Source organism: Balearica regulorum, chromosome 19 (assembly GCF_011004875.1).
Source record: "Balearica regulorum gibbericeps isolate bBalReg1 chromosome 19, bBalReg1.pri, whole genome shotgun sequence".
Lineage (NCBI taxonomy): Eukaryota > Metazoa > Chordata > Aves > Gruiformes > Gruidae > Balearica > Balearica regulorum.
In genome coordinates, this window is record NC_046202.1 from 247,957 (window position 1) to 744,485 (window position 496,529).

Sequence of the window (496,529 nt, forward strand, 5' to 3'; positions counted from 1 at the left end):
TTTTGTTTGAGGCTTAAGTGGAATAGCACCAATTCACCTCTAAGGCAGTTGCAAGTAAACTAACTCTAGTTACCTTCCCCCAGCTAGGGGTGACAGTGCTACATGCTGGAAAGTTTGGCCTAGAGCCACATTGCTTCTGCTATTTCACCTGAAGTCCCGTTTAAGAGATTTGACCACGCAACAGCTTTCCCAAAGATGCTACGGTGCCACTAAGCCACTAAATTAAGCAATCCTAGAAAAAGGCTGTGGATATATTCACAGATCTGGTGACGGTACTGGCTCAGGGGAAAATGTCTGAAAGGCAGTGATAAGTTTGGACAAGAATGGTGAGTTCCCTGCTCTGTGCTGCTTTCTGCTGTGAAAGTTGCACTACTTTCCAAACAGCTTCTGTTTTGTACAAATGTGACCAGCCACCATCACTTCTGGGAAGGAGCAGGTCGGTAATCAATGGGATAAACCCACCTATTTTAATTGGATGCTAACTCAGTATGAGTTGGAGTAGGAAACAGAACAAAAAACAGACACTGAAACATAGTTTTAACAGGCAGTTGAAAATGCATGATTATCCACAGCTATGAAATGTATGACAAACCCATTTGCAGTTTCTCATAAAGGCTATCATGACAACTGCGTGCAAGGAAGGGAAGGACGAACAGCAATTGTCTTCTCCCTGCTATTCACAAAGGGCAAATGTGCATTAAGCTTTGCTTTCTGTTATGCCAGTGCAGTATCTCTGAAATCTATACAGCTGGCATACACAAAGGCATAATTTAATCTCTTATTTCCAAAGCTGATGCTGTCACCTATATAGAAGCTCAGCACAAGACTCATGACTCACATCAGCATTATTTTAAGAAACCTACCTATACTGAAGGCACATGCTAGCAAGAGTCTGTTAGTGATGCACATCCAAGAAAATAATCGTTACAGACCAGACACTGATCTACTTGCACCATAGCCTTTTGAAAAGTCTTCATTCTTACCCTATTTGCATTCAGTCTGGGCATACAATAGCACGAGCAACAAGAAGCTGTTCCTAGGCTGAATTCACCCAATCCTAACTGCTGGTAAGCAGTTTCATACAGGTAACTGAAGTGAACCACAGTAACTTTTGAGAAGTGTCAGGCTAACAGTCTCCATGTCAGCTACCATGTAGAAGACACACAAAACCAGATTGTTATAATCATCTGAACAGAACTTTGAATGAGAAGAGAAGTTTTTCTAGGGCATGGAAGAACTTGGTTTCCAAGTCAGAAACAACTAGGGAGACTCCCATGGGACATTTACTTGTCTTAATATCTCTGTCCTTCATTAACTGCACTCAATTTAATAGCCAGACCAAGATTAAAATGAAAGTTATTTCTTTTCCATGCTCCCCAAATCTTCATTGAAAGAGAAAGAACCTGCCTAGAATAGCTCTTCTATTTAGATATGTGAAGCTGTTCACACAGACACAAAACAACGCAGCCATTTACATAAAATGTCTGTAAAATGTATCCAAAATTGTTTTATCCAAAATAAGATTTCTGCATAATATTATATTCTGGGTAAATACAAATACTGAACTAAGTCAATTCAGTTCCTTCCTTAAGCAGAAAACACAAGATGCAACAATTGAGGCATTAGTATCTCTATGAGATTCTATGCTCCAAAAAGATTTGGCTAATTTTACTGGAAGAATAACTTTTCTTTTGAAATGCCTTGAGAATTTGAGCTGTATGGAGAACATTAACAATACTGTACTCAGATGTGATAAATCTTAAATTCCTCTCTCCTTCTTTGTCCTCTACCCGCTTTTGCTGACAGGGAGAGCAAAGTACAAAGACCAGAGGCAGAAGTGGAATCTAGGTGTACGTTCCCAGAGCTCTGCCCACCATGCTCAGAGGCTCTTAATTAAATAACTCCTTCCAACTTACATCACAAAGTTACACCTTGCAGTGATAGCACACTACAAGATGTATCCCAAGCTAGTATATTAACATAATACTGTAGTAGGCAAAGGCTGGAACTTGAGTCAGGAGACACTACTATCATATCAGTTTGACAGAGTGCTTTTTCCTACCAGCTCAGCTATCTCTTCCCTACAGTCCTTTGCTCAGAGAAAGTAGACCCTGGATAACATGTAAGAGCAATCTTTGCCTTTAATCAAAGTTATATTAGTGCCTCTTTGAAAACACACTTTAAAATCAGATTCTGACCCAGCCATTGAAAGAAGATTGGATTAACATTTGATACCAGTTTAATAGGATTGGTTTGTAATTTGAACATAAACTGGCACCACCATCAACAGGTGCCACATCCATTGTTCAACAATTTTTTTATGGAAATCATACCACCAAACCATACTGGAAGAATATGGTTTACAAAGCAGCTTTTTCATTTTCCCTGCCCCAGATTCTATCATCTAGGAGTCATTGCATATGTGGTGCCTCCCCACCCATCATCCTCCCCCAAGGAGGTAGAAAAAAAATTAGACCTCTGCACAATAACTCTGGATGTAAGAAAACGTAAGCTTTGTTGTTGTTCACACACACCACCACAATTATTCCAACACACATTCATCCTTAGTGGCTTGCACTGGGCTAGATGCAGTGACTGGGGGGGGGAGGGAGGCTTTGCCTTGGCATGGCTGCCTGAGCAGGCAGCTAACTGCAGCCTTTGAAGGCAGCAAGAACCACAATGCTTCCCTCGAGGGAAAAAGATTAATTTACATTGTCCTGAATACTGAAAGCAGACAAATGCCAGCCCCTGACAACATAAACCTCTAGAAATTTTTTATTTCTCCTGAAGACTTGCAAAAGCTTCAGAGATTATGTATCCTTTCAGTATATAAAGGCACACAGTTTTTTTCATGTGTTACAGAGGACATGTAGAACCTCTACAAGTCATAGTCAAATAATAATGTAAGTAAAATACACTAAGCCAGGCAATTGCTGAGCTGAAATGCCTTTAAAGGTATTTATATACCTAAGTACCTGTTAAGAAAATAATCTAATTCCAAACACATTTACTCTTAATTCTGAACACATTCTGTTTTATTGGTGACCCAAGTTCTTTTCCTTAGAATAGAGAAACTCCTCTCAAGACAAAGCCTCTGTCAAAGGATGCTCCCCATCATTATCAGGTTTTCTAGTGTTTCAAGATGTCTAATTATAGAAATCAAACCTTGTACAAAACATGGTTTGCATGCTAATACATGCAGAAAAAGATCAACACAATAGGCAGTGCCATGTGTGAGAGGCAATACAGAGCCACCTGAAGATGATAGCTCAGAGAAGAATGCTATCAACTGACACTATTACCCCCCTGAAAACATCTGCCCACCTAATGATCCAAACCTGCTCAAACTGGGCAGGGAAAGTTGCTCTGGCTGTACACTTAGGGTCCGAGGCAGCAAAGCTGAAGGTTGGTTGGTTAATATCTCCAGGACTGATTTCAAGCCTGGCTTCTATAGAGTTGTGCCTGCTGACGCTGGGTTTAATCTGGTTTAAGCAGCCTTCGGAGTGAGGAAGTAAGGGAAATGGGAGATCTGTCCTCTAGAGGCAACATTGTCCAAAGTGAGAGGAAAATTGCTTATTGCAAGAAGGGCTGATGCTGCCTGCAGTTCCATCAGCAGTTGTGGGACCTCAGTGATACAGCACTGTGCAACTCAAGGAAAGCAGCTGATGAGGAGGGTCAGGAGAACCCTTTAAGCTCAGTTCTTATATCCTTCTTGAAGTCACCATAGAATTTAAGAGGCAGCCCTGAGGAGCAGACACCACATTGAGTCATAGAAAACAGCAGGCAGTAGAGCAGCTCACAGCCAAGTGTTTCCCACTAGAAATGGGTTGCACTAGACTGTTTTACTTGGAAGGATTGAGAAATTCTCTGGTAGCAGATGAGCACCTGCTCTGTGGCTGCTCATGCCAGTGAAACAGCCAAAGAAGCTGTCCAGGATCCAAGAACAAGCCTTTGAGATGGCAACTCTTGGCAACATAACTTTAAATAGTTTGAGAGGCCTCTCCGCACTGTTTATATGTCACCCACAGCCAAAATAGAAAAGAGACAGGATATGTCAGAGCCCAGCACTTTAGAGGAGAGCAGCACGCTGCCAAAAACCAAAGGGAACAAAATCATAATCCACAGATGGGTAACAGAAGACAGCAATGGATGGGCAACTGGTCCCTACAAAGACTTTATGGTACTCCCAGGCACAGGGAATAGTCTAGCAGGAAGGTACGTGGCTTGGCGAGGAGGCTGTGATGCTGCCAGGTTGCTGCTAGCTCTAGTTAATCCCAGATACCAGAAAGGCCTCACACAGCCTTTATTACTAAGGTTGCACTGACACCAGGATTACTCAGCTTTGCAGCCAAAGCTGGATGCATGGCTGTAAAAAGTCCACAACAGACACAAGGTAGCCAAATGCCTGGGTCTAGCAATGAAAATTTTCCTAACAATATCACAGGTCTTGCTCTGCAGGGTCTAATGGCCGAGTGGTCAATAGCTGCAGAAGTGAGACCTGAGCGAGGCTCAGTCCTGAACCAGTCAGCCCCTCATCTGTTACTTCATTGGCTCTGAACTGACAGATGCTCTTTCCTCCTGCCTCAAGTCTTCTCAGTTGCCCGAGTCTATCCCATTAAAAGTCTATCAGAGCAGGAGCAGACTTCTACTTATCCATAATGTCAGAGCTGAGGCCTTCTTAAATGCAGGCAAGGAAAAATGGTACTTGTTAACTCCTGTGCCCTCCAGTATTGGTAGCTACATAAGGACGAAGGCACAAGGTATAAAAACAGATGGAAAGGAAGTTGATAAGAATTAAAATCACAGGATTTAAGCAGGATTTCATAAGTAATTAATTTATATCTAGCATTTGTTACCACACTGCAGAATCACTACTTTAATCAAGACTGTCTGTTTTCTCTGCACTGTTTACAATTCTTTATTAAAAGGGAGAGATTTGCTGAGCACAAGGCAAACGGCTTCCAGTTAGCAGACAGAAATACAACTCACAAAAAATCCTTGGGTACAAATGAGAGTACATGGAAGATGTGCTCCAGACCCTACAGGAAAGCTCCCACATTCAAATATGCCCATATAGTCATAACTTTTCATCCCTGGTAGTGCTGTGGAAAGACTTACTTAGAACAAGGAAACCTCCCTGTCCGCTCTTAATAGCACACCAAGGACAGTGATCTTAGCAATTTTCAGATTAAAAAAACCCCAGGTGTTCAGAAATTAATGAATCAAAACTTAAAGGAATAGCACGAAATTGTAGCAGCTGTATATTTTTATGTTGTTACTTTAGGGCAATTTTGAGAGCTTTTTTGTCAAGTTTTGACACAGGGAGGGGAGGAAACTGGAAAAGGAGGGCAACGTCTTAATTTTCAAAATGTTGGAATACAGGTCACTTATGTCAAGCTTTCCACTCTCAAAAATCAGGACAGGACAGTGACAAAACACCACATGGAGAGGTAAAGGAGGAAGAAGCAAGCAAACCTAAAGGTACATTTTTTACCTAGATTGCTGCAGACGCACAGAAAAAGCCTGAGTTGATCAGCATCTACTGATTAAAAACAAAAGTTAAAACCTGCCATGCCCACATACCGGTTTGCTCGTACTTTCTGGTTAGATATCTCATTTTTTTCAATATGGAACAGCTCAGATTTTGTCCTCTCTTCCCTTCACAATCTAACCCACTGTTAAAGAATAACCCAGACTCTCCAATATTACTGCTATTTGCTCTTCTTTATTGAGCCCTTTCTGATTTTTCCATTAAAAAAAAAAAAAAAAAGAGGAAGACAGTGATAAAATTGCAGGGTCTCTCCATTTCAGTGGATAAACACAGGGCATCTATTCTTTCCAAGTGGAAAAGTCTATCAGTTTCCCAGTTATTTTTCATACAGGCAGTCTAGTTTTTTTTTTCTAAAACATTGTTATAGTGGCTTAATGCGTTGCTAGGAAGCCTTCTTCCCAGAGCCTGATTGCTGGTCCATGGCAGAGCAGAATGTTAGGAAAGATCAGCAGGAGGAAGGACTATGATAAATGCAAGAAGATTTGTTGATGAATCTCAGCTTGATCCTAAATCCATCTTTTTTTACTAAATGACTGGGTATTTGAAAAAGAAAACCTGGATACATTCAGGAGAGCAAAAATTAAATACTAAAGGAGTAATCAGACAGCACAGCTCTCTGGGTGCTTTAGAGAGTAGGCTATTTTTAGTCATCTGTTTCCTAACTGAAATGCTGAGGGGAAAGGGAGAGACTGCAATACCAGGATTTTTAGAAGCTTCTATGGAGCATTCCTGCTCTGCAGTGCAGCAGCTGTTTGCACAGACATACCCAACCTCAATCTCCACTGGCTTTCTCAGGCGCAGACCAATCTCCGCTAGGGCAAGCTGCTCATCCTGCTTCTGGCAGACTGCAAAGCGGCTGAGCTCTGCCACAGGGCCACAGGTGATGGCACCCAGCCGGGCCTGTGGATGGCTAGCTGCCTGACAGACAAACCTGCATGAACCATGCTCACTCTCCAGCCATACTGTGAGTGAGGTAAGGCAGAGGAGCCCAAGGATTCAGGGAAATAAGGGTGGCTAAAGTTGTGGCTACCCTGTTCAGCAGGATGGAGACTTTCACACCATCCTGTCATGCCACCCATGTCACTTTGACTGAAGTTAGAACTACCCTTGATAATTATGTGACTGTCACAGCTGAGAAAGAGTGGCACAGCTAGGCTGGCATTGTCACTGTCAGATACCAATACCCATATAGTTGTGGTATCAAACAGCTTATCTGAAGCTGCAAAGCATCTGCAGGAAGCAAGGGAGTTACTTGTGTAATTCTCCACTACTATAGATATAGTGCAATCAATAACCAAGGAAGACTGTCAGCTATAAACAGCCATTATAGCTTGACAATAGCATACACGTTTCTTTATACCATGTTTAGAGAGCTAACAGTTTGGAAAATCCCATCATAGATGACCTGGAAATGCAAAATGCTCTTAAAAAAGCATTTTTCCCCCAGGACTTGCACCTTATTTTCTGCTGGTACACAAGTTATTCAGAACCAGCTCACAAAAACATTCATGGGTAAAGAAGTGGAGATTTTTTTTTTCCCCTGCATATTTAGAAGGTACAAATATTCTCAGTTCCCTCAGTACTGGTTCCTCCTCCAAATTCAGCTTAAAAAGTCAGTTGATAATTTGGTAAAAAGATGTAGGTTGGCTGGGGTAAGCCCTCTCAACCCATATTTTTCTATCCATCAACCCAGCAAGGCCCAGGCTGATTCAAGAGACTGACTCCGCAGCCTGCTGTGCATGTGCTGGGTGACTCCATGCACATCACTTCATTTCCCTGAGCCCCATCTCCTCCTGTATGTAAAGAGAGGCAGGTGACATATTTCCTTGCCTGTAATACAATGCTAGATTTATTAATATTTCCATTAATGATTTCTTTTGAAGCAAACAAGACTTACCTACTATAACTCCCAAACTGCTAGCTTCTTCCTTCTTTAGAAAGCATCTGATCTTCACTTTACATTTTGAGGAAACAGCTTCCTAAGGTATTCACAGCTTCCTGCCAATAGACAATTATCATTGTCCTACTGACACACACAGAGTGCAACCACATACTAAACATTGGCTATTTCAATACTCACTTTGTCTCTAGTAAGAGTACTAGGAAAAAAAAAGCCCTTTTAATAAAGGCTGTTGGAGAAGCAAAGGGTGATGTTTCAGAAAGGGAAGGCTCTGGGCAGCCTTCATCTTCTACGGTTGGTTCTGTTTCGGACAGATTTCAGGATACTGGAAGAGCCACCTTAAGGAGCTGTCTATATGGAATAGCCCAGCTTGATCTCCCTTGAGCATCTCAGTTTGGGTCCATTTGAACAATACTATTTATGTTTCATTAATACTGTGGACTTTTTGTTCTGTGCCAGCTCAAAAAGCTACAGTAAGTTTAAAAAAAAGGAAGAGGAAGAAGAAAGAAAAAGTGTCAGCATGTGCATTTTAAGAGGTTTATTAATAACTGACACCGACAGTGCCACCTCCTGCTGATATAATCATTGTTAAGCATGTGCTCCTGAGGTGGTTAGAAATCCATGCTGGAAGTCTTGACAACAGAAGCAACCAGTCTTTTCCTTCTTCCCCTTTTAAAGAAGTTTACTTGTTCTCTGTGTCCTTCCTGCTCACCAAGTTCTGTTTGGCTGGTTTTTCCTCAGCCTAAATACTCAGACTGGTTGCAGAAGCAGGAGAGGGAAGCCAGAGGGATGGGGGGGGAGGGGGCAGGAGGTGAAGGAGGAAGGCAGCAGCAGTTCTACCTTTAGCTTAATTGGTGCTACTTAGTTTCATATTCAGAATAAGCTTCTTTTCCCAATTGAAAGACAATAGACAATTATAGAGAGTGTAATCTTTCATTTGAATTTCAGCCCCATTTACAAACCTCACAGACAAATGAAAGTTCCAGTGAAATCACTTTGACAGTGAATTAGCTTTCATTCAACTGCATGAGCTGGTGTAGCCCACAGAATTTACCATATGAAGACAAGGCTCTTTGCAGATTGCCCCAAACTGGAGGCCAAATCCTTACAACTGATGAACACTAAACTCCAACTGAAATTGCAGGAGCTTGTCCCTACCAAGAATTCACTGGAACAACTAAAAACCACACTCCCCCAATATGAACCTTCATAACATTGCTATTCGCATGTTTGACTGACAGAAGGAAAGGAATAGCCAAACATAAAAAAATAATACAATGCAATAAATAAATGAGACTCAGACTCCCAAGAGAGGTTAAAGCCTGCAGAAATTTGGGATTGCTTAATTTCTATCAGGCAGATGCAAGTAAGAAAAAAATTTACTTTACACAGTGACCAGGCTGAGATAAACCAAAGGGCTTGACAAGGCTAGAGCATCCCTCAGCTTTCAGTCCTGCAGGTTTATTTCTCTACGGCAGGGTACGAACCCTTTTGGATCAGGGCTGCATCCACTCCCAACCACGGCGGCTGGCTCAAAGTCAGGTTTATGTAACGGGGTTACAAGAAACAACACTGAAACACATCCTTAAGGGAACTAGATCAAGACACCAGTGACATTCAGTCCTACTGATTTTAGTGGGATTCCAAAGAACTAGCAAGCAGCTTCAAAAACCACTGCAGTGAGCCAGGTTCTGGGTCCACAGAGCTTTCAGGTACCAAACAGGGGGTGGAGGATGTGTGCTTAATGCATAAAGAAATGTTACAATTCTCAGTATATACCAAGTACCATTTAAAAAAAAAAAAAAAATCTCTATTATCTAAGCCCTGAGAAGACATTCCTCCCTATAACTGTGCATGACTGTGAGGCACTCAGACATAATTCATTCTCTCTCTTTATTCCCATCCCTTCCTCCCCCAGTTCTCACACCAATCTAACAGTCTGGTGCACCATGTATTCCCCATAGGAAGTCTACCTACATTAACCTCCAGAGAGCTGGCCTGCTCCAGAAACTTGAACTCAGAGCAGGGACAAATCTCACTTCTCCAGCTGGCACTCCAGCAGCTTTCCCAGCCCCAGAAGTAAACACAAAGAATTCCAGCAACGCCTTCTACAGAGTGAGGTGGGGACAGCAAGCACATAGCCTCACACGGTCCCAAGCTGCAGCGTGTCCACCCTGGTTCCCTTGCCATACAGGCCAGACCAGTGACTGCAGCAGTGTCCAGTCTAACCCACGCAAAACCACGGGCTCTTGCCTTCTCGTGGCCACCACAAGACTACTTCGATTTGGCACCCTGAGCCACCAGCCCCAGCAACAGCAGCCTCTCAGGTATCACCCAAGGCATGCACCCCAGTTTGTGAGGGTGACCCTGTCTTCTGCGTGTGCCACTGGCACAGCTAGACTGAAAATACAAATCTCTGCTGAGGGAAAACGGGGCAAAAGAAAAGCACTGACCACAACTTGATGCTGTGGGACCATATTCTGTGTTTTTTAAAAACAGGAATCTATAGCTAGATTTACATGCATGTGTATTGTACAGTAGGAATTTGATTGAAGGAAAACTCATGTATCTCCTGAATTAGCTCTGAATTCAGCAATTTTTACACCCATGCATATACAATTGCTTTAAAAGTTATGCATGTCCAAATGCATCTTGGCCAATCACGGGGCTGCTTAAAAGAACATTTAAAACCTAAAAGTAAATATATTAAAAATCAGTCCTTGAAAAATATCGCTCAGCGGCAGTGGCTGAGTTTATTCTACGAAAAGAGACATCTTCCTACTGCAAAAAGAATAAAGAAAACAACCAGTAAAGAAAGATGTCTCCACGAAATGACCAGAAGTAAGAATTGAACTTGGAACACTGGGTTACATTGCCTTCTGTGCAGGGTAATACCTGCAATTTAAAATGAAATCCTGTTTTGCATTCATTTCGGTTGTTCTCAATGGCAGGTTCTGCCAGCCAGATCTCTGTTCCACATTACACTGCAGTAGTGGTTCAGAGCTCCAGTGGCCAGGCGCTTCCCTCCACGTGCTAGGAGCTGCGTGAACTGAGGTGCTGCAGCCAGAGACAACAGGCAGATGCAAACACACAGGTGAAGCACAAGGAAACAGATGATAAATGACCAGTTGGGACCACTGTCCTTCAACCTGCTTCTTTTCTCTCAGACCAGACTACCATCCTAAAACATAAGTACAATCTAGTACTTCAGGCATGCTGCAAGGGAGAATGTGGGGTCTTGTGAGGAAAAATATACTTGAAAACTTAGGACATACTTTTAGCAGATATACTGAAGCAGATCTTCTATTTAGCTGATAATTGACTGACATGTACATCATGAACAGAGCCCCTTTTCCTATTGCTGGGGAATCAGTTCTCAAAAAAAACCTCAAACAAAAAAAAAAAACCCCACCTCTTTTTTCTAGTGGAAAAAAAGTAGTCCATATAGAAGCAGGATGTGCAGAAAGTTAGCCTCCAGGAGTAACCCAGAGACAATGCCAAAGAGAAGAAAGGAGTTCAATTATGCTCTTACATTGACATTAATGGAAGTTGAATTAGGTCCAGCATTAGTAGAAAAAAGTAGCTCTCCAAAGCACTGGAAGAGCAAACACTGTTGCCATAACTACCTCACTCCCAGAAGCATGCCGATTTAATTTCTACAGTTAAATATTTACAGAGTAGATTGCATGTTTTCAGGAGTCACAGGAGCTGCTCATAGAATGCAAATGCACAGTCCTGTCTTCAGGGTCTTCACAGAGGATTTCCAGAGTCACCCCTCACCCCTTGCTTCATTGCTCCCTACACACCTAGTTATCTATCAGGAAGGAGGGAGGACAAGCCAGGAGCCGAAGGTACCCACGGCACAGGCTGGGAAGTGACTGCACCAGCAGGACACAGTCCCACAGCACCTGAGCAAGGCAGGTAGGTCACAGTCACAGGTCCCACCGACAGCCCAAGCATCACCAGACCACACAAGGCAATGAGTCGGAGCCAAGGTCAAGTGAGTCTGGATGAGCAGGAGGCAGCGGGGGACATGGCTGTACCTGTGGCACAGCAAGGACTGGGGAGTTGCCCGACTACAAGGAAGGCTCTTGGCTATGGGCAGGGGTCCCAGACAAGCTGGCTGGGGCAATTAATGCCTGTTGGTACACTCAGGATATGGCACCGCCCTTGCACCAAACTGCCAGCCATCACCTAAATCACTCCAAACCACACTGTAAACTTTAATTCTACTTCAGCTATATATAACTGCAGCAATTTGTTGGAGTCGTCCACACGTCTATGGAACCATTGAATTCTTTCATCCCTCTCACAGCTCTGACATTGAAGAAACTTGCATATAAAGAATCAAGAAAAAAACAAGCTTGCAAAGATCTTACAATGATATCTAGTCCAGATCCATGGAAGTGGATCCTCTGCAATACCAGGTAGTACGTTTTGGATACCTAACCTGTTCCTGATGACTTTAGATATTAGGAAAAATATCTTTACTGTGAGACACTGGAACAGGTTGCCCAGAGAAGTTGTGGCAGCCCCATCCCTGGAAGTGTTCAAGGCCAGGTTGGATGGGGCTTTGGGCAACCTGATCTAGTGGAGGGTGTCCCTGCCCATGGCAGGGGGTTGGAACTAGATGATCTTTAAGGTCCCTTCCAACCCAAACCATTCTATGATTCTATGATACTTTCAGCAATAAGAAACAACAGTCTCCAAGAAAATGTATTCTTCACTATCTATACTATTAACATACTTTTAAAATCTGAAACTGCTTCTGGTACTCCCCCATGACATAGCTTTAAAGAAGTATGGATTCAGATGCATGACAGTGCTTTAAGTGCATGGCCAGTTAACATGGCTCATTACCTGCTTAGTTAACAATTGCAGTGGTATTATGGTTGCACAGTTCAGCCCCATATATAGTCTCAATCGACATGCTGTGACAAGAATTATACACATGTATAACATTTATTCAGCTTAATGCTGATTTGTCCCTTACGAACAATGACATGCAGGGTCACTTTAAGATGAAACCCTACAGGTACAAAATTTTTCAGGGTAGAAACTTCATAACTGTCTAGGTTGCATGTGTAAATAACGCATTACAAAATCCGTAAGTTCCTTAGAAGGACTGAAGAGTGTGAAATCAGGGATCCTACCTAAAGCCGTCACTCTCCACACATTTCTGCTCCAAGAAGGCACCCAAATGCCACAAAATTCTCCTCCAGAATAAAAGTTCGTTTTGGCATCATCAGTCAGAAGATACCACTCACAGCATCATGGGATTTAAGGGAGAAAGTATGTTTACCTTGACAGATGACCACGTTACTTCGAGGCATGTGGTAGTCTGACTCTTGTAATGTTGCCAGGTACTCCTTTGCATGTTGGGTGCTGACTATTCCAAATGGGTTCAGACGGAAGTTATCTTAAATTAAAACTATTTTCAGTCCTAAGAAACAAGTCTTGTTTATTAAAAAAAAAAAAAATCTTGAAAATACTTTCACAAGCATATATACACATTCATAGAGACACTATGGCTTTAATCTTTTGGACTTAAACCCAGTCTTATCTCTATAATCTTAAAAATAAAAGAGATAGTGTTTTAAATCACAGAAATCACACATCAGCAAAGTTACACATCAGCAGTAACATTTAGATCGTTACATTTGGTGTAAAGACAAACAAAACAGTAAACCAGGTTTCAATAAGAACAAAATTATTTTAAAAAGGTATGTTCTAATTAGAATAAATAAAAATAATCTTAGAAAGTTAAAAATTATTTTATTGTAGGTTGAACACTATTGGAGAAAAGAAATTAATCATATCAGGTTTTGGGTTACCTCAAGGGTTGAATTTGCATTTCCCTAGAATACTACCATAAATAATTATTATTCATTGCTTGCTCCAGACATAATCCAAACTAGGACATTGATTACTTGAAACGAAAAGTTAATTCAATATTGCAGAAATGCCAAATGTTAATTTGTTTTGTTGTTCTTTATTTCAATGGGATTCTTAAGAGTAAGGAAAGTGGGGTTAGATCACTAAATGCTGATAAAATATTTTGGACTAGTTTAAGAAAAAAAAAAGGAAGAAAATCTCCATCATGTGCCTCTATTGAAAGGTCTAATTTGTACATAATTAGTGGTATTCAGAAACCAACAGAAGAGGTACTACATTCAGAAGTTGATTGCAAGAGTCCAAGCAGGCTGCTTGTCCAATACTAAGTGTTTACATCTACTTAATGCTGTGCCATGAGAATCCTTCCTTTGGACAGCCACATCCCCAAAAGAACTAATCCTAGCATATATGCTAAGCATGGTGGTCAAACAACATCTTTCTTACATGATACTGAAAGCCCTCAACAGCAAAGCGAACAGCTTTTACTCTGGACTGTTCCATCTTGGCTTTAGAAATATCAGTAATGCTTCATCCTTCCAACACAACTATCAGATATATTCAATGCGTTTTACTAAGAAGAATAAACCAAAACCCATAGCTCCCTTATGAGGTAGGTAAGTCAGTTTCTTTCCACTTTCAAGCAGAAAATTGAGGGACAGTACAGCTAAGTCCGTGACACTGCTTGAACCCAGTCCTCCTCACAGTATTTTATTCTAATAAGGAGATCATGCATAAAAATGAAGTAATACAAATATACAACTGCATTGGTATTCCTATCAAAATATATAAACTTTACCTGTAACAGTTTACTTCATTCTACTGAAACACTGGCTAAAAAAAGAGTCCCAATAAACATAGTATATTAAAGTCTGATAAAGAAAACATTATAATGGTTTTATAAAAAACCTGAAATGAATCCTTGATGGACTTAATTCATTTGGTACACAGAATCTCACAGACTTTAAAAAAAAAAAAAAAAAAAAAAAAAAAACATGAAAAATTAGATCATCTTATAAGACTGTTAGACCGAGGCTGACGTTTCATTTGATAATGGGGCAGATTTGACAGCATTTACTGCGCTGGCTGCAAAAACTCCGACGTGAACACAGCTTCTGCATAATCCTCACAAACATCCTGCAGCTCTGCTGCCACATCACACAGGGCTTCTTCTGTTAGTTGCTCTGCAAGACTGAGGGACAGGGAGGGAAATAAAGGAAAATGTTCAGAAAGTTAGATTTCAAATTCCAGTCATTCATTCCATTGATATCAATGCTCTGATTTTAAAAGGCAAATACTCATGTTTTTTCATTCTTTCTACTGCGCAGCCCAAGAAAAGATCTGATATGTGTTGCATAGGATATCAGAAATTCTCTCCTCATCCTGGTTCATAGCAAAGGACATACTTCAGGCTTAGAAGTGTTGAGAGATCTCAATGCTTCCTTTTTCCAAACTCTCAGATACTAATCTTGCTTTGGGAATAAGAGTTAACGTACTATGGTGCTTATCCAAAGGCCATTGAAGTAAATGGGAAGCTTCTTAATGATTTTAGCTGCCACTGAATCAGGCCTTACTGAGAGCAATAAAGGAAAAGTGAGATGAGAAATTTCAATTTTCACTGATTTCTGGACCACAGCAGATGTTACAGAAGGGAAAACTATTTTAGTGTAAGAACACAATTGTTTGCTGGCCTCTTGAAGACTTCTCTTCAGTTTTGCACATATTCTAAAATATCATAAACTTCATCTTCCTAAGATCTCTTGAGCATTCCAGGGGAGTGTTTCAAACATTGTGTGATCCTGTTTTATACAACAAGATTTATAATGCCCTCTGGTGGTAAGAATAAGTCAGTGAAGCCTGCTAGATAACATTGCATTTGTGGTTAGATTTCAAGTAACAAGATGTATCAGGCAAATGGCAGTAGTGTAATGCAGCTGTCAGGAGAGAATCATTGCTATTTAATCCACGTGCCAGTCCTACCCAGCCTCACACCAATTGTAAAAAAGGAGTACAGTTCAGAAGGCAGAGTGACAGTACTGAGAACTGACAAGGTGTATTTCAGTGGTTTAGTTCTATAGATTCAAATACAGTGGTCTAACCACAGTTAAAACCTTTACCTACTTATCCACAGCTAGGCAAATCATCAACACACATGCATGCAAGTCATCTCAAATATTGCAGGACCTGTTCCTGAAAGCACTGATGCAGATGCCAAACGTTACTCAAATGAGCTGTATCACCAATTTCAATGCTACTACATTAAAAATGTGTGCAGAAGTTTAAAAAAATCTTGTCAATTGAGCCTGATGTCCAATCTGCCAATACAGACAATTATGGCAAACCACTCCATCTACAATCACTGAAGTTAGATTTTATAATTCTTTCTTAATACTCAAGTTTTCTTTCATTTCTCTCCTCCCATAGTCAGAAGTCTTCTGATTTCCACTCTGCAGGGAATTAATGGCCCCTCTATGCCAGTTGATGTTGTGCCAGTATTTCTTCAGTTTTGAAAGAACAGGACTAGGCAACGTTAAAGTTCAGCCTGTATTTCCATGCTTTTTTGGGGCTGGGACTTTACAAAACCAATAGGTGATTTCTGAAATATACATACTGAAAATGATTTCTAGGCAATTGTAGGCAATCACTCAAGAAAAGTGCAAGGAAATGATAGCAGTGATATAATTTAGTTGCTATACATGTTACTGAGCAATCAAAACACTTATTCAAGCTTCAGCGCAAGGGTGGGTATTTCAGCTTACATTGCCCTGCTTGCTTAGCAGACATTGAGTGTGATAAACAATTTTTCTTTGCCAGGAAGTGAACAGCAGAGAGACTGTTACTTATTGCTGCTTCACCTCTTCTATTTGTACTAAGGGATGGTAAGCCACCTGTGTCACACTTCCCACAGTGAACTCCATGAAGCACAAAGACTTGGGGAAGAGGAAGCACTGAAATCTGCACTAAGGCCAGTGGTCTCTTTTTACAAAAATATCTACTGTTGTCCCATGAAACATCAACTTCATAATCCCTTGCCACAAAGATTAAAATTTACAGTTATTTACAGTGCTTTATTTCTTTTTTCACTCAGAAAAAAAAAGTTAATTTTGTTTTCTTTCAATTTACCTGTTGATGATAGTCTTCTGAAAATAATTTAAGTTACCCTCTATTTCACACAGTTGTTTTTGTGGTAAGACCACAGAAAGATGTGGAAAATAATCACTCCTCCAGGACATTCTGCTCCCATATCCTTTCATTTTATCCAGCTACCTTAAAAATCCATGAACACCAAATACCAGTAGAGAAACAGTCCAATAGCCAACTGCTTCTGGCTTTCAATTTGGAATTTAAATGACCCCCTCCCCACTCCTTTCCTGAATAAGGACAGAAAAACCTGTTCATCAGCTGATACGTTCACTTCAAAAACACAAAGACAGTTCATATACCTCTCAGCAATCTGCCACGGATTGAAACTGCCTACCGCCTCATGGGAAATAAGCTTTAAGTGATGCTTGTATCTGCTGTTATAATCCAAGATGCTACGGAGCATATGCTTTGGCACAGACAGAGACACATGGCAGTCTTTCTGTAGAGAATTCAGAGTCAAGAGCTGCAGAATGTCATTTCCAGTATGCAATTTCTCCTCTGCTTCGTTTTCATCAACATCACTGGAAATATAAAATAGTCATTAAGCCAGAACTAGATTTTCCAGTATCTTTTTGAAGAATCAGAAAATCTCTTCAAATAGTAACCAGAATTTTCTATAATGAAAACACTATAATGAAGACACACAGCTCATATGCACCACAGTTTAGTATAGGGCCAAGTATTCTACTTACTTGCTGTTAAAAGGTTTTTCAAACAAAATGTCCACTTCTGGCTCTGTGATTCCGTTTAATTTGGTTATCTGAATTGGATGAGGAGATATAGGTCCTTCAGCTATTGATGCAATTTGTTGCTCTAGAAGGAAGAAAATAACATTTAAATTGTTTCTTTGGAAAAGAGAAACTACATTTACTGCAGATAAGCCCTCACAAAGACTTTTGCTGCTTTTAAGAGAAAGTCCTTCAGATAAGTAAAGTATTGAAAGTGGCAAGCCCCTAAAATGTAAATTCAATACAGGATTTCCAAGAGCTCAGTGTATTAAAGCTGAGCATTTTAGAAATCCTACCTTCAGTATAAGTAGTATGTTGTGTCAGTGGATACTTTAGAGGAGAGAGAGAAAATACCACTCTAAAACTAGTGTAGTCTATTAAACTTGGCAGTAAATCCAAGACATGGAAAAAAAAATCCAACAAGATTTCAGCTAAGTCTTCACCAGTCTTATTGTGAGATTTTCCAACTGATGTAAAACAACAGTTCCATTAAACTTAGTATGTGATCAGATAGCTTGGAAAAAATCAGTGTAGCTTCACTGTTCTACTCAATTAAATAGTACGGTAAAAAACAGAGCAGAGGGGTGGGAAAAACAGCAAGCATAAACCACCCTTATTAGCATGCCACTGTGGCAGACAATATTAAAGTATGTGCACTACCTATGGGAAACATCAAACTATTGTTTGGAACGCTACTTTTCATTAGTGAGCAGTTTCCTACTAATATTACTTAGGTCCCTCCCAATTAAAAATCTAATCTGATGTGAAGTTATTTATATCTTTCATCTGAAGGACTTTACATTCTTCATTTATTTTCTGTCCAACAAAAACAAGTAGGAAAAATGTGATTAATGTGAACTGGAAGCATGCAAACTGTGGTTTTTCAAGGATTAAATACTTTTTGCTGAAGCACATTGGATAATGAATTCTGTACAGAAAAATCCAGATTTTCTGACGCTCTAAAAAATGCTGCAAGATCTAAAAAAAAAAAAAAATCACTATCACTTGAAAGGAATAAGGAAAGAGAAAAATCTTCTAAGCTTAAGTAATTTAATATTATCTTCTGCATACCACCAGAAAAACCTTAAACTGTCATGGATTCACTGCTACACTAATATTTACCCAATGTTTACTCTTTAATTCTAAGCCATTTAAACTGATAGTTTATTAAAACAAAGGAAAGAAATGGGAGAAGCAAACTAGAAGATAAATATCTGCTTGCTTCTGCCTAAGAAAACCAACAGCAGGAACAAAATGAGGCTGTTTCACTATACCTTACCTCAGCCTGTGAACTGAATAGATTTGAATTCCTCAGCATGAAAATGATTGCTGCTAAATAATTAATGGTGTTTCAAAGGAATCAAGCCAAATGAGAACACATAAAATACTCAAGATTAAGATTTACCAGTGCCTTTCTCAAAACTAAAGACAGGTAAGTCATGAAGAGCTAACCAAGAAAACAAGTGAAGTGGCTTTAGGATACCTCAGACTTAGGAAGTAAATTAGCTGTTTTCTGGAATAAATTCAAGTATCTTACAGATGAATTGGAGTCTATGTACTTACGGAATATCATCTTCACTGCACAAAAGTCATTACATTTTGGTAGAAAAGAAAATATCTAAGCTAACGAATGACAAATGCCTAGTAGAGGGACAACATTCAAACTTAACATTTGATAACTGGATGTGTGAAAGATTCCTATCCTTCAGCTAAGTTGCACTAGCAGTGCTTTCTATCCAAATGCAGCCCCAATAAAGCCAAGCAGAAAATGACAGCTTGTCCTCAGAAGAGATCCTTCCTCTTTAAAATATTGATTTTAGAACTATATTTTAGAAACAGTTCTCTGAAAGGAGTACCTATAGTAAGAAACGTGCCTGGATGGTGCTATTTGATGACACATAGTGCAATGATTTGTGATTTCAACACATCTGAATTCAAAGATACAGATTACAGGAAAAACATGTTGCATTAAAAAGACACTTACCCATTTTGTCTTCCTGGGCCCAGAAATCACTGTACACAATCTGGGTGAATCTCCTGCGTACATCCTCCTGGTATCTCTGGTTTTGAACACGCAAAATTAATCAATCAATGCATACTTAGCAGTTCAACTGTACTACTTATCACTCAATAGGAAAGCAGGACATGATCCTCCTCAGTCAAAAGAGGCTCATTTTGCCTAGTTAATGTTACACAGAAAGGGGTAGGGGGATGAAATCACAAATAATCATCTCCTTCAAAATGCCATACTTGAAGACTCAACTAGTTGCCAGTACCATGACAACTCCTCACATTTCAGATCGACAGCAGATAGCCAAACAACTGAACGGCCCTCCTGCTGTTCCTGCCTTTCCAACAGTGAATTCAAATGTGTGTTTTAAGTGCCTCATACAGATAAGGACACCCCACAATGTAAGCTTCATGCTTCCAACTTATGAATAGATGTCTAGAAGTAAACAGCACTAAACTCAGTAGTTCTAAGTTATGATAAATTTCACTCAACAGGAAGGTTAAATGGGACTTGAACCAAAAACTATAGAAAAGCTGATCAAAGAAAAATTTTTATGAAAGCAATATATGAGAAAGTTCAAGTCAAGTAAATGATAGCCTCATGAATATTTACATAGAAAGATGGATAAATAAGGGCACAGATAACCATGAATTAGTCTGACTTCCCCATGGTGCCCTGTAAAATATTTTGGATTGCAAGAGCATATTTCCTTGAGATGCTCATGCTACTTGAATACTAGGATCCTATATAAAAAAAAAATTGAAAACAACCCCAAACTCGAAATTCATAAATCTTCAAATACTCTCCAATCCATGAGACAATCAACATAATCGCCATACTGATTCACATATGATGATCTAAACCACAAAATCTTGAGGTGGGAAGCAAACTCAGGTCTACCAACTCTAAAGCAAGCAATAAAACCATTAAAGCAAACATTCTTCTTATATTCTTACACTATGTTTTGCTGGAAGTGCAAACTCCTTCCAAGTCTTTCATTTCATGCTCTGATCCCAGTCAGACTTTGCTTCATTTAAGAATTAAGAATCTAGATACTTACAGATATTACAATTTATGGACAGTAAACAAGAAAGTGATACTAACAAAACCAATCAAGAGAGAAAAATCTTACTTCAATTTCTTCCATTCTTTGCAACATTGACTCTACACCATGAGTGTCAGCCGTAAGCAGAGCCTCAGTCTGGAGTCTCTCATGATGCTCCGTGCCCCACAGTTCCTGCGCAGTATCTTCCAAAAGATCATCCAATAGCTTTTCACTCAGAATATCTGCATTTGCTGCAACCTGCTATTTAAAAAAAAAACCACAACAAAACCACATAGCCAATGCAAGAAAGAAAGAAAGAAAGAAAAAAAAAAACCAAAACCAACTGGGGGAAAATAATGCTTACAAATCAAACATTTCTTACAGCAGCTCATGAAAATAATGCAATTGTCATTTCAACTTTTCCCTTCAATGAAAATCCAAATAAATTCCTGTTTTCCTTCCACCCACACAATAAGCCAAATCCATAAAAACAGCTTAGTATGTTCCTACCAATAAAATCAATGAATATGGAAAAAGTTTGCTACACAACTATGTTACCAAATTGAAGACAAAACTGTCATGGGTTCAGAGATCTCCCAGGAATTCAAGAAAGTGAAGTGAAGTGAAGTCCCTCATCTTACACATTTAACTTCTCGCAGAGGAACAGTCTCACAGCAGCTCCAGGTGGTAATAAGTAAATATATAGGATTCAGACCACAGCCATAGGTTTCAGTTGTGTCCAATTTTACCAATTAGCCGTGGTACAATATCACTATTCATTTACCTGTATTATTCTGTATGAAAACATTTTTTACCCTAAGCAACTTCATGCATTCAAGGTTATATCAAGCAAAAAATATACAAAAGAGATGATGCCAGAAAGAGCTTTCTCATTGTTTGATATTGTACACATGCCCATACAATGACACTGTTTTAAAGATGTGGCTTATGTAAGTTGAAATTGCTAAGTTTGGGAAATGAGTACTACTTTTCCAGATGCATTCTGCTATACGGCAAAGACAAAAATTCATCAGAAATGTCAAACCGCTTTACTCTATGACATACAGATAGAGTATACCTTCTCAGCTGCATGAGTTAAAAGGTGGTTTATAAATGAAGAATTCTTCAAATGCCAGTTTGTTTCCAAGGAGAGATTGATCTTCTAAATAAAATGTAAATCCTCTCATGATAATCAAGCTTTCTGTATTATTAGTCATTAATATCACTGGTCCATATTTATTTAGGCATTATATATGGTATTATCAGAATTATTAAAATAATCTTACCAAGTCCAGTCATGTTCAGTGTGAAACTGTTATGACCATTCAAAAACAACTTAATGCATTTACTTGACAAGAAGCTAACAAATTGTCCAAAACTGTGTTGACTACATAAATATGACTTGCATTAAGTTGAAAAGAAACTGTGTTGCGCCTTTATAAATGTTTTACAGCTCTAAAGGCATCCTTCAAACAGTGGCATGAGCTTGACTGTACTACCTGTGTCCTATTTAATAGAGGTTCTAAGCGCTCCTGTACTGCCTTCTCAACTTTGTCTGCATACTGGGTTGGAGAAGCACTTTGTGACCTACACAAAAAAGAACAAATGACAATGCCATTTTGAAACTTAGTATGACAATAATTTAAAAAACCCCAAACACATAAATTTACTTTTTGGAGGACTAGTGGGAGTGGGGAGAAGACCATATCAGGTCTGACACCATTTATTAGCTCTTCAAAGTAAGTCATTACCTTAACTTTTGTATTTTTTTCATTTCTCCTCTGCTAAGGTCAGTTAGAACCTTCACTCTTCTTGAGGTTTCTGCTCCAAGCCATGCAAGTCTACAAAAATAAAACAGTAACATAGACGGTTACAAAATACACATTCTAACAACTGAAGAATGAAATCATGTGATTCTGAGTATTCGTTTAGAAAACTTGCAAAAAACTTTAAAGAGAAAATTAATACTGACTTTAAGACCATATAAGCCAGGAAATTCCATTGAGAACCAGGGATCTTCAATGATGTTTCTGCTACTGGCAAACAGGCAACTTCATGGCTATCCACAAACACTGCCCGGAGAAATGAGCTCCTTATCTTACCATCCAAACTGCCTAGTACAGATCCACAAATGGCAGTTCCAAAGCAAACTAAATTTGGGGAGCCCTGGTCTACCAGATGCTGAATATGGTTTAAAATAAACAAACCTGCACTCCATTACTGGCTAGGACAAAGACATCTATTTTGTCCTTCTGGAACAGGGAGTCAATATTTACCATCTCAGTGCAGTGCTGTGAATATCCATGCTGCATGCTGTGTGTTTTGTCAATGCTCTGCCTAGCAGAGTTTGGCCTGCGACTCCCAGACAATACTTGGACCTGACCCAGGAAAAAGCATCAAGTGACGGCTCTTCCCAGGCTGTATGAATGAAGCCACTTTGTGCCAAGTGGGAAAAGAATACAACTGTCCGGTAGCGAGCTGTGCTGTGCCACTTGCCTTTGTGGTCTGACAGCCAGGCCAAACCCATCCTACTTACTAGTACAGATACAGCAGCGTTTCCACAGGAAAGCAGGGTAAAGACGGGTTCCACCAGACTGTGAACATACCTCTTAGGTGAAACAGGTGGAGATGTAGGCTTTGGAGGCATGCAGCGTATTCTGCTCTCCTTAACAAGTCGTTTGTTCTCTTTTAGCTGGAAAGCGATAGTTGTCTCTTGAAATCGGGCATGTTTTCCTTGAGGCTGTACCTGTCTTGATTTTAGAGATTTCGGCATTCCCTTAAAATTAACACAATCACATTAAATGTGATTAAAAACATATATTCCAGTTGTTGAATTTTTAAAGTATTTTGCATTCTGCTTCAGTATTTGTCTTGAGGTCATGCCTGCTGGCTTTGTTGCACAGTTGACATATGTGGAGGTTTTACAACTGATTTAAAAGTAAGTACAACCGTGCCTGAACAGAACATATGCTTAATTCTGCAACTATTATTTTTGCAAATATTCCAATTTTTCCAATATTGCTCTTTATGGGAAAAAATGTCTTTTGAAATTTTCAGAATTAGACTCTACGTTAACTCTTAATAAATCCAATTAGAAGGTTTCCAAGGTAACATTTTATTCAGCCATGAAACTGTAATATTGCCATATTTGTATTGGCTACAAGGACACTCAGACTAGTCCCCTCCATATGAATTATTGAAATGCTTAACCTTCCTGTTCACAACCCTCATAGATAGACAGACAGATAGATAGATAGGGGAAGCAGTAAAAGTTACATATGCATACATCTATGTTACTGTATCAGATCTGATTTTTCAAGCTGAAGGTGCTACTCTAAGGAAGGGAAAAAAAAGCATTTAATAAAAAGTCCAAACTATTTGCAAAATTTAGCACTTTGAAATATTCTTTAAAGAACTCATTTGTTTACATTACAGAAGCCTCATGCTGGTTGCAAGAAGGACTTACTAGAAACCAGAATATGTACTGTGAAGTTTTATAATTTCTGTAATCAATTAAGTAAATCTGCCTAGCTCATATCCTCTTACTAACACTAGCATTAGCACAACATTACTGCTGAGTGCATTCTTCATGACAGAGGATGACCAATAAAAGGAAAATATTCCAGCTTTAATTTCAAATTGAAAAATAACCATGCTAATTTCAAACATGAAACTAGCTTCAGCGCAAGTTTTCCTTGCTAATTCTGTTATTCATTGTTTCTAGTTGTACAGTGTGTTTCCAAGGAACAATAACTCTGCTTTGAAACAAAGTCTGATAAAATGGTCATAACAACTAGAAATAACATAGGCAGATGTGAAAGTTTATCCCCCTATGCCTCTTAGCTCAGAATAAAAAAATTGTGAGGAAGTGAAAAGCTTGACAGTGTCTTAAGTTATATAACAAATCCCAGAGAACATGTAGAAGAAAGCATAGATTCTTTTATCACTTCCATACCTGTGATTTTGCAGGTAATAACATGCCTTTCTTCTTCAAAGGGCCACTTTCAAGGATGGGATCTTTTCTTACAGCTCTTGCTCTCGTGAGTGCACCTATGCTTCCTTGTAAAGTGGCATTTCTCTCTGGAATAGGCGGGTCATTTTCTTCTTGGAATTTATTGTGCAACATATAAGCACAACTGTTTGCCTTCTGAACTGCTGAAATATTTGCAATATGTCAATGGTTATCTGTGTCAAAAATAATAAATAAACTTTCAACGCTAAGTTGAAAAGGGCAAGAATCATCTTTATTTCTACATTTGATACTTCTGTTAGGCTAGGTATACCTAATCATGAACTTTCAAACTTCACCATAATTTAAAATAATAAAAGAAAAAAACCACCAAAACCAACAAAACTTGTATTTCCTGACAAGTATTAAACAATTGTCTGTCTTACACCATTTCAATGAACAGGAGATTTTGAGGTTTGTGTGCATATACGTATTTATATGTATATAGATTTTCATGTACATGTGTATTTTCAAATATCTCTATACATATGTATATAGATATATAGAGAGATATTTGAAAATACACATGTACATGAAAATCATGGAAAAGCCTTTTGGTAATAATTGCCATATGAGGCCTAGGCAGTGGTAACAAAACATTCTTTTTTTAGGCAGGAAGACATGTGGAAATCATTAGATGCTTGTCAATATGCTGTCTCTCTGGACTGCCAAAGATAAATTAATCTCATAAAATTTTTCTTGCCCTTACATAGGGGTAGAAAGGAATACTTACTATTGTAGTAAAATCAGTATGAGGTATAAGAAAGACACCCCAAAAAAGAAAGACAATTAATATAGGTTATATAAGAATATAATAAGCTATAATGGCTTTCATGATGTGTCAAAATACTTCAGGTGGTAAATTTATCTAACAACACCCTGAGAAAGAATAAAGCTCATTTCCTTTCATATATGAAGTAAAAGAACAAGGAAGTAAACCAATTCCCAAAGGTTGCATGGCGAACTAGTAGTGAAAAACCCCAGTCTTCAGCTTAACTATCAGTTAACGTGTGTCTAGGTACTGAAACTGTGATTACTGTGCAGAAGACATTAACAAACTGGCAAGAATAAAACACAGCCACCCCTCTCAAAACAGAGAAATTGCACAAACCAAGGAAATTCTGAGCCAAGACTTCAGTACCTTTTTTCACTGTAAACAGTTAAATAATGATAGTTTTGTTGGAGATTTGCCAACAGTCAGCAACTTTGCATTCCAAAATAATATATTTATACAGTATTATCTAGGTAGATATTTAGAAATATTCTGTCTGCACCATTAAAAATGTCAACTTGTAAACTGCCATTTAGGTGTACACTGCAGAAAAACAATCCAAGCGTAGCCCATGGTAAAAGAAATGGACAAAACCAGGAAGAACATGATGATAACAATAATATAGTTATAAAGAGGCATATAAACCTGCAGGTCTGTCATCTCAGGGAAACAGCTGAAAAAAAAATGCCTCACAAGGCTACGTGAATCTGATAACTATATATGGGCTGTCAGACACTTCTGACCAACAATATGTAACATACTACAAAATTGAACTGCAGATGGTAAGTTAACTGAGAAAAATGTATTTAGTAATTCAAAACACAAACCAGTCAATAGACTCCTGGCAGCTGGAGGTTTTCTAGGTTCTTGTCCATGCTGTCCCTTTAAGATCAGAGGTTTGTTTTCTCCTTTTGGAGATGTAAGCTGCTTTTTGGCTGGAAATGTCTCAGTGTTCCTTGGAGATTTGCCCTGAGATGCTGAAATACATTTCTTCATTTTTTGGGGTGTTTGTTTCTTTTCTAGCAGTGAATCCAGATCCTGCACCAAATATTTAGAATTTTGATTAGTCTCTCAGTAAACCTGATGTAATAATGAGAAGCAAAGTCAAGAGATTCTAAGTAGTTGGAACTTTTTTGGTGTGGTTTTCATTTTTTTGTTTGTTTGTTTTTGTGGTAGTGATGATTCCTGGTAGCTTGTTCACGCAGAAGCTTCTTCATATTATTAACTTAAATCTTACAGAAAATGTTTGCATTTTTGTATTTACAATCTACTCCAGCAAATTATCTGCTCTCAGCATGTTCAAAAAGAAATGGAAACAAAAGCAAAAAAAAAAGAAATTTAAAAAAAAAAGTCCACATGACTATGGCAAGACAGACAGATACTATTTTCAATGCTAAGTTCAAACTTAAACAATTCTACCTCTTTTCCTGTTCCCAGGCAGTCAGCGCTGTTACCGTTCTCATAAGCAGTTCAGAACAGTAAAAATGAAAACACATCTCTTACAGTTAGAAAAATATTTTAAGGAAAAAAAATATGGCCATTGTATCAGTTGCTTTTATTCAAATTAATTAAATACTGGTTTCATAATAGTTCAGGTTATATAGGTTCTTACTTCAAAAAAATAATCTTGTAGGTATGAACAGCAGCAGGAAACGTGAATCAGAACTTTTCTATTATACCAAGAACATGTTTTAAGACATCAGATATCACTAACAAAAAACATTTGAAGGGCATAGAGCTTAAGTGACTTTATCTTCTGCCTGGACAATTCTGCACTCACCACCATGCGTGAGGCTCAGATGCTCATCACTAATCCTGATGATTAAGCATGCATCACAAAACTATAAACATGTGACTTACACCAATGTATAAAATTCAATTCTTTCAGTCCTGAAAATGGCAAACAAATCAGAAACTGGTGCTTTGTTACCACTACCACTATCAGACCTCATTCTACCAGGAGAGTCAATAAATACAAGAACAGCAGCAGCAAGAACAGCAGCAGCAAGAACAGCAGCAGCAAGAACAGCAGCAGCAAGAACAGCAGCAGCAAGAACAGCAGCAGCAAGAACAGCAGCAGCAAGAACAGCAGCAGGTAGCTTCCCTGTTTATGATGCAACTCTACTTTAGACCACCATTATTTAGGAACTTTAGAAACATATTAGAAAAAATGGCCTTTAAAAAAACCAAAAAATGAATAGCAAGACATTCTGCCATCTCATGAACACACATGCAGTCTTGTATTTCACATCTTTTCTGCCTTAGCAAAAACAAAATGTTTTTTCCTACCTCAACTTGCAGCAAAATGTCTATAATAATGTCAGAAATGGAAGAATCCACTTCTAGTTTGGCAGAACAGAGAGACAGTTGTCGAATGAGACTGCCCAGTTCCTTGTAGTGGGTAGGAATCTGCTGCTCTGTTTGATCTGTAAACTGATGGGCAAACGCATGCAAGGCTCGTACAGCTCCTCTGTGTGCTGCTGCCAATCTGGATACTGCTCGAGACTGGAAAAATGAAAAATAAATGCTTTAATAGCTATAGTTTCTATGAATACTGATACTATTCAAAGAATTGTTGCCAAAATTTCATGGAGAAACACTCCATGACTGGGATAATTCTGATGGATCTGAGGCCATTTGTGAGACCAAACAGGCATTTAAGTAATCTACTAAAGGTACTACACAACTGTAGATCAAGTATTGTGCTAGCTTCAGATAAAACAGCCTGGTTAAAGCATATTCTGTTGTTTCTACTACCTATGCCAACAGAGTACTGTAGTCATGGGCTTGATCCTAATGTGCAGCAATTGCACAAACACAGAACGTTCTCTGTCCTCCAGTTTTTGTTACAGAAGAAAATACAAGCAATGGTAAAGCACAAGAGAACAGGACAACATTGGCCAAACAGTAGGCATGATCTCAGTACTGTCTTTCTGAAAGATGCTGGCAGAGAAGAAAATGAGAAAGGATGCTGATAAGACTGAGTGACATCAACAGGAAATTAAAAAAGTAGTCAAGAGTAGAACACACTGTTACTCAGAAAAGGAAGTGGAATGAAGAAGGAATTAAAAGCCACATAAAAACAGAAGACCAACAGCTTTTCTCTCCAGTTGACTGTAGACAGGTAAGAACTGAGAAGAGGGAAGCAGCAAAAGCAGTATCAGACCAAGTGAGACATACTTCTGTGAGAATGAGATGTGAGAGATACAAAGAAAATCTCCGTTCTGGAGAGGGTTCAGGTGTACCCTACACAATCAAACTCAATTAGCTAGAAAACTTCCTGTCAATAAGTTTACTCACAGTCTGAAGGATAATTATATCTTACCTTTTTAGTATGTTTGATTTTATGAGGACTCAGTTTCTCTAAATCATCCTGAATTTCTTTTACCTGTTTATCAAGAAAAGACGGGAGAGGGAAGTCAGTCAGAAGTAGCTCCACATTTATAAATGAACAACTAATCTTCACTGTAATGTCTGAGTGAAAGTCCAAATTTTTCAACAGTGATGCTCACATCTCTGTCCATTCATGAGAGAAATTAGTCGCACCATTCAGATCTAAACTAGAATGCCACGGACATTGAGATAACCTGATGGAGTTTCTTTTGTTTCAGTTAATTTCCACCAAATTCATCACAATAAACTAGCTACTATACATCCCAATTTAAAATGCTGGTTCCTACCTGTTGCTGGAGTACATATAGCATCCGAGCTGACCGCGCAGCTTGTTTCTCTCTCCTAGTGCAAAGTCGTTGCTCTTTATCGGGATCTAAAATTTCTCTCTCTCTCCCTAAAAATCATGAAATGTAAAGTTTTATGTCTTAATTTAACCTGTGAAAAAATCTCAATTAAGCCATAATAACAAATATAAATTTAGCAATAAGCCCCTTTCATACAGAACCAATACACAATGTATCACATATTTGGCAGGGCTCCCTTGAGCAGTAATGCAAGCTAGTTATTTTAACTCTACGTCATGTTTAGAATTTGACTGAACAACAGGCCTGCAGACACCAATATTTTTTCATCCACATTATTAAATAGCCTACCACTAATTTACTGTCATTGCAGGTTGGATTGGAACTCACCACAAACACTCAGATATACTAAACCCTGCTATTGCTTAAACTGGCTAGCCATTCTAGCTTTTATCTACTTTTGAAAAAAGTAGATGGTTCTCAAAAATCCAGAACTAAATATAGATTCTAATCCAAGCCAAAAAAACAGAAAGAAAAACAAATCAACAAACCACTGCACATTTATATAACATAATTATTGTTCAGTCTTACACCTTTTTTAGTCAGTTCTTCGATTTTCTGGACATAGCTCCTCAATTCCTTTTGCAGCCGTCTGACTTCCTGCATATTTTTATTTTCTTTTTTGTTTACATTCGGCTTGGGGTCTGGTCCTGTCTCATGGGTGGGTGGAAAGTCCAAAACAGCTGGTATTTGCTTTCCCTCATTTGGTGTGTAGAGATAAACTTTAGCACCAGAGGTGGTAGTCTCCACTTTGGAAGGCTGACCAAGTTTCTGCTGATATTTCAAGTGAGTTTGAGACTTCAGTCCATTTTTATTTTCTGAACTTTCAAATACTTCAGTCTTCTGCTGTTGTGACTTCTGGGCCAACAATGGTTTATTGACAGCATCTCCAAACACTTGCTGTTTCACTTGCTCTTCAAGACGTTTTCGTTTTATGTCTCTTTTGGCTAGCTGAATAGCCAACTTTAGTCTCTCTTCAGATACCACTGAAAACACACCAGAGCTTCTCACGCTGGGGTCCTCACTTCCAACTAGATTTCTCTGATCATTGGATGCCTTCAGTTTTTCTATTATAATTGGACGGGGGTTAGAGAATCTGAGAGCCAAGTTCTCTGGAACTGCAGGAACATTTCTATTAAACTGGAGCTGTTCCAAAGCATAAAAAAACCCTACTGTTACACGGAACGCCTTACACAGGTGATGCACCTCTAATGTATAACAGTAAGGAAAATGGATCGATCCTTCTTTCATATTAGAATGCATTGTCATGATGGTACTTTTTCAATGCATGCAAGGCATTCTGTTTACTTGAATGCCAGTATTCAAAATTATTTTGAAGCATTTAGATCATCTTGTAAATAACATTAGGCACTTACCTGCAACTTAGGGAGGGCAGCTTAGGGAGGGTACACACATTGAAAAATTGGCTCCAAAGTGACTGGGCAATGGAAAATGAATGCCCTTATAAAGATTTTTTTAGGAGTTCTGACAATGAAATTAGTAAGTTATAACAATTAACATTAGTAATATAAATGGGTATGATTATATCATACTGATTTAGTAAGGCATTACTAAATGATGAAGGAGATGTGTGATGAAGTAGAAATGGAAAGATGAAAAATGGTACCAGAATAAAGTTTCTAGGTTCTGTTTCCATGTAGTAAAGGAAGAGGTTAAGATAGTATATTGGTTTAGACTGGGATAGAGTTAAATTTCTTCATAGTAGCTTGTATGGGGCTATATTTTGGATTTGCGATGAAAAGTGTTGATAGCAGAACAATGTTTTAGTTATTGCTGAGCAGTGCTTACACAGCGTCAAGGCCTTTTCTGCTTCTCACGCTGCCCCACCAGCAAGTAGACTAGGGGTGGGCAAGAAATTGGGAGGGGACACAGCTGGCACAGCTGACTCCAGCTAGCAGAAGGGACATCCTGTACCATATTGTCATGCTCAGCAATAAAAGCTTTGAGGAAGGAGGAGGAAAGGGGGGATGTTTCAAGTTACAGCATTCATCTTCCCAAGTCACTGTTACACATAATGAAGCTGCAGAAATGGCTGAACACTTGCCTACTGATGCAATGTAGTGTATGAATTTCTTATTTTGCTTTGCTTGTGCGCATGACTTTTGCCTTACCTATTAAACTGTCTATATCTCAACCCATGAGTTTTCACACTTTTACTCTTCTGATTCTCTTTCCCATTCCACTGGGGGAGAGTAAGCAAACGGCTGCATGCTTAGCTGCCTACTGGGATTAAACCACTACAACAGGTAAATAATAGTTACAGATGTAGTTTCTGATCTGTACCCTTACAAAATGACAGAGTCAAGATTATGCATGACAGCATCATGAAAGCAAGTATGAAAATTTGACACTCACTAACGCACTATCTCAGGAAGTGGGTCATAATCATCTTTTTGTAATGATCACAAATGAAAACCAATTCAGCATCACTGCAGAAGTCAAATAATACCTGTGTTTGTAGAGCCTTTGCTTCATTCCTGTATAGCTGGGTAGTGAACGCAAACATACCATCAGACATAGTTGGCTTGCTTGGTCCCATCACATTGGCTTGATCCTGGAAATGCAGTTATTTGTCCTTTGCTTACAATTACAACTATGAACAGAAGAAGAATCATACGTTATTTCTGCCTATAAAAGCAATCCTGGATCTGACGTGAATAACAGATAGAGAACGAACCTGAGGAGGCACATAGAAATGGAAAACATATCACCTGTACTCATACAGGTGGTACACAAAATGGAGACTACAATCCCACCATTTAAGGCAAAATGTACAATTTATGTCCTTTTGCACACCCCCATGGAGAGCTGAGGAGCACCATTACAGACTAGGAGGCTCGCACTATGAACCATAAGACTACTGCAGAACATTTAGAGCTATTACTTACCTAAAAGGGAAATATAAGAAAAGAAAACAGACTAGCAAGATACCCTAAGGCAGTGGTCAAGGCAGCCGGGTCTGTAGAAAAAAATGTTAGTGTCGAAGGAAACCAGATCAAGGGCATGCTCATTCCTAAAATTCTTCACAAAGAAGGATTTAAAAAATAACGTATGGAGAATAACAGAAACTTACGTCTCCTTCATCTGCCTCTGAGAATTAAAAAATTATCAGGATCCAACGCATAATGGTTAAAACTTTCTATCACAACTGAACTACAGACTTTGTCTCCTCTCCTTAACTCCACACCTCTCTCCTGGTCTCACACAACTCCGATTCCCCTGCGGTGCGACCTCCTTCCCGCCGCCCGACCTCCCTCGCGTCCCAGCCCTGGCGGCGACAGCCCGCGGCGGCTACCGCCGCCGCCCCCACTGCACCCGCTTTGCCCTCACTGCATCCTGCGGCTGAAGAAGGGCAGCCTGGGCCCGGGGCCTACCTGGACGCTGTTCAAACCTGCTCCAGGCAACCGCCACCGCGGAGGCCGCCGGGAAGCGGCGGGGCGGCCCGGAACTACGGTGGCCGCCGCGGGCCAGGGGCGGAGCCCGTCGCTTCCCGCCGCCGCCGCCATCGCCATGGGCTGGGAGGAGAAGCAGGTCCACGGGTACTCCGAGTTCGTGCAGACGGCGCAGCGCTATCACGGCCGGCCCATCTTCGCGCTCTTCTGCGGCGACAAGGATGCCGAGGGCAGGAGCTGGTGCCCGGACTGCGTGACGGGTGAGGCCCGCGGGGCGCGCGGGAGGCCCTCGGCGAGCACAGAGGCAGACGTGGCCGGCGGCCCCCCGGGAGTGCCTTTGTCCCTGCGGGCGCTCAGGCACAGGGACCGTGCTGCCTGCCTCTCGGCCCGGCTGCGCAGAGGGCTGCCCCTGCCCGCAGGCGCGCGCTGTCTCTCCCGTTTGCCTGAGGAAGCCGGAGAGGCCCCGGGTGCCCTCCCTGGAACACCCAAGGTGGGCCACTAGCAGCTCCTGGTGTGGAGCGGCCTCGCAACATCCAACCTCCGCACCCAGCCGCCATTACCCAGGATCGTGAGTGGACTTGGGCGAGGTTCAGGTTTCAAGTTGTAGCTGCGGTTACCAAGCTCCAGAATCTCACTGGCAGTCTAGGCTGTGACTAGGAGCTGGCTGAAGCTGCTGTCTCGCTAACAAGCCATCTGCACTGCTCTCAGTTTTGCTAGCCCCATTCCCCTGAGTCACATATAAAGTAATAAGTTGTTCAGCAGAGGCTGGTACAAAGGCCCAGCAAACAATTAGATGTAAATCTTATGATCAGTTAATTCATTTTTGTTTTCAATGTCAGGAGGCACAAGTGACCTACCAGTCAGTGTCTGGCAGTAGAAGATGAAGGCAGTTCCTCAGAAAACATTGCACAGAACTTTCTGTATCACCTGTGCCAGCGTACATAATGGCAATTGCTTACCACTGTTCTGATGGGCTTTCGTACAGACAGGGGACAATGACTTTTTCTTACTTCTTAAAGCAGAAACTGGCCTTTACTCAAAGACCAGTCCCCTCAACACTGAGCATGTAAATTCTGCAAAGCTCGTGGATAACCAGTTGAAACAAAATACAAATCTCTACCTGAAGCAGACAAAACATTAATTAGCAGCGTTGCTGGTCAAAGTAGATCCATGTGATTCTGCAGCACAGTAAAAGTATTAACTACTAATAGATTTTAAAAATTACTTTCTAGCTGAACCGGTCGTGAGGAAGGAACTTCATAACATGCCTGATGAGTCTGTATTCATCTACTGCCTGGTAGGAGACAGAGCCTAGTAAGTAACTGTTTTAATGCCAACAACTGATATAACTTTGCTGTTTGTGGACTGGAGGTTAACTAACCTGTTGGAACAACTGACTGATCTGTCCTTTTCTGCAAGGAATGAAGCAATTTTTTTTTGAGTTTTGAGGTCTGCACTATCTCTAATATGAACTATCTGCATGGTGGTTCTTAGAAGCGGGTTGCATGATTGTTCTGAGAAGTGGATTGGGGAGGTGCGAGGCAAAGACCTTTGAATCATCCCTTTGAAGGAATTTTAACAGGCTGACTTCAAACTGCACCTCCACAAGCTGTGCTTAACCCATTCTTCCTGAACAGCTGGAAAGATCCCAACAATGAATTCAGGAAGAATCTGAAACTAACAGGAGTACCTACACTACTTAAATACGGAACAGTAAGTGATTTATTGTATGTTCTGGATTTACAAGCATTTAGATGGGAAACTGGCAGGAGCTTATGTCTGTAAATGAATTAGTTATGCATGTTTTCTGATACCCTCTTGTTTAAAAAGAGCAGACAATTGGGAACAGCTCTTCTGCTCCACCCATGCACCCTTCCTGTCTCAAACAGTTCCTCAAGAAAGCAACTCTTGCTTTCTGTATAATGTTGTCTATAATAAACATGTAGTAAAGAAAATACGTACACTTAGCATGTAGTGGTTGAGGGGTTGAGAAAATTCTTAGCAACATATTGTTAGCTTCCTGACGTGCAGCTCCTCAAATTTTAAAAAATCCAAACACTGAATTACGGGAGTGAAACAAGGTTATGTGCAGCATACTCTCGATTCAAACAGACTACAGCTCAAGTTTTAGCTTGTGCGTATTATTTAAATTAGCAGTTACTTTCTTAGAAATGCGTATTCCAAGCCTAGAAAACCCTCAGGCATTTTTCAGTTACTCTTACCTTCCTTGTTTCACCCCACCAGGCCCAGAAAAACAATTGCTGGAGTACGGCTAATGCTAGTATGTACAAATGGCTCTGGTCTAGAATAGGTTTTTGAATTGCCCCTAAAACATCTTAACTTTTCTTTCAGCCTCAGAAGCTGGTTGAAGAAGAATGTTTTAAAGCAGAGCTTGTGCGCATGTTGTTTACTGAAGACTAAATCATCCAGTAGTCAATAATTTACGAAGATGTTAATCTCAAGTTATTTGCAGTGTCCTTTCAAGGAATCCTTAACTTTTTTTTTAAATTTACATGGTTAATTACTTCAGACTAGTCAAGATAAATGTCATTAAATTCTAGGTCCAAACCTTCCACTAAAATCCTGCAACAAAAAAACTGTATAATCTTTCCTTTTGTGTTCAAATAAAATTGAGTTTGCAAACAGTGTCTTTTCAAAGGAGCTGAGCTCATAAACTGAGAGAGCAGCTTACAATTACTGAAGAGTAAGACTTAGCTATGAAGTTATACCTTTAATAGTGAATAAGGGGGACAGGAGGGTAGAAGAAACAGAAAAACCTGCTTATTCTTCCTAAATCTGTCTTTACATAGCTACTAAAGCTGTTAAGATAAATTTCAGCGCCAGAGATGTTTAATGGCTTATCTGTTCAGTCTTTAAGTATGATAAGCCAAAGGCTGACAGTCCTGGTGTCACTGATCACGTGTTAAGGGTTAATGGTTGCAGGACCTGCTCCTAGAAGGGTATGAAATATAACATGAATGCAGCACAAATACAATCTAAAATACGAAAATTAAATCCCTGGCAGCTGCCAAGATCTGTGTTCTTACAATAAAAACTATACAGGAATAAATGGCAAATGCTTCTCCAATACTGCATGCGTTTACACCTTTTTTTGTAACACAAACTTTTCACTACACATACTGTAGAGAAGCCTAAGAGCAGCAACTATTAGTTTACTGGCAGAAAACCAAGATTAAAGCTGACTTTAATGGAATAGATACAGCTACAGCCTATTTCCTTCTGTTTAGTACCTGCAAAGTTTATTATTACTTATCTCTGCTCCAATTCTGCAGTCTTTGTCTTGTCACACTTTGATTTCTATCTTTAAATCATGCTGTAAGGAAAACTCTCTGAGGCCCTCAGCAATAATTACCAGGTAAACAGAAATGACAAGTAATAGCTCAGCTCAGTTTCACGGCAAAAATCCACAATTTAGATTCTGTACAATATAATCACTTCAACTTTGTTCATCCTGCAGTTGTAAATAGTAGTACCTGTGGGAGTTCTTAACCACACTTTGAGACATACTATTCTCCAGGAAAAATGCCTCCAATGAACAGGCTTCTGAGCTACACTTTGTGTTAGATACAGAAATACCAGTGCCCTCAAATCTATGCTTTGTTTTCAAAATCAAGAGGAATCAATAACTACAGTAAGTAATGCTCTTACAAAATTGTCCATGCTAAAAAATAAATGGCAGAAGTCATTTATTCTATCTTTAAAAAAGTTGATGAAAGAAAAAAAAAAGTCACTTGATAAATCAAAAATTAAATGTACGCACACACAGAGCCCAATGTACAAAAGGGTTCGTTCCTCTTGTAAATACTTCAGCTGACAGAAAGTACACCTTATCATCAGTCTTCCAAATGTTTTTCATTTTACAGAGGTGTTGTTTTGTTGCTGCTGCTCTGCAAGTGCTTGCTGGAGGCGCATTCTTTTCCGTGAATAGTGCTGCCAGTGAAGAATTTGTTGTTCATCAATAAATTTAGCACACTGAGCATTTACCAGTTCTTTGCGGAAATGTTCATACTGGAGCAGCTCTAACATATGCAAACATTGAGGATACCTGAATTAAAAACAAACATACTTTAATACAAGTTTTTACAAGGTACACTAAAACTGGAGTCTCTGATAATTTTGCAGTTCATGATTTTAGTTTTATCGTGTATGTGCTTTACTCAAGTATCAAACTATTTAAGACTGTACATATTCCACACACTGTAACTTAATAACATCAGTATTAGGCTAGGAAACAAGGAGTCCTGTAACAGTTTATACGTGGATATGCATGCTTAAGAGTAGCTTTTCTAATGGCTAGATTTTACTAAAACAAATACGTAACAACTACACTATCTGTTTCCAGAGCTCATTTAAAGAATATAACCAAGAACTATTCTCCCAAATTTCCACACTCAAAAACGTAAAATCACTCTTTGTTTCGTGTAAGCATCAACAATGCAAAATCACTCTTAAAATGTACTTACTGGGCCTAACTGAACTAGTTTTGTACCATAATGTTCAATAGTTTTATTTTAAATAATTGGTGAAGTGCAGATACAGGTTATAAAAGGAAGATTCCATGCATGACTCATGAAAAGACAAGTTTTATAATTTTGTCTATTCAAGCATGACTCATGAAAAGACAAGTTTTATAATTTTGCCTATTCTTTCCAACATCTGGACTGTTGGAAACAGGAAAATTTATGTTGCATATAAACACAGTGGGGAGGACAAAGGTAAGGTTACAGGCAGAAATCAAATACCAACATGCTGCTGTACAGTACAGAAGGTAAACATAACATCATTAAAATGCAGAAACCTAAGTGATTGTAACACTTACTTCAGGTATTTTGCATATTCAGGTTCTTTCCAATAAAGTAAGTATTTAAGGTAATTTACAAAAGCTTTATCTTTGAAGTAGCCTCTTTGTGCAAGAACTGAAAGAAAATGACAAGGAATTGTCAGTTAAGGATGCGTGAAAAAAAATCTGCCAAACTTGAAGAATATGTATTCACAAAACCATACAATGAGGCACTTTAGTCAAAACTTTATCATTACAATCAAATTTTTGGTAGTTCAAAATGAAAAAAAAAAAACACAGGGAAAAAGTATGTTTTATGTTACCATACTAGGCACAGTAAACTAGTCTCATCTCCCTTACAGTATGTATCTTTCATACAACAGCAAGGAAGAAAACAGCTTTTTGAAACAGGAAATTTTGACTGTAGCATCAAAATTGGCAGGGAATTCAAGAGAATTCAGTATAGTACCTGAAACTATTATTAACATTAGCAAAATTCTGTTTGCAGATAAAGGAATACTGTTAACTTGACATTACTTTTTAATTACAGACTTGAACTTATTTTTTTCTCCACTAGATGCATTTTTTTATTTCAACAAATAAAACATTTTGCATTTAAAAAAACCCCACCTATTAGAAATCTAGATAAATTAAATTATTTACAGACTACCTTTATGCTGTAAAAGACCCATTACCTTTTCTTTGTTTAGCCCTCTTTCTCCCTGTTTAACATTACCAGTAATAATAAACATTATTAAACTATATTAATTCCTCAGGATCCTGATATTTACTTTTAAGTACTCACAGTTGAGGTAATTCGGATTTGCCAGACATTGAACAAACTCTAACTCCAGCTGGAACCGAAGTCGATTTCCTGTATCATCTGATACATGAGAAAAACAGTAACAATTGGACCCACACAATAAATTTGAAAGTAGTTTTCTCAGTTTGAGTCATACAAATAGAGATACCATGTTTAAACAGGAGAAAAAGCAGTAACTTTCCATAATGAATAATGGATTAATTTAGCAAAGCCTTCATTACATGAATCAGTGTTGGGCCTGCATTAATAAATGCACTGGGTTTGGTTTTTTTACAGCCAAGCAAGTGCAAAGAAGAGGAATGCCCACTGACACTGTGTAGAGTGAAGGAAAAGGGAAGAGCAGCAAGCCTGACATATTTCTACAGGGAAAATTAAGGTAAGAATAGGGAACTGCAAACAACCCACTGAAATTCTCCTTGTACGTATTGTTAAAAGCAGGCTGTGCAATCTCCATCCTTGGAGATACTGAAGACCTGACTAGACAAGGTCCTGAGCAATCCAGTCTAAGTGACCCTGCTTTGAGCAGGGGGTTTGACTAGACGATCTCCAAAGGTTCCTTTGCACACAAACTATTCTGAAATTCTGCCAATCAGTCCCTTCTTGAAAGGTGAAATGTGGAAGAACAGCCTACTTACTTGAACCCAATACCAAATCAAAGCTAGATACTGGCAGTTTTTGCCTGTTCAGCAGTAGTCATAAGAAATTCACTTAATTTCTGCCCATGACTATATGAGCTGGGGGCTACCATACCAAAAGACAGGAATAAAGAATCAACTGACTTTCTTATTTTTAGAATCACTCCATCACAGTATCTTCAGTTTATTTTTTTTTAGAGTCACTATATTCTAGAAAAACATCTCTCTTCGCATCTAGGTTGGTTATTACAGATTTTTCCCTCACATATTTTTACTGTATCACCTATATTTGTATTTATTTTTAAATTATTAAATATTTCATTGACAACACAAACTCTAGGGGATCCTGACAGGTAAAAAAAAATCCATGTAAATGATGATTCTATATTTAAAATTATTTTTTTAAAACTACTGAACAGTCATTTTTTAATCTGTTTAAAATAGCCCATAATGCCTTCTTTTAATTTTTGTAGCATCAACCAAGACCAAATAAAATACTGTAAGTGGGAATAATTATTTATGTAATACTTTGTCCTGGTTTGGCAGGGATAGAGATAATTTTCTTCCTAACAGCTGGTATAGTGCTGTGTTTTGGATTCAGGATAAGAATAATGTTGATAAGACACTGATGTTTTTAGTTGTTGCCATGCAGTCAAGGACTTTTCAGCTTCTCATACTGCCCTGCCAACAAGAAGGCAGGGGGCACCCAAGAACCTGGGAGGGGACACGGCCAGGACAGCTGACCCAAACTGGCCAAAGGGATATTCCATACCATATGACTTCATGCTCCGTATATAACTGGGGGTTGGCTGGGAGGCAGGGAAGCTGAGCAACAAGCTGAGCATCAGGCTCTGGGTGGTGAGCAATGTGTGTTAATCACTTGTTTTCTATACTCTTTTATCATTATTCTCTTCCTTTTCTGTCCTATTAAGCTGTCTTTATCTCAACCCATGAGCGCTACCTTTTTCTTTTCAATTCTCTTCCCCCATCCCACTCTGGGGGAAAACGGCTGTGTGGTTGTTTTAACTGCTGGCTGGGTTAAACCATGACACACTTATAAAACTTATGACATAAAAATTAGGTGATAGTAATTTGATAAATTCTATTTGCCATTATATTTTAGTGACAAGTCTCTAATTCCTTAGCGACTCCAGCTCATACCTCAGAGTATTTCCATATTACAGAGAAATGGCTACATCCTTAAAAAAAAATAAGAAACTTGAACAGAGAATACAAGAGCAGTACAATGCAAGTTGAGAACACAGGTAACAACAAGGAGAATGTGTAAGTCAATGATCACGAACACACATCAAACCCTTACTGATGGAAGACAGGCTCTCAATTCTCACAGGTCTGCTGTTACCACTAGAGACCACTCGTTCGCAGGACTGAAGCCAACTTTCAGTTCCCAGCTGTGGCCATCGCCAGACCTTAACACCACGATACACATGCTTCTGAAAAGGCTGCATCTAAACACACCTTTCTTTTCCTAAAAAGCTTTCCAGGCATAGCAACTAACCCACGGCTCGTGGAGAACTGGGAAAACCAACGCTTTCCACAGGAATAAAGATGAAGGACAGGCTGGGGTTGTCTGAAGGCCTTGTGCTCCCAGATTTGCAGCTCTGACTCCTGAATCAAGGGCAAACGTTAAAAACGAGGTTGGGGTGTCATCCGTGGCAAAAACTATTTAAGAATTTTAGGAAAGCAGGATTTAGCTCTGCAACCACAGATGCACCCTCTGATGCCCTCTCGAGAGGGCCTCTGGGAGGATGAGGACTGCGAGTACTTTCAGGAGTGCCACGGACGGCGGCAACGGAGCAAATGGGGTGCGGGACCCAGCCTGACCAGGACAGAAACGGGAAGGCCCGCGGGCGTACGGGGCAGCAGAAGCTTGCCCCAAGCTCCCTTCTCCGAGCCTGCCCAACATCTGCCGCCCGCCAGGGCCGCGCCATGCCGGCCCTGGCTTCCGTGGGCACGACCGCAGGTGGCCCTCTCCCCAGGCCGCAAGCGCTCGGCCTGCCCGCCCCTCGCCGCGCGGTCCCGCCGGATTCAGCACTCCGAGCGCCCGGGAGCGGCAGCGGCAACCGCCACCCCTCACCTGTCTCCATGGCGGCCCGCCAAGCTGCGCTACTCGCCTAGGCACAAAATGGCGACGGAAACAACCGCTGCCGGCGGACGGAAGCTCGGCGGAAAGTAGCACTGAGGCACGCTGGGAAGGCGGTGGCGCCGGTTGCCCGGCAACGGGCAGGGCCGCGGCTCCTCGCTCGGCGCCACCGCCCGTGGGGCGGGGTGTGTGCCCGGGGCCGGCGGGGAGGCGGGGCGGCGAGCAGCGCGGTGAGTTTCGGGCTTCGGGCCTGAGGCGGGCGCGTTGTGGCAGCCTTGGGGGAGCCTTGAGGGCCACCCGAGAGTGGACTCGAGGGCCTCCGTACTCCATCGGCGGAGAGTGGGCAGAGCAGGAACGATCGAGCCGGTACTGCCTTCTCCTCCTGCGCAGGTTTCCTATGGTAAGGGGAGTTCTCGTGACAATTTTCCTTCATCATTCTCAAACGTATGATGACAGGATTTCTCATTCTGCATTAGTTTTTAGATACTGATATGACATCCTTTGGACAAATGCCACTTATTGTAAACTTTCAGTTTCCAAAACATCAGTTCCATCAGTTTCATGAGGGAAATGTACGCTGCTCAGAGGGAGTACTTTCCCTGTAACAATATTACACAGAAACACGTAGATAAGATACATAAAACACATAGACACAGGAATTCGGATTTCGAGTATGACAGGCATCACCTATTTACTGCTGTAGATAAGGGAATACCTCCTGTTGGTTTTAAAGTAGCACAGCATATAATATCTGTAGTTGGAAAGAATATTCAGAAATTTCAATATCAGAATAAAACCCAGCCTGAATATAGTACTGGAAAAATTCCTCCCTTTTCAAGTTGCTCTGCTGTCCTGTGGTTTGCCACAGCTCACTTCAAACTTTGAAGTGGCAGAAGTGAAAAATCAAAGTACTCAGAAATCAATGTACAAACTCCAGTGTATTTCTAAATGACCAAAGTTCAGTTTTGCATCAATCACTTCACTCTGAAAACTTTGCAAGCAAAATGAGTGAACCTCTGAAAACTTTACTACCACCTTTATGTAGTAGTCTCAAAAAATCTGCAAGCTTTCACCATCTGGGAAAAAAAAAAGTCACATGTCCAATGCTAGTTCCAAGAAGATCCAGTGTAGGCATAAAGATAAAATCCTTACGACTACATTTTAATAGGCTAGTTTCCTAACCAAAAAAAAGAATATTCCTTCTAACAATAATATGGCTGGAAAGGTTAGCATTTTGTCAATGTTATCCAGATATTATAAACCAGCCATGTGACCTATCCTCTGGTAGATGAGTAAGGAGGACATTTTAAGAGTTCATTTCAGTTCTGTACTGTCCAAAAGCAATAGCAACAGAATTTCTGGAGATTGGTAGATTAAATGTAACACATCTCCCAGACATTATGGACTTGTTATAAAATGGGTGCAGAAGTCGTTTCCAAATATGGAATCAGTTTGGACCGACACATTGCAAAGTTGGCAGGAAGAAAAGCCTTAAGAACTCATTTCAGTAAATTAGGCACTGATGATATAAAACAAGTGTTCTGTACTTAAAAATCAAGCAGAAAGATTATTTGATCTCTTTATGATCTATATTAAGAGGTTAACTGTACAAAATATTTTAAGTGAGAGTTCAATAAAACTGATTTTTAAAATCACTTTATTAGAGCTAGGGTGCGCCAACAGAAATTAAAATAAGCCAATTAATCCATGAACAGCAGAACTTACAAAATCTCTTTTTCTATGGCTTCTTTCTGTGGAGGTTTTATAAAGTCTAAAATTCTAGCTGAGCTCATGTTAGAGCCCCCTCTCAGTGGAACTGTAGGAGGGGTTGTCTCTAGACAGAGTCTTTGCCTAGAGAGCAGTCTGCCTTAAACTCAATGAATATTTCAAGGCTAGAATTTTTCATTCTACTTACCTGACACTGTTGTTGCTCTTCTGGGATGCAGTGACATGGCTTTAAGTGCTTATTTTTGCCATGGATCTTTGCACTTATGTTTTTATCATTGCTGCCATTAGTGAGTCATCAATCCTCCAGGTTTCTCAGGAAGACCTCATGTTGCAGATTTGAACTGTTCATGCTCTAACATCACAGATTTAATGATGTACAATGTGAGTAAACAATCTTTTGAAGAAAATTAATGTTGGACTAATGATTTGTTCTGTCGTGTAAAGGAACTTTGACTATACAGGCAATTAAGTTCCAATTCCATTAGAAGGTAGCTTTGGAGTCAATGTTGTAGTCATGTTTTTTTTCCCCAGATAGATAAGTGCTTGAGCTGGGAAGGAAAAAAAGAGGATGATCTCGTATTTGTATTTGCAGATCATTCATTTTAACTTTGGACTCGACAAGCTATCATTGATCACTTCCAGAGCAGAAGGAAATGGAAAGGAGAGACTCAACCTTAAAATACTAAACTGTGTTTTGATTTTTTTTTAGCTTCTGCATATTGGACAGAGATGTGAGCTTGGACTTTGTTTTGTTTTTCATAGCAACTTTACAATGAGCCAAGTAGGTTTCAGTCAACCTCTGCACTTAATTCTTCATTCATTAAAAAAATTGTATCAGAGTGAAACCAATAAATAAACAAATGCTCCACAAGTGCAGAGCAGAACTGCACTGTTGCATCAGCACCCTGGAGAGGAGCCCAGCTTCTGAGGTTGTAAATTTGTTCCAGAATTTGTAGTTCTGCCTGGTGTTATACACTAAATTTTCAGAACTTGGTTAAAAGCCCCCATGGTTTAGCACTGTCAAGCTAGCTTAGATTCACTGCTATGACAATTGTAATATTAGGCACTTGTGCAACAGTACACTGTATACAGACTTACCTGAAACCTGACTGGGTTTTTCCTCTTTTTTTTTCTTTTAAGTGATTTGCTATTTTCATTTGTTGAACTATTTTCAGTATCTTAGTTAGCAATTTTCTATAATGCTATCTTTTCCTATGCAGTATGATTTTTTTTTTCTTTTTCCCGTGGGAATTGGGTTACAAAAAACATCTAAAAAGGATTTATGCATAGTTTTTCTTAATAAAATAGGGTTGCTTCTTTTAGACAAGGTTTTAGTGGTTGTGGAATACTACCATTACTATATCAAAACATAACAAGTCACTCCCCAGTAAACACAGACTTTGGGCTAAAAGCAGAGATCAAACAGATCCCATGTGTCTACATTGCTATTCTGGAATGTGATTTCTCTCCCAAGACTGACTTCAGAGGAGAGAATCCTAAAAAAGAATTGGTCACAGGAATAAATTACTGTGTAGGTTTGCCAGAGTTAAGTCAAACATCTCAATTCTTGGCCATCAAAACTAGAACAAAATTGAAAGTCAGGATCATAGTATAATAACTAAGAACATTCTCTAGGAAAAAATGGGATAATTTTTTTTTCTGCTTTTAAATATCAGCTGAGTCAAATTTTCAGGGTATAAGTGTCAAGATGTATGACTGTGAGCCAGGAAGTTTCCATATTTTTGTGAAACCAGAACAATATTGCTGCTTCAGTTTCCCCTTTTATTGGGACTAGGCTGCCATTGCTGCTGTTGTCTGTCTAAAACCTGTTTCTGGAACCTTATTTTTTTCTGAGACATTTTGACAGAGTATGCTAAAATTGCAGTGGATTTATATATAAAACACAGATATATTATCTAACAAACAGAAATAGATGAGATAACGTTTTCTGCCTTAAGCAAATTAAGCTGTTGAAAGTTGAAAACTACATTCAAGAAGTGACACATGGCTGCAGTAGCAATTACAGATAGTAGCTAAGTGACAATAAAATCAAGTTTGTGAATGTCTTCGTAAATGCGATATTTAGGAAAACCACAGACACCGGGATACCGAAAGGTCTTTCTGGGTCCACGAAATAACATAATGTTTCTGTCATCATCGTTTGATCTCAATGTCTGGATTCCAACCCCTTTTTACAACTGCCACACAGAACTTTGGACTTTTTTTAATATTAAATGAAGTATCCTCCATCTTGCCAAAAAAGAAAAAAAAAGTCTGTCCTTTAATATTTGAGATATTATAAAGGCACTTGATTCTTTGGAGGACTCGGAGATTCCATTTCAAATTGATAACAAAATATGTCCTGTAGATAAAGATCTCACATGTTCATGTCTATGACTTAATTCAGAGTTAGTTCTGAGGGCTTAAGGGTGGACACAATTATCTTTTAATTAAAGTTGTCTATCCCAGTCACCTGTAGTGTTCTCCACACTGGATACTTGTAACTGACAAAAATATAATTTTTAGCTGTCTATGCCTTCCACTTAGTTAAGCTTAAATTTTACACTTGTGAATTTCAGAGAATATTAGAAGCTGTAGGCTAGGTTCTGGCATTTTTAGACAGGTTGATTAGTACTGCACTGGCAATAGTGCTTTTTAGAAAATGTAATGGTTTATGATGACAAGTATAATATAACATCACTTGAACTGACATATAGCAACACAGCCATTACATGGAGCCACTTCTGGGACATGGAGGCACCAAGACTCCATTAGACACAGGAGAAAATCAAGTCCTGTCTGAAGTGCTATTAGAGCTTGAAGGTGGACACTGAGGAAGTGAAATGTTACAAAGGGTTTATCTATACCATAGTATAATGCATTGGCATCAGACACAAAAGAAGATCCAGCAAGGCTTCATGATTGAAAACTGATCAAGTGGAACAGTAAGTATTTTATACCCAATGCTTGGAACCCAAGGCATCCCCTTTTGTTCATACATTTACCCATCTGTTTTAGAATAGAGTGCAAACTTGTATTGACATGGATAATGACATCTTAACGGATTTTACCCATAGAATGCAAGACAGAATTCTGCAGACTGGAGAGTATCCTTCTTCAAATATGGTTAAATAACAGAGAACAGAGTATGCATTATGTTATATTTGTAACAAGCCAGCACAAAGTCTGCAATTTTTTTACTCCAATGTTATAATTGTAATTCAATAGAAACAAGATCATAGTTATCAGTGACTGAAACAATTGTCAGAACATATTTAATTAAAGGCTTAACTGTTCACTGAGTTCTATTTTTTGAGGTCAAGAAACTGGCAGGTAATGTGCATTTCAAAAGCCAGTCTATGACAGTCGTGGTAGAACAATCTTCATCTGAAGACTGTTAAACACCATTCAATGGAGCTGTAAATTTGGTGAAATGGTGTAAAACAGACTTAAAAGACTGTGGCTTACTGCAGATGCTGGAATGTGTATTTGTGTGACTATGGTACTCCTCTAGCTTCAGACAACCATTAGAAAGCAAAGAAAAATTCAAGATTAAATGTCTAGTGACAGAATGTATTTTATGTTTTTCTTTAATAAGATGGTTAAAAATACATTAGTCTTCTATTCTTAAGACATCTGGAAGGCAGATGAATTTGAGGTCAGCCATTTGCCAGGAGCAATATGCATTGAATTGAACCTGAGAACAATGGTCTAGAAGAAACATTTTCACAAAGGTATTGCTTGCCATTTGAAGCCTTTTTAGGTGCTCTAGGGAAAGAATTCTGCAGCAAGCCAGATGGGGTCTCATCTGAAGGACCTCTTATCCTGTTGAATGCCAAACAGGCCAGAAACAAACTCATTCCCCAGCAATTAAGGTGTAAAACTTCCCAAGTCTAAGATCCTTAGACAAGCTTGCAGAACAATAAACTGAATGTTCTCTATTTTATAATAGTTGCAAATATGAATAATTTCACTTATTTTCTATTATATTTTGGATTACCATTACAGTTATTTAATTTTCCTAATAATACTCCAATAACAATGTAGTTTGATCCAGTTTCTATGCCATTTCATTTTTTAGGCTCTTCTACTGTGGCACTAAGCAAAAGGGTGTAGGGAAAACACAAGGCAGAAGTATGTATGAAACTAAGGAAATAATTGGCATAAATTTGGAATTAATGAAAAATATATCCCCTTTATTTTATAGTATGTTTTGACTGTGTTCAACAAGTAAGAAACAAATAATTGATTTGGTGCTGAAACTAATAGGTATGATCACATAGACTACAGGTGAGGGCATTTTTCTTAATAATCAGAAGAACAGACGAACAGCTCTGCCAACAGGCATGGCACCATATTCCTTACATGAAAATGTATTTTTTATTTAAAAAAATAGGGAAGTTTCCTGGCACTACAGCTGAGAACGGAAGCTTGAGAATGTGACCTTTTCCTCCAATATAGCCTAAAAGCTCAAGAGCCAGATGAGCCACACACAGAGGTACTGTGAGTAAGTGTAAGTTTTGGATATCTAGGTTTAGTTTGTTTGGATTTGTCTATACCAGACTAGCAGGTAGGGGGGTTTTGTAGATTGTTGTAACTGGCACAAATGTTAATCCTGCATGGTTTTTTGTTTAGTTTGTTTTGGTTTTTTCTATTTCCAAATATGAACAACAGAAATGAGTAGTGGGCTATTGCACAGAGCTTCTCTGACAGCTCAGAGACTGAGTTCTTATGTAGTGAATGGGGTCAAAAACCTCAGGTCTTTCCGGAAGTCTTGAAAGGGGAGGCTGGCATAATGGTCTAGAGAAAGCAAGCTGATGGTAGACAAGCAAGAGCATTCAGTTTATCCTTAAAATGCTGAACGGACCAAACAGCTGGAACCTGAGCTGCAATTTCAGATCTGAAGGAGAGTTAGACTTACCTGGGGCCTGGGCAAATCAGAGCCAGACTTCAAAATGTTGGGCTTGTAGGTGCACTTCAATGGCAGTGGTAACAGAGCATGACAATACATTCCGATGTATGATACTGATTCAGACTCAAGACTGACTTTCCCCAGGTATAAACCGGATGAGCAGCTGAAGTTTATACAAACCTGCTAGTTTGTGTCAGCTAAGGATCGAAGCTATGAAATCCCAGGAATTAAAATTCTGGTAATAAATGAGTAATGTTAATTAAATCATTTGGACTAAATGGAAAACCCAAACCATTTATTTCTAGTTTTTGTATCACCATCTCAACTGCCTGACTTAAGAGAATCAGGGGGGAGAAAAAACAAAAATCACATTCTCCTATTCTTGCACAAGAACATCTAACTATACTAGAAATAGCACTGCAGTTACTTTTACAGATAAAGAAAAGAGACCTGGAAATGCATGGTATCCAATAATGAAAGTATGATCAGTGAGATTCCTTCTTGCTAGCAAGTAAAACTCTAAATATTCTGTTCACTCACCCACAACCTCACCCACTCATGATGAAAATAACTTTAATTCTTGGTCATTGCAAAGGTGGTGCACAAATAGTTACAGTTTCACAGATGCCTACATCAATATTTGGCAACAATATAAACCCTCTCTTTAGCTGCATGCTAGCCAACCTCTCCGGGCTTATACTCAAGATTATACAGCATTCAGGCAAACTAAAGTGCTGAATTGCTTAGGGAGCAAATCTAAATATACCTCCTGTAGACAAGGCCCATAACCTTTGCATGCCAGGCCTACAGCAGACTACATTTGAATGATGTCTAACACGTAAACTTAAGTAACATGAAGTAACCTTAGAGCTCATGAATAACTACACAACAGCATAAAGCATACCTCGACGTTACTTGCATTCCATTCAAAATTTTTTTTTTCTGTATTGCAGAGTTAAAATTTTAATTAAAATATTTTTGAAATTAATTGCCATAAAAACACAGTTTCTCTGGGTGGTTTCTTGACGCTCTCTTAGTTCCTTGCTCATATCTTACAATTAATACCTCTGTTCATTAGCTGTTTTTCCCAGCTCCGTGAAAACAGCCTATTGTTTTTCAATCTATTCCTTTTCCTAGGCCACTTTATGTGTTAAAAAAACAACCACCCCCCAAACAAAAAACAAAAAAAACCCAACAAACAAAAAAACCCCAACTTTTTTTTTATGTACAGTTTTATATAGAACACTACAACTAAGGAAAATGTGAAACTATAACTCTCACTATAATTATAATTTCTGAGGTGCCTGATCTTGCAGTCCTTGAGTTTAACCATTGCAAAAAGAAAAAGGGGGGAAAAGTCTCAAGATCTGATCCTAGGTTATTTTTTGCTTTCTTGTGAGTATATTAAGAACAATATAATACTTTCCATTTCCTTCACTGGGCTTTGGGTCAATCATCACCCCAACTACAAGATTTACTTTCGAAATTCAAGAGGGAAAAGCTGAAAATTTTAGAGCAAGATGAGCATCATGGGATGATCACCTGATAGGCTTTTTCCTTCACCAAGACCTTTTCCACACAGAAAGATACACATATGCTAGGTGAAAAGAAGAGTATCTCCAGTGGTTTCAATGCTCTAGCAGACATGAAGATCCGGTGGTGTTGGAAAGAAATCCAGCCCAAATAAATTCTCAACCTATATAATTTTATTCAATCAGCTTCATCCTTTTTCACCAGGAGGCTGAGGTAATTTTTAAAAAGGAAAGGGAAAAGGGGTGCATGTTGAATAAGTCCTCAGCTGGGATCCAGAGTCACCCTTTTTGATCCATGTAATGGATTCGTCATTTGGCTGAATCTATTCAGTGCTGCTTTCTTCAGTCTCTACGCAGGTGAGCAATTACCACATTATTACTAGAAGATGCTTTGTTGATGCAATACCAGCATTAAAGCTAGCAAGACAGAAAAAAGAAAAGAGGCTGTTAGCATAAGCACTATTTGACCCTAAGTAGTAATGATCTCCATAACGAACACTCTGTGATGGATGTTAGACACCTATTCATGGAGCACTGTTCATTTCACTGGAGACTTACATCTTGACTTTACACCCAGCTGAGTACCTTGGCAATCTTGCAGGGCATTGCTTACTTTTCATTCTTGTCCTTATCCCTACACAAGGGTAAACACTCCCATCTAAGATACCTCAGTGTGCTGTATTATAGCTCCTACTTTACTAGGAGCTACAAACTAAAAGAGGGTAGATTTAGATTAGATGTTAGGAAGAAATTCTGTACTGTGAGGGTGGTGATGCAGTGGAACATGTTGCCCAGAGAAGCTGTGGATGGCCCCTCCCTGGAAGTGTTCAAGGCCAGGTTGGACGGGGCCTTGGGAAACCCAGTCTAGTGGAGGGTGTCCCTGCCCATGGCAGGGGGGGTTGGAACTAGATGATCTTTGAGGTCCCTTCCAACCCAAACCATTCTATGATTCTATGAATGTCTCCCTAGCCATCTAGTGTTGTCACAGCAGTTCTAGGTGCTTTGCATCAGTGTCATCTATGCATCTTCTCTGAAGGCTAGTATTTTGAACAGTTAATGGCAATAATTTTATTTGAAGTGTCATTCTGGGAGCACTAGAACTTAAGAAGCAGATTTCCTATAAGCAAAATTTCTAGTGATGATTTCTGCATAATCAAAATTCTCTTTTTGAGTTTCTCTGTAACTTTTTCCATTGTTAGGGCATAACCAGGTCTCTTTCTTCTCATCAAATACATATTACACAAGACTCTCTCCCCATCCAGGAAACTGGACTGGAATAAGCCAGTAGGTTCTGGAAATATTGGGCCACATGCACTGGCAGTGTAACTGCAAAAGCTGTGTTTCCACTGGTCTGCTGTAGGGACCACAGTGGTCTGTAATTCTGACCATGGAGTGGATGCTGCCTTGTCATTGCAGTCTCTGAATTCCTCCCTGTCAAGAGACCAAGCCTGGACTATACTACCATATGATCACAGCCTGTGCTGAGAGAAGTTCCAGGTAACTTCACCATGAGAAAATTCCTTGATTGTGTACTGGTAGAGACCTCAAAAACTAGCTGTGGAATATGCTCGTCTAGAGATGATGTCAGAAGTGCTGATTTGCCACAAAATTCCAGTTCAGTGAATCTGATACATCAAATTATAGATATTTTAGCTTCTGCCAAAGTCAAAGCCAGACTCTGAGAGACCCTTGTCTGCATTCCCGGTCTTTCAGCTCAAAGACATGGGAGACTGGAAAAACCTTAAAAATACTCAAAGAATCAGTTGATTGTGCTCAGATGATCTAATATTACTCCTTGCTTTGCTTTGCTTGCATGTGCGGCTTTTGCTTTATCTATTAAACTGTCTTTATCTCAACTCACGAGTTTTCTCACTTTTACTCTTCCAATTCTCTCCCCCATCCCACCAAGGGGGAGTAAGCAAGTGGCTGTGTGGGGCTTAGCTGTTGGCTGGGGTTAAACCACGTCAAGGAGCATTCAGAAGTGACAAGAAATGAGAAGAATGTCAGTCCTGCGCACACTTTGAACAGCAGTATTCCTAGAATCTATTCCCAGTTCTGGAAGAATAGTCAAAACAGTCTTTATTCCTAAAATTACTTGCTGCCACCTTCTGAGTGCACAAATTGCAGTAGGAAGTATTATCACAGATGTTCAGACATCATATACATCTTTGGTTAATCTCTTCAGAGGTTTCCATATTCCGTTATTACAGGCCCTTTCTGGTGGAGCTTTACTGCAACAGCTCCAGCACTCACTGCTAAAGGTTTTTATAGTGTGCAGTCTTTTATTTACAGAGTGACCCTGCTAAACAGGCTTTATAAATGCTTCACAAAGCATATGAACCTGGAACTCTCATAACATTAATAAGTATAGGCATTCATGCCTCCCAGTATTTATTGGGGTCTGTTTCTGATCTTTTGACTTCTGCTGGTATGGGACATCAATCTACAGCAGAAAAAAACCCCCAACACTTACCCTTTGTAATTTCCATTCCTTAAATGTTCCTCAGGAGGTAGAGAACCCTGACCTCCTCCCTGACCTTAATTTATTGTGCAGATCCCAACCTACTGATGGATCAATTCGAGTGGAGTGGAGTGGAATGGAGTGGGGGAACTCCACATAGGCAGGATGGCTGCTGCAGTGAGACGTATAAATTAGCAAAAACCTGTGAGGTGTTTAATGAAGGACCCCTGCACCTAATTGACTCTCAGAATGTAGGTCACCATCAATTTAAGTGACCTCAAAATAAATAAAAAAAACCAAGGAGTTGGGCCAAGATCACCCGCCAAAAAATTCAAGATTTATTTATTTGACTGCCCTTCAAACAGGGGTGAAGTTGCTCCCCAGTATGAGCCCCCAGAGAGGTTATTTTAACTTGTGTATTTTCAGTATCCTAGGGTGACATATTCAGATTTGCTCTGTATTGAGCTGACTTACATCTGTAGACAGATACAAATGAAAACAGTCAAAGGTGAGCTCTGAAATGAGGTATCATAAGACAATTGTGTGTGTGTGTGTGGAGGATGCTCCCAGGAAAGTTTAGGTTGGTTTTTCCTCGGTTTTGTTATTCAAAGAGGAGCTAAAGTGTCCTGTGTTCTGCCCACCCCCTATCTCCTGTCCCCACCCCTCTTTTTCAGAGGAAATTCTCTTTTCCCCAATTGAAGATAACTGTTCTTAGTGACATGCACCAAAAAAACCCAACACCTGGGTTTCTGGATTTTGACTGTATAGCCAAGACAAAATATTGACGTAAAATAGATACTTGCTCCAGAAATAATCATTCTTTAATTGAAAGATTTTGTTAACTTTGTTTCTGGTGGAAAATTTGATCTTCAACTGGCTTGCTAAAATATTTGCTAAGACCCAACCCATGTTATTGTTCACAAAGAAAAGTTCACAAATGAAACTACAGCAAACTAGTTTTAGTATCTGGAACATTCAGTTCTTTCAAGAATATGGTCTGTCTATAAAAATAATGTTTTATGAATGCTGCCATGAGGTTCACATTCTGACCTAGAGCAGTTTATGAAAACTCATTGAAGAGCAGTGTGCCAAATAAGGCTAGCGAGTAACTTCACGTGGGTAAATAAAGTGCTGAAGTAAACATGGGAAGGATAACACCTTTTTTCTTACAGAAGAAACAGTCTCTTTCTTATGATCAGAATCTACAGTCCACATTTACACCATAATGAATGGGCAACTATTGACTTACTGCTCCAGAAAAACCTAAATGGGCAAAAAATAGTTTCACTATAGTCAGCTCTATCTTTAGAGCTACCAAACGTTCTTATTAAGCAGTCCCTAATCACCTCAGAGCAGCATGGTATGCCTACCTTTTACTCTCTGCCTCCGAATGGTGAGAGCTGTCCTTGCCTCTATTCCGTATCGGACACAGAAATCCCTTAGAATTTCCCTCTGGAAGAAGCAGGTTCTCCTTCACCATGAAAAGCTACAGGTATTAACTAGCCATGCAAAAGCACAGGATAAATAAGTGTGTTATTTTCAGCATTATCAAGTTCACAGTTGCTACACTGGAATGCTAAATCAGAGATTAAATAATGAAGCATTTGAGAGAAATCTACTACAAAAAGGCAAAGGAACTGTCTGTTGATAAATAGAGTTTACTTTTTAGGTTTATATTCATGTGCAAGTACAAGAAATGGCATAGGGATTTAAGAAGGGGGAAAGGAGGGAACAATAGACATAAGACAAGAAATGCCAGATTCTATCAGCAGGGACTCAGTATTGCTTTGCACTGCAAATTGCTGCACAAAATCACAAGCCAAGACCTCAAAATTGCAAGTCTGCATTTAAAACTAAGTAATTAAAAACCGAAACAGTGAGTTCCTATTACTTATCTTCTGGTTTTTGAGGCTTTAGAGTTGATATTCAAAGACTTTCCTACCATGCTGTCACAGCTTTAGGCTTACTTATTGCTTCCAAGAAAAGTCGGGATTCCTACATGACTCAAAGAGTTAGAACTTCAAGAATCACAGCAAATTTCATACAATTTGATTGAACTCACAGACTTTAGCAACATAGCTTGTTCATTAGTTAGGCAAACCATTTAATCTTTGTCTTCATGCATGAATTAGCAGGACATATTTCTAACTAGTTTTACAGGTTGATAAGCATGAAATACAACATTTCAGACTGGAACAGAAAAGTTAAGCAAGTTCGAGTAGAGTCCAAAAAAAGCCTTAATAAACCAGTTTTTCAGATTCTAGCTTTATGCTCACGCTGTCTCCTTTAATACCTATACTTTTCAAAAGTCTTTTCACACAGTTTCCCAGACTAGTTTATACACTTAAGCAATCTAGACTCACAGGAAACACTCAGAACAACTTCCTCCCACTTTATATGTATGTGTATAGTATGTATATAATATATACATATAAATGTATAAGCAAAGCCTAGCACACACAGATCTTGGTGGCACTAGAAAGCAGTTGGCCTTAGTTAGCCCACAGTGATTGTCTGTGCAACCCTACTGAAGAGCTCCTAGACATGAGGATTTCAATAGACGTCAGTCTGAAAATAAAGAGATGATTGCCATTAAACAAAACCGTTATGGGCACAAACAAACAAAAGAAACCCATGAACTGTATCACCAGAGTTCAATAAAGGGTCATTTTCATGTTGTCATTTATTAGCTACAAGGCAGTGGTGTAAAATGCTGAGTTCCAGAAAATCTTTAAGCAATCTTTAGGTAACCACTATCTAGATGTAAGTCTTCAAAAATGCTCATCAGCCCTCTAGGACCTTTCATTTTTCTTCCTTGAGTGTTCTGTTGATAGCAGAAGCTGGATTTTAATGGCTGTCCAGGTGAATGTGCATGAAAAAAGCCTCCTGCCAGTTTTGCAAGTGAAAAATTTTGGTAGAATATAAAGTAAGACCAGAGGAGGTATAAAATATATTCCCTAATAACTCTTAACTGGACAGCACCAGGACTTATACAAGAAATGTTAGAATAAAAATCTTAATAAAGAATGTGAATCTTAGTAATGAATAAAACAGTAAACTCGTCCCTCCTCTACAATACCAATTTTTGACAAATTTCTCCCCTTTTCTATTATTGTTATTTACATGAAACTATGTTATGAGACTAGGTTTCCTACGAAACTATTTTTAGGCTTGGCTAGAACATTATTATTCATTGTGCTGGTTTGTCATTAATATTCACCTGTAGCAATTGACACTATCAAGTTGTGGTATTCTGCAAATACTTCTATGGAGCTGACAACTGTGCAAGAGCATCAGGCCCAGGGAAATTCAAGTGCTCTGCTCAAGGACAGGAACATCTTCAGTCATGTCTTGCAAAGCAGATGCAGCCTGTAGTGCATGGCGGGGGCTCTTTATATCACAGACTCTCGTCACAAAGGGCCAGCAAGGATACAAACAAGTGAAGGTCTGGTCTGATGCAGAAGAGCTGCCACTGGCGTGGTTTCTTCTGGACGGAGGAAGACCAGCATCTGCCATTAAATCACGCAGACAAATGCCAAGCCTAGCAAGTGTCCAGTAACAGGCCCGCTGGGATTTTGCTTGCAATGCTACAGAAGTATTGGAGACCTCACCATGACACAACCAGACTGAGCAGTGTGCTAAAGTCACATTACTCACCCACACTGGGAAAAAATTGTGAAAACTCTGTCACTTGATGCAAGTGTTCACGATTCATGACTAACCACTTCTTTCCATATTTAGCACACGACATTTAGGAAAAACAAGATATGTGAAGTATGTAGAAATGGTATAGGATATGTCATTACAAAAAAGAAAGGGTGCTTTTGTGTTAAGGAATCATTGCTGGATTTTGGCTAGGACTGATTCAGTCATCTATTTTTTTTCTGGGCTGATTTTCACCAACTGTGCAATTCCAACACATTGTCAGCAAAGTTTGGTTTTTTTTTGCTACAGCCAGGTTATGCTCTTTCAAGTAGTGACACACCCTGACCTGGAAAACAGAGTCTGAATAAAACAAAGACCGAGGTCAAGTGAGGTCAGAACTCAGCTGAAATGAACCACCCGCTACTCTGAATTCAGCAGATGACACCAGCCAAGGAGATGACCTGTGTAACTGAGCCCTACTTCAAGCTTAGGGCTCAGACAGATCTCTACAGTAGGCCAAAGTACTTAAGAGAAAAGGGGATGACTTTTGCATCCACATTAAGCTTGTGTCTGTTTCTGTCTGGGTGCTTTTTCCAGCTTGGTGACTTCTAGACCATATAGAGAATGCCGAAAAGTTTTTCTTCATTCCACAGATGTCCAACACACAGGCAGGAAATATCTTTGTCCTCTCTTTGTATGTTTTCCTGTAGCTTGGTCATTCAGGAACTCATTCACACATATGTAACCATTCCCAAACAGCCAGTACTTTGTGGGGACTAAGGTCTGCATAGATACATGAACCAGCAGGAACAACCCCTGTGTAATAGCAGCCCATATCATGATTCTGCAGGTTTGAGACATTCAACATTTGCAGAAACAGTATTAGCAACTTGGTGTTCTGAGAGAAGAAAGGAAAGGTCAAGGACATTCTATTGTAAGTGATCAGAAAATAGGAAAGCATTAATTTAGCTCCCTATGGGCAGCACTGCCTGCTGTTCTGCCAGCTGGACAGCTGACAACCCATTAACCACTAGGAATCACACTCTACCCACATATGATTAAACAGCAACTGTTTGCTAGTTCATTGTGGCTGACGTGACCTGTCTGACAAAGTCCACACTAAAGATCCTCCCATGTTCTCTGTTGGCTCTGGTGCTGCATGTTTTGAAGTGGGGACAAAGGCATTCCTTTATGCCATTGCCTTAGGACCATCACAACTTTGCACCTACAACAAAAACCCTTTGATGAGAAGAAAAATAAATGCCATGCAAGACAAGTATCTATCATGATACTTATCCTGCAGCGCTGGAAGGGGATGTAGCCTAGCTCTAGTAACAAAGCAATTGTGCTTCCATTACCCATTGTAAGTTACACATATTTACTTAGGGCACTGGAACAGGACGACACGCACGTTTGATGCTGAAGAAAAGCCTGTTTGTGCCTGTTATACTGGAGAGTTTGTACAAGACTGGTTCTTAAAAACTAGTTGTATTTCTTAGATTCTTCTAATCTTTTACTCTGAAATGAATGAGACAGCTTGTAGGGTATGCCACCTGATTTGGTCCCACCCGAGCATTTTCAAAGATGGAAACTTGAGTTATCACTTAGCTGAGGAAAGTGGAGGAACCACTGACATGTAAGTCTGAAGGGACTTAGACTGGTACCCAAATCTCTGCTTTGCACTGATTCTCCATGGTGTGTACCCTCCCAGATGTTACTGGAGCAATACCATGCCACAGTGGAAGCTAATGTAGAAACGAGTGGCCCACTGTGTTACACAGGAAACAATCCATGCCAGAGAGCAGACAGTTCTAGTAATGTTTTATTTGCCAGGCTCTAATTCTGCAACTCACCCATTTAAATTAAATACAAATCAATCACAGCATGTCATAAAAGAAACATTTACTAGTAACAGGACACAGAGGTGACACATCAAATACACCACAGTTATATTAAACCCAGCATTCTTTGTTACCCCATAAGTATGTTCCCCCTGCCCTGGCACTCCTGCCAAAAAAATCACCCTGTGTGACCACTGATGAAAATAACAGTTTTCTGCTTGCACAGCAACAGAGGGAAGCTCTTCCCTACTTGAGATGAGGGTACTTTCTCCCCTTCGAGAAAATTTCAGAACATTCCTTTCTGCAAATGGGAGAGGGAAGTGTCTGTCCTATGGCTTTTAGCTGAAATCAGTTTTAGAGGAGTTTTGATCTGCATGAAGTGACACAGGCAAGCTCAGTGCTACCCACCCGTGCAAACTCCACTGTATGTTACTTGCAATAGTGAAGAACAAGCACCGTGAAGTACCTGGCAGTGGTGAAACGTTGTCATACTGTGAAGTGCATCAGAAGGCAGAAAAAGTCCCTCTGTCAAATGCATTTACAGATGTAAATCGGGGTTAACTGGTGACTGCCAAAGCACAGAAGGTGCTTTACTGTTCTGGTCTCAATTTCTTCAAACAAATACTGTGATAAGCTCTAGGTGCAGACAAATGTCTGTGACCAAGCCACTTCTAGCACTAGAACTAGCCTCTTAGATAGACTATGCAAATGGAACAGTGTTTATCTGCACACTCCACTATTCCATGGAAGTAGTATGAGGCTGCAACCACATGCAGCCAGCTGGGTAGACTGGGTGCTGTTGGAGGCACCCAGGAACAGCCAGTGGAGAGTTTATGGTGCCCAGCACCTTGACAGAGCACAGAAGATTAAGGCACAAAAATCAAATCATTCTTGAAGTAGTTTTCTGCTCAGAAAAGCACCTGGTCATTTTGTGGATAAATACTTTCCTCACTTTTAAGAATGTTTTTCCAGTTCTATAAAGAACATTCATGTTAAAACCAAAACTATTAAATATCCTACACACACGACTATGCTAGAGATCAGATCTTCTGGCCAAAATTCTCTGGCCAGAATTATATGATTCTGTAACTTCTACCTTGCACCCCTTATCATGAGGTGGGGAATCACCATGGGTGCAGAATTTGACCTTTATGTCCTCACAACACCCTTGTGAGGTAGATAGGTATCATGGTATCTTCTTCAGGAGGGGAAAGTGAGGCAAAAAGAGGTGAACTGACTTGCGTGAGGCTGCACAGCAAGTCTGGGAGCACAACTCAGGCCATGCCCACAGATCTCTCCACTGTAACACACTGCCTTACCTCACACTCAAACTTCATCTCCAAGCCTGAATGAAAAGCATCCATGTACCACTGAGAAAATACACCTAGTCCAATACCAATCTTTCTGTAGCTACTTCTGCTTCAGAAATTGCATAAACAGGTGCTACAAAACAGTTTTCTCACTTGACCTGAATTCCAAAACACGCAAGACAACTCCCACTGCTGTCAGTCAGCACAAGCCCTAATATATGGGCCCCTAAATTTTTACAAGGCCTTCAATTAGAGCCTTTCTCATACCTTGTCTCCACTCCAAAATTCCAGAATTAATTAGTAAGGCACATCAGGGGCTAATCCAGGAACATTCACAATAGGTGTGAAGTCCTATAGGCCACCGGTTGTTTCCAGGCTGACACTAACAAAACACTGGTTGGCATGTGAGACCACATCCTGTGTCCGAGAGAGGGAAAGGCTCCTGGCCCTGCCAGTACCACAGCGCAAGGAAACACAAAGCCAGCCTTAACAGATCACTGCCTGAGACATCAGTTGAACCATGACCAGCATGAAATTATGTTATCTCAACTCTCAGTAAGGGTTTCTAAATGCAGTGAGATTTGGGAGTAAAAACAAGGCAATGGAAAACATGTTGGATGTTGACTTGGAAGGATTCCACCACATGGTTGAGGCCTGACTAAAAACATAACCTCACGTAACATAACATACCCCTTCTTTCACTAGATAAGTGACAACAGGGATTTCTCTGTACAGCTGCTGACTTGTGGATATAAGTAATAGTTTTGAATTTTATATAAGTAATAGTATTGAATTTTATATAAGTAATAGTAATGAATTTTCAGCCTCTGCCTGAGTGCAGTGTTCAATGCTAATGATTTACAAGTACATACATAGTTCAAACCATTTGATACAACAGCCTGCCCTCTCTTTATTTAAAGTTCAATAAATTCTAAATCTCGACCTTGATTGGAGGTACAATGGATCATTTGATCATACTTATGATCAAGACACATGATCCTTAAGGTTGTGTAATTAAACTGCACTTTTGGCTCCAGCATGACCAGCATAAATTTGAGTTGGTTCATGCCTGAACTGGTGTGTGACTCCTGGAAGGCAGCAAACACCTGACACTGGATCTGCGGTGGTGATGAGAGTCTATAGAGGGCTTCGGGCAACAGGGAGGAGTATTAAGGGTCCTTTCCTTGTTTAACACACAAATCCTTCACTGGTTAGTTGTGCTGTTTGCCCAGGCTGGGAATGTGTCCAGCTCAAACATAGGTCTTCCCCATGTGTTGATGGCCAGTGTGACACAGAAGACTCCAATGATGTTCATCACTATTCCAGACCTAACCTGTGAGGACAAAAGTCCAAACCAACAACAATAACCAAACACCAGCACAGCAAATTGCAGCAAAGCCTATTTGTACACACACAAGAAAGACACGTCGTCAAATAAATCACAGCCATTGTACCCACTGCACTATGTTCTTGCTTAAGTGGAAACACCAGGGAACACACTGTGCAAAGCCTTTGAACACTATGCTATATAACTAGTCTAGGAGCTTTAAGGCAAGTACAAGTTGCTCGTATTAGTTAAAGAACAGCTTCTGCCCCCTTCAAGTCTCCAGTTAGAAAACCGATAATGTTTGGGTATTCAGCTCAGAACCTGGCACTGTGTGGTCTGGCCTTCCATCAGAGGACCAGAGCCTAGGGCAACTGATTGTTACCTTCTGCTTTCAGCTCCAGTGGAAATAAGGCTTCAGTTACACTCGCCAAAGCCCCAGAAGACTGGAAAGCACTGACTGCATTTTAACCCTTCGGTGTTTAAGAGGCTTATGACTTGTCAGTTTTTAATTTCAGTTGGGCTGGGCTGTATGTCTGCCAAAGCCTGTGAGAAAGGTATTGTTACTTCAGAGATACAAATCTTTATTGCAATATTAACACCCCATAAGAGAGGGTCATAGGGTGGTAGTTACAGCCCATAAGAGCTTCCTGGTACTTTGGAAATACTCCGTTAAGAAAATTAAACTCTCACCATATTTAAGAATAAAGGCAATGGAGAGCTTCAGATAAGAGACTAGGCAATTATTATCTTACCATATCCAAAACACGGATGTGGCCATAGGAAAACACTATCGCATTTGGCGGCGTTGCAACAGGTAGCATGAAGGCAAAGGAAGCACTGAGAGTACCAGGCAGCATAACATACAAAGGATGGATCTTGACAGATGCAGCCTGCAATGAAATTGAGAGAGTATCACACTGAAGGTGTTCCATATAAAAAGCATAAAGAACATTTCCCAGACCATTGAGACAGGCTCATTTTGTTTCCTGTGTATTGTATCACCAGAGTAATTTACAAGCGTTTTATTCTGAAATCCACACATGCTTTAACATAACTTTGTTCTCGTTTCCTGTCCCACAATGATTAAAAACAATGCTTGATTCTTTCTTGTTGTTTGCTTTGCTCTATGGTATAATTTGGAGTTCTGGTCAAATTTATCCAAAGATCTTTTCTTTGACCTCGGACCACACTTTTGCCAGAGTAACACAGGGATGGGATTATAATTACTATGTGTGTGGAGTAACAGTCTTAGATGTTACATAAACTCTGTGAGACTCAGAAAATAAGTACCAATTTAAGTCATTAACAGCTCAACACCTTGATTGGGATAATTTTACTTTCATGAAATCGTCCAGAATAAAGCAGTTGTGCTTTCCCAATTAAAGAAGTAACCTATTTTTTCCTTTATGCTACAATTTCAATTCTGTTCAGAAAAGGCAGCAAAACTTACCAGGTTTTCCTCCGTAAGTTTTAAAATTGTTCTGGCTTCCTATGGAAAATGACACATTTCTAATAATCAGACCTACTACTTTCTGTATTCTGGCATAAAACCATGAAGATGAAGGAACGATTCAAAGGGATGAATAGAAAGTGGTGGATTTTGGTTTGGTTTGGGTTTTTTGTGTGTGTTTTTCCAGTTCTGAGTTGATGGTTCAAATGCAAAATGACCACAAGTAACTGATATTTGTTGATCTATATGAAAAAAGTGACTCTTACTTCATTTTCTCCAGGGCCAAGGGACACACCTTACAGAAGGCTTGAACCGGCTTCCTTTTCAGTGAGGGTGCCATGGAATAGGCATCCTGAATTACCTTCTTTTGCCAAGAAGCTCTTTCTTAGGTTTCAGGCATATAGGTAGAAAGTTCGCATTCCCACATTCTATCTATATATGATTCTATAACCATAGCAGCAAGCACCAGCTAAAATCACTATCCGTTATGGTTTACTGTCAGGTGGACTGTTTCATTACTGGCTTTCAGATTAACATTGAAGCAACATTCAAGACAACAAATACGGCATTGCTTTGACACTCCAGACTGTCAGTTTAACTCCGATCTCCCAGCTGATACGATAACAGGATGGAAGTCATCATACCATGGATGAAAAGACAGGTAAGAAGAGGGTGGCTGTGGCAACATTACTGGTGCATTCAGTGAAGACAGCTATAATAAGCGAAAGTACTGTTGCAATGGCCCATGGTGGGATAGATCCTAGTGGAGTCATTTGATGACCCAGCCAAGCTGAGAGTCCAGAGTTCTGACAAGAAAAAAAAGTGGTTTTCAGTGAGACTTAGAACCCCTAGCTCATGAACTGGGAACTCATGTTATGTGCAACATTCCTACCAAATAATGCTGACTCCTGAATTATATAAACACCATGCATGAAAGTACAACGATCTGTCACTAACACTAAAAGAAATTCCTTGCCAACTAGACATAATACCAAGTCCAACTTTCCTGATTTTTCTGGAACCTGCTCACACTTTGGTTACAAAATTATGGAGTTTTGCTAAATAGAAACAATTATTGATGAGAACATTGCAAATAATACTTAATGTATCACTCAGAAGTTTCCTGGCATGTTTTTCTAAGGTTTCTGAAGATACTGATGTATGAATGCTCTATTGTAGGAACATAGGCGGTGATTGACTCAAACAGCTTACAGAACCTTTGACTTGATGGCTTATAATGCTCTGGAGTTTTAATAATGTATGTATGATGCATGTAGATGAATGTAAAACCCTAGAGGTTTAATTTGCCCCATGGTGTAAAACTACCTAGCCACAAAACTTAGATCTGAATGTGAATTTCCCCAAAGCATGACACTGTTGATAGCTAAGGCTTGCTTTGATTTAGATGCATCTTAGCAGTGATGGAAGGAAACATTATGGTTCACCTCATGGTTTGGGAATTCAGCTGCCTTTTCTGTGAATTTATGAAAACAGGATCAAACCATGTGCTTATGGAATGTGGCATATTGCCTGGCAACAGCCATGGACAAGAAGTTCAAGAAACCCCACTGTACACAATTTTGGAAGATATCTACCCACAATGATTTTCTTTCCGTCCACTTCAGTAGTGGTTTGGTTTAAATCTGAAGATATATATCCTTTAAATAAACCTCACATGGTTCTGAGAATCTTAAAAGTGTTATCTCTACTTCTATTTTTCTAGCCAGGGCTGGGATCGGGATAGTAACAGAAATAAGAAAGGCTGCTTTTCTGGTCTGTCCAGCCAGTGAAAATCCCAAATTACTTGGCAGCCTCCAAGAGGTAAGATAAATTGAAGAAATTTAGTCAGAGCACACAAATTCCCAAAAAAGAGGCACAAGCACCCACGTCTCCGCCCAATTTTTGCTAATTTGGATCTGAACATCTCTACTGGGTTTGGCTTTGGGTGCATGCCCAGTAATACAGGACCAGATAACAAACCAGGGAAGTTCGCCTTTGAGTCAGAGAAAAACAGATGTCAGGACATACTGCACTTGCATCAGCCAAAGCAAAACCTCCTCCCAGCAGCAGCACAATGCTCCAGGGCATCTTCCTCTGAACCACATTCCAGTCTAGCAGCGGGGCTGATAAAAATGGCTTTTTTATATCTGAAGTGAGAAATGAAAAGCAGAACATGTTTTAGGAGAGTGAAGACGTTTTGTCTCCTCTTCTGTAAGATACAGGGAAAGACCCAACAGGCAGATGCATATTACTGAGAAACCTGCACAGGGTAAGGGTAATACACACAAGCAGGGACCGTGCCCCAGCCCTGCCCAAGAAGTCAGCAAGGTGAGCTACCCTGAAGAACTGCATGCAAATCCAGTACACGTTTCTGCCATGTTAGCTGGAGCTGGCTAATTGTTTCACAGTGTTACAATTCCTCCTTTAAATACCTTCTTCGGTCTGTTCAGGGTCAGACCTGCTTGGATTCCAGCCTATGAATTTGGGTTTATTAGCAGGAAGGATGAACAGTAGCAGGGCAATAAACACAGCAGGAGCAGAATCAGTGATGTACCTAAAGAAGAAAAGAGAATATTGGTTAGAAAACAGACATCTTTATCCTAGAAGATGGCTGCTTTCCAGCATTGCAGTCACTGCTCTTTGTCATCCTCTTTGGGGCTTGTACATTAGCAAAATGGGTCATTAGCTCATGACTGAGGTCTCTCGGACCTGCCACAACACACACAGAGTAATAAACTAGATACAATACACATTAATAACCAGTGTCACAGATGACAATGGCTCCTGGGAGCAGGGTTCCTTGCTTCCTTCTCTGTGGTGAAGCCAAGATTCAACAGTTGTATCTCAAAGAAGGATGTGTAAAGAAATGGCCTGAATAATAGTCCCATTGTGCATTTTATGCTCTTAATATGCCACAGACATTATGCAAAGAAGCCATTCAAAGCACAGAATCAATTTCCCAGTGAATTCTAAGCTATTGTTCACAGGTGATATCACCAAATATTGAAATGACGCCACAACTGATTGGAGCTCGTACAAACAAAATACTAAGGTGTACATCAGTGTGACTGAGACCAGCATTACAGAATTTTCTTTTCCTTTATGAGGTTCAGCTTGCTCCATGTCCCAGTCTCCAGCCTTCGTTGCAGTGCAAACTGTCAAACAATAGATCAATTGGTGATCTCACGCATGAGCGACAGGATCAAGCCCAGCAAACACGTGAATTCAGATAAGGTTGGAATGAATGACCCCACACTCAAAAGGGAATGTAAGAGCAAGGGAATCTGATTCGCAACTAAGAGGGTACGGGATTAAAAAACCCTAAAAACTTACTTTTCTCCTTCTGGGAAGAGGCTGGTGGCCCAGCCTTTTACAAAGCCTGGGTGTCTGGAAAACCACAAGAGAACCAGCAAAACAAACATTAGGAGGACATTGAATTCAGCATAAGAGATAGGGCCTAGTTTCTTCATTTCTGCCTTCAGCACGTTGTATGCAGCTTTTTCTTTAGCAGTTCTCTCTGTCCCACAGCCCCAGCTTTTTTTAAAGCTTTAAGAAAAAGGGAGAAGAAAATATTGTAAGTATTAACATACTAGAGAGATTTAACGTGCTTGCCACTCTGAAGCTGTCACTCCTGGGGACAGACATGGACTATAGCAGAGGCCAGGAAGAAAGAAATGACACCAGTGTCAAATTATTTCATGGAGACATGACAGTTCTCACAGAAGAATGCGGTCTATGAATGGAAGTAAGTCTCTGTCCAGTTTGGAGCAACCTGGGATGAAAAACTCCGTTTTGAATCAAAGTTAGCAAAACAGATATGCTAGCTCTCCTAGGGTTGAAATTCTCACGTGAAATTCAAAAATAAAACTGGCAATTCTGTCTCAACAGTAAGAACATATAAAGCTTTTGCCTTACTGCAACTCCCATGAACACAAAAGGTTTCCAGACCTCCAAAGCTGCTGTGAAATGGAACTGCTCTTTGCTACCAAATTAATAACTTGTCAGTGCATTTGTTTTATCCAGATTTCTCAGTAAGGTGATCTGCATTAGCTGAGGAATTTACACAATATCATGTAGTTAAATACTTACTTGAGTCCCATGAAGGAGCACTGTAGCCAAAGCCAAGCTAGTACCAACATCAGAATCATGTTTGGGAATGCAAACCCAAACCAGGAAGCAAAATTCACAATATCATTATTGTTGGGGTATAACCTGAAAAGAAAAATACTTTCTGTACAAATGTCAAACATTTGGTAATCTACTCTCCCTTTAATATGTGCTAGTGACAATTCTACATGTAAATCTAGGACAACCATTACAAGTAATCATAGGCAACATCCAGAGCCTAACTGCATTTAAATCAATTCCCAAACTCAGTTTAGCAAAGAGAGTATTTTGTGGACAACTCCTTTCCTTTCCAACAGTATCTGTACGGTTTCCACAACCACAGCACGAGGGGAATAATATTATAGGAGAGGCTAAGCTATTTTTAGCTCTCTTCAGTGTGCTTATGAGAAGAGTTAACCGTACATTCTTCTGATGCTCTTCACTGCAGTTCCTCTGCTGATGTGCTGCATTTCAATTTAAAAAGAGGAGGCAGAAGAACCAGTATCTCATGATCAACCAGCTGTCTGCCAATTACCAGCAAGTATTTTCGAGTCTCTCAGGGGACCTATAATACCAGCACATAAGCTGCCTGAAAAAGGCTGAAGCAGAACAATGAAGCCTATCACTTCATACACATACCTCTCTCTCAGTTCATCAACTGGTTATTGCTTATAGTTTGCAACTGAAACTGTCATCTAAGACTAGTCAGTTGGTCACAGAAGCAGTAAGATAGTATCAGTAAAAGAAACAGCAAGAATGACTTACTGATTCATCTGGCCTTTCAATACCATGTTTGGTCCTGTTCCAGTGAGTGTTGCAGTTCCTCCAATGCTGGCAGCATAGCATACACAAAGTGTCATTCCCTTACATATACGTTTCCTCATTTTCTTCTCCTCAGAAGATCTGGGGTCATCAGGGACTTGTCCATTGCTTATGACTAGACACAAAGAACGTGACTTGCCTCAGGTTGTGTTAGGAAGGCAGAGACTTCAGGACAGGCAGGGTCTGCAGGCTCAGCGCTTCTAGTTTGTGTATGCCATTTATTTTAATTTAAAAAACATACAGATATGTTCCTAAATACTTTGGACCCATGTTAATGAAAAGCTGAAGAGAGACGTTGACAATCTGGGTCTGCATGATCCAAGAATGCTGTTGTCCATATCGGTGCCACAGTTCCTCAGCAGTAATTTCCTGTATCACAGAGAGGCTTACCACCAGCCAGATATTGTAGTCAATGGAATCATTCCAATACCACAGTAAGAACCCAACTAGCTTTAACAGCTGTGAATATGGGCAGAAAAATCCCCACCCAAAACCAAATTCTTGCCTGTCATAACTGTTAAGATCAATATGTTATGTCAGTTTATACGAACTGTGAAATTTTGCTGCTGCTGTGTCCATTGTTTTCTGAGGTAAACAGTCTAATCTTGAAGCCTGACTGGACTAATGGAGCAGGACAATGAGTTGATGGCAATTACAACCAACTCAACAATGCCAAAGGGTATTTTTTGCACATATTTATTACCTTCACTACATGTTAAAATAAATCAGTCAGCAAAGCCAAGCAGATCTTTCTAAGTGGACAGAAAAACAGCAAAATTATTATCACTTGTCTTACAGCAGAAGTCTGGTTTTGGGAGTCAAGAATCAACACAAAAAAGAGCATTTGCAAATATGAAAACTTATCTTTAATACAACTGTTTGGAAGCTAGAAATGAGCAACCTTACAGAACAGTCTGTGACCAAGTGGCATTCTTGTGGGCTTGCACATCTTACATAAACACGGTGTCTGAGCTTTGCGTAATCATAGTGCATTCTCCATTCACAAGTGAGGTAAGAAATGAAGCAAGCAAAAAGCAGAGATCACAGCTGTATCTAGACTATGCCTCCAAGGTCCAAACAAATATGGCAGTATGAGTCAAACTCATAACAGAGCAATGTCTGGCACACATAAACACCCTTCTTCTACATTGTGTCTTCCATGGACATGTAAGCCAGAAAATGGGGATGGTGTGTCCCAGGCAGGTTTGAAGTGTGGGACACAGTACACACTACCAACATTTGCACTTGTTCTTGCACACAGTCACACAGGGTATCATGGCAGATCAACTTGCTAATTCAGTGAAATCACATCTCCATGAAAAACCCCAAGACAATCCTTCCTCCTCTGAAAGATCTGATCTTTAATAATATTTAATAATATAGCGCTCTGTAACAGCACAGCAGAGCAGTGAAATCAGAGGGACCGAGTTTGTGTACATAGTTCAAGTCAAGTGAAACCTACTGCAGAACCACAGCGTTGGCAGAAGGACCTTGTGGAGTCAAGCATCAGGGTAAGATTACACTTTAAAGGGTTCCAAAGAGTAGTTTATCTACTGTGAGTCAAATAACACCAGCTCCTCTCTTCCAAGTTGTTTTTAAAGTATTCCTCTTTCTTCTCCCCACTTCCATATACAATCTGGTCAACAAAGAGATATTTATTGCCCCAGAAACAAAAATAGATCTGCATGGGATTTAGCACTAAGCATAACAAAATGGCAGCCACCAAAATTGGAAGCCATTTTGTAAAGCCTAAATGTCATGCATTGAGGGATTTTCAGTCAGGTGACCATCCTCTTTCCTTGGAAAAGGTACAGAGAACTCCTTCTAGGTCAGGGAGCTCTGAGTGTAGCAAGTTCAGCAGAATCAACTCACCGCTGAGTAGGCCCTTACCATGCACTGAAGTGGGATCTGATGCATTCTTTTCGTCCAGCTCAATCACTGTATTTGTTTGCCCGGCTGCTTGTTCCATCATGGTCACATCATGCTCTGTGTTGTCCATTTGATCCAGGACAGCCTGGACAATGGGAACCATCATAGCCGTGGTGGCTGTGTTACTTATCCACATAGACAGGAAGGCAGTGACTATCATAAATCCCAGCATGAGGCTGAAAAGAGAAACAGGCAGAGGAGAAAGGAGGAAAGAAAACAGATGCTGCTAGGCTTTGTAGTCACTGTAACTTAGAAAGCAGAGCCCAGGCAGGGACGTGTGTAGTGTCCAGTAAAACAAAGCAGGGCCAGATACCCTACTAAGACAGCTCTGCTACCTTCACTGAAGGAATCCCAGAAAGCCATTTACCTCAGTTTGTGCATGATTAAGTCTGTCATCATTTTGTCCCCAATGGCAAGCATCTAGAATTTAGCCAGATGCTGATTTTGGCTGAGGGACAAATAAGCTGTTCCTGCTGCCAGACTTCACCTCTGGAAACTCTGTGCAAGTGCAGCTAAAGAGGTTCTTGTAGGTTCCCTTCTCTGCTGACTGTTAAACACCATCCCTAGGCCTCTGCTAAATTGACACAGGCAAGGAAGAAGTAATGTAATACTCTTACAGTGCAGGTTTCACCCCAAGAATCAGCAGGACCCTCAGCGCAATCCTTTTGTGAAGATTCCACTGTTCAACAGAAATTGCAACAATCAGCCCTCCAACAAAGAGCATGTTTGTGTCATTTAGGTACTGCAAGCACACCTGAAAGAAAGAGAAGGTAGGTCAGGGGCCCAAATGTTGCCTCTTGCCAGCTTCACTAGAACATGTTGCCTTCCATCCTCTCAAAGCCATTTACTGCACCAGGCCCCATCCCAACATTGGCAGAAGCAGCAGTTGCAGCCTCAGAGCTACCTCCAGTTTCCTGAACTTTTGGTCCCCTGTCTCAGTGCTGAGCGGTCTAGTGCAGGCGCTCTTTGTGCATCACGAACCTTGTATTTGGATCACCAGGAGTTTATAATAAAGTACAAAATGACAGCAGTTTCCTAAAACATTGTTAGGGGATCAAAGTATTGTGTCGATACTAGAAATGCTGAGCTCCAAAATGGATTTCTCCTCACCTTTAGCAACCACACCTACTCTTTCCAGGCCAGTAATGAACCTCAGCTACAGCACCTAAATACAGCCTCTCTCCCTTGGACTAAAGCACCTGCACAAACAGCCAGAATGAGCTTTGGAGGGGACATGGTGTACTTGCTGGCATCATGCTGTCTACCCTGTTAGCAGAAGCTTGTCCCATGCATTTTGAAATCTCCCAGAGGATATGTCAGCACTGCTCTCCCATAGGATAACAAGCTGCTGGCACTAGTGGGATGCTCTCCAGCAGGACCTATGCCCAGAAATGGACCTTCCCCTCTACCACCTCAAGCCCCATGCCCTTAACGTTTTCGGCAAATGTGTATTTAATTCAGCATCTTCCCATACAGGAACCCTGAACCTGCTCAACATGTTCATAAAGCACTACAGAACTGGAGTGCTTTGCTATTAGACTTATTTGCTAAATACTGATGCAGGGTCAGAGCAATGGATATCCCTGTATCAGACCTGGATTGAACAAGAACTGTTCCTTACTGATTTAGAGCTCTGAACTCCAAGCAGAGGGAAGAATACCACAGGCATGAGGGAGGTAACGGCCAGTGGGATCACTTCAGTGCACCAGTACACAGCCATGATGATGATGATATATGCACATTTGGCCTCCTGCAACATAATGGAAGACACATTTAAACATAGAGAACTATTCTTAAAGATAAGAAACACATTGGTAGCACTTATAAAGGGCCCAAACACTCCACTGTCTGTAGCGTAACAAGTTATGCTGAAATAGGTAGCAGAGGCATGAGGATTTAAATTTGTACTTTTAAACCTTGTTCTGAAGTCACTTGCATAAAAAGATCTTTTTGACCACAGTGTTTCTTCTAATGCACCCACACAAAATGTAGCGTGTGAGAAAAACAAACCTTCCACAACTAGGTAAGTACACAGTTTGCAGTATGCAATTACCTCTTGGCAGTTAAGGTAAGCAGATTTCATGTCTAGGAGCCAAGAATTTTTAATAGTGTTTGGGCATTTTTGAGTTAATTAAACGTATGGCAAAATTTCCCAATATGGATGATTAGCTTGTCTGAAACTCACAAGTCTTCAAGGTGTGTCCAGTACCACACTTGAGCCCAGAAACTACATCACTGAATAATTTAAAAGTTCTTAACTTTTTAAAGTAACTGTTAAAGTAAAACTTTTACTTTTTGTGTGTGTGTGTGTGTGTGTGACTAAGCACATTAGAGGTATTGAATTACTTTCCCAAATCATACTGTGTTTACCCACTAAGGGGATTCCCTAAATCAGAAATGTTGTAACATGTCTTTTTATACAGTTGATCAGGCATTTCTGTAACCTAGCCTTCCTTGGTTTGTACTTTCAAAATTGGTAGGAGAAGCAAGCATTCATCAGCCAACAGTAAACAGTGTTTTAAAGCTTAAGTCAGTGTTCTGTAGTTTAGAATTTGCTCATATTTAGAGTATGTGTTTATAGAATTTTATTCTAATACAACAAATGGGACTTTATTGCAAAAATAAATGGTGTTACAGTGACATTTAAAAATTGCCGTAAGGTGATATTTATAAATAGGGGTGTGTTTTCCTTCATTTTGTTGAGAAGCTTAAGAACCAGAAAACAGCCTTTGTAAGTAATTTGATTTTTTTTTTCCTTCATGTTTCCAGGAGATTAATTACAGCACAAGTTTAAAAAAAAAAAAAAATTCAGAGACTAAAAGATATCAGACAGATCCTATTTAAGTCTTTTACCTTAATAAATATGAGGTAAGTTCATGATACAATTTATGCTGTACTACAGTAACTAAGTGCTAGAACTAACTGTAGTTAATTTGTTGCCAGTATGAAAGAGAGATAAACAACCCTAAGTGAATAAAATTCACAATACAGAAGAAACATTGGTTTTATAGACTGGAAAGTAAATAATTTATGTGAAGTTCAAAAAAACAACCATGCTTATAAATTAACTCTAACAACCACAGCCAATTCAAACAACCAAAGATCTGGAATTAAATAAATATCTGTATCTATGCCTCTATCTACCTGTCATTTATGGGAACAGTCACAGAATGTTTCTTTCGTGTCTCTGGAAACATAGTGATCTGCCTTCTCACTGAAGGCTGAAAAAGCAGTCACTGACGGAAACGTTACTCTCCCATTGTGAAATACTGTAATTTCCCAGATTAGGCTGATGACGTAATATTCCTACAAATACCAGAAAACTGAAGACTTTTTTTTTTTTTAAATTATCTTTCCCAGTATTGATGAAGTAGTGTCTAACAGTCAGGAACTCCTCTTTCTGTAAAGCACCAGCATTCACTTGAAAGGCGGGGCTGATATTACTTAGCTAAACCAGAAGGGCTGGCGATTTTGTTTATAAATATGCGTGACATTTTCCTGTACTTTAAAACAGAGTGAGCGATACAGGTCACTCAGAAGAAAGACTGTTTTTAGCATCAGAATAGCCTCTAAAGCTCTAGTAGGCTAAAATACTGTAAACCGAGCTTTTACATTTTGCCAAGAAGGCTACGAGACATTAAAGACCAAACTCTTCACTAGGATATTCCAATGTTATGCTGGTATAATTCAACTGAAAGCAAAGGAGTTGTGGCATTACCATCACTGGAGTAAGACGGATGTGAATTGGAGGATATTGCCTTTGAAACTCTGTTACGATCAATGCACAGCTTCCGACTGCACCACTGATGAGGAATGCCACTCAGCAACACTCCTTAGAGTATCTCAGAGCCTCAGCAGCTGAGTGAGCTGGAGAACCCAGAAGTCCTGTCTTTCAGTCCACTGCCATCATTACTAGATAATACAAGACACAATTCTAAATATGCAGGCTAGTTATGCATGTATTTATCTGTGGCCCAAAAAGAACTGCATCTAATTTGCAAGATGGGTTGCGTCCGTGGGAGCCCCAGGTCCTGGCAATGGCACAACCCTTAAATGAATAGAGATTAGCACAGAGTTCCTTCTGCAAATTCAGCTGCGCAGCACCAGTGTCTGAATTTCATTTGGGAGTGAAACCTGCAACACACGTTCCTGAGATCTGGGACGGAGTCGCTGATTGGGCTGCACAGAAATGCTTCAGTGACGAGGTGGCAGAAAGGATCTGCTTAAGGCCACAGTGGGGAAGCGGCACTGCTGTGGCAGGGATTGGGCTCTGCTTGCTCAGGTGGTGAAGGAGATGCTGTCGCAAGGGTGGACGGGGTGGCAAGTGCTCCACAGGAGAGGCAGGCAAGGAGGCTGGGTGCCCAGCAAGCCTGGACAGGGCCCAGTGTAGGTGGCTGGGACAGAGGCTCCTGGGCAGCAGGGCCTAGACCTGGGGGGCTGAGGGGTGGGCTCCTGTGGAGCAGCGGGGCCCGGACCTGGGGGGCTGAGGGGTGGGCTCCTGTGGGGCAGTGGGGCCCGGACCTGGGGGGCTGAGGGGTGGGCTCCTGTGGGGCAGCGGGGCCCGGACCTGGGGGGCTGAGGGGTGGGCCCCGCAGGCACTTACCCGCGTCGGCACAGCGACCGGCAGCGGCAGCAGCAGCAGCGGCGTGAGGAAGAGGATGGCGAAGGACCGGTACCTCAGCAGGGGCCGCAAGCACGTCGGGGCCATCTTCTGTGGGGATACACGGTCAGGGCGCGAGCAGGAGCAGTGCCCGCCGCTGCCGCCTTAAGTACGGGGCGGCGGGGCCGCGGCGGGAGGGACATGGCGGGGGGCGACACGACCCGCCCGCGCCCTGACGGGGGCCGGCCGCTGCCGCCCCGACGGGACACCGGGCTCGCTCCCGCCCTGACGGGGGCCGGGCCGCCGGGTAGCGGTGCAGGCACGATCAGGAGCGGGCGAGCCGCAGGAGAGCCGCCGCTCTGGCGCCAACCCAGCGCCCCTGCCCCGCGCCCGGCCCTGTGGCGGCGTCCCTCCCTCCCTCCCCACGGCCGGGCGGCAGCAGCCCCGCAGGACGCGATGCCCGCGTCCGACACCTGGCAGATTTCCTCAGCCTGACCCAGGCCAAGACAGACTCCGCCGTCCCGCGCCGGGACAAAACATGGGGCGTTTCCCCGTTCCTTACGTCCACCTCTGTGCTCATGCTTCTGCAGACCCTCCATGAACAAGGAAAGCTGCTTATGGCTGTATATCAGGCTATCACACCAGTGCGAGAATGCGTTAAGAAAAATCTCCCTGCTTGTAGTGCCTACAGAAGGTTGCCAGTAAGCAGAGATCCTCATCGTGCCTACGAAGTGCAGGGAGCGAAGCACTGGCGCAGGGTTCCCTCAGATGCTGGCCTTTGAGGAGGCCCTGGAGATGCCACGGGAGGATCAACTCACTCATTTACACAGTGGGAGGAAGAACTGCGCTCCCTTACGGAAATGGAGAGTTAAACCCCCAGCGGGGGTCTCCCCAAAACAAAGGTCTGTGCAGGCATGCATGGCTGTGTTTCACTGTTATTTTTGTGCGAGAGTGTGTGTCTGCGATCTGGGTTAAAAATAACCCAGAAAGGTTAACTTGAAAGGTTATTTTTAATGTTGTTGATTTCAGTGATTTGGCCTACAGTGCAGCCAGAAGATCAGAGTCAGAAATGATGGCACTGCTGAAAGGGCAGCAAGCCCTATCAGGGTGGCAGAAAGGAACAACTGGAGGGACTGGAAACTAGACTGAAGACAAAGAATTTGTTGATATTTTATGTTCTGCTTCTGGGATGTCAATAGCCACCTGAAATTGAAGGCAAAGCATAAATCATATCTTGACAATTTGATCTTACAGTCTCTTAGTACAGCCTTACCAAGCAGTTACTCACAAAAATAAAGAATTTCAGATTCCACAGCAAGTAATGAGGGAGCTCTGGCTACAGCTTGCACTATGTGTCCTCTGCTGACCAGAGGAACTTGAGCAACAGAAGTTCAAAACAAGACACTCCAATGTTACTGTTCTGTTTGTAAAAGCAGTGAATGTCCACTAAGGAAAACAGTAGCCAACCGGATCTGGACAGATTCCAAATCTTCAAACCTTTAGCAGCAGTCCCTCTGGGTAACTTACCAACACAGAGGAAACTTCACACTAGCGCAAAGCCTAGCAGAAAGTGGGGAATCGGCCAAAACTTGCATTCCTGTGGCCAGTCTCCAATGAAAAAATGGTCCCTAGTCAACAAAGAAAAAGGACTACAAGCACTTAAATAAGAAAATGTAAAGAGTTAACTCTAAAGGAGTTGTACTAAGGTTCACTTTGATAGACCAGTGCAAATATGATTTGCTGTCTTCTTGTTTAAATGAGATGCAGTACAGAAAAGATAAAATAAAGAGAAAGGCCATGAGTATGTGTTGATACCTTTAGATGGACTAATCCCATGAAAGGAGACTTGCTTGCTGTACCTGGGAATGAGATGAGGGACTCCTGTGGGCAATTCAATTAGCCAGTCCATGCCTCAGTGTTCTCTTTTATCATATATAGAGAAGGGAATCAATATTTCATTATTGTGCAGAATTATGGCAAACATGCCTTTAGTGTGCCATGAAAAGTGCATTCTGTGATACAGAACAAAACACAAAAAGGATTCACAGAAAAGAACAAGCATTTGAATAATAGGAAATCAGATTGAAAGATAGTGGAGCACCCTTTTCTGCTGTTCGTACAGCAACTGTCAAGCAGAAGGGTGTACCTTTGGGAGGAGAAGGGAGAAACAAAATGTTCCCTAGGGTTCTTAGGAACAGCTAACTTGGGACAGGGATGAGAAGACGGTGCAGGCCTCCCAAGAGATTATAGAGCAGAAAGGAAGGAGCAAAGGAGGAAAACAGGGAGAGGTCAATCAAGACCAGCAAGTACCTGACCCTTGAATTCCCACTTCTGGTGGAGCTGCCTGGTCAATGCCAGTTGAATGAGAAAGGGAGATGTAGGAACAACACTGACTCCAGATTTGAAAGAAAGCGTGTCTAAATCTGCTTTATCTGAGCATGTTTTTATCTGAGACCCAGGTCCCAAACTAAGCAACTGTAATCTTTTCATGAATCAAGACCAGCACTGATAAACTGAGTTTAGAAACCTAAATTTAAAGGCTGATCGTTCCCAGCACTTTGTCTAAAGCAAAAGCCAGGAAATAATCTTAAGCGTGACCATAGAAATGAGCAACTTTTTATTTATTTAATTTTTTTTTTCAAAAGTAGGATCCTTTTCTAGAGGTTTGCTTCAGGAGGAGAGCAGGTTGCTTTGTTTAAGTGCATGTGAAATATTTGTTAATGAAAAATATCAGTGCTGACAGTGCTGAGAAGAAGAAATTGAATTAGTGCCAACTACAGTTCCAATGGAAGTCTGCTAGGAACTCAGCTAAAACCAAGCAAAGCAACTGGCTGTTGCAGAGCAGCAAGGACAAAGTCCAGCATTGAACTGAACCTGTAATCCTGAAAGGTAAATTCTGACCTTGTTGCCCCCTTGCTCAAGCCATTCTGCCACTGCACACTTCATATTTAAGATACCTCCATCACTGTTTTATAAAACATTGGAGTCATGTGTCCATTCATGTTCTACTGTAAGAACCAGGAGGCTGAGAAGTTGACTGAATCCAGATGTTAGAACCACATGTTCATATATCTCCGCAAACAGCAACATGTGCAGGAAGAACAATACTGAGCGAAGACAAGAGAGAAGATGCCTCCATTCAGATAAGGAGGAAAAGCTGTGCCATGCATAGTCAAGATGCAGGACGGTGAGAAAATGATGGGATGAAATGGGGGAAGAGAGCAGTTTACAATACAGGCCAAGGTTGGGCACTGCTTTCTAAGGGATCAGCATGCACCAACAGAGAGAAGCAGAGAGGAGCGTGTTCGATTTGGCAAGTCCTCCAGCTGTTCCCCATCTCCCTCAATCTATGCTTACAACTCAGATGCATTTGGCACTGGCTGGATATGGGAGTGCTACCGGAATGGCAGCTCTTTCACATATTTGCCCATGAGCTTCCTCTTCACTGTGCCAAAGAGAAGGTGGACAAAGCTTTGGCTGCTTGCTTAACAGAACTAGTCTGACAGCCAGGCAAGAGGAAGCTGCAGAGCCCATCGAGCTTGCAAAACTTCCAGCAGGAGGAGTTTAAGGTCCTTCAAAAAGAGCATTCAAACAAAAACCTCACACAGCCTGAAATTCAGCTCATGCTAATTGAGCACTAACTGCAGGCCTTCAAGAAAAAGGACTCCTTTCCTCTGCATATAGCAGAGACCAGAGCAGTATTTACAAGCATGCATGTGAGGTGTGGTTTCATGGTCTTTAACTACTGCTTTAAGGACAGTAGGTAAAATTAGCTTTTGGTTGCAGACACCATTTAGAAGTGGGAGATCGTAGCCGCCTTTGGGCTAAATTCTGACAGCCTAAGTTGAGTAATATGCTGCTCTTGTTCTTCTTGGTACTAAGTTTTAACTCGGTTTGCAAAGGAACTAAAATCTTTGTGTTAGAGACTTAGGCATGGGTGGTGACATGACGTGGACCAGGAGCTGAATCAGGTCTCTTGTACCTGAATCCCTTTCCCTGGTTACTAGACACCACTGCTCCCATTTGCTGCTGTACTACCCTAATAAACACAGGTATTTTAAAGCATATCAAGAACTAAGGGTATGATGCAGTAATAGAGCCAAGCCCAAGAGACTGGGCCACTTATGGCTGGGACAGGAACAGCCGCACCTTTCAAGACAGCACATTTATAGATGAGCTTGACAGTGATGTCAGACCACACAGAGAGTCTTGCAAGCTTCCCTTTTGTACTTCAGATACCAGATTCAATGATGTGAGCCACTGTAAAGAGTTCCACTCTGAAGTGGGACACTGTTGAAGCCCAGTTAACAAAGGCTGACTTGCATTGTTTGGGTTAGTGGAAAGGGACTAGAAATCAAGTCCTCTTGTAAGGCAGAAATTCCAAGGTCATCAGTCGAGGTGGAAAAATTGGAAAATAAAGGTTTTAGTATAGTTTAGGTCATTCCCAAGAAGCTGCTTTTCTGATACATCTTATTCACTACAAGCCAATCATCCCAGTTACTCCTGTTATTGCTGGATAGGAATGGTCTGTGGCAAGGAGGCTTTATAGGTAGCAGTTGATTCATTTAATTACAGCTATACATATTTTCCACGTCTAATTCAAATGCTGTCTGAGCACACAAGTACAGTTTGCCTGTTTAAAAGCAGTACATTTGATCTAGATAATTGCTATTTCCTCTCAAGACAAAAACTCTCCTCACATTCTTTTTAAAGTTCTTTTATGTTGCAGGTTCCATGCAACACCCAGAGGTACAAAAAATTTAACAAAATTATATTAAACAAGGACTATAAGACCTATCGTACTTGACACTGAAATGAAAACAACTGACCCTGAGACATTCTAGGACTTAGCAGAAAAATAAGTGTCTTCTACCCAGGCTTTTGAAAAATCACATTTAAAAAGCAACCAGCTCAGAACTTACCTCTATGTGATCCTTGACTTAAAAAGATGCCTAGAAGAGGTCTTGTACAATAAAGTTATGCACTTGAAGATTTACACAGAATTTAAATGGAAAGAGTTATTACCGGCATTCAGAGAAAATCACTGTTTCATTACTTTCCGTTTCCCCCCCCAATCAGTACTTTCCAGCCACTGCCAGTCCACTGTGTTGCTTTAGGAGTATCTTTCAACTAAATTCCCAGTGGAGCATCTGATATTTTTCCAAGAAAAGCTTTTGAGACTCTGAACGAACAGTCCTTTCAGTACAATCCCTGTGCCCAACAACTTTCTACATAAAAGCCCTCATTATGAATTTTGAGTCAGTGGGGTTTTCTCTGTCAGTGTGTGTTGCTGATCAGGCTTTCTTGACCTAGAGTTGGTATTTCCCATATAGTTTGCATGAAGTCCTAAAGCACATTCAAATGCTGTGCAGGCTAATGACTACAAAAGAAAAAACCCAAACCCAAAAGAAAATCACATTAAAAAAATTGATTCGGAATTGGCAACTCTGTAACCTCTCTCTTAGCTGCCATCTCATTAACATATTTGTTCAAAAGCCTTTTCTCTGCTTCATTACATAATTTGTGTTACAAAATCCAGATAAATGCTCATTATTCCCAGATCTACATAATGGCTTATTGGGCTTCCTTTTTCTTCTTCTTCTTTTATTTTTCCCAGAGAAAAATGGAGGACAGAAGGGGCTTGTTTGGATGGGAAACGAACCACACCAATTTCTGAGTAACATCTGGGACATCTGTTGTGTATGGCATTACAATACATTATGCAAATACTGGTGAATGATCCTTCCCAATACCTCTGCAGAGCAGAAGAATTAATATTATTGTCCCCATTTTACAGACTAAGGTCAGTTCATATTTTCTGCATCTCCTGTATCTCATTGTTCAACTAGTTTGTTCCTAAAAATAAAGAACTCCCCACACCGGGCAGAGTCTACAACATCAGAGAAGAGCCGCTTGCGTCATACTGCTGTAAGTGATCAGTTATATTAGAAAGTACAAGAAATGCTAGGCCTTCCATCAGAAAATCCTGAAGATACTGGTTTTGTCATTGAAATGAAAACGTGAAGTTCTGTTTCATTCTCTCTCTAACTTATATTTCTTCTAAAATTCCCAATGTAAAAATGTAGAGCGGTACAACTCCCAGCTGAGGTCCAGCGACAGGCAGGACCTGCTGCACCTGAGGCCTCTAGTGCTGTTGTCAGTCCTAGCCATGACAAAATATCACCAGACAGAAAAGACAAAGCTGGTTAATGCAGGCTAGAGATTTCACCTTGCACATACTTAGATACCTTGAAGTGGTCTGATGGTCACTGGGGAAACGGAGGTGCCTGGGAGTTTGCTGGGGCAAGACTGGGCAGCCATGCTGTGGGGCTTGGTGTGATGAGCCTGGAGGACCAATGTTGGGTTTCTCCCCCATGGGGATAGTGGGCAAGTGTTCCCTCTCCATCAATTGGCTCTTTTTGTCTGAGTGGGACAGCATTGCCCCAGGGAGGCCAAGGTGGGTTTGTGAGGCTGGATACTGCTGTGACAACCACTCCAGAGGTGGAGGGGGCTGCGGTGTGCCCTTGCCCTCCCTGCTCACTGCAAGCCAGCCCTGCAGCCCGTCAGCCTGGGCAGGCTGAGAGAACAATGGCTGTGGTGACATCAGCTGGGCAAAGGCTGTGGCCGAGTGGGCACCAGATGTGGTGGGACGCAGGGCAGCTGCCAGCAGGGCCTGCTGCCTGCAGGCAGCCCTCCTGGGCTTGGACACAGCTGGAGGGTTTGTTTAAGGTGCTTCCTCTCCCTCTCTGCTGGCTAGTTATCAGTAAAATACAGTAAAAAAGGTGAGTTGACAGGCAGGGCTGCCATGCTCCCTGCAGGTTCCTCTGTGGACAGGTGCTGCTGCTACACCTGCACAACTCACAGCACAGGTGCTGGGCTGGAAGGGGCGTTGGGGCCAGGGGCTCCCCACAGACATCACCACTCCAGGCCTGGAGGGGAGATGGTGGCTGGAGGGCTCCGCACAGCCTTCTTGCGGAAGCAGGGATGAAGATGGTGTTCTGCTACCTCTCACGTCCCTGAGGTGCGGGCAGGTGGGCTGCCTGCCACAGCCTGCTGCCTCCCTCCTCAGGGAGCCACAGGCTCATGGCTCCTCTGCAGGCACCTGCAGTGATGGGAGAGTGCGGACATGGAAATCAGAATCACTGAAACAAAGAATAGTTTGGGTTGGAAGGGACCTTTAAAGGTCATCTAGTCCAATCCCCTGCAATGGGCAGGACATCTTTAACTAGATTAGGGTGTTGGGGGGTGGAGGTGGCCGAGCTGGCCAGCCCTGCTGCAGTGGGGCAGAGGAACACCTCTGCTCCCATAGGCAGCTCTGGGTGGCAGCTCTGCCTGTGGCATAAACCTGCTAATGTAAATTAAACTATCTGGGAGAGAAGGAAACTGACACCCCGTGGTTCCTCTAAGGACTAGAAACTAGTCTGTATGTGGAACTCGCACTAAAACCCAATACTTGTCTGGCAATGCTGCTGTTTCTCCTTTAAAGAATTTTTGGCTAAGCAGCTGTTTGGGGTGGAGTTACTGCAACAGAGGCTTTCAGTTTCAGGTTTTTTTCCTCTCTGCTCTAAGAAGAAAGGATATCCAGCAGAATAAAAAGAAAAATCATGACAGAAGAGAGCAGGTTCTGCAAAAATTGGTAAGAGATCTTTCTCCCTCTCCACCCCTACAAAGTGTGGGGGTTTCAAGAGTTTTCTAGGATTTTCCTTAATGTTATCTAGGTCTCCTGTAACGGGGAGAAGAGGAAGAACCACACAACAGGAGGGGTGTGCACTCACCATTGAGTAGTAAACTAAAATATTTTGTACGCATTTTCACATTTCCAGGATGCTGCTTTCTTGCTACTTTGCTGTGGAGAGGTTTCTTCCATAGCCCTCTCCTATGCTGCATGTTCTCTTTTTACATAACATCACCGTGGGTAATTTTGCAGTATCTGTCAGAGGAGTCAATGCATGGACTATGCCAAACCCAGCAGCTGCCTCAGTTTCCCCCCATGGCTGATGTTTCTTTCTGTTGCTATATTTGTGGTTAAGTGATAAAATCTTTTTTTTTCCTCAGGATAATTGGTCATCTCTCATAGCATAGAAGGCTGAAAGGGGCCATGAAGATAGTATAGCGTGGTGTATCTCAACTAGTAGCTAGGCCATTGGGCAAATTATATGAATGAAGACTGTGAAGCACTGCCATTAAAAAGAAAAAAAGAAAAAAAAAGAGTCAAACTTAGAAAGGTTAAACATGGGCTTAGCTTACTACCACAGTAAGGGCTTTGAAATGACAGGGATATACCTCACCTCCCATTGCCTGGTGGACTGATGAGCCTGAAGTGAGAGCAGTGAGGCAGGCATCCTGAGATGGGTCCCATGGGATCGCAGTTCCAGGCCCTGCTGGCAGTGGAAGTCAGAAAACCAGCTGGTGTGCACATCAATCATCCCGAAGCTGTTTCAAGGGGAGCAATGAAAGTTTTACATGGCTTAAGGTTTGCACCTGGAAGCTTCTTCAGAAGGTCTTACCCAAGCCCTGTTGAACTGTATCTCAATTCTTGTCACTAATGTTGTGAACACATCAATTATTAAAATCAAATAAGTGATTTCCCCAATAAACTTAAGTGGCTCATCCTGAACCCACTGTGCATGTGACATCTGTGTGTCTCAGCTAAGAGGTAGCCTTCATCTGAACAGAGCAGCTGCTTGGCTGAGCTACCTTAAATTGGTCTGCTGGGCACCAAAGAGCTGTATATTTTGTGATGCCTTAGATGGCACCCAGAAGAGGGGACTTTCTTTTCTTTCCACATCTGTAAACAATGTAAACAACAGCTGGAGCTTTTCCTGAAACAATTGTTGGACAAATACACCTGGAGCCTCCAGCTGCCCTGTCCCTTTCAGAAGTATTCCTGGTAATATGACAGAAGTATTCCTGGTAATATGACAGAACAGAATGAGTAACAGAATCCAGTCTCTAAATGCCTCTTTAAGATGAATCAAAAAGTTTTTGATTTCTAGTTTTTAGGGACAAACTAGTTGAATTGTAACCAGTTGTGCTGAGTCTGGCTGGGATGGAGCTAATTTTCTTCATAGCAGCCCATTTGGTGCTGTGTTTTGTATTTGTGGCTAAAACAGTGTGATAACACACCAGTGTTTTGGCTTTTGCTGAACAGTGCTTGCACAGCATCAAGGTTTTCTCTTTTTTCCCTGCTCTGCTCTCCCACAGCAAGTAGGCTGGGGGTGAGCAGGAGTTTGGGAGGGGACACAGCTGGGACAGCGGACCCAGACTGACCAAAGGGATATTCCATACTGTATAACCTCATGCTCAGGAATAAAAACTGCATTAGAGGAAAAGGAACAGGGTTGGGGTGGGTTTTTTTTGCTTCTAAGGTGGCTATTGTTCAAAGACTGGTTGGGCATAGGTATGCCTGTGGGGGAGTAGGTTGCGAGTGATGCTTCACTTGTTCTCCTCCCCCCTTTCCTTCAAGTATTAAACTGTGTTTATCTCGACCTACAAAATTTTTCATTTCCATTCTTCCTATTTCCCACCCCTGTCCCACTGTGTGTGTGGTGGGGTGGTAGTGAGTGGGTGCTTGGCTGCTGGCCAGGGTCAACCCACCACACCAATTCATTTACTCTTCTCTCTTTCCTGTTTATGTGCTCGGTAGTAAACGAGATGTGTCTGCTGCCAATTTCTCCCTCCATGAGGCCCACTGCTTGCGGTTTCTCACTCTCTGTCCAGAATGTGATGAACCAGTTGCCCAAAAGGATATGAAAGACCATCAAACAGAAGCACACAAGCAGGTGAGGAATGTTACACATTATTCAGGGTTTTCTTGCAAATAGCAAAAAGCTCTGCCAGCCCTGAAGTAGTATGTTCATGGTACTGTGCTCTATATTAACTAGATTTGAACTTCTGTAATTGTTTGACCAGAAAATCTGTAAGGGTCTGATATGACCCTTCAGGCCTGGTTACAGCACCTTTTGATCTTACTGCACAGCTTAAGAGAATAAAGCTTCCAGTGTGGTATCTCAGCTTCCCCAGTAATACAAATTACAGATCAGGTATGGATACATGCTCCTAGTGACTGTGAATTACCCAAAGCATACAAGTGAAATAATTTGCTTAGAGTAAGACAAACAGTACCTGATCTGACATAAACCTTGCTTGTACAAAGCTATAACATCAATGCACTTTTTAAACACAACTGGACTGGCAGAGTAAATTTATCAGCTCTTCATATAGCGAGGCAATAGCTTTTTTAGTATGGCATTAAGGACCCTGCAGCTAGAGGTACTATATTGAAGCATGAATACACAGGCATGACTTTTTATTCTGTCTTACTAGTTTTATTGTTTTAGCAATTCCATTGATTTCAGTTACTTAACACGAGTAGCTGTCACGGCAAGCCTATAGCAAACTAGCATACCTATGTTTTCCGAGAGGCTATTATAATTTAGACAAGCTGAATATCAGATGTATACTTTTAAGTTACACCTCAGGCAAAATTCTGAATCTCTATTTCACATCACGCTTTGCATTTCACATGGGCACCTTTGAGAACTGGATCCTCACACAGAATGACAGCTTCCAGCAGAATCATCAGATATCTGTTTTCCTCAAAATCTCATCAACACAGCTCAGGCCTGACAGAGAGACAGAAATTCACCAACAGCTTGTCGATGGTTGGGATGAAAATGACAGGAAGGTCACCTCAGCAGTTTGAAGTTGTATTGACATATGAAAGCACTGTGCTTTCCTATGCTCCCAATGAACTGCTATATGTTTTGCTTGCAGGTCAGATGTAATCTTTGTCACCAAAGCATGCAGCAATACCAACTGGAGCATCATGAGGTAAGTGTGGAGTGCAGTACTTTTTACTTTCTAGGCTGACCATTTTAACCAGCCACCAAGAGTCACACTAATGGGTTCAACAGCAAACACACGTAAATCCCTGACTTCTGTCTTGGACCATGAATAAACTTAAACCTCTCAGCAGTTGGGGTGTTTTGGCATACCTTTTCCCCTTGTCAATAAGTGTACCCCATGGTGGTTGCTCATCCAGTTGTGATGGGATAGTCTGTTCCCAGACATAATCTAGTACTTTCTCATCCTTGGCACCTCAAGTGGATGTTCTCCGAGGGTTTCTCAAAGACGTTTCCATCCTGCCCCCACACTCATATTACCTGCTTTTCCAAAGGAGCCGTTATACAAATCGAGAGTCAAGGAAACAGCTAAGGACATACATAAAAGAATTGGCAGAGGCTGGGAAGTGAGAGCAGCCTGTCCATGCTAGCTGTAGCCTAACCATTTCAAAGAACCAAAGCAGTGAAGACACAGCAGGCTTCCCCTGATGGTGGTAGCTGAAGTACTGGAATTTTCTAGGTGGGCTTGTGCTCTGTTGCTAACCTGTACTGACACAACATCTTCACTACTGATTCACATTTTGCCTTATATTGCTGAAACAATCCTAAATTAAAGATAACCTAGATAGGGTTGTGTAGATACCTCTGAAGGAGGGCATTCTTAAACAGTCACTCATTGCTCTCACCCAATGCTCTCTTTTAGTATTGATAGAAAATTTGCAATAATTTCCTCCATTCATGTGCAGACCAAGGAATGCCACAAACGAGCAACGAAATGCAAGATCTGTGAGCTTGAAATGCCCTTCAACAAGCTGGAGGAACACTGGAACACCTGTGCCAGCCGAACAGAGAGGTGTTGGGAGTGTAACAAATACATCATGTACAAAGACCAGAACAAACACAAAGATACTTGTCAGAACAGTGGTCTGTCCTGTCATAAGGATGTGAACTTTCAAACCAGCAAAGCATCTACTAATGCAACATTTATTTGCCCCACTGGTAAGCAAAATTCCTCATTGTCATGGACTGGGTCAACTCTGTTAAATCTCAATGAAAATTCTCCTGCCTTCTCTACAATCCTCAGTAATGCAGGCTGGAGGAGATTGTTGTTTAACCAACCACAGTGAAAGTGCCAAGTGTTGCTTTCTATTATGCTGGTTATTGTAAAGCCAGAGCGGTTCCACTGACTGATAGCTCATTGGCCATGTTATTTTATGCCTCTCATATCCTGGAAGTGAAATTCCTTCTGTCAGAAAATAAGTGGACCTTCCTCCTCGTTCTATTTGTCACATAGGAGAAAATATGATTTAGAATTTCCTTTTACTTCATATGTAAAGTTAGTGATGCATACCTTGATTTCTAGAAGTTGAGAGCAGCTTTATTAGGCCTAAGGTATTGGACAGAGTATGTCAAGAGAAAAAAATTCAAGAATCCTGTCAATGATTCCACAAAATAACAGCCATCAGTAGGTGCAGTGGTAGGCAAAATAGAGAGCAAAATCCTCTAACAACAGAATTACCTAGGCCAGGGTAGGAGTGAAGCATCTTGAGCCACATGGGGCTGGAGTGGAATTCCAAACATCCTGAAGTTCACGAGAAGGGATGGTGGATTGATTTTGAGTGGTGCCAAAAGCAAAATGTAATTCCTTCTTGGAATTACAAAGGAATTCCTTCAAAGGAATTACAAAAGGAATTCCTTCAAAGGAATTACAAAATCTAATTCCTTCTTGGCCACTGGAATCAGCATTCTGTGTTTCTCTAGAAACAGTGACCATAAGTGGATCTGAGCAGCCTGTCTAGATGACTAGTGTCAGTTTTGTGTTTCTCTCCATTTTTTTTTTTCCTTCTAAAGGTACTGGTGGCAACCTTTGTCAGAAGTGCAATAAGTTGTTCCCAGATGACCAGTACTCCCAACATCTGGTAAGCACATTTGAAACTGAACAAAAGAATGGTCTGTAATTAATTTCCAGCCAGGTTATTTCTCTGAAAAGCTATATATTAGGTAAGAAAGGGCAGTGTGTCTTGGCTCTTCAAACTATAGTTTCATGATACAAAAACATCACTGTTAGGTGGTGTCCACTGTTCCCCCCCCCATGACTCACGTCTGTCACAAATCACAACATACCACACAGTTGGGTGCTATGCCAATCTTCACCTCATTATGAATGTTGTCTTTTAACAGGATAAATGCAGCGCGGTCCATAAGCTGACAAAAGTTCTTGCTGGCCAGTCAACTTCAAAACTCAGCAGTGATCCACCACAGTCTTCTTCCTCCCTGGCTCCTTCCAGCTCCCAGAATGCAATGGCATGGAAAGATGTCCGACCCAAAGGGAAAGAAAGGGACCAGCCATTGACCTCCAAAACCTTGCTTAAACCCCCAAAGAACAAAAAGATTGCCTCTCCCTCTCTCACAAGAGGCGGACTTTCCACATCACCTCAAGCTCTGAAAGACACCCAGTCTTTTGACATGCTGGTAACCTGTGCCCATTGCAACATTATTCTGCCACTTCCAACCCTTCAGAAACATGAGGTGAGAAGTGACACATTGAACTTGGCCTCCTACATGTGAGGGGCCATACTTACAGAGCCACTACTTATCTCCACACTGCCTGGGGTCCCAATGCCTATTTCTGGATTCCATAGCTTCTTGAAATGCTAGGTACACTCTCTCTGTAAAGCATGAAATTTGTTAATTCCATTGTTTATTTATGCTCACATCTATACAAACAAGATCCATTGCCTACAGTCTGCTTGAGTTTTAGGAAAATAATAACCATGACTCAAGCCATTAATTTTAAGCCGAAATCCTGGAAGGTCTTCAGCAACTGTCCTTATTTGCTGAAGGCTGATATATTGTTCCTCCTAAGCAAATAGTATGATTATATTTCAGCTGCATCAGAGATGGAGCTCTAGATAATTTTCCATCCTAACAAAGGGGCCCAGTTGCCTCCCTTCTGAATATGATTGCATGTTGAATATAATGTTAAATTCTCCTCTGATATGACTGTTACTTATTTTTCTAGATCAAATGTCATCGTTTGAGATCTCTGAAAAATGCTAGGATGAAACAAAAATCAAGCCGTGGAGAAAAAGGTACTGCAGAATTTCAGAAATTTAGAATAGAATTCACATTCAGGATTGTTCGACATTGAGTTAATAGGAACAATGGGATGTTTTGCAGAGAAAGTGCATCTAGAAAAGCTAATACTCAGAATATCACAAAGCTCTTTAGATTCCAACACACAGTGAGTTCCCATGAGGCTGCATTAAGCTAGCATTAGCTTGACTCGGAGTAACACGTATTGTGCCTCTCAAATTACGCTACGGTGAACAGTGCAGTACCTTCCCTACTGTAAGCAGAGATCAGCACAAAAGATTTCACAGAACAGATGTTCTGTCCCAGGTCTGTCTGCTGCAAAACTCAACGGAGATTTAAAAAATAGTTTTGTAAGACAAGAAATAAAATTATTTTTTCTACATAGTAAAAATTGCATATTCAGTAGAAGCATTGATATAATTATGCCAGACAATACCTCCAATTCAGCTTGCACTGATCCATAGGCAATGTCTCTTTCCTCACCCTGTCCCAGACAGGCTGTGAATCTTAACACTTCTCTCTTTGCTAACATCCCCTTCTGCTTTTCAGATCCTAAGCAGTATCGTTTCTTCTCAGTTCAGTTAATTAAGTGAAACTGAAAGCAGTTGTTCTCAATCTGTCCTTTTTCTACTTGATTCAGTAAATGAGGTATTACTTCTCCCTGTAAAACTTACTTCTCCTTGTAAATTAAAGAGAGAAAGTAGCAAAGTGAGAAATAGGGGGGTTGTCTAGTTTAGAATTAAAGGACTCTAGACTTGAAATAAAAGTACATGGTGATTACACTGATTATTTGACTTGAATTGTGTTTTTTTATATTGTTCAACTGAGTGATCACATAGGAAGGCTGTAACACTGAAACTTTAAAAACACTCGTAACCAGGCTTTGTTTGTTTTACAGAAGACTCATGCTACAGCACTCACGATTAAATCTGGAAATAGAGGCACATCCTCCGTTTGAAGCTTCAACTCCGTTTTAGCAAAAGGCACTGAAAGTGCAATAGCTTTATTGACAAATAAAACTGACTTGCTACTCTGTATCAAGAACAAAGAGTGACTGAGATTTTTATTCCTTATCAAGAGAGGCATTTAAAAGGTTTCACCAGAAAACTGTAAAAGTGATGGGAGCTCAACAACTGTTGTCATTTCAAATATTTCTGTGTAAGCTTGCCTTAGAAATATACTTTTTCCACCTGCTTCAGCAAGGCGAGCAGCTTATTTAAATATGTTTGTTCGGGGGAAAGAAGGAAATAAGGAATTCAGAATACCTTGTCATGTTGAGTGCCACCAATTCCCTTTGTCCTCACTGAGAGCTGAGACCTTAGTGTTTTTTAGGGCATGGCCCAATGAAATGAAAAACATTAAATCTTGCTCTCCTTCACTTCAGTGAACCACTGAACCTATGGCTAGCATGAACAGCTTAGTCTCGGGAGACTGCGGACATATCCAAGGATAACAGACGGTGTTCATCTTCTGATACACAAATGGAACTGACAGAGCCCAATGGTGGAAGAGTTAAACATGAAGAGTGAGTGGATGTTTTATGCTAATGTTTGTGAACATTTGTGAAGCAGTCTTTGATGCTTGGCATAGAATCATAGAATGGTTTGGGTTGGAAGAGACCTTAAAGATCATCTAGTTCTCTAAAGGAATGGGTTTTTCAGTTGTCAATAAGCATTAGCAAGTCATTACTGCATTTACTGTGGACTTTGTTTTCACAATACCCTCGTGAACACTAACATTTCCTTCCCATTATATCAGAAATAGAGAATCATAGAATGGTTTGGGTTGGAAGGGATCTCGAAGATCATCTAGTTCCAACCCCTCCTGCCATGGCAGGGACACCCTCCACTAGACCAGGTTGTCCAAAGCCCCATCCAACCTGGCCTTGAACACTTCCGGGGATCCAGGGGCATCCACAGCATCTCTGGGCAACCCATTCCAGTGCCTCACAACCCTCACAGGAAGAATTTCTTCCTCGTATCTCATCTAAATCTCCCCTCCTTCAGCTTAGGGCCATTCCCCTTGTCCTGTCAGTCCATGCCCTTGCAAACAGTCACCCTCCAGGTTTCCTGTGGCCCCGTTAGGTGCTGGAAGGCGGCTATGAGGTCTCCCCAGAGCATTCTTTTCTCCAGGCTGAACAACCCCAACTCTCTGAGCCTGTCTTCACAGGAGAGGTGCTCCAGCCCTCTGATCATCTTTGTGGCTTCCTCTGGACTTGCTCCAACAGCTCCACATCCTTGTTGTCCTGGGGACCCCAGAGCTGGACACAGTACTGCAGGTGGGGTCTCACCAGAGTGGAGTAAAGGGGCAGAATCACCTCACTCGACCCATGTCTTACATCAATAAACACTAAAAGATGTTAACAGAACAGTTTTACTACAAGGTGCCATTTTCACCTCATCCACCTTTAGCAGTATTCTGTCTGATGACTGGAACTAATATGCATATGCTGACCTGGTGTATAATTTGAGTAACATCTTACTTCTCAGATGCAAACTGGTTGATGTCCGCATCATTTATGCACAAGCAAACATGGGATGTGAAGTCAGGCTGACTTCATAAACTCTCTCAGTAATTCATCAAGGGCCCGGGCTCATTTATGCATATCATAGGCATATCTATATGGGCAGGTCTGAGCTGAAATGCACCAATGGTCATTCCAAGGGTAGACACTTCCAGCCTTGTAAACACTGGGCTGGGGCCAGCAGTGTGAGTGGGACAGCGGCTGGTCATGTGCTCTGACAAGTGTTAGCAGCTTCTGAGGCTCCCTTAACCTTTGCAGCATAGAGACTGTTTGTGACAATCAACAGCTTTTCCGACATGCAATCAGACCTGATTAATCTGAATCTGGAACTCTGCTACTCAAAGGCCAAGAGTGCGTAACTTCATTCCCCGCCTGTCCCAGAAGTTTTGCAGCTCAGTGTCTAATGAATTGCATTTGAAAGCTTGCAGGAGTATTCTGACCACATTTAAGAAGGGATTTTCAAATGCAAGCTAAGGCGGTGCTCTCACTGAGGTTTGTTTTAAGCTTTTAGAAAATTGTTCTGAACTTCTGGTAAGCAGGTCTAACGTTGACCATGGTGCTATTAAACAGAATTTTCTGTATTTGGGGACAGAGGAAAGGGTTGTGAAAGCATGTCCGTTAAAACCGTATCACTCTATGCATAAATTTATCCTCTTTTATTCTGCTCTCATTAGACTTTCATACAGTCTAGTATTCTTATTATGCCTTGATACACACCACAGCAATGGGCCTGATGGATCTCCACACAAACATAAGCTCTTTCACTGTCTTGTGTATTTTGGGGTCTGTACAGGTTCCAGCAAAGCTGGACTTACCAGGCCTCCCAGGAACTCTTGCTTTATTGGTCCTCGAAGTCTGTTTGAAGAGGGCTGGTAAACATAATATGGTCTGAAGAGAGTCCACAGTAAATGAGTATAACAAATTTGGAGACAAACTGGGCAGGCAGCTCATGCTCTACAGTCTAACACAGAAAGACATGAAAACATTTTCATCCCTTTTGAAAAGGAACTTGGAAAGCTTTGCTGCCCAAATGCAAAGGAAGATGCTTTGCACCTAGAAACAGCCCAGTTTACCAGACAAGACGACATGTGGGCAGGAACAGGCAGGTAAGGGGATGGTGCTCACACCAGCCCTGTTATCACAGGACACCTGCAGACTCACACCACGCTCTGACATGGGTTAGCCTTACAGCCCAGGACAGCCATGGGGTCACATCTTCACTGCGAGACAGGAACCAAAGTGGCTCTGGCTGAAAAGTGTCACAAAACTTACACTGGAGCACAAGGCCAGCTTTATCCTTACAATCTTTTTTTTTTTTTTTTTTTTTTTTTTTTCCGGGGGTGGGGGGCGGGAGGAGAAGGCCGAGTTTATTGAAGAAGTTATTATTTCCTCTCTAAAAAGCACAGCAGGGCTTATTTCGGAAATCTATGCTGCAGTGTCATCGTGCGGCTGTTGGCGGTACTGGCAGGAGCTAAACGGCGCCATGGCTGGAGCGCTGGGGCCGGCAGGGAGCGGGAGAACCGTCCGTCCTGCCCCCAGCCCCTCCGTCCTGCCCCCAGCCCCTCCGTCCACCCCCAGCCCCTCCGTCCTGCCCCCAGGCTGCACAGCCGCACCGCGTGGTTGCTCCATCGCTCCCGGGCTACACAGGCTTTGGCACTGTTACCATTCAGTAATTAGTAACTTCAGGCTCCCAGCTAGGTTAAACACAACAGCATCTGGATAAAGAGACCAGTAAGCCAAGTGTCCAAAGACTGGAGCACTCCTGAAGCCTTCCTGCAGCATCCTTTGGTGCCCTGCGTGCAGATGTGAGAGCTGGCTGCTAGGAATTTGTCTCAGCGAGAGCCATTTGTGAGCATCCAGAAAATATGAGCCAAAGGAAAATACCTCTCTGAAGGATCTTCAAAATACCTGAAAACAATCTGACTCTTTCCTTCTTGCAAGGTGAGGAAATGGCTGTTAGAGGTACATCAAATGTTACCCTGGTCCTGGAGGTGCTGTGCTTACCCTGTCCAGCAAAGCGACCCCTGTTCCCAAGCTCTGTGAGCTCCCAGGGGAGAAAACAAGGCTATTCACTTTTTCAGAATGATGTCTTTAAAATGCTGAGCTCTACAAGAAGGGTAAAGGACCTGTTCATTTGCAGAGACAAAGGCTGTATGAAAGCAGCAGTGGCCTACACTTGCTGCAGATCTGAGGTCTGAGGGTCCATAAGGGATACGGATAGGGTAGCACAAAGTTAAGAGTGAGAAGCAAGCTTCCTTTCTCTTTTGCTCTCGTTGGTTTCAAAATTCCCCAGATCTGTAGTCCGGTTTGGTGTGAAAGTGGAAATGGCTTTGGTCACTAGATGGCAATAAAGAATCAATGTGCTTTTACCTGTTCAACAGGGAAAGTTTGTAAGAGCTTTGCCTAGATTTGCCCTGGGAGAAAGAACTGGAAGATAGTAGAGAAACCATGGAAATAAGTGTGCAATCATTCTGCTTGGTAATGAGAATTTGTTTTGTTAGGTTGTATTCGATGGGTTGTATCTACCAAGCAGAAAATGAATATCAGATTAAAAGTATAATTTTGAGTAAGAAAAGGAAGCTCAGCCTCACCAGGACAGGTACTCAGAGAATATGGCATCATACTCCTGAAACGCTGCTCATGTTTCAAATACACTGGGATTTCAGTGTTTTACCCTGAAGCTTAAGACTCATTTTTATTCTTTATCAGTGGCAGGAGGCAATGCGTGTCTGTATGATCCTCCTTCCATGGTAAAAACTCACCTACATGCCTCTCCATACTTTTTTTCTTTAACCAGTCTTTTGTCGTAGTGAAAACTTTAGTACAAACCTATGATACCAGAGTGGAACACACCTTGTATTTGTCCATGCTCGTGACTTCTCCTCCCTACACTGTGTGCTGTGTGTATCTGTTTTGCTTGGAGGTTAATCTCGTTTGAAGGCAGGAGTTTTGTCTGTACAAAAAATTGCAAAGCCAGCTGGCATATCCTACTCCCATATAGTAGTGTGATTTGAAAGCAGTGTTATGGGAAGCAGAAGGAACTAAATGAAGAAATTAAAAAGACAATATACCCTACAGTGAGCTGATGGGGAGAGAAGCTGAATGACCTATTTTTGGATTTGCCCACTGCTGCTTCTTAGTGGTTCTGTTGCAAAGGACAATGCGGGATCTCAGTACTTATTGCTGTCTTCTATGGGATGTGGATTTTCAGTAATCCAGAGGGTAAAAGTTGTCTCGTGAGAGCCAACACAAGGCCCCCATATCACTTCAGCATGTTTAAAGAAAAAATAAGCAGCATGTTTTTTACAAACCATACTCAACTATGTAACTTGCATAGTACCTCATGATTGACAGCTCTTCATTTGCTGGTGAAGGGCTTTCTGGGTTGGGATAAAACTTGGCAGAAACTTGAGCCCAACTACTTTTTTGATTATTTAGAAAAAAACCCATAAAAACTAAACAAACTACTAGATAGATGACCGGGACTGGTCATTTCTCTATGGTATATGAACATTTTTTCCCAGCAATTCAAAAAGAAATGCAGTTAAAGTGCAAGTAAACAGTGGGGGAGATTGAGTGTTAAAAGTAAATGAATTGGGTGACTGCCAGTAATTTCAGAGCTGTGTGTTTCTTTGATTTCAGAAAGGCATGTTTCCCACAGCGCACAGGCCTAGATGCTGTCTTTGCCTGGACGTGTGCAGAAGCGGTGCAGCTACTTAGATCAGTTCTTATTAACAGCTGTCAAAACCAATCGTGTTCCCTGGAAGACAGAAGAATACATTAAAAGGATAGCAGCCTTATATATAGCTGTGCATCCTTATGTGTCACGCCGTTTCGTTCTTGAAGCGTTGCTGGCAGACTCCTCCTTGGATTTAATGCAAACTCTTTAATACAGGCCCCTTACGATGTGCTGGTCGGGAGCAGGTTGATAAACATGCCAGTCAGGCCAACAGTTTGGTTTTAAAACAAAAATTCAATAACATTTTCTTGGCTTTGTAAAAATGTGGCATTTCATTTCTACTCCGTGAAGTATAATGATGACGGTTGTGACTGATGATTGCTTGACAAGCCCATGGAGATAGTTATTGGAAAAATATTCCAGCTGGCTGTTGGGAAGTTGCACGTGTACGCATCAGTGCAAGAGAGGCATATGGAGGTCTGTGGTGAATTCTTCAGTGGCTGATCAGACTAAAGATATGCTCAGCCCTTCTAAGAGTTACCCTGAGACCAAGCCTCAGTGCACCTTGGGTGGGTCGTGATAGTGCCTGGGTCCTGTGAAGACAGTAATCGCTGGCTGGATTACTCCAGCGAGTGGGACTGGGCACTCTGTCCTGCAGCTGAGTGCGAGCAGTGCTGTGGTGGTACCTGCTGTGTAAGTGTTCATGTCTGTGGGGAAAGAGAGAATCAGGCAACCCTGTCTGAATCAGAGGATGTGGCTGGCTCCAAAAAAGGCTGTTCAGTGTGTTTGATTCTCCTGCAGTGCACATGCTGTTATCTAGGGAAAAATGGGGAAAGAAATTCATCAGTGCTTGCAAATCAGTAGACCGCAGTGAGATTAATCTCCCGGAGCTGCAGATGCCTACAGAGGAGATTGCTGCAGTTCTGACACTACCTCAGGTCTTTCAGACCCAACAAGGGCCCTGGGATGTGGTTCCTTTGGCCCATTTTAGACGTTTACTTCAGGATGAGGCAGACTGTGTCCTGGAAGTGCCTGGTTTTCTCTGTTGACTGCAAAGTGTGTCTCAGTAACAAGCTCAGATGTAGACCTCTGCACATCTGATGAATCACACAAAAAATAGTACAAACATTTGAAAGAAGGGAACTGTTCATCTTAGTCATTTCCTAAGGCCAGTCCTTTCCACGTCAAGGCAGGTGCCTTCTTAGGTAAAGCAAAGGAGAGATAAATGAGAGTTATCAATTAATGTGTCAGTAATTATGCTTGTGTGAAGTCTTTATGACCAGAGTAGGTTTGATGGGTGCTTTTCAAATCATAGTCACCTGCAAAATATTATACAAAGTGCATGGTACAGTGTACTTCCTCCACTGCAATTGGCAGAGGCTGTGCAGCCAAGTAGCATGGCTTTGCTGTTTCTACTTTACTTCAGCCTCATTCAGTTATGTGCTTAATCAAAAAATTAATGGCAAATTTAGGATATTGGTCTGTGAGGTGCTGTGCACACAGCTAATGGGTTGTGCATTTTGTCAAGCTTTCTGCATTCATTATTTGCTCGTGGTGGGTCTGACTGAGCAAGGGAATCCCTTCACTCAGTTCAGGAGCATTGGTTTATGCTCACAGATGCTTGCAAACTAAGGACAAACGTCAGAAGGGGAATAACCACCATAAATATTCTATGTGGGCATCATAGCAGAAGCAGGTCTTTAGAAAGGACTTAAATACAGTTGGAGCAGAGATTTTATAGAGAAGTTGTGGGAGGGGGAAGTTAAATCATGTCTGAAGTGTCACACTGAAATGAATATGCCAGAATCTGGAGAGGGTCTCATTTTCGTAAATATTTCTTACAGAGAGTATGGACGGTCAGAGAACCTTTATAATTTCTTTTTCTTTTTTTTTTCCTCTTAATGGAAAACATATAAATAATTTTCATTTTGGGGACCCTTGAAGCAGGCAGTGGCCACAGGTGGCATGCTGATGTAGCAGTGCAGGGCAGAGAAGGCTGGAGACTCCTCACAGGTGGCTCTGATGGACACAGGTGTGTTTGAGGTGACAGCACCCACTGACACTCAACACCAGTGGCGCTTTTGGAGCAGAGGTGCTAGTCTTTTCAAGATGTCAAAGCAGCTCACTATCTGGTCACAGTCTTTGTGTCATTTTGCATGGCTACAACACATGGCTATGAGTGGCTACAACACAATGCTACAAGTCATTTTAATCACTGCAGTTGGCTGAATTGACCATTTGCTTCGTGAAGGGGGTCCACTGAGGTGGCTGAGGAGGTCCTCGCAGGGAGATGGTCCTTGTCCTTCCTAGTGGCACAAGAACCACACGAGGGAAAAGCGTGAACATCAGGTCATTAAAGACATGTCATAGCAAGCATGCACAAGGGACCTGAGCTCAGGAAGCAAGGGCAACAGCATTAAGTTATGCCTCATTTTCAAAAGCTTCTCTCTGTAAACTGTGCAAGTTCTCCATACGTAGGCTGAGTGTGTCTACATGTGTGTAATATTTACAGATGCTTGAAAACGTATATACACATCTTGTCACCCATGTATAAAATGTATAAATATAGGTGCAAAAATAAATATAAAAGATTATGTTTTACCTATCTTTACAGTTTTCCTTTAACTGAGAAGGATTTAAGACAAGAGCCTCTTTCAAACGTGTCTCAATTTCTGAACTCTCTTCATGTTACTTGTATTTTTCTCATTGTCAAAATTTTAATTACCTCATTGTTTAGAAACATAGGTATCTCTTTTCATTCTGACACCAGTTTGCCCTCGGGCTGCTAATGCCATAGGAGCCTAGGGGACCAGGTGGTATGTATCTTACACACCTGGTTTCTGGGGACTGCTGGTGCGGGTGTGAATTTTGTGGCTGGGATTCTCGTGCAACATGGGGCAGCAATTGATGGTGACCAGACTGCATGGAGAGATGCTGCTGCTTAGTATTTAGTATTTTTGAAAAATGGAATCAATATGATTAGGAAAGCTTTAATATACTGATAAAGACCAAGCTGAAATACAAGAAATAGTGGAAGTTTAACTGTGTGTTGTTAAACAAATGGCAGCATTCTCATTCTTCCTGTGGAATTTCACAAACTCCAGTGTCAGGGGAGTAGTGTAAGAGGTATCAACCCCATGCTATTTGCTGGCAGGCATAGGGTTACAGCAGTTTTGCAGGGGTTTTTGCAGGTGTGCTGTGGAGGCTGGTTCTGGCTGGGCTCAGCCATGGCCAGGGTGTTTCCTGCAGAGATTATGGGATGTATAAAAGGATGAGAGGGCAGGGGGTGCTCCTTTGGCACTGCTGGAGAGAAGGTGCTTGTTGAGCCAGTATGATCTATCCTCAGGAGAGGGGTTCTGGCATTGCTAGTGGAGAGCAGGCTGGAAGCTTTCAGACTAAAGTGTTAGAGGAAAATGAAAAGCAGTCTTAGGGGCTAGATGACCTCTACTATCTCCCTGTCTCAGCTTCTCTTTCTATGATCTGTGCTATCAGAGATTTATTACCATGGGTGTGTGAGCTGAAAAGTCATAGATTCAGCTTGTTGAAAGATCCCTGAAGCTAGAGACAGCAGCAGATAGTTCGACCGCTGGTGTCTGCGGTTGCACCTCCTCTTAACCTGAGGGCAATTCTGGGTGCCTGTATGCTGTGCATCCAGAACTGTGGTGTGGTGACAGGTTTGTGTGTGAGGAATGTGTGGAAATGAGGTTATAACAATGGCAGTAAAGTACTGCAATTTGCATCAATTCAATCAAGTCTACTAGCAAGTAATGATGGGGGAGGGCAGGAGGAAATAGAAGCTGCTGAGAGGCTAGGCTGGGTCCTGTAGTTAGCATGAGCAGCCGGATTCATCTTTCACTACTTTCATGCCTGTACCATAAAAATGAGTAGACCAAGGTAGGTAGGGATCTCCCTGCAGTGATGGCAAGCCTTTCAGATGCAGCAGAGCAGAAGGAAATTCATCTGTGGGCTGTGGAAATCAGTATCCTGCAACTGCATAAAATCCCAATGAGCCATGTGTCTGAGCTGATGACCCGACATGCAAGCAATGGCAAGATTTGCACCAGCAGGTACTGTGTGGGAATCTTTCTGCTCTTCTCTATTCTTTCAACAGAAAAATGTCACTCTCTTTCTGTGAAATGGATGCTGCTACTCCCACAGGCCTGCACAATATAACAAAAACTGGTTTCCCATGACTGGAGGCACTGCGAGGAAATGAGATTTTATGCTTTCTGTTATATTCAGAGATCACAGAGGGGGAGGATGGGGTTTTAACATCATAAACTGCTGTATCAAATTTTGACTGGGGCACAGTTCCCTCTAGACATTTCCTCAGAGGAGAAAGGTGGTGAATGGATTTGTTTCCAGTAGTCCGTTTGCTGTGCCAAAAATAACTTTTTCTAGCAAATGCAACAAAAGTTTCGTATCTGTTCTTGATTCTTAGAGTTTGTTCTGCCTTTACTGGCTGGAAGTTACTTATCCCTAAGGCTTGAACTTCTTGAAAGTTGATGGTTGTTGCAATAGGTCAGATTACCCCATAGGGAATTCTCCACAGAAGTAACCTGGCTGTTGTGCAAAGCTTGGAGTGTAGTGCCAGCACTCAACATATTAAAGATGCTTTTCAGGAATAGGGAATATACTTTTTATAAAGACTTGCAAATGTCATGGTGTGGGTGTTAGAGGAAACGCTGAGTAGAGGTGAAGGTGAGGAGTGCAAATTGATCTTTTAAAAATAACTTGTAATGGTTAGTAAGAATGGCTGCTACGCAGATCAGTCCTGAGCTAGTTCTCATCTCCGGCTGCTCCGCAGAGGTAGTTGCAGCTGCATAGAGATTGTCGTGAAGGAACACTGAAATAAACTCTTGTCTTTCTTCTGTTCCTTCTTTTTTTTTTAAAAAAAGCTTTACAAAAAGGGGTCTCTGGGTAATGCAGCACCTGTTTATTAATCACCAGGGATGGCCTTGCTCCCTGATGGGGTCATCTCAGCAGAGTGCCCCGAATGCCGAGACCACATGGATGCTCCCTTACGGGTGGTGTGTCCGTGCCCCGGCGTGGTCACAGCCTGGCACCCTGCCGTGTGGCCTCTTGGGGCTGACTTCCCCTGGCCTCAGGGGCACTGCTGGAGAGGCAGCAAGCTGGTTTACAGAGCTGGTTGTGGCTGGCGCTGCGGCAGCTGCGGTGCTGAGCATCCCGTGTGCGTGGGGCGTGGCAGGAGCAGTGCAGGTGCACGGAGCCCAGATTAACCTGTGCTGCTGCTTGGCAGCACGAACTGCAAGTACCGCACAAACACCCACAGGGTTTCTCTGTGATGCAAGTAAACTGGTTATACTCAATAACTATCGTTAGCTTGGAGAACCTTAGCAGTCTTTTTCTTTCCCTCTAATTACGGAGCTCTTCAAGGTGAGCTTGGAAGGAAAACCCCTTACTCAAATTAGAGGCTACAGCTCAATCGAATGTTTTATTTTTGTGCAGAAAGCTTGAATTTCCAACCAACACTAAAAAAAGATTGGGAGGGGTTTTTTAGTTGACAATAAAGCTTGTTTTGCCAGTTTGAGAATTACTTCAGTGAGTAATAGAAAATTGCCATGAAAAACAGGTCTCTGTGCACAATGTCTATTTAGGTGAAAATTCAGTTTTCCAGCTGGGCCATCTTGCAAGCACATTTTTCTGATTTGGGAAAGCAGCTTCTGTCATTAAGTGCTGACACCAGGCACTGAAAACATGTGTTTTCTGTGCTTGTAAAAGTGCCCTTTGTTGGTCTGTAACACTGAGCTGTGCTGTTTTGGAGGCATGGAGAAAATTACACGAAGACTTGAGTGGGATTTGCTTGTAAGACCTGTTACAGAAAAGGTTTTCAACATTTGCATGAATTCAAGCTGTGTGCTGCTTAAGTTTTCTCTGATGCCATTTTTTAATAGAGAGCCTATTATGTCTTTTTGTGACCTGTTAATTTGGTTGAAAAGCTGTTTTTAAGTAGAGGGTAGGCTATTTTCTCCCAATGCTACTTTAAATAATTCTGTGATGTTTTTAAAAAAAAAAAAAAAAAAAAAAAAAAAAAAGCGCCCTAAGATGGGGGCCAAGAGGAATCATAGTAGTTGCTTATCCCTGAAATTGCTCATGATGCTAGCACGTTCTTATGTGCCTGGGTTTTGTGCAGGAAGCCTTGTTGTGGGTGGAGGGGGAGGGTAATGTAAATGAGAAGGAAATCGGTGGGGTAGACTTGGTAGTGCTCTGTAAAACACCAATCTCTAGTTCTAAGGAAGAAAACATTCAGTATGTCTGTTGTACAGAAGCCTTATGGGTGGAGGAGTAGACTTTAAATGGTCACTTCCAAAGCTGTGAAAGTTTTTTCCCCACCTTTGTCCTCCGGTTCTCTGAAATCCTCAAGACTCAGAGAAGAGTTGGTTTTAATGTGTCTCACAGCACGAGCAGCAACCAGATGAATGGTGTCCTGCCTTGGTGTGCCATCCTCAGATACCAGTGTGATACCACTCGTTCTGGGGAGTGATGGCGGTGTTTTTCAGAGACCAAGAAGTTTTATTTCTAGGGAGCATAAGAACTTTCTGTGACGAAGATAGATGCTGTTTACAGTGAGACTTTCTGAATGATGGTGAAGGACTTTACGCAGGTTATATTCCCTGCAGGGCAGAAATGGGGTGATTTTGCTGGTATGCCTCAGACTAGAGGTTTGGGAGAAAGATGAGACGATGCCAGTGACATCCATGTCACAGTGCCTGCTGAGCCCCCTGTGCTCAGGCTGAGCTGCCTCCCCTTGCGCAAGGCAGGAGAGCAGGGACCTGGTTTCACTGTGGTGTGAAACCAGTGAGGGTGGTGGGGATGGGTGGTGGGACCCTCCTGCACCCACACTGGCAAAAGCTGGTGTATTTCTGTCTGCTCTTCCGTGTTTTGGTGAAAGGCTCAGCTGCTCCATGTGAGGAGGGAGTAACTGGCTGAGAGCATGAACCTGCGGTGATGCTGGCTCTGTGCTGAGCTGCAATCCTCAGATGGGGTTTTTATATACAACTTTCAGTGCTACTTTAGGCATCAAAGCAAGCAAGTTTTCAAACTGGATCACTAAGACAGCAACAAGATAATATCAAGGGAGAATCATTTAATCTCAGTTTTTTCAGACAGGCTAGCTGCAAATCAAAGGGCAAAAAATCATTCTCTTTAAGAAGTATTTTCCCAAACTTCATTGAGGAAGGGTGTGTAGAATATTTTTCCAAAATCTGTTGCAGAAGACACTTTAAGTACCAATTAGACTTCGTTAAATGACCTTCTCAATCACTGATGCATAGTGAAAATATAAAATATATATAAGTGTATGTTCTGAGCTATCAAAACCTGTAGGCATGTATTTCCAGTCTGGAGAGGGCAATGAAATGTGACAAAATAGGATTTTAAACAGAGTTGCCTACACATTTTTCTCTTGCAATACCAAGCAGATAAATGTAAACACACATCATAACACATAAAAATGAATCCCATATTGAATATTTCGTTGGAGAAGCAATAAACTGCACTAAAAATTGATGAATGGCAAATATATTTTTATTTAAGCATTTATTTTTATGGCATTAACAAATAGAAAAATATATGGAACTATGCTAATAACTTTGTAGAGACATTAAAATAAATTGAATAATATCAAGTTGCTCATCCTTCATGGAGATTTTGTGCTTCAGTATTGTGGACATTATTAAAGCACATATAACATGGCTGGTAGAAACACTGGAAATAGATTTAATTCTTCAAAAGCCTGAGCTTTCACTGTATTTCCCTACTGAGAGCTTGAACTTTTAAAATGTTGGAATAAATCTGCTTCATGTTGCTTTTATGACACACCTTCGTGCATGCATATTTTATTATAAGATGTGTAATTGGATCTTCTTTATATATTTGTCTTCAAGGGTTTAAATAAAAAGTCGAGGAAATAGTGTAAACTGAGAAGTAGAACCTTGTATTAAATAAACTTTACCAAAGGATGGTTGTCTACAGTAGGAGTTGAAACTGTTTCTTAAGGACTACTACTAGTTTAAAAAATGGGGCTCTTGTCCCATTGCTGCTTGAATTTTTGGAAGCCACTATGGTGTCTGTGGGGCCACTGAGCTGCCTCTGCTGGGCAGTGACCCCGATGGGCTTGTTCTTCCCTGCCACTGGCAGGGCTCCTGCTTGGGAAGTACCAGCACAGCTGGGAGAACAGCTGTATGCCAGCAGTGCTGCGGCAGGGAGAACGCCAGGAGTCCCCCCAAACACAGTGATGAACAGTGGGTGCATGGACGGATGTTTCCTTCCTTTTGTCTGATGAGTTCTTGCTGTGCTGTGGCCGCTTTTCAGAGCACCTATTTATCATCTTTCAGTATCAAGCTCCCTAGCTGGAAATAAGATGGATGAGATAGCTTGCTGGTTTATTTGCTTTTAATATTCCAGTTGCAATTAGTTCCAGTGACTTTATTTACATTTGTAGTTTATATTTTGATGGGGGGTGGGGGGAAATCTCTTCCTCTTTTTTATGAAGGACCGTATGCAGGAATGAGGCAGATGGAAGAGGCCATCTCTCTTGCTTTTCTTCCATTAATTATCATTTACAATGTAAGGATAACTAGTTCATCCTCTTACACTTTTGGTGGGGATTATTTCACAGCTCTCCTGCTTCCAGTTGTAATAGAGGTATAAAATGCTAGCACTTCCTAATTAGTTAACTTGTGAAAAGAAACTTCGCGCCCATTTCTATTTTTTTTTCTTAGATGAATCTTGCTGCTTAGTCTCTCTGTGAAATAATCTATTTGATTTAATATTAGCCTCACATCACTGGATTGCACATAATTTCTTAACACGCTGTGGTGATCTGCAGAGCGATGTTTGCCCAAGCTGGACTGTGGATTCTGAGCGTCCCAGCCAGGAAGAAGTAAATGAGTCCTAACCTGGGAGACACCACAGAAACCTTGTCGTAGAGGAAGCTATCGAGGCATCAACATTTATAAAACATCTAGAGAGGTGGAAACAGTCCCAGAGCTTTGTCCAGGAGTTCAAAAGAATCATTTGTTGCAGAATTATGATTTTCCTAAGAAAGAAAGGACGGATGACTATTGTATTCATATAGAGCTATGTGCAGATTAGATTAACAAAAATACTTCAGGTAAGTTCCTAGAAATGACAGATTTGATACTAGGGGATGGCAATGAATTTTATTTTATAAATTTTGCATATTTGTCCGTAAAGGTCAGTTGATCTGGCATATATTTTATATTTTTATTCTTTTTTCAAAATATTTTTATTTATATTTGTTTTATTCACTTCTAAAAATAAATGGTGCCCAAACCTAACAAAGAAAGGCGGAGGGAAGTCAGGAGGAGAAACAACGCAGTGGAAAAAGTCACCTGCTCAGTGACAGAGCTGAAAAGAACCTGGTTCTCCTGGGCTGCGGGCTGTGTGTCTGCTTTCAGGGAAGATGTTTCTGCAGGTCTTTTCAGTCAAAAATCCTTCAGAGGAGGCAGGATCTTCATCTGCCTGCTTTTACATTTGCTTCCAGCGGATGGACAGGACACTCATGTTTGTGTTATTTGGATGATCAAAGTGAAGGCATCAAGGTGCTGCTCAGCTCTCGGGGTGGAGACATCCCTGCAGGGTTCCATTTGTGAGAGATGACCGAGTTCTGAGGACGTATTTTGGAAGCGCTATCCCGTGTGGCGCTGGATCTGACCAGGGACAGTCTGGAACGGTCAGCGTGCGGGTGCGTGGGCAGCAATGGGCTGCCCATCACTTGGGCACAGGGGATGGACACCCAAGGGCAGGGGAGTCAGGCCAGGCGCACGTGCTGTTTAGCTTGCACGAGGGACTGTACAAAAAGGCTTCGGTCCAAACGCGCTCCTGCACCGTGGCCAAATGCTGCCTGAGCTGCCTCTGGCTCCTGGGGCCAACCACCGTGTGGCCTTGCAGAAGTCCTCTAAATTGGCAGAGGCTTCTCACCTTCCTGTAAGTTTGCTTTTTCATTGCTAATAATTCCTGGGCTTTATCTTCTGCTTGATGCTCAAGCTGTATTTCTCTTTACATCACCATAATTAATTTATAAGCTCAGAAGTGACAGATAATGTTTATTATGGAGATGACTTCCTCGAACAAGTTCCCTGAAATAACCTCCAAGGATTTGTAAGGAACCTTGCATTTGGTGATTAATTATGCAAACCTACTTTTAACATATCTTTAGGTAATCATAACAAAAGAAGACAGTTGTCTTTGTTAATTATAATGAAAATTTATTTATGAATATTGTAATTATGCACATTACTGTGTCTGCTGTCACTCATGGCTGGGGTACCTCTAGGCAGTATTATTTTCCTCCCATTGTCATTGTAACAAAGGGCTAATGAAAAGGGCTGAAGTTAGAGGTGCTGTAGTTTAATTTCAGAAAACATTATTTACTTGTTCAGATCAGAATTGGAAGCTCAGCGCAGCAGTGCCTGGGGATGTGGGCGAACTGCCCCACAGTCTGCAGAAATGGTGCTTGGGGGGCTGAGCGCAGGTGTATGAGCAGGAGGAGCCCAATGTCCACCTGTGCCAGGCTTTTGCAGAGAAAGGGTCTGCACTCTGGGTTAGTCCCCGCCGGTGGCAGGAGTGCGGTCACGCCGCCCATGGGGCCACTGATGCTGCTTTGACATTTTCTGTCTCCTGGGTTAAAGCAACACACCATTTTGGTGTGCAGATAAAGCAGAACTTTTTTGTGACCACTTAAAATTGCTTTTTAAGTGTTTGAGAGCACTTCCATTTATCTTTGAGATAAAGTTGTATCTACCCATATCAACTAAGATTTTACCCACTAAGTTTTACTGAAGTGTGTTCACAGGTCAGGTTTTCTTTAAAGTGGTGAAGTCACAAATCTGAAGGTCCCCTGGCCAGTTCTTGAGAGCTGGACAAGTGTGACAATTAATTATGGACTCGGATTCAGCTTTCTGGCACTTAACGTGGCCAAGTGCCTTGTCCCTCTGCAAAAGCAGATGATCCATCAGAATAGGCCAGTTCAGCCTTTGGCCCTCATTTCTTCTCCAGCACACAGCTGATAAAGGAAATTGCCATTAAATTAATTGAAGTTTAAAAGTTCACTTTGTAGTTACCCTTTATAGCACAGAGAATGTCTTTGAATTTCCATAGCTTGACACTCACCAGAGGTCAATAATGTATCATTAAATACTTTGTATGTGTAGCTACTACACAATTTCTGCCCTATCTAGTACTGGAAATGTTAAATGGTTTTGATGCCTGATTATAGGCATGCCTAAAGATCCAAGCTCCACCTTTAGCCTGTACTTCCAAGACTCAATTTTCAAAGACGCTCTTGTGTCAGCTTGATTGAACACTTTGGTGAAATAATCTCAACACCCTGCCTGCTTCCCCCCTTTTACTTCTTACCAACATTATCTCTATGTGTATAAATGGTGTAACTGGCTCCTTGAAGCACGTGTCTCTGTTCTACTGGAAGCCTGATTGAAGATGGTGAATTTTGTTTCTTTTTGTTATTTGTATGAGTATTATGCCTTCCCCCAGCTATGCTGATGGTCCCATCATGTTCAGGAGTGTGTAAACACAGGAGGAAGGCAATGTGCTGAAGAGCTTATCCAAGTACATAAGGCAGGAAAAAGGTGGGAAGAGGGAATCTTCTTTCTACCTCTTGTAGAGACCCAAAGCTGACACACGCCAATCTCACGTGCATTTTCCGTGGTCAGTTGGAGAACCCAGCAGATCCAGGCTTTTGGCTCATCTCCTTTATGCCAAAGCCAGAAAATGGGATGAAAACATACTTAAAGTATGACCTTACTCAGAGCATTTTACAGGAACTAGGTTCTCATGCTTTTTGATGAAAACTCTGGCAGTGGGTTTTGAGTGTTTTTACATCTTGTGCTGCAAGATGAGGCCATAACAGCATTTTTTTCTTTTTTTGGGGTGGGTGGGTGGAATCTGTTCTCTGCCATTTCCTAAAATCCAGAATGAAACTGGTGAACAGTAGCCATGACTGAGTTCCAAATTTGAAACCTGGAGGATGGAGAAAAGGCCTAAATCTCCATAAGAGTGCTTCGAAGTTTTGTTTTTAAGTCTACCCCCATTCCCCATTATTTAAAACTGTAGCGACAGAGACACCTACAGAGAGAGAAGGTCCTTGATTTCAGAACCTGACCTAAATGACTGATTTCTGCAAGCAAACCTGCTTCATAGATATCTGCAAGTACTACTGCCACCCTGTACACATCATTTTACTGTCATGCAATTAGAATCTACAACTATGATGCCACTTCAGCTTTGTAGTTTGCCCTTTTAATTTTGTCTGTTGCTATGGTAGCAACCAATGATTGCAATCACTGCTGTTTATATTGCAATCCAAGTCACATCAACAGAGATCTTGGAACCTAAACAATAAAAATCTGACTTAACTGCATTTGTTGTTGTACATAATAGGTTGTTCACAATAATCAGGATTCATCAAAATCTTTTCTTCCTGAAGCATTTGGAAAATTCCTTTAAAGGGTTGTCAAATAATAATTTATTTCCAATACATACTTACCCAGTGCTCTTCACACTGCTGGACAATGTTTCTTTTGCAATGGTTCCTGAGGGTATCCTTGAAAACAATTACCTTAAGAGCCTTTCTAGTTTTGAAGAAAGGCTACTCTCTATTTTTTTTTTTTAACCTTGTACTAATCAGAGTAGTATCTTAGGTCTAAAATAATACATCTTTAAAAAGATAATTCAGTACTTCCTCCCACACTTTGTCTTGTCTATTTAGAGTATACAGGCTTTTTGAGGAAGGATTGTCTTTATTTGTGCGAAGGCTTGTATAAAGGAACTTCTATGAGCTACAACATTAGTAAACTGTAATATCAATATCTGATTTTGAACATCACTTGCTGAGCTTTGAAGAAGTTGAGAACAGTAGAGGAGAGATAAAGTGGGCACATGAGTATGTCCATGGGCAGTGATGGGCACCGGAGCAGGGAAGCTGGTGATGCCATCTGCCAGTCTCACCCTGCCTCAGAGTTCACTTTGAGGACCTCAGGACTGCCATTTGGAAGGGAGTTTAGCTAGTATTCGCAAAACAGTGCAAAAGCCTACGTTCCTGAAGTTTATTGTCTTTTTGCTGTTGATTTCAGCAGGGAGAGGATTGTTCATTCTGACTTCTTCAGCTGTGGAGGGGGCGACGCAGGAGGCACACGGCTAAAGGGCTGGGGGACGGAGCATCGCCTCCCGATCCCATCTGCAGCAATGGGCCAGAGCAGAGCTTGCAAGATGTGAATTTTATTTTCTGTGTGGGTATGCTCTAGTACCTGCTCTTTCCTCCTACGCAGACCTGTAGCTGCCCTCCCTCTTCAGGTGTCTGATGCCCAGACCCAGCAGAGTCACTGGGGCTAGTGTCTGCTCTGAGCCCTGGGAAAGCTGAGACTGTCTATTGGGTGGTGCATCTTTTCTTACAGAAAGCTGAATCTAGGCTGCCTGAATAGGAGGCTAGTAAGGCAATTTGCTGTTTAAATGACCCAATGCACATTGGGCATACTGAAGAAAAAAGCCATTTCCTAGTGACTAAATCTCATTAAAAAAGCAATTTTCCAATCAATTACAATGCAATTTAGCTGCTAACTGTTTAATTATCAAAAAAGAAGCTATTTTGTTCTCTGTTCCTATATTTATGAACCATGCCTTAAAATCTCATCTTCAGAGTAGTTGTTTGGAGGAATGTGACTGCTCTATTGATGCAAATATATTAAAGTTAAAATGTTCAGTTCAATGTATTGTATTAGTTCAAGGAAATATTGTTTGCAGAAAAGCTTTTGATATAGGAGATTCATTGATTTCTACAAAAGCTTGAATCTTTATTGTTATTTTCATGCACTATAAAAATTGTGTTATCTTATAGAGGTTTTATTAGAAGAGCATTATTTCTTTTTTTTTAATCCTGTGCAAGAATTTCAGTCCTGGGAACATATGCTGAAAGTAGACCAAGGTTCCTCTCAAAAGGAAGACTTCTGTCTCCGAAGAGACTGAACAGGTAAAATGTAGAGATGACTTATAAGGGCTGGAATGCTGGTGCCTGGCTGTGACTCCCTGTCTTGGGGTAAGCACCGTGGCGAGGGATGCACTTACGGCTCAAGTCTGAGAATAGGAAGATGTTAAAGCAGCAGCGCTGCCATGTCTTGTACTGTTTATTAAAAATCTTGCAATACTTGGTGTTTCGTCTTAAAGCTTCAGCTCCCTGAGTTATCTGAGACTTTCATAATTCCTTTTCCTAATGCTGTTTCAAGTCTTTGTAGTTTAAAGGAAATCTCAAACCCACAAATTTTTCAGCCTTCAACAATGGATGAAAATGAAAAAGAATGTAAACCTATTGCTTCCTCTCAGCTGCTGCTTTTTCATCTACTTTGGGTGTAGATCCTGCATGGGTGTAACTCACGGTATCATTTGACACTATCCTGAGGCCTCTGAAAGCGCCTGATACCCAGCGTGTATCTAACGTGCTCAGACAGTCAGCATTTGGCCCTTTATTCAGGGACCCAGCTGGGTGCTCTGCTCTGAAAATGCCTGGGCTCAGTTTAAGCACAGAGCTCAGCGGAGTGATGCTTACTCTTGTGAGCATCAGGCCACATGAGCTCTCGAGGCATCTGAGAGCCCTCAGCTGGCGCCAGCTGATGGGGTAGGACCGCATCCCCGAAGGAGGTGCTGGCAGTGCCTGCGCCTGCACTGTAACCTGCCCTGGCCATAACAGGCACCGGGCGGTCCCCTCGGGCTGTAGCTGTGTGCCTTACTCTGTTCTTGTGTGTGATTAGCCTTGTTTTATATAGTGGGCAAGCTGATGGAGTGCCCAGAGCTGCTCGTCTTCCTCTGAGCCCATGAGCGTTAGGAGGCTGAAGGACAGTGGGAAGCCAGGCATGAATGTCAAACATTTCTGGGAACCTCCCCAAGAGATGTCTGATGAACCCCAACTTCTGCACACCAGCCCACACCTCTGAAGCTGGAGCAGAGGCATGCTAATCCCTCCTGCTGTCAAACAGGTATTTGTTTTCAAAAAGCCGTGAGAACCTATGCACAATGAAGACAGGGAAGGCGAGACCTGTGTGCTCCACAGGGTAGTTTAGCAAGCAGCAGACTCTGCGGTCTGAGCAACAAAGCTCACTTTGGTGTGTGACAGGCGCTCTGCTTTCGTTGACGGGTCCCCTGGCCTTGGTGCCTGCTGTCACCTGCAGAGGATGAGTGAACACATCGGTGCTGCATCGCTGCTGAGATGGGTGGCTTCGGCTTGGCCCTTGCTTGCAGTTGCAGAGGTGGCGATGTCCTGTTCCCGGGCATTGGCGAGCCTTAGCCCCACAAAGTCAGCACAAGTGTCCCCACCCTGGTGAATTTACAACATTTGCTATATCCCCAGTTGAAATAAATCTCCATAATTACTGAAATAATACATCTCGTGCCCTTGGAAAAGCTAATTACTTCTCTGTAAATAGTTTCCAGCATTCAGGCATGCTCAGTCTTTTACAAATTCGGAGACTGCCCCTGACTTTTTTCAGAAAGCCTCAGAGAGCGCAGTAATAAGCACATGTCCAAGTTGTTATTCTATATTTTTCCATTTGTCTAATGTAGTATATTAGGACCCCTGAAAACGCATTGCAGAATAGAAGTATTCTGATTGTTGACTCCCTGCCTGGCACGAGTGCAGGGTATGTTCCCCCCGTCTAAGCCCGTATGTGGGACCTGTGTGGCGCGTCGCATTTAGCTGCAATATACCTCTCAGCCGGAAGACGAGCCCAGGCGGGGATATGTGCAGCATAGGCAGGTCCTCCCAATTGCCAGCCTTCATCGTCTCTGCGCTTCCTCCTCAGCACCCATCTCCTCGCCTGAGCACGGTCGGGACTGCACCGCGCCGGTCCTGCGGCCATCTGCCTCGCCGATGGCGCTCTCACTTGGGAAGGTGGCAGCGGCTGGACGATGCGGCTGGCTCGAGGCAGAGATGGCAAAGCTCCTTGCTGGTGTTACTTGGCAAGTCCTGGCTGCCCCCTCCGGCGTGGGTTTGGGCAGCGGTGCCGACGGGCTCGTGGCCGGTGCATGAGGAGAAAAGAAAAATGTCTTGCAGGCTTTGTTACCGCTTGTGTAGCGCATCGGGTAACCTAGAAAGGGCTGTCTTGTGGCTTCCTCTGAACAGGAGGAATAGAGGTGAGAGGTGGGGGAGTGGGGGGGGCTTTTAATCAGGAGATAATTAAATAGGCATTTCTCCAAGATGTCACGGATATTAAAATGGAGTTTAATGGTGATGGCGACCGGATGTCTACGTTTTGTTCCCCCTTCTCTCACAACTTTTAGATTATTGCAAGAAAGTCATTACATAAAACTCCTAAACAGGTCATGACCCACATGGTTACCATTCGGCGTATGGTAATCACTTTGCTAATGTTTGTGTGCCCTTGTGCACGTCCGATCAGTGTTTAAAATTATGGTGCAGAAATAATACCGGATGAGGTAATTATGAATCTGCTATTGATGTAATAAAATTTTCAAAAGCCTTTAGTGGTTTTAGGAATAAATTATCAGTTTACAGCTCAGGACCTTTGCAAATCTCACTATTAAGCACTTAGGAAATAATGTAGTTTTTCTGAGGAACTGCTGTTTTCCCTCTTTTTTTTTTGCACATGTATGTGTTGTTATTGTTTATTTCCAGTATGTCTGTGTCTGGAAGGTTCTGTTTATGGGCACAGTAGTATGGCACATGTAATTATTTATTGATTTAGCTCAAATGATTAATGATTCAGCTTTAACAAGTCTGTTTTATTGCTGTGCATAAACAGTATTGAGGTAATCTAAATGGTTTGATTGCTTTGCAAGTAAGGTGAGACTTCCCCCCCCTTTGCAGTGTCATCCTGAGGGTGACACTCAGAAAACCCACCACGCGGTACAGCCTGGCTACCTGAGAAACCCCAAGCCTGCTGCACTGCTTTGAGCAAGCCGAGACATACATGCACCGGCCTTTCAAAGGGGAGTTCTGTTAGCAAGTTTCCTGATGAAACTCATTTGGTGAAGTTTAAATATTGACTGGGAAGACAGAATGCCTCTGGTCACGATGCTATAAAGGCTTATCCTCCGCTTTCACATTCCAGTGTGTGAGTCATCTTGCATGTGTGAGTGGGATGAGTCCTGTGCTTAACGCAGAGGATCAAGCATCTGCAAGATCAAAGATGCAGCAATCGAAATGTTTGCCTTTCAAGCTGAAAAGCACAACCATATGTGCTGATTCAATTCGATAGCACTACACCTGTTTCTAAGTGAGAACAGAATTGTGGCTTGCAAGTTGGGACTGTGGCTTGGATGAATGAGTGCGTCCTTCTCAAGCCTCTGCTTTGCAAATGGCAGGGACGAGTCCAGACCGTTCCGAGCCAGGCAGAAGCCGCTGCCCGCCCCCAGCGCTGACAGGGTCCCGGGTGCCATCAGCCACCTCTGCCGTCGCTGTCTGCTATGCCTTTGCGCGGCTGCAGTCTGCTGGGCACGGTGTCACGCTCCCCAAAAGCACGGAGCACCAAAAGGGTGCTTTTTAATTCTGTCCCATGCCATTCCTGAGGAGTGGCAACAAACTTAGAAGATGACGTGGGTCCAGTAAATGAATTTTAACTGTGAAATGAGACTTTTATTTCTGCTAAGCCTATCTATTTAGATTATAGAGCTATGAAATGATTCGTTCCAGTTTCACTGCTACCAAATGTCTATTTACATAAAAGTTGCTGAATAATTCCAGTAAATATTATTCAATAATTGATAAACTTTGTAATAAACATTGAAGCATAACCCAGTAAAACCTCAGTATGCTATTGTGTTCTTTATTAGCTGATTCTGCAGGGGAAAGGACTGTTTCTGTATGGAGGGTTGTTTTTTGGGGCGGGTTGGTTGGTTGGTGTTTTTTTTCCAGCTGGCCTAGCAGGAAGCAGGGATTAGAGATTTGGCGTTGTGCTCTGTTACAAGTGAAGCCATGACTCAGAGGCACGTGGGGATTTATTCCATCTCTGCAGGAGAACCACCACGAGGGCCAGATGTCATGGGCCTCAGCACAGGCAGACAGCTCAACAGTCGTATTTGGGACCACCTTCCCTCTAAAATTCTGCAGAAATGAGCCTGTAGGTATACTATATCTTTGGATAACTGAATAAAAGAGTGTAGGAGGCAGAGATGGTTTTGGCCACAAGGAGAATGTCAGCTCAGCAAAGTCCTGGCCTCTGTGGTGAGGCTGTCCCTGACAGCTCGTCTCCATCTCCTGCACCACAGCTCTGCAACGAAGGTTCGAGTGGCTCATGTTGCAGACCTGATCACTGCATTGCAGCTGATCCCCACTTAGCTTTCAGAAAAGTTGAGCATATCCAGCTGAAAATGTGAGGTCACTATGCATATTTTAAAACTGTTCCAAGATAAATTAGCTTTCAGCTGATGTGGAGGATTAAGGTACGGCAATTTAAGGCCATTTCTGAATGAGGACCTTCAAACAAGGATCTTGTGCATCAGTTTCACATTTTTAATAGTTTGTGTCTGGCTTTCTGGCTGGCCCTATGCTTAGGGGACTCAGTGGTCTAGAGGCACAGCAGGAGCAAGGGGCCTCACTTTCCTAGATTTGAGTTCCATTTCCACCCGTGTGAGTACTCCTGCAAGTTAGTGACATGTTGGTGCCTTCTGCAAGCTGAGGTTCTTGGGGCAGCTCCTGGTGGACAGCTGTCCAGCTGAAGCTGATTCTGGTTAGCTTTTGTGAGAGAGCACCACTGTATAACATATCCCGAACAACACGACACATGAAGAATCACCCTCCGCTCCCAGAGTGCGGGCACACGTTTGTTCTCACGAAGCAAACCAGGAGGCTGCATACAGCTCTGTAGCTGAATGAGAGACCCCAGGAACAGAGCTGATGGCATTGCTTGAATTGGCTCCACTGATGGCAAAAAATCTATGTTGGTTTAGACTAGTGGTAAATCAAGGTCTCTGGGATGGTTAGTCCAGGACTTTTAAAAAAGCTCTGAAGGCAACTTTGTCTTAAGGATTAGCAAACAATTTAGACAGTGTGGGATCTGCCTCCAGTAGGACAGGTGGGTTTAAGTGACACTGCAACCATCTCTGGAGCCTTGACATTTTATTACAAATCAGTAGTTGATGTGGAAGCACATTTAGAAAAAAATATTCTGTCACACGCAGTTAAGACCCCCCCCAGAGCAAATTTCTTCCCACCATGGGAGTTAATATGATGCAAACAGTGTATTTTACTTGCCATTCATTGCATTTTAGTTTCCCTCTTGAGGTGTACAACTTGCAAAATACCAAGGTGTAATTATAAAGCTTTATGACTTGATCACTGTATGTAAAGACAGACCTGGGAATCAATCAGCGCTGCAGGGATGCAGCGGGCAGAAGGCTGGAGGTACCATTGCAGAATAGGGTCACAGCAGGGAAGCAGCATTAGGCCAGCGGGGAGGCCATGTCTGGCAAAGGAGCATCTCCAGATGTGAACACCATTTGTCCCAGAGCTGCCACGGAGCCATCCTTTCCCCGCTAGGGAGCAGTGCCACCCTGAGAGGGATGGTCATCCCAGCGGGAAGGAATAAGGCGTCTGAGGCCACCCTGAAGAACTGGCTGGTTGCTGCCGGTGCTGTGTGTTTCTGTGTGTGTGTCTGGGTGTCTATTTGTTCTGGCTATTAGAGCAATGGCTTTTTTATGGCTAGTACAGCAAGTTTGTCACAGGTGCTATGACCTCCCTCTTCTGGCTAGCACACTTGTGATCTTTCATCGTCTTGTGAATGTTGCAAAGACAGGCTGTCACTGTGTGCAGAACGGAGGTCTTGGAAATGGCATGTCAAGTGTGCTGCTGTTGTCTAAAAATAAAAAAGAACTCAATAGTGAGTCATATATGCTAATGAAAATCTGCAAATTGATCAAATATTTACCATGTTGAAGCTATGATGACTACAGTGTTTTCTGTGATGAAGCCTGCTCCTGTGTGGGGAGGGCAGCTTGCCTGGGGGGGCCGTGCCAGGGAGTTACCTTCCCTGCTCTATCAGTGCATGTCTTCAAGAAGCTGGCCTTGATTTATAGAGAAGCCTTTATGATGCTGTGCCCGGGTATGGCAGAGATGCACTTGCATTTTCTCTTACCTGGAAGGATGAGAGCAGTGGGAATCCCTGAGCTCCAAGTTGCTAAAAATTGGTGTTGAGGAGCAATTCTCAGTGGGTTCCTACACATTTTTTTCAGTTGATCTGACAGAACCAAGAAGCTTTGAATTAGCCAATCTCCATCTACCTTTCAGGAGGAATGATGTTCACTCCCATTTATTGAATGGGAAGGGGGAGGGAATTTGCGTGCTGTCCTTTAGGTGCTTGCAGACTAGTTTCATTTCCACTGACGTGTAAAATACCCAGCAGCTTGAGAAGGAATACTCTGACCATCAAAACACTGGCTAGGCAAAATAAGTGTTGTTTTATTTGTAAAGTGTTAGTGGTGCACAAAGACTCTAATTCATTGTTCCTTAGATCCAAAGGGTTGTCACTTAAAGCTGCTTATGAGTCTAACCACTTGCAAAAAGCAGGCTTTCTGGGGAGAAGGGATATGGAGCTCTGGAAGAGGCTGGTTGATTAATATTTGGTGATTGTAGCGTCAGAGTGATGTTTTAAACACAAAAGCATATCATGAATTTGAAACTGATAGCTGTGAGAATGAACAGAGCTTGGTCTGTATTAATAACTACATTATGCACCATAACAGATTGACATTAATAAATACAGATCAGATCTATATCTAGGGAAATAATCTGTTATGCTATCAGATGCCAATAATAAAATGCTGTGCTTCCACATTGCAATATACAAATCTATTCTACTTCTCACAATTAAGGGAGCCTTTCCCTTCTAAAACTGCCTATAACTCACCAGTACATGTTATCATTGTATTGAAAGCATGATCTCTGAGAATGCATCAGCAATTTACTTTGATGATAAACTGGTTTTCAAATCTGAAATCATCACTACAAAAGGAAATGGGGCTGAAGAGCTCAGAGGAATGCAAAAGGCAGGGAGGATAAGGCAGTATGGACGGGTGGCTTGTGTACTGGGCTCTGTTTCAAAAAAGAGAATGGCTACATCTGGCTGGACTTTTCCATCTGACGCATTTTTTTTCACGTAGGTCTCGAAGGTTCTATTTCCTTCCTCAACAAGGCCTGTGCTGGTTGGTAGCTCTTTGAACTGGTAACTGTGTCTTACGGCTTGTGATCCGATTTGGGTGAGTCTTTCATAATTATCCTTCAATAATGCTTGAATTTCTTCTTTATAGTTTACCAATTTGATTGCAACCAAGATTAATAGTCTTAAATGTGCTATCAGTCTTGGAGTTTTTTGACAATGAAGAGAGGCTTACCTTTTAAAAAGCAGTATGCAATGGAACTGCAGCATACCCTTGTCAGCGAAAGAAGGAATATTTGCTACCTTCTCATCTTCTGATGGCAAGTGCTCCCTGCTAGGGACTAAGAAATGTAGCTGGATGCTTATGAGAAGCTTACAGTCTTTGTACTTGTGGAAAAGTTTCTCTGCATAACAAAGAACTTCAGCCACCAGGGCTGCTGTTGTGGGCTCTCAGTGGCTTCAGAGAGAGTTAGAGTAGCAGGAGAATAATAATGATGATGACATCTGAACAGTGTACCAAGGTACTAAAGAGTATTTACTAGAGCCCTGGAATGAAGGACTATTTCCACAGAATGAAGAATTAATTAATACATTTTCCCTTGCTAACACGTCTTCCCAAGACTTGCTCAAAGAATGTGCACAAGTGCGAGGTTTTCCTCTAGAGGAATGAAAAATGGATTTTCAGCTGATGCTGATGTTCAAAACCAGTGTTACCTTAATATTGATAAGAATCACAGTTTATTACTGAATTAGCAAAACAAAAGCAAAAAAAGGTGTAGGAAGTTAACCCTTTCAACCTACAGGATTTCTTTGGGACAGACTAGAGAGCCATGGAGGTTAAATTTCCAGGTTTGGTGATGGTGCACTGTGGTAGGCACACATGTGAAGGGGCAGGTAGAAGTGTGTGCATATAAATAAAGCATATAAACTTGCATATGTCCTTGTGAATTGAAATGATGTTTTTTCAAAACAAGCAATTATTAGCCCAAATTTCACTGAAATGCCATTCTGCTCAAGTGAGTAATGCGGGAAATATTATTTGTGATAATTACATACCTGAGTTGGATTTACAAAAACATGATTACTTTATACATAGTTTGGGACGACTTTGATAAACCTGCTCATTTTCTGCTATCAATTTAGAGAAGACAGAAACCATTTGTTTATGAAAATTACCATAAATAAACAATGAGACAAGATCTAGATTTATGGCTTAATATTGTAATTGGGTTTTGCTGAAGAAAAAGAAGTCTTTTGAAAGAGTGAACTTATAATTATTTGTGTACACAAAGAAGGTGCAGTGTATTGTAGATGGTTCATAAACTGCCTTCCAGCTTATTTATGTGGGAATCAATTTATGTGGGCATTCAATGCCAAGCTTACTGGGGAGGTACAAAACTTAACAAAATCCAGTGTAAATTATATAAAAAGATAAAAAATTTGTAAAAGTTTCTGTGTGCAGCCGCATGAATACATCCACTGAGTCAAGGTCTCGAGACTCAGAGCTGCTGCTTTACTGACCTGGCAACGTCCAGTAAGTTGCAGTCCAGTTGATGAAGAAGGATTTTATTTGCCTTGTTTTAAATCCAAGTGCCCATACAAAAGGCACTCAGTCCTGCGGGGTCCCAGCTTTGATGCTTGTGTTTATCTTGGGGAGCAGATGTTCAGCCATGGGAAAGCCTTGCTGGGGTCAGTGAAACTGCTGATTCCGCTAAGTTGGGATGGCAGCGGAAGAGCCGTAAAGGTTGGGGTAACTGGGTAGGAGTTGGTCTTACAAGGAAATGGTATTAATCTTCTCAGTTATAGCTGAATAAACTCCACTTTTTATCCATTAAACTGTCTTAAGTATCTAGAAGGAAAATATCTCTTGGACTTGTAGAGAAATATTTAATTAAATGTTTAAATCATTACATATACATCTTATAATGAAAACATTTTATCAGACTGTCTTTTTGAATCTAATGGATTATTTTTTCACTTAAGCAAACCGTACATTATTTGGAACATTAATATCTAGGCAGATTTTTAATCCACTATCAGAACAGAAAAATAGAATTCCCAAACAAAGATTAATATTTATTTTTAAGGCAATTCATCAATGATTAATGACCTAATGAATCTATTACATCTATCACTTTACTGGCGCACGTATTCAAAAGACTGCATTAGATAAACAGATGGTACTGTTTGAATACAGTTAGGAGAAAATGAAAACAACTTTTAAGAGGCCCTCCTTTGAAATTACCTTGAAGCACAACTTTGGAGTTAAACTCTTTGCCTATATAGAAGGTATTAGATTATTTTTTTGGAAAGTCTGCCAAGATCTAACATATAGAACATTGCAGATGGGGAACAGAATAAAAACTCTGGAGACATTCAGATTTTTAAGCTTGACTTATTTTAGTCTACTGTACATTTAATACCATAGTTAAAGCATCTAACCTTCCTAATACCACACCAAGCTTTCCATCTTTGGCCGAATGATGTTGCTGAGATTTCAGTCATCTGGACTGTGTGGAGAGAGAGATCCTGTTGTACTGATGTCCCTGGGGACCACGGCTACATCTGTGTTACAGTTTTTTGTTTGTTTGTTTGGGTTTTTTTGTCGTGGGATTTTTTCTTCCCTCTAGCTATATAAGGCTGTTGCAACCTCAGCTGGAGATAAGTGCCTTCACAGCCTGGGATGTGGTACCTGGTGGTGGGAGCACAGTGGAAGTGCAGCACGGTAACAAGGTGCGATGCTTGCTAGCGTTCATATGGACAAGGAATGGTTGTGTGCTCAGGTACTGCATCTCGCTGTGAGGTCTGGGGTCTCTCAGGACAGAGACCTTGAGCAGGACCATGCTAAAATGTCAATGAGGATAGGTTCCTCTGTGGTGGTAACAAGCAGCTGGTGATTACAGCTCCCTAAGCTGTGCAGCCAGCTCAGTCTGTGAGGCACAAACATGGTTGTCTGCAGGGTAGATGAAAATTCATATTAATAGTCTGGATCATGAACTACTACAAACAAGTGTTGTTCAGAGGAAGTCAATAAAGTTCCATTGACTTACATGGGGCAAATATTCGGCTCAATATTTGTATTATTGTGGGGGGATTATATTAACAGAATGGGTACTAGTTGTCCCATGACCTGTGCTGGTGTGGGGACACTTTTTTCTAAATTCAGCGAGTAATATGTACAATTCATCTTCCTGAACTGAAAATGTGATCTTATTTTGTAACATACCAGAAGGAGTTAGTGTCCACTACATGCTATCCTGTCACAAGCCTTTAAATTCTCCTTCATGGATTTCTGTGCAATTACAGCCTACTGGGGAGCTAAGAAAGGAAGAATCTGACAAACAGGCTGTAATCTGTGACTTAGATGAATGAAGAAGTAGAGCCTTTCTCCTTCAAATTTATCCTTTATGAATTTTAATAAGGGCATAATTTGCAATAAAAAGTGTGCTCTGTAATAAAAATCCTGCCCTGGCTTTCATGGGAGGGTGATGTTTTGGAGCAGGTAATTTGTAAATGGCAATAATGAAAAGGTGTACTGCCTCTTAACTTCAGGGTGGAATCAGCATGAAGCATGCTTCAGGGACAGGCAGCGTGGGGGTCCACTGGCAGCTGGCATAACCACAGGCTGGCTGCTTGGAGTGCAGTAGCTAGGTGGGTGTGATTGCAAAGGTAGGATTTCAAGGGTGCAAAGGTCCTGAAATCGATGCTGATGCCAGTTGAATTTGAGATGCTTGTAATTTTGCAGATTAGTCATATGTTCATTGTACGACTGATGCTTTGTAAATGAGTGCCTATATATGATATTTTCAGCTGTGTATTAGGGTGCAATTCTGTGCTGTGCCTCAAAGCCACGCAGAAAAAGAGAATTTACCTGGTTTTGTACTATTAACTTACTCTCTCGTTTCCAGGAGCTGCAGCAGCACTATCTAGATTATTTTCAGGAGTGTGTGTGTACATATGTTCCGTGGGCATCTGTATTTCATGCAGGGTCACGACAGGGTGGGTGGTTGACATTGAGGAGGGTGTTTCGGAGGGCGCTGTGCAGACAAGCAGCTGGGGACCACCCCAGCCCCTGGAGCGGGGCTGTTGCCGACACTGTCCTCTCCCCGTTCTGGTGCTCAAGCTGTGCTGTGGCTGCACGGTGTCATTTGGGCATCTGCTGTGGCCATGCATTGCCTGGTGTGGTGGCAGCCCTGCCAAGCCTGCCTGAGGACCGGGGCTCTCCGGTGCAGCCCCACGGGGCCAGGGCGGTCGCAGGGAGCGAGGCCCCCAACACTGTTAGCAGCTGCATGGCCTCTGCCAGCGCAGCAGCTTGCAGCTTCACAGTCTGGTCCTCTGAGTCACCCCCTCACCCACATTTTTATTAGGAATATGTCATCTTTGGAGAGGTTATTATTCACAGTAATTGCAGAGAGCGGTGTGTCAGGCGTCACTTTCAGCTGGTTTCCATCTCCCATCACCTATTGCTGCCCCTTAGAAAAGAGGTCTTGCTGAGGACAAATTGTCTGAGTGGCCTCGCAGGTTGTTTGTGCTGTTTCAGGAGAACTTTGTGAATGTGAAAAATGGAGCTTCCACATTGCTGCGCATAGGAATGACTGAGCAGCTGCTTTGGGGCATTGATCCAGCATGGCACAAAGTGCCTGGGCTCCTCGCTGGAGCCTGTGGATCTGCTGGGGAGGTGCTGGACGGGTCTGGCCTCAGCTCTTACTCTTCTCTGTGATGAGACACTTTTCTTGCAGTCAGGTGTTACAGTATTTTCGAGGCTTTCAGTATGCAGAGACTTGCCAAATATATTTTTCAAGAGATTCACCTTGCCTCATGGCTGTTAATTTCAGAGGAGGTGCTACGTTGGACAGGAGGACCCGAGCAGGACAGGGGACTGTGGTGGCTGCTTTGGGACTGCTGGGGTGGGGTTTGGCTGACGGCAGGTTCACGTCTGCAGGCTGCGCCTGAAGTGAACCAGTCTGGGTCTGGCAATGCGGTCAGTATAGGCATGGGAGTCCCGTGGGAAGCTGATCCCACTCTCAGATTAGATGTTGAACCTAATCCAGCGGAGTCACAGTCCAAAAGCGACTTTCAATTTCTTGGCCACAAGGACCCAGGCTCCCTGGGCTAGGGGACAGTGGGTCTGGTCCACCTCAGAAGCACCAGGACCACCTTCACCGGGTCTGTCTGAGGAGCTACCTGCGGGAGGATGGACTTGAGCCAGATGCAGTTCTTGCACATGACTGAGTCCTGAGCACCCGGTGATCACCAGGGAGGGAAGAATCAGCAAAAAGAACTTTGGAAATGTCCTTTAAAACTGGGGGGGGGAATCTGCTCAGAACAAATCCCTGCAAAACTTTATAACCTTTCTTGGCGGCTGAACAAAAGCTATTACAGTCTAGTGGTTACTGTATATTACAAAGGTTATTTCCAAACTCTTGGCTTGCACCTGGGGAGAAAATATATGCCTTGTGGTTGACTAGCACCTGAGTGCTTCCTTTCAGAGGATGTACGGCTCCAGCATAATAAATACAGCAATCATCAGGTGCTGTGAGAAAAGGACAAATATTATTGTTATGATTAAACTGTGAAGGTTAAATGAATCATTTGGGAGGGCTGAGGCGTTCTGATATTAGACCTACTGGGGAACACAGAGGGAGGAAAATGCCTTTGCGAATTCTCTCCCTCTATCTTATTGATAGTGTTTTCATCCTCAAATAGAAGGTCTGTTTTATGCATTTTGGTACTTTCTTACCCCTCAAAATGAAAATGCTACTGTTATGCACATGTTCCTCTCAGGGCTGACATTGTCTATTTGCCCCCATTATTGATGATATGAAATGGTGCCATTTTGACTGACCTAGGGCAAGGACAACATGCCCAGGGCTGGATCTGTGACATGTTTTCAACAGGAAGGATCTGATCAGTCCTGTTGCATGTTATCTTCTGCTGCTCAGGCCCTCACCTCTTTTGCTGTCCAAGTCCAACAAACTGTGAGTCTGGTCTTGTTGTCACTGGGTTTTGGGTCAGCCGCATCGCAGGGTGCGCGTGCGCCGACTGCCAACGCATTGTCAGCTGCTGCGTGAAAACATTTCCTTAGGTAGTAGAAAATACTGTCAAAAGTAGCCATTTTCCTCTCTGAAGTAAATAGAAGAGGTGGGCAAGGAGGAAGAGGAGAGTAACATCCAGGTAATACCAAGAATGGCTGTGAAGCAGAAACAGAGGATTACTCTGCTGAGAGAGGAATGAAAAGAAGCCAGACCTCTGCAATCTTGTTAAAAGCTGAGAAAACACAGAAAGACCATGGCACTTGTGCACTAGTATTTGTGCTCTTCCTGGTGGTGGCCCAACTGCTATGGCCTGCACTGGTGATGCTGGTGCCGGCCCCGTGCGGTGACCCCCACCACGGGAGGGAAGGAGATACCCGCAGCGACCCAGCTCCTGCCTGGACATGGATGCAGGAGCAGACGCGGGCAAGGAGCAGAGATGCTCGTGGGGTGATGGTGAGGCCAGGAGAGACTGTGCTGAGCTCCTAGTCCAATCTAATTGGGACTCATAGTGCCATCTGGTTATTACTGCAAGGCTGTTGACAGCACCACTTTGGAGGCATGAGGAGCTCTCTGGGAGCACAGTTCTGCACATCCTCCACGCACAGTTCTGAAATCCTTTAAAACTTTCTCGGCGTCATTGAACCTACCCATTTCTACTGACTGATGCTCTGGCCCCCAGCCTCCAGAGCCCAGCCTGGCTCAGGGGTAGTGCTGCTTTCTTGAGCATGCCAGCAAAATGTCTCCAGGAAGCCCCAGCTGCCCAGAAAGGCAGAGGACAGGCTTCTTTCCTCTGCAAAGAAGTCTGAGAAGGCTGACCCTGGATAAAGTCCCTGCTGGGATGACAAAATAACATCACCCAAAGGTGTATGCTACTTACTCTCTTTGTCTTACCATGTTGCCATTCAGCCCACGTATTCAATATGTACTGATATCCAGGCTGCAATTTTGGCTTCCATTGGAATGAGAATGAGTATCTCTGTTGCCAGTGAAGAACTTCTGAAAAGCTCATTACTGGCTAGCAAGGAGAGTTTTATTTCAGATATGCAATAGAGAAAGAAGGAAGACACTCTATAGTGGATTTGTGTTGGGTACTTTCATTCTTCCATAGCTCCTGTACATTCATTCAGAAAAACTGAAAACGTAAGAAATATTTCCATCTGTGCGAAGACTGTAACATATTTATGTTTGGATTTCTAATGTGTTCTCCATCACTATCTGCTGGGTTACTTTGGGCAAAGCATTTTCCTGCTCATTCCCCAGCTTCTCCAGCTGCAAAATGGAGGTATTGAGACTGTTTAGAGCTTAGGGATGTATAATTGGAAAGCAATATAAAAGAACCTATCGTGAGATATAAGGTTTCACCACGTCATGCAGTAAGGAAAACAGAACTACTAAATGTTCTTATGTTTCCACAGATTTCTCTGAGTTCAGGCTTATCTTTAACAGAGAAAGTGGCTATTTTACAAGCATGAGTTGCACTCCAGTGCATCGCTGTGCCTCTGAGAAGTAATTGGATTTGTTACTTGCCTTCCTTTTGGGTCTTTACAGTCATTGTACCAGACATAGACCATTGAGGGGGGGAACTACTTTTAATCAGACTTAGTCAGATCTTAATTTTACCTGCTTGCATTAAGAATTGTTTCACTGATCATACCTCAAGGTAAATATGACAAAAATCAGCTCTTAATTCTCAGTTACACTGCTGTCAGCAGCAGGAAAACTGACGCTGGTCTCTCATGCCCTAAGGAAAACCTCTCTGCCCTATCATGGTCAGAGCCTGTATGAGCAGAGCAGGGAAAGAAAAATCCTATTTGTTCTGAGATTGCTGGCCCACACGTGCATTCCAGACTATGTTTGAAAGAAAAACCACTAAGGCTCTGTCTGGCTGTTTTTCAGTCTGCACTTAATTTTCTCCTGCCAGCTGGCTCCTTGCCGAGTTCCAAACTGTAATCTTCAAATTAGCTGGAAAACAAGCACCCCCCCCAAAAAAATAATTACTGGAATGGAAATACATGCAGGCTCTGTGTTTTCTATAAATCAGATCTCTGTCATTTGGAGTCTAAGGTCTACCCCGTGAGACAGTTTCCTCTTGTGTGAGAGACATCTCAATGTCTGCTGTTCCGTTTCCGCAGGTGCGCTATGGGCAGAGTGCTGTTACGCTGGGCTCTTGCACTGACAAATACCATTGTTTCCTTCCCTCTCTTTTAGGTGTTGAACAGACTTGGATATCTCTCTCAACTTTTTCACTGTTCCCAGTTTGAGGACAAAGTTATAAACTCAGTGAAATCTTCCTTTCCTCTGTGTATTCATTTTGTTCTGTGTGGAAGGTGTTAAGAAATCTCTCACAGACCTTAGCTCAAACTAGGAATAATTCACCAGGGGCTTTATGCTTGTATTTTGTTAAACTAGGCTCCTTTTCTGGCAGCTGATAAACAGAAATTAACAACGCTGGTGTGCAACCTCTGCACAGGTTCCAGGCGTATTGCTGGGTTTTTATTATTTACATTTTGCACATAAATGTTTTTACGCCGGCCCTTGACAGCCTGCAGTTGTATGTTCTTACGCGATGCCTTCAAGATGTTGCTGATGGTGGCAGTTGAAATCCTGAGTGTCTTTTCATTAGTGGACGTACTGCTGCAGCGGGGTGGCACCTCGACCTCTGTCCTCTAGAGATTTGCAGGTCAGGTTACTTCTGAGGTGTTGCAGTAAGTCCTTAACCTCTCACAGCTCTTGGGGTTTCACCACAAAAATCTCATCTTCCTTGGCTACAGGGCACTCATTCTCATCCACTGGAGGATTAAGCAATACATAAAACATCATTCGTTTAGGTTATCCATGTATTCAACACCTGATATATGTAATAAAAGGGCAGGGGTGGATTGTAGCAAGCGGGGTACAGTTGCTTGTTACAACTCACAGAAAACATGACAACAAAGGATTGGAGAAGCCAGGAAAAACAGAAACATGCTGGAACATTACAAAACATTGGGATGCTGTTAAAGCAACTTAAATCAGAAGAAAGGGAAGTCGCAACAAGAAAATAGGACAGCATTGTGTGTCTGTAATCGTGTTAGTTCTGACTGGCTGAGTTATATGTCAGATTTCACTTTGGAGAGCTTGAGGCACACATCAATGCAAATCAGCATTATTTAGTCATCATTAGATGTTTGCACGCAGAGTAATCTGATAATAGCAAAGAACTAGTAATGATAGATTTATTGCATTTTTTTCATCCTATGTGCCTTCCAAGCACTTAATTTGCAAAGTTTGCCAGTTAATACCTCCATCTGTGCTATTGAAAATTCCCTTTCCCCTCTCCAACTTTATTAACCTGGCCAGAACATCCAAGATAGCATCCTACATCTCAATCCATAATCATTGCAGAAACAATTTTTTAATTTTTTTTATTTTTTTTAAAAAGAACATGTGACTTTTGGAGAGACAGTCTCTGTTTTATTTACAGCCATTAGAGGTGATCAGAGCAGGAGAGCTGCCTTGCTCTGTCGGCCTCTGTGTAGAGGAACTGCATGTGCTGCCTCAAAAATCACATAGCAATTAGTCCCAGACCTCTTGAATCCTGATCCAACGTCTTACAAAGAAATCTAGTCTTTACATTTAAATCAGTTGCAAATAAAGCTGATAAAAAATCCCACTGAAATTTTGATAGGAAAAAAATCTTGCTTTTTTTGGAAAAAATCTTTTTAAGCAGCTTCGATGAGGACGGGAGCCTGTGCACCTGAATTTCATCTCAGGAGATTTCCTTCCTTGCCTTTAAACACAGCAGTTTCATTGTGCGGACTGCAGAACTGAGCCAGCGGCTTTTCCAAGATGTTTCAGTTATCCATTATTGATGATTTGTCCAAGAATTTGTTGGCAAAAAATTTCTCTTGGATATGCATGTTTGGGGGCAGATTCCCTAGCTTGCCTAAATCAATATTAATTTTCAAAAGCTGAAGAGCTGTACCTGTTCTTCATTCATGGGGGTTTTGGGTTTTATTGTGTTTTGTTGTGTTTTGTTTTCAGTATTACTAGCTGTGTGGGTGGCTGATTAATCTTCTAGAGGAAAACCAAGGAGCATTCAGCTGTATCTCTCTCCCTGTGCATGCCATCAGCTCATTTATACAGGAAGACTTTTTCCAGTAGTCATCCAGCTCTAGCTTACAGATTTTTCTGTCGGGACAATCCTGCTCTCTCCTGCACTCGTGGAAGGCTGCATGGTGCTGAATTCGGATGGCTCCACAAGCGAGCTGAGCCCCGGCTGGGAGAGCTCTGCCACGTGCCGTGGGAAGCCAAAATGAATGGGAAACAGGAAAAAAGGACGGGAGAGAGGGAGGACACATACTGCAAACACCAGGTGGACATGGCTGGGCTCCCATTTTAGTTTCCTTGCAGTTTTGGGCTTCAAGTTTGCTTCAAGTTTCGCCACCATTGTTCTCCTGTATTGGCAACAATGCCAACAATATTTCATTCAAATATTCCTAGATGTTCCTGTGCAGTGTTTAAGGCTTCTGCATAAATTATATGTCAATGCATGAACACCACAGAGTCCCTGATCACAGAAAAAAAAATTGCATTTGGGACCTCTTGTGATTTCTATTTCAAGCTGTTGGGAAATTCCCATTTCCTGAAATGAATCTTTTTCTTGTTCTGGGAAGTGCAGAAGGTGACCTACATTCACAGGCTTATTATCAGTTCTTTGATGAAAGGATTCCTCTGTGCGTGGAGATTTTTTACGTTTCAAAGTTCTAGGTGCAAAGAAGCTAACAAGGAAATAGTGGGGAAAGGAAATCTGTGCCTGCAAACATAGTGTAAGTGATGATAAACTGTCAGAGCAAATGCCGCCTACGGCACGTCAAGCCTCTTCTATCCTCTTTTCAGTATTTACATAATCTCTACAATACACACACCTTAGGCACGCGCGAGGAGACCAGTGTAAACCGGGAGATTGCAGCATTAGGATTCCTAGCCGCTCTAGGAGGCTGCTGGATTTCAATATGTTCTCCCATATGTTTTAACACTTTTGCATTTCTGCCATCTGTTTCTAGGAAATGTGAAGGAATTTAATGATCTTTTCTAGGGTTATTAAACCAACAGCTGTTGTCATTAATAGAGGACATTCTTTACGGCAGCATGCAAATTCCAGTGATAAATCCGGCCCTGCCACCCTATATTTCTTTTTAACGAATACAGTATTTGTACTGAAACTGAGGTTACGAATACAGTGAGTTCTTAAACTATTATTTTATGATATAGCTTTGGCATAAAAATAGGGTGCGAGGTTTTCTCCTCTTGTTCCTGATTGTTTTTGCTATGAAATAAATTTTTTGCTGTGTGAGACAAATATTTTCTTTTGTTTCCATTTTCCTCAGGGGAGACCTGATGGCTCTCTACAACTACCCGAAAGGAGGGTGCAGCCAGGTGGGGGTCAGTTTCTCCCAAGGAACAAGCGATAGGACAAGAGGGAACAGCCTCAAGATGTGCCAGGGGAGGTTTAGATTGGAGATCAGGACAAATTTCTTCATCAAAAGGGCTGTCAGTCCCTGGACCAGGCTGCCCAGGGCAGTGGTGGAGTCCCCGTCCCCGGAGGGATTTCAGAGCCGTGTAGATGTGGTGCTTGGGGACATGGGTTAGCGGTGGGCTGGGCAGTGCTGGGGTAACAGTTGGACTCCGTGATCTCAAAGGGCTTTTCCAACCTAAACAATTCTATGATTCTAAATGTTTCTCTGGCATGCAAAATTGATGGTGACTTTTATTGTATGTGGAGCGTATTTTTGCGTTCAGTGACTTATTGTCCTGCATTGTAATGAAGAATGTAAAGATCTGTGTGGATACACTTTATGTCTAATTACACACTATCCCATTTTTCAATACTTTTGCTTAATACTGTATAGTAATGAGCTTTTTTTTCCCCTGCATCACTCTGATTTTCCTACTATTTTTTTAAGCAGTAACATAACCCAACATAATAATTACAATATTGAGCCCAGTGAAATACATAACGTAAGGTAATGATATTGTATGTACTTGCATAGTAGCCCCATATCTAATAATTTCAAAAACTTTTCTTGAATATTTAATATTCTCTTGAAGACTTTAAGAGCTGCCTAGCACCTGCAAATGGGAAGAACAAAATACTCCAGGGCAGCAGAATCTTCTTTGGGTAGTCTTACTTTGTCATGTACGACTGTCATTCCAGGCTTGTGAAACGCAGCAAGATTTGGTGTCCTTAAATCAGATTCAAAACCAGATGTGATTTGAACTTCTGTCCCATTTAGTCTGGATTCACAGAGTATGAATATCTGGCTGTACTATAGCAGTCAGAATAAATAGGTTTCAAGGCATTCATCTTGCTGGGCTGCAAATTTAAGTGATTAAATAGTGGAACTGTAAAATGTACCTATTTATTGTCAGATACGGTTTGTAACCAACTTAGTTTCATTCTGGAGAGGGTAAGTGGAGTCCTGATTTCCGCAGTTTGAGACTCCAGCAGAAACTGCCCTGGTCCCCCTCCCTACCTCTCCGGGCAGCCTGTTCCAGGGTTTGACCACCCTCTGGGTACAGAAGTGCTTCCTCAGGTCCAGTCTGAACTTCCCCGGCGCAGCTTTGAGCTGTTCCCGGGCGTCCTGTCCCTGGATCCCAGGCAGAAGAGCTCAGCACCTCCCTCTCACGTCCCTCCCCAGGAGCTGCAGAGAGCGATGAGGTCTCCCCTCAGCCTCCTTCTGCCCAAAGTTGACAAACGCAAGTGCTCGGCCGCTCCTCAGAGGACATGCCCGCCAGCCCTGCGCCGGCTGGGTTGCCCTCCTCTGGACGTGCTCAGGGACCTTCACATCCTTTGAAATGGTGGGGCCCAGCACTGCACCCAGTGCCCAAGGTGAGGCCACGCCGTTGCTGAACACAGCGGGATAGAGACATCCTCCTCTGCGGCTCATGTCTTAACGTTGGAGGTATCTGAATGAAAGCAATTAACAGCAGAAAAACACTCTCTTCTAACATCACTTTCAAAGTATTTGAAGTATTCCAACTAGTGTTAAAGTTGTATATAAACAGCCAGGAGACTTCTGATGAGTTTCACTTAGGAGTAATCACTGCATTTGTGTCATTAATAAATGAAAACAAGAAGAAAATGCTTTTCTGTTGTCTTCTGTGGCTTATTCATCCTGCACCTTAAAAAACAAAGCACACAACAAAGTTGTTTTTCATCTTGACTGAAATGCATTTTAAAATTAATTGTTTTACTGGCTTGAAAGCTTCATAAATTGGATTAGAATCCCATATATATACCAGCTGCGGGTAATGGGTGATCTGGCCTGCTTGTTATCTTTCTAATGATTTTCTCACCTAGCATTTTAATTAAAATAATCCCTGCACTGACATCGTAAGCAGAGATGGGCAGGAGCTGAAATATTCTCTCTGCCATGGGAGAAGATTTGGGCTAAAATTACCAATTTAAGTGGGATTTACCAAACCTGCACAAAATGCAGATATTGGAACCCAAATTAATTAGCATGGAAATGACTGAGCACAGTTAAATGCGTGTGTCTTGTTAGTATTCAGCACTGCTACCATGAGAGAAAAGAAGAAATGAAAGATGGGATAACATGAGCAAGGAACAGGAAGAGAAAAAACCCAGATGTTTCTTCATCCATGGTACTCCTTTCAATAAACTTGCAGACCAATCCAAGGAAGTCATGTTAATGATTCATAATAAATAGTTTCATTGTAGGGTATCTATGTCCAAGGGCTTCTGGCTGCATTAGAGATAATTAATAAATGATTATGCATCTATCTAGGGGCTTTATACTGTCACTTAGCACTGCCGTATGTGCTGCCTTTGGGAAATGGAAAGCAATAACCGCAATTTAGGGGTCTTCACAGACTCTTTGGTTTGGTGGTTTTTTGTTTTTTTTTTTGAGCTCAAACTCTGTGTTAAAAGTACCGATCCCTTTCCCGAAGAGCAGGTGCTCAGATATTATGATTATGAACATCCTATAACTTCATGGGTGTATGCATAGCGGGACAGAGGTACAGTGACACAGATGGATGGATTAAACACTTGACATTCACCTCTGCAGAGAAAGATCCTGTTCTGAAATATAAAATGGAACTGAAATAGCAGTAGATCCTGTGTGAAATATAAGCCCTGGTGTGCATAGTTACTTTGAACAGAAATATTTGCTACCTTTTTGACAAGCTGGACTTGCAGTCTCGTTCTTTTCAAAGGAGAGAGAAAGCAAAAGGAAAAATGCATCTTGTCTTTAAAGAGCAGCAGGAACTCTGGATCATTTATTCCTTGCAGCATTTCCCCTTAAACAGACCTTTTCTGTCGATGCTTCAGGCTGAGTTTTTAAAATTGGTTCTGGGCTTTATTTTCTCTTCCAAGGGAACTCATTTGGAGGAAAGTTTTCTGGCAAAGGTGGGACCCTCAGAAAGAGAACAGGGTTAGAAAGACTCTTGTTCCCCAGGAACCAGGGACCCTTCTTCCCTGCTGCTGGTGCCCGTGCCTTCCACCCCTGTCGCAGGGGAAGTCGGCTGCTGCCGGAGGGAAACGAGCACCTCCAGGCACCAACTGCTTCCCCAGGCATGGAGCTCGCCTCGGCACCGCAGGCAACAGGCTAGTAATTTCCACACTTTTATCCTCTCCTCCTTAATTTGCCGTAAGGTCTTTGCAATGCTCACCTCGGCACATGTGCTGGAGTGGTGCTAAGAAAAGCCCTCTCTTCGTGGGGTCCCTCGTGTTTCTGGGACACAGAAACTAATAGCAGTGTTGATATTTGAGGAGTGGTATTTCTTCCTAGCTGAGCAGCAGTTAGAAAAGAAATATCTTTCACATCATGGAATTAAATATCTTTGTTAAGGGGAAAATACAAGACAGATTAAAACTGTCAGCCCCAATGTGGGAAGAAAAAAGAATGCGTCCACTGGCTGATCTGATTAGAGAAAAGGGATCAATGAAGTGTCAGACTAATTTTGCTCTCTGATTAAAACCCTGAAGTACAGAATATTCTTGAGAAGAGCATTTGGAATCCCCTCACTTTGCGTTGAACTCTTTCACCCCTTTTGTACTTCTGACATGAGTGTCCAGCTTGTGGAGACAAGGAACATGAGTGATAATCTGAAGGTGGGTGTTTAGAAAAGGAAAAGTAATCAATGCTGCATTTTATCCCCCTGGCTTGGTGGTAATTGATGGAGTGGATGATGATGGTTGGTGTGGCTTTTGGCGAGAAGACACCTCGGGCTGAGTGGGCGGAGGGGAAGGGTCCGTGTGGGCACCTGGAGTCGGGCAGTCGCAAGCCAGGGCTCAGCCTGCCCCCAGCTGACAGCCCCCCCGGCAGGCAGAAAACAACGCACGGGTCCTTCTTGGACAGCAATCATAATAACAAATGCCATAAAACCAGCTTGTGGTTTCAGGTGTGTGTCTGACCCAGGAAGGAGTGTGTGACTTCGAGTGGTGCCTTTCACCAAGCTGGTGCTGTTCCGGGGAGGACCTTCCATCTCCATCTCCACCTCCCGGTGTGGCACAGACATTCCCTGGGCCCTGCCTTGCCGCAGGATGGACTGCCGGAGCTCCTGCAGAGGCTGTCAGATTTCTTTTAGGATGCAAACAAACAAAAGCAAAATTTTTTAACAGTGCTTTACAAGAATCAGGCTAAACCAAAAATGAGCATCCTGCCCGCCCCCCAAGGGCCAGGCAGGGCAGCGATGGGCAAGGCAGCGCCTGTGCCCCAGCACCTCCCAGCCACCTCGCACGGCTCCTGGGCAGCCCGGGCGGGCACCAGCCCTGCCGCTGGGGCACGAGACAGGCGCCCTCCTGGCCACAGGACCTACCGACGCTGTGCACATCCAAGGGATAATAAATGCATATTTAAGCTAAAAATGCTGCCAACGTGTGCTGCCCAGGTGAATGTCCTGCTGATACTTGTTTGTATCAAGCCAGAGAGCTTGTTTGGGCCCTTTGACAAAGTAGTTTCAGAACTGGAGGTAATAGTGTCTGCACAACTTGATGGTGACTGTGTGGTTATACCGATTGCACAGGGTCTGCAAGAACCGAGCAGGAATCCAATAAACCCCCCTTCTTTAATTATATGCAAAGTTAGGAACAATATTATCACTATTTGTTGGGGGCAACTTTGAAAAAAAACAAACCTTGCACTTGTACTCTGTTGTTATTTAGTAGAATCCTGAGATAAATAATACATCATTACATTCGCAGGCATATTTCTAATTGCTTTTTCCTCTTGTTGCCCCAAGCCATGAGCCCTTCATGTGTATATTAGTACAACTACTTCTGTTAGGAAAAACAAAGCCAAAGCCCAAAGAACTGAGGCACATTTCAATGTATTTTTCCCTATGTAAAAGAGTCGCATATGATTTCCTAAAAACTCCAAGGCTATAGAAGGAGGGGGAGGACTCAAAGCTGTGAACCTAATGAACTGCAGGGAGCATCATGGTGGGAAATTAAGAGAGGGCTCAGCTCTGTAGCCTGTTGTGCCAGACTAGTGCCCAGGCAGCGCCCTGGTAAGCAGGTTCTCCTGGAGCTGCTGTATTCCCACACAGACATGGCGACCACCTCTCGGGGCTGGGGTCTGTGCTGGCTAGCACTGTACGTGGGCTCCCTGCGCTTGAGTGCTGGCTCTTGCCCTGGCAATAGAGAAGAGGAAAGAACCATTGCTCCAGGTACAGCCTGCTTGTCTGCTCCTGCAGGCCTGGAAAGAGCTTCTCAGTGGTGGGAGAGCTTAGGCAGAAGGCTTCCTGGCGTGGTAAACTTAGCAGGCAAAGGTGTTGCCAGAAGCAAGAGAAGGAAGGTAATGCAGAATATTACCCTCCCTACCCAAAGCCATCTTTGGAGCAAGGTACCATTACTTAGGGCTGTGAGGAGCACCTGAACCTTAAGTTTGGGGATTTTGTTATGAATAAGCCCTAAATTCAGATGGCTTCCATGAAGAAACAGAAGCCAGAACTAGAATTGCCAGCTGCAGGATTAGACCAAAACATGCACCTGCTCATTTAGTTGGAGTTCCTAGTTAACCCTTAGTTCTGGTCTCTCTCTGCCAAACCAAGGGGCATTAAATTGCCCCAGCCAGACTGTCCTGCAACCTCTGCCCATGGTCGAGAGCCCCACGTGCAGTCAGGACTGAGGGATCCTTGCCAAGGTTGTGCCACAGGTACAGCCATGTCCCCCGCTGCCCCCTGCTCATCCAGACTCACTTGACCTTGGCTCCGACTCATTGCCTTGTGTGGTCTGGTGATGCTTGGGCTGTCGGTGGGACCTGTGAGTGTCACCTACCTGCCTTGCTCAGGTGCTGTGGGACTGTGTCCTGCTGGTGCAGTCACTTCCCAGCCTGTGCCATGGGTACCCTCGGCTCCTGGCTTGTCCTCCCTCCTGGGGCAGCCATACTCCTGCTATTCCCCAACATGCTCACAGGCCTCTCCTTAAAGCTAGGCTTAATAAGATTAATTGCATTTCAGAAATGAAGAATCCATCCTGAAAGGGGAGATTGCATTTGAAATATATCTGGGCTTGGTAATGTTTTAAGTGTAATGCCTCCAGCATTTTTCACTTTCAAGGTGACAGTAATTGAAAGATGGATTCCTGTGATTTTGACATTTATAATTCGACTGAGAAAAGGTCAACTTCTTCACGGAATCTTGTTTAAACTGGTAGAATGGCACGGAAATGTCACATTGTCTTTCTGATAGTGTCACCGGTGCTTTGATTAACAATAGGTTCAATCTGTAATGCAGAATAAAACCCAAATGCCACAAATAGCTTAATAAGAGCCTAGTCCAAAGCGCCTGAGAGATCAGTCGAAAGATTTCCCTTGATTCTACTAGTTTGGGGATCTGGTCTAAGCAAAACACTGAGGAAAAGAGAAATCGATGTCATTGTTCAGAAATGCATTATTTAGGCCTGAGGGAGTCTGGACCCCTTTCCCCTTGTTCAGGAGATGGAGAGAAACCCTCCGTGGGAAGATCCCACAGGTGTCCTGGCCCTGCGGGTGCTAATCGGCCAGCTGGCCCCAACCAGCCTCACCTGGGACCCCCCAGTCCTGTGTGGGTCCATAGGGCTATTTAAGCTCAGCTTGGGGCCATATCTCATTTCTTGCCTGTGCTGCAGGAGCACTGGTCCTATCTCCACCATAGCCTGACCATGGGTGTCACAGCTGTATTGCCAGCTCAGCTAGAGGTTTGCTGTGGGAGCTGGGTGAGTTGCTTGGGTCTTCTACTGCTGACTTCTCCTGTTTTGGCTAATGCTTCCCCTGATTGTAGTGGCACTAGGAGGTTAAATCTCAAAGTAACTTGTAAAATCCTGTGCTTGCAGCTAAATTGTGTAGGTCTAGAAAGCTGGTGTGATGCCCTTTATATGGCCAACTGGCTACAAGGGCTGGGCTTCCTCTGTAGATGTTTTCAGTGTTAATTTTAGTTCTATTGAATACCCCCTTTGCTCTTCTCCTGTGAAGTTTCAGCCTCTGTTTTTATGAGGAGAGTTCATGGTGGGGGGGGGTGGGAGTGTGCTTGCTGCCTAACACCTGTGTCAACAGATTTTTGGCCCTGGAAGCACTTCTTCAGCTGTCTCAGTGGGCCTCTCTCCCTTGCAGCTCTTGCTTTGTTTGTATCTTCTGTGCCACTGCAGCAGTATGCTACTCCTGCTTATGCTGGCTGCAAACTGAATGTATGCTTGATTAACTCTTCCAGCATGTAATGGTATTTGAAATGTGGCTATGCATTATTGGATGAAGAGCATGGTGATGGTGATAAAGACTACATTGCTGTCTTTGAGATCAGAGATCTGGATAAAAATCAATGCTTGGATTTTGTATTGCTTCCTTTGGCACTAAAGAGTCGTTGCACTGACAGCCCTGTGGGATGGGTGGGCTGAGGGAGGGCACCAGTGCACTGAAGGAATCGAGAGCACTGTTTCTGGTGCAGGGCCTGGGCAAGGGCTGGAGATGATGTGGGTCAGCGAATGCGTTGCTCTCCGCAACACAGACCTGCCCCTGCTTCCGAAGGGCACTGGCCGCTGGGCGATGCTGGGCTGGCAAACATGCAAACAGGGCTGCTGTGGCTGTTCTCTGTGGGCTTGCATCTTCAGGACTGGCTCTCGACTGTTGCCGAAGCACAGTCTGGATCTGATAACCTGGACAGTGCCCTGCAACTGTCTGTGAAAGCAAGGGCTGGGCTGGGGGTGGCTGCTGGAAGCACTGGGAGATCGGAGCCTTGTCGCTGCTCAGCTGTGTGCATCAGACACACGCAGGCCTGACTGGAGAGTCTCTCGGGTCTGAGTGTGTGAGTGCTGGGAATGAAAGTTACAGTTAATACTTCAGGAGATGGTTTTAATTCCAGACTTTGTGTGTGTGTGATTTGTTCCTTCAATACTTGCCACCAGCTCTGCAACTCAACTACACTTGACCAGTCTTGCAAGGACAGGCATGAGTACGTGGTGCCTGCCCACCCTCCCCTCTCTCGGAAACGAGTACGTGGCTGTACTGAACTTGTTCTTGGCTTACCCCCCCTGAAGGCACACCAGACCTGAGGCGTCCTGGTAAGCCTGCTGTAATCAGACTGGTATCTTGCATTGAATTTAAAAGTTAATCATGCCTCTGTAGTTAAGGATGTTACAGATAGCTTTGCATAGATGATAAGGATGTTACAGATAGCTTTGCAGACAGTTACTAGGTACTGCTAAGGATGACTATTGTATAGTCCTACCCATGTGTTAGTTAGTGTCTATCTGAACCATGTATCAATTAAGATGTGATTGTCAAGAGGTAGAAGTGTAACTGATGAATTGTTAGTTTGGTCAGCAGACGCTGAAGAACCATTTGAAATTACTAAAAGTATTGGAAAACTAGGGGAAGGTAATTCTGGCAGGGGTATTGGTGACCACTGACCCATGAGCCCCCTACCCACATTATACCACCTACTCAGAAGACAAGGGTGGGCACAAGAACCGAGCATGCATTCTAGTTTACATACTAGGCGAAGAAACCTGAACCAATCCTTGTAACTCGGAGTGTACACCTTGTAACATTTGTGTATAAGCGTGACAAGAGAACTTGCATTAGGAGTGCTTAATTTGATGGAAATCCACTGAATAAAAAGCAGTATCTCTCCTGTGTGTGTGAGAATTGGCTTATTGCACACGGGGCAATGAATCCGCTTTTTGGACAAGCAGACCTGCTCCCTTCCCACACATAGGGGTGGTTTGTGTGAGTGCGGTGCTGAGTACCTTTCTTCTTTCTGTGTGGCAGGGGTCCATTTGATGAGAAATCATGATGTAGGGGAAGAGCAAAATGTCATCAGAAGTGAGACATAGGAGTGATAAATCCTGGTAGGTTTTTCAGGAAAGGTTCTCAGGTTTAATAAATGAACAGCTGACAACTTTCTTTATATTTAATCCAAACAATTATTTGCATACTGAAAGGAATGGCACTGAGCTCTGAAGGTGGGGAAGGCTGAAAATTGTCTGGAATACAGATTCTTGAACTCAGCTGAGGGTGTCTCTGCTAATGGAGTAAATTAGAGCATCGGCTTTGAGCAGAGATGCTCAGAGAAACTCCCTGTTTGGGGAAAGTTGGGGGGTGGGGCCTGCAGCTTCATTTGCTGGTAGCTTTTGCAGAAGATCTGCTTACTCCTCTCTCTGTCGACATTGTGGCTAAAGATCTAGCTTTCCAGCTTGTGCGTGCTCTGAAGCTTTGCAGTTGAATGCAGAGATGAATTTGGAGAATGTTAGTGGCAAGCTGCTGAGCAGCAGTGCCTTGCTGGAGGTAACAGCCTTGGCGTGCTCTGGAGGGAGCAGAGATGCCTGGGGAGCTGTGGGGCCTGCTGATTCCCTGCTGGGGGAAAACGGGGCTTGCGGGATCACAAATCTTCAGTGCTGGTGGAGGTGGAATTTGTGTAATATGAAGTTTGTTTCCCATAAACTCCAGGAAGAGCTGAGCAGTTTGCAAGGTATCTGGCAAAACATTGCAATGGATCAGGCTATTAAGCTATTGCTGGCTACACAGACAAAACACTGTGACACTCTGACAGTTTATGTTAGGAAACTGTATAATCTTCTGTACACGGACATTCTTTGCTGGAATAATTTTATCTGACAAAAGTCAACCTTCAAGCATTTTTAGGAAAAAAGTGAAGTGCTGCCAGATAGGGGAGGCTTCTTGCTTCTTGCAATAATCAGTTCATATAATATTTTTCATCAACTGACTTTTCTGGAAGACAATCTCCTGTTGCAATAGTTTATCTTCAACTTCCAATTTTCAGAATGATTGTGAACCAAGTATTACATGTCAGGAAACATTTTCCACTGACTTAGTGCTGCATGTTTCTATTTATAGATTCACTGTTTGTGTTTATTTCTACCATGCTTTGTTACCAAATCCTTTCAATAATTCAGGAAAATACAAACAACAAAAATTGATGGGCATGTTAGAAGCATGCTGTCAGGGGAAAATGTATCCTGGACCATCAGTCTTTGAGGGTTGAAGAGTTTTATAAGGAAAATCCCCTAATAATAGAGCAGAAAAGGCTAAGGTGACTCTTTAACAGGCTAGAAATTGGTATCTGTAAAAAGTCAGCCTGGTGTGAAGGCAGATATATAGGTGCAGTACACAATGTGGGGGAGAAATTTTTGTATGCAGTCTGCATCTGCCTTATCTCTCATTTGCTTGTTCATGGGCTTTGAGTGTAGAGCTGAAGTGCTTCTCTTGTGTTCACTATCTGTGCAACTCAGTTTCTGTGATTGTGGCACTGTCTGTGATTTAACAACTTAGCTGTAAGTGGGTTCAAAACCTGTGGTGACATTCGTAGAAGAGAATAATTGTGGACTGAGAAATGCAAAAATGTCTGACTCATGAAGCCCAAGGTACCAAGAACATCTTGGGAAAGTATCACTATAAAGATATTACAGCTGTGTACTCTTTTTACAGGTATCCTATGACCTTCAGTGTTGTCAACTCACTTGTCTTATTTTTACTTGCTTGAATATCTTGGGAATCAGCAGAATGGATAGATAAGTACAAGTTTGCATCTTTTCACCAGATCAGAAGGGCTTTGGGCTCCTGCTTCCTTTGAACTGAAAGGTCTTGAGACTTCTTGCTCCTCTACACTGCAAGCAGGTCTATTAATGTTAACTTTCATACCTAGAACACTATCAGAATGACAAATTTTTTGACAGCTGCTTGCTCAAATTGTCAACCAGCATGTTCCAGTAAATTGTTGAGAGGTACTTGACGTTGAATGCATAATGAAACTGCCTCTTGGTGCAGGTGGGCATGATTGTTCCCATTTTTCTTCCCATTTATATAAAATGTGGTGGTCCTGCTATTATTCATTTGAATAGACATTGCTTGAATTGGAGTTAAGATCCTGAAGTGTAATTTGAATTGCTCTGAATTTAAGTCTGTTTACACAGAACTAAGTGTTTTGTGTGCTTAATGGTGGTCTGGATGTGCCACCATCCCTAGGGCTATGCTTAGAGGAAGGACGAGGTGACCTTCCACAATTTCATTAATTAGCATCTCTGTTCCTTGGTGAGACTAGTCATTTTCAGACAAAGGTCTGGATTCCTCTCCTTTGTCTTAATCCCTTTAGGACAAACGATTCCGTTGGATGGTCTGTACTGCAGCAGATACTGCTGAAACTTTGCGAAACGAGCACAGGCAGTTGTTGTTTTACTCGAGAAAGCTGCACCTCAGCTAACCGCTTGTGCCACTGGGTAAGCATTTTGTTTTACTAGTATTTCCGAGAACACGACTATTCTCACTGACTTCTAACAATTGTACGAATCTGTGCATCTGAATAAAGGCATCCTTATTCAAGATCAGTGTGAGGCGCCACACTAAGTACGAGAACCTGTATCCTTACAGGCTTTGTGCCTGAAACCAGGACAACCTGTCAACTGGCAGCGGCTTGGATAATCAGCTACAGTGTCTTTGTCTAGGATGTCTCTTCCTCTGCCTTGCTGATTTCCTTATCGCTCCCATTTTAATTGCTGGATGTTTCTATCGCCTTTTTATATTCCAGCAGGATTTCTAGTACCCATAGTGATCCAGGTGGGAGGCTGTGTGTGTGTGTGTATTCAGGAATACATAAAACTTTGAACTGGAAACAAATTTTGTGTCCTGCAGCTCAGCCAGCTGGAAACATCTGAGTCTGCTGATTATGAAGTAAACTAATAGCTGAAATGTATCCCTCAAATCACCTGACAAATATCTTAATTAGAGCTTTTAAAGAAAAGTAGTCCTCTAAACGAGCTGCTGATAGTGAGAACACTTTAAAAAAGTGTCTCAGTGCTAGGGGGTTAATCTCTCTGCTGCTCTGATGGTGTCACCTTCTTAAATGGGTAGCACATAAATATGCATTATTACATGCTTCTAGTAGGAAGCTATAAAAATGGACACCATGCAAATATTTATTAGGGCTGAGGAAAAAAGGGACCCTTTCTATTCCTCATTGCCGAGCAGTGAGGGATGGATGCAGCATCAGCTTCCCCAGTGAGCAGCAGCCCAGGGAAAGGCAATTATGAAGAAATATGCGCCTGCAGTAGAGGAAAAATAGAAGTTTAAGAGGGCTGGAGGAAGGATGCTGAAGCCTGACTAACAAAGACCCCGGACTACTGCAGCCATGTGTCCGAACACTTGAATGTTCAGAAGATCCACTTTGAGCAGCTTTTGGTGAAAGCACCTGCTGGCTCTGAATAAATGAAGAAATGATCATTTAATGACATCACAGTGAGCTTTGAACTATTATCTTAATTTCTGTTCTGTGTCTGTTGTTTGGACCAAGGGATGCCAATCTGTGACTTAAGTGCTACAGTAGTAAACATCATTAATCATCAGTGATTAAAATTTTAAAGTGGTAAGCATTGCCACTGTTATTGCTGGCTCTTTTCATTCCTTGCTGCTGTTTCTAAATATTTGACCATATGCAGGATAAAATAATCCATGACCAATTTCTTCTAATAGTAGTTTTGTGCTAAAATGCAATGGTTTGAATGTAGGTGAAATAAAACTTCTAGGGAAAAGTGTCTTTTCATCTATGGGCTGGACTAGGTACAAAAAAGACTGAAAAGATTTAAAGTATGCAACAGCTGTAGAAAATCTTTTAAGAGAAGGCTTGGGAATGCTTTGTCCTGTGCTAACACTTGAGTTCCAAGTGCTCTGTCCTGTGGTATTTAACCTCATCACCTCTCCTCTGGCTAGTTGCTCTCTCTGCTCATTGCCTTTCTTCATAATGCCCTTTCTTGCAAATTATCTGATTAGCACAGTTAATTTAAGCACAGCAAACTGTATTTGAGTTTTGTGGGTCCCATTTGTAACCAGAGGAGTGGCTCAAGTACTTGAAAGCCTGTTTTCCCTAAGTGTACCGTTTATAAAAAGATATTTTCTTTCCCAATGTGCCTTTCTTACACTCTGAGAATGAATGCCACTTAAGACCAGGGGCTATTGAGTCAGATACCGAGTTAGGACACGTTGTGCTGCTGTTGCACCAGTGTTCCTGGTGTCCCCTTTGAACTTCTTCACCTGAGTGAACTGTGCAATTAAACACTGAGGGCTATTTCAGTTTTGGAGTGCAATTCCTTTATTTACAAACATGAAGAGATTGAGTGGAGGCTTGAAGAAAAAGCCCATCAAACTAGGACAAACTTCTTTACAGAATGATTATAATGGTATAGTGTAAATTAACAATTCCAACATATCTAAAATATATACATGTATGTAGCTTCATTTTAATTTTCATCTCATGAATTAGAGCCTTGCTGCAACTCTGCATGGGGTAAATGACATTCTTCTACTACATTCAGTAAGAGTGTGATCCAGTCTGGAATGTTCCACATAATTACCAGGGGAGTGATTATCTTAGATTTTCCAAGATAATATTTAAGTGAAAGAAATATGCTCTGTAACTGATAGCAAAGTGGGTTTTTTGAGATGATCTACTAATTTGTACAGTAAGTAAGCTTAAATTGTACACACATTTTAAAAATACACTTTGCAGAGCATATTAATAGCACTCAGCAGGGTATGCAGATTCTCATTTCTGTGGGACTTCCAGGTTTTGAGATTTTTCTTTTCATCTGGCTTAGGAAACTCTTGGTAGAAAAGTCTTTGACATGTTTGGATTTGATTTGTTTTTGAGAGTTAATTTGTTTATTATAATACATAGCGAAAAGAAGATATTTTTAAAATTTAGTTCTGAAAAATGTTAAAACATACCACTTCTGGAGCACTTTTGCTTTTTTCCTAAACTAAATTTCAATAACATCATGACACATTTGCAGTGCATTAGAGGTTTTGGTAGAACTGGACTCTTTAGCAGTGCTTGTGACTTTCAGACCTGCTCAAAGTGTGTAGATATCCCACTCTGACTAAGGATGTTATTTTTCTTCCTTCACGTGGTGTGTCAAAGCACAATCAGTTTGGAGTGGTGGAAAAACTTTCCTAGATTAGACAAGACAAAAAATTTTTATTAACTGAAATTAGGAAAAGTGGCAAAGATATATAATGTTGAAAACTCTGCCTGTTATTTTGAAGTTATTGCCTTTTCTGGAGGCTAGAAATGTGTAGGTAGAATGAGAGGTAATTCACTACTTTCCTTTTACCCAAATTGTAAGTCCATTTCCATAGTGGTTACCGCCTAATTCCCAATGACAATACAATGTCTCCTGTACTTTTCCAGGAAATATAGTTATTACAATTATTAGTCAAAAATAACTGCACAGAATGTTAATTCACTGTTTGGTGTCTTAGATGAGTGAGAATATGAAAGACTGGCCTTAAAGTGACTTGATGGGCAGTGAGCAATATCAATCTGTGACACAGGTGCTCACACACTGTTTCAGCTTGTTATCCAGCTCAGCCCTGTGTCTGGATGCACTGTTGCTGTTATTTCTGCTGGGTGCTTCTGATTTTGTGACATCAATACCTTTATGATTCTGTTTTTAGAGGTGGTCAGCCATCAGGAAAAACATCTCATGCAGGCCTGTATGACATTAAGTAGTATCTTTGTAGCTATCAAACACATTGAACAAAATACTAGTAGCTAGCCTGAAATCTTGGTGCTTACTGAAATAGTGCAGAAAGGGATCATTTAGTCAGAAGGTGGCATTTCTGAATTAACAAAAAGCACTCCAGTAGACTTCAGGAATGAGATGTCACCAGACTTCAGTGATCAATAGTGTAGAAATCCCAGATGTAAGCCTGATGTATCAATTCACTGAATTTTTAGTATCTACAAAGAGAAATGAACTATTTGTCCTGCAGTTCATTGAATCCTAAGGTAGACCATTAAGTTGGTCAAATGACTGATGCTCTAGTGTGCTGTTTCTAATTACACCATTGATTAGAGAGCAAGTTGAGCTAACCAGCTTGCCTGTAGGTTTGTCACCAATGTTTGAAGCCAGATTTGAAGCCCCCACTCCAAAAGGGTCTTGTTGCAAAACATATTGGTCGGTGCAAGATTCCCCAGGTGGACCTCAGTGTTTGCTACAGCTCTCATTCCTGCTCATGAGCTTTTGGAGATTGGTGGCAACTGCATCAGGTGCGACTTCTCTCCAGGATAACTACTTGGACACCTATTGATATTCTCATGGGAGTTCAAGGCTGTGAATCATTGTTAATGGTTTGGAGAACACAAAAATTCTTAGCACATACTGAAGTGTTATCAGTAAATATGTGCTATTAAAATGCAGTTGGTACAGCATATTTGTGTGGATGGATAAGACTGAACAATTGCAGGTCTTAAAATAATGCTGAAATGTAAACCTGTCTTCCTATGATCCTCTTAATTACCAAATGTGACTTCTAGTATCAAGGAATATATAAATACACATGTGCTATGTAGACATCCCTGCATATTTCTGAATGTTTTCTTAACTGATCAACAAAATAATGGTGTGTTGAGATTAGATACAGGAAGTTTGACCCTTGAAGGTTAATATTTTTTGAATTAATTGGATGATTCACTGGGGAATTTCTCAGAGGAAGGTAATTACATTTCTTTTTCAGTAAATTGAGTGCTTCACTAGTTTAACAGATTTTTTTTCCTAGGGAAATATATGGTAGAATATAATGTTCTTTAACTCTTTGAAAGAGCAGAAGCTTGTTCCTTCTATTGAGATAATGCTACAGAGCTTCTAGGAGAAGCCATTTTCTTGTATGAGCATTTAGATGTAATGGAAGACGTGCATTTATTTTTCAGTAATGGATTGACTTTCAGAGCATACTCTTGACACAGTTTGGTATTTAGCATGTCTGAATGTGTTCAAAAAGAGCCCTTTAATGTTAGCTACTCTTTCCCTCCTTTACATCTGTACCTCACCTCTTTAGTCTTACCTTCTTTAGACTAAATTGTTTTTGTCTGCTTTTCCTAACTAATTTTTTTGAGACCTCAGATCATTCCCCTTTGGATTCTTTCTAGCCGATGTTTTGCAGCAACATCATGTTGCTGACTCATGTTCCATCTATCATCCACAATAATTGCCAGATGCCTTCCTGCATGACTGCTCCATTGGCAGTTGTTTCTCATCCTGTATTTGCACAGCTGATTATTCCTGCCTTTTTTCCCATTGACTGGCTGCGGGGGCAGCCGGAAGCAGAGAAGACCTTGATGCTGTGCAAGCACTGCTCAGCAGTAGCTGAAGCACCCCTGTCATCAGCACTGTGTGGGTAACAAATCCAGCACACAGCGCCATTTGGTTTTGGCATGTCAATTATCTGTGTCTTAAAGAGATCCAGAGGGAATAATGAGCAATCTTTTGCAACTCCTGTATGGTCCTTTCTGTGACTTGGATAAAGTAGAGAGGCTAATGACAAAGTTATTGTGGTAATCATTGCTACCACATCGAATTTGGGGGCTACAATTTTGCATCTCCTGGTAATGAAAAGACATGAATTCACTTAACTTCTGAGGTCTGATGTTCCCAGACACCCTGCTTGTACCGTGCAAGATGATGTGACCTCCTGCCTCTTCCTTTTTGTGAATTGGTCTCCTCAAAGAGGAGGGAAGAGTACTGTTCCTAAAATAGCAGTGGCTGAACAATAGTAAGCGGCTTCAATTTTGATCCTCAAAAGCAAAGAAACACTAGGCAGGGTATCCATTGTATTCAGCATTTATATGCTCACAAAAAAAAATTGCTTTCAAGGCTGAGCTTTTAGCTGTGGACTGATCTGCACCACTGTCCTGCAGATGTGTCAGTTTAACACTAAATAATGCCAGTATTATCTCAGCACAGGCAAAATGCTTGATCAATTATAGCTGAATGCACAGGATATTTAACAAACTGTTTTCCACATGAAAATCCCTGTGTCCATATGGACACAGCTGACAGCATTAAGAGAACTAGCTTCAGTGGGCAAGCCACAGTGGCTCTAGTAACACAGAGCTGTTACAGACTGATTTGGCTTTGATAGGTTTAGGGTGGGTTCCTGTAGCAGCTCAATATATGTTTTGCATGCTTTCTAGGATGAAGTTAGTAGGGAAACAAGCAAAATCTTTGACCAGCATGGGGTAACCTAGCAACAGGATAACACTTGAATAATTTTTTCCTCTTTAGCATCACACTGCTTAATGGGCCATTCTGGGGCTGACACTTTATGCTTTTGTTGTATTACCTATTTGTAAAGTTTCTTTGAAACATGAGTGCTTTGACACCTTAGCTCAATCAGAAACACCTTCATATGGGTTTAATGCAGAGCTCTCACTGTGGTGCCCAAGAGTGATACCTTGCAACAGCGCTCAGCATTGCTCCTGTGCATGGCAATATACATTGCTATATGGTGAGCTGCACCCCACCTTGCTCCCCAGCATTAAGGCCCTGGGGAGTTTCCAAGAGCTTGGGCTGCTCTGTTGCCTGTGAGTGCTGGTAGCACTGGGCAGTTGGCTGGGAGGAACCAAGATAATCCAAAAGTTCCCAAACCAATATAAGAATTCATCCTGTGTAATACTCCATCCCAAAGGCAGCACTGTCTGGAAGACAAAGTAAACAAAGCAGCTTTGTGTAGAAGAAATCGTGACCCAAAACCTTTTCAGGCTTGTGTTTTCAACCTTGTCCTTCATGCATTGCAGTGAACAAGACGGCTGATTTGCCCACATAGTAGTGAATTTGTACAGGAACCATGTGCAATACCTTTAAGCCCACACATGAAAAAGGATAACAGAGCAGAGCCCTTGAATGTCTCAGGATTTAAAATGCATGTTTGGGGTTTTTCTATTTGCCTTTTAATTTTTCTTTGTTTTCAAGCTTTTTTGTATTAAATACTAGGCCTAGAATTGCATTGTGTTTCTCCATGGGAAGTTCAGGTTTTGATGTATTCCCAGGACTTCAGGAGCTATGGCTGTAAGTTAATTACCAAATATCACCAAGTCAAGATAAGTTGCCAAGCCAGCAATATGTGCCAATGGCTACTGAAGTCAGTGGAGTGAGAAATACTGATTGAGGGAACTGGTTCAGAGTAGTGCATAGAAACAGTGCTGTAGTTGTGTTTGTATTCTAATATTCTGTCCTGTGTTGTGTTTTAATACAGGTGAATTGATTAATAGATAAAATGATTGTTTCTATAATGCTAATGACTGATCTTTAAGGAAATTTCTATGTGTTTTTTCTGGCTGAAAGAGTGAGCTAAGGCAGGACAATGATGGGAGTTCTTTGTATTAATGACTGGCTGGCACAAACTATTTTTCCACTCCTTTTTTTTCTCATTGACAATGAAATAGATTGTTTTGCACTTCATTATATAAGTACAGAACTACAGCAAATATAATTCCTACCTCAATCCTTCCTTTATTAAAAGAAACTTGCCAAAAAGTTGTTCAAATTGCAACTGAGAGGGAGGGATTTTCCAAGAAATTTCAGCTTCCTAATTTGCTTACAGGGGTGTGTGTGATTATTGCAGCAAGTACGAGTAATCCTGTGAAAACAAATCCTTAACTGTCTTTCCACAAACTCTTAATGATGGTATCAACCTCTTATCCCATAGATTGCTTTTATGTTTTTTAGTTGTTAGGTATTAACCTATAAAAGTTAAATAACTCTGTTCACTTGAATTGCATTTCTGAAGAAAGTGTCATTAAAGCAGAGGAAACATTGAAAGGTTTCTTAGTTCAGTTTAGAAGTAGTTTGTTTCAGCTGAGTTCAGATTCCTTCCAAGCTGACTTAAATTCAGTTGGCTTAAACTCAGCCTAAGGCCAACCTTAAACTTATAGTGAGAATGTGGCATATTTTCGGATTTGTAAGGGAAACCCATATATTCAGTTTCTCAGCAAAGAAATCTTGCATTTAGTACTAAGAGTAACTCAAATGTATTACTGATGTTTTCCAAATCTGTTTATCTGCTAAAAGCCTCAATTGTGACTCATGTTTTCAAGTGACAGGAAAAAATTGCTACTTCTGACTTTGCAGAAGTTTCCCAGAAGGGAAATAACACCTTGTTAATTTTCCTCCTTTATATTAAGTACCACCGAGTTCAAATTATAACATTAGTACGCTGTTCTGTTTTTCAAGGTAAAGATAAGATTTTTCTGCCAAAAAAACCCAAAAGAAAACTGGTCACAATCCAGCAGATTATGTATCTGCTTTTTCTAGCTATAAAATGAGATTTTTATCAGTAGAGTATATGAAATGCTGCATCATTTGCATGAGATTAACTGTTTGGAGTCATGGGCAATAACAGGATGGCAGTGGGCAGGAGGGCTGCTGGGTGTGTGGCTGCCCCGAGGCGAGGCGCTGGGATGCTGCTGTGGTCTGTGAGGTGCTGATATGTACGTGCGTGTTAGAATAGCCCTAGAGTAAACAGCATCAGTGGGATTAGTAGATTAAGCTGGTCCACAGCATTGCTGTCCCTGCCCGCCGGTGACTGCGGGCTCCTCCTGAGATGCTGTGGCTGCTGGAGCGCTGGCCTGTCGTGTGCCATCCCACGGTGGCTTCCTCCTGCCTTGCTGAGATGGAAACTCGCAGCTAAAACTGAGAACAGTGAATTGTCGAGACAGTGATGACATTCTTCTCCTTATCGTAGACTTCTATAATATACTTGGGAGATCTTCATTGACACCAGTTCTGCATATGATAAACATATTTTGATGTTGCTGATGTTGAATATTGTACCAGTTTAAGTTTCCTTAAATTAATTCATAACTCTGCCCAGACATTCTTTGTTTGGTTTTAAAGTGGGTTATGCCAATTTAACTCAAATTGATCCTTAGTGATTTAATCTAAACTGACACTTTAACTTCCATTTTATGTGATAATTTAAACATACTTTAGAGGGGGGAAATCATTAAAGATGGAATAGAAATGGAAAAAAGTCAATGCAGATTTATCAGAAATAGTGTGCTAGAGTAACCCTGTGTGTTTGCTTTTCTCAGACAAAAGAAATATAACAGTTTTCATCCATATGGCTTTCACTAAGACACTTGATAGGTATCCAAAAAGGAAATAGGGAGAACAAGTTATGAAATGGCTACAAATTGCAGACATTTTGTGCTGGAAAGGACATAATTAGACTAAGCATTTAAAGATCAGCCTGGGCTAATCTTGTGAAGTGTTTCATTGTTTGCCTCTGCACAAAGGGAAGCCAGCTGGAGTTGTGAGCACAGAAGGTGAAGATATTGCACTGGGAGACCTGGGTGACCTGGTGGAGTGAGGCAACAAGGAAGAGATGGACTCGAGTGCTGATTACAAGATCACACACTTAATGACTGGCAGTACCGCAATGAATGAGGGGATGAGGGCTAGCAGGAATATTGAAAAACCCGAGTGCAATATTAATCACAGAAGAACCTGAGAAACTGGGATATTGTGGTCCTAGAAAAGTCAAATGGGTGCCAACAGGGATATTACCAAAAGTCATAGGAAAGTTGAGTGCTACAGTGGCACCTGGTTTGAGCCCATCCTACTGCAGCTGGCACAACACTAAAGGTGATTTCCATGTTGTAAATTAAAGTTGTAGTGTCTAGTATGACTGAATTGCACATATATCTCTTCTGTTCCTTTCTCTGTAACAACTGATATTCAATTTTGAATCAATGGTAAGCAGACAAAAAAAATCTCATTGCAATGCAGAGTTCATTATTACAAATCTCCCCAAGCTTGCAAAACAGAATAATGTATGCCCAGGATATATGTCCTGCATATAGCATCATGCATATTAATGAAGCAGTTTAGAAAAATATAAATTAATGGTGCATAATGCACTTCTGACATCTGGGTTATTGCTGCTTTGCTGTGTTTGATGGCAGTAAGCAATCTGATTATGCTACTGTATGTATGTTTATTCTGCGAAGTCAGGGGGCAGTGAAACACCACCTCTGTCATATCACGGTATCCCTATGACAACCTTTATGAAGGCAGAAACTGAGACTTGTGATTTGCCTTTTAGGAAGCAGCTTTCCTTTTCTGGCTTCGGAGAAGTGGACTGCTCTTGGGTAAACCTGCAGCTTGGGATCTTGCTGTGAAAATAGTCTTGCCAGCTGCTTCTTTTAATGAAGTGCTATGAGGTATTTCCATGTGTATTAGGGTTGTAGCAGCAGAGCTTTTGCAGGGAATTGACTGTGATAAGCAAACCTTATTTAAAGCTAATCAATTGCATTGTTGTTTGCCTGGTAGGCTAATTCTGACAAGCACAAGGACCACTGAAGCTGTCACTGCTACCTGTGCAAAATACTTTTGGTGACATTAAGATGCAGTATTAGGACAGAAGAAAGGGGCTGGAGGTGTAGGTCTCCTGCCTCTGACCCAACATTTTCACACATGTAAAATGGGTGGCAATACTACCAGCTGGGAGGTTGGCATCCCTCTGCATTGAGTATCTGTAAAAGAAGTTACTCCATGGACTATGGCACAATTGGGAATTAGGTCCTGATTTCAGCAAAGATAGAGAAAAATAATCAGTATGGAAGAGATCATACAGGAGAATAAAGGCCTGGGTTACTACTTTGAGTTTAAACAAGGATTTGCATTTGTGCTCTGAAAGCTGGCTGAGCAGTGGGCCAACAAATGGTTCCTGTCTGAATGTTGGCCTGGGACTGTGGCCGTGCATTGACATCAGATTCCTCAGTTCCATGAGCAGCAGGCTGTGTGAAATGGGAGAGGAGCACAGCTATCTTCTAGAAAGGTTGATTTATGCATTGAGGCCAGAGTAATACATGGCCACTGGAGTTTCTGTGGAGTCTCTATTTCCCTGAAGATGAGAAATCTGAGTAAGTCACTTGTGGTCTTCAGAGACCTGAGCCTGCCTTGTGAGTGGTCCAGCTTTGTCATAGCCTTGAAGCAGAAGGTCATTAAAATAATGTTGGTGTTCTCCTCACAGACCTTTGTTTTAATATTTAGTGTTTGAAGTGTTTGTCTCAGGCCACTATTTCTGGCCTGAAACTTAAACTTTGTAGGTGGAAAGGGAGACTATGACATTCTTCTTCCTTGCTCTGAGCTGGGGGACCAGCTGGCTGGCAGCAGTGCTGGCTATGCAGGTGCTGTCCCTGAGCTCAAGGTGAATGCCTTCACCTGGGCATGTTTCCCCTTCCTCACTGGGCTGCAGAACAAAGCTTGTCAAAGTCTCTTGTGGTTTTGGAAGAAAATTCAAAATGTTTGAAACAACTGCAACAATGGAGACTGACCCCTGCAACACTGAATTCTTTCATAGAAATGTATTTATATGCATTTCCAAAGGCAGGAAAGTAGGAAGTTCTGTGGCAAGTCTGTGGAAATGAAGCCCAGCAATGGTCATGCTGTGCAAGCCTGTACCCATACAGAGTCAACGAAGCAGAAGTCAGCTGCTCTGCCTCCTCTTTGGGACTTCCCTCCCACAATGCTTGTCCTGCCAAGAGTGCACCAGCCTGGGAAATGCCTCTGCCCTGCAGAGACCTCTCCATGCTTCACAGGTGCCCCAGACTCTGCCATCAGTGCAAATGAAAAGATGGGTAAACACTCAGAGCTGTGCACCAGGAGCAAAATGCTGGTGAAGTCAGAATTTGCACTTTCCACTGGGTGCAAAACCTATCAAATTTTTTGTCCCTGCTGCTGCTTTGCACAGTGCTGGCAATCTTTCCCTTTATGGCATGGGAAGGAAATTCACCATGAACAGCCATTGATGATGGGGTTTCTTGGCCAGTGAAGTCAGCTGCAGCCAGTATTTGCTCTGCAGTAGTCAAATTGTTTTCTTGGATAAATTAGGCCTCCAGCAATGCATTAATATTGACTGCATAAAGTTTGAATGTCTGAATGAAAATAAATAAGAAAAAGTAATTGAATTTAGAAGTCCTAAAACATATAGATCTTGGGTTCCTTATCAAAAAGAAGATCCTTCACTTTATGGCTTAGGCCTCAGTCAATAATCACAAAGTGAATTGGACATCGAACATTGCTAGTCGTGCCTATTTTATTATGCACAGATGTCTAGTTCCATTTCATACCCTATTATGAGCCAGGTGCTAAATTGCCTTTGGCTGCCTTCATAGGCCTGAGGAGTTCTTGTGGCTATCCCTAACCGTTGTGGTTTAACCCCAGCAGCAGCAAAGCCCCATGTGGGTGCTTTGCTCAGTGTTACACACACCCCCACACACACACACCCCCATCCCCGGTGGGATGAGGGAGAGAACCAGAAGGGTAAAAGTGAGAAAGCTCATGGGTTGACATAAGAACAGTTTAATAATTGAAATAAAATACTAGTAATAAATTGTAATGCAAAGGAAAATAACAAACAAAACTCAAGAAAAACAAGTGATGCAAATGAAAAACAATTGCTTGTACCTTCTGTCTGATGCCCAGCCAGTCCCTGTGCAGCAATCGCTGTCCCCCTGGCCAAGTCTCCCCAGCTTGATGTGCTCAGCATGACATCATATGGTATGGAATACCCCTTTGGCCAGTCTGGGTCAGCTGTCCTGGCCATGCCAGCTCCTTGTGCACCCCTAGCCTCCTCGCTGGCGGGGCAGGGTGAGGAGCTGAAAAGTCCTGACTTGGTGTTTCTTGGCAATGACTAAAAACATCAGTGTGTTATCAACATTATTCTCATCCTAAACCCAAAACACAGCACTGTGTCTGCTACTAGAAAGAAAATTAACTCTGTCCCAGCTGAGACCAGGGCACAAATGTAATTAAACATTTATACTCAAATGGAAATTGTGTAGCCATGTCATGCTAAGAGCTGTTGCTCCTTCCAGTGAGATTCTGCTTCTGTATCATTTAGGCAAGTTTTAAAACAGGTATTCCACAATATCCAGGCATTTAGGTAGCAAGCAAAGCTGTTAAAATATTTATAAACTGAGGGAGAGAAGTATGCCATCATTCTGTCAGTTGGTATTATTTTTAAAGTAACAGAGCCAAGAAGAAATCTTGAGCCAAGAAGGCAATGGCAAAACTCCCCAGTAGCAAGCTGAGCTCCGTGTAACTTATTTCAGCCTCTGAACTTCACAACAAAATTGACCAATTCTCGTCACGTTGTAGCTATGTAGTATCTGTTCTCAGCAGTGGTACCCAGGTTTTCCTGGTGTCTGGGATGGTGGGTCGGTGGAGCAGCTCGGGCTGTGCTCCAGGAGGCACCGGGGCTGGTACTGCCCTCTGCGCTTCTTCCTCAGGCTGTGTTAGGGACAGCGAGAGCGCTTGTGCGGTCCGGCTTAGACCTCGTCCGAGCCTCATCTGTGCTGAGTGGCAGCTACTGTGGCTGCGGAGAGAAATGCCTTCAGCTGAATGGGCCCTTTCCGTCCTCTCAAAATCAAAGCATCTGGCCAGGTAATAAAAGTCTAAGAGGAGCTCAGGCTTTTAAACAAATAGCATGAGAAAACCATGACTGGCATGTTAAATCGGGAAAAATATCGTTTTTCTGGCACTTGATCTTTTAAAGCTGCTTGGAAGTAAGCCTTGTGGGGTTTTTCCTGTGTCCTGAAATATTTCATGTTGCCCTTGATGCTGAGCTTGGGAGAATGCTGCCACTTACTTCCCCAGAGGCAGAAGACAAAGAGTATGCAATTAAACTCATTCTCTACGGGAGGCTTTACAAGGATTTGCATGGAAAAAGAGCTAGAAATGAAAAGCAAATGAAAGGAAACAATTGTATCTGGAAAACAAGCCGGCCGACTCATGTGAAAGGCTAAGAGCATATTTGGAGAGCAGATGTCTTGGATGCAGATCTTCATCCTGGATGGTGGCCTGTGTATCACAATTTGCCTGTTCATGGAGCCGCTTGCACCTGTGCTACCGCAGGGCACAGAAAATCTGCTGAGGCAGGACGGGGGCAGGCGGCAGCTGCCCGGGGCTTGCTGTGCTCTGGGAGGAGGGAAGGCGAAGCCTGTCCCCAGCCTCGCTGCGTGCTCTGAGGTGCTACGGCAGACAGCAACCATCTGTGTTTGTATGCAGCAGGTGGGGAATGGTGGGCAGCAAAGTCCACTCCAGGGGTGGGACATGAAGGATTTGGGGGCAATATTATCCTGGCACTTGGATGGCATTCACTTAGATAAACAAAAAATCTCCCCCAAGAATCTTATTCTTTACACTTTTCTCTGACATAATCTTGGTCCATGTTGGAGTACCTCAATGTCATGATAAAACAGTGATGCCTAATCCAAGACCAAAGAGAAAGGTTAGGAATAATTTTTAAGAAGATGCAATCAAGTAATTCACATCAGAATTAATCATAAATGAAGCTGAGCTGAGAGATGGGCTAATTAACTTGGGCTCCTACCTTGGAATTGGACAACTGTTTAAAACACCTGATAGGTGTTTTCTGAACTTACAGAAGGATGGCTGCAGGGTTCCTACAACTGGGATGCAAGACTGCGGAACGGGGCTCACATTTGTCTGAAGGTTTGGTTTTAAACTTGACTCCCTTCAGCTCTGAATATTTGTGTTAGGTCTCATACAGACTGTACCATATCTGAACATGTGGGACCATACAGGCGATAGACTCTAGTTGTTTCTAATATCTAGACTATGAAGTCTATAGCATGGGCATCTGTGCCTCTAGATAATACCTTCATATTTCTAATTTAGAGCTCCTGGCTGACAGCACAAAATGTTTGCCTGGGCATCTGTCTTGTGCTAGACAGTCCCTAAATCAACAGGTTGTACATGAGTTGTCTTATAACATACAGATTTTCTAATAGCCTTTGGTACTTATGGTTTCTGCTGAATGTTGGCTCAGCTACAGCTTACACAAGCATTTGCAGCATGTGCTGTTGCATATTGCAGTGACGCTGGTGAGTCTGAGCTTCAGAGAGCAAAGAGTATTGCTGCTGGAGGCTGACTACACCAATTGCCTCCCGAGAAGGAAGAGTAAATTCTTAGCTGTTTGCTGGCTTCTGCAGTTGGAGACACTCAGCAGTGAAAAAGACAGCCGATTATTATCTTGTCTTCTGTGGATAAAGGCTACTATATAACATTAAATTATGTTCCACAGCAAATCTCACGTAGTTGCTGCGTTAATGAATTGGCAGGTTAGCAGCACAATGCATAAAAACTGTTCTGGTAGATGATGGCTGACCAGTGAAACCCTGTTTCTTCAGCTGCAATAACCCTTTAGTTAAAGGGGTCCCTGAGCACAGGGATGGGGAGAGACAGCCACACAGTAGTAAGAGGAAAGGGGGAGAAGATGGCAGTGTGGAGCTGAGCACAGCAGCCTGAAGTAGTGGCAGGGGATGGAGTCTGAAATGGGTTTATCAACAGGTTCTAGAGAAGGAGATGTCCAGTCCTGCCTTCAACAGTACAATGAACAGGGTAATGTGTCTGTGCACCCTTGCCCTGAAGTTCCTTGGCAGGAAAGAACTTTCACTAAAAGTAGATGAAACGCGATGAAATGGATAAAAAATAAGAAAGGTAGTACAAAGATGTGACGTGACTCCCCTGAAGTCAGCGAGCATGTTAGCACCAGTGTTAAATACAAGCCAGGTCTTGTCCAGATCACTTAATAGGCAGATTGCTTTCTCTGGAGGGGGTCTGAACTGCGCGTGCTAAGACAGACTTTGCTGTTAGTTCAAATGACAGAGACTTGTTTTTTTAGTCTGTTAGCTTCACAGCTGCTGTCAAGGTTCTAGCAGCAATTATATCTACCAGAGTAACTGCCATGTTCTACAGTGAACTTTATACAATATGTATTTTTCTAGTGTTTTTTTCACTGATGGATTAGTGTATATTGTCTAATTTCTCTGGACCTCACAGATCTAAGACATAGTTCCATACATATCTACATAGTTTTGAGTACTAAACCACCTTTACCTCCAGAGTATAGTTCAATTGCTCTTTGAATTTACACACAAACACTGCTCAAATGTTAACTGTAAAAGAATAGCTGCAAGTAAGTATGCAAACTCTCATTAAAATGTTTAACATACTACATTATGGTTTATTTGCCTATTAAGTGTGAAAGGTTTAGTAGTGTTTCCCTTAAATACACCTCAAAGAATTAAACAAGATCATATATCAGCTGATAAGATCTAAACGATCCAAGTAGCACATAGAGGTAACTGAATCATTTTTATTTTGACCAATGCACATTTTGGGATCCTCTGAATAGCACTTCTGAGCACTGAATTTGTTTAGAATTGATTTCATGTTTAGCTTTCTAGCCAGGAGGGATTGGTTGGGGCTTGTTAGACACTTGGCTGTTCTATGTGACTTTCCTAGATACTTGTCTGGTGTCAGGAAATCTTTCTCTGGGAAAAAAAAATGTAGATCTGCTAATTTTGTCAGCAGAACAAAGTATATGTGAGGCTTCTATTTTTCATAGTCGTTACCTACCGTGGTATTGATGCTGCCCTGGTAAGTGAAACTCCATACTATGCCCTTGTGCTCTGTTGCCTACAGCTGTGTTCCAATCCTGCAGTCCCATGAACTGTAATGCTACCTGCTAAAAGCATCCAGTGTGGCACTGCAGCACAGCACCAGCCGCTTCATTGTAGGCAGTGTGATCTTAACGACCTGTGACATGGTTAGGTCCCTCTCCAATATTCTGTCATATCTGAGTACTAAAACCTGTTAATACACCCCGCTCAGCTTCTATGCTTTTATCCTATGAGGTGGGAAGAATGCTTGTCCTGTTTTGCTGAGGGGCACCGAGCCGCAGAGCAGGAGAACAAATGACACAGGATAGCCTCGTGTGTGCAGTGGCAGGGCTTCAAGTGAGGTGGGCAGGAAGGAGGTGGGGACCGGGGGAAGCTTGGCTCTGCCCTATGTTTAAGGGTCAGTCTGGACTACATGTACCCTCTGTCTTTTTCAGCAGTCTCGATCAGCATGTAGTCATTGGTCCTGCTGACCACAGGGCAATTCCTAGGTGAGCCTTGACTTTATGTACGAGTGCGAGGTACATATAGGCAGACTTAGCTATGCTATCAGTATTTGCAAGTACGTGGCACCAAGCCCCAGCCATCCTGTGTTCTCTTGTATGTAAGCAGACCTGTAGATGGGTCGATATAGATGTAGCCACAGTAATAGTGAAGGGAGGTTGAGGGAGCATGAAGTGGCTGAGGTGTGCTGCTCCCTGCTGAAACAGGACTGTTCTGCCCTGAAACAGCTCTTATTGTGAATCAGCACCACGTGGAGAGGGAGAAGAGTCTGACATTTTGGACTCTGTAGTGTACTGGGAATCTGAAAGAACCTCTGAAGTAGCTGTAGGTATATGAGAGGACTGCAAGCAGGTTTCAGCAGTGAGATATAAAGTCCTGTCCTGTCTTTCACTGTTGCAAAGTATTGAAGTTTTCCTCTTTCCAGTGCTTAATCAGAATGCATTTCAGAATATCTGTAATGCAGCTGAAGATGCCAAAATGAAACTCATCCAAGCTGCTACTTTAAAGTGCTGTTCCAGCTATGTTATAAGGCACAGAGAAAAGAAAAGGCTATGCAGAAATATTGCCTGTTACTAACATAAAAATGGTGTCTGCAGATCAAAGAAACACAATACGGCAGCTTCCTGGCATTTAATAATGTAGTGTGACACATGCTTCATTCTTTTCCCAATACAGCAAAGAGCTTTACATAACAAAACCTTGCAACCAAATGGCACCACCATTTTATAATGTCATCATTGGTTGGGTGATGATACTCTTGGAGCTATTCCAGCTTGACTTTTTTCATTTTTTTGGGAACAGATCTGACACAAGTTTAGTAAGTTTAAGAATGCTGAATAAGCACCATGAAGCTGCAGTTACTGCCTTAGGGGGCCCTAGGGCATGAAGTGAAGTCCATTGAAAGAGGAGGTTTTTAAAAACTGTTAAATCATACTCTGAGACTTCTTTCTTGAAGCTCTTGGCTCTAATATCACCTTATGTTTTCTTTTTCCTTGTGGTGCTGTCAGCTGAAGTTATTGCTGCTTCCTTCCCCCCACCAAGGACTCTCTTCTACCGTGGAATAATGTTCTAGACATGGGCCATTGCACTTTAAATGGCAGAGGGTGTGTGTGAATGTCATACCCGAATACCTGAAACAGCAATTCAACCAGCATTCTTCCAGTTCTCCAAGTGTGGATGTGCAGAGGAAATGTTTCCTGGCTTCCTCTTTTCCTCTCAGCTTTGCTCCAGAAAGGCTGAGTAGGCTAGGGGAAGGCTCTTAGTTTTTTCATGCCTATGAAAAGGGGAGAACAGGAGCAAGGCATGATGTGCCTTGTGGGTAAGCATTCAGCAGTATTTTGGTAGGCTGCGGATGCCCATTTTTCTGCGCACTCTATAGAGAGTAATCAGGAACTGTGACAGCAACTGGAATTTTACTGGCTTTTAGCATAGATGGATACAGGCCAAAGATGCCTGTCTGCACAAGTTGCACTCTATCTATCATGAACTCAGTGCAATAAATCCATAGTTCAAGTTAAAGACAGCACCCAATGTCAGCTCAATATTGATTCAGCTGCTAACTTTATTGCCAAAGGAGTGACATTATAAAGAACCTTGGGCTGGAGTTTTCTAAGACTTAAAGGATGTGGGGCCAGATCTCCAAAGCTGTATGTGTGGTTTAGGGTGCAGATAGGGAACTAGACACCAGCTTCTGAGAGCAATCACTTGGGAGCTAGGCATGTAATCCATTTATTGTGAATTTAGAAAAACCTTTTGGGCACAAAGAACTACAGTTGAAAACTGATTTAAGGAGCCTGCTTCCCATTGACTTTTAAAGGAGTTTAGACCCTGTGCTGCACTCTTTTATTGCATGCCTTCTGGTTTAACCTTTATTACAATTATTGTATATTATTTGTACAGGAGAACCTAGGGGCTCCAGAGAAGGATGAGGCAATGTTGTGTTAGTACACACACCAAAGATGAACCCCTGCCTGAGGGAGCTTCCTACTGCTCATACCAAATTTTCTTATGTGGCATTTGGTGTTTCCAAGTATTAGTGTTATTAGCTTGTTTCATCTAGCTTTGTTAATCTGGTCTAAAAGGAATGATTGTCTGACAAGTTAAATGAGACTGCTTTAGATGATACACCTTTTGTGATGTAGGATCTGGGCTTTGAAACCTCACATGTGGCTCGCGTGAAACATATGCAATGATATCGTGATCACTCTGGAAGTGCAGTTGTGTGTGCAGGCAGGAAGAGCTGTTTGCACAGCAGGAATATACTGGTTTAGAACAGCCGGCACAGCAGGACTCCGAACAGCGGGCTGCAGTCTGTGCCAGTCCTGTGAACGCTCACAGCAGCAGGTTTGCTACTGAGAAGCGCAGAAATAGACATGCCAGCTCTTGGAAAGGTCCAGGTCTTGGGCAAACAGGGCTTTTTGGTGTTGGTTGCCCTCATTGATTTTGTGTTTTAACCTGCAGACTGTAAACCTCACGTTGTCCCAGAAGCTAGAGTTCCATCAGAGAGCTGGAAGAAGTCTGGGCGTGGGCTGTTTGTTGGCAATGGTGCCGTGGGAGAAACAGTGCCTCTCCCAGGAAGAGCTGGTTTATGCTGAGGAGTTTTCTTTTGTGAGACCTTGCAGAAAATTAGTCCTAGATAACTGTGGAAACAACATTCAGCTCATGGCTAGAAAAGCTGGTCCCAAAGAGTAAGAGGTTTGAGCGTTCAATTTGTAGAAGGCCCATCCCTGAAAGAAATGCAATCTGGGAATCTCAGTAGCAGCAGCTGAACCATGTGACAGTGGCTTTAGTAAATCAAATAGCTGATCTAATATTTCAATACCTTTAATTACAGAATTAAAGCAGTCAGTTGTGTCTAATTCTACAAGTTGGGAACTGTGCATGAGTAATGTGCTATTATTAGTGGATCCTCAGTTCTAGTTGGGTGGCATTATGAGTAACTGTATTTTGCATTTAAGGCCACTTCAAAAACTGTACTCAAACTAAGTATATTAAACTCATTTCAGTAACATTCTGCTTGGTTGGCACGATGAGCCAGAGTATGGTCTTAAATATATCCATTTCCTCACTCTTTGGCTGCTGTTTTGCTACTGAAAAGCCTCCTGTGCTCTCACTTGCCAGCATTATTTCAGCCCAGGTAACATTATCTCATCTGAAACACTATATCTGCTGATAAAGTATCAAGACTGATTTTTAAAAAAAAAATAATTAAAAAAATCCTGGTTTGAGACCCATCCATTCTTGGTTGAATTTCTTAAAGCACAGTTATCACAGATGCAACAGACAAACTGGCTCCATAGACTGGAGGTGCTAACTAAAGATAATCTAGCTGTAGATTTTGAATGTTAATCTTGTATGGTTTAGAGATTGTGCACTACTGGAGCTCTCTTCCCCAGGATAAAAGATTGCTGTTTTTAACTTCTATTTATTTCCTTGTTTTCTTGATGCTTGTCCTCTGCCAGTCTTCCTAGGATGAGGTTCAGCAGCCACAGCTTACAAATTTAATTGATCATTAGAATGTCCCTGAGGATATGTCAGTTGCTGTAGTTTAACAAAATGTCAGCTGTGGAATAGACAGTCATTAGGAAGGATATAGTGAGTCATTCATCTTGGTCAGCAATACTGCCTGAAAAGGTGGAGGCAGGGAGGAAGGAATGCCTGACTTGACTGTGGCTTCTTCCATTCCTGAAAGCTAAAGTCCTGTTCTCTTTCTGTGGATGTAAAATTAGCTGGAGGACAGGAGTCTCTGTGGGTGTAGGTGTTTATCTGCTGGAGGCACATCATCAGCTGTGCTTAGGATTTCACAGTATAGCCTATAAGGTCAAACAGTTCCCTAGCAGGAATGCTCTGTGACCTTTCTTTCTGTAATTCCACTTCCTGCCTATCGTAATAAGTTAAGAAATCGGCCCTGCTTGTGGATTCTGAGGTACAGAACTCACAGTAGCAGTAACAAGAATCCTGTCCCCAAAACGACAGCCGCTGTCTGGAGGTGTGCCCCCTTTCTGCCAATTGATGGCACCTAATGAAATAGCATGTGTGAGGATTCCTGTCCAGCACCCATCACTTGTCTGTTACATTTTTAGGACAAATTTAAGACCGAGAGGATTTGGGTTGAATACTCTGAAAAATGAAACTTTGGTGTAGAGTATATTTCCTTAAAATGCTGCAAATGAAATGGCATAGTTGTCCATGTACCTTCATAAACACTTTCATTCCACTTGTGTAAAGCCAAGCAGAAGCAACAGTAATTACCCTTATGGTTTATGGAAGAAGTTGTATTCTGTTTTTGAACATCTTTTTTTTTTTTTTTACCTGTCAGTAAGGTCAAGAAATATCTTAAATGCTCCTGGTCTAACAGGTTAACTAACTGCTCTTTAAATTTAAATGAAGGCAAGTGGTCAAAAAGTTGATTACATTTTATGCCTATAAAGTAGTTAATAATGTACAGTGTTCCTACTATGAAACCATGCTGGAGCTCTAAATTATCTGGTTTTTATCCTAAAACATGTTCCAAAAACTTTGTTCAGCTTTGTTTCTCAGCGAGAGCTGTTGCTGACTCTAGATATATGTGAGGGACCTGTTAAGGACAGCAGGAAATATGCTGGTGACAAGTACAGAAGTGGGCTTGGTGGTTCTTCCCAAATGTTTTGAAAGCATGCTCCCTTTAGAGGCACGAACAGGACAGAGCAGTGTGCCTGTGGTGGTCAGGGGTGCAGGAGCTCTGTTTGCTTCTCTTGGCAAGCGGCAGCAGAGTCAGGACATTGTGCTCTGTCCCTGCTTTGTCCTCTGCCTCGCTGTATGACTTTGAAAAACCCATGGGTGGGAAGATGTTTTCCGGCTCTGTAGTGATGATCAAGGGCTTTGGGAAGCCAGGGAGATTTGTAGATGATCTGCCTTCTCTTTAAGATGTCACCACTGAGCCCTAAATCCAGAAACTTTAGTAACAGTAGTGTGTTCATCTGGATTAAAATTAGCTGCCAACAGGAACTGCCTCTTATCCTTTCATGCAGGTAAGTCTTCTGGAAGGATTTGCCATACACATGAAGCTTTTGGGTTAAAAAGGACTTTCACAATTGAACTTTTCTTAGTAGTGGCAAAGGCTGCTAAGGCATGAAGAATGAGGGTAGAGACAGTGTGATGGTACTTTTACTGACTACTATGAATGATAATTTATGAATGTGATGATTTTTTTATACTTATTTGTTTCTTGACACTGAAAGTGCCAGAGAGTTGCTGAAACTCACTTCATTGCTACGATGCAGTTTATATTACCTGAAGAGCTGGTCAGGATTTCCTGAAATATGATTTCCTGAGTTGGTGTGGTTTTTGTCAGTTTTGTTTGGTTTGAGTTTCATCAATGGTAAATGTTTTGTCTCTAGGGAAAGAAACAAATCAAAACATGTCTCTGGGTAAGACAAAGTGTGAAAAAGCTGCATAGACTGAGTGGTGAATGAGTTGATGTGTAATTTCCTTCCCCCTTCCTCTTCCTGGTGTGTTACCAGAGACTGGCTATCATGACTGTACTTGGAGTCACTCTCTGAACGCTTTAAGTGTCTTCTGGAAAACAGGAATTTGGAAAATTATTTTGGTCAACCAGTTGCTTTAGGTAGACATTACTCTATGATGCTTCACTAATGACAAAAAACATTTTTCTAAGTATGAAGTACAGGTCATAGAAAGGTAGTAAACAGAGGCACATTAGAAGTTCAGACTCAGTTTCAGTGAGCCTGGTTTTCACTGAGGCGTTTAAATAAGGGACACTTTTTCAGAAGTGCTCAGTGCCCTCCTACTGTGTTAATTGACTTGAGAATTTGATGGCTTGACTTTGTGCTCAGCTGGGCATTGAGTGGTTCTGAAATCCCAATTTTCCTTTTACCCTTTGAAGCCCTGGGGAACAAAATCACAAAAAGTCCTGTGAATTTTAACATCTTCCTTCCTGGTTTAACAGGCCTTGAAGCATTGCATGCAGCTGTAGCAAAGACAACTCACACCAGTACTGACACAGCTTGTTTTCTGATGCTGTCACTAAGAGACACAGCATCTGACTGTGGTGGATGTCATGTTGTTGTCAAGAAAGAGCAAAGTTAATTTTCAACTTGCATGTCTGTGTAAGCAGGAGATGCTGGTATTTGCATTTGTGTTTAGACCCTATAAACAACATCAACGGCAGCAGGCTGCAGCGTGCTTAATGAGATGAGCCCTCCACAGAGGGAGGTGGTGAGGGATGCTAAGATGGCTCTGTCCTTCCCATGGCTTTCTTTTCAGATCACTAACTGGTGATTTGAGGTTGCCATCAGCATAAGCAGAAAGTATCTGAGTGTCTTGCATACTAATATTTGCCATAAACTGCAAAATTTACAAAACCGGCAGTGGCTGAGTTTCCTTGCAGTCTCTCCCTCAGTTCTGGTTCGCCTATTCCTCTTGTCGCCCAAGGCAGGCAGGACAGTCTCTGGGACGGGGCTGTGCGTACAGAAACCAGTAATTCAGAAGCTGTATGGAGCGAGCTATGTGGAATTGGACATCTCTGCAAAGACCAGTAAGGTCCTTGGACTTTCATTGATTTCACTGGTCTTTGATTCAGATTTTTAAAATTGCAAGGACTAAAGGTTAGTTCTGTCTGCTGTCTCCCACATGGCTATTTGGCTGATCCTCAGGTCTGATCTGATCCTTGCTTGTATGAACGAATCTCTATCTCTCACAGAACTCAGCAGAGCCTGCAGATGGTCTAAAGTCTGTATTTGTGTTTGAACAATTATATGAAAGCATGGCATTTTCTTCTGAGAGACTGTTTGCTTTTGAGGGGAATTTTTGTTAGGTTTCTTTTGTCACAGAGACAGTTCAATGGTGCCAGTGAAATTTGCCCAAGGGAATTAGTAGCTCTTTCCACTGACAGCCATCTATGTTTTGCATCCTTGCATCTATTAAAGTTCTTCATTCCTTTTCTTTTTCTGGCATTGGAATCATCTATGAAACGCTGCACGTCATTAGGAATGGTTCTTGCAACTGCATCTTGTTTTCCAGAAAGCTCAAAGACAGAGAAGATACGTTAGTGTATATTCCAAGCAACAAATGCCTCCTCCAACCATGGCATGAATTAGAAACATGAGGCAGAGCGATAAATCCTGCACTCTGAGAAGCCAGTTAGTGGGGGTATACCCATACCCATTTTGTTTCACAAATTGAAAATCCTAACTCCCTGAGAGAATAATAAGGCTTATACCTACTAATTTGAACATTATGTCCTTTTTATTATTGGAAGAAGGCTCTACAAGGCAGGTATTATCATCACATAATGCCTAGTGTGTGCCATTATGAGATTTAGATGGCCACTGTGGGATAATAATTCACACCTTGCTGGGACTTGAAGCTGAAGTCTAATATGCAAGTTTCTTCTGTGAGGTTTAGAAATTGATGCCACATTGAGCTCTTGTGCTTGCTGAAGGTGGGCGAGAGGCAGAGGGCTGTCTCAGAGGCCATACTCCAGATCAGTGTGAGACCTTGAGCAAAATGCCTTGCTCCTGCAAGTGACTTCTTCAGTTCTTGTGCTTGCTGAACACGAGGTAAGAGGCAGGATGGTCTGTCTCCTTTCATCTGTGCTGTGTTGCTGTCCAGGGCATGGACTAGCTCTTACACCACAATTAGGACAGTGGGATGTCACCTAGCTTAAAGTCTCCATGTGTTGGCTGACTTCTAACCACCTTGAGAGGATGATCTTGGCAAAAAAATAGCATATTGCAAGTTATGCCTTCTGAGCAATGTCAGGGTATAGCATCACTTAGTACAAGTGTTTGTATTTTAGCAAGACATTAGGGGGGAAAAGCTGACTGTAACGGGAATGATTTTCTTTCCTTGCATGTTGCGTTTTCCTGCTGGAGCTCTGAACTTCCTCAGGTGCCCAGGGCAGAGCATATTGAAGAGTGCAGCCAGCCCTCCCTATGTACCAAGCACTGAATTGCAGGCTATGTCATCAAAGGTAATATATTTAATTGACTTTGCATTATGCAACAGGTGCATTGCTTTGAAAGAGGTGGAAACAACTGGGCCTAGACTGGTTGTTAGACATCTGTAGTGCCCCCAGACTGTGATAAATAACAAGTTCAAAGCTGGGAGCCACAGAAATTGCTGGAGTGAAAGCTTTTGGTCTGGAATGAATGGTTATGAAGTAAGAACTGCTATTAATATTCTCTCACTGATATAATTAACCAGAGTGCCATGCTAACGTCTGACCCAGAGAGGTTATTTACTAAGAGTTCCAGTGTGTGAGTAACAGAGTACGCCTTCCAAACGAACCCCTTGCTGCCTCTCACAGCGGGTCCTAGGAAGCATGTTCAGCGGATGAGGCTGCTCAGGACAGATAGGGAGACATAGTGTTCAGGTGGAAAGTGTTTTTTGACTTGCTCAATTTCTCCTACTCTCACCTGCAGATTATTTTTGAGTGGGATTAGCTCTAACAATATTGTGGCTTTGGCCAGCAAACAAAGACCTGGATATTAGGTAGTTTGTTTCCTGCAGATTGGCACCTTTCAAGATGTAAGGTTAGGAGAGAGTTTATAGGTACCGTGTATATCTTGTATTGACTGAGCAATCAAAATTGGGATGACTTGTTTTCTCAGTGTCAGCTAAAGATTAGGTTTTTGCTGTGTATTGCCTCAAAAGTGGCAGGTAAGCTTAGACACTGTCAGCCTGAAGATGCTGCTCAATATCAGGTTACAGCACTGAGATAATGTATATTGGACCATTATCAGGAAAATCTCAGACTTACTTCTCGTAAACATGACTGACAGTTAATCTTTACCTTAATTAATAACAAAGGATTTTGTTTGCAGAAGTGATTCTAACTGTCCTTTTGCAATTTCCTATCTCAGACAATCGGTACCATTGATCGTAATGTTAGATTCAATTATTTTGGAAAATTAATTAGCATGTTAATTCTTAACTGCTATATAGCATTCAACTTCCTTTTTCATCAAAGCATGGGCTTGAGTTTTAGTAGTTGCTAGTGGCTGGGGAAGCTGAAAGACAAGTTGCATGAGAACTACCTGTTTTTCAGAAAGGCAGTAGGGAGGGACATGTTTTTCATGAATTTCTGTTGAAGGCTGGAAAAGGACAAAACCAAAAAACCCCTTAATTTCAGCAGGACCATTGGCACTGAAAAAGGCTGACACAGGGAAAGGTAGGAAATACACCTGCCTGTTGTGCAAAGCCATCAGCTCAAGAGTAGTGATATAAAACCAGAGCAATCTGGGAAGTGAGGACTAAAATTAACTCTTACAGCCAGATTCTTACACCTTTATTCAAGCTGAATCTAATATTGCTTGGTAGTAGACCACAATGAAACAGTGATAAACCTGAGAGAGCAAAGTGCGCTTTATTGCAAGGCACCTTAGGAGCTCCTTGGCCATGTGGTTGGCACATGGAGGAACTTATTAAACTTCTTTCTGATGTTTCCATCTTGATTTTTCTTACTGAACTTGATGGTTTTTTTAGATGCATGGACATCTGTGCCTAGAGAGTCTCACGTAGCTTTCTGGAAAAAGTGAAAAAGTTCCTCTTTCCATGTTTGATGTCATTCTTACTCATTTCTCTACTGTGGACTCTGACACCAGAGTGAAGATATGTTAGCGGTCTGTCCTTTTGTTTGATAGTCTCCTTTTGAAGATTCAGAGAGGAAGAAGCCTTTGAGTATTATCTCTGCAAACAGCGGGTAGATGATAAGGCAGCCCAGAATCAAGGAATGCTCCCCAGTTCTTGTGAGGATCATTTGGGGTTAATCTTGAGGGTAGACTTTTGTGTCACTTCAGGAGATACTGAAGAGGTTCATAATAATGCTCCGTGCTGGTATCAACAATGGTTCCCAACAAAACATGGACAAGCTCAAGCAGAGATGGGGCATCAGCAGTTACTTCTAGGAGTGCTTTGACTTTTATCATTTTTTGACATAAACGAAGAGTGTGAAGGAACACAGTTAAAACAGAAGGTGGTTTCCTCCTGTTCTGTGAATTTAATAGTAGCATTTTTTCTGTAGACATTTGCTCCAGTTTCAGCTTTGCTAGTTTCTTTTTTTTTGTGTGGACGAGTAGGGTATTTGGCTTTCCCCCAGTGGTTTGAGTCATTGTGAGAAGTTTTTTTTTCTGGAGAAACTTTCCACACTTGCTTACCACCTGATCTGACTGGTTTGCAGGTCATCTACTTCTCTCGGGAACAGATCATTAGTATGGTTTCAGATGTCATATCTCCAGAAGGTAATGCAAATGTAGTCAATGTTTTTGTAAGATAGTAGCTGGTGCTCTTTTTAAAGCAATCTTCCATTTTGCTCTAGTTGAATGAGTGTTCCATGTGAAAGCTGTCTGGGAACTGTGGCTGATACCTGAAAAATAGCTGAGACACCATCCTGTTTTTCAGGCATTTGCAATTGCAGCAGCTTGGTAAACCTTTCTGACTAGAAAGGCTAAAGATTTTAAACACTACAGGTATTATAAATAGGGCCTGGCTGAATTTCTGCTGAGCCATGGATATATAATACAGAGCTCCAAATTAGGAGTCAAGCAACTTACTATCTGCATTTTATATAAATTCAAAATACCTCTTGTATTAGTATTGTGACCATGAATAAAAGGAAACAATTATGTAGCATTCATGTAGCTGAAGTTCTTCTACCAGAGGAGCATGTCATTCTACTGCATGGTAAACATCCTGAAAGGAACAAAAGACCCAAGATGCAGTATATTTAAACATCGGGCAGTAGACAGACATCTAAAAAGATAAGGCATCACTTACAAGCAGGTACTTTATGAGTCAGTGCAATATCTACAGGGCTGTTTCTATATTTAGTACCACTTTGGAGCTCTGTTCCTTTCCATGAATCACTGCATATGCCTTGAAACAGTAAAGAGTGTGCTTGAACTAAGGATACCTTAGGGCTTTCATTAACCTTGCCAGCAACTTCTCTTCAACAGTAGCTGCTGGTATTGTGAGTTTTAAAAAATTTCTAAGATCTGTTTTTAATCATGCAGCCTGCAGATGTTAGATCAATAAAAGAGTATATATCTCTAAATGAATTTGAATCAGGTCATGTGTCATTCATATCTAAAGCAGGTTTCTTCTTGCAAATTATGGTGAACAAGAAAGTACGTTGCTCTGTCTGCAGCATGACCTTTAGGTGGTGAGATGCAAATGTCCCTGACTGTCCTCCCAGTTCTCCTGGGGTATCTGGACCCTGAGGAGAGATATCCTGGCCCTGCTGATACTGACACCAGAGCCCTTGCTGACTTGTGAGATGTGGAAGTGTGGCATGATCCAAGCTTTCGATGAGGGAAAAATTTCAGTAAAGCCATCCAATGTTGTGTGATTTTAGCACTCTGACAGAAACTAGGCTGTTAGAATAATTTCACTGCAGTAGGTTGTCCCTTGCTGGCGTTCGTAGCTGTGGCACATGATCCTAATTCAGCAGTACTGTTAGGAATTAAGAGAATTCTTTTTGCTTTGTGTTGTTTCCTATATTTCTGTACAGAGAGTGTTAAGTATTATAGCTTTGAGTTGAATTTGAAATGCATCTTGAATAATCCTTGACCCAAAACTGCGAATAAATTTTAGGTGATCGTAGAGAGCCAGACCAGATGTAATCCCCAGTATATTTATTTTATGTGCAGGCTCAGAAGGACTAGATATTGGTGTTCTGTCCAGCTATTGGGCAGATGAGGAGGTTTTGAGGAAAAAACCCCACCATATCTAGGTTGCAGGCAATAGAGATTACTTATTAATACAGGAACACTGTGGGCTGACAGCAGTTGACTTAGATGGTATCTTACATACCTTCTGATGCCAGGAGCCTGAAGCACTGGATATGCCCCTTTTGTGATGTACAGCATGTTGCGCAGTCCTGACGGTACTGCAGCTGAGGCTCGGAGCGGTTTCCCTGCTTTTATTTCATCTACTGCTGTTTTTACATCTCTTCCTCTGTCACATAAATAGATTCTGTAACATGCAGCTGCATTCCGCTCATGCAGCGTTAACTAGCATTAAACATGTTGCCAGACTTTTTCCTCTAGCTCTGCATGCTAACAAATATCTTCTGCATTTCCACTGCAGTTGTCTATTTGCTTCTTGGGTGAACCAGGTCCCATGCATCAGCTCATCCTTATTCACAAGTCTGTAAGATAATTCAGGTAGCTATAGATGTTTTCCCCAGGGAAATCTTGTTCGTGGCTAGGTGTTTGTTACAAGGTCAGGAACTGAGACATTACAGTAAATGCACCTGAAGGTCATGCTGTAGCCAGAGGCAGGACTGCCATTAGTAGCATCAGCTAATAATACACTGCTTTCCTCTTTTGACCTAAGCCAACTGGAGGTGTGGAGGAGAGGATGGTCCCGGAGTCAAGTGCTCCTTTGGACCTCTGCTTGTTCATGCAGGGTGGGAATCGAAGGAGAGGTGAGGTCTCTGCTCACAGGTCCAGCCCATGCTCTGCTGAGCACTTGTCTTGGATTTTTCTCCTTTGCCCTCTGCATTTTTTGATGTTATGTTGATCTGTGCTTATTCAGCTTTTCCTGCTACTTCCATGCAGTTTGCTTTCTTGGCTTTTCTCTGTTTCTTTATACCCTTTCTTATAGAATGGGAAACTAGTAAGAGAGAAGTTACATCAATGCCCTCTATTATGCTCAATTATTATCTCAATTATGCTCTCTATGTCCATTAGAGCTACAAACCTGGCAGCACCGATAATCTTGGAAACCATACCTTGAATGTGACTTAGCTTTCTAGGGTGAGATGTGTCAGTATCTGTGAGGTGGAGTAGCTGCTGCTGCAGACATCTGACCCCACTGCAGAGGTGCTTGAGGGAAGACTGTGGTCACACCTGACACAAGAGACTGTCATCACAAAGGAGCACCCGTTCACAAGAGGATGTGTACACCAGTTTCAAAGTAACCAGATCAGACACCAGCTTTTCAAATGAAAAGCAAGCATGGGAGCTGTTGGCTTTTGCACCCTCTGCATTGTGTCATGGAAGCAGGTCATCAGTTTTCTGAACCAAATTAATTGTGGAGATAGGCTATTAGTCATCATTGCCAAGAAAATGTATCTGATGAAGGAAGTGAAGTACGGTGAAGGGAGAAGATTAACTTTTGGGAAGCATGGTCAGTAAGAAAGAATAGGAAACCATATTATAGTGTGAGTTTGTCAGGACACTGTGGCCACAGAGGAGCATAGAACACGATGACCCAAGTTCAGCCATGGGAGTGTAGAAAGAAACAGGCTTCTGGAATTTCAAATGGCTGAAAGACCGAAATAATGCATCTTGTGAATGCCCTAGGGGGAAAACACATTTTTCCTGGGATGGGATTGCTTGTCTGCCTGACATGGGGATTTAAAATGCCATTTGAGCTAGGCTAATGACTGCTAGCCTTTGGTCAAGTGGGTGGTGGGGCTGCAGGACAGGGTAGTACCTGCTGCTCACCGACTGCAGAAGGTGGAGAGGTGTCCATGCCTCTGGAGATCCAATGAGTGGAGACCTGGGATTTGGGCTGGTAAGTGGGAGGCAGCACTGGGCACAGCTTGCATCTCTTCTGATGCTGTCTCTGAGAAGCAAGCTGGTCTTGTGTGAGGCTGGGCTTGCAGACCTGGGACACGGCAAATACTGACAGTGGTCTGCTCTGTTGTAGGAATTTTACAAATGGTGAACAGTAAATGGGTAAACTAAGCTGAGAACTAGATCTGAGTAGAATCCTTTAAAGCATCATTTTGTATTAGGAGTTTGGCATTTAGGTAGGTTAAATATTTTTTAAGCATATCTGTATGTCTCCCTGAGCTACCTCAGAAAATGTATTTTTCATCTGGTGTTGCTATTCACTTCATTAAGTCACAACATACAGAAACCATTTTTTCTGTTCCTTTTCTTAAAGTGTAAGTAGTTTGCTAGGCTTTTTTTCTTGTTCTATTTTTTCAGGTGAAAAATTGGAGACCCTTTTACCAAGTGGAGTCGCAAGCTGCAGGGATAGTATTTTACTTAGCGATTAAGCCACCAGCCTTGGATTCCATCCCAAATTTTTGTGTTGAACCTTAAAGTATGAATTGATGTTTCAGCAAGCTCCCAAAATTATAGTAAATTACATTCTGATACAGTCTCTTTAACACACCAGATTTTCAGTGAGTATTTAATCTTAAGGCTGAAATGTTTGTGAAGTGCTGACTTGAGGTATTCCATGTTGCAGTAGGTACAATGCAAATACTGCTAGGCTAATTGCTTTAAGCAGCAGGAGCGGGGAGGACAATTTCATCATGCTGTTGTATGTATTCCTTTCAAGTCTCTGAAGTGACACTGTTAGCTGTGACAACAGGCAGCTCAAGACTCTTTGGGAATGCACTATTACTGGTATAACAGCTGTAGCTGCAGGTCCAATGAAGGCTCATTATCTTGAGCACCTTGTATGCGTACACACACAAAATGCGGTCTGTGCCCCAGTGGTTTTGTAGTCATCAGTCCCACTTGTGCAAATGACTGCTTTTCATTGAAAACAGTGGGGACCTGCACAGTTGACTTTGAGCTCATTAAGAGGTCTTAGGATGTAATAAATTTCTTTTAGCACCAGTGCTGTCATATACAGGTTCGTGTCCTCATCTCTATGTACTTGCCTAGCGCTAACGGGTGTGAGGCTGTAATTCTTGGGCGTAACTGGGATGTGTGTGTGTATGGAAAGAGCCTGGATCAGTTTCCTCATAGAAAATTGATGCATTAATGTATGCAAGTGGAACATCCATCTTCACAGGGAGAAGATTCTGCTTAGTGCAAATGGCTCTCATGGTGAATATGTCTTTAAACAGAGAATACAAAGCAACTCAGCATTTCATTTGAAAAAATATTGGCTCTTGCTCACCCATAGCAGCTTTTTGAAAGATTTGAAGCTTCATTTTGGCTTAACTTTTCTCTGTACCCAAGTTAGCATTGGGACTCCCATTGATTCCAAGGAGAGCAGGGCTAATCCAATGTTGAATGCTCTAAAAAAAAATTAAAATCTCACTGTTGCAGAAACATGAGCTTTCTGCTGGCTGCAGGAGAACAGGAAAAGGACAATGACCAATTTCAATTTTTTATTTTCACCTGAAGGCTATGCAAAAAGCAATCTGGCAGTATCAAGGGTGGTGGGGTGGAGAATCAAGTTAGCTTCACTTGAAAAACCTTTTCCACCTTTCAGCTATCTAGGCTGATAACTGCAAAGGGTTTTTATTTTTTGCATTTTTCATAGCAAAGGCAATCCTCTGAGTATTTTTCCTGTAATTAGGGTTTATCATTCATTGCTCAGTGCTCTGGCTCTGCTTCTTTCCCAAAAGCAAACTTCTATTTGTTTATCATCTTGCAATTGGTAATTATTCTAAAATATTCACATGGGAATATTCAGAAAAAGATTTCTTTTTCACCAAAATAACAGCTACCAGCTACTAATAGCCACTGAAACTTAGGGCAATTCCTGTACTCCCTTATATATCAGGAGCAAAGTTTCTTGAGCTGTCTTTTCTGAATCCTTGGTAAATGGCCTTTCAGCACTTGATGGGCAACAACAGCATAACCTTGTAATTTGTTTACCCACACAGTTTTCATTTGTTGTCTTCTTTCTCCCACTAGCATTGTATGAATGGATTGTTTCTACAGGCAGGGAGCTTGTTATTAATATCAGGTGAACCAATTACTGACACAGGAGCCAGTCAAACTGCTTGAGTGTGGAGAGATAATGAAGCCTGGCATTTCAAACCCAGTGACCTCATTTATCTAAGCTGCAGTGATTCATAATGGAAAAATCCAAGCAACAGACTGAAGAAATACTTGCCACCTTTTAAAGCACAGCATTTAAAAAAAAAAAGCATTGTTCTCCTGTGCCCCATCACCACTTTTCGTATCTCATTGGGAGACTGGAGACAAAGGAGTATATATTGCTAGTTGTGAATAAAATTACCACTACCTGCTGAAGTGAAATGAAACTGCTTGATGCAGTAAAGTGTATATTGAAATTTCTCCACTGCTTAAAATGAGAAATTGTCAGGAATCTTTCGAATTCACTCTTTCCCCTACCAAAACATTGATGTCTGAATATCTCTTTTAACTTATAATTAATGTTTTGTGCAAAACACCCCAAAAACTATCTTAATATTTTTTGAGATTTAAAAAATTACGTATACAGATGGCTTTAAATATTTGTATGCAACAGGCTTCTTGTTCATTTTGACTGGAAGTTAATATATGAAACTTTTAATAGGAGGGAAATTAACCAGGTGCAAATGCAAGTGCTGTGCTGTTCAATCTCTGTGTTTACATATAATAATTGAAAAACTTTAAAAAAGCTTCTCTCCCCCAGATACTTAGAACTATGGTGGATCATATCAATCTTCCACATCATTGGATTTTAAGTCTTGTGATTTTTTTTTTAAAATGCCAACCCTGGAATCAGGTTATTGGGATAGAACTGTAAAGTTTATTTAAAACATTAGCACTGTCATGGAGTTCAGTCAAACATCCACCCAATGCGGCACCCTGTTAATACAGTGAGTTTCTGCTGAACAGATTTCTAGTGCTTCTGACTACAGAAAAGCCTGAGAATGACCTGGGTGCAAACAGAAGGCATCAAAGCCCCCAGACAAGTTAAAATAAACCTCCAAAAATTTACTCACCAAAACCCCATGTTTTTTCAGTAACACTTCATTATTTTTCTTATGGTCCTGATCAGAAAGTAAGTAAAATGTAAATAGCAAATTTAGCTTGAGCTGGATTTGTTCCTGGTGCCTGTTGATGTTCTCAGCCCCTTGAGTGTGTCTGAGGGTAAACCACCTCCTCTGCAGCTCAGGCACGCTGCTGCTTGTACAAGTGTGCTCAATGCCAGGCGTTACCCAAGGCTGCCAAGGAGGGGTCTGTGCCTGGGAGTGCTTGAGTTCCTCGGCTTCGAGCGTTGCCAGGGCAAAGCCTTCGTGCTGTGGGGCCCTGGGGACAGTGGGGGCCATCAGTGCTTGGCGCTGCGTGCCTCTCCTGCTTCTCGTCTCCTCGTCCCCTCAGCTGGAAAAGGGCCCTGTTGTGCCATCACTTGCTCTGGTGTTTCAGGAGTCAGTTCCCAGTAAAAGTCAGAGCTAGCAACAGTTAGCAGTGACTATGGAACAAACTAAAGCTATGAAACACAGTGCTTTAACCTTAGAAGGAGCTTTACCATCCTTACCAGTGCTGGAGCAGGGGTGTTGTGTGTGCATGTGTTCCTGCTGCTTGCACTGAGTTTATTTTATGTTAGAACATCATAAAACTCTATCTGGAAATGGCTTTTTTATTTATACATGTCTGATTTTAATTGCGCCATGCTAATGTGAGGCTGGGAAAGACAAAGATTGAGGAAAAACGGGATTCCAATTTATTAGAGGTGAGGGGGAAACATAATTTGTTTCTCAGTGGAGCTAGAAATCTGGATTTTCCTTTGCCCCTCGAAGTGTGACACTCCTCTTGCGTACTCTTTGCGATCTAAATAGAAAACATGTAATTTCAGTAAGGCCATGTGTTGTCCTTGTTCTTTCTACTGTGCCTTTCCAAAACTTGAAAAAAGCTGTTTGGGAAGACATGGAAAAACACTAAAAACTATATTGGCTACTTTTAGGATGCCATCATGTAAATAAAAACATGCCTCAAGTACCCCAGTACTGGAATCAGGAGTGAAGTTGCAAGTGATAAATATTTGCAAGTCAGGTACCATTACACATGCTTTGTTTAACAAGTCTTTTTCCTTCCTATCTTGCTAAATCTGTCTATTGCAGACTTGACTTGCTAGGAAGCAGTAGCAATTTAAATAAAAAATGGCACAGATTAGGATTTGGTGCCTTGGAACTTTAATGTGCATTTGACAGAGCATCATTAAGACAGTAAGAAAAATATAATACCAGAGGAGAATTAATCAGCTTCCCTGGGATGGCAGGAAATGCATAGCTGCTTTTGAACAATGATTTTTAGTTTTTATTTTGGTTCCCTTCTGACCTGCATTCTAAAAAAATAAGTGAAGTCTCAGGAGGTATCTTGAAGCTGTAAACTTAATTGTTTGGCTCACTGCAAGCAGTATAAAGTAAGGATTTGTTTTCTCAATCAAGCATTATGTCTCTTATTCATAAAAAGTTATATTAAAAAACTTGTTAGCTATTTTCTAGTACCTTGGGGGAACAGGAAGGTGTATGATAGAAGCTCTCCAGAAAATAACATGAGGACTCTTGACAGAAGACTAAAGGGCTTTTGCCTTGCACTGCATAAAAGGCATTGCATCTGCTTGCACCTCCTTGAAAGTATTGTCTTGGGAGAAGCTGCAGCTCCATAAATATATATATACACACATATAACACTGCTTCAGACACAGACCTCATCATAACAGGATTGGACTCCTCTGACGTGAACTTTTAAAACTTTTGAATGGAAATGGAATGCAATTTATTCACTGTGTAATGGGGGAAAAATGTGGGTTTATGCTGAGTGGCTGCCATGCAACTCTTGTGCCAGGTGTCTTAAAAGATTGCATCGGAGGGGGAGCTGTTGGATGGCAGGATTTACAGGAAAACTGATCTGAGGAGAGCGGCAGCTGAGCATCGCTATGTGTTGGCTGCATGATGGCTGGCAGAGCCACCCGAGGTGGATCCCAAACCTGTGGGAGCGACCTTTCCCCGTGGGTCTCAGGCTGTTGAGGGGAGGCATGTGGGCGCAGGACCTGGCACCGCAGCCATCTGCCAGCTTGGGCTGCTGTGGCAGAGGGCTCAGCCTTACCCCGTCTTCGCCGGGTCTGTAACTCGTTAACTTGCTTGTCCAAGGGCACCAGGGAAATGAGACCAAAGCCCGAGTGTGAGCTGCAGCCATGAGCCTGACCCCACCATGGGCAAGGAGCCCCTGGGGAAACAACCCAGCCCCAAGCCAGCCTGGAAGTAATGTCTGTTCACTGCCCAAGGTGCTCCAAAATGTTTTCTGCTGTAAAGGCTCACGACCCAAGGGCTGGTAGCACCACCTGAAGTATTACAGGGAGTTATGGGCTGCTCAGGAGCGATGGTATGGACCACAAAACATGGAAATGACTTGAGAAAACCATTTTATAAACTCAAACCAGAAATATGATGATCAAATTTTCAAATGGTTGTAATTCACCTCAGTGTAATTTGGGAAAGGATTTATTGTAAGTTTTGTATATGTACAATTTTCTCCTTGAATTCCAGTGTGTTCAGGCTTGCGTTCATTTTTACTAGCGGAGAATATTTCACCTTCTGGCTCCAGTTTAAAGCCAAGAGGGAAAATAAAAACTGTACTTTGTACATTAGTAGATTAGCAATTTGACAATACTTTTTTCTGACTGCTACAATGAAGTTTATCTCTGCCCCACCCCAAAAAACAACAGGTCATTTCAGTTTTCAGTGCATTTAATTTTCCTATTTTCATTATTTTTACCCAAATATTACAATAGAAATAACAAGATGCCCTGTGTGAATATTCTCCTGAATTTGGCCAGGCACACACCTGATTTCATAGCCTATTAAATTCAGTGGGACTAATCACATTAAATATAAATATAAGGTTAGAATACCTTGTTAAGGCATCATCCTTAATGACAGTAGGTAGTAGCAAATGAAAGTCATGTTTATTTGTAAATTCATGGACAGATGTACTACGAATAATTTAAAATAGGACTTAACACTGGGTACGTGTGTTATATACAGGATGAACTTGAATTAGATGGAAGAAATTTTCCTGTGTTGTCACTGATTACACAGGCGTGAAACCACTGCTGTCAGTGCAGATGAGATGTAAACCAGCCTCCTTCGAGGCTGTACATGTGATTCTGACTCTCCAGTGTTGGGGGAAAAAGTTATGAGCAAAATAGCAAGCATTCCAAGTAAACTTAGTGAATGACCTAAAAATGACTCCTTTGTGAAATAGATTATATGAAAATACAGACGATATTTGCCAAATTGTGATATCTGACGTTATGGATGTTATATGTTTGAAAATATTTTGTGGCCCCAATTTCAGTAGCCCATTGCAAGCTTTAAAATAGAGTGCAGAAAGCATCCTATCTTTTTTGCTCCCTGGTAATGAGAATTAATTATTTCAAGACATATTTTTGGTGCTGCAGAAAGGCACAGTAAGTGTTACTTTACAATGTAATTGGTTTTAATTTCCATGTTGATTCTCGTGTGAATTTCAGGCACTTAATTATAGCCTAAAGGTTTTTAAAGTCATTGACCTACAAATTCTTGATTAACACAAATATCATCCCAAATAATGTGTAAAGAATTTTCCGAGAAGGAGTTGCCTTTGACTGTCTTGTGGGAAGCCTTAACTCTGCCAGCAAGGCCGAGGTGGGGTTTGGCAGCGGTTTCCTCTCCATCCTCGAGGGCCTCTGCAAGGTCGGGTCCCCCATGGGACCCTTTCCGGTGGGTGAAATATCCTGAAACACCCAAATCTCTCTCTCCTGCCGCCTCTCCTACTCTTAAGTCTGTGAGCATTCCCACCACCCCCTTACACACCTCTTGCTGCTTCTGGGCCATGGGGGGTGAGGCAAGGGGGCAACCCCTGCCCCTGGGGTGAGGCGGCTGAGCGGGGCCTGCTCTGTCGTGGCAGGGTAACCAATGGCACAGGGGGCCACGGTGGGCTCCCTGGCCGCTGTGGTGATGCGGCGGGGTGCTGCCATCCCTCCGTGGGAGCAGGGTTCGGGCCCACCGGCGGCGGTGCTCGCAGTGCGAGGGCTGCTCTTTCCCTGCTGGAAGAGGCTGTGAAAATTCCCTGGAGATATGGGGGGTCTGAGCTCAGCAAAGTACCTACAGGTCTGAGCAATTATCTAGATGCTTAAAGCATAATATTAACATTCATCTAAAAGGTTATTATCTGACTTCGCTTTGACTACTTTGCCACTGAAAGTGCAATAATACAATGGATAGAACAATTTAAAAAGGAGTCAAATTCAAATAATAAGTGAAATTGTAATAAAACCCAGTGCAAAATAGTAAGATGTGTCCCACTCTGTTCCCCACGAGCAAACTGTGTAACAATATTACATGGTTTCTTTTAATTCCATTTTGTTGAAAAGCTATGGCATAATGATTAATCAATGAGGTGCTAAATGAATTTCCCTTTCTGATTAAGTCTGTCATAGGGAAGCATTGCTGGCTGCATGTGTGTTAGAAGAAGTATTGTTCAGCAGGGCTTAATTCATTTTTCTGTAAAGGTCCAACAGCTATTGAAACACATTATAATTAGCGGTGGTTAAAAAAAAAATCAGTCAAAATTATGTATTCACTCATTCTTCTCTCCTAAAAAGTATTTGCGTTTCATAGAAACATCCCCCTCTACCTTGCGTTTTTTCCTGGAAAAGCTTAGCCCTGTTGAGGGTGCTTTGCTTCAGGATGGAGACGCATCCCACCGCACAGCCTTCCCAGTACTGGTTCCCAACGCTCGTAGGCGCCTGGAGAGGCCCCGGGATGTGCCCTGGTTTTCCTGGTGCTGGTGACAACCTGCTCTGGACGGGCCCGCACCGGTGCTGCCGGCACCAGGGAAACCCAAGCACAGGCTGACTCCTGGTTCCTCTCCGGGACACGTCGGGCTTTGGCACGGAGAGGCACTTCACATCTCCTTTCACCAGCACTGGTGAAGCTGGACCTAAGTCTTAATATTATGTACTGCATGTGTTCTGTTGAATTTTTAAAAAGTTTTTAATTCAAAGATTAAAGCCTCAGCCTAGGTGAAGTGGGAAATAACATTCAATTTACATTAATTTTAATGAGGAGATTCATGCAAATAGCACAGTTCTGTTCTGCCGGGCTGGTTTCAGCTCAGCTGGATAACCACGTACATGGGGGGATGTGGAGGCAGTGCAGCACTGCACTTCTGACTGTTGGGTCTGACTTAGCTAGGTGCATGTACTCATTTCTCATCTTAAAATCAACCAAACCCCACAAAACCAAAAACCTAAAACAACTGGGTAGTGCGAGACAGGGAGGAGTGTTTGGTGGCTGTATGAGGACAAACAGACTGGAGGTTGTCTTTGAGAGCTTCAGAGTCAGCATATGGCAACTAATCTGTCATGTGTGAAGATTTTCAGTTAGTTGCTGGGCTTGGGGAATCATCGGCACGATAGCAAAACAGGTTATACCCCCAGCTACTGGAAGCTGAGGAAAGTTTATTGCACGTTCGTAGCAGAGAACCCAGTTTGATGTTAACATGTCTCCTGTGCCCCTCGTCAGGGACCTGCTAGTGGGTGCTGAGGATCGGCATTCTTTAAACTCAGGCTGTGATGGTTTGAGCATGTTACTCCAAAATGCTTTGCAGGCAGAGACATGATAGAGCATCACTGACTTCAGGAAGTAGCTTAAAACATTTGTCCAAGGCAACAGGATTTCTTGTGTCACTACACAGCCTATGAACAGGAAAGATCAGTTTCGCACATCCTTTACCACTGAAAAACTAGTTTGCTCCATTTATTGTCAAGCCCTGTGTTCACGGCAGCTCAGCCCCACAGGAGCAGGATGGTGAGGCCTGGCTGCGGGCATAAGCAGTCCGTCTCCGCGCTGGAGGAGCGGGGCTGTTGCCAGCTCTTGCAGGCACCAAGTGGCTGCCGAGGGAAGACTTGCAGCCTGTGCTCATAGCTGCCTCCCCTGAGCTGGCAGAACTGGGTTACTAATATTTCACTGTGCTTTCACACAGCCCTTCCACAACCTCCAAGGGCTCTTAACCCATGGTCTGATAAATGCTGTGTTTGTCTTCAGGGCCTGATAGAATGCACAATTAAGTTAGAAGGAAGATGTTCATCAATTCCACTGTGTGCTGCATTTGTCCTTGTGTGATTTGCTGGGGCGGGACTTGTTCTGGTTTTCTTTTCCTACTGCCTCTCCAGTCTCCCTCTGCACCAAGTTAACGGCCATTTTTGGACACTAGGGATGTGTATGTCTATGGGAAGAACATCATTTTGCTGGCTTTGTACAGATCAGTGTTTTGGAAAAGGTCAGTGTTTGATATTTGTAAATCTCTCCTTGAAGATGATCATCAATGTTAATGGCCCTACAAGTCAGAGGCACTATCTCACAGTTGGCAGGCTCCTGGCAAGGGAACCCAGAGTGTCACTTCAGGACAACAGACCCCGTAGACTGACACAGCAGGAAACTCAGTGAGAAAGTTGGTTTGGCGGGAATGTTTACTGACACTGACCTACCTGCATTGAGAGCTTCAGGCAAACAGCTCAGCACAAGGGGCTGCGGCACTGTTGTAAAGACCTTGGTTGTAGTTGAACAGCCCAGTGGAAAGGCACAGTTTGCAGTGGGCTGCCTGTGATAAGGGACTTATCTATGTGTAAGGTGTGTTAAAACTGGAGAATATTTTTACAATGGCATGCAAGTTGGCATGGATTTAAATAATAAATAAATCAGCGGGGGACAGTCTGTTTTGGTGCATTTGGTTTATACCTAGATGGAGCTGTTACCATCTCTTTGACTCCCAGGGCGGCTGCTGCTGCTTATCTCTGATAAAGACACATCGAACAGTCCTGACTTTTCTGTCTGTCTCACATTTTGGTGAATGTGCTCTCAGCTTTTGTGCGTTTACTTCATTTTGGTTTTAATGACTTTCAAGTGTCCCTTAAACAAGCAAAACTGGAGCAAAAATAACTGATTCTACCTTTGTGTTCTGTTAGACTGTGGTAACATAGTGGTACAAGACCACCATTCTGCCTTGTTTCACCTCATTTTATTTTGATTAAAAAAAAATAGTAATAATAAACAGTTGCCAAGAACCTTTTCTCCTCTGAATTATAATTCTCGATTTCCTTGTGTTTCCCTTAGTCTGATCACGTCAGTGCATAACATTCAAGAAAAGTGACTGAGAAAAGAACCAAATTCACTTGATCAATCTTTAGGATCAGGTTGGCTCATTTGCAGAATAAATTTTAGTTATCACCCTCTTCTAAAAGTGCAGTTTCTTTTTTTTTTATGTTTATTTGTGGGGGAAGTAATGCCAGAGCTCAGCAACCATAATCATTCAGGCTGGAGACCTGAGCCTGGGGGAATTTAGCCAGCTCCTCTTAATTCCCACGTGTATCCTGCTGCTAACAGAAGTGACATATGCGTAACGTAAAAGCAAGCATTATCACATTACCTGTATGAGCTGGGCGAAAGCTATTAAGTATGACAGTTTTATTTACCTGTGGGCTCAAACTTGGAGGGATATGACTCGGTGGGAAAGCTTTTAGATGGTGCTTTGCCATTGAAGGCACCCCGCCAGGAGACAGGAGGTGCAGAACGCACCACCATGACAGTCAGGTGTCCAGGTGCCTCCCTGAAAGGGAAAAACAAACCCCTTTTTGATACTCATAAAATTACAAAGATAGCTTTGGATCCATCCCATCTAATTTTACTTTATTTCTTTAGTCAGTAGACAGGTACATCTGGGGGTGACTTAGCCCTCCCCTCTGACACCCCTTGTGACTTCGATTGGTCTCTGACCGATTCATTGCAGAGGGAGCCTGGGGCGGCTTCTTCAGGTAGCCTGAATTTAGATTTCTTGCAACTCTCATCAGCTTACCATGGACATCCCAGAACTTTTTGCAACTCTGCTCTGAAGCATGCGATTACAGAAGAATATCAAGTTTGGTTTTGTTGAAAGCATCTTTCTTGTTTCACACCGTGCAGGGAAACTTAGATCAAGATACAACCTCAGGACAAATAGGAAGAAACATAAATGCTTTTTTTTGTCTTTGTGATCTTTTGGTGCTCTGTCTCCAAGCCTTCACCTGAGCTCTGAACTTGCAGAACAGCAATGGCACATCCTAGCTTCAACTCAGCATACGGGGCTTGGGAGGGTCTTTCCTACAACTTCAGCGGGAGCAAGCCTGGCAATGGTCTTTCTCCTGCTTAGGAGATACCAGAAGATCGGGGGGGTTTGCCTTGCCTTGTTTGGTGTATGATCACTATTCTCACTGCCCTTTCCCAGAAGTCATCCATTGAGCAAGGGCAGCTGAGCAATTTGCATTTTCTTATATCTTAGTCTCTCTCTTTTTCTAATTTTTCCCCAATTTTTTTCTTTGTGTAAAATGACGGCAAGTACTTCTCCTGGCATATTTATCAAGCCTGTCTTTTACTCAGATTTTTCTGTCAGCTTGCCAGACAGCCCAGTTAGAGATACAGAAGCAATTTAAGGATGAATATTTCAGTCTAAGAATAGCACCAAGGAAAGAGCATGCCTGATTTCTACTGTCCTGAAAAGTCCTATTCATTGGAGATACTCCTTTCAGATCAGTGCTCACAGCAAGGCATAACTGAAGCCCAGGACCTATGGTCAGACGTTTGGACAGGTAACCTCAGAATCGAGCTGATTTCCGGTAATCCAGAATTATAGTTGGTTTGAAGCATTTCATTTACCAAAATATCTGCTCTGCCTTTTGGCAGCCTAGCCTTCTAGTTGACATTTTCTGATGGGACATTTTTTCCTTTTGGAATTGTTATTTCATTATTACTGAAAACAAAGGTTATTGTTATCAAGGAAGTGGTCAGGGGCAAACTAAACATGTGGTCAAAATATACCTTTTCAAGAGTGAAGTAATATGTCTTCATATTTCATACCAAAGTTTGCTTGCAGTTTGTATTGAGATGAACTGAAATGATATAAAATGTCTTGGCATTAAAAAAAGTAATTTCAGAGATAGAATATTCTTCTCTCCCCCCCCCCCCCCCCCCCCCCCCCGCCCTTCTGACTTGGCATTAGCTGTAGTTTGAAACTGCACATTCTGAGAAATGCAAATTCTGATCCCTGCACAGCTTTTTTTTTTTTTTTTACAGCTTAGTTCTATTTCCAGGATTTTTAATTGTAATTGTTTCACCTACTGAATCCTGTTGTACCATTCCGTGAACAACTCAAATGTTCTTTGTGTCAGATATATGCCCTCTTAGGTAGGTTGAGCTTGTGAATAAATTACTCTCCCCCCCGCCCCCCCCAGCTGATGTTGAGAACAAAATCCCACTTCTTGCTTTTCTTTGTATTGCATGTAAAGCCACTGACATGATTAAAACTGTTTCTCATTTAAGTTCCTTGTAGCTCTAGATTGCACAAAGTAAGAAGAATCTGTCTCCATTTAAATCACGGGTGGGAATAGCAGGGTGATGTAGTAGTGTGGGTGTTAGATGGGCATGGAGCTGGGATGCACCCAGCTGTGCAATCCAGATAATTTAGATTGGTTTAGAAAGACAGGAGGAGAACATATATCCATCTCAGCTCTAACACTACTCCACTCTATGCAATTTTGGATGTCGGAAGGGCCACAGGAAGCAATGAAGAAATGTAAATACATGCACAGACTACTGCTGTTAAAAAAAAAAAACAAACACCAGAACCAAACGAAAAACCAGCAAACTCCAACCTCTTAAATCTTTCTTCTCCTTTACTGCAAGGACAACCTCTACATAATGCCCTCATTCAGGTATTCCCAACATAAAGAGTAAATGCATGCTGAGATCATGATGACACTTCTGGAAGATTTGCAGGAAAGAAATAAGACTTGCAGAAGGGAGTGATTTTACATAAGGCTTTGCTTCATGTTTTGCCAGCACTTGGTTCTCTTTTATTCATTTTGGTTCTGTCCATAGTTGTCAAGCTTTCCTCTTGAATTCACTTGTCGCAATCCAAGGGCATAGTCCTGCATTTAATTCTCTGCCTGTAGTACTAGCCAGAGCACATAGTGCATAGCAATAGGAGTATGCTTAAACATTGGGCTGAACTACAGCAAGAGGAAAGTAGGAACAAAATGAGTATATGTTAAAACGGGGAGAGAACTGAGGGAAGCTGGGATCCATCTGGCATGGAGGGCAGATGGTTTTCCAAGCTGGGGATGGGCACCCATCTTCTGACGTGATCTGTCTTCTCGGAGACATCTGTTTGTTCTCTGCCCTGCAAGCAGATGTGCCAGGTCCAATGCCCACCATTTCAGCCAAACCTCAGCACACATTCCTTCTGGAAGAGCTGCAGGAGGATTCAGTAGGTTGGTGGCAAGACAGACTGGAAAATAAATTACTGCCCCTGTAAAATACTAATTCTTAGACCACAGGTGCTATTCTTTCTCTCAAGAATAGCTATTCAGAAAGCATGTGACTCGAGGCTCATACGGACAAGGCTTCCACTGGGCAAGAACCAGAAATTTCTCTCAATTACCTGTAGCTATTGCTGTGAATTTCCCTGTCCTTCTAACAGTTATTGCACTAGCTATCCTTTATGTTGATGTGTATTTGCATCTGTAAATGAAAAACAGTTCATGGCAACTTTTCTGTATTTCTTTTTTTTTAATAGATTGTGCTTGGGGATAGATAATTGTAACTTCAGTGTCAGAGGACTTCTATAACCTATGCTGTTGCACCTCTTGTAGACATTCAATACGATGCCATCTGTTTGTTCTCTGTTAATACCAGACTCAATTTCAAACTGTATTTAATTCCTATCTTGGGGGTATGAATTTGACAGTTAATTGAAATGGGTCCATTGTTTTTGCCATGGACCTACAGTGGATGAGATAATCCACAATTTTGCATTCCAGTCATAACCCTGCAGAAGTTACATCTGTCAGAATTCATCACTGCAATTCTAACATAATTATTATAAATGTAATCTATTTAGTGCCCCAGGACATTTGTCCTGATAGGCAGTGAAATGGCCCTATGGACATGCCAGAGACAGCATCTTTGTGCCATTCTTTTTCAGATATTGTTCTACAAAATCAAGATGCCTGTCATTCAAAGCCATGCTTCTGGGAAGGTACTAGGGGTATAATTTCTGTAAATTAAACTGCAGCATTTGTACCCGTTAATGGGGGAAAAAACAATCTCTGTGTATTCCGAATGCCTAATTGATCATCTCAAATGGATGTGTGCCCCCCATGTTGGCTACATGGAGAAATTTCTGTGTAAAGCTGTGATCACAATGATGCATTTCCTAGCAGGTTTTTATGAACAGACTGTGATCTGTTTTCAGACAGCACATGATAGTGTGTTTAATTATGGCCAAAAAATGAAGTGCTTGAGATAATATTGGAGAAAGCATCACACAGACGATACAAAAAAACTTTGAGCTATTGTCCATATTTAGTTGAAGTATTATTGGTACCATTGATTTTCAATTAATATTTATTATTGACCATTGCTATAAAGAAGACAGCAACATACTGTAGCAGATTTATGGGGTTTTTTAACAAGCCATTGATTTTTTTCCTTACTACGCAGCTGATTCCATTAATAAGGCACACATGAAAATATTCTTTAAGAATTTGTTTCTCCCTAGTTCAAGCAGACAGCGTGTGAGAGTCTGTTTTCTCTGGCGATGTCCTCTGCAACGCAAGGCTGGTTTTCCCCATTATGAAAAGATTACGCAGTTGCGTCCTCCAGTCTGAGGTGCTGCTGGGGATGTCTGTGTATAGTGAGAATTCGGGCTTCCTTTTGGACACTGCCTTTCTCTGGGTAGTCCTGACAAGTTGCTCTGCCTGGAGTAAATCCTCATTATTAATGTGGGAAATTAACAAAAGGCATCTTGTCGGGGTCAATCTATAGCAGGCAGATGTAGATAATTTGAAGTAAGGAAACTTCATATGCTGCTGAAAGAAGAAATGGCTCCTCAGCAAGTCACACAAGGCTCTGTTTTGTAAAAGAAAACAGAAAATTTGAAATATAAGTATCCCCAAATGCTTTTAATCCAATAACAGCAATAACGAAAAAACTCCCAAAACACAACACAAACAATAATTGCAATATCAATTAGAAGTTTAACAGGGGGTCAGGAAGAAGATATTTTTGATTCCTTGCTCAGATTGAACTATCTGTTCTAAAAAGTATGGTGAAGTTGTACAGCTGACATTTTTGGATGTCTTTGTTCCATAGAAGGTAGAGCTGCTTTCCACAGGATCGAGTAACCTGTCGCAGGAGGAACCAGAACTGTGATGTTGAAAAAGAAAAGCTAGGTCAGAGCTGTTATGACCTGGTACAGTCAGGTCAAGTTCTTAAATCCATAATTAACCACTAGGACCATCCTGTTTCCACATGTCCTGCGCTGCTGCACGTTCTGTAGAAATTTCTTAAGTTTCAAACTGTGAAGGAAAAATATTTTCTGGAGAACCCATAAAATTGCCAACTGCTTATTTTTCTCCTATGACTATGATTTCTTCCACTGGTTTAGGTTATTAGTAGGTATTTCTCAATCCATTTTCAGCAGCTGACAAGCTAGATGAAATTGGAGTAACCCTATATATGCGTATCTGCCAATAGTCACTTTTAAATATGGTTAAAGCTGTCAGAGCACATCAGATGTCCCTCTTGAACAGAAGAACAAAGCTAACCATGCAAGCTAATAACAAGCATTGATCCGAAAAATGAATACATGTCAAAGAGGCTTAGTAAGGGTAGCCTGCAATAGGCAGAAATCAGCCCCTATGTCTTAATCACATTTCAAGGAATTGGGTTATTCCATCCTTTTATTACAGCAGAAACTGGTGGAAAGTAATGTAAATATCAGCTTTAGCTATCCCTAGTATGCCAGCGTCACGGTGGGTGGAAGCGTTTACCTCCCTCGCCAGCCTGCGCTGCCCACTCCCGTACCGGCGTGTGTTTAAGCCAAAGCCCGTAATTTGCGGCGATGGCGGAAGAGGCTCCACGACCCCCTCGGTCAGCTCGCTCGCCCACCTCCCCAGAGCAGCAATGCCAGCCACAGGCGCCTCAGGTGATGCTTGGCGTTGCACACCCCGAGGGGGGTCGGCCCCGGCAGCCGCCCTCTGGAGAGTGTGTCTTACCCAGCACCGCTATAAGGGAAAGATCTTATTTTTCCTTCTCCAGAGGTGAAAGTGAGGAAGAACTAGTAGGCAGCTGAGGACATCTTGTAATGTCCGTCTCTGAACACTCGGAGAACACCTGCAAGGTGAATAGAAGTGAGAACGGGCAAATGTTCAGGTTGTTCTCAGTGTTAGGCAGCTGACATATTAAGAAGCTAGGGAGGTTTCTTCTGACTGAGATCATACAAATCAGTGTATAGCGAAGAAAAGGCTTTATTGAGTGTGGTACTTTAAATGCTATTACGGGAACAGCTCTGGCAATGGCAAATCAGCGCTTACAGTTTATTGCTAAATGCTGTAGGGGTCTCAGTGCTATGTTATAAAAATGATATTATATTAAACATATTGCAGTGTGTGGCTCTTACAAAGCCCAAGAGTAATTCTTGGAAAAGCAGGCTCGTTCTGTCCCTATAGAGATCACAATTTATGGCACTAGAACTGCAATTTTGTAGTGAGGGGGAACAGCAGCACTGTTTATCTTCATAATTTTCAGTCATTCTATAGTATACAGGCTGAGAAAAGCAACAGAGTAAGAAATCTGCAATGTCAAATGATGTCCACTCCCTGTACTTCTCATTATAGATCTACTCCAATTACTGCAACTCAGTTACCCGGGTCGTGGCAGCAAGAAGCTCAGAAGGCTTGTTTCACATAGGGGCTTTTAGAAGGGCTGAAATATTTCTATCCTCCTGCAAGCTCTTGCCTTCTGTTTGCTCACAAGTGACCGGTTCTTCATTTCTGCACTTCCTGAGTCTTGAAAACAGCCTGCAGGAATTAACCATCAATGGTGGACCACATACTTTGCATGACATTGCTCCACTGATGTCTGTAGATTTGCTTTGATTTACTCTAGCTTAGGATCTGGTTTTGTTTTGTTTCTGTCCTGAAGGCATTACGACTTTGGTTCTTTTCGCTCACTTTTCGCTGTCCTTGCTATTGAATTCTACAACTGAATTTGAAAAGGGCTGTAATTTGCTACTGTATTATATAGGTTTTAATTGTAATTTCTATGTCTATTGACTTCAAGTCCTCACAACTAGAACTCTCAAATATTTTTGTTCTGGAAAATACCTTGCTCAGAACTCTAGCTGGTTCTGGGTAGATGACTAACAGAAGCCACACAAATGGATGTGGACATAAAGAACAATTCTGTCTGTTTTTTGCCTTTCACCACATGATGCACTTGCCTTGTTTCATCCCTGTCACACCATGGACACATCTTTTGAGTTGACACCTGGATTAGTGGTTTAATTACACAAATGAACCTTTTTGGCTTTTTTTTTGGCTTGTCCATCTTACTGAGTATTTCTATAACTGGCAGGTGTAATCTCCATGGTGGGGGTACTTGACATTTCTACCCAGCCAAATCATTGCATTAGTTTTGCCTCAGTGCAGAGGTTCCAGACTAAATTTATCTTCTGTTTTCTAGCTGCCTGGCATTAAAGACCAGGGGTTTGCTTTCTAGTACCCAGAGTGGTGTAAGACTTGCACAGCACCCGGATGACATAATACCAGATATTAACCACTCCTTAATGTCATGCTAGGACTGCGTACCAGGGTGGCTGCCGCTTATGTCTAACATAAGTGAGCAGTTCAGCAGCCAACCCCTTCCGATATCCACCAAATCTAGCTAAACAACACTTGAGCCAAAGCCCGCTGGTGTTAATAAGGAACTGTTTTCAGGGCCATGCTGTAATTCACGGAAAGGGATTAGCGTCCAGTGTCTGCTTCGTGTTACTACTCACTCTGCTGTGAAGGGAATTTACAAGGTGACACGATATTGGCAGAAAAGTTTTTCCCTATGAAAACTACACGGGAGGCTTAGACAATATTTGCTTCCTTTAATGGATGCCTAGTGTGGAATAGTGCATTGAAATGTTTTTGTGCACTGCCTTCTAAAAAGCAGATCAAACTTTTAAGCTGTCAACAGGAATGGGCTAGGAATGATCTATGTGGCCGGTGCAGTGAGGTGACAAGCTAATGGCTACGTTCCCGGTCTTCCTCCCCGGTGTTAGTCTCTTAAGTGCATGTACTTCTTACATTAAAAGAAGCAGTGATATTACATGACAAATGAATTTACCACCACTTCATCTCCTTTTGGAAATATAGTACTTCATTTGGCTCTGAAGCCTTTTGCCCTATTCTGCTGACCTTTGGAAACGTTTTGCAAAATTCTCCTTTTCTGTAATCTTGAGTGTATGCTTAAGCAGTTTAGCAGTTGTACTCTGTGTTAGTACTGTGTGTGCTGATAGGGGCTAGCCTTTACTGGGGTCGGTAAAACCAAACACGATTTTACTCACCCAAAGCCAATTACCCCAGGGAAGGAGTGCTTGCTGAGGGCAGAACTGTCTCTTCAAAATTACGCAGGTGCATATAACTGACACTGCACTTCAGGTTCTTCTCCATGATATGAGGCTGTTAATACATTTTAAGAGACTGCCTATTCATGTTGCAATAAATTATATATCTTACTGCATTACCATAGCATTAACTGTTCCTAAAATGCTGGGAATAATTTTCTTATTTTTATTAACTAAAGAAATACAGAAATTGCTTCAACAGACAATGTGAGTGTTGCTGCTGTGCCTTGCATTCATTGGATAAACTGTTTGCTGAGAAGAAAACTTGCTAAATTAAATGCTGAAGCGTAATTTCTCTTCTTGTAAATGGCAGAAATAATGCAATTCTAAAGTTCTTCAGATATCTCCAGGTGGAATTCTGGTGCCCTTATAGTTTTGCCAATTTACTAAAGTGAGACCAACAAAGAAACCAAGGTGAAAAATCCTCACAGCATGTTATACTATGTTAGCTTTATTTTAACCCTTCAGCCCTGGAAACCCGCATGCCCTGCGTAAGTAATTCAGTGTCACGACCACAAAGCACTGGTGACAAATGGAAATGTTTGGCATTGGTAAACAGACAAGCTCATGCAGACAGGGTAAGTCTGAGGCTGTAGCAAAGGCATCCTTCCATTTACAGCCTCACTTTTGCATGAGAGAAAATCTCTAAAGCATCTGTCTATACCTGTGGGACTGATCATTCTGTTAGAGATGTGTCTTTGAGTCTAAGGGACTTGCAGTATGATGGTTGTTACCGGTTAACAGACCCAGCTGGGAGAAAGGGAAATGTCTCGGGGGTCCCATCAAAGGCTGAAAGCTCAGCCTGAGGCGGCTGCAGGAAGGATGCAGATGGTCATAGCGGGTTTTGGAACAGGGGATGCTAGGTTTTTGCAGGGTGTAAGCAACAGGAAAAAGAATCAGATGCTTTGTAGGGATAACAATGCAAAAAACCAATTATTGCTTAGACAGGGAGGTCAGAGAACATCTGAGAGCAGCTCGAAGCTGTTTAAAATGGAGCGCGACTACAATTAACAACTGTAAGGGAAGTTCTAGTGTGCTGGTCACCAGATGGAGGATGGTCCTGTCCTGCTCTCAGGCTGGGTTCCCTCGGCATGCTCTCATCTCCGAACAAAAGCACGTGGTGGGCCCACATCACTTGCCCTTGCAATGCTTTCATTAGACTGAAATAACCAATTCTGCTAGAAACTTAATAAAAAGCTCTTCTAGTCTGGACTGTGATTTGGGAAACATCCAAGCTTTTTTCTTCCAAAGTGATAAAGTTGAGGCAGAAATACAATGTGCTTTGTTATGTTTAAATTTAGCAGGCTACAATGACTGAGAAGGAGAAAAATCGTATATCTCTAACTACATTGTCAGCCCTATTCAATTCTTATTGTCCGCGTGCATAGGACCCCAGGCTCTGGTGAAAGGCACCCGCAGCTCGTCTGCTGCTTCCGCAGGCTGGGAGCCAGGAGGCAGTGCCCGCTGTCCAGGGCAGGGACGGGCAGCTGTGCTGTACCTGGGGCTGCTCTGTCTCACCCTGGCTCTGCAAGTGCTTGGGAGACTCTGGAACCCCTCTGCGTTCTGTGTCCTCCCCGCTCTGCAGGAAGCAGTGCCAGCACAAGGCGTGTGCTTAACGAGCTGGACACAGCGCTGCGGGGCTTGGGAACGACCGTCAGGAGAGGAGAAAAGCTGAGGAGGCTGGAAAAGGCAGCACAGGATAGTGCTGTTTGAGGGCACCTGTGCGAAGGCTTTTCACTTTTCCCTTTCTGTGGATGGAAAAAGACCCTTTATGAAAAGACACTTCTGATTAATTTATAGCTAACAATAATTTGATAAATACCTTCGCCTGCTTGTTGAGAACTGGAAGCTTTTTCAGGTACTGCTCATCATGTACAACGTTTGCCCCGCACCAAACACCAACTCAACCATCAGGATGCTGTGGCCCTTGTTCCCCACCAGAAGCAATAGCTGGGAGCGCGTTCCCTGGGTGCTCACGCAAACCCGCCAAGGCTGGGTGGGCTGGAGGAAGGTGCCGGGGAGGGAGGGGGCAGCCACGGCAGTTTTGGTAGGAAGAGCAGGAACATCCGGGCTCTGGGCTGTGGTCCCAGGCTGGTGCAAGGCACCTGCCCAGGGAGCGCTGGTGGCTCTTCGGTGGCTTGTGCAAAATTAAATGAGCAGTTTCTAGGGCTGTCTTTTCTCTTTTCACCTGAAATCCCGATCTTTCAAAGTGAGCCGTCTCATCAGTAGCCATGCTGCAGTGTCAACAGGAAAAATAACGACAATGTCTAAGGTGACCCTCCCCTTGCAGGCTTAACTCTGGATCACAGGCAAACTGGCAGATTGGTGTGGTGAAGAAGCTTTGATTAACCCTCTGCACAGGTTGTTCTCAGGCATACTGATCCTGGGGTTGTCAAAAGCACTGCAGCTCATTGAAAAAAATCATCACAATGAAGGAAGCTTGAACTACTTTTAAAATTGGAGATTGCTATTATTAGAATATTTTTTGGTACTAGAGTGAATATTTTTGGTACTAGAGTAGGCATGGAGTTTGAGGGTCAAAGTCTCCCACCATTGTTTCTGTGGAGCAGCAGTTCGATGCCAGCTCTTGCGTTTGGTGAATTGGTTGCTAATCACAGGTGCTAGGACCTCGTCTGTGCATCACCAGTTTGTAGGCTGAACCATATCTCATCTTTGGAGGGAACTTCTGCAGCTCTCAGAAGTTTGGCACTTGATGTTATGAATTATATGGTGTTTGTACCTCTCACAATTACATCTGATTTCTTTATGCTATTTGATAGCTCTGTGCTATGATGATAGCATTGTTCTTTCCCCCCTCAATGATGATTATGTCTCCTGTTCCCTCAGCTCTAACACATACAATGTCTGACCTCAAATTGAGCTGGCGTCTTCCAGACGATGTGTATTTGTGTCAGTCAGGAGGGTGCAGGAGCTCAGCTCACACGTTTATGCTCCATTACTCACCCCTGCATTGTAGGAAGGAAAGTTGCTTCCTTCTGTGCTTTTCTCTGGGCAATTGTAATTCTACAGGTCAATAGCTTTGAATTTATTCAGCCTAGCTGGATATTATCAGTTTATTTTTATGTGTGTGGAGAGACATAGCCAAGGAGAAAAATGGAGGAGGAAAAAACCCTATTGCTCTTGTAGGGCTTACAGTGGGATTTACACTGAAGTATGAAATCTTCATATAAATATTTTAGCACTCTTATCTCTGCAGAGATTAATTTTGGAAATACTCTCAGGGGAAACAAGTGCAGCTTGTTCTCAGCCTCTTCCTCGCCTCCCCTTTCTGCACCAAGGGCCGCGGGGGGGGGTTCCCGTGGTGCTGGCTGCATCTCTGGAGGCTTCTATCCCCTGATGCAGAGCGGGGCTGAGCACGGGCTGGGGACAACTCCAGGTCACAGGAGCTGAGCAGTAACTGTGGCCAAGCAGGAGGTCTTAGCTGGGCAGGGAGTGATGGGGCGTCCCTGTGTGGAGGTTCCCAGTCTGTGGCTCGGCTTGAGCCAGTAGTGACCGTGGTGTCAGGCTTCTGCTAGAACACCCTTGGCCATGGTGTCTCCTGGTACATGCCAAGCTTCAGGTGCATCCACCCTGGCCAGCTGGGACGAAGCTCCTGCCGTGGGCCTTGGAGATGCTCTGTGGTTCAAGGTCTGTGGGACAGCCAGGGCACGGACCTGCTCAGACCTGGCTGATCTCAGGTAGTACATGGCTCTTGAGAGCAAACGTTTTTAAATCACTACAAGCTAATTAATACTTAAAATAGCTAGTACCGGATCTGTGGTTTGCATCGCAGGTAGCAAAAGCTGCCTCAATGAACTGCTGGCACAACAGTGCTGAGGGGCTCATCAGAGGTGGTTAGCTGATTAACAGGAGCTATAAAGGTTTCTTCCAGGGCTTTGCCCTGTTCACCCCTTTCTGCTGATCTCCAGAGCAGCTTTCTGGGATGTGAGATGTTTGACGCCTCTTCAACCCCCCAAAGGGTTATTTGTGATGGGGCTATTGGGAAGGCAACCTCTGAGCAGCACTGGTGAGCTGCCCGGTGCTCTCCTCCATCACTGCTGGTGGATTGGTCCCCGGAGGCGTGGGATTGACAAGGTCTTTCACGGCTGTATGGGCTCCTTAGGCGTGACTGTGGCATCACTGCTATCTGAATTGACATGTTACCTCCAGGACTTGAAATACAGCACTGGAATTTGAAAGGAAGCTTTAGCATTTAAACAGGGCATTGCAAAAGCACCTTTGCATGGAAATTCTACCTCAGCGTTATTGATGGGTTCTGATTTATTCATGAGATTAATAATATTGTCTGGGTCGTGCAATCCATGCAGTCACACCTCCAAGAATTCATGGTTCATGGTCGTCTTCCTTCATGCTTTGTAAGAGGAGAAAAATGAGCTGTGAGACAGAGAAATCAGAAATAAAATTAGAAATTTTTCAAGGATTTAGTGAGCATTCAGAGCTTCAAGCCCTTCTAATTCTATAATAAACTTTTGAGAGAGAAATATAAAATGCATTTTTTTGTACCTTCACTGTAGAATTAACAACTTGGAGCAAAGAAGTTTGGTGGTCAGGTGCTTCATTATTTTGGTGCTTTCTGTAAGAATTCCATTTGCAAACAAAAGGAAAAAATTAAGACTGAAAGGATAAACAGAGTGACGACCAATTTAGCAGATAACTGTAGCATGAGGATCTGAGGTAAATGTGTTTAGGCAGCATTACAACTTAGCAAGTAGTTTGGTAGGAAATGATTCCACTCACAGGGGTGCATTGCAAGTACATATTAAATTTACAGGAGTCCGAACTATGGCATTGGATGTGATTTAATGTATGATTTTTCTCACGTTTCACACACCCTGCCCCTGTGAATATGTCAGAGATGTGAACATAAAGGTCAATGTAGAGATGTGCCTGTAGTGATACTGGCACAGAAATGATTTGAAAACGTTATTCCATGGTAGGGCTGGAAAAATGCTATAGGAGGTACAGATGCCAAGAAAATGTAGAGATGTAAATCTGTGGTGTGGGCTCAAACCTATTGTACTGCTATTCTACCCCAGGTCTTCAAAATCTTATCTATTATGTGTTATTTCTTGATCCAGCAATTTATATTTGTCCCTGTTCTTGAAAGTTTCCTCTTTCTTTTCTCTGCTGAATGATTGTGATTAACGTTGTCATCCAAAATAGTTAATTTGCATCCAAAGAAGCAGGCTTGCTACAAATTGCCATGATCGCAATTCCCCAGTGCCTGTTACAGACTATGTAAGTGCATTTGCAGCACCGAAGGAGCCATAAAAATACTTGTCACAGCAGGAACCCTCAGAGGAGGTGACAGGGAAGAGCAAGAGGAATCCAGGCTCGGGCAGATGCAGACACCTGCGGGTGGGTGCCCCTGAACCGCATCCCACGGAAAGCGTACGCAGCTGCCAGGCAGCTTGTGCCCTCGGGTCTGGCTCCCAGACAGCTTAAGCAGCCAGAACAGATGGAAAACAACCACGAGGCACCCGCGAAATTAATTTGCAAGATGAAACCCCGCACCTTCTGGGTGATCGCCCTGGAGCTGGCTCTGCACATGGAACAGGCAGCATCCAGGCCAGCGCTGCTGCTCTGCGAGAAGCAGTGTCAGTAAATAGGCTGCATCCGTGCACCTTTAACTTGCCACAGGAGGGCAGGCTTTCTGTCTTTGCTTTTATGATAAATAGGAGAATGCAAGGTTTTTCAAAAGTAAAGGGGCATTTAGATGTTGTTACTCCTAGGAGAAGCTACTCTGTGCCTTGTGCAAGCTGGTCATCTCCTAGGCGACTTGATCCTCAATAGGCTGTTGCGCTGATTGTGTAGTCGTGTGCAGAGTATAAGGAAGCGGTGACACGTTAGGACAGTGTTGTTAGTGAAATGCTAATGATCTGTCATGGCATTTCCAACGGAGAAGCAATTTTCTGGCTACGTTCGTGATTTTTTCCTGGCTTCAGAGTAAGCTGGCCAAGCTGAGTCAGTTCACACACTCAATTTGCTAAACAGGAGGCAAATAAAAACCAAACAACAAGAAGAAAGTATTTAATAAATACCAGTTGCTTAGGTAAACACTGCAATGCACATGTTGAGGATTAGCAAGGTTTAAGGGCATGCTTAGAAAACAGTTACAAATGTTTGGAGAAGTTAGGTGCTGTCCAAGGCAAAAGTTTACATGACCTGTTTTCCTTCTTGTTCCTCAGAAAACCACACTTAATTAATTTGTAAAACACCTTCACCACTGGCCTAGTTTACTCTTCCATTTGCAACAGTATATCTTCACTTAGCTCACAAACAGCAGAGTGAACTCCTTTTAAAGAGCCATTTTTGCAAAACATGAATATCACATAAGAACAAAATTGATTGCTGAAATAAAGGGTGATAGCTGCAATATTTTATATTTATACACTACTTCCAGGAGATCTGGAGAAGAAGTCACAAAACCCAAAAAGCATGTGCAGTTTACTGAAAGATAGATAGTCTTTCAGTGTTTGCAGCACTATTAGTTATTTATAATGTTTTTCATCCATTACATTGAGAGTTTGCTCATTGAAAAGCAGCTTGCCTTCTGGAGAGCAGAGCCATTTGCAAGATGGAATGAAGCTAAGGCTACAGCAAAGAAATCTTCTTGCATAGCAAACGGAGAAAGAAGGGAGAAATGTTTGATCTTAACCTTCCCTCCCCCAGCATAAAACTACCAGAAAAAGTACTTTCTCAGTAGGAAGCTATACTGTCTGAAAGGAAATGTTAATGAACAGCATTCCCTGCAGCTGAGCAGGCAGGGTAGAAAAAGACAAGATCCTGTGGTTTAAGCTAATCAGCTGTCAGATTCTTGATCATCGTGCGACTTGCTCTGATGTGTCTTTGTCCAGACAGGCTAAAGGGTTTGTTGTACTGTGCTGGTGGGTGCTGTTTTTCTGGGGTGTAGATATCCATGTCGTATATGTTTCTGAGCACCTTCTTGCCTTGTGTCATAATACTTTCGTGGTCACATATGCTCATCATCACGATACCCCTCTGTTGCAGCCAGAACTGATCCTGCTGTTTTACAAATGTAAACTGGGAATCCAGGGTACGTAGGTTGCAGGTGCTCTCTCCAATGTGTTTGGGGCTCTGGTTGATTCAGACCTCTCAGCTGAATTCAGTGCTGGATGCCTCCCAGCCCCAACATGCTCCCTCTGTCCGTGTTGGTTGTGCTTGCACCCAGGCACCGTGCCGCTGCGAAGCCTGTTTGTCAGCAAGTGTGTCATCCCCTCTCTGTGCTATCAAAATAGCTGTCTCCCTGGAGCCTTAAATCATTCTGTTTAAAACGCGGTGTTATCCTAATCCCAGCTTGCTCTCTTTTCCTCAATGTCATTTCATTAAAAAGAGCCTGAACAGACTTAAGAGCTGCTGTGATTGTTCAGCTGACCTCCAGGTCCGCTGCCACGCAAGGATAGCAGACATGGAGGGATGCCTGAGTTACACAAGGAAAACACGTGTTTCAGCCATTTGCTAAAGCAGCTGAAATTCAGAGATCCTTGCAGGACTGTCTCAGCACCTTGCCAGTGGCTCGTGCCGTGCCCGCCGGCTGCTCCCCTGGCAGCCACCCCCTTTCTGGGGCTGGTGGGCAGGAGGGGACAGTCTGTCCACGCAGTGAGAGCTGTCTAAAGGTTAGAGCGCCAGGATGGGCTGGAGTACAGTTACAGGTTCTCGTCTTGTCTGCTGGGCTCCTGCAGCTGTAAAGTGTGCGTTTCGGTTCATCTTTACTCAACGAATGTGCTTAATTTCTATCACGACTTCAAAGAGACTGAAGAATATAATAGTAATAGTTTGCTCTAGGGCTGAAATGTCTGGAATATAAACCTTCTCCTACTGCTCTTGCTCTTTCTCCTGTCTCTCATGCATAAACACAGCCTTGCATGCTTTTAAGCATACACTGAACACGGTGCATTTATCTACTTCTATCTATCAATTATACATTTTTCTTTGGGTGACTAACCTAGCTTCCTCAGGTTAAAGCCATCTATTTTTTTTTTTTCCCCCCTTCAGAATAATATATCTTTTCTTGTTGCTATGCTGGGCATCTGAATTTTAGGCTATCGGAAATACGGGCTCTATTCCTTGCTGTTTGCAGGGAAGAGAATAGTTTCTTCCTAGGCACTAGCTGCACCGCAGACCTGTGCACTCTGCGTTCCAGAGGAGGGAAAGGGGGCACTGAACGGACCAGTCACCGCCCAGCTGTGTATGCCTTTGAAGCATGAAAACAAATCTCTTTCCAAGCAGTGTGGGGGGATTTCACTTGGGAGCCTGCCTTTGGACCTGGCCTCAGCACCGTGGGGTGACCTCGGCCGGGCAGCAGCGGCCCCGGGGCAATGGGCTCCTGGCACGGCCGGTTCCTGGTCCTGGGCTTGCTCAGCTGCTAGTCCCGGCTTCTCCTGCGTGTCCTCTCCAGGGGCAGAGCTGTCAGGCTGGATGGAGCATCGAGCAGCATGCCAGCTGGAGCACTGAGGCACCCATAGCCTGGAACTGCAGTCCGTGCAGCCAGCCAAACATTTGAAGCCTCCAATTAAAAGAAAAGAAATCAATGGGATTTATTCTCCATGGGCAGCATTTACTGGATATTGACAGCAGCGGCAGGGAAACAGCTGAAAGCTGAGGGCGGTTGAGGAGGCTGTCTGTCCAGAAGAGGAGGGCAGCAGACCCCCGAAGGGGCCGAGTGCTGAGCCTGGAGCAGCGCGTGGTGCGCGGGCTTTGCTGGAGCCCCCAAGGTGACCGAAGGAGCCCAGGAGCACTGCTGACGTTTAGATCTGTGAAATCCTCTGCTCATGTCCCTGCAGGACTGAGAAGATGTGGTAAGGTTTCAGCTAGCAAGGATTACGTTTCTTTTCCTGTTCTCTGAAGGAAGTAATTGGAAGGTCTTCACGGATCTATGCTTTTTCTAGTGGGAATCTATGGAAACACATTACTAGATTTTAAATAAAGCTGTGTCTTTTTTCCTCCTTTAAATCCAAATAACTCACTTTCTGAGAAACATTTGAACTAGGATACTGCCCTTTTTTTTTAAACTTCAAACTTAAGTCCTACTTATTCTAATATTTGGAAGCAGCAGAGACTGTATTCCTAAGGCTACCATAGCTGTCAGACTTGAAGAATAGCGTAAAATGCAAGAGAGTCATAAAAATTCCCAGAAACCTGATGGCAAAGTGTGAAGAGGGAAGAACCAAATGCAAACCACTAAGATATTTATTAACCTGTGGTGAAGATGCTGTGTGTGCTTTGAACTTTTGCTATCTCCCAGCTGGATCATTGCTCGTTAATTTAACAAGGGACGTTTTGTTAAGGAACAAATGAATTGTGAGCTTGTATGAAGTACAACTGTCCTGATTTGGGATACTCAGGCTGAAGCTGCGATGGAAAAATAGAGAAAAGCCTGGTGTTGAGGTTAATGAGCTAACACTGCAGGGCCTTGAAAATAAAGGGTGCATTTGGTGCAGCCGTTGTCAGACTGGCTCGGCTGGTGGTAGGATTCCCCCAAACACACACGTGCAAGGAGAGGTGACGATTTTCAAGCGTGTGGAGCTGGGGTCGCCTGGCTGTCCCCCGTGCCACCAAGTGCACTGGGAGAAGTGTGGGTGCTCTGGTCTCCCAGCACCCTGGGGCAGCCTGCAACTGCTTAGCAGTCAGCTCTGTAAACAGGGAGATTAAATGCAATTGCTTAAAGCTCATTTTGTGTTTTAATTAAGTGTGTATTAATTTGACTTAGTTACTGAGCACTGACTATTTTATGCATTCCTAATTTAATGAGCTAATGGTGTGGGGATAAATAATACATGATAGAGTATATCTTCATAGTGTTAAATTTTTCTGTTTTACAACAATTTTAATACGTCTGTGTACAAGTCAATTAAACCCACAGTTTATTGCTGATGACAGTGATTATTGGGCTTCTGCACATCATGAAACCTAGCAGAAAAGTCATTGTGGCAAAGAGTAGGCTAGTGGAAGCCAGCTAACATGAAGGTATGCCCTAGCAGTATGTAGCTTGAAGCTCAGCATGTTGTGTGAGCATTGGTTTGGTAAATGTTAAGTTTCAAAATCAAACTCTCATTTTTTGACTCTGCGCTTAAGGAACCTGGAAACCTTAAGTGCAGCTCTGCCTGGCGGTGATGGTTTTGTCTGCTTGCATGTTAAAATGAAGAGAAATACTATGGTCTTTCTGTAATTTTCAACTGAAACTACCTAAAGCTGTTCATCAGTTTACCGTGATGAAGGCACAATCTAGGAAGAATAAGGGACGTGACATATTGGGAAAAACTTGTCTGGATAACCCTCGTAGTTTGCTTAAACCTCTGACAGTTTGCTGTAATGCTACCATTGCAAGGACGAGGTTCCATTATTCATCTTTACCTCCTGAACAGCAGATACTTCTTTCCAGGCAAACCCCTATGGATTTCAGTAGGTGTCCCAAGAGCGTTTGGCACTGTAATACCTAAGGTGTCTCTTGGTGTGTGCAGTGCTGGTCCTACTAAGGTGGCTTTCATTGTAGAGATGACATTTGCTGAGAAGGGACAACCAGCTCGGACTGGAGCCGTGCTCACAATCCAATGTGATGTGCAATCGTTAGGGAAAGTCAGCACTTTAAAATAATTTTTTAAATGCTTTAAAAAGAAAGGAATTTGCCTTGTTAACAGGAGACTAATCACTCTTGCAGTTGTAGAATCAGGCAGCCAAGCCATGTTAGAAATGTCTGAAGTCCAGAGACCTCCTGTGTGAATGTCCCGAAAAACAGCTCTAAGTGCTTGAATGGTCTTCATAATAGCTGATTGTGGTGAAACAGCTTGTTGCCAGGGCTTTGATGGATGTTGGGCTAGAACTAGATGATCTTTAAGGTCCCTTCCAACCCAAACCGTTCTAGGAGTGCTGTGCGCAGTAGGTTGCCTCACGGGTGAGAAATAAGCCTGAGGCTTTTGGTCCCAGTCCGTTAAACTTGAGTCCTCCCAGGAAGCTCTGCAGTTTGCATTTGGGGGTTTTGTTGTTTGGACTCAAAGGAAGCTAAGAGACACACGGTACTCTCAAAGTCAGAGGCTTCTGGGATCACTGGTGAGAGAGATGCTGCCGATAACGTTGGAAGCAACGCACGCCTCAAGTCCCCTAAGAGAGGGTGTTTGTTTCTTTCTCTGCTGCTGCTCAGCGGTTGCGGTGCCTGACCTGTAACTTGGGCTCCAAGCCTCTAGGGACTAAAACCACAAGGTGACTGTGACATGCAGCTGGGTTTAACTGCTGAAATAAGAGGCTAATTCTCAGCTGGCTTGTTCAGGACAGGTGCCAGGATTTCAGTGAAGCACTGCTGGCTTACACCAGCTGAGGATGCGAGGATGGGTTTCCTTTGTGCTATTAACACTTTGTCTTTGGATCTGTACGTTGCGTTCAAGTATAAGCTCATTGCAGAGCACTGCAGTGCATGACAAATAATCTTATACATCAACTTGTCAAGATAACTTCTTTTAAGTAGTATTAAGTTATTCATTCAGAAAGTCAGACATTTCTTCCCCTGGGGCATATCAGCATTCAGCACAACTCGTTGTTATTAACTGTGATGATGTTGATAACAGAGAGATAAACCAATGGGTTGGGAAGACCACGGAGCAGAGGACAGCCGTCTCCCAGGGTGAGTACCCTGCGCTCACCGTGTCGTACGCGTGGGGAACACTGCCACGTCTGTCTCGCCATGGACTGCTCGCCTTGCTGTCTATCTTGGTTTAATCACAGACCCATCAGCTGCAAGTAGTGAGTAAGAGGAAAGAAGAAAGAATAAAAGGAGATAAATGAATATGCAGGAAAATAGAGATGTGGGTGGGAGGAGTATTTAATTCTGCTCTGAACAGATGGTGAGTTGTTCAGGTTTAAAGACTGCTACAAGATAGATATCCTATTGGCAAATATCGTTCAATCCTGTTGTCATGTTTTGGGAAGAACTTAATGCATTTTCAAATTTGTACTGATAATTTGAAGACATTCATTAAAGTTTCAAAGGAAATAAAAAAAATGGATGTTTCTTTCCCAAGTCTACTAACTCTGCTTAGGAAATTGCGTGGCCCTTGTTTTGTAGGAGGCTAGAAGATGCTGTTTACAGCTATCGGTCACAGTGTACCCAGCAATTCTGTGCAATGATCGAGCAACTCGTATTTGCTGACATGGGAATGCAGAGGAAAATTTGAAATACTGAGACCTGCTCTGACCCTGAGGCTGAAATCCTCTCTTTCCAGCTTGCTTCTGGAAAAGCTTTGTGCCCCGGGTTCACAGCGGGTTGCAAGCCAGCTTCACGTGTCCCCTGGTGCCGCTGCTGCAACAGTGGCAGCGTTAATGTTTGGCTGATGGCTTCTGAGATGAGAATGACCATGTTTCAGTGCATAATTTCTCATGGCAGTAGCCATGTTGTTGGATTTGTTTCTATGCTTTGATAAGCAATTAGGCTTTGACAGCTGATGGAAAATGTATTTTCACTTTTTCCTGTTAAACTGGAATCTTCTTTTATTGGATTATCAGTGCTGTAATAACAAACTGAAAACCCTTCTGCACTAGTTGGAATGGCCAAGGGAATGGACATGGTTCCTCCAAATTTAATTGAGGTTCCTCACCCAGGAACTAGTCATTTCAGCTCTTTTGTAGGGGTCTGTGTGAATCAATAGGCTCCTTCAGTTGTAGATGGCCGTTGTGGTTCTCTATGAGTCACCTCAAAAGGCACTAATACTGTGAGTACGGGTTTTGTACACTCAGGCGCCGTCTCTTAGGGAGAGCATGGCACTGAGTTTAGTCAGCTGGAGAATACTGAACTTGGTGTTTCTTTAACATTGCTGTTTCAGCGTGACCACTGGATGTTTTTTGCGTCCGCATGTGAGATCCTGTCATTTCAATAATCATGAGAAAACATGGCAACACTGGCACCTTTAAAATGTTGTGGCGTTCCATTTTGACATTTTTATTACAAAAAGCTGCGGTCATTTTATTTGAAAGTGATTTCTTGTTTCAATGGGTATTTCATCAGTTGTGACTTTTATAAACAAAGGGCTGTAAACCAAGCAAATATTTTAAATATATGGAAAGTGTTCTGACTAACCCCCAAATGTATTTGAAGTGTCACTGCAATTTTTCGGTTCCTGAAAACGTGCAATATTTTTGTTTCTGCTGTGATTGTGGATATTTTTAAAAATCTTATTGTCCAAATGAAATGGGAATCTATTTTCTAGCTAGCTAGAGAAGAAAAGCAGGGAGGCTGGAAGCTCTAAAGTTATCTGTGAATGGAAAAAAGACACCGCTGTGCCAGGAATTACTCCACAAAAGATAAAAGAACTGTAGTGGTTGTCCTACAAATTCATATTTTTCATACAATAGAAGCATGAAGTGGTCAACCTCTTTTATGTTTGCAATGGCATAAGTTAGCAGAGATGTGATTAGTAAAATCTTAATCCAGTTTAATTCCCGGCTGATGCCCAGCGGATTGGGAGAACCAAATCTTATTGTCAGGTTCAACCCTGATCATCAGGTACAGAAACTTGTCCCTATCCCTTATTCAGGGCACGTTATATCAGTCCAGCATGTGCAGCCATTAGTTTCTGAGTATACTCTTTACTATGAAGAACATATGTAATATGTGGTAAATGTTATTAACAGTGTAGGAAAGTATGTGCTAAAGATTAAAGTTGCCTGATACTCATTCGTTTACAACAGATCTTGGCCAATATGATGGAGAGTATTGTTTTAAAATTGAGTTCATAATGCGGCAGCAGAGGATCAAGTGCTGGGTAGTTTTTCTGAAGTTAAGTCAACACTATAAATCAAACTGCAGGAGGACCATGATTTAATTCATTAACAGTTAGAAGATTAATTACGGTGCTATTAAACATTTGATTAAATTAAAACTAAAGTATTTAAACATTGTTTTTCAGATAATGTTTGCTCATTAATTAGAATGGCTAAATGTTCAAATTAGAAGTGTGAGTTGTTGGTAAGAAATAAACCCACGTGCATTTCCCTTCCTGGGGTGCTCTCAGCATTTTCCCACCGCAGTACACAGTAGAGATGAATAATCGCGGCCGTTACCTTCCACAGGCAGAGCTGTTGGTTTTTTCCAGATCTGCGTGCACAGCCGGACCGAGAGTCTCAGACCAAACGTGCCCCGGGTCCCTCTGCCACCCCAGTCCTCAGGCACCCGATTCCCAGGTCTGTTTGCTCATTAGCGAGATTAAACACCTCCTGGAGCGAAGAGCCTGGGCATATCACTTGAGGAATCCTGTGACGCGCTTCTGAAGGGAGAAATCCTGATGGCTGGTGGCACATTACCATAGGCAGAGGAAAAGCAGCACGCAGCCCTGTGCCGACGACTCTCCTCTCCAGCAGCCCTGCGGCCCGTCTCCCACGGGGTGCTCTCCCCACACAGGCTTGCTGGGTTGTTCATGAGCTCAAAGAGGTGGGGGACTTGGGGCCGCAAGTCCCCCAAAAGTGCCGGCTGTGACCTTGCCCCGGAGCCTCACTGTTCCCCCTCGCTTGTGCATGGAGCTGGTCTGAGATCCCTCCACGCATGAGTCTCTCCGAGGATCCTGGCAGCATCGCGGGCACTCTGACTTCTGAAAATGTTTAAAATAAGGAAGTTCATCATCTCCCAGTTGTCTTCATCTCAACAGATGGGCAGGCCTGAGTTTGCAGTGATGCAAAGACTTCACAGCACTCTAAAGGAGCATAAAAATGGGATTAAATGCCACTTACATCTATTATTACCCACAGGATAAATGAGAGTTCTGTACTTAAGGTCAAGTGCTGGTAAAGTTATGCTAGTAGACATTTTGCCCCATATTTTTTTTTAGGAAGAGAGATATCCATCTCTTTCTCCAGAGATGTGGAATTCCCAGTCATCTGAAATGCCCTGTGGCACAGACTGCTTGTAATGACTGTGGTCGCTAAGCGCTGCAGGTGACACAAATAAATGTCAAGCAGAAAGTCTGAGTTAAGACAAAAATTCTTAAACATCTCTCATGTATTGTTGTATGAAGCAAATAGGATTACTTCAGACTCAGTGCCAGGCTCTTAAAATGTAATTTTCTATGTAAGAAGGTAAGCGTGAAAACCTTAGTGATGGATGCCTTCACAAAAATCCAGAGGATGAGCCGTTTTCCCCTGCAGAAGTCAAATGCAGGAGGTGGAAAAGATTTCTCCCCTTTCATTGCACCATTTATCATTGTTACAACACCCTGCATCAAGAGTTAATTAAGACTTGTATCCATTCTGTCTGAGCAGATGATCAAGAGCCAGGCGCGCATTCGCACGTTTTGGGCTGGAGCGGTTTTTGTTATCTGTAGCACTCCATGCCTGTTACAGAGATGAAAGGGATAAATCCTCTTAACAAATTCTTTCCCCTTTTCCATTTATTGCATCCCTTTGCCTCTGTCTCTCCTGTGGCTTGCTGTCATTGCAATCACAGGACAGCACAGGCAGTCCTCTCCGAGGAGTCGGGGCGATGCGGGTCCCTGCACAGCCTGCCTGGAGGTCCTCTCCCTGCTGCCCAAACGCTGCGCCACCACCCGACGGGCACTCCATGAGACCTTGCCCGCCTCAGGCAGATGCGTTATGGTTCTGTGTCACCAGATGAATAACAAACGTTTGGAATTTATTCCCATATAAATGAGGTCCCCAGGAACATCTCTCACAGCTAGCGTAAATCTGAGTAGATGAAACCTGAAGTTTAGACCGTATGGTATATTTTAATTCTAAATTTATTTTATGACCTACTAAAGATGACTGGAAGCACCAGCTTCATTGAAGCTCCTTCCAAACCTCCTACGTTCACTGGGCGCTGTGGGTTTGCCAATGTCCTTCCCGTCACCACCGCTATTTTTTGATCTAATACCAGGAGGACTTGCAGCACCTCAGATGCATTGCCAGGTCTGACCCCGCGTGGGGCCAGATTCCTTGAGTGACCTCCTCCGTTGCTGAGCACCAGCGTGGACAAGAGGACAGATGTGAAACAGCAACAGACAGATATTCTGAAATGCCCAGGGATTCTTCTGCACTTAAGTCTTCTGGTCAGTGGGGGTTTCCTCATTTAAGCTCCACTGCGTCAGTCCAGATTGGCCTAGTTATGATAGATATGCTCGTAAGTCTTAAATATCGAGTTTATTCACCTCCCACCGCTGTGAAAGAGGAATTCCCAGTCTCTTGCATCTGAAACATTTTCTTTTTGGGTGTTCTATCTGATCATGTTCTACTGGCATGAAACTGTATGGTTGCTGCTATAACCACGTGAAGAGACTGTGAAACAGTGGTGGACTGGTGGAATTATAGCTATAGCTGAGGATGATGAAGAAATGCGTTTATGCCCAGATTCCAAATCACCTTATCTAGTCTGAAATCAAACCAATCTGCTTAGCCACCTCCTGGCAAAACGGCAGCTGCTCAATCTCTCTTCCTATGGAATGCCTCATGTAAATAACACATGTTCATGGAAATGCAGTGACTCTTCATGTGCTCTGTCAGCAAAAGCAAGGAAAATGAGTAAGTAGGAACTGGGGTAACGTAACAGTTTTGAAAACCAGACTATAAACAGCCTTTTTTTTTTTTTTAATGTCATGTGTGTGTTTCTAAAGAATAGGTTTTACTGTCCGAAATGGTTACTGAACCCTATTAAGCTGATTTTCATGCATTGTATGATCTGACTTCCTGCCAGCAGCGCACTAAAAAAACAAGGGAGAAAAGAAGAAAAGACGTTTGAAAAGCAAAAGGAATGAAAGGAAAAGCACGCTTTGCTGCGAGATGTGTATTTCTTTCCTTTGACCCATTGATCCTTCCCCACTACCATGAAGTGGTAACAATGGCTATATTGAATTACACCATGTGTCAAAAGGCATTTGATTTTAACAGAATGAATTATTATCACATCATTTGTACTTTTCTGCTCTACTAATTTTGCTGCATCTTCTATTTTGGTCATTTGCCCTACATTTTAAAAAGTAAATTAGTGTCCCACATTTCATCTCCATTGGGTCGAGGGGGTCTGTACCACAGTTTTCCAGTGCTTTCACTGCAGGCATTTTATCTTGCTCTGCTCTATTAAGCAGCTAGACTGAGGGTCAAACAATAAACTATGTGAGGCTAGAATTGAGTTCATTTTCACTTACATTTGTTAATTATTATTTGTGCCTAGTAGTATTTCCAGGCACCTCTTGATTAGTTCTGCCAGCACCCAATGTACTTGGGGGACTGGTATTGCAGGCTGTAGCTGTAGGGTCCTCAGAGGCAAGCACAGCGTCAGTCCCGACCACATTGCTATCTGTTCAGTAACTACTTCTCTTAAACGCCTTTGGAAAACAGCCGGTGAAGTTTGTCTTGAAGAACGTGTTTTAGAGTGACAGTAAAGAGTCTAAATATTTTGAGCTTTGTCTGTACTGGGGATCACTGCACTGAAATAGTGTAGCTAGCAAACTAGAGCAAGGACAGCAGTTGCGTTCACTCTCTTTCCATGCTCCCAAATTCAGCAGAAATCAAAAAGATGCCTAAGAAACTTAGCCAGCAGAAGTTTGTGCAGGAAACAGGTTAATACAGTGTTAATTGTAATTCCGTTGTGAGATAGTAACCTTGGGGGAAAAAGGTCTGTGTCTAGAACATCTGTTTAAACTGTGTCTTTTCAAAAGATATCTGATCTTTAAAGAGTCAAATGATGAAGAATTTACTACATCTCCTGCTTGTCTGTTGGAATATTTAATTATTTCACTGCTTAAAATTGGGCTCATGTCTATACTTTTATACATTAATGGTCATGTTCTACATAAATTCTCTGTGAAGAAAACAGGAATATTGTATATTAATTTCTTTCAGTGATGCTCAATGAGGATCACAAGAATGAGGGGGTTTGAGCGTAGAGAGATGTGAGACTGCTGTGAGCAGCTGGAATGTGTCTGATGAGGTGTACGGGCATGCTCATGCATAAACGTCTGTCTCTGACAGCATATTAAAATGGCATCTATTTTTATCATACGAAGAAAGGTCCCATGTATTTTCTTCTGATAACTGTTAAGATGCCATATGTCTTATTTGCCTTTTTCTTTTCAATTTAAAAAAAAGACTCCATCTTTTTCCTAGAAAGGTCAGTTCATCCTGTGTCAGTGAGCTTTCAGAGAATATGTGACACTGGGATGGCAATGTTTTGGTCATGAGATGTCTCAGGCACCTTTTATCGTGTTATTTTTTAGTAATAACGTTTTATTTGTCTTCAGTGTACTTGTACCTAAATCCAAAGTCTTATGAGGGACTGAGGTTTGTCAGATATCTGAAAGCATCCCGCAGATTTGAGAGGTGCCACTCGCCTTCCCAAGAGCTGTGCTTGTTTACCAGTATCTGTTCATGCTCAGCTAAATCCCTAATTCAGTTCTAACGATCCCCACAGTCCTCGGTGTCCGTTCTGCAGGTGCTCTTTCTGGTACCCCGGGTTCGCCTAGCACTGGAAGAGATGCTAAAATTCAGATTCTCTGCAATGCAATGATCAATAATATAAACCCGCCCACCTTTTAGTGCTATCCAAGAGACGCTCCTGGGTGACAATGGCTTTGGTGCAGCCGCCTCTGTGCTCGCGCACGCGTTGCTGTGGGTGGTGAGTGCCCGGCGCCTGCAGAGCTGGCTCTCGCTGGCGGCTGCGGCATTGCAGCGACTGGCAGAGGGGCTCTTGTCTCTCCTGCTCTTGTTTATGAAATGAGTTAACGAACAGTGGTTTGGGGGGAGTGGTTGGACTTCAGTTAATAAACTTGTACTCGACCAGATTCCCTGTTACGATCTGTCACAAATATGGGCTAATTGGCCGCTTAACCCAGTTTAAGAATGGTTTACATGGATAAACCTGTAAAAAGCTCTGGATGCTACCAATGGATTTGGCTTCAATTTCTCATCCTTACAACTTGAATTCAAGTACGGCTGGAGTCCGCAGCAACATAAAGGTGCAATATAGCAATTTTCATTGTTTCTCACGTTTGACTAAGCCTCAGAAGCAATCCTCACAGCTTTAACAGGTTATGTCCTGGCTGACTCCCAGTCCTTTCAGGAAAGGCAGGGGCAGAAGCAGCAGAGCTGAACACCCCTGTTGTGCCACACTTTGAGGAGGAGACAGAGCACGAACAGCTGGGATCTTCTTGGTTAGCTGTTGCCATACCTGTGGAATGTTTTGCAGGATCCAGGGCTTTTCTCCTGGTCTGCACGTGTGCTCCTGGTCTCCTGGGTGAGGAACTGTAGCACAGGTACAGGAAGGTCACCTCTTGAGGAAGTTTATGGGATCACTGGAAACAGGTTAACCAAGCCATGTCCCAGCTTTCACGCTTGCAACTGGCAAATTAATTTTTGTATCAGGTGTGTGAATTATTTTTCCGTCGCCTTTCCACGACTGCATGCCCATGCTGGTTTGAGTCAGTGGGTCTGTTCTAAAGAACCAAACCCAATGCGAAGGGATCTGCGCTGCCAGGGGCGGTAGGCACCTGGGAAGGGAGGGATTTTTCACGGGTTGGATGAAGGACGGGCATTGCCGAGAGGTGCCGAATCCTCCGGGGATGGCGGTGCTTGCTGCAGCCAGAGCTGCTCTGTGCACAGCGACACGATTCACCTGCTCAGCATCTGAGATCAGGTATTGCTCTCCAGAGAAATCTGTTGGAAAGTTTCAATAAAAAGCCCTGGAGCCTTCTAATGTTTATTTTACTACAATACTTTCAGTTGCCATGAAGGACAGGACAAGATCCCACGAGCGTGACCGAATGTAGCCTGGTAGCTAAAAACCATCTGATTCCTACTGGGAATTTGCTTTTTCCTCAAGTGATTATATTGATTCATTATATTTTCCTTTTAAATTCAGTATTTTCCCCCAAAAATCATACTCAGATTGACTGAAATTATTCAAACCTATGCTGAGAACATTACATTATTTTGACAGACACCATCTACATTTTTAAAAAAGTTGAAACATTTGTGTTTCCACAATTTGTTTAAGAAACAAATTGTAGTCTCAAGGGTAAACACGATTTTGGTTTCATTTAAAGAAAAACAAACCTGCAAACCTTAGCCAGTAAACAAGATGTTTCAGTCAATTTCAACTATGCATTTTCCAACTTCATATTACCTGGGAAAAAAATGTTTATTGTTTCTGTTTGGTCAGTGAGCCAAAAAATCAATTATTTGTACAGCTCTATTGCTCTCTGGGGGAAATTCCAATCTTACAGAAATAATGGGATCAATGAAAAACTCTATGGCTTTTTGTGGCATGCATGGGTTTTTGCCATCTTCACTGGTCTGGATTTCTACTGCTAGGATTTCACCACCAACTTTTCCTCAGCTGAGCCTGAACTGGTGTCCTGGGGGTGGTGTGGACATCCAGGGGACAGGCGTCCCGAGGGGTCTGGCACCCAGAGCTTGGTGGTCCCGTGACGTCTCCTGGTACCTCTGTGGGAGCATCGCTCCGTCTTAACAAACTGGGCTCTTGTCTGTGTTCATCAGTTTCCCATACTTGTTATCTGTCTATCAGGGCTTTAAAAAGTGTTACATACTATTTTAATGGTATCTCTCTAAGAAATAATTACTTCACTGTACCATAATCCAGTTTGTATTTGACGTGTCACTTCTAATAACCTGCAGAATTTTTCTTTTTCGTACAAGAGACCTTATTTGTCACATTTCTAACAAAGAGCTCGTCTCTTTTCATTAAAAACAGGCCTTTCAGCTCAGTGATTTAAAAACAGGAAATAAGATGAGGAAAAGAACAAATAGACTCTGTGCTGCACAGCTCTGTTCAACATGGGTGAACTGTACAGCAGGGGAGGAGAAGCAGCGCCTGGTTTCTCTGCAGACAAATGAGCTGCAGCGGAGGAGGTCCTGGTACCCAGGATGTAAATGGGCGCTGGCGGGCAGAGGGGACCTGCCGGAGTTGCAGAATCCCCACAGAAGGGCAAGAGTCTCCTCGTCCTCACGGCTCCCCCACCTTCACCAGCTTTATCTTGAAAAACGGGGTGAGGACAAAGGGGGAGCGTTCCTGGGTCAGCAGCCGCATCCCACTGGCAAGGCCTGTGCTGCCTGTTCAGAATCCAGCCCGGCCCTGCTCTGCGGAGCTCGTGGGGCACCTGTGGGTTGGGCTGCATGGCTGCCCAGGCTGTCTGACCGAACCGGGGACCCCCCTGGGGCTCGGGGCTGCCCAGGGATGGGCTGCATGGCTGCCCAGGCTGTCTGACCAAACCAGGGACCCCCCTGGGGCTTGGGGCTGCCCAGGGATGGTCAGGGATGGGCTGCATGGCTGCCCAGGCTGTCTGACTGAACCGGGGACCCCCCTGGGGCTTGGGGCTGCCCAGGGATGGGCGGGGATGGGCTGCATGGCTGCCCAGGCTGTCTGACCGAACTGGGGACCTCCCTGGGGCTCAGGGCTGCCCCATTCCCCCTGGGGTCAGTGTGGGAAGGGTCCCGCTTGTCACCCTGCTCCTGTCGGGGCGAGGGGGGGTGTGGGGCAGCAGTGTGGGGTCCCCGGTGACGGCAGCCACAGAGCTCTGCGCTGCCCCACAAGGCCTCGGGGGCAGAGTGATGCAGTCAGGCAGGTAACCAGGGCTGCGAGCTCTGAATACAGGTTTCCCGAATGCAAGGCAAAAACATGTGCAAGAGGCAGGCTTTGTGCTGCGTTCACCTTTGTTTAAAAATGTCATGCTCACATGAGTCAGAAGGCTGTTGATGTGAGGGGGAGTATGGAAAAGCATGTATGACTAAGCCGTTTTTCTTCTGTACTAGTGGATAATATATGTAAAGTAAGTTTCATGAAATAACAACCAGATCATTTTGTGCAGTCACAGCTTTCAGATTTGTCATTCCTTCTGGGGATGGGAAAGACTTGTCAATCCATTATGTAAAAATCAAGGATGAATATTGTGAACAAAAGATCATTAACATCAGCATTGCGAGAGGGGGAAGTAGGTTTGGGTTTTGTGCTTACTCTTCTGTTGTGGTGGGGTTTTTTTGTGTAATTAGTGTCACTGAATATATGGCTTTTGAAGGACTTAATGCACAGGAGCATCTGCTCTCAGACTCTGGAGCCCTTAGCACTCCTCTCCCGTGACGGCAGGCATACTGGGGCCCAGCGTATCGTCCCAGCGCACGTGAACTTTCTTGCCAATAACAAGGGTGAAAGATATTGAAAAAACCCTTATGCCTGATGGTGCACAGAACCGTGATGTGCACGTTACAGGCAAGGGGACTGGGAAGAGAGGGCAGGATCCGTCCTCGGCTGGTGTAAATGCAGCATAACCATGGGCAGTTCTGCTTGCTTCTGTGCCCATGAACATTAGCCAGCATTCGGTCATTATTTCTGTGTTACTCGCTTATGCCAGTGGCTTTTGCACGGAAACAGGAACACTGTGTAATCACCTCTCATTGTGTATATTCCTAGTAGACTAGATAAATCCTTTGGTTTTGACATCATAATTAGCAAGATAGAAATTATCATGTCCCCAAACCAAAGACAATTTCAGAAGAGACAAAAAAAAAAAAACCTGCACAAAAACTGAGCTAGAACTGATAAACTTCAGATGCAGAAATCTAGTTTTTTTTATGCAAATGCCCTAATTAAAGAACAAGACACAGCATCTGCAGAGAATAAATGCTACACAAGCAGGATTGTTTTCAGATGAAACAGGTTTTTTCTGAGCTCTTCCCGTGGTACCAGCAGGTCTGGGGGTCCCTCAGGATGTGCAGCTTCTCAGAGCTCAGCAAGCAGGCAGTGATGTATTCGTGGTGGTAGTGGAACCAGCAGCGACACCGCTGTGAGTTGGAAACGTGTCTATCAAAGCTGCAAGGGCTTAAATAGAAACGATGAGAAATCTGTGTGTGGGAAGCTGGCCCAGCTGCTGTCCGTATTGGGTCTGTCTCTAATAAATATGCCAGTCCTTAGCTTTCATCAGCATCAAGCACATGCAAGGGACAAGTGCGTATACTGTGTCTAATTCCTACCAGTTATCTCTGTGATTTATTATGCCTTTACTGGAGTCCTGGTGACACTAATTACTATGTATGATTGCTGTGATGGTGACGGTCGGGTGTCAGGGCCTCATGACACAAAGTCTGACTAGAGGCATAGCCTGCCCCAGGGGGCTTGCAGCCCAAACTCCTGCCATGCAGAGACCCAAAGGCATCAACTCTGGGCTGCAGCAGCTCCTGAAACACTGCGGGGCTCACGTAGGGTGAGATTTGTCTCATTAAACCTTAGGTATCTGAAGGTGAAGCACTTAGTCCTTGACAACTAGTTTAGAGTATCTCCATCGTTAGTAGGGAGAGATCCCATCTGGAAGGAGAAAGATCTGTTTTGGGATGGGGTGAATATTTCACAGGAGAGGGATCATGAGCCTCAGAAGATGACTGGGTACTGGAGAGTGTGAAGGCCCCTGAAAGCCCTTAAGGTTGTCATGCCTAAGATTTATTCTTGCACTTTTAAATCATTATTCATTGCTCATCCCTTTCCTCTCCAATTTCCAATGAAACTAAAGGTCTGATTTAAAGTAGAAAAGAAATTGCTTTAAAACCTGCTATGTTGAAAAAGACTAAAGGTGCTGCTGCTCAATTTTTGTCATTCCGACACCTCAGTAAGCGTTGTGATGCAGAACCGTGAGGGACTGGTACCCTGTGGCTTGCTAGTGGCTGCCAGTGGAGTAATGGTACAGGAGACTACGGGGGGAATAGAACTCCATCGTCTTTGTTTCTGTCCTATGTTTTGCAGTAAATTCTCCTTTTCCCCCGTCATTCAGTAAAAACAAAAAAGCTCAGAACAGCCCTACTTATGTTCTTTTTTTTCCCCTATTTAGTGAATAATCCCTTGCTCCTTTCAGCTGTATGTCTCAGCTTCACAAACTCCAAGCCTACCTACAGGTGGGAACTGATTTTGCTCTTCCCACTGTTCGTGAGGTCTGAGGGGCTGCGCGAGGGGTCGGCTGCAGGGACTGCCCTCCTCGTCTCACCCATTCCCCACTGGTGCCGGGGTCGTGGATGTCTGCAGCATCCCTGACCTCCTTTAATCTTGACACACTGGCTTTTGCGGTGTTTGTCCAAGTGGTTTAGGGCGGCAAGGGACGGACAACAAATTTGCGTGCTCAGGGTGGTGGGAGCAGGGGATGCAGCATCTTTTTTGTGCTAAACCCTCTGCCTTCCCGCTGTCCCTGGAGATACCCGAGGCTCTGCCACTTTGTGTATAGGAAGACCATTTTAGCAGTCGTCCACCACCCAGCCACCGCATTTCTGCTGGTTTTGGGGAGCAGCGGGCAGGCTGGCTTGCTGCCGTCCTGGAGAGGAGCCGGTGGAGGTGTTGCCAGCCCTGCCAGGAAGGAACCACTTCTGTTCCTGCCAGCATTGCTCTGCATCGCTGGGAGACACCGATAGCCGCACGGTGCTCTGGGCACAGATTAGCAACCGGGCTGAAAGAGGACGGCTGTCAAGGTGTCCGTTCATACCCACGTCCCCAGGGTGATAGCAGAGACCTTGGCCCAAGACGCTTCTGCAGAGCCTGTAAGATCTGTGAGGGGCTGGAGATGCTCTGGTTTTGTAGATGTAGTGTTGGGATGAACTTCAAGTATCATGTAACTGGCTGTTGTCTGTGTTTAATTTCTCTGTCTTTGGCATTTAGGGCCAACTTCTCCCTATGCAAATCAGCCTAACATCAATTTCTCCCTTCAGAGTGACAGTAACTGGCAGCATTTCAGAATATGACCTGCATTTACAGGGCCCTGCTGACCCTCTTTTGAGTGTGTATATATTTATTTAAATGATTTGTCTACTGATATATGGCAGCTTGGCAAAATGAGTTGTTACCACATTAACCTTTCAAGCACTTAAGTCCAGTTTAAGTGATTATTAGATCAACTTTGACAGAATATTGGCATTATCACAGCTTATCTCACATCTACTGTAATACAGCATTTCAGGTTTGTCCTGGAGCCACCACCACCATCGTAGCATTTCAATCAAAACCGCAGTTTTCTCACTCAGGTTTTAGAAACTTCAGTTCTCAAAACAGCGCTATTACTAGACTGCCACCTAACCGTGTTTTTAAAAGCTTCCTAGCTCTAGCAGACCACAGGTGCTGCCTGCAAAAACATGAATCTAAATCTCTTCATTTAAGCTGCTAAACCCACAGCCGCTGCTGCTTGTCCGCGCTGTTTTCTGGACGCGCTCGCGCTCCCTCCTGCAAACCCCCGTACACGTGCACCGGCCGACGGACGGCCAGCGCCCACAGGGCGCTCTCGTCTGACAGCGGCGTACAGAAATCAGGTTTGTCGGTGACGGTGCTGAGGGTCACCCGGAGAGCCGTGGGGCTCACCCCAGCAGCATCGCGCCCTGCCGCTCGAAAAGCGTACCTGGCAGGCACGTGCTACTGATCTCTGTTGCTATTTTCTGTTAGATTGAAAGACATTTAGGCCCTTGTATTCTTCTCCCTGTGAACATATTAATACCCTGTAATCAAGTCACCTTTAGCCTTTTTTTAATAAACTAAGCAGATCGAGCTCTTCAGTCACTCACCCTAGAGCATTTCCTGCAGGCCTCAATAACTTTTTCAGGTCCTCTCTGAGCTCCCTCCAATGTTTCACCCATGAGCAAGCCTGAGCCTTTAAAAATATCTCAGTATCATCTGTAAGCCTCAGTCACATTTCATGAGCTATGTCTGGTGTTTAAGGGATGAAAAAATAAGAAAGAAAAAGAAATGAAACTCCATACTTGTGCATAGATAACATTAGCAAAGACATCTGGATGAATATCATCGCTTGGAGCGATTTTCATACTATTGCTTCTGGTATCTGAGGAGCAAATAGCCTCTCATTTAATTTATACTGTAATAAAATCTCCTATTGATTTTAATAAAATTGAAGACGATCGTTTTGAATGAAATCCCTAAGGCAGCTTCTCCATAAAAACTGACTCTTATTTTCTTTGCACGTGTACTTTGCAATTCATGGCTGATAACAGTGAACTGGGACTTTGTTTCTGAAAAAGCTGGGGAATAGTTTTGAGTAAAGAGTGTGAAGAGACCTTTCATTAGAAAATAGGTTTTTGGAGAGTTGCGCACAAAGCCCAGCCCTGCCGTTACGTTCAAGTACTGTACAGCTGACGGGGATACGCTGCTTTTCCTCCTGTCCCCGTCCTGCTCTTCCCTGAGGTGACAAAAGGTGACGCAGGCGCAGGCTACCAGCCAGACCCTGTCCCAGCATCACTCACCTGTAACGGTGCCCTGGGAGGCACCGCGGACGGGCCCTGACGGGAAGGGAGAGCTCAAACCGGCCGCAGGGTCGCAGCAGGCTGCCGGGGAGCAGAACACGGGCAGCAGGACAAGAGCCACCCCTGAGGGACGTCCCGAGCTTAAAGCTGCCGTTGAAACCAGAATGCCCTGGAGAACCTCTAGGGACTTAGTTGTTGTTGTTGTTATTTATTAAACTGCTGTGGACTTTGCATTTTACAAATCTTTAGTATTTGCTACACACCCCGCATGTATAAATCTCATCTGTGTTATTTTTCTGTCCAGCTTTGGCAATAAATTTAGTTGCATATGAGAATTTGCAGAACTACAACTTAGAAATGAGATCTGCTGAGGAAAAACACAACAGCAGCATAATTAATATTCACCTTGATGTTCAACTTTCACTTTGAAATGTACTTCTACAAGATAAACTGCGAACCAGAATTAGGATTTCATTGTTGAATGAATATTCAATATGCTTTTAATACCACTTCCTTCTACTTCCCCAAAGCAGTCTCTAGTGAGACATCTCTGATTAGTGTTGTTGCTAAAGTGCAAGGGAAAAAAAATGCAATGCAACAAGAGGAAGATGCTGAAAAAGAAATGCAGCCAGAACGCCGGGACCAAACCTGCTCATCTGTTGCAGAGTTTGTCTTAATCTGCACATCTGGAAGTCGCAGCCAGGGCTCCCTTTGTGAAACGGCAAGCAGGCGGGCACGTTGGAGGTGGACGGAAGGTCTCAAAGCAGGTGCCTGGTGAGAGGCTGGTGGCACCGGTGCCTCGTGCTGGCTTTGCTCTGCCAGCCTTTGGCGAGGGCACGGCGCTTTGCCAACTGCCTGGCTCCATCCATGCTCCAGCGGCAGGGCAGGGCTAGGGAGACCTTCCAGCCTCTGGTGACAGCGGGACACATGGATTTTGCACTTTTGTGCGTTTTGTTGTTGTCGTTGGAGCTGGGGAGATAGAAATTGTGTTTCAGAAGGAAATGCCTCCAGCTCCCCAGGGGACCCGCCAGCTCTGACCTCGTGCAGAGAGGAACCTCCAAAGAACAAACCACAATAATAATTTTGATCACTAATCCTCATACTTGAGCACTTTATAACCTGATCTTTCCACAGGAAGCCTGCAACACATTCGCTAGGGAGCCTTTTATCTCTAAATAATGAGCTGCGGTGTATAAGATACTGAGAATTAGTGTGATGCTTTATAACTTGGCCCTGGAAAGTCCCTGTGCGTGGGGTTGTAACTGAAGAGCGGGAAGAGCCGGTGCCGGTTGTGGTGCTGGGGCTGTGCTGGAAGCAGCCGGCACGTTTAGGCATGGGGCTGGGCACGGGAATTGAGGGAACTGAAATCCCTGAATACGTGCAGTGAGTTGTATTAAGTGCTAGGGAGCATTCTCATCACCCCTCTCCATTTTCTGCCTTCTCCCTTCTGTGTGTCCACTCTTTCTCCCTGACTTACTGCACTTCTAGAGCATATTTGACCATGTAATAAGCAATAGTAGGAGTGAGCTGAAACTGGCAATTTTTTTCTCCCCTCTTCTCCTTCCTCCCCGCTTTTCTGGTGGAGCTGTGCTGGTCTGCCCGCCCTGCCGGGGGTTGCCGTGCGGGAGGTGCAGCCCTCCTCCGGACCTACCCTGGCAGTGACCTACAGCCCCGGGAGCTGGTGCTCCCCTCTGCTCCGGCCAGATGAGCTGGGGCTGGTACGGCGGCGTGTGGCCACTTTGGAGAGCATCTGCATCAACACGCCGTGTTCCTGAAAAGACATGCACACCAAAAATATCACTTAAAACTTTTGTAATACTAGCTGTTGTGCAGGGGGTGCTATTTTCTCATTATGTTGCTATCTTAAGGGAAATAAGGAATTATTTTCACATTAAATTTATACAGTCAATAAGACATGAGTTGAATAGTGAATAAGCAGCCTGGAGGAAATTGCCTTGTCACAGTGTATGAGGATCTGGTGAGAGCATTGCATTATCTCTGCTATGCAATTGCAACACAGGGTAAAAAGAGCCATTCGTATTTTGTCCTGCTTCCTAGCTGGCTATTTTTCTTTCTCAATTTGTTTGTTAATTATAGAAAAATACATAATATAGAAACTGAGGCTATGATCCCATAGGGTATTTAAACACATATCTAACTTAGGGCATGGAATTAGGTCAGTTGTTTTCCCTGGAAGTGCATTTGTTGGAAACCATATTTTTGCTGTGCAAGCTTTAATTGGAGAAAATCCTTAAGCATTATCTGTGTACACAGAAACGAAGAATATCAAAAGATGAGGGAAGACCGATCAGTGTAAACGCTCTGTGTGTTTGTTTGCTCTGACCATAATAGGAAGCCAAGCTCGTACCTGAAAATGACATTTACCTCTCTTGAGTTAACCCTAAGATCAATTTACATCTTGTCCCTATTTTGAGGATTTTTACAGGAGCCGTTTGCTGGCCTTTGCCAAAGGAGGAGACTCACCCCTAAATAACATTTAAACTTTGGAGCGGGAGATCTAGGAGCAATGCTAGCATTGTTCAGATTTAGCAGATCTGCTCAATACAAGCAAGCAGACTGAGGCCAAACCAAGCACCTTTTCCGCTCCCCGTGAGGGAGGGGTGGGCTCGGGGTCCCCCCGGCGTTCCGCCTCTGCAGGGTTGTGGTGCTGTGCCGCACTGCACCTCGCTGGCAGGGAAACGTCCCTGCCCCCAGAACTGTAATGATGGTTAGTGTATTTGGGGGTCAGAAATAGTCTGTCCACGTGGCTTTAACAAGGTGTTGGGGGGCAGGAGCTTTGCTGTTCTCTGATGCCATTTCTGAACAGCCAGCCATCAGATATGGCACAGCCGTCGCACACGGCGCAGCTCTGAGCGCACGGCAGTTTTAATGTGCGCTCTCGCAGTCCCGGGGTGAGCAGGGGCACAGTAGCCCTGCCGTGATAACGGCAGACGGGCATGTTAGAAGATGACTCGCTTTGCCTAGCGCTGCTGGTCAGGGCTGTTCGCTTCGGCAGGAGGAGGGAGGGGGGCTGCTCGCTGCCAGCCACGCCACCGCGGGCCGGGGCCCCAGGGTCTCCTGATGGAAACGTGGCCCCGGTAGGGGTGCAGAGGGAGGCTGTAGGGCACGGGGAGGCAACGCCAGCTCCTCGTGTTCCAGAGGTGGTGTACAGAAAACGCCAGGCCAGACCAAAAGGTGCCAGTGCTCTTCATTGCAAAGAGCCTGTTCTCCCTCCTGGGAGAAACAAAGGTCTCCCGCCCATGCAATCAAAGGCGGGTTGGTTTTTATCTGCCCATTAGCTTTGCTCACAGCATGTTTTTCGGAGCATGGATTATTTTGGGTAGATGAAGAGTGGTTGTCTCTGCAGGTGACGTGAAAACAAGCACTCCCCTTGATTGGATTGCTCCTTCACAGCAAGTCCCGTGGGTAAATCTGCTGTCTCTGCATTGCAATCTGAGCACACGTCAAGCACTCCAAAATTTATCTTCCAGTGTTGCAAGTGGAATGGGTACAAATGAAAATGCAGGAAATTACATTTAACATCAGAAAAAACTTCTTTACTGTGAGGGTGGTCAGCCCCTGGAACAGGCTGACCAGAGAGGCTGTGGGATCTCCATCCTTGGAGATACTCAAAACCCAACTGGTGGTGGGTCCTGGGCAGCCTGCTCTGGGTGACCTGCTTGAGCAGGGGATGGAGGCTTTTCATTGGAAATTGTGTATTTGACAATCGTCCTCTTGTTCCCACCTCCAAAACCACCTCGGTCGCTTCTGAAAACAATATTTTGCGTTTAGAGTTGCAGGTGTTGTAGGAGGTGTTATGGAGGAAGGACTGAACCTCGGGCTTGTAAAGAAATGGTCTGGGCGGATTGTAGAGACAAGATACTCAAATGTTGATTTGGAGGAAAAAGGCACAAGATGTGTCTTCTGACTGCGATACCCTGCCCAAATGCTGCAGAAGCAAAAGGGCTGTGCTCCTGAAAGGAGATACTCGCACCTCCGGGAAAGGTGGGATGAGATTCCTAGTGCTGCAGGAGATGGGTGAAAGCATCCCACAGGGTTCAGATGCTGTTCAGTCTTTGTCAGCTAGGCTTAAACCTCTAAAAAGGCAAGAAACAAGATGTCTTGAGCTGCTATAAGAGCAGCTGTATTTGCTTTATTTACTACTTTATTTTCAACAGGAAAGAAAATAAAAAGGAAGAAAAAGGAGCAGGGAACCCAGCAGGACCTCTGTTCCAAATGTGCAGGCGCCAGGGCTGAAGTGCAACCTGCCCACCCTGGTGCTCCCTCCGCTCCCACCGCACACCTCCAGGTCATCGCGGGGGCCCTGCGTCGTTCTGGAAACGCACCGTCGTTTCAGGGAGCCTTAGACCGCTGCAGGCTTCCACGGAAAGGGATACAGGGAAGCCTTCTATTCAAATGTGTTTCTGGCTTTGGAAGATATGACTTTCCAAGAAAATTATGAGGCTAGCCATGCTGAGCCTGGGAGTGCTCAAATGCTCTCTAATTAGGCTGCTCTGGCTTTACGCTTCCCAGCAGGGGTATTTCTATAATATAGATGGTAGCTAGTTACTGCTGCAATCGAGCTGTTCCTATAGCAGAGTGCATCCTCGTAGTAGTTTTCAAGGACTGGCACATATCGTGGCAACGGGGGTCTGCGGGGGACTCCCCAGGCACCCCGCTCAGCGCTGCCGGGGACCCCACCTGTCCCGTGCCTTTTGTTCCCCTCTCACTTCTTCAGGCAGCTGCACCACCTCAGTGCTCTGTCTTTGGCTGGGTGAGCGGTAGCTAATCTTTGCAGCAGAAGATCGCTGTGGTTTCAGGTGCTATATTCTGTGTACGCATCTGCACTGCACGTGCGAACAGCCCAGCCGCAGGCTGCCCCCGCGTTCACCCCTGCGCTGAGCTCAGTGGAGTCGCCCCTGTGCTCCCCACGCAGCCTGGAAGGAATCATGGAGGGAAAAGCACTTCTGGGGAAGAGATCAGCGCAGTTGGGGAAAAAGCACCTCTGTGAGCAGCAGCACCAGGGAGGAGGATTTCCTTTGACCCAGAACTGCTGGTCAGCCCGCTCTGCAACCAACAGGCTGATTTGGGGTGAAACTTGTCAGAACTTCGGCAACTCAGAGGCCCTGGAGTTCTTGCCAAATTCCTTGGAAAATGGGCAACGGGATAAAAATGTATTAAAAGGGTTTGTGATGGAGGATGAAGAGGCGAGGCTATAAGGTGACCTACCAGCCAGCAAAGTTAAAGAAGAATCATTTCCTCAGGAACTTGTACCAAAAACTTGTAGCGCTGAGAATCTGCACGTCCCTCTCACACTCATCAAACCCAGCGAAGCCGCGCTGACGTGTGCCCACACAGCACCCGTGCCTGAGCACCCTCCCCGACCAAACCCACCGCAGCTTGCAGGGTGGACAGCCACCTCATCTTGGCAGCAGGTAAACAACCTCTGCTAATGAAGCCTTGGTTTTCCAAGTCAGGCTTTAATTCCTTGAAAATGTAACACCGGGTTGTTTGTCAGTATGCTGAACGCTAAACGGGCAAAGCGATCACGTCCCTGTTCCCTGGCCTGTCGTGTAAATCAGGGAGGTGACAGGTTTTCAGTCTCCAGGGGATAGTTTGCAGAACAGATGGAGGTTGTGGAGTGCAGGTGACATTGAAAGACTCGTTTGAAAATCTCCACCATATTAAGTTGGATGTGAACCCAGAGGTTGGCTAATTGTGCAACTGTGGGTGTCCCAGGGACTGCAGATCTTAAATGACAATTTAAAAATGCAGGTATGGAGAATGCTACTTCACTGAGGCTCCTTAGAGACACGTTTCCAGAGGTCTGGCATCACTGGATAGGACTGTCAGATATTTTAAAAGCCTCATTCACTACTTGCATCATTGCATATCGATGGAGGCATGGCCACAGAGCAGAAATATAGAAAGACTTAGACTGGAAAACAAAGCCTAAGAGCCATAGTTACTTAGGCGGTCCTGCCCATTTCAGCACAGTGAGGTACCTGCACCACTGTTAGGTGCCTTTACCTCTGCTCACCGCTGAGTTGCTCCTCGGGCAGTGTGAAATGCAGCAGCCCCCCAGCTCCCGTGGCACTCCCTGGCTTTGCCAGGCTGAGAGGCTGGCTGTGAAACCGGCGGGTGCTCCCCCTCCGCGGCTCACACCGCGCTGCTTGAGGCTTCGCCTGCCCCATGGAGCAGATCACGCTCTGCAGCACTTGAGCGTTAACGCAGGCTTGACATCCATGTCCGCCGAACAGCAAGTTTCATTGTCTTCCTGGAGCTGGAGCTGTTTCGTTTCACCAGGATGCTGCACAAGCTGCTTCCTCAACTCCAGCAGCCCAGCCATCCCCTCAGCCTGCCTCTGCCGCTTCTCTGCACATGTCTGATGTCCCGTCTGGGCACGACAAACCCCACGTAATGCCAGCCAACGGGAGCAAGCGCCGTGCTTGGAGCCGCAGAGACGCTGCTGCTGCAGACTGCAATAGCTGCGGAGTGCGCTCGTGGCGGGGGGTTAGGAAGCACACCTCAGCGGAGCCGTCGAGGGAGCTGGAGAAGGCGCAGACGCACCCGACAGCTCCCAAACACACACACAGCACCGCTTTCGTCACTATGGGCAAACGTGCCGCAGGAACAGAAATGGGAATTGATGGCTTAAAAACCGCACGCATAGTTGCAGGGAGAAAGGGTGAAATTCTGGACCAAAGAATGTGGTTTTTTAGCCAACTAGCTGCAGCAGGCAGTTCTGCCCTGCATCCATGGAAACAGCCTGCACGAGAGCTTGCCGGTGTTTGTTTCACTGGGATTTGTACGTGCACGACTGCGTTGTCATCGAATGCCGTGTAATCAGAGTCAATATTCACTGCTCAAATTACGTGTTCTTCCTTTGGAGACCTCCATGCGGTTTGCAAGAGGGGGGCGGCAGGCAGAGGCCGGGCAGCCGGCAGCAGCCGAGTGACCCGCGGCGGGCGCAGACAGGCGGGGAAGGGGCAGAGTCGTGCCCGGGGCAGCGGGGATGCCTGGTGCCGGCTGGCAGCCTGGGCCCTGCCGCCCTCCCCACCTCCTGGTGCGGGGGGCTGCCAAAGAGCGTGGGGGCAGGCGGGAGGGCAGCATCTTTCCACAGGAACCTTTTTCCCCTGTTGAATCAGTGAAGCTGTTTCAGTCAGACCTCCAAATAATGCCTCAAACGTCAGAACGCTTTGTGGAGGCATTCCGAGAAGGAAGCACATGTCCTTTCCTGCACTTAATTTTAAATTCTCCTTGAATTTATATTTTTCAAATATAAAGCTAAAGCTGCGAACAAGAAATGTTTCTTTGAAACGTGTTGGGGAGGTACAAGAGAGCTGAAGAAGTACAGTGCCCCTCTGAGGTCACTGAGAAATGTTGGAACCCCGAGATTTCTTGCAGAAGTTACCTGAAAAATCCTTTTTAACAGGACTTGCTGTTGCCATGTCTGATTTCCCTGAAATGTGTTGGTTTATGTTTCTGTAGTTCTAATATAAGCGACCTCATTATGGAGGCAGCTGAAAAAAATGTGAGCTTTTGACAGGTACTAATTAGGCTTGTTTTTTTCCTCTGGAAACCAATTCCCTGGTGCAGGTGGGCACGGGGAGTGTGACTGGAAAGGAGCAGCAGCAGTGGGGGGGATAGGGCTGGGCACCCCGCCTCCCGCTGCCGCTACCTACACCGGAGGCAACCGGAAGGGGAGCTTCCATCTCATGGGAAAGAGTGTTTATGAGGGGGAAATAACACGTATGGAGAGAGAGGCAGAGGTGTGACTGGGAATGATGGAGTCACGTGCAGGGCAGGTAATTAAAAAGAGACAATTCTGCTCCAGGAAAAACCAGGGTGTGATTGATAGCATGGTACCCTGGCCGTGCCATCTCGGGATCCCAGGTGCCACGGCTGTCTGGAAGGGAAGGAGGCTTGCAGGGAAACGAGAGAATTTAACAAAATTGCTTGCAGAAAATGGTCCAGAGTTGAGAGGCTGACGTTTTCTGATGGAGAAGAGGTCTGCTGGGAAATTTTCACCCCAGGCTGTGTGCAGCAGCCAGGTCCTGCTCAGCGAGCAGTGGCAGTGGCATTGCCGGCTGCTCAGCAAGTGGCAGAAGCGACAAGGTGGCTCTGTGCTGGGCAGCGGAGTGGGGGACGGGGAGAGTGTGTGTCCCAGGGTCTCTGTGGGAACAGAATCCTTCAGATGCTGTTTGCCTTCCTGCAGACCACTGCCACCGGAGCTGCAGGGGGACCTGCTGGGTCGTGACACCCTGCCGTGCTCGGTCCTGCTCATGAGATTTTAAAGTTCCTGCTGCCTCTTCGTTTCCTTGTACCTGGACACTGCAGCAAGGATTTGTGCAAGGTTATACCTTGGCAACCTGCGTGATTTCTGCTTAATTTCTTGCCAGGACGATCCAGCCGGCTGCAGGGAGAGAGGCGTGCCAAGGGTTAGGGAGTCAGCCTTGCAGCTGGGATGGCAGACGCAAAACCCTGTTGTAGCACGGCTTCTTCTGTAACCTCGGACGAGACTCTCGGCTCCCCCCCACCTGCGGAAGGGGACGGCAGAACCTCTCCTCCCTTGTCGCTTTGGAGGATGATTTCGCCAAAGCTGCTGAGATGAGGTGGTCCCTCAGAGGCTGGGGGTCGTGGCTTCTGGGTGTGTATCAGAGGCTCCAGTTCAGTAGCACTGTCCATGGCTTGTTCAATTTTTTTATGTATTCATTTATTTATTGCAGAGACTTTTTCAGAAGAATGAGTTAGCTGTTTTGAACATGCCTTTCTGGTGCAGTGACCCTGATGGGGATGCAGGTATCTTGTAAGAAAACCAGAGACACCTAGACTCCTTTCCATTTGTCTTATTCATGAAGGCCAATTTTCTTCCCTTGCTTTATGTAATTGTCTTGTCCTCAATCTAATATTCCAGGTTTATGAGGAACAACAAATCAATACTCTCTTTTTTTGAAAACTGCTGATTAATTAATTGCTGGTGTCTGCCTGCATGCTACAATTGTATTAGATGTCAGCAGTAATTAATTTTTAAAGGAAATTGTTCTTGCTGATTTTTGGACACCGGCTCAGATCCCATCTTTACTGCATATTCATCTGAAGGAACATTAGACAGCTCCCTGCTGGGGCATATTCCTGACTGATGGGGTGATGAGCAGACCCAGCTCGTGGGCAGAAAGGGAAGGTGACACTTCGGCACTGCAGCTCCAGGGAGACTCTCACAGCGTTTTCGCATTAAATATGTTACTTGGGCCTCTGAGAAAGTGAAAACGCATGCAGAAAACTGAGACAAAGATATATATCCCTTTGGAAAAAGAATAACCATCTTTACCAATGTAGGGAAAAAATCCTCTGCCAGGTCCCCTTCTGCTGCTTTACAGACACATTTGCTGTTGTATCATATATACTTTGAAGGAAAATCAAACCTCAGCTTTTCTCTCTGGCATACAAATTACTTCTTGTTATAAACCAGACTGAACCGAGCTCTCATTATAAGTTTTTAGAGAGACTACAGGATAAACAGGAAGGCAACAACCTGTCCTCTCCTCCTTTTTTCCTCACTGGTGATAACATGTATTTCTTGAAGTTTTATTCATATGGGTTCTCTCCCTTGAAGGTCAAGTGAGGAAGCTCAGTCTCAACTCACTGCCTCCTACCTGCCAGGCCAGCTCGAAAAACATCTGTCTCTTTGTTCGACATCGAGGGGTATTCGAGACTGAATTCTGGGCTCTTCACATTGCCTCTCCTTAACATCCCTGCTCAGAGCCTGCCCCTCTCTCCGAGTGTATAATGGATATACAGTGTAATTCTTCCATTTATGTAAGCTCTCGTCTTGAAGCACGTGCTTTAAAAAAAATCTCTGGTGGGTATAGGAATGGTATATATATGGCTGCAACTTCACCCACCACTGAAATGCAGCTGCCCCCGGGACTGGATGCTGCAGCTGCTCTGCGGTGCCGAGCCAGACGAGGGCACGGTTACAGAGGGGCAAAGGGAGGTCGTCCTCCCCAGCTAACAGTGGGGGGACTTCAGAACGCTGGGGTATGATTAAACAAACTGGAATTAAGCCAGGATACCAGTGTTAACACAAAGTGTCAAGAACTCTAATATTCCAGGGGATCCCAATTCACTGCAATTCTGCCAACTTTACAGCTTAATAAATGACACTAACAGCCCGGGAGCATCGGTACAACACCAGCCTGAGCTACAAGCCAGCAAAACATTTGCGAGTTGGCCTCATTATAAGCATGTGCTGAAGTCTTATGGCCTTTAAACAATGGGGGAAGAGAAGAATACCTTTTGTTGATTCGCTGTTAAAGTGCCCCTAGAAATTCTAGTGAAACCTCAGCGCTCTCAGTTGTCTCAGTGACTTATTAATTTAAATAGTTTCTTAATCTCATAGACTTTTTCCTTTACCTCTTGTCTCAGGGCTATTTCTGTGAAATCACCTGAATTTCTTGTTGCATGAACATATTCCAATGCTAGCAGCATTGAACTACTGTGTTGTACTGAGAATTAAGGGGTCATTTGCCAATGATGTTGCCTGTAGTCGGTATCCTTTCCTATCCCAGTTTGGTCCTCTGAGGGTTGGGCTTTTGATTTGCAGCTCTGAAGTAGGGGGGGGAGGCAGGGGCAGTGCAGGGCCAGTGGTGATTTTAGCTTTGCCTTCCTGCTTATTTCCCCGTCCTTGCTTTTTGGATACTTTTGCCCACCCTGACCTCTTTGTGCTTTCAGCAGCATCTCTGCCATGCCCAGGACGTGAGGGGATGTCGGCTGAGCTGGCAGGCGCATTTCCTCGGGCTCTGGATATGGGTACCACTGCTGCAGGAGCAGGAGACAGGGCAGGAGCACGAACAGGAGCAGGAGCAGGAGCGTTCTCATCTCCTGGAGGACTCCACAAAGTTCATTGCATCATTAAAGCTCCGTTTGTCAAAGATGGGAGGAGGGAAAAAGATCCAAAGTCCTGATGTCATAGCAGTCTCTGCTTCCATCAGAAGACCTTCTCCAGATTGCCTGAAAAAATGCTCCTGCAGTTTGAGGTGCCGGGGATCTAGGTGTCTGACAGATGGGGAGTGAGGTAAGCACAAGTAAATCTGCTCTGAGTTGTGGAAAATTTATAATGACGGCAACTTGGGTCAAGTTTGGTTTTATACAAACTCTACTTGCAGCTGCACTTCTACTCACAGCTTTGCAAAGACAGAAATTTGAGTCCCATTACTGCAGGGGAAAATGCAGGATATTGGTGTTTGTGTGTCCGATGATTTATGCTGGTGATGGGCCTGTGTCGGTAGGCAGTGCTGGTTTGCTGTCATTCTGCTGGGGCCATACAAACATCCCAGCAGGGACTGACATGGGTAAGTTACCTCCTTTGTCTGCATCTCCGCTCCCTCTCCAGTAAACGCTGGGATGACGGGAGCCTAAGATTTGCCTGTCCTCTCTGCGCTTAAAACCTCTTCAGGGCAGGGGCAAAGCCGGGATGTCTGATGCTCCGAGTCCCAGCCCAGCCTGTAAGCTACAGGGATCCCTTCTCCAAAAGCTGTAAGGCAGCGCAGCCCTCCGGTGCGCCCGGGGACCCTGCTCGTCCCTACTGCTTGTGTGTCAGCCTGGTCCACACGAGGTGGTCCAGTGCCCCCTGGGCCAGGGGTGCCGGGGGATGGCTGGCTCCATGGACCCGCCTCAGCAGCAGCGTAGGTGTGACCATACTGAGTGCGGCGGCTTTGCCATGCACAATGTCCCAGCACGGTCCTAGAAGATGCCGTGACTTCAAATACCCACCCCTGATGCAGGTGGGGCCCTGCCGCAGAGCAGGGATGCGGGAGGGCAAAGGAAACGGGCTTCTCCGGCAAATGCACGGCGTAGTTGGAGCTGCAGTAAGCTCTATAGGCATAAAGGCGTGCGGAGGGTAACTACAGCTCAGATCTGCGCTGCACGTGTGTGATAATATCAGCCGGAGATCTGGTCTTTTCACCCAAACTGTTTTGGACAGAGGAGGAGGATAGAGCCATGCTAACTCTTCTGACCTCTTCTTTAAAAACATTTGGAACTGCAAAGTTCAAACAGTCTGGCAGAATATTTTTCACTAAATCTTGAATGTGGCAGTTACATTTTCTATACCATGCTGGAAAAAGGATTACAGTATTTACTGCAGAGACAGGAAGATTGATTCTCAGTTGGAAAATCTGCCAGATTTCTTGATTTAGAGAGCTGATGATTGGTGGAGTGCTTAGACTTGATTTATATCAAGTTTTCTTGCTTGCTTTCTCTCTTTCTTTTTTCCCCTGCACGTTCTTTTTATGTTAACATGAGTTAGTCTTATTCTGAATGGTTCTTTGTTTAACAAATACTGGTTTGTTTGGATGTTTTTGATATTCAAGTCAAAACTCTTCTCTAACACCTGCTTGCTTGGAGTAATGTGACTAAATTTCACTTGCATGAGGTCTAAATAAAGTCACTGTGCTTTACGGTGAGACCACCTACACTCCTCAGTGCTGGGGTCAGAGGCATGCTATTTCAGAAATACCAGTCCTTCTTAAGGACCTAATCTGAAATCTTCAAAATTATGCAAGCGATCTGAGCTCATCCGTATGTTCTTCTGAAACACTTTAGACCCCTCTTACACGAGCAAATAATTTGACTCAAGGGGAGGCAAATGCATCAACCATCACACGGAGGCTCGAGGGTTTCCTATGGTGAGGGCTGTCCCGCGCCGTCCCCGCCGTCGCAGCCTGCAGCACCCGCGGAGCAGCCGCCCGTCTGCGCCCTCCGATTCGGACCCCCGCGTCGCCCTGCTGAGGCGAGGAGGAGGAGGGCGGGGAGGAGGAAGGCAGTGGGGAGGGCTCCTGCGTGGGTTTCTAAGTCAGCTCTGCGGGGCTCTTAATTCCACTCAGGAGCTCTAAATTCAGCTGAATAATTTAAAACGGAGGCAAGCGAGCAAAGAAAATGAACCCATCAGAGGCAAAGAAACTTAAAAGGATAATTGATGCCCTATCGTTATCACTACAACAAGCATCTTACATCACAAAAGTAATACATGACACTCCTATATTACAACTAGTTCTGTATCATTAATTATACTATGAGAAGCTTGCTTTCCTGTGCTTTGCTTTCTGGCCTAGCCAGCCAGGCTCTTAGTGCCTGTAAATAACTCACCCAAAGCCCATCTCTTCCACCCAGTCTTTGCTAACTGAGCACCCTGTGTGTTCTTTTGTCTTCTCTCCTTCTCTGATTTTCAAGGATTTTATTACGATTAATTAGTGTGATGTGTTATTGCAAAAATTGATTCACCAAATCAAATGATCATTAAAAAAATGCCAGGCAAGAAGTGATAGCTATTCTGTTTTGTAATATTAGCAATTAATAGTATTTATGAGGGGATGCTCACAGTGATTAGCACAGTTGCAGTTGTTGCATTTGTATCAATCCAAACTGAGACAAAGTGATATATTTAATTATAAGAGAGGAGGGAGAGAAGGATTAAAATCATAGAACATCTGCAGTAAGGCATTGATTTTTATTTTTTTTAATCTTTTTTTAATTCCCACCCTGCAGAGGAATGTTTTGTGAACAAAAGGATCAAATGCTTTGGGTAAACTACACCATCCTGAACTGGGCTGTGCAGCCCTGCACTGTTCCCTATGCTCTGCACCATTGCACCGAGGTACTTGTACAAACCATCCCAGTCCAGCAAAACAAGAGCTCCCATCCCACAGACAGTTAAATCTAAGCCTTTAATCTGAAGCATGGACGAATGCTTGTTCCCCTTGTGGAAAAGTCTTCTTGGCTCAGAAAGCTCTGCAACAGATTGTCTAGACCTTTAAAAGTCAAGGTAAATAATATTTTCTTGGCCTAGCCGTGGGATGGAAGACAGTTCGTAGATCCGTGATTCCTTGTCTTTTTTTCAGGACTCTGTCTCACACCTCACAATGTCTGATAAGCCTGATTGCAAATGAACACATGCATGTAAAATGTTTAAAAATGGTCCGCCACAAAATACCCATTAGAATTTAACATTTACATTCATATGTTGAAGGGAAATTTTGTTTTCTTTTCTTCTGTTCAAATATCATGTAGCTGAGCAGCTGCAGTCAAAGTGAGTAATAGCTGAATATGCATAATCTTGATCTAATTACATTGGTATTGAATTGCAGGTGAAGCATTAAATTGATTTGAAAAAAATCTCTTTGCAAGTATCTGGTATTGATGAAAAGGTCATTATGCATTTGCAGTGAAGTCTGCTTCTGTGCAATGAGGTCAGATCAAGACCAGCGTAGTACTTGTGCCTCCAGGGTTTGAGTGGAAGTCAAATTCTGCACGGGAGTAACACCGACTGGCGCAGGCATGAGTTTCACCCTTCATACTTCATGCAGCTTTCAGCTAATTAGAAGACATCTGGATTTATCTCTTATTAAATCTTTAGTGCTCTTTTAACAGTAAATGGATATATAATTAACATAGGCAATCTTATTAAATCCATATTAGGGTGCTTATTTGAGACAATTGAAATTTTTAATTGGAGGTGTTGCTAAATGCCTCTCCTTACAATAACGATTGTGGTTCCTTGCTAAACGCGTCAGACCTGAGGCAGATAATACCCATCAGGATGTTCCTCGGCTGGCACACGAGCTTTGAAACTGAACAAATAATTCAGGCTGAATCGTTTCATTTTGAACAACCGTGCGCGGTTTGTCTGTGGATGCACCGAGCGTTTGCAGCGGTTTCACCCGTTTCTGCAGGAGGGGCCGGGGGGGCAGCGGGCTCTGCACCGGGCAGCTGGCAGGGAGCACCACGGGCACCTCCTGGCAGGTGAAATCCTGCTGAGGTCCTTGTGGCCGCATCAGTCTTGTCTCTGCTGCTAATGAGGAAAGACTTGCTCCCCTTGCCAGCTTTAGTCACTCCTCTGGCTTCTCTGGATTTAGACCTTCACCAGAGTCCTGAGACCAGAAATCTTGGCGTCATCTTTGCTCTGAGCAGTTTGCTTTTACCCTTCTCTCTTCTATCTAAATCTGCCTTGCTCCATCTTCATTACATTGACAGGAACTCTGACTTGGTTGACCTTGTGCTGACTGAAATCCTCTTTTCTTTTTTTTTTAAACCTGATTTTTTTTGCATCTCGTTAAGCTTAGGGGCAACTCCTGCTTAGAGCAGCATGGATCACAGCCATTCCTATTAAACGTCCCCCTCCCAGCAGTGCGTTGTTGTGCAGTGGGACGGATGCTTATATGCAGCGAAGAGGAGGCGACACAAGCCAAGGTGTTTTGGGTGGCAGGGGCACAGGTGACAGCAGCAGCCAGTCCTCAGATGGGGTCACCTGTGCAGGTGGGTGTCTAGTAGTACCGAAATACAGATACTAGTAAATCAACACATTAATTAATACTTTCAGAAGTGACTTGTTGTTTGTGATACCCCATCTTAGTGCAGAAAGGAGCATGCCTGGGATACCTCATGGGAACGGTTTGAAAATGATGGGCACAAACCTTCCTCGGAAGCAATTTCTCTCCCACCGTGGCCCGAGATGCGTTGGCAGGGAAGGGGCAGACGATGCTCTCGCAGTGTGGCCACCGCCTGGCTCTTCGTTTAGCTCAATGGTGGCTCGGGGGGGAAGGCGTGGCAGTGGGGACGGGTCGGCTGCTGGGGACAGGGCTCCTCTGCATCCCCCGCCATGGAGTCCCTTGGTCATGACTCGGAGGCCCCCAGTGACTTGCTAATCTTGGAAATCATCCCCCGACAGCTCAGTGGTGGGATCAGAGTAGTTCCCAGGCTGGTGGCTCACATCCCGGGCTCCCCAGGCACTGCCTGCGGCTCAGTGCCTGCGCCAGCCGGAGCAGCTCCTGTGCTGCAGTCGTGGTGGCAGTGCTTAGTGGTGTGTCCTGGGATGCTCTGAACGTGCAGAGGAAGTGGAAAGTCAGGAAAAAAAAAAACAGGAAATACTGAAATAAACCAAATAAATGCACAAGCAGGTGGAAGGAGCTCAAGGTCATTTCTTGTTTTCCTCTGTATTCGTTAGTCAGACAAACAAGAAGCAACTTTTTTGGGGGGGTACAGCTGCTATCACTGCTGCTGTCCTTTTTCCCCATCATCTTCTCCTTGATGAATACATTCAGATTATGTGCCAGAAATAAAAATCAGCCATCATGCTCCTGAAAGTAGAGGTCAAGATAACATCTGCCTTCCCTACTCTGTTCTGCACTTACCAGTGTAATAATCACGCACAGGAAACATCTGCTTTGGAAATAACTTAAGCAGTGAAGAAGCCTAGCTCCGTTGAGTCAGAGCATCCTGCGGTAACTTGTCATTATGGCCATTTGTTTTTCCTCTGCTGCAGGGAGCCGTGCTACCCTTTAAATTTCCCTGTCCAAACTGTTTGCTTTTCTGCAAGACAATGAGAAGCTGCCAGCCCGCAGCCCAGCCTGCCAACTGGGCGAGTAGTCCCAGGATGTACACACAGGTGTGTCTCTGTGTGTGTGTATGAAATCGCATCTCTGGGATTTTTACTTCAGTAACACTTGTTTGTGGTTAGACTGAAAGGCATCTTCCAGACCCAGAATATTAAAAGCCAGCTAGACTATTTTTGAGAATACGCTTTGTGTGAAGTGGCCAGGACCCCCCACTCCATGCACGAGAGACCCTTTGGCTGCAGGATAAACCCTTGTGTATTCATACAACTCCAACTGCAAGAAAAAGCAGAGAGTGTCCCACAGGCAGCCTGTGACCAGGGACTGTGGGAGCCGATCTTCTGCTCGGACCGCTGTAAGGAGAAGTCCAACGTATGTGTGGAAGTGTTTGGTTTAAACAAGAAAGAGCTGAACCCTCGCCTGCGGCTCAGGTGGAACTGCAGGTCACCCCTGCTGTTCGGTGCTCTAAAGAACAACTCGGTGTTTTAGCTCTTTTCTGTGTGCGCCTGTAGTCGCCAGCTCCTGGGCGCAGCACCAAGACCAGCCAGAAGCTGTTCCTGCCAGAGTGTTCTGACCTGCGTTAGAGTTGGAAATTTCGGCTGGGTGCTAGTTCCCAACCTGCACGCCAAGGAGGGCTCTGCGGTACGGGCAAGCAGACGACTTGGCGTGCTTTCGCAGAAGGAAATACAGAGCTAAACAACAGCCCTGTCAGGGTCTGGCGTTACTTTACAAGGCAGTGTTTCAGTTCTTTTCAGGACCTCCGCAATCACAGTGGTAGTGTGCTCCCTGAAGCCCCTTTAGACACTGGGGTGATGGTCGCAGGTGGTGGGAACATGAGTCTGAGGACAGGAATAAAGCAGGTGGAGGGACGGGAGGGGATGGAGCCTGCCCGGAGCAGAGCGGTGCCGGGAGGGTCGTGTCCCCCCGTGTCCCCAGGGCCATGCCGTGTGGCTCCGTGGGGCTGTGCCGCCAGCCCTGCCGGGTGGGTGGCCCTGACCCTGCACCCGTGCGAGGGGGCTGGGACCGTGGCGGGGGTGGCTCCTGCCGGCTCCGGGGGCGAGGGGCCGGGGCGATGCCCCTGCGCTCTGCAGAGGCACCGGCGTTACGTGGCAAATAAGTGTGGAAAACCGCTGAGAGGAAAGTCACGACCCCGTTCATGGGCAGCCTGTAGGGTGGATTAGAAGGCGCTTTTGCTAATGAAGTGCTAGCTATGAATTATTCATCCCGCAGCAGGCTGCGTTGGTGCTGCCTCTCCCGCAATCAAGGGGCTGAGAGGGACAGGAGGCCCCGAGTTCTGCGCAGCAGACCCTCGGCCAGCCTTGTCCTTTCTTTTCTTTTTTGTGTCACTGCAGCTGGTGGAAAGCAACATGGAATTTGTTCTCCTCCTGCCCTACTTGTCTCACCAGGCCCAGGCACATCCAGTCAGACCAGCAGCATCGTCCCAGCTCGGGCAGCCGCTGTCGGGGCAGATGTAACGCGTCGCGGTGGACGTGCAGCGTGGCTGCGGCTTCGTCCCTGGTGGTGGTCAAGGCAGTTCTGCGGGAGGCTCTGCGGGGGGAAGGCTCAGTGCTGGGGGAGGACACAGCCCCTGCAGCGACAGTCGGAGGGAGCCAGTGTATGCCTGACTTAGGACTGGCAGAAATTACTTTGTAAATCTTGAAGCAGATAATTTAAATAATCCTCGTGCTTTTCACAGCCTTTTATTCCTCATTTCCTAGTGGGTGAGTGTGCCCAGTCACTCGGGAGTGACTCTGTGCCGCAGCGGGGCCAGGACCCCACTTTCCCGGGTTCTCCCAACGCAGCCGGGTCGTCGCTGCCCTCGGGGGCAGCTGGACTTAGACCTCCGCCCAGCAAAACGCTGCGCGTCGCCTTTTCTGCAAGAGTAGTCCCTTATTTATGTACTCAAAGTTAAATGTGCATGTAAATCTCTTTCTTGTTGATTTTTTTTTACTGAGTTAGTAAAAATTTTTGGATTTTTTTTCCCTCCCAAGCAGGAACAATTTCTTTTCTTTCCTTTTTGAAGAAGGACTCATTTTCTGAGCCATCTCTCTGGCAACTTGGAAGCCTGTAATTTGTGGAGCTTTTTGTTTTCCCTTTGGGTATGTTGAGCGGCAGGGGAAGAATTATGCCATCACAGGAGAAGTCCAAAGACCAAATTCTTCTACATACAGATTGCATCAATGAACCTTGTGTGCATATAGCACTGAGATCAGAAATGGGACTCCAACCCTTGTCTGAAAAAAGGGTTAAAATATCCTTTATTAGCATGGCATTGTTCCTAGCATTTTCACATGATTAAAACCAGAGCTGGGTCAAACAAAGGTGACTAAAATAGGCAGAATGAACAGCTCCCTGAATGGTGTCTCACTCTCTGTTGCGTATGAAGGGAGCCCAGGCAACTAAAATGAGACAAATACATTAATTCATGGATAGCTTGGTGAGATAAGTTCCTTCCTACAGACTAGCAAGTAAATCTAGATAACTTATAAGATTTTACCCAGCCTTCTACATATATCAATGTTCCCATCATGTTTGTGATGATGTGGTAGATTTGGAAAAGAGGTGATGTTGCCCTAAAAAGGAGTTCCTTTGATCTTTCTGGATTCCACTCGTGTTTAAGGGTGATGAGGGGAAATGAATCTCACTCACGTGCCTGACACTAGAGTGAGATTTCTTCTTAGGGACAACTCTTCCCCCTTGTTTCACGTGCTGGCTCTGTCACCACCGCAGTCAGGACAGTTGCTGAAGCCAACAGCTGGCGAGAGCCAATAAAATCCTCATGCACTTGTGGGGAGAAGAATTTGCCTCTTCTCCCTCTTTAAGACTAGCATTTGTCAGCCCGGGGATCGGTTGATCTCACCCCCCCAGGGATGAATGTGACTCACTGAAGAACTGCCCCGCTGCTGCCCAGGCAAGGGACTGATCAAGCCAAGGGTTAACTTTCCCAGACAGGCAGCCTTTCAGCTACGTTTTTCTGTTCCAATACTGTAGATCTTGCTGCATGATTATTGATTTATTTTTTTTAAGCTACTAAACTGCTACATTTACTGACTCATTCAGTCTTTTATCATATCCAATAGCACCACGCACATTTTAGAAATAACATCTTTCCCATTCCTTCAGAGCTTGTGCAAATCAAATTTATTTTTGTCACTGAAAATGTCAGAAGGATCCAGCCAAAACAAAGGTTTCTCCTTATTCTATTGCAAGAGCAAGCACAGGCTGTGGTTTTCAAAAAGAGTTAAAAGTCAGGCTTCCAAGCCCATCACTAGAAACGAAGCACCTCAATGTTAGACAACGTCTGGAGAGCCCCGTAACTCCCTCCGCTTCAAGCCTGCGGCTGTCCGAGGCACACGCAGCAGTCTCTGCTGTAAATTCCCCGCCGGACAGGAGGAGCCAAGCCAGATATTCCCATCTGTAGCTCTAAGTGCCTTGTAAAGCAGTCAGAGATTGGTACCCACAGAAAAACAGATGCACAGAGAGGGACGATGACTTTGCTCAAAGTCAACCACTAGATTGATGACAGAAGAAGGAACAGACCTAGTGAACAAATATCTCTGTGGGAAAACTGTCTCCCTTACCATCAGCCAAGCACATCCTCTCCTGGCATGCAGTTAGCGTGCCGAGTGGAGCTGTGCCTGGCAATGGCGTGGCCCGAGGACCGTGCTGCTCCTTCAGCAGGGACGCGCAGCACCCTTTGCTCCTGGCCGCTGGTGCCTGCGAAGCCCAGGGAGGGGAGATCTGCAAGAGACCAGAAGGATCCTGTTCTCAGCGGTGCTGGTGGGCGAGGGGGGGTTTCCTCTGGCCTCGTCTGTGCCCACAGAAGTTCCTCTGCTCCTCGGCGGAGCGTGGCATGGGGCCGCCAGCACCCCTCTGCCAAAAGCGGCACCGTAACCCACAGGGCAATGGCGGGACCGGGGAGCCAAGCAAAGCGCTCGGCTGGGGCTGCACATGGCTGTCTGCAAAACGCCGCTTGTCGTCTGGCCGGCAGCGAGTGGTCATGGCTGTGTGGCGGCCCCCGAGCATCTCCTGCCCCGTCTGACTGCTCAGCCCCGCGTCCCGGCCTCGACTGGTCCCTCCCGGGTCACTCTGCCTTCTTCCTTGCGCTGCTTTTTCTGTCTGTGTCTGTTCTTTCACAAACTCGGAAGTTACAAAAGCCTGTCTGGGACATCGAGTGTTTGTTCCAAAAGAAGGTTCCATGTTGATTTTTTTTTTCTTTATGATGGCCATGACTGAAACATTTCACCACCTATTTTTGTTGCTGTTGTGGTTGTAATTAATGTAATTTATTCTGTAAAATATCAGAGTTATTTAGTAAACATGTCTACAGAGATTTGTCCTGAATAACATTGCTTTACTAGAGATAATCCTTAGCTACTTGGCTCAAACAACTTTTCAGAGCTGGAAATCTCTCACAGAGAAGCCAGTTGTGAATATTAAAAGGGATTTGGAGGAGGAGGCAAAAATGATATTTTCAAATATTCCACTGAGTTGAAGATTTAACCTAGCAACATCACTGAATGCCTGCACGGGCTCACAACCTCATTTTGTTTTGTATTAAAAGACTCTTGGCTGCATTTTAATTGTGTACATAATATTATTGATATTTAGCAATTGTTTCTGTCACCTTCCACCTCAATCAGCATTGCAAAACACAGCTTGAACTAACTGGAAAGTAATTTCCTGGCTAATATTCCTTCTCATCTCCTGAGAGGAGCTGATATAACAGCTAGCAAAGCATGGATCAAACAGCCCCCATTTCACAGATCTGCTCTTTCTCTAGGCTCCGTGTCAGCTCCCGTTGAAGTGAGAGTTATTTTATCTGGCATAATGAGCGGATGGATTCTGAATTTTCTGAGCTAAGCAGCTCTTCTCAGTAGTTCAAGCAGGATGTGCAATGTGACTCGTAATTAAGCACGAGAGACACATAGGAAGCGTCAGGGTGCCGATCCAGCTGGAGGGCGACTCGCTTTTCCCCGTGTGTTTGTGCTGGGGTTTGGCTGCTCTGCAGTGCTGAGCGTCCTGCGGTCAGACCGGGCTCAGCCTTAGGGCTGCGAGCTCCTGCTTTCCACAGAAGACCAAAAACAGTGGCAGGTTTTCATCCCAGCCCCTCGTTTGGCAGAAGCGTGGAGGAGAGACCAGAAGTGCCACCCGCAGACAAACTCCATTGTGCTGAATCTCATTTTCCTCCCATTAAAACATACCCTTAATAAAATATTCGTGAGATTTATACGGCCTTTACCCTCGTTGCCATGTTGCTGCCCTACAGCTCAGAAGCTAATTGTCCTATAAGTAAAGCACCTGCTCCAGGTCCCTTCCACTAGCGCCTTATCCTCTTCCTGAGGCAGGCAAACAGTGTGAGCTCCTTCTTACACAGATAGCGGTACCGCCGGTGAAAAACATTCTTCCCTCTTGTCAACAAAGTTTTGTAATACTAAGTGTTGTCTTCACCTTGAATCAAACTCACTTCCTAACTCCCACGGAATCCAATTCCACTGCAGAGGCAACTGCTGAAGCAAACACCCCAGCTTTTTCTTACTTGGTGTTTCCGCCTTGCAGTAGTTACACGTAGCAGTAACTGCATTGTCTGCTGGAATTCCCCACTTGCCATTGATGTAATTGCTTGGTTGGGAGCACGTTAATTGTTTATTGACACTGTTCAGCTCCCATGCTGGGTTAGACAAATCTTCAGACTGAACGGTGCCGTGGGCTGAAGTCTCAGATGAGTTTGTGCTATGTGGACTATGAGAAAGTTGTCTTCATCGCTACCCACCATCGCTGCTCAGCTGTGCTCGCTCATGGTGCTGGGTTTGCCCAGCCGGCTCAATGCTGATATAGAATAAAGCGTAGAAAATGCTCTGTATAAATAGTATATAACTATCTACATTTTCTGGGTCCAGTCCATGTGTTGGGTTCATGAAATCTGTGTGCACCATGATGCCCGTTCCGTCTGGGCGCTGGCAGTGACTCTGACCCATGCCTGTGGGCTGCGGAGGCCAGTGCCTCTGCGAAGAGAGGGAAGGCATGGTTAATCCTGTGGTCCTTCCCTTCAGACACACAGCCGCCGTACAGCCCGGCTCGTCTCCCTGGGTCATGTTTTTGGCACCTGCTGCTGTAGGTGCCGTCTGTTGTACTGAGCTGTGCTTACGGTCATCAGGCATAGCACGTGTCCGGCAGAGACGGTTCAAGGTTGGCCCTTGTCCAGTTCTCAAAGGCTTTCCTCCTTGCATCGGTTGATGGTGTCTTTCCCATGCTGTGAATGGTACCTGTGGTCTGTAACTAGACACGTCTGTGAGCGCTTGTACTGGTCTCCTGATCACTAGGCATTAACCAGCATTTTGCCAACGTTCAGAGATGAGCACTGTAGGGCCATCCGAAGCCTATTTCTGATATGAAAGGCACGTTTTCTTCAGTGAGCTTTGAATGAAGCTCTAACGGTTTCAGACTCAGTCAGAAGTGAAAAAGAAGGCCATTTGGAGAGGGGAAGCAGGTCTATGCATTATAGTATCTTCATGATATATATATATATATATATGAAATCCACTTCGCTGTTCTAATTTAAGCACGCACAGCATGATAACATGGAGACTGTGCCTGGCCATCTCCTGATTATGCTGCAGCAGGGAAGTTTTAATTTAACCTTTTGCTATTCTGAATGTCTCAGAAGGACTGTTTCTGGTGGATACTGTAATAGTTTTCATATCACTAAATTTTCCTAACAAGTCTGCACTCTAATAAGGAGCTAAGAGCTTTGGTCCCCCCTGATTTTTAATAAAGTGTATCACTGCAAGTCAATAACCTGTCAAGTGCTACTCACCACACTCAGCTAAAACAACCGATGGAGTCTGTGCTGATATGCAACCAAGGGATGTACACAGGGAGGTTTGAGCCTGGTCCTGTGCAGGAGGGCTTTCAAAACCGCTGCGTGTGGAAGGGGAGTGGATACTGCCTGTGGGTGCTGGGGCTCTTGGCCAGGCTGGGGTCAGCAGCGCTGTGCAGGGCAGCCCCCGCTGCCTCTGGCTCGCCTGGACCGGCTGTCAGGAGACTCTCCCCTTCTTTGGACACTGAGCTTGCATTAGTGGTGCGAAAGGAAAAGGGAAATAACAGCCGGGAGAAGAGAGCATCCAGTTCAGAATACCTGCCAGCCCAAGAGGAAATATTGCCCAGCAAAAAGAAATCAAATTCATTTTGAAATTCACCACTGTCAGAATAACTGAGCACTCACTCCAGGACATAATTTAATTGAGATAACTGTAACTGAATAGGCAGTTCTTCTCTTGGAAAATACTTCTCTTACAGTTCCCCTCCACCAGTCTCAGAGTGTTTTGCAAATATGGGGAGATGCAGCAGAAGGACCAAACCCTGCAAAGCTGGCGACAGGCACCGAGTGTCCCGCCGGCTGGACCGGTGCCGTGTCCACTGGGCAGGGCTGTCTGATGTGTTGCTTCATACTTGCTGTATGCAGGAAGCCATCTCTCCTCACCCCTAAGTGTAAGCCCCATCTGGAAAGAGAAGGCAGCACACAGCACCGTGGTCTGCAAAAGGAGGGCAGCATAGCGTCTGATTGAAATTACAGGACAACAAAACCCTCTCTCTCCTCTTCAAGCATCTTTTAATTCATCAAGAGCGATGAGTGTTTCTGCTCTACCACTCTTGCCCTACCAAACGGGGACCTTCTGCCTTGGGCTGACTGTCCCTGGCAAATACAACTGGCTGCCATTTTAAATGTCCTTTGCCTTCTGGTAGTTTATTTTTTTTAACTGAAATTAAAGTTTCTCTGAAATCACAGTTTCAGTGCCTCTTGAAAGGTTCTACCTTTAACATTTCTGACATGCAGCTTTTCAGCATTTCTAACTTGGGAGAGAATTTCCAAAATGTTAACTTTTCATTCCAGCAAGTGGATGTTGAATTGTCTAAACTTCCTGAGGAACTCAGAAAGGGGCCCAAAATTAAAGAGACTGTCTTGACTGTATGGTACTGACTGTGCACAGCAAGGTTTGCTGTAAAAGCATATAGATCTGTCTAAAACTTTTCCCCCATTCTAATTAAAAGGTGTTAGAAGAGCATCCTTTCCTGATATCACTAGAAGCTTTCCAAACAACTTCTTGAGTTGATTGCTTGAAAGAGGGGTGTGAGGTAAATTCCCTTAAAACAGTAGTAAGAGCTATGAAATAGGCACGTGACAAATTTGCACAGTTATTTATGGTTATGAACAAACCGATACACCTAATATTTATTAGCATGAGGAATGTTTCTGTGTTCATGATGTGGTGGTTGGTTGCATCTGTGGTTCCAGCTGCTTTCACTCATTCCTCTTCCTTTTCCTGGAAGATTCAAGCAAAGGGTGGCTGCTTGCTGGGGCAGCAGACGGACAGACGGATGGACAGACTGCCCCATGAGCTCAACCCATGTCAGGAGGGTTTCTGAGCCTCTGGTTTAGCAGCAGGATTGTGCAGGTGGTCTAATTATAAAGCTTTTGGTAATTAAAACAACAGCTGTTATAATTAAAAGACTCTTCATTAAATCACTAATAACTGAAGCTTAAGGTGGGGTCTCAGTGAAATGCCAGCAGTGCAAGATATCTGAAGCAAGAAAACATATTGGGGAAGAGGCGAATGCTCTTCAACAGAAGACGAAATCTATTTAAAATCTCCTTTTTCCCAGTAGGCGTTTTTATAAAACCTTCCATGGAAAAGTCAGAGCAGGAATGTCAGAGAAAGAGCCTTTGCCTTGGACTGTTGAAGGTCTTGCGGAACAAAACAGACACTACAGCCCCTGGCTGCTGACCCAGAGGAAAAAAAACCGCACGAGGCTTCTCCTCTCCCCAGCCTCCACCAGCGGAGTGACACGCTGACACAGCCGGCCCGATGGAACCCAGGGCAACGTCAGCGTGGAAACCCACTCAACCATAAGCATCCCCAAGGGGCCAGCAGCAAGGAAAATAATCTGATCTCCCCAAGTTCATTCTAAGACAAGGCAGCCTCGGATACTACAAAACAAACAATAAACCCAAATAAACCAAGAGGCATCGCGGCTGGCACGTGCCAGGTGCACATCATTGCAGGACCCAGAGAAATGTCCTGAACGGTCTAATAGGATTTTTTAAGCTCATTCTCCATTTACAGGTATTTGGCTTTCTTGCTGCCGATTAAACATTTTGCAGGAAGACATATCACAGAAGGGATTTTGCACTGGTATCCATGGAAACAATAGAATGTTTCCATCTAACATACATATTAATTTTTCCAAGCTGTTATTAGCCATTCCTGCCAAAGGGGTTTAAAGCAGCATTAAGAAAGCAAAATAATGTAGCAAAAGATGTGAAACAGAATCACTGTTACAGGAATTATGAGGACAGGATTTTTTTTCAGATCTTTTTTCAAACTGTGTTCCTACCAAAAGCAAATTTTAGGCCACGTCCTTTAAATGTACAGGAGTCAAGTCATTAGCATAAAAAATTGACAGCGAGTTAAGTCAGACCTGTACTGCCAGAAGACCTGTTTACATTCTAAGAAAGACCACCGATAGCAGACAAATTCACTAAGGTGAATCAGGAATCTGCTCTGTTGGCCAGTTTTGTTGACATTTCTGACAGAACTAGGACCTCAGATGGGACAAGAGGAACACGCTCATGTGCTGGCTGAGCTTGTGGGAGCCACTAGCAACCCCCGGGGTGAGGGGAAAGGCAGCAAAACCAACAAATGAAAAAGGACCATGAGGGATTGTTTCAGCTATTTTGAATCCTGGAAGGATGCTAATTGGCGAAGACTTTCAGCCGTATGCTCACAGAAAACCCATGAAGGTCTCATAAACGTTAGACCTGAGTCAGGATGGTAACAGGAGAACAATGTCGTATTGCCAGTGATAGTAACCAATTCTCTGCTTTTGCAGAAAATAGGGGAGAGACTGAACAGCATTATGGCACACTTGTAATATCATGATCATTACTTATTACTTTAGCATTAATTATTGTTAGATGAATCATAATGAACTCATCTGGCATTAATATAAATGTAAAATGCAAATCCATGCAAATTCCTGTGTAATTCAGCATCACTTAATGTACTGTTAAACTTCTTCATGAGCCTTCCCTGAACCGAGGTCTGTCTTTGAAAGAGTCCAGCTATTACTGAAGAATAAAGTGATAATTTGGCTATTGGGCACCTTATGGGACTAGCAGAGGGCAACAGTTAGTTGCCACGAGTGACTATTAAGAAGAGAGACTTCTTAATTCAGAAATTAAAACTGAGCAACGTGAGGACACCATGCAATTCCAGCATCAATTAAAGGTCATTTATTTATTTTGTTTCACTGCTCAGTAACTGTGTCAGATCTGGGCTGTTCTCATTGAAGGTCCATTTCATTGTTTGTCCCACTCCCTTGAGCTATTGATGCAACTTTGAGCTGCAACATTTTTAGGAGAAGGAGGCAGAAACTCTTTGGGAACTCCTCCAGTGTTGCAAACCTGATTGCCAATGCCTCTCCTCTTCCTGGGCAGCCAGGATGTGCTGGTGCTGAGCACCCTGCTCCTGGGGCAGGGGAGCTGGGAAAACCAGGCAAGAGCTTGCCAGGGCTAAGAAATGAGCAGCCAAAGCCAGAGACCTTCTCTCATGCCTGCATGTCACCTGTCTGGTCTTCCTGAGGGTAGTGAATTAGCATTTTATCCATTTTCCAGTTTTCTTGCTCTAACAACCCCTTCCAAAGGGCTTTGGAAAGCATCCTCCATCGTGCTTCCAGAGGGAAACAGGTTCAGTGCTGACTTTTCTGCTTTTATTTCTGGGAATACCTGCACATAATCCTGGTTTGTGTTCCTTTGTACTTTATCCACTCTTGCAGTTTATCCAACTCTGCCCGGTTGGGACCTCAAGCAGCCAAAATTCTCATGAGACAGTGTCCTGTTTGCAGAAATCCATGAAGTGCCTGCACTGAGAGAGGTGGCTGGGGAGTTTTTATTCCTTTCCTTTACAGATGTACATGGGGTACTTTAACAGGAGATGGACGTGTGGTTTCCACTGCTCAGTAAACTTAGCTGTTAAGAATGGCCTGAATTTCTCTAATTTAAATTCAAAGGAAACCGTAGTGTTTTGTTCTTAATTGGAAGAACCTACTTTAAAACTGTGGAAATGCTTTTGAAATGGAAATTGCAGTTCCCACCTCCGAGGTAAAGGTGCACTGAGAACCGCTTGGCATTTCTTGCATGATTTAAGATCACTTTCCTGATGAAACCATTCCTACTTCTTTCATCTCTCAAAATAGCAGAGAGCCACCTGCCTGGGGGTTCGCCAGAGCCCGTCCCGTGCCTCCAGGAGGAACAGCCCGTTTGCGGGGGGGGGCCATAGGGAGAACCTGTCATTTTCTTGTAGTCATTTACGAGTCTGTAATATTGCTGTAATTAATTATTCACTGTCCTTCCAATCAAAAGCAGTGCAGAACAAAGGAATAAACTATTTCCTTCTTAGAGGCAATATCTTAGAAATCAAAACCCAACTTACAGCACACATGAGACACCTGCATGATTATCATAATTAATTTAATTACAAGTATTTGCTCACTTTTAAAAGATGAAGAGCATTAAATACTAGATGTCTCTTTCTTTAACAAAATATCACTAGACACATTAAAGCAAGACATTTTGAAAGCAGATCAGTTCCCATTTGAGCAGCAGCCTTCATGCAGAGTGTGATGAATTCCCTGCCTGCAACTTCCACCACATCAGTTTCAATTAATGTAACAAGCAAGACAAAGAGCTGGACATGTGCAAGTGTCTCTGCTTCAGCTGCGGAAGGCTTCGTGGCCAGCTGAAGTGGGACAGAGCTTAGTATGTTGCACGACTGCGAGCCACATTCAGCACACAAATATAATTTTCTATGTGGAATGAGCAAAATTGCAATTTGTAGGTGATGAGTTCAAAAAGGGAAGATTTTTTCTGTGTTCTGACAAAAAAAACCCCGATCTTTTGCATGACCGGGGCCAAAGTGACTCCTGTTACAGAAATGCACTCCTCCGTTTCTCCCCACACCAGCAGAGTATGTGCCTCCTTCTCCTGGGGAGGTATGGGAACGGTTACTGCTCCGGTATGTTCCTCCCGTTGTGCCAGCTGGTTGCAGAATGGGAGCGTAACTCTTCCTTACTTTGACTTTAATTTAACAGCCTTTTTATTTATTTTATATTCCTGTGCTGTTTCAGAAAGAGCAAAGCTCCTAAGTGGTGAGCTAAGAATGAAGCGAAGCAAATGTAAATGAGAGAGAAAGCAGAGCAGCGTGCGGGCAGGGCAGCAGCACGGCACGGCACAACCAGCGACAGGACATTGTCGCGACAGGGACGGCTGCCATGTCGTGCCGATAGCGGCGAGCTCTCTTCTCCGAAAAAGGGCAGTGACCACACAGGGGGGCTGGAGCACGGGGCGGCTTTGTTTCCAGTGACAGAGTTTTGCCCAGCCCTGCAGTGGATCAGGAGAGAAAAGGATCTGGTTTGGTTGGTGTTGTGGTATTGATCTCTCCAAGCAGAAATTAATGGAAGTGTTTCTCCTCTTTATTGCTTCAGGGCTGGCTGTCAAGAGGAAAAAAGAGTCTGTTTGTGATTCTCCTTGCAGTTACTTCTTACAGCAATGCATACCCAATTTTTTTCTGACTTCCTTTCTTCCCATTTTTAAATGTGCATGCTTAAAACATTTTGCCCACTGGGTATGGAAAGGAATCTTCAGTCCTTAATACCGGGCAAGATAATTTCTGATAATATAGGCAAGCAGTGAAAGAATAAGCCTTAAATTATCCTGCCCTCCCTCCAAGAAAGGGCACACATTTGCAATAGTAAGTAATGAAGGAAAATTATTGCACTCGATGTCTAGTATGGCTCTCACCTGGTCTGTCTTCTTCTAGACTGAAGATGTATGCATCCTTTTCTCAACAAGACAGGTTATGAAAGTTATAAGGTTTTGGCGGCTGTTTCTAAATGAAGTGCAACTTTTAATTTTTAAGTGCTATCTCTATACATGCATAGTAAACATCTGGGAATATATATAGTGAGTGGCTTTCAGATCCGCCCTGGTTTGATATATCAGCAGTTTTCTTGTCCTTACTCTATTTCCGGCTTTCGTTTAAATGCTCTCCTCTTATAATTGAATATGTAAAACTCCAACCTTGCGAGCAGCCAGGGATCAATGAGGGCTGACGTTGAGCACAGCAAATATATGGGCTAATGGCTCCACTTTTATCGAGCCCATTTAACACCCCGTGACAAGGGGCCCTGCCCTCCCCTCACTGCCACCCTATGAGTAAATCTGTCCCTGTCCCCAGCAAGATGAGCTGGGCTTTCACTTCGGCCGTCAGGGTGGTTTGTGTGCCTGACTTACAGAGTTTGCTGAATCAGGGCCTCATCGAGACATATATCTAACAGAATCCAGCATTCGGGGATAAAAGGGATGACAGGACAGTGGCAGAGGCGTATGGGATGCAGTGTCCCACTCCCGGGCCCCTTGCTCGTGCTGCCGCAGAGGAGGAGGAGGATTTATCCGGCGCCCCACACGAAGTCTTCAGCTGCCCCGAATCCCCGGGGGGTCAGCGCCGTGCCAGCCGCCCCACAGGACAAGACGCCAGCGGGCTCCGACGCCCTGCTCCACGGGGGGACGTTTGGTGAGGACGGGCGAGCAGGAGGGTTCACCTCCATTCACGGCCCCACACTGTGGAAAACTCCTTCCCTGCATCCTTCCATTTACCTGAGGTGGCATTAAGTGGAGTTGTAATTTAATATTTAGGTTTGTTTGAGTTATGAGTTTGTTCTCTTTTCCACCACCTTCAAACATAGCACAGCTGAAGGCCTGCCTTTCTAAACCCACACTGTGCACACGGTGAAATTCTGCAAACTACTCTTTATTAATGGTGTAAATCAAACTCTAACCTTTATTTCCTAACCCCCAGCAGGGCATACATGCTTCTCATGTTTTCCTGGCCATCCATGCCCTTCTCAGCCTCTCGACCGCAAGGCCAGGGCTGCCGGTTCCTCAGGGCTGTTGTCAGCACCTTCCCTTGGCACCCAACGCTGGCTCGTAGTCCTGTGGCACAACAGGTTACGGAGCCTTCGTCTAGTGAGAACAAGGGTGGTCTGGCATGTTATGGGCACCAGCAAAACCAGGCTTCCTTAGGCTGGCTAAGTGCAGTTGTACACGACCATGTATTTATAGTTGTATTCGGTGAGGGTTTGGCTTATCTCCATTTCTTGCCGGCCCTGCTCCCAGCCACCAAATCAAAAGTGATGCTTCAGGGCGCTCACGTGTCTGAACATAGGATTTTTCCAATTGAATAGGGTCCTTAATCCTGCAGTAATATTTCTGCTGGTGAATTAAACCCCCCTTCTGTGCGTTACTAAAGCATACGTGCAGCTCTCGGCGCATGAGCAGCACCAATGAAATCAGCTTTAGGGGTGAGCACGTAGCGCACCTGGGGAGGAAATACGACGGCATGTGCAAGGAAGGACAATGTGCTCAGGAAGACAAGCTCCTGCTGAGCTCCTCTTGGACAAATAACAACATCTGTTCTCTTAACTAACTTTAATTCAGTTCTCTCTTTGCCACTCTGCCTGAGACAATATTTAATTGATATTAAAGGAGCATGCATGATATTGAGTATGTGATTGAATACTGGGAATAAGGTCTATCAACATATCACTGATATATTGATATCTAACTAAAAACTTTGATTTGCAGTATTTTCATTATGATCTTGTTTTTTCTCTAATGATTAGAGAGATGGAAAGAACAACATAGGCTATGATTACCCAGGTCCTTTGTGCAGATTATTAACAAGAAAGGCACCAGCACACCAAAGTCAAAGAATGTGAGGTGATAGCAGATTTTTCCAAGGCAAAAGCCTGTTTAAAATAAAATCATAGGTTCTCTTCTCCAGGCTTGCAGAGCCTGATACGTTAACATGTTCAGACTCTGGGTGGATGGATGGAAGGGCAGAGGATGCTCTTTCTCCTGCCAGTGTTCAAACAGAGCATGTTGACAGATGGGGGGAACCTCACAGGGTTCCTTCTCTTTTCGTCCCTGTCCTGGTTCTGGCCAGGATAGAGTTAATTTCCCAAGGAGCCAGGACAGGTGAGCCAAGCTGGCCAGGGGCTATTCCACCCCATGTGATGTCATGCTCACCACAAAAGGGCCGATCAGGGAGGGGCGGGTTCCGCATGGCTCCAGGACGGGCTGAGCTCTGGTCAGTCGGTTGTGGGATCGCTAAATTGCTTTCTGTTATCACCCTTGTGAACATTCCGTTACCAGTGCTGTTGTTGATTGTTCCCCTCTCCCTTGCAAACCCAGTGACCTGTCCTTACCCCAACCCTCGAGGCTTTGCCTCTGTTTTTCTGTTCTCCTCCCCATCCTGCCGTGGAGGGGTGAGCGAGCGGTGCATGGTGCTCAGCTGGGGCTGGGGCTGAACCACGTCAGTCCCCAAAATGCATGGGGTTAATTTTTTGTCCCACATTGTCCAGAAATTTTGATCATATTGTATGCCCATGCCATGTGTATGTGTCTGTGTACACTACCTTGATTTTTCTGAAGTGGTAATTAATTTTGCCTGACACACTCACAACGAGCCACTTCAGGTTTATACTGAAGGACTAAGAAAAGCCAGCCCCACCTTGCACTGGCCATAGGCAATAAGGTTAATCTATGCTCAGAGGTTTGAAAACCTTGGATATTGTGACTACTTTTTCCCCTCTAAAAATTTTCTGCCTTTCTTTGTAGCCCTTCATTTTCTTTTTTTTAACTTTCTCTTCTTCTCCATGGGCTCACATAAGAAGAACATGAATTTCTCACCCACAGTTTTTGGAAGGGGTTTGAAATAAGGCAGTATAACTGCAGTCTTTCCTTTTGTGTGCATATGTTCTAATCACATTTAACATTTGCTTGTTTTTTTCCCTTCCCAGCTATTCTTATGCAGAGTATATTTTTTTCAGCAAACCTGATCACGGACTCTGCCCAAGCCACCAGAATTCTTCTGAGGACCCCTTGCGACCAGCTAACCTTAGCCATCATTGAGGGTCTTCAAAGACAAGATCACCTTGTTTATCAAAACCATCCGCATGCCTGTGTGTGAAAGTTGAGGGTGCGTGGCTTGCATTTTCTCCATTCTTCGAGAGGCATCAGTCATGGTGAGCTGAGTAATGTTTTCATTCCCGGGCCTGCAATTACTGTGTGGCAGTTCAGATCTGGGCATGGGGAATGCACAGCCTGAATCATTTGGCGTGTGGAAGGGTTGTGTGAAAACGGCAGGCTAATAGCAAAGATGCAGGGGATTGGGAAAGCCTGCCTCCCACTTTTATGCACAAGTGGGAAATTACATGCTTTCTGACTGCAAAAATGTTGAATGGCAAGCGAGTTTCGCTGGGAAGTGTTGAGGAAAGCTTTCCATCACTCAAACATTTTTCACTCTCCAGCACTCACCATGGCCGGGGACTTCCAGAGGAGAGGGGAGCAGGCGCCGAGTTCCCATCAGCCGGCCAAACCTCAGCTGCTCTGCAGGGGTTGCTCATCCACCTCCTCAGCAGACGGCAGCAGGCAGATCTCAGCCGCTGTGACCGGGCAGAGCTCCCTCTCTTTCAGCAGCACCACCACCTGCCGAACGCCGAGATGGAAATGCTCCTCGCCCCGGTCACTAAGGCCAGTCCCCATTACAGAGGATCACCCATGAGAAACACCCCGGTGCTTCCCCATCTCCTTTGTTCTCAGACACAGAAAAGTTTTCTGGAGCTAGGTTTTTGTGTTGGGGGAAGTCACCAAAGTGGTTCCGTTTATGACAAAGAAACTTCCTCAGGAAGAACCTACAGCATTTGCTCCAAGCACTTGTGCTCTGGATTTGCCTACACAAATTGTGGGGAAATTTGCCCTACACTGTCAAATAAGAATTTTTTTCTTAGCTTGCCTGCTCTCCGCAGACACTCCCAAGACTTTCAATAGGCTTGTTGATCAGGCCTAGCTGCATCCTGGGCTGCTTTATAATAAGTTCATATTTGCTTGTCTTTCATCTGAGTTTCTCAAAACTGTGTGTAGACATTTGTTGATAAATCTTCAAAACAGTCACAGAAGTAGGTAAAAAAAAATTCTGGCCCTATTTTACAGAAACTAGGATTAAAAACAATACTTTTTTTTTTTTTAGCTGCATGGCCATTTAAAGACAGATGTCAGGCCTATTAGAGATCAATGGCCTGATCAGCACCTGGCTGTTATAAAACCCAGCAGGAGCCAACCTCTGCTGATGAGCAGAGCTGTGAGCAGTTTAAGAGGGGTCTGGCTTAGCATTGTCTCTTTCAAGGCTGGGATCAGCTTGGTAGGTCATCTCTGGTTTTATGTTATCAGAGTACAGTCATGTACTCTTGAAGGTTTTTCTGGCTGGGGTATCATCCTGCTTTTTATTTATCGTGAATTTTTAGTGTCTGAGACAGGAGTTGAAGCTGCTAGCAAGGATGTGCTCTGTGTGAGTGGGTGCTGACCTGGTAGGTCCAGATAAACAGCAGTAAGAGCTGATTGTACTATGCCATGGCTTCCCACCAGCATGTAGGTGGTTTCCCAGTCTCTTACTGGTTGCAAGGAGTTGTAGAAACTTTTGGGAGCTCTGCTGCTTGCTCAGGCAGAAGGTGTGCTGGGAGGAACCTGTGAGTCCTGAGGAATCCCATTATTTTCATATGGATTGGACTGCTGTTGTGGAAGTAACTAAATTAATGGGATGGGAAAGTTAGACCTGTGCAATGACTGTGCCGTGAAGGTTATAGATCATGTGTACGTCTTCTCACATATTAACTTGGAGTGTTTGAAACTTTAAATGGCTTTAGGCATAGGATGGGTGACAGAACAAAAACCAGCCTGTTTTATTGCACTTAAGTGCCTTTAATGCACAGCACTCCAGCTGTGGTGTGACCCTCACGTATTTTATTCCTCCTCAGTCCATCTAAGTCCTACATCTGCAGCCTCATTAGGCAGCAGAGCAGCTTCATTAAGCCCTGCGTGTGGTAGTAGCCCCCGGGAGGGCTGCAGGGTGCTGTGCTTACTGCAGCAGTGGGAATCGGGAAAAGCCTCACTGAAGTGCAAGGTGATGCTGCAGGTAGGTACTGGTTTCCAGAAGCATTTAAACAGGTGGTCTTGGGCTTAATGAGTGGGGGCTGAAGGCCTGCCCAAGCCTAGAAAACCCCTTGAGCTGCTGAGCTTCATGTGCAGAAGCTGCATTAGTCCAGGGGAGGCAGCAGCTGAGTGACTCCTGTTTGGTTTTGGCTCCGTGGCTGGGATGGGTAAGTACCCACGGGTTCTCACGCTGACCAGGAGCCCTGTGGCAGCAGCCTGGGGTGCCCCTAAATGTAACACACCCCTGACTTGTTGTGCCACTGCACCCTGGCACTCTCATGAGACTGGGACTAGATTTCAAGAGCGAAGAACAGGGTTTTATGCAGGGCTCAACTTGGTTTTATTTTTTAGAGTCCTAAGAAGGGCCTGATGTTCCCTGTTAGCAGAGATGTTCAGGAAAATGTGTATGCCCTAGACCTTCATTCACATCTAAAATCTGAAAACCTTGAGAATCTCCTGCTCTTCTGTCTTGGTGCTTTGTGATGTCTGACACTGAAATACCGTGCTGGTATGGGGATGAATCCTGTTCACAGCGCTGCCTCTATCGCGCTGTCTTCCCTCTTATAGTGCTGTTAAAGTGAGTCGGTACCTTGGGAACGCGTGCGAGAGTCTCTCTTGCTATTTGGCTGCCCCGATACTGGCGGGTGGACACAGGCTGCTGGGGCCATCCCTCGCAACGTGTTTGTGACCACAGTCCTCCCCTGATGGCACTGCAGCTGTCCTGGGGCACGCGCGTGGCCATCCTCTCCCAGCCCATAACGCAACGATGATGATGTGCACTTTGGGCTCATCCTGGTTTTGCCCAGCTGGGGTAGGGGCCCCTGCCCGGCCTCGAGCTGCCACTTGCCTGCTGGCAGCCGCTCCGTCAGCCGTGCCCTGCGCTGGAGACGCCAGAGCCCCCCAGGAGAGCTGGGGGGGCTGCTGCCTGGGGGCATGCCTGACCTGCTGCTCCGGTGTGCCGAGGGGCAAGAGCCCTGTACTGCTCCATCCTCCCTGGAGAGAGAGATCTACCATCAGTGCAGAGCATGCCTCTTTTAGCTGTTAATCATCGCCCTTAAGGAAGTGGGAGGATGTTTGAATGTGTTCTGGACATTGCCAAATTATAGGGAAAATAAGCTGTTCAAACCCTGCCTCTCACAAATAAGGCCAGATTCTCAGCTGCTATAGGCACTCTTTTAAATTATGCATGTGGAAACAGTCCCCCAAACTTCATCTGGTTCCCTTCACTGATGTCTAGAAACCTAGAATTATAATCAGCACTAAATTGTAGCTGGGATTGTATTACACGATTGCTTAGATCCTTGTTGCTGCTTTTGAATTTTCATTTTCTACTTTCTTTTCACAGGATGTGATATGTAGTGCTCAAATATATTCTATAGCTTCAGGGTGAATATCACCTTCTTTAATATAGTTTAATGGAACCTTCTTTCCTTTTCTAATCCCATGGAAATAGGAGTTGTACTGGATAAGATCACACATGAATGTTACCATAATTTTGCTCTGTGTCAAAGATATGATCTCATCAGAGCTTGACAGTATTGCTAATTTGAGAAAAGGGCACAAGCATTAAAGCTGAGATATGCAACCTTTAGCAATCCTTCAGTTTGTATGAAGGTATCCGGAATGCAAATTGTTGGGCATTATGCTCTGAAACGTTCCAATAACTTTTGAACTGCAAAATTATGTGACTGTCAGAATTGAGGTCACTTCTATCCCTCCTCCTCATGCTGTTCTTCTGTACCAGACTACAAATCTGAAACACTGCTTGTAAAGGAAAGATGAATGCTATTAGTATTCAAATGGATTTCCTTTTCCATATGAAAAATGGAAGACTTCATTTCTAAAAGTAATTTTAGTGTTAAGCTACCTATTTATGGTGGGTCCTGCACTCAGCTTGTATGAAGTAGATGTATAAATACTCTTTCTAACCAAGGGCTAAATCTTGGCCTTGGCTCTGAGGTGGTGCACAGGGAATAGGTGCATGTGACTGGATATAATCCTGACAGAGGAATTGCTCCTCTATTTTGTTGGGTCCCAGGAAGTACCTAACTTCTGACAACTTTGGGAACTGAGGGGTAGAGCAGTGCCAAGCAATCCCCGGTACAGTGTCTCCAGCTGGGTACCAAAAAGCCAAGGGATCTGAAATTGCACCTCATTTTAGACAACATAGGCCATAAAATACTTTATTTAGAAGCTTGATCCTAGTGGATAAATCCCTCTTTGCTGTGGTAGTTGCTGACCACACTTGGAGCTCTGCATCTCTGGCGTGTGCTTTGGTCAAGTTGTCTGTTGCAGTGTGGTCCTCCCAGTGAGCTCTAAGGCACCTCTCCTAGTTTCCATTCTGGCCAAAGGAGGCTCTGGTCTTTCCCTGAAAAGTTTCAACACCACCCTTAGCTTCATTGGAAATGCAGGAATGCCAGGGAGAAATTCTTTTGCAAACCTTAACCTGTGTTTTTATCATTCATCAGAACCTGTCATTTATGCCACCCTCCTAACACATAAATCTGGCCAGATGCAACATAAAAGCTCGTATTTGGCAGCTGTTCACCACTGCACAAGTGTGTTCTGTGCTGCTGCTTCCAATAGCTTGGGAAAATGATAATATTACGATTATTTTATGGTTGGTTTTGATGGGATGGGCTTTAAATGCTGACAGGCTTACCAAGTATAACAGCTTCCTTCGAACCCTCGGTGGTCAAATTCAGCTTGCAAAGTGGCAAACTGGGCATAGTATCTGTGTTTTCCTTAACAAAAAAAGAACACCAGAGTCGGTGTTTGCGCTTGGTTTTCAGGTCCCTGTAGTTGTCCTTGACCATGGCAGAGGAGGGTGGTATGGTAGCGGGCTGTTCCCACCCCCCGAGTGCCAAGGGGTTTGGGTGCTGTTTGTCGTGCCCCCCCGCAGCGCCCTCCCTGCCATGCCGCCCCACCTGTGCCCTCGAGCTCTGGGGATCCTGCTTCTTCCCCACCTGGGCAGCTGCGGTCAGTGCATCTGCATCCCTCCTGGGCGATGCACCAGGGATTGCAGAAGGGCTTAGAGAACTCAGGATCCCAAATCCTGCTGAGTTATGTGGGGGAATTCCAGTGCAGATGAAACTGTTGGCAGAAGTTTTCCTGGCCTCCCACAGCCCCCACTCTTTGCTCCGTGGGAGGCAGGTACCCATCACAGCCCTGGGCCCTCTGCCTCCCAGTCCTGCCCAAATGGGTGGGAAGGGTTTGTTCTGTTTCTCTCTATGTGCAGGGAAAGCAGTGCAAAAGGGCTGTATGGAAATATTAATAGAGTTTATGGATGTGGCTAAACATGATTGAAACGATGCTTGTAAATGTGGGTAGAACTTGTCAGTGGCTGTTTAAAATTGAGTAATACCATTTTAATTGTTATCCTTACTGCTATAGATCACAATAAGGTTATGTTGATGGAAACATCAAGCATAGTAAATGCTGTAAGTACAATATGTTAGTAGTAATTATAGAGTAATTTAACAACAATGTATATGAAGAGGGCAATTTTGCATGCCAATTCACCACAGTAAATTTAATTGTATGGAAGAAGGGGAAGGCAAAATATTTTCAATGAAGAGTGAAATGATAGATACTGGTTGCTTTTCCAGTGCTGGTGACATTCCTGATTCCTTTTGAAATGGTTGCTGCCACTTTACCTTACTGAGCATCCTGCTGGTATGTATATCTTTACAGGGCACAGGCGATTTCAGACTGATTACAGGACAACTCTTGACTCTTCTCTGCCAAAGCAAAAAAATTTTATTTTTCATTGAGGGAGGTAAGCTGAGAGTTGTAGTGATGTGAAATGTCAATGGAGAACATGCACAGGGAGGGCAATGTAAAAATAGGCCCCTGCGTTTTTTTTCTTATCAGGTGGCAAGAAGTCAGAAGCTGTTACTCACTGAAAGAAATTATCTAATAGCTTTGACTTTTTTTTTTCCCCTCCAACTATTGTAGTTTACAGTCCTGAGAAAGTATTGAATTTAAGAGGAGTTTAATTGTTTGGGGTAAAATAACTTCTCTTGCTTTTTGTTGTTATTTATACTGCAGTTGCCTTTGACTGTTCTGGAAACACAAAGGGATGTTTTGGAGTCTGCAAACGTCACTTCTGTCCTCTTTAAGGCCCCTTCTTGCAGTCGAGCTGATCCAGGTTGCCTCCATGTAAATGAGCCATCAGGCTGTGGCTCCTGGGGGGTGACGTGGAGGGGTGAGCTCCCGTCCCCTGGGGATGGTGACTGGCCAAAGCCTCTGCTCCTCCCCAGGCATCACTTCTGCAGATGCTCCAGATTATAAGCAAATGTGTCAAAACCCTTGGAGTGATTTTCCTGCCTATTCTGCAGACTAACTCAGAAAAACACTTATGTTCAAATCTCCACTGGCATTTCCTGATGAAATGGCCGCTGCACTCTGTTATCCGATGGTACCTTGGCAGGTCCCGAGACTCGTCAGGCAGAGCAACCTCGTCTGGCTCGGGGGGTTTTGGGGCAGAGCAACCTTTTTGTCCTGTGACTCTAATGCCAGCACATTATGAAGATGAATTAAAAGACAAATTACTGTGGCACAATGAATCCTAGAACCATTTATGTTGGAAAAGACCTTTAAGATTGAGCCCAACCAGAAAACCCCTGCTAGTTCAGTTTCCTAAGAGCAATTTCCTTTTCCTTGCTTCCTTCAGACTTCCTCTGTCACAGACAAGAAATCAAATTTACCAGGTGAAAATGACTCTTGCCACGTCTGGAAGAAGGCCAAAGTGATTTCAAGAGATCAGTATGGCCCAATAACTATATACTTTTTTATTCATTGCTAGTTCAGATCTATGTATTTTTCTTATAGTGTGCTCTTTGTGTCTATGTAAACATTCAGTTTGCATTTTACTATATGTCAGTATCAAGCTATTTTATCTAGGAAGTGATGAATCTTCTCATCCTCTTGGAAAAATGAAAAGTGAAATAGACTTTTAAATAGTAAAAAAATTCACATTGTTTGCCTCTCATCAGTTCCATCAATTATATATAGCACAGGATTTTGAAGAATACATTTATAATATGTAAAAAACCACTAACATAACTAAATTCTTGTTAAATGAGGTATGTGGAACATTTATTCATGTGTTTCTCTTTCTGCATCAGGTTAAACTCTGCCTATAACAGCATCTGTATTGTAACAGCTGGAGTGTGGGAGGTACATTGCAGAACGCCATGAAAAATATGCAACTCTTGGACCATGCTTCCTCCAAGACAGAGGAATGCCTCAAAACCCTGTGCTGGGGCCTGGAGGACTTCTAGTCTGGCTCTGCAATTCTTCAGGCCCTAAACCTGTTTTTTATTTACATATGCTTCCCAGCAATAACTTTAACTTCCAGGTCTTGTGAAAAGAAATGAGGAAATAAGCGCACAGGACTGGAGAGAGACCCTGGCAGATGCGTCCCCTTCTGGGGAGGACAGAGACCCATTAGAGCCACTCTTGAGGAGGACCCAGAGAAGCCTTCCCCTGCTTCCTTCTCACCTTTGGAAACATAGGAATAGGAACCAGTCCACCAGGAAGCTAGCTTGGTGTTGCCAAAGCCCCTCCTTAACATCATTTCACCCAAGATAGTCTTGGTTATTTGCCCCTTATCTCAAGTCTCACATCCTACTAGGAGCCATTTGGGAAGAGATTTCCCCAGGGGCTATTAACTCTGACTGTGATTCCCTATTGTGTTTGCTAATTCTTCTCTTGCCTTAAATTGATCTGATACAGATATTACAGAGATAATGAGTATAGGGTAGAGCCTACTCTGCTGCATCTCCAGTGACTGCAAGTCTTCCATCGTCCTAATGGGGCACGTGCTCTACCCACACATCAGCTATTGTATGTATACTAGTTTTTCTCCATTAAAAGTAATCTTGTATGCTACCTATTCATTGTAAAGAATGATTACAGAAAGGATTGCCTCTGAATAATGCAAGCACGCTGGAGTCTTTGAAAATGCAAAACTGCTGATAAATCTGTTGTAGCTGAAACAAAATTGAAACAAGCTTGAAAGTATTACTCTGGTCTTTTACCCAAGGTGAGTAAATAATTTCTTAGTGGAGGCCAGCTCACGACATAACTGTACTTCCACTGAATGTCTGAGTTAACTTACACAATGGCTACTGTATGTGACTAATGGGTCAAGGTGCTGTGGCCTGACTTTGTGTTGGAGCGACAGAAGAGAGCGTGCAGGCTCCGATCCTGGGCTGGAGGGGGATGCTGGCTGCCAGCAGGCATTGGGGGGCAACATGGTGGCTGCTGCTGCAGATGCTTGGCAGCACTGTCTGACCATCACTGTGGTCTACTGGGGGCTGATGGGGCCCATCTGTCAGAGCAGGGGAAGAGCATCTTTGGTCACAGGCTCGCAGACCCATCTTTGGAGAAGGGTCGCAGGTCAGCAGAACACCTGAAGTGCGGGACAAAGGAATTCCAGCTGGTAAGTCAGCTTCATCGGGGGTCCAACTGAAATGCCTCCATGCAAACCCACATAACGTGGGGAACAAACAAGAGGAGACATATGCATGCCTGCAGGGCTATGATCTCATTGGCATCATGGAGATGTGGTGAGATGGAAGGGTACAGGCTCTTTAGGAAGGACAGGCAGGGGAGACAAGGAAGAAGTGTTGCCTCTATGCCAATGACCATTTGGAGGGCATGGAGCTCTGCCTGGGGATGGGTGAGGAGCTGACCGAGAACTTACGCATCAGGATTAGAGGGAGCACAGGGACATGGGGGTATGCTACAGGCCGTCCGATCAGGGAGACTGAGTGGATGAGGCCATCTACAGACAGACAGGAGCAGCCTCACGTTCACAAGCCCTGGCCCTCATGGGGGACTTCAGCCACCCTAATATCTGTTGGAGGGACAACGCAGCAGGGCACAAGCAATCCAGGAGGTTCCTGTAATGCATCGATGATAACTTCCTTTTCCAAGTGACAGAGGAGCCAACGAGGAGAGGTGCTGTGCTGGACCTTGTTCTCACCAACAAGGAGAGGCTGGTAGGGGATGTGAAGCTCAATGGCAGCCTTTGCTGCAGTGACCATGAAATGGTAGAGTTCAAGATCCTCAGGGCAGCGAGGAGGGCACACAGCAAGCTCACTACCCTGGACTTCAGGAGGGCAGATTTTGGCCTCTTCAGGGACCTGCTTGGTAGATACCATGGGACAAAGCCCTGGAGGGAAGAGGGGCCCAAGGCAGCTGGCTAGTATTCAAGGATCACCTCCTCTAAGCTCAGGAGCGATACATCCGAACAAAGACCTGCATGGATGAACAAAGAGCTCCTGGGCAAACTCAAACCCAAAAAGGAAGCCTACAGAGGCTGGAAGCAAGGGCAGATAGCCTCAGAAGAATACAGAGAAACTGTCCAAGCAGTCAGGGACCAGGTTAGGAAGGCTAAAGCCCTGATAGAATTAAATCTGGCCAGGGACAGCAAGGGCAACAAGAAAAGCTTCTACAGGTATGTCAGTGATAAAAGTAAAAATAGGGAAAATGTGGCCTCCTCCGGAAGGAAACGGGAGATCTCATTACCGAGGATATGGAGAGGGCTGAGGTACTCTGTGATTTTTTTTTTTTTTTTTTTTTTTTTTTTCCCCTCAGTCTTCACTGGCAAGTGCTCCAGCCACAGCACCCAAGCCTCAGAAGGCAAAGGCAGGGACTGGGAGAACGAAGAACCACCTACTATAGGAGAATATTTGTATCTGTTTTATTGATGAGAAATGTACCGGCAAAACAGATATTACCAACATTTAAATTGTCATAATTGCATTGCGAAGTAAACAGGCTTTTCTGATTAATAGAAGTGGTTTGTTTTTCCGGGAATTATTATTTTAGGCTCTGCAGGCTTTGTCTGTCTGCAGTACTGGATATACTGGGTTTCATTTGGAAGGTTTCCGAGAGCAGCTTAAGAAAAAAAAGGTTTGTTTTCATTTTAAGAGATGTATCTTATTTCTAGGAAGACCAGGTGGCTGGAAGAACAGGCCACAAAGTAAAATGCAAACCCTCTGAATGTAAGCAATTCCACAACAATTTTCTGTACCTTTCAATTTATAGAGCTTATTTAATGCTAGCTTTCTGCTTCACAGCCAGCACAGCTCTAGGTAAAATCTCTCTTCAGTGGCACCAAAGAACAAATCTGTGGTCATTTGGGGTTGTCTTTCAACACCACAATGTTCGTATTATTTCAGCGTATGTATCTACATACACATATTGTAGAATATCTCGAGTTGGAAGGGACCTGTGAGGATCAAGTCGCCCTTCATCCTTACCCTGAGGCTCTCGACTGCAAGCGCCATAGGATCCAACCCCTCCCCTACACACATGGCTGCCCTCCTGGAGAGCGTACAGCCATCCGTCACAGCACGCCGGGCGGGGGTCTCATCCTGTAACCGATGTGTTTAAGTTTTTAACCATGGTGATGGGATCAAGATGAGATTATTATTAGTAGTAGGGAATGAGAAAAACATTTTAGGAATGAGAACCTGAGAGCTTGGTGGTACCATGGAACTGATAAACTGTGTGGTTGGTATGTACCATGGAACTGAAACTGCATGGTTGGTACATGAGCCAAATAATATTTCATTTTCTGTCAAAATCATGTCCTTTGAGTGAACTTTGTTCATTATAATCTCATTATAATACCAAAACACACCTCCATGCTAAAAGCTACCCACCTCCAAGGTACGACCACCCCTCACTGGGCATGCTCTCTGAATTTCTTTAAGTATATAGCTTTAAAAGCAAAGCGAGAAAGTTTTACACCAATCATAATGAAGTAACTATGTAACGTAATTGTAACCATGTGTGTATTGAGAATATAAATATGTGCATGTTCGTAGGCTAGGTATGCACGTTGGGTGGAACTATCCCCCGTGCATCCAGCGCTGCAATAAAGAATGCCTGCCTTTTAACACTACGTTGGTGTGACGAGGTTTCTTCCCGGATTTCGGTGACAATCCCACCCGCGTTTGCTGATGTCGTAGCTCGGGGACTGGGCCAAGGCTTCTCGCTCTTGTTTATTCCTCATGTGTGTCCATTAGCATAGAGACATTTCAAACGTGGTGGAGCAGACTGAAGGACCTTGCTAGCACTCGGACATTGGTGTGCTGCCCCCAGGCTTACCTTTACTGCACCTGGTTTTACCCATTTCCCCCTTCAAATCTAGTTTAAAGTTCTTCCAATGACTCCTGCAGAAAGATCCCTTTCCCCCTTTGAGGAAGGTGCACCCCGTCTGTCTCCAGCAGGTCCGGTGTCGTGTACGCTGACCTGTGAGCCAGACCCCCAAAGTTCTGCTGGTGAGGCCAGGCTCGGCGCCGGGTGTTGATCTGCTGGGTCTGCCTGTTCCTGCCCTGGAAGCCCAGAGGAGAGCGGCCCTTGTGCTCCTGATCCCTTAACCCGTCCTCCCAAGGCCCCGAAGCCTCTCTTGAGCGCCCTGGGGCTTCTAACTGCGCCCCCACCGCTGCCCCCCGATGCAGCAGTAACGGGCCGTGACCGCCGGGCCGGGCCGCGCTGGCGGCCCCGCGGGGTTTCCCCCACAGGTGGGGCTCGGCCGCGGTAGGTCCTGGCCCCGCCCGGGCCTCCTCAGCCGCGCCTGCCGCGGGCGCTGGCGGGGCTCTGCGCTCCCCCGGGGTTCCCCCCGGTTCGGGCCCGCCCCGGAGCTGCCGGCCTCGGCGACTGAGCGCCAGCGTCGGTTAACACGGCGTTCAAACCTCCCGCCGCTGCTCCTGGCCCCGCCCGGGTCTCCTCGGCCGCTGACATCAGCTGCCCGCTAACTTGGATTTAGCAAATGAAGGTAAGTACAAAGAGGGCCATTGTTTCCTTTAGGTGGAAGCTTGCACTCTAGTTTATTTAGCTGGTCCTTGACTGGGCTTTGTCTGAGACAGCAGGCCCTGCTCCCAGCGAGCCGCACCGCGGCAGCTGCCCACGGGAACCCCGGCCCCACGTCGGGCACTTGGCGTCCGGAGCGGCAGCCCCTCGGCCCGGCCGTGGGAGCCGGTGGCCGGAGCTGAGCTGGCTCTGCAGGAGCTGGGAGGGGGTCTGCTGGGCCCGGCGACGGGCAGCGGCTCCCGCCCGCCTTGACAAGGTCAAAAGCAAGGTACAGGACTGGCAGTAAGGCTCAGGAGGGCCGCGGTGAGGGGAAAAATGCAGTGTGCTTGGACTGAAAACATGGACGGCAGGAGAGGGCAGGAGCCCTGCCTGGGGAGCGCATGGGGCAGGCGTCTGTGCTGCTCCAACCGGCTTTGTCTGGCCAGAGCCACAAATAAGTTTGTACTTGTTCTTGGCCTCTCTGGCATAGCTGTACAAGGATGTTCCCAGAAATCAACGTGCTTCTGCCAAATCCATGGCTGATGTAGATTAACTGGGAATTTGGCCTTGAACGTTGCATTTGGCCGAGTCCAGCAGAGCATTTTGTTTGCCTCAGGACTGTAAGATCTCTTGACAACCTTTGAATTAGTATGTCCTGGGATCACCTTAGCCAGCCTGAGCTATCTGGAGGGTGGTGACACTCACGGCTCTATGCATCTTTTTAACGGATGCTACCTCTCCTGCCTCCATCGCTCAGCAATCCTCTGGGCTCATGCTCAGCCCAAAGCATTGTAGTATCTGTTTACTTCCTTTGGTGGGTTTTTTGTTGCTTGTGAAAGCCCAACTTGTCTCTGTTAAGCTGAGGATGATGAGCTGTTTCACTGTTTCAGGTGCCAAGGCCTTCTCACTCTCGTCGCTGTGACTGGCCAAAATATAAATATGAGGGTGACCTGGTCTGTGCTGAATATTGAAACAGGAGAATTATTGATACTTCCTTTTCAAGGTGGTTACGAATTCTTCTTCCTGAAGTCTGGTAGTTGTTTTGGCAGTTGTTACACTATTACTCCCAACAGAGATAGAAGCCTGTGGATATTAATAGACCTTAGTTTTATCATTTGAGGCTTTTCCATGTAAAACTGCATCCCTGTTTTTGCCAGCCTTTTGACAACACTGCTCAAATGTGAGGCTAACAGAACAGCATCTACTGATGAGGCTGGTGCCAAACAAGTTGGGGTCTGTAACACAGAGATGCGTTATGTGGTGCAGATATGCCTTCTGTCTTGGAAAGAACTGGCATTTATGAGACCAAATGCTAAGCACCTGTGAGGACCTTATTGTACGACAACATATTCATAAAAGGACAAAGCCAGATGTTTTCGGTGGTGTTCTCCTACTACTGCTGCTTGTTTCTGACTTGGTGACTTCTGACTGCAGACCAGAAAGACCGAGTGGTTTGGGAAGTTTGTTGGTATTTATTTATAAACTGAATGGGAACAGCAAATATTTTCTCTGAAAAAACTGTCACTTCAAAAACACAAAGTCTGGAGAAGTGTAAGTGCTGTCTTAAAGCAGATGTATAACGTGCATCAAAGGAATTGTGCAGCAGTGGTGCCCATTGCTCTCAACTGACTGCAAAGGGTGCATAGCTGCTGAGGCCGAAAGGTGGGTGCCAGTGCTATAGATGTCTTGGTCCAGGCAGACAAACCCAGCCCAGGTCTGCTAGCAAAAAATCAGGACTGTGTTCATCCAGAGCAGAGGAGCAAGGTGGGCTGATCCTGTACAATCCCTGGACATACCCATGGAGAACCTTAACAGAAGCATGGGGAGCTTTTGAATTAATCCAAAACTCAGCTTCCAGGACACAGACTGTTTGCTTTGCAGTAACTTGGGTACTGCATGGTACAAAGCTCTTGCAATTTCATCCCTGCCACAAGCAGAAAAAATAGTCTAACGTGTTACTGCTTCTGGATATTTTTCTAAAGCTCAAGGAAAACGGTGTCTTTGAACCTTCCCTGTCGCCAGAAAGCTAATCCTTGCAAAATGAAAATTACCATCTGTCCCTGTGATCTGTGACTGGTATTTGGGTCTAACTGCTCCGGTGGGTTTGGATGGGATAGTGGACAAAGTACATAAACACATGTCATTTCCATGAATATTTGGTTTATGTTCCTCCATAACATTATTATGTATGACATCTGGCATAGAGAATAATTTAAGTTAGCACAGCCTTTTTAATTCTCATTTCTGTTTCACAGAGAGCCAACATGTAGGTCCTCCACCTCCTTCTGCTTGACCCTCCTGGAAGAGGTAGTGACTATAATGACTGCTATACTGCCTTTCTCTTGCTAATCTCATTGTCATTAAAATCTTCTGAAATCTATGCTACTTCAGTGCAGCACTTTCCCCTCTTTGCCCTTTTGTGTATCCAAACCCAAGTCACTTCATGACTCCCTTGTCTGTTTTATTGCACACATAGCAATATAAAAATATCACTGAGGTATCTCTTCAGACTTACAACTTGCACTTAGAAATCTTTTTTAATGTTTCCTTGCATGGACTGTTTATCAGTCGTAATGGGTTTTTTAAACAACCTTTTTATTACCCTGAAATGGCTGAAGGAGATGATCCTCAGCAGTTGATAAACCAAAAGAAATCTGTTTGAAGTCGACAGAATGATGCTGACTTTTACCAGCTCAAGAAATGGTCCTTGACAGCACTAGAACAGCAGGATGACTGACTCCTGAGCCATATAACTTTATGGCAAAACTCAGGTGAATTCAGCGGGGGTGAGAGCAGAGAATGAGATGTTTTTTATCTGGTCTTGAAAGCAGCAAAAGCTCTCCAAACTTATTGGCATGCTTTTCCTTTAAAATCTGGTTTCTTTGAGCACCATTTACTGATAATTTAAATACCCTTTTTTTAGCCTTGTCCCAAACGGAAAGGTTGCTCTGCTGGCCCTTTTGGGGTTTGGATTCAGTAGTCTGGATGATGGCAGGAGTTTCTGGGAAAAGAGGTCTTGGAGGGCTCTGTGGCGCAGACTTTCTCATACTCCCAACAGAAATGGAGCAGAAGTTTTACCTTTTAATGTGCCTGATCTTTGCCATAACAAATGTAGTTTTGTCTTTAATAGCACCTTTAGTGGTGGGTATGAATGTGTGTGGTAACTGCCCTCCCTGCAATATGAGGGGGACTCCTGCTTTCGAAGATCTCAGCAGCACCATTGCTGCTTCTCCCCCCCTTCCCTTTCACTTTCTTTTGCTACAAAGCCCGTAAAGTACAAGCACAGTAAAAGGATGGAAACCCCCAAAAAACGGTCCCATTTCAAAGGTTAAGAAAGTTGCTGTGTAATTTGCTTCCCTAGTAGGTGATACTGTACCATGGTTTGTGAGATTCAATCCGAGCGAGAGATGTTAAAAAACAAAATAAAAAAAAAAATCTTTTTGGCCTGCAGAGACTTTTGATTAAGGCCTAATGCTGTCTGCTCCTTCAGGGGTCCCCCGCATGTCACAGAGACGACAGCTCTCCCCGCAGTGGAAGCGAAGTGCTGCCAAAGCAATGACTCACGCTTCGGGGATGGGATTCCCCTCCACCCCTCTCCTCTCCTTACTGCCCGACTGGGGCTGGGAGTAAAATGCTTGCTGAGCACTTCTGCCTCAAAGGTTGCTTGTCTCTGACAATTACAGTGACCTTCCTGCTCGTCACCGGCAATTTGGCACGAGTTTCCTGAAGGAGAGCCGCAGCAGGCAAGGGCGGGTGTGGGCAGCGCGGGGTGCTCCCCGACAGCTGCCGTGGTGGCCCCGTGCCCTGGCCCCCCCTCTGGGAGCAGTGGTCAGTCCTCCTCTCTGTGCAGGGACTGGAGCCCCTGGGGCCGGTGTCCTCGAAGGCAACGTGGGGGAGCGGCCCCTCTCCTGGAGTGCCCTTCACGGGGGCTCGCCTGGGGGGAACCGACCTCCCGGGGGGCACTGCTGGGAAGAGGCCAGAAACAGCAAGAAGGGAGCAGCAATGGCCCAGGACTGCATGGGGAGAATCCACAGAGCTGTCAGGGCTGTTAGCAAAACCTCATTCTGTAGGTAAAAAGACTGCCCTTACTTCATTGACTGTGAAGTTCAGGGGCCGGCTTTCGAAACCCCTGCCAGCTTGGTGCATCCCAGCGACGCTGTGCCAGGCTGTCTGGCACATTCTGTCGGCTTTGCAGAATCCCAGCGCCTCTGGTTGTTCATGGTCTCGTCCTGCAGCATCTTGCTGCCAGGCAGATGTTCACAATCTGGGGAGGGCGGGTTGGAGCCAGTGACCCCAGCCTGTGTGTCATCCTTTACAAGCGTAGCATCCTGAGGAAGGTTTTGTCCCTCTTGCCCATAGACTTGCAGGGTGAATCTCCAGGACAGGTTCCAGAGTCTTTCAACTTCTGTATCAAACTGTTCCTTTGCAGAAGTTGCTGTTAGAATTCATTGTGAAAACTACACTAGGATGTAAGGTGAAAGCCAAGTAAAGTTTTAAATTTCCAGATGCAGAATCTGGAGAACAAAAAGCCTATAGAAGCTGAAGGGAAGCTAACAATGGGCTTTTAGTTTAAAGTCAAATTCAGAGGAAACTGAAGAGACCATTTTCGGTCCCAGGAAGGTCAGGCTGTGTTGTTGGTTCTTTGATGTTGCCTCTTAATGGCTGTTAGGTTAGTTTAGTTCCATTAATGTCTCGGAGCAGCTCTCGAGCTGCAGACTTTTTTCTCAGGAGTATTCTTCAAATGTATTTCCAAATGCCCCGTTTACCCTTTAATGATGGTTGGCTGCACCCTTTCACGTACCTCTGTGAATACAGAATATATGGCACCTTCGTGTTACCTTTGGACTAATGGAGTCCTCCTTTTGTAAGCTCTCTGGCTTCACCCCAAAGTCTATTTGCAGACCACAGGATGCTCAAAGTGCACGTGCCTGACTTGTAGGGAATCCAGCCTGATCATCTCCTGTGTTTGGAGTCTCTCCATGGTTACAAGCAGCTTGTTTTATCGATTGCTGGAGACATGCTCATGTCTTTTAAAAACCATTTATGGCTTTTGTTAAAAGTTATTTAATTCAGGTGTTGACAGGATGGCTCCTGGCAATATTCCCCAAGTCTAATCATTGCACTGAGAGGGAATAACGGGCACTTTGGTAATGAAAAGCATCCTGCAAAGGTTTACATGTGTGTGCAACTCGCACACTGTGAAGAGTCCATGGGCTTCCGTGTTGATATTTAGCGGAAAAGTGGAGAGGAAATCCCTCCTCTCCCTCTCCGGCACTACCAGGTACAGCACGTGCCGGCAGCCGCCTGCGGCAGCAGCTTGCAGTGCCGACAGCCCTTCCTGCAGCGAGCGCCTGCGCAGGTTTTGGTCCCAATTCTTACCAAAAGAAAATACCAAATTGTCCTAAAACTGCTAACTGATGCAGAGAATAATTCGTACCCCTTTCCACATTGACATCAAAATTAAAAGGTATAAAAATAAAGATTTCACAAAGGAAAAATACAATTTCTTTAAAGTGGCTTTCTCAACTATGTGGTGAATTGTGGTTTAAGATAAAAAGAAATATGATTATTTTTGAAGCTGAAGAGGACAAACATGGCCTCTTTTGTACAGTCTTGTTTTCTTTATTTTAGTCAATAAACAGACACTTGGAAGATACAAAGCGATACTTTATGTGGAAAACAGCAGGGAAGAAATCTGAATGGAGCGCAGATATAGGGCATTAATGAATTAGTAGCACAAAGGAGAAATGCAAAGCATGTACCAATGCCGGAAAGAGACCGAACGGTCCCTTATCTTTAAGCTTGTCAGATAGCAGTGCAGTTATTTCTAGACTGACTTCTTAGAAAGAAAACATTGTTCAGTGACAAAAAAATTCAAAAGGCTGTTTTTAATTTGGGAGAAAATGAGGCAATATGAGAAAGCTCTGCTTGGCCTAATTAACTAAATCAATATGTTTTCTTTCCTGAGGCTGGGGCTCTGTTTTGTTTACATTGCTGTTAAAAACAGGCTGAAGCTGAAAGTTGTATTCAGTCCCCAGGTCAGCGTTGGTTGTGGTGATTTCACCGTGCGCGAGCTCTACGCCAGCACAGAGCCATTCCTCCCTCTCGTCCCCCAGCAGACCCCCGCCGCAGACCCCCGCGGCTCCGGCTCCCCCCGCGGCTCCCTTCCCGGCCGGCACCCCGGATGTGCCCCGTCCCTCGGGCATCAGCACGTGTCCCATAGCGTCTCTCCTTGCCCCTTGGCAGGACACATCCCGGCGATGGAGGTAGATGGAGAAAACAAAATGGAGCGATAAAAGTGCTTGTGCTACGACCACCACAAGAGACCGTGGAATTGCCCCTGCACTGACGTTACCGGGGTTGTTTTTCCACTGAAACGCCAACAGACCGGATCGCTGTGTGTGGTTCAGGGGTGCTTGCTGTAGCCACGGGTTTACCTTCAGCCCTGGGCTCATGATCCTCAGGACTAGGACCAAGCTTGGTGTTAGATCCTTCTGAATAGGGCCATGCAGCCTTAACAAAGCACAGTATCAGCAAGAGTTGTTCTTAGTGACACCACACCAAAAAGTTCCCATTCCTGCCTTTAATCAGTCATCACAGGGAGGAACTACTTCCCTTTCTCTTCCCCATCAGGATTAACCAGCTCACTTCAGAAATGCTTCACCTGTCTTCTGGTGCACCAGCTGTTTGTCAGAGGTGAGAACAGACGCTTGGGGCTGGTGAGGGACCAGTGGTCGGCGCAGCTGGGGCAGGCCCTCTTCTCCTAAACAAGGTGCTAAGTGTGTCCTGCTGCCAAGGGGCTGGGCCTCGGCTGCTGCAGGGTGGCAGTGCTGATGGGGTGGAAGGCGATGACGGTGGGACCAGGTATGGCTCAGAGCTGCGGCTCCTGTGCTTGGGGAGCAGCGACCCTGCTCGCGGCTGAGTGGGTCGGTGCACTGCTGTTGGTGGACTTTGTGGTGTGGGAATGCTGCCGTGGCAGCCGCTGGTTTCTGCCCCTCTGCGGGCAGGGGCTCGTAGCGGTGCTCTCGCTGTGCCCTGTGGCTCTGCTTGCCTGGACTGAGACAGAGAGCGGGCGCTTTGGTTGGGGAAATTCCTGACAAAGTGGGAAACGCTGAAGAACCACAGGACTGCTGGCTCTTGCGGTTTGTTGGGTCTCTGCTTGGCTCCGTAAGTAAAACGTTCTCATTTCTTTGGTGCTCAGCTCTGGGAAACCTTTCAGTCAGAGCAAATGCTCAAATTCACCAGGGCAGCGTAACAAATGTTTCAATGATTTTTGTCAAAATATAATCAGTGCTTAGAAATTCAGCTGTCCGGGGGACCACTGTTACTGCACGTGCCATGACGGACGATTTCTTGGCTGTTGAGAGTGGCCGCTGGTCAGTGGCTGGCAGGACACTGGTCCTTGCTCACGGTGTTGACAAGCTTGGTGCTGCTGAGGGGTCTCTCGCGCACGCCCCTTCCCCGGGTGCTCCTCTGGTGTTACCAGCTCGTCCTGTCTTTAGTAAAACCAGTGCCAGGGCTCTGCTTAAATGTGCCACGAATGTTGCTTCCTCCTCCAGTGAACAGCTAAGTCTGTGCTTTTCGTGTGTGTTTTGGTGTTGTCCCGTTAACGGTGTTGTGTTGAAAGTACGTGAAATGTATTTGTTTGGTTAATAGTGTATGTTCTCCTTTAAAATGATGAACCAAGCAAGAACAAGGCACTGTGCAGCTGGGGCATTATTTAAATCTGTTTGGAAACCTCATGCTAATATTTAAATTGCTTCTCGTTTTAATTGAAATATTTACTTCTGGGAAGGTGGAAGATAGAGGCGTTGCTTGCAAACCTTCATGGCATTGACACAGCCGTGGTGGGTGATAAATACCAACTTGCAGAAAAAAATAAATATGTAGAAGCATTTTCTCTAGAGGCTCAGCAATGAGAAAATAGTGAGTTAAAATGTTTTAGTTATGTGTTGGAAAAATTAGCAAGAGCCTGCATTAATTGAAATTCAGTTCTTCATGTATATCAATTCCTTATCCTTCTGGGATTCTGAGCAGTAAGAAAGAGAGCAACAGATTAAGCTAAATGTTGGCAACGACAGAGATAAATTGAGGGTTTAAAGCCTGTGTTGAGACAAATTACTTCTAAAAACCTGCTTGCTCTCTTTTCTTGACTTCTTATAAGACCAAGTTCTCCGTAATACAACAGACCTGCTGTTTGTAAACCTGGCTATGGCAGGTAACAAAAGGAATTTAAGCTTCGTGGATGTGATCATGTTAATGTTTTTTCTTCTTTCTTTCTGACTTGAAAGTGGATGCTGTGGCACCCTTACTCTGTCTTAAGGTCTTTGTGGCATGTTTGAAACAAAATGTGTATTTTACATCTACCACGTGTAGAATAAGCCAATTTGGTATTTTGTGGTATTGTTCTAATTTCCATCCCCTTCTACCTTGCAGGTACTTCTTTAATCTAAAAGTCTGCAAATCAGGCTTGGTAATATTAGTAAATTTTAAATCAGCATAAATAACACAGAAATTAAAACCTAAGAAAGCAGGAATGATTTGAATGTGGGCACTATCAGAGGTTTTAGCTGCCTTCTGAGCTTTGTGCATGTTGCTGACACATTGAAAATTATTTATAGAGCGTGTGCGCGCTATTGTTTCTAATTTAAATATGTGCACTGACTGTTTTAAGGCCTGGAGCCAGCCCCACTGGAAGCAGGAAGGCTGTTCTGTGCTGTTAGTAATACTGATCAAAATGGACACATAGACCAAATCGTGCTGTTGTGGCAAAGGACAGTTCTGCAGGGTCAGGACTGAAACGTTTCATGCTGCACACTAAGAATCAAGTGGAATTTTTTTCTCTTGCTGGGTGGTTTTTTTTTTACATTTTTTTTTTCCCCAGCAAGCTGGTTGAAAAGTGTTTTATTGAATTAGGATAATCAAAACCTTATACCCCTGAGACCTCACAATCGATTAAGTTGTAGCTGTGGAATCCAGAAATTGAAGTCCAAGGTGCAGTGGACTCAGTAGCCACCAATGGAGGGTAACTAATCTCTGGATATTGTCATCATTTCTGCATGTTTCTTTGGTGTCAGCTCAGCATCATCGCAGTTCTTAGTGGATCAGCACTTGTGCATAGTGAGTTGTTTGTGACGCTCTCATTAAAGGCCCGACAGGAGCGGTGGAATTGCAAGCAAACAGCAAGGTCTGGCTCCGCGTCGGTCCCTGTGCTCGGCTGCCCGGGCGCTGCGGCGGGGCGAGCACCCCATGGGGCATCCCGGCAAGGAGCGTGGCCGCGGGCCCCGGGAGGCGATGCCCTGGACACCAGCCGTGCTTTTCAGCACGCTCGACTGCGGGGCTGGATACTCGACCGAAACAGCGGCCGGTAGAACGCGGGCTCGGATGGCGTGGTTTGGGATGGGCCGGACCGGGTCACACCTTTGGACAGTGAGAAACTGCCCAGGATTAACTAATCGCAGGTCTAACTGCTCAGACCTGCGGTTGCACTGGGCCCTCTTTGCCAGTGTCTAGAACTTACCTATAGGCTCATTTCAAATTAAACAATAAGTATCTGCATTTGTAAGTAAACAGTTGTTAAATTTGCCCAAATATTCAATTTGTTCCATCCCAAGGATTTCCAATCAATATTGCAGTCTAGCAGAAAAATAATGTAGTAAGCCATTATTAGAATAATGTTGTGTTTGTTTGTTGATGCTCACGACTGACAGCAAATCTTTATTTTAATTAATTCTTAGATTAGTTAAATAAAAGCCGTTCTCATTTTTCATTCTGCTCTTTTTAAAGTTTTATTATGTGCCTGGTACTGATAAAATTGGCAGAATTTTATGTTCTGATGTAACTGTTATTTCTCAGCAGTGTTGATGCAGGCCTATTTTTATTTTTGGAAGTTAGTTGAGTATCAATAGCAATACCAGTTTTCATAAAATGCTGTGGAAACAAGTTGTTTTGGAAGTTCCACTCTGCATGGTTCTGATTAAAGGTATTTTGCATATATGCTAATGCCGTAGCAACTTCCAACTTGGCTATATTTACACTTGGCGTGTATCTCGCAGGGTCTGTTACAGTGAAGCCTTTTAACTTTTCTAACTTGAAAGAAATGTGCTGATACCTGGTTATGGTTATCCCATAAACCAAGAATCTTTCTCATGCAACTCCAGAGAACATCAGTGCATGGTTTGCGTCTTCTTTTTCTAATTATGACTGGCCATATATTTATAGCAATAGCAAATAAAACATCACTAACAATCCTCGGTCAAATAATGCAGAAAGTACACTGAAAATAATTTTGTTGTGCCTACTGTAGGTAGAGAGTCGATAGAGATTGTGTAAGTGTTTGTAATAAACCTCTGTTTTTAAAAAAGCTCAGAACTTAATTTTAATGCTGCTGTAGATATGAGCATGTTGTTTCCCGTTCCAGAAGAAATTTGAGATTTCAGTTTATTTACCCTCTTTACTCTCCCATGTTGCTGCCACCTTAAGTGAGAGATGGAAGGACAATTGTGTGCACGTGAATGTTAATTAGTCTGAGGAAGAAAACAGGCCCAGAAAGGATGTTGCTTCACCTTCAATCACTTAAAAAAACCAAGAAACTATAAACCGAAATTGTAAAGCTACTGTACTCTGATCTAAAACAAATCTTTTTCAATGAATGCTGCTTTGGCAGTTGCCATTTTTATTTTTTTTCCCCCCTAAGTTTTTCTTAATTTGGGACGCTTTGAACATGGCCTTTTTTCATAAGCAGTTTTTGACAGAGCAGGAAGAGGATGTTCTTGTCAGCACCTAATACCTGGTACCTCACCTCTCTCCTAGTGCGCCGAAGTGACCTGAATTAGAGAACTGAAGAGTCCATGAAACGTATTGATCTTGCTTAGCAATGTAATTAACTGGAGAGGTGCTTAGGTACTAGTTATGGGCATCAACACAAAACTCAAAGACAGACTAAGCAAAGCACTAGATAATAACCTAGAAGCCCAGGGGAATATCCTGTGCTATCAAATTGCTGGACTGGATAGCCTAACAGGATTTCTGTCCCTGGCAATTAGGATTAATCCTGTTCACAGCTGGAAAAGAGTTGTCAATGGCAGAGCTTCTGGTCTCTCTCCTTTCTGAATGAACATTAGGAGAAATGAATGTGTGCTCAAAGCTTAGACCTGTTTCACCCTTCAATGAGGAAATTTAATCACGGTGGTGGTGGATGAAATGAAATCTTTGACATTGCCCAAAGAGCCTGGAATTTGCAGAGATGTTTTGGGTTTAGAATAGTTCTTGGTTGGTATCTCAAGGTGTGAAGAGGCCTGATTTATCCTGATAAGTTTTTCTTTTTTTCTTGGTTTGTTATAATCACATTTGGGAATACAATTTATTTTAGTTTCCATGAAATTCGATGATTGTTTCCCCACTGTATAGCTATTTAGCATTGGGAATTGCACGTCCATGCCAGGGCCTTTAGGGACTCAGCAAGTTGTGCAGCCTGTCACTATTACTTTGTTCCTCTCTCTTTCTCCTGGCTTGCTTGTATACAGCAGAAAGCATAGACTCTCGGGTTCAGCACTTCTATACGTATTCTCCCTCGCAGACTGTGAAGGTTTTAACAGCAAGCTGCTACTGTCTCTTTTGCATGCTTTGCACGCTTGTCTTGTATGCGTGTTGGAGACAGCCCGGTGAGAACCAAGTTGCTATAGACAAAATGGGTTAGAAAACGTCCATTAAATTTCATACTGGAACTTGAAAATTAGTCATGCTTAATTTTAATTTTAATGTAATCTCACAGTAAACTCTTCTAGCTGAGGGGATTGCAAGTGAGAACCTTCACAGAAACCTCCTCCTCCTCCCCCTCCCACACGTGCCACGCTGCTAATGCTCCAAGGCACTTTCTGCTGCGTGAGTTGCTACAGGGACCGCTGGCTCAGCCGTGAGGGGCGGATGGAGAGGGGCTGACCCCGTGTAGGATAAGGTGGGCTGACCGTTGTACGAGTGCATGCAGCAAACTCTGCCCGATGCTGTCTACGTGAGTGCCGATGCGCTGTGACGGGCTTGGTGATGCAGGAGGGTGCTGTGAATGGTGCTGTGCGGCTCAAATCCCGCAGCGCAGGAGAAACTCGCTCTTGCAGGCTCAAGGTAAAAGCAATAGATGGAGGCTACTCTGAAAAGGTAAGGTAGCAAGGCGAGTCCTGTACATCTCATGCCCTTAAATATCGAGGCCAGGAAAGGAAAGTAGATGTGCAATTACCGTACACATCCTGCCCCCTCCTTCCAGGAGATGTTTTACTTGCAAATTTGAAGTGTTGTGCAGACTAAACTCCACTTGTGATGGTGTTTCTCCCTCTCTTCCCTAAAGTAGACATGGATAATTTGAGCTTCTGTTGAAATACCTCTTGCAGCTGAGGTGCTGTGGGAGAGGATTTCTTGTGCTGAGGATCCTGATGTTACGGGAGAAGCTCAGTGTTGCTAATGAATCTTTATTGGCCTTCTGAACTAATACAGCTCAATTTAAACATTCAAAATTGACTTTAGCGGACTGGAAAATGAAAGGGCTGGTGATGCCATTTGGTTTGAAAGTGAATTTCATCCTTTAAAGTTAACTTTCCCAGTACTTTGAAGAGGAAAGACAGTTTTTTCTAATTTATACCAGGCTGACCTTCTCGATAGCAAATGCGCTATAAAACAAGTAATGTAACAGTCTACAATCCATATATTTTTTTTTCAGGAATAAGACACGTAATGACCTGGGTGGGTGGATCCAAAACATGACATGAATATCACTAGAAGAGTTATTGTTCCCTGACGTAAAACCCCCTAAACTTTGTACAGTCTCCTGAAAGCGGAGTGGGTCTCCAGTGGTTTGGCTGAGGGCGCTGGTGTTGTGCGGAGAGTGCTCGCTCTCCTCTGATCTCGGAGGAGCACGATGGCCTCGGAAGGGTGATTAAAGGACAGGGCCAGTCACAAGGTGAGACCTCTTCTCTCGGTCTCTTTATTTGAGTTACTCAGCTGGCTTCTCCTGCAGTTATTCTGATTTAGGCAAGCGTGAGCAGACAGAGAATCAGGTCCTAGCTTTTAAGACTCCTCAGAAACTAAAGAAGTCAGCGTGATTCCAACAGCCGTTAGAGTAAGTGAATAATTAAGACTGTCCCTTCTGTGGAAAAGGTCCTTTATATGCAGGAAATGTTTCTGCCTGCCACATCTCTCTGCTTGTAGCATAATCTGTTTCAAATAAATAGTGCGTGTTGCCGCTCTATCAGTTACTGTGCTTGCCGCAAAGAGCGGGGATGCTAACGTGGTTCCTGTGCCTCCAGCCGCCGCTGCTGGAGCACAATTTCCAACACTATATCCAGCGAGACGTAGCATCTCCAGTAATAAGGACTGTGCCCTCGGCTGTGCTGCTTGCTGTGCAGAAGCCGTCCGTCAGCACGGTGTCAGGATACCCGCCAGCGCCGTGACGTACAGCGGTTGTGCCGCATCGCTGCGCTCTGCGCTGCTGCTCCCGACGGCCCTGGAAAGCAGTCGGGTGCACGGGGGCAGCGGGCTGTGGCTCTGGGCCACTGTGCCAGTAGTCTGTGGAGCCCTGAGCCCCCCGTGGGCGTGTGGACTGGCTGGCGTCCCACCAGCCCTGCCCGGCCCTGCTGCTCCCCCCTCCAGCCTGGCACCAGCGGGTGCATGGGGCAGGGAGCATCCTCCTGGCACCATGCCGGGCGGCGGGCTGAGCTGGACTGGGGTTACTCACACCAAGAGGGTTTTCCAGGAGGGGAGGGGGGAAAAAAGACCAAAAATGTGTGAGTCTTTCATAATAAGACCCAATAATAATTAAAAAAAAGATTACTCCATCAGCTGATCTGCTCCTTGAGACAAGTATTTTGTCTAAACTTCATGGCATTTCCAGGTTTTCCTGCAGTATGTAGTCGTATGCAAGTTCTGCAATACAGGATGACGCAGGCTTAAATTAGTCCAGACTAGTGTATACTAGGTACAGTCCAGATGCATCCTAATATTGTTGTAGTAATCAAATACAAACACTAATTGGGACTAAATTGTCATTATTTTTCCTGAAACTGAAATAATACTACTACTAGATCCCCTAAGACTATTACTATGCCAGGAAAATCCTTGCAAATAGACATTTTGACAGACTACATATTTAGTCAATGGCAAACTGGCAGCTACACAGTTTTATGCAAAATTAAAATGCTTAATTCTTCCCTCCTTTTTGGAAAACCTTATGCACATTTGTAGCCTGCCAGTTTTCTGAGCAATGTGTCGATGCTCCATACTGAGGAGAAAAGTACATGCTCATTTTGGGTCACTTTTTTCCCCTATCTGCTGTTGAATATTAATGATGTAAGTTGCTGTGTCAAAATATTAAATAATTGTAACCTGTATAAGAAAGGAGTTTTATTTTAACCTTTGAAAACTATATTTACATATTTTAGTATATATGAATAATGCATAAAGTTAGGCGCTAAGGTTATTTTCAAAGTCAGTCATTTCAGGATCAAGCTGTAGAAAACAATAAAAGAGAAGAGTGGTGTCTTTTCTCTTGCTCTCTCCCTTTCTTTAATTCCCTAGGATTCAGGAAATAGCATTGAAGTCTTATGCCATTGGGATTTCGCACTAAACTTCAAAGCTTAATTTAGTCTCTGCTGGAATGGAGAGAGGCATAAAACAGGCACAGTGGAATCCATTTAAATGAGTGACTGTGAACGAAATACAGTTTCTAAGAAAACAAATGTTCTGCACAGCCTTTTAACAAGAAATTCTCCATCGGCACACAGTGGCTAAGAGGCAGCTGTGCCCCTGTGCTCCACGGTGGTGGGCGCTCTGTGCGGCGCTGCCCGAGCTGTGCCCTCCTCGGTGTGGGAGCAGCGGAGTTTGGCTGGGGATGCGGGGTGGGGGTCCCGGCCCTGCACGCCCCAAGGCGGCGCGTGGCTCTGGGGGGCTCGAGGCAGGGACAAGCCTCCTGGTCCCTTTGCAAAGGACGTGGGACCAACCGCCCGTGCGGTCACATGTGCCCGTACTTGCACGCATTGAGCAATTTTCCAGAACATCATTTTAATAGGGTAAGTCAGCATGGAAGATTTGGTTTATTTTCCAGCGTATTTGATGCTTCATGAAGGATGCAGTTTTACTTCAGACCGCTCCTTTATAACCCTACTCGTCAAAGGAATGTTCTTGTCATTAGCAAGGTGTTTCCTTTAAATCATTTCGCTATCTGTATTTTTTATCCATTGTGACATGAATTTTCTTCTACGAAATGAGCTGTATAATTTTGCTAAGGCGGTTCTAAGTGCTTTATTTTAGAAGCATTATAGGTTAATGCAGACTTCTGACATACCTTAAAAATCCAAAGGCTATGATCGTTTGTTCTGCCTCTGCAGTGGTTTTATGATAATTGCTTGTAATCCAGTCAATACATATCTGCAGGAAGTGCTCCAGCTATGCAATATTTCTTCTGACCCACCCCACTGATGCAGAACTGACCTTGAAAGACCTCTCCACTATGGTCCACACGAGCAAATTGTTCTCCCTTTCAATAATTGCAAGAGCTTGCAATTACATAGCATCTCCCGTCCGCAAAGCTGAGTGCTTTACGTTTAGCACTGCTGAAAGGCAGCAGCAATAACCAGGTGAGCAGCCAGATGTTATTCATTGCACCGGGGCAGGACCTGAAGGAGCTCTGGCGAAGGCTTTCGTGAATGTTGAACCTCAGAAAAATCCCGTCTGGTGTCCCCAGGAGTCAAATTGGGTGGCTGTGGACTACCCTTCCCTGGGCTGGGAGGAGACGAGTGGGCTCCAAAAATAAGGGAGAAACACAGCTACACAGTAAATGGCGGGGCGAGGGGTAAGACCAGCTTGATGAAATGAGATAGCATTAATTAGAATTGATTTAATTTAAAAATCTTTGGGGCCATCACACCATTTTAACTATTGCATAAAACATTTCATTTTAATAATGCACTTTAATCGTATCTCTTCATTTATGGGAGTGCTTGACACCATTTCACGTGACTGAGAACAGCCATTGTTCTCTTTGCTCTTACAGGTAGCTTGGTCAAAAATATGCACCCGTCAATGCTGACCATGCCCCCTTGTGTAGAAATTATATGCTTTCTAGTATGCTGCTTGCATTTTCTTGAACACATATGTGAGTTGCTGTATTTGTAAGAAAAATAGCATTATGGTGCCACTTGGACCCTGCAGATTGAAACTGGACCACGGTGTTCAGGTGGTAGGCTGAGTATTGCAATAGGAAAAACTTCTGAGAACTGTTAATTGAAAATAAATAGATGCTGTAAGGAGCAAGAACAAATGTTGAGAGAGAGATATGTTTGCTGGCATGAGTATGAAGAAGGCTAAAAACTACCTTCCGATGAGGCGTTGTGGTTCAAAGGGGAAGAGCTGATTTACAGTCCATTATAATTTGTACATCTGGAAATTTGTTAGAGTAATTAAATGCTAATATAAAAAGGAGATTCAAAGGGATAGCTGCCTTAAAGATTACTCTCAACTACCCAGGGTCAAAAGTAAATTGTAAGTAATGCAGTGGTGAAGTTGGATCTTTCTGGCTGAATAAATGTCACAACTGAGAAAAGCGGTAACTCAACTTTCTATATTTGAACATCTCATTATATTCTAGGCCATTGAAAGACACATTAGGTTCCAGAGAGGTGACACCTAAGGTCTCATGCTGATAATCCATCCTTTAATTATTTTATGGAGGTTAATGTTGCTGTAGTAGAGTAGTAGCTTGATCTTAGCAGTGAATAATAGGTTTTAGTAGAAATGAGTTTAATGGAAAATTAATAAAGCAGTGCAGAATGGCTGAATTGCATATGAAAGCTGGTGATGACGTTCATACTTTTTTTAGTATTGCTTTAAAGGCTTTATTTTGCAGTTGGTTTCCAGGAAGCAAAATCACTTATTCTCTGTTCCTAGTCAGGTTTACCACCTCCTCACCCCCACAGAAGAGTGAGAGTGCACTTGAGTACGTAGATCTCTAATTGAGATACTGACTTGGTCTCTCTAGGTTGTCTCCCACCTACATATAAAAGTTTTCCAGGACCTCAGCTTTGACAGGGGCAGAGGAGCTCACTGTTCCTGTTTTCAAGCTGAGTCTGGCAAAACTCAGTTTTGGTTTTGTGCCGTTACGGTGCATGTCCATAAGTAAGCTTATGTGCATATGGCAGTTTCATATCTGGCCTGGTTTGTAGGGAATGTGGCCACCTGCATCGTTACTGCCTGTTGTCTTCGGGCATGTTACCGAAAGCCTGGTCGTTCAAGCTATTGGAGCACCGGGGAACGTTGCTCATTGACACAATGGACCTTGCACGGGCTGCACAGAGGTGGGAGGGGGTCTGCAAGTGGTTTATCCTGTAGGTCCTGGCAGCGGCTGTTCTGAAAGGAAAGGAGAAATGCAAAGCATGAACAACTTCTGTCTTTACGAGAAAAGCCGGTCAAACTTGGTGGAGTGGCTGGAGATTGGCTTTGAGGTCTTGTGTCAACAGGAGAGTGGTTGAGATCAAACAGGAGAGCAGTCGGGATAACCTGAATCCAGATGTGCAGCAGGACAAAATGTAGCTGCAAGTCAATGGAGAATCTTGATTCCAACTTGTTTATTGTGACAGTTGTTCACTTTGAAAAATTCAAGTGTTTAAACTCTTCTCCTTTTTCAAATGTAGCATCTCTGTTTTGTTCTAGTTGTCTGCTTATGACTCATCATAGCCTTAACTTCCTGAAGAAAACTGAAAGCTTGAGGGAATTGCATGCATGTTTCCATTTCTAATATGCTGCTATTGAATACAAAATATGAAGGAAGATGTATGTGGAGTGAACATCGACGTGGCTTTTAATGGCATGATAGTTTATTTTTTTTGACTAAAACATCCTGGTTAATTAAAGCTCACTGTGATAAGCATAGAGCTTGTTGAGTGTAGGAAAACCTGACTTGCAGGGAAATTGCTTGGGGTTTTGGGGGTATTTTTTTAGTAGTTTTCTTCATCCGCCCCTATGATTCATTAAAATGGATGCAGGGGGAGAAATAATTGAATAAAACCTAATATTTGCTAATAGGCTTCTACTGTATGACAGTCCCAAATGCAACTTAATTTGGCTGATTTTAGTAGATTTATTGCTAGTGTCACTCCCTGACCTGGCATGAAGCAGAGGAGTCCCTGTAAGATTTGATCCAAAACCTGCGCTGGATATAACAATCTGCTGCTTCAGAGCCTTCTTTTGGGCTCTGACCATTGCTTCACCTGCCCAGATGCACGGCGAGGTTTATCTGGGCAGCTTGCAACGCATGAGGGTCTAAAATTGTATGTTACTTTGGGATATTCTCTGTTTGGAGATAACCCCACGGAGAGTGGGAAGGATGAGCAATCTGTAAACCAAGTTCTGGGGAAAATGGGACAAATACAGCTACTTGAGGCAAGTTCTGTGGGTCTCCATTTGCCAGAAGTCCTCTGTGGCCAGAGGGAGGTGGCCTTCCAGGAGAGGAAAGCAGACAAAAGCTTTCCTGTCTGCTGACCTGGAGAGCACTACCCACACATGGTCCTTCACTCTTCCTGCTTTTGCACGTCTGACCAGAGTGCGTGCACCCAGTGGTGACTGTAAGTGAAGCTCACACGCTGTTTTTGTAAGGAATGCATGTTTTCATGTGCCACGAATGGGTATAATACCTGTGCAAAATTCTTGTGGTGCAGCGCAGCGTGGCAGCATCGGTGTCTGCTGTGCAAACCTACTGCAGTGCTCAGGTCAGCTGTGGCAGAGCGCTTTGTCTTTCCAAGTGCCGTTGAGTTGCTGATGTAGGACTCAAGGCTAAAGCAACACAGAGTATTTGCCCTTGCAAGATGGGGCTTGAGAGAGGATATGATCAATGTCTGTTAGCACATCTGGGGACAAATAAGAAGGGCTAGTTAACCTAAAAGATGATGCTGGGGGAAAAAAAGGGGGGGGGGAAGCGGGGAAGGGAGGGCAATGTGAGCTACAAATGTGTTCAGGCTGTGGGTTTGGAGATGGTTCCTAACTATTAGAGAAACAGATTCTGCAGCCTTCTTCCTCAGAGGGTAAGGGGTAAAAATGCTGCGACTGTTTTTAAGATAGAAGTCAATGTATTTGTGTGAATAACTTGCATGTGGCGATGCAGGCAGTAGCAGGGATTGTGTGCAATGGCCCAAGAAGTCCTTGTCTATTCCCACAGTATTAAATGAACCTTTGCAGAACATATAGCAAGCTGATACGTATGTGTGGGTGTTTATACATATTTATGTATAATGTATATAATGTGTGTATATATATTTTGTATAAAATATATATATAAAGAGGCAGTCCCTGTACCTCATTTATTAAGCATTGGTTAGCTACAATTTCTTTTTTAAATGAGCTGATTTTTGGCATCCACAGAGCTAATGAATATTCATAGTTTTTGCCAGTTCTAATTTTAGCCACCTAGAGTCTTCGTCACAGGACATGCACATAATTAAATAGCCTTCTTGAGAGTTCACAAACTGTCCTTACTCTCACCATTAACAGGTTTGAAATGATCAAAATATTTTAAAATGATCCTATAAAGCTATACCAGGCTAGAAAGGCAATATAATAAAATGTCATTCCCATAATCTCAGTGGTCTGTTGTGGACCCAAATTCTGGTCTATGGTCTCATGCACGTGACTCCCTGAGGCCAAGAGCAACTTCTTGCTGTGAAGCAGTTGTGCACCTTGCACAGCCTGGGCCACAGGACACGAGCCACATCCATCAACAGCTGGTGCCCACATGGACCTTAGAAGCATTTCAATGCCTAATTTCAAAAAGAATCTGCTCTAAGTCACAGTAAAGATGATGATAGCCCTGTAGCATCCTAATTTACCCACCGTATGCGTATGTTTCTGTACCTGTGTGTTTATAATCTGTGGTGTTCGCTACATCTGGCTAGCACAATATTATTTGTTTTTAAAGCTAGTAGGGGGCTTGTGGAGAGAATATTAAACCCAGACAAACGCGCACAGCAAGGCAGCAGTCCCTGGCAGAAGAAGCCCCGGAGGTGGCTTCTCCTCCCCAGCCGGCGCTCTGATGGCCGTGCCTGCACTCTCGCTCCCAGACCCCCAGCACAGCCTGCCGTGTGTGAGCCGTGCTCCTGCGTGGGGGCTGCGTGGCATCCTGGGGAGGACTGTGCCCCGTGCTGGCGCTGCAGTCTGCAGCACACGGCCTCGTGCATATTGCAACCCAATGCCTGCCTGTGTCCCCCCGCAAGTGCACGCTAACAGCAGCCCAGTGCAAGGGCAGGGAAGGCTCCAGCTAACGAAATGGGGATTTGCTGATGTGAAGGCAATGTATGGTGCAGTACATGTATTGTCTTAGAAATATGGCCACTTCTGCTATTTAAAGCAAGTGTTTTGTAAAAATTCTTCCCACTTGCCTTTATCTGGACTTGCAGCATCCTAACTCAGTTGTTTTTCTTCAAGCTGCACCACTTGTGTGAATAAAAGGAGATTTTGGCTTTCCTTGTGCACCAGCTCAGTCGACCGCAATCCCTGCAGCTTCCCTACGGCCCCTGAGGCCTTTGCTGCCGAGGGAGGAATTGGGGGAGCAGAGATGGGGGCAGGAGAGCCCCGCAGCCAGGCCTGTGCCAGCCAGGTGGTCCTGAGCACAAAGACGAGCTGCATGTGCAACACAAACGGGGAGAGACTCAGGCTAAAGTGTGCTCCGTGTCCTGTATTTTTTTTTTTAAAGCACCAATGATACGCAGACGAAGTCCAGCTCCCTTTATATAAACTTCTTGTTTTATTAAAACTAGTATTTTCACTCAAGTTTTTAAGGAATCCTTTATTTCACATGAACAAAAGCATCTTGCAGCAGGGCAGCCCCTTGGGCTGTGCAGTTTAACCATCTCCCAGCTGCTCCGGCGGCTCCCGCACCGCACCGTGCTCCCTCCGCACCGCACAGGCGGCCCAGCACGGGAGGAAACACACTGCAGTGAGTGTGAAATAAAACACACATTGCTGCTGGGGGTGGCTCTGGAGAGCAGCAATAAGTAGCTTAACGTTTTTCAGGTTGGACTGCCTTGGCCTTCCTCCAGGGATGGGAGGGCAGGCAGGATCCTGCCCGTGCTGGGGCTCGTCCCCTTTGCCCCCGCTGCCTGGGTGATCCGGGCTCACATCAGTGCTGGCTGGCTGTGGCCACTTGTAGCACCGAGTGCAGCGACGTTTGGCCCTGGTGTCTCCCTGGCCCCGCTGTGACTCTCCGGACGGAGGGTTGGAGGCACAGAAACCTGTGCCGAGGTCCGGGCACGGGCAGCTGCCCCTCCTCTCCCACCCCTCTGGGGCCTCCTCCGTGCCCCTGGGGCCAGGTCTTGGGTCTGTTTGGGACTGGTGGCACCCAGGGATTTCCATCCCCGGCCATGCTGAATTTCTGTTTTCTCCTATGGGTCCCTGGCCATTTACCTCGCCACAGGAGATGCTGTGGCTGCCCACCTCCCTGCGGAGCTCATGCTGTTCCCACAGGGAAGCCTGGGGTGGGTCCTGAAGCATCTCTCTGCTCAGCATCTAGGGCTCCTTTGCCCACTGGTGCTTTTGTCCCCCTGCACCTCTGACACTGCTGTGGCAGGTGACCTGACTAGCAAACCCGGGAGAAGGAAGTTAGTGGGCTATACTAAGAAGAAAGCAACTGATTTTCTTAAATGCTCAGATGAATATTGTTGATCAGTGTTACGACTTTTTTCTTTTTTCATCCCTCCAAGACCGTTGCTGTGAAAACCCAAGCAGCCCCTGGCCGGTCTGTGGTTGCAGTGGGGGCGAGAAGGCAGGATGCCAGCTGCAGAAGCAGGGGTGCTCCGCTGTGAAGTTCTGAGCTGTTTGTGCAGGGAGGGGCACACGCAGGTAGACTCTAATAGCTTTTTGTCTTGGTTTATAACCCAATTTCCATCCTTCGTTGCTTGCCTTCTGGAACACTTAGTGCCCTGAAAAACACCCAGGAGTGGAGAGAATTTGCACTGCTCAGCAGACTCCACAAGTGTCTTTGCTTTAACTGCTATAAAGCTCTGGTCTTTTTTCTTTTTCTTTTTTTTTTTTTTGGTAGAAAAAATTATTTTATTTTTAAACACAGCTGAGTGCTACAAGGCTATCATCTTGGCACGTATTCTCTGGGCAGCCCTGTGAAGTTTCTTCCCCTCAGGGCTTCATCTACTGTCAGGATGTATCTGTTGATAAGATCTTTCATTTCCTGGGTGAATGGCTCAAAATCCTTTTGCTTAGCACCAGACCGCTTGAAATTCCCGTCCCTGTTGTTCTCGACGCAGAGCAGTCGGTCCTCTGTCACTGTCATATTCAGAAACTCCACCATTTCCTTCAGCTTGGGGATGAGACTCTGCTTCAGGTCCTCGTAGTGGATGACGAGCAGGCGCTTCCCGTACTTCAGCCAGTCCAGGACGTGGGAGGCCCACCAGGACGCATAGCTGTTCACGAAATCGGGCCACTCTAGAGGACCAGAAAACCAGGAAAGTGAGACAATGTTAGCCATGCTGTGTTTCAACCATTTTCCAAATGTTATCTTGTGCAACAAGACTGGCGTTGCTGGACAAGGTCTGATATTGCAGGGTGGCGTGCGCTGGAGAAGTGCAGCATGGCCGGCTGCTGGGCTACGGCAGCGTGGCTTTGCAGCTTCTGGCACCGAGAGGGGTGATGCTCGACCCTGCTGCCCCCCAGTCGCCTGGACTGCTCCAGCCTCGTGGCCCTGAACAAGGCTGGGACTGTCCCCGTGCTGCCATAACCCCGGGGAGGGCTGGCTGGGCAGAGCTGCGTCTTTGCATCTTTACTGTGCCTTGTCTATAGGAGCCGAGCGGTGTGTGCACTGGGCAGGCGGCTCCGTGCCGGGGCTGGGGGAGGACGGAATGCCCCGGGGGAAGAGGCTGCCTGGAAGTGCGAAGGGGTATGAGCGGGGAAGGCAGCACGTGTCGCTCGGACGGTGGCTTAAGCAATGCTTTGCCAGGTGACTTCAAACAGACTCTTTCACTTCTGTGGTTTTCCTACCCTCTTACCTCCATTTCAAATGTAGACTGAGAAAGAGACAGGTTTATTTTTTAATATATATGTAAACAAGTAATATATAATAATTATGTAGTAATATATTAGCGGTTTTATTATGTAAATACAGCATCAAGACACTGATCTCGGCTGGGGCCCAAGGTGTTCCTGACTTCCAAATCTGTCAAATAACATATCTTTCTGCATGCTTACCAGCCTGCTACGGGGAGACTGGATAAGGAAATAGGATTAATAGGGAAGATTCTTCTGTTCCTGGCACGTGGGAGGGATTTAAGGTCACCCGCCAGGATCACCGGGACAACATTTACTGAATTATTTTTCCACCTTTGCCTTGGGCATTAATGACACCTCAATCTCTATTTGCTGTCTGTGATAATTTAATTTTCTGAGGGTCAAGATAGTCCTTGGTAAAGCTTTTGGGCTGGACAAAGAGCATTTGTGGCTGAAATGTAACAATTTGTAGTTTGCAGTACAGGAAAGCCTTTCCCTCCAGAGTTTTTCCCCTTTTCTAAGGGCTATTTTGTCTGGTTTTTGATGAATAGGTCTTGAGTTGTGACTGATGAAAGCTGATACGTGAACTTGGGAAAGAGATGTGCTGTGACAGCGGACGCTTCCCCCGACCCCCCAGCCCTGTGCTGCATGTTTGCCAAGCTGCAGCTGTAATGCCTAAAACATGCATGAGGAGAAATGCCAGCCGAATCTCTTCTCTGCTGCAGGCTCTGAGTACCGCAGTGTATTTGGTGGGGAAATTGCAGTCACACCATCCAGCTTGCCAGTCAAATGCATGAAGTGTGGCAGGCATGTTCTGAAGCCTTTTCATGTGTTCAAGGAACACTGCATCTCAAGGCCCCTTATTGCTATTATCCTTATTTATCTGCAGTGCAGTAGCACCTGTGCAGTGCTATAAAATTTCCTTCAGGAAAAGTCATGCTCCATTGAATCCTCCAAATCTTAAATTAGATTTCTTACAGCTATTACATGCTGCAGGGGCAAATTTTCTTCACCTCACATAGCTTGGCAAATGGGCTGTACACAGGGGTATTGTACCTGGACATGTTTTCTCTGCTGCACTACCCTCCTGTCCATGATGGTGGATGTACAGTGAGACTATAACCACTCCGAAAGTGCAGGTCTGAGTGCTTTTGGGACAGATCTTGGCTGTGGTGGGACTCAAGTCCCGCTGAATTTGTTTGCAGTGCTCACTCGGGTCCCAGTGTGTTACCCCCTTCCCAGCAAGCCGAGCAGATGGGCTTCAAACTGTGTCCGAAGCGGCAGCGGACACCCCAGCCCATGTCGGGGTGGTGCGTTACCTTTGCTCTTCCAGTTGCGGTCGGTGGCGTACCCCAGGTGCCCGGCATATTTCCTGTTGAACTCCGCCATCAGCGACTTGTACGGGTTCCTTATCAACAGGATCGCTGAGTCGAACATTTCGATCTCTGTCTTGCCACTTTCATGTGTTTTCACACAGATGGTCCTTCTACTTCTCCAGTGGTCTTTTTCTCCTTTAAAACCTGTTTTACAAGACAGGATTGTTGGCTTTTCCCTTGATTATACATGCGTCTGTGCCTTTTCATGCTCTAAGTCATTACTTACAGTGGTGTAAAACTATTGTGAAAGTACCAGTCAATTAAACCCATTGCCCAGGACCTGGGATCAGGGCCTGAATTTTATTCCTGGCCTGCCACTGACCTGCAAAGCTTACTGACTTGGTTGGGAACCACCTCCTTGTGTGTTCTCCACACCTATCCTGGCTGGAGCCCCAGGTGCTGAGCTGGGTGTGCACTGGGAGCCAGGCTTTCCCCACTGGGGAGGACTGTGTGGCACCTCGCTGCTACAGGGCTGTTTTGCACAGGAGCAGTGCTTGGTGCTTGCTCAATATGGTGCTACCTCGGGATACTGTCTTTCCAGAATAATTAGTAACATTTAAAAATTTAAGCCTCATGTTTCATGTGCTACTGAAGGGTCTTACCCTCAGGGTTTAGCCAACTTTTTTTAGTCAGCTGGTCTTTTGGACTAGTCTTTTAGACAGGAGCTGCACGTGTGCATGTGCACAGCAGCACCAATGCAGGCGATGTGCAAATTTTGCAAAACGTGAGCCTGGCTGTTGTCTTTGAAAGTAGCTGCCTGTCAGGCTGTGCACGCTGCTGGAGCCATCCCTGCTGCTGTCAGCACCGCGTGAGATCGCTCGTTCCAGGCACGTGTTTAAATTTTCCCAAATGTGCTGACAGTGACAGCCTTTGCTAGCTCCAAGCAGAAGGATGCCAGAGCGAGTAAGTGAAGCTTCGTGCCTCGGAGGGGCTTTGAGTGTCCTGTCCCTCTGGGTACAGTACCTTTGTTGTAGAGGGCTCCATCGAAGTAATAGCTTCCCGTGTAGTATCCTGTGGCATGTTCTATCAAATGGCGAGCCCACGTATTCCCAGCTCCAGGAAAGCTCGACAAAGCAACAAACACTTTGGATTTCGTGGTTAAGAATTTCCTGTCTGTGCAGCGGGTGTCTGCGAGTACAGAAGATATTTCATTGTTAGCATTGTGGCTTTTTAATAATTCTACTGACAGCTCTTGATTACAGGGTTTATTGCTTTTCTTCCCTCTCTTACGAATATAGGATATCAATTTGAGTCCAGTTGTGAGTCAGCTACTTCCCAAAATTAATCCAGCCATAAGGGGCCAAAGAGATTAGCCTCAGAAGTAGTTTTGCTGGTTTTGTGTGAGGCAATGCTTTTTTGATAGAGCAGTGGCAAACCATTGTACTTGCTAGTAAGTTGTGATAAAACCCCCTGGTTGCCTGTTTGTTAATGGCCATTTGCCTGGCAGGTTGGCTCTTCAATGAAACCCTAAATGTGCCATTACACCTGGAAACTGCGAGTTTTATAACCAGGAGAAACTCCTCCTAGTGAAAGGAGCGGGCGTTCAGTTAAACCTCCAGGCTGTCATTCTTCTCCGAAGGGCCCAAGGCAGTGACGAGCCCCTGTTGGGTTTATCTCCCTTGGGGGCTAGAGCCCGGGTTTCCGTACATGCTTTTGTAAATCCTAACCTTACTTCTTAGCATGCCAATAAAAGCAAGGATAGGATGAGAACCAATCTTGACCCTCTGTGATGATTCAAAAAAAAGCCAGGAAATAAATTAGAAATTACTCCCTTTATTCTTCAAAGCAGCCTCTAGATGAAGCAATGGCTAGAAAGTGCCAGCACTGTCCAGAGGAGGCTGTCTTCTGCTACTACTGATCCACACAGATGTGGAAAGTACTAGCAATGTCATGAAAGCAAGCGTTCCTCTTGCATGATCTTTTCGCATGCTAGTGTCTGCAGTCTACCTCTGAACTGAGGGATGGAGGGGGAAAAAAAAAAAAGGGTGTCAGAGAAAAAAGCCTAGCACCAATCCCAAAAAGCACTTAATTTGTTTAATTTCAAGCTTGTGAGAAGTTGCACATAACTCGGTGCAAATCAGTGCATGGATAAAGTTGCTAGTACCACCTAAATGGTTTCCTGGATTGGAGCCTTACTCGGCTTTATTTTCTGGCTGTGAAACATGTATGCAGATGAGTATTTCAGAGGATGATGGGTAGAGCAAAGCTGGAGTCTGCAGAGCTGCCTCGGTGGCTGTGTAACATGAGGGCTGGGTGTGCGTTTAATGAGCAGGACTGACCCAGAGTATGGGGTCCTTGTCCCCAGCTGCCCGGCGTGCTGCATAGCTCGGGGTGTGCCTTCCCAGGCTCTGCCTTGTTCTCTCCATTTGCAAAATAATTATATTTTTCCAGGGTGGCAGGAGGCTGTGCTGCTCCACAAGAGAATGGAAAGATGTGTATTTACAAGCGTAATTGCGGGGGGTGTGTGTGTGTGTTTAGATAAGGGCTGTTTCCTAAATTCCTGCCTGTATGGTGATACTAACCATTGTGGCTAAGACTGCTGTAAGCTAGATTGCTTTTACCCATCGCAGGAGGGGCGCAGGGGCTATTTCCAGCAGTGGCGGGTCTGGCCCTGGCACAGAGAGGCTGGAGCTCGTACCTTGCACCGGTGTCTGATAGACCAGGCAGTATTTTCCCTCGGCAGTGCTGCTGGCGTTGCGCGTCCCGCTGCAGAGCAGCCCGTCTGCGCCGTCATGCAGCGAGAAGCGCCCGGTGGGGTAGCCGCAGTAGCACTCCTGCCCTCGGATGACTGCCAAGGGAAACTCCTACGAAAGAGAGAAAATAGATCAGTGCGTAAATGCCACGGCATCAACAGCCTGCGGGGAATGCTGCTGCTATACAAAGAAAAATAAATCTTCACAAGGCCACTGTCAAGATCAAAGCAGTGTTTGATATATCATTGTAAAGCTCATGCTTCTTATTGCCATATGAAAGACAGTAGTAGTATTTCTTAAAAAGTGGTTTTCAGACACAAACCTCGTAAAGCTTGAAAATTCACAATATTCTGGGTTTTCTTCATTATTCCTAAAAGATAATTTTATAATATTCCTGTAGCACCTAATATGTAATTCCACTTGCAAAACATCAGTGTGGGAAAATTTATTTACCCCCAAAATGAGTATTTTGAATTGGATCATCTTTTAAACTTCCACTTACATTGCCCCAAACTGAGGAGTCAGCTATTAAAAGGTTTGCCTTATTCAGTTGATTTTACCAGAGTTTGTGTAGAGGAAACTTGCCCTTAAACTTAAAGAATTAAAGGGAAGAAGGAACTTTTAGACCCACCAACCGCTGCAATCATGTTTAAAAATAGAAAGAAAAAAGTCAAGCCTTAAAAAAAAAAAAAAAAAAAGTCCACATCTTAGTATGACTTCTTCACAGTTTGTAAAAAATGAATGTGCATTGGGGGCTGATGCAGGGTTTGAGAGCTATTTGGTACAGTTTTGGAAAAACTATTTAGAAATATGATACCAAGTAATTTTTGGCACCTCTATCCAGAGGGACTGCACTGATGGCGAGCGTGGGGCCGCGGAGGCAGAGGGGGACCTGCGGCGCTGAGCGCAGCCTTGGCCCTGCCTGGTGCTGGGGTGAGCCTAGGGCACGCACGGCTCTGCCTGCCGGGGCACGAGCCCCGGCTCCGCTGGCGCCTGGGATACGTCTCCAGGCACAGACACTTCTTGCTTTATGCTACCTTGCTTCTGGGTAGGGAAACCTCGTGTGAAAGCCAGACTGACTGCTGCGAACGTGCGACTACAAGAAAGGTATAGGTAGTGTTTGTTGCAAGCAAATAATTCCCAAGGAAAATTTCTGGCTGTAAGAAATTTCTTTTCAATGGATTTGATGAAAAGTAATTCAGGTTTTGGTGCAGCAGTCTTACCCAAAACAGGTCACAGGCTGCAAAGCAGTGTTGCTGTGTGGTGGCAGAGCAGTGAGGCTGGGCTGCTGTGCTAATATTGATGAGAACTAAGAGCAGTTTGAGGGAAATGTGTGCTAATTATTTGCTGAAGAAATTACCAGTTGCTTAGGTGCTCAATAGGGAAAGCACACTTACTACTTTGCTGAAACTGGCCCTAAAATTCAGTTTTTTCTCCTGTTTACCAGGAGGACTAGGGTTGCTTTTCCATGGGCTTCCAAAGTCCCACGCCGGCTTGCTCGGCCGCCCAGCGGTGCGCTGGTGTGCAGGGACAGGCTCGGCACAGCCACGGAACGGCTGAAGGAAGCTTGGGGGTTATTTGGGTGCAGAGTCTTCAAGTTTACCTATTCTGTATCAACACTTTTTTGCCTTTTAAAAGTCTTCTGGAGTCTGGGAGTGCGTGACAGGACTGCTGAGCAGCTTATCTCTCGCTCTTCCCCACATGTTCATCCTCTGATAAGGAGTCAAATACAACACATGTGCCATCTGTGCCCAAACAGCCAACGTTTGCTTAGCGAATGAGATATGACATTGTCAAAAACTATTTACAGATTTGATCCAAGGGCAAGACAGTTCTGTTTCTGCCTGCAAACAGAAATTTTCCCTTTACAGTGAAGCAGTGTTTCTCAGTTTGAGAAATTAGTAAGTGCCCGGCCCTCTAACACAGCCTAGAATAAAAATGTACGTTGTACCTCATGCCAAGTGGCACTTGCAAGCAATTGACTTCTCTGGAAGGCTGGAGATTTTTGTGAAGGGACCTAAGCAAACACTTCTCCGTATTTCTGTGTCTGCAGCAGCACTGGTCGATGCAGCGCTGTTCCGCAGCTGCTCTGCGGTTTGGGGCAACGGCAGTCCGGGGGATCGGGCTGCCCCTCGCCTGCGCAGCCTTCCTGCTGCTTGGGCAGCGAATGCATGGAGGAAGGGCAGAGAATGGAGCGGGCTTCGCAAGTGAAAGCTTCAAAGTTTCTGTGGTGGCAGCACACGTATTGGAAGCAGCACGACAGTAATTCTGGGAATTGCAGTGGGATCCGCAGCATTGGTGCAAAGCGCTGTAATCAACCGGCTGCTTATTCAGACTGTCTGCCTGATGCAGCGCACAAAGTGATTGCGAAATAACTTATTCAATCTTGACTTCCCATCAGTATTTAATCAAAACTACAGGCCATCCACTCTGCTCACCTGCATATTTACATGAGCCCCAGGCTGTGGTTATGGCTTTAAGCAGCCATGTAACTTTTAAGTGCAGGACTAGTCCTGAAGCATCTGCGATGCTTCTCTTCAGTTAAACACAAGTGTATTGCCAGAGAAACCTGTGGGTCTGTGAATAAGCATTTTTCTGGATTGAGCTTCAGAGCATGCCTGGACAGGCTCAGGTGTCCATTCTACAAGCTGTAACTCAGCGAGAGTTGATGTCAATGGAACTATTTACGTAAGAATTTTAGATGAAGACTCAACAGGTATTTTAAGGGCTGTAAGGAAAGCAGTCATTCTCCAATAGCAATGCAGACGATGTGATGATTCAATCACTGATTGTTTTTTATTAGATTGCATCCAAATTAAGAATTATGAACACATTAAAAATACACTTATCTGGTTCTACTCTGATTACTCTGCTAAATTCTTTTCTTTTCCAACTTCCTATACTAATCTTCCTATCTGATGCAGTTAAAAGTTTTGTTTGGTTTTTTTTTTTCCTCAGTCTACCAAAAAGAAGAGATGGAGGGCTAAACATGGAAGGAAATTTCTTTCCCAAGAAAAAATGATGCATTTGGTTTATTTAAAAATGGGCACGTTCATTTTGCAACAAACCTAAAAGTACTTCTTCAAGTTTTCTTTGAACTGGATATGCTAAGAGCAAAGAATAAATACCCTCAAGCAAATCATGCCCTTGCATAAAAATTCTGGCTTGTTTGACGCTACGATCTGGTGAGGCCGGGGGACAATTCCTCCGTGCACTGTTATACCCAACGTGACCCTGATTTGAAATACTCCTCTCTCATTGCCGCAATAAAGTCAGCGAGGCTGTGGTTATCTGTGCCAGTTGAGGTTCTGGCCTACTTATCTTTGGTTTGTGTTTAAAAAAATATCTAAATGAAGCTATGGAAACACTCTGTATGAATTAGATCAAAATCCCAGAAGTCCTTTGTTTATGGGTAAATAATGGCATGTAGCTACATCTGGAATCCAAAACAGCAGGTCTGGTTTTGAAATTAGGAGTTTGCTGTATTCTGTATGTTGCAGCATAAGGAAAAGAAAAAGCACTTCAGAGTTGGTAATGTTCAAGTGTGCAAACTTGCTGGCATGGCTTTTGGATGCATTAGGTTACTGAGGTGCTCTCCTCAAGGCTTAGTGTAAAATCTCCCAGATTTTACTCATATCATCATGCATAACTGCATACAGCAGTTGAGTGGTAAAAGGACTTTATATTTAAAAACATAAATTCAACTGGAGATGGTTCATTTAGTATGCAGGTTGGCTTATAAAAGAGCATATATGAAAATTATGGCTTCTGGCCAAGGTACCTAGCACAGAAACACATGGGTCATGGGTCTGTGTTATGGGGTAGTAATGGGTTGCTATTAAGCCATGTCATCACTCTGTTAATTAAGAAAGAAATTGGTAATTAAGAGTATTTAGCAGGTTTCATCTGAAGATACCACCTCAAATTCTTATCTCAAATGCTTCCAAGGGCTGGAACTACCATTTCAGCTGCAGAGAGCAATTTGCAAGGCTAACAAATAAATATGGTATGTCTCAATTTGCCCTTCTTCTAAGTCCCAAAGAGCAAAAGACTTATTCATGTGTTTAAGCATCCAACTAGTTCCTTTTAAAAGCCCTCTAGCTTGTTCAGGATACATAGAAATTGGTGGGATAATTACTTTCAGTGTAACAGGCTGGACTAAAATGACAGCACCTTCCTGATTTCAGGAGAGCCAAGTATGTTGCTATCGGCTAGGAAGTTGTCCATGTTATTTTGAAAGGAAAGGAACCAAAGTTGGGACAAATATTTGTAGTGTCGTAATAGCACTTGTTTTACTGTCTAAAGCGCAAATTGGTGTGTAACAACTGGACTTGTGGATATGCAATTGCTGCTTGTTAAGTGGAGGGAGACCTTGCCAGTCTTTTTGTAGGCAAAGGTTCTCTAATAATCGCTTTCCAACAGGTAGCATGGTGCTGGCAGAACTAAAGACAGGGAAGGGGCGAGGATAAGGAGGTTTTTACCTGCGTCATTTTAGGGAAGGAGTACATGAGAGAGGTACCAAGCCTTTTCTTACCTTCCTTCAGTACCTTTTTCTCTTAATGTTATCATTTCTGCAGCCCCCTCCGTGCTCTCTGTGCAGAAGGAGTCTGCTTAGCTAATCCTTCAGAATATCTGGTTTGCTGATGGGTTTCTCACACAAGCTTCATCAAGCAAATACGCATTGACGTGAACTCTGGAAAGGCACTAGGTGTTCTGCAGAGGTGGGACAGTTTCCTCCATCCTGCTGTTCTCCTCTATCCTAGTCCTGTTTGAATGTCGTGCTAATGCAGTGCATCTTGGTTCTGGTCTTTCTCCTATCCTTCTCAGTCACCACTAATTTCAGATGCTTGTACTTTTTGGCTGCATGGCTAGAAAAACCTTGAAGGAAGTACACTTCTGAAAACCCACTTATTTAGAAAAGTAATCTTCCAAAACCAGATTCACATGACTGGGCTTAAAAACATTGACCTCGTGTTTGAGCACATCTGAAAACAACTTCTCCAGATATTTCATACCATTCTCCCAGACAGAGGAGCAATAATTAATTGCACTTCATCAGTAAATATTAATAAAATAATGTTACATGCGGGTAAATTGACACAGAAAGATCAAGATTTTTTTTTCTCACCATTAAACAGTAGATTAATGGCAGAGCTTGGAAAGAATTGCTCATGAAGTCCTGCTTTACTGAACATTTATATGCATCGAGGATGTGAGGGTGGGTTTGTATGTATGTTTGTAAGGTACTATATACAGGATATTACTATATGCAGGGTATATGGGTGATTCACTGCAATTTGCTGCACGGAGCTAATTCCATGGTGCATTTTTAAAACACTGATGAGCTGGTATAGAATATACGTTGACTGGGAAAAGCTTTCCCACTCTACCTAGTAATTAAGATTTGTTGTTCGTGCCTTAATAGTTTTAATCAATTTTGTGATGCTAGAAGACAAAGTAATTGAACATTCAGTTTAGTGCATGAGGCTGAACATGGCTACAGGCTAAATCTGACCACACAGTGAACCCTCCTCTATACAAAAAAATAAGCCCCATTGGAGTGGGGAGGAAGGGAAGGGAACCAGCAGCAGCAACAGCCACTAAAGCAGAGGCTGCCCTGAGCCGGATGTTCCCTCCTGTGAGGATACCCTAGTCCATCAAAGTCAAACTCTTTCAGTTCTTAAATCCATGGTCTTAATCTGTGATCAGTGTGGGGGACGAGCAAAGATGAGGCTTCAGGCCGAGAGAGTGCACAAGGACAGCAGATGTTAGCATGTCCCTTCCTTCCCACTTTCTGTCCAAAAGCCAATAAGCACACAACTGATCTTATTCATTGCTTTCTTGTCTTGCATATCAGCGTGAAGTTCTACAATGATTCCACTTTAAATTAAAATAAATTAGAGTTATGTAGGTTATTGTGAAAGTGGTATAAATTCTTCTGGTGTGGAGACACATTTGTGTGAAAGTCTAGGAAAGTCCACCTGCTATCAGTGTGCTTATCTGCTAAATCTTTTCTCTGGCAGATTCTTTTTTTTTTTTTAATATTTAAGATTGTATCACGTTCCTAGCCAACAAAGTTACACACTGGTGTAAAAATAGTGTGTAGATACCTCAGCATTGATCCTCATTTGCTGTGGCAATGCCTGCTGCTGCACTGTGGAGGAGCCCGAGACCCAAAGGACCACCTTGGAGGGGAGCAGACAGGGCTGCGCAAAGCGGAGGGCACTGGGAATTGCTTCTGCCTGCCCTGCCCACGCACAGCTCCCCCAAGCTGAGCGAGGACCAGCTCCCAGGAGGGCACTGGAGCCACGTTTCGGGTGCTGCCAGCCCCCATCCACCCACTGGTGGCGTATCTTCCCCCAGAGCCGCCGCTACCGGGACCTCCCCCGGGGTCAGAGCTGGTTCTGGGCTTGGTTTGAATGTGACAGGAAATGGTATCGATTTCCTCACGGTCAATACTTGTCACTTAGAACAGCTTTTCTGTGCATCATATTTAGTGGTATCACTGATGGCTTTCCCTCCCGCCTTCCCCGCTCGAGAGAGCGGTTGGACCAGATGCATCACTGCGTATTTACTCTGAGTTTTGTCCTTTAGAAACTCATGTACAAATTCAGAGTTCTAAGGCACTAATCTCTGCTAGTCCCTTAGTAGATTAAAATTTAAAATAACAAAAAAGAAGAAAGGATGTGAAATGAGAACTGTTCTTACTTTCTTGGAGCAAAATTCAGAGCACATCTCCACCGTCAAATTGGGCTGTATCAAAGAGGCTGGAAAGGTGTCTGTTAAATTTTCTGGAGCTCTAAAACATCCTCGATAGATAACATTCCTCCCTGCAGGGATATGAAATAGGTTTCTCTTGAGAAAACAATGTCCGTAGTATCCTGCCTTTTTCACAAAGAACAATATTAGGTTCAGACGCTAAAAATAATAAAATAAATTTTATATTCCAAATGCTGTAGAAATAAGAGAAACCATGACATACACTAGAAAAATGTGTTGCAAATCCTTTGGTATTGAAAGGAGCACACGCCTTTAGCTTTGTACTAACCACTGAAAGTAGGGCTGCAGCAAAGGGTTTAAATTAAATTCCACCAGTGGAGGGCATTGCTATTGTTTGCAAGTCCCAGTTTTCTTTTGAAGACGTGCTTTCCCATGAAAGACTTAAAAGCCCCAATAAAAATCTACAAAGCTTCCCAGGATCTGCACCAGAGAAGGAACGGAATTTAAACGGATCCTGAAAGCCCCCGCAGGGACCCACCTTCCCGCACATCTGCTCGGTTGCTGAGCTATCCCTCTCCTCTTCCCACTCGCATTCTTTTCAGGCCAAGGAAGTTTGCTGCAGCCTTCGAAATCTAAACTAGGCTTTTGTGAGCTGTTAGGGAAGCGGCTTTCTTCAAGTCGTTGGCATCAGCCTCTGATCTCACCTGCTCCTGTATAAATGCCACAGAGCTTGGCAGAATTGCTCTGTTTTTTGCATCATTGCGACTGAAGTCAGGATTTGGCCCAAATGCTTGTTAGAAGCAGCAATACAGTTTTCCCTCCTGCATGAGAGAGACACATCCTCTGACAGAACCAAAGGAAAGCCCAAAGCTATCGTGGGAACTCACTACCCCAGGTGAGGCCGTGCATTTGCACAGATGAACTAATGGTAATGAAGAAAATTACATTGTGTGGCAGGTTAGAAAAGAAAAAAGTCTGCGTGTTGTGTGGCACTTCTGTAATTCTTAGGATTTTGTGGGCTTTACAAAGGTGGAAAATGCCTTTACTTCATCGCTCTGTACTAACTATTGGCAGAATTTGCCTAGCATGACTCAGTAGGGGGAAAGGTGGATTTGGGAATGAATTTGGGTCTTCTGAGTCCTGGTCTGCACCTGCTGGCTACCTTAAACAGTGCTCACCAGAACTGAGGTGGGAAATGTGTTGGATGACAGGAGAGATGCAGGGCAGTTTTGAAGGAAAAACTTAGTTCTACGTGAATTTCGTGGCAGAAGGGTCCAGATTCTCCAGCACGAGCCAAGAGCAGTCTGAGGAGAAGCTGCTTAAATATTGCTCTAATAACTGTTCAAGCCAATCACTAGAAACAGTGCTCTATCTTTGGGATCACTCAGGAGATGTGCAAATAAAAGAACTCAATGCAAGTTGGAGGGAAACAGGAGTCTCCCTGGGACCAGATCACTGCAAGCACGGCACCAAAGAATAAAGGAACCAAAGTATTTTGGTTTCTCAGGATGCTTTTGAAAGGTTTCCTTCTAGATCTCACACCAATATTTAAATTCTGAAACAAAATGTTTATGAACACGTTTAGAGTTGTCTCAGAGCGTCAGGAAGAAAGCTTGAACTGCCCACACCGGGGCTTGGTGGGGAGCAGGGTTTGCAGAGAGCCCACAGATCACACTGGAAATGTGCTGTATTTACATCGTCTGCCTGCTTTCTGGGGAAGGATGGCTGAATCCTGCCCCAGGGAGAAGGGCACTCTGTGCCGCAGCAATCCCTGGGCTGCAATAGCTGCAGACTTTCAGCTTCATTGCATTTAACCTGAAGTGGGGGCACGAGTCCTGCGGTGCAGGAGCTGCGCAGGTCGTGGTGCCCAGGGAGCCAGGGTGGGAAGGGGGAGGTGAGGGATGGAGAGGGGAGCCAGCAAACCTGGGAAGCTTTAAACAAGATGCCACTGGATCTGCTCTGCATAAGGAGAAGCCTTACACAAGATCTGTTCTTTGTATTGCATAACGTAAATCACGGATGCCGTTACAGTTTCAGAGTTACTTTCCAATATACTTGTTCATCGTGATTAATGCTTCTGTTGGCCCCTCGGCTAGCTTATGTCAGTGGGATTCTTCAAACAGTCAAATATCAGGTATTACTAAGGGCAAACAAAATACAAATCTAGCTCCAGGCTAGACTAATTTGGTGACTAATTCATTAATACTTAAGAAAAAAATAAATGCCGCCCTTTCCTGTGAAATATGTATATATATTTTATGCTGAAGATTTAAACAGTGATGCATGTCCTGGGAAAGCTGCCAATGTGCCTGTCAGCCTGACATTAGCAATTTAGGTCTATGTACCTTTGATATATAATTTATATGTAGCTGGGTGGATTATTGTACAAACCTTGACTTGTCTTTAAGAAGAAATGAAGTACCATCAATACTGGCACAAACTAAGGTCTTGGTGCTGCTTCTCGGTAAATAACATCCGTAAGGTCTTGTGAGCTTGCCAAAAGTAAAGACTGCTCAGCTGTTTAGGTATTTTATGTGCTTTGTGTTGGCCCAAAGGTTTATTGTATCTCCCATGGTAGCTAACTGAATGACGAGCAGAGTAAGTGTTGTCATCTAAAAATGAAACAAAAATCCCAGCTGCTCCTAGAACAGAAGTCCTTGGAAGAGCAAAACTCTGCGGTCTCATTTCTCTCACTTAGGAAAGAGATTGGTGTGCCCCTCTCTCTGGCTTCTGCTTATTCTCCTGCTGCAGTCACGTAGTACTTATTTAGGATCATTTCTGAGCTTAGGGTGGCATTGATACGAGTGCTTTTCTGCCCTTCCATTGCAAGGCATCCACTTCCAGGGCTGTTTCTTAAACACACCTGGATTTGTCCCTCTGCAATGGATGCGAAAGGGCGTAGTTTTTCAGCTACGCTGAAAATTTTCAGCTGAAATTCTGCTGCTGTTGCAGTCGCTCTGCACTGTACTTTGTTTCTTCCCCAGTGACACTAACTTCCTATGTGGTGGCCCAGAGGCAGCCGTGCCAGGGGAGTCTCGCCGCTCCCAGGCGGCAAGCAGCGCTTGCTATTTCGGGGAGGGAGCCAGGGACCAGACCAGCAGCAAATGGACACCGTGCCCCGTGGGCATCTTTGGCCTTTGCTGTTTCAAACTCTGGTGACAAATGGAGCGAGAGGAGCAGTGGGGGCAGCCCACGCGCTCAGCCTGGCCATGGCATCTCCCCCCGTGGGGCGAGCATGGCTCCTGGGGAAAGCGGCCTCCTCTCTCTGGTCGCACACCCACTTACATCGTCTTGCTCCTGCCCGCAGCTCCTCCACCCTGTAGACAGAGAGCCGGTTCACCCCTCCGCAGATGGAGCCCTTTTCCCCCTTGCACTCGCTGTTGCACTCCTCGGGCTTCGAGGCGGTCGCTGGGAGCTTGTTCCCGCAGTAGCACTCTGCTCCGTACGCCAGGCCCGCGTAGGTGTAAGCCCTGCAGGGAATAAACCCAGGCGCTGTTGGTACCGGCACCCTGTCTGTTCCCAAGTTTATAGCTAATGAAGGCAGGAGCCTGTCCCTGTGTGCGGCATGCACCTCTGCCACCCTGCTCCAGAGACACAGCCGGCCCCGGGGACCAGCACGGCCTCTTCAAGGCGGGCAGCCACCTTGTACAGCCGGCGATGGCAGGGAGCAGTGGTGGTCAGTCCGCCCGGCACGGCCTGCCTGGGCCCGGGCAGTCCTCCTTTGCCTCCCAGTGCGGGTGTCTGAGCAACAGCCCCATCTCCGGCCGCACAGACGTGCTTGTGCCGTTCCCGCGGGATCAGGGCCAGGCCTTCGCTCGCCCGGTGCTGCAGACGTGTCAGCCTCGCTGCGGGGGGCACCGCTGCCCCCACCCAGAGCTACCGCTTCAGGTTTTGATCAGAAATGTGCAGGGTGGTTTAAAGGTCAGAGAAGAAAAGCCCCTTTCAGAGGTTCTGTTAACTGGCAATTAAAGTTGAGCACTTTGGATCCATCCTGGCTCCATGTCCTCCAAACGTGGAGGCCTGAGGGTCTGCCCATCAGAGAGCAGAGCACTGTTTGCTTCACCCAAGGGACAGCCCGGTCTGGAGCATCTCTGTCTGCAGGGGACTGGGCTGGAACAGGGGTCTGAAAGCCAGCAAGAGGGGGTTAATCTGCAGCTCAGGCACCCCTGAAGCGACGGGCTCCACATGCACTGCGTGGCCCTGCGGACCAAGGGAAGCAAATTTCACAGAGCGGTGGCAGGAGCTGCGCCTGCCTGTTCCCCAATGACCGCCAGCTCCCCGGGCGGTGCTGGGAACGGCCCCGCTCCTTACCGCCCACTCGGCCATCTGGCTCTCTCCTGTTTCTGGGAGTGCTAGTTTGTTCGTAGCGGATTTTTAATGTTTTAGATCAAAGATTTGGGCTAGAGGGCAATATCTAACAAAGACTATCTAACAAAACAGTAATTTTTGACCAGGACAACAAAAAGTATATTGTAAGTTGCCATACTATAATAAAGAGAATAGGCAGCAGTGAAATAGTCTACTTTAAGTGAAGTAGCAGAGCTATACCATGCCTGAAGGTATGAGATAATCACAGTTTTCACAGATGCTGTATGTTTAATGTATGCATGCTTTTCCCATTTCAAACTCAGTTCCACTTATTGCCAGAAGAGAGAGCGAAAACTTGCAGTGAAAAAATACCACTCACCTCTCAGCACAAGCTTCCTGACAGTGAGATACTGTCATTTTTCTTAAGTCATAAAACACAGCTCCCTTCAGTGTCCTCTCCCTCGAGTCGTCACTGAAGCATCCCACGTAGGTGCCTGTGTGCATGCAAGACCAGAGTTAGGCAACGCGCATGGGATGGAGACGGGCAGAAGGGAAAGCATTCAGCGGTGATCCAGTGCCGTAAGTTGCAAGCAGGGCTGTATTCGATCAAGTCACAACCTGTCCGGGGTACTGCCTGCTCTGCACGCCTGCCTGCTGGTACTGAACCTTTGCAGGTGCTATTGAAGGGTAAGCTCAAATGTCCAGTGGAATGAACAGAAGGGAAATTGGACTTTTCCCTTGCCCAGGCTACTGTCAGCAGGCTTGCCTTTGCAGACCCAGAGTCTGCGACCACCCGCAGGCTGCAGCCACCTGCTCGACTCCCTTTGGTGACAAAGCATGGCAAATTTCTAAAGTAAAGGAGAATGGTGTAAACTTCGAGAAATCTTGTTGGATTTCTCCCAAGTTTTCTTGAAAATCTCTAGGTGGTAATGAGATGGTGCAAGAGAAATATTAAGAAAATCAATTTTGTTTGGGTACAGAGAGTTGTATTAAAGCTGTAATGGAAAGATAACTTCAGTCTTAACTAGGCAGCACTGTCTAGCTATTGCATTGAACTGTCTCTTTCTCTCCAGTGCAAATTAATCTCTTAAAATATGTCTTCTTTACTTAGCATATGAAAGATAAATATTTATCTTAGACTGCATCCTATGTTAAGCCACTTTTTTGTTGTCATGAACAAAATACTATAAAAATCCAGCCCATTTTTTAATATACAGTTGGAAGGATGATGTGGAGTCCTGCTGTTACACAGCAATTGTGTGTATATAAGTACATTTTATCATTAAAATATGAAGGAAAAAGGAAATTTGATTTTAGAAGTAGCAGTATTGAGATGATAACACAGGGAAATTAAATAACGTGAGCCATGGACAGGAAGAGAATATATGATAAAAAATGAAACTAAAAAGTATTATATTAACAATAAAATAATCCAGAAGAAAAAAGAAATTTCAAGCCACTCTGACAGAGTTTTTGGAACTGGGAATAATAAATCAAACATTTAAATATTTCAACCACAACAGATTCACAGACCTGCACATTGGTAATTTGCAAACATGCAATTAGAAAATTCACAAGCTGTGAATATACACCCACAGCATGCTGGTAATGAGATGGGAGTCACACACCTGCAATAAGGATGTTCTGCATTTTACTGGAGACTTGATTTGGGCACTTTGATTCAAACCAGTAGCAGCAGCAAACTCAGCGTGTGGGGCCAAAGAGCCTGAGCGGGGAGGCACGGGCAGGCCAGCCAATGCAGGCGGCATCCGCCCTCCTCCCTGCATCCCTCCCACACTGCTGCCAGCCCGGCAGCGATATCTCATTCACGTCCTCCTATGAATGAGTCACGGAGAGACTCCGCTGTCTTAGAGCTGAACGTCACGTCACGTCAGCGATCCAGTCCCTGTGAACTCTGCATCCTGTGCAATGCTGTACCCAGGCCAGGGAAACAGATCGAGTCTCCCCATCTGCTGGAAGTGTTCCTAACAGAAATCTCATTTTTTACCTAACAAATTCCTGTTTTCATTTGTTGCACTAATAGTATTTGCAAGTCTCCCTGGGAGGATAAGGTGGGATCCCTACCCCGAGCCACTTGCAATGTAAGCAGATGCAATAGCTTGACATGGAGGAAAAAAAAAAAAAAAAAAGAATTTTCTCACCCAAGGCAGCGTGATCCGAGGTGGGCACAGAGCAGGGCAAAGCGAGGCAGGAGGTGGTGTTCACAGTGTGCTGGAGCAGATGCTGTCGCTTTTGTGTCAGGTTAAGGGTCTGCCCCGGGAAGCCTGCTGAGGGCTGGCTGGCAGCCCCCTGCTCGCAGGGCAGAGTGGCCGTGCTGCCATGGGAAGCACCAGCGTTATCAGGATGGCACTGGTGAGGAGGGCACAGGCACAGCCTCCGCAGTGAGGCAACGTGCCGCTTTACTGAGCGGGAACCGCAGGGCAAGGCTGAAACTTTAACGACCATTATAACCACGGAGGAGTTCATTATTTCTTGGAAGGGATCCATAATGAAATCACAAGCTTGTAAGTTTGCCTGGAGAAGTGGGGAGGGGGGAAGGTAACATGTCCTATATAGGTAGTTAAATTTTTAATTGATAATTTCCAAAGGCATTCCAGTGCTGGTTAACAATACTGTTATTAATCATGTCAGTTCATGTTCAGTCAGATATTCAAATTATGCATATTTGAGTCAACGTGACTCATTGGGATGTAGCAAGAAACAGTCTTGGCTCCTCTCAGCAGTTAGAACTTGAGCAAGGCACCAGCCTGAAGTAACTTTATGGATAATTTTAAAAATTAATCTTTTTTGTTTTAATTGAAGTTTTTAAAGAACAGGTTCATACTCTGCTTGCTATTGGAGTAGCTCATAAAGACTCACTGTGTTTCTCTACTTTTTATCTATTTTTTCGTTCATCGGCGGTGGGGGGGGAATCACCAAACGCAAGGGGGAGTAGGAGCCGCCCGAGCAGCTCCACTCCGCGAGGGTAGAACCAGGTGTGATGTCTTTACGCGGCCAGGACTGGGGAAGCGGCAAAGCCAAAGGGCTCGTGGGCACTCGCCGAGTTCAGTGAGCCAAGTTTGCTTCACTGAACCCACCAAAACTATCCGTGCTGCCAGAGCATGTGCAGCGTGGAAGTACAAATCGCAGGGCATCTGGAGCAAGGGAATGTAACGTGCCCTACGTTACTGCGCTGCTTCCTCTGCTCCCCAACCCCTCCAGTCTCCCGGCGTGGAACAGCAGGCCTGCCCGGCAGCGCCCTGCCTGAGCCCCTCCGGGTTCAATCGTCAGCCTCTCCTGAGCAGCTGAGACCAGGGTGTCTGCTACTCACAAAAGAGTGAAAAAGTAATACTTTGTGAATATTAAATCCTGGTTTTATGAGGTGCAGGTACAAAAGTGGTAGCCTGGAGGGTTCGTGTGATTCTTTACTGCAACTGTCCGTGAAGAGCTTATTAAAGTGCGTGGTGACCAATGTTAGCAAAAGACGTATTTGCTGAAGGTGAAGGTGCGCCTCCCTCCCACGGAGAGGCAGCAATGTCTGCGCCCAGCCCTGCACAGCAGGGACGGGGATGGGGCAGGGCCCCTTCCCAAAGCTTTCTGCTCCCCTGCGCCAGGCTTGGTCACCGTCGCAGGATGGAGTAGCTGCAACCTTGTGTTTTGTGCTAGTCCAGGGGCCATCGTTGGGCTCTGAGCACCCAGGTTACGTGCTGGGGGCACATCGCAAAATGCAGTAGGGTTCTCTGGGAAATGTGTGTGCTTTGCAGCCTGTTTTCTCTGCCACCAAAACCTGCTACCAGCGGGAAGTCGGGATGTTGTGAAGCGCCTGTGGAGCACTCTTGGAAGCTCCAGCTTGGTGCTTGAGGTAACTCCAGCCGTTACAGTTTGCCTGACTCATGCTGTGTAGCTCATCTCCAATCCACCATCACTGTCACATTCTTGTTGCCATTTCTGACAATTCACTCAGTAGGAGTCATGAGGTGGCACCCATTTTGTGGGATTTTTGCAGAAGGTGCCCCTTTGTTTGGGTAAATTTATTCAACAAACTACAGAGCAGTTTAGTAGTGTGGTGTCTAGTCATCCAGATCCAGTTCCTTTTTTATTATCAGTGAAACATCTCCAAGAACAACTAGTACTTTTAGCTAAAAGGCAATGGATCAAAGATCTCAAAGTCATAATTTGATGCTGTAGCCTTGAGAGCATGGTTGGTCACCTAGCTTGAATCATGATGCTTTCTGCGTTGGGCTGCTCAGGGAGCTTGTCTGCTCCCTGGGGATGCTCAGCCTTTGGAGCTGCTGCAGTTGGGCTCCAGCTCCCCGCCGCAGAGCGAGCAGCTCGGCTGAGTAAGAGCCCGATGCTGCGGGTGCCCAACTTTGTGCAGCTCTCTGCAGCGCCTCGTGGGCCTGGCGAGGGGTGCCGTCCCACACTTGCCTGGGATGATGCAGCTCTCTGGGGGGTCATAAGGGCATAAACCCAGGCAGGAAATGTGAACATCTACAGACTCCTGGTTTGCTTCTTGCTTGCTCTGGATAATAACTTTCTTAAAAGCTTTCCTACTGAACAAACCAAAGCAGCCCATGCACGTGTTTATCAGCAGCACTTAGGGCAGCAGAATCAGGCTCACGGTGAAGTGAACCCACATCTCTCTGAAACCTGAGTGGCTTCCCATTTGGATTGGAAAGTGTACAGTTTTGTATCCTGTGCTCTGGTCGCCGATGCACTGCACTGTGCAGCGGTGTGGATTCCCCTCGTGTTCTCCTTGGCCTGTTGCAAATTTCCAGCAAACTCGCCAAACACCAGGAGTTTGTCTCCGATTCAGGAGGGTTGTATGGCCCACAACTTGTCCCCCTAAGGACAGTGGGTTTGCAGAGACGGTCATGGAGGGCCGGTCAGGAACAGTGAATGTCTTTGCAATAGCAGAATTTAGTATATGCTAGAAAGCTTTAGCAGCAAGGAGGCACTTCTAGGCTTAAGGTATTGTGAGTTTTTGGGCAGTTGATTTAATAAAACCCACTTTTTAACGTGTTCCCTGTTCTGAGAAAGAAAATCAATTAAACAGTGTTCATCTCTGCCTGCTTGAAGAGAAAATAATTTAAATTAGGGAAGCATATTTCACTGTCTGGCCTTCTGCTCAATCAATAAAAATACTTTTTTGGAGGAAGTTACAGCTCAGCATGACCAGGGAGATCAGGACTGTGCATACGCTTAAGAACTGGTTTGAAAGTGGTGATGAGCCAGGTGTTTCTGCAGGGAGACTTTGTGGTGCTCGCCAGTCTCTGCCTGGGACGGTCCTAGGAGGAGGTGCAGTTTATGTGCGTGCCAGAAAACGGGGCAGGGGTACATCCCTTACCTTTGTGTTCAGCAGTGTGCTTCATTGCTTTAAATCCTGCTGTTTGCATGGGCTCCTGATCGCTGATGAACCTGTGAAACCACCTTCTTCTCAACTGCCTGAGCTCCGAGTTGCGGGACACGAGCCACCGCGGGCTGTGCCGCTGGTCCAGGGCCGGCTCCTGCATCGCATCCATGCCCACCAGCAGCCTGGGACCGGCGCGGGGGTTTTGCAGCATCCTGGGGTCGAGGATCCCGACCCTGGCCATCCCATCCGGCACCGGCAGGGCCTGATTAGCAGAGGTACCACGCGAACCTTGCTGGATAACCAGGCGGGTCCGCTGTAGCAGCAGGAGGCTGCCAGCCATCAGGTAAGCTGCTGTGAGGAAGAAGAGCAGAAACTGGGTCCGACGGAGAAACTTTTGTAGCCTGAAGAAAGCTTTGGCCATGCCCTTCCTGAACCCAGGCCCTTCACGCCTCCTGACGGGCCCCTGAATCTCCGCCTGGCCGGGCACTGGTTCCTCCCATAAGTTCAGCCCATCACTTCGGTGCCTTCTGCTGATGAGAAGCCTTCTTCCCGGACGGCCGCGGCGAGGGAGCGGGCTGGTGCGGCAGTGCCGCTGGCCTCAGGCACCCGGCTGGCCCTGGGGCTCCGCACGCACCCGGGGCGATGCCATCGTTGTGCTCTGCTGAGCCGCCCGAGAGCCGATGCGGAAACCTGAAATACCAAGGGGGAAGGTTGGTTCGCATCCAAACAGAAAATAGCCGTCATCAGGGTGACTTTCCCCCACCCACCCCTTTGTTTCATAGCTGAGCGTTTCTCCATCTGTTGTTCATAATTATGCACTTTAAAAACTGTAATCCAATGAGAATGATTGATTAAGCAGAAGCTCATTTCAGATCTTCAGCCTTACTTTTCTTTCTTTCTCTTTCTTTCTTTCTTTCTTTCTTTCTTTCTTTCTTTCTTTCTTTCTTTCTTTCAACTTGGAATGCACAAGAAATACCTTTATGATGAGGTTATTTCTCTTGGAATGTTTGGAAAAAAAGTTCTTTATTTTCTTTTGTCAATAGCCGACGTCTCCATTCTTTGTCACTGGCTGGAACAGGCAGCCGCAGTGTAGGCATCTTTTTAGGAAGGTATTATCAAATTCCTTCCTTTCAGCTAAACAGTAGCTAAGCTGCAGATGCAGATCAGAAGGAAACAGCCGTGCGGGTGTGTGGGAAAAAAAAAATTGCATCAACTTACAATAGATAAGATAATAATTAATCTCAGCACAACAAAGTCAGGCTTTATGCTGGAAGGACATTTGGGGATTCTGTACTTACACACAGAGCGGCGTGAGTTGCTGTGCATGTCACTTTAAAAGAAACCAGAGTTCCTGCTATTGTTTTAGTCGATTTCTATTGCCAAATATTGACGTGTGGATGCACATGGATGAAAACTAGTGAATGTTTGAAAAAAATTCGAGTTTCACCAGATATCTCTTGACTGCTTCTGAGCTTTGCGGTGCTGATGTATACCATGATGGGATTGTGTGAGCAAGAAAAGCTCCTTTGTGCTCTAGGGAACCTTTAACCTCCCGTAGCAAATAAAAGCTGGCATCTCCCCATAAGTTCCTGTTTTCCCAGTCAATCACTTCTCTGTGGAGCCAGGCAAGTGTTCAGAAAAGATGCAGTGTTTTCCAGAAAAGAAAATATTATGGCTTTTGCTTAACTTGCAATTGGGGCACGCTCTTGAAATCCACAGTCCTGGCAAAGAAACATCCGTTCACTGTATTTCTTGTTTCAGTATCTGATTTGAAGCTTTGTGGATATTCACTAATGCCGCTTTCTTAAATAGTTGCTACCGATTAAGTCTCCACCTATTCCCTTTTTCATTTAGCTGTGCAACTTCTTTCTGTCGTAAGCAGCAATCAAAATCAAAGCTCAAAAACTTCTAGGCCAAAAATATATTAAAGCTCAGCTGAATCTTTTGTCAATTGAGCCTGAATTCCTTTTGTGTGACCTTTCAGCCTCGATTGCTAAATGGGGCTGGCACAAGGCAGGAGTCCCTGTCTTCTAATCTTACAAGTCGGGTGGTCTTGAGGACCTGATTTAGGTGGGGTTTTTATATTGTTTTGTTCAAACTCATGTATGCTGGTCTCGGTTGTACAGGGCTGAGTAATACCCAAAGATGTTCTCGGTGTTAATCTCTACACTTTCTCCAAGAACTCGGCAGAGCGAGCAGGTGCGAAGGGCTGCGAGGCTCTAACGCGCTGTAGTAAATCAAGACCACTTCTCCACTGTAAAAGTTAACACGCCTCCCTTCTGATAGCTCCAAAGCCAAAGAAAATACATTGATTTACACCAGCTAAAGAGCTGACCCTTAAAGTTAAATTATTGAAAATCTCTGATCAATGTTGTGAGTGCTCAAGAATTACAGTAAAAAGGGTCAGAAGTACCTAGAGAGATGAACAGGAAATTAGCCATAATGGGATACTGCGGATTGTTACTGCGCTAATTTATCTGAAGAAATACTGTCTATCAGCATAGGTATGATTTGATTCACTAGTTTTTCCTAACACGGGGCTACTGGAAACCTGAGCTATTCCCAAAAGAGGCTGTCTAACGTAAAAGAAAGATGCGCGCGTGTATTGGCCATTTGAGATCCTGACTGGGAAAGGACTGTGCTGGTAGCACGCAGTGTTTTCAGGTCAGGCTTGGCCAACGGAGCAGCCGGCCGCACGCCTTGGTGGCCGAGCAGACAGCACGCTGCTCCAGTTGTCATCTGTAGTGCACAGGGATGGCCCTTCTTAATAAAAGCTGCTGCAAAGCCTCATCAGTGAGGTGACAATGGCTGCAATCGCACAGGTATTCAAAAGGTTTAAGAGGGGTTTTTTTTTTTTCCCCCCTACCAGCAAGATGAGGCTGGATAAATTTATCAGACTTGCAGTCATCTTTGCCCAACTGTCATTCAGGGTTCCGTAGCTCTTGGTTTACTCACAGAGTGATCAAGTTGCAATACCAAGAAATGCTTCGTGCCAAAGTTCTCAAGCACGCCCGAGTCACTTGCACTGGCAAGGCAGTGCTGCGGCAGCCGGGAACCTTCCGGCGCTGCTAATCAGCGATGCGAGAGCGGCAGCTCAGGTGGAGAAGGACCATCGAAGCCGTGTAGCGGAGGTCGGGCACGTTACACTTGAAACTGCATCAGTGGCCCAATTTAGTCCCTTTTAATGCCGCTATGTGCTTGAGGCTTTCAGCGGATTTCAGTGGAGTTTCTCCGTGTTTGCAGTGATGTAAAGTGGAGCGGCTGGAAGCTGCGTCATCCCGGTGATGAGAGGATCTGCCGCTTGCCTGGGCAGCACGCAGCGATGCCTCCTGGTGCCAGGGGAGACAGGGCTGGCCACCGCCTGCCCGAACAGCCTGCACGGGGCACCATCGCTGCCTCCCACGTTAGCAGAATGAAAAACCTGCTCTGCATCAGCAGATCTAGCGTAACTGCATGAGATATCGGACCTAATTTAAGTCTGCAGCAAGCTCTGCATCCAAACACCAGGAAACGTTCGGCATTGCTCCTGTTGCTCTGACTAGTTTGTTTATTTATTTACTAAGGAGAAGCTGCTTCTGGGTCTCAAAAGGCTAACTTTGCTTTTGCCCCATGGTTGAAAAAGTTTAAATGGTACAAGCCAATTTTACTGCAGTCAATATGACTTATATAAATTACCTCCAGATGCATTCGCCTTCAGTACAGTTGCCATGACAGTACATTGTAGTAAAAACCAACCAAATAAATAAGCAGACTCTCCGCCCACAGCAACTGCTGCAAATGTGCAACTCAAAAATTAAATGTTGCTTTTTAGTGGGGAAATAGCAGAGTGCTGCTGACATAAAAAAAAGTCATTTGATTTTTCCATAAACTGCATATTGCAATATCATCAAAGTATGCCTAAAAGAATTGAAGTGCATCACTTTTGATGATGATATTAAAAAGGAAAGAGTAAGGAGGATATGAGCTACTATCTGGAAATAGAAAATGTATCATTTGTCTTTTTCATACATGTTTCGCTTAAAATGAATGAAGTGAAATGGAAGAAAAGCAGTCTTCTGTTCCTATTTATCAGGTGTCACAGCCGAAGGGGTTTTAGGACCATATTAATTGAGAGTTGAGTTAGTCAGTAAAATCATAAAATGACAATTGAAAGGACTTTGAGATGGGCAATGAGAACTGTTAAACAGCAGAGAAGACCTCTAGGTGGAGAGAACAATGAAAGGGTTAACGCTGCAACCTAAAAAAGGAAAATAATTGGCACTGGCAAGGATCAGAGGTTGAGCTTTGGAGATGGTGAGTGGTAGCTCAGAAGATCTGCTGGGTGCTGAGCCTTCAGCCAGGAAAGGATCCCGTGCACCGCTAAAAAGGTGCTGTGTCTGGAGGCTGCATTTTTATAAAGTGGATAACTATCTGGTTATTGAGGGCAAGGATTTGATGGGGTTCAGAGAAGCACTGAGTGATCTTATTTTATAAAATGTGAATTTATTCACTTTACTAGTGACAGGTGAATTTTTACCTGTTCAGAAGTCAGGTAACCATTCAGTTGTTTGACCAGCTGTTTTAGCTGTTTGTGCGTAAAATTTTTTGTCTGGAAATGTCATTAGAAAAAATAGTTTTGATTTGATTTCGTTTGGTTTTTTTTTCCTGTAAGACCTCTATGTAAACCAGCAGGACTGAGTGCAAAGCTGAAAAATGCATCTTACCTGAAATCCCAGAATCTCAATACATGAATCTGTTCCAATCTGTTTCCTAAAATGGGCAATGCTGCAATTCTTCTCACTGGCTCTGGGAAAGCCAACATCTTAAAAGAAAGATCCCCCTAAACCTGGCATGACTTGGTGACCAGTGGGTTTGCTGTCTGGTAGCCAAGTTTTCAGAGCACCGTCCCGGTGTTGGGGAGTCCTCCCGAGCACCGCTGCAGGTGGGTTATTTGTTTCTCCAGGTGCTGTCAGGCTTCAGAGTGCGTGGTGCAGGGTGCCGGCTGAGAGATGCTTTCCCAAAGGTTTTGCACGGATCTGCAATGCTCGGACAAGGCACGGTCCTGCCAGCACCCACAGAAAAGCCGCTTTGCTTTTCTGCGACTTTCTGCAGGCCACATTGCTCAGAGCCTGCTTCCGTGGAGTCTTGCCATTGCCCAGGAGAGCGGGGTGGCAGAGGCAGCAGTCCTTGAGGGAACCGTGGCGGCATCCTCTGGCACAAGCTCTGGCAGGCACGCAGCGCCCAGCTCCTCGGAAGGTGCCCGTCAGCAGGCAGCCGGCCGTTTTTGAGGGGGTCTGAGCCCCGGGTTGAACTCGCTGCAGACGCCAGGAACAGCCGCTGTGCCTGGTAAAGGATAACGTATCTCTGTAGAGCCCTGTCCATATTTCATAGTGAGGTGGTTAACAGGTAGGGGAACACCTGCACCGCTGACATGACCCTAGGAGCGCTTTTTGGAAGGAGGCAGAGAAGGGATTTGTCCACGTGTGCTACTGGTTTCAGGCCACTCTGGAAATGTCCCCCCCCCCTTGGTGTCTTTGCAGTGCTACGAGGTTACGCACAGCGTTGAGAAATGCCAGAGCACGGATTGTGAACTCAGCACGTCGTGTCTGAGAGTGCGCTGATAGGATTGAGCACTAGACCTGAGGCATTTCCAATTTTAATTGCTAGTTTTCTTTTAATCCTTATTTTTTTTCTTTCATTATATATATAATACCAGATTTATAACTGCCATTAAAAAGTTGCTGTAAGGAAAAGCAGGTCAGTACCTTGCTTCCAAAATGATCTCACAAAGTGCAACAGAAGATGTCACACTAGGTAGCTGCATTAATATATTTGTAAAGAGAAATAGAAGAAAAACTGCAAAGTTCTTGGCAATTCTACTCTCTACAGAATTTTTAAGGGAAGACTGAATACTTTTGGTGATGCTGTGAAAGCCAGTAAATGCTGAAGACACTGAAGAACAGCCCCAGACTTGCCGGTGAAGAGTTGCCTGGCTGAGGGCTGTCCCTTAATAGGTTGCTCGATGCAGAAACTTAGGTCAGTGCTGCACTGATGGCCGCAGCTCATCAATAGTTGATCTTGTCTAAAGACCAGCAGGATTTTGCAAATTCAGAGTTCTTGGCACAGAAGCAAGACTATGTTTTCTATTGTAAACTGAAGGGAATTGGACTCATGAACACTATTTTTAGAAAAATCCATCCCTCTCCCACATTTCTCCTTTCTTTTGTCAGCTTTCTTTGAGGACAAATGTCGTCAGTTAGGAGCTAGCTGAAGGATTCTGGCTCGGAGCCTTTCCTTCGGATACACACTGCCATTTTCTTGAGGCTGTTTGGAAAGTCAAGGCCGACATCATACTGCGTGAATGCACGTAGGAAGAAAAACTCTTGAGAAGCCGCAAATTTAGTGTCGGGATCCTGCCAAAGATTTGCAGTTCCCTTTATTCTGATGGCTAAAAGCACCCTGAGTAACCCTGGGTACCTGCCAGGGTTGGTCCCGAGTCTGCGCGTCCCGCAGCCAGCCTTCCATACGTGGCCAGAGCTGTTGTGAATTTTGAGAAGGGGGTTAAAGATGATGAAGGTGAGCTGTCTGAGCTCCCCCTTCATACCGCGAGTGGAGTGGGCAGGGGAATTCCACATCATCCCAGTTTCCAAATCATGGGAGAAGAGAGGAAGATGAAACTGTGGATCACATTTGTGTGGAAAGCAGCACATGCTAAACGTAAAGCTTAGAAGAAACATCCTGGTGCTCTGCTGCCTTAAGCCAAAATCCACTCAGATCAAGATATAGGTTGACGCTGATGGATTTTAGCTCAGGCCCATTGTTACTTTTTCTAGCTCCTCAAGGAAGTGTCATGTGGAATCGTCTCACTACATGAACAAGGTAATTTAGGAATTTATGCAAAGGAAAGAAAAAGAGGTGATTTCCTAATTCCATCACCTTTCCTAGGATATTCTTTCACCAAAAAAGAGAGGAAATTTTTGATGAAGAGTTACTATAATATTCATTTCCTTCACCAACTTGAACGTGTACTTTTCTATGGAACATAACCTGATCGTTGGCTCTTCTGGCGGTTGCAGTGCAATGCTCAACCGAGGCCCGTCTAGAATCCAACAGCCTGGCCTTCCCGCAGCATTTGGCCTCAGGGGGAGAGCAGGAACATCCCCTGACTCTGGCCCGGGGCAGGCGTTTCCCCCGCGCTCTTCCCATCCCCCTGCAGACGAGGCTTTCATCGTGGGCCCTGGAGCCGCCGCAGCCACCGTCCCAGCAGCGCCAGCTGTCCCGCTCTGGCCCTGGCACACCTCGAGCCTTGCACGGCGACGTGCCGCGTGGCTCTGGCAGCCGCAGCAGCCCACGCCGTTCTGTTTCTCTCCGGTTTTCTCATCCCTGCCCTTCCTGCAAGGCAAGTGGAAAATGCAAGTTCCAAGGCAGGATGTCTAGCTCAGGCACGCGAGGCTGAGGATGAGTTAGTGCCCGTGCTTTGCTCGTGCGCATCCTGCTCGTGAAATGCGCCACGTCGCTCGGTTCTGCTGCAGAACTTGCTGAGGGTTTATATTTAAATACAATAAAAGGGTTTCTTCCCCGTCTCTTCCCAGATCACCTCCAATTGCTTGATTTAGAGAATAATTTGGCTTTTAAATATTTATAGAAACTAACTCTTCCAGCCCTTTTCAATCAAAACAAAACTTATTGTCTAGGGATTTTCAGTAAAGTAACGAGGTGACCGATGAGACGTAAGTGAAGGGGCTTTCGGCCTGTCCTGACCGCTGAAGCTCCGATGTGTCGCGCTGGCGTCCCTACCGAAAGATCTGGCCGTACTGTCTGGGCGCTCACAAGCAACAAGCTCGTCTTCCAACTTAGAAAGTTTTTCGTGCTGGAGGATGGATCAGTGCTGACTGAACGCACCTGCCCCCCTCGAGAGCAACTCTTTTCTGACACGGTGCTGCTTTGAGTGTTACTTTAAGCACAACATATGGTCGGCCAACAACCTAGAAGTGGGGTAGAAGCACCACAATTTTTCCACATGCTGAGGTGGCAGACGTTGCAGCTTGAGGCTTTCTAGCAAGTTTATAATTTCCTCCCTCACCTGTCCTCCCTTCCCACACTGTGCTGAAAGTGCGCTTGCTACAAGATGTAATCAGATTGCAAAGTTATCTTTGATGCTGGTATCATGTTAAAACTTAAATAGCGATGAACTGTGATAAATAAAGCAGAAAAAAATCTTTATGCAGAGATAGCAGAAAGATGGAGGAAAACTCTATGGTCCATAAACCAGTCAAATCAAGTTGAAACTACACGAGTTAAAAATATACATGATATCTCCTGTATACGATATGGGAAGTGTTTTACAGTTGACAGATAATTCAGCTTTGGAAGTGAAAGGCAATGTCACAGAACAGAGCTGCAGCCTGAGCACTAACCTGTGCAAATTTGGTCACAGCAGCTCTTTCACTAGACATTCCACTTTGTTGAGACCAATTTTCTAGCACAGGTAGGTGTAAATCTAGGCACGAATTTTGGTGGGGACGGCAGTAGCCTATGGCGAGGGCTGCGGAGGAGCCTGCCGGAGGCAGCTGGTCCAGGAAGGCTTGTTGTGAGGCAGAGTGCTGACTTGGAAAGTGTTCCAGCGACAGCTTGTAACAGCAAGCACACCATGGCGACACGGTATTTTATCCATTAATCCAATACTTTTTACCTCCCTCAGTGATAAAGTAATAATCGGGAGGACTGATTCCATGCCAGTATGGAAAAGATGCAGACATATACTTACCTATGTTTTATATGTATACATGCACACAGATCTATATGTATGTGTGTATGCATTCTGTACGTAGAGGGATGTGTACTCAAAAGATAACGTGCAGTCTGCTGTCACCGTTCACTGATAATCTGACACCTATCAGCAAACAGTATTCTTGAACCTAGAAAGTATTTTGATCAATAATAAACCATTCATGCATAATGTACATCCCTTTGATAGGAAGAAGTCAAGCACTCAGCAAATGATGCTTTATCTGCAATTTCCAAAAAACCCACAATATGGTTCTGTGGCTCTAGGATGAAGTTTTGAAAGAGATTGTTGTACAAATGTGCCATATATTGATTTTTGCCTCATCCCACAGTAGATAGAGATGAGATCTTTTCCTGTGTGCAATGAAATCTACTGGCATTAAAATAACATGCAGCTCTGTAACTAAATCATAGGTATTTAAAAAGTGTCTTTCATAAACCTCTCAACATCCAAACTCCTGCAATATCCACCTGCTAAAAATTGTTAGTCTGTTTATTTAGCACAATGATGCTTCAGAAACTGTTTAGAGAAGCCGAGCGGTCTAGTCTGCCTCTCCAGCCTATGTGACACAAACACGCACTCGCATTATCCGTGCCTACTTTTCAAGTATAATGTTTCGTGGATGCTCAGAGAAGGGCATCTCGAGAGCAAACTGCAATCTTTATAAATAATGCAGCTAAGCCTCGTGTGCTTAGATGCCATGGATAAATTTAATAAATCAAACAGCCATTCAGAATGCAATGAACGTTAATACCTCAGCCTCTGCAAAAAGTTGTCTGGTTATTACTTGTGTCAAGGCCAGCTGACAAACAGTTTGCAGGCACAGATAATGCAACTGTACAGGAAAAAGGGGAAAAACCTCACCTTTCTGTTATGGTCGAGGAACTCCTGTTGTAGCCAGGCAAAGTCCTAGACAATCCAGTGAAATATTATAAAAAGCTGTAATGCATATCTGGAAAGCTGATAAATCCTGCTCCCTCTGCCCTTCCTCACTAATCCTTCTCCTGCCTCCCGCTTCCAGCGCGCAGAGCCGTAATCCTCCCGAGCACCCCTCCGTGCTCTGCCTGTGTCTGCGCGGCGCTCCGGTCCCTCCAGCTGTTTATATCAGTAACTAACCCAGCTGCCACGCAGCCCTGCACATGCTCCCTGCTCACCGCCGTCCGTCGCGGTCCCTCGCCGGGGTCCCTGCGGCTCACGGGGCCGGGGCGCCGGGGTCCTGCGCCGTGCCGGGGCTGGCGGGAGAGAAACGCTCCATGGCCTCCTGCGCCAACAGGCAGGAGCGGAGCAGCCTCAGCGCTGCGCTGCCCAAATCCTCAGCCACGGTCGGCACACTCGTGTTTCGTAACGCTCCCCCTGTTCGGGGAAACGGAGCCTCTCCTTGACGTCTGCTTCACGGAGGAGCTCTGCAGCCTTCCGCAGCTACAGACGTTTCCAGACCTACCCATACACTCTATCTGTCTGTATGTTTGTCTAAACGCACGGATGGCTGCATAGGCAGATAGCTAAGTGGCGGCAGCAGCAGCGTGAAGACCTAACGCGATCAGCTGAACGGATGCTCCTGCGTTTGTTTCTCGGTGCCTCTTCCCACTAGGGGCAGATCCCTCTGGAGACCCGGACCCCTGCCCAACAGGTCCAGAGGGTCCCGGGAAAGCGAGTCCCCGGCAGCCTCCCGGCACCAGCTCCGAGATTTCAGGCAGCAAATTGTTATTCTGGGCACAGGTGGATAGAAGTAAATTATTTATAAATGTGAGAGCTGAAAGGCAGTTTGCTCGGTGTCCTTAGGACTGCCTGCTCTGCTCTGCTGTCTTCACTGCGTGGACAGACTCCTTTCTGCTACTGGTTCACGTGGAGATTGATCAATTTATAATTATTCTTAAGGCATCTGCGTTTAAATGCGAGTAGGCTGCACAGTTGTAACTGCATGTGGTTCTGAAGCACCTCATAGTCTTTGCGTATTTAAATGAAACCTGTGGAGATTTGTCTCTTGGAGCCAGAATCGGATGCGGTTATACATCTCGTATACATACTCGTTTACTTCCAGTGCTGAGGCGTGCAGGTCAGTAATGTCAGACCGAACACCTGCATGGCTGTGAGAAAGCAGCACTCGGGGGTTTCTTGGATCTGAGAGGAAAGAGGGAATTTGGATGCCACGCGGGGACCGATCCTGTCTCCCTTCTGTGTACCGCACGGTCCTGCACGCTCTGACCAGCCCTGCAGGTTTCAGTGATGCTGCGTGCGTGGATCTCTCTCCGTACGGCACGCCTCGTGAGTGGGATCTGAACCTGCCAACGCGGTGCTAACGCTACTTAGATCACACTGGGCTTTTCCATCTCTGCACAGTTTAGGGGAAGAGGGGCCTGGCTGTTTGTTTCAGATCTCTGCACACATGCTAGCAAATTTCAGAATCCTCTAGTTGTGAAGCAGACCTGGGTTAGAAACGCAAAGACAGGAGCTGTAGACTAATCTCACTTGTTCGCTACTTTGCAAAAAATAGCGCAGTGATGCTGAAAAGGTTCAACCTTCAGTTGGTGCCAGCATCGAGGGATCAATTTTACCACCTTTGTGTTTGTGTTGCTTTAGATACACGTGTGTTTCTTGTCTTAGACCTATGTAAGCAAACTGTGCTGTGCCTGCTACTGGGGTTTGTCAGTTTACTTTTTATTTCCTTTTTTGAAGGATGTTTTGTCTTCTTGTGTTTTTCTTTAAAAGCAAACAAACGCAGGAACTTCTGTTTGTGGCTACAGAACACAGGAAATAATTTGCAGTCACGGCAGACCAAAAAGAAGGACTCTGCGTTTCTTCTCGCTACCTTTCAGGGGCCAGATCCTTGACCCCCCAAAAATCCCCTTGCAAGCAGCTTTGGCTGGGTGGTGGTCAGGAAGCCCTGGCTGGGTGGGTGTCAGAGCCCCCTCGCCTCGGTGGCGAGCCCGCGTGGGCGCCGCGCAGCAGGAGCAGAGCCCAGGCTGCTGCCGCCGGCACCCAGCACCCAGCACCGCCTCTTCGGACGGCCACTGCGGTGCTTTGTGCCTGGCATTTCCAGCCCTCCCGGCGCTTCCGAGGGGCGCGGGCGAGGCAAGCACCGGTGCCGTGGGGGATGGCTGGGATGTGGGGGTCTCCTTCCAGCTCTGCCCCCGAGGTCCCAGTGGCCACGGGCAAGCTGTGCGCCTCCAGCGCCGTGCGCCTCGTCCTGCTCTTTGCGTCCCTCACTGCGTCTGACTACACGCCGCGGTGCTGCGAGCGTGTTCCTTGGGGCTCGTGAGAGAATTTAAAAGTATAAAATCATAGTGACAACTGCAAATCCATTTAGCCACAAGATATGCCTGTATTTGTCTATGACAAAAAAGTTGCAGTTGCTGGCAGAAGATCCTTCTATGAACAATTTTGCAATAGTTGCAAATAGTTTTCATATACAGAAATCCAGGAAGGAAATATAAAGACTTTCAAGCTGTTATAGCACTCACATAATTCTGACAATCCTTCAGACTTGTTAAGATGTGAAAATGAACAGCTAAAATGCTTTTGCTCTTAGCAAATGTTTTCTGGGACTTAACATATTGATAGGGCTGCAGTCGTACAGTGTTTTTGTGAATTTTGATTAATGGAGAACTCTGAGACTTAGCAAGATAACATTCAAATTTTAAAATATTGATGTCTGGAGATGTATTCTTACCCTGAGAAGTTGTGCACCTGTTAGATTGCAACCCATCCAACCTCCTGTATGTGTGTGTACAGCTTTAAGGCTGCTAAAGTCTGAAATTAATTTAATTTTACTGAAATTAAATTAATCAGATGTTTAATGTAATGACATTTTTAAATGTTATGCTGGGTTGGGGCCTAAATCGATAGAATTACAGGAATCTGCCCAGGTGAAGCAGTGGCAGGAAATGGAGTTCGGCATTATCAGTGAGAAAACCGATGCTGAAAATGTACCAAACTCCCGATTTGCAGGACAGCGTAGCAGCAGCGTGGCACGTGCACCCGTGACGTTGCACCCCTAGGTGCTGCAGCCACGAAAGCAAAGCTCCCCTCCCCGGGACCTGCAGCAGCACCGGGCCCTTTCCCGGATGGACCAGCCGTGACCAGCCGCAGAACGACCTGGTGCGGCGGGAGCCCAGGCTGTGCCGAGCGCTGCCCCGAGCAGGCACGCCGGCAGCGCGGGCAGCGCTGGTCTCTGAAGGTGCGCGCGGGCAGGAACGGCCACCCGGACCTTGGCTGCAAGAGCGAGCGCCAGCTCAGGTCTGCAACCACCTGGCACGTGTCCGAAGGCGTTGGTAGGACCTGCTTGGCATGATGAGCGTGTCCCAGGGACGTGCTATCACTTTGACATACGATCTGTTTTCACAGATTTGACATGAAAACAACCGCTATCGTTTGGGGGTCTTGCAGCTGTGCTGCCATGATTTCTGAATTCAAGCAAAGCCCGGACAAACTGCCAGGTTTTATAAAACATCAGCCCCCCTGCTCTAAGCCCTCCTTACCGCCAGCTTGTTTCCAGGATTTTGTGCACAAAATACCGTGTGGGGACTGGCTTTGGTGCGGCCGTGGGCAGGACCCCCGCTGCCACGAGGTGACCTGACCGAGGGGGCTACGCACTGCAAGCAGCGGTGCCGCGTCGCTTTGTTCAAGACTGGAGCCAGCACCATTTTGGGGGATCAGCAAGGAGAATAAAGGAGGGGTAGAGCTGTATCCCAGGGGAGGTGGCAACACTCCTCTCTACCGAAATTATTGCAGCAGAGTATTTTGGGGTGGGGGTAGGAGGTGTTCTGTGTCCCCTGCTGATGCTGCATCCCACCGTACATAGCAATCGTGGGGGGCACGGGCAGCGGCAGCAGGCACTGCTCTGTGTGGCTAGGCATCCAGAGGTTTTCTGTACACAGAAAAAAAGTTAAATTAAATCAAGTTTCGTTGATTTAATTTAACTTAGCTAAAGCATGCAAAAGATGGTTTTAATGCTTGCTTTATTATTTCAGTTGAGCTTGTCTGGTGACACTAGATCAGAAGTCGGTAAAGCCTTTGGACAGGGTGATGTTAATAATCGCGGGGAGCCGTGAAATCTCAGTCCTGTGAAGATGGGAATTATAACGTGGTTTCAGTAAACAAAACAAGGCATTCATAAATTGAAGTAAGGTTGTCCGTATAAGGTTTGCAAAGGCTTAATTAAGCCAGCTGAATTAAAGCGGTGTATACTTTTACAAGGCCACGAGATTAAATGCCATAGTAAGGTGCTTTCCTGTCACCATACTCAGCACTGGTAAGACCTGCATCACACTGAACAGTCCCTTTTTAAAAAAAAAAAGTTACTATTCAGTAATTAGATAATTAACAAATCTCTAGTAGTACCATCTGGTATCTGACATTAATTTTGCTTTTTTCTTACCCAAGGGTAACAAATAGGGATTAAATCCATGGTAGCTTTGGGGAGGCCATTTTAGCAAGTATGCTTTGCATCTTGTACAAAACACTTATATATCAAATCTGCGAGGTCTCCTCTACCTTTTGTTGTGCTGGTACTTCATTTTTTCTGTACGTTGCAATTATCTTGCATTCCACAGTGCTCATGTCGGCTCTGTTTTGTTACTGATATGCTATTACACGGAAAAAAATAATGATCAAAAGAGTGTTCCAGCTGAGAAGATAGGAAGCTAAACTGCTTTTTGTGTGCCCTGATGTAAATCTGAAGCGATTCCCACGAAGGTGCTGGGAACCACTCCAGATCTGCACCCCTGTAAATGAGAGCAGGACCCTGCCTGGTAAACCTGGGAACGTGGAGGTGGATGACAAAGAACATGACGCTGTTAAAAAAAAAAATAATCAGAAGATTAAATGTAATGAAAGCTTCAGTGAAAATGCTGCATTTTTTGGTAAATAGAAAGGCAGCTGACATAATCAACCTCTATATGAAAACTGCGATGTGAAAACTAGGGGTGGTGGTAGGAATCTGAATGTCTTTTGCAAACGCTCAGCAGCAGCACCTTGGTTTTTCTAATCCAAGAATATGCAGGATAGCAGTTCACCAACATCTGGATTTCAGTTCAATCCTAAGAGGCAGTACTGTTTTATCCAGCCTGAGCATCTAGTCTAATACTTTATTTCACATGGCTTCAATAGAGAGGACTTTCTAGGACTGAGACTGGAGCTCTGACCGGAGAAAAATAACTGTAGAAACCCTCTGAGCCAGGAAAACATTTGAATTTTGATGAGGCAGCTGACTGAGGGGGGCCTGTTTCTGCTGTTGGTTACGCCAAATTCTGTTCTCAAACGTGGATGAAAGAGAGAAACGCAGCACGTTGCCTAAGACAGTGGCCATTAACTTGAGGGGCCTGGGCTCAGTTCCTGGCTCTGCCACACGCTCATCGTGGGGTCTGAAGACATGGGGTCTAAAAGCCCTGCAGGGAGACTGCTGGTGCCTCTTGCAGATTTCAGAGAGGGATGGAACCCAAATACCCTTCGCAGTCCTGGCCACGATCTCTGCTCTCCCCAGTTTCCCGGCTGGTTGATGATACCGTTTTTCTCCCATTCCCTGGGGCATTTTTCCGTCCGTCACCGGGAGCAGAGGTTGATCTTGCGATGCCGCTCTGCCTCAAAGCTGCGGGACGATCACCTCTGTTTAATGCAGCCCGACTGCAGCGGATGCTTCCTTTAAGGTTTTGCTCACAGTTGCGGTTTCCATGCCTTAAAGAGAAATATCAGTTCTGCGTTGGAAGTGCTGACACAGTCTTGGCTGTGGCCAAGCAAAGTCATCGCTCTGAAGGGCGAGACTGGAAAGCCGACCTGCCTGAGAAGCTTTAAGGTGGTTGTGACTATGGGCCCTCAGCATCCGCCTGCGTTAGCTCTTGTGCCGCCGCCTTCGGCTGCTGCGCGGGGGCTGCGGAGGGTTCCTGCCGTTTGGGAGGGGAGGTTGGAAGTGCGGTGTGCTGCATGGGAAGAGGCACGAGCGGTGCTCAGTATGAAGAACGGTGTGAGATTGTTTCACCTGTTTTCAGACTCAGACCTACAGGACATTATTCTTGGTTTACCCTGTTTTCTCATCTGTGCTGTCCCATCATCTACAGAGCAGTTGTACCTTGACAAGACCCATATTAAGTGCCTGTTTCAGCTCCTATTAAATTAACAGAGAAGTGGATCAGATTGTAAATTCAAAGGACAATCTGATGCTTTATGTGGCAAAAGTAGTATAAGAATGACCAAAGAAGAGGAAAACTAGGTAAAAAGCTGAGCAGGATGCAGACATAGAAAAATGAGATCTAATGACACTAAGAGAAAAGGGGCAAAACTAGGAAAATAAAGCATGTATGCGTTGTGGTCATGTTGTAAAATCAGTCATTTGGTGGAATGAGTGGCAGCTGGAAGCATTCTGCATCTGAGTAAAATCCTAAGTGCTTTCTCTGCTTGATGGTTCTGCTTGGTTGTTGCACAAAACACAGCGCAGAAATTACAAAATGAGTGGCATTACTTTTAGAATCCTGTTGTGGGAGCAGTTCTTGTGCTAAATGACTCAAACTTTCAGTCACTTCAGAAAATAGGCTCAATTGTAAAAGTAAGGATCAGTTGAGGAAAGTGACAGTTTTTGCTAGTGTGGTTTCAAGAAGAAACATCTAAGAGACTGTGCGCTTTCATAAATGAATGTAATATAGCAAATAGTTTTCTGGTCCTTTTTATTTAATAACCTAAATACTCAGGGATTAGGCATTCCATGTAATGCCTACCTACAATTTTCAGTTATTTCATGAAATGACTGAGCAAAACAGCTGTTTAGTGCAGCGGTTGACAACGTCATTCTTTTTCCAGAATGACTGGTTTCATAACATAAATACCATATTATGCATAATGTAGGGAAACTATCAGGTCTAATACAATTATTGGCAAAGCTCCCAATGATTTTGGAGCATCCAATATGTCAAATGCCATGCACAGAGCATTTGTTGAAGATTGTGCAGATCAGCGAAGAATCTTACGTTCCTCAGACATCTCTTGGAATTCGCTTCAGCCGTGCAAAGCAAGGCAGATGCTAAAATGGCGCTAAGCCGTAGAGCAACACTGTGTGCTCTCTAACGAGCGACGCTGTCGCAGAGGGTGTTAGGCTGCTGCCGCTGACTCGGTAACGATGGACCACGGTTCAGAATGGTGGGAAGAGGTGCTGGAAGGTGCAAGCTCACATCAGCCCATCTGGGTCTGGAGCCTCCAGCTCTGGAGTTTCCTCTTCCCTACTGTCATCGCTGCTAAGGTGGGTCATAGTTTTGGGAGCAGCCGGTATCACTTTGCACTTTGGGGGGTCTGAAAGGACAGATGCTGTTCCAGATAACGAGTGCTGAAAGAAACAACCCCTTGAAAGATAAATGAACAAAACAAAAAGGGTAACGTAGACGAGGGTCTCGATCACATTCCTAGTGTCTAAATGGAGGTGAAATAACATTCAAAGGTATAAGAGATGTAATAAAGGAAAGCCACGTTAATGTCCAACTTCAGGAGGGGTTTGAAAGGTGAAGGTAGACTTTCAGCATGAATAAGGACTCCTGTAACTATAGCTGTTCCTGTTGCTCAACTTCCAGTTTATTAAAGACTGAAGTATGCTGTGAAAAAGGAACAGGTAAATATGATGAGTTTTGGTCAAGATGTTGCTGGCTTAAAGGTCATTAAGATTTCGTTTCTCATCTTTAACATAGCATCACATAAAATGGTGAGAGGAAGCTTCAAAATAACAAAAAGTTGTGTGTTTCTTTGCACCGTGTGCAATTAAGCTGTGCATCTCCTTACTGCTTCAGTAATCATCACCTACCACTAGCACAGAAACGTGGGACTGGTTTGATTCAACTCAAAATGGAAGAGTTTTGTGGAAAGCAGCCACCGTGTGCGTGTTTTGGGAACAGGCTTGCTTGGAAGCGACGGGTGTGGAGGGCGTTCTGGCAAGCTGGTGGGAGAGGGGGATTGCGTAGCACTTGTGCAGGGTTTTTTTCCCATTTCAAACGTGGTGAACTTGTTGATGTTCCCTTACTTCAGGTGTACATTATGTTGTGTTGTGGTCTTTGTCATGTTTCATTTACACTCTTATAAGTTCCACAGATATTTAAATATTTTTTGAAGAAGTGCCAACTACACAGATGGCAATTGCACATACTGCTGCACAAGGAAGTATTGGTGGTGTGGTTAGCATCCCTGGGAAAAGAAATGCAACTGGTGGAACAAAAATTAGATGATGACATGGCTTTTCTGTACTGATGATGAGGAACAAGACAGCTAGGTGTTGTCAGTGGACAGGAGAGGATTCAAGGGAATCAGCTGCAGGGTCTGAGCAAAGTAGATAGGCATGTGAACATGAGTTCTGGGGTAGAATTTATTGTTATTTTTGCAGTAAAAATCAACATTTTGCTGATCTCTGCTGGTCTTTGTTCATGCAAAAGCAATTGAATCGAGAGTATCATTTGACCTGACCATTAAGAGATGATGGTGATGCAAAGGATTTATTCTAAGTGGCCACTAAAGGTAAATTTGCTAAAAGCACCAGTCAAAGATTCACACCCAAAGACCGAACACTTCTGGTCAGTAATGTATTGAGCATATTGCAATGTGTGTGCAGAACAGTTTCATATACTTGTAATCTTTGAGGTGATTTGATTACGATTTGGGGAGTAACAACCTTAGTCATAAGAGATGGTCTCTGGTATAGCATGACCACAGGACATAGCTGTGATGCCACTTACTGGGCATTTAATGGTCTGTATTCTATAGGAAGCTGGACTAAATGGTTTTCATTCTTTTTGACCTCAAAATCTGTGCAACACTTCTGGTCACCATCCTGCAGGCGCCTCTGCTCTGCCCACGTGCTTCTGCTGGTTCATGCTGTCCACCGTCCCTCGCCTCAGTAGAGGTGCATTAACCTGCCGGGGTGGCCACGTGTCGGGGGAGCTGCAGCCCCCCGTTTGTTCTGCGGCGTCTCTCCGCCGGGGCCAGCAGTGCCGGCCGTGCCCGAGCCCAGCAGGACCCGCCGCAGCTCTGCGGCGCGTGTCCGGGCGCCAGCCATGCCGCGTCTCCGTGCTCGGCCCGCTGGTCCTGCCGTGGCCCGAGGAACCGGAGCCAGGGAGCAATGGCAAAACGCGGAGCTTGGCTCCTTGGGCGTCCTGGTCTTGAGTGCGTAAACACCGAGGTTTGTAAAGGTACGTGGACTGGAAGAAAACTGTGTTTGCAGCCACACCACGTGAAGCGGAGTGCTTCCTGATATTCAGGTGCCTTCAAATGTAACTTGAATATATATACCTTCCTGGTATTGTGTGTCTAACTGTGGGATCCCTTTGTACTCAGCTCTGGGGAGATGGACAGTCCTTGGCCAAATCAGCTTACTATCTTTATCCTTCCTATTCAAGTGTTTTTCAGCCTCAGAAAACACATTTAGCTTAAAGTACTGGTGTTTTTCTGAGTGGTGCCTTTTGATGTTCTTGACTGGTATTATCTTTTAAATGCAGCTGTTTGTCAAGGGAAGAAAGGCCAACGTACCTGCAGCGTCACCAGCACCTTGCGTCACTGCTCTTAGGGACGCAGTGGGTCCTGCACCACACCAAGCCCGTCAGATGTTGCCTCCCCCCCACTCAGACCCAGAGCTGGGTTTTGAGGGGTGCTTTGTTGGAGCTGCTCAGCCAGACCGTGTGAACGAGTAGTGTGGATGATATGACCTTACACTGCAGTAATCACAAAGCAACGCTAGCCTAAGTCTTCCATCATAAGTCTGCCTTTGTTTTCTGCTTGAAGGCTTGGTCTTTCGACAAGTGCAAGTAACGTCCTGTTCTTTATTTTTAGTGGGCCATAATAAACCTGAGTAGATAGAAAGTCACCTGAGCCATAAACATTTGAATGTCTCCAGTGTCTGCCCATTTCATGAAATACCAGCACCTCTCAGAAACCTTCGTAACCCTGCAGATTCTGTAGAGAAAAGCGAGGAGGTTAGAGCGTTAGATCAGGGGTTTGTCCCATGCTGGCTCAACCATTCATTATCAGGAACCGACAGCAACAATTAGTGAGCCCTGAACACCCAGCACAATGAAGATCACACTGGTTCGCAGTTTAAATGAGAGTCAGGATACCGTGCGGTGCTCTTTGCGAGCTGGCCTTGCAGTTAACACTCACCACCTTTTCCCAGCTTTGAAAGGAGAAGTAGTTGAGTCCTGGCAATTAGTCTGCTGTCTTTGGCGCCCGTGAATTGGGTTATTGTCTGGCAGCACTATCGGGTTGGCCAATTAGGTTTTCTGTGGCAAAAGCTGCCCCCTCCCTCCAGTTCTAAGTGCATCACAAACAACAAACACGGCAGACCGTCAGAGGTGAATCCAACGAGTCAGGTATCGCGAGGGAAGGACAAGGGCAGTGTCACAGAGAAATGTAGGAAGATGAAAGATAGAGAAAGGGTGAACCGGAGGTGCTAAGTTCATTTCTCTTGTAACAGCGGAACAATCGCAGCAGGTGTTCAGCAATGCTCAAAGTGAGTTTCAAGATGTAAAGAACTGTTTGCACTGTTGCCTGGTGGCATGCAAAGAGCGAGAAATATATTTATGTACGGAAATAATAACAGTCCCATTAGTGATGGTTAACAGAACGAAATAGAGGAGCACAGAAAAAACATTCGTTTCTCAGTTATCCACAAAACAATTTTCCTGTGCGCTCGCAAAGGATGTGCAAGTAGTCGGCATCGGTGACAGGATGCTGAATTGGGTGGACAACTGGTTTATGTCCCCAGCCCCAATTTTTTATGTGGTGAGCAGAGCAGATGTAGATGGGCATTTTTGGTTTGGCATCCTCAGCCATCTCGTATGACATTTAATCACTGTCTTCCTGCTAATGTTTCAAGCCCAGACGCTTGAGCCCAGAGCTCAGCTCCAGACAGCTCGGGGCGTTTGGGGATGCATGCTGCCAGGGAGGTGTTTGGGGCACTTAAGGCTGTGAAGTTCTGGGGCCAGTTCTCTTCACCAAATGGGTGGAAGTAAAACCCCTCAGCTCTTTGTACAGCTTGGACATAAGCTTAGATTTTTGCCAGCTCAACTCACAGCCTAAATTAAGCACATGTGCCTAATTCTCATTTAGAAGGTAATGGAAGTAACAAAACAGCTCGTGGATTAGAGAAGTGTAATGATATCCTTGTCTGGAGTTACTGGGATGAAACACCGTGGAGCTCTGGACCCAGCTGGCGTTGTGGGGTTTGAGCTGCTCACAGAACCAGCCTTGAAACATTAGGTCCCAGGAGGATTTATTTTCTTCTTTCCATTGTTAAATCCCTGAGCCGTACAAAATCCTGCAAAACCCTTCAGTGTGTCCAATGCATGTGAGAGCTGTTACCTTTAATTTAGAGTTTTGTTTGCTGTTGCCCTTCGGTTTAGTAATACACATCAAATAATGCTCATAGTTACACCCGCATAAAACTAGCATTCTTCTGCTGCACTTGCTGGATTTATTTCGGATTTTCCTCGTCTCCCTGTTCTGCAGCAGGCTCCGTCAAGTGGAATGCATCCGTCGGTTTTCCACCCTCTTTACTTTCTGGGTGCCAGTTTGTGCCTGGGCAGGGGCTGCGGCCGCTCCCTGCGGAGCATCCCGGTCCTGCAGCGCCCGCTCTGCGGGCTGCCCGGGCTGCAGCGCTGGGGGTACTGCTGGGGGTTTGCCCCCCACCCTGCCCCCCCGGGCTCGGAGGAGCTGCTGGCAGCGGAGCTGGGGATCGGCTGTTGCTTGGTAACCGCAGCCACATTTCAAAAATGTACCCTTTTACAGCCAGCTTCCCAAACTAATGGCTTTGAAAGGAACAGTTGTTCTTTCAGGATCATTTTCATTTTGTTCTTTCTTGAAAAAAAAAAGCGGAAAAAAAAGAGTCTTTCAGCTCCAGCTTTGCTTTTCTTCTCGGCTCCCTATCCTCGCATCTGGTCCCACAAAGGGGAGTGGTGTCACATGCCCAGCAGTGAAGCCCTTTCATCCTCCTCTCCTTGGGGTTTAGCCGTTATCATTTCTGAATTTCAGCCTGAGCGGAAGGAAACTGCAGGCGCTTCCCAGAACGTCTGCATTTGTCTTACCTCTGCTCTCTGCTGAGCGTAGTTTTCCTCTTGCCAGAGTTACAGATTTCACTCTCTTGAGGGAGGGAGGTGGTGTGGTAGGTAGGACCGGTGCCACGGAAGCGTTCAGTGTCTGTTCTCAGCTCTCATCACGGTTTGCTGGGTGTCCCTCTTGGACACTGAAACTAAACTGCTGCTGTTCAGCTAACGTCAGCCTTCTGTTCCTCTTTAGCCTAACGCACAGCCATCGCAGCCCTGCGGGACGCGTCTCTGCAAGGCACTGCGTCGCTGGCTGAGGTCAGCAGAACTACCTGTAAACCTCCGCGGGCGTGATCGGTTGGCTTGGCTTTAATCTTCGTGTTCCTGCCCGTGTAGCACCTCTGTCATGGATGATGCGACTGCTTTGATCTAGTGGGAAGCTGAACAGCCATTGTATGTCACTCACATCGCAGTGATTCCCAAAGACACAGTACAGAACCGTTAGTAATTCATTTCTATCCGGTCTTAAGTTTTTGTATGGCATGAATATCAGGATGTCTTCTACATAATTACTTTTACAATGCTGGCAATAAATACCAGGGAGATGATCACTCTACCCTCATCCCTTGATTAGCAAATTAGAAACTTTCCAAATTGCACACACAAGGGCACGAATTCTCACACCCATTAAATTGCTGGGGATGGAGAAGTGGCTCTGCAAAATAATCAAAGTTCACTGGTGTAATGAAATATAAATCTTTATTATCAGAGCAGTGAGAAGGTCTGCTTGGTATTTTCATGCCAAAGCAGGTTTTTTAGGTTTTAATGATAGTTCTGCAAGCTGTAATGTTCCTTGGCTGTCCAAATGGCACTCTTCCTACCTCTGAAAACATCAAATGCTGTTGCTGTTGTTTTGAATTTCAGTCCAGCCTTTAGAACAGGGTGTCACAGAGCAGCAGATGAGAAGGCCAGCCACATTACCAGCAAAAGAAAGTAGCACCGAGGTATCTTTCTGTGCCGCTAGCAGAATAACATCTAATTCTCTTGGCCAAATTCAGAGAGAGACAAAGCAGGTTGTAAGCATCCTGATGGTGTGCAAGTTGCTGCAGTAGTCTGTGATGAAGGTGTTAGCCATGCAATCATATGGTATAGGATACCAAGGCAGTTTTGTCTCGGTCCGAGACTCTCAAACAGCAGCGAGTGAGCCTCACATCACAGGGATGGGGACGGGTCAGGTTCTTCGTGCAAATTCAACGCTGGGTGACTGGTGGTCTGAGGCTGGTGGAAGAGCCCAGGGTGACTCCTGGTGTAGAGGACCGTGCGCCTTGCCCGGATGTACAAGTAGCAGCAGTTCCAGTGTCAGTGCTGTGCACGAGAGGGCTCCTGCGCACGGATGTACAACCCCTGTCCAGCAGCACCCAGATCCCTGACTGACTGGCAGCGACAGCGGTACGAAACGTTAGGTCATCCCTTGTGTTTTAAACGACAGTACTACGTCTTGGGCTCAGAGGTCAGTCCAACCAATCGTGCTAAAACCATTTAGTGCATCTGAAGAGCTGCATCCAATTTGTGCCAACTCCATCTGCTTAAAAATTGAAATGACAGTGTTTTAACAACACTTGACGTGGACTGTCACTTTTTATTTCACCACTGCTGTCCCATCACCTAGAAGCACACACAGCTGCAAAAGCAGAAATGGCCAACAGTGCGGAGAACATGTTTCTGAGCCGTATCCCAAATTTGTACTGTCATAGCAAAAGCAACAAGCCAGGCACCAAGATTACTTTGGTGCTGGAGCCAGGGATGCCTCGCTTCATGAGTTCAGCTCACCGCTGGAACCGGAGATGAGGCTGACTTCAGGCGTCTTTGTGCCTTCCGAATCCGAGCACCGAGGCAGGTCCTGAAGGACATCCATCATGGCCCAGGACTGTTTCAAGGGCCCAGAGCTGTCTCGGCTCTTTGGGGACCATTTCAGGGATGAGATGTGAGAGAGCACGTCGTGCCCCAGCTGTAAGGCCCTGATAACAAGGGAATGTCGCAAACACCCGTCTTGACATGGACAGGGATGGGCTGATGATGACCAGGGAGTGTTGAACAAGGACGGAGCCTGCGGAGGCAGGATAACATCTTGTGAGACCACTCCTCTATTCCTGAAACACGTAAACAATGACCATCCGTGCTCTGTGCACCATGTGCCCGTGACAGATCACCACTCGCTTGGTCAGCCGTGAAGGGGGGGGCAGTGAGTCCCCCGCACCCCCACAACCCACCAACTCATTTCTAGAACATTTCTGGACATTCCTGAGCACATACTGCGCCTGCTCAGTGATGACAGACCCCCGCCTATGGGGCGGGCACATCGGGTTATAAAAAGTGGAAACACAAGTTTTCGGCGCGCGCCCACCACCTGGAGACTACAACTACAAGCAGAGAACATCGCTGGATCCAAGGGTGGTGATATCTTTTCTCTCTCTCTCTCTTTTCTTTCTCTCTTTTTTTTCCTCTCTATCACTCTCTTTGTCTCTAACTTAATTTTCGGCACATTAGGGTAATATCATCACACGTTTTGCTAAACCCTTACCTTTCATAGTTCTGCTAAATTTTGACTTTTGCCGAGCCTCTATCTTTTGTAGTTCCACTGAGTTTTAAGTAAATTTATGATTGGTTTGAACCTCTGAAGTAATTGTCGTTACTTCTGCTTACCGTGCAGAGAATTAAAAAGTTACCCTCGCCCCCTGAGTGGGACGGGACAGCAGCTGTCCCGCAGGATGGTGGTCTCCCTTTGGGAATGTGGTGCTCAGTGCTCTGGTGTTTGGCTCCATCGTGGTGGATCAGGTTTCTGTAGTGTTAGTGGGCAACAGTCTGTTTTCTGTTCATTGCCTTTCCTTTGCCCTGTTCCACTCGTAGGAGATACTCTGCTAATGCATTTGCTTGTGATCTGCCTGAAACTCTCAAAGAAGGTGAAGTGGGATGAGGGAAAAGAGATTAAGACATTGTCTAGAATAAATTGTAGGAGAAGAAACATTTCCTTGGTAGTTTCCTTTTTTCTTTTTTTTTTTTTTTTGACTTTCACTGTGATGAACAACAAGTCTATAAAATGTCTCTATGCATCAAAAAATGCCAATGCATAAAACAAGAATGCTGTTCCACAACACAATTAAAACCAGGTATAATTTGAGCAACATTGATATTCTTTTAGAAGGTAGTGCTGCATTAGAGAAGTAAACACTACTCACACATTTATAAACATCTGTCAGAGCTGTTTCCCAAAGCAAGGGAAAGTGACATCCAGCACAATCTCTTTACTGAATTTATCCTAATTTTCACAGCTGTGTATATAAAAAAAAATACTTACAGCAAATACCCTCTCGTGCTGTACTGCTTTGGCGGGGATTGGGCTGGAGGAAGGTGTGCTCACTTGGTCTTCACCCGTGCCAGGAACTGGGGTTAACACCTTGTAGGCCACCTGCCAAATCCCAGAATCCCAGACTGGTTTGGGTGGGAAGGGACACCCTCCACTAGCCCAGGTTGCCCAAAGCCCCATCCAACCTGGCCTTGAACACTGCCAGGGAGCCAGGGGCAGCCACAAAATGTGTCATTCTTCATCCACGTCTGTTTTCTTGTGTCTCCTTCAGGTCCCATTGAAGTCCCCAAGCCCCTTCTGCACTGGCCCTCTGTGCTTCTCCATCAGACCTGGCTGGGTACGATTCCTGAGGCAGAGGTGGCCTTTACTTATGCCCCAAGCAGCACCACATCAGTCCCTGAGATTATTATTCTTGATAATAATTATAATCCTTATCATCATTTATGGGCACTGTGATAGCGGGGTACAGAAACTGCAAAGCTGTGATGATGAACATGGTGTGAAAACAGCTGGCGGAAATCTCATGGAGAGGAGTCAGCGCTAATAAATATTGTATTAATAACAAAAAGGATCTCTCGCATCTCAAGCTGGAATGTATGCTCACCTCCGCTTTTAACAGCAGGTTCAGAACCAAGCATTCGTTACCAGGTTTTGTTCTGCCTGTTTACTTTTAATTTCTGATTCTGTGTTCTGGATGGTTGCAGCCATCTGAACCTTTGGATGCATTAATATTTTAGCGAGACGGGCAAGAGGAGGCTGTGAAACGTCAGTCATCTTTGAAAAGCAAAAAGGATTTGAAAGTAGATGATGGGCAGGTGGTTGTCTTAATTCAGCGTTATAACAGCTGAGATAACACTGACTCCCTCCTCTGTCTCCTCCCCCTCCCACACGTGCTCACACTGAAAGAAAAATAAAAGACATCTGCATTCATTGCCAAGCTGGTGATGTGCCCAAAAGGATCTTTATCCAGCCTGTAAATAGTCATGATTCTCTCCCCTTCCCCAAATTCTGGGTTGATGACGAGTTTCCCTTTGCTTCTCAGATGGATGAGGCTCTGCAAAACCATAAGCATCGATGTAATAAATCAGAGGAAGAAGAAAAAAAGTGCACACTCACACTTACATATCTCAAAGGACTTGCTCAAGAAAAGCAAAAATGAAGTCAAATGGCACACTACTCAAAGCCGGCATTTTCAGAAAACTGGAGTCAGACCTTCCAAGTCCACACTTAGTGTCCTTTTAGGAACTATCCATTCATCAGAGTATTTCATATAATCTGACAGGAAATTATATTTACGATGCTTTTAGTTCCATTTGGGACATTTTTTTAATACTACTTCTGGGATGTAAATTATTTAAAAATCATCAATTTAGTTCTTTACATGAAGAGATGAAAGCTTAACCAAAAAGCTTTCCTGTTCATGACAGTCTTAAATTCTGTGGGAGATCTATGTATTTTTGCTTAATTGAACACCTAAAGAAAAAAAAGAGCTTGGCCTCATAACATTTTTAGTAGAAGTAAATGTTAGATTTATTTAGCCCCATTGACTTTTGAAATACAACCACTAATAGCATCTGTTTAAATATTGTCCTCCAGAATGGATAAAACGTTTTATCACCAGGCATTAAATTCACTAACGGAGTATTTTATATACCTCTGTCCCTTGTACGGCTTTTCTGGCGGCTCCAACCGCGTGTCCCGAGGGGCGAGCAGAGACGGGCTCCCCCGGGGAAGAGGCGCTGGCAGTGCAGCCCGAGAGGGGGGGACCCCACGGGCTCGGGGAAGCCAGGGTGGGCAGAGGGCGGCTGGGGCTCGGGACGGAGCCCGGGGGCCATCCTGCTCCCCCTGCCCATCCGGAGGTGCCCATGGCTTGCGGTGTCACCTTGGCTCTCGCTGCTGGCAGAGCAGAGGCTCCAGGACGTGGGGGGAGAGACTGCCCACCCCCCGGGTTCGCCGGCCGGCTCGCCCAGCCTCCCGTGTCCGCGACTCGCACTTTAGCCGTGGCACGGGGCTCTGTGCACGCTCCTTCCCTGTAGCCAGCCTGGCCTGGACGCCAGCAGGGCTTGTCCTGTGGTGGAACCTTCCGGTCACAGAAACTGATGTTCTTCCTCCTTCGGTGGTATTTTTGGTTGCATGTGATTCTTTGTCTCGGTAATTCTTTCAAAGAAATAGTGGGAGCAGTGTTTGAGAAATACTTGAGCTCGTGGCAGACGTATCCCAGATGTAAACAACCTCAAAGGCCAAAGATAAACGTAATTGAAAAGTCTCCAAATAAAAGATACCATTTTTCTCTCTGAACAGTTCCAACCCCAAACTAACCCTCAGGAAGCGCGTATGGGATGGAGCCTCAAAACCGACGGCTCCTAGAAAAGGGACTGCTCTAATTGCACAAGAGAATTGCAGTGAATGGTTTTGACAATCTTTTAAATCCAAAATACATCTGTCATGAATAAGAGTGCGAGAACTTGCTGAATATTCATGAATCTGAGTTTTCTTTTGTTCCAGTTATGCATGGGGAGTACGGGATGTTTCCCCCCTACCAATTATCGGCTGTCTGATCCCTGTCAGTGCAAATCCGAGGGCAGAAGGACACGTTTCACACCAAGGTGCTGTGCCTGATGCTAACCTTAAAATCAATATGTGAAAAGTTGGTGGTTGCAGGTGAGTGTCACTACAGATGCACTGGAGACACTGGGATTCCCCATGGTAATTAGCATTGATCCCCCTTTCATTTGGGGGCTTTGTCATCTGTGAACTCGTTAAATTGTGACCTGCGTGTAAGACTTGCATCTATGCTCTGGAAAAGTCAGCGTATTTGCTATAGGTTATTATACTCCTGAGGCTGCAGTTGTTTAAATGCTTGTGATGAGAGGACTGTTTAGAAATATTTCAAGTAAGAACTATAAAAGCAGGTTCCAAGGGTACTTTTTTACAGCCAGAATCTGTTCTCTTGCCTAAATGTGACATAGTAAAAAGGCAGCACTCTGTTTATAAAACCACCGTGGAATCTCAATGCCTGCACTCATTGTTCCTGATGAATGGGGGGTGGCAACAGCACTGATGGAGCTTACTTGGAGGTTGATTTGGCTCAGTTATTGCTTTCTTTAGGAGGACTTGACTCTTTTTTTGGTGCTGCACTGACTTCCAAGTGCTGCTGGAAACCCCAGATCCAGCACAAGGTGCAATACGTCTAGCGGGGCTCTGCAGAATCCCATGGGAGTCTCTGAGTGCATCCAGTGAGTACTTCTCCTTGGCACGGGCTCTCCTCTGACTGAGCTCCTATAACCAGGTATTTGGGAAGAAGCACTGCTTGAATATGACTTTAAGGAAATAGACATCTTTGTCCAAAAGGAGTGAGAATAAAAGGTAATTTTCATGCAGGAATGGAGGTAAATAAACTCAGTTCTAAGACAAGAATCAACACACAACAAAGCAGCAAATCTTTGATTACAGTGTACGTTTAGACTGATCTATGAGATAAAATATAGCTTGCTCTCTGGAACATGAAAGTCCTGAGTCACGAGTTATACCTGGCAAATGCTTTCATCCAACTAATCTTCTGGGTTGGACCCCTGTACGGCTGTGAGCGCTCTCCCAGCTGTTGATTACCTGCAAGGTCGAGATGACTTGGATCTAGTTTGGTTTGACACATTTGAAGTATTTAGCAGGGCAGTGCGAACCAATGAGCTATTTGCTCTTCGTCGTCAGAGTAAAGCCATCCTGGTGTACCAGCTAATGGGAACTCAGAATAAGTAACTCGTGTTGCAAGAGAAAAGAGCTGGAAAGAACTGCTCCGTGTGTGGTTGGCTACCTTCAGCCGTAAACAGCTCCCCTAGCAAAGAAAAAAACCGGCAACCTGGGACTAATCCTAAAAAATAATGCATTGTTTGGAGACCTGTAAGCTTGATTTTCCAAGGCAGAATTCCCCAAGGCATGGGGATATGGAACAATTCCCTAAGGCCACGTATATACCTGAAACCCTCTGTTTAGGGATGACCTAGTTTTAAAGGGGTGATGGGATCTTCTGCTGGCTCCCTGCAAAGAGATAAATGTCACCCTTACGTGCTACCCAAAATTTAGAAGCTCTTCTTCACTGTAAGAGACTAGGTGAAATATGTTTATTTTTAGACCACACTCTGCCTGGAAAGGTACCCTCAAGTTTGTGCTGTAAATAAATACACAAACCAAAACCACGCTTGAAGATGTCTAGAGATAGAATAGCACATTTTGGCATTGTGACAAGAAATTTATGGTCTAGCCTGAGTATTTTAAATGATGCAATGGACAGTGATAACCCTGAGAGTAGCTATGGTAACACACAAAATCTTCCTTTGTAGACAAAAACACGTCTGCATTTTTATTGCTGTCAGACCACTAATTAAAAGAAGGGATCACAACAGAGAGGTCATGAGAATTCAACACAGTTTTCAGCTCTGGGTGAGGCTTGCTTTCACTTTTAAAATGTGAAGAATTTGTGTGGTGGCTGTAGGACCAGTTCTGTGCAAAAAGTGGGACTGTTGCAATGGAAAGCATCTCCCCTCTCTGCCTGTGGTGTGACACGGGGTCACGTCACCCGTCTGCTCCGCTCCGTCAAAGTCTCCTTGTTTGCCTGCTGGTTGTTCCCCTGGGACTCTGCTCCTCACCAGGGCCGCCGAGGGTGGTAGCAGAAGTTTGCAGTTCCTCACTTCTAGAGCGTGGTTTGTGGGGCAGGCACGGCGGTATGTGTAGTCAAGGCACCTAACAGGTATAAGATGAAAAGACCATGAGTTATAACTATAATTTGCCCCAGGAAAAGAGACGTGGAGATGCAGACAGGGTGGCACCACAGGCATCTCCAGAAGCCCCTGAGGCAGCAGGCTGGTACCCGCTCAGGTGAGGACCCCTGAGGAGCAGCTTGCGGACACCCGATGTCCCACCCCAGTCCCTGCAGACAGTCCCTGGAGCTGGGATCAGCGCCTGGTGTAGGGGAACGGCGTGTTGTTCCGCAACAAAACCGAACAGACCAGAAGGCGAGCCCGGGTACTCGGGCTGCTCTGGCCACTGCGGGAGCCCAGTGACCCTTAGTGCGGTCAGCGCTTGGGAGGGAGGTTGCCTGAGATCTGCGGAGGTGACTTACGACCACGTGTGTGGTGACCCCTGAGGCTGCGCCCGTCTCGGTGGGCATCTCTCCGGAGCCACATCTGGTTGTGAGGTGAAAGCGCTGAGCATAGTAATGCAGGCATTAACTAAAAATGAATAGAACAGTGCTGGATGGAGCAAATGTGCAAGCGTCCTTGTACTTTTCTGTAAGACAAAATTATTTCAGAACTCAGGGGATTTTAAAACTCCAGGGATTTTGTTCCCTGTGTTTAAGGGGCACAGGGAATAAAAAAAGAATTAAAATGGGGAAAAAAAGACAAAAAGCACAACAGGATCATCTTAGAGCAGCAAGATGGTGATTAGGCAGTTGAAAAGTCTCCCCCTGAAAACTAATATGACGTGAAAGTATAAATGACTTATGCAGAACCTAATTTCCTAATCCAGAATAAAAAGAAGCCCTTATTAAGAAATGAATCTCGTTGTCCTTACATGTGTTAGGCTCCTGGGATATGACTGTCCTGTGTCTTCATTACCCTCCTGAACATCTTTATGTATATTCTTAACTTTATCAACAGATGCAGTTCCAGTGGGACCATCATTACACTGTGCTGTATTATTCTACCCTATTCTCCTTTATCCTTTTTCTCCCTCTCCTCACTTTTAACCCTGGGTATTATGTTATTCTAGGATGGGGTTTTGTCTTCAGAAGTCCTCCAACTTGTTTCAGTTGATGAATCAAGGACTCAAGCTTCCTTTTAAGCACTAATTGGGAATGTGCTTCGTCCTTAAAATGAAAAATGCACTGACCACCCTTGTGCTGCTGGCTGGGCTGAGGATATTTGCATGACTTACGGCTCTGTTCCTTTATGTAGCTGCAGCACAAGTTTTGACCCTGTTGTCAGGGAGAGAGACCAACAGCTATTACACAACTGTACAGCAATTTCAGATTAACCAAGTGAAGTTCAGTTTTTGTTGCCATTATGGAGCCGGTTCGTTTGCTGATGTCAACAAGCACCAGTCCATTGACTGGCTGGGGTGGGTCTTGGTTTGCGCTAGCCTTGTGTCCTGTCCGTCGTGCAGTTCTTGCAGTGCCTGGTGCTTTCCTGCAGGATGCTCTCACTCTGCCTCCACCGAAGAAACAGCCTTTGCAGAAGCTAAAGTAATGTGGTTTCCAAAAATTACTGATAGACAAAACCTGGACTGTTTTAGTCTTGAGCTCAAATACTTGATCACTACTGCTTTTTTTGACTGCTGGGGCCGCTGGAGATTGCCTGCTCATCACTGCGTGCAGTTACCAGTGCTATCTAGATACACAGTTGACTTTAAAATACAGTTCCCATTTTCCCTGTGTCTCTGCTAAATATTCTACATTTTAAATTGATTCTGAGTTGCAGAGCTGGTGCAGATTTACCTGGCAGATCTAGGATCGCTCCCCTTAGCGCTGTTCAGAGGGACACGAGTTCCGTCTCACATCACAGGAACGAAATTGCACAGAAAACGTAACCCTGCAGTAACTGCGCCAGCATTGCAAAAGGTGTAAGAGAGGAAAGTGTTAACGGGCCTGCATATGAAAAGTAAGACTATATCTGTGTCTGTGACCAGAGTCACCTTCCACCCAGACTACACAGAGCCGTCAGCAAGGCTGGGAAGCTCATAGCAGTGCAACCAGGGTAGATATCTCAGGGTATTTGACCTCACCAGGGGTGTTTTCCTGCCATACAGGAGGCGTGTGCACTGTGCCTGTTCTCAAACACTGACGTGGGTAAAGAGAACAGTATTTCTACAACTCTGTGCGTGCAGCTCCAGAAGTAAAAATGTGAGGAAGATCTAGAACTGGTTTGCAGAACTGGGCTCATGTAAAATGAAAAACATCCAAAAATCTTACAGAGATCAAAAATAGTAATATCGAGTTGTCATAATAATGTTGTAACTCTTAATGAGGAGCTGCCCCGCAGATAGGGATGGCTGTAGCACAGGTTGAGTCATTGCTGCGTCGTTGTGCAGACCGATCCATCATCCATGGCGTTGACACAGAAACGTCATCGGCAGATGGCGGGGTTTGGTCTGGATTAAGCACCTTTGATGGAGTTACGTCATTATCGCAGTATCACACATTTTGATGATACTCGCTTCCACTGATACCTCCTCAAACTTGCAAGCTTAAATTTAGGTTAGTAGCTCTGGAATACAGTGGCAGCTGAGTAGAGCATAGATTTGCAACTTTGTGGACCACAGTAGGAAAGTAAATAATTCAGCAGCATTTCTTTTCCTGCAGTTTTTACATTCTAACAGCAATTAGCTTAGGTTCTGCTGGGATTTCTCTGTTTACGTGATGCCTGTGAACTTTGATCTAGATAAATTTCTGTCTTCGTTAACAATTTCTTCTTAAGTGCAGTTTGTTGGGTGAGCAAAGCGCCGAGGGCAGAGTGCGGATCCACCCTAAGGCTGCAAGTGTGGTTGAACCGGACACCGAAGAGGAACGTGGTTATCAGTGCGGCGCGGGCCAATGCTGTCCTGCGCTCCGTACGCTCCGACATCGCGCTGAGCCCTTCTGTGAGCAACGGCAGACGGAGCGAGGCGTAACTGCAGTGATGGAGTAACAGCAAGGGGGGGTTATTACAGCTATCGCCATGGAAAACTCACACTGCGGTGTCACTATTCTGTGCAAACAAACCCGCGCTGGTTAAGGCTGGAGAAACAGTCCGGACGTTTAATAAATTCAGGGCACTGCAACAACGCTGCTGGCATGAGGCCATGTATTTCAGACAAATGGTCCCTAACAGGAGCATTAACGGCTTCGTGTAAAGCTGAGCTTTCATTCGGCAGCAAAAATATCAATTAGCGTATGTTGCAGATCAAAGTTGGAATAAGAATATTTGGGATCAACTGCAAGAAATCTGTTTCTTCTGTTTTCTAGCCTGGTCGGGAAACTGAACCAAACATAATTCAGTCTTCTTTGGTCAAACAGTTCTTTCAGCCTGAAACTCAACTTTGTCAAAACCAACCTAGCGACCTCAAAAACTGCCTCAAGAATAGCATCTCTTCATCTCAATTCGGCTCCAGCTACCCACTGCATCCAGCGCCATTTGACTGTACCACTACTGGCAGCATTTTCGCAGTCAAGATCAGAGATGTTAAAATCTCCTGGAATTATACAATTTCCAATAGCATTTTTTTTCCTCTAATTGTGGCTCTTTCTCTCTGCCTTCCAGTACAACTCTACTGGTGACAGCAGGCTCCCCGTATCACTGCATTTGCACATCTTTCAGCAGGTTAGTCCCTGATAATTTTGATTCAGTTTCTGCTGTTGGTAATTATCTAGATTGCAGAAAGCATTTTGCCAAACCGGTGGCCTGGGTGCATGACCTGGATTCACCCCACTCTATACCAGAAGCCACCCCAATACGCTCCTCTTCCCTGCCCTCCCTGTCCCTTTGCACCTGAGGACGACCCTGCCAAACAACCTCTTTGTCTGACTTCAGGACCTGCTCGGCTGAAACGGGCGTGAGTTCCGTGCAGAGCGCGGATGTGGCTGGGCTGTCTCGGAGCTCAGCCTCTGCTCCGCGCGTGCCGGGATGCCCGAGGGGGCAGGCAGCCACTGCCGGCGTGGATACACCCCTCGTACGCACCCCGGCTAGAAAATACCCATTGCTGGTTTGGTGGCACACAAGTTAGGCAGCGTTGGAGGTTTTTTGTTTTATTTTGTTTTGGTTTGCGGGTTTTTTTTGGTGAAATTTGAAGCTGAACATCTTCATCTGAACTGGGGCTCTCAGAAACACTTGAATTAATTATACCTTGCTCATCAAGCTCTTCCTTTCAAACAGAAAACGAGGAACGACTTCATTTCACTACATGAGCTGTGCGGGCTGCCTGAGTTCAGCAGCAGTGTAGCTGGCAGGCGTCTGAAGAGCTCTCGACAGCCCTGGTACTGTCAGCTCTCCCCAGGGGCTCTGAGAGAATATTATGCACTTTGGCGTTTTTTGTGGGCTTGGGAGGCTGTTTTTTACTGCTGGATTCAAAACAGGAATTTCACATGGTAAGGCAATTTATTGTCCCCACTCTTAGGCCAGTATTCATCAGGGGGCCAATTAAAATAGTGCAGTGCTTGTTAATAATCATTCAAAGTAACTTTTGAGTTCAGTTTTGGTTTATTTAGTGATGCACGCTGGGACATAGCCGGCATGCTTCAAAGGACCGAGCACGTTGCATGGACCAGACGCAGCTCGGGTTCTCTCCTTTTAACCGTGTTACCAGGGCAGCTGAAGGGCAGTTTCACTGATTGTCAGTGGAAGTACTGAGAAGTTAAGGAGGAATTAGCACCAGGTTTAGATATTGTTTATGTCCCACTTAACTCCTGGGTGCTGAAGTGGAATTTCAGTTAAAATGCTGTTGTGGTTCTTTGCAGTGTCTCTACATAGTCGATACACTACATAATAAAACCATGGCATGATTTACATACTTTAGTAAGTAAATGGACACACATCCAGAGGTCTCATAAACCAGCAAAGCTCCAATGATTTCACTCCTACAGTTAATGAGTTGCTGGAATTAATTACAAATGTGGTTGATGATATTCACCTTTATATAGCTCTATTTAAACCTCTCCCCTCCCAAAAAGTAAGCATGTGCTTCCATTACTTGTACTCATGAAAACTCCGACCTGTGTTTTAATTTAGAGTACGCAATTACATCTTACTAATCTCAGTGCGGTCCTTTATTGAAAAGAGGAATTGTCTTTAGATATGCTTGGAGGTGTATTCTTAAATGTGGGCGCCTGTGTACGGTGACAGATTTGAAGTAACTGTGTAAGATCAGAAATTATGGAAATTTTGAAGGAGGAAACAAATTTTTTTAAGCCTACTGATACATCTGGCAAATGCAGATGGTTTTGGGGTGCTCCAGTCCCTCCTGACCCGGAGCAGGACCCCGGGTGCACTCAGTGGAGTCGCCTTTTCAGCACTACGAGAAGGCTCTGCCGAGGACTCCCAGTCAGCGGCCTTTGTCTGCGGGGCTGGGGCTCCGCATCCTCCCCAAGGGCCCTTTGCCGAGGCCTCTCCCAGCTCGTTGGCTGCCCAAGTGGGAGCACCTGGAGCCTGGGAGGGACCCCCTGGGCCAGGTGAAGAGGGGCTGGAGGTGGCTGTGCCCAGCCCCTCTGGAGGGGTGGCCAGTGGGGGCGTGGGGCCGAGGTACATCCTGTGCAGAGGGCTCTAGGCTCACCGGAGTGGCTGCAGAGCTTCTGCTCTGGGGCAGGGAGGCTTGTTTTGCATTACTCCTTAGTCTCCCAGGTGGTGATCTGTGTTCCTCGAGGTGAGCAGTGATAGAAGTGAGCTGCATCTTCCTGCTGATGCTTCTCATGGAAATTCCCCGTGGTCTCTCGGGGCAGGGTGGAGGGGTCATGTCTGCTCCTGGCTGATGGCACCGGGGCACCTCATGGAAACTAGTTACAGCTTGCTGTAAAACTCCTGTTTTATATCCTTCCTGCTGGCTATTGTTCCTGCATGCACAATACCTCTGGCCTGGAGATGTGGGGAATCCCTCGGGAACCCCTCAAGGTAGCGGCATCCGCCACATCGGAGTCTGATTTCCTCTCGATCCAATAACGCGTCAGCCTACAGGATCTTCCTGCCTCGGTGCGTTCGGATAAAGTGGTTGTAAGGATCAGTCCTGTGGTTCAGCTAATGATCAATGTAAGTACTTCCTCTGACGTTTTCTTTTTCTAATACTAAGATGGAATGAGTCCAGGATTATCATTGTGCGATAAGATGAAGGCTGGTAACCAAGAGCGTGGAACCGGTGTGTGTGGTGCCACACGGTGCTCTCTGGGTTGGTCACAAGTCAGAGGGGTGAACTGCGATTCCCACCCTCGGGGTGAGGGTGCGGGGGGCCGGCGGGGTCTGCGGGACAGTGACATGCTGCAAAGGCAGAGCAGACCCGCCCGTGCTCAGAAGGAGAACTGGGCACCGAGGGGCCCTTACTGGTGAAGCTGGGGGTGCTGGCGCATCCGAGGAGCGCACAGCGCAGTGCAAGCTGCGCCTTGCCGTTGGCTCTGGGATTCAGCTGACGGTTGTGCGGAGCCGTGCTTTCCGTGCTTGCACCAGAGGAGCTTGGCTGAGATGGCCGCGCCCGCCAGTGCTCGGGCAATAGGATTAATTTACACAATAATTGGGTTCTGTATTTATGAAACCGTGTGAGAAGAAAATGAAGCTGAATATGTACAATACATTGAAGTGTAATAAAGCCAACTTGAATGGGTATGTTATTGCAAAGCAGACTGTTTAAATGCATAACATTTGTGCATTACCTGACAGTACAGTCCTCTGAGAAATACAAGAATCCTCGTGACTTGCAAAAAATGTGAATGAATTCCGCTACCCCTAGCGTAAAACCTGTATCGGCCCAAAAAGCCTCCCTCTGTCCCTAAAACCTGGTGGAAGCAGCAGGTCTCTCCCTGGCCAGCCCCGTGCGGTTCACCCGGGCGCAGAACAGGGTTTTGGAGCGGGCAGAGCGCGCCCGGCCAGCGCCGCACCACGAGGCAGGAGCCTGGCGATGGCAGGAACCTGCAGGTTTCCAAAGCTGGAGGTTATAACCCTTTTGGATGAAATGTCAACTTTCGGCTTTCCTGAAATAAGTGTTGGGCACGTCCTTTCACCTGCTGAAGCCCTCTGTTGTCTCACAGAGCAGAGAAGATGTTCCCATCTTGGAAACAGCCTGCTCACCCTGTATCAGCTCCTGCAATTTCCTTCCTCCCTGGGACCAAGAAATGCAGGAACAAAGATAATTGCAATGGTCCCAGCCTTTCTGATCCCATGGAAGAAGCTCGCTGTGAGAGAGGAGAGCCAGATAACTCCTGAGCACCAAGGAAACTCTTACTCAATGGCTCGCCGCGCTTGGGATGCTGAGCGCTCTGGAACAGCATGGGCCGTGGTTACAAGGGTTCTCTTTGTGCGCTTGCTTTGTTGTATGACTATTTGAAAAATACTCCCATCTTCGTCTCTTGGACTAAAGATATATCCTGCCTTTAGTGTGGATTTGCAAATACTTCAGCTTTTCTTGGAACTTATTTTCAGAGAGTTTATATTTCTCAAAGTACAAGTTTCGCTCATGTCTGCAGCCTAGCCTCCCGTCAGCGACGTGACCCGCGCCCCAGAGACGCCCGTGTTCATAAGGCTCCTGCTGCGTTTCCTCTGTGAGCTCCTCTTCAGCTAACTCCGTAAGGGCGTATCGTAAGCTCTACCATTTTGGTGCGATGATAATTTTCTTTAAAAAGTGGCTGTAAGTGTGAATTTAGTCTACTTATTTTTGATGTCCAGTGAAGCTTTAGATAGCAATTTAATCATTATTATTGCTGTTGTACAGCTGCTCTCTGGAGGAGCTTAAACCGTGTCAAAAAGGGAACCAACATAATGAGCCTGACAGAATTTCAGAGGGAGCGATTAAATTTAGGATAATGAGTTCTGCTGAATTTTTAATGTTATTGTAACAATTCACACCACTGCAGCCTGTTCATCTCTGGACTCAAAACTGAAACGTGCAGTTGGGAATTGGGCTGTGCAGATGTGTCCTTCTCCAAGGCTATTCCTCTTAAGGAAAAAAGAACCACCAAGACAAAAGGAACCCTACGAGCGTGCGTGCTTCCCCTCCCCTCAGGTTTCTCAAATCTTCAGGCCGTGCTGCTGCTAGCCACCCTGCCCAAATTCAGTGCTCGCGCCAGGCAAACCTCCGGCCCGGGTGAGGGTCTGGGTATCTCTGTCCTGCTGCTTTCCCGTGGCTGCGGAGAAGGTCCCAGAGCAGTTTTCAGTTTTGTGGATTATACTGTCCTTGGTATTTGGGGACCAAATGAGTAGAGGTAAGTCAACTTCATTAAACGGGCTGGTTATCGCTGGTTCTTTAGGAACGGGTAGTGGGAACTGCAGTGTGATGAGTCGCAATGGTGCTGTTTCGTTTGGGTTTTGGTTTGCTCCGACGCGTGCTGGGGTTTCTCACACCACAGCAGTTGCTGCTCTGATATCGCAGTACTGACAACACGAAGCATCATCCAAATCTTGTGGCTTTTGCTCCACTAGCTGTAGTCTGCAGATTACAGCCAGGGTGAGCTGTGCAGGACTCTTACGCTGTTGCAATGCAAAATCATTGGTAAGGGGGATTTTGTCTGGAGGTTAGCAGATATTAAAAGATGTACTGATTGTTGCACGCTGAAGAGCTGGAAATGAGCTATGTTTTGTGCTGTTTCTGGCTGGTGCTATAAAACAAAAAGAAAATGTTTGTCCAACAGGTGAACAAGCACTAGAATTCGAGGCTGTCGTGTTCCCCTGAGCTCTGCTGCATGCTTTAGAAAAGCTGCTGAGGCCGTGCACCCTCGCAGCTCTAGCTCCCCGCGATAAAATGAGGAGCCAAGCAGGCGAAGGGCCACCCCGGCCCCGCGGCGTGCCACAGCCTGGGCAGGGCTGCAGCCATCCCCGCTCTTCCTGGTGTGCTGTGGGTCCCATCCGCCCCTCGCACGCTGCATCTTTTTTCAGATATATTCTGGTTTCTGTATCTTCTTAGCAGCCTCTGAACAAAACCTTTATCTGTTCCTGGTTGGGCTGGAATAAATTCCGCCCGCGTATGAGCTGAAGCAGCCCATTCGTGCTTTCCTGACTCAGACGCCAACATACAGATTAACTTTAGCTTTGTTAACTCCTATCTGTGAATTTTTAAAGCTCAGTGGTGACTTCAGGGACGGGAAGCAGTGCGGCGTACGCTGACACTGGTGATAAGTGTGTGCGTGTGTACTTACCCACAATGGGGAGAGGTGCCCGGGGAGGTGCCTTACTTCCTCTGGTAGGAACGCATTATTTTATTGCCAGGGCTGTGAGCAGAGTTCAAAGCTCACAAGTGCAGATAAAAGGCATCCTTCTCTGGTGAAGCGTCACTTCTGGACTTGTTTACCTGTTCCTCTCGGCCTCTCTCTCCCGACAGGAACAGCGTCTCTGTTTGGTATTGAGAACAGTAATTCCCTTATCTTTGGTGTTGAACAATGTGATATAATTAATAAAAGTAATGACAATTTATTCACTGAATACCAATTAGTTCAGCTTTTTAAGGGAGTGGAGATTGGGAATGGAAAGCAGATTGGACGATACCACGTAAAGAAATTATTTCTTTGAAGTAAAAGACATTAATAAAGTGTTTCATCCACAACAGGATGAAAAATGAAGCAAGCTTTATGGAAGCCATAAATATTTTCATCTCTCAGTTGTCTGTCCTTTAACAGAGACCTGTGGGAGCACAGTGTAACACAAACACCCTGGCACTCCTGGCCCTAAATGTTGCCGCTTCACTCGGGAGTTCACTCTGTTCTGGGGATGGAGTCGCTGTAACAGGATTTCTTCCACCTGAGGAGATGCACTAACGACAGAAAGGAGAAAGCACAGACCAACTCAAATTTATTACAATAAAATGGAAGAAGCAGCCCCAAATTATGTTGTTACTCTGGTTTAATCAGACCACCCTGCTGCTCCTGCCCGCACAGAACATCAGTTGCTAAACCCATCTGTGAAATGTGGCATTTGAGTTGCATTGGCTGAGAAAGAACAATATATCTAATGGTTGCTTAATCTGTTGTGGGTTTTTTTTTTAATGGTGTGCTGAAATGCCAGGGTGAAATCTGAAATGCCTCATTTATTAGCTCAATATTAGGAAGAATAAGGATGCAATTAGGATTTGGAAAAATTAGGTTAAATACCCATTTCCTGATACAGAGATATTAAGGCTCCTCCTGTTTCCCATTAAGCTCCAAACTGGGGGGCAGACTGGACGGCAGCCCTGTAATTGGTGCAAATGACACAGGACATGCTTGGAAGCATCTCAAGAGTTTAACTTCAGCTAATCTGACCCAAAGAGCTGCAGGAGAGTCACATATCCTCACGCTTTTACTGCAGGCTAAATTGCTTTTGTCCTTGCTTCTCCTTGTTCAGCCAAATCCTGTTTCCAGTTCAAATCTCACCAGTTTCTCGATAAAATGGATGATGGTCTTCATTGCTGCTCGTCCTGCCCTCACTCCTCTGATTCTTCTCCACCCCCTTTCTCAGTCTCTCACTTATCCCTCACAAGTGTTTCTGTTTGTTCTCTGATGCCCTAGCACGTGAAAAGAGTCTGACACCGTTATGGGAGGTGGCATACTGCCGAAAACTCATGGGTGTCCAAAGCAGACCCTTCTCCCTGCACCAGGCCAGGTAAACCGATTTCTTTCTGGATGCTTGTATTAACTTTCCTGAAGGACCTGATTTTTGGAGGTGCCATAGCCTCTCTGAGCAAAGAATTGCATTGCTGGGTTCTTAATCTTTGAGCCAGCTTGGAAATGCATATTCCTGGGATAAACAGAAATGTACAGGGGAGAAGTTCTTGAGCTGGTACTGCTAGTTGTACATTGGTTATCTCCAAGTGCTGGGATGAAATGAAGCAAGCCCTACCAAATCCAACCATACCTGTATTCCTGCCCCGCTGCAGAATCATGAATGACTTTTAATGTAGAGTCAGGAGCCATGGGTTTGCAGTGACGTACCATCCTTTGTTAATACATCCATAGCATTTCCTTTGAAATACCGGTGAATCGGCCCAGCATTGTCTCACTGATGAAATGCAGCAGCTAATTGGTCCCCAGATAAATGGCCTTCCAGCAAGGCAAAGCCTTTGTCCTAGAAAGCGCTCTTAGAAAAACATTTTTTCTTGGGAAAAAAAGGGTTTTAAAAATATACTTACTTTCCACTGTGTGTCCCCCTGGCAAACGGAGCGTGATGTTGTTTAAGTGCTCTTTGAAAAGCATTCTTGAGATAAGATCATTAGTAGATAAAAATGGTTTCTTAACAGAGGCAGCTTTTGTTGGAAAACCTTCATTGGTGGTAGATTGGGAGTAATTAAGTGCAATGTAATTTAATGACTCAAAACAACAAACAAGCTTTGGCATAGCTATTTATGAACTCGCAGTTCCCCTGGGGAAACCTTCTAATTTGAAATGGGTGCAAAGCACGCAGTGTTTTCAGGGGGTTGCCTCTACGCCACGACAGACGGACAGGAGGAGCATTTCTGAATTGCAGCGTGGCTTCAGTTCCGTGCAGAACTGGTTCTCTCCCCCAGGGATGCAAACCCTGCAGTGCTGCGCTCGCAGCTCTTGAAGTGCTTGGAGGGGTTTGCCTGTCCAGCGCGGTTGGTTCGATCCTGACCCTGTGGTTCCCATTTGTCTCTGCCAGTCTGTAAGCTGCTGGGGACAGGGACCTTCAGGTGGCTCTGGTTTTGCATACGGCTGTTGGTTTTAGTTGTTAATCTGAGTTCCTGTTGTCAGAAACTTGAATATATATCCCCTCTGTGCACCTCCTAATCCTTTATGTGCCGCTAAATGCAAGTGGTGGAGTTTCCACACCAAAGTGGAAAACCCAAATGCAAACAAGAAACAGTCTTTGCAAGGATTTATACAGAAGGCCAATCTCCACTGCGTGTGTTTTACTGCAGCTCATTGACGTACAGTGCTGTCCCGGAGGACAGCCAGTCCTGTGGTGCTTTGTAGTACCTCTTGGAGACATACGAAGATCAGAAGTTAATATTCATGCCTCTTCTATAGCTGCTTTATAATTAATTTCTCTGAACCAGTTTGTTTTTCTGCTGCCAAACACTTCAACGCTTATATGTAAATTATCAACATCTGAAGCCTTTTTTCTTTAGAAAAGAATACAGGGCAATCATCAGATAAAAGTCATTACATATTCAGAGCTATTCTGCTCCACTGATAATAAAACATTCTTAGGGGAAGGTGACCTTTTTACAATAGACTTATTAATGTCAGGACTTCAGAATTGTCTTTTCTCATTACAAGTCTTACCAAAAACATTAAAAAGAGTGAAGTTTATGATCTTAAAGATGTGTCAAAGCACAACCGTTAAAGACATTTTCACAGAATGTTATTTATATAACCCATTTTTTGTGTTTTATGTGGCAACTATTGCAAGTCTTAACAGAACTCTACATTCATGACTACTTTCTATTTCTGACCTTATTCTAGAAATTCCAGGTAAGGTTTCCAACAGTCGTATTTATAGACTTGGAAATCTCCCTGGCTGTGTGTGCGGTTGAGTTGGCCTCCAGATGAGATGAACTCACCCAAACTGCTGCCCTCCTTTGAGGGGCAAGTTGGGGATGATTTTAGGTGAGGACATACAGAATTATTCTCCCAAGGGAAAAAATGAAAACTCTATTGTAAAATTTAAAAGTAGCTTAAAAAAAAAAAGCTGCTAGTACCAACTACAAACATGGAGGAGGATCTTGACTTCCCTTGGGAAGGGTTAGACAGCTTTTTGAGAGGAATCCCATTAAAGCAGCCATTACATTAAAAACATGCGTGTGGTATGACAGTCCTGAAGAAGCATAACTTGGAGGACACTAGCTAGTAAGAAAGATGTAGAATATAAAGCTGCAAGTTTAGGAAAAATTTTTTTAAACCCATATATTACAGTATGCCTCCAATGTAACGGAGGCTGGCTGGGAAGTGTTTGAGAAAGAAGGGAGGATGGCCATCTCGAGGTTCAATGGTATTGCTGCACAAGAACTAATTACTTGCTTGTCAAAAATGTACAAATGCCAGGTAGGTGGGAACCTGGGAGTGAAGATGCTGCAGGAGCTGGGCATGGGGTCAGGACTGTGTTCCTAAGGGAGCTCGCCGCTGCTAACTGTGGCAGGGGACAGATATCCCAGCTGCCGACTGTGCTGAGCCCCTGTAGACCCACACTTCGCTTGGGAGTGTTCTTCACATTTAACGTAAAGCTGGGGTGGGTTCGGTTTAGTGCAAGTTAAGTTTTGCGTCCATCTCCTAGGAAGCAGGATCTCCGTGCTGCAAAACCAGCATGGCAGCAGACACACGTAGTTGCAGTCCAAGAGGAAAGCCAGTCCTTCTCAGCGCAGGCAGGACACAGGCACCTCTTCGCTGTCCTTTGACATTCGCCGGTGCTGGGTACGTCACCTTCGTGACTCTGAGTACTGCCGTGCCCCCCAGGTTTTGAAGGCACGCTCCCTGCCTCTCATCTCTGGCCGTGAGCTGTCTCGTGTGCGTGGCAAGGATCTTTTGTAAGAGCTACCATACATTTTTCGTTGCTTTTACAGAGGAAGAACTGCAAGTTATCCAAAGGCCACTGCTGTGGGTAACGTTCAGGAAGGGTATTAATATTATTAAGTATGTGCCCAGCTACAGGCATCTGAGCTTTGAGAAAAGGTACAACTCCATCATAGTTTCTTGCGGGTTTTTAAATAGAGGATGTGCGTGGGTGCACCCTGAATTGCTGTCTGTCATGGGCAGAAGATATGTGTAGAGCCCTCTTGAGAGGTGAATATGTGAAAACAGACAGATTTCCTTGTCTTTAATTTCAGATTTTGAACTCGGCGGTTCTGGCCAGGTGCTGTCGCTAGTGCTACTTGCCTGACATGGGCCGCTTCAGCCTGTTAGCCTGGGCTGAAGTTCTGCAATAACAGGAAAATCACATTTTCATTGCCTGATAGGTGCTGGGAGATTGCATCTCCAGAATTGGTCTCAGCGAAGCCCAGAAAGTTCCAAGAAAGAGAAGAGCATGCTTAGTGACAATGAAAAGCTGATACCAAGTGAGTTTGGTGGGGTTTTTTATTTTATTTTTCAGTTAAATGAACTGCTTTGTGAAAGTGGAGAAGATTATTTGAAACACGTTAACTGAACTGTGTGACAGGTTTTAGCAAATGAAGAAAAAAGTGGAAAAAGAGAAAACTGGGACTTAATTTCCTAAATTTATCTTGGAAAACATTCATAAGATTGGACGGTGAACCCATTTATCCAGTGAGTTACTGTGATATATGCAAGTGACAACTTCATAGGTCTCTGTCGTCAAATATTCCTGTACACGAGGAGAACATCAACCCCTTCAAATGTGACAATGTTTTTGGGCACCTTTCCAAAATCAATATTTTAAAGAAACTGAGATTATTCCTCCTACTGGAATCATGATTCATGCAATGATAGCATCAATATTAATACAATAATCGAACTTTAATTTCGGTTGCTAAGTAACCTGTCATCCCCACAGAGCAAACTGGACTCGAACCAGAACAGCTGAAAATGGAGAAAACTTAATGTGAAAAAGGAAATATTAAGGGGGGGGGTTTGAAATGTCAGTCAAGTACCAGTTTCTGCAGAACCATCCTCTCGGCTCAGCTAAAAGCCAAGATACTCCTTTTGCAAATGTTCCCTTTCTGCCTTTCCCCCAGTCCGGCTCTGCTGCCCGATCCCTGAGCCTCTCCTCTCCAGCTGGGCACTGACCGTGGGCAGCGCTGCTGCGAAGGGCTCGGGCAGGATCGGTGCCACGGCTCTTCCTTGGCTTGGTGGATATTCAAATCTCCTGCCACTCGTTATTCAAAAGGTAATTGTCGTCAAGAAAAACAAAGCAAATATAACCCGTGAAGTTCATTCTGCTGCATGGGTGACGTCGTAAGGTTTTTCAGCTTGAAATGGGAGTTGATAAGAGTCTGAGTCTCGAAAGGTCAAACAGATTTCTCAGTTCAGGCAGTTTTCATGTCAGAAACTTTCAGCTACTGCCGCGCTCGTGTCGCCTCGTGAGCACCGTGGTTTAAGCACTCGCAGCCGCCGATGGTGCCGGCGAAGGGGAAGGTTTGTGTTTCTGCTAGCCCCGGGGTTTGGGCCAGGGTGGCCATTGCCCAGGCGGCAGGCGCTACTTGGTTGGATCTAGCGCGGTGCTCGGCACCCGGCACGGCGGGGTCTGAGCTTGGAGCTGCCGGCAGCACCGGAGCCACTCCGCAGCCACAGTGCTCGTCGTCCCATCTCTGGCAGAAAGGGCCATGTCCTGCTCTGTTCTCATTCTGTTGAAATAAAGGATCAAGAAGAAGTAGTTAAAGAAAAAATAATCTGATTTTCTTTTTTTTTTTCTGCACACTTTTGAAGATGACCAATTCAGTGTTTTTCTTCTGGCAAACTATTTTGTCAGAGAAATCCCAGAGCGCTCCATTTCTCCCCTTTGAAGGTTATCTAATAGATTTCAGTGTGGCCAGTTTAGAAGGATGTGTCTTGACGTGCAGAGAGCTGGGATTAACAGAAGAGAGGAAAATGACTCATTTCAGTAGCTCTTTAAGTAAAAACTGTAAGTGCATTTAAAAGAGGAAAACCCATGCAAAGTATTTCCATTGTACTGGTTTTTTTCATTAAGCATTATCTTGAGACGCCCAAAGAAGTCTGTTTATCTAGGAAATGAGATTCTGTTTTGGTAGATGATGCAAGTGGAGGTTGGGAAAGGGTATCGGAGCCAGCTGGTGCAGAAGGAAAAAAGAAAAGAGGTCATTCATTATAATTTGTCCTCATGGTTGCCAGCAAAACAGAGGAAGGAACATGTCCTCTGGGATTTCCCAGCTGGCAAGAACATCCTTACAGGCTGACTTCCAAACACACCAGCAAACGGAGGGGGGGGGGGGGGGAAATAACTAGAGACCTACATCTCCATGGATTGTATCAGCATTTTGGCTAGCGCTGTGGTGGTTTTACTCTGAAGAGTTGCACGATGGTGTGAAGTAGAAATAAGATCCCCAACTCTAGGAACATAACCCGAATTGCTCCTATTTTTGTTTTTCAGAGCTCATCAGTGTTTCTCTGCCTTTTGTGTCTTTGCCTTGCTGTGCTTTGCTCCTCCTAAAAAGCAGTTCTGCCTTTTGGCCGCGTGTGATCCCTGTGCAGAGCACGGTGATGGCCACGGAGAGATGCCTGGCAGGTCTGTCACGGTCAGCAGGATGTTTTTTCATTTTCCAGACATCAGCTACCTCATTTTCCACTGACTGTAATTTCCTTCTTGTCTCTCTAATTAGCTCACCTAATGCATTGGCTGCAAACAGCGACCCAGTCTGCTCTTTCTTCTTTTCACATGTCGATACATCATCCGCTGTGACTACTAATTTATACAGACCCAGCTGTCCTGCTCCCTTGTCTTTCTACTCGCTTGCTTGTTTCTCCACCTGAGGTTTGGTACCGTGGGATGGGAAGCCTTCTGACCGCAGGGCTCCCTTCCCGGGCTCGCCATGAATTACACGTTGAGCTGGACCTAGACCCCGGACAAGTACATTTCTGGATCAAAAGTTGCCTAAGGGCAAAGACTGTCTCTGTGGCATTTATTTGTACAAAAGGCAGTTCAGGCAAGTCTCTGTCGGAGCCTTCTGGTGCTCCTGCAGAATTACTATTAAATGGCCATCGTTTAGTCGTTTCTTGGGAACCTTGACCCCGCCTGGATGCAGAGATCAGCAGGCGCTCGGCAGTTTTCACTCGGATTTATTGCCACTGCAAACAAATGAAATCATGCCAAACTTTTCTCTCTCACTTGTGCCATCGTGTAGTTGATTAGCTTTATGGGCAGCTGTCAGTTGAAGGCGGACTCTTTTGTGCTAATCATCAGCAGATCTCACGTGATTTTTTCTGAGTGGTGTTAGCCTGTTCACGCCAGGCAGTCACAGCATGGGTGTTGGAGAGGTGCTCGGTGTCGTCTCCTAAGTCAGAAAGGAGGTCCCGCAGCATGAGCAAACCCGCCGTCGAGTGAGAACCCAGAGGCCTCTTTGCCATGGACTGTTCTCAGGGATGTTCTCCCTCCCAGCAATCCTCCTAGGCTCTGCTTGATTACCTCTTAGCTCTCCAGAGGTTTCCTTGTTCTGCTCAGATTTAGTGTCTCCGTGGCTCTGCCACAACTGGAGCTCAAGGTCTCATTTGGTAGGTCTGATCTGTATTTTTCCTTAAACATGTGATACGTGTTTTATCACTGCAGGCACGAGGTCTTGAGTAGTCACTCCAAGCCCCCAGTCACCTTCAGGTGGTTAGTGCCTGTGGTACCTGATATCAGCTGAGTGCCGGCACTTCATTGCAAATCCTAATCCTGTTTATAAGGTCTGGTCCAAAGAAGTGAGAAAAGCTTGCAGAAATTTATGTGATTTAAAAAAAAAAAATTCACTTTCACATCTTAAAATTCTGAAATGCAAATTAAAGCAGGCAGGGGGATTAAATCCACTTACTCTGGGAAGTATCCTTGTTTGGGGGGGTGGGGTGGGGTTTGTTTTTTTTTTTGTTAGTTTGTTTCACTTCATTTGGATGGTTTTCTTTCAAGGCATAGTCCAGAAGCACTGAAGCCAGTGAAAATTTTGCTGTTGACTTCAGCCGCAGCAGGATGTCTCTGAGGCAAATTTGGGTTATGCAGGGCTGAAGTACAGAACAGGGCTGCTGTAGCGTGCACGTCCCGCTCAGTGGCTGGGGGAGGAATGGGCTCACTGGACCTGGGGGGTTTTGAAGAGCGTGCGCATTGTGCGGTTGTTTGGGCAGATGGACGGATCCTTCTCCCTCTGCTAAAACTGGTGGTGCTAAAGCAGACACCAGCCCGCCACTCCTGCTTCATCACCAGCGCCAAACGTATCGCACCCCCGCTTGCAGGAGAGTATCTGGTGTTATCTGAAAAGTTTAACTTGCCGAGCTTAATGTGATTGTTGTTAATCCTCCGAGCGCTGCGTTTGTCTTCCAACGATAGGTGACGAAGTAGGGAGCTGCAGCGCTCGGTCTGCAGTGAGCCCCGGGTCAGTGGTGCTGAGCTTCCTTAAGCCACAGTGCACCGCTGTACGAAACAGCCTGGTGTTGCCCCCCGGGATGGGGGGGATGTGTAAGCCTGTGGGATTCCCAGCCCCCTTCTAGAGAAAACGGCTGCGTGCACGCGGCGTGCCCCCATGCCGTGCAGCTCTCAGGTGCCAAGAACCGCGTCTGCAGGGTCTCGCTTGCTAGGGCTGCTCTAGCTTGAAATAAAGCCTTGTTGGGTAACCATGATGAAATGGTGCCTGATAAATAACAGCAATAAGGGCTACATGTGTCTTTTCCTTTCTGCTGGTAAGTGTAGCTGACAGCGAGTTGAGAAGTCTCTGTTTGCACAGACACGACAGCACCAAGATGCTCCCGTCGGCTCCGCTCCCATTCAGGGTGCTGCCCCAGCTGGATCGCACGGTGCTGAGCCGTGCCGGGCACGCAGAGACAGAGCCTCAGCAAAGTCACCTCTGTGCTCTGAGCCAAGGTAATGTGCAACTTGGGAAAACTTGACGTTTTAGACTCTGCCGCTTCAGAAAACCCGTGTGGCTAGACGCTGGGGTGGAGCAGCGCAGCCCTGGCGCCGGGATTTCAGTGGAGCCATCCCGCCTTGCAGAACTTGTGCACCCCTAGGAAGGGAATCCGGCTGCCTTTGGGGCTGTGCAGCGGGGAAGCAACACTGTGCTTTGTAGTGCTGAGTTTTTCTTTGTATCTGAACGAAATTCTTGCTAGATAAACCCTTAGTCTGGGGTTTCAAAGGAGCTTGGAGTTAGATACCCAGCTCCCCTTGCTGTGCTTTTTCAAAGGTGAAAAGAGAAATTAATCACAAATGCACAAGGGGAGGGAGTGTTACAGCAAGTGCAGTCTTTGAACGTGATGCTTAGTGGAGCTAAAGAAGCTGTTGCCTTCAAAAACTGAGAGTCAGGGGAGACGGTAATCTTATGCTTGGACAGTGAGAAAGGCTAGTCTCTGTCAACCTTTTCTTCCAGCCTGCACCGATCTGCATGGGTGAGGGGCTTCTTCCTCCCCAGCGCTGGCAAAGCTATCCCACATCAGACCTTGAGTGTCTGTGGGAGTCTCGTGCACGAGCCTGACACGACAGAGACATCGCTAACCTATACCAGAAAGTGGACTTTTCTTCCCTCTGCATCTTCGGGTTTTCCTGAGAGTGCTGTTGACGTTTCTAAACAACAGTTCTCCAAAAGGCTCTTCTCTTTTTCTGATGTAGGGTATATGGAGTCCACTTACAGTCTTTGTTAATATGAGTTATCTGTATCTTATGGGAGAACACCATTGCCTGGGCATCTGTATCAGTATTGCATCCCTCAGTGCGGCATCTGCACTTGAAACGGATCCGTCTAGTTTGTCTGCCATAGGAAATAGTTTTCATTCTAACTATATAACGTAGTTCTACAATCCACCACATTTTTTAAAGCTGTCTGCATGGTTTTGATCCCACAGCAGCCCAAAATACTGCCAAATACTCCCAAAAAACACCAAACAAAAAAACCCCAACCCAAACCCAACCGCAGCCCCCCCAGCCTGCAGCCAGGGAATGGCGTGGACCCGTGGCTGGCAGAAGGCGCTGGGTGCTGCTGCTGAGGTCCCTCTCACCGGAGAGTTCGGCTGCGTGCAATGGGCCGTTCAGCCCCTCGGGACACACGCCGGCGTGCCGTCTCAAACCCTCTCTGTGCCCAGCAACGGGAGGTCCGGAGGGCTCCCCGAGCTGCTGGGCACGCTGCGGGTCTCCGACCCTTGTGAGTGTGGCAGTGCTGCGGGAGCTGCATGAGCTCTTGCCTTCGGGCTGCAAACCAAAGCCGCTGGAGCCCTAGGAGGGAGCTAGATCAAAAGGCAGAAATCGCTGTTAAGCGCACAAATTTTGCTGACTTTCAGTAGGCGTCAGGTCCTCCAGTGCCTCTTGTGCTTTCAAAAAAAAAAAAAAAGGACCTTGATTAAAGCAGTTGCAACTGAGAGTAAGCCAGGACTTTGTAATTGTAGGGAGCCTTGACGTTGTCTTCTGAATATGTTGAGGGCAAATTATCCATTGCAAATTACTTTGATCACTGCCTCCATTATTTGGTCTTAATCCTAACTTGATACCTCAGGCTAGATGATAAAATTCTCCCATTGCAAACAAATTACACCTTTTTTTTTTTCCCCCCTCCCCTGAGGATTTCAGTCGTTCTTGCTGATGTGATTTCTTGGAGGTAGGCTTCTGCTTCTTTCCTTCTAAACTACATATTTTTCACAATTCTGATTTTTCTTCAGCTATTTATTTTTGCTTTGAAGGAAAGTAGAAATCGGACCTAAATAAGCTGCTTGATTTTTATCTGAGGCAGCTGTGCTGGGACAGAACCCATCCTTCAGATCTGTTACCTTTTACACAACACAGATAAATTAATTACAGGGCTTTCCCCTGACATCAAGACTCTTGCCTGCAAATGTTCACATAAAAGATGAATGACAATGAGATTCTCATTACAGCTTGATGAATTAGCCTTTTCACTCCAGTTACAGCAAAGTCTACTTCATGGTCAACAGTCTTGTTTAGGCCCAGCCATTTTTTTTTTCCTCTCTTTGAATTCAAAGCAAACATTGGCTGTCAAACTGCTTCTCTCGGTGCAATCCATTATTTTGCACTGCCCATTGGAACCTTTCGCTTTTCCGGGGCATTTGCCAGACCGGATTACCAGGAAACATGTTACTCGTCAGCAAGGTCTTCCTCATTTCCTGTAGGGCAACACGTTGCACCCCTGAGGCTGCCTCGAGACGTGGAAGCTTCCTGTAAAACAAGGAGAGGACCAGAAGACTGCTGCCCCGCCATCCTGCACGTAATCCCCCCGACCAAGGCAGGCCCGCTGCCTCCCCATGAGCTCGGGTGCCTCAGGGACAGAGCGGGCGAGGGGGGGTGGGACGGGAGGGGGTCGGTGTCCCTGTGGGACAGGAGGGGGTCCATGTGCCCATGGGACGGGAGGGGAGGGGGTCCGTGTGCCCGCAGTCAGCGCTGGCCATGGCCGGGCCCCCGAGGGTGCGTCCCTGCTGCAGCCCCGGCTCTTGGGCCGTCAGCCCCGTCCCGTGCCCGCTCCCCTGGCACTGGTGGTGGGTTGGAAAGGTCACGGGTGAGGCCGAGCCGTGGGCTTTTCAGCTCTGCCAAGGCAAAGGCAGACGTGCTGAAATCCTGCTCCTCGTGATGCAGCGCCTCTTCCCAAATCGTGTGTGGGAAACAGCCTTCACTGGCCTCGGCCCCAACCTCTGTTGTGCTTCCTGCCTTTGCTCCTGCACAGCAATGTTGTCATTCTACTGCTATCTGTTTATTATTTTTATTTAAGTAGCAGAAGCTTAAAATAACATAAATATTTTATTTGGCTGGAGTGGATGTTGTAATACAAAAGCTAGAAGGGAAGAAAACCCAATTATCCTCCAGCAAAACGAAGGGGGGGGACAACTGCTGCCGACGGTCCCCCGCGTGTTCCTGACGGAGGAGAGGGGACTCGGCCTCCGCATGCCCCCCCCGGCTGGCCGGCTGCGAGGGGCGAGTGCCGTTTCTGTCTGCCTCTTCCCGGCTCTCGGGGCTGCGATGTAGTCGCCATACAGGGCACATCAGGAAGCTTTCGTCCTCAGGGGGGTGCGGAGCAAAGCAGTGGGATATCGAGGGTAGGACGGGAAGGTTGCGTGCGCCCCAATTCCTGCGCCAGCACCGACCTGTCTGCAGTCCGGTCCTGAGCCGGAGCTCGTGGCTGCGGGTTTGTGGGTGCGAGCGCGTGCTCCTCTCAAAACCACTGAGTACGCGCGTCTGCAGCGTGAAAATGAACGTGCCTACAGCTGTTCACCGCACTGAATGCGGGCTTCACCTCTGCAGAGGTCCTATGGCAGCGCAAATACTTAGAGAACATCCCCGAGAGCCCACTGCACGTGCTCACAGGTTTTTTTGGGGTGGTGGTGGGGTGGTTACACTGGCCGCTGTGTCCATCAAAGCAGTGTCTCGACAGGTTGCTCGGCCTCTTCCGGGGATCGAGGCGGTTCGTAGGAGCGTTGGGAAGGAGGGCCTACAGCTGCACAGGGATCCGAGGAACCCACGGCTGCCACGAGGACAAAAGCACAGGAAGGGAACGGTTGTTTTACAGACCCTCTTGGCGGTACTCTGAGGTAACGATCAGGAAATGAACTTGGAAATATCTATCAGTTTTCATACAAACTAGGCATATGCACGCAATAATCTTGCTGAATCGTTTAGTTAAAAATGAAATACAAATGGGCAGGAGGGAAACGCGCAGAGGATTGTACTAGGAGTCGCACACATGTGCATTCGTTCCCAGTTCGTAAGCGGGTGGGACAAGTGAAGATACAGCCCCCCCGTGCCTCCCTGCAGGAGACCCCAGCCCCGAGCGGGCTGTGGCGCAGGACACCTTGGCTTCCAGGGCACAGGTGACCTGTTCTGCTGTGAGAGGCCAAATGGTTTTCCTGGGTAATTTGAAAAGCTATTGTCTACACAAAAACAAAGTCAAAATAACCATCCCTGCCAGGTGCTATTTTACAAAGAAATAACATTGTGTTTCTTGCTGGTAGTTCTTGGCAGTTTATCATGTTCATTTGCTTGTATCTTTAAGTGTCAACACCTTGATCAATTTTATTGCACCTGCCTGTGGTCAGAATATTACTAATGGTAGCTCTGATTGGTGTTTAGGGACAGGAATAAGTCATTTATAATGACCATAAGTGAAAACATCAAAATATTGGTAGCAAAATTGTAGCCATAGTGTCAAGCTGTTATTATTTATGTGGCAATATTTACTTGTATATCTTTTCTATGTATCCCAATGCTTCCCAGGCCACGCTTACTTTGCTGGCTGCTCTTGGGTTTAAGAGGTTTGTGCGCTTCTGGAAGCATTATCAGAACAAGGCGTCAGGCAGAGTGATGGTGATGGTCACCCAGCGACTTGGGCATCAGGAGGCAGTGCCTGTCCCTGTCATCCCCTGCCTCTGGGGCAGGAGAGCTGAGCGTCGGTCTGAACCTCACCAACACACGCACGCGTCTCTGGGGACATCATAAGGTTTTCCAGAGTTCTCCAACCCCCCTTATCTGTCTGCCCAGCAACTCCCTTTCACTGAGGACAATGCAAACATCGGAAAAAAATTTTTTTCTGTGCACCTGGTGTGTGAAGGATGTGTGTGCAGAGGTGTCGGAAATAGGGGAACTGGAGCGGTTTGTCTGCCAGCCCCACCTGCCCTGACGGTGCGATCGCTGGTGCACGGACCGTGGCACTGCTGGGTCCGGTGGGGTGTGCAGGGCAGCCCGGATCCGCCTGTGCAGCACCGCTGAGGAGCGGGGGTTACGTCCCGCAGTGGGGCTGTCCCAGCTCTCCCATCCCAGCCCCGCGGCTCATTAAATCACCTCCCAGGGCACCTGCCGCCTTCCAGCCTGCTGGCAGCTTTTAAAGTCTCTGTAGGGAATATAGATGAGGGAAAACACGCTCAGTCCTTTGCAAGCTGCAGCAAACAATTCTCCTCGCATACGATGACTGCAAGAGGTGCAAAGTCTCCACGTGCACCATTGGATGTTTTTAACCTGCAGCCCCTTTGCTGCAGCAGTTTGTGTGATTGCTCGGCCATTGCTGCTGCTGCTCACGACCACGTCTCTGTCTGTGTAATTGTTATATTCACACAAGGCCAAAATGGTGATTGGCATAAGCGACTCACATGGAAGACAGCTAATGCTATCCATCAACCAAGGAGGAAATTGCTTCGATATCTCTGTTTTCTCCAACAGAGGTATGTGTATAATGCAGTGTCACCAAAGCTTTGGGCATTTATTCATGGTTACGTTAAAAAACAAAGGCCTTATGCAACTGAGTTGAAAGAACAAGTAATTTCAGTCATAAAACCCCTGGGTGGAATTACTGCAGACGAGCTGGGGTGGGAGGGAAGGAGGGTGCTACCTGCCCTCCCTGCTCCGCAGCAGGGACCCCTGGGCAGAGGCGCGAGGTGCCGCTGGGCAGCTGCTTCCTGGGGACCCGTCTGCGGCTCCGCACTGGGACCTGCTCTCTCGGGACTGCCGCAAACCTGGCTCTCCTCTCCTCCCTAATCCAACCTGCCTGCGTTAGTCTCCTTTGTAAATATATATGATTTCTGAATTTCATTCTAATCTGTTTCAAGCTATTTTATTGCCTTTAGAATGTTGTTTTATTATTCATTTCAGACAATTGCTTCAATTCTTCATTTTAGAAGTCCGCAGACAGTGAAACATGGGGATAGAAGGCTGCAAAAGTCATTCATACTGAGCAATCAAATGTTTTTGGCTTTTAACTTCTCTTAAAAACACTCGTTAAGAATCCCCTTCCTCCTCAAACACTCACTATTAAACATAGTTGCTGAAGCAGAGCATAATTATACATTTGAACAAAATACAATGATTGCATAAAATCTAGTGAGGGACTTGCACATCTCCCCAGTGTCGCTGTGCCTGGGCGTCCCTGGCCCCTCAGCAGCGTCTCCTCACGGCGCGGTTGAGGACATCAGCACGTCCCTTGCCAAGTCGTGCGTGCGTCTCATCGCCAGCCCTTACCCACAGGGTCTTTGGTCGATGCTGTGGGTCGGGCTGTAAGGAACGGCTTCTCAGGGGCTTGATGCCTGTGATCTGCCTGAGCGCCTGGGAGAATGCCAAGCTTTAAAACCTCTCACCCTGCCTTTTTCTTTTTTTGTTTTTTTTTACCCATTTTTAGAAATCGTGACCCTAAAGTAACCAGAGGGAGCCCGTATAATAAACAAACCGATCTGGGACATGATGTGCCTGACAATCACTTTGCCAGAGGCCTGATGGCACTTCCCTCCTGGCATTCGCAGGGACTTTCACTGCTGTTTGAGGTGCAGCGTCGTCCCGTCTCGCCGCCGGCGCGGGTGCCGTTCTGCAGGGAGGGGCACAGCTGAATTTGACGGCTGACCGTGCAGGGCATGTTTTGCTCAGCTCTGATTCCCAGGGCTGGCTCTCCAGCAAGTTTCCCCTCCCGCTTCTCCAGCACTTCTTGGAGGAGCTGTCCTCACACTCCTGCACCATGGCTCTGTGTCCTGGCACGTCGCTGCTGCTCCAGACGGCTCTCATCCGCGAGAGCCCTTGAGGGACACTTCTCCTTGCAGCAAGCTGCCAGAACAGGAAAATCCCCTGGGAATTGTGTCTGCTCTGCCTGCCAGCTCTTCAAGGAAAACTCCCATCTCTCTAACCGTGAAATAAAACCAGGCAGAGTATCAGTGAGCCATATGGACACAGAGCAGCATAACACCCTGATGTAAAGCACTCCCTGCTGTCTCTGGTGCCGATTATCAACGCGGCTTAGAGCAAAGCTGAGACTTTTAATGCCCAAAGCATGATGCACTCCTTTGACCTTGTAAATTATTTTTATTGCTACTTTGGCTAGGTGTCTCTTTTGCGGGTTGCTGGGCTATAAGCAGGTACACCAGAAATGGCGGAGACTGCTAATTTCAAAGGTACACAACGTTCTTCCACAGCGTGTGGGAAACATTAACGTTTAGAACTCTCATTCTTGCGACACAGGTTAAACTTGGCACTGCAAATGGTACCACAGAGATTCCTTCAGTCCCTCATTCTAACGGAAATTATACAAATGTCCGTGTTTACATCCTTACGTGGTACCTGTGTTGCTGCTGCCTGGGCTCTTCTGGGCGGCTTTTTCACGGCAGCTGGGATGGACGGAGGATTTTGGACGTGTGGGCACACGGCTGAGCTGGGGCCGGAGGAGGGGAGCGCTGCTCCGCCGACGGGCACTGCCGGAGAAGGGCAGGGTGCTCAGCCTGGGACCGCGCGCTGCCTGGGCTCCTGAAACAAGCCGTTTGCTTTAGTGAAGGCTGCTTAGCCTCCAGGCTCTTACACTCCTTTATTTCCTCTTAAATGCACGTTTTCCCCAAAGACAATCTTTTTAAGGCAGTTCTAACAGGTTTCCAATTACTTTTCATCACATTAGTCTTCCATTCTAAAAATTTCTCTCTGAACATTGAATCCATTTCGAGAACTTGGGAGGTTTTTGCCTTCTTGTTCTGTTTTTGTAAGGTGAGCGTGTTCACCAAAGAGCTTTCCCAAACCTCTCTCCTCTCTCCACAAAGAAAAACCCCAATGAATTGGTCAAAAATAGGACCAGCCTCTTCTGCTCTAATAGCAAGGTGCTTTTACCTTGCCCGGTTTGTGCTTCAGAAACTTGCTGATAAATGGCCCTCTTGTAGCAGGAGACTCGAACATTTTGGGTTAGGAAAATATTTAAATACGTGAACTTCAGATGTAATGAGAAGTGCCATTTTAAGTCATGTTGAGTAGGTACTTAATCTGTGCTTGTGCTGAACCATATTCCAGATGGCATTTCAGCAGGTTTTCTGAAATCAGGGCTAACAGATCAGATATGGTCCATTTAAATCAATGATTAAGTTATTTTCATCAGCGTTACTAGTCCCTGGATCTTCCACAGCTGCAGAGGTGAGTTAACTGGTATTACGTTTGGGTATCAGTCAGGCTGCGAAGTAGGATAATAAACATTATATTCCTCTGGTTTAGATCCTGAGAGGAGCTGAGGGTAAAACACATTACTGAGTATTCATTAAATTTGGGAAACTTCAAGTGGAAAAGCGTATCATAAAGATGAACATTTAAGATTGAAGGAAGAGCCTCTATCCTTCCCATCAACTGGAGAGCAACAACTAATGTCAGAAAGATTACTTTCACTACCTGGTGGTTCTGAGATTGTTTTGCAAAATGGCCATGAGTAATGACTTGTCGTGCCATGCTCCAGGATGGTTGTTTCCCGATTCCTCGCCAGCTGGAAGTGCGGGAAGTCGGATGTCGTGACCGTTGGAGCAAGGTGAGACAAGAGGGGAAAGGGGCTCACAGCGTGAGAACAAGGCGTCCCAGAGCGCTGCTGCTGCTCTCGCAGCACCAGGCAGATTTCGGTAGCGTCGCACGGGAAATACCAACTACTCCTCTGCATCACACGCAGATGCGGAGCTGGATGAAATTTCCCGGAACGGGGCTAAGCGCTTACAAAAGCGGTGCTGGCATCCCGTCGGAGGCAGGCTGACACAGGACTGGCAGGAGTGATTGAATGCTGCTTTGCGTGAGATGAAATGTCAATACTATTAATTTTATGGCGCAGCAGCCAAAATGCTTGTAACTGTCAAGGACTTTCATCAAAGTAACATCTTTCCATCTACGATGCTGGAATCCAGAGGAATTTCAGTTGCTTACTCTTAAAGTCTTCTTTGTGTAAAATAACAATAGTAAGAATAATTTTCTTAACAGAGTGCTTTCCAAAGCAGTTTTTGACATTTATAAAAATTGGGAGTTTTTACTGAAATAGAAATTACATAAGAAAATAGTTTCCTTCAAAAAGCATATAAAAAATTTTAAATGTTTCAAAATTCTATTTTACATCTATTATTTTAACTGTTCTTGAATATGGCAAAATCAAATGTAGAATGGCATCATAAATGGATAGAGTGAAGTCATCTGCCCCCTCCCCTTTTTTTTTAACTTGGTGGTGGTCTGCTGTGTGGTCCTCTGCAGTCTGAATTGGGGAATGCTTAGGTTTTGAGAAGCCAGGGAGGTTTAGGGCCAGGGCTAAGGCCAAGGAGAAGGGAAACTGAACTCCTTGAAGTCCAGCCACTGAGCCTTGGAAAGCATTTCATCTTCCCTCCCAAAGATGAAAAACATAATAAAATTGGAAACTATTTATTTAGTGTAGCCCACTTATCTTGTCCATATTTGGGGCTCTATTGTGATTGTTTATTTGCAAGCCCTGGAGAATTGACTCTTAGTGGCACTGATGTTAGTTAGAAGTCAATTTCTGTGATCGCCCACGAAGTGCTTGTATTCCCATCCAGCCATGGAGTGAGATCGGCACCACATCACTCCGACAGCCAGTCTTGACGAAGCAGTCACCATTCTCACACAGAATATTCAAAATGATTCCCTAGAGTGCAGTGTAAGAAAAATATAAGGAAAAAAAGGAAATTGTAATTTGCGGTTGGACTTTACACAGACTGGCAAAGAGCTGCGTTTCAGAACCACCGTAGTGCGTGTGGAAGGCTTGCCTAGAGGAGGAGTGACGGACATCAGCGCAGCGTAGCTGCAGGAGCGAGCCGTCCCGGCAGCGTGCTGGGCGTGCAGCTGTCCCGCGCCCCGGGCCGGCAGTGCTCCGGCGGAGTCACCGGCTGAAGGACGCTTCTCCGCCGGGTCCTCACGCTGCAGTATTTTCTGAGACCTGTTATATGGTTAATATCTGCAAAGCTTGTGATTTCATTGTTTGATATAATTTTATTCAATAAAGCTGCCTCATTGCATAAAGGTCTCGGTATTTAATATTTAATAGCACAAATCCCACGTGAGTCCTAGGCAGAAGATGAAAATTACATTTCAAATTAATGTGCGCTCAAAGCCTGCTCTTGTTTCTTTCTGCACTTAAAGGCCAACGGCCATTTTCAAGCGCAATACCAGCTCCCAGAGACGATGTCCGTATTGTCCTCTTTCAAAATGGCTAGTTATCATCAAAAGACATGTGGTAATAACTGTTCATATGCCAACACCCATTTCTGGTGGTGTTGGCAATGTGAAGACAGACGCCGATCGACGGCGTTTCTCCTCCCGGAGCCGCGCTGCACGGGGGGAGCACCGTGTACCTGCACCGCATGTCGTGTCACGGGGACGCGGCCCATTGCAAAGGTGCCTCGTTACTAGTAACGCAAAGAGCTAATGAGTAGGGTCATGGCGTGACTGCGGTCCCCGACGATGGGCCGAGCGCAGAGTCATCTGCAGGAAAGGAGCTTCCTGGCAGCATCGGAGCAGGAGCGAGGAGTGCCGGGACGGCGCGGTTCTCCCGGGGTTATTGCCCTCCTGGGGACGGGGAGCGGCCAGCTCTGTGTCACACCTCACCGGTATTTTCCAGCAAATGAATCTTACCGTGAGGTGAACGAAACATGTTTTAACAGGCTTGTGGCTTTTGCCACTGAGGGCCAGGGCACTCCCGGGACCGTGGCTTTTGAGTAACATGGTCCAGCTCTTCAACAAGTCTTCAGCTATTACAAGTGTTATAATGTACATGACTTTGGTGGAGATATTCAGCTTGCTCTGTTTGCATCAGCATTGAAGTATGCCATTTTTTCTGAAAACGTGGGTGAGAATTTTCTTTCTGCTGTATAGGTGAAGACAGTTACCTCCAGCTGGGTGCCCTGCGTACCACGGTCATTTCAGCACAGACGCCTGGGATCCACACCGTCTTTTATGGCTCCGTCGTGCTGGCAGCGTGTGACAAAGGATGCCCGCAGCAGTGTCCATGGCAGAGCCCTCCTGCACGGCTTTGGGGTCTCCCATGGTGGCTCAGCCCGCTGACACCAGCGCGGAACAGCTAAGGACGCGCAGCAGCAGGTTTCAAACAGCGCGTATCTCACGGCTGGAGCAATAACCAACAGCTCTTGGGACTTACCTGGTACTGCAGCAGCGCGTTTCCAGGCTAGGTTTTCAGAGCATCATCAGGCCATCAGAATTGGCCGTATTTTCAAAGGATTTCAGCATGCGGCGCATACCTGGTATTTCACATTCTTTTACAGATTTGGCTGTTTATAGCACTGCTTTCAGGGAGCTGAACTCAGCGGTGACTCCTGACGTCTGACCCCAGACAGTTACTCATCAAAGCATGCTATACACTTACAAATTAAACAAACACTATTTTAAAGCCCAGTCTGGCAAACACTCAGCAGTCAGTTTGGTACTTATCACTTGGATTATCCGAAGTCCCTTCAAGATCGCTTCCCGAATAAGCTTTATTTATATATTGTGAATAACTGTTTGCGTCCAGGCCAGGCAGAATCTCTCCTCTCAGTCTCAGCGGCGGGGAGGAGAGGCAGGAACGGCTGTACTCTTTCTGTGCTGCTTTGAAAGCCTGAAGTGCTCCAAAAGGAAGGTCAAACAAAGCGTTTCTTCACATTAATTCCTTTGAGTGGCATTTAGACTTAACCAACTGTGTTACAGACTTTTATTACAATAGCAGAGTCGGTGCTGGGAAGTTGGTGCTCTCGCATGGTTTGTAGCTCTAGCGCTACAGAGACCTTTTAAGAGCATGGGAGCTGCTGAAGAGAATTACCTTGATGTACTCTGGGGCCTCCTTCTGCTGTAATTCTGCCATCCCCTCCAGCGGTGGGGAATTAACTACACGGTGTTGCTGCTCTCTCAGCGCTGCCGGGTTTGCTGCCGGCCGATGCCGTCTCCTGCCCGGCCAGCGGCTTCCAGCACCGGTTACCTCCTGCGGACACAACCTCTTGGAAAGGCAACGGGACGTGACAGCGGGAGAGCAAAGCTTCGGCGTACGCCGGGCGCAAGCGCAGGACATGCAGCGTGTTCTGTCACAGCAATGGCTCCTCTGCACCTTCCCAAAGCCTTCCGGAGCGGGGCGACACGGCCTGAAGTATCCTCCCTGGGAAAACTGCGGTGAAGCGTTAGGGTTCTAGCCCTGGCTGCAGAATACTAATCTTGCAAATGCTCTATGAAACGAAATGATGATGATTTCTTTACTTTCTCTCTGACGAGTTTTAGCACAAATTATTTCCTTTTTGTTTCTGCTGGGATAAGGTGTGAGGTGGAAATCTGCACCTAATTTTTTTGTTCTTGAGACATAGCAGCCAAAAATGTGTTCAGCTTGTCACACAGTTTATAGACCCACACCTAGCAATAGGCGTTGTCCCTGAGATGTAATTTCCTATAGCCTCAGTGAAATTGATATATAAATATATATATACACATACAACATTTCAGATTATGTAATTCCACCATCTGCTGCTTTACATAAACCGTGCTCATATTCCACCTCTGCTGCTTTACATAATGGTGTCCCCCATACAAATCATTACTTATGTGCAACATGGGGCAGCCGATGGAGGAGGGACTGTACTTTTTGTTCTCCTCTAACAAAATACTCCTTCCTTCTAGTGAAGTAGAGGTGGAGAACTTGCAAAGCAGAAACACCATGTATTGTAACTTTGCCCATTTGTTTCACACGTACTGTCTTTGTTCTTACATATGCAAACCAAGCAGATTGTGTTTACTTTGATAAGGAACTTTACTGCAGGGTCAAGTAGAAAGAGAAGATTGGCAGGAAAGGAGCAAATCCCCCTTAAACAAAAATGTCTGCAATAATTAGCAGATGTGGCAAGAAAGGGTTGATAAACAAGTAAAAGGTGAGAAGTGAAAGGTAAGCTTCAGGGCAATTCATTAAGATGGTAAATGAAGAGCAAACCAAAATTTCTGCAAGCATTTAGCAGATGGGAGGGTATTCTTGGAGCATGGCATTTGTTCAAGCAGTGAGTAAAAGCTAGAAATACATGGATTTTTAAAGGATCTTTGGGTTATTTCTCAGAAGCAAGCCATGAGATAGGCAAGGCAGTGTTTACAGTTTCTTTGCCTGCATTTGTATTTCTACTGCTCAGGGAGCCTAAAACCCCCAAAGCCTGCTGTTCAAAGTTGGAGACCCCACACCCAGCTCTGCTTCTCCACCGCAGGTGCCAGTACAGTGATTGGATTAACCTGCAGCGCAGCACACATGCAGCTGATGCTTTGGGATCTGACTTGCAGCCTGCCGTGGAGCCGGGTCCTGCTGCTGTGCACCCTTCCTGGGGGTGCTCCCACCGCCGCAGCCCCCAGAAGGCGGCCAGGCGCTCACGCTGCTGACCGGGGCTCCCCCTGTAGCAGAGGAGATGCGAGGCCAAGCCAGAGCTCAGGTGGGCTCATCCCCCCTCTGTGACTGTCAGGGTAATTAATTGGCTGAGATGAGTCAGTCCAGGAGGTGGATGGATTGGGAGGTGGGTAAAACGTGGGGATGACCCTGTCTCAGCCCCTGTCCTGGTGCATCCTGGGTTTCTGTAGCTGGCTGAGCCCACGTGAGAGATTTGGGTAACTGCAACAGAAAACTGGCTGCTTCTTGATGAAGGGGCTTCTGCTTCATAGCAGGGGTGGGGGGGCTGGCTGGCACCATTTAAAGCTCTTCTGAAGACTCCTAAAAGACTTGGCCCCAGGCTGTCTCCAGAGCTTTCTTGCTCCTAACTCCAGGAGAAGGCTTGCTGTAATGACTGTGCCATCACGCCAGTTGAGAGTATTTTAAAGACTGGAGCATGCTTGACTCCTTGGGGTGGGCTGCTTTATGACAGCTATTGTTAGGGTTCTTTTTGGGGTAAGGGGTTGGAAGTGCCCTGCAGAGGCAGGACTGCCTTCCATATGTTCAATTCTTGGTGGTTTTATTTTTGATTAGGAGCAAGGGACTGATATACGTTATGAGGAAGTGATGAATTACCTGGCATGTTGAGCACTGGGGATTTTCTCACATCAGGATGATGGTGATTGATTTTTCTTTCTCTTTTTTTCTTTTTTCTTTTTTTTTTTTTAAATTTGCAGCAGAGGAGTTTCTCGATGCCTGATTGCAGCCGACAGGTAAGCTGTGGAACTGGCTCGCTGGTGGCTGTGACAGAGCTTCCTATCCCCACTAAATTTTAGACTTTAATGGCTTGCTGAAGACATGCTGTCAGGATGATGGAGATGGTGAGATTATTAAATGAGGATATCTTCTACTTGCTAAATTGCTTTAATCTCACAGGAGGCTATATTAGCTCATATTGGCCACCCCTTTACAGGGGTTAGAGGAGAAAGCAAAGAAACAAAGAGCAAGGATGAGGACTGCAAAAATCCAGCAGTGTTTGCTTTCCTGAAAAGCTGTGGCAGAGCCCAGGAAGGAGGGTGGGAATCGCACCTCGCTCTGCCCGCGCTGCTGGCACAGTGCTGGTCAGAGAGGAGGCAGGAGATGAGTTTAACTGATCCCAGCACGTGCTGGTTCCAGAGGACGATTATTAGCTTTGGTGTGTGAAGCACAGCACATCTGGTGTCTCATCCCTTGCTGGCCATGGAAATGATGAAGAAGTTATTCTGTGTCAGGCTGCTTTTTCCTGCACTCTGTTATGTGGGCTAATATCTGTACCGGGGCAGAAGAGGGTTGCAGCATGGGGGCTGGAGTTTGGGTCCTAAAGTTGAATATCTGTTTCTCTGGAAACTAGATTGCGGTTGCAACTCAGATAAAATTGCTCTTATCAAAAAGAAATGATGGAATTGGTTTGGACTGATTAGAGTTGTTCAGACATCTTGGGTGTCATAGCATGACTTGAAATCCCGTGCACTCCATTTGTTATCAGCTTGGGAGGTGGAGGGAGAAGGTGGCAGAAAATACCGAAAGGACCAGAAATTAGGAAGGAGCTGAAAAAGGAATAAAGAAAAAAACAGAAGGGGGAAGACCTGTGTGAGGAGCAACTGATACAGTAAATGCAGCTATCCTCAGGCAGCATCCACTGTGAATGGGAAGGCATATACCTACATTCCCAAGGTGAAGTAGGAAATAATCTGTGAGCTATTGGTGATTTCTCTTACGGTTATTAGTTGCTTGCTGAATTAAGTTCTGGTGGATGGCTCTGCAGAAAGGACAGTGGCAAGGGCTGTAATGTGGTGGTAAGCATCTAAGGCACTGCTGCTGCGCTGGCACGAGGAAAGGTGTGCTGGGGGAGAGACCTCCTGTGTCACTGGGGGAGTCGTTCTGCAGACTCAGGAACGGTCACTTCTCCTGAGATCTGGGTGTATTTCGTAGGGTAAATGCTTTCTTGTGAGTGAACTTCCCCGAATGGCGTAAAGGTAGTGACTGAACAGAGGGAAACGTTCTGTGCCAAGGTCGATCTGTATTGCCATAATACTCTGCGGGTGTGATCGGTCCAGCCGTCGCTCCCACGGAGCTGTGACAGGCTGGGTTTCCCCAAGAGCTCTCGTTCCGAGGTATTGTACTCCTCTGGAAGCGAGGTATCCCTTTCTCAGTCTTACTCAGCACTTACGGGCCAGTAAAGCGCAGCTCGGACCTCCTGCTCGGATGAGCTGCTGGCACTCAGGGTGGGCCTGATCCAGCTGATTAGGGACATGCAAAAGCACAGTGACTCGGTGGGTGTTTGTGTCCAGCTGGGACTCGGTGCGCAGTGAAGCTTTCCACTAGAGTTTCCTTGAAATCCCACGTGCCTTCCAGGTTCTCTGCATACCTGTAACTTCTCTTGCAGCAGACCTAGCTATGCTGGCAGGGCCGCGGGTCTCCCAGACCCCCGTATCCCCATGGGGGGGAAGCAGCTGCGGCTCCTCTGAGGGACATCCCAAACCTCCTCTGAGCATGGCCACAACACCCTCCTCGGTCCAGCGCAGCGTTGCTGCGGACAGACACGCAGCCCGTGCAGGGCGATGCCTGGGGGCACCAGACCGCTCCCGGCTTGTCTCCACGTGAGGTCCGGGGTCTGGCCGCCTCCTGCTCGGGGGGCTCTTGTCTCTCGGCAGGGTTCAGTCCCACAACTTGCTGTTGGAGGAGACCAGAGGGGTGGCAGCCTTCCTTTCCCATCATCTTTGTTTTAACTACTTAAGAAAGCCTGACTGAATTCAGAGTAGGTATGCCAGCTGCCCACAGATGAAAATGTGGTCCCATTCCTCTTCCCTAATGTTATACAATTAAAAAAAAAAAAAAAGGCAGCAAACCAGCAAACGTATAAAAAAAGCCCCATGGAATATAAACTCCACAACACTGAATAACCTTCTCTAACTAGGCTGGAGTTAATCAAGCTGAATTTATTAAGAAGATCTTTGCAACCAAATGAGCTGATTACCAGTAGGAAGAAACTTAGTTTATTATCTGATTTTAAAAGCTTGAATAATTTTAGCCATTGACTTTATTGTCAGCCAAAAGAACTATTTCAATTATTATCTCTAATAACTTTGGAGGACATCTTTAAAGTTCTTTTCCATGAATCCTACTTCAAATGCTACTGCGGAGATGAAAGGAACAAGCTTAACCCAATGAATAACTGATAAACCAGGAATATCACTGCCTTGCCTCGGAACATCACAGATAGGAGCTCGTCCCTTGAATATAATCATAGTGTATGCTATCTCTGGCCTTTATTGGAAGCGAAGCTCTTTTATGATATTCTGTCATTTATGACAGTTCCTCCAGAGAGTTCATTAGGATGAACATTAATGTGGCTGAATCTAGGAAACTGCTTTTCCTGACATAATGCCAACATATATTACAATACTGTGCCAATGCAGTGGGGGAGCTTTATGGTTGTTTAATGTGTGTGTGTGTGTTGCAAATTGCATCACTTTTTAACTCTCTCTGTAAAGCGCATCTTTTTTTCTGAATTGCCACCACTATAAATATATGTAATGGGGTGCCAGAACAGCTGTTTTGTTCAGCAGTTATCTGTGATGATTATGTATTCATGGGTTAGAGTTTCGGCACTGGAGAGCTGTGATTGATCTGTATGGTGCTTCGAACCATCGGAGTGAGCGCTCGGGCTTTCCCCCTACTTTACTGGTATTTCTTAGAGGTCCTTGTACATAAAAATCTGTGTTCGGAATTGAGGCAAAGGAAAGAAGCAGTGGCAAAGAAATAGCTGATGACTTCCTCCTCCTTCCATCCGTTTCCACAGAGCTGTGTTAGGCAGATTAGCTAATCCGAGTCCAAACTCAGGTCACCCATTTTGAGCATAGCCATGGTGGGGCGTGCAAGACGAGCAGGACCACTCACTATGGGCTAGCGGAGAGCATGTGAGAGTGTGTTTTTAAAAGAAAAACAAACACCTCCCCCACCATGCCCCAAATCTACAACAAACAACCCCAAAAAGAACTGCCCCCCCACCCCCATTGCTGTCAAAGGGTTTCATATATCTTGTTATGAAACAAAGCTTAGTTGAATGCCCTTGCTGCTGATTTTTTTTTTTTTTTTTAAAAAAGTGTTGCTGTGTCTCCTGACAAAGGACAGGACAGACGTAAGAACTGCACTGAGGGGAGGGAAGGGTAAGATCTGGCTAATTTTTTCTGGAAAAGTAAGAGTGTCATACAAAACTGCTAGAGGAAAAATAGGCACATGGTCAGAAAAGAAAGAATATAAATGTCCATAAGCCAAAGCAATAACATGAAAGGTTTAAAAACAAAAATCCAGACTAAAACATGAGGCAGTAGAAAAGGTGACTGAATGTAACAGACGCTTCAGAGATCCCAGCAGAATGACCAGAAAACCAGAGACCAACTCTCTGGAGTGAGGGAAAACCAGCTCATCTCGCCAAGTTCACGCAGGGATGGCCCAAGTCCGTTTCTTCTGCTTTCCCACCCAAACTTGATATGGTGGGATAGGTAAATACAGAAAATGGCCAGTTTCTTACCTGGGGTCACCCGTTGAATATCCGTGGGGTCCAGAGTCTATCTGCAATGATGCAGCGTTGCATAAGCATATGCTGGAATATTACGTGGCTACTCCAAGGAGGTAGCTGGGAGAGCATTATAAAATGCTGTTAGTAAGGGATTAAAAGGTTAGTTTTATGATTGTGCATTTTTCTGCAAGATACAGGTGTCAAAACAGCAGCGTAAAAATAGAGTATCGTGTTGATAATGCAAAATACGTCATTAATTGCATTCAGGCATCAATTTGTTGGCTTCTCAGTATGCTGGACAACTTTATTCCACAGAAGTCTACATCTGATGTAGACATCTGATGTCATCATCCAGTACCACCAAAACTATCAGGCAGTGTGTGTGTGTGAGCAACTGTATTTATTTCATAGATTGTGTTCTGTGGATGAGCAGGTATCCTCTGTGGTTTGGTACAAATGTTGTTGCCTAGATAGACGTACCCAGCACAGGACGTGCGTAAGAACACCAGGCTGAACTCTTACACGTAACAAAGCCTTTTTACATCATTCTGATCCACTGAAAAGAGGGGCAAAGAGTTCCTAAAATGACTGTGTATTGTATTTGTGGCAGAGCAGCTTAAAGTGCCTGTCCTGTAAGAAGGAGCCATGCTTTCCAGGTCTGCTTTATCCTGCAGGGAGGTGCTGCAGAGAAGGCAGGCTGTCAGCGTGGAGTTTGCCCATCATGTTGGCTACGTGCTGTCCGCGTGTGCGGTTTAAACTAACTCACCAGAACTGCGGGGCCAGGCACCACTTCTCAGCTGCTAATGCTGACAGAAGAGTAATTTCTGCTGGTGGGAGCCGATGAAAAAACTGGAGGTGTGGAGAGCGGACCCTGCACCCGAGGGATTGTGCTCTGTTGGCTTTAGCGGCTTAGTGGCGCTTTGTGGTGGTAGGAATGAAATCAGGCTGAAGCTTATCATCTATTCCTTGCATGCTTAGTTCGGATGGAGAACACTGAGGCCGTAAACTACCTCATGCTTTTTCCCATAGCCTTATTCTAATCTCCTTTCTGGGTCAATTCCCAGGTAAGAGAGCCATGCCATTACATTTTTAATTGTTTTCAACTCAGTCTTCTAAATCGCCAGCGAGGGGCTGGCGGAGCCGACAGGACACCCTGTAATGCATTGTGTACAAGCATCTTATCTGGTTGGCGCTGCTGTGGGTACCGTGCTTAGGAGACTTCCATGCATATGGGCATTTATCTTAGTCAGCCGTAATGAACCGCATCTGCCAGGCGGGGAGGGGATGGCTGCAGTGGATCCAAATCAGCTCCGTCTCTGTCAGCGGCTGCCTGCCCTGTGGGCTGGGATGGAGGGGATCCTAACGATCTGAGTCGGGAAACTTGGCTAACGGGCAGGAATGTGACTTTGGGGAAGGACCTTCAGGGCTGGTGAGTGAGTTGCTGGGTCTGATGTGGGATGAACTTGGAGCCCTAGTAGCCTTGTAGGGGTGGGGAACTGCAGGAGCATCCATTCAGGGTTTGTCAAGTTTGGATCAAAAAAGCAAGGCATTACGAACTGCTGATGGCTGCTGAGAACCCGGGGGCCTGAGACCTGCACGGCGGGAGGGGACCGAGCACGGCAAGGCACGTAGGGTCGCCCAAGAAATGGGATTGGAATGCGGAACTGGGAGAGAAGACCTGCGAATCCTGCTGCGAGGTGTGAACCCGGGGCACCAGGATCATCCCTGACCGAGATCGCAGGGAACACACAGCTTGTGAGGACAGCCCCTCCTTTGAAGCGACAGTGGTTTGAAGGGAGGCAGAGCTGCTGTGAAAATGGAACGTAATAGATGGGGAAGTGAGAACTGGGGAGGCTTGGCTTTTCTGCCTGTGTTGGGCAGAGCCGAGACCCGGTGTCAGGGGACGGTGGGGCTTGGCAGGGACCTCTGGAGATCATCTGGTCCAACCCCTGCGAAGGCAGGTTTCTGCGTCCCAAGACCAGTCTCTGTAGGCAGTTGGCCGTTACCTTGGCTCGCAGGGAGGTGTCGGGAGGAGAGCGCCGCACGGGAACCGTTCTTCACAAGCGTGCCTTGCTGTGCCAAATGGAAGCCTCCGGCTGTGCGTGACTTCTGCCTGCGCCAGTCTGGCAGCTTCCTGAGGTCTGCGTATTCCCGTCTGCCCTGTGGGCATCAAAAACCGCCCAAGCAGTGGCCTGACGTTTTATTGCCTTCTGATGTCTTGGTAGACCCTCTGGGTGAGCCGGGCTGGCCACGGGGTTCATCCCCTGCAGAGCTCTGGGACACCCTGGTCCCCTGCGCCGTGGGCAAGGGTGTCCCGTGGGGACGCTGCTGCTGCTGCTCGGGGCTGGGGGAACCCCCCGGGTCGTGCCGCCGTCCAGCGCTGACCCGTCCCCTCGCTCCCTGCAGCTCCTCGCTTTCCAGGGAGCCCGTGAAAGCCCTGGAGCCCGTTCCTGGCCCATGTGGCTCCCAGAGGCGGCTGGTGGCCAGTGCCAAGGCTGCAGGAGCCGGCGCGTGCGTTGCTGCGAGGATCGTGCTGGGCTGGGGGCACGGTCAGGGCCACCCCTGCGTTTTGGTGCTGGTGCAGAGAAGGGAGAGGAGGATAACGCTTTGTTTTGTAACTGCCCTCTGCAGTGCTGCTGAGTTGATCAAATAGATTTTTTTTTTTTTCTTTTGCTCTTTCAAGTCTAACGATGTCAGAAAGAGGCAGCCAGGTTATGACTCTGTTCTTAATAATTAGGAAGATTGGTATAGGACTGTGGAGAGGTTTCCAAATGATTTTTAACAGCTAGTTATTTCCTTGAGCAGCCTGGATTGGTATCCCATATAGCTGATGACTATGCTGGAGTGACTGGATTGATTGATAGTAATTTCGGGACGTGACTGGGAATTCAATCAACTTTTAAAAAATGTTTAGACAAACAGCTTGAGCAGAGTTTTGTGGGGGTTTAGCAGCCTTGAAATTTTGTTCCAGTTTGGAACAAAGCAACAAACCCCTCCCAGATTTACTGGGCTATTAATGCTTTTAAGTGATTTTGCTTTGCTGCAGTAAAATCATTCTGTTCAACTAAATCAGTGCTTCGTTCGATTGTATTTTACATGAATATTGATATCTGCACGGCGCATAGTACTATTTTGTACCATCTTGTGTTCTCTAATGATTTGAATGATAAATAACAGCACAATTAACTTCAAAATAAGAAACTGTTTCAAAGCCAGCCCCCTCCAATTCTCCTCTCCAGTCAAGTCAGAACAGTTTGACAGATCCGAGGCACCATATTTCTAGGGGTGTTTTTCAAAACACATTTTTTTTAAATCAGCACCAGCACAGGCAACAGAGAGTTTTGTTCCCAAAAAGACATCATTTTCCAGCAGAAAAACGTTGCTTTTCACGATTGTGATCAGCTGCAGCTCGTCCCTCCCAGCGCCGCCCCAGCGACAGCCTGGACGTGGGTCGGGGCGCACGCGGTGCCGAGGTTGGCGCAGCCCCGTGTGGGCATCATCCCGCGGCGTGCGTGGGCACCAGTGCCCGCCAAACGCTGGCCCTGTGGTTGCGGTGCGGTGGGAGGCACTTCGGCTCAGAGGCAGCGGTGGCTGGCTTCGGCACCTCACTCGGCCGCGCTCCGCGCCGAGCGCTTGGCAGCGCCTGGGTGCGGGGAATTCGTGGGCTGTCGGTGCCGGTGGCTAAACCGGAGGCAGGAGGAGAGGTGCAGCCCTGCATTTCCCAGCGTGAATGTCATCTCTGCCTCCACGAGCCTGCTGCTGGTTGCCCCCGTGGCCCCGGAGGGCTGCTTAAAAGTTGAGGGGGGGAGAGGGAGAAAGAGAAAAAAGAAAAGAATAAAGAAACGATCAGTTAATTGGTGAAAGCCTCTCTCTTTGGTTGACTGTATTTGTTTTGACAAGAGCCTTCCCTTCTTCCCTAGAGTGCTCTGGCAAGTGAAACTCTTGCAAATAAAGCAAAGGATCTGCTGAATGCACATCCATGCATAATTTAGTAATGCTGGAGCCTTCTGCACGTCTCATCACAAACTTGCATTCAGTAAGTGCTAACACAACTCCTTTGTGGATAGGGATTTCTGTGTGTTTCCTCTTTTTTGGTAAGATTTGGACATCAGACCCCTGCCAGGAATTAAAAATTGACGGTCAGGAAGCTTGTTAGCAGGGCTAACGTTTAACAGACTTAATCCTTTCATACGTACACACATTTAAAATAAAGAAATGTTAGTGAATTCTTGAGTGGCTTGACTTGAAGGATAGTATGAATAAATAATGGAAGACTAGGTTTTCCTTGAATTCACACTATTCACCCATAAGTCATAAAAACAAACGATGCTAGAGAAAATAGCTGGGGGGTGGGAGGTGGAGACAAGGCTGCTTTTATTCTAAGGAGGAAAAAAAAAGATGGTTTATATCTCCAGACTAGCTGTTTGAGAGGAGAAAAAAAGCCATAACTCTAACTTATGTGTGTCTGTCCCCATCAGGTAGATGTTTCATGCAGGAAAGAAGACAAAAAATGATTAAAACTAGTGTTAATGTTTACTTGGACTAATAGAATGTTGTGCAACATCACCTGAATTAAAATCAAGATTGTAATTAGTAGGTGGTTCATTCTGTTGTAACAATGCAGAATAATTAATTCTTCCTTTTCACCCCACAAATAGTAATTAAAGAGAAATATTACATAGCTGCACCTGTTTTCCATTATACGGTTGCCACAGTGAGTAAACCAAATATTTTATTGATGAGAACAGCCATAAGTTTGAAAACTGAGTGAAGAGCGTGAAACCCCTCTGAGGCTCCCTAGAGACATGTGAGAAATCTGAAATTATTAAAACATATGGTGGCACATACTGATTACCAACAGCTCCCACTGTGGTTGAGCGCCCTAATTTCTCTTTGACTTTCAGCTTTTCTCAGTATTCTCAACTTATTTCGTCGCTTCCTCTGGTAAATCTCTTGTGCCGGGGAATCAGCATGACATTGCGTAAATAAAGACCGTTGCATGTTGTTTCCCATCCACCTTCCTCAATGTTTTCACTTGGTAAGGTTTTTTGTTTTAATAGCCTAAGAAATGATGCACTCGGAGGAAATACGAGCAGCATGGAGGTGGCTTCTTCCTTGTGTCCGTGCTTATTTGTGAGGTCAGGAGCAGGTCATGGGAGGTGATGGGAGAAGTGAGGAGTCAGTTCCGATAAATGCCTTCAATACACAGGTGCTTCTCAGAAGCAAGTGGCACAAAGGTATTCAAGGACAGAGAAATCCTAGAGTCAAAAAAGGTGTTGCTTATTGTGTTGAAAAGAACCTTAAAGTTGGAAATTTAGTTGAGTTGAAAGTGGAAAAGGTGAACTTCCGAACAAGGCTACGTCCAGCGGTGTGGAGGGGACCGTGCCCTGCCATATGTCTGAAATATTCCCTTGAACGTTAGTTTGAGAGCAAGGAAAGGGGAAAGCAACCCTTGAATATAGTTTTAGATATTAGCCACAATGAGTAAAAGCGCCCGTCTTAAGTGGGTGACCATTTATCTGCTTTGAAAGAACGTGAAAGGTGTCATTTCAGCAGACCTCAACTTGCATCGGTCTACAAGCGTTCCCCGCAGCCCCGCCGGGTGAGTGGGGGGTGCTCCACTTGTTCCTGATAAATACTGATGGTATTGTGGCACGTTACTAAACACGGTGGTGGCTGTTGTTTACGCGGTGGCAGTGAGTGCAGGTGCTGGGGCGGCCGTGCCGTCCCGTTCACCCCTCATGTGCTGCGCCGGGTCGTGTCGGGGTGTTTTGGGACGGGCGAGCAGCCCAGCGCTCCCCAGCACCCGCGTCGGGTGCTCTGGTCAGACGAGTGCTGAAACTGAGAACAAATCTGAAGTTGTTCAAAGCCGTTTTTCTATTGCTCTGCCCGGGAGTTTGACAGGAGACGACACATGCGCCTCGTGCGGACGAAGGGGCTGCCGTGCCCGTGTAAGCGATCATCTCCCCTCGTGGGAGGAGCGCCGGGGGTCTGCTGGGGAGGGGACCCGGCCCCGAGGGGGCTGTCTGGTGGCTCTGCGGCTCTCGCTGGACCGACTGCCCCCCAGGAAGCCGTGGCCCATTGTGCTGGCGAGCAGCAGGCAGTTATGGAGGTCAAAGTTTGGATTGCTTGAACCTCGGAAATCATTTCTCCACGCTGGTGAAGAGGCTGAAATGTCATTGTTTGTAACTGGGTTCGGAAGGGCTGGACTTGTTTAGCTGATTGATTTCTGTATAGGTGGACAAAATTTTAATCTACTGTTCCTTGTTCCCTGTGGCATTTTATCCTGATGCTGTGCCATGCCAGTTTAACAGAACTCTTCAGCAATTATCAAGAAGAAAGTCCAATCAATGGATTGGATTGCTCCAGTGCAGGTTCCAGCCTGGGACTGGGATGCTACTGGGATGGTATCACCTTGTGACTGTCACCTGCTTTGGAGACAGGGGGAAAGCTTTGCTAATATTCAGGTGTGATTTCATGAGAAGATGAGTGACTCGTGTAGAAAATCTGTCCCCGCAGTCTTGGTGCGGGCTCAGGTGCCCGATCAGTGCGTCACCTCCCTCCCCTCCTCGTGCAGGAGCGAGCGTCGTGTTGCTGTCGCCGTTAATGATCCAGAGCCCTCGGCCAGGGTTAGGAGGGCTGTTCTAGGTGCCATCCTGCCCAAACCAGGGCACCGCATCGTGCGCAGAGGGTGCTCTGAACCACCTCAGCTTGCACCACTCCTCGGTACGCGGCAGCGATGGTGAGCGGCTGGTCCGTGCGAAAGGCAGCTCCTCTGGGGCTGTGGATGAACCTCCAGCTGCTGATATAACTTTGAATTGCAGCAAACAAAGGCCAAGAGGTTATCCACAAGTAAATATTTTCCATAGGAAGGTAACAGCAGGCAAAATCCGTAAGGAATTGCACTGCAGACCTCTTGCAAACACTGGCCAAAATGTACCCCAAGAGCAGCGGTCCAGCGGTGCCCCACACCCCTTCTGCGGGGGGACGCGGCCGGACTGACGGATGGTCCCACTGCAGGGGACCTTCTCTGGTCTTTGTTCTGTAGTGTCCTCTAAGCCCCGTCCCTGTTAGGTGTAGGAGGTAGTTTAAAATCCTGTTTGCCTCAACAGCCCCTTGAATCACTAGGCTTTATTTTATGGTGGGTTTAAAAAAAATGTCATAATGTAGCTGATTTTAACACTGAGTGTTTACACTTGGCATTATATTTGGGCCCCGGAGAGAGAGTATATTTGTATGTCTGGTTGATGTATTTATACTGTTTGCCAAGTTCCCCGAGTGCAAGGACATTCTCTACCACTCATTGGCCATTATCTGTTGCCGTTCCTTTTTTATGCATGCATAAATATTTATTGATTAATACTTATCATAAATAATACATTGCTTTGATTCTGTATACTCCATTGAGAACAATGCAGAAATACCCCAAAGTGTAATAAATAAGGTAGTGAAGTTTGCTCGGTACCCTCGGGGAGCTGCCCCCGGACTCCAGGGCCGGCAGACGGCAGCACACGAGTGCGCTCGGAGCAGGGCACACCTTGTGCGGCGCTCGTACCAGCGTTGCTGCCCGGTACGTTCTGGGTTCAGACCCCAGCCAAGATGGATCTGCTGGTTTCTGGGTGCTGCCGACACCGCTGCTTGCTTTAGGAGGAAGGACTCCTTCCTCTGCCCCAGCTAGGGCAAAGCACGGAGGAGCGTGGCAGCAGACGGCTCCGTTGGTGCCCGGCGCCAGGCCGTGGGGACGCTGGGGATGAAGCGCTCCCGGCCGCGCAGGCAGCGAGCCGCAGCCCGGGTGCTGCCGGATCCCGGGGCCGCCGGCCGGGGAGCAGGGAGCTGGGTTGGCGGCTCCGGCAGCCCGGTGTGTGGGTGCAGAGCCAGCTCACCGCCAGCCCTCGGCCTCGCCTTTGTGTTCGAGCCGTTGACGAGAGTGGCGGGGAATGGCACGGGGCCAGGGTTTTGCACGCTCGGGTGCGGGCCCAGGGGAGGTTTTGCCTTCAGTCGTGCCGGGAGGAGACCTGGCATGCACGGGCGGGAGAGCGCTGGGTACCGTGGCTGAAAGCACATCGCTGACGACTGCCTTGCTGAACAACTTGAGTTATTAATATTAGTAATTTTTTGCCTCAGTGGAATTGGAAGGGTCTCGTCAGGTCTCACGGCCCCATTGTACCAATCATGGTGTAAGTAAATAAGATAAAAGTGAAGCCCTGGGAGAGCCCACGGTGCTGGGCTCAGTCACCTCAGAGGTGAGGGAAGGAGTTAAAAACAGGAGAGGCGAGCACAGCCGCAGCTCCTCTGCGGGCAGAAGTAGGTCATTTTGAAGCAGTAAACAGCTGAAACAAAACCGGAGTAAACAAAAGAAAGAGAAAAGAAAAAGGAGATGGGATTAGGATGGAGTGTTTTACCAAACCCCAGCTGAACAGTGGCATCATGTCGCTCTGTGGCGAGCGGTTGGCACCGCACCCTGCGCTGGAGCAGGGAAGGGTCCCCGCTTTCCCCAGTGAGCAGTCGCTCGTGTCACGCTAGGAAATTCCGGAGAAAACAGGCTGTTGCAAACGGCCTTTCAGGGAGTCCGCCTCCTGTTACGCTTATAGCCAAATCCTATGTGTCCCTGGAAAACGCTTAGCTGATTTATTATTTATCAACAAATCACAGTCAGCCGAGTGCAACCCAGTCCTCCACCCCGGTGTTTGCTATATTGCGGTGCAAACCTTGTCGTTTGTTGGAAAAGACTGATGCCAGAAGGGTTTGCTTTAGGAAAAAGCCCATTCCCGTTAAATGGGGCTGCCCTCCTTTCAGCACAGAGGTGGGGCACGGGGGGCACCAGCCGGAGCCTTTCCGACGGCAGCGGTGGGGAAGGTTGACCTTTTCTGCAGCAGAGCGGGCCCGATTGCAGTTCTTTTTTTTTTTTTTTTTTTTTTCCCTCTACCCTTTCCTTTGGCAAGAAGACAAAAGGATGGAGGATTCTGTGCTCGAGCTGAGTGTTGGGGAGTTCTGATTTTGCCTGTGCAGTAATCCTATTGATCTTTTTTTAAACATATGCTTTGATGATCAAAAAGCAATTCTGTTATCAAACAGCACTTTGGTACCCTAGATCTCCACGTGCTTTTTAAAGAGGACAGGAACATGCGCTGTGCCTTACGGCAGAGGCTTGGGGAGCTGGATTAATGTGGAAAGTTGCAGTGCAGACCCGAGGCCGTTTTGGGGCACTGAGGACGTCCACGCTGCAAACGCATGGAAACATCTTCTGGACCGGCGAGGAATATGCTATTACAAAGAGAGTTGTTCTTCCAGGCACAACCCAGGTACTATTAATGTATACGCAACATACAGAGAGGACCGTTTGTCCCTGCTTTGGGAAACTTCTGTAGTCCCTGTTCTTGGAAACCCCCATAAAGTCGATATACTATTGACAGTCACTGTCCTGCGTTTGTCACACCAGGTTATCTGCCACACCAACAAGGGCTGGGAGTTTTGCCGTGATAGTCATTGCTTTTGCAATGATTCGTGGTGCTCAATCAAAGTTCGTGGCACTAAATCAGATTTTACTGAGTATCTGACCCACTGGCTTTTTGTCTAGGCAAATCTAGGCTGATAAACTTTCTGTTTGTTTGTTTCTGAAGAAATGGTAGGTGGTTGTGCTACTGCTAAAACCAAAATAATTGCCATTGACTATACATTGCTCATCTAAAATAAAATGAAGGTCATTGTCTCTTACAGATGATTTTCAGCAGAGTCTGGGTTTTTTCCAAAAAGCCTGTTCTAATAAAATACATCCTCTTCGCCCCGGTCCCCACTTGGGAGCGGCCCCAGAGGCAACCCTCGGCCAGGCTGGCGCCTCCTTCCCCGACGTCTCGCCGGTGCCCGCAGGCAGGGTTCTGGGCGGTGCAGGGAGAAGCTCAGCGAGGCCGGGGGACCTGTGGGACACGGCACCCCGTCGCTGCTGCCTCTCCTCCAGGCAGCGGCTGTCCCCTGTGCGCGGGTCGAAATCCAGCCGCCCAGGCTGCCTCTGGTAAGGGACGATGGGGAGATTTGGTTAGCCTGGAGTTCTGCTGTTAACTTACCTCCCCTGGCTTCCTGCCTTTTGTGGGTTTGTCCTCGTACGTTTGTCTTATGTTTTTATACTTGTCCTTAGTAACCCGACCTAGTTTCCACTTTTTGTGTATTTTCTCCCTATGGCAAAACAAAGAGTCCACAAGACATCAAAGATGGTGCATATCCTCTTCCAAATTTATCATGAAATGATTGTCTGGAGGCAAATGGTAATTTCCACGACAACTATGAAAGACTGAGAAAATCCCCATTTCAGCTGGCAGCAACCTCAACTCTGAAATAATTGCTTTCTTTGGCTACTCTTTGCACGAGCTCCTAATGGTTTCTGCTCCTGTAGTTTTTCTGAATCACTTGCTAATAGTCGCAGCATGTCTGATCGCATTATTATTTTGCAAAGGAAGAAGTGGACGAGACACTTCTGTTTGTGTGCAATGCACGACCGTGGTGGCGTGCTGTGGCAGGTATGGGACGCTCCAGCGGTGTCTGTCCCACGGCCACAGCGGCTGCTTCCTGCTGTAGGAGAGGCAGGTGCGGAGCCCTCGATGCTCCCATGTCCAACATGAAAACTGTTTTAATGGCTGGGTCCAAGGGGGTAACGTTGAGTCGAATGAATAAGAGGAAATTTTATTCCAGTGGGAGTCTCTTTACATATCTGATGTTATTTAGAAAAAAAGCCCAGAGAGACATTCTCCATCTTTAAATAGTTATGTGTTTTATCTATCAAGAGAGAAAGTCGGGTGTGTAAGAATATGTAAATAACTTTGATATGTTGGGTAGCTCTGAGGCTGGCAAAAGCGACGATATTAAAAAAAGCCAAAGATTTGAATCTCTGGCAGCTGAATATCCTCTTTTGCAGGTCTCTGCCTCCTTATGAAAGAAAATACATTGTGTAACGTACTCAGATTTAACTGTGATAGTTCAATACCTCTAGTGTCATGCTCCTGTAAGTAATTTGGATGCTATACATTTCCCTAGTCATTACTTAGGAATGACACTCTACAAAGTCAAGCTGGAAATCAATGCAAAGGACTTTTTGCAACTTCTACAGATTTTTTACTTTTCTTGTTAGTTTAAGTATTTTCCTGCAAGAAAATGGCATTGACTGAATTGCTGTGCTTCTCAGCTATTTCTTGCTTTGTGAATTCATAGCTGTTCCATCTTATCAGAGTGGAAATTTCATTAGGGAAATTTTGAGGGTTTTTCTTTTAATTAAAGGAGATATCATACTTACTTGGTCAAACTACAGCTGCTAATTCCCAGCTGTCATTGTGGCATTTGTTTAGTTAAGAGCAAAATTATCTGCACGACTGCAGCACCAAGAGATAGGCTCTTTCAGCATTTCCCGGGTAAGAGCTGGAGCTGGGGTAAGCCAGCGTCATTCCCCGCTGTCAGTGAAAACCAGCACCTTCTACCGTCTGAGGATGGATTAGAGCAACGGGAGAGGGCAGAAGCAATCGTACGTCTTCCTCGGCTCTGAGCTGCCAGTCGAACGGTGCTAATGATGCTGATAAGGATGTTTTCCCACAGATCTCTTCCTGTCCAAGATGCGCTCTTCACCTTGCTCCCATTCTTCAAGACAAAACCCAGCTGTCTTCCCTTTCTGCAGATACGCTTTGCCATACCCCACACTTTTGCCATAGTCTATGCTTAACTTTTTTTTCTATTACAAAATTAATATTTAGGGGTTTAGCTTGCTTACCCATCTTCGGGGAAACTAAATCTATGTGACCTACCAATCTGGTTGGTGTATGTTTGATTGATTTGTAGACATTAAGGTTCCCATCAAAAATGTATGCATTATGACCAACTGTAATTTAGTTAATCAGAAAGATAGACATCGTTATATTAGCTTACCAAATTGGTATTATGGAGGGGAAAAATCCCCTGATGGAGATAAAACAGATCTCAGACACTAGTCATCATCTTGCTGACCTTCAAATGAGTTTGGAGTCCTAACCTATTATCGTCCCAGCATGACTGAAATATCAAAGACCTCTTTTAGCATCAGGTGGAATTAATGATTATCCAGCAAGGTATTTTTTTCTGTATAGGATGTAAGAATGGGTAATGTGTAAAATGAAGATGAGAATTAGAAAATTCATTATAGTTTGTTGTAATAGTTTTATGATTTAAAAAAACCCACTTTTATATGCTGCATACACGCAAAACAAGCAATTGGTTGAAATGGTGAATCTGTGACGAAACAGAACAAAAACGTGTGACCTGACAAAAGCCCCTTGTGCTTCACCTGGCGAGGCGGGCTGTGACACGGAGGCTCCGCAGTCTGTCCAGCTCTGCCCGCGGCGGAGCGATGGCAGCATGTGCGACAGCGCTTGTACCGTTGCCTCTTGCTTTCACCGCGCTGCTGCTTCGCCCTGGGCCGGCACGCTCCTGTCCCTTCGTGTGCATGCTGCCTGCCCGGCAGCAGCGCCGGCTGCTCAGGCACCGGGTGAGACGTTGCAGGGGAGCAGCGGTGGCATCGCCCGCGCGGGAGCTGAGCCCTTGTCTGCCGGTGACAGCAGAGGAGCTGCCTGGCAGGGTCCGGACACCGTGTGCGGCTGCTGGGGACCGGGTGTGCTGCAACAGGTAGAACAGACAGAGACCCTTCCCTGGGTGGTGTCGGCAGGGACTGCTGAGATTTACTGGTCGTCTTTTCCTGTGGAACGTGGGATGCATTCTGCTTCCTAGAGTAATTTGAGATAATTTAAAAAAAAAAAAAAAATCCTCCTTTTTGAGGGACTGGGGACATTTTGTGTGCCCCAGTTTTGTCTGCCAGCCATTTTCTTTCTTCATTTCATGGTATTGCCCTTGGAAGCTTGTCAGACCGCTTCATGCTTGAGCTGACTGCCGCATTGGTTGTAGGGTGCTGGCAGAGGTTTGTGCCTTCAGTGAGCAGAAACACGCAGCTTTTCTCACTAAACATGGATTACACGCTCACAGCGGTGTGGGCGCAGTGGCTCAGAAATCCCTTTCTTGCAAATAATAATCTGAGATTTTTCTTAAGGAGCAGCGGTGAAATGCTCCGACATGGAGTTGTGAGCGGTCAGTCCCCGTGCTCGTAACTCAGATCGGTCTTTGATGCGACAGGTGGGGGGAGAGGTGTCTGTCTGTCCGTATATATTTATACGCCTATAACAAGTAACGCGCAGAAGGCCAGCTGATCACGCCAGGAGACCAAGAACCCACCCGTGGCGTGGGTGGGCACGGCAGGGGCTGCCTGCGGCGGTGGGGGGGGGCAGCTCTCGCCGTGCCTCTGGCACCCCGCGGTCCTCGTGCTCACGGGATTAAGTCGGGATTAACGCAGGCGTGGCTGGCGGGTTCTGCTGGATTAGTCGTGACACCAGGAGAGTCCGAGATGTTAATCAAAGCCGCGTTAAATTGGGAGATTGTAAGTGACCCGAGGTGACGATTTCCCATAATCTTCTCTTTTTTTACTGGATGGACGAAATGGAGAATTGATGAGTCTAAACCACATTTTTTAAGCCTGCTTCTGAGCAGAATGCTAGATCCGCTTGATAATACACTTGATGTATTGAGTTTGCCCAGACCTTCATTCTCTGATGTCTGAGTGTATAGTTTAACTCGAAATCCTCTCCAATAAATTCAGGGCTGTAAAACTATAATAGGACCCTAGAGCAACCTCCAGTTTCTTGAACTAAAACATATGTTTTCAGAGATTTTTGCAATGTATTGATCTTTGGTGTGTTTAACGGTCATTATTAACCTCAGAATTACGTAGGGGAAAAATGAGAAGCGGAAGGGAGAAGTGATAAACGGGTAATGTTTGCGCTGCTAGAAGAGACGACTAGTTGTTCTTGTAAGAGACTCCCCGGGTCTCGGTGCCTGCCGCCTGGTCCGACGCTGCGCCGTGCGTCCCTGCCGGGACAGCAACGCAGCACGGGGGCTTCTGCTGCCCGGAGTGCCCCGGGCCGCCCCTCCGCTCCCCCGTGTCACTGTCCCGCGTAGGGGCAGAGGAATTTGAGCGTTCGCCTCGGTAAATGCCGAGGCGATGGAAATAGCACAGCAGCGAGAGCCAGGGCCCTTGGGGGCCGTCTCCTCCTCCCTCAAGGAGTTTTTAAAGCCTGGAAAGGTATCAGGCCATTAAAAATCTCATAACAAAAGGTGGAAAACGTGGAGAAAATTTGACCTGTTAATAAAGGATTTAGTCAGACATTTATGTAAATATTTATACTGCACTATACCATTAGCTTTTCCAGTTAATCTGCTTTCTCTGCTAATGGCTCTGAGCAAAATATGTTCCCAGAGTAGTTTACAATAAAAATTAGTGCTGTGTCTGGCCTATTACACTTCCTCCATAAATGATTAAAAAGGGATAGATGCAAAAATCCATTTCTGAGTGGGCTTTTTTCCCCCTGACCACTGATCATTCTTTTCTCTTACGGAAAACAAAACAATTAAAAGACAACAGAAACTGGCAGTTTCTGTGAAGTCTGCTTGGTTTGCTTGACATTTTGCAAGGCAACTTTTACTTGCAAATGGAAAAAATCTTAAGAATTTAAGAATGTCAGAGCATCTGCAGTTGCCCTGTAGAAGAGTTTGTTCACCCGTCAGCCTTTATAAGCATATGAACATGGATTTCTTTTACTCCTGGGAAATCTTGTCCAATTCTAACACTTTTCAGTGCGGTTGGCGAAGGGGTAGCCTGAAGTTACACACAAGAATATATTATTGCATTTGACACTTTTCACAAACGTTGTGCTTAGTGTATGTTGACTGTTGAACGCAAACGATGGGCCCTTCAGCACGCCGGATAAACCTGGTTCGTGCCAGGAGTCCGGTTGCTACCAGCAGAGCAACTCCTGGGTGAAATTCTGCTGAGGACCAGCTCTAGGCTTCTGCATTTCGGTAATAAGATGCGTCTTCACTTTGCACGTGAAGAAGAGTTGCAGTGCTGGACATTCTGACTTTGTGCGGTCTGTGCTCAGATGCCTTATCAAACAAATATTAAGAGCCCCTCGGTTTGCAAACAGCTGTACAGCAACACTGAAGATTAAACCTACCGAGGGCCAGGGTAAAACCCTCGCCTTTGCCAGATTCTACTCAGTCAGCCGCAATTACTGGTTGAATGGGGGTAAATATTTTTAGAAATGCTGAGACTTAAAAAAAAAACACAAAACAAAACCTCTGCATCACAAAGCAGCTTTAAATGAAGCGTGCTAGATCCCTGAAAGCCAAGGGTGTTCACTTGTTTGTGGCCACAGGAGACCGGGTGAGGGGAGTGCAGCCGGGTGGTAGGGTACCGTCATGTGAGAGAGCCGAGGGACCCCGAAACAAGACGTGAGGACGTTTCTCCCCCTCCCTTGTCAGCTGGAGGGACCGCCGGTGCAAACGCCACAGCACGGTGCAGACCCGGGCGAAAGCAGAAGCTGTTGCTCCGTCTGCCTGGAGCGGGAGCATTTGGGGAGGGGACAGGCAGGGAAGGGTAAAGACAGGGAATTGGTGGACCTTCTGATTTTATTCTGATTTGAAATGCTTGATTTCGAAATCTCAAAAGAGTCTCAGAAGTGTTGCCTTTCCCTTAGCTGTACCCACAGCCCTCGGGTACCGCAGACTCACTCGGCGTCGGTTGAGCCCTTGCGACCGAGCCTGGGTCTGCCCTACACGCACCCGCTGCAGCCTGAGAGTGGCTTTCGGTTAGACCTGTCTTTCCTGCAAAGGTTCCATCAGCAGATCTTAACAGCAAGAACACGTACTGAAAACAAGTGCTCAGCTTGAGCAGTCACTGAAAGTGAATGCAAAAGTCTGTATCTGACTGCAAAAAACTGCCCTTACGTGCTGTGTTGGAGGCATCCGCTCCGGAGCCAGATAAACACCTAACTTAGCAACAAAGAACAAATTGCGAGGGTTTGCAGAGAAATGTCAGAGCGCGATCTTTAGATCAACTCGTACCTGTGCGAACAAATACCCCGGCGTGCCGAGCGGAGCCCCCCTGTGCTCGCTGCTGGCGTGGGCTGTGTCCTCCCGGTGCCCGGTGCCTGCAGCTTGGCTGGCTGCTGTTTGCCTGGACTCGTTCCGTCCGTTCTGCTTTTCCACGGGTCTGATAAAAAGCGATTGTGTCCATTTCTTGCCAAAGGGACCCCGCCGTGAACAAAAACCTCCGTGTTCTTATCCACCTCTTTCCCAAAGTGATAAACAGTACGCTGAGCCCACAGCACTATGCCATGTGTCTGCATGAATTCTTGTAACAGATGTGCTGAGGCTTGGAAAAACTTATTTTAGATAAGCCAAATAATCTTTTCAATTATCTTTTGCTGAAAATATTGTATTTTTGTAGGCATTCAAGAGCGTTATGGCATAAAATACCAGCCTAATTATCATTATCTTCTCTATTATGTTTGCTGAAATATTTTTTGGAGTTGTCAAATATGTGTCTATTTTGTTATTTAGGAAGGAGTCTTTAGACAGCTGTATATTTTGTTTCTCGATGGTGTAATTTGATCTACGTATTTGATTGCAAGAAGATGTTATCCAAACGGATAGCAGCGGCAGCTCACGCTTGTTTATCAGGATTATTCCGTTCTGGCAAGACCAGGTTGCTCAGATGCCTCCTGCGGAGCGGCGATCCCGACAGCCCGGCTCCGGGGCCGGCACAGCGGGTGCTGGCGGGGCCGGGGCGATGTTTCGCCCTCCTGGTGCTCTGCCGACCCCCGGGGCGGGGGATGCCGGTGCAGCATCCTGCAGGGTCCGGGGCTCTGCTTAGAGTCCACCCCCAATGTGCGAGCCAGGCTGTGCCCTCACTGCGCAGCGTCTGAGGCCCTTGGAGCTGGTGATGCCGAAATGCAGGTTTTTCCCCCAAGTTTGGTGATTGGGTACAAGGCTGATGGAAAATCCCTCCAGCTGCTAATCTTGCAAAACACTATTTGCCTGAAATTAAGAGAAATTCTATTGCAACGGGGAGCCGGCAGAGGGGATACATTTGCAATTCATCCCCGTTCCCTCCAGAAAACACTATTTGGGTCTGGCTTGCCGCAGACGTGACGGCTCTCTCCGGCTGCTGAATAACCATGAGATAGGTGCTGCAAGCGCGTGTGTTCGTAGTCGAGTGTGGGGGGCGCTTCGAGCATCGGTATATCCATTTACTTAAATTATCGCTAAACCTAATGTCACCCCGTGTACTCCATCGCATGTTATTGAGTGCTCCAGCTGAGTAATCTCATTAGAATTTGTCTTGTTTTCACCTCCGGCAGCAGCCATGTACACAGCTTCTGAAAAGGTTATTCACACAATATTGCATGACCTTGATGAAAGGCTAATTTGATAAGAATTCAATTTAAAATTCCATTTGTACTGACAAACCAGGATTTTATTGATGTCACAAATTTTCAGCAGTGGAAGCAGTGCTAGGAGCAAGACTGCATTGTTCGTAGGCCTGAAGGTGAAAAAGGCAGAGGATTTATAGGAGCTGCTTTATCAAAGGGTCAACGTACCTCGCAGCAGTTTAGTCTAAATGCTTCAGTAAACTGTTCTTAAGTTTTCTTTCCTTTATTATCTTATTTTTCTTTCCAGTTTACTTAAAGAGCTCTTTGCAGGGGCAGGGATGAAGCAGCGGCTGGTGCGTAGGGCTGTTTCCCAGCGCATTTCCAAACGCGTTTTCCACTTGCCCTTTCATCCCGCGGTCTCCATGAGGTTGAGACAACCGGTTGAATGAACACGCAGCACGATTTGCTCTCTCTGAACGGCGAGCTCGTGCCGGGAGCACGGGGCCCCCCTCTCCCTGGCAGAAGCCACGAGGCAGCTGCGAGCGCGTGGGGCTGAGCGGGGCGTGGGGCTCTGGACCTCGCTCGCCCCGGCCGTGCCGGCGCCGAGGACGGGCACCGGTGTCTGCACCGCGGCGCCTGCACCCAGCGCAGCAAAGCGGCTGCCTCGGTTGCCTGTGCAGAAGGGATGGGTTTTGCCATGGTCTGGTGCCAGCCCGCAGCCGGGGCCGCTCTCTGCGTGGGCAGCAGCACCCGTGCCCCCACCAGCAGCACCCGTGCCCCCGCCAGCAGCACCCGTGCCCCCGCCGGCTGCAGGGAAGAAGTCCGAAGCCTCAAACCGGGGAAGGTTTTTGGTGCAAAGGTTCTCGAAGGCTTGCCCAGCTTTCCCAGCTCTGTGGCTCTGCCAAGGGACACCGCCTCTCCCTGAGCCGGGTTTGGACCTGCAATTCTTTAGTCCTGTTCCTCTGCTGAACCCGCAGAGTTTACTGTCTTGTAGTCCTTTTCCATTGCCTTTGGTATTGTGAGTGAAAGGATACAAATTGGTGCCGTGAAGCACATCTTTGATCTCAGGCCTGTTTCAGACAAAATCCTCTTTGGGGCGGGGGCTGGGAGGGAGCGACCGAGGGCAGCGAGAGCCAAACCCTCCCGCGCCGCCGCCGGCAGAGCCTGGGCAGAAGCCAGCACAGCGCGTCAGGGTGCTCCTGTTATTTTTGGAGGCCATTTGAGCTGTGTCCCAAGGGACACCCGTGGGACAGGAGAGGCGCGATCAGGAGCGTGCCCGAACGGGCAGCAGCGCCAGGGCACCCGAGGAGATCACGGCGCAGTGGGACGGGTCGGGTGCTGGGGCAAAGGACGGCTGGTTACCCGGGCTGCGCTCGGAGCCTCACTCCCTCCAACGCGGCAGGACAGTTTTTCTAAGATGATGTTTCTTGCTCACGGTGCCCAATTTCTGTCATGTTCTGGGAACAGATGGGGAGCAAACAAGAAATACGCACTCGTCCAACAACGTACACTGCCCATCAGGTGCTACGCAGTCCACCGGCTTAATTTGATGCTGAGAACCATTTTTAATGCTTCCTGGGTGTGATCAGAGTAGCTGCTTAGACCACATCACACCCGCGTCCGTCAGGCACCGCCTGCCCATCACTTGTTAACCTCTTGTAACGAGAACCTGCAGTGCAAAGCACGACGGTGTGAAGATGGTGCCGCGGTGGTCTGTTGCCAAGGGCAAAGGGAGGATTGTGCCCAGGACGGGGCGGGGGGAGCACAGGGAAGAAAACTGCAGGTAGCCAGGGGCTGTGGGAGTCAGCGTGGGCAGAAGAAAACAGCGACTGAGCAGAGTCGCAGCAGCCTATGACTGTTTCTTCCAAATCCCGAGAAACTTAGCAGCACTGCAATCTGTTGTTTGTATAAAAACGCGTTAGTGTAAGGCAGGGTGAGAGCGCCTGCCTGAAAAAGGCGCTTGAAAAATAACAGTGCTCCAGCATGGAGAAACATCTGGCGAGAAAGGGTGCTGGCTCCTTGCACGAGCTCTCCCCGGGTCTGCACACAACGCACGTTGCAGCAGGGCTGGGCCAGCACTCTGGGATGGGACGCCGTTTCATGTTGGTCTCCTGCAGAGGCTGCCTCTCCCGTTCCTCTGAGATCTTCTGTCTTTTCCTTTCTTTTTTTTAACCCAAGCACAAGGCAGAATAGATTGCTCAAAAAGACAGCTCCCAGTGGCATAGGGCTATCTTTGTTTCAGTGGACGTGTGCCATTTCCCCCCTCCATCGAAAGCCCCTCTGATCCCGCCAGTCCCATGGCCTTTGAGACATCCGTCTGTGCCCAGCGTGGAACGAAGATCCTCCCGCTCCCGAGCCAGCCCCGGGCAGCTGACGGGACCGCCTGGGCAGGGGGTGCCCCACGGAGCGGGGCTGCAGATGGAGAGAGGCGGAGAGGGCGAGCGCCCTCTCAAAGGCACGTTCCTGCCTTTCACTGTCACTGATCTCCCTGGGAAGATAGACACATCGTTCTGGCAATCCTCAATATGAGCTACTTTGCTATTCTTCCAAATTTGAAGACCATACAGCTACTGAATCTCTTTTTTCCCCCTAGCCAAAAGTTTCTTGAAGTTCTCAGAAACTCCCCAGGGAGATCTGTGTAATCACAGTTTCCCTCTCTGTCTTCTCAGATGTTCGCTGGCTGAGAACTTGCCCCTGCAGCACAGCCTGGCGTTTTCCCCAGACAAAGCAGTAATCAAAGCGGAGTCTGAGCTGAGCGGGGAGGAGAGAGGCGTTGTCTCTGTCCACACTTACAACTATTAATTTAACTTATCTTCTCCTATTGATTTAAATCCGATCCTGCTGGAGAGGATCTTAGCTCTGAAGCTCTTGATGCACCTTCACTTTTTGCTTTTATCCATTCTAATTGCACATATTGTTTCAGGTATTTCATTTTAAATCACACAGTGATTACCATGGGCTGGATGGATTTAGGAATAACTTGCTAAAATACCAAGGGTATCTGGCTGCTTCCTGGGTATGATTGCTGAATCCCAGGAGAACAGTGAGGCTGGGGGGATGCTGCTGTCTTTGCTTAGCTAAAGCCATTGTTAATTGCGGTTGCTGCTCGAAGGTTTGCCCCAGAAGGCGGAGAGGTGTCCGGGCAAGCGGCTGTGCTGCTGCAGGCACCTGGGGAAGAGCCGTCCCTGTGGAAGTACTTCCAAGATCCCAGCAGGTCCTGCGAGGCTCTGCTCCGGCCGGCGTGGCTTGCCTCCTGCCCCGATGCCACTAGTTGTTCACACAGCTGCCCGCAGAGATGCCAACCATGATATGGCTGTTGAGAAACCTCCCGAGGGTTGGAAGTGTCCTGCACAAGTGAGGGATGGCTCATCCCCCTCACAGCAGCTCTTGCTGGTCCACGAGATGGGATGAGAGTGTGTGTCCCCGGAAAGGGAAGCGTGCCGCTTATGGCTAGGGTGACTCAAAAGGCAGCGGGGATATGAATCTGGCAAACTGCTCTGTGTGTGTCAGGGGTGACTGAAGGGCTTTGGAGGAACTAAAACTAGTCAAACCTGGCTCCAAGGCACGGTCCTTTTCATGGTCTTTCATAGCTGCAGAAAGCCAGTGGTGATCTAAACCAGGTTGTACCCAGGGGTGGTGTAGATCAGTGCAGTTACACCAGCTTTGGTCTTGAGGGGGCGTTTAGGGGCCATAGGGACCCTCTCCTCCAAGGATGACCGATGACCAAGCTCAGCTGCGAGCCCATGCCCGAGGTGCCGCCGGGGCTGCGCCGGGCTCCTGCAGCCGTTGGAGGAGGCGGGAGGTGACACCGAGCAGGGACACACGCTCCGGGATGGGGCTTCCGCCCGAGAACGCCGGTTAGTGGCCCCTGTTATCGCGAGCTGCTCATCAGCATGCGCTCCGGTTACTGCGCCCGGAGTGCCACAGCTCTAAAGCAGATCCGGTATTATAATTATTCTGAGTTAGTACCTTGGAAAAATCAAATGTGTTCTGAAAGTAACGATATCCTCTGCAAAAAAACCTGCAAAATAAACCTGCCAGCCTTATCTGACTTAATTTCCTTTTGCTTTGATAGGTTTTGCAATAAATTACTTATTTAATGGATAGCATGAAACATCACACAGTGATATTTCAAACATTCAAATGCCTTGATCATTTAATACTATTTTCCCTTTTTTATTATGCCATAGGCAGAATTTTAATTATAATATTTATGCAAATTATGTTTGTATAATCGTATTTGAAAGACTGTGTGGATCAAATTTTCCAGCCAATTTATCTAAATACAAGCCTTAAACTTTCCCTTTATCACTGTCACAAACACTTTTTCTCTTAATTTGTCATTTCAGGCACTTCCTATTACAGTATCATGTAAGACTCAGTATCATTTGTGGCCTCCAAAAAAATCAGGACTCTGGAGCCACAGCAGGAAAACCCAAGGACACGTTTGTGTATGGGGTGCACAAAATCTCAGCACTGTATTTAAGATTATTTATTTTTGAATGGCTTTGTTCTCTTTTTCCCCACCACTTTACAAACATGGGTTTTGCCCATCGTGTATATCCCAGAAGACAGGGTCTGGTTGCCGGAGGGCTCACAGCAGGGCAGCTGTGAGATCTGGGCCGTCCTGGGGACGGCACTTGGGTTTTTCCTCCCTCTTTAACCTTTGCTGCAGGGTGGTAAGGAAGGTGGCGTGGGGAAATTAGAGCAATTCATTAGAGAGTCGCAGTTATTCGTTGTGTCTCTCCAGTTTCTTATGTCACCCTTCTTGCATGTGGGTTTGGCTGAGCCGCTGGCTTGGAGCCTGCGGTATTTTCTCAGGCAAAGGTTCCCTGAATTCAGCTTATCAGCTGGACGTGAACGTGGGCAGAGAGAGTGCCCTGCGGGGAGTCTGAAAGCATTTCAGTTTCCAACAGAAGCTCTGGGGTTTTGGTTGGAAATCTTTTATACTGCATATTTTGTACCACATATCAGTAGAGGTTGACATGGTTGCAGTGATCTTGGAGGGACCTGCTGGTGTGAAGGAAAAGACGTGGAATATTTGCAAATTCTTGAGGATTGGCAGAGTTTTAAATGTGCTGTGACAATATGAGAACATAAACCCAGAGTCAGAGAGAGATTAAATATTCTCAGCTTTCATCTTCTCTCAAAAAAGGTCGATTCATTGGGAGCAGAGCTTTGTCCCTTCTGCCCCTGCCCTGGTCAACGTGCAGGCTGGAGGAGAGCTGGCGGGGGCGAGCCGACCTCGGCCGCGCTTGGCAGGAACCTCCGGCAGTACGGGGGTGATGATTGCACCGGGTGGCACTTTATCTGGCCCTGGCATCTTGTCTTTTTTCCACCTGTGGTGAGACAGACGTGTGCTGCGTCCCCTCCTGGACCAGCCTGCCGTCCCGCGACGGAAGGGACGTTTCTCCCATCGACGCTCTCCATGGCGCTGCCCCTCGTCGTCCTCCTGTGGCATGGCACCGAGCCGCCGGCGTTACGGGCTCAGATCCCAAGGAAACATGGACGCTTGCCCTTGCCGTTGGTGGAGCAGATCCCACTTGTGCAGCACCAGCTTTTCCTCAGTTGCTGGCAGCCGCTGCCAGGACATCTGGTGCTTCGGTTCTGCGTGTCCCCAGCTCCCCCGTCAGAGCAGGGCTTGCCGAGTTACATACCAGCAAACCCCAGCTGAAAGTGTTTGCCTCAAACGCGGAGGCTGCGGGTGAGCGGGAGATGGGGAGCGTTACCCTGGAGCCCTGGCTCGCGGCCGAGCCGGGGTCTGGGCACGTTGCGGGGTGTCCAGGGCCTCGTTCCAAGGCTTGGCGTGGGCATGTGGGGAGCGGCAACGCTCTTCGTGAGAGCGGGCTGGGGCAACCTGCGCATAAACCGCGCTGTTGTTTGGAAACATGCGGTGACACCATAGCCGGTGTCCCCCTCCCGGGGACGGAGCAGGCACGTGCGCAGCCCTGGGCGTTGGACGCCCACGGGAATCTCCTGTCGGTGCCAGGCTGAGCGGCGGCCGAGGGCGGGTAGGCAGCAGCTTCCCCACGCTACAATTCACACCGCGCCGATGGGGACCGGCGCCGGTCTCCAGTTTCCGGGCTGCGATACCAGAATTGTGCGCTAATGGCTCGGGAAGGTTCCAGCACCTGTGATGATGAGCTTGATGTCTTCCCCTGCTCCTAAATCTGCTTAGCGAGCCACGTGCAAATCCTCCACGCCGTATTAGTGTGTGACAATGTTCATTAGCAAATGACTCCAGGGTTGTCTAAATGAGAAAAGCAATTAGGCAGATTTGTGGAAGACAAAACATGTATTGATTAATGTAATGATGACACATGCAGCATAATTTCGGACTCAGAAAGTAAAAATCAAAAGGGAAAAAAAAGCAGGTGTCTTCCAATTAAGGCGTAAATCAACAATTATGAGCTTTCTCTGACCACCTTCTGAAACTCTTGGCATTAATCACTGCTGCTCTGTACATAACACTCCAAAGAAAGGAAGCAACCAATATTTTTACATAATTGAAGGAAATTATATATCCAATACCTTTTAATGTGATTAACAACTAGGGGGGGAAACCGTTTAAGAGCAGCAGTTAAGAGGAATATCAGAGTACCATTTAGACTGAGTTAAATAACCAAGGTTGTATCTGCCCAACTGTGAATTTGGAAGGTCTGCCTTGTGGGTAAGATAAAACCGTTCACTCAGATAACGAAGCAACTAGTACCTGGAAAAGATTGTAATTGTGGCCGTGAAACAGGGCTGCGATGGTATTTATTTATTTGGCTTTCCCCGTGATAAACAGTGAATTTGCACAGAATCTCAGTACATCAAAAAAATGCCAGTATATAAACCAGGCATATTATTCTGCAATAAAAAATAGATATGCTCCTAAATGTATTATGCAAAAGAGAGAAATTAATGCAGGACTGAGCCTTTTACTTCGTCACAGCTCAGTGGTCTGCACTGATTTTTGAAAGCAAGTGGAATCAAAAAGATTAAAACCAGCCGGGGAATGGTTTTGCACAGGGCTCCTTTGTGGAGGGGCTGCCGCCCCGGGGGGTGCACGCCGGGGGTGTCCCTGCCAGCCTGAGACCCGCCGTCGGGGTACGGAGGTCCTGTGGGGAGAAAGGGCTGGTGGGTGAAAGGGCGGATGGACGGACGGATGGACGGACAGACGGATGGATGTCTCGGCATCCGGGAGCAGGGAGCTGCCCGCAGAGTCCGGGCACTGTGGTGGGAAAGCTCGTCCCTCCCTGCGGTTCCCCCGCGCCGGCGGCTCAGCAGGCATCGCGTCCTGGTCCGGCTCCACGCAGCCCCGTCGCCTGTCAGCGGTCCCGTCTCCTCTCCTTGCCGGGCAGCGTGGCACGGCTGGCCTGGGGTGAAGCTCCAGCCTGCCTGGCAGCAGGCGGGCAGCTGCCTGCACCCGCCTCGCCCCAGACGAGGTTGCTCAGGACCTGGTGCTGTGCAGGTGCTGGTGCTGCTCGGCCTGGCGTGTGCCCAGGGAGACGCGGGGGAGCAGCCGTGCCGTGGCCCTGCAGCCTGCCGCCCCGCACGCCCAGGGAGGCCGGTCCTGGCACTGCTCGTGTCCCTGGCTGGGCCCGGCGGGTTTGGCTGGGCCCCGGCGCAGGAGAGCGGAGCTGGGAGCAATCGGTCCTGCCAGCGCTCGCGCAGCGGCACCGGCGGCTTTCCTCTGCGCCGGGAGCGGGGAGCAGTGCCCCGCTGCTCTCTCCGGCTGACCCCCTGCTAAATCTGATCACTCCTGTTATCCTTAGCGGGCAGGAAAGAAAGCGTTTCACTAGATGAAAGTACACTTCTCGAGGCTACGTTTGTATTTTCTTCTTAACTGTCTGCTTGGAATGACACATTACTTAGAGGAAACGGAGCACTAATATGCATAAGACTTTCTGTTAATGTAAAGTACGAGACAGCACATATAAAGAGATATGCTTTCATTACGCAGCGGGTATATTAAATGAAACAGTTATGTCCTGGCACCGGCTCAGTTTTCTGGAGGGATAATTTGTTGTATGAATGTAGGGACCTGTTAAATTAACTAAGACCCAGTAGATGAAGTATAAATTAAGAACTCTTCTATGCCCTCCTGTTTTCTGTCTCCAGAAGGTACCAATGATCTTAAATGGGAAAATGCTCTTTTAGAGCTCATTATGCTTCAAAGTCAGGCAAGAGGACAAAAGTGCTGGGTAAATACCTGTTGGAGGATAATTGTGTTCCTGCCTCTAATGCTCAGCAGCGTTATCAAAATCTCAGGTAATGAGCTATTCCCCGAGTGACCAGTGTGGAGCGTGTTAAAGCTTGGTCTTTAGTGCCCTGAAGTCAGCGAGGAGGCTTCTGTCAACTTGCAGCAGCGTTGGGGTAAAGCCATTAACCTCGTCTCTGAAGCGCCTCGGCAGCGTGTTAGAAACGCGGGTATGGGGCCGGGAAGGAAGGAGCAGCGTCTGCTGCTGCCGGTCCCTGCTCCTGCCCAGTGCACGTCCACCACCTCTGCCCTTTCCAGGTATTTCAGCCCGTGAGCTCGTAGCAAGCTGATGCTGGCAGCTTCCACCCTTGTGTGCCCCTTGCTCTCATCCAGACACGTGGTGTGCAAGGGCCCCCCCTCCTGCCTAGTGACTCTCCCTGCTCGTGCACCCATATTTTCTTTTCAATACCAGCAGGCTCCATCCTGAAGTATCAGTGACAAACCCGCCCAGCAGCAGCGTGAGTTCAGGTCGCCCCTGCCCTCCTGCTCCCGAACAAACCTGCGGCCCCTCGAGCGCGGTTCCGCGCCTCGACTCGTGGTGCCCGGGCAGCAGCGTGACCCCGGGTACCGCTGTGAGCCGGGGCGGTTGCCCTGCTCTCGCTGCAGAGATGGGTCCGACAGCGCGAGCAGCGTCTCTGCTGTGGGGCAATGGCTGGGAGGAGTCTGCGAGGAAGGAGAGCCGCAAAAAGCTGGCTCATGCAGAAGTGCCTGTTAATGCTGGATCCTAATGACAGCAGCTTAAATACCAGTGTCTTTAGTTATTTCCTGGTTTAATTTAGCAGAACCAGGCAGCTGATGCTTTTTATTTTTCTTCAAGCAGAAAGCCTGCCCTCATCCCTGCATTAGCTGCTAGCACAGCAGGCTGTCCTCACAGATGCTGGAGTGCCAGTTTGTTTATCAGGACACAAAGCCTCCATGTACTGGGTGGGGGTAATTAGTGACTGCAAATCTTCACTCTAAAAAGACATCTGCTCTGTAATTTCCTGTTGTCCCCAAAAGTCTCTGAATCAGGGACCCGAGGGGAGCTAGCTGCCGAACTCCGCGGCCCCGGGTCGGTGAGCCTGCCTCTCCCCCCCGCGGCGCTCGTTCAGATGGGCGACTGAGGCGAACGCTGGCGGAGCAGCTGTGAGCGGGGTGTGCGCAAACCATTTCCCTTCTGTTGATGAGAGACGCATAAAGAAGGCTAATGCCTCTGTAAAAATCAAATGTGAATGACCTTGTGTTCTCCGTCGCTGGAGCAGACGCAGACTTGCCCCTCGACTGATACTGAAATTACGCGTTACAGCCGTGCAGCGATCAGGAACTGCCTTGGGGTGACCTGCTCTGCCCAGGCACAGCCCGGGACCGGGCTGCTCTAGCTCGTGGTTCCCCAACAGTCCCGGTGGGCAGGGGGACCCACTGAGGCACGCTCAGCCAGTGACTCTGCCTTCAGTTTTCCTTTTCACTTCTCAGTCTAAACCAACCCGACCGTGCATCCTTCAGCAACTGCAGAAGAGGAAAAGCGGGTTGAGGAGGACCACAGCTGCCTTAAGCCTGGCGACTTCAAACACCCCGAGTTTTTCTAATGTGTTTTAAAGTACCGAGTCAGCTTAATGAATATTTTTATATACCCCACTTAATTACCTTAGCAAAACTTCCACTAAAACATGGCCTAAAAATACGGAAATCAATCCCTGGATGGTGGAATTTGCCTGGTCCTCTTATTTCAGGCAGTTAAATGACTGAGTAATAGATCCATAAATGAACATCTTATTAGCCTAATCCTGAATGGAAGAATACACAAGTCAGCCATTTGTCCAGTGGATATCATTTAAGCTTGCCATCCATCTTAGTCAAAGGAGATGCCTAGTTTAATTTATCAATGCCTAGACGAGAACTCCCAGAGAGGGAAGGGGGGAGGGAGAAACAATCTACAACTGGCATTCTCCTGCTTTTGATTAGCAAATCTGTTGTCTAATTGCAAACACACCTAAATGCAGCAGTTCCTACAGCTGTGGGCTGTCCGGTTTAAACATAGGGAAGCGGTGGGGTAAGCAGAAACATCCAGTTCAAAAAGGATCAGGCACCATAACAACAAACTGCAGGAGGGCAATAAGGAAAACAGGGGATAACAAAAGCAGGTCATGGTTCTCCCGGAGAGTGGGAATCTGTGGCCCTCCTTCTGTGGAGGGTAGGAGATGGATGGATCAGGCCCGGAGGAGGTGGGACGCTGCTGGTGATGCTGCTGCAAGGACCCCGGACGGCTGTGGGAATTTCCCCTTTGCAGCAGCGTGGCTCAGCCCCGCGCTGGCAGCAGACACCAAAATCGCTCCTATGGATCCGCAGCCTCCGCGGCTCCGTGCATCTTCCACGCATGGAGGCAGACACTGGTGCTGCTTCCTCCGCGCCTGCGTTCCCAGGACAGGGAGCTGGAGGAGGCCCGAGGATGTGTCCTGCTGGGAGCATCTCACGCAGACGGGTGCCACCCGCGGGGTCGTGCTCCTGCTCTGTCTCCATCTCCCCGGTCGTGCTCCTTCCCTTCCGCCGCAGACCTGTCCTTAACTTTCCATGTGCCTCCCCTGGCCGCGGTTTCGTCCTTCCGAAGGGGACCGGTGGCCCTGGTGGCAGGCAGCTGGATCCGAGGGCTTTGCAGTTGGCAGGTGTGCTGCTCTTCGTGCAGCATTTCAGCAGATCTCCTGCCTATGCTTTGTCTTCCTCATTTGCAAAGCGAAGGTGAGACTTCACCCACCCACAGGTGATACCTTTAGACTTCTTGATAGCCAGAACTGTATAAAATACAGGTGTCTTGTGTAGGAAATTTAACCAGTTTCAATGCCAGCGCTGCCTAACACTGAAATTTTGCTGATAGCTGTGTAGAGAGCTCCTGCCTTCATCGCAGGGCTGCAGCGTGCACTAGTTTGAGCCAGCTGAGGTCACATAAGACCGTTTTGAAATCCTCACTCAGTTATCCCTCCAGATCCAATCCCCAGGAAAACTACAGGCATTGAAAGTCCTAAAGCAAACTAGGGTGTGAATGGGATGCGAGTGCCCGTGGGTCATGGCGAGGAAGTGCTGGTCTCCATCACTTTCTCCCTATGGCAAGTGCAGCCCCAGTCCTGCTCTGAGCTGTTTGTCTGCCATAACATTGGTTTAAGTTTACTCTGACCTTTTAAAAATAAGTAATTATCAGACTGGTTCTGCTGGGGTGGGTGTTGGCGTACCGGGCGCTGGTCCTTTCGGAGCTGTGCTGTCTTGGGAGGGGAGGCAGAGAGGAGCAGAATTGCCTGGACTTTGCGGTGTCCTTGAAGAAGCCTGAAGCTGGACGAGAGACTTGTGCTCTCTTTAAAACTGATTGAGACATAATTTGGATGCAAAACTTGTCATCAGTATTCATGTCCTTTGTCTCAGATGGCTTTTATTGAGCCGGATTTGAAATGATCGGAAATGGGAGAGTGGCAGATTTCTAGAAGAGACTTACAAGGTTAGGGTGGGGTTTTGCAGAGGTCTCTGAAGACGACCAAGAGACTCACAGTCTGGACGAAGGAGGGTTTGTGGGTTTCTGGGTCTTTATTCAGCTGTGTACTGTAAAGAAAATGCAGTACAAGAGAAATGGGAAAATCACCTTCAGTCAATGTTAGTAGCTCAGAGTAAATCAGCATGCACTTGTTCTCCAGAATTAATATTTCATCAGGCATGATTTAAATACTGCTGATTGAATTAACCCTAGAACTATTGCAATTAAAGACTGCTCTATCCCGTGAATACAAGAGGCATCACTTTCACAGCAGTAAATATGACTCTGCTGCACTCAAAGGCAAGAGCCGGTAATCAGTGGTTCCATAAAATACAATATTCTCTCGTGGGAAAGTACTTCTTGCAACTAGAGCCCTCAGTGCCAGGGCTGGGCCCGGCAGATCTGGCAGAGCTTTGTCGTGCTGGTTTGTACCACTAGAGGGAATTCCCTTTCCTGAAGCAGCGAGTGCAACCGAAACCGGACAGTTGTGCGAGGACGGCCGCCCAGAAGGGAAGGGGAAGGAGAAGGGGAGATGCTGCGGTGCCCGGGTCGGGCTGCTGGCACCACCGCAGGCAGTGAGGCAGGGCAGGGCTGCCCTCGGGTAACGGCGATGCGCGGGAGCCGGGCGATGCGCGGGAGCCGGGCGATGCGCGGATGATGTGCAGGAGCTGCGAGCCTGCGCTGCACGGAAAGGCTGCCTGCCATCCCCAGGTGGGACGGGGAGAACGGCCCCGCTGCCGGTGAGGAGCGGGCACGGCGATGCTGGTGCTGCAGGCGCGCTCACAGGCCACGGCACAAATTCAGCCGCACTTGTGCTCGGGGTGACAGCAGTTCCGTGCTCAGGTGACTGCGGACCCATCATCGGTTGCGTTTGTCCTGCAGCCTGCTTCCTCCACCGTGCCCGCCAGACCTGCAACTTTCCTAGCACAAATGCATTTTAAAGAATGCACAACGATGTGCGTATTTCCCAAACTCACAGCATTCCACTGGGCTACGCCTGGACACGTATCTTAGTTGTTCTTTGTAAAATACTTCTGAAGTCGTGCGGTGCTGGTTGAGTTTGCCCCAGCACCTGTTTAAAATCCAAATGAGAAGAACCTAAGAAACTGCGTTTCCGTGAAGAGACCACAGCCTCTCCGCGCGCGCAGGCTGCTGCTCCGAAACAGCGTAAATTGTTTAAGCTGCTGAAAACTGGGGATGAAATTCTGCCGTGGGACGCGTGTGCCGGGGCCGGAGGCGGCGCAGCTGTGCGGCCGCTGGCAGCAGCGCCTGGGCACCCTCCTGTTCCGGGGGGTGTGATCCAGGTGTCACTCAAATCGTAATACAGCTCCTTAATGTCACTAACTGCGTGATTTAGGCTTTTGATCAGTAGAATATAGTGATCCAGAACACTTTTAATGAACTATATATTTATCTGGGGAGTCATAGCACTTTCATCCTCAACGTAGCTAATAACCATAGCTCAAAAGAGGCCACTGGCTCTGCATCTCATTTTCAATTTGTGCCTTTTTAAAAGAGAGAATCATGAAAAGACAAATGCAGTAGTTAGGGGAAGTGGGTTTGCTCAGTGTCGCCGTTTGTAAAGAGGCGCGTGGGGCGGCGAGAGCCGGTGGGTCCGAGGGAAGACCCTCTGCAGAGCCCAGGCGTGTCTGTGCAGCCTCGGCGCGCGGGGGGGAACGCAGGGGGTGCAGGTGATGGTGTTTGATGCCCGAGTTGTTCTTCATCTTCATCGGCCTCGGTGGCTGCCAGCGGACAAAGTAATAGAACGAAGGGCCGTTTGTTTCCAGGTCCAAATTCCGCGAAGCAGCTACTCGAGCAGGAGGCTTCATCCTCCGGCTTCTGTCAGCACCACAGACTGGCTGAAGTTTCCAATTTCTTTTTGTTTTGACTTTCTCCTTCCTCTCTGAAAGATTCTTCTAGTGCAAGTCAGAAGTTGTTCAAGTCAGGCAAAGATATTTTTTAACCGTAGTATCAGAGCTACAAAAAGGAATGGAATTGCACGGGGACATTAATGACCTCACTTCTAGTTGCCATCTTCTTTTTTTTAAGGAGGAAAAAAAAACGCTAAACCCTTCCTAATCATTCTGCTCTCACATAAAATCAGTGTTTGATTGGAAATTATATTTATTCTGAAATAGTGTGGCACTCAGCAGTGAGACTGCACCAGCCTGATGTAAAAGGACTTTTGTTTATTGCTCCTGTTTGATTCTGGGGCGATGCTTTGGAAGGAGGGCAAGCACTGGTGTGCGGGGTTCTGGGGAAGGGGAGAGGTGTCATTTCCTGAAGAAACAAACTAAAAAAAAACCCCTCCCAGGGGAACGTATCAAATTAATGACTCTTACTTGCTTTTTTGCATTAGCTTACCGTATTTCTGGCCAGACCTGTAGGCTTCTTTAAACATGAGGCGGCTCGTGCTTGCAGCTCATGCTTTAAACATAAAGCAGCTCTTGGGTTTTATGCATGGTTCCAGAAATGGATTCATCTCAGCAAATGAAGATATTAGATATCCATTTCTTTTTGGGAGATGCAGATCAGGCCTGGCTCGTTGCTTTAGGCACCCGCTGCATGTTGTTTCCACCGGAGACTTGGCAAATCCTCCCTTCCAGATGAGCGACCGCACCAGCCCAAGAGCTAACAAAAGACCAAAGAAATCCTCATATGAAAGGGGTTTTACCTTGTGTTTCCTGGAAGTAAAGTTCACTCCTGGAGAAGTAGGGCTCTGTTTAAGCACGGTTTAGCTTGCTGAACGAAATGCCGTTTGCATCCGTGCCATGGTTTAACGATGCCCGTTACCCGTCCTGAGCCCCTGCTGCGCCGACAGCTCCTCGGGTCGCTGCGGCTGGGAGAAGGCAAGGATGGCTGAACAGCCTGCCTGGGGTCTGCTCTGAGGCATAAGCCTCAGTCAAGGGTTAAGGCTCTGTTTGAGGGATTCTGCCATCTCTAACAAGAGCTGTAATCATACCTAAGTCTAGTATTAGCTGATCAGAATTGCACTGAAATTACCAGTCCAAAATCCACCGAACACTGGGGAAAAAAAAACAAGCTCCGTGTTGGATCCTGACGAGCATCTCTGTGCCGAGGAAAGCTCTGCTCCTGTGCCCACGGGTAACAGTCCCGTCCTCCCAGGGAAGCCCAAGGGTCCTGCTGGGTGGGCTTCTTTAGGCAGGGCATGTTTTCCCTAAACACCAAAAAACTGAAATAAGGGAGTAGGGTCTATTTTTAATAGTACGTGCAATGACTGCGTAGAGTAGCTAATTTGCATCTCATTACATTGATTTTGGGAACATGTTTGCTGCCTGATTGGTCTCGAAATAGTACAGCAATACTTTATTTCAGAGAGCATTTTTTCATGTGGTTTTGTTGAGAAGGGCACTGTTGGATGTGCTGCGTTCACTCATTTACATACTGATTCTAGCGAAAAAAGTCACTATTTTCCTTCCAATGTATTGTTGTACCCGACTCCTCCATGCAACTAAGGTAATTCCTGGCTTGCATTTGCAGTAGAGATGTGAGTTCACGGCAACACCCCAGCAGAGGGGCCGACACTGCTCCTTTCCCGAGCAGGAGCCCCGGCGCAGCGATGGTGCGGAGTCGGCAAGGTGCCGTTCGAGGGAGGAGCAGCGCCCTGACCCGCAGCTCTTCTGCTCTTCGGAAAGTAACGGGGACACGCAGTGCCGTGCCCTTCCTCAAGTCCCCGTAACAGAATGCTCCCGTTCTTCATATATGAAGCTTATGTGAGCAATATGCTTCATTCATAAATCACTTGTGGCAGAAAGCGTACAACAATGTATATCACGTCCTACGCAGGGTGATAAACGGGAGGTTTTAAGTATCTGAGGAAATTAGATTCCTCTAGCTGGTCTGTCAGTTGGTATTTGGGGCCATTTTAAAAATTGTTCTTTGCCAGTAAGAGCTGCACAGAAATTACCATCAATCTAAAGTGTTCAGGGCCTGGGATCGGGCCGGCTTTAGTGGCTATTTTGCATTATATTGATATTGGAAAATGCCAGTTGTTTTTTCTGAAATAAAACCAGCAACAGCCAATAATTAATGTACCTCTAGTTAATTAAATTGGTCTAGCTGGATGTGAAGCCATATACTCTAGCTTCAGAGATTTATCTGCTGGGGTTCACATCCACCTGGGTGCTTTTCGGGGCCGCGAAGGCTGCGTGCAGCGTGCCCTGCTCAGCCGCCCAACGGGCAGCTCCCGTGACACCGGGACATCCCCGGGCCACCGCAGGGACTTCTGGCTTTCCCCGTCCGGAGCACGCTGAAACAGCCGAGTGCCGTTCTGACCTCTCCTTCCCTTGTGCAAAGACATTATCCATTTCTGGGTTTATTAGCTGTTTATGGACATGCTCTAATGTTTTAGGGGGCAAGGATGACTCCAGTTACGTGTAATTACGCAGGGTTGGTGTGATTTGTGAACGCGCAGGTACATGTGAGCACCTCTGGGACTGCATCCCCCCTCCTTGAGTGCAGGAGGTCCTAACGCAAAACCAGCCGACGGCTGATCGTGTCAAGCGCTGGAACGCAGACGTGTGACTCATTAACAGCAGGCTTTGCAGCTGAATTAATTGAGGCTAGTGGATTTAGGTTAGAGAGAGAGCGGAAGGAAAGGTCTCTGAGAACAGGGTGGAGAAAGGAGGGTAAAGCTGGAGACGGGCAGGGGGATGTACCCGGGGGGTGACCGAGGTGTGACCATCTCGGGGGGCACCTCTCCTCTGCGGCTGCCCCGTGCAGAACAGGCTCTGCGGTTCTTTGTGAAAACCGGTGTCATCTCGGATGAAAGGGCAGAGCTGAAGCACCCGGATGCTGTAAGGTCACAGCGGGGGGGAGCCTGCCTATACAAGCAGCCTGGGAGCCTCTAGGTAGTCTGTCAGTCCACATTTCAGTGGAACAGAAGGTCCCAAATACACAAGTGTTACTGGTTTGTGTCTTTTAAGGCCTCGAAGGATTGTTGAAAAATCCCTAGCCTGCTCTCTTATATAGCAGGGTTCAGAGTTTCATCCTATTACTTCTGTCTCAAGCAAAGGAAATTGTGCCTGAATAAAGCACACCTTCCTGAAAGTCACGCTGTCTTGGCCTCAAGATTTTAAGAGATGGATGAAATATTAGTAAGTTTAATGGGCTGCTGTCAGTGGCACACAAGCAATGAAGCAGTTTCCTTTGTATTGCTTCGGAAGCCCCTGTTTAAGCGCAGTGGGACAATTTCTGCTCTGGTGATGGTCTGGTGCCACTGGATTACGGTTTGGCCCATTTTTGTTCGAGTTTTAGCTTTAAATCTCTTGTGTTTATTTTCTTCTTGCTGCTTATCAGTGCTGTGTTCTTGTGCTGTAAGAATAGGACTTCACAGAGCCACTACAAGGCTTTCGGTTCATCAGTTTTTAATTAAATTTGAATTGAAGATTCTTTCCTCTAGGCTAATTTTCAAGTGACAAACAAAATCCCCTTAAGTGTCTTTTCTTTTCTGCCATAAACTAGTAAAGCTGCTGTCAAATTCCCTCAGAAACCCAACTTCTCCAACCCCATAAGAGTGCGGATTATTGTTCCATCAGAAATAAACGGGAACAGTTCTTAGGAAAACAGATCAAATAACTTTTTGTCTCATTGCAAAGCCCAGGTGTTGAGTGCATCGCCTTGGGGCGGGGTAGCAGTGCGGTGTAGAGCACATCCTGCACCCCGGGCCGCGCTGGCTGATGCGAGCGGGGGACGCGCCATTGCAGCGCTTGCCTCGTAACCTTTCTGCTTTCCGTGTCCTTAAGATCTCCTGTCCTTTGGCAGCGACCGTGAGCGTGCCGGCAGGCGTACCGGGTCCAGGCTCTGCCTCTTTCCCCCAAGAGCTCAGACAGGATACCGAGTAACCTGTCGGCCTTGTTAAAAGCAGCGCATTGGTTATTTAGAGAACACGTCAAGGAAAACAAACCTTGCGGCAGGGAGCAGCGTGCTTGCTGCTCAGTTGCAGGGGCTCGCTGTGCCCAGAAAAGCTCCCCGGGCTTGGTGTGGTCCAGGAGGACGTGCGTTCCCACCTCTGCCGCCCTAGCCAAGGCCAGCCCCGGGTGGCCGGCCCGGCGGCAGCGTCGGCCAGAGGCTGCGGGAGCTCCGTGCTCGGGGATGTGTGTCTGCAGCGCGGCCGCCAGCACGGGGGGAGCCCAGCCGTGGTGCTCGGTGATGCCGCTGCTCCTGGCACCGCTCGCCCCCAGCACGATGGATCCAGCGTCATCCCGTGCCAGTGGGTGAGCTGCCCCCCGCCAGCCACCGCTCCGCCGCTCCCCTCCGGCCGGCAGCTCTGGGTCCCGCGCGGAGGGCGACCGGCCGGCGGAGCCACGCGTGCCCGGCCCTCGGGAGCAGCGGCGAAGCCCGGAGTTCGGGCGGGGGAAGGTGGGCAGTTGCCAACCCGAGCTCATGTCTGTGGAGAGGAGGAGGGTGAGGAACCGCTGCGGGTACTGCAGAGAGGCCAGACCTCTGTTCATCCTGCCAGTCGCTGGTACTGGTGCTGAGCTCCTAGGAAGAAATTGTCGTGTGATCAAGCCAAGAAGCTGAATTGTGCTACCGAACTGCTTTTAATGACGAGTGTCCGGGGCTGGGGAGCTGCTCCTGAGGCTCCTCTGCCACAGCCCCTTCGCCGGCTGGTCCTCAGGAACTGCACCCGGGGCTGCGTTTGCATTCAGAGCCCTTCACGTGCTCATTCTGCTGAGCGACAGTCACAGGACTGACCCCATTTTAATTGACTGCTCCAGCACGGCATCGTTCGCTGAGACCATCTTTCTCTGACCAGTTTCCTTTGATTAACTTCAATTAGTGAGAACAGGTTTGATTAGACTCTGAGATCGACTTCTGTGGAAGCTGCTCGCTGTTCTTAATGGGGCAAGGGAAAAATACAGGGCTTATTGAAGAAATCAGCTATGCAAAATTAACTTACTGTTCTTTTCAAATGAATTTTCAGGCCCTTTAATGCCCAGGCTGTAAGTGTTCATCTGCAGCACTTAACCTCTCTGAATGGGTTCTGGAGCTCAGCTCTCCCTTTGGGTGAAGCACCGGAACAAACCAACCAACAAACCCCTTTCTCGGACTACCCTTGAATGGGGCGTGCTTAGGAGAGCCAAAGGCAGCGACCAGAACCAAGTTTCAGCCTTAACTGTTCTTTTAAAAGCTCTACCCCCAATTGCAGAAAATTGCAGCCAATCTGGAAGCAACTCCCCGTCCCCCAGGGCTCTTTGTTCCCCGTTGGTGTGCCAGGGGCTGAGTACCGCGCAGCGCCCGGGCCGCGCCGGCTGCGCAGGCATCCCTGTTCACCCCCGTGCACGCACGTCTCCCTTGAAATGAGTTCGCAGCGTCTGGGGCTTCTTGGAGCCGCTGCTCGTCTGCACAGCTTCGCTCCTCCCGCCCAGGGTCGTCTTCCCCTGCGCTGTCACCGTGTCTCTGCTGGCAAAGGCATCGGGTCCTCAGAAGCCCATCAGAAATGCCCCCGGAGAAGGTACGGTTCAGAAACGCCCGTCAGCAGCGGTGCGTTTTATGTGTTGTATGAAATAGCCCTCAGTTCTTTACATCAAACTGTGAGGGGCTGAATTGTTTTCTGATTAATGTTATAAATTAATCCAGGACACTGTATGCAAAAGGAAGGGAGAGGAGGAAGGTATTACTTGGTTTTCAGAGGGATTTGGTCATAATAATGCTTCTGTAGCCAGTCTATGAAAGGCACGATAATGAATTTTAGCTTTTTCATGCCAGTTGCTTTTATTAATATGCCACTCTTATAGGCTTAGAGTTAATTCTAAAAAGTCTTTTTTCCCTTCCCTGTGGTAGCTGCATGGGAGCCACCATTGTCCTGCTCAAAAGCAGAGGTAATTTTTGCTTTTCTTTTCCCTTAAAGGCTTAAATTTTTTTGTTCTTGAATTCTGTTGTTCTGAGAATAAACACCAGCTGTAGCCCAGGCGTGGACAGGAGAAAGCAGGAGCATGTGGAGGAACCAGCCGTCAGACCACGGCTGAGCCGGGCTCTTTGGGCGGCCGGTGTTCGTGCGCTCCTCCCATCAGTTCACGCCGCCTGCAAAGGCCGCTGCTGCCGCTGTCTCCCAGGCATGCCTCGGACCTACACATCCCCAACTCGCAGCCGGGGAAACTGAGGCTGGACACAAACTGCAAATGCTGTTATGGGTCCAGGGGCATTCTTCCAGTAACACCAAGCAGGTTCTGCTTCTCTCTCAAGGTTGTTGGAGAGACGCAAGCCCCTGACCCAAGCATCTCTAAATCCTATTTAGACATCTTCCTGTGAGTTTAAGTTCCCAAATACCAGCAAAAGCTGGGCCTGGAGCTACAGTAGCAGCTCTGCCAGGGACCCAGAGGGTGTGAGTGGCAAAGCACAGCGCTGGGTGCTCGGACCAGGCGATCATCCGTCTGTCCACGCTCCAAGAAACTGGAAAGCTGCCTCTGCCCAGAGCTGCAGAGTCTCGCTGCTAACTCGGAGCTCAGATCTAAAGATAGTGCTGGTATAATGATGTATTTTTAGTATCGTTCTGGTGGGAATTAATCAGTGTTCTGTGTCCTTAAAGAAGAGTTCATGCCATGGTCACATCCTTCCTCGGGAGCTTTGATTCTTCTGCATCAAACTCCATTTCCCTGCACAAAACAAAACAAAATGTCAGCGCTGTCTTCATGGAATTACGATCACCTTGCAAAAAGAGGCAGAGAAGGAGCCATCTGCTCTCATTAATCCCACAAAAAAAGGTGTCAGGGAGAGGTATCATGTCACTGGAACTCCATTCTACTGTTTGCCCCTCAAATAACTTCTTTTCCTATAATTTATTAAATGACCTAGAAAATTAATCTGCAGCCCGAAGATGGAGATCATTTGTCACAGGATGTCACACAACCTACCGATCCATCAAGCAGACAGCGTTGCTGTACATCACGTTCTGGTGCCATCCTGTCTTACGGTCCATCTCAATGTCAAAAAAAGGATTTACAAAATATTTTGGGATGTATTTCATGTGCTGACTCGGACTTGATGTCCCCTGTTAGATCAATCTACACAAATAGGGAGTTTCAGCCAAGGAGACAGATTTTTGCTGCATAACTCCCCTCCATGCTTTCTAAAGTCCCCCCTGGTCCAGCACTCATCCTGCGTGGGTCCTTTCCTTGACCCTCCCAGAATTATGGATGGCAACAGACTAAACACATCGACCCTCCATCCTGAGCCCAGCTCTCCAGACGGGAGCGTCGCCCACCGCTCATCTTTCCCTGTCCATGCCGGTTCTCCCATCACCGCCTGTACCCTGTGCACACGGCCTGTAGCCGGCGCTCTGCCTGTATCCAGCACACACCGCCTGTACCCAGCACTCCACCTGTGCCCAACACACCGTCTGTACCCGGCACACACCACCTGTAGCTGGCACTCCACCTGTACCTGGTGCTGCGCCTGTACCCGGCACTCTGCCTGTACCTGACACACCCGGCACGCTCTGCCTGTACCTGGCGCACACTGCCTGTACCCGATACACTGCCTGCTTGGCTGGTGCCGTTCCCGTGACTCGGTCCCCGTTTCCCTCTCCCTCGAGCCCTCCCCAGCAGGAGCTCCGGACCCTCGGGACCAGGCTGAGCGCTCCCGTCCCCGGCAGCGTTCCCTTGGGAGCTCTTGCTGTGGAACATTCATTCCTTAGAGCTGGTGGAAAGGCAGGCAGGAAAGGTCTGTGACAGACAGGGAGAACACAGCTCATCGCCTTAAGCACAAACCTGCTTTTTATTTTAAAATTGACTAGTCTGATCATCTTTTGTTTGTGTTGAGGAGTAGCTAGCATCCATGCACATCACCTTTTCTCCAACACGATGGGCTCCGAGCACCTCTGTGTAGATCTATAGATGTATAGACTGAAAAACATGTTTGGTACCACATGTAGCTCCTACCCACTGGTACGTGATGGTACAGCATTGATGCATCTGGTACAGCAATGTTAAAATTGCTCATAATGACGTTAATTTCATTGTGTTTCAGTTCTCGATAATAATAAGCAACTGTTGTGTGTCATTTCCTTTCTTCTCTATCCAAGACAATCTGCTAGATTCATCTTTCCAGGAATACAAGTTAAAGACGATAAGTATAATTTATGATTCCCTTCTGGACTGGGGTTCGTTATTGATAGCCACGTTCACTTAGGCTGTCATCTAATCTTTCCTGTAAAGGGCTTATCTTTCTGCTCGTACGCAGAGCACACACTGTTTGCTGTACTCTTTGCTGATTATTGCAATGTCAGTGGGTGAAACGTATGGTGTGCAAAAATAGAAAACAAGTTTTTGAGCTCCCATTTTGTTGTTCAAACTTGCAATTTTGCTTCAGACAAACAAACCCAAACTCTCAGAACTCATCCTACCAGCAGGATCAATGACCCTTTGCAGTTTCCGTGCCAGAGTCCACGTTCGTTTGCTTTTATGGTACTTGTGTAACCGACGTTCCCAGGGTATATGAGTACCTCCCAGGTTTTAGTATACTTTCCTTCCGAGGGTGTTGTGAGACAGGACAGCGCCGTCCTCCACTTCTGCTGGTGGCGGCGTGCGGGCGCTGCGCTGAGCAGGGCCGGAGTTCAAAGCTGCAACACACAGCTCTGCAAAAGTGCAAGCGCCGCGACACAGCAACGCAGTTTTCACAGCGTAACGATTATACTGCAAGTGCTGATTATTTTCTGTGCGTCCCGTTCTTTATTGGAGTCTCCTGTGGCCGCTGGAAGAGATGCTCAAGGTGATGTAATAGCTCAGCGTCACACCCCGAATCCAGCTGTGTGGGCGGCAGCGTGTGAGCTCCAGTCCTGGGCAGGGGCGGTGCAGGTCCCCGGGGGGTCCCGGGGCAGAGCGGGCGGTTTGGGTCCCGGGGAGCACGGGGGGCAGGGCCAGCACCCACGGCGGGGAGGAGGCTGATGTGGGAGGCAGCCCCTCGCAGTGGGAAAAACTCCGGGGAATGAGAATGAAAAAGGTAATTGCCCTTGAAATATCAGTTGGTCGATACTTGAAAAAGTGCCCTCTTCCCCCAGCGACATCTATTCTTCGGCTTCTGTTTCAAATTGAAATGGTTAAGATTTTCTTTTTCTTTTAATGTGAGCTATTAAAGGAAAATTCTGTTTATAGGGGAAGAAATAAAACCAGAAGCATTTTTCCATGGAGAATATTGATATTTTTGTCACTGCTCTTCAGCGATCTGTCAGAAAAATGAACTCCCAAACCCTTTGCTGAGGCCGGGCTTTGTAACAAAGCGATGCTTTGATGTGTTGAACCAACGTGCACAGCTGGGGCAGAACCAGGGTGGGCTCCCCCCGATCAGCATCTTCCCCCGGCTCCCCGCGGCCCCTCTGCCCCAGCCCCGCGCACCCACGCCGGCCGCAGAGGGTCCGTAGCTGAGGGCCGGCGGTTTCTGGACTTTTCCCACTGCCCGCCGTAACAAACCTCCTCCCCTGACACCTGCGAGAGGTTGTTCTTTTTATTTGCAAAGTGGAAAAGTGATTTTTAAAAGGTGAAAGAGTATTTCTAACTTTGATAGCATGATTAGCTTGGCTCGGAATATTGTTATAGCTTATCTCGCTCCTCTGTGATAACTCAGAAAAACAATAAATGTCTTCTTACAGCAGACTGACATTCAGTATTGAAATTGGTCTCCTAATCTTTATGTGATTGCTTTCTCCGTGATAGAAATATTGCCTCTTGTAGAGTATTTATTGTCTAGTTCTTTCCAAAGTATTGACTTTATGTAACAGTTTGATATACATCAAATCCTTTAGAGATTTAATAAACTCTTCTGGTCAGTCTTCTGTTGTAAACACATTGAGATTTATGGTCATCTTAGTGTAAAGCCCTTTTTCGCTGAAATTCTCTACTTCCAGATATCAACAGATAAGAATGGGAGCATAGATCACCATGGAAATCTTAACCCCTGGCTGTCGAGTGTTAGTCAGCAGCTGCCGATGGTTAAAGGCTTGAAATACGAGTGATGGGTGACGGCACCGCTGCGAGCCGGGGCGCACCACAGCACCCTGGGGAGCCCTTTCCCTCCGCAGGGCACGGCCACGGGGTCGGGGGGGCTCGTCCGTCCCTGGCACGGCGCGGGTCTGGGAGGACTCCCAGGACAGAGTCCATTGCAGAGGAAAAATAAAAATGTACTATTATTCAGCTAGGCATAAAGTTAATGTATTGAAGCTGCACCACAGCACGTGTAATTGAAAAAACTGGTAAACGGGGAAGACAGATTTACAGCCCCCACAAAAGCCGCGTGTGTTTCCGATCCCTGCCGTGCTCCGGGTGGTTTTCCACCCTCCGGTGCGGGGCCCGGGAGGTGTTTGGGCTCCTGCCTGCCGCAGGTGCCTGCGGGGCCGGGGTTACACCTCTGCTGGTGTCTGCCGGGCTGGGGCTCGCTGGTTCTCATCGGGCACCGCGGCGGGGCAGCTCGGCACGGGCTGCGGAGGGACGGCGAGAACGGTCCCCTCTGAGCTACCGCCGACCGGCGAGGGAGGACGCTTCTCGACCCCATCTGTTGCCGGAGCTGCCGTGGGTGCTGATGCTGTACCCGCTCCTGGTGCCGTCCTTCGACATCGGTTTTTGGTCGGCCCCGGCACGTCCCCGCGGTCGCCCCAGTGCCCTCCCGGTGCCGCGGCCCCCAGCGCTTCGCTGCCCTGGGTGTGGGGCGGTGCGGAGGTCAGGCGCTGCTGCCCGCGGCGTTCTCCGTTTGAGTAATTCCTTGTTTTGGCACCAAACTTATTTAAGTATGATGGTTGCTTAAGTATCACGTCTTTGGGATTGGAGGGGGAAGAGATCAGGAAAGCGTGGTCCCCGTAGCCAGTCCTACGGGACTGTATTACACACACTTATTTTTTCAGAAACTTTTCTCTGTACAGGAATCAACTTTCTAGAGGCAACCTTCAAGAAATCCAACAGAGCTTTTAAAATTCACTCATTAAATGCAAATACACTCTTCTTCATAATACATTAACCTTCCTTTAATAGCGTGAAAGCATCTTGTCATTTTACTGCTAAGGTATTAAAAGACTGTATGGTGAGAGGTTTTTGGAGTGACATCAATCAGTACAAGTCATGGAACAGAGCAGATTCTTGCTTTGTTTGTACTGGGGAGGGATTACCGTCTTTGAATGTACTCTTTATTTTACAGACCAAAAGCAATCACCTTGGGCCATCAAGTGCCTGAGAACTCTGCGCCCACTGTCTGCTCGAGGTCTGTTTGTGGAGACCTTCTCTAGAAAGAAAATTCTGGGTTAAGGCTTTTCTCTTGTTTTGGTAGATTAAGAAGAGAGACATGAATTTCCATTTCCCTTCTGATGATGTATCTTGATGAAAAATGCATTTTGTGCACCTCTCAACGGCCTTTGCATTTCCCGTTGTTGTTTGTATTACTGCCCTTCAGATCTTAGCCCGGGTGAGGATACGGGTCATCGGTGGAAGGTAAAAGATGAATTCCTACCTGCTGTGAAAGAATGTGCCTGTGTTGCTTCTCTAACTGCTTCATTTCTTGTGGGCAAGTAATTAGTTGGAGTGGTGATGAAACTACAAATAAACTGGTATGCTTCCGTGGCTTCACTTCCAATGGGAACACTTAAGGGAAACTGAATGGGAATGATAAAGCGACGTATTTAGGAAAGGTGGAAGGAAAATCTGGGTCACATTTTGAGGCAGGATGACAACTGCCAGCTTTCTGGCATCTCACTCTTTCCCCACTCTGCAAACCCGTTCCTTGGAAATAAAGCACGGCGTAAGTGAATGAAAGTGAGAATGGGCTTATGGCTCATTTACCGAGGGAAGATCTTCCTTCCTACATGTATTATTTATTGTAGCTTGTGTTCTATTTAAGATTACATTTTAAGAGCTGTGGCTTTTACCGTCAGCTCTGCGGTACCTGAGCAGAGGCAGGGGTGGGAGCTCAATGGCAATTTGCAGCAGGTTGCGCAGCGGCACTGACGTCCGATGGGCTGACTGCCCGCGCCCCGCCATCGCTGCCCACCGCACCTGGGGCTGGACGTGGGCATCGGCGTGGAGGGGATCGTGCCGGTCACCTGGACGCAGGCGGACACGGGCATCCGGGGAGGTGGTACGTGTAGTGCTGCCTCTGCGAGGAGGTCTGAAAATCACAGCCCCTGGGGAAACATTGTTCTGCTTGCCTCCTCTTCCCGTAGGACAGGTCTCCCCAGGCACAGACATGTCAGAGCTTAAGAGTGCTAGCCAGTGCCAATAAATGAAAAATAATTGCTTGCAAACTGCCCTCTCTTATTTTTGTAGGCAATGTCGCGCCAGGCTGGAATCTCCCTCAAAACAAATTTCAGGAACAGCTTCCAGGCTAATTAGTGCTGTCAGCCACCAAGTTTGCTCCTTTTGTGGCACCAGGTTGTAACGAGCAGAGCTTCCATCGCGCAGCGTTATTTCATCTCCGTTATTTTTCCCTCCTGATCTATCAAGAAATAACCACTTTCAAAGACAGGGACATATTATGGTCATGGAGATGGCTTAGCTGGGACACAGCTAGTCATTTTTCCTTGCTGATATTTTATTAATATATGTTATTAACTTTGATTCTCCTTCCCTGGGGTGCTTTATCATCTGAACTAATTAATTCTTCTTGCAAGATTTACAGGGAAGGGATGGGCACACCTGCACTTGTAAACTAGCCATATCTCCAGGTGGCATTACCTGCCACCAGCAAACGAGGGGGTAAGTCCCCGTTGCGACGGGGACCTGGCACACAGCAAACCCAGGATACAGCTACCCGTAGGATGGCTGAATTTGTCCTGTCCCATTTAACGGGCACAGAGTGACGCGGATGATGCCCTAAGAGACAACAGAGCTACCTTTCTACCTTCTTCAGGAACGTGAACTGCCCAGGAAAAATAAACAATTCCTTCGGTCGCTGTCCTCCCGCCCAGCCCGGAGCCGGGGGTGCGCAGCGCTGACCAGCACCTCCCCTCACAGAGCCCGCGGGTGCCCCCGTCCCCTCCCCGCTCTTCCTGAGCTGCCGTGGGCGATGCTCACCCCTGGTTCGCCCACGGTGGGAACGGCAGGACGCCAACACGGCTTCGGCAGAGGGTCCCCCTGTTCCTAATGGAGCTCCGGGCTGCTGCCCCACGGCCCTGCCCCTCTGCCCCGGGATGCTGCCGGAGGCTCTGGCCCCGGGGATTCACCAGCTGCCCTGGGCCTTTCCACAGCTGCTATTAACACTCTTCTTCCTTTTTTATTTTCTTTTTTTTTTTTTTTCCTTTCTTCTTTTATTTTTTTCTTTTTTCACGCCTTCATGCTACGGGGCTGACATTTGCTAATAGCAGCGAGTTTGTGATAGAAGCAGTGAAAGTCTGGAACGAAATTCTGTGACTGGTACAGCCTAGCAGGGTAAAATGTAATCCCATTAGCAAGATGAAAATACCATATGCCAGGGAGAGATGGAAGAACATAAGAAGGGATGATTGTGCTTGTAGAGGACAAAAAAAAATACATACACGAATTCATTCAAAACTAAACGAAAATTGGCTGGATTTGTAAACAATCTTAATGTCCAGAAAATTGCTCGTCTGACTCATCTCGCCCAGATATCTCATTACATTTGGTGACCTCTGCTTTTGCAGCGTGGTTTTGTTGCTATTTATCTACATAGACCACTGGTGCCGATCGGAAATGGCATGTCAAAAAATGATGCATTTCCTTCTGAGCCGTGGCGGGGCCGCGAAACGGGGAGTCCTGCGATCCTGCCGTCTGAGGATCTGCTTGTCTGTCCCAGCCCTGCTGATAAATTGGGAATCTCATCATTAACGAGATGTGTCGGAGGGGTCCCTGAGCCCCTACAAAACCTGGGAGGGCGGAAAAGGCCATTAGAGAGGAACGAGAACTCTTGTTCTCCTGAAAATCTCCACCCGCTCACCGGGAAGGACACAGGGCTGACGCACTCGGCTGGGATCAGGCGGGATCCCAGGGAGTAACGCCCAGTTAGGAACTGTCGCTGAGGACGGGCTCTCAGAAGTTGGGGCCGTATCCGGCCGGCGCTGAGCTCCCTGAGGCTGGGGAAGCTCTCGCTGCACAGGACAGGAATAACTGCCGTTACGGTTTCCCTGCCTGATTTCCAACCCCCCCCCTTAGACATCTACAATCTCTGTCAGCCACAGTTGTACCTAAAGCCGTCCCATGGACAGCCGGTGCCGTTTGTGCAAACGGGGAGCAGAGGGTGAAACTGCTGCAGCTCCGAGGGAGGGCTGGGACTTCGGCTGGGACATCTTACTGCTTCTGATAGTGACCCCGTTCCCTTTCCCTTTCCCTCTCCCGCCTCTTAGAAAGCACGTACGTTGTACCGCACACACGCGTGTGCAACGGATAGGGGATGCACCACAGAAGTGGCTACAGTTTTCCTCCCAAACCAATGCGACTCCTTCATGGCGTATTCCATAAACACAATCCGTTAGGATCCCATTCCCATTATAAGATGAGCATTGCTCGTTTAGAAGACAGTAATGACCGTGGATTTTCCCTGCAGTAATGTGGTGTGATGTACCCTGCAGCCGTTACAGAGAACTCGCAGTACGATGGTTTTGATCTGACCATGCAGAAGTAGTGGAGTCCTCTGCAAAATTAAGGATTTCTGTTGCCTCAGAGAAAATACAATCAGGACAATCCTGCTGGGTGGGATTTTAATTTCTCTTTAATTTCAAATGATTGCTGTACTAATCAGGACTGCAGCGTGTGGAACAACTGAACATACAGAAATTAGGACATTAAGTTCTGAAACAAAAACCTTAATTGCATGAGCTGAAAGGGTTAATTTGAGTAGAGACGTTTGTCCTCCGTGTGACCAGCAGCTAGAAGCAGAAAGCAGCAGTTTTATTCTCAGCCATTACTGCTGTTCATATCCCATAGCATGCAGTAAAAGAAAAAAAAATAATCATAGAGTATTTTATTCATTATGACTGATAAGTCCAGTACAGTAAAACAAAAAAGTCCATTCCACCACCCAGTATTTATGGTGATGTCAGTCAGTAATCCTGCCCTGGGATTATAACAACGTACCAGTCTGGTATACCATTTCCACGGACTAAGAATGAAAACAGTGTCATTAACTGATTTTAACAAGTGTTCACAAATTGCAAGACTTGTTTGTTGTATGTTGAGCCAGAGAATTTAAAAGGTGCTTAGATTCAATGGTGTGTGTCATTAAATTCAGTTTTATTATATCTACTTGGATAGCTTTTATTGTGTGTTTTATGTGTTCATAATACAGGAAGAGTCTAAGTAATAATGCTGACCAAAAAAAGTGTTTTTCTGTCGGTTTTGCAGTTGTGCTGTGCACTGGCTCCCCATCGGCTGGGGCTGGCGGAGCAGGTTTCTCTGCCGGGTGGAGGGAAGGGTAAGGATGCCCAGCCTCCATTGCAGGGACCCGGCGGTGTTGAGGGTGGATGACAGTGGGCTGGAAACCCTCCTCGATGGGAACGCCAGGCGAATTTCCAGAAGGGCTCTGCACTAACAGAAATTTCCCAATTTTGCAGTAAATTGAGCACGCTGGTTGAAAAGCCAAATTTTTGGAGATCGATACCCACAAGAAGGCCCTGTGGAGTCGTGCAAGGGGAGCTCCTGCGGCAGCGGGGACCCGGCGCTGAGCCCCCGGCACAGGAGCTGCCCAGCTGCCGGACGCCTGCTCAGCCCCGAGCTGCGCACCTCCATGTAAAGGTGGTGGATGCGCCTGGGTGGCGATGCGATGTGATGCAATGCGATGCAATGCGATGTGATGCAATGCGATGTGATGCAATGCGATGCGATGCCGTGCCATGCAATGCCATGCTGTGCCGTGCCATGTGCTCCGGCTGCCGCAGGCTGTGCCGATTCAGGCCCGGTGCTTTTCTGCAGAGTAGAAACGTGGTGATGGCGAGTGCTGCGTGGGGCAGCTGGAGCATTTCAGCACTTGAAAACCCGGCCGTCCCCGCATCCTTGCCGCGCTGTGCTCGGCCGTGTGCCGGTGACTTGGCTCTGGGGTGCTCCCTCTCCTGCCACAGCTTTAGTTTCTGCCCCGGGCGCTGCTGGCAGCCCGCGGGGGACGGTGCAGCCGGGTGCCAAGCCGGGCGCAGGCTGTGCTGCAGGCACCGTGCTCTGGGCAGAGCAGTCTCGCGGCTTCCCCCCGCTCCTCTTTTCTTGGAGAAACAATTTTGGGTGAAGTGAACAAACAGTAACTCTGTACTGTGAAATAAATAGGTGCGAGCAGATTTTGAGGAGATAAAAGGTTAGGCTCAGCATCGAATAGAAATACATTTTTGTTGATTAGTCAAAGTTCACAGAAGTCAAACTGGGTAAAAGTTAGTGGGACGGAGATGTGAGGTTGTCCCAGGGTCGTGGGTGGGGGTGTGTGACACTCTTTGCTCCTCACACACAGTCCGGAACGAGTCACCAGAGGCAGAATAGGTTTTTTCAGCTTTTTAAAACTTTTTATTCAAATTTGTTCTTGGGTGAGTTTTTTGATTTTGTTTTTGATTTTCTTCCCCATTTGAGAGTCTGAAAGATGACTTTCTTTCCTCTTTTCCCCATGATTGTTAAAGACACCGCACTCAACAGCGAATTTTTGGGTTCCTTGTAGGTGACTGTGCGCGTGTCTGTGTGCAAGTTGTGTGTTTTGAAGCTCAGCTGTCGGAAACTCACTTTCCTTCCCAGCGTGCGGTCCCCCCGATGCACAGAATATCCTCACAGTGTTACGTACGGGCAATTCAAATTAACGGTAATTCGAGTTATGCACATGCATAAAGGAAAATGCATCTTGAGAGCAAGACGACCGCAGCTGATCAGTCGTTGAGTAACCGATGAACACACAACCTTTGAGTGGCTCAGTGTTGATGTTGTGGCTGTTTACGTGTTTTCCACTTACCTCAGGAAAGATCCCCTGGCATCCTGTAACACGGGATGCGACCCTGCGTTTCTCTCTCCCTAGGACTGCAGAGAGCACTCTTGATTTATGTAGGTCACAGTCACCATGGACAGCTTTAATTTCTGCTCTCTCTGCTCCTTCAAAACCTGTGCAACACAGAACCACTTTGATGCAAAGTAAAAATGCAAATGGCATTCACAAGGAGGGAAGCCATCCTTGAAGCTCTGAGCCTTGATGTCCGCGTTGCCATCGCCATCCTCTTCTTTCCCTCTGTTCATTTCTTATGAGCTATTTCTTCGAAAGTGACTTTGCTCACTAGGCAAGTTTCCTCAAGTTCTGTATCTGTATGTGAAATAATAACGCACTTTGTGTGGGTGGGTAACCCGTCACTAACCGCGGGAGCTCCCATAGCTGATCCCGTTACGATTGCACCTCTGCCAGCTGACCTGCAGAACCACCAACTCCAGAAGCGACCGACCGTCCCCGCCACGCTGCACGTCGCAACTGCAGGAAATGCAGCTGCACAGATTTCGCCTTTTGTCCTCCCCTTCGAAAAGAAATACTCACCACATCCCCCCGCCCAGAGCCTGCTCCCAGAGCCCCCCCACCGCGGGACGCGGCTCCGCTCCTCTGGCAGCCGCAGCCCCGGCGCTGCCCACCGGACGCTGCACGCGGGGACACGCTCGGCCAGCCGGATGCATCTGGGGTAGACAGAAAACAGTCCTCTCCAGCACAGAGAGGTTTCCAGAGGTTGGAAGGAGGCCTGGCTGGGGCTGTGCTTTCAGAAGTAATTATATTTTCATGTCTCAAGTTCTTGGGTGAGGCTGGGACCAGAAACGTCAGAGTCTAGTGAAAGAGGCTGTTCTTCTTCTACAGCAAAATGAAAAATAGAAGAGGTGGCCAGAAACCACGTGAAACCCGAGGACCCAGAGCTCTCCTGCAGGTGCAGCACTTGATGCTGATCCGCAGCTATCACCACCTGCAGTGCAGCGCTGATTTGCAGTACCAATTACACTGATGAGGGGTGGGGGCAAAAGGGCAGAAGCAGAGAAGAGCAGAAATCAGCAGGACATCCTCAAAATGGTCAGGCTGGGCTCCATGTTAGCCAAGTGCCACAAAACTTCAACTCCATTTAAATTAATTAAGCGGTCAGCAGACTGCCAAGATAGAACTGATCAAAGTGGGACCAACATGGTGCAAAGTGAAAAACTCCCGGTGCAAGTACCTGCAGCTGGGAGCAGTCAGGGATTTAGGTCTCCAGATCCCACCGCGGCTGCCAGCAAACCAGGGGCAGCCTGGCCGGTTTCTGGCCTTGAAAAGGAACGCTCAAAGATTCAGAGGCTCTTTCCCAACACCTTGCCTTTGCTTCTGAGGTAAGTTGATGTGTTTGTGATATTACACAGCTCTTAATGACTTGTTGGGTTTTCCTGAGCTAGTCTGGGGAGCGGTGCTGTGAGGGGGCGAAGCTTTCCAGCTTCCTGGGGGGTCTTCGTGCCCGCAGCAGCAGCGATGGTCACTGTGAGCGGAGAGCTGTGCTCTCCGTCGGCTTGCACTGCTAACTCGGGTGTTAGACTAGAGATGCCAGTTGAGGGTCTGCAGACTGGAGCGCTGCGCTCCCACTGTGTTCCTGATTTCTGAAGAAAGCTCCTCAAAATACCATGAAGTGCATTCCCCCTCCCCTTTTTTCTCAGTCAATGTCTCTAGTTTATTCTTACTGTTAGAGTTGTGTTCTGAAGCCTAAAGCAATACAAGCCCGACTTTTTCTGGCTGTTTCGAAGTTCATTAGTATTTCGTGCCAATGGAGACTAATTACCGTGTTTCCTTCTCTTAAGGGTTTCTGTCCCAGGTCGCGCTCGCAGTTTTTGTTAGAATGAGAGTTTTGAGAACAAAAGTGCAGCAATGCTGGTCTCTGCCAAAATTGTTGGCACTTGTTCCTCAAGGAGAACAACTGTTGGTGAGGACTGATGCTCTGTATTCTCCTACCAGGAGTTTGCAGCCTATTTATAAACTTACTGATGGGGATGTGGGGGTTGAATTTCTTAGGGGCATTGAATTCCTAGCTGGCTGCTTAGTGCTGGCCACACACAGTCCACAAAACCAGGTTTTTCTCTGAGATCAGCTCTTTGAGTTCAGTGTTGCTGTAGGGTTTGGCCAGTGTGTTTGGGTTCTGGCAACCAAAGAATTCATTATTGCTCTCTGTGTGGACTTCCAAGTTCAGTGGCTGGTGTCCGGAGGGGCCGATGTCCATGGTGCAGCCTCCTGTCGACGGCAGGTCTGTGGTTTAGACACCAGCGTGGTCGAGAACCGTCTCGGCCCTGGATCCCACACGTTGCGTTGAGTTAGGGAGGGGGGCGCTGAGCAGGGCGGGTGCTTTACGGTGTGCCCTGATACAGGGTTCTACCATCCGCCTGCAAGAAGGAATCCTTGCAGCAGTCACTGTCGATGCTTCTGGTGATGGTGTGCAAAGTGTCAGTGTTTCTGTGGTGGAGCTGATGTGCCTCCACAGCCCTCACAATGCTATGGCACCCTAATAGCCTTAAACAAGTTAATATTCAATGCCTATTGCTGCTACGCTTTTTTTCTTCCTTACAGCAGAATTTGAATTACTTTTTCCATTTATTCCAAGTTAAAAATAAGCTTTAAAATGGTCTTGGCTTTTCTTCAGCTAGTAAGCAAGGCCCTTGGAGGGAGAGAGAGAAGACTGCCCCATTCATTAGCTTTGAAAAGAGACCTTTTCACACATTTTGCATTTGCTGTTATTCTGTTTCTAGCTGTCTTACTGCAAATAACTTTCTGCAAGAGTGCTTTGCTGTGGCAAAACTGTATTGATTTACGTGGAAAAGTCTTTATGGTAGGAAGGCTGTAGAAACTAATCTTTTCACTGAACGACTGTTGTTGGCTTCTTTTTTTTTTTTCTCCTCTTCTAATGCTAAATGTTTGTTTCCTTTGATTGCATGAATTTGCACTCAAACCCACCAATTCTACATGCAACCTCAAAAGTTCCAAAACACTATTAGCTTGATCCTCACCTGGTTTAAAAAATAAATAAATAAGTACTGTAAGACCAGCAGAAGTAAATCATATTGGGTAATAGAAACTTGGTTTATTCGTCTCAGTGTGGTGCATACATATAAAATGCAGTGTGTGGCTGGATATTAAATTCTTTTCTTCTTTGGTTTTTATTCCAGTACACTTGCTGTTGTGGGATTTTATCCATACCTTTGTTCCAGGCGTTTTTGTCACTTGTCCAGTTAGAATCAAAGTAAAATAGATCTGGGTTTCTATTAACATCATTACCATACACCAAGTATATTATATACATTGCTATAAATTGCTCTGTATACCTTTGGTAGGGATGAAGTCTTGGCTTAGCTAGACAAACGCAATAAGCTATGCCAGCGGATGTCAGCGTTGTCTGGACGAGCAAGGCTGGCCGACCCCAGCTCCGTCCCGGGGACGGGGGCTGTCCCCTTCCCCAGCGCCCGCGGTGCCCGTGCAGCTGGGACGAGAGGGAGCAGGGGAATACTGTCCTTTGTGCCAGGAGAGATCTCGAAATCCAAATGTTGTTTCAGGAAGGACGTCTCTAATAGCAGCCTGCAGTGTTTTACAGACATTTGAGCGTTCTTCCCTTTGAACTAAGCTGCAATTTGTCTTTGTAGATGTCTCTAATACATTAATACAAATGGTGTAGTAGTAGAAATGCATTATAATACTGTGCGATGTTGCTCTTAGTAGTTCTCCTCCTTCAGCAAGTGAACACTTCCTTGCTCATTTGTATTCATTGTTTTGATGCTTAACTTGAAAAATGCATATTATACAATGGGCTGAAATCCATGACGAATAAAAGAAAAGAACCCAAGGGGATAATAAGCATCTTGGCGCTGCTGTGATGTCTCATGCTGCTAACATCAAAGCAGCCGCAGACATTGCTGCTGCACGGAGAGGACAGGGCGCATAGCACGGGGCTCCAGCTCACCGAGTGCATCGCAGCCCGTGCTGCCAGGAGGCAGGGGAGCATCTCCTGGGCTGCCGCTCGCAGCGGCTCTCGTGGGGCTGGTCCTGCCCTCCCCGGCCTTCGCCACCGTCAGGTCAGGGTGCTGAGCTCGCTGCTGCGTGCACGCAGCCCTGGGATGGCGCTGGCTTCTGTGACATGGAGATGGGGGGTGTGTGTGTGTACATATATATACATGTACACATATCTTTGTGTATAGCACCTGCCTTGGCGTTTCAGTATGGCACGTGTGCTCCGTAGGAGAGCTCAAATTGTGAACTACCACTGGGAAGAACTGGACCTGTCAAGTGGTGGTGAAATTCTCAACAATACTGTTTAGGAAAAGTAAGGTTTTGTGTGAAAACAGCAAGCGTTCCTCCATCCGAAAGTCGCAAGAGCTGTCGGGATGTATACCTGCCGGACGTGTCGTCCATCACCTCATTGGATGTGGAAATCACAAGTGGTTTTGAGTAGAAAATGCAAGTTTTGCCCCTTTGTGTATCTAGCATGCTATGTTCTGTTGCAGTAGTTTAACAGGTAGTTTCGTGAGCCGTGGCACCAGTGAAACCTGGTTTCCTACAGCATTGTCTCAAGGCTGAGCTGACGTGCCTTCGATGTTTACAAAGAGCTGAGCCTGTTCCTTGGGGATGTTAGGACAGGGCTGCTGAGCTATCCAGCCACTTACTGCCATCAAACTTGCAGGAACTTCGCATCTTTGCCATCCCGGCCCCTTGGCTGAAATCAGCCCGGGAGAAGTAAACTCGCACGGATACCGGCAGGAGAAGCACGTGTACACGGAGAGATCTCGAGAGCTTTGTTTCTGTACCAAATGAGACTAAAAATAAACACTGAAGTGGGTCAGGCTGCAGCAGAAAATACAGTCTTCAGCAGGTTGCTCTGCGTAATTTAATTTGTTATGGTGTTTGTGCTAGCTGCTCTTTCATCCTTTGCCCTTCTGGAGTAAACATCTTCCTCTCTGGAAAAGTCCCCGTGAGAGCCGCCTGCCAGCCGAGCCAAGGAGGAGCTGGGTCCCTCCCGCTTTCCTCCAGCCCTCCCGCTTTCTTCTAGCTCTTCCCTTGCACCGCTGTTTCTTGTGCTCGCTTTCCCCGTGGCTGGAGATTTGGAGCTTCCAGGGAAGGTCGGGAGTGAGGGTATCCCAGTCCCCCGTGTTTGGGGGAGCGGGGCTGCCGAGGCTCTCGCCCCTCGGAAGGGTCTCGTGGCTCCTTCTCCCTCCTGCCCCGCTGCCTCCCCTCTCTCACCCGCCGGCCGTTTGCTTAGACGTGGCTGTGTGTGCCCTTGAAAAGCGAGGAGACTTTCAGGTTTCTCTGGTTAGTTCTGAAGGCGAAGGATGAAGTGGGAATTTCGCATCGCCACTGAATTTAAATAGGACTGTGGTACAACGGGGACCGGCGAGAAAGGGCAGGAAGGCGCTCGAAGGCAGTGCAGCGAGAGAGACCAGGAGGGGCTGGAGGAAACGGGGGTGGGCAAACACTCACTAAAAATATTCTAAATCCAATAAACACTCTCCTGAACTCCTTTAATCTCATGTCCTTTTAGTTAACCTTTCATCTCCCCATCACATGTCTCACCACGTACCCTGAAGCATCTCTTCTGGGAGGAAAGCATCCGCACGTCGGATGAGTTCCCCTCTCACTGCTGCAGCCAGCAGCGCGTTAGGTAAGGCTTGATGTGCAGGGCTGGCCGGGAGGGTTTTCTGGGAGGAAATCAAACCGGTTTGGGTATTTAAAGCGAGGGCTGTAGCCATAGGAACAAAGCCTCTGGTCGGTGCTGGGCCCAGCTTTGCTGCTGCTGTTGCACTGCTCGTGTCCGTGGGCCGCGCAGCTGCTGAGCTGCCACGTAGACGTGGCTTTGCAAGGAAGGTCTTTAGGCAGGACCCGGGTGAGGCCGTGAAATGGCAGTGTCCAGGTTAGCTCTGCAGCCTGTGGGCAGGACTGAGCCTTCCCGGGGAGGAGAGCAACCCGCGCTCACCTCCGTGGGGTGACAACGCCGGGCGCCGAGCGAGTTATTTTACAATGAGAACCACTGGCTGGAAAGCAAAGCCAGAACATCAGAGGAGAGTGAAGGCAGTCCTATTTTGGTTTAAATGTCTTTTTACAGAGGATACGATGACGGGGCGCGCGGAGCAGAGCCGAGATGGGTCCTGCAGCTCCTGCGGTTGAGACCTGCTGCCGGCCGGGCAGTCGCTCCGGCGGAGCAGATCTGCTGGGGCTCGTGCCGGCAGGACCCAGGGGTGTCCCGCATCGCTGGGATGCCGCTCTCCTGCCCGTTCACTCCCACTGTGGTCACTGGGATTAATCGTCTGCTCTGCGGTGATTTGGGCTTCGGTGCCCTCAATGAGCAGCTGTCTTTGAAGCCCCTGATATTAAAGGGAAGGTTTGGGTTATTCCGTGTACAGTTGTCTTTAACCTCATCCAAATTCTGCCTTGTGATCAATACTGTGGAATCCTGTACTTAGTTTTGAGTTGTTACCATCGTGAATTTATACCATGTCGGTTTTTACAGGTTGTTACCTATGAAAACCATTAATATTCAAATAACTTTTCTAAATAAGCAACTAAGCTAGAGCAGTTATTTATTACTATTTATAATGGCAGACTTATCTTAGTGATTTCTCCAACACATTTCTCCAGAGGAAATTAGATACAGTACTTAGTTTAGGCTGTGCCAGGAAGAAAATGTTTCTATAAATACTTAACAACTTGTCTGGAGAGATGACAAATATTGGTATATCCTTCGCAATGTCATCTGGGTCAATGAGTCTGGTTTAAAATTCAGTTGTTTATTTTCTCCAGGAGAAAGGTAACCTGGTGGCTTTAAAATGGAGAACAAAATACATGCAGAAAAATCAGTCCTGAACTCTGAAACCTTGAATGTAAGGACTTTTTTCTTTTTTCTTTTCTTTTCTTTTCCTCTTCTGATAGAATCACTGGGGAATAAATTGCCAGGCAGCTTTAAAGACTTTCTGTTTGTATCCATGGCACTAGAGGACAAAGTGATTGTGCCGGCCAGCGCATGGTGAAAGCAGTTTGTGCCCAGCGACGGCACTTGGCTGCGTCCCTTGCGCTGCTGGGGGCAGAGGGTTTGCACGGGGAGCCGCGGCGGCGTGCGGCCGGGAGCAGCTCGGGGAGAACACAGCGCAGCGTTCCCCTTGGGATTCCAGCACCTTTCTAGGAGGAACTTAACAGCAGATGAGTGGGGGAAGTTTCAGTTTGATTATGGAGACATTTTGTTTGGGAAACGAGATGAGGTGCTGTATGAAATACCTTAAAATAAGCAAATGATTTGTCTAAATCTCCGATTTTGCCAGTTATAAAACCTACCGTAGTTTACAGCAGGCCCGAGAAACTGAAAAGCTGGCAAAATAATGAAAAACGTTCCTATAGGTTTCCACCTGAACTGCAGGAGGAATGCAGGGAAATTGCATCCTGATTTACTTGGAATAACACCAAGGCTGTAGCAGATGATTTAGATTGGGGAAAACCCTTTGCATTCCTGCATGAGCACACGGAACTCCTTACTTTCAGGGCTAGCCCTTGCTTAAGTTGACTCCCGAGTTCTATTGTTGGTGCTGTTTCAGGCAGAAAAGCAAGCCAGGGTCACCCAGTTAATTTATTTGCAAATAACTGACGATCCAGCAGTAGAGCCGGGTACCTGCATGGCCGGCGGGGGCTGCCAGCCCACGTCTGCTGCCGACGGGCCCTTCCGTTGGCACTCGCCGCCTTGGTCCGTGCCGCGCGGCAGCTGATGGCAGCCCTGGCCCTGGGCGCGTGTCGCTGGTCGGCTCACCCGCCATTGCAGAGCGGAACCGCGGCGGGGGAGCAAGAGCACTCCTCAGGGGTAGATGCTTTTGATTTACTTATTTATTTGGGTGTCTTTCCTATAGATTTGTAAAGACTCAAACGTGAACGTTGCGTTGCTGCTGACTGAGGTAATGGGAGGGGTTTTGGCAGTTAACTCTTATACAACCTCAGATGTCAAGAAATAACCAGCCCGACTCTGCGTTAATAACTAGAACCAGCTTTAGCTAGTTTCAGAGTAAACTCTGAAATTATGGCTAAACAAATAAATTGCAACTAGCTGAGAAGTCAAATGAACTAATTCCTCCTCGTGCTTGGAAAAATGTTTTCTCTGTAGCTCTTCTGACATGTCAGGTTATTTTTAGCCATAATTAAAATCCTAACATACAATGTCATAGAATCCATTTTATTAACTGATGTGCCAGCACTTTTTTTATTAAATAGACTATAAAAAGTTTTTAATTTTTAGCATTTGGAGCCTTCAAGGAGAAAGCACCCCTAACATTGATGCCTGATGACAGTTAGTCAATGAATTAAGTAAAAAAACCCGGTGGTGGTTCTGTCTGTCTCCCAGCTCTTGCTAGCACTAAATTACAGAATTAATAGGCTTTTAGAAGAGACTGACACATAGTTACTGTGGAAAGACAATTAAATGTGGAAAGCCACTTTTCTCACTGCATTTAATTTTAACTGGAGGCTTTGAGACTCAATAAATCTTTTTCTTATTTCATTCTCACATTTTCCACAGGTATTCAAGTCTTAAAGGAAAGTACCTGATATAAGCGACTTAATTTTTCCTTCCCCTGTATCCTTTGCTTTTCTCAAGTTTTTGTCTTTTTGCCTCCTCACTAAAAAGGCGAGATGCTTTCTGATCGCCAACATTTTGTTTTCTTTGGGATTGCTGGTACTGAAAAGTGGCTCAGGTGTTGTGAAAATACAGTGGGGTTGGAGTCCCAATCCCTTCTGGGATTTTTCTGGCAAATCCAGCCAGAGGGGAAAAAAGCAGATGGGGATATTTGCTCGTGGGAACGTCTCTGGGCAGCAGGACCGGGGCACAGGGGTACACGGGCGAGCACAGCATCTCTTCTGGTCAGGGGACGGTGGCGATGTTTGTGCGCAGCCCTTGCCGGGTCCTGCCGAGCCTCATCCCGTCTCATCTGAAGACAGAGAGGGTGCTCTGGCAAGGCGAGCCTCTGCAGCCTCTCCTGGAGCTCCCTGCGTCCCCGTTTCCCTGTGGCACGCTGCGGCAAAGCTGTGCTGCCTTTCACCGGAGCCGCCTCTTGCTTCTGCTCTTCCCTTCTTAGAATCCTGCTTATCCCAGGTCCCTCACACGAGAATCTGGCATCCTCTTTGGCAGGTCTGTCATTGTCCTCTGTCTAAACGACAGCGAGAAGAGCATGATATAACCTTCTTTCTTAATTAAAAAGAAAGCATGAAGCCAAATCTTTGATTCCTGAGCCTTATCTGAAGTGACAGCAAATTAGTTCATGTTTAGCACAAAATCAAACAGATCTTAGCCCAAGATTATATGTATCGTATTTGGATTATCAGGTTAATTTTCTCTAGGTGGTGCTCTGGTTGACTTGCATGAGCAAATGCCTAGTTTAATACAAGATCTTCAGAAAGGAAGGATTTGGGGGTCATCCAACACCACCCGGTTACTCTTGATTTTAGAAGAGGCAGCATACCTATGTACAGTACCATAAAATGTCTAAAATATGGGCATCTCTGTCCGTTCCTGTAAGTAGCCATCATCAATGAAGTTATGAGGATGGACAGATGCTCAAACACTAAATCTGGACAGGGACCCCAACTTAGCTGAAAGTAATAAATAAGATACTTGCACCAAAAAGCAGAGATGCCAATTTTGTGTTAGAAGTCTTTATGTTCTAGAGAATCTCTTGAATGTATGGATCTCTAAATCCACACCAGATGCTGCCCGCTGCTACCCTGCTTGAGGATTTCACTGTGTCTCATTTGTGGGATTTTTATTTTTTTAATAGCCCAGACAAATGAGAGGAGAAGGGAAGAAGCTGCCCTGTGTCTTTTTTGAGGACAGGAAAAGGACGGGTTTAGCACAAAGCCATCAGTCATAGCAGAGACTTTGGGTTTCCTCAGCAACCCTTGGATGAGTCCTGAGCATCGCCCAAGGTCACACCAAGACTCTGTGACAGCTGTAAAATTCGCCTGTTTGCTGCCACCGGCCCTGTTCAACACCAGAGGTGGGAGAAATGGTTGTTCCAAGAGTCGGGCTTAATTAGCCTGCCCTTAGGCTAATGGTATTGAAAGAACTCTAAATTTGGTTTAAAAACACTTGTTTTAAATCCATTCTTAGCTATTTCTTATCCAGCCTAAATAAGCTGCAGTCTCTTGCCATTTAGTGGAAAACAGTAATGATTCAGCATTTCCCAAACATGTGATTGCTCTCTTTGCAGGCTTTATTAGGACAGCCTATTTAAAAAGCCTCTCGGAAAGCTGTTGGCGCAGCATACTGTAAATCTCTGACTTGCCAAAATTCGGTTTAGGCTCTTGTTCAATATCAAGTTCACCAGATATTTTGACCTTGGGTGGAAGCACCAAGAGACCTGGTGTTACTGCTTAGTACCAGTCGCACCTCCTCGTCGTGGGGCATCTGTGGTGCCCCTGGATCAGGTGTGGTCAGGCTGGGGGGCAGAGCCCGGCATCGGGAGGTTAATGGAAATACCCCGACCGGTAGCAGCTTGGACAGAAGTTCGTGCTGAGGGAAGGTTTGGTAGGGGCTGCAGGATGCTGTAAGACAGGAGAGATTTCAATCCTTTCCTCCTCCTGGTCCTTTCTGATGTGCCTCCAGCTTGGTCCTGGCAGGACCATGACAGGTTGTGGTCATCCTCCCTCTTCCTCGGTTCCCTGCCACTGCAAACTCCTGCCCTGGGCTGATCGTAGAGCAGCTTGCCGTGCAGTGCAGAGGCAGCAAAGCTGTAGTTGCATGACATTTGTATCTGCCTCCCCGCTGGCTTAATATCATGTGAAGGGTTAGATGTCTCTGTGCAGATTGATGGAGCAAATTACCCTTTAGAAAGTCCTGTGTCTCTGACTTTAGGGACTGGGTTGACTAATCTCCCCTTGACACTGAACTTCCCAACGGCAGCGGCACTCTGAGACGAGTCCTGCCCGTACGCCCGTCGCTGCCTCCCGCTCAACTCACTGATGAACGCCTGGGCCTCGGGAGCCGGCAGAACGGTGATGGATGTGCCGTCGGGTGTCTGGCCATACCCTGGCTGTGGCTGCAGCGCATCCCTCACCTCCCTCCGTGGCAGCCCCAGTCCCCGCTGCCTCCTCGCCGGGCGCCCGGGGTGAGCAGGCTGCGCAGCCGGGGCCGCCGCACGGTACTCATGCCCGCCGCTGTATTATAATCAATTCCATTATGCTATTGTCGACGAGGGTGAAATGAACTCGCAGTAGCTTAAAGCAAGATAGGTTAATTAAAAAACCTTGATCAAAGCATCATAAACCACATAAAAGGTTCCATCTTTTAATTATTTTTGAATGGTCTCTCTGGCAGTAAGGCCAAAAAAAGTCCCTGTTCCCAGAGCTGTGAAAATTATTGTGTCATCACATCAGATTCAGTTATCGCTTGCTATGCAAACGAGAAAAAGGCAAAGTTCAGGATGGACCCCTTGTTAAGGATGAAAAGGAGGAACTGGTGATGACTGCTTAGCACGGCTGCGAGCAAAGGCAGATCCCGCAGCACAGGCTCCGGCCTGGCTAGGCTCCGGCCTGGCTAGGCTCCAGCCCATCTGCCAGGCCAGCCAGCTCCGGTGCTGCTTGCCCCAAGAGCTGTGCCGTGCTGGGTGCGTCCCTGCCGGACAGGAGGCCTCCGATCAGCATTGAGCTTCCGTGGTGCTACGGTCCTCCCTTGTGCAGCAACGTGGCAGCCGGTCACCGCATCTGATGCGATGGGGGCCGCGGCAGGGTGGTTTTAGAGGAGCTTTCCTGGGTGGGCGCGGACGAGCAGCAGCGTATTCCGCTGCCGAGCAGTAGGGACCGAGGGCGGATGTGAAGAGCGCGAGTTTTCCGCTTGCTCTGAGATCCAGCAGTATTGCCCCAAGGATGATCACTAGTCTGGGGTTTTAGCAGATGCTCGTATCAGTTGCATAAGAAAGGACAGACACTTTAGTCTTGACTGTAAGAAGCTTGTATTTACTCTACATTATATACTTAAAAACGACAGGCCTATAATGCTAACTGAGGGCAGTTAAATGGTAGTAAGAATATGAATAAATAGCATTACTAGTGCAATACTGGGATAGTCTGGGCTGGTGAGTAGGGTACTGCAATTGCAAAGACTTTCTTTTTTTTTCTGTTGGTTTTGGATTTCATGCAATTGTTGTTTCTATCCTATTATTTTAGCCCCTGTGATATGATTTTTGGAATACAATGATTTCTTGCATAACGACCTTTCATGGCAGGTTTGAACCCAGCAATACTTCTTTTCTATCCTACAGAGTTTTATTGTGAGAGGGGAAAGAACGCCTAGAGAAAAGAGTGGCATACTCTCGCAGCTAATAAAACCAGGGTGTGCAAATCGCGCGTTGCAGCCCTGCGGAGGGGCTGGGGGGGCATTGCAGCCCTCCGCCGCTCGCGCGGCTCAGCACACCCACCGGCGTACAGCTAAACTGAGGTTTGAGCTTTGAATCCTGTGTTCTGCGTGTGAGAAAGGGACGTTGTTCGCTGCATCCTGCCGTGTACTGACTTCAAGTGGACCTGTGGGCTCTCTCTGTTAATTGATTGATTTGATGAGCAGTCAGATTAGTTAGTAAGCACACATGCCTCTAACGCCAAATTACAGAGCAGCCTGCGAATCTGTCTGTGTGCTGGACCGCTCAGCCACCAGCCGGTGCTGGTCCTCATCTCCCGCGTGCTCCAACGCGCACTCGTGTCCTTTCCCTTGTTTTTCTTTCCTATTGCATCTCGTTCTGTGGGCTGCGCTCTTCCCCCCCCAGCGCTGAAGAGGACAGCTTCTTCCACTCTAGATGCGAATCTGTGCAGCCCACTCGCCTATCAGTTCCAGTATGATCTGTGTTACAGAGACACTGAAACACAGCATCCTCTGGAGAAAGGAGGAAACCCGAAGGGGAGAGAAAAATGTAACAGCAGCAGTGGCAAGCAGAAGTTGTGGTTAGCCCCTTCCTGGAAAAATAATCTGCCCAAATGTATGCTTAGCACTTAGAGTAGCACACAGCAGGAGCAGCTAAGGCTCTGTGCACAACATAATGTTATCATGGACTATTTGAATAAGAAGCACAGCTTCATGCTTTTCCCTTTCTATAGAAGAGATTTATTATGAAAAGCAGGTCGCTGCTTCAGAGCACATAAGAAAACAGTTGGCTTCATAACCTTGGGAAAAAAGATAAATAAAGAAATCTCATGAGACACATGTGAGAACCTAGGAAGTATTAAAACATATGTTGGAACATATTGATCCCTGAAAGCCTCCTGTAGCAGATACGAATCTTTTTCATTTCTAGCCACACTGATGCTTTAATGAGGACAGTGTGTGCCTCTCGCCTCTGTAAATCATTTATGCAGATTTTTGCAAAGCCCCCGCCATGGAGCTGTGTCTCAGCCAGGTCGAGAAGCGTGGTGCCGCGTTCCAGCTTAGGTGGACCGACCCGGGTTCGGCAGGGGTTCTGCGCAGAGCGGAGCTGCAGCTCACGCTCTGGGAGCGAGCTGCCCGGGGTGCGAGGATGCCGCCTTGGGTCACGTCAGAGGGGCGTCCGGGGACCTCTCATTGCGTTTGCTCTGCAGATCAGCATCCCTCTGCCTACTGCTTGGCCATTGTACGATTTTGAGCGCTGCTTGCTTATGTGAGTAGCAAAGCACCTACCACATAGGATGAGCAGCAGCGGCAAATCCCAAGTGCGCTGCCTAGACTGGTGCACTCTGTGCATCGTGTCCCGACGGTACAGCGGTAATTTGGTTGAGAAAACGCTGGAACGAAAATATAGAGCAACTTTCTTTAACTGTGTTTGCGTCCCCGTTATTTTCCATTCAGCAGCCATCTAGCTGGGCGTCTTCCTGCATGAATCACTGAGGATACGATTAAGTTTTAAGTGGTACCAGAAGAATTATATTTAGAAACAGTAGATCCAGCCATTCTAGCGAACAAGATGTCGTGGAGACGTTTGCCCAATGTGTGAAGAGAGCCCCTTGCGTCAGTGCGGAGGGCTGGAGCTGGTGTGGCTGCGTGTTCGGCATTGTCCGGGTATGCCCGTGAACCCATCCCACCCTGCCGGGGGCTTCTCCCAGGGGGCCGGGGGCCGGCTGTGGGCACCGTGCGCTCGCCCCGGGTACCTGCGCCCACACGTGCCCGGCTGCCCCCGCCGCCGTCAGCCCCCTTGTCCCACCTCCTCGCTCCCAGCAACGCATTGCTCCGTGTGAGCAGGTTGTCTGAACTTGACCCTTTTGTTCCTATTTCTCAAGTACACCTAATTTCTTCCTGTTTCTCCCCCAAAAGTGCATTTGCAATAAACACAGCACAGGCCTAGGAGGGTGAAAAGATCAATCACAGCTATGAAAATAGTCGGCTCTATCCTAAATAGGAATCGCAGCAGGTACAACAGCAGCCATCTACCCTTGGCACGCTTCAGATGTATCAAAAGACGTTTCTTCCACTGTTGAGTTATCATTAATTATTCTTAAAGTAAAGTGCTACCATGCAACATTAATTCAGGAGAAGAAACTGTAAATTCCTTGCTATTCTCTAAGGCTTGTTTTCACAATGAATTAATGGGAGCTAATTTAGCGCTGCACAACAAACAGTACTGCTGAAGGAATACAAACGAAACGTTGGTTCCTAACTTCTTCCTCCCTCTTGTTAGAGCTCCTTTTTGTTCTTTATTCTGTGTGGTACAAAAGGTCTTAGTCTGGCAGGCAGTAAATTTGCTGAAAAAGCAGAAACTGGGAAAAAATATTGCATGATTTTCTCCTCTTGTGAATATTAAGAGTTTGGTACAGATACACTGCTCTCCCGGTGGGGAAAGAATGGTAAAAAACAGGCTCTAATTCTTTGTAGTATGTTAATATTTGTATTTGCAAACAGTATTTGTGGTGTTCCGTCTGTGTAGCATGTCCTTCATCCACAGATGGCACCTTGACTTTTCAATCATTTCCTCTAAAAATGCAAGAGATTTTAGTCCTCGCTGAGATGGAAAACTAAAATAACCAATTTGGAAAACATTCTGAATCTTGGAGAGGCTTTATATAATCTATTCAAACTCAGCTTGAAAAAGATAAATGGTTTTACTGCAGAAGTATCTAAAAATACATAGTGTTAGCATGCACGTTGTGTGGGAAAATAATCAAGTCCTCAAATGCTGGAAGGAGAGAGAGGTCACCTGTGCTAACGAAGGGCTCATTTAATGCCGCAGCTCCTGCAGGTGTCCATAGAAGCAAGATGCTCAGTGAACATCAGCGTCCAAGTGTTATGTGACTAAAAGTCTCTTAAATATTAATTTCTGCAAAGCCTAATGTGAACCTCTGAGGCCTCCCAGGCCGGTCCGGAGGCTGTAGGGGTGCGCGGTGGTTCCTTGGGTGTCCCGGGGAGAGCAGGATGCTCCTGCCTGCTGCTGACTCGGGCTCCATCCCTGCGATGCCCGAGATGGGCACTAATTTTTCCGGCAGTGGACATCATCTCCAGAAGGTCACAAAGTGGTTGCTGAGTCAGGAGACCAGTGTCACAAAGTCACGCGGGCTGTTGGGTTGGCACAAACCCCCGCACTTTGTCGGGCCGCCCTGGGGTGGTTTTGGGGAGCCCCGTGTGGCGTGGACTTGGTGAAAGAGGTTGAGGTGTCCAGAGGTTTGTGGTTGTGCTCTTGGAGCCCCGGGGCAGACCCGTTGCCTGTTGTCCTCCACTCGTTTAGCGAACTGTCTCCCTTTCCCTCTTTTTGTGGTATTTTGTCTCAGCCCAGCTCCCCGTGCTCGCTGCGGAGCTCGTGGCTATCGGGGGGGCAGGCGGCGGCCGGTGCCTTCCCAGAGAGGTGGCGCGGGCTGGAGCTGCTCCAGCGCGTCTGAGCCAGCACCGCGTTCAGCAGAGTGCAAGCGAGGGTAAGACCCAGCTGGCTTCAGCTGCCGCGGGTTTTGACCCCGTAACTGAAGGAGGAAGGCAGGGTGAAGGGTAAAAAAAAGAAAAAGTCTACTTACTTTTTTTCTGCTCAAGGCAGGGCACTTATTGTTCTTGTGCTGCTTCATTTTTTAATATATGAGAAAACACCCTCTGCCAGGAGTGTCGGGGCGGGGGACGGATGCTCCCATCCTCCGGAGAGATCACAGGCAGGGTGAGCGGGTTTATCTGCACCGTGAACAAAGCGAACGAGTCCTGAGGATTATACCTGGGTGGTTTTAAAGATCTATACCGGCATTTAGTGGATACTGGGGGCGGGGGAGGAATGACACACGGAGGAAATTTCATTCAAGCAATTAAAGAATCACTACACTTTTATGATTAACTTCATGTTCACAGGTTGAATGCAAAAGCTGTTAGTAGGGGCATTGCTATTCCATACCTGACATGAACAATGGGAATATTTGTTCTGCCCGGGAGGATTACACCTTCCATTAATCTAAGTTTTATTGAAAGTTTAAATAACAGACAGACAAAATTTGATCAATTAGCAGTGTAATTCCAAGGAGATGTCACAGTGAAATTAAATCTCAGGCATTTTTAATGCAAAGAAGCCTAGGAGCTCCCTCCAGTTTTCTTTCTCAGTAACAGTGTTTATATTTTAATTGAAAGTTTATTCTGCTTTGTGCATCTTCCACTAAACTTTAATTTAACACCGTAATGAGAACAGTTTTGTATTGCAGTGTTGGGAGCACTTTGCAGGTAAGTCAAAGGGTGTCTCATAAATGAAGGAAACAAACAGGTTTTGGTAGGACTCACTAGCCGTGGAAGTCTCCTGAAGAAAAGAGATGTTGATAAGACCTAGGGAAAAGCAAGTGGGAATTGGTACGCTGATGGAGAAGGACGCCAAGGGGGGAGCCAGGCGGCTGTGGGTGTTGTGACCCACGCTCGGGCCCGTGGGAGGACGCGCTCAGAGATTCCTCCTGGTTCCCATCGGTTCCAGCCCGCGAGGAGTCAGCTGTGTCTGTTCTCTGGCTGCTTACTTATTCCGCCCAAGCAAGAACGTTGCTCACCGAGTCCACCTCCACATCACCGGTCCCTCTCCTCCCCTTGCTCTAACAGTCCCCTTCTTGCCATTTCTCCATTTCTGTTTTCATTACATTATATAATTTGCTTTTTTGTCCCTGGCGAAATGTTATTGCTATCATTGCTGTTCAACACTTCTTCCATTTTTATTATCATAAATGTCATTCTTACGCAGTAAATACCAGAAGTGCCACAACCTCGCTGTGAATCTATTTCAGCGCTATCTTTGGAGACAGCCCTCATCTGAAAAGGAGAAATACTGAAAATATATATATATATATTTTTATATGTCAGAGAGTTCAGCCGCTTGGGTGGCTGCAGCAATGCAGGTCTACTGACATGCACGATTCTAGTTTTGTTGTTTATGCAATAGGAGCTTCTGGTTGCACGTAGGCCTTGATGCCCTTACAAAAAGCACCCCAAAAGGGCGAGATGCTCCAAATTTAACAGAAAATATTACTGAGGAAGGATTTCTTGGGGACAGTGACACACAGGACAAAGCAGCGGGTACCTAAGTTGCCCAGTATGCAACACACGGGCTTTGATGGCAAATCGCTGCATACTATTCCCCTATCAGTTACTATCAGATGAGCAAATACCAGGAGGAAGTGCTGCTTGTTCAAATTAATAGATGTGGCTGTACATACTCAAACATCTAATTAATTTTTAACTATATCTACAAAGCTGGTCTGTTTGCAAAGTCCTGCTGCATCAAGGTGGTCTGGTATCCTTGCCAGGGCATGGCGGTTTCTTCTGTGGCATCGACCTGCCCATTGACAGAGGTGAGCATTTTGATCTTTAGCCAGATTGTTTTTCAAGAAGTAATTTTTCTCAGTAAAAGCAGCAATACAATTAACCTCGCTTCAGTCACGTTTAGTGGTATTTAAAAAAAAAAAAAAAAAAGGCAGCTGAAAGCTGCTAGTAGCTTGGCTGCAGCAGCCTCTCCTCCATATGGTATGTTAAATGCCAGCACATCAAGTTAACTCTCATAAATAAGTAATAAGGGATGATTTGCCCTGATCGGGATGGGCTGGCCTCCCACGCGATGCAGCGTTTAACCACTGCAGTACCGCAGCAGCCAGGATACGGTCCATCTCGGAGCGTGCAGGCCGCCTTTCGAAGGGTGCGAGAGCGTGTGTTTCATGCCCGCGTGAGGGATGTACGGACCCGAGGTGGGATGCAGAGACCCTGCGTGCTGCCCAGCCCCGGGGAGTGACCGCGGGCGGCTCCGGCTGCCGGCGCCCGGGCTGCCCTGCTCCTCCGCTCCCGGGCAGACGGGGTCCGGGTGCCCCCGGCTCCTTGCAGGTGGGTTTGTCGACGCGCAGGAGACGGTCGGAGCCATCGGCCGCCTTTTCCTGGGCTGTCTGCACCTCTGCTTCTACTTCAGCCTGATGGTGACGGGTCCGTCTGTTTTAACTCGGACCGTTATTTGGAAGGTGTGGGAAAGCACCAGCCCGAGGCCGGCAGATTCCGAGGAAAGCGTCACTCTTCTCCCTTTCATTAACGCCCGTGCCGGTTGCTGGGCGTAGGAGTGCAGGACGGGGGCACAGCCGCCCGGGATGGTTTGGATAGTGCCTGCCCCAGTACTTACAGCCAACAGTTATTCCTCTGGAAAATGACGTTGTCGTATCTCTGAGTGTTTGAGGCAACATGCTTCCAACAAAACGTGTATTCTAGAGGGAACTCGGAAGAAAAAACCACTTTGGGGAGGCTGCAGCGTTCAGAGCCGGTTATGCGATGCTCAAGGAACAATCCACTTTCATATGTTCAGAATCAGATGTTTCGGTTTTCTGACACTTTCCACAGGTCAGGCTCAAGTGAAATTACATTTTGTTCAAGCAGAACCTTTGAAATAACTGAAATTTCCCCTCTATCCAGAGGACAACTTTTGCAGGAATTGTTTTTCATTTCAGGAACATAAGAAAATCGAAATAATGAAACTTCCTCTGAAATATAAGAACAATTTGTCATACATCACATCTCTAATTTCATCTCTCTCACTGACAGTACAGGAGCTTCAGACTGAAAGTCCTGTCCAGGCTGGAACAGAAATTCAGCCTCCAAGGAGGAGGCAAGATTTTAAGTAGAACTCTAAGATACTCACCCAGCTGTGACAAAAAACATAATTAAATACAAAAAATAAAATTCTCAAAGACCCTCAGGATTTAGGACAGCAGTTTTTCAGCTCATCTGCAAGGAGGCTTCCAAACCAGCCTGGTGTCCGCTAGCGAGCGGCGTTGGTTCGGATACTGTCCCAACCCGATGGCCGAAGTGCCAATGTCTGCGTCACCCCCTTCCTGCCCCACCGAGGGTTCCCCAAGGCCCGACCCAACCCCACGTCGATCCTGAGCCCTGACCCGGTCTCGCTTGGAAAGCAGCAGAAACAACTGAAATTTTCCTCTGTCACCATCAGTGAAAAGAAAGTGGTGTCGCTGCATAGTCGCGGTGGATTGATGAATGGTGTCTGAAGCGCCGCGCGCAGCGGTACAATTCGTCATAACCGAGGTTAATGAAGGAGAATGTTAAATAGCCTGTGACTGTACATCTGACATAATCTGCTAAATTAACTGAAAATCTACTAGCATTGTACTCCTAGCTACTCACTTAACTTTCATTAACCCCAGTAACAAACTGCAGCGTGGCAATACCCGGAATCCACACGAAGGTTTCACATCGGCACGTGCGCTCGGCTGGACGCATCCTGGCTGCTGCCCGGGCTGCGGCGCTGCCCCGAAACGCCGTCGGACGGGGTAGATAACCGTAGCCGGAGTTTCAGTCTGATACCAAACTTGGTTTCAGTGTGTTCCCCAGCACAAAGATCTGAACAGCAATAAAGGGAGAACGTAAATAAGGGAAAGATGTGCAGAATAGCTAAATGGTATAAATTCATGGCAGTTCAAGGGTAAGCAATGATTTATCCAGTTGCATATACTTTAATGTATTAATTTCACCCGAAATAACTGGTACCAAGACAAAGGGACGCCTAGGCTTGCTTCTTTGCAAAACACCTCCTCATGCGGCTGACGTGCGCTAACCCGAGCCAGGCGCAGCCCTTCCCCTTGCGGGGCTGGTTCAGGGCAGCGTCCCACGGCGGCGGGCACCAGCTCTCCGTGCCGGACTGAGCACGGGGCGGCCCCGTGCCCTGTGGGGCTGTCGGCGTCTCCCCCTGCGCAGCGGGGCAGCTCCTGCTCCCACCGCGCTGCGTGGCTGCGGTCTTACACCCTGCTCCCCGCGACGGGACCTGGAGGGAATTTCTGACCGAGGCTTCGTCCTGCGGGTGATGGCGTGCACCTGGCTGACGAACGCTTACAGCGAGCTTTGAGCTCCCTGCACTTTGTGCACGTGCTGCTTTCCGATTAGACCCATCGGGATGGAGCGCGTCTCGGGAGGGAGCCTGGCTGGGTGCCCGGCGTCGGCAATTCACTCACAGTTCGTTCTCACGTGTTGCACGGAGCGTCTCACGGGTGCACACGACCTGTTGACTTCTCCAAGGGCTGGTTTGCATTCCCGGCTCGGAGCAGGGTGGCAGGGCACGGCACGGGGAGGCGTAGCCGGTGCTGCGGAGCACACGCGCCAGCACCCACCAGCCGGGGACGAGCGGGCTGCAGCGTGGCGGCAGCCTCTCGGCTGTCCTGACCCGGCACCAGGCGCCCGGGAACCTCCTCGGGAGTTACCAGAGACGGGACCCGCGTGTCCCCGGCTGTGACCAGCTGCTTGGCCCCAGGGGCTGAGAGGAGACAAAACCCTTGCTGAGAAGTAGCGAGGAGGGTTGCAGATCCCTGTGCTGCGGCAGCCGCTGCCGCGCCGTGCAGGGCCGATACCGCAGTGGCCTTCGGCACCAGGCTGGCGCTCTGCCTGGCTGGGAGCGCTTCAGACGTGCTTCCCAGGCGTTTGCCGCTTGACTGCAAAGTGTCGCCTCTGCTGCAGACAAAATTAAGCTGCCGCTGACAGGAGGGGAAACTGGGCATTTAATTTTTTAATGGCTTCAGATCCTTTGCTACTTAATTCCTGTTTACAGCATAACTACTGAAGGAAATCAAGAGATTTAAGAGCAAAAATAGATCCTGATTTCTGTCGATGCCTTGTTCTCGACTTGCGGGAAGAAGGTATGTTTAGAGGCTGGATTCCGCTCTGAAAGCCACCGCTCTTCAGCAGGAGATTCCAGCTCTTCCCACTGGTGTGTAAGATAATTCCTAGTTCTAAAAAGTTTTTCTTCTTGTCCTGGAGGTAAAATACAACACTGAAATTGCCAGGAGCAGTTTTCTGAGTTTGTGGTTCCAGTGTGGCCTTCCCTGACCTTTGGACATCGGCCACGAATGCTGTAATCCCTAGCACGAGTTTTATCCTAAGCAGGTGCCGTAAAGGACCCGAGAAGTAGGTCAGGAGACGTTACAGAGTCGATTGGATCATCGTGAACTGTGGGCACAGCACTGGTTTAAGCCTGAAATGTCATTTCCCAGGTGCACAGAGAGCTGCTGCTTCCCATGTTGTTTTAGGAAACGCTCCAACAGCCTGACGGCGAGGGGGAGGAGACGGGAGGGACCCCTCAGCCCAGCCGCATCGGGACAACTCCGAGGCCCGGCCAGCACCGTCCCCCTGATGTTACAGAGCCCTTCGTAACAGTTAAACGAACGTTGTGAAGCAGGATTTTGAAGTGCAAAACCAAAACCCTCCAACTCTGGCGTGGGCAGCCCCAGCTCGCCGGCCGCGCAGACCTGCAGACGGCGCGTGCGCGCGCGCATCACCGCGGGTCGTGCTGTGACCTCAGCATACGCCCGTGCACACCGAACCGTCCAGCAAAGCGTGGCTTGATCCTCCCTTTCGCCGGGAGGGGCTGGGGTGGATTTTATGGAGAGCAGGAGGTTTGGGGAAGGTGTCTGGGGACCGAATACCCATTTCAACAGGAAACCACCGCTGGTCGTTACAGCAGGTCTGTGTGTTTCGGGGCGGCAGCGCCTCGTCCGTGGCCACAGCAGCGCTGGCGGTCCTGCCCCGGGGGCCTGCAGCACCCCGAACGGTGCGGGGCGAGGGTCTGCCCCGGGGCGTGCTGCTCTCCGTCGGGGAGCGGGCGTCTTGGTCAGTGCTATAAAAATGGAAATGTGAGAGCTCCTGCTGAGCGAGCCAGTTCTTTGGGGACACTCCTTACATACTTTCTCGAGTACTGACAATATTTTTTTTTTCCTTGCACTGCTTTCCCAGTCTGTGTCTGTCCAGGCTGCAGTTTTCATTTCTTTTAATGATTCTCAAGAAATTATTGAGAAATCAAAATATGTTTCAGAGTTATCTTCAAGGCTTACTGTAGTTCAAATGTTTTCTATAAATCCACAGTGCAAATGCTATTTTTCAAAGCTTTACTGTTCCCCAAATGATTGTAATGGTGTATTGACTGACTTTACTAGGGCCCTGGGAGTTTAGAAAAGAAAAAAAATAGCTTAGCAAGCAAGATCTCTTAAAATATAGATATGAAAGTTTTCAAAGTTCATCTAATCTATCTGTGTTTTGGGTATTTATAAACCAGACACTGTCATTAAGGTTAACAGCACTTTGCCGTTCCCGGGAACGTTGCAGCTCTCGGTTGACTGGTGCTCCGGCGTGCCCTGCTCGGATGAGCCGTGGAGGCTCGCCTCTTGGCGGAGAGGGACCCAGCCAGACCTCCAGACCACAGCTCCTGCTCCAGCACACGCTGCCAGGAGCAAGTGCTCTGCCTTCCGGCGCTATCTGGGTCTTTTCAGGTAACAAATTGTCTTCCAGCTCGGGGGCCTCCGGTCGTGAACTTTCCTGCATCCTTCCTGTAGCATTGCATCGTTTTTATGGTGTTTTGTCCTTTGCCCTTGTGCCTGCTCTTTGCTAGAGAGCCTCTGGGATGCTTTACGGCCTGGGGATGTGTCCGTGGGCGTTCTCCAGTCCCTCTCTGGGCGAAACATGTGAAATGCATCTGCCCAGTGATCCAGGCTGCTCGGTCTAGGGTTTGCTGGACCTCGCATCGCTCACAAATGGCAGGTGAAGAAAAGTTGGGTGTGCTTTCCTGCCGCTGCGTGCAGTTTCCAGGGTGAGCGATCAAGGCAAGTCCTGAGGACCCTGCAGGGCAGCGAAGGGGAGAGCCCACCATTGCTGCCTCGGGCCTCCCGTGGGCTGACAAGGGAGAGGTGAGAGGCACAGCCAGTCCCGGCCCGCTGCGGGGGTGAAGCTCCAAAATCTCTTTAGGAATTTAGCAAAGGCACATGAACTTCATGTAAGTGATTGCCTCAGTGAAAGGAATTCGCCAGACAGAGAAAAAAATTGCTGTCAACCCATCTTTTGTTACAGCCGTTCTTTTTGTTGATAATCCAGTAAAACTGTTCTTTACGGAAGACAGTGAAATGCTAAAGGCAGCCTTGATGGCAGAGGATATTACCCCTTAAGGGCAGCAGATTGTTCTTTGCTGTTCAGAAAGCTGATTAAATTGAAATTCTCTTTATATTTCTACAAAGAACTGAGTGCCAGAACATAAACTGAACTTCTAGCTTTTGATAGAAAACAGAAGGCGTCATTGGTGCTCGTCTCTTTCGGCACATTTTCATCGTACGTTATACCAGACCCTGCCATAGGTAGATGGAGAGACCTATCTATGGAGACATATATACAGACCCATCTCCAGCTCTGCGTGTGCAGGTCTGGTTGCTCCTGGTACGTTACCCCTGTGCTCAGCAGCATCCCTGCAGGACCGCGCGGGCGGATGCTCGCGCTCAGCCGCAGCGTCCCCGCACCATCCCCGTCGGGGTAGTGAGACGACAGCACCAACAGCAGGACAGCAGTGAGTCAGGCCAAAGGTATTGGGGTGGCAAAGGTAAACGGGTTGGGTTTATTTTGAACGTTTTCAGTGTCACACCCCACGGAGGGTGGGGAACGAGATCTGGCACTGGCTGCCCAGAGGGTTTCGCTTCTGCAGTGACCGAGACCGTGGGGAGGGCTCCGGGGCGGGGAGGAGGAGGAGGAAGGCAGCGCCAGGGAATGTCGGCGTTCGAGGGCTCGGCAGCCAGGTCCCAGGTGGTGAGCTGGAGGAAGAAATGAGCGGTGGGAAGGTACTGCTGGAGAAGTACTGGAAAAGAAGGGAGAGACGGGGACGCTGGAGTGGAGACAGGGTTACAGTCACCACGCACTCCTCGGTCCCGCAGGTGCCGGCACGGGGGTCCAACGCGGCTGCGGCCGAGGGGCTGTGGGACGGCTGCTCCAGTGGCAGTGCTGGCGATGCCAGCCCCCGTGTCTGTCAGCCCGTGGGCTGGTGAGTGCCGCCAACGCAGCCCTCCCCTCTGCCCCGCGCTTGCCAGAGCCTCTGGGATCCTAACGTGTCCGTGTAACAGTGTTAATACAAGATGAATATAGCTCCATACCCTAGATCTGTTTAACCTAATAAATAGTTTCAGTTAATGGACAGCAAAAGGAATGATGCTCAGTAAATTTGATTTTATGAGCCTTTCACTTATTTGCTGTGCCCATTAGGTCGGAAGTTAGGTAATGGTAAGTGTCCATTAGTGCATTAGCTCAGTGATAAGGGAGCTGAATTAAAAAAGAAAAAAACAAATCGTGGAAAAAACCCTGAAGCCATGTGCATTTATTACACCCTCAGTTCATTAGCAGTGACTCTTAACGGCCACCGAGCTGGAGGGACAGCCGAGTTTGGTGTTCACGGGGAAGGTACGGCGACCCATGGATCACCTTCTGCTTCACTGCAGCGTTTACTCTGCGGCTCTCTGGGGTACGGGGCAGAGCTGGGGCTGCCCATGCCCCCCCGCCAAGGAACGTCTCCGTGCGGTGGGTCCATCCGGGGCTGAACGAAGCAGAGATCCCCGCCGGGGAGAGGGGCTGCGTGGCCTCGTGCCGGCCGGGCAGCCTTCCCGCGGTGCCGGTGGGACGGGCTGCACGGGGCTGCTTCCTCTAATCACAGATACGTGACCCAGCTCGTGACAATCAAAATAACCATTTCATTGATAATCCCTTCTTTTACTAATTCCGTTTAAAATTTTTACTCTGCCCAGGCAAATTAGATTTTAAAATCTCTTTTCCCAATTTCCTAGTACCCTGGGATTATTTACACACCCCACAAAGAGCTATTTACTGTTCTGGGTAATTCAATGAGCGTTCACTTGCTTTGAATTAATATGCAGCGTCGTTCCAAGTGCTAGCAATTTACTGATAATTGGAACATTGGCTTACCGTGGAAAAAACATCCAGCCTTACAAGTTAGTTTTCACAACTCGCATTAATGCAGCGGGAGAGCCAAATTTCCTTGTTTACATGCTAGCAAGGAAAGATGTTGTTTGTTAGCAATTAGAAGGTAAATTTTCCTCCCTATCACTCTCCGACCATGCTCCCCCCATAGCTCAGTGAGGGGTGCTGTGGAGAGAAGCCCCAGGCGCCCGCTCCGTTTCCCGGGCAGGTGGGTGATGCGCAGAAGGGGACGGTTGCGGTGGCAGCTGTCACCTCTCCTGGGGAGCAGCCGCAGGGATGTCCCCACGGCACAGGGGGACAGGGGGGCGCAGGCTCCGCAGCCGCCATCCCCGGGGCTGCTGCTCCGTGGCGAGATGCAGAGAGTGGCCCGAGCACCGCATCCCTGCAACGAGGGGCCGGCAAACCGCTACCGTCGTTTTCAGGCAGCTCACCCAGAGATGTGTTGCAGGTGCTGGGGAAGAGTTGGGTGGGCGAAGGGGTTTCATGCAAGCGTGTGGAGGAGCAGGGCAGGAGGAAACCTTTCCAGCAGCAGGGGGAAGTCTGAAAAATAAAAAGATAACCTGTATGCGTATCGGAGATATGCTGTTTGTAAACCCAGTAATAATTGCAGAGAGCTTTGCTTCTGGTTTGCTGACAGCGTTAAGTTGAAATGTCTGCCGGACTGATACCTAATGAATTGCATTATACTTCACTCAGCTGGTGATTGATAGTTAAATCTCATACCAGCATCAGTCTCATCAGCAGACACGTTTCAATTTCAATTTGTTGAATGCATTGTGACCGTGGACAAACAGTGGGAGTAACAGAGACCTATCTTTGAAACTAATAGAAACTGATATATAGAAAATGAAATCTGTTTTCTCTGCCTGTGTTGTCTGCTCGCTTTCCTAATTTGGTTCCACTTACAAGGGTTACTTAAGATGCTAACACTTCACCAGGGGTTTCCCACATAATGAAAACAACTTTGTTAGGGACTGCAAGACAGGGAAAGAGACAGTAAGTTGTATTTGTTTGACACAATTCCGTATCCCCAGTGGGAGCACTTTAAATCTGTGCGATCCAGAGAGAGGGTTACCGTGCCTTTCGGGAGCCTTTTTCTTTACTGCAGCTTTCCATCTCACGTATAACCTCCTGCCCAGGCGTGACATGGGGCCCAGCTGGAAGTTAAGGCAACCTGTTCTGGGGTCATTTAAAATACCTGGGTGGTGGTTGCTGCTGAATTCGGGCAGCTGTTCAGCATCTGGCCTTTGTGTGCTGCTGTTCCTGTCTAAGCAAGATGCTTACGTGCAATGCCGAGGCACGTGTTGCCGTTTTCTTGGCGGGTGGTGGATGCGCGTCGCTGCTGGTTGTCAGAGGTCGTTTTTTTAGGATGTTCATCAATCAGGAGAGCGCGCTCCCTGTGTCAGCGCCCCGCAGCAGCCGACCCTCGTGCCGGAGCCTTCCCCTGAACCGGCAGCGCGAATGGCGGGGGGAGTCCCCCGGCCGTGCCCCCCTCGCACCCCTTTCTGCTGGGGGTGCCCGTGGCGTACGCACTGTGGGAGCAGCGTGCCCGCGGGGGCTCTTTGCTGCCCCTCGGCCAGGGCTGGGTCTCCCTCCCCAGCAAACGCCCGCACGGTGCTCGGTGACTTCTCCGGCACAAAGCTGGGCCCTTCGCACGACCGGTGAAGGGGGGCAGCGAGGGTCCTCTGAACAGCACGTCCCTTACTGCAACTTCTGTTTCTCTCAAACTGTTTTTTTTCCTCATTGAATTTACCATAGAACTGAAAATCTTCATGGTTTGGTGATTTTCATGCTTTGCTTTTGACCTGTGAAAATGTGTTTACAGCAAAGATTGGGTAAACCCCCTGGAAATAAACAACTGTGAATATGAGACTGATAGTGCTAGCACAAAAATTAACATATGCACAATTAAATACTTCTAAAGAATTTGATTTCATTAGGGAATTCGGTGCTCATGAAAGCTGGTGAGCTGACAGCCCAGAGAGCCGAAATCTTCTGGCCATTGCAGGAGATGAGCGTGCACGGTAACGTTGCGAGCATCCTCCACCTCGCCCGCCGCATGGAACAGCGTGACCCTGCGTGACAGAGGATGGTTAATTCATCTGCAGTTGCACTTCCAGCCATTTCCGTCTCTGCAGAAGCGGTAACAGGAGCTCCCAGGACCCAGCCTGGGACAATCATTCAACGTCACTTCACACAGGTCTCTGGGTGGAAATAGCTTCCACTCACTAGCACCGACCTGGGGACAATATCAACCCGGATCTAGAGGAGAAATCCTTCATAGCCAATTAGCAGTCTCTTGAGCTATCAAGTACCCTTCAGCCTCCTTTATACCTGCTGCAGAGCTCAGGGGCTCCGCGAAGATGTCCCTTCCATCCCCTCCCGCTCTTTACAGCCGCTCGTGGCCCCTTGTCTGCAGCCCCCCGGGGCGAAGCTGTGCAGAGCCAACGCCGGGGGCACGGAGCTTTCGGTGCACGCGTGGTACCTGCCCTCCCCGATGGCATCTCCGCCGACATCCGCGACAGAGGGGTGGTACGGTCTCAGCTTCATCTGCGGGGAAATGGCACGGGCTTGCAGAAAATCAACACGGAGCTGAAATTAGGAGCGATGTCTTCCCTACAGCCAGTGCAGTCCTTATTCCCTGAGACCATGCATTCTTAAAGGGTGATTAATATGATGTTTGGGAGAGGACATTAAGTGAGACATCCTATTTACAAAAAGCTTCCTAGTGGAGTATTGGAGAGAACGGGGATCCGGAGAGAGCGCAGCGTGTGTTGTTGGTAATGGAAAGGGACACCGTTATTTGTATTGCATCGCTGAACTCCATTAAGTCTTTTATTCACCTTGTTCTCAGGACAAATGCTGTTTCATGTGAAGCCATCTACCAATCAGAACCCATCAGCAGATCGCTATTTCATTTTTTATGCCTGAAAAGAAACAGGCTGCCGCTGAATCCTAGCGAAACGCTGCTTACCGTGCCACTGACTCGGCACGGACCGGCTTCTCGGCGAGCGGCTCCCGGCAGCGCCCCCGGTTTGTGCCGGCGGCGAGGCCGTTCCTCGCTGGTGGCCGCAGCCTCTGCCAGCAGAAGCCTGTCTGGGCCGGTGAGGACAGGGAACGCCCGGAGACGGGTCCCTTTGCGGGAAGTTTCCGTGTTATGCCAAGGCCTCCTCCCGCTGCCGGCTCTCGCTGGAGCTTTCCCAGCACGTCCCCGTGCCGGCTCGTCCTTAGAGCTGGTCACGGGTGGGGAGGTCCCTGCCGAGCCCCCCGGGCACCCCGGCACCCCAGCCGCTCACCCCGGCGCGGGTTCTGCCGTGCAGCCCTCGCTGGCGGCAGCTCTGGGGACCGGCTCGCACGAGTCCTCCCTCGGATCTCGGATCCCGTGGCAAAGCTCGGAGAGCAGCCCCCTCCCCTCCTCCTCTGCATTAAGATTAATGTTTAAACAGCACTTGTCCTATAAATCTCTCTCGGCGGCTTTCCTCAGAACAAATAGTTAGCAAGAGAACAAGGCATCCATTTGAAAATGACAGGGTTTCCAATCTATTTATTAAACAGGTAACCGCTCTCTCCAAATGTCACACTGACTCTTCATCTTCCGCTGGATGCAGTTAGGAGTGCGTTATGGCAGAGTACGTTACCGCCTATATTTATTTACAAGGAGAAAGAGTCATTGAGATTAATTGCACAATTGAATATGCAGTATGGTAAACAGTTATTTGGAAATGATTGTTTGTGTTTAATTATGACATACAGGATAAGTTTAACAGTCATAAATTTTTCATTGGATTGTAAATGCAGACGTGAGCATTGAAATATATCGGGGAAATACAGGAGTCAGAGTCTCACTTTGCCGTAGCCTCCCGTAGCGTAACGCTCTTGCTGCTCGGGAGCTCGGTGCGGCGGTAGCAGCGGGCCGCTCCCCTCCGGCAGGACGGCACGGGAAAAGCTGTCGGCAAAGGTAGCTTGAGAGTGGCTAAGAAACCGGACGGGACTTGGCTTGTTCTGTTCTCTGTAAAAACGTTCTTTACGCAGAGCAGCGAGGCATTAACTCCTCCTTGCGCTTGGGGCACGGTCAGGGAGGAGGAAGGACCACGGACTTCACCTCGGTTCCCACCAAAACAGGAAACTTTCTGTTCTCATGGATGTGACTTGTCAGTCAGTTTAGCTGGTCTTTCAGCAGTTGTTCTTTATCAGATGATTTTCCCCACCTTTTCTCTCTTTCTCTTCTTTTCTCTCCTGTTCTCCTTTCCTCATCCCTCCTTCCCCCAACACGTACACACGGATACAAGTTGTTGCTCTTGGCAATAAAAGAACATGAAAAATAGATATGTAAGGGGAAAAACGGGCTAATAGCAAGGAGAGATGTGCCAGGACGGAAAAAAAAAAAAAAAAAGAAAAAAGGAGGATGGTAATAAAGAGGAAATTTAATTTAAATGGAAAATTTCCATGGGAAGAGGGAAAAGTGGCGCTGTTGGGGGGAGGCGGAGGTAGAACATTGTTTTTGTCTAGTCTACTCATTTGAGGGAAGAAGCAATATTTCCCAGCTGTTTAAAAATTGGCAGGATAATGGCAGATGACTATTTTTCTGTCTCTGTATTTCTGAAACTAATCTCTCATGGGACAAAATATATCACTCAGTGAATTTCATAATGTTTAATTTTGTATTAGGCAAAGAACAAACTGTTTCCGTGTTGTACAATCACACACACAGGCTTCCTACATGCTTAAAGGCAAGCGCTCATTTTCTGAGCAGCCACTATGCCACCGAGTGATAACATTTTTTTCTTCTCACCATCTGCAAAGCTGGAAAGAATGTTCCATTTCTGATGAAAATTTTAATTGTGAAATGTCTTTTTGACCGAAAAGACACAGAGCAGATTTTGAACAAAAAAGAAGGATGTTCTTTTCAACCGGTCCTCTCGGAGGGTCTCCTGTTGGTGTAGGTTTATTTCATATATTGCAAAAATACGTATGGGGAAAAAGAAACGTGGCACGAGCCAGTTCCATATGCAGTTCTCTGTGAATACACGGCTTGGAAAGCGAGGTTTGCTGCCAGTCGGCAAAAGGCAGTCTTTGTAACGGGATCCAAACTGTTTCCTCACGTGGGTTCGACAAAAGACGTCCTGTTAGATTTCTATTACTGGCTCCGTTTCAGCGAGCGCGCTTGGAGTTGGGTTTAATTAGAAGCTGATAACTGCAGTTGAAAGCAGCCTGGTTTAAACGGCTCTCGGCAATCTTGGGAAATGTTGCACATTGTTCTGGTTTTTCCCTTTGATAATTAACTAGCTAGAGTCATATCGTTTTATAGATAATGATTCTTACTTGCCACGTGCGCTCGAAGCATCGAGCGGTGCTTTTCCTGCCACGTGGGGACGGCGGCTGCGGCGGAGGGGCTGAGCTCTGGGGCTCTGCTCCGAGCCTTCGCCACGCAGGGGCTCGCCAACGCTGCAGAGGAAATATTTGGGGCTGCCTTGTCTCTTTTTGTCTGTCTTGTCTCTTGGGCTGCTTCTTTTTAGGTGTGATTTCTCTGTGGTAGACATCCTTTTGGCGTGGAGAGCCACTTCCTAACCAAAGTGAGACGGTACCCGGTGGTGGCGCTGGGTTTTTCAGGTGTTACCGTTGAGGCATGTCCTGCGGGAAGACGAGCAGCTTTATATACACTGCTTTTCCACTTGCATAGTAGGTGTGGTATAGCACACTGACTGACCTTGTTTCAAAATACACTGTGTTACGAGAGCTGTCAGCCAGACTGCAGACTCCAAGGACCGATGCCCAGGTCGGCAGCATCCGTCTCTGGGGTTTCCAGATGATGACCCATTAGAGGATGTTTTACGGACAAGAACCCTGCTGGGATTCGGCGCGGGGTCAAAGATTGCCGTGAGCTCCCCGCAGCACAGAGCAAAGCTGGCCTCTGCTGCCAACGTACCGGCTCTATTACAAAGGGGGACGTCAAGGTGAGACGCGACTCTGGCAGGTCTCCGGGCGCCATTTCAGTGGGCTGCAGAGGTCGGCATTGTGCAGCTCTTAAAATAGAACATGCGGAAGGGGCTGACCTCGAGCCGAAGGACGCATTGAAGTGCTGCCGACCTTGTCATCAAACCTTAAGATGAAATATCTCCCCAGATGAGTTCTGTTTATGATGTTTTCAGACTATTTTAATAGCGGTGCAGTGGCAAGCTGTGGCTGTGATTTAGAGCCGTGATGGCAGAGGGTATCCTCCGGTGATCCGGCAGAACGGTCGCTCTGCGCGGGCGAGCCAAGGGACCACGGTGCTGGGGACCTTCCCCTGCAGCCGTTTTATTGCCGCTTTGGCCAGTGAAGGACTCGCTTCACCTTCAGACGCGGAGTCACCCAGACGCATCGCGCTGAGGGGAGGTGGGGCGGCAGAGAGCAGATGAATTGCACGTGGATGTTTATATTTCCGCATATTGTGGCTCCGTTGAGCTGTCAAAGGCCCCGTGGCTACTGGTGACACGTGCATTCACTCCTTTATTCTCTGGTTAATAAGATGTAAGAGGGGATCTATGGCCGTGGGGATGCAGCGAATCAGTTCTGGGGAAAGCTAATTGGCTAAAGAAGAAACTGTACGTGGGACGAAGCGGTGCGGGGATGGTGCGGCGGTCTGAAAGGCTTCCCCAGCCGCTACGTTATTCCTTGCTGTTCTTCACTTCTCGGCCCTCTCCCAGTGTCCTGGTTGAAGGACACCTTTGAAATGAGGGATGAGCTATAATGAGAAAAGAGACGCAAATTAATCAAAGATGGCACTAGAAATGATGTGAAACATAATTTCTTTGGCATAGTGTTCAGACATAAGGGTGTGTATATATATGTGTGTGTGTACGCAGACGCACGTACACGAGCTGTCATTACTCATGGCTCGTAACGCTGGTGAAGGACGATACAAATAGAACTAATAACCCCTAAACAGAGGTGCAGGGTGACCTTCAGTTAGGGCTCTGGAGTCAGATTCAGAAGTCGGGGGTCCACTTGTTGGCTCTCTCTCAATTTTCCTTTGTGATTTCAGGTAAAACCTTGAGCCTCGCCAGGGCGGCAGCAGGTTCCCACCGAGCCGCAACACCTTGTCCCGCAGAGCCGATGAGTGATGGGGAGACGGGCCGGCGGGGGGAGAGGCGGAGAAGGGAAATTAAATGTTGCCGTCATCTTTTTGTCTGAGAGAGACGTCGCTGAGCGGTGCTGCTGGCACTGGCTGAAGATCACTCCCCGGCTTTACAACGCACAGGGGCAATTAAGTTTTACACAGTGCCTTGCGTTCCATAGTAAAATTCAGTGTCACCCTGAGATCTGCCGGAGTCCGGCGCGCTCACGGTCGGCTGCAACGCCGGGGCTGCCTGCTCGCCGGCGGAGGAACGATGACAGTATTTCCCTGGGGAAGCACCCGGCAGACGTCATTCCTGGAGCTGGTTTGCAGCTCCGGTGGGGCAGCCGGCTGCTCTGGCCGCGGGCAGCGAGGGGCTGGTTGGGGTTTTCCCCCGGTCGGCTGCAGTTGGGCAGAGTGGCACGGGGACAGCGTGGTGTCCCCTGCAGACGCCCCAGACGGTCCCTGCGGCACGGCACGCCGGTGCCCAGCACCGGGCAAGGATGGGCGCTGGCTGCCCGGGACACGGACGGCGGCAATTTCCCTTCGCAGTTTCCCGGCGGCGCAGGGTTGTAGCGATGCTGTGTGGCCGCACGCTTGCTCTGCCAGATTTCCCTGAACAAACGCTACGTTACATGTTATAAGCAAGGTTACTGAACATTTTTTTAACTAAAAGCGTGCAATATATAGGGTTTAAGTTGTTTAATGAAGCATGATAATTGAATGGTAATAGCTGTTCTTTGAAAGTCCTGAAAGCAGATGGAATTCTGTTAGGATCAATGTATTGTTTACAGGGAACTAATCTATCTCTGAAAGAAGCTGGTGATTTGTTCTTGTTGTTCTATGAAATTAGAAAATATTGCTATTTCTGAAGCACATTTATAAAACTTGCTCTCTACTTTTAAAGAACGGGCTTAAGGGCATTTACTGCAATTCACATTTATCAAATAACACACATGTGGCTGCATTACAAAACCAACTTCAATTAAAAACAGATTTGAGAAGTAATGTAGTATGTAGGCTGTAAAGCTCTAGTGGAAGGAAGACGTACCTGGTTAAAGAATCAAATGCGGCTCTTAAAACTGGCGGTATTTTCGCCTGTAATACAGTTGCATTCCCATAAAACCTTTTCTTGGCATGATGCTGGTCATGGAGATGACTGCCAAAGTCATTCTGCCAGAGACTTTGCAGAATTCGGTCTGCTTATACGTAAGGAGCAGCGTGTGAGTAACGAAGCAAGAATGTGTATTTTTTAATGAACATTCAGACAAAATCTGTTTCTTAATAGGAGATCAATGGTCGGGTCATAAGGTGTGACAGGACAATGGGAATCTTAAATCCCACGGGAAATAAAAAATAAAAGTAGCAGTGACCACTGGGATGTACTTCAGGAGTTTTCTGCAGGTACTGCACTTCAGGTGGTGTATCTTAAAAACCCCTCGCCGCTGTCGTATGTTATTGAAATCCACTCCGAGCTCTGACGTGGCCAGTTGACTTCTGTGAAGAGTAAAATGAAAATGTTGTCGTGGATTAGGGAAAGCAAACCAAGCCGGTGCCTTTCAGCGTGAGGCTGTGACACGTCAGAACTGGCAAAATATTTCACTGTGCAAGTTATTAAAAATGAGGAAATTGTATGCGGTGTAAAGTTTGATCTTGATTGATTGTGTATGCTTAGAGCTAAGTCAGGTCAATCCAAGGCACTGCATTAAAAAAGCAGCGACTTGACAGGAATTGCATAGATTGCTAACATGCTCCAAACTATTTTCACTACTTTGCTAAAATAAATACCTCAGTCCTGCCAAAACATATTAAAGGCAAAATGAGTCACCACGAAGGCAAACAGAAAGAAAGGTCCCTGGCAGGAGGCGAGCGATGCTCTAGGTGCAGACCCGCGCAGCAGCAGGAAGGACGTGAGGGGCACAGGCAGCGGGTCTGCGGGCCGGGGAGACCCCCGCAGCGGGAGAGCTCTGCGGTGGGGCTCTGGCGAGGAAGGAGACGCGTCCTTCTCGGTAACCCGGGCACCCCTGCAACTGCCCGGCACAGGCTGCTGTGGGGACCAGACGTGCGGGGTGGGCAGGAAATGCCAAGGGGTGAGGTCCGTCAGGGGGGTGAGGTCCTTCCTTCAAAGGGGGTGAAGTCCTTCAGAGGGGTGAGGTCCTTCCTTCAAAGGGGGTGAAGTCCTTCAGAGGGGTGAGGTCCTTCAGAGGGGTGAGGTCCTTCAGAGGGGTGAGGTCCTTCCTTCAAAGGGGGTGAAGTCCTTCAAAGGGGTGAGGTTCTTCAGAGGGGTGAGGTCCTTCAAGGGGATGGAGTGGTGGCGTGTACTGGGCTTCAGTCTGGGATTGGCTAAGCTGGGGACTGGGTCAAGCTGATGATGTCCATGTGCCCAGATCTTAGATGTTTTTCCTAAGGGATTGTTGCAGCATGGCAGATGTCGTAAAATAGCTCTTTCTCAGACTGGATACTAGTGAAAGCATCCAGCGCCTGGGATGGTTCAGAGTCTCTGTGACAGCTGATGTTGCCTCCCCCTAAATTCCATTTTTGGATGGTATTTGGGGAATTTTCCACCCGGTTCCTGTGCTAGGTCTTCACCCCATGGGAAGTGGATGGCTGTGGGTGTGAGTGCTGTGTGGAGGTGAGGTGGCAAAACTTTTGAGCTTTCTCCTTCCCAGGTCACTTTGCTGGTTTGTTTATGGCATTTTTTTCTTTTTTTTTTTTTTTTTTCTTTTTACTTGGTTTAGGCATCTGTGGCAAAATAATCCCCGTTTTAAAGTTTCTTGAATTTGCACCAGCTGGGCAAATCCCGTGCGTGTGCATATGGAGATATAACAAATAACAGAAGTATTGAGACGAGGCAATGGGATCTTCATTCACTCGGGCAGGGACCAGGGTCAGTCGTGTCTGTCTGACCCCCCAATGTATGTACAATGTATGTACATGTACCTCATGGGAAGGCCTGTCAGGATCTCCAGCCCGTGGCTGCTCCAGCAGCGAGCGGGGCGCGGGCAGGGGTGCGGGCAGGGGCAGGATGGATCCCATGTCCGGGGCTGGCGGGTGCCCAGCTATCGGCTCCCAGAGCAGCTTCACACCCCGTCTGGTCTGAGGACTGCAGGGCAGGGAAGAGCCCGATGAGGTCGAATGGCTTCAACAGCCTTCATCCCTGAGTGACGGGGAAAGAAAAAAAACGTCATTTTCAGAAAACCTGATGAGCAGGAATTAGCTAGGGGTATGTGCCTGCAATGAGACTAAATCTGAAGTAACTATAAATACCTACGAGGTCTCAGGAAAAGACAGGGGTGTGAAGCTCGCTGAATGTCTCTAACAAGAGAAAGAGTTTGAAAAGGTCTCTTTTTTCCCTTCAAGTTCTTTCCCCGTATGAAATCAAGCAGAATAGAGAATGAATCCCTAAACCTCTAATCTCTGCTTTGTGAATATATCATCTTCATGTCTGAAAAGTTCAGCTATTTCCATTTTTGAGCTGGCCGCAAACTTAACTAAAAGCTGTAGATTAAAGATTGAAATACAAAGTTAAATTGCAGACGAGGAACAAACTTTTTCTTAGTGATTTTCCAGAAGAAAAGCGTTCCTGTTGTATTTCTCTGTGCGATCTGCCTTCTCCTCGCAGCCTCGAGCAGCGTGGTCCCGCGGCAGGAGGGGCTCTGCGGCACGGGCAGCATCTCCCCCCTGCCCTGGGTCTCACCCCACCTGGTGTTTTATCTCCCCGCATCCCGGACTGGGGCCGCAGCCCCTGTGCCTGAAGGGCAGTGGGGACCACAGGACCTCCTCTCGGGTGGTTTCGGGGCCGGTTCCAGGTGGGACACCGTGCTCGCGTTGCACAGTCCCAACACAGGGCCATGCTCTGCACCCCCGGCCGGCGCAGCGTGGCCAGGCCGCGGTCCTGGGCCATCGGCGCTGGGAGCAGCGGAACGCGCGGTGTCTGGCCGGCGATGCCGAGCTCAGGTCTCCCTCCCCAGCCCCAGGTGACCTGGTCCAGCGGGGATGGCGGCAGCCGAACCTGCCGTTCGCTGCCTCTGGGCACGGTGCTGGCGTTCGTTCGGGTGACCTTGAGCAATCCTGTCACGCCTCTTTGGTTTACCTCCCTGGCTCTAAAAGTGGGAACAATCGTTCTGCTCCCCAGCTGCCTCCATTTTGGCTGCAACCCTTGGGCCACGTCCCCCCGCGCTGCCAGGCACTCGGGGGATGCTAATGCTCAATAGCAATGACCCCCACACACACCCCCCTCGGTTCTCCATCTGAAACGTCTCTCAATCTTGCCAGAGTGCTGGAAACCCGAAACATCAGGGTACAAAACCGCACAAAAAGTGTTTATTTATTAGCTGCGTTTGGAGGGGACGGGGCTGCGCAGTAGCACAATCGCCGCGCAGCCAGTGCGAGCAATCGAGACCATTGTAAGGGGCAGCTACAGCTGCTGGGGCGAGAACAATGGTTCCCAGGGCTTATTAAAGCCAGTGGGATGTAATCAATGGTTGGTTTGGGTTTTTTAACGAGGAAGCAGAATTGTATAGAATAGGCTGCAGATACAGCCAGTGCGTTGTGTGTGGAGTTGCATGAAATTGTTAATAGTCTTTTTTTTCCCCAGTAGAAATTATTCAGGGGACTAAGCAGAGGAAAAGCTTTTAGGTCTGGTGTGTTAAAGTTTAAACTGCGCTGAGACCACTGCGAGGGTCCAGCGTGTGGAGTGACACGCCGAAGGGGCCCGAGCACGCAGGTCTGGTCATTAGCCCTGCCTTAGAATGTGCCTTTGAAGCGCGTTCTGCAGGACCAAACAGCCAGAAAGCCATCGCTCGTCTGCTGGGGGGCCAAGGAGGGGACGAGCCCGGGGCCTGGAGCAAGGGGGATCTGGTGGCACCGGGTCTCGCCCCAGAGACAACCTGCCCTGCTGCTGCGGCGAGGATCAGCTTCTCAAGAGCAAAACTTTCCAATTAATTTGTTCACCGAAAAGAAATGCAGAGCCAAGGCGTCGGTTTGATTTGAATGCATGAATAGTTTCTGTGAAAAAGTTGAAAGTGAAAAAAGTTGTATGTCACAGTTTCTATTGATGTTTTGCAACCAGAGAAGCAGAGGGACGTGCTGCCCGGTCCGGGGCTGCATTCGCCGTGGGGCTCTTCGGGAGGCGCCGCTTGAGGTAACTCACGTGGGTCCAAGTTTGGTTACGAGTAGAGCACCAAGAGCCACCAAGACCTGGAAGAATAATATTACATCTTAAGCCAGGTAAACTTTGTCCAAAAGGGCATCCTGTAATGAATTTAAACAAGCTCAAAACAAAGTTTAAGGCATTAAAAAGAACATCTGCAATCTCAGGACTTGGACAGCCAGATGCCACAATCTAATAATTGAATATAGTCTTAATTAGGTTTTGGCGTTGGGTTTTTTAACAAAGCAATCTGTCCTTTGCGGTTCAGACATACACACTGTGTCACCATTACAGCGAGCCAAACCTGCAGCTGCCAGTCGGCTTCTCGCTCGAGGGACGTGAACAGAGTTTTCTGAGAGCAGCAACCGAAGCCCTCCTGCGCTTACTAGCTGTGGAGGAGCGAGCACAAACTGCTTAGACCAGTGCTGAGGAAGAGGTGTATCCCTACAGCCGAGAAAGGGGCCGGCAGCTGGTGGGATTTTGCTCCATCTGCAGAGCTCCATGGTTGAAGAAGAGGAGTTTTCTCTCCAGAGCTAGAAGCCCACCTGCAATTTGTTAACTTCCAGAGCTGCCCGGGAACGAGAAAGCCGCAAGCTAAAGCTCCGAAGAAAAATGGTCAAACTATCTGTAACTGTCAGTGCTAGCCAAAAAGGCAGAAATGGCTCTTTTTATAGAGCTGTGCAGGGCCAACAGTAATAAATCACTGCTGCAGCCTGGCGCTTGGGTCGTGGCGACCCGTCACCAAGAGTAAATGACAAAGTGGCTTTGTGAAAGGACGAACACGGAACGTGAGGGGCACGTAGGGCGTGGGACCCCCGTGGTCCAGGCAGGGCCTGGGGACGGGTGGGAGCGGACGGCAATTCAGGCTGAGCAGAGGTTACACACCGGGACTGGAAACCAGTTTTGGGAACAGGAGGGCTGAGAAGCTTCATTTGTTGGCAGATTCAAAATCGTTTTGGTGCCCGCGTGGCTGGCGGGGCAGGAGCTGCTCATCGGGTTTGGTACGCGGATGGCTACCCTTGGTTTGGCTTAGATCGGGATGAAGGTTTGGGCTGGAAGTGGATTTTACAAAAGCAAGGCTAAAGAGCCCGAGCAATTTCTGCTTTTCAAAGTACTGTAGGCAGTCTTGTCCTTGTCTGGAAGAGGTGGTGAAGTGTCAGCTTGGGAAGAGAGCCAGGGACCGGGAAAGCGTGGGGGAATTTTTGTGGTACTACTTGAGGCAAATTAAACAGACATTTGCGTGGGTACCATATAAATTCCCCAACAAAATGCAGAGAGAGGTGGGTCAGGGATGACGCTATGACTTATGTTTCGAAATCGCGTATAACCGCAGTTCCCCACTCATTTCCGACTGGCTTTCACCATCAGATCATCACTGCAATTCAATTTGATGTAACAAGTAATAAACATGATCTATTCCCTGTTTTATCTGTGGCATACTCTTTTATGGATGTCCCATGCCTTCATTAAAACGTCTGCTGTGTTTGAGTTGTCCAGCATGATTACACTGAAAATCATTTTACAAAGGAAAATCCATCAGTGCTCATTAGGAGAGCTGAAGAGCCGGAGCCAGCAGGTCCCGCAGCCACTGTGCGGGCACAGGCACGTCCCAGCTCGGGGGGCACGTCCCAGCTCAGGGGGTACGTCCCAGCTCAGGGGGGCATGTCCTGGCTCGTGGGGGTACGTCCCGGCTCAGGGGGCACCAGGGCTGCAGCCACTGCATGTGGAGCTGCGGCTCAGCACCGGGCTCTGCCCCAGCACCCCTCACCCCAGGAGCTCAGAGTGCTCTACAGACGTTGTTTAAGCAAATTCCATCAAAGTGCCCCGGTGAGGTGGCAGCGATAACAAGGCTTAGCACTTCTGGAGTGCGTTTTCATCTTGTAAGTGTTTTGCAAACATTAATTAAAGCTCGCAGATGAGCAAGTGGCAACGCTCCATCGCGCGGGGTGGTTTGCCTGCTGGTTAAGGGCAGCCGGGGCTGGGCGGCGGGGGGGCCGGAGCTGGGCAGGCACGGCCCCGTCGGCTCTGCAGAGGGTCGCCCAGCTTTAGCGGGGCCAGGATTTCTGCTAGAAATGGCTTTTGTGGTTTCTTGCAATAGACAGCTTTCAGCAGAGGGTGGAAGTCCCCGCTCCACATAGCCAGTTGGGTTTTTTTTATTTCCATAGCTGATGAAGAAATTACATTTGTTCATATTTTAAAACTGGTCAAAGAATTATGTGCGTATTTTCCACCCCGTGGCTTAAAAGCCCTTATCTACGCTTTTTTTCTGTACTTGTTCTAAAATGTGTTGGCCTTGGCAATTGATTACTTTAATTTCCCCAGGCAGGCATTCATTATACTGCACCACTCATATCATTATGAAATAAGATGCTTTATGCAGCAAAATGACTCTGGTACAGTTAGCAAGATACCGTTTCTAAAGGAGCCCTGCACTTCTGCTCAGGGAAAAGGGCATCCAGGGCGATCACTTCAAATAAAGGATGATAAATCACTGAGGAGTCGATGCCTTTCCTATAGTATTTGCTCCTTGGCAACAATGATCCCAAGTGTTTATAAACATGAGCCTGGCTTCAAAAAATAATCATGAGATTTCCTTAATAACTGGGGGAATTGAAAGAAAGCAGTGATGGTGCTGTGCACACCGAGTTTCACAGTCCGCTCCGGGGCAGCCGCTTGCCCCCCACCTTTCTCCCCTCTTGGTGCCGCAGGCTGCACACCACGGCCCCCCCGTGCCTCAGCCCCCCCATCCCACAGCCCCCCGTGCCGCAGCCCCCCCATGCCGCAGCCTCCCTGTGCCTCAGCCCCCCCATGCCGCAGCCCCCCGTGCCGCAGCCCCCCCATGCCGCAGCCCCTTGGCTGCTCTCGATGCCGCTTGCAGAGGCGCGACCGGCTCTGGGCCCCTGTGGGATTGCGCTGGGCTGGAGCCGCACCGGTGGAAGAAGGAGCCGGGAAGGCACGGGCACCCCGGAGCACGTTCCCGTCCCGCACCCACACAGCCCGGCTGGGCCACGCTTCCTCCGGCAGTCGGGCAAAACCAACGATCCGGCGTGTGGGAAGGGGAGAGGGGCTGCGGGGGGCTCTCGGGGCGGCTCTGGCTTGTGTTGAGGATTTCATGACGGAGCCGAAGCTGGAAGGACACCTCTTCTTGCAGAACTGACCCCGGGACGTGCCCTGAGCTACGTGCACGCAGGTGCTGGGGTGCTGGGGCTGAACCTGCGGCACGGTTTGGCATTGCCAGGGCTGCCGGCATTTGCTGGGGAGGCTTTGCGGTCAGCCCTCAGATAATCTGTTTGCTAATGAAAAGCAGAGAAGGAAGAAAAACCTTTTATTTTTCTTCTTTCTTGCTGTGGAAACAAGAGGAATTAATAAGAGAGGCCTATTTTTCGGTCTGTCTCATGCAAGGATTATTATGTGGTGATTATGATTAAGAAAAGTAATTTTTCTTCTGTGCAGACTGCAATGGCTAATGGCCAAACCCAGGCTGTTTGCAGTGCCCATCTGCCGGGTACTCCAGCTCCAGGAAAGCCCGGGCTGGGGGCTGCCTGTCGGCGGGGGGGGGGCCGCTACCGGGGGTCCCGCAGGCTGTGCGTGGCCAGGCAGCGCGGGGGAGGGGGGGCCGCCGGGCCCAGGTCGCCCGTGGTTCCCCGGTGTTAAGTTGCAGCGTCCACGGGAGAAGGTGGAAAAGCTCAATTGTTTTTTCTTTTTTTGCCAAAACCCACTCGTTGGTAAGAGCTCCCCGATGCACCGGGGGCGCAGGGGCTCGGCCCATTCCCCCACGTGCGGGTGACAGACGCCGGCCTCTCCGCAATGGCGGCACAGCCGCGGGGTGCCGTTGGGGACAGCCTGCTCCTGCAGTCCCGGCGAGACCCCGGTGCTGGGGGGCTGCCCACGGCCGGCGGCTTCGCCTGCCCCAGGCACGAGCGTGAGGGGTGCGCGGCTGTCCGTCCTGTTCAACAAAAATAACAACATTTGGAGTTTTGCAGCCGAAGGCCAGCTTTGTTCCAGAGGCTACCGTGGGGCTCAGGAACCGGCACAAAGCCCCCACCGAGCACGGGGGTCCCGGGGACAGCAGAGGGGTCCCCACTCCCCACTCTGCTGGGGCTGCTGCATGGGGGGGGCTCGGGGTCACCTCCGGAGCCGCGGCCGGAGGAGCTGGCTGGCTGTCCGGCCGTGGGCTGTGCAGTTACAATTCTTTCTGCTGATGCTGCCATAATTAAGTTTGCTGAGCGTGAGCTTTTTTTCCCAATAAAGAATTATTTTCTTGCTCGCGGACGTGTGCTGTAGCCTTCATTCCAGCGCTACTGGTGCTTGAAACCCGCAGGTGGAGGGACAGGGACTGGCAGCCCCGAGGCGAGGGGACGGCTGCCCCCGCGCATGGCCAGTGCCTGCTCCGCGGCCGTCCCTGCCCAGCGTTGGGGTTCGCAGCCGGGGGGGGCTCCTCACTGCCCAGCTGGTGCAGGCAGTGCTCCAGGGCTGGACCGCGGGCAGCACGCGATGCAAGATAATGCTGCACGTCAAAGTGAATAAAGTGAGGGTTTGGGGGGGGGTGGTGTGGGGGGTGTGTGTGTCTGTGTGTGTCTGTGTGTGTGTGAGCGAGCTCTGTGCTTGTGCCCTCCCTTTGCGGGGTGCATGGGGGGTGTCCCAGCCCCGTCGCGGGGTCCTCCCAAGCTGTGCAGGGCCCACTGTGAGCACCGGTGCCGTGCCACGATGGGTCTGTCGCCGGCCCCACGTGCCCGGGCAGCAGCTCCCGCAGCCGGTGGGAAATGTCCCCGCCGCGGTCAGGCTGCCCGGTGGAGCGTCCGACAGCCAGTTAATCATCGTTACTGGGCTGCAGTGCGTCTCTGGGCACGAGCACACGACAGCAGCGACATAACGAGCCCGACACAGTTCAGTGGGGAGCCATTACACAGGCGGTAACGAGGGTGCGGGTGTGTAAATGCTAGTGTAAGGAATCGGGGCCGGGAAGCAGAGGGGTTCGTGTTAAGGACAAGCACCAAGCCAGCACCGGCAGCGTCTCAGGCAGCGCCCAGAGCAGGATGGGGCACGGCACCAGCGGACTGGGGTCTGTCCCTTACCTCTTAGCTGGTGGCGTTGCCATGCTCCCGGGTCGGCCCGTGCCTGGGTGGTGACGTGCAAAGCACACCGACACCGGCCAGAGCCACGGCACGGACCCGCCGCAGGCAGAAGCTCAGTTCCCGGCTCGGTTGCTCGTGCGGCACTGGGCCTGCCCGAGCCGGCGGTGCAGAGCCACAGTCGTGGCTACGGCCGCGTGCCGGCCCCGCTGCACGGGTGGCTGAGGACGCGTCACGGCACCCAGCCGGCCGCACCGCCAGCTGTGCTGGTGTCACTGGGCGCCAGCTGTGCTGGTGTCACTGGGCACCCACCGTGCTGCCCACACCGCGTGTGCTGGCCCTGGGGCAGGAGACAGCTGTGTTACAGAGTATGTATGGTACACACTTACATACTATAGAGTGCATGACACATGTATATATGCATGTCATAGAGTCTATACAAACTGTATTCATAAGTAACACTACTTATAGACACAAGCATGTGCATACATATATGTATCCATGTGTTTATACTATATAATATGCACATGTAGTAGATACGATAAGTATATGGTTTAAATGTATAATATGTATCTGCACATATACTAGATATATACACATATATAATCATATATAGTAGATGTGTGGAGAGCACGTGAAGACTGTGTATACATGTATATATAGTGTATATATACTACATACACACTATTTACATGTGCGCTCTCTACACACACTATAGCTACTATATAGTATATACTATGTCGTATATAGATGTATAGACTACATATATACATATATATACTATACAGTATACATATAGACACTATATAGTATAGGCGCATACACATGATAGTATGTAGTGTGTATGTCTGTATCATATAGTATATATGTGTATATATACACTATATAGTATACATATATACTATGCATAACAGATATACTGTCTAGTATACATATGTATACTATTATATGCTATATAATAGCTATAGTGTATGAAGAGTGTGTATAGTATATAAGTATAGTATACAGTGTATATATACTAAATTATATACACACTATTCACACACTCTACATGCTATAGCTAGTGTATATATGTATACTGTATAATATATACACAATATAGTATAATGTGTACTATATATATGTTTATGCATACTATATAAAGTAACATATATGTATACTATACGTATACATATGTATACTATATACGATACACTACAATGTGTGTATACATGTATACTATATAGTGTGAGGTGAGACAGCAAGAGCACATGTGAATAGTGTGCTATTGTCGTGTTAAGGACAAGCACCAAGCCAGCACCGGCAGCGCCTCAGGCAGTGCCTGTGAAATATATAGTATACAATATATATATACACACACACATATATATACAATATATATACATATATACACACACATATATGCAATATATATCCCGTTTGTGTACATGTGTCTATATAGTGTAAGTACATTGTGTGTGACTGCAGATACTGTGTAGTGTATGTGTGTATAATATATAGTATATAATGAAAAATAGCATATAGTACATACACTATATGTAATGTATAATACATAATATACTGTGTGGGTTCTTGGGGGTATGTGTATAACATATAACATAGATAATAGATAATAATAAACAGTATAAATTATATACTATATAATGTATAGTATATAATGTTTTGCATTTAAATATAAAATATATAGACAGAGGGGGCAGAATGGGCAAGAGGTGAGAGAGAGAGAGAGACAGTGTGCTTGTGTATCTATATTGTGTACGTATATACGTGTATGCATTGTGTACAACACAGGAAGGGCAGCAGCCGCCCCCAGCCCGACACTGCAGCCAGAGTGGCCTTTGTCACACCCCCCAGACGCAGGCCAGCAGCACCCTTGTCACCACCAGCCGTCCCCTTGTCCCACGGTGACAGTGATGGGACCATCACCTCGCGGTGCCAGGAGCCCCCCCCACCTCGGCCGGCTGGCTGCCACAACCACTTATCGCTGCGGCACGACTGCGGTCCCCGGCCTCGTTAATGCCACCCTGCCTGAGAGGCTCCGTCTGCTGAGTCACTCCTTTCTGTGTAAATATCATGGTAAAGAGACGTGACATTTTCTGGGCCATTCTTCTGTATTAATAAGATTCCAAGTACAGGGTGACCTTTTCACAAAGGATTTGTAAATGCCAAAAACTGCATAAAAAAATCTCTCTTTCTCCGGCAGACAGAGGCGTCATAACTTTGCATTTATTTCTTAAATGGTGTTTTCCTGCCTTTCCCCTTTGGTTTTTATCATCTCTTCCCACTGAACGGATGTAATGAAATCTATACCTTCAATAATGGCCACAAAAGAAAATGAGAAAAAATCCAGCAATCAAATAATCGCCCGCTGTGGAGCTGGATGGATTACAGCAAACAAACAAGCCAGTGCCCCGGCGGGGAGGTGTGAGCCTGGCCGGCCTCGCAGGCAGCTGAGCATCCTTCGGCGGGGCCGGGCGCCGGCAGAGCCTCAGCGCGGTGCAAAGGGCCGCGGCATCGCCCGCTGCCCCGTTCTGCTCTGTGTTCAGGACTCTCGCAGTCATCCCTGCAAGAGCGGAGCGTTGGGCTGGGACTTGTGGCAGAGCTGGCTGCGGCTTCCAGGTTGTGCGTAACGAGGCATATACTGGTTCTTGCCACTGACCCCCCCACACACACACACAGAGAACACAAAAATCAGCACAAAATAACCACCTGAGGGTTGGGTATTACACTGCATTTGGGATATTTTAGTTATTCCTGCTTTACAGCACGCTTTGTTAAGCTCTTTGTATGTATTTCCAACAGGCCATAGCAGAGCGACTCATGTCTACTTTAAAATTAATTCAAAAATCCAAACAAACAAGCAAAAAAACCAACAAAGCAAAAGGTTTATAACTTTACCAAGGAATAACTGAGGCATCACATAAGAAGAGGAAACCGTGGTCGTTCCCCACTTGTACCCCGTGCAGGTACAAGCCCAGCACCGCGGGCAGGGTCTGACCCCCCCTTGGCTCCCGCCAGCACCCGCTGCTGTGCAGAGGGTCGCTTTGAGTCAGCCTGAAAACCACACGAAGCTGGAGGATGGGGACAGATTTGTGTTGCTGGTCTTTTTTGTAAGTTAAAACCTTCCAGTTGAAGACAGACACCAACCAGGTTGAAGCCATGGCGGGTATCTCAAAATCTCGTCTCCAGCTGAACCACCTAAGCCGACGCTGCACCGTTAAGAATCTGGCTCTTCCGAAGGTTGGCTCTGTCCATCAGCGACACGGTTGTGTGTGTCAGTGGGGCTGGCCAAGCCGAATCATTATCAAAGAGGCGATGGCCGTTCCACTGCCTCCTCCTTGCTTGGTGACCCTCACCAACAGGGATGGCTACAACTACATCGCCTTAATTAACACATCATGTAAGTAGGCTTGCCTGTCTTTTTGTTTCAACTGCGTGGCCATCTTCTCTGTCCTTTGACCTGTTTCTGCATTTCTTGTTTCATTTCATCAGCACTTCACCAAGAAGCCCAGCTCCAACACCATTTATTTAATTCCTTCTCCCTGCTGCCTTTTGCAATAGCCCAAAGACTTTACTTGTTACTGGCGCGGGCTCAAGCTGTTCATAAGCTACAGCTTAAAAAGGAAAAATTAAGGCTGGATCTGACTCAAATGCAAGTTTCATATTTTAATGTTTTATCACCTCAAAATATCATCCTCCTTTTAATTTCCTGAGTGATTCTTGTGCCCAGCTCACCAAATGCTAATACACTCCCCATCATTCCCACTCAGATGTCTTCCCAAGTTTTTCTCATTTTCACTTCCATTTCAATGAGAAATATATAATCAGGAGGAACAGGGGCAACAAACTGTAGGCTGGTACCTAATGTGTCACCTCAAATAATAAGGATGTATACAAGAACAGGAAAAATTTCTATAGTTGAAGAGGACTCACCAGGTGTACATGAAGCCAGCAAAAAAATATCTCTAATGTACTGGTAAATTATCTGGAGTCTGGCCAGACGCTTGCATTTTTCAGTTGTCTGAACTCTACCAGGTTCTTCAATCAAGGCCACTGAAATCGGAATAGTTGCTTGCTTAGCAGGCTTATCATGTAATGATGCTTGGCAGGATTAATTTTCTTCTTAAAAGCTCCATATTATGACAAAAGAAACACTATACCGTAGTGACACAAGTTAATTGTTCATTTATCAGACAATAACGTGGTTCTACTGGTGGCTTTTCAAAGGTGTTAAGGGCACTTTCAGCCGCACAACGGTCCAGCAGCCGCAGGGCTCCGCACCGCCCGAGGCTCATGCGAGCACTTTCATTAGGATCCATAACGCAGCTTTAGAGGCAGGACCCGTCCTCCCCCTTGGCCAGAGGCCACTGGGCACCAGCAGAACCCGTGGGACATGGGGGTTGTGGGCCCATCTGACGGCTGCCTGCCTCGGGCAAGCTCGGAGGGGTCCCCAACCCAGAGTTCACAGCTGCAAAACAGGATCCGTGGTCCGGTCCGGTCTCCCCGAAGCTCTTTGAAGCCACATCTCCAAGTGGGCATCACTGCACTGAAAGAAGTTAAGCGGAGCAGCTTCCGCGGTTGGACAAAAGTTTAAGCTTTTCTGTACCAGCAGCAGGAACAGGAGGAGAGCGGGCACCGAGCATTCACAACCACTTTTTCAAACTATTCAGCAACCTACGGACACAAGTTGGTGTTTGTGGGCGAGTTGGGCGTCTGACACGCACGGCCACTTGAGAGCCCTGCAAGGACCGAAGTGCCTCTGACAGCCCTCCCCGTGCGCCCCGGCGCAGCAGGACCAACGCCTTCCCCTGGCAGCTCCGTCCGTGGCATTATTCAAACTTTTCCATCACCATCCGAGTTTCCCTTCTGCAGCGTAAGACATTACTGCTCGTTCAGTTCGCACTGAGTAATGAGAGTAATTGGTCCCTGTCCTCTTTATTATGTCCCTCTAAGTATTTGTAAAGAGTTATCATGGCTCCCTCCAGTCCTCTTTTCTCTTCGCTTAAAGATTCCCAATTCATTTTAATCTGTCCTCCCTGACCCTCCCTCCCACTCCCACTTTATACATCAAATAACTGAGCCTAATCACTCTGCAGACATACCACATTAGGATGAGAAAATCAAGGAGGGGACGGCAGAGTGTGCTGAAAAAGCAGCTGTTTGAATTTCCCACTGACCAAAAGCTTTTGCCGTGGGCTAACCACAGCTCCGGTTGAGCAGCTCAGATTGGGGTGTAGGAGCTCTGCATCAGTTTCTGCATCTTTATCAGACCCCACCACGCCAGCAGCTGAAGCCACGCCGGGCACGGCCGCGCCACACCGGGACACGCAGCAGAGACGCGGGCAGAGGCGCAGCATCCCCTCCTGCAGTCCGTAACATTAAGACAGGGGTTAATTTGGATTTACAAAGCGAAAATGTCAAGCTTCATTTATATTCTGGCGCCCAGTGTTAATTACCTTTCCCTTTTTTTAGCAACCGTTCTTGTGTTCTGTTTCTTCACTTAAAGCTGATAATAAGCTGTCCATCTATATAACCATTCTGCTGACACAAATCATGATGGATATGAAAAGCAATAAAAAGCAAACCTAATGAGACATTGCTCAGAATGAGACAAAAAAATTGAACCACGTTCTTTAATCATCAATGTGCAAAGCCAACCGGAATAAATTTGTTTCAAGGAGGCCTCATTTCTATTTAAATGTAAAACACACTGGAATGCTTTAAGAACCACAGAAAACTATGGATTTCTGACAAAGTATTATCCTTGTAATCCCAGCCAAAACCCAAACCCAACCAACAAACAAATCCAACCCCCCACCCCAACACTGCAAAGAGACCAGTGGCTTCTCTTAGATTTTCCAGAGTGAAATGCAGAAAACTGTAGACAAAACAACGTTGGAGAAAACTTTAATTACTCATTTGCTCTGGAAGACAAGGACCCATAAAATTGCCAGCATCATCATACACACTGGTAGAAAAGGCCTAATTCTGACTTGATGCTGTTAAAAATAGGAATATCATTGCATAAAATCAATACGAGATCATGAGCAGCTTGAGAGGTTTAGTCCTTTGCCCTGCCTCTGAAAAAAAAAAAACCCAAAAATTAAAAATATTTCCAACCACAAGAAGAGGATGAGGAACCATCACCATCATCCACATGTGACCCCAAGCAGATCCTGAACCCCCAAAATCTGCAAAATGGAAAGCTCAGCCCCTTCCCTTCCTTAGCAGGAGTACAGGACCCAGCTCAACAGTGTGACAGAGGTCACCAGAGCCCTGGAGCACTCACTGCGGAAAGCTGTTAGAGGTTGTGTGGTTGCACACCTGAAATTGTTCCGCCTCTGTTGTTGGGCTGACATCCACACGGTCGCACGAGCCTGCTAGCTGCCCAGCCAGGCAGCCAAGGTGCCCAGGTGGCATCTCGAGGGCACACAGCACCCCGAGGGCACACAGCACCCCGAGGGCACGCAGCATCCCGAGGGCACACAGCATCCGAGGGCACACAGCATCCCAAGGGCACGCAGCACCCCGTAGGCAGGTGGCATCTCGAGGGCACACAGCACCCCGAGGGCACACAGCATCCCAAGGGAATGCAGCATCCCCAGGGCACGCAGCACCCTGAGGGCACACAGCACCTTGAGGGCATGCAGCACCTTGAGGGCATGCAGCATCCCGAGAGAATGCAGCATCCTGAGGGCACATGGCATTCCCAGGGCACACAGCATCCCGAGGGCACCATCCCACCAGCTCCAGCGCCTGAAGCTGTGCCGGATGAGAAGCAGGGGAATCCGCGAGGGAGGCATCGAACAGTCCTGGGGACTTGCAGGAGCGCAGAAACTGTCATGCTTTTCAAGGTAAAACTCATAAGAAAGTCAAACCACTCCCAGTTTTGTCCGTGGAGCCCAGCCTTGGCAGTCATTTTCTCTTCTGAGCGCCACATGACATAGTACACGTCTGCATGGGCTGGTCGGATCACCCCCCCGCCTCGCAGGAGAGAGAAAAGGGCTGGGAGGGGCACATGGTGTCTTGGTCCCCTCGCAAGCCTGGAGCTCTGTGTGCACTTCAGAGAGGCGGCAGTGCCCGCTGAAGTCTGCAGTCATCGCGGTCCCCCCTGAGCGCGAGCAGCGGCCCCGACACCTGCCGTAGCATCGCCACTGCCGCGAACGGCGTTAGAAATGCCCCGGGTGGACGGACAGACCCACCTGGTAACTCCGGGTTTCATCCTGATGAACTAGCCATGAACCTTTTTCTTCTTATCTATGCAGAATCAGCTTCTAGGCAATACTTTTCCTCTCTTCTTTTTCACCCCCCCCAGTAGTCATATTTTCCCACATTTTACTTTGAAGCTGTATCTCTAATTGCACCCATTGCAGAGTAAAACATAATGGCTAGCTATAACACCCAGCTCCGCTGTAATGATCCAAATGTTTCACAGCAATATTCCAAATGCTGTGATTCTGAAGTGAGCTCTATATCAGGAAGAATTATGAAATTTAGAGTAATACCGCCAATCTTTCAGAACAAAGAGTCGATTATACACCTCGGGGTACCTAAAAATAAGTCAAGGTGCCAAACTGCGTGCTGTTTGCTTCTCCCCCTTGTCCCCCTCAGCACAGCTTATCTTAAATCAGTTTCCGAGTATTTGTCGCCCCTTTGCATGGGCTGGGCAGGACGGGCATCGTCCCCTGCCCTGCGGGTTCATCCCTGCCTCCTCCCTTGTCAAAGTCTTGTTTGCAACGTGCCGTCCCTGCCAGCCGTTGGGTTTTACTCGTGGTACCGCTCTCTGCTGCACACCCTTGGAGGTCAGGGCGGACACCCGCTAAGGTCAGACCTGCACAGGACAATCGGTTCGGGATGACCTTCGGGGTAACGCCCAGAGAAGGGTTCGGCTCTTGTAAAGGGCTGGAGCTGGGCAGAGGAGCCGTTTGCAGCAAACAGCGAGCGGCTTCAGTCCTTGAAACCCAGCGCGGCTCTTTCCCGAGCCCCAGCTACTGCCATCTGCTCGTGACCTGCTGCACATGCTGCACGAGCAGATAAACTGCAACAGCTCCCAGCACCCCTCCTGTCTGACGGAGGGGTCTCCTGGACCAGCACCCCGGGCTGTTGGAACAGGAGGAAACCAGAACAACTGCCAGCCCCGTGCGTCTGCTTTGCACTGGGAAGGCTCCACAGAGCCCACCGACTGCTTCACCTTCGCTAGCTCTGCATTGCCTTCCACTAAACACACAACATTTCAGTGAACCGATTCCTCCCCTCTGCCAAAAATGCGAGATTAGCTTAAAAATCATAAGACTTCAAAACAGAAAATCACTTGAGAGTCTTTACCTTCTGGATAGAGATTTCAGAACCTCTACTCAGATCTCATCCCCCAGCCCCTTCTTTATGCACTGATAAAATCACTGGGGGGAAAAAAAAAAAAGAAAAAAAAAAAAGAAAACAGACTCCCAGTCCAGTGTCTTCAGAAAGTGAAGCATTAATAAGAATCAGATGTTGTAGAAACCTGCAGTGAGATTTTGGATAAATGGTGTGACGAAGGTGAGACTATGAACGTCTGTTCCTCATGCTCGGTGCAACGGGAGAGGGGCACCCAGTTAAATCGTCGGGCGCTGTGCAATTAAACTGTGAGACGAACGGCAGCCAGAAGGATAAATGGGTTCAAAAAGGAATTCAATTAATTTGGAGGAGAAACCTATCTGTGGCTATTAAACCCCTCGGTCCCAATGCAACTTCTGGCTCAGGAAGTCTTTAATCTGCCAATTACTAGGAACTGGGAGGCTTTTTTGTAGGCGCAGACCACTTGGTATTTCTCCAGTTTCTGCTGGAGACAGGGTCCTGGCTAGATGATTTTGGATGCTCCGACGTACCTAGTCTTTTGTTTGGGTCTTTTAAAATCATCTTAGCTGACGCCCCGTGGTGCTCACACCCTCCAACATCCCTCATCCCGGCAGTGGCATTCCCGGCGAGCGGAGGGCCATGAGCCCTCCCGCCATCGAAGCCCGGTCTGCACGGAGGGGGCGTTCGACCAAGAGCTTTACGGATCACTTACCGTCACGCTCAGGAGCGCAGCGGCACGGCGAGCGCTGTGGGCGATGCACGGAGGGCAGCGAGGCCGGCACAGCCGTGTTACAGGAGCGCAGCAGCAACCCCCCCACCGCCCAGCCACGGCTCACGAGGGCTCTGCGCAGCCTCGCGCTCTGGAAACGCTGCCCACGAGCTGCCCACCTCCACGGGTCCTGGGCTCTGCGTCGCACCAAACTGCCTGCCCACGGGCAGATGTCACGCTTCCACAGAGCGCTTTCACTACGTCGAGCCGCACGCCGAGGAGCCGCACGCCGAGGAGCCGCACGCCGAGGAGCCGCACGCCGAGGAACCACACACTGAGGAGCCACGGCAGCAGCACGTCGGAGACACCACAGGGGCTTCCGAGGGCAAGCCCAGCACCTCGCTTGCACGTCCAACACCAGCAGTGAGCGAGGAGGATAAACCCCTCCCGGATGCAATGGCCTGTAACTCCCTCGGGGGGCTGGACCACAAGTAGATGTTCGGTGTGTGCCCGTTCAAATGGGAGAATTCATGGTTACCAGTAAAAAGCATCCCACAACCTGGGCCTTTAGTCCCAGACAGACCCCAGCTCTGCTCCAGCCTCAGAGCAAACCCCTGAGACCACAATCTCCTGTAAAAAACAAGCAGACATTCATGCTATGGCTATTTTTAAAGCCACCCCTGATGTGCAGCCTGTCTCCTGGCACGGCGCGTTTGCAGACCCCCCCGCAGCCCGTGTCTGCCCAGGGGACGTCCCTGCTCTCACCTCCGCCCCGTCCCTGGCAGCTCTCCTGTCCAACGCCCAGGGACGCTCCAGAAGATCCCAAGCATCAGTTTGTGTTTCTGCTTTTGTATTCAGCTGCCCTTTAGGTTTTTGAGGGCTTTTTTTCCCTTTGTGTTTCTTAAATTATTTAGATGATATTTTATTATCGTAATAAAGTAATTGCACTGGCGCAAGATGAACATTAACATTTGCGGTGTGGGTTGAGAAAAACCACCGTCTTTAAGCCTCTATACTCAAAATGATCCTCACCAACGAATGATGGCGTCACAGCAAAAGTTCCCCCTGCAACCGAAATCACTGCTTCTCCTTCAGGTCTTTTAAACTCGAATGCCTCCACTGCAAACAGCATTAACAAACAACAAAAATCAAACATTTTTTTCCCCAACAGACACCCAGTCCTTGTGATTTCAGATGCGTTTTTGTTTCCTTGTTTTATCTGCATGAACAGTTTGAATGGTTTTATAATTTGCCTGTGCTTCCATTTTATTATATCTGCCTTCCATCTGTTATTTTTACGGTTTATGTTACCATTCTCATCTCACTAATGCCAGCGGCTCTACTGTAAAACCGATGTTGCATCCTAGAAACTTATCACCTCACTTGAAAAATGTATCTTGTGCATGATGGCATAAGAACCGCCTGGAGAAGAAGGAATGGATCTTTTATTAATGATTTTCTTGTAGGAAGAGCCCACGCAATAGTCGTACTCGGTGCAAATACATCTTCTCACGGCACTTTGCAAAAGTCCCGCTGAATGGTACAGAGCCCGTTGCCCAAATCTAACGAAGCCCCCAGGTACACAGGAGTGTTTATCCTTTAGACGAGGGATGACACCACTTTCCACATTTTTAGAGAGTAAATGCTTCTGCGGAGGGAAAACCAGCTCGTTCAGCAGCCGGGGCACGTTTTAATCAGAGTTAATTCACCGAGGCTGCACGGCCTCAGGACGTGACCTGCTGGGTCGTGCCGGGCAGCACCCCGGGTCCGCAGTGCCCGAGCGAGGGACGGGGAAGCTCCAGCCACGGCTGCCGCGGCAGGACACGCGCACCCCCGCCGCCTGAGCATCAGGGGGAAGAATCCAGAAACGTGCCAAATAAATGTTCGGTCCCTTAGCATTGTCTCCAGTAGTAAATTCTCGACCTCAGAGAGACAACAGATGAGTCCTGCACGTGTCGCAGTCTTAGGCCAGTTAAAATTTTCACTTATTTTTGGCAACACACTGTTTTTCTCCTTGTTTTATAATTTTCCAAGCACAAGTATAATTGGCTCTGGCCTGCTACCAAGAGGTTTATTAAAACGGCAAGGGAGGAAACTAATGATTGTTGAGAAGATCTAATTCCAAGGATACCGAGTTGTTCATTACACGTTTATGGCTACTAACCAGCGGCGCTCGAATAAAGGCCTGCGGATTTGTTTACCTTGCCAAGGCACTAAGACGCATCCAGTTGCAAGGACTCAAAGGTTGAGGCAGAAATCAATATGGAGCTACTAAACACCCCGCTGCGCAGCTGGAAGAGACTAATTTGATGATGAACCTATGAGTCCAATAAAAACGTGCATAATTTAAAATGTATTAAAAACATAAGCTGCTAAAACATCAATATTTAAACACTGTCTCCTGCAGTGACACCACAGATTTTCAGGAAGAGAAGATACTGTTGAACGTGAAGGTGACAAAGACGCAAGAATTGCCTGAAATACCTCTGTGGCCAGATTCCTGCTGTGGATTGGAACAAAACTGTCTTGGGGATAAATTTGGCCCCGGGTGTTCTCCCTCTCGTTGTGAAGAACTACTGTGAAATGGGTTTCTCTTCCCCGTGCAGCTAAAGGGAAAGCCAGGTGAGCGCACGGAGTTAATTTTCAGCCGGAGCAGCTCCGCAGCGGAGCCGGGACGCAGCCAGGGTGTGCTGGCTCAGTGAGAGGAACCCGGGTGGTGTTGGTAGGACTATCCTGAGGCAGGTCGTCCCACCATCCAGCCGCGGGGCCGGGGCAGAACATTCAGGTTTCAGTACGGTCAGTGGAGGGAGGCTGCCCGGCCCGCGGGAACGTGCCTTTTTCCGTGGGACACTTACTGGGACCTAAAGGCGAGGGGCGCTCCCCCACGGCAAGTGAAGGAGTCACTACGCACGCCGGTGGGATCGGGTCACCAGTGACTCAGAAACTCCTGACGATCAGCGTGTGTGTCCAGTTCAGTCGAGGGCTGCTCGAGAGAGTGAGCCTTCAGCTGCTGACCCTGAATCATTTATCACTCGCTTTCCAGCATCGCCTCACGCCACCTGCTTCCAAACACCGATGGTGCTGGACGATGCAAAAGAAAATCTTCTGCACGGTCACACCAGGAGACTGATGTTATTGCTGAGGAATGTGTTTAGGGACAGCGTGAGCCTGAGCACGAGCAGAAGTCCCGCCTGCGATTGGGGGTGAGGGAGGCACGTTTGCTCCTGGTGAGGCTTGTCTGCAAAGCACAGAGCTCCGCGGCTTGCAGAGGGCTGAGGCCCCCAGCTTGAAACTGCCGGCTCCAACGCAACGGGCCACAGAAGGCATGCACTCGGCAGCTCCCCACAGCAGCACCCCGAGACAGCTCTCTTCCCTGTCCTCCCCCAAGACCCGACAAACCGAGCGACCAAGCTCCTGGAGAAGGGGCTGCATGAGAAAACTCGCTGAGGACCGGCCCCGCGACGGCAAGGTCCCTGCTCCCAACCTACCGATGGTCCCGGGCCAAAGCGCTCACACTCCGAGCAACTGTGCTGCACCGGCTAATTTGCACTTTAACTAGCTTACTGTTAAAGAGATCCTTGCATTAGTTAATCCAGAGGCCATCTGCTGAGGATAATGCATTTATTACTAAGAATCTACCTATCTGTATCGTACTAGGCACGCACATGGTGAATCTCAATCATTTTAACTTAGACACTCTATTATACATACCATGAAATTTAACAAGGTATGTCCTATATGGGGCTGTAACATTGCAGCTGTGTGGACTAATTAGATAACACTCATTATTGTTAGTTCGATTTGCGTTTGCAGATGCAGGGAGCTGAGTGCTGACTGCTCTCGAGGCTCTGATTGATTGCTCCCACTTTGCATTCATTAGGAAGGTGGCCTCAGCACAGTAGTTTTACAACATGTGTTTGCTACCACTTAACTGGATGTGCCAGTCAAATGCCTTGAACTGTGTCTCTTGATTAACAATATTTTGCAAATATGGCGCAGTCTATTTTAGCAGCGTGACAGGCGGATCGTGGAGCCGGCGTGCCGGGCGAGCACCGCTCCCTGCTAAACCTTCCCCTTCGCGCACGCCGAGCGGGAAGAAATACAGCTGTGACGGCGAGGGGGGCTGGCGGCTCAGCCGTCCGTCAGGTTCACCGGCGGCAGCGTCCATCGCTCATCTCCTCCCGTCAGACGTGACTCACAGCAATAAACGGGCCTGCCAGAGGGTTTGACTTTGTCAGATGGATACCGAGCCCACAAAACCGGGGCGAATACGGTTCACATTGACCTCTGCATTTCTCCCCTAACATCCCTTGCAGCTGCGGACGGGGCTTTCTCCAGTCCGTCTCGCCTCCCTCTCCGCGTCGCCCTGCCCAGCGCCAGGCAGCTGCCCTGCGTGGGTCGGTGGGTCCGGGGGCTGCTGCCCCCACCCAGCTTTCTCTAACAGCAGCCACAGCCCAGCACGAGCCCCCCTGGGCCCAGGGTCTCCCGCCCTCCTGCCCTCCCCGGCTCGGCCCTTTGCCTCCGGTCGTACAGACGGACGGCGGGGCTGTGAGCATGGTGTGAGCCCACCCGGGAGCTCCGGCCCTTCCCAAATGAGGCTTTTCTTCAGATCCTGCTTGAAATCAGCCAGGCAATCAAAACCTGTTAGAGAATCATACGTGTTCCCACGGGGCTGAGGTTGAAGTGATGCCCGTCTGTAAATTATTCAAGATTAGATTATATCTTGGCAAAGCCCGTGGTCAAAATAATAAAGAAACAGCACAAAAGGCAACTGATACTCATGAAAAATAAGTATTTCAACCGTGGCCAGGTTGAAAAGCAGACCGAGCAGCCAGACGGGAGCGTCTCTGGGCGCTGACTCCAGCCCCAGCAGCCGCCCCGAGCCCCGCAGCGATGCCGGGGGCTGCACCAGCCCGCGTTCCAGCACGTGCACCGCACGTCACGAGCAGCCAGGACGCCGGTGTGCACCTCGCCTGCTCTCCTGGGAGGTGTGGTGGAGGTGCGCTGGGGCTCCCCGGGCTCGGGCTATCATTGACTCCGTGCATCGATTGTGGCTCTTACGGCTCTGCATGACAACCAGCCCCGCGGCGCCAGGGGTGAATGCCAAAACAGCCTCAGCTCACAGTCGGCAAAGAGCAATCAATCTGTTATTAGCCCTCGACTTTTAAAAACGTTTACTCCAGCTTCTCTGATGTTAATTTAGAGGGTAAAAGGAACTGGTTCAGAAGTGTACCCACTTCTGGGGGACGTGGGTATCTGGATATCTCCAGGGCGATTCATCAACTCCTTACGCTCAGCCCCGCTCCGGCGATTGCCCAGCCCTGGGCAGCAGGACCATCACAGCCCGTTCGTCAGGCAAGCGACCTACACCGATGGTGGAGCATCGTCCGGTGCTGAATTCAGCACCCTGCTATGTGGGCTGGGATTCACCCGTCCTGTTCTCACCACCCCAAGGTGAAGCTCGCTGCCTCTGCTCCCTCTGCAGCAGAAGGCAGTGATGACCAGCACCCCCCGGCATCATCCTGCCCGCAGGGACGCTGCCCCCAGTGCTTTCTGCACGAGGAGGACACTCAGTCTCAGCAGATCCAGCTGACGTTGCTGGTGGGCACCAGCCATGCTCAGGAGATATGGGAGCAGAGACTGGTGAAGCTTTGAAGAAACACGTCCCATTAACCCCTTTCCATGTGGTCCCTGTAACGGAGGTCTTTATTTCATGCTGTGTTGGCTGCAATGGCAAAGCCAGGTGAAAGGGCTCCCACCCGTGGGTCCCCACCACACACACACACACACACACACACTCTCTCTCTCTCTCTCTCACAGGGCAAACTAAACTGTGGGACAGGCCACACCACACACAGCCGTCCCCAAGATGCCAGGTTAGACAAACATCACCCGTCACCAACCTGCCAACTCAGGAGCAACCGTCACTGCATGGCAGCTCTTCCAACCGAGAAGCTCAACCACAGGCACAATGCAGGGGGCTCGAAAAGTTCCTTCCTCGAAGCATCGCCGCCACCTCAGAAATAAAAAAAACAAGGGAGAAGTCAGAGCAAGGAGAGATGGTGCAATTTGCTCAGAACAAGTCTGGAACACGGATCCCAGCACTGCCCGTGCCAGGTGAGCATCAGAGTACACCTACCCCTGCAGACCACTCCGCTGCCAGCTCTAAAATGTAATCCTTCTTTCTACCCGGGTATTAACTGTCTGCTTAGTCAGTCAGACCTCTCAGCCCCCGGGGGCCTCCTGTTTTATTTTTTCACAACACTGTAAAACAAAACCTGGGAAATAACTTTTCCTCGCAATAACGAAGTCTCCAACAAACAGGAGAGCAGTGCGTCCCGCTCGGCGCTGTCGCTGCAACAGCTGGTAGCAGGGCGCCTGCCGTCCCCACACCACCTCGCAGGAGGTGCTGAACCACCCGATTTCAAGCCCAGTTGACAAAGCAGCTGCGAGCCACAGTCTGATGGACGCCAAGCTTGGCCAGAGGAAAGGAGAGGACCCTTGCTGGTGGCCTGATGGGGCAGCTGGGAAGCTTCAGCCCTGAGAAACAAATTGGGAGCTTACCAACAGAGGTGGCTGGGCTAGGGACCAGAGCCATACATCCTGGGCTAACCAGCAAATGGAATTTGGGGGTATTTCTGGGAGAAAGGCACACTAAGAACAAATAGATCTGCCCAGGCGTGCTCCACTGCAGTCAGCGTGAAGGTCCCAAGAGGCGGCTCTCGGTCCCCGCTCTGCTCCGGAGCTCCCAGCTCTGCAGAAGAGCAGGGCGGGAGGGGGGAATGGGGGCTGGGTACCCCGACCCACCAGCACAGCCGGGTGGGGATGCACACGCCGCTCTGGAGGAGAAGGACCGGCCGTGAACAGGAGGAGGACGCTCGGTTTGCAGGGGAATCTCTCTGTTGGCACGTCCCCCGTGACATTTTACAGCCTGCTTCCCAGTCAGGGCAAGTGCACCGTGGTGGCAAGATGATGCCGTTCAGAGCTGAACTGATTTCAGGGGATTTTTTTTTTTTTTTTTTTTCATTAAACTCAATGTTGCTAGGCTGCTAACACAAGGCAGCTCCATTGCCATTGCGTTAGGCAGGTGAACTGGCGCTTCAGCTCGATTCAGTGTGAAACACCGTCACTTTTTTCCATACGCACTACTCGCTGGATAGTTCAGGTCCACGCGTAACATATTTATTCAACAGTAATCGTTTCATTTCTGCCAAGGAAATATGTTCCACTCTGCCTGCAGCTGACGGGCTCTGGCATAGGTTGGAAGCTGAGGCTCCAAAAGGAGGGAGAATATGTTTATGGGATGAACCACAGCTGTTTGCAGTATTCCTCTGCCCTAGCAGTTATTTTAATAGGAAGAATTCCTGGAGGGTTTTTTTGGCTTCTGCACAGCCTGTGCTGTGTTCACAGTCGCTAGTTCAGGTATCAGACGAGCGAACCTCCGAAGACGCTTCTGTTGTTGTCAAGCACTTTTTAAAAAGGAGGAGGGTTCAGTTCTGCAGCCTGCTCACACACCAGAAAATACTCGCTCCCATTGGTAGCGCAAGAAATGGTAGAAAACCTGGTACATTTACCTAATCTGCATTATCCTAACATTGTTTATTAACATTGCTGAACTGCCCCAAACCTCCCCCCTGAGGCAGAAGAAAAAATTACTACCCAGCTTAAAGATGCAGAGCAAGGTGAGACACCTTCCTATAGGAAAGGTAAATTATCTGGCTCCGTACGTTTTTTCCTGAGGAACAGAAGGTAGGGCCTCTTGAACGCGTTCGCATTGCACCCTGATTTCTGTGCGCACCCTTTTTGCACGAAGTTGTAGGGCGATTTCTGGAGGCAGAGGCTCAGGCCAGGCTTGCTGCAGTGGTGCAACGGGCAGCGCTTGCTCCATCGCTGTATTTCAGCAATAAACTGGAGTCTATTTAAAATTCAGCAGTGCCTTGTGAATGTGTTGCTGCTTCGCCTCAGAAATAATCGCTGTCAGGACAGTCCTCAGACAACACCGCTCACTAAAGAAAAAAACCCAAATTCCTCGCTGAAGGGGAGAGCTCCCCAGGGACTACCAACATTAGAGCCTGCTTGTCATCCCAGGGTTTCAGAGCGCTCCAGAAGCGTTAATTGAGTCCATGACACGCCTGTAAGATGAAGGTTTGACGTTCGCTTAGCACTGGGTAGCACGGGGGGCTGCAGGCTTGCGGAGTCACCAGGACTGCGGAGGTTTGGATCGGGCGCTGTGAATCTCAGAGCATCTGCTGGCGCCAGCACGGGAGAAGAAGGTTCCGAAACGCCCGTGAACCCCCCACCAGGCAGCGCCCGCCATGGCTCCCGCCGTAACCCACACGCAGGGGCGAGGCTGGTGCCCGTGGCGTTGCAGAGGAAGGTTTTGATCCCCGAGTCGGGGGATGCTCGGCTGCCGCGGCTCTGCACGCTGTCCCTCCGCCAGCGCCGAGGAGCAGCAAACGCGCTGGCTCTGGCTGGCTTCCCTGCCGCTCGGCCAAGTCCGCGAGCAGCAGTATTCCCAAGCCCGCGCTGTTTTGATTAGCACTGGCAAACATCCGTGTCCTTCAATGCAAGCATCTTGCGCAGCCATTGTGATTTGTTTCAGGTGGCTTAATGAGAAAATGAGTAAATCCCTGCCTGGATCTTTACTTCAAATCGGCTGTCCAACGCACTAAATATTTGAATTCCTTATAGCTTTAAAACGTTACACTCTCATTTTTCTATCCAGAAATGCACCCGCTTTTTGTGCGTAGGAAAGCTGCTAGCAGTTCATCCCACCGACAGAGCTTTATTCACAAACTTTGGAGTACGTAAGGCTGACTGTTCGTTTGGAGGGATTCGTTTAATAGCCCTGGTTACGGGCGAAATCAAAGAGCAGCTAATAGCACTGACACAACGCAGCGCCCAGCGTGACTCGGGCCACTGCAGAAACGAACACCGGGATGACGGCCCATCAGGAGCTGCGCTGGGGAGGAGGGATGGGTGGAAGTCCCCTTCGCCAAAGATCAGGCTCTGATCAGCTCCAGCTCGGGGCAGCCGACGGTAAACCATTAGTCTAACCCAGCAGCTGCCGGATGCCCCCTGGGAAGTTTATTACTGTTGACATTTCAGTTAATAATGGTGTATTTTGAAGAGACTGTCTCCATCATTTCTGCTAATGAATACGCTTGCGAAGTCCACCACTATGCGCAGAAATCAAATGACTCTTCTGAGCCAAAACTTGCCCCTCCACCCTCCTGTAACACAGCTGAGGAAGACAGACCTGATTTCCCGGCCAGAGGCTTTGCTGGGCCACCCCAGGTGTACCCACCAGCGGGGTGTTCGGCTGCAGAGAGAGCCGTCCGCTTTTCCTCTGAGCGCGGAATCTGCTGTGCAAGAGTCGGGTTCATCTGCACTACGTGGAGCAAATCACCTGTGCTCCCCCCTCAGAGACTGCACACCGCTTCACAACCACGTTCGCAGGGAGCTTCGAACCGTCACAGGAGGAAGGGGCACGTTGCTAAGAGGGAAAAGGCGACGAGAAAAACTCCGCAAAGACTTTACCCCGAAACGTGACTTTCAGCTCACCGTGCGATGGAAGACGACAGAAGCACACACCCCCACGCCTGTGATTATAGACTCTGGGTCACAGTCTGGATGACCCTAAAAATCATGATTTGTGCACATCGTGTTCAAAGAAGCTTAAAGCATCTGACAATAATTAGATTATTTCCTCTTCACATGCCTTGACAATCTAAGCCTTTATGATCACATTTAACAAAAAATTAAGTCTCACCTCAAGTCCAAAGCCATTTTTGGACAAAGGCTGCATCCGGCTTTTGACTGTGCTCCATCTCTCCAAACGTATTTGCTTGGGAGGATTTGCAAATCGCATTCAAGACCCGAGGTTCATGGTTTTAGCATTCCCGGTGCTGAGGAATGGCTGGGGAGCGACGCTGTCTGCCGGAGCTGCGCCGTAACCAAAGCGGTGGAAAGATCAGCCTGGAGAGCCCGATCCTCCAGGCATCCAGACACCTTATTTCTAGTTGAAAGTAATGGGAATCGGTGGCCTAAATGAAAGTTAAATGCTTTAATACTTCTGTGGAAAAAAATGTAAGAGAGCAAAGCACGAGTAAATAACATCTGCCAAATCATGTTTCAGAAAGTTGGCCAGAAAAAAGGAAAACCTAACAAATATCCTGTAACTCACAAAGGGGAAAACAGATAACAGTTTGCTATCGCCAAATAATGCTTCTCGCATACAGAAATGCCATCTTTTATCTGGATATTTAGATGAGAATAGAAGTTCAGTGATTTTTGTAAATGCCATTAGTCTCTCTGGAGAGAATATTAGTGTGCCGCTACCGACAGAACATCAATAACAGGGGAGATAAATTCTTTTGAAGCGTTAATTTTCTCAGCATTGTGAAATCTAACTTCTACATCATCACTATACATCAGTGAGGCATAATGTGAGCAGGCACGGTAAACACCGTGCTACAAATAAAACAATATAATTCAAGTGGAATCTGTTTCTGAAAGATTTCCATTTGGTAACAGAGACGGGGTTTCAACAGTTTCCAATAAGAAGAGCACTGCAGCCTGACACAGCTCCTTGCTGCCGCTATCTGCCGCTCTGACAAGCAGCTTTGCGATAAACGCGAACGAAAACAAGGGCCAGATGTGCGAGGTGTGAGTTGGCACAGCCCTAGGAACCCAGCAATATAGCGATCATGGGAAAAGGAAAGGCAGGAGCAAATGGGGAAAGTAAATGTCATTTAGTAATTATGGGTAATTATATGCAAACTCACCCTTAGTTGTGTTGAACGCAATACCATGCGAAAAGGTAATTTTCTCTGCATTTCCAGGGCAGGCTTGATTTTGATCTGCAGTCTGGATGCCCCAATCATTTGGACCTTGTGAATTATTTAATTCCCACCTAATTGCTTCAGCGGTGAGCAGTTTTCTCTTACTGCGCTCTCTTCACCCTGTAAAGAGGTTAAGGAGGAAAAAGGAGCTCCTAGATCATCTGGTCCGTGCGGCTGTGACCACAGGACACGGGCTCCTTGTTGGGCTCATACAGGTGGGTATTTGGCTCTCTAACGAGAGCCGTGCAAGAGACCGAGCAGCTCTTCTTTTTATCTGCCGTCCCACGTGTTCACTGTATCCAGGCCATTGCTAGGACTGGGCACATACTGCAAACAAGTACGCAGAAACATTCCTTGGAATTTTTTAAATCTATTAGTCTCAACCATTTTCTCACTCCTTTTACACGGGGTTTTCACTCCTGTGACTTTATTCTACCAGCTCTGTTTACTATCAGAGTATTCACTGAAGCAGCAAATTGTACATGATTATTGGAGATTATTCACTGAGAGTGAAATGATAAATGAATTATTAATTCTCATTATTAGCACTGTTGTCCTGAGGCCTCGCTGAGATCAGGACCCCATCGCTTCAGGCACTGTATGAGCAAACAGGGAGAGACAGTTCTTGCTCCCAAAGGGCTTTGAGAGGTGACATGGCTTGGGGGAAAGGGGTGCCAAGAGACGGGATGACTCGCTCAGCATCAGACCCAGCCTCTCGGTGGCAGGGCTGAGGACAGGGCTGTCCTCCAGCGTGCCTCAGGCAGGAGGAAACCTCGGGGTGCGGTTCGTTCTCACCTCCCTTTGTGCACTTACGGTTTCCTCGTGGTGGGCCAATCCTCCGCAGAGAGATGACGTCTCTCTTCACCCATTTGTGTGTCCTTTTTAACAGAATCGTGCACGGAGACAGGGTTAGCCACCAGGCAAGGCGGATCCTAAGGGCTGAGCACCCACCAGCTCTGAACCAACCCCACAACAGGCCGTCTCACTAGGCTGAGGGCACGCTCGCCCGCTCCGCTGATGCAGGTCTCAGCCCCCACCTCCCAAAAACCTTTGTGCCTTGTCTTGCACCTCCCTGCCTAACACTACCCCAGCTCCTCGGCTGCGTTCTCTCCCAGTCAGATCACCCCCGTGTGCATCGCGGCCCCTTGAAGTAAAGTATCGCTGCTCCTGCCAGCAGAGCCTGTACCTCGAGCTGCCGATGGCATCGCACCTGAACCGTCGAACCATCGTTGTGTTTGTGAGACAAGACGTAGCTGCAGAGGACATGACTTCACCTCTACCCTACTGTACTCCTCCAGCAGAGAAAGTTCCCTCAAATCCATCACCTTGTGACCAAAATACAGCTGAGTTTCTAGTCAGACCTACCTCCGGACCTGGGCTAAAGAGCATTCAAGGGTTTATCTCGCTCCTTGGTCGGCTCCAGCGCAGCGCGACTACTGCTGCTGTGTCCTGTCGTTATGCCGGCCTGTTTTAGGAATATTCCTGCACTGGAATTTACCTGAGCCTCAGTGCAGGTGAAATTAAGGAGGGTGAGAGCTGTCCCTGGGGGAGGAGAGCACTTCCGCACACCCCGGTGCTGGCAGCGTGGCGGCGTTTCCGCGGCAGTTCACATCCCCTGGAGGAAGGCAGGCAGCAGGCAGGTATTGACAGGATGAAACGTGGTACAGTCACACGCTCTTCCTTCTTGAGGAATGCTGCATTAGCCATTAATTTTATTTAAGTGGTTTCTAGTATGGCGTTGTTGAACTAAATTGAATCTGTCCACTGGCAAGTGCCCTAGAAACAAAGCAACGAGCATGTGGAGCGTGTGGGACCATTCAGAAACTCAGCCCATATTCCTCTAGAGAAGATGTGGTGTGAGACAGGTCTAGGTACTTCATTTAGATTGACGGGAAGAGACCTGATAAAGACAGAGTAGAGGAACAGTCTCCAAACTACTGTCTCTTTCTCTGGGGAAGACATGTTACAAGCCCACAGAAAAAAATTTTTTAATTCATAAATGTCTACAAGTGCCCAAGTAGCAGACCCTTCCGCTGCGGTTTTGTGAGCCTTCGTTAGCAGACTCCTCATTCCAAATTTGTACCAAGCTCTCTGGTGAGTTTTGTTCTGCCTTTCATGCCCGTTGTAAATGCCCTGGAAGCTAAGGAATTCACATTTAAATCCCATTTAAAAATGTCTTCTAGCCTAGAGCTACACCTAAGGCATAAATCAGACGATGACACGCTGATGTTGATTTTCCAGGTCGCCTGTGCTGCCAGTTTGCGGGTATGGAGCACGTAGCTGCTGCAGCCTGTGCTGCAGAAGGGAACCCAGCCCTCCGAAGGACGCGGGCAGGGCACCCGCTGCCCGAGCAGAGCCCGCGATGGGGACCCGGTGCTCACGGTCACGGAGCGGCAAGTGGAAGGGCACTGTTCACCCACGGTGTATTCTTATCATTATAGTGCTGACTGATAGTAGTAATGATACTTTAATCAATACTAATAACCTTTACTATGAGCACTAAAAGGCCCCATTATTTTTCCCGTGTAAAGAGCTATGAGAAATAAATATCCTTTTCCACAAAGTTTGCTGTTCTACGGTCAAAGCAAAAGGTAGATAAAATAAGTGGCCAGAAAAACCCAAGAAAAGACTAAGACAATATAACGAAAGAAGAGTTTTTACTCTGTTTTGAATTAACTCAGTAGTTTAGCTATTCCCCGACCATTTCCCGCCCCAGGCATCTGAACTATTTCTAGCTCAGTCATGGTCTTGCTGAACAGACAAGATGTTTTTAACCTTTCTGGGCAAAAGCTGTGTGCAATATGTGCAGTTCCTGCTGAGATAGACATAAATTCCATGCAGGACAAGCTTGCATATTTTAGGAGGCCTAGGTTTTAATATCACTATCTGCATACATAAAAAAAATTACACTTTTCCACTCCCTCGGGGTTAACTGTAGGAATGAAATAACATATCTACCCAATACGCAAGTCCGTTCAAACAAGCATTGCTGCTTAAGCTACATACATCCTTTGTGAATGGTCAGCCGGGTTTTTTTCTAATGCTAATCTTCAAACAAGAATAAGAGTAGGTACCTGCTCCTTTACTGCAGCCCTTGAACAGCTTGCTTCTGTGCAACTTTCTGGTTTTGAGCAAGACGGTGCATTTATAGGGCACATACCCACCTGCGCGTTTGGGCTAGGGCAGCATTTCAACGCCTGGCGCATTCTGCACTGAAAAGGTGCCCAGAGGTTTCCTTGTTTATTGTGTCAGTTGGGCTGAAAGAACGCTTCCCCGTCCCCCGGAGAGCGCGTCAGCCCTTCTACAACGGCAAAACCCGAGTGAGCACTCTCAATATTTCCGCCACCTCTCACAACTGTATAGCTTTATCCGTGGCCATTTTATCACTTTGGCATTTTCTGATGCTTGGCTCAGAGGTTTTTTTGAACCTCACCTCCAACTCCCAAGTCAGGAACCTGAAGCGCAGATGCTGAAGGTGCTGGGGAGAAGGTAGGAAAGGAGCAAAAACCCCACGGAGAAGCAGTTTCCCCACTCCTACTCGGACTGCAGCTTGCAAAATGTGATCAATATGATGTATAACTGTGGAAACCCACCCGCACACAAATAAACCAGGAAAGGTGCTGTAAAATATGTTGGGGCAGGAAAATAAATGATCTCTCTGTCAACTATTTAAAAGCAATCCAGTAATGTGAACAATCAGAAGTGAAGAAAAATCAATACGCTTCTCATGGTGCAGAAATGGAAAACAAGCTGGATTTTACTCCTGCAAGATCCATGCAAACAAAACCCAACAGATTAATTCTGCTTGTCAGTAAATGTGGTCATTTCTTCAGAAGCAGACCTACCTGGGGAAGAGCACTCTCTTTAGACACGGTACTGCGTTTATCGATGTAAAATCCCCACTGGTGTCAGCGGTACACGACTGAGTCTTTGCACAGTAAATGGGAACAATTGTGGCTTATTCCCCAAATATTTAATTTGTTTAATAAAAATATCCACCAGGAAGACCTCAAGCAAAGCAAACAGAGGGAGACCAGAACACGCCAAATTCAGCCCAATCTCAACTTCTCCACCTAATTTCCAGGCGGCGCAGCAGAGCGGAGAAGAAAAGCAATATAGTCCCTGTCAGAGCAAGCAGAGGCAGGACCGGAGTGTCTCGAAGCAGCCATGCCTACGCTCCAAACTGCAGCCACCCTCTGGCTTCAGCAACCGAGGGGAAATAGCATCAGGAGGTTCAAGGAAGGAATTTCTGTACCGACTCGGGCAGTGCGGGGTCCTTCCCAGAAAGGGCTCGATGGAGACTGCGTGGGGGGAGCGGGAGATGGATTAGTGGCCGGAGCGTAACGTAGCAGTACGATTTATCACGCTGCCCAGCACTTTACAGAGCTACATGATTTGTCTCAGGTCTCAGTACCATGTGTGCACAGAAAGACAGATCTATGATTTTTCCTTTCTCCACTTTCCTCCCCTATTGGGCATACGAAATAGAGTCAGAAACATCATGGAAATTAGAGGCCGTGGCACCGGCTGTGAGACGATGGGAACTGCCAGACATTCAGTCAGCCCTTGAGCCTTGGCCAAGCCTGTGTTTGTCATTACTGGGAGTACACAATTATTCCGTGATGGCGTCTCTATCTTTCCGCAGCAAACACAACGGCCAGCCCCCCCCCGGCACGGGCCAGCCCTGCGCTTGGGTCCTGTCTTCTGCACATCGCCACGGGTGGCCACGCGTGAAAGCGGGAGTCAGGAAACCCAGACGTTTAACCACCCGGGTTACGTTCTAGCTCGGACACCCAACCCAGGCAGCGCACACGTCAAGGCCTTTAAAACGAGCGGGCAACCTCCATCAACAGGAGGGCCCAGATGGGACGGTGAGTGCGCTGGGGGACGTGCCGGCCATCCCTCGGCTGCTCCTCCGCGGTGCCCGGGGCAACAGGGTGTCCGGTGAAACTACCAAGGTGAGCGGCCGGCAGCCCAGCTCCTCCGCTGCACCACGGTGTTACCTTGTGCTCCAGGATTGCGGCTCTCACTAAGAAGTCGTCGCTGGTTGCTAAAGTGGGAGAAGAAAACTCCCCCAAAAGGCCCATTTCGTCTTCAACACACACTAAGGATGCGCACAGGGCACCTGGATGCAGACAGGATGTTCTCGATACAGGCAAAGTATGACTCAAGTGGAAAATTATGAAGCTGTGAGGATCTTAACTACAAAAAATAGCTAGTTTTTGCAGGAAATATGTTCCCTAAATCCATTCTTTTGATGCAACTGCTTCCCCCCCCCCGCCCCCCCATCACCCTTCCTTTTTGCTGAGCTGCTTATGGGATTAACCTCTAAATTAAACTCTTCAGAAAAACCAAAGTTGATACCTATCTGCCACCAAACTTCTTCCAAACTGGGGGGTAGGGGGGGCATTCGCGACACAGGACGGACGAGGGGGACTTCCCCAAACCACAATGACTTCTGCTCAGTTAACTGGTAGCCCACGAAGACAAATGCAAGGGGAGAGGGCTCTGAAAGGCTGTTTAAAACAACCAAACCCACAACCAACACACTGTCCCAGAGCCATACCCTCGTTCAGACGGTGCTGCTGCCCTGGCAGAGGCGCGGGGTCCCCCTGCTCCCCGTGGGCGCTGGGGACCCCGCCGAGGCCGGGCAGCATCCCTGCCTGCAACGCGCCCAGCGACGGGGTGCGGAGAGTTCCAAGCAAGCCTAATTTGTCCTCATTAGGGGAAACAAAAATTCTTTGAAATTGCAACATTTGGTAAAGTTGTAACGAAACTTTATTAATGTTATGAAAACAAACCCGCCTTTTTCAGCCCAGCGCTGACCTTTTCCTGGCAGCAGCTGTTCTGTTCCGGGGAAGTTTCTCTTACAGTGTGCGATTCCCAAGGGCTCTTGCGGCATCTCCAGCATTGCAGAGAAAGATCGATCTTCTGTTTTAGTCAAGCGTGTGAGCTCTAAGTTCCTACAACTAAAATGATTTATTTTTATGTTATCTTCAGAATCTACACTCCGTGGTGCGCTTGGATTTTATTTTTCGAGTAGAGAGCAACGGCAGGCGGCCAGCAAAGCCCTTCTCTGCCGAGGCGATGCTGCCGCTCTGTGGCTCCCGGGCCTGAACCGGCCTGCACATCTCCGAGACTCCGGGGTCTGCGCCTGCTTTCAAACGAAGCACGTCATCTTTATCCCCTTTGCGTCACTCCTACTGTCCACATAGTTTAGACCAGCTTGACAGAGCCTTTCTTACGGTGAGCTGGATTCAGGTCCCGCACGTTAACTGGACGGGCGATTACGGAATGAACCCTCATCGGGAAGGATGAGCACAGTAAGGGGCAGATAGCTCTCGGTCGCTCGGCAGGACACCGACGCACTCGGTGTCTGTCAGCTCCCACGCGGCCGCCCGGCTCAGCGAGCGGCAGCCCCCTCCTGCTTGGTGCTAAGGGGAACTGGAAAGAAGAACGGTCAGTGGGAAGGACAGTGCTGACCAGCCCAGCCAAGTTCTTTACCCCTGGGAGCTTTTCACTCAAGCCAGTCTTTCCACACACATCCCCTGCTCCCTGAAACCCACTTCAATTCAGTTTAATGCGGGAATAAAAAGCTCTGCCCTCTGTTCCAAGCAGATCACCTTCCCAGAACAATTGCTCAGGCCTTCGAGGACCCACGGCCCATCAGCCGAGGCACCACGTGCACCTGCAGCAGGGACCGCACCGATGGTCCCCGCTGGTCACGGTAACAGATCTGCTCCCATCTGCCTTTTGCCCGGCAGTTGCCTTTTCCCACGCGGCCTGCACGAGCTGCAGCTTGCGGAGCCCATCCTCCACAACCACCGCAGCGAAACAGCCACTTCTGCTTTCACATTCCAGCCAGCTCTCTGGGCAGTTGGGAGGTTTCCTTCAGGCAACCTGAAATGAAAAGCTGCTTGCACCTATGGGCTATGGATTAAGTCAGACACCCGTGCTACTTGCCAAGAGTTGGTGGCCACCTCAGCTCGTACAGCAATCATCAGCATGGACACGGGCAAAGCACTGCCAAACGCCAAAAAAATTGAGATGCAGGGTACAAGTTTCAGTCTTTTGGCAACTGTTTTTGATTTCCCTTCCTCATTCCTCCCCTTTTTATAGCTCAGCTTCTTTACTGTCTCCTATCCTCAAGCACTCAAGTAGCAAACAGATTAGAGAGAAGACATCTGAACAAACAGCTGCTTCTGCCTTCCAAAATAAGCTCTAAATACATTGTTTTAAGATAGTGCATGCTAAGGGATGAACTACAGCAGTGCCATTTAAAACACTTTTAATAATACGGATCAAGTCATGAAGGTGCTTTTGCAAACACTGTGGCTTGTCTCCAGCTGCAGGCAGGGGAGCGGGAATTACTCCTTCACTTTTCCCTTCTGCAAGGGAAGGGGAGGAATATGCATCAAGAGCATCATCTCCATGGTGACAGCAGGGAACCAGCAGGAGCTTTCCTAGAAAATGTTGGGTTTGGTCAGACCTAGTGCAGAAAATGAAGCAGCTGCAGAAAAACCTTTTCAATTATTCAGCTGGAAGAAACAGCCCAACGCAATGTTTGTAAACCAACATGGAAATGTAGATAAGACACTCTCTGCGGTGGGCTGGCTGTGCCATAAGCAGTCGAGACCTGATTCTCTTTTAAAGTACAGGGCACTTGTCCTTAGGCTAATGACACTAGCAGAAAGCATGGTGACATGGCCGCGACGGTGCAATTTCCAAACCCGCTTTGCTGCCTGATGTCACACCTCTCCATGTATCCCCATCCTAAAGGCATTCCGAAGCAGCAGAGACAGCAAAAATGGCAACACCGTTTCTAGGAGCGGAGCCAAACTCATTAAACTAACAAAGTAATGTAAATGGCATAACGACTGATTTTCTGCATATGGCACCTAACTCCGTAACAACTCAGCTGAAAACTGCCCTGCTTGGTACCTGTAATGATGCAGTGGCACAGCAGAGGAAACCTCGCTTCAATTATTACAGTGAATAATTCTACAGCTAAGCAGAGTGGCCCAGTGTACTCTTGTCATCCAGCAATATAACAAGAAAGACGTTATTTATTTTTCCCTTGCGTTGCTTAAACTACTCATTGTATTGTCATTTCTAATTTTGTAGGAGCTTTCTGCAGAAGGAGCCCTGTCTCATATCTAGAAAGTGTAATGCATATGAAAAGCACTGACTAAATAAGACAAGTGATGCATGGCAAGAGAGACATCAAATTATCACTTAATGTTGCTTATGCAAACACGTCAGCAAGTACTGACAAACTGCAGTCGCTTTGGGGCTATGACGATTTACCTTAGACACCAATTCATCTGTGGAGCTCAGACATACGTTTAACATGTTCTGGGATAACTTCCACTAGCCTTTGCGGTTTGTGCAGAGGCTCCGTGGGTACGCGGGAAGCCCTACGCTCCACAGAGCCAGCCAGCCGTGCTGCTGCTTGGGATGGGACCCAGAGCACGTACTGTGCGTCTCAAGAACTCCCTCCCAAGTCGGAACGAGTCACTTCTAAATTAATCCCATGCAAGAAGCTGAACGGGACCCTTCACTGGGAAAGGGGGAATGCTCGTTTGTTTGAGGGCGAGAATAACCCTCCCACAAGATGTTACTCAAATGCAAGCCTGTTTTGTAAGGGCAAGCAGAGGACTACGCTCTCATTCCTGTATTTCCAGTGCCACCTTCTGTACAGAAAAGGAAACCTCTGAATTTCAGGAGCTCCAAGGAATGAAACTGGAAAATTCTTCCCCACCCACGTGGGAGCACAGTCACTACTGAAATTAAATACGGGAAGATTTACATTTTCGGTACCTCAACAGCATATTGAGTTGTGCGCTTAAGACACCCACATGTGCCAAAACCTTCTAATTTTACAGAGAAAGTACATCAGCTTCACATTGTGTTTTCCATAAATTCATACAGCTTCTGGGATAACATGTAATGGATGAGAGAAATAAACATTCGTTATTATCCAAAAAATTGAACTGAAGTATAAACCTGGCTATAAATATCAAAACTTCTTGTTAAATGAATTCACAGGACCATAATTAAAGCACGTGAACAAGGATAGCTGTTTTTCTTCTGTACCATCCCGAGTGCGTCCCCGGGAAAGGTTTGAAGCGATTTTCAGTTCCATCAGACTGCTGCACAGCACCGCCTCACGGCCGCAGTTCCCTGCGCTTTGGGGACGCACACCTCGTCCTCAAATAATCAACTTCATCCAACAGCAGGCACGATAACTGCTGTCAACATTTGCCGTGAACAGTTTTTCATATCATATCAAGAGTTCACAGGCATAACAAAAAAACAAATAAATCCCTAAACTGGATTTTCTTGTCCCTAGTTCCAAGCTGAAATACTAAGACCAAAGCTGCTTTTTGCTCCTTAAGCCACACAAAGCCATCCATCAGAGCTGGATCCGGACCAGTGACCTAGCAGAGATGCCGGGGTGCCCCGTCATTGGGGGTGTTCAAAGTCAGCTTGGAGGGAGCTTCGAGCAACCTGATGCAGTGAAAGATGTCCCTGCCCATGGGACTGGAGTAGATGATCTTCAACAGTCCCTTCTTCTGGCCCAAACCATTCTGTGATTTGATTCTTCGTTCTACTTTCCAGCAGTGGCTAGAAAATTACGTGATGAATTCCATTTAGGAGGTTTTCCAATGAGTACTATTCAGCACCGTTATCTGGTACACAGAGAGCTTCATTAAAAAGACAGACAAGGTCTTATCAGCTTCCGCAATAGATGTGCCGCACTGTTCTGCCAGATCCGATAAGCTCTGAAGATGATTTGGAACAGCCTTAAAACATCCACCTACTTTTAACTGGGGCCGGAGTGACAGTTCACACACGGGCGGCAGCAGGACTGCGAGCATCGCCAGCGAGCACCCCGGGGACCGCGCTGAGCACCCCGGCAGGTCAGAGCCCCCGCGGGCGGGCGGTGCTGGGGCGCTCGATGCAGGCAGCCACCCCTGCTCCCCAGGAAAGCCGGCAGGGCCATGTCACCTCGGGGCTCTCCAGCCAAGTTGTGTCTGATGAACACGAAGCCAGCACAGCAGGGACGGAGAAAGGGCTCTGGCTTTCCCCAGCCTCCCGCAGACCCCTGATCTCCGCTCCCTTCCACCGGTTCCCGTGGTTGAGGCAGGGCAGCTGGTTCTGCTCCAGGTTCTGCCAGTAACTGTGGGTCCCAAACGTCGCCCGTTTAGGTCGGTGGTTTTCAAACCGGGAGAGACAGAACATCAGCGCGGTGACTCGTGTCTGGTTATGGGCTCGCAATGTGAGCCGGAAGCCGGGAGGGCTGACAGCCGGTCCTTGCTTCTGCGCTGCGATCCCCTTCAGTGCTCCAGGTGAAGGTTTAGGCGTGGGTTTGTGCTGTGCTTCATGTCCGCTGTTGCTCCCGCAACTGAATGAGCAAATTATTCTCTTCTGTGATCGGAACTGGAACCCACGACACAGTGAGCGTACCTACAAGAGGCAGAGAAGATGCTTGGGCAGTAGAAGTCCTCAATCGTCGTTCCATGATTGCGGTCCTCCCAGCAGGTAAGCAGCCAAGCAAAAGCCACTGTGTTCTCGGCTCTGGCTGTGTGCACATCAGCAACTCATTCGCAAAACCAAGTTGGGTAGTTCTTAGTTCTGTGGAAAGCTGGAACTGGATGAATTAAAAACTCCAAGCAAACCGCTAATGCCTTGTAAAGCACAGAGAAAGAAGGATCGCTTCCAGGTAAGAAAATCACTCAAGCCTATACACAGTTGCGTGTCCAAAGAACATATCTTAATTCAGTAAGAATCTAGTAATAAACCTCTAGGACGTAAATACCGTAATGATTATTTATATTTTCCTCTTACGACTGGATTCATGCTTGATTGAATTCTCTGTAGATTAAAAGAAAGGGAAAAGCGGCAGCGTTTCAAAGCACCATTCATCATGTGTATCTGTCTATAGACAGAGCCTAGAAAATTAGGATCCTGATTGGAGCATCTCAAGTTCAAAATTATATGGAATAAGACTGAGCTGTAAAATTGTGTACACAGCATATCATAATTGCAGCTACTGCTGGAATGAATTACGGCAAGTGTCTTAAATATTCCAGGGCTGAGCTGAAGAAGGCCTTTCAGCTAAAACTAGGCAAGCTCCCTGTCCAGAAAACGTAACCCCAAACTAGAGATCAGACCGAGCTCAGCGACCTCTTGGGAAAAGGATCGGCAATATTTGGGTTTGTATTTCACCTGCTGAGTAAGAGTCCCAGCAGCTGAGTGCTCTCAAGCACATTATTTAATGATTTGGTCTATTTCTGCTATAATTTAGCTCTATTTCTATCTCCCAAATCCTCTGAAACCTGGATTTAGGCAGTTGTTTCTACAACATTAGCAGTTCGTTTACACGAAAAGAGTGAGTGGAGCAATTCTTGCTGAGAAGTCTGTTTTGAGGAGTTTTTCAGGAGTGTCTGGAGAATTAGAGTTTCCCTCCCACCCCATTTCAGAGTCCAGACTCTTTGTGGAACTTGCCAAACTCTGGCTGGAATAGTCAACCATTAATTTCCAACTTGCCCATCTGCTAGGTCTAGAAAAAATTTCTGTACCTTTAAAACGTGTCTAAACTGCTTGTTTGTCTTTAACTGCCAACATTGTCTCACACTATTTAATTTTAAAGCTTAACTTTTTAAACCTCTCAGGGTTGATGCTGCTCTGTAGATGAGGAACCATCAAGAATTTTGCACTGCGTAGTAATTGTCTTGTATTTCACCAGATAAGCTTTATTTGCTGTACCGGGCAGGAGAGCAGGCGGTGGTACAGCTACCGCAGGTGCGTCGGCCCTGACCGGGAAACAGTGACACGGTGGGGTTTCTGGGTTCCTGCCACCCATCCCAGCTCGGTGACGGCAGCTGCCTTTGATGGTCCTTTCAACTTGAACTGAAGACACACGAGGTGTTCAGGCACCTCGGGGAAGATAATGCTGCTCGTGCTCTGTCATTCGACAAATCATCTGTACTTAGAGCATCCAAAGGGCATCTTTTACAATTCGAGATGAAGCCTTGCCTGTTTTCACTTGCTCCCTGGATTAATTACAAAGCAGATTATTTAACGTCGTGCGTACTGTGCATTGGTAGGTACCCCTTCACAGCTCGCGGGGGGACCGCGTCGCTGTACCCCGCGCTGGCAGGTCCTGCTCGCTGCTGGGGCCGGTGCTGAGCAGGCGGTGTCCTTCCCAGCACGACTGACCCGCTGAACGGATACCAGCTACGGCGTTCCAGCAGTGACAGATTTGTGGCACATTTCTAGCTGGAAACGTTTCCCCTAGGGAGCGGGTAGTAGCCAAGACCCTGTGCGGTGTTTCGAGTAGCCCCAGAGCTAACAAACCCCTTGAGGTTTCCAGGAGCGAAACGGACCCAAACGGCTTTTCATTGAGAAGTAACTCAGGGTTTCACGGCCGGTTGGTATGGACTACGTAAAATAAGCTGACTCAGTTTCGGGAGTGGGATTTGGAAAAGGTGAGTCCAGCCTCTGCTTTGCCCAGGAGAATCAAAGAGGAGCATCTCAGACGGAGCTGGTGCATTTTGCAGGGCAGCCCTGTTCCCCTCCAGCACCGTGTTTGGGGGCACAGCCGGGACACCCTGCTGCGTGTTCACTGCTCGGTTCACGTACGCAAGGTGGGTGCATCTTCCGAGCCCTTTGCTTTGGTCTGGTAAAGCTTCACCTTCTCTCCTATGTTCCCCAGCTAATTTAACAGCCCTTCCACGGCACAACACGAGGGTGCTACAAATTCATACTCTGGTTTTACACACTGCAACAGTTGTCACTTCCCAATACTTAGCTTCTGGACTTCTGTGATTAAGCACCTCAGTCTATTTTTAAAAGCCTCCTGAGTTTACAAATAGCTTAAGCTAACTTTTTAACATACTGCAAGACAAAATGCTTTTATTAAAAAGCATATGTTCTCCCTTGTGTTGAGGATTATGCATACATTGCAGAAGCTAATAACTTCAAAACAGCTTCTCAAAAGCATAATTGTTTTCTATTTATATACTTCCATACCCTCGTAGCTAAAAGCCCTAACAGCAAATACTTAAATCACCAAAGCTTTAACACAGCCATACCCATTCAGCCTTATCTTAGTTTCTCAGCAGACAGAGCGCTCTCACGGTGTTTGCGCAGAAAGCAGCTCTGAGGTGTGAGCTGCCCCTTTACAGACAGGGAGAAGCTTTGCGTGAAGAAACCGAAAGCAGCCGGTCAGCTGCAGAAGGGTTGCACAGCACAGGCAGAACAAGAACACAAGGCTCTAGTTCCCATCCCCAGACCACAAACTTGTGTTGCTTAACCTCCCACCCTCCAGGACCTGCTGTTATCTGATCAAGAGATAGGCAGCTGCAGCGCTTAAAAATAGCAGGAAGAAGACGGAGGTCAAGCAGCCCATGACATGGTGGCTGCAGCAAGGTTCCCAACGCAGGCTCACAGCCCGGCCCCCACGCAGCCTCCCCAGCAGGGACACAGGAGCAGGCAGCTGCCAGAGCAGGCAGCCAGCACCAGCCCCCAGCACCAGCCCCCAGCACCAGCCCCCAGCACCGTGCATCGCTGCAGGGAGCTGCAGAGCCCATCACTGGCAGGTACAAACCTCCTGCCTGCACACCGAGCTTCTCAGATCCTCCCCTTGGCCCACGTCAGCCTTTCCCCCATCCCTTGTACTAAAAATGGATTACTTACCATATCAGGAGCACTTCACTGAAACTACAGAGCCTCACTACACCCAGGCAGACAAAATATGGCAGGAACCCAGCTTGGAAGCCAAGAAAGGGACAGCCCTTCCTAGCACCCTCTTGCAGGCAGCCTGCCTAACCCTGCTGCTGCCGCCCGGCTGCCTTCAATAGCCTCTCCAGCAGGTTAATTGGGCCACTCAGCTGACTTCAATTGGCCACCCAAAGTGCTTGGATGCTCTTTAGCACTTCCCAGTGTCAAGGTTACACGTAGTCTCCTGTGCATATTCCCTTGCAGCTTTTAGGTTTGCAATGATTTCCAAAGCAACGGTCAGCGTGGTGGGAAGGAGATGCTGCTTCATTAAACCTTCTGTTGCAATAAGAGATGTGGAGAAGTTCTTACATCTGTTATTCCGTCACTCGGAATGAGGCAAGGACAAAGTAGAACACGGCAGCGGCTCAGGGACACAAGAGCTGTAAAAATGCCTCTCGGGCAGTACCAGACCGCGACCTTCCTGCCTAACGCAGCCCCGCATCCCAGCCGGTCACGGCCCGTGGCTGCGCACGGAACGGGAAGGGGAGGCAGCCGCAAGCGGGGGGTGAAGCCTTACACCAGGGAGTAAGTCCCGGGAGCTGCCCCGAGCAGGTTCATCCCGCCCGGGACCTGCACTACAGCCGCGGGTCACTAGATGGCAACGGGTCCCCAGCGGTGCTCCCCCCGTTTGCACAACTGCCCCCCGCTCCTGGCGCTGCCCGGCCCCGGCCGAGGATGTCAGGATGTCTGTCTGTCTGTCGGATGTCTGCCTGCCTGCCTGCCTGCCTGCAGGGTGTCTGCCTGCCTGCCTGCCTGCAGGGTGTCTGTCCGCCTGTCTGTCTGTCGGATGTCTGCCTGCCTGCCTGCCTGCCTGCCTGCAGGGTGTCTGTCCGCCTGTCTGTCTGTCTGTCGGATGTCTGCCTGCCTGCCTGCCTGCAGGGTGTCCGTCCGCCTGTCTGTCTGTCTGTCGGATGTCTGCCTGCCTGCCTGCCTGCAGGGTGTCTGTCCGCCTGTCTGTCTGTCGGATGTCTGCCTGCCTGCCTGCCTGCCTGCCTGCCTGCAGGGTGTCTGTCCGCCTGTCTGTCTGTCGGATGTCTGCCTGCCTGCCTGCCTGCCTGCAGGGTGTCTGCCTGCCTGCCTGCCTGCAGGGTGTCTGTCCGCCTGTCTGTCTGTCTGTTGGATGTCTGCCTGCCTGCCTGCCTGCAGGGTGTCCGTCCGCCTGTCTGTCTGCCCGGGCTCTGCCCTCGCCAGGCTGGGGCATTGCACCAGACACGGGGCACAAACCCCGCCGTCCACTTACAGGCTGAGGTGGTCTTAGAGGAAATCCCCGGGGGAAACGGTTCTCTGTTACTCAGAAATGCAGAAATGAGAGCTGAAGGGACCTACGCTTGCTTGGTGTCAGCGGCTTCTCTTACTGGGGAACCAACAATCCAGCTGCAAGTTAAGAGCGTGGGCTTGGGATGTTGGGGTTTAATTATTTAAGACTGAAGGGAAGTGCTCAGATACATAGCATATAAACCTGGGTTCGGTTTTGTTTAGTGATGGAAACAGAATTTACAAGTTGAGAGACTTAGCAGTGTAATAAATGTTCACTCACCGGAAACCTCACAGTGACCACAAACATCAACGCCCTGTTGCTGTGGAAGGAGAGCAGCACAAGCTGGTCCACAATATCAGGCACTGCTACCCACACAGCATCCAGGCTCCACGGCTCCAGGAGTTCCTGGCCAGTTCTGGCCCACAATTAACAGTCTTTTTCATAAGCAAGAGCAGGGTTTCTTTTGAAGCATCTACCAGATGCCCTTAGCAAACCATAGAGAACTCCCTCGAAAACAGCTTTGCAATGTGATGGGTTTTCTTTTTTGTCTTGGGCAACATAGGACATAATCTTTGCAGAGAGGATCAAATGAGGACATCATTTCACACCAAGTATCAGTGGAAACCTTGTGCCAGGGTATTTTGGGAAAAATCTAAATTTGGCCTTTAATTCAGTAGGATAGGTGGACTCCAGTAAAATGTCCTGCAGCCAGACTGCGGTTGCAGGATCACCACCTGCCCGCTGGGGCTTGTTCTCACTCCCACCCCCTGCAGTTGACCTGTACGAGCTGCTGCTCCCGTCCCCATGCCCTGCGTGGGGCTGGGTCAGGCACCGCAGCCGTCGTGTCTCGGCCGTTGGTCTTTCTTTTGTTCATGGGCAGAACCCACCTCCACGGCCTGGCTGCTGCTCCTCCTCAGCCTTGCCGGCCTGGCGAGCACCCTTTGGTATCGTCACAAAGGTAAAATAACCTCCAGGCTACCAAATCCAGGCTGCGGGGAGGGAAGGAGTCTGCTGGCGGTGGGTGGCCAAGGGTCTCCCCAGGAGCCACGTCGCCAAACCAGGATACCAGTGCTGGGAGGCGGAAGCCGTGCTTTGTCGTCTTTATGTCACAATCTCTTTTTTTCCCCTTTTCCATGCCCTCGTGAGGAGCACTGCTAAGGTAGGTGTAGTTTTTGTTTTCCATTTTCTACCTGAAACACGTTCAGTGCTTTCCATTTTTCTCTTCACATTGCTGTTTTACCCGCCAGCCCAAACCTTACCAGGGACAGGACCTCCAGTGCCAGCCAGGCAAGGAGCAGAGCTCCTCTAAAGACCGCACAAAAAATGTTGGGTGCCAAATCTGGAAAGGAGGGTGGAAGACAACAGCATGAAAGGCGGCTGTCTGCCAGGGAGCACGCAGGCAGCACGAGTCGGAGGGTGCTGCCCGGCGAGGAGCGATGGCGGCAGGCGGTGAGCAGCCCGCTGCCCGCGGGAACCACGCTCCGGAGCCTCCAAAGGCTGCACGGCATCAGTGCTGCCATGCCTTGTCAAAGCTACCACAGTCCTGCAAGGCACCCCGGAGCAGATGGGAGGAGGACAATTGGGACGACGTTTTTTTGGGAGTCTGTGGTTACCACGGCAGCAGGACGGGGTCTCTCAGATGCAATAGACGTGTACAGCAGGGAAGACAAGGCAGCGAAACTGAGACGGCGTTCAGTATCGTGCGTTGCAGGGTGAGCGCTTGATCCACATCCTCATGCCATCCATTCTTCTTCAGTCTTTTCTTCTTCTGAAACTTCTTTTCCTTTGGTAATTATTGCCCCTGGCTTGAGCACACGAATCTGTCATGAGCATGTTCCAAGAGCGGTGTCTGTTGAGGTAGCCAGCAAAGGGCCTCTTTGTGCCAGGCACGGCACGTTGTTCGTGGCCAAAACCAGGGTAAGAGCGGGAGGAGAGAACTCGTATCCCTGTCTGACACGTGGAGAATCTCAAGGGTTGCTCAGCGTTGGGGCAGGCTCGGCACCGCTCCGATTTCGGAGGACAGCGGAGGGTGCACAGAGGTCTCCTGCAACTCGGGGCTGTCCGCTCTGAAGGTGAAGAGCTGCTTTCTCCACCGTTGGTGTGGCTGGTCTAGATCACCTCTGATGGGTCCCCCAAGGTCTTTTGTTCTTCCTCTTTGTGCCTGGCAAGCCTGGCACTTCACTAATGAAAAAGCCATAAAAAGGCAGATGTGTTTATACTGATTCATTGCAAAAATAATAATAATAAAAACGTATAAATGAAAAATTCAAGAGAGGAGAAACATCTCCAGCACATTGCCAAAACCCCCACAGTTTATTTGCCTACCAAATTCCAGTAAAGCTCAGTCACAGGCCATGTGTGTGTGTAGCTGCCTGTTACCAGCCCTCTGTGAAGCGCTCGCCGCTGTTCCGGTTTTGCTGTTCTCAGGAAACCAGAACCTGACCGTGGCTGGAGGAAAAAGCTGGTGGCTTCATCTTGGGCTGGACTCGCTGCGTTTTAGCCAGGGATGGGATTCAGCAACACACAGATTCAGTGCTGGCTCATCGTCCTTTGGACAAGGGGAAAATTTGGGTTTGGTAACCAAGAATAATTTTTACACCAATAAAGATTCATTAAGAGAAACTGAACTTTTTAGGTTTGGTTTTGTTCTTCATCTGCCGTTCCTGGCGGAAGCCAGCGGCTCTGATGAACACGTCCCCATAGCTGACGCTTTGCTCTAGGCCGGAGTGCGCAACCCGGAGCAAAGTCCTGGGGCTTCCCATTAGGGGAGGCCGGGTGACGTCCTCACCAGAGCTGGCAGCACCCCGAGGGCTGCCCAAGCCCCTTTCCAGGGCGGTTTGTGCTCAGCTTTGCTGGGCCCGGGCGAGAGGAGCCGCAGCCCCCGCGCGTCCCACCCCGCTGCTGCAGCCGGCACCCGCCGGGACCCCGTCTCAGCCCTCCCCGGGCTCCGGCTGGGGCTGCGACGGTCCTGCCGGAGCATCCCCTGCGGTGTCGAGCTGGGGCTGCCACGGCGGCTGCAGGGACCCGAGCCGGGCTGCTGCACTATGGAGGGTGAACGCAACGCTCCTCGTGGTGGAGTTTTTTTCCTGGCAAAGGCAAGGTTTTTATTCTCACAGGTACAAATTAATGGGTTCGTTCCCCTCGTCACAAAATGTTAAAAAAATAACGCTGGCTAATAGCTTTGTGCTTCGCTCAGCCTGAGCCGTGGGGAAAACGTACCAGACACGCTGCCTGCTAACAATGGCAGCTCTCTGCTTAGCGCCCTGGGAGGAAGAGATCTGGGAAATTAGGGGGATTTGGAAGGAGCCTGAGGAGCTGGAGAGAGAAAATCCCATTTCATAGTTAGCTCACGGAGGACGTCTGAAGGCAGCCAAGACGCCGGAGACTGACAACCCAAGGTGAACTAAGCTGGTTTGACAAACTGAATTGCCGCCTGTTTATTTTCTTTACCACACGCGGGGCGGCTGCTGACAGGGACCGGTTTATATTGAGCTTTATGTGGCACTAATTCCAGTTCAGACAGAACAGTTCACTTGATTAAAATTGCTATGCGCTTGCAGAAGAGAAGCCGGGCGCTCCTCTCTTGATCCATCCTAGTGTTAGGAACATCAGCAGCGATGTCCCAGTTTACACCTTCTTGCACGCTGACGCTCCTCTTCCTCCTCACTCTGCGACTTTACGTGAGCTCACCCAGCTTCACACCAGTAACGGCTCAGCCCCGCTCTATGCCGTCGCGTGGCTTTTACGGGGACGTAAAGAAGATCGTTGTCTGTTCCCAAAGAGCTCAGTCACTTTATGGACATACACGACAGGGCACACATATGGACACAAAATATGTTATTTATTGTGAATTTTGCAAAGACACATTTAAGCAACAAAATATACATCTGTGAACCTTTAGTTTTATACATAACAATTTGCTACCATAGCAATAAATTAAATGTACATTATTTACAACAGACATAGGCCACCAGGAACTACAAAGCACCGCGTCTCTACATAAAAAATAAACTTTGTCAGATACATTTCTTCAAGATTTATTTTCACTCTATAAACTCTCTTCACATTCTAATGATATAAATTCAGCATTTCCCTTTGCAGGATACACGCAGTGCTACATTCATCAAAACGTAATGACAGCATGCTCTAGGACTGGGGAACGACAGACTCTTTGCCAGCTCTAGTGGAACAGGAGTCGGAACATCAGCAAAGCAACGAGTGCGAGGTGCGATCCGCAGAGGTGCTGAGCTCTGCCCGACCGCTGGTTTTAAGAGCAGCTGTCAGCACTGAGCACCCCTTGCAGCCAAGCCAAGAAGCCGAGAAACCTCAGCCCAGGTTAACGAGCCCATCCGTGCCAGCGGCCCCCTCACCTGCCATTCCTGAAGACCCTCAAAAAGCTGGAAAGAAACTGAGTTTGTGCTTAGGATCCCCCCCTTTTTGCTCACAGAAAAAAGCACTTTAACTTTGTGCTTAAGTGTAATCCTGTGCTTGACTTTGTGGGATTTCAAGAGGATGCAAGTACGTGCTAAGTGCTTTCCTGAGCAACAGCCCAGAGGAGCAGCGGCTCGCTCGGCTCTCGGCAGCTGGAACCAGTCCCCGGGGCTAAGGCCGGAGATGCGGGCGGAGGACGGCAGCTTTCCCTCCCCGCTCTGCTGCCAGGACTCGGAGCCCGCAGCACCGGCGCTGCGGAGGTGGCCTGGACCTGGCCTGCCTCTGCCTCTCACCGAGCTCAGGAGCTGGTCCAAGCCAAGCAGCAGCCGGGCTGCAGCAGGAGCACGCAGGGGACCGAAACCCCGGCGAGAAGGGGAGCAAGCTCCCGCAACAGGAGAGACCTCGCCATGCACCCGGGGGCTCCCCCGATCCTCCCCCAGTCGCCTTTCTGAGCCCCTTCTGCTCCCTGTGCAAAGCCACTTCGGAGTCTGGTAGAAGTTATGTGCCTGTAAACGGTGGGGACCAGAAAGGAAAATGCACTGCCCAGTAATTTTAGTGTCAGTTAAGGATCCTTTCTTTTATATATATATATATAAAAAAATCCCTTTTATATATGTATTTATGTGTGTGTGTCACTTATAAGCACAAAACATTTTGCAGTATATGTACAGGAACACCTTCACCCACCGCTGGAAGCGCAAATGCCTCCGGGGTCTGGCACAACCGCTGGTGAGTCCCGCACTGCTGCAGGGACCATCGGGACCAATCCAGGACCAATTCGGGACCATCCAGGGCTGGGAGAACACACCACGCGCAGGCAGCCGCACGGCAGCGGCGGAAACCACACGAGAGCCGGGCTAGGACAGCGCTTTAAAAGCCCAGTTGCTGTTAAGGAGCTGCAGGAGGTTTGCACACCCGTGGTGAGGAGTGCTGTTGAAAATGCCCCAGAGCAGGCAGGAGCCGCTGGCAAACCTCGTGCCAGACCTGGGCTCCCGGCCCCGCTGCCGTTCCGGCAGGCTGGCGCGGGGAAAGACAAGTCCAAGACACTGCATCTCTCTCCCTGCAGCTTCATGCTGGCCTGCCTGCCGGTTAATCCCATTCGAATAATTCTACAAATCAATCTAGGTCAAAAAGGAATGTCACGGTTTCAAGTAAAAGAAATCCAAAAACAATGAAAAATGAAAAACCCAGCCGACAGTAGTCACTGCATCTTCTGCTGAAAGATCTCACAGAGATCAACACCCATGCGAATGATGACGTCTACAGAATCAAGCAACTTCTCAAGGAAAGAAAGCAAAACCAAGAACAGACCCTCAAAGCAAGCCGTTGCACCAGCCAGTGTTTCACTGCGCGGCATGAGAAAACCCGACCAAAAGCTCCTAAGGGGAAGAACGGGGAGGGGGTTGAAAGTGCTACTGAAGCATTATCAGACAGAAGTGCTGAACAGCAAAGAATGTGGAACCTGAGACATCTAGAGCTAGCTATGGACTGGGCTAAGCACACTGTGCTCTTCCTTTTTCAAAGGAAACCTCAAGATTTAAAGTCTATTTAAATACAACTCACTGAAAGCAGGAGGGAGTGTTCCCACTGGTGGTTACTGGTATTTACTAGTCCCACACGGCGCACTAGTGCCTGTGGAACTGTTCTCCACCTT

The 496,529-nt window shown here is 46.3% G+C and overlaps 6 protein-coding genes and 2 long non-coding RNA genes across 22 annotated transcripts; 4 read left to right on the forward strand and 4 right to left on the reverse strand.

The window, feature by feature from the left end:
* Window positions 1-13,209: 13,209 nt before the first annotated feature.
* On the reverse strand, window positions 13,210-32,106 carry KIAA0753 (KIAA0753 ortholog). 4 transcript variants are annotated; one of them, XM_075771343.1, is made up of 15 exons: window positions 31,278-32,106; window positions 29,341-29,953; window positions 28,733-28,839; window positions 28,378-28,440; window positions 27,342-27,557; window positions 25,880-26,090; window positions 24,227-24,423; window positions 22,878-23,047; window positions 22,023-22,112; window positions 21,771-21,858; window positions 20,359-20,532; window positions 19,200-19,275; window positions 17,180-17,300; window positions 16,787-17,008; window positions 13,210-14,535 (listed from the first exon to the last, which is right to left on the reverse strand). In XM_075771343.1, exons 1-15 carry the CDS (start codon window positions 31,365-31,367, stop codon window positions 14,418-14,420), a joined length of 2,556 nt encoding a protein of 851 aa, XP_075627458.1. In that variant the 5' UTR covers window positions 31,368-32,106; the 3' UTR covers window positions 13,210-14,417. The 4 variants fall into 4 exon arrangements, with proteins under 4 accessions (XP_075627458.1, XP_075627457.1, XP_075627456.1 ...); XM_075771342.1 differs by having other exon boundaries at window positions 24,227-24,426; XM_075771341.1 differs by having other exon boundaries at window positions 13,210-17,008.
* Window positions 32,107-32,303: 197 nt separating this feature from the next.
* Window positions 32,304-34,878, forward strand: TXNDC17 (thioredoxin domain containing 17). Its single transcript, XM_075771358.1, has 4 exons — window positions 32,304-32,480; window positions 33,453-33,534; window positions 33,858-33,933; window positions 34,573-34,878. The coding sequence occupies exons 1-4, from the start codon at window positions 32,339-32,341 to the stop codon at window positions 34,639-34,641; spliced, it is 369 nt and encodes a 122-aa protein (XP_075627473.1). The 5' UTR covers window positions 32,304-32,338; the 3' UTR covers window positions 34,642-34,878.
* Window positions 34,879-34,931: 53 nt separating this feature from the next.
* Window positions 34,932-312,189, reverse strand: MED31 (mediator complex subunit 31). The gene is made up of 5 exons (XM_075771357.1): window positions 312,178-312,189; window positions 40,578-40,633; window positions 37,827-37,904; window positions 37,061-37,157; window positions 34,932-36,286 (listed from the first exon to the last, which is right to left on the reverse strand). The coding sequence occupies exons 2-5, from the start codon at window positions 40,585-40,587 to the stop codon at window positions 36,094-36,096; spliced, it is 378 nt and encodes a 125-aa protein (XP_075627472.1). The 5' UTR covers window positions 40,588-40,633; window positions 312,178-312,189; the 3' UTR covers window positions 34,932-36,093.
* On the reverse strand, window positions 56,666-77,360 carry SLC13A5 (solute carrier family 13 member 5). 2 transcript variants are annotated; one of them, XM_075771344.1, is made up of 13 exons: window positions 77,170-77,360; window positions 72,251-72,358; window positions 69,269-69,397; window positions 68,265-68,401; window positions 67,609-67,823; window positions 65,662-65,833; window positions 64,879-65,001; window positions 64,123-64,335; window positions 63,222-63,343; window positions 62,818-62,936; window positions 61,434-61,595; window positions 60,092-60,229; window positions 56,666-59,345 (listed from the first exon to the last, which is right to left on the reverse strand). In XM_075771344.1, exons 2-13 carry the CDS (start codon window positions 72,353-72,355, stop codon window positions 59,217-59,219), a joined length of 1,764 nt encoding a protein of 587 aa, XP_075627459.1. In that variant the 5' UTR covers window positions 72,356-72,358; window positions 77,170-77,360; the 3' UTR covers window positions 56,666-59,216. The 2 variants fall into 2 exon arrangements, with proteins under 2 accessions (XP_075627459.1, XP_075627460.1); XM_075771345.1 differs by lacking the exons at window positions 72,251-72,358; window positions 77,170-77,360 and adding an exon at window positions 71,366-71,556.
* On the forward strand, window positions 79,499-87,254 carry XAF1 (XIAP associated factor 1). 3 transcript variants are annotated; one of them, XM_075771354.1, is made up of 9 exons: window positions 79,499-79,883; window positions 80,071-80,271; window positions 81,894-82,029; window positions 83,024-83,080; window positions 83,838-84,090; window positions 84,943-85,010; window positions 85,273-85,620; window positions 86,114-86,183; window positions 86,272-87,078. In XM_075771354.1, exons 3-9 carry the CDS (start codon window positions 81,997-81,999, stop codon window positions 86,337-86,339), a joined length of 897 nt encoding a protein of 298 aa, XP_075627469.1. In that variant the 5' UTR covers window positions 79,499-79,883; window positions 80,071-80,271; window positions 81,894-81,996; the 3' UTR covers window positions 86,340-87,078. The 3 variants fall into 3 exon arrangements, with proteins under 3 accessions (XP_075627469.1, XP_075627468.1, XP_010310729.2); XM_075771353.1 differs by lacking the exon at window positions 80,071-80,271 and having other exon boundaries at window positions 79,501-79,883; XM_010312427.2 differs by lacking the exons at window positions 80,071-80,271; window positions 86,272-87,078 and adding an exon at window positions 87,086-87,254 and having other exon boundaries at window positions 79,505-79,883.
* On the forward strand, window positions 134,235-253,581 carry LOC142604548 (uncharacterized). 4 transcript variants are annotated; one of them, XR_012838414.1, is made up of 6 exons: window positions 134,235-134,351; window positions 220,891-221,093; window positions 222,009-222,351; window positions 243,584-243,808; window positions 249,465-249,549; window positions 249,822-253,581. It is a non-coding gene; the product is annotated as an uncharacterized LOC142604548 (long non-coding RNA). The 4 variants fall into 4 exon arrangements; XR_012838415.1 differs by lacking the exon at window positions 249,465-249,549 and adding an exon at window positions 249,380-249,446 and having other exon boundaries at window positions 249,822-252,144; XR_012838412.1 differs by lacking the exon at window positions 249,465-249,549 and having other exon boundaries at window positions 249,822-252,144.
* Window positions 255,453-261,886, forward strand: LOC142604521 (uncharacterized). Its single transcript, XR_012838387.1, has 3 exons — window positions 255,453-255,570; window positions 257,840-257,891; window positions 261,616-261,886. It is a non-coding gene; the product is annotated as an uncharacterized LOC142604521 (long non-coding RNA).
* On the reverse strand, window positions 276,335-309,672 carry WSCD1 (WSC domain containing 1). 6 transcript variants are annotated; one of them, XM_075771347.1, is made up of 11 exons: window positions 309,265-309,672; window positions 308,978-309,176; window positions 308,688-308,732; window positions 299,051-299,746; window positions 294,083-294,197; window positions 292,681-292,865; window positions 289,384-289,505; window positions 282,621-282,786; window positions 280,946-281,110; window positions 279,926-280,126; window positions 276,335-278,048 (listed from the first exon to the last, which is right to left on the reverse strand). In XM_075771347.1, the coding sequence occupies exons 4-11, from the start codon at window positions 299,475-299,477 to the stop codon at window positions 277,696-277,698; spliced, it is 1,734 nt and encodes a 577-aa protein (XP_075627462.1). In that variant the 5' UTR covers window positions 299,478-299,746; window positions 308,688-308,732; window positions 308,978-309,176; window positions 309,265-309,672; the 3' UTR covers window positions 276,335-277,695. The 6 variants fall into 6 exon arrangements, with proteins under 6 accessions (XP_075627462.1, XP_075627463.1, XP_075627467.1 ...); XM_075771348.1 differs by lacking the exon at window positions 308,688-308,732; XM_075771352.1 differs by lacking the exon at window positions 299,051-299,746 and having other exon boundaries at window positions 309,265-309,664.
* Window positions 312,190-496,529: the final 184,340 nt, after the last annotated feature.

What these genes read in the sequence shown, in the direction of transcription:
- XAF1 (XM_075771353.1), top strand. Translation starts at nt 79,852, where the DNA reads ATGACAGAAGAGAGCAGGTTCTGCAAAAATTG. An exon ending in ACCAACTGGAGCATCATGAG is followed by an intron (nt 83,081 to 83,837) that starts GTAAGTGTGGAG and finishes ATTCATGTGCAG; the next exon opens with ACCAAGGAATGCCACAAACG. An exon ending in AACATTTATTTGCCCCACTG is followed by an intron (nt 84,091 to 84,942) that starts GTAAGCAAAATT and finishes TTCCTTCTAAAG; the next exon opens with GTACTGGTGGCAACCTTTGT.
- KIAA0753 (XM_075771340.1), bottom strand. Translation starts at nt 31,367, where the DNA reads ATGGGACCAAGCAAGCCAACTATGTCTGATGGTATGTTTGCGTTCACT. An exon ending in TATATGTACTCCAGCAACAG is followed by an intron (nt 28,441 to 28,732) that starts GTAGGAACCAGC and finishes CTTGATAAACAG; the next exon opens with GTAAAAGAAATTCAGGATGA. An exon ending in AAAGAATGGAAGAAATTGAA is followed by an intron (nt 19,276 to 20,358) that starts GTAAGATTTTTC and finishes GTTCAAAACCAG; the next exon opens with AGATACCAGGAGGATGTACG.
- WSCD1 (XM_075771348.1), bottom strand. Translation starts at nt 299,477, where the DNA reads ATGGCCAAAGCTTTCTTCAGGCTACAAAAGTTTCTCCGTCGGACCCAG. An exon ending in CAGGAAGCTTGTGCTGAGAG is followed by an intron (nt 292,866 to 294,082) that starts GTGAGTGGTATT and finishes TATTCCCTGCAG; the next exon opens with GGCTTACACCTACGCGGGCC. An exon ending in CTATCAGACACCGGTGCAAG is followed by an intron (nt 281,111 to 282,620) that starts GTACGAGCTCCA and finishes CTGTACTCGCAG; the next exon opens with ACACCCGCTGCACAGACAGG.
- TXNDC17 (XM_075771358.1), top strand. Translation starts at nt 32,339, where the DNA reads ATGGGCTGGGAGGAGAAGCAGGTCCACGGGTACTCCGAGTTCGTGCAG. An exon ending in CTGGTAGGAGACAGAGCCTA is followed by an intron (nt 33,535 to 33,857) that starts GTAAGTAACTGT and finishes CTTCCTGAACAG; the next exon opens with CTGGAAAGATCCCAACAATG. An exon ending in CACTACTTAAATACGGAACA is followed by an intron (nt 33,934 to 34,572) that starts GTAAGTGATTTA and finishes CTTTTCTTTCAG; the next exon opens with CCTCAGAAGCTGGTTGAAGA.
- SLC13A5 (XM_075771344.1), bottom strand. Translation starts at nt 72,355, where the DNA reads ATGGCCCCGACGTGCTTGCGGCCCCTGCTGAGGTACCGGTCCTTCGCC. An exon ending in CTTGGGGTGAAACCTGCACT is followed by an intron (nt 67,824 to 68,264) that starts GTAAGAGTATTA and finishes TTCTCTTTTCAG; the next exon opens with CCTCATGCTGGGATTTATGA. An exon ending in ACATCCGTGTTTTGGATATG is followed by an intron (nt 59,346 to 60,091) that starts GTAAGATAATAA and finishes TTGTCCTCACAG; the next exon opens with GTTAGGTCTGGAATAGTGAT.
- MED31 (XM_075771357.1), bottom strand. An exon ending in AAATCCGAATTACCTCAACT is followed by an intron (nt 37,158 to 37,826) that starts GTGAGTACTTAA and finishes ATTTTCTTTCAG; the next exon opens with TTCTTGCACAAAGAGGCTAC. An exon ending in GAATATGCAAAATACCTGAA is followed by an intron (nt 36,287 to 37,060) that starts GTAAGTGTTACA and finishes TTTTTAATTCAG; the next exon opens with GTATCCTCAATGTTTGCATA.